The sequence below is a fragment of the Mustelus asterias genome, chromosome 14 (assembly GCF_964213995.1).
Source record: "Mustelus asterias chromosome 14, sMusAst1.hap1.1, whole genome shotgun sequence".
NCBI lineage: Eukaryota > Metazoa > Chordata > Chondrichthyes > Carcharhiniformes > Triakidae > Mustelus > Mustelus asterias.
This window is the reverse complement of record NC_135814.1, coordinates 60,674,088-61,250,803: the sequence shown is the minus strand read 5'-3', so window position 1 is coordinate 61,250,803 and position 576,716 is coordinate 60,674,088. Positions and strand designations below refer to the sequence as shown.

Sequence of the window (576,716 nt, the reverse complement as noted above, 5' to 3'; positions counted from 1 at the left end):
GACCTCTGCCTTATGAAAGAAAGATCTGATTGGACAGTTCAAGTAGGTCATTCAAAAAATCTTTTAACAAAGATACTGTACTTGTATGTTGCGAAATGTGGACAGATGGAATCATTTATGGCCACACTGCGAGTAAGATTATCTTAAGCGTCCTTTTCTTCTTTTCATTTGACGTGGATTTTAACCTAGAAATTGGTATACAAGTATGTTATGCTATTTGCTAATTCTGACCAGATGGTTTCTCGCATGTGTTCCAATGTTCATAATAAGCTTTCTTTTCGATTCAGGGTAAAGGTATTTATATAGTCAAGCTGCTGACTGATCCGTTATAGGTAAAGTCGCTATAGTCTCAGGTGACCATAGGCTGCGCTCCCCTTTGAGGGGGAGAGCTGACTGGGTGGTGATTTAATCCGAGGATCACCACACCTCAGGCGAGGGGCAAGGTTGAGAAAGCGGGGCCTCCATGAATAACATCAGACTTGTAGAGGAATTGAACCCGCATTGTTGGCATCGTTCTGCTTCATTAGCCAGCTGTACAGTCAACTGACCTACACTGACCCCCTTTATTACATTTTAACGAACAGGTAGATTGGTCATTTTTAATTTATTTCTTGAAATGTATTGAAGGAATATAATTGATTAATTTACCATAAATATAACGTAAAATTCTGGCCATGGTCTCCCACCTGGACCAAGATCAGAACAATCTAGTTTCCTGCAAAATCCTTTTCCATTCCTTCAGTGGTTCTCCAAGGCTTTTTCCTCTCCTGCTCCATTCCTTCTTCAAATCAACAACCATCACCACTCATCATCAAAGCTGCATCACTCTTTACTTGGTTATACGTTCAGCTATTTTCTTCAGAATTCATGACCTCAATATGGGTGGCACGATGGCAGAATGGTTAGCACTGCTGCCTCACAGCACCATGGACCCAGGTTCAATTCTAGTCTTGGGGCACTGTCTGTGCAAAGTCTGCACGTTCTCCCCTTGTCTGCATGGGTTTCCTCCGGGTGCTCCAGTTTCCTCCCAGTCTCCAAAGATGTGCAGGTTAGGTGGATTGGCCATGCTAAATTACCCCTTAGTGTCAGGGTATTAGAAGGGTAAATATGTGGGGTTGTGGGGATAGGGCCTGGGTGGGATTGTGGTTGGTGCAGACTCAATGGGCTGAATGGCCTTCTTCTGCACTGTCGGGATTCTATGAATAATGGGGATTCTCTGACAATGCAGAGGCAAATGCTTTATATCTTCTCTACTCTTTGATGGGACAATTATCATCTAATTTATTTTCTTAAAAAAAAGATGCTCTGAATTGTTTCAGGGTTCTGAAGAGTCTCCTGTCACAACTGTGGCAGGAGGTTTGTTGCAATCCCCAAAAGATGGTGCAGACGACCATTTCCAGTTGTATTATTACCTACTTTTGTTCACGAACTGGCCATTTGAAGCTGCCTTTGGAAAGGCATTTCTCTTGCCCTAATTATTCTCTTTGTCTCCTGAATGCCCCAATTCATGTTGAGGGTAAGGGTCAAAAGACACTGACAACCCTGGGTGCCTCACCCAGGCAACCCATTCTTCAAGTACATGCCTGGGACAGCTAATGTAAAGACACAACTTGACCCCAAGGCCATGCCTGCTCTTGACCTCACCTGACAAGTCACGTACCCTCACACTTTCTGGCTTGATCAAAAAAAAGACAACATCTGGCTGATTATTTTGATCGTTTACCTGGTTGTTCTGCCAGTTACTCACCAGCGTTATGTTAGAAGACCAGCAGAAACGCTGTGGAGTTTCAGTGCTTAGTATTGCCATGTCTCTTGCAAACCTAAGTAAAAGCTATTGTGACAGAAACAGTGTATTTTTGTCAGACTCAGTTTGATGTTATTCCTTCTCAAATTCTTGCAAAGTCACAAACTATATCCTATGTGACTGTGATCATGGTGGACTATCCCTCCTCGTCTTTCTCAAACTGTCTGCAGTGTTTGACGTAGGGTTCACTACACTGCCCTTCTCCAAAGCCTCTCCTCCTTCATCCAGCTGGTAGCAACTGCACTTTGCTGGGTGTGGTTGCATTTATTCAGATGCAGCCACAGAGTCACCTGCAATGTCCACTCTTCCCCCTTCCGCACTGTTACCTCTGTCCCCAAAGGTCCATCCCTGGCTCCACTCAATTTCTCATGAACATGCTGCCTCTCTGTAGCATCAACTGAAAGCAGAATATCAGGCTCCACATGTGCACTGATGACACCCAGCTCTACCTCACCATTACCTCTCTTGACCCTCCCATTGTTTGTAGCTTGTCAGACTGCCGATCCAAAATCCAGTCCTGATGAGCTGAATTTTTTTCCAGTTTATTATAAGGAAGATTGAAACCATGTCCTGGATGCCTGCCACAAATGTTGAATTTTCAACTCTAAATGTGTGCTGCCATAATGATTGTTTGTTTCCTCCTCTGTAATATTGGCTGATCCTGCCACTGCCTCAGCTCATTCGACCTGGCTATTCTCACAGACTCCTGGACAACTTCACCCCTGTCATCTTCCATAAATATGAGTTCGCCCAAACTTCTCCTGCCAGCATCTTAAATCACACCACTTACCTTTCGGTCATCATCCCTATTCTTGCTGACCTACACTGTACTGGTTAAACATAGAAACATAGAAAATAGGAGCTGGAGTGGACCATCCAGCCCCTTGAGTCTGCCCTGTTATTCAACATGATCATGGCTTATCCTCAAACTCAATGCCATACTCCCGCTCTCTCCTCATACCCCTTCACACCTTTAGCATCTAGAAATCTATTTATTTCCTTCTTAAATATGTTCAGTGACTTGGCCTCCACAGCCTTCTGTAGCAGTGAATACCACAGGTTTATTACCCTCTGAATGAAGAAATGTCTCCTTATCACAGTCCCAAATGGCCGAACCCGTATCCTAAGACTGTGACCCATTGTTGCAGACGGCCCACCCAGACAAAACAACATCCCTGCTTCCAATCTATCCAGTCCTATTGGAATCTCATACATTTCAAAGAGATCCCCTCTCATTCTTCCAATCTCCAATGAATACAGGCCTATTTAACCTAATCTCTCATCATATGACCATCCCGCAATCCCACGAAACAGTCTGGTAAACCTTTGCTGCGTTCCGTCAATGGCAAGTATATCCTTTTTTAGACAAGGAGACAAAACCTGCACAATACTCCAGGTGTGATCTCACCAAGGCCTTGTACAGCTTCAGGAAGACATCCCTGTTCGTGTACTAAAATCCTCTTGCAATGAAGGCCAACATACAATTTGCCTTCCTAACTGCTTGCTGACCTGCATGTTTGCTTTCAGTGACTGGTGTACAAGGACACCCAGGTCCCTTGGTACATCAACATTTCCCAATCTATTCCCATTTAAATGGTACTCTGCCATTCTGTTTTCCTGGCTGAAGTGGATAATATCACATTTATCCATGTTATGCTGCATCTGCTATGTATTTATCCACTCGTTCAACTTGCCCAAACCACTTTGAAAGCCTCTTTACGTCATCATCACCAATAAATGAAGTAATGCCTCAATTTTAAAATTCTCATTCTTGTTTTAAATCCCTCCCCGATCTCATCCCTCCCTCCCTCTGCAATCTTCCCCAGCCACGCAACTCTCTGAGATATCTGCGCTCCCCAATTCTGGCCTCTTGTGGATCTCCTGTTTTGATCAGTCTACCATTGCTGGCCTCACCTTGAACTGCCAAGGCCTTAAGTTTCAGAATTCCCTCACTGAACCTCCCTACCTCTCTTTGCTCCTTTAAGATGCTCCTTAAAAACCTACCCTTTTGACCAAGCTTTTAGCCCTCTGCCTTAATTTCCTTTATCTGACATGGTGTCAAATTTTGCTTGATAATGTTCCTATGAAGTTCCTTCACACATTTTGCTTCATAACGGCACTACATAAATACAGGTTGTCATTGTAACTCAGTCATGGTGGCACAGTAGATAGCACTGCTGCCTCACAGTGCCAGGGACCTGGGTTCGATTCCTGGCTTGGGTCACTGTCTGTGCGGAGTCTGCACGTTCTCCCTGTGTCTGCGTGAGTTTCCTTCAGGCACTCTGGTTTCCTCCCATAGTCTGAAAGACATGCTGGTTAAGTGCATTGGCCATACTAAGTTCTCCCTCAGTGTACCTGAACAGAGCGCCAGAATGTGGCAACAAACGGATATTCACAGTAACTTCATTGCAGTGTTAATGTAAGCCTACTTGTGACAATAATAAATAAACTTTAAGCAAAAAGTTACAAACCAACTCCATTCAGAATCATGCTCCCGAAAAAATGTTGAGAGGACAAGCTTGTTTCCATCTCTGTGGCTGATGCGTGATTGATTCACATGGGAGGCTAGGACGTAACCGGGAATAAAGGCTTTTATTCACAACAAGATTGGAGCACACTGCTTAACAATACTATCCCAGACTAAGGGCTACTAGGAAGTAGCAGTGACCTTTATACTCCTGTAAGAAGGCTGAGCCTAACGGAGTGTACCACATAAACAATGATAACAGGTGGAAAACCCCAACCCTAACCCCAACAGTAACAAGAGTAACATATGCACAAGTACCCATAGTGGTAACCATCTATGGTTCACCACATTCACCCCTCCTTTAAAAACAAAGGCTGGTGGGGTAAGGAGACAATACGAACTGTCCATATGTTCACAAGTTCAGCCGTATCGGAGGTCCGCACCGTCTCTGCGACCTCCGCAGCACTGGCTCCAGTGCCGGTTCTGGTGACCGTGGTGACGACCCTCTCTCCGAGGTGGTGTCCAGTGACTCCTCCAGTTCCTCACACGCCTGTGGACCTTGAGGTGGCGACAATCTCCTGGACTCAGGCAAGCTGTACACGGGTGTAAGAGGATTAAGTTGAGGTCCCGATGCTGCCCGCACCGTGTCAGGAGGGGAGAGAATGGGCAAAGGAATCCTAACCAGGGGTGCGGGAGTGACGGAGGTTTCCAGGTCCCCTGCAGGCGCCAGATCTCTGATAGAGACCGTGTCCTCTCGCCCGTCAGGATATGCCACATAGGCATATTGAGGGTTGGTGTGGAGGAGATGGACCTGTTCAACCAAAGGGTCGGACTTGCGGGCCCTAACATGCCGCCGCAGGAGGACAGGTCCTGAGTACGTCAACCAAGACGGCAGTGAGGTCCCAGAGGAAGACTTCCTAGGGAAGGTAAACATCCGCTCATGTGGGGTAGCGTTGGTTGCCGTACACAGGAGGGACCGGATTGAATGGAGCGCATCAGAAAGTACCTCTTGCCAACGGGAGACTGGAAGACCCCTAGACCTTAACGCCAGTAAAACAGCCTTCCAGACTGTAGCATTTTCTCTCTCGACCTGTCCGTTACCCCTGGGGTTATAACTCGTAGTCCTACTTGAGGCAATTCCTTTAGAGAGCAGGTATTGCCTCAAGTCGTCGCTCATAAACGATGAACCCCTATCACTGTGGATATAACTGGGGTAGCCGAACAGGGTAAAAAGACTCCGCAGGGCTTGATGACCGTGGCAGAGGACATGTCAGAACAGGGGATGGCAAAAGGGAATCGGGAGTATTCGTCAACCGCGTTGAGGAAATACACATTCCGATCTGTCGAAGGAAGGGGGCCCTTGAAGTCGACACTCAGTCGTTCAAAAGGGCGAGTTGCCTTAATGAGGTGTGCCCTGTCAGGCCGGTAGAAGTGCGGCTTGCTCTCTGCACAAACCTGGCAGCTTCGAGTTATTGACCTGACATGCTCTACGGAGTAGGGCAGATTCCAAGCCTTTACAAAATGGAAAAACCGAGTGATCCCCGGATGGCAGAGATCATTGTGGAGGGCCTGTAACCGGTCCTCCTGCACACTGGCACATCTTCCACGCGACAGGGCATCTGAGGGCTCATTGAGCTTCCCCGGACGGTACATGATATCATAGTTGTAGGTGGAGAGTTCGATTCTCCACCTCAAGATTTTATCATTCTTAATTTTTCCTTTAACGTGTTGTTGAACATGAAGGCCACGGACCGCTGGTCCGTGAGCAGGGTAAACCTTTTGCCAGCCAAATAATGGCGCCAATGCCATACGGTCTCCACAATGGCCTGAGCCTCTTTCTCCACAGAGGAGTGCCGAATTTCAGGGCCTTGGAGGGTGCGAGAGAAAAAGGCGACGGGCCTGCCCGCCTGGTTAAGTGTGGCGGCCAGGGCGAAATCAGATGCATCACTCTCCACCTGAAAGGGGATGGACTCATCGACAGCGTGCATCGTGGCTTTCGCGATGTCGGCTTTTATCCCTTCAAAGGCTAGGCGAGCCTCTGCTGTCAGGGGAAAAGAGGTAGATTTTATGAGCGGACGGGCTTTGTCCGCGTAATTGGGGACCCACTGTGCATAGTACGAGAAGAAGCCTAAGCATCTTCTCAGTGCTTTGATGCTAGTGGGTAGGGGAGGTTCAAGGAGGGAACGCATACGGTCTGGATCAGGGCCGATGACCCTGTTTTCCACCACGTATCCGAACATTGCTAGGCGGTGCTTGCTGAATACGCACTTCTCCTTGTTATAGGTCAGGTTCAGGAGAGTCGCAGTGCGTAAAAACTTCTGGAGGTTGGCGTCGTGGTCCTGTTGGTCATGGCCGCAGATAGTGACGTTGTCCAGGTATGGGAAGGTAGCCCGTAGCCCGTTTTGGTCCACCATTCGGTCCATCTCACGCTGGAAGACCGAGACCCCATTAGTGACGCCGAAAGGGACTCTTAAAAAATGGTAGAGACGGCCATCTGCCTCAAAGGCCGTGTATTTGCGGTCCTCTGGGCGAATGGGGAGCTGGTGGTAGGCTGACTTCAAGTCGATGGTGGAGAACACCCGGTACTGCGCAATCTGGTTGACCATGTCAGATATGCGCGGGAGAGGGTACGATTCCAGCTGCGTGTATCTATTAATGATCTGACTATCGTCTATGACCATCCGGGGCTTGTCTCCAGTTTTAACCACCACGACTTGTGCTCTCCATGGGCTAGTGCTAGGTTGAATGATCCCTTCCCTGAGGAGCCGCTGAACCTCAGATCGAATAAAGATCCGATCCTCAGTGCTGTAACGCCTGCTCTTAGTTGCGATGGGCTTGCAGCCTGGCATGAGATTTTCGAATAGGGAAGGCGGGGTAATTTTGAGTGTTGAGAGGCCGCATGTGGAGCGCGCTGGACAATTTGGAGGCTGCTGTTCTCCCACTGAAAGTGGAGGGAGTGGCCCATCGTACCGCAGGGTCACACTCTTCAGGTGGACCATAAAGTCTAGCCCCAGGAGTACCGGAGCGCAAAGATGCGGTAACACGAGGAGCCTGAAGTTCTCGTAGACTGTGCCCCGCACCGTTAAGGTTACCACACAGCTCCCAAGAACGAGGACAGATCGGGACCTCGACACCATGCAGATTGTCTGCCTGACAGTTTGCACCCGGAGAGCGCACCGTTTCACTGTATCCGGATGGATGAAGCTCTCCATGCTCCCACTGTCAAACAGGCAATGCGCCAGGCGCCCGTTTACCTCTATATTCATCATGGACTTGTCGAGTCTGTGAGGCTTGGCCTGGTCCAGGATGATTGACGCCACTGTTGGATCCCGAGTGTAACTGCAGGCAGCTGAGACAGCCGACAACGAGGACCCCTGCTGGTCTTCTGCGGCCGGTGTCGACCAAAGTGGCTGCGCCCATGAATCGCACGTGGTCGATGATGTTGAAAACGGCGGCACCCGCAAGTCGCACGTGGCTTGCGTCGTCGACGTAGGAAATGGCGGCGCCCGTGGATCGCACGTGGCTGAAGACATCGACGAGGCCGGAGATGAGGAGATGGATCCTGGGGAGTCACACGCAGCACTGCTGGGCTTGGAAGGGGTCTTTGCTCGGCACACTTTTGCATAGTGCCCTTTCTTTCCACAGGCGGAGCAAAACACCGTCCTGGCCGGACATCTCTGGCGTGGATGCTTCGCCAATCCGCAGAAATAGCACCGTGGGCCTCCAGGAGCTGCCGCAGGTCTGAAGTTGAGAGCATTATCGCACAGTTCCGAGGAGCCGCCGAGTACAGTTGAGGCGGTGGCTGTGTTTGCCACAATGTTCCCACGTGGTCGGTGGGGTAGGTTTCGAGACTTCTGGAGGCCGTTTCCATTGCATCGGCCAATTCTACCGTCTTAGCCAGGTCCAAGTTACCCTGCTCTAGCAGCCGCAGGTGAATATAGGATGAGCCAATTCCCGCCACGAACGCGTCCCGAATGAGGTCGTTGGTGTATTGAACAGCCGACACCTCCTTGCAGTTGCAGGCTTTGGCTAGCTGTTGAAGTTCGCGCAGGTACTGTCCCGTAGTTTCGCCGGGCTGCCGCCGTCGAGTGGCTAATAGGTGATGAGCATGAATTTCGTTCGGCTGTTTATTATACAGCTTCTTGAGTAATTCAATGGCATCTTTGTAATTTTGGGAATCGCGAATTGTTGCATACACAGTGTTGCTCACCCTGGCGTGGAGGACCCGCAATCTGTCGGCGTCGGTCTGGACTGCTGTCGAGGCCTCAATGTAATCCTCGAAGCACTTCAACCAATGGTCGAAAGTATTCGACGCCCCAGCGGCACGCGGATCCAAGGTTAGCCGATCGGGTTTCAGCATCTGCTCCATTTTTTTCCTCGAACAAAATTTTCGGTATTTTGTTGTGAATAAAATTGATGCGCGTTTGATTCACACGGGGGGGGCGAGGACGTACCCGGGAAAAAGGCTTTTATTCACAACAAGATTGGAGCACACTACTTAACAATACTATCCCAGACTAAGGGCCACTAGGAAGTAGCAGTGACCTTTATACTCCTGTAAGAAGGCAGAGCCTAACGGAGTGTACCACATAAACAATGATAACAGGTGGAACACCCCAACCCTAACCCCAACAGTAACAAGAGTAACATATGTACAAGTATCCATAGTGGTAACCATCTATGGTTCACCACAGTGGCTGGTACCTGAACAGATGCTGGAGTGTGGTGACTAAGGAATTTTCATAATAACTTCATTGCAGTGTTAATGCAAGCCTACTTGTGACACCAATAAATAAACTTAAATTTAGCTCATGAGTGCTGCTACTCCACATAATTCAAACAAAAATATATTGTATGATTTGTTCAGTTACATTTAAACTTCGCAGTCGGTTATTTAAATCTATATTGTCAACTTATTCATGGGTGTTTAATGAGCTTGACTGTTCATTTGGAACGGATTCAAACTAGTCAGGCACTACAAAGAGATTGAATCAAGCCAATTAGCTCCCGCAGTTAGTAAAAACAAGAATAACTGCCTTTACAAATAGATGTTAATTATAAAATATATTTCTACCCAATGTTTATTTTTAAAACTGTCACTGTAAAGTTTTTTCATTCTTTTTGGATTGCGGTTTTTGGTTTAGAAGTAATTTAGGACAGTTTATATCACAGTCTCTGACTGTTCACCTGGGCAGTACATCAAGATCCAAAGTGCTCACACCAATTCCCAAGTTCCCATCAGCACTCTGCCTGCTGACCTACACTGACCTTTCGTTCAACAATATCTCTTGTTTTCAAGCACCTCCATTGCCTCATCCTTTCTGATGAGGGGAGGCAGTGGTACAGTGGTATTGTCACTGGACTATCATTCCAGAAACCCAGGGTAGTGCTCTGGGGACCTGGGTTTGAATGTCACCATCCCAAGTGGTGAAATTACAATTAAATTTTAAAAATATGGAATTGAAAGTCTCATGATGACCATGAAACCATTGTTGATTGTAGTAAAAACCCATCTGGTTCACAAATGAGGTGGCACGGTAGCAGCAGTGGTTAGCCCTGCTGCCTCACAGTAAGAAGTTTAACAACACCAGGTTAAAGTCCAACAGGTTTATTTGGTAGCAGAAGCCACACAAGCTTTCGGAGCTCTAAGCCCCTTCTTCAGGTGAGTGGGAATTCTGTTCACAAACAGAGCATATAAAGACACAAACTCAATTTACATGAATAATGGTTGGAATGCGAATACTTACAACTAATCAAGTCTTTAAGAAACAAAACAATGTGAGTGGAGAGAGCATCAAGACAGGCTAAAAAGATATGTATTGTCTCCAGACAAGACAGCCAGTGAAACTCTGCAGGTCTAGGCAACTGTCGGGGTTACAAATAGTGTGACATGAACCCAATATCCCGGTTGAGGCCGTCCTCGTGTGTGCGGAACTTGGCTATCAGTTTCTGCTCAGCGACTCTGCGCTGTCGTGTGTCGCGAAGGCCGCCTTGGAGAACGCTTACCCGAATATCAGAGGTCGAATGCCCGTGACTGCTGAAGTGCTCCCCAACAGGAAGAGAACAGTCTTGTCTGGTGATTGTCGAGCGGTGTTCATTCATCCGTTGTCGCAGCGTCTGCATAGTTTCCCCAATGTACCATGCCTCGGGACATCCTTTCTTGCAGCGTATCAGGTAGACAACGTTGGCCGAATTGCAAGAGTATGTACCGTGTACCTGGTGGATGGTGTTCTCACGTGAGATGATGGCATCTGTGTCGATGATCCGGCACGTCTTGCAGAGGTTGCTGTGGCAGGGTTGTGTGGTGTCATGGTCACTGTTCTCCTGAAGGCTGGGTAGTTTGCTGCGGACAATGGTCTGTTTGAGGTTGTGCGGTTGTTTGAAGGCAAGAAGTGGCGGTGTGGGGATGGCCTTGGCGAGATGTTCATCTTCATCAATGACATGTTGAAGGCTCCGGAGGAGATGCCGTAGCCTCACAGTGCCAGAGACCCGGGTTCGATCCCGGCTTGGGTCACTGACTGTGCAGAGTCTGCATCTTCTCCCCGTGTCTGCGTGTGTTTCCTCTGGGTGCTCCAGTTTCTTCCCACAGTGTGAAAGATGTGCTGGTTAGGTACCTTGGCCATGCTAAATTCTCCCTCAGTGCACCTGAACAGGTGCTGGAGTGTGGCGAATAGGGGATTTTCACAGTAAATTCATTGCAGTGTTAATGTAAGCCCACTTGTGACTAATAAATAAACTTTAAACTTTAATGTCCCTTTAGGGAAGGAAATCGGCTGTCCTACCTGGTCTGGCCTACATGTGACTCCAGATCCACGGCAATGTGGTTGACTCTTAAGTGCCCCTGAAGGGGAATTAAGAATGGGCAATAAATGCTGGCCTAGTAAGCGATGCCCACATCCCATGAAAGAATAGAAAAACAAGTTGCAATCTCCTCCAGCCACACGACCCTCAAGGTATCTTTACTCTTCTGCTTCTGGCTGCTCAAGCATCCTCGATTTTAACTGTTTCATGATTGGTGGTTGTCCTTTCAGCTGCCTTAATCCCAAACCTCCTTAAACCTCTCCACCTCTCTAATTACTCCTGAAGACATTCCTTAAAACTTAGCTCATGTGTCCATATATCTCCTAATGCGGCTAGGTATCTTATTTCAATTTAAAATACCTCTGTGAAGCACTTTGGAATGTATTATTACTTAAGATGCCATATGAATTTAATTTGTTTTTGTTAATGGACTATATTGCTGAGATTGCGGTTGATCAAGCCAAGGCCACAATAATACCATTCTGTAAGGCTTTGATGAGACCATAATTGGAGCATTGTATACCTTTGCACTCTCTCCATCTCAAGAAGGACATTGTGGCAGTTGAAAAGGTATGGACAAATGCAAGTAAGATTATCACTGGCCAGTCAGTTTAACCTCAGAGATGGGAAAGCATTAAGAAATGAAAATCTGGAACAAAATTAATAGTCACTAGGACAAATGTTAATTCATTAAAGAAGTCAGCATGGATTTGTTACAGGCAAATATATCTAACCAACTTAATTAAGTATTCTGAAGAGGGTAATGCAGTTGATAGCATATACATCAACTTCCAAAAGAAATTTGATAGGGCGCCACATAATAGGCTTTTTAAGCAAAGTTAAAGCCTACAGAATAAAAGGGACGGTGGCGACACGGATACGAAATAGGCTGAGTGCCAGATAACAATGGTGAATGTTTATCAGACTGGAGGAAGATATATAGTGGGAATCTCCAGGAGTCAGTATTAGGACCATTGCTTTACTTGATCTGTATTAATGACTGAGAAGTGGGTGTGCAGGGCACAAGTTCAAAATTTGTGGAGACACAAAACTGGAAGTATTGTGAACTATGAGGAGGATTTTGATAGATTTCAAAAGGACATAGGCTTGGGTGAATGAACATAGCAAATTAAATTTAATGCAGAGAAGTGTGAAACAATACATTTTGAGAGGAAGAATAAGGAGAGGCAAAAGAGGATACAATTCTAATGGGGTGCAGTAGCAGACGAACCTGGGGATATATGTGCACAAATCATGGAAGGTGGTAGGGCAAGTCGAGAAAATAGTCAATAAGCATACAGATTCCTTGGCTTTAAAAATACAGTAAGAAGTCTCACAACACCAGGTTAAAGTCCAACAGGTTTATTTGGTAGCAAATACCATAAGCTTTCGGAGCAGAGCTCCTTCGTCAGATGGAGTGGATATCTGTTCTCAAACAGGGCACAGACACAGAAATCAAATGACAGAATACTGATTAGAATGCAAATCTCTACAGCCAGCCAGGTCTTAAATGTACAGACAATGTGGGTGGAGGGAGCATTCAACACAGGTTAAAGAGATGTGTATTGTCTCCAGACAGAACAGCTTGTGAAATTCTGCAAGTCCAGGAGGCAAGCTGTGGGGGTTACTGATAATGTGACATAAATCCAACATCCCGGTTTAGGCCGTCCTCATGTGTGCGGAACTTGGCTATCAGTTTCTGCTCAGCGACTCTGCGCTGTCGTGTGTCGTGAAGGCCGCCTTGGAGAACGCTTACCTGAAGATCCAAGGTTGAATGCCCGTGACTGCTGAAGTGCTCCCCCACAGGAAGAGAACAGTCTTGCCTGGTGATTGTCGAGCGGTGTTCATTCATCCGTTGTCGTAGCGTCTGCATGGTCCGCACACATGAGGACGGCCTAAACCGGGATGTTGGATTTATGTCACATTATCAGTAACCCCCACAGCTTGCCTCCTGGACTTGCAGAATTTCACAAGCTGTTCTGTCTGGAGACAATACACATCTCTTTAACCTGTGTTGAATGCTCCCTCCACCCACATTGTCTGTACATTTAAGACCTGGCTGGCTGTAGAGATTTGCATTCTAATCAGTATTCTGTCATTTGATTTCTGTGTCTGTGCCCTGTTTGAGAACAGATATCCACTCCATCTGACGAAGGAGCTCTGCTCCGAAAGCTTATGGTATTTGCTACCAAATAAACCTGTTGGACTTTAACCTGGTGTTGTGAGACTTCTTACTGTGTTTACCCCAGTCCAACGCCGGCATCTCCACATTTTAAAAATACAAACATAGAGTACACAAGCAAGATGGTTATGGTGAACCTCTATAAAGCACTCATGTGCCCTCAGTTGGAGTATTGTGTCCAATTGTGGGTATCACACTTTTGGAAGGATGTGAAGGCTTAAGAGAGGGTGCAGAAAGATTTATCAGACTCGTTCCAGAGATGAGCAACTTAATTTACAAGGGTAGATTGGAGAAGATGGGGCTGTTCTCTTTATAGAAGAGAAGGTCTTCAACACCATTATTCCTACAAAACCCATCTCCAAACTCTGTGGCCTCGGGCTCGGCTCCTCCCTCTGTGATTGAATCCTAGACTTCCTAACCCACAGACCACAATCAGCAAGGATAGGCAACAACAACACCTCCTCCAGGATTATCCTCAACACCAGTGCACCGCAAGGCTGTGTCCTCAACCATTTAGTATACTCCTTATACACTTAGGACTGTGTGGCCAAGTTCCCCTCCAACTAAATTTTCAAGTTTGCTGATGACACCAGCGTAGTGGGTGGGATCTCAAACGGAGACGGAGTACAGGAAAGAGATAGAGAAATGGTACGACAACAATAATCTCTCCCTCAATGTTAGTTAAACGAAGGAGATAGTCATCAGCTTCAGGAAGTGTAGTGGACAACATGTCCCCATCTACATCAACAGGAATGAAGTGGAAATGGTCGAGATCTTCAAGTTTCTAGGAGTCCAGATCACCAACAACCTGTCCTGGTCCCTCCATGCTGACACGACAGTTAAGAAAGCCCACCAAAGCCTCTACTTTCTCAGGAGACGAAGGAAATTCAGCATGTCTGCTACAACTCTCACCAGCTTTTACAGATGCACCATAGAAAGCATTCTTTCTGGCTTTATCGCAGCTTGGTATGGCTCCTGTTCTGTTCAAGACCACGAGAAACTACAAGGGATTGTAAATGAAGCCTAGTCCATCATGCAAACCAGCCTCCCATCCATTGACTCTGTCTGCATTTCCCGCTGCCTCAGAAAAGCAGCCAGCATAATCAAGGACCCCAGGCACCCCGGACATACTCTCTTCCACCTTCTTCCATTGGGAAAAAGATACAAAAGTCTGAGAGTTTGTACCAACCAACTCAAGAACAGCTTCTTCCCTGCTGCCATTAGACTTTTGAATGGACCTATACCACACATTAAGCTGACCTTTCCTACACCCGAGCTATGACTGTAGACTACATTCTGCACCTTCTCCTTTCCTTCTCTATGAATGATACGCTTTGTCTGTATAGCGCACAAGAAATAATACCTTTCACTGTATACTAATACATGTGACAATAATAAATCAAATCAAAATCAAATCAAAAAAAGGTTGATCGGAAACTTGATGGTGGTGTTCAAAGTCACGAGGGATCTGGACAGAGTAGATAGGGAGAAACTGTTTTAATTGGCGTAAGGGTTGAGAACCAAAGGACACTGATTTAAGAAGAAGAAGCAGACAAAATGAGGAAAAATTGTTATAAGTAGTGAGTGGTTAGAATCTGGAATGTACTGACTGTGTGGTGGAAGAAGGTTCAATCATGGCCTCCAAGAAACTATTGGATAATTATTTGAAGAGAAATAAATTGCAGGGCTCTGGGGAAATGACAGGGGAGTGGAACTAATTGAGTTGCTCTTGCAGAGAGCCGGCATGGACACCACAGTTCAAATGACCCCATTCCAGATGGAAAAAAGAAGAATGGCTGAATTGTACATTAATTCCTGTGGTTTCGTCAACCAGGAATAGAAAAGTTGGAAGGGTTTAAGGGCTATAATATATGGAATAGATACAAGAAATTAAAAATATTTCTCAGTAAAACCTACAGCAAGCTACATTTTCTAAGAGCAAAGATGACCAAGCTTATACATGGTCAACTCCCTTCACATCAATGTGACATTGCTGATAAAGATTTCACACATCTAGAAACCATTATCCTGAGGGTCCTTACAATAGCAACTTGTACTAAAGTACAATGCTAGTTTGGATAATCACAAATAAAACCACAGATAAAGGAACACTAGGCCCCAAGCCTTATTATCACACTGGATGCAATATGTTAACCAAGCAGTTTGCCCAATATGATCTTTACCCAACCCTAGTTTTTGAAGAATAAATTCAAAAAAACATGTCTCAGAAATTGAAGGGGCAACCTCATTGCAATCGGAGGATTTTCCCGCCTAATATGGGATAATGATTAGGGGTGGTCTATTATTAAGTAAATGACCATTTTCCATGCCAACTTTTAATTATACAACACAAAAAATTCATTATAAATATCCCCAAATAATTTGACTTTGTTAGGGGGGAGAGTGGTCGGCTCATCTTTACGTGAGATTAATCTTGACTGGTCTCACCTTCTCAGGGTCAGGGTAATATACATCGATATTTGATAGATAGCTGATTTCTATCTTAAATCCTAGTTGTTGTATTAAGTGGAAGTATACATTTGGGATTCTCTCATTCAAGTGAGAATTTGTTATCTTTTTGCAATATTATATAAGTGTCGTGATTTATACTCTTCGTGTAACCATCAAGTTGTATGCTTTTCATAATAAATTTATCTGTTTACTTAAAACTTAAATAGTCTCATCTAACCTTCTCTTTCAAACACTCCATGAACCCAACTCCTATTCCCTTTGGAAGGTGAATAATTTATGAGGAAATCATAGAAATCATAGAAACCCTACAGTGCAGAAGGAGGCCATTCAGCCCATTGAGTCTACACCAGGCCCTACCCCCATGTCCCTACATATTTACCCGCTAATCCCTCTAACCTACACATTTCAGGACTCTAAGGGGCAATTTTTAGCATGGCCAATCAACCTAACCCACACATCTTTGGACTGTGGGAGGAAACCGGAGCACCCGGAGGAAACCCACACAGATACGAGGAGAATGTGCAGACTCCACACAGACAGTGACCCAAGCCGGGAATTGAACCCAGGTCCCAAGAGCTGTGAAGCAGCTGTGCTAACCACTGTGCCATCGTGCCGCCCATTAGGAGTTCTCACAATATTCTTACAATATTCAGGAAATTTCAATCTCGCTAAGAAACAGTTGAATTTTAGAATATTGGGAGCAAAATAACACTCTGAACTGACTTTCTTCCTTTGGGTGGAGGAATGGCTCGACACTGCAGACCCAAATTACGTGCCCAGAGGAGTGGTTCCCTCTGGCTGTAATTGAGGAAGTTACTTTCGTGATATTCCAGATCCTATTGGCTTCACACAGAAGTTACAATTGTAAAAACACCACTGGGGATGCCATTGAAAACTGCCCCCTCTTGCCTTTGACCCTTTACCTGGAGGTTTTCCTGCAGGGTCTGAGGGACTAAAGTGAAATGATGTTTGACAAGAATGGAAGGAAAAGTTCAGCCTCTCTAACCAAGCAGACTTGATGAAAGTGGCCCAGGAAGTGAGCAGCAACTAGGTGTCCCCTCAAAGCTGGATACAGTGCTACAAACGTTCAAGAGTTCAAGAGGGCAGGTAAGGCATAATACTTTCGCTCTGACTTTTACAACATTCTCCTGCGTAACACTCCTCAGACCAACACACATTGCAGCTCCATTTATTGCTCTCGTTCGAAGCAACTCCTCACATTCTCATCTGAACAACCGTCACTCACTCATCCTCATGTTCGTACCATCTCATGTTCATGCCTCATAATCATTCCCAAACAAATCTTGTGCATGCCTCTTTTCCATACAACTCATTTCTCATACTTACAAGTCTCTGCTTTTGCCCCTTACAATAGAAGAAAGGGCAGAACTGTTGGGAGAGGTAGAGAACTTGGGATTGTAGTGAGGTGGTGGTGGTGCTTGGGTGATAGCCACCTTGACAGCCAACGGCAATGCATGCCCACTCACTGCACTAGGAAAGAGGTGTGGTTCCAGGAGGCTGCAGATGTCAGCAATGAGTTACTCTGAAAGCCTGAGCTTCCTGAGGCACTAGTGCTTACACATGTTGGGAAAGCTGACCCTCTCTCTGCCTGTACACACTGTGTTGGGGATTTTGCTTCCTTCCAGCTGGACCTCTGCATGTCCATTCCCTCTATCCTGTGAAGGCAGCTGGTGCTGCTGCTGGTGTTGTTAGTGTCGGTATTGCTGTTCTTGTTCCTCTTCAGTGGGGGAAGGTAGATCTGCGTGAGCTGCTCCCCAGGCCATAGGCTGACAGTGGGAGTGTGCGGATCAAGGTGAGTGAAGTGCAAAACAAGTAAACTGACTTTCAAGAGGTTGAAAATCACCTGTTACGCAGTAAGAGCAAACCCTCAGAAGAAATGTTGTGAATCCCAGCTACTTATCTTGGCAGGGCCACAGCTCTTCAGCTTCACTGTTCGAAGGCTTCCCAGCCTGCCACTTTCACGAGCAGCATTCCAGGCTGTGCTCTCATTTTGCTGACCCTGGTGGGCTGTATGTAACTCAGGAAACCTGAGTTCTGGCTGCTCAAGCCAGAATGCTGGGTTAAATCATGAGTTCATTGCCTCTTTACACGTTTTAATGACTTCCCTAACAGCGACACAGGGTTCCCCATTCGTCTGCAAACCCACCCTTAGGTGAAACTCTAAGTAGTTGGGACCATTTCAGGTATTTGGTCCAGTGCCACGTTTTGGTTCTTTAACCACCACCACCACAACAATGCTCCCCTGCCCCCTTGCCTCCCCCCAACCCCGCCCCATTCCAGCACCAGAACATATCTCCCTTTGGCAATTGAAATTCTGTCCAAAATGTTTATATTCTCTTTTCATATTTAAAACTTGTCCCTCTATTAGCTTCACTCATTGGTTTTCCAGTTTCTCCATATTGACATTATTGTTGGTAAGAAAGGTAGAACTTTCTTCCCTCGGGACGTCTGCGCTAATGTTAAAATTATTTCAATCAATTTGCCAACAGATGATGGAGAAAAGAATTCCTCCCAAGACAGTTTTCTTTCCTCGGATGACTTGAACATGACAGATGAATTTAATCCTGGGGGGAGGTTTGAAAGCAATCAGTTCCAATGCGGATTCAAATTTGGCACTCCGATTTGGAACACATCATATGAGAATCTCAGATGTACAGTAATTCTACATTTATTTGCATTAATTTTATAAATTATGGAAGCATATTATGCAAACATTTTAAAATGTTGCTATTTGTCCAATATTAGTAGGTGAGCAGCTGAGGAAGTACATTTGTACTATAACATACTGTGGGGATGCTGCAAGGATACTGAATTTCCCATGTGATGAGTTGTGAATCAGAACACTAATAGGCAGAGAAAGAGCAGGAGGAATGCATTTCCTCACTGACTGAAAGGGAAAATGAAACATTCAGCTCACAATTGGCAGGTCTGTGTACCTCTTCCCGTTCAGTCCAAAACTTCTTCTTGCAATTCCATTGCTCCTGCACCTTGAGGGAGTTGATGATAAAGCCATGGAGGAAAAATAGCCAGGAGAGTCCATCATCATGTGTGCGGGCAACACACAATCCATAGATACCTGGAGCAGGGGTTATACAGATCAAGGAGGTCAAATGTGAATTTTTCTCAGCGGATAGCATTTGCCTCCCGATACAGTGACTGTGTTATGTCAGCTGCTGGTGTCAGATCTGAGGCCTCTTTCTCTCAGAGCACAGCCAAGTTAATTGGTGTAAAGTTAAAAACAGCTCTAGCTTTCTCTGCCGACAGATGTTTCCAGCTTGCCTCAGGTGACATGTGTCAATCAGCAGTGCACTGCTGCATTAAACAGGTGCTGAACAACTTGCAAAGTGGTTACAGGTTATTGTGGCATGTTGCTTGTTGCATAACTTTGCAGTTGGGGACCTTCCATTTACAAAAAGTAAAAAGGAAGAAGTTGGAGGACGTTGATTCCCTGATCGTGACAAAGGAGCTCTGGATGGAGGAGGTGGTGCTGAATAACAAACTACCAAAGGCACATGAGATTGAACAAGAAATTGTCAACAACTGTGTTGCTCACAGCTAACACTGCAATTGGGGTGCTTTATATTGTGAGCATTCAATTCAGCTGTGTCCTTGGCAAGTGGTTGGCACGGTGGCACAGTGGTTAGCGCCAGGGACCTGTGTTTGATTCCTGGCTTGGGTCATTGTCTGTGTGGAGTTAGCACGTTTTCCCGTGTCTGCCTGGTTTTCCTCCGGGTGCTCCAGTTTCCTCCCACAGACCAAAAGTGATGCTGGTTAGGTGCATTGGCCATGCTAAATTCGCCTTCAGTGTACCCAAGCAGGCGCCGGAGTGTGGTGACTAGGAGATTTTCAATGAAGTAACTTCATTGCAGTGTTAATGTTAGCCGACTTGTGACACTAATAATAAACTTTAAACTTATATCCATGATGGCCAGAATTATGCTGATTTCCGGCGGGGAGCTGATTGCACTAAAACAAAACACCTTGGAGACTCGCGATCAGCCAGACGCCAGTCGCGAATCTCACGAAAGGACCTCCACTGTAGTCTCCCAGCCCACTGCACTACTCAGGCAGCACAGCATGCTGGGAGAATCCCGGCTGTAATGTTAAAACTGTCCAAAAGACTTGGATCATGTGAGATGGCCGATTATAAATTTCAGCTTGACCATTAGTTTCTGTGCTTCTGAGCAGAATTCCATTGCGCTTCCTTATGAGAAAGATAAGGTGGTTATTAACGTCGCTTTCAGCATAATGAGTTTCGGCCTTCCTTTTTTAGCTCAGGATGGAAGGTCCAATTTGCCTGTACTTCCTCTTCCCTCTCTGGTTACAAACATTTGTACAATGAAGTGTGAAATTCCAGAAGTTGGGAAAATAATGACTTTGTTCTTGAAACTACTGGCAGCAGTTCCCCGACCGAGGGCCAACCCCGTGGTCATGTGACTTGTCGCAGCCATCTTTTTGTTCAGCAGTGAATTGAAAAATAGTAATAAGGACAAAGTTTTGGAGATATGGTGTTGGGGTTATTTTCGTGTCATAAGAACTCAACAGCATCATGAATACTCACAATGTAAAATTTGAGCGTTTCATTCTATGATAATATAGTAATTCACATTTGAATAAACAATTTGCTGAGATTGTTTATCCTTTGAATAACGAAAAAACTTTGTCTTTCATGAAATATGCAAATCCTTTCCTATATACCCGTCAAAGGGATTTCTATAAGTGCCTGACAATGATTCTCACAAAATATATGGATCAGTGACATTTGCAGAATCAAAGATTGCTTCTTAATTCATATTACCATATAAATGGAATATAAATTAATTTTGTTATAAATTTGAATTTGATGCTAAATTGTTGCAGTTCTGCATGAATTTAATGATTTTTTAACATAATAATAAGCATATCAAGGATCATAACTTCTAAATTATAAGCCACTGAGATTTCTCAAACCATAATTTCAGATGTATCCATCTATCATGTGTCTAAAGCCTCACAGTTGTGCATATCAATGTTCATCTAACCTTACTTCCTGAGAGTCTGCCTGCGTGGCTAACTATGTGTCACCAAGAGCAAAAGAGACAGCACGTATGGATTACACACCTATTGTAGATTTCTTCAGGTTCTGTGAACTCCAGCAAGTGTATTAAGCTAAGAGAAAGACCGTGGCCAGAATCCTCTGATCTCATCAGCAGCTGGGATTCTCTGGTCCTGTTGCTATGAATGGAGATTTGGCTGAGTGCCAAATTCTCCATTCTCGGTGGCACCAATACGAGACTGGAGAATTCCAACCCATGTCTTTCCCATCCTATTCTGAGCTTTTACAAATAAACAAATTGTTTGAATTTTGAAAGTAAACAGAGAAACACTATTTATCTTATTGATAGAAAGTGTAAATATTCCAATAAGCAACAGACCCTCTCCCTCCCTTCACGACTAACAGTTGTCAGGAATCCACCAGTGAACCAATTCCTACATTCCACCCCCAGTTTGACCAATTATCATTGTACTTCTACACTGCTACCACTGCAGATTTTCTGCTCCAGCCTCGACTGTTTCCACATTCTCATTGTTGGACTTTGAACCGCCTAGACCAATCTGTGGGACCAATTTTGATACAAGGCCCTAGATGTTAGTAAAGAGGATATTGCAGGCTCTTGTTATTTCTGGTGTCTAGGTCCATGCCAGTGGTCAGTCTGGTTTCATAAAAGCCTCAAAACACAACTTTTTGACTATGTTTTTCATTATCCTTAACATACTCCCTCTGCTGGTTCAATGTCTATTTTCAGAAGCACAGTATGAGATTGTTAAGTGAAAAGTCTAAATAAATGACATGTATTTTAACATATCACCTATAGGCTCCAATGTTCTGACTAAATAGCCCAGCATTCTGCTATCTTTCTAAATACAGTACCTTCATTAAAATGCCCAGACATAACAAATGATACGTCCAGAATGAGTCCAATGTCTTTTTCATTCTTAGAATGAATCAATGAAAAGACATTGGGTTCCCCAGTGCCATCAAACAAAATAATCTAACAAAGCTCCCCATTCAAATGATGCACATCTAATATTAAACAAAATCATAAAACACAAAAGAAACTTAACAAAATTAAACCACAATTGTTCCATCCATATTGATTATGCACTGCAGTCTCTGTGGTGCCCTTCGCAAAAGGCCTCAAATGTGCTGACAGACACTGCATGCTCCTTCTCTAGGGTCATAAAAGTAGCCATGGAAGAGAAGTGGGCTGCCGGCATGAGTAATTAATTAATCTGGATGTGTGAATGGCCATCTCAGCCAGGCCCAGGAGCATATGCACAAGAAAAGAAAGAATTTCATTGATATAGCCCTTTTCACAATCACCGGATGTCTCAAAGCATTCTACAGTTAGTAAAGTACTTTTGAACTGCTGTCATTGTTATAAGGTAGGAAAAGTGGCAGCCAATTTGTGCACGTCAAGCTCCCACAAATAGCAATTTAATAATAACCAAATAATCCGTACTTCTGATCACAGAATTCATAGAATCATAGAATCCCTACAGTAAAGAAGAGGCCATTCAGCCCATCAAGTCTGCACCAACTCTGACAGAGTAACTTACTCAGGCCCTCTCCTCTGCCCTATCCCCATCGCCTCACACATTGCTAATCCATCTAACCTACACATCTTTGGACTGTGGGGAGGAAACCGGAGCACCCGGAGGAAACCCACACACGTGGAAAGAATGTGCAAACTCCACACAGTCACTCAAGAGCAGAATTGAACCCGGGCCCCTGGAGCTGTGAAGCAGCAGTGCTCACCACTGTGCCAATGTGCCACCCTAATTGTTACAGCACAGAAGAAGGCTATTAAACCCATCATGTCTGCGCTGGCTTTGGAATTAATTTAGGCATAAACATTGACCAAGATACCAGGAATAGTTCATTGATTCTTCTTTGAAATAATGCCATAGGATCTTTTACGTCCACCTGAGAGAGCAGACTCATTTTTCACCTGAAAGACGGCACTTCCAACAGTGCAGCACTCCTTCAGTATTGAACTGGAATGTTAGCCTTGATTTTCGTGCTCAGGTTCTTGAGTGGGGTTAAAACCCTGAACATCCTGACCCAGGGCGAGATATCTATTCACTGAGCCATGGCTGACAGGAGGGCAATGTCTTTTCTCAGCCGCCCTATGCTAATCAATGCCATTCATTTATTTTTCGAACAATAAGTAACGCTTTGCATTTTTCAGTGCTAAATGTCATTGGACAAGTGAAACAAAATAATCAATTGTATGATCAATCTAAATCCTTGTCTAATTTTTAGCCCATCTTCTGCCTTTGTTTCTCTCTCTATCCTGGTGTTATTAGGTTTGGCAGCATATATTTAGCTTGGTATTTATATCTAAACGCACTAATCCTTCTCCAGCACAACATAGCAAATCCAGCTTTATAAATGGCTGTTCCTTGTAGGGAGACTAGCCAGTCAGAAGGACTTCCCTTGGAACTGCAAGTGGACTCTTTCCGATTTTCTGTCCAATACTTAAAAATAGTTGTTAACCTGTTTCCTCTGGGTGCTCTGGTTTCCTCCACAGTCCAAAAGATGTGCTGGTTAGGTGCATTGGCCATGTTAAATTCTCCCTCAGTGTACCCAAACAGGTGCCGGAGTGTGGCGACTAGGGGATTTTCACAGTAACTTCATTGCAGTGTTAATGTAAGCCTACTTGTGACTAATCTTTAATCTGTAAACTTTAATCTCTGAGACTACCTGTTACTTTTTCTTAATCCTCTTCTTATCGAATCGTATGCTCTAACTTTGACTCCTGTAGCTTTCGATTTAAATTTGCATGCAAAAAGTGGTTAGAAGCCCAGAGAATCAAATGGCATATCTATTAAGCAACAAAACTTTCATTTATATAGTGCTGTTATCATAGTAAAACATTTCAAGGTGCTTCATAGGGGAGCTATCAAACAATGTCTGACACGTGCTATACAAGCAGATATTCAGAAAGTTAATAAAATCCAAAGATCCTCAGTGGATCTTAAGGACCTTCTTAAAGTGAGAAGAAGAGAACCCTTTGGAGGAATTTCTAGAACTTAGAGCCTCAGACAACTGAAAGCATTATGACCAACGATGATTGACTAAAATAGGGAATGTGCAAGAGGTTAGATATCTTGAGGAGCACAGAACATAAGAACATAAGAAATAGGAGCAGGAGTAGGCCATCTAGCCCCTCGAGCCTGCCCCGCCATTCATTAAGATCATGGCTGATCTGAAGTGGATCAGTTCCACTTACCCGCCTGATCCCTATAACCCCTAATTCCTTTACCGATCAGGAATCCATCTATCCGTGATTTAAACATATTCAACGAGGTAGCCTCCACCACTTCAGTGGGCAGAGAATTCCAGAGATTCACCACCCTCTGAGAGAAGAAGTTCCTCCTCAACTCTGTCCTAAACTGACCCCCCTTTATTTTGAGGCTGTGCCCTCTAGTTCTAGCTTCCTTTCTAAGTGGAAAGAATCTCTCCACCTCTACCCTATCCAGCCCCTTCATTATCTTATAGGTCTCTATAAGATCCCCCCTCAGCCTTCTAAATTCCAACGAGTACAAACCCAATCTGCTCAGTCTCTCCTCATAATCAACACCCCTCATCTCCGGTATCAACTCCAGTGACAATGAAGGAACTGCAATATATACTCAAGTCATGGTGAGTAGCTTGGAGGAGAACATGCCCCTTCTACATCAATGGGGACGAAGTAGAAATGGTTGAGAACTTCATGTTTTTAGGTGTCCAGATCACCAACAACCTGCCCTGGTCCCCCATGCCGACACTATAGTTAAGAAAGCCCACCAACACTCTACTTTTTCAAAAGACTAAGGAAATTTGGCATGTCCGCTACGACTCTCACCAACTTTTACAGATGCACAATAGAAAGCATTCTTTCTGGTTGTATCACAGCTTGGTATGGCTCCTGCTCTGTCCAAGACTGTAAGAAACTACAAAGGGTCATGAACGAAACCCAGTCCATCACATCAACCAGCCTCCCATCCATTGACACTGTCTACACTTCCCACTGCTTCGGAAAAGCAGCCATCATAATTAAGGACCCCATGCACCACGGACATACTCTCTTCCACCTTCTTCCATTGGGAAAAAGATACAAAAGTCTGAGGACAAGTACCAACTGACTCAAGGACAGCTTCTTCCCTGCTGTCCTGAATGGACCTACCTCGCACTAAGTTGATCTTGCTCTACACCCTAGCTATGACTGTAACACTACATTCTGCACTCTCTCCTTTCCTTCTCTATGAATGGTATGCTTTTTCTGTATAGCATGCAAAAAACAATACTTTTCACTGTATACCAATACATGTGAGAACAATAAATCAAATCAAATCAAATCATGGCTTTCAAATGGGAATTGGATAAGCACCTGAAGAGAAAGATATTGCAGTGCAATGGATTACGGTGGGAGATTAGAAATAGCTTGGAGAAAGCTGGCACAGGCACAATGGGCCAAATGGTCTCCTTCTGTCATAATTATTCTATGAAATTTATGAATGAAGAGTTAGGTTTTCATGGTGACCCCTCCAAAACCTGACCATGTCGGAGAAATATTTTAAAAGAAATCTCACTTTAAATATATTTAAGAGCACAACTGGGTTTATCCAATTGTTCTACCCATTTCCCCACTATTGAGTTCAGTCTCAGCTAAAACCAATAAAAGGCAAGCAAAGGCGTGAGGCTTTCCATGTCAGGAAAATATGGTGACATGAAAATATTAGGGAAATCCAAGAAATTGAAATATTTCTGCCGCTTATATATTTTAAAAACTGTGTGAAAACATAAGTCAATGAAGGCGGGAATAGCATAGCTGTGTTAATGAGAAGTTGATGCGCTGAAACACTGCAAACAGATGTTTACCCAAGGCAAGTTAGTAACAATGGGGGATATAACATGAATGGATTTGAATGAGTTGTTAAGGGTTTCAAAGGAAGAGATAAAAGATGTGGGAAGAGAGGTGTTAAGAAATGTTCATAAACTGAGTATACATTGCGTTTACACTATAAACACTACAATCAAGAAATAAAGGTAATTAACTCTGACTTCTAATGAGGTTAGGTCAGATAAGGGCAGATCAAAGGGGGAAAATGTATTTAAGGAGATGATTAAGCCTATGCAGACGGAGCTGTTTTTGACCACAACCAACAGCAACAACAATTGTGCAACTTCCAGCAAGAAGTGTATGTAAAGAAAGCCTATGTTAAAAAGCAAGCTGTTGATTTTACTTTGGAAGCAGCTCCAAAGATATAAAACTGCCTGATGCGGTAACTGTTACTGGATTTTTATAAGATTTCGAAATCTACAAAGTATTGTGGAATATTGGGAAGAGTTAGTTAAGTAAGGTTTGCTTGGAACCTGTTTAAATTAGTGACACTGTGTATATCCATTGTCTCAGATAAGTGTAATTTTTGTTTACTTTATTGTTATTTTATTTCTTAATAAACAATTTATTTCATTTAAAATCATCACAAAATGTCTGGGACTTCATTCTCTGAATGTCAAACCTTTCCTCACAAATTGGGCGGACTAACAAGGCAAGGGAATATACAATGAACGGTGGAAACTAGGAAATACTGACGACCACAGGGACTTTGGGGTGCATGTCCACAGATCCCCAGGAAAGGTAGAAAAGGTGGTTAGGAAAGCAAATAGGACACTTGCCTTTATTAGACAAATCATAGAATATAACAGCAGGGAGGTTATGATGGAGATGTATAAAATGCTCGTGAGGCCAAAGCTGGTGCAGTTCTGGTCACCACACTATAGGAGGAATGTGATTGCACCTGAATGGGTGCAGAAGAGATTCACCAAGACGTTACCTGGGCTGAAATGTTTCAGCTAGTAAGAAGGGCTGGTTAGGCTGGGGTTGTTTTCCTGAGAGCAGAGAAGGCTGAGGGGGGGACCTGATTGAGGTATACGAGATTATGAAGGACATAGATAGGGTAGATAGGAAGGAACATTTCCCCTTAGTAGAGGGGTTAGTAACCAAGGGACATAGATTTAAGATCATAGGCAGGAGATTTCGAGAGGATTTGAGGGCAAGTTTTCCCATCAGTAGGTGGTGGGAATCTAGAACTCACTGCCTGAAAGGGTGGTCGAGGTGTGAACTCTTGCAACATTTAAGAAACATTTAGGTGAGCACTTGAATCGCCATAGCAAACAAGGCTATGGCTCAAGTGCTGGAAATTGGGATTAGAATAGGTTGGTGCTTGATGGCTGTTGTAGACACGATGGGCCAAAGGGCCTCTTTTTATGTGGTAAAACTCAATGGGTGGAATTTTACACCTTCATCATGCCCATTTTGTGGCGGGAAATATCGTAAAATCGGGCTTGATGCGACTAGTGTGAATGGTGCCCATTTTTGCGCCCATTCCCATTTTACCAAAAACAAATTCGGCATGATCAGAAGCCCGCCCAAAACGGGCAAAATTTGCATTTTTTTGCATTCATCACAATGAGCGAGCTTCACTCCCAATCATCCCAGCTCACCTGCCTTAATGACCTCGCTCGCAGCAGCCAGAGCGGTCAGGAAACGACCTCCTCTATAAAAGTCGGATTCACCAGTGAGGGTGAGCGAGGAGATAAGTCTCTGCATTCAAACTGCTCTGTGCTGCTTAGGGGCGGTTGATCCATGGTGACCATGTTGTGTTTTGGGCCAGGGGGGCCAGCAAGTGTGGGGGTGGGGGGGGGTGTGGGGGCTGTTGTTGCTCATGGGGTCAAACCTCGAACTCTCAGCATGGACCCCAGTCTGAGCGCTGACCTTGGATCTTAGTGCTGACTCTGGGTCCTAGTGCTGGCAGCAGCAAGCACGGTTGCAGGTGGGTGAATGGGCTGAAAACTCTCTGAAGGGGCAGTGCTGCAGCCTCAGGACTTGTCAAGCAGCACTGTCTGTGGCCACTACTGCATGGGTTCTGGGTGTGTGTTTGTGAATGGGGGGCTATGTTGCCATTCTGGGATCTGTGTGGGGGGTATGGGCACTGTGTGGTGCTGGGGGGTCTGTGGGGGGGATATGGGGAGTGTGTGTGTTGCTGGGGGCTTGTGGGGGTGTTTGGGGTAGGCTGTGTTCCTGGGGGGCTATGGGGGGGGGAGGAATGGGGGGGCTATGTTGCTGGGCTGGGGGCGAGCAGAGATCCTTAACCTCTCCATCTGCCTCTCCCCTTCCCCAAATTCCACCCCCCCACTTCAGATTGACGAGATGGCTTTTGCAATGCAATCAATTGATCTTGCTGTTCTTTTGGTTGCTGCTGGAGCTGAGGAGGAGGAGCAGGAGGATGAATTGCGGGCAGAGGAGAACCAGGCCTTACCACTCGCGGGAGTAGAGGGAGATGGCCGCTGGAGGCAGGACGTGGCTGCCATTCACCCTGAAGCGGGGGCAGGAGAAGGAGGGAGCGGCGACCCCGGCAGTTCCGCATGCGAGTGTCCCTCGAGCAATTGTTGGACATTCTGTGCCGCCAATGGCTCCGACTTCGAAAGGACTCAGCTGGCCACAGGCTACACACTGAGCCTCTGTGATCACATCTCCCTCAGCTGCTGGAGATGCAGCAACAGAGCCAGGGAATGCAGGAGGGGCTGACGGCCATGCTGGACCGGCTGAGAGGCTGTTGGGAGGAGTCCCAAAGCATTCATGCGGACCAGCTATTGCCTGTCTTGCGTGGTTCCCGGGCCAACACTGCAAGGGCGGCGTCCACGGTGGAAAGACTGGGGCAGGAGATCCTCACCATGAGTGGCAGATTCTAAGAGGTGACCGAGTCACAGCAGGCCACAGCTGAGGGGCTCAACAGGCTTCTCGAGATTCTCCAGCCCATAGATGAGAGGCTCAAGTGTTTGCAGGAGACCCAGCGGAACAGTGCTGAGTCATAGCAGGCTATGGCTGCGGCTTTTGAGAATGTGGCCCAGTCACAGAGGGTCATGGCTGAGGGGCTGCAGAGCGTGGCCCAGTCTCAGAGGGCACTTGCTGCTGCCATTGACAGGTGGCCCCCACCTCAGAGGGCCATCGCAGAGGGCTCGGCCACCATGGCAAGAATGGCAGGGCCAGGTGACGCCGGAACTTCTGGAGCTCATTTCAGAAGCACTGCCGTCCCATGGAGTGACCCAGCGGCCTACAGGAACCCTGAAGGAGGAGGAAGGGCCAGAGCCAATGCCGAGGCCCTCCACCCAGGAGACTGTGGCTGTGACTACACCTTCTGACTCCCCACTTCCTGAGACCGGGGCATCTCAGGGGCAGCAGGGTGAAGAGGATGTCATGGGTACGTCCCTGACACCTGGAAGCCAGCCAGGGCCCTCAAGGTCCCCTCCAGAGGATGCTTGTCAAGGGCATCCCAAGCCACGGGATGTGTTAGGCAGCTGGCCACCTCCACCCCCAGTGTACATCCTGGGGAGACACCAAGACGTAGTGGTAGGCCATATAAGCTTAAGAAGTTGTAGCGGCCCTAAGATGGCACGGATGAAGGGCAACACTAGATGAATAGAGTATTTAGGCACTTTAAAGTCTCACATTCACGTGTTTTTATATTCACACTTATTTTGAAAGCACTATTATTGGCAACAATAAATGTTATTTCACCCCACACCTGTGACTCCCATCCATTGACTCTGTCTACACTTCCCACTGCCTCAGCAAAGCAGCAAGAATAATTAAGGACCCCACGCACCCCGGACATTCTCTCTTCCACCTTCTTCCGTCGGGAAAAAGATAAAAAGTCTGAGGTCACGTACCAACTGACTCGAGTACAGTTCTTTCCCTGCTGCTGTCAGAATGGACTTACCTCACATTAAGTTGATCTTTCTCTACATCCTAGCTATGACTGCAACACTGCATTCTGCATTCTCTCATTTCCTTCTCTGTGAATGATATGTTTTGTCTGTATAGTGCGCAAGAAACAATACTTTTCACTGTATGTTAACACGTGACAATAATAAATCAAATCAACTCAAATCAAACGAACTTGTCTCTAATTAGCCTCGAACAGGGATCCACTTACCCCAATGATCACCGGAGGGACCCTGCATGTCAGTCGGGGAGGCCACTGAACGCACTGCTACTGAGAAAATCAAGGCGCCCAAATGATTCACTGGCTACAGTGGGTGTCATGTATTGGCAGTTACTTACAGCATTTGCCATGGCATCCCCAGAATCCATGAGAGATTCCCTCCCACCCAACTCCACCTGCCCCGGGGCCCTGCACAGGGGTTTAGTTCTCCCTTACCCACCATCCAGACATGGGACAGGTACGAGCATGCATGTGGAGCCCAGGTAGGAGTCAGACTAGTTTGCACCAGGGAATCATCACATTGGCATATAGCGAGTCGTTATCACCCTCCTGTCTGCCACAGAAACTCCCTAACACAGCGTACCCAGGCCCACCACTCTGCTGTTACAATGTTGGAGGAGATTGTAGGACTCCAAGGGAGGAGCTAGGGGAGGGTGGGAATGGAAGCCACATGCGGCAACACAGGCCCCGAGTAACCTAAGCGCATGGTGATCAGGGCCTCCCTCGCCACTCTCGCCTGATTCTTGCTGCTGCCAGCCCTCCAGTGCCTGGGTGGTGTTGCTCATCATCGTCCTCCTCCTCCTCCTCTTCCTGCTGGGCAGCCTCCTCCCCAGCGACGCCCAGCTGGTCGGCCTCCACGTCCTCCTCCTCAAAAGGGTCTGCTTACTGCTGCGCCAGATTGTGTAGGGCACAGTACACCACCACAATGCAGGATAATATTAGGGGACTCAATTGAAGGGCCCCACCAGAGTGGTCCAGGCACCTGAACCGCAGTTTGAGGAGCCTATGCACCGCTCCACTATTGAACGGGTGGCAATGTGGGCCTCATTGTATCAGGTCTCCACATCAGTCTCAGGCCTCCGCACAGGCGTTAACAGCCAAGTCCAAAGCGTGTACCCCATGTCCCCCACCAGCCATCCCTGCACCCTGGACTCCTCCTCAAAAACCTCCAGGACATCAGAACTCCTCATTATAAAACTGTCATGCACACTGCCACGGTGTCTGGCGCAGACAATATTCAGCTGATGGTCACACAGCAATTGCACATTCATTGAATGGAAGCCCTTTCTGTTCATGGATCTTCCTAGATTCTTCACCGGATACTTGATGGCAACATAAGTATAGTCTATAGTCTCCTGCATATTTGGCATCCCCACGATGTCTGCGAATCCTGCAGCCCGGGCTTCCTGCTGGGCCTGGTCCAGGTCAAATTTAATACATTGGTCAGCCCAAACATACAGGGCATCCATGACCTTCTTCACATACTTGTGGATGGATGGTTGGGAAATGCCACAAAGGTCTCCACTGGTGGTCTCAGAGGACTTGGTGGTGTAAACGTTTAAGGCGGCCATCACTTTCCTAGCCATTGGGAGTGGGTGACCCCTCTCCCCTCCACTAACCCCCCGCCACCCCCGTGCTCGAGGTGCCAGGTCCATTTGACATTTCCATATGATTAGTGGGCCCAGGACGTTATTCTCCGGGCCCGCTAACCTCTCCCTCTTTGCGGGGAGTGGTTCCCTCAAACTGCTCCCCACTAACACGGAACAGGCATCTGACCCTGCTGGAGGGAACAGAGGCCATTGAGGCCCCCCCGGGAGTTCAGGCTAAGGGGGGGGTGTCCCTTCGGCAGTGCGAGTCTGGCCCTCTGGCACTGCCGAAGGAGCATACTGGCACTGTCCATTGGGCAGTGCAAAGGGGACAGGGTCAGAGGGGTGCGGGGCTGGGGGGGGGGAACGATCGGTGGAGGGGGGGGGGGACCTGCTGCCACTCTGCAAATGGATCGGTAGGGGAGGGAGGACGGCAATCAGGGCTGGCCATCAGGGTGGGATGGGTTCAGGGTTGCCATGGGGACGGGGGTCAGGGCTGGCCATAGGGGGCGGGTCAGACTGTCGCTGGGGGGTTGGGTTGGGGCTGGCTGGATTGGGAGGGGATGGGCCATTCTGCATGCGCCGATCTCCCCTCTGACAGATCAGCGCATGCGCAATGGGCCTCTCAGCGCTATACTGGCAGCCTCTTGGGTGGGAATAGGCCCTGCCCCCTACTTACCAGAGTGAATCACGCTGAGGCACTCTGCAATGCTCAGAGTGTCAAAGATGTGCTATGGTGAGTATGCTAAAAAATACCGGCAGGATTTACTCCTGTTTTCCCGCACGGTGGGAACTTAGAATTTTTTTGGGAGAATCCCAGCCAAGATTTTTTTTTCAGACAACTGGCAGATAAAATGGGAGTAAGAAGTCTCACAACACCAGGTTAAAGTCCAACAGGTTTATTTGGTAGCAAATACCATAAGCTTTCGGAGCGCTGCCCCTTCGTCAGATGGAGTGAAAATCTGTTCTCCAACAGTGCACAGAGACACAGAAATCAAGTTACAGAAATCAAGTTACAGCAAAGATACAATGGCCCACAGAAGGAAACACAGAAGATAAGAGCAGGAGGAGGTCATTTGGCCCTTCGAGCCTGCTGCACCATTCATTATGATGTGGAGATGCCGGCGTTGGACTGGGGTAAGCACAGTAAGAAGTCTCACAACACCAGGTTAAAGTCCATTCATTATGATCATAGCTGATCATCCAACTCGCTAGCCTAATCCTGCTTTTATAGTAGATTTTACGAGCTCAGATTCTATTTATTTGTGTGTGTGGAAGTGGTTATTTGCTGTGTGGGTCGGAACTTGTTGCTGTGTTGCAATGTGAATGAATCTTGCTCCAGTGCAGAGTTTGCTTCCTGGTCCAATTGATCGCGCGCATCAAGTGCGTGTGAGGCGGCGGCCTGCGCTTGAGGCCTCCGGACTGAGGGGGGCGCTGGCTGTGGCTGGCAGCGCTGCTCCGGTGTGTGCGGAGCGGTGCGGCCTGTGTCGGTCTCCCTGCAGTGGGACAGCACAGCACCATATGGCAAAGTGAAAGTTGGGGCTGCGGGCCGGGGAACTTTATTCGTTGGGGAAGCGGAGCAGCGCGGGGTGCCCGGCCGAGCACGAGGGTCGCCGCCGCCGCCTTGCGCTCCAAGATGCCCAGACGGTGAGTGAGTTAGCGCGCGCGGGGCTCCTGCCGGCTCTCGGTCGCGTCCGGAGGACAGGCCGCAGCGCCTGGAGCGGCCGGTGATCGGGACGCCGGGCAGCGAGTGCGGCCGACCGGGTAACCGTCGTGGACGCGCTGCAGGATGAGGCCGGGGCCCACACAAGGCAGTGTGTGTGTGTGTGGGGCCCCCTGCTCTGCCCGGGCTCAGCGGCCTGACTCAGGCCCAGGCCCCGGGTGGCAGCGAGCGCACTTCAGCCTCTCCCTCTGCCCACAGATCAGTGCTGATGTCTGAAAAGCCTGCTGAGTCCCAACTTGGGCCGAACTCCGGATTGAAGCAGCTCCTCTTAACTTGAGCTTTTTTTCTTCTTCTGTAAACTTTGTCCTTGTAAAAAATATTGCTTTGCTTCGCGGTAGAATGATCAGAATTTAAAAACCGATACTTCAAAGGTGAAATATATCTGTTTTCCAACACTTACTTTCTTGTTGGCTGAGCAGTTGTTTTGGGTTTTGCTTTTCTAGGGTTGATTCAATAATTTGTTTTAGGTTTGATGAAGTGACTTTCCAAATTCATGTTTAAAACTTTGCAGGCATGTTTTGCTTTATTTTTGGGCCTGAAATTGTTTATACAGTAGAACAAACTATTGATCTCATTTCACTTCATGTTAAAAAATCCATATTTGTAGTAAATATTGAAGTGAATTTGGTGTATTCATCTCTGGATTGTTTTGTATATCCATAGCTAGAGATGTCCAAAATGGTGCATGAAAACACATAGTTGGTGGCAAATATTCTTGATTTTATGTCTGTATATTTAAAATTAATAATGAATTTAATAACTAAATGATTGCCCGCTTAAGCACTTCAAACAAGGTTCCAGATTTGATTTTTGATGTGCTCTGGGTTATCTGTCTTGATTAAAGTGACAACTGTGATTGATTTCTCCAGCATTGGTAAGGTTGGATAAATCAAACCGTCTTCCCACAAGAGATAGGAGAAGACCAGACAGGCTGTTGAACCTGCTCTGCCATTCAATACAATCATGGCTAATTCTTCAACACTACTTTTGCACTTGTTTTCCATGTCTCTCGATTCCCTGAGCTGCCTATCTCAGTAAAAGTACTCAACAATAGAGCATCCACAAATCTCTGGGCCAGAGAATTCCAAAGATTCACGACCCTTTGAGTGAAGAAAATTTCTTCAGTCCCTTGTCCTGAGACTGTGCCCCTGTGTTTTAGCTTTCCCCTGTCAGGGGAAACAATCTCAAGTCCCTTCAGAATCTAGTATCTTTCAAAAAGATCGCCTCTCAATTCTTTTAAACTCCAAAGAATATTGTTTCAGTTTACTCAGTCTCTCATCCCAGGGACCAATACCGTGAACATTTGCTGTACTGCCTCCAATGCAAGTGAATTCTTACTTAAATATGGGGACCAAAACAGCGCACGCTATTCCAGGTGTGGCCTCACCAAAACCCTGTATAATTGTAGCAAGGCATTTTTATTCTTGTACTCCAGCCCTCGCAATAAAGGCTAAAATGTAATCTGTCTTCCTAATTGCTTGCTATACTTACATGCTTGCTTTGTATACCTTGTAAGAGTACACCCAAGTGTCTCACAACATGAACATTAACAAGTTTCAATTATTTTAACATGAGGTATTTCTATTCTTAGCACCAAAGTGAATAACCTTGCATTTCCCCACATTTTATATTCCCTCTGCTGCCTTGTTGCCCCTTCGCTTAACCTGACTCTAGTTCTTTGCAGCCTCTCTAATGTCCTCCTCACAGCTTGCATTTCCACTTAGCTATGCATTATCAGTAAACTTAGGTACATTATTTTCTGTCTCTTCATCTAGGTCATTAATATAGATTGTCAATAGTTGCAGCTGATGTGTAGTTTAGGTGTCAACCTTTGTTCAGTGGTCACACTCTTACCTCTGTGTCAGTAGGTTGTGTGATCTGGATGGACAAGTTGGTAAGGAATGAGGATATAGGGTGTTGGTGGTGGTGATGTTTTTTGGTTGAGATGTTTTGCTTGAGGTCTCATCACCCCCCTTGAATGAATGGGAAAGGTCTTTGGCACTGTGCAGAACCAGGGGAGTTCGTCCAGGTCAATATTTATCCCTCAAACAACATTGTTGAAAATCAGATTATCTTGTTTATCATGTTATTGGGCTCTTACTATGTGCAAATTAACTGCCAGATTTTCTGCACAAAAGTGGTGACTGCCTTTCCTAAGAACTTGAACAAGTCCAACAGCATCTGTGGAGAGAGAACAGAGCTAATATTTCAAGTGTGGATGACTCTTCATCAGAGCTGATGAGTCATCCAGACTTGAACGGCCAGTTCTGTTCTCTTCACGGATGCTATCAGACCTGCTGGGGTTTCCCAGCATTTTCTGTTTTGTTTCAGATTCCAGCATCTGCAGTAATTTGTTTTTGTCCTGAAAATTTGATTGGCTGGGAAGGGCTTTGGGATTCCCTGACAAATAAATATATATGAAAGGCACTATATAATCACCTGTCTTCCTGGCTGATGTGAAAACTTTGTGTTTGTAGTTTGTGCATGTTCATTGCAATATTACATATACATGAACTTGAATTGCACTGCTCTCTGCAGATTGTTGCAAAGAATTCCTGATTTTCAGACCCTAACCCCAAGTCTACATATATTTCCATATGCCAAAATGTGCACAGTTGTTGATCATCTGAAATTTCCAAATTCATGTCTTGGAATCTGTTTAGATGGATTTTAATTTCCCTTTTTCTATGATGTTTCCCTTGAATTAAAACTGGAACATTTATTTGGGTTCTACTCAAGTTTGAGCTCAAAGGGTCTTCAGGACCATGCAGGAGATTGCAAGAGAAGATTAAGTGGTATGAAATGAGAGAGGTTAAAAAACTGATATAAAATGATTTGAATGGCAAAAGCAAGAATAGGAGTTAGCAGGATATTTTAAAGTGTGGTTGGAAGTGGCTCATATTTAGTGCATTGGATTCACTTCTGTGGCCACTTCTCATCATTGTCCAAATCAATCATTTAGCTTTCAGTCCAGAGCAGGGTTCTGCAACCTCGGGCTTTCGAGGCACTTGCAGCTCTTGTACATCTTATTTGCAATTCCCAACTTGTTGCAGTTGGAACGCACTAGAGTGAAAAAGGTCTGAAAAGTCAAGTCAAAGCCGTGTTTTTATTGTGGGCCTAATCACTATGCTGCATTTCACAGTTTGAAATGATTGTTATAACGAGCAACATCACCATGCTCTAAATAAACCAGTTTGAGTGGCATAACTGCACCATTATTAAAAATGATGCCTTTGGTTTGAAATACAGGATGAGAAGCTATTCTGTATCACAAGAATCATTAGTTGAAAAAGTTGCCTTAATTTCAAACATCTTAAGTTAGGATTTGTTTTAAAGTTGACTTTACTGACAAAATAATCACAGACAAAAGTTTTTAAAAAGCACGATAATTCAGAGTTAAGTATACTTTAATTCTATTTATACACAAATATAAATTATGCATTCTACCAGAGACACTGGGTAACTTGCCAAGTATTTGGTTTAGAAATGCTGAATGTTCAGCTTGTGGCTTCTGACAGGCTCTTCAGGTGAAAAAGATGGTTGACTCCAGTCCAGAATGAACTTGTGCAGAATTGACTTTAAAATGTCTGTCGATTTTGTGGTGCTACACTCTCTACACCGTATCATGATGAAATTGCAGAAAAGAGTTAAGTAACCACAGAGTTCTCGTATCTTGTGGATGCATCAAAAAATGGCAGTATTCAAATTGGTGTGACAGTATTAACATTGAAATGAAATATATAGAGTTTGCAACAAACAGCTTGGGTAGATTTCCTTTTACAAAGAAAATGTTAAATTTGTCCAGCACTGAATACAGAGTGTCTTTTTTAGCTTAATAGTTTGTTTTAAATTGCCAGATGATTGTTTAAATGTAAATCAATAGGTTTCTTTAATAAATCTATTCGTTATTTACTCTTCTATCTTCTTCCCTTACTGGGGAACAAATTTTAGTTGGTGATGTTGGGTTGTTCATAACGTTGAATGGTGGATTGCTTTGCAGGAGAGCATGTTGATTTATTTATGAAGAATGTACAACCAGTGTTAATTCCTTGCCATTTGCCAGCATGTTTTCAGGGCTCTCCTGGCTGCCTAATACAAAACAAATATAATACTTACCTATGTATTGTATGCTAACAAATTTTTTAGTTGATCATTTTGATGTACCAATACAAAATCAAAAGTAAAGTTGTTTGGAATTGTTGTTTTGCTTTGCAACAAAATCACAGCATGCAAAGCCACCTTGGTATAAGTACCAGATGACAACAAGACGTATCTATAATTTTGTATTAGTTTGCAGATTTATTTGTTCCCGTTTGCACTGGTTTCTCTATTTCCAATTTGATCTTGTGCAGCTCACTATTTTGATTCAGCATTGGGTTTGAGCACTCAGTTTGCGCTTTGCATTCTAAATTGATCATCGAGGTACCAGTGATGTAGAGTTCTGCTGTCAATAATCAAGGCCGTAATGAAATGCGAATGATTTCAGAAATGTGGGTTATCTTCCTGCAGCTTGAGTAAATGACAAAATTCCCATGGTGAACAGTTGATCATCTTAGTTGGGTTTTGCATTTTTATATCTGTGTTCCCACTGTATGGTCTCAAAACTTGGATCTGCTTCTGCTCTCGCTTCTTAAATTTTAAATAACTTACTTTTAACTTAAAGTTAAAATCTACTTAAAGTTAAAATCTACTTTGCAAGCCCAAAAGAATATGTCAAATATCACATACAAAACATTATTTATGAATGATTGTTGAAATGTCCTGAAGTTTTGTTGTTTTCTTTTGAAAGAACCAAGAGAACTGAGAAACGTTTGAGAAACTGTGGAGCAAAAGACTGGGAAAAGAACATTCTAGAAATTAAGAGCCCAAAAAGAGAGCATTCAGTTCATTGTATCTGTACTGACTTGTGACTGGAACAATACAAAAGTGTTCCCACTGTCCTGTTCTGTTCGCGTATTCCTGTCATTATTTGCTTCAAGTGATTAATCTGTCGTTCACTTTAAAATAGATAGCACTTTCTCATTAAAGTATGCACAGATCATTCCATGCTTTTGACAATTCTCTCTTGAAGGAAATGTTTCTTGACTTCACTTGTTTTCTGTGACACTTTTAAATTGACCCATCAATACTGGCTTCTTAATCAGAGGGCATCATTTCCTATTCGGTTTGCTGAAATTAAACCTCCTTCACTTGAGTCAAAACAGTCCCAGAATCTTCAGTTTCCTCTTATGAGTTTTGAAGCCTTGGTGTTGTCCGAACAAGTTTGCACTTTGCACTCCCTCTGCCTTTGTCCTTTTATAATGGGGTGCCCAAAACTGCACGTAGTACCCTGGCCTCGCATTCTGTAGATGCATTGCACAAATGTATCCTTATCCCCTTTGTTATTGTGTTTATTGTTAATTGTTCTTGGATGTAGTTCTTGTTTCTGGTTTGGAATGGTGTGTGGTTGTCCTGTTGTGATTTGTGCTGTTTTGTATATACGAAATGTAATTGCAGATTGAATTTGTCACACAGCTAACGAGCTGCTTTTTAGTATGATGATTGAAGTTAGTTTTTTGGGGAAAATTACCAAGTTCAGTTTATTTTGAGGAGACCTATTGAGAGAAGAAAAGTAAATAAACAAATGGTAATAAATAAATGGCAGATTTATTGCACAGGCAGCTAATGCAGAACAAGGAGTTACTTATGCAGTCCAAAACTTCATACATTACAAATTCTATATGCAAACAGCATTAGTCGATAATGACAATATGTGAGGCTTGAAACAGCAGCCTCTAGTATACTCCCCTTATACCATTAGGAAAAGTGGTGTGACTAGCTAGCTACATTCTGGTGACTTGTTCCAATTTGGATGAACCTATGCATCCACTGATATTTGCCAACAATGCAAACTCCAACCAGGCACTCCAAGTTGAACACAAGACCTGACAGTGGAGTTGCATTTGTGAGAAAATATTCTCCAGGATTTAGAACAGAATTCATACAAGTCTAGAAATCAGTGTGATTGATTTATTCTGGATTGCTTTATAGATATAGAATCTTGCATTTTAAAGTTTACTTTGGTAGTATTTCTCAGGTAGCTCAGACATCAAAGAAGATAGATCAAAGCAAGTTCTCATTTATTTTAGTGATTGTTTTTTGCCAATTCATGTGGGATTGGTAGCCTTAGAAATGGAAGAACAATTTAAACAACTCCGTTCCTTGTTCTCAAATATCTCTATGGCCTCGCCTCTCCTATCTCTATGATCTCTTCTAGCCATACAGCTCTGAGATATCTGCTCTCCATTAGTTACCTAGGGCCTAATCTGGAGGATTCGTTTCCTAAACCTCTCTGCCTTTTGACCTTTCTTTCCTCCATTAAGGTACTCTGATAACCTACTTCTTTCATCAAGTATTTGGTCATGTATCTTAATGTCACCTTGACATAGCTCGGAGTCACTTGGTTATATAATGCCCCTGTTAAGTGCGTTGTGATTTTATTTACATTAAAGGTGCCATATAAATGCATTTTAGCACCTCTCAGTCTTATGATTTTTTAAAGATCATTTTCTGTATTTCATGGAGTTTTATTTAGAGCTTGTGTACTTGGTCATCGTTCTTTGTCCTGTCCAGCATAGGATGTTAGACTGTCTACCTGGTTGGCAGCAGGCACTGGCAGTCTGATTCTCCCTGGAGCTTGTGGTGTGGCACTTGTATGACACATGTGGGAAACTTTATCTGCCAAATGTTCAAATATTGTTAATCAAGTCACCCATAATACTCATGGCCTTGAAGGTGCAAGTGTTGGGATAATCCTGTTTCGTCATTCTGTAGATGGAATAACCCATTCCTCTGCTTTATCCGCTTACTGTTGCTCTTTGAACTTCATTCAAGATTTTCCTGGCCATTTCTTTAATACTTTTTTCTTAGGTAATTATGAACTTGATTTGTGATATGACACTGCTGAGGCCATACTTGCAAGTTTGACATCTTTCAAAAACACAAAGTGACAGCAGATGTAAATATTATTAGAATAGAGAAATGAATGTTGACTTGTTTGAGTATCCAGTAAAGCTGTAAATTGTTTCACAAGCTTTTCGTCTGTATTCAACCTGTAATTTTGATTACAGTATTACTATGTAAATTATCTTGAGGTAATATAAGTCACGTGCAATGTTAGGACAAGCAAATGCTTCAGTAATAAATATTACAGGACCTTTTGCTTTATTCTATACTGATTGATTTAGATATCTTATCATGGATGCCTTGACAGGATGAATCAGGCAGGCTGAAAATTGGTATTTAATATTCAAGTCTGAGAACTGGCTAAAATTAAAGGTTTCTGGTCATCCTATCTATTTTGGCTATATTCATACAGAGATGAAAGGACAATGTTTTAATCTCGTATGTTAAATAGTTCCCATATTTTAAAAGCATGGCAATTTAATTACCAGTCTATTGCAATTTAAATGTGCCATTTGGGACCTAATGTAAGACTTTAAGTCTTGATTCTCACGAACTCATGTTTTGGTGTTGCTTTTAAGTTTGAAATTTCAGATGCACTTCTCAAAATAGAAGGATGAGAAGGTGAATAGTGCATGTGACGCAGATGCTATATAGAAGTTGGTTTTAGGAATGGTATCCTAAATACTGCCAAAATCTAAAATTTATTTTAATTAAATTTTAGAAGGATTGTTTTAAATTGATAATTAAAAAGATTACTTTGTGTTCCCCATCCACTTTAAAAAGTCCTTTTGAAATATGAGGTTGAAAACTGATGATCCCCATCTGTATCTCTCTTAACAAAGAGTGAACACCAATAATATATTGTTCACTCTTCCTCCAAGCAATCTTCCAACTTGTTGTTTGTACTTGTGATTTAGAGGAAGAATTGTTAAATCTTGTGAAGCCACTGAATTGCGTGTGGTTGTACTGATGAAGTCTGGAAGCCTTCTACTTGTTAAACCTTTATTCAGGCAAGGCTCTATAGGGGAAAACTTTGCTGGCATTTTGCATGTCGTTATTCGCAAAGCAGTAAGATCAGTTAACAGATGAGTGCTGATTTCCTCAAATATCTCTCAACATTTCCACTCTGCCTCTGCTTCTCCCTGTGGCGAAGCATCGTCAAACCCCTCGCATAAGATATTTCTCCTCAATTCTATGTATGATGGTGATTAAAATTTATCACCTAAATTATATGATTTTGTATTTGATGGAAATTGATCACAGTCTGGAATTATAATGATTTTTAATAAGTGCCCGAAGTTTTTTGAGTTTCTTGGTTGCTGAGGTGCATAAAGTGGACATATGAACTTTAGATCACATCTTTCATCTCCTCCAGAAGTCACAAAGTGCTTCGCTATGTCAAGTTGTTTTGAAGTGTAGTGTAATGATGTAATGTGTGAAAATGCAGGAGCCAATTTGTTCTGCAGAATGTTACACAATCAGCTTTGAGATAAATTGGCCCATACTTTTTTTTCCTCAAAAGAGGACACCATCGATTCCCGGCTTGGGTCAATGTCTGTGTGTAGTTTGCACATTCTCCCCGTGTCTGCGTGGGTTTCCTCCGGGTGCTCCGGTTTCCTCCCACAGTCCAAAGATGTGCGGGTTAGGTTGATTGGCCATGCTAAAATTGCCCCTTAGTGTACTGAGATGTGTAGGTTCGAGGGATTAGAGGGTAAATATGTAGGGATATGGGGGTAGGGCCTGGGTGGGATTGTAGTCGGTGCAGACTCGATGGGCCGAATGGCCTCTTTCTGCACTGTAGGTTTTCTATGATTTCTATGATCACCAATTCTGTCCCCTCTCAGTACTATTTTGAAGTGTCAGTTTGAATTGTGTTAAAATCTCTGCAGTGGGACTTAAACGCCTGACTTTAAGCGCGAGTGCTACCAATGAGCTGGGGCTTGCACCTAATTCTTTGAAAACACAGATATTATATGTCCAGTTTTGGTTTAGCTATCTGTTTCTAGTGGCAGAGGGAGGGTGAACAATTTGGGCCGGCACTGTGGTTAGTACTGCTGCCTTAGCACTAGGGACCCGGGTTCGGTTCCCGGCTTGGGTCACTGTCTGTGTTTGAATCATAGAAATCATAGAAACCCTACAGTGCAGAAGGAGGCCATTCGGCCCATCGAGTCTGCACTGACCACAATCCCACCCAGGCCCTACCCCCACATATTTTACCCGCTAATCCCTCTAACCTACACATCCCAGGACTCTAAGGGGCAATTTTTAACCTGGCCAATCAACCTAACCCGCACATCTTTGGATGGTTTAGTTAGCATGTTCTCCTCTGGGTGCTCTGGTTTCCTCCCACAGTCCAAAGACGTGTGGGTTCGGTGGATTGGCCATGTTAAATTACCCCTTAGTGTCAGGGGGATTAGCTCGGGTAAATACATTGGGTTTATGGGGTAATGGAGATAGAGCCTGGGTGGGATTGTGGTCTGTGCAGTCTCAATGGACCGATTGGTCTCCTTCGGCACTGTAGGATTCTATAGTTAGACCACAATCGGAAGAGGTGCAAACTGGGACATAAAGGCTGGTGAAAATTGCAGAGGTGCAATGCAATGAGGCCATGGATTGAAGATGAGAAAGCAGATTTTAAAATTGACATGCTGTGCAGTAGGAAACAATGAAAGTTGTCAAATGCAGGGCTGATTGGTATGTGGGACATTGTGTGACATTGTGCTGGACAGGGTATTGTTTGATGAGTCTTTGTAAGTTGGAGTTGGAAATGGATGCTGTGAACATTGTGAAAATCATGTTTTCGGGACCAAAAAAAGATTGGAAGGAAATGAAGGAGAAACCTTTTTGTAAAGGATTGGTGGCTTTGGAACAGGTTACTGTTAGTGGTAAAATAAATCTGAATCTATCTCAATAAAGAACTAAACTTGTTCCAGTCAATAAATCAGATTTGCAATATTAGAAGTGCACCTAATGAAACGGTGGATTATATGGACTGAAGATCTTCTACATGAAATAGTAATTAAAAGTCCAACAGGTTTATTTGGTAGCAAATACCATAAGCTTTCGGAGCACTGCTCCTTCGTCAGATGGAGTGGATATCTGCTCTCAAACAGTGCACAGACACAGAAATCAAGTTACAGAATACTAATTAGAATGCAAATCTCTACAGCCAGCCAGGTCTTAAAGGTACAGACAATGTGGGTGGAGGGAGCATTCAACACAGGTTAAAGAGATGTGTATTGTCTCCAGACAGAACAGCTAGTGAGATTCTGCAAGATCAGGGGGAAAGCTGTGGGGGTTACTGATAATGTGACATAAATCCAACATCCCGGTTTAGGCCGTCCTCATGTGTGCGGAACTTGGCTATCAGTTTCTGCTCAGCGACTCTGCGCTGTCGTGTGTCGTGAAGGCCGCCTTGGAGAACGCTTACCTGAAGATCCAAGGCTGAATGCCCGTGACTGCTGAAGTGCTCCCCCACAGGCAAGACTGTTCTCTTCCTGTGGGGGAGCACTTCAGCAGTCACGGGCATTCAGCCTTGGATCTTCAGGTAAGCGTTCTCCAAGGCGGCCTTCACGACACACGACAGCGCAGAGTCGCTGAGCAGAAACTGATAGCCAAGTTCCGCACACATGAGGACGGCCTAAACCGGGATGTTGGATTTATGTCACATTATCAGTAACCCCCACAGCTTTCCCCCTGATCTTGCAGAATTTCACTAGCTGTTCTGTCTGGAGACAATACACATCTCTTTAACCTGTGTTGAATGCTCCCTCCACCCACATTGTCTGCACCTTTAAGACCTGGCTGGCTGTAGAGATTTGCATTCTAATTAGTATTCTGTAACTTGATTTCTGTGTCTGTGCACTGTTTGAGAGCAGTTATCCACTCCATCTGACGAAGGAGCAGTGCTCTGAAAGCTTATGGTATTTGCTACCAAATAAACCTGTTGGATTTTAACCTGGTGTTGTGAGACTTCTTACTGTGCTTACCCCAGTCCAACGCCGGCATCTCCACATCATAATTTTATAGATACAGGCTAAAATGCAAAGGCTAGAGCAAAACCTCCACCACCCCACCAAAACTAGGAGAATTCAACAATAATCTCTTGGCAAGTGCTCAGGATGTGCGTAAATAGAGCGTGCTTTCACCCTGCAGTTGAAACACCTGCATTGTACCAGTGCCTGACATCCTTTCCGTATCTTTGTTACTTCTGAGTAATACAACAATCAGCTTTGTGATCTGAGCTTGCATCAATTTAGAATCACATTAAGATTGCCCAAATTCATTTCAGTTAGGGCCTTTATAATTGGCTGCGAGGTGGCAAGCATGCAGACTGATCTTTGAAAAAAGGTTTCATCATTTACGTGTTGGCCTTAGCTCACAGGGGACTCTCTCGTCGAAGATACTTGGTTTTCATGGGTTCAAACCACACTCCAAAGATTTGAGCAATTATGCAGTACTGTGGAAATGCTGCATGTTGTGGGTACTTTCTTTTGGATGAGATATTAAACTTCCTCCACAATGTAAAAGACCCCATGGCATTATTTAAAGAGCAGGGTAGTTTTGGTGCAGTGGCCAATATTTATCCTTCCACTGGCATCAGTAAAACAGATGAACTATTAATTGATTTCATGGCCTTTTGCCACATTTCTGTATATTACAGCAGTGGCTATGCTTAAAGTACTTCATTGGCTGTGAATGCCTTGGGACATCTTCAAACATTAAAGGTGTTTTAAAAATGCTTTATTATACTTTGAGTTCTTGTCTTTGCTATTGATGTTGATTTAAGAACTTGGTTTGGAAATCCCCATTTCTCAAATTGCATGTAGTTTCTGTCCTTCACTGAGAAACTGAAAGATGATAAACTGAAAAAAAATGGTGAATTGAAAACAAGTGCTCCGTAGGATTAGAAAACTGGAACTTGATTGTTTTTCCATGTCTTGCTTAGTTACAGAATATTCAAATCTTTCTATTGAAAATGCAATCAGAATGATTATGCATAATTTTTATTTCTTTTAATGTGACACTTGCATAGCTTGGTAAAATAATTTGGTTTAAATCTTAATCTGACCAGGTATTATCTTCCCAAGGTTAGCAAGATTTCATGGTAAAATGCAGAAGTAGTACAACTGGGGATTTTCCCTGACTGCAGTTGTTCTGTAATTAAGTTATGTAAATGTCCATCAAGTGGACTTTCATGTACTGCAGGTGTTCTTTTTCTCAGGCATGATCGCTCATGGAGGGCCCCTTAGCCCTTCGAGCCCATATTGGTTCCATGTAGAGCACTAGAAAGTGCAGAGGAGATTCATCAGGAAGTTGCCTGGGCTGGAGTGTTTCAACTATGAAGAGAGGCTGGTTAGGATGGAGTTGTTTTCCTCATGAGGGACATAGATATAGTAGATAGGAAGAAACTTTTCCCCTTGCTAAACAGGGTCAATAACCAGGGGCCTTAAATTTAAGATCAGAGGCAGGAGATTTGGAGGGGTTTTGATGAAAAAACTTTTCCTCCCAGAGGGTGGTGGGAATCTGGAACACGCTGCCTGAAAGGGTAATCAAGGCAGGAACCCTCACATTTAAGAAGCATTTAGATGAACACTTGAAAAACCATTGCACACAAGGCTACGGACCCAGTTGTGGAAAATGGAAATAGAATGTTTGAGTGCTTTATGGCTGGCACGGACATGAGCCAAGGGCCACTTGCTGTGCTGTAAAACTCTATGATTATGACTAATCCGGTCAGTCCCATTCCTCTGCTCTGTTCCCGTATTACTGCAAATTTATTTCCTTCAAATGCTCATACAATTTCCTTTTGAATTCCTTAATCGACCCTGCTTCCACTACCCTGTAGGCAGTGAGTTTGTCACTGCATTAAAAAACTCTTCCTCACAACTCCATTGCAACTCTCGCCCAATGGCAACAGCTTTTCTTTACCAATCCTATTTAATCATTGTATGTAATCAGTGTGTGTGACACTGTCCTGGGGTAAGGAGCCTGTACAACAGGGAAACAGAACCAGAAATGCAGTAAAGTTTGAAACTGCCACTTATCTTCCCAGCACAGCTGCATGACCTCCTGGTTTTTCTCACATTTAGTTAGTGACTGAGTTACACATGCTGGCCTATACCTGCACCAAGTTGGTGCACAGACATCCCAGGCCCACTCACACATGCCACTCAGTGATTTCTGTTGATGAAGGGTACTTTGGGCGCGCTGTCCACTCCCTGCTCTTCGGCAGCTTTGACCCTGTGGGTCCAGCGTTAACCTGTCAGTGTTCTCTCTACAGTCACCATTGCTGCCTAACCAGAGGGGGAACTCTATCATAAATGTGATCTCTGCAAGCCCATCAGGGGTCATGGCTCACCGTTTGTGAACCCTTGTCTTAAAAAGAAGTCCCCATTGTTCCAGTTCCAGTTTTTCCCATCTGACTTTGCTCCCATTTTACGCTGACGAAGATCCCTTCTCATCTAACTGAAATATTCTACTTTGGACTCTGAGCCAAATGTTTCCCTGTAGACACTTGGGGATCACTGTCTGCCCCTTGCTTTTCTGCAGCATCAACCCTGTGGGAAGCTGAGGTTCTCTTGGAGCAAAGGAGATTTAAGGGAGATTTGACAGAGGTGTATAAGATCATAATGAGTTTAAATAAGGTCAATAAAGCTGTATCCATTAGCTGATGGGAAAAGACTAGGTTTCACAGGTTTATGGTTTTGGGCAAAGGTGTGGTGGGGAAGTGAATGTGAGGAAAAGTTTTTATACAATGAGAGGTACTGACCTCTAATTTGGGTAATGGAAGCAGGGGCAATTAATGATTTCAAAAGGAAATTGAGTGGACACCTGAGGGAAATATACCTGCAGGAATACAGGATTAGAGCAGGGGAATGGGGCTGACTGTTGGATTGTTGTACAGAGAGCCAGTATTTACTCGATGCTGAGTCATTGATGAAATAAGGTCAGTTGAAACCTGGCTTTGTTACTTGGCCCACCTCATTTCCCAGCACCAGTTTCACCAATGCCTCCTTCCAAGTTGGATTGAAATATAATGGTTAAGGAAGTTCTTATAGATATTTCTTACCTTCCTTTCCTTTTCTGTAGCATTATCCCAATCGATATTTGGGCGATTAAAATCCCCAATATCATTATTCTGCCTCCATCTCGCTCACTATTTGGAGGATGATTGTAGCCTTTTTGTTTATCAATTGTAAACAAATGGATTACACCCCCTCAAGGACATCATCATTTTGAAACACTGCCGTGTCTTCCCTAATCAGTACGGCTCCATAATTCCCTTTTTCCTTCCTCCTCTTTTCTTGACACGTTGTATCCCTGAATATTAAGTGTCCAAACCTCAACATTTTTCTTAGATCATATTCCCACATGACTATTTGTTTTTGTAGTTTACCAACCTATTTAACAGACTTTGTGCACTTACATACGTGCATTCTTCACCTCTCCTTGTATTCCTCATAGTTTAAACTCTCTCCAACCACAGTTGAGAACTTTTCCACAAGGACATTATCCCAGCCCTGTGGGGGTGCAACCGTTGCTTTAGAAGCGATGCCTCCTGCCCCAGAAAATGTCCCTACGCCCCAAGAAACTGAAGCTGTCAGTCCTGCACCAGGCTTCAAGTCATAGGTTGATGCTTTGTAGATTGCTATTTCAACTCTGAATAGCCTGTGACAGTAGGGGTAATCCAGAAATGATTATCTTTAAAATTCTACTCTTTAACTTTGTCCCTAGCCCCTGAAATCTGACTTTACAACATCAGTACTTACCCCTCTATGTCATGGGTACCAATGTGTACCCAAATTTATGGCTCACTGTATCCCCTCTGCAGAATATTCTGAATCCTTTTTTTCGCTAAGTTTAAGTAAGTTTATTTATTAGTCACAAGTAGGCTTACATTCACATGCAATGAAGTTACTGTGAAAATCCCGTAGTCGCCACATTCTGGTGCCTGTTCGGGTACAGAGGGAGAATTTAGCGTGGCCAATTCACCTAACCTGCACGTTTTTGGACTGTGGGAGGAAACCGGAGCAGACACAGGGAGAACGTGCAAACTCCACGCAGACAGTGACCCAATCCAGGAATCGAACCCAGGTCACTGGCGCTGTGAGGCAGCAGTGCTAACCACTGTGCCACCACGCAGCCTGTGCTGTCCTTTATCGTGGCACCAGGGAGGTAACGTACCTTGTAGCATTTACAGTGATGGTATAGAAATGCATATCTGTCCCCCTAACTATGGAATCCCCGATATCAACCACATTCTTCCTTGTTCCTTCCTGTCTACATTGGTGCCACGGCCTGCACTGTGTACTCCTTCAAGGCTCCATCGCTTCTAACAGTCTCCAATACTGATTGCTGGTCCCTGCAGTCTTCAGTCTCCAAATGAAAAGTTCACTAGTTGGTCTGTCATAGAAGGTTTCTATACTTTCCTGGCGCCTGATGGTGGTGCTGTTTTACCACTTCGGATATAAACTGCAATTTATTTTCAGTGGTAAAATCTTGCTTCTAGAATATGTCCAAATGCTCCTGAAAACTCCATGTTATTCATGTTAAGAACTGAAGCAAGGAATTAACAATGCATTTGGCAACACTTGTGAATATTTGAAACCACCCAGTTTTGAGTAAATTGTGCCATTCAGTGATCCTTCTGTCCATACTTCAAACCGAATGTATACTTTGCAGATCATATAATTTTAGTTCAGCTGGCTGCATAATAAAATGGTAATAATTAACGCACAACAAAGATGGAATGGAAGGTGAAGTGTTGTGACTGCAGAATGTGGGAGTTCCTGGATAAGAGTGTGATCCAAGGCAAACAGGTTTGTAATATGTGTCAGAGGCTTGAGTAGCTTCGATTCCGAGTCATTGAGCTGGAGACCGAGCTGCAGACATTGCGATGCACCAGGGAGGGGAAAGCTACCTGGTTACTTGGTTCCAGAAGGTGGTCACACCCCTTAGGATACAGTCTTTTGATTTGATGAATAGTCAGGGACAGGAGGATGTGACTGAGGCAGTTAGGGGGGTTGATAAGATACAAGTGGAGAAGCCTTAGTTTTTTCAATTGTCCAACAGGTTTGAGGTTCTTGTAGCCTGTATGGATGAAAGCAGGGACTGCAGGGTGAATGAGCATACTGGCAATGGCACTGTGGCAGAGGAAGCCATTCAAGTCTGGGTGGGGGTGTGAATAGGATTGTAGTGGGAATAGGGGACAGTATAGTCAGAGGGGGAATTGACACAGTTCTCTGCAGCCGGGAATATGCATATCAACGGCTGTGTTGCTGGCCTGATGCCAGAGTTTGGGACATCTGCCTGGGGCTAGGGAGGAGGATGATCTAGTTGTTGTGGTCTACGTTGGTACCAGTGACAAATAGGACTAGGAAAGAGGTTCTGCATGGGGCTTAGGAGCAGCTGAGGGCTAAATTGAAACAAAGAACCTCAAAAATAATCTCTGGATTATTACCTGTGCTACAAACAAATTTGTGTAGGGTAAATAAGATGAGAGAGATGAATGCATGGCTCAAACATGTGGGATAAATGTGTTTCAATTAATGAGGTCTAGGAACTAAATCTTTGGAATGGCCCTCATCTGAAACAAGCTGGGACCAGTGTCCTGTCGAGTTGTGTAACTAGGGTGGTAGAGAGGGCTTTAACTAAAGAGTGGGGAGAAGAGATCATTTGAAAGGAGATGTAGTAAATGCAAGGATAGCGATGAGATAATAGAGCAGGGGAGTGATTTGGGTAAAGATAACCAGAATGTGGCAGGAAGGGACAGAGCATACAAACTTAAAAGTGCAGCAGCAGATAAGGCCAAAGTTTGCAAAAATAATCAGAAGATACAATTAAAGGCCCTGTATCTGTGCACAGTATTCATAACAAAATAGATGAATTGTTCGCACAGATAGAAATAAATATTAATAAGCTGATAAGTCATCATAGAGATGTGGTTGCAAGGTGACCAAGGCTGGGACCTGAATATTATAGGGTATTTGATATTTGGAAAAGATAGGAAGCTAAGAAAAGCTGGTAGGGTAGCTCTGTTAATTAAAGGATGTCATTAGTGCTCTAGTGAGAGATGCCCTTTTGGCTTGAAAGAGCATGATGTTGATTCTGTGACACAATTTGGGTAGAGGTGAGACCTCTAGGAAAAGTAAGAGGTCACTTGTGGGAGTTGTTTATAGGTCTTCGAACAGTAGTTACGTTGTTAGACAAAGTGCACAGGAAGAAATAAATGGGGCATGTGAGAAAGGTACCACAGTAATCATGGGTGACTTCAATCTACATGTGGATTAGACAAATGAGATTCAGTGATAAACTATGAACTCATCTTCCAGGTTATGTGGGAAATTTCTTGAGGCAGTATGTTCTCGGGCCAACCAGGGAGCAGGATATTCTAGACCTGGTAATGAGCAATGGGACAGGATTAATCTTTTGATAAGATGCCATATCAAATGTTATATCACAAGATAAGATCTCATGATGAAGGGGGTAGCATATTATCAAGGTTAAAGGATTGGTTAGCTAACAGGAAGCAGAGAGTAGGGAAAAATGGCTCTTTTTCAGGTTGGCAGGCTGTAACTAAATGGAGTGCCACAGGCATCAGTGCTGAGGCCTCTGCTATTTACAGTTTATATGAATGAACGATTTGGATAAAGGGACTGAATGTATGGTTGCAAAATTTGTTGATGACACCAAAGTACTTAGGAGAGTAAGTGATAGAGTGTCTGCACAGGAATATGGACAGGTTATGTGAACAGGCAAAAATTTCATTAAGTGATGTGCAATGTGATTGAGTTTGTCCACTTTGGCAGGAAGAATAGAAAACTTAAATTGAGGGAGGTTGCAGAACTCAGTGATGCAGAGGGATCTGGGTGACTTGGTACACAAATCAACAAAAGTTAGTGTGCAGGTTTAGCAAGTGATTAGGAAAGCAAATGGAATGTTAGCATTTATTGCAAGAGGAATGCAATATTAAAGTAAGGACATTATATTGCAACTGTACAGGGCATTGATGAGAAGATATCTGGAATACTATGTACAGTTTTGGTCCCCTTATTGAAAGAAAATACAATTGTATGAGAAACAGTTCGGAGATGGTTCACTCGACTCATTGCTAGGATGAAGAGCTCATCTTATGAAAGGTTGAACAAGTCCTTTCTATATCCATTGGAGTTTAGAAGAATGAAAGGTGATCTTATTGAAACGCACAAAATCTTGAGGGGACTTGATTGGGCAGAGAGTAAGAGGATGTTTCCACTTGAGAGAGACAAGAACTAGCAGACGAGGAGAAATCTTTTTTCTTGAACCTTGTTAGTCTGTGGAATTCTCTTCCACAGAGATCAGTAGAGGCTAGGGTCATTGACTGTATTCATGGCAGTTAGACAGATTTTTGATGCAAAGGGGAGTCGAGGGTTCTGAGGGGCAGACAGGAAAGTGGAGTTGAGACCACAAACTGATCTTACTGAATGGCAGAGCAGGCTTGAAGTGCTGAATGGCCTACTCTGGCTCCTAAGTTGTATGTTCCTATGAATATTAGCATCTTTGCATGGAGCAATATGTGGGTATGAGTTCAGTTCATATAAGAGCATCTAGTGTAAGCTTCCTTCTGAGTTTAAAAATTGAAGGTAATTATGTGTACATTTTTAGACAAGGTAAAATGAAAATGCATTTATATAGTGCTTTTAATATTTTTGATGTGTCAAAGACTCAAATGATTTCCAGCCAATGGCTTACTTTTGAAGTATAGTTAGAGGGATTTTGTCGGTAGATGGCGTCGCCAGTTTGTGCATTGCAAAAGCAAGGAACAGGAATGGGATAAATGTTCAAATAATCTGTTTTGATGATATTGGCTGATTGAATCGATGTTAGCCTGAACACGAGGGAAACTGTTTTATGCTTGAATCATGCTGTAGGATCTTTTATACCAGCAGAATTTGTAGATGATGTCTCAGTTTATCGTCTGCTCTGAAGGACGATGCATGTGACAACAAAGCATTCCTTCAGTACTGCACTGAATTGTCAGTTTTGATTATGTGCTCAAGGTTTCAGTGGTGTTTGAAAACACAACCTTCTGACTTGGAGAGAAGAATGCCGCCTCTGAGCCAAGCTTACACAAAATTCAGTGTTAATGAAAAAAAGTTGGATTCTTTTGGTGGTCTGAGAAAAGATACCCTGAAAACTTGCTTTGATCATCATGATGTTTGACACTTGCATATTTCTGCACAAGTCTTTGACTGATAATCACTGTAATTTTGCAATTGTTCCCTCCTGTTTTGTTTCGGTCATGTGTTCAGCAGAAGGAAGCTTTTACATCTCCATTTAAGAGAAAACAGATATTCACTGTAATGTCGGGACATGGATATCGAATAATGCATTATGATCTTGCAGCAAGTTCTCTGAACCCATTGGTGTACATGAAATTACATTGTGAAATTCCTGTACTAATATGGCTGAAGCCTGTCAAACTGTGTTGAGCACTAAAAAAAATAGGTTTTGCTTGTTAAGTTTTTCTGTATACCAAAAGCAAATGCTGAGCTAAAAGAAATTGCTGTCCTTGAATTTGCTTTTGTTGTATTTATCCACCTCGTCACAGTGTGTAAATATGTTAAATTCAAATTAGGAGATTGCTGAATGATGGGCCAGTATAATTGCCTGAGACCTGGGTTTCACTGATGCCATTGTTGATATGATGAAATTCTATTTCTCTCTTGACTTGAGGATTGTATATAAAAAGAATTTGGGCATTAACTCGTGGCTTTTGGATATACCACTTCTGGCACAAAATTATCTGGAATTTTATTTTAAGTTATTATCCAGCCAATTCCAATCATAAAAGCCATATAGATAGGTCAGGTGCAAAACATGTACGTTCATATAGAATCCTGCTAAATTTTTCATATATTTCAAAGTGCAATGGATTCACACATTGAATATTTGCACTACAGAGAGTGCACTGCCAAAGCTAGCATTATGATGCACTATTGGAGCAGAGTTAAAGCTCTACTGTCCATCCGATCATGATGCACTTAACCAGAATGTGATGCTCATGCATGATATCCAAAATGGAAAATTGATTGGAAGGAAATAATGTAGAGGAAAAGTTACTTCTGGAAAATCGGTCATGATCTGAATTCTAAGGTATCTATTGCTGTTATCTTATGGAACTCTCTCTTCTTTCTCCAGGGATAGTAGCAGTGACAGTGATTCCAGCTCATCCAGTAGCAGCAGTGGCAGTAGCAACAGCTCTTCCAGCAGCAGTTCAAGCAGTTCAAGTGGAAGCAGCAGCAGCAGCAGCAGTAGTAGTAGTAGTGATAGCAGTAGAAGGAGTTCCTCTTCAAGTCCTCAGGATAAAAGAGGCAGATCACCAAGGAATACCAGCAGGAAAAAGGAGGAAAGGCACTTTGAGAGAAGAGACAGAATTTTCTCACATGGGGACCATCGGATGAGAATATCAGATCGCGAAAGAAGGGATGAAAAGCTTCCCGTCAGGGAAGAGCGAAGCTCAAATATCAAACAATCAGGCTGGTCAAAGGATAGGAGGCTAGAAAGTGACAAAAGACGACGCTCCCCAGAGAGTTCTTGGAAAGAACCTTCAAGAAGCCGTAGTCCTCAGGAGATATGGCGAAGATACAGTCCAGATTCAAGGAGCAAAATTGGCGATGATAGGAGTAGAAGACAAAGAAGAAAATCTAGTAGTCTTTCTCCAAGACATCAAAGGAGGGAATACAGGTCCAGTTCTAGAAGTCCTCATCGATCATCAAGAAAGGAGGGTACAACTTCAAAGTTCAGCAGAGTAGAAAAATCTGATAGTCACAGGAGAAGTCCAGAGAGTCGGGACAAGAGAGCATTGAAAGATACTCGTCCAGCAAGTAACAAGAGTTCTTTACAGCTAGAAGAAAGTTCACGTCGAACACAAACTAGAAACTATAGTCCTTCGAGGTCAAGACAGTGTCTTTCTCATCATGAGTCAAGGGAGAAAAGCAGAGATAGCAGGAATCCTAGATCAGAAAGCTCATCTCGTAGCCCTCCTGTAGAAGATGTTAAAAGTTCTAAGAGCCCTGACTCTCATTGTTCAAATACAAGGCACGACTCCCAAAAATACAGTAAATTAGTAGAGTCTGATTTGGGGAGAAGGAAAGAAGAATATATTGTTACACAAGGGAGAGGGAATACTTCTGAAAGTCCAGATAGTAATGAGCCAAGCACTCGATCACCAAGTTATAGAAAACAACCACAGACTGCAGTGAGCTCTGTTAGAGAATGTTTCAGAAATATTAGCCCTGAAAGTACAAAGCAAAAATCTCCAAGTCCCTCTTCAAGAAGTAGAACTGATGAACGTGAATGTACTCCTCGAACACAGCAACAAAAAGCGGATGATTCACCCTGTTCAAGTGATCGAGAACTGCAAAAATCAGCATCTGAAAGTCCCAGATCATCCCGAAATGAAATTTCTGATTTTCAAAACAGCAGAGTAGTTCTACCAGACAGTCTAGAAGAAAGTAAAACTCCTACAGTGCAGGAAAAAGATAACCAAAAAACAAGTCCTGATCAAGGGAAAGAAAATTGGCCTGAAAGTATTCATTCCACAAGCAAAATAACTCTATCCTGCTCTGCCACAAGTTCTGGAAAAGATTTATCTGCAGATAAGAGTAATGATGAATCAAAACATCAAGACCTTGATTTGGGGAATAGCAAAAAAGATAGGAGTAGAAACTCCTCTAAAAGTTCAAGGCGAAGATCATCAAGCACCTCGTCGTCATCATCATCTTCGTCGTCCTCCTCTACTACCTCTTCCTCATCGTCATCATCATCCACATCATCTTCATCAACATCCAGTGAAGAAGAGAATAACGATAAACCGAGCTCTGACCAAGAACAGCCAACATCACTGCACAAATATGAGAAGAAAGGATCTAATTCGGAGACTTCGCCACTGCACACAAATACAAATAGTGAGAGAGGAAGTCCAGATGGGAAGGAAGAGAACAGGTTTCAAGACTTGGAGCCATCGAATGAGAAAAGGATGCTTTGTCTTGCAGACAGTACTGGGAAGATCCCTTCGCGAAGTCATAGTCCTTTGGAAGAGCAATCCCAATATCCAACTTCGTGTGATGCAATATATGAAAATTTGACATCCGTGCAGGAAATACACAGTCCTGATGGAGTATCTTCAAGTGAAAAGAAAGCAGATTATAAAACTGATTCTGACACATCGGTGTCATCTCCAGTTAGGGTTACACCCAGTTCTCAAAAAAGTAGAAAGTCTCTGTCAGATACCGAAAGAGCAGATGAAAGGAGCTGTCAAAAAGTAAGTCCTGACAAGGAACCTGACAGTACTTTGTCGTCTGATCCAACAGACGACAAGAACCTGCAAGCCATAGATAGCTCTGAGGTAGAAAACTCAAATATTCAGAGTCCACATGTATCCAGTCAAAGGCAGCAGAGTCCCATTTTGGACAGTGAAGAGAGAAAAGAACATCTTCAGAAAAAGAGGCAAAGATCATCTTCCTCCGAAAGGATGGTTGGTTCTAGGTCTGGATCTGACAGCCCTCGGGAACCTCCTCACAAAATAACATTGAAATCGAGTAGTCCTGTTTCTGGTTTGAAGAAGGGATCAGGGCTTTCTCCCACTGCTTCATCACAAGAGCAGGAACAGGAGGAAGAAGACAGCAAAAGACCAAGGGACATGACAGGTACAGTTACTTTTGATTGGATGAACACTTCAACATGCGAAGCTTAGTCATACAATTAACAATGGGGGAACAATGGGCTTGTATCTTGAAAGTTGTGTGATCTATCAGAATGATTCTCTAATTTGGAACAGTTGGAAATAGAGCATCGGAGGGAACCAAGCAATACTGTTCAGCCCATTTAATTTTTTATTACCATAGTTATCTGGGGCTGAGATGGGTAAATTTTCTTGTACAAGGGATACATATGTACAACAGTAATACGAACCTCCCCCCTCCCCCAATCTTACTACCCTCCGCCCAATTGCCACCCTGATTTGATTACCCACCTGCCCACTCAATCACTCAGGACTTACCTGCTCATTCCAATTCACTTGCCCGTCCACTCAAAACCTTGGAGATCTTTACACACAGAAGCTGATGTCATAAAAAGAAGGCATGTTCTCTATGATACTCCTCTTTGCCAGTGTTCCCCATGTAAGGCTAGCCTGAAGCATCGCTGCTCCTGGCTGGAAGGATGCTCGGGTGTGATGCAATGCTCTTTGCGGTAAGTGGTAATCATCCAAATCTGGGCCAAAGTAAATCAATTTAGAAATGTAGTATATCAGTCTTTTGTTTCAATTAAGCACATCATTCAAAAAGCCAATTAGGTATTGTAGCCTTTTCAGCTTTTTAATATTGTCACTGGCAGCAATTGTGTTGCTCTCATTCAAGCAATGAAGTAATAGACTACTAAAGAATATCAATTTTGCCTTATTCTGTGAAGTGATTCCAGGGTGGATGCTTCTGCTCAAACTTCCATAAAAACTAAGGCCAAAACTTTACCGTTAAGAGTTTAGCAAGATTCAAACAAACATTACTTGAGGTAATTATGACCCTCAAAATCACAACCACACAGTCATTGCTTATCTCGGTTGGAATCTTGATTCAAGATATAGTAAGACTTTTGTCCAGATAACTTGTTTTGATTCCCAGAGAGATTGGTAGTCTGATAAAAAATTAACTTCCAGTTGATAACTGAAAGGATGACATGACAGGATTTTACATTTTAAGACTTGCTATAACAGACTAAAAGCACTATTGACAAAACACTGTCATGATGGTAGGCAACTTGTTTTTAATCTACAGAAGATAACTTTCCCCTATTCTAACACAATTGTAAAACCTACAGGACACAATAATAATTTACACTGACCCTTAAGTAGTCATTCCTCCCATTTTACCCTAAATTAAAGCAGTCCCAAAACAGACCAATGTTATAAAAACTTTACATTTGTAACATTGTGTATAACTTTAAGGATAATACTTTCTATAGTTCTAATTTGGCTGAAAAGGAATCTTCTGATAAGCAACCAAACAAAAAAAAAAATCTTCATATAATTGAATCCATCCATCCCAATGCACGATCATAAGGGACATACAACCCTGCCTTTGCTAATAGTAATTGATTATGTAGAATTTACAGTAAAGGGGCAGTAAGAGAATGGGCCATTCACCCAGCTGGTGTTTGTGCTCCACAAGAGCACGACCCCGCCACTCCACTTCATTTGAGCCGATCAATTCCCTCATATACTTATCTGGAACCCCCTTCAAATGCATCAGTGTGATTTACCTCAGGTTTCTACCACATCCTGATCAATCTCTGGGTGAGGAAATTTCTCCTGAATGGTTTTTAAAAATTTATTAATGACTTTCTTGGACTTATTGCATCTGCCTTCTCCACGTCTACCTTTTCAAACCCCTTTATAATTTTTAAGAATTTTAATTTAGTTGACCCCTCAGCCTCTCTGTTCCAGAGCTGGAGAGTTGCAGTTCAGCCTTTCTCAGTAGTTGTAATCTCTCAATTCTGTTATCATCCTTGTTAATCTTTATGCACCACCTTCGGTGCCTCTTTTTTTCTTTGGGGGGAGGGAGTGGTGTGTTGGAGAGTGGGAAGGGTGCTGGATGGATGCATGGAGATCAGAACTGTGCACACAGTACTATATGTGGTCGAGCCAAGGTGAGTTGTACAATGATAACTTTGTTGCAACTTCTGTTCTAGTCGTTTCCCATGAAAGATGTTGGATTCATCAAACTATTTCTTCTTAGCATGCATATAATTTTTAAAAATTTACTCATTACTCCACAGTTTTTCTTTATGACTTTTATTTCAATTTAGGCTCCTTCATCCAAGGAGATTAAGTTGCTACTGAAACCTCTAATTTCGACTGTGGGTTGGGTGACGAAGACGTGCCAGGAGAGGGCATGTTATGACTGTTTGGAGTTAACATCTTATCGACGGCAGTTGGATACTTTGGTATTTTAAGAATAATGGCTTGGATTTTGCAGACAGCAAAACTGTCAGTATTGGCAGAAAGTAACAGTAGTGTTTCGAATCAATACAAGTGCAGGATAGTGCAGAAATCCAGAAGTTGTCAGTGATTCTGCACTTTTCCAGAAATACGCTAGACTCCAAGCAATAACTTTCATGTTTATGCTGTTTATCTCAATGCAAAAACCTTTGAAAAAAATCGCATCTTGTTGAAGGAAATGCAGCTGGGTTTTTACTGTGTCCGAACTTCATAATGTCTGTTAAATGCCCTCACTAACTCTGAAATGCCAGTTTCACATTTGTGGAATGTCAAATTCCGCCGTGATAAAAATTCCATATTTTAAAAAAAAGGCTATCCTTAGTTTAGCTTTCATGTTAATTCAATCATAATCACTTTTCGTTCTCTGGAAATGTAAATTAAAAGCAAAGTATATTAAACTGCTTGTAACTTCATGCTTTGCTCTCTGCGAATAATTGAATGTGTTTATCTGCATTCCGGACATCACCACCTCTGCACATCAAAACATCTCTTTGACTTGACTCCAGATTTAACCTGCCACTGGGAAAAGGGAACACCACGCCAGTGGTCTTCAAGCTCAGCAGCAACCCTCTTTGAATCACTGCTGACTGGAAAATCCAGGTCATAATCTTAAAACTGATTTTGGAACTGACCATTCAGACGAGTTGTGAAGACTAAATTGAAGTGTTAAATAGCTCTGGCATGAAAAGTTTTGGACTGGCGGGAGATACTTTCGAACACCAATGCACATTAATATTAGTGCTTTTAATGTATTAAATATTCCAAGGCACTTCATCTTAACTAGTTTCCCACTTCATAAGAGATTCCCAAGTAATTCCATTGTGGCAGTTCATTAGTGTAGCTTGAAATAGTGTAACTTGAAATAAAATGGAAAGGTTCATAACCATTTTTAAAATTGCATTCCAAATCTTCGATAAGTTAGTAGTGGAATAAGCCAAATCAAATATTGCCCCTTCAGAGGCACATGGTGATATTCCTTTATTGATCTGAATCCGTTTAGTGAGGGTGTAGATAGAATACAGATGAACCAAATTTAGCAGCTTATGACATTCAGATTCTTCTTTTATTGCATTTGAGTTGGGATTGAATCATGGATCAGTGCTTCCAGAAGATGGCTACAGAGACCATAAATTGTGTTTCAAACTTGCACTTAAATGCTTCAAATTTTTTAAATATTTAAAACCAGAGCTGTTAATTTATTTTATCATTTTTCAAATGTCTACACCCCTGCATATGTCCAAGTGCCTCATTGTATATGTTTCCTTAATTTATGGACGTGGCAAAGTCTGTATATAATTAGCAAACCTCATCTTTTTTGTGCAGAATATCATGCCTGATTTACAATGTCCTTGGAATAGTCAGAATAAAACTGCAAGTTGGCACAGCAAGTTCTTTTTAATGAAAAAATGTAATGGGAATAAGTACTTAATGTATTTTCCTAATGAACTCTCCTCTGTAATGTGACACCATATTTAATATGAACAGAGGATGCTTCAGAAAGCACTGTTAAATAGGAGATTAATTGTCTAATTTGGAATCAGTTTGATAGATATGTAGTTAAAGCCTGTAACTAGTTCTACAGCTAATTATGGTTGCATGAACTAATTATTTTTAACCATTTATTATTTCAGCTCTGTGTATAGCTTTATTTAGCTTCTAGTTCAGATTGATTAAAAGTATGGTGCAAAATGTGTTCATAAATATTTTTGAAATTTTGGTCAGGCACAGAAATGGCTGAGAGCTCCCTGAAGGACGATGGCGAGACCGTTCCTAGCAGAGAAGACACCAGTAATTTGGTGAAACCTGTGAATACAGAAGATGGGGCAATTTCAGGCAGTTCTGATAGCGAAGAGAGTGCAGCCAGCAGTGGTACAGCTGTCCAAAAAATGAAAAGCAGTGTAGTCCAGATTCAGGTAAGATTATTAGTTTGTCAGTCTGAAGGCTTTGTGCGGTTACAAGTATCTGAGAACTATTCACTTTCTTAAATAATTGCAGTTGTATTATCCATGTGTATTTGAATGAAGTTTCTTGTTCTTATTACTGGACTGACTAACTTGAATTTAAACTCTGCAACTAAGGAATTCCCAAGCCACACTCCGATTACAATAAAGATGCAACTGTTGAGTGACCTGGTCTCTACGTGAGGCAACATTGATAACAGTTCTCTCTTTGGATGTTGTCTCCTTTATATCTGCTGTCATGACCCCTTGACCCTACTATCCTTGCAAACTGCCACCTCATCCTCAATTCCCTTTACTCTCCACAGTCCTTGAACATGTTGTTCACTGCCAAATCTGTGCCCATTTTTCACAGAACCTCGAGTTTGAATCCTCCATCAGATTTCTGCTCCTGACGCAGTACTGAAACGGCACTTGGCAAGGTCACATATGACACCCTATGTGACATTGAATATTGGAACCTCATTTTGTCCATATCCATGTAGTCATGGTCAGAGTATCAGTTGTTATGGCTTCTCTTTGCACTCCTCCACTCTTACCTCTGATGTCCCCCAAGGATGAATCCTATTTCTCATTTACAAACTTCTCTTCAGTGACATCATCCAAAAAGTACAGTGTGTGTTTTCACATATATTCTGACATCCATCTCTAATTCACCGCCACCTCGCTTGACTCCTCGACTATTGCCAAACTATCAGATTGCTTATTACACATCCAGATCTGGTTGAACAAACATTTCTTCCAATTAAATATGAGAAAGACAAGGCATTTTTTTTGTTTCCCACTTCAAGCTCCGCTCCCTAGCTACTGGACCCATCCCTCTCCCTGGCAATAGTCTGAGACTAATAGTCTGTTTGCAATGTTTGTGTCGCATTTGAAGACGAGATGAGCTTCCGATCACACATCATCGCCATCACGAAAATCACCCATTTCCACCTCCATAACATCACTCAACTTTGCTTCAGTTTCAGCTGATTTGCTATTGAAACCTTCAGTGTGTGAAAAGAAACCTTTAGTATTTTGAAATTATTTTTCCATGAAATGTGAGCATTGCTAGCAAGATCAAAATTTTGTCGTCCAAGCCTTGAGAAGTGGCAATGAACCCCTGCATTTGCTGGTGTAGCTATTCTCACATTGCTGTTAGGAAGGGAATTCCGGGTATTTGACTAAGTGGCATTGAACGAAATGGCAATTTAGTTCCAACTTGGTGGTTTCTTCTTGGAAGAGAACTTACAAGTTGTGGTGTTCCCATCTGTCTTCTGCCCTAGTCCTTCTAGATATTTGAGGTCATAGGTTTGAAAGGTACTGTTGAAGGAGACTTGGTGAGTTGCAGTGCATTTTGCAGATGGTGCATACTGCTGCTTCCACTCTACGTGGCGGTGGAGGAGTGAATGTTCAAGGTGGTGGTTGAGGTGCCAATCAAGCTGCTTGCTTTGTATTGGATGAAGCCATGCTGCTTGAATGTTGTTGGAGCTGCAGACATGCGAGTAACTGGGGAATATTCCTGGCTTGTGCCTTGTGGATGATAAACAAGCTTTTGGGGCGTCAGGGTGTAAGTTACCTGCTGCAGAATCATCTATTTTTGACCTCAAGTCATTATTTAATTAATTTTTGTTCAGTGGATGAAGATGTTGTTGATCGAGGATTCAGTGGTGGTCATGCCATTGTATGTTAAGGCTCGATGATTAGGCTCTCTATTGTTTGAGATGACCATTGTTTGCTACCTATGTAGAGCGCAAGTTACTTGCCACTTCAGTGTCAAAGCTTGAATGTTGGCACAGGCAACAATGTTGGCACATGGTGTTCGGTTTTCATGGAGTCAATGTGACTCTGTGGAGGGGTGAAAAAGAGGGCTGGGGGTTTCTGATTTTTGGCAGAGTCTCCTAAGGGTCCAGTTATGAGCCTGCACTAGTGACCTGCAGGAATAGAGGTGTCCTTGTCCTCCACAATTTTCATGGAGTTGGGCCAGCTTTTCAAAGAGTCGTGATTCATGTTACCTTGGAGATTTTGTGAACTATAATCGCATGAAGGAATCTTTCGAAAGGAAAGTTGAAACGGTTTTTCTCATACCCGTGTGCCAGGATATGGCCTTTGCATGTCCATTTACTCAGTGGACACTCTGTAGAACCAATTAACCCGACTGTGAAATTAGGATTTTTTTTTGAAAGCTTTAAAATAAGTAATCTGTTGATAAGTTTCCACTTTCTTTATCAAAAACTTAATTTCTACTACAGTCAATATGTGTCAATCCAGACTTTTTAAAGTATCAATAGCAGAAACCGCAAGCACTTGAAACCCCTTCATCTTGTGTAAATGAGCATGGTGCAATTACCAGAAGGGATCAGCAAGCCAAGGTGTCAACCAAGCAATGTTTGCCCTGTGGCTCAGGTGTTTCAGTGCTCTAATGGATGTCTGGCTCTCAGCCAAGAATGCAAAATGAGGCTTGGCTGAGAGCCCAGACATTCATTAGGGTCGGATCAGGATCACTTATACCCTTATGAATGAAGAATTCTAATCACCATCTCTCCATCTAACGTCTTGCATCCAAGCCCTCTGATGAGTCTATCCCTCTGTGTCAATACCCCCCCATTCATGCACACACCTTTTCTCTCAGCCATCCACCTGTCTTCCACAAGAATGTGGTGAGAAATTAGAAAAGTGGAATTAGGCTTTGGAGAAACAAAATAAATGTGTTTTTGGGAGTAGCAGGAAATTGGTACTTGATGAATAAGCTTGAGAGAGGATACAGGATAGATACTTAAATTGCTGTCTCTGTTCGATTTTTGTTTTTAATGCAATCTTTATTCTCTCAGCTCAACTCCAGTCAGGAGAGGCAAGACAGCCGTAGTCCACGTCGTAGAAGCTCTTCACCTGAATACAGGTACAATTTGATTGTGTATGTTATCTTGGGTTGTTGCCCTTTAGAACTAACACAGTTCATTTAGCTGAACAAATATTTTCAAGTTTTGATCAAAGCGCTAAGTGTGTAATTGTTAACATACCTGCAATTTAATTCAGACGTAGTGCTAAATGCAAAATAGCTTGGATAGTCATTTATTTCTGTTGTTAAATGCTTCCCATTGGAATAAAAAAAATTCTTGAACCATTAAATCAGCTAGAGTCTTGATGCCAACATCATTGCAATTTGCTTGTAAATCAGGGTTGAATGCCACTGCCTGCCTTTGTTGATGGCATTATTTTTTTTCTCATTGGAATTTCTTATGCAGGCCTTTGCACTGTAAGAATGCATCATGAAACATGATAAAGGAGGTTTTGCAACATTATGTATTTACATGATATTTCTAATGTTTCTGTTCCCATTACCTTGCATCCCTTCAGTTTTGTAAAATGATACTTAAGCATATTGTCATTTGTAGTGTCGTTTTATAAATTATTTATGTGGCCACATCTAAGTCATGCCCTATATGAACCTGTTGAAAGTGTAACATGCAGCATCAACAGGATCAGAGGGGACCACATGTCACTACAGCATGTCAGGAATTGCGACTCTCAAAAGGCAATCTGTTCCAATTTTCAAACTCTATATTAAATTAAAATGATGAACTAATATGAATAAATAGGCAGACGGTTGTACAGAACTTGAATATTGTTGAAGTGAGACATGTATCTGAAATTTTTTGTGTTGCACTTATTAGGACAAATGCAAAAATACCAAATTTCAAACCTTCATAATTTATACTACAAGAGGAAAGAAAGGGTGCTGATCGATTGGTAAATCAACAAAAGGTTATGGCAACATGTCTCCTCTTGGCAATAAAATGGTTAAAAGATGATTCTTAAAAAAAAGACTACATTTAATCATAAACTATGCAGAGGAAATTATTTGTATTTTTCAGAGATCAAAACATGCACTTCCACTTATTTCAAAAAGCAGTTTTATTGATAGTCCCTTAAATGTGGCATATCATAAACATTAAATTATTTTTAGTTTGCATCAGTACAGTATGAAAATAATATTAGAGAGTTCATAATCCCTGAAAGACAGGATTGGGAGCCAGGTGGACTAACTGCAGTGAAGTGATCAGAGAGTGAAGGAAATTGATTTGCAGGATGTTTAATATTGAGGAGAATATGTTTTACTGCATTTATTCTGATGATGCAGGATCAAGGCATACCAAATATTAGCAAGCACTGGTCAAACAAACGTGACCACAAAATAATCAGAAGCTTAAAAAAGAGGGGAAAAAGTACTGATACAAATCCTGCATAGAATCATAGAATCTTACAGGGCAGAAGGAGGCCATTCGGCCCATCGAGTCTGCACCGACCACAATCCCACCCAGGCCCGACTCCTGCAACCCCACGCATTTACCCTCCAATCTGCTGACACGAGGGTCAATTTAGCATGGCCAATCCACCTAACTGGCATGTGTTTGGACTGTGGGAGAAAACCGGAGCACCCGGAGGAACCCACGCAGATACGGGGAGAACATGCAAACTCCACACAGATCGTGACCCAAGCCAGGAATCTAACCCGGGTCCCTGGTGCTGTGAGACAGCAGTGCGAGCCACTGTGTCAATTTACAGACAGTGCTATAAAACATAGAGATGTCGATCTGCAGTTGGAGGAATCACTAGAGACCTGAAGAAGCATAATTGCAGATGCAAAATTCAACTAAGACATTCTTTCAACATCAATCTGCTTTTATGTCGCATCTTTTTAATGTAAAAAGCCACCGAAAGGCACTCCATAAATAGTAATTGAAAATGTTATTAAGCCTAGAAGGAAGAGTTTAGAAGGAATAATCAAAAGTTGGTTTTGAGAGTGTTTTTAAAGGGAGAGAGAGAAGTGTTGGAGGCAAAGTGACTTGGGAGAGGGAATTCCAAAGAGTGAGACTGCTGAAGCTGATCTCAGCAGTGGTCTGAAGGGAAAGGTTTGCACCAGTGGTCTGAAACGTAGAACCGAAGGATGCGATTGGGGTGACATCAAGCTGCAGGAGATAGAGTGGGGCAAGACTGTGGAGGGATTTGAGTATTAGGATGATTAGTTTAAATTTACAGTGTTTGAGATCTGGGAGCCAGTGTTGGTTATTGTCGATGGGGAAGTGGAAAAGGCTGCTGACAGATACACTTGATGTAATTAGGAGCTTGGGTAAATGTAACAAAGGAAAGGTAAGCAGGAAGCATTCGAATTGTCAAGTTTTCAATTGACAGCAGCATGGATGAAGGTTTCAACATTGGAGGAATTGAGTTCGGCTGTTTTACATAAGTAGTGACAGGTTACTGTGTTAAGAGATGAAATATAATATTGAGCACAGCTTGAGGTCGTAAGACTTTTACAGCACAAGAAGAGGCCCTTTGGTACGAGAAACAGCAAGGCACCCAGCACCGCTCCCTGTGGTACACCACTGGACACAGGCTTTCAGTCACCCTCTGCCTCCTGCCTCTAAGCTGATTTTTGATCCAATTTGCCAAATTGCCCTGGATCCCATGGGCTCTTAACCTTCTTGGTCAGTCCCCCACGTGGGACCTTGTCAAAAGCTTTACTGAAATCCATGTAGACTACATCAGCTGCACTGATCTCATCGACACACCTGGTCACTTCTCCAAAAAATTCAATCAAATTTGTTAATGACAAAATCTCCCCCTGACAAAGCCATGCTGAGTATCCATGATTAATTCTTCCTTCTCCAAGTAGAGATTAATTCTGTCCCTGAGAATTTTTTCCAATAATTTCCATACCACTGATGTTCCTCAAATAGGATGATGAGATTTTATTGCTACAGCATTAAATCCCGTAAGAGATGAGAACTCTGAGATATGCAACAAGAGCTAAATATTGGTCAGGATAAGCAAATTTAATGTGCAATATTAAAGTTTTTGTCTCTCACCACTATCCCAAAACAAATTCACAACTTTTGCAGTCCAAGACTGAAATGCTTTTAAAAAGGTAAAGCTTTTGGGATGGGTGATAATAGACATGGGATGAGACTCTTTGGGTTATTGGTGATCACTTGCGGAAATAAAATGAAAATCAAAATGCAACAGTCAGCTCAGTGGTAACTGCAAGCTTGTCTAAAGTACCTCTCATTTTAAAACTTGAAGTTGCCTCCTTAAATGTTCGATCTGGACTGCACTTCCACAGATCATCAGAAAAATGTGGGTTTTGAAAGTGTAACCTTTATCTTTTTTCTTCTCCAGACGTAAAGGTCTTATCAAGTCACGGTCAAGATCGCCAAGGGATTATCCTGACAGGAATGCCTGTGACCGAGGACCATCCAGTAATGGCAGATATAATGATAGAAATCTGCACCCGAGGTACTTTTTTTCTGTTTTGAAATACAAGGTCGACTACTGATGTCAATGGTTGAGATAATCATAAAAACATAAAGCTTGAAATAACAATGGTCAGTCAGTCTATATAGTATTTAGTTATTTTATTTAGTGTGTTCATAGTCGCACAGCCAAGCAATAGCCTCATGAGTGGCTAAGCAGAGGTATTTAAGCCCACCTTCAAGTGTAGTAAGCAGCCAGCCCTTGACTAGGTGAATCATTATTTGGACTGCACCACAGATGCAGCCTGGATGGCCTTGGCGACCCCACTATGCTGCGTGCTTGCACAGAGGCTTTGGTCAGTCAAGAAAAGGTTCAACAAGCCCACTGTTGCCCTGGGAGATGAAAGCTGGGTGGACGAACCATAGCATCAGTGATGAGAGGTTTGTGGTGGATGTTTTCTCCCGCCATAGGACCTCAGCTGCTACTCGTCGATGTGGTGAGTTTAACCATGGGGTGGCATGAGGGAAGGCGTGCTGCTGGCTGATTGAGGAAATCGTTGAGTAAGGGCAGACCTGGGTTCATGAAGACCTTCTCAAGTAGCTTACTTGTTGCAATTTCCCTCCTCCTGACGTGGGTGAAGGGCGCAATGTTGCTCAGGCTGGGTACCAGTTGAGTTGGTCAGAGAGTACTTGTGATTATGTGCATTGATAAGTTTGGTGTTGGCAGATTGGTACCATACTGGGGCACAGAATTCTGCAGTTGAGTATGTAATGGAAAGAGAGGTCCTTCGGGTCTTGGCTTTTGACCCATGATATACCAGCCAGTTTGCTGAGGAGATTGTTGCAGAATTTAAATTTTACTGCATTCTTGATAAGGTGCTGTCTGTATGTGATGGTTCTGTGAAGGGCGATGCCTGGATAAACGGGTTGGGGATCGTGCTGCAGTTTCTGGCCACCTTTGTGTTGGCATTGTGAAGTTAGAATGTGCTGGAGATTGTTTTACTGCTGCTTGGGGGTTGTCTTGCATGATGACCTCCTTTGGCCTCCTTTGTGATGTGATTCGGTGACCGATGCATATATATATATATTTTTTCATAGTTTTCATAATAAGCTTTGTCATGATTTATTATGGGAAAGTTTACACAAATATGATTGGAATTAAGGTTTTTCATATGAATCGTATTATAAATCTTTTGAGGACTTCACTAGAATAATTGCTTCTTAATTTAGAGATAGAGGCAAAGAGAAAAAAATGAACATGGATTGTGAATCCGATCACAGGAAAAGACAAAAATCCCCATCACCTATAACAAGAAATGAGGAAGAAGCTGCCATTCAGAGCTCTTCTGAACCACCAACGAAAAAGAAAAAGGCAGAGTTAGATCCTATATTAACACGGACAGGTGGAGCATATATTCCTCCTGCCCGACTAAGGATGATGCAAGATCAAATTGCTGACAAAAGCAGGTAAGTGGAAAATAAAGTGAAGATCTATGTTTTCAACTTGCTAAAATTTTAAGATATAAAGTGGGTGTTCTTACAAACAGTCGGCATGACTGCACTAAAGTTGTGTTTTCATTTGGCCACAACATTTGATGACATTTAGTGCTGAGCTCACTTCAGCAATCTTCTGCCCCATGCTGAGTGCCATTTCTATTTCATCCACCCTCTCATTGAAATTGCAGAAGTACTAATTGGTGTGAAATATGAAGATGGTTTTATGCTCTTGTCTCATCCTCTTTGGATGCTGGTTTGGAACTGGTTCAAGAGTCTATTCCTGTGTATTAGATATTCAGGATTGGTTTTAAACTCTTCGTAATAATATTGAGCGGTTTTGTATCAGAATATGAATGTTTCAAACCTTTAATAACCTAATAGCTTTTAAATGTAATTAATGTTTAATTTCATTTGGAAACAAAAGTAAATCTGTTTTGTAAATCTAGATTGTATAACTCTAAAGAATAAGATTTTACTTCCTTTATGTATTACTTGAAGTATGACCAACAGTTTGTATTGAATCATACTTGTTGCTAGTGCTTGCCTCATGCCCTTGATGAATCTTTCCTGGTCAACATTAGGAAAACAACTGAATAATCAAAGGCAAAATACTGCGGATGCTGGAATCTGAAACAAAAACAGGAAATGCTGCAGAAACTCAGCAGGTCTGACAGCATCTGTGGAGAGAGAATAGAACCAACGTTTCGAGTCAGGTTGACCTTTCATCAGATGCTGTCAGACCTGCTGAGTTTCTCCAGTATTTTCCGTTTTTGTAACTGAATAATCAGTTGGGAGCCGACTCTCGCTCGTTGCATCTGCACCACATAACAAAGTGTCCATTCACCTACAAAAGAGATCACAGAATCCTTACAGTGCAGGAGAAGGCCATTCAGCCCATCAAGTCTGCACCGACAACAACAATCCCACCCAGGCCCCATTCCCGTAACCCCACATATTTACCTCGCTAATCCTTCTAATCTATGCATCCCGGGACACTAAGGGGCAATTTAGCACAGCCAATCAACCTAACCTGCACATCTTTGGACTGTGGGAGGAAACCGAAGCACCCTGAGGAAACCCACGCAGACACGAGGAGAATGTGTAAACTTCACACAGACAGTGACCCAAGCCAGAATCAAACCCAGGTCCCTGGAGCTGTGAGGCAGCAGTGCTGAGCACTGTGCCACCGTGCTGCCCAGCTGATATTTCCCTATCTCAGAGTACTGCATTAATATTGGGCCCAATCGAAATCTGTGTTGTTATCAAGTTATCCAGCCTGAATTTGTACTTGTGTCCCACCACATCTTTTTCTCAAATGGAGATCTCTGTCCTATCGTGGCCCATCTATCCCATTATGCTGCCAGTTCGTTTCCCTTTCTTTGCAGCCCTCAACATTTGAACACCTGACCTCTGACATGCCAGATGCCTTCTTCATCAAATTCTTGAATCTTACTTTCTATGGTATTTATCAATGAATCTTTCTGGGTGACATGAATTTTTACCTGAATCCATCCTTTCCCCTGTTCCTGACTTCCTTGCCCTTGTTGACCTTCAACATCCATGACAATGTAATATCCTGAGGCCTTAAATCTCGATCACCAAAATGACTTGTACTAAGCATTTATCCTCAATTCCTTTCTGTCACATGTACTGCAACTACACTATATTGTTCCACTCTCTTCCTTTCCTTTGAGAAATGACTTCACAATCCTGCATACTGATTCCCTTTGGTTACACCGAATGCCCTTCTGCTAACAGAGTTCTTATTCCCCTGCATGCTGCAATGTTTTCCCCAACTCCTCCTCTGCAGCCCTCATCAAATGTATCATAACCTGAAACATAGCTCCTTGATATTCAGCCGTTTGCTTACTGACTTCATCAATATTCCTTTCCATCGACTGTTTCCACCTCCTTCAAAAGTACCTTTTGGCGCCGGTAAACCCAAAATATATCCTAATCGTCTTCAGTGTTTGCAGTCAACACTGAATCACCATCCTCCTTCTAATCTTTAAATGTGTTTTCATTTTGTAATTCTAGTTCTACCTCTGCCATAATTACACTATTGATGCACTCCAACATGGCTTTCACCCAACCCACAGCACAGGAACTGCCTCGATGAAAGCAATAAATAGCATTCTGTAAAACTGGGGCCACGGTGTGCTGTGTCCATTTATGCTTCTATATTTTAATGCTTCTGACCAGTGTATTTGTCTCTAATGCGTCTCCTCTGCAACTCATTACTGTAAAACAGGTTTATGATTTTCCAGTCCTGTATTTTGTTGCAAAGTGAGTATCTTCTCTGAAGCTGCCTTTCCTATATAGTATTGTTTACTCCTTGACTTCATCCTGATTCCCTCTTTTTGCTAAGTTACTCTTCCATGACAGTCTGAAAAGTGGAAGTGAGCTTTCATGAACACACATCCCAAATTCACCTGCAGATACAAATACCTTGGACACTGATTATTTCCCACTTGGTCATTAGCAGCTGTTTTTGAGTCACTGTGCCTTTGTTTTCTGGAAGTTGTCAGCTCATTTCCTGCCCATAGAAGCCTCTTGTTTTTATTTTCCCCATGTTAATATCTGTTCCTTTGTTCCCTTACTTGCTTGGTGTCTACCTTTTTATAAAGTGCTCTAAGATCCCATTCTCTAATAATGCCATGCTTGTTTCTCTTTTGTTCTTATAGTTTGGCATACCAGCGAATGAGCTGGGAAGCTCTTAAGAAGTCAATTAATGGTCTCATCAACAAAGTGAATGTCTCAAACATAGCTAATATTATTCATGAACTTCTCCAAGAAAATATTGTTCGGGGGAGGTATGTGTGAATTTCATTTCCATATGTCTTGATCAATTAGTGATGTGTTAAACTGAGTGAGGATAACTTTGAAGTTTTGAGCATTTGTGGCTATTAGAAAACAAGTGTAACATTATTTGGAGTAGGTTCAAAGTTTGCCTCAAACTTAAAAATTCGACTAATGGGTGTTCATTTTTGAAGGCAGCTGAATGTTTTCATTGCAGTGGCGTAAAGAAGCATTAAGAGGCTTTCTGTTTTTGTGCATTTGCATTGATTGTGATGGTTACAAAATCTAAGTAATACATTACTACAAAAGCAAAATACTGGAAATCTGAAATAAAATCAGAAAATGCTGCAAATACTCAACAGGTCAGGCAGCATCTGACCTGGACAGAGAAACATTTAATGTTCCAGATCAATGACCTTCAATCAGAACACTTGCTAATTGAGTATTTTCTGTTTAGTTAGTATTACATTAATTTACTGAAAATAGATTAAGAGAGCTTAATGAAGACATGGAAAATGTTACTGATGGAAGGCTTGAATTAAATGGTACTACAAGTTGAGGATAGTTGTGAATTTGACCAACCTGGAATATATTTGGTTTATATTCCAAATATTTCTCCCCTTTTATATTCAAAAAGTGTACCTGTCAGAATAATTCTGTATTCCTTCTCAATGCATATATATGTGTTCTTTCCATCCAGGGGATTGGTTTCTAGATTTGTTATACAAGCACAGACTGCTTCTCCCATATTTACGCATGTTTATGCTGCTCTTGTGGCAATTATAAATTCGAAGTTCCCTCAAATTGGGGAGCTAATTCTCAAGAGATTGATCCTTAATTTTCGTAAAGGTTATCGCAGAAATGATAAGGTGAGCAAATATTGCGACTGGTTTCAAATAATCCTATTTTTGCTGTAACAGAAACTATAATGAATCTAGTTTTTAAAAAATTAGAATTTGTTTTCAGTTGGTTTCCCAAAAATTACAATTTTTTTTCCCCCTCCAGCAACTGTGCCTTTCAGCCTGCAAGTTTGTAGGTCATCTCGTTAATCAGAATGTTGTAAGTACAGCTATAAATTCCTGTTTCTGCTAGTGCCTATGTAAAGATAGTTGTCTGTTCAGTTCCATTTGCAGTTCAGGTGGCTGCTTGCAAACTGGTCCTGATTATTTAGAAGAATTTTATTGGAAGTTGGGACTCAGTTTTGCACTGATTAGTGGAAAAACAAATGAACATCTCAATGAGTTTTTTAAATAGATTTTTAATTAATCTAGAAGTTTAAGTAGTCCTAAATTGGATGGCCAGTGCACGGTAGATTTGTTATTCCTGCAACTCTTAATAGTTAGTTTTTAATCTAAGAGCAAATATGAATGTGTTTTTGTTTGTTGGAGGTGGTGGCGTAGTGGTATCATCACGAGACTAGTAATCCAGAGACCCAGATTAATGCTCTGGGGACCCTGGTTCAAATCCCACTATGGTAAAGAGTAGAATTTGAATTCAATAAAAATCTGGAATTAAAAGTCAAATGATGACCATGAAACCATTGTTAAAAGAACCCATCTGATTCACTAATGTCCTTTAGGAAATCTGCCATCCTCACCCGGTTTGGCCTACATGTGACTCCAGAACCACAGCAATGTGGTTGCCTCTTTAATGCCCCCTGAAAAAGCCTGAAAAGCTACTCCAGTTCAAGGGCAGATAGGGAGGGACAACAAATGCTGACCTTATGCCAGTCCCCACATCCCCTGAAAGATTACGAATAAATCAGCAAAAATTATACATGTATTTTTAAATTTTTTTCTTCTAAAATCTACATTTGCTGAGAATTTGTTGATTAGCTCAGCTGATGAATCAGAAGCTAGAAATCCCAATGTTTCAGATTACCGGTAAATATATCTTGTTAAATTTTGATTCAGATGTCAAATCCAATCCCTGTTCCACCTGTGTATGTTCGCCTCCTTTATGTTTCCACTTCCATTTTGTTAACTCTACCTTATCTGTTACTTAAACCTTCACCCATACCTATCTGCCTCCAGATTTTCCAATATGCATCTCACTGTCCTTTCAGCCTCCACCTACCGAAACTTCAAATGAATTAAAACTATATTACTTGCAACTGTCTCATTCTGACACAGCTTGTCAGATAATGAAACAGTTTGTACCCACGTGCAGCAAGATGTGGACTGACAGCCAGACTTTGGCTGATAAGTAGCAAGTAACATTTACGTCACACAAGTGCTCGGTGATGGCCATTTCCAACAAGAGAAAATCTAGAACATAGAACAGTACAGCACAGGAACAGGCCCTTCAGCCCACAGTGTTGTGCCGAACATGGCGCCAAATTAAACTAACCCCTTCTGCCTGTTCTTGGTCCATATTCCTCTATTCCTTGCATATTCAGGTGCTTATCTAAAAGCACCTTATCACATCTGCCTGCACCAGGCAGTGCATTCCAGGCACTGACCATTCTCTATTTTAAAAAATTGCCCCGCGCATCTCCTTTGAACTTTTCCCCCTCTCACCTTAAGTGCATGCCCCCATTAAACATTTGAACTCTGGGAAAAAGATTCTGTCAACCCTACCTATGCCTCTCATAATTTTCTAGATTTTTGTCAAGTCTCCCCTCAGCCTCTGCCGCTCAAGTGAAAGCAACCCTAGTTTGTCCAACCTCTCCTTTTCTAACCCCAACCCCTCATCCCAATGGCATTTCCATTATCCAGACCCCACTGTTAACATCCAGGGCATCATCAGTGACCAGAAATTTAACTCAATCAGACATGTAAATGCTATAGCTATAAGACCAGAAGCTGGATAATTCATGGCAAGTGACTCACTTTCTGGTTCTCCAAAGCCTTTCCATCACCCACAAGGCTTAAGTCAGGATTGTGTTGGAATACCCTTCATTTGCCTGATTGAATGCAACTACAACACTGAAGAAGCTCAGCACCGTACAGGATAAAGCAGCCTGCTTGATAGGCACCCCACCACCACCCTTAAATATTCATTCCTTTTACTATTGATGTACAGTGACTGCAATGTGTACCATTTGCTGGATACTCTGCAGTAAGTCATTGAAGCTACTTTGGCAACATCTTCCAAACCCTGGGAGGTGCATGGGAACACCAACACCTGCAAGTTCCCTTCCCAAGTCGCACACCATCCTGACTTGAAACTAAATCATCATTCCTGCATTGATGCTGGGTCACAATCCTGGAACACACTACCTAGCAGCATAGTTATAAGTATTTTCACACCACCTGGACTGCAGCAGTTCAAAAAGGTGGCTGACCCTCACATTTGCAGCTGCAATTGGGCATTAACAGTAAATGATGGCATTGAGAATTCATCCTTTGATGTTAAAAAAGAGAGTCCTGCTCACATTTCACCTTCTCCCCACTAATTTTAATTTGGAACCTGACATGATGGCTTGATTTACGTGACCTTGTTGCACTTGAACGCTGTCACCGTCTTCAGTTCCACCTCATACCCTCTCCTTACTGTGTTCTATGCATCATCCTTCTGCTCCGCTGTTGGCGGCAGAGCTGTCAGTCATCATCAAACTTCTTCATGCTGTGTTTGCTGCACTTCAAATAACTTAATCTATTTCTGGATCAAATATGTGGCTATTCATTGTTCTTCCTATACTGCTTCATGTTTAATTTTCCTATCATGCAGCACTTTGGACATTTGGGTATATCAAAATTGATATACAAATGCGGGTTAATCATAGAATCCCTACAGTACAGAAGCAGGCCATTCAGCCCATCGAGCTTGTATGGACAACAATCCCACCCAGACCCTATCTCCATAACCCCATCTATTTACCCTGCTAATACCCTTAACCTACAGATCTTGGGACCCTAAGGGGCAATTTATCATGGCCAATCAACCTAACCCGCACATCTTTGGACTGAGAGAGGAAACCGGAGCACCCGGAGGAAACCCACGCAGACACGGGGAAAAGATGCAAATTCCACGCAGACAGTGGCCCATGGCCACAATTGAACCTGGGTCTCTGGCACTTTGAGGTAGCAGTGCTAATCACTCTGCCACCGTACCACCCCAGGAAGCTTGTCTGTTTTCTTTGTGTATCTTGATTGGCATGTATTTGCTGTAAGTAAGCAATACTTTGCTACTTGTTTTTAAGCCTATTGACTGAAAGTTTTGTTTTGCATCACATTTTAGCCGCTATTGTAGGCTTTATGCAGGCATATCTCCAGAATCAAAGCCCTGCTGGCTGTTTCCCAGGTGGGACTCCCACTGGAGTGATGCACTCAGTGTGTCATTTGCTTGCGCGTGAAGAAGTTGGAAGAGTGAGATCCTGGCATCACAGCAGGCAGGAGCGGCACAAAAGTACTACAATTGACTAATAGTTGTGCAGAGAGGGCATCCTCATTTCCGAGCAATAAGCATTTGGAAGCAAGATGGTTCTGGAGCTATTTTAAGGGCTGGTTTTGTCTTGCTCATACTATGGCAAAGTTGGTAGAAGCATCATGGTGATTTACTGAAGAAGTTTGAAGATTTCTGCTGGCTACAGAAAATACAGTATGGGGGCAATATTTGCAGTGCCACTTGCTTTGCAAAATGAGCAAGGCAGGCAGAGGTTGGGAGCTGTCCATGGAAGGCTGTATCCTGCGAAGCTCTTCTGGGTGCAGCATGTCGTCCCAGCAATCACAGTTCACATCGCAGAAGTATTCGGGTGCTTTACAGGAGGAAAGCGAGTTCATCCTCTTCACCTTGAGGTCGAAGGCCTGGATATAAGCGCATGTTGGCTTGTCAGGATCATGGCCTTCATGATGTTGCAGTGCCCCATCATCTGATTACAGGTGGCTTTGTGGGCTACCCACGTCAATGAGGAGTGCGAACACAAGTGCGACATTTAGTTTCAGTTTGCCATTGGTGTGCGACCACAGAAGGAATTTATCTTCAACACCCACAATCCTGACAACCCTGTTGTTGCTTTTATCCTCCCAACCCTCTCCAATTTCCTCTGCTTTGGATTCTCTAAGACAAAGCAACAAGATAGTTGCTCACATGGCAAGGGCTACACCCTCCACATATGGCTTGGCATATGCTACCATCTCACCGCGCAAGGTTACGGATTTTTCAACAAGAACCCTGGAACCATAAGAAACACTGAAACAATCCATTGGTCTTTTAAAACAGAGCTTTCACAGCTTACATTGCTCAGGAGAGCTCTCCATGTTTATTGTGATATGCCATTTTCTTTGATTTGATTTATTATTGTCACATCTGTTGGCATACAGTGAAAAGTATTGCTTCTGTGCGCTATACCAACAAAGCATATCGTTCATAGAGAAGGAAACGAGAGAGTGCAGAATGTAGTGTTACAGTCATAGCTAGGGTGTAGAGAAAGATTAACTTAATGCAAGGTAGGTCCATTCAAAAGTCTGACGGCAGCAGGAAAGAAGCTGTTCTTGTGTCGGTTGGTACGTGACCTCAGACTTTCGTATCTTTTTCCCGACGGAAGAAGGTGGAAGAGGGAATGTCCGGGGTGCGTGGGGTCCTTAATTATGCTGGATGCTTTGCTGAGGCAGCGGGAAGTGGAGACAGAGTCAATGGATGGGAGGCTGGTTTGCTTGATGGATTGGGCTAGATTCACCACCTTTTGTAGTTTCTTGCGGTCTTGGACAGAGCAGGAGCCATACCAAGCCATGAAAGAATGCTTTCTATGGTGCATCTGTAAAAGTTGGTAAGAGTTGTAGCTCGTCTTTTGAGAAAGTAGAGGCATTGGTGAACTTTCTTAACTATAGTGTCGGCATGGGGGGACCAGGACAGGTTGTTGATGATCTGGACACCTAAAAACTTGAAGCTCTCAACCCTTTCTACTTCATCCCAGTTGATGTAGACAGGGGCATGTTCTCCTCTACGCTTCCTGAAGTCGATGACAATCTCCTTCGTTTTGTTCACGTTGAGGGAGAGATTATTGTTGCCGCACCAGTTCACCAGATTCTCTATCTCATTCCTATACTCTGTCTCATCATTGTTTTAGATCTGTCCCACTCCAATGGTGTTGTCAGCAAACTTGAAAATCGAATTGGAGGGGAATTTGATCTCACAGGTGTATAAGGAGTAGAGTAGGAGGCTGAGAACACAGCCATGTGGGACACCAGTGTTGAGGATGATTGTGGAGGAGGTGTTGTTGCCTATCCTTACTGATTGTGGTCTGTGAGTTAGGAAGTTCAGGATGCAGTTGCAGAGAGAAGAGCCGAGGCTCAGGCCACGAAGTTTGGAAATAAGTTTCGTGGGAATAATAGTGTTGAAGGCTGAGCTGTAGTCAATAAATAGGAGTCTGATATAGATGTCTTTTTATCTAGGTGTTCCAGGGTTGAGTGCAGGGCCAGGGAGATGGCGTCTGCTGTGGACCTGTTGCGGCAGTCGGCAAACTGTAGTGGACCCAGGCAGTCTGGGAGACTGGAAGTGATTTGTGCCATGACTCACCTTTTGAAGCACTCTGCAGTCTCTCAGGAATGAGGCCCAACTATTATCTTCTGGAATCCAGAAGCCATCTTGGGATGGAATGTTCGCAATCCATATTTCCAAGAACTATATGCTTTTTTAAAAACTGGAAGGACATTGAATTACTTGGACACTTCTTTGAGAACTGACCAGTTTTCTCGTTGAAAAAAAGGTTATAAGTTCACTTTGGACTGTTGAGTTGCCATTTCCAGGAAGTCAAATAATTTCAGCTAAATGACCCATAAAGGCACCTGAGGAAATGAGAGCTATTTGCTTACTTGAGTTTTAATTACTGGAGGAAAATAATTATGTTTCAGAGTCTGAGGCCTTGATAATTTTGTTGGAAGCCACCTGACTGCGAGGAGTTTCTGTTTTGAACTTGTGATTTGGACTCAGTTTTGGGAATGAACCAAAAGGGGAAGGTTGTGCAACTCGCTCTCTCACTACCTTGCCTGAATTCCATTGCAGTTATGTGTCCGGCTACAGGTCCTCATCTCCATACGATTTGTCCATATTTGAAAGCCTGAGAAGCTGAGCCAAGAGAGAGGTCTTAAGGACATTGACCCCGCTCTGTTCTCCTCCACACCAAAACTCCTTTGGAAAGAGCTTCCAGGCAGCTACTATGACAGTGTTCCATCTTCACACACAGGATCACCAGATTGACAGCGTCAAACCCCTTCAGACTTTGGGTGGAATTTTCCAGCCTCGCTTGCCCCGAGACCGGAAAATCCCACCCGAGGTCACTGGACCTCCCCATCGTCCGTCCTTCGCCTGCTCTGATTCACATGGCAGGTGGGATGGTAAAATTCCAGCCTTATCTTTTCTCATAAAGTTTTCCTATTGGCCAGAAGGTGCTTTTCTCTTAAACGACAACCTCTGCAGAGACCCAATTTGTTTTGTCTTTTGTGTGTATATGTGTTGGGATTTAGAGGCATATAGTTACATTTCCAGATTACAAATTGTATATTGGCCAGTTTTTGCAAGTTGTTTTCCAAAAGCTGTTTTGTATTAAAGGAATCATTGAGTTTATTGAAAGACAGCTGGTTAAAATCGCTCTTATTCTGGGTCTAACAGCAGCGAAAATAAATAATTGGCAATTGTGGGTGAGTGAAGTAAACATTTACCCTTGAGGTGTGACCTGTGGAATAGCGGGACTAGAGAAACTGCACACTCCTCTTGTTCCAGTTGTAACAGGAACACGGCGGCCGACATAACAAGGCTTTGCTTTAGTTGAAAGTAACTTCTGAACCTCCCAACATGAACCCATCATCTCTTTACATTACATCCATTTCAGCCTGCCCATCACAAAATTACCTTGGTCAGCATCATTCAATGAAGTTACACAACAAAAATCTTCACCAACTTCATCCAGCAATATATCAAGAATACAAAAAACCCTTGTAATCCCTGATGTTGCAGATTAAACCCTCAGTACTACAAATTCTACATTTGATTCCACTCCCTTCTGACCCCGGGGGGGGGGGGGGGGGGGGGGAGTGGTGTAAGCTGCTTGACCAGATAATGATGTAGCATTAACGGTGAGGAATTTGAAGTGGGTGGTGGGGAAGATCTTTTTTGTTCAATGCTCCATGAGAGAAAGTGGGTGGTGGGGAAGATCTTTTTTGTTCAATGCTCCATGAGAGAAAATTATTTTTAAAAGTGACAAAAATGCTAGATTTTAAAATTATATACCAAAAAAACTACTTGTTTCTTGCTTCTGAATTAGGCCCATGAAGTGCTTTCTTTGGAAATGCTCACATTACTGCTGGAGCGGCCCACAGATGACAGTGTTGAAGTGTCAATTGCTTTTCTGAAGGAGTGTGGAATGAAGCTGACAGAGGTTTCTCCTCGAGGCATTAATGGTGACTGTGCAGCTGAACTCATGTAGCATTTTAATATCATTAACTCCAATTTTGCTTCTTGCTCAATTTGTGATTTTTGTTGCAGCAATATTTGAACGTCTTCGCAATATCCTTCATGAATCTCAGATTGATAAACGTGTCCAGTATATGATTGAAGTGATGTTTGCAATTCGAAAAGATGGATTTAAGGATCACCCGATCATACCTGAAGGTCTTGATCTAGTTGAGGAAGAGGATCAGTTTACTCACATGCTTCCTTTGGAAGATGAATATAATCCTGAAGATGTGCTAAGTATGTATTTGAATAAAACGTTCCATAATTTCCCAACAGCTGCAAATAAACTATGTTGTGTACTTGTAAGATTTTGATGCAAGTGTGCTGAATCTTGGGTCTTCATTTTCACCTTTTCAGTTTTATACAGTGGAGATTTAATGTCATGTACAAAATAATTTCTTGGAACAGTGTGGTGATTACATTCGCATATAAATAATGCAAATTAATATGTGTGGATTTATTCAAAACTACCAACATAGGTGGGCTCACCTTCTAATGGAATGAGTGATGAGCATTCAGATGTTCACTGCTATTTTGTGCCAGGACCCAGAGGAAGTCTGGACGCATGTGCTTAACTGAGAAGGTCAAACACCCAAAGGGCAGAGGTGTGCTACCCGGACCTCCATGGATGTCTTGAACATTGACCTCACCCCTGTGGACTTGGGCTTGATACCCAAACTTTACCCAGAATATTCGAGCTGTTAATCACCTCCATCCAACAACCCCCATCGCCCAGCCCTCCAGCTGTGTCCACTTCTAATCCATTGGGTAAAGAATAGAAAAATGCTGTCAGAGCCCGAATGCATTTGTGAGCAGCTGTATCCATTTAATTCATTGACTGAACACACAAAAAAATGCACTCAGACCTAATGCACTTTACTATTTATTTCAAGTACTTTTTGATTTCATGTCAAGACTTTTCTATGTTTCCATAGATTAAATTAAAGGCTATACAAACGCATAACAAAAGGTTTTGAATAACAAAGTACTACAATTCTGTTAGATCTTATGGGTCCATTCCTTGTGCTGCTGACATCAAACGGGGTGTGGTCTTGGCCTCAATACTATCTTTGCAGATGATGCATCCTGCACCTAGGACAGTAAGTCCCTTAAACTCTGGCACAAAAAGATAAGGCTGCACTTTTAATTGCAGCAAGTACCACAGCCTCAGATGACCAGATGATCTGATCTATTATTTAACAAACTTGACATTTCTTAAGCATCATCACAATCACTTTAGTTTTTAGTGTTATTCAAATTCTATTAGACGGTTTTTCATGATTAAAACTCTTTCAAATATAGATGTCTTCAAGATGGATTCGGACTTCCTTGACAACGAACAGAAGTACAAAGATCTAAAAAGAGGTAAATTTTGTAATTCATGATTTCATGAAAAACTGAAGTCTAAGTATACAGTAGAAGTTAGTGTTTATTTGCTTTTAATAAGGGTATGTGTGAGGAGTGAGGGTGTAAAAGCAGTTCAGTTAATTTTTATTCAGCCATTTCTTGAATTCTCACCAGATCAAGATTTTCTCTTTTCTCCATGTCATATACTTGTTCTTTATATGTTGATCATCAGTTTTTTGAGTGATACTCTATTTAAGCTTAAGCACTTCTGGAAATAATGATTCAAACTTCAAGGCAAGTATAACAATAAAGATGTACATTGATCATCACCATCTTAATGGTTATTATGAATGTCTTCCACACAGAAATTCTTGATGAAGGAAGCAGCGACTCTGCATCTGGTGACGAAGAAGCTGGTGGTGATGATGCTGATGATAGTGATAATGACAATGATGAGGATGGTGATGAGGAAGAAGGTCAGTGGTTTTTCCGACTTGCTTAATTTCAACATGGCAGGTTTTGAACTTCATTTGTTAAGAAGCCCACTGAGAAATGCGAGGGTATCCCAAAACCCAGAAGGGTAACTTGGAACACTGGTTCTTAGTGATATATATTTTTAATTTGGTCTCACGTGAGAAAAGATATGCAAACCAGTGAGAAACAGTACAGCCATGTTCTAATCAATTAGTTACGAATTTATTAACGTAAACAATAACACGCAAGAAGAAAGATGATAAAACACTACAACAGTACACTTAACTACTATAATGTTATACACACGTCAGATCTCATCAAGTTAACCCTTGTTCCAAACTAATTGCATTTCCTGAACTCTGAGAAATAGAACATAGAAAAACTACAGCACAAACAGGCCCTTCAGCCCACAAGTTGTGCCGAACACATCCCTACCTTCTGGACCTACCTATAACCCTCCATCCTATTAAGCTCCATGTACTCATCCTGGAGTCTCTTAAAAGACCCTATTGAGTTCGCCTCCACCACCCCTGACGGCAGCTGCTTCCACTCGCCCACCACCCTCTGTGTGAAAAACTTACCCCTAACATCTCCCCTGTACCTACCCCCCCAGCACCTTAAACCTGTGTCCTCTCGTCGCAGACGTTTCCACCCTGGGAAAAAGCCTCTGAGAGTCCACCCGATCTATGCCTCTCAACATCTTATACACCTCTATTAGGTCTCCTCTCATCCTTCGTCTCTCCAAGGAGAAAAGACCGAGCTCCCTCAGCCTATCCTCATAAGGCATGCCACTCAATCCAGGCATGCCTTTTTTCCAAAAATGCCCTTTTTCCAAACAGTATCCAATATTATATAACTGTGAACTGAATCCAACGTTTGGTTACCACCCACAGGTTATTTTTCTAGGTTTGGGAAGACTGTCTTCAGTTGAGCATAGCAGTTCTTTTCTGTTCGTGTTTTAAAACAGCAGCTTATAGAAAGTTTGTTTTCGGGAGAGCCTACTTTCTCCAGCTGAGTGTGGCTATGATGCTAGCTGCATTTTTCCTGCTGTACTCAGATATCCTCCTATGGTTATACTGTCCTTTCCCTTAGAAGTTAAGCCATCTTAGTAATCCTGCAGACCAGCCTTTTAGCAGGTAGCCACTGCATGAAAGGCTGTGCAGTAAGATAAGAGCCCATGGTGTTGGGGGTAGTTTATTAACATGGATAGAGGATTGGCTAACTGAGAGAAGTCAGAGTTGGGATAGGAGGGACAGTTTCAGGATGGCAACCAGAAACTATCAGAGCGCCACAGATGTCAGTTGTGGTGCCACAATTATTTATTATGTATATTGATAACTTGGAATATGGGAAGTGAATGGACTGTTGCCAAGTTTGCAGATGACACAAACAGGTGAGAAGGTAAGTGGTGAGGATGACACAAGGAGTCGACACATGGATATAGACGAGTTTGGTAAGTGGGCAAAAACTTGGCAGATGGAATATAATGTAGGAAAATGTGAAGTTATGTACTTTTAAATAGGGGAAAGACTGCAGAAAACTGCAGCACAGAGGGATTTGGGGATCACCGTGCATAAATCATAAAAAGCTAGCATGAAAGTTCAATAGGTAATTGGGAAGCCAAATGGAATGTTGGCCTTTATTTCAAAGGGAAGATGGTGCAAAAATAGACAGTCTTAATTAAACTGTGCAAGGCACTAGTTAGAATATTATGAACAGTTTTGGTCCCCTTAACTAAGGGAAAATATACCGACAGTCGAGGCAGTCCAGAGAATGTTCACAAGGTTGATCCTGGGTATGGAGGCATTTTCTTATGAGGAGAGGCTAAGTAGATTGGGCCGATACTCATTGGAGTTTAAAAGAATGAAAGGGGAACTTATTGAGACATATAAGATTCTCAGGGGGTTTGACGAGGTAGATGCTGAGAGATTGTTTCCCCTTGGGAGGGAGTCGAGGACCAGAGGGCAAAATCTCAAAATAAGGGGTCGCCATTTAAGAAACAGATGAGGAGGAATGTCTCCACGAGGGCAGTGATCTGTGGAATTCTTTACCGCAGAGAACTGTGAAACTGGGTCATTAACTATGTTCAAAGCTGAGATGGACAGATCTTTAATCAGTAAGGAAATAAAAGGTTATGGGGATAAGGCAGGAAAGTGGAGTTGAGGATTGGATCAGATCAGACAGTATCTCATTGACTGACAGAGCAGACTCGATGAACTGAACGGCCCTCTTCTGCTCCTGCCACTTGTGGTCTAATATAGGTGCAAATTATATTCTTCTCTCTCCACTTTGAATTGACCTCTTCTATAGTTCTAAGAACTATTTCTATACACCATTGTTTTCCCCCAGCCACTTAGGTAAACACTTGTTTTCCTACTGCTATGCTAATTCGCATAACAAAAACACCCCTCCAGGCAGCTGCACTCAGCAGTTCCCTTTTTAACCAGTTCTTTACTTCATTTTATCCCAATTAAATTTTTAATCTTGATTTTACTCAATTCTTGAATCTTTTACTCAGCATCTTAACGCATTGCACAAATATCATATTTCCATGACACTAAAGTGATAACTTTATAGATCTCAGATATTTGTTGCAATAGATTACAGCATGATTCCATGGATTGAGTTTTGGCATTTAATAATGTTGCAAAAATCTTTATTAATAGTTAGGCACTATTTATGAATTCAGATTTTAAGGAACCTTTTAAAAATATTCTTATCAGAAAATTATCTTGCCATATTTTTCAAAATGTTAATGTTACAGGGAAGACCACATCTTATTGCCCATCACTAGTTACTTTGGGAAGTCATGTTCGGCATTTCCCTTGTATTGCTTCAGTTGCTGGTAAATGATGTTGGCAAGTGACATTCTCAAATTTGTGATAGTTTGGGAATTCCAAGATAACCCAGCAAAAATGACAAAAAAAAAGCTTTGCTTTTATATAGTTCTTTTTAGGATCTCCAGAAATGCTTTGTAGCCAAATAAATACTTTGGATAAGCAGCCACTGTTTTAATTTAGGAAACAATATGTCATACTTTTAATGCTGTGTCACTTGGAGCTGATGGTTGCTGCTCTTGCCCTTTTTGGTAGAGAACTGGCAGGAATTAAGGTTTTGCTGGCGTGTATCATTAGCATCCACTTTGTTCTGAACTATTTGCTGCCCTTCAGTGATGACTTCTGAAGGCACAGGGTCAATTTCCTCTTATTTATGACAATACACAACCTGGCCTGTCAAATACTTCTCTTGACCCTTCCATGCAATTGTCAAACTGCATGTTTGACATTAAATCTTGGATGAACCAGAAATTTCTCCAGTTAATTTCAGGTAATACTTCATGTTGATATTCCACAAACTTGCTTGTTTTTCTTATGACGTTCAATTCCCACAACCATTTCTTTAACAACTGGATATTCAGTATTTTAACATCCAACACTTAAATATAACTTATTCTCAAACCCGTTTAACAATGAAAATTTACCCAAAATGCAGTGCTGGCCGTGTCTTTTATTTAACAGATCTTTTACATTTTGTGCAACAAAATCCTGTTTATTTTCTATTAGCTACGAGTCTGAACTTCTTTAATCTTATTTTCTTGTTCCACTTTTTTGATTTTTTTTATTGGTAACTGCAGTTTTTCATATGCTGCTTTAAAGTCTCAGTTCCATTTTCTTTATCCAAGGAACTTTGGTATTAAGTAATGAGATTTTTGATCTTTTGGCCAACAAAACATTTGAATTCATTTAAATTAAGACTTGACTATCAACTTCTGTAAAATTTATGGAGAAGACAATCTTTTGGGATCTGGTCTAGATTCAATAAAGTAGTGAAATTGTTTCTCGTGTGATGCATGAGCTTCGAACAATGGGATTCATTAAAACGTCGAAGCAATCTTTTGCACACAATGCTACAATAGCTTCATTCATTGGAGCCTTGTGGTAGTAGGTAGCTGCCAGGCGTCTATGCTAAAGAGGACAGTAGATGGATTGTTTGGAAGCTTGTTTGACCAATTGCCAAGCATAAAGAGGTAGAGAAACATTGGAGCTCCTTTGGCTACTGCTCTGCAAGGACAAAAAGTTAAGTTAGATGAATTTATATTGGAAGTCAGAGGAAGAAAAAAATCTCTTTCGAAGGTGAAAGCCAACCAACTACATAAATTAGCTATTCAATGTGGAGAACTTAACATGCTATCAGGGATGGTATGGCATGATATGTTTTTTCAGTTGTCTTCCAGAATACAAATACTCGTTCATTTATTGCATCTAAAGTATGTTTTTTGTCGTGAACTCTCTAGAGACCAGTAATGTTTAAAAGCAAACTTGGAACTTTCCAGTTAATATCTAAAAGAATGACATGTTAAGATTTCAGATTTTATAACTTTTATTGCATCAAATTACTAAAACACTACTGTCTTAACGCACTTCCCTTTTTATAGGCAACTTAGATAGAGAGGAACATTCCCCTTTTATGATTATAACACATTCGGGCAGACCCGAATCCATTACTTGTTTACTCCAAAAACCAAATTCAATTTCCAATTGAATCTAGTTGACGAAAGGTATGTTAGCAGGCTGGTGAAAAATAGGACACTTGCCTTCATCAATCAAGACATAGATTACAAAAGCAGGGAAGTCATGTTTGCATTGTATGGAACTTTGGTGAGGCCATGACTAGAGTACTATGCGGTTCTGGTTGCCACATTACAGGAAGGATACGATTGCACTGGAGGGGGTGCAAAGACAATTTACCAGAATGCTGCCTGGGGTGGAATGTTTAAGTTGTGAAGAGAAGCTGGATAAGTTTGTGTTGTTCTTGTTGGAGCAGAGAACACTGAAGGTTGACCTGATGGAGGTGTACGCGATTGAGGGGCATGGACAGAGTAGATGTGGAGTAGCTGTTCCTCTTAGTTGAAGGGTCAGTCACAAGGGGACACAAGTTGAAGGTGAGGAGCAGGAGGTTGGGGGGTGGGGGGAGCGGGGAGGTAGGAGGTTTGGTGTGTGTGTGAGCGAGCGTTTTTAGGTGACAGTCTTAAATGTGCTGCCTAGGAGGGTGGTAGTGGTGACTTGCCTTCCTCGCATCCTTTGAAAAATACCTGGATGAGCAGTTGGCTCTCCAATACATTCAAAGCTATGGGCCAAGTGCTGGTGAATGGGATGAGGTGGGAGGTTAGGTGTTTCAACATTGTGGTGCAGACTTGATGGGCTGAAGTGCCTCTTCTGCACTGTATGATTCAGTGATTCTCTGGTTCCCACAAGAAAGACAAACAAGATCCAAACTGATACGATACGGCATTGCACCCCACCTTGGGCTTGATCCGATGTCAGATCTCAACCAAAAGGCCTCGGAACCTGTAGATGACCATAGGATGTACTCTTCAACCAGAGACTGTCTCCCCCCTGCATCTAGCTGGAATTGCTCCCCGAATCTAACAGCCTTTTCTCTCCGCTGACTACGAAGACCTCTGTCTATTGTGATATCATTGATTTTTAGGAAAGTCTGTCACCTGATCTCAAAACTGGCTTTCTCCACCCCTTTCCAATGGTATTGTGAAACCTTTAACCTTGCATCCAGGTTGAAATGCTAATTAGCTACCTTTGATCCCAACTCCCTTTCAATTTAGAAGTAAGTGGATAGTTCGCAGCCCAACAGTTTAAAATTCAATACCAACAACACATTTCTGGGACTTTGGGGACTCCTAGTCTATTCATGTTAGACTCAGATACTGTTGCCATTGTCTCCAATAATAAAATCCTTGCACCCCCTTCTGTTGCTTTGACCTTGAACATTGAAGCCACCCAGGTTTACTGTCAGGCAGCCTGCAGAACAGATCACCTGACCGCCTTCATTCACCCTAAATTTAACGATACAGTCTCAAAACATAATCTTATAAATCTCGTAATTGTAACTGCCTGTTTGTCAAGGAAAATAGCCAATTCATTTCTTTTCATTCAATAGGCGTGTAGTGCATTTGTGGAGTTGTGACAACATGACTTCACATCAGCTTCCAATAGTATAATGAGACAGCTTCTAAGTTGCACCAAAGTTAAAAAAACTAATCACGTTGCTTTGGTCTGCTCCAAAGAATATGAAAATAATTCACCAGCAAGTTAGCTTAGAATCATAGAATCCCTACAGTGGAGAAAGAGGCTATTTGGCCCATCAAGCCTGCACCAACAACAATCCCACCCTAGCCATGTAACCCCATGTATTTACCCTGCTAATCCCCCTGATACTAAGGGACAATTTAGCATGACCAATCAACCTAACCCCCACATCTTTGGTGTGTGGGAGGAAACTGGAGCAAACCCACACAGACACAGGGAGAATGCAAACTCCTCACAGCCACCTGAGGCTGGAATTGAACTGGGTTCCTGGCGCTGTGAGGCAGCAGTGCTTGCCACTGTTCTGCTCTTTAGTTTGGTGATGTTATTTTCGTGCAATTTTTAAAGTTGTGAAATGAGTTGAAATTATTCCATTTTCTTTTAGGGGAAAAGAAACTTACCATACATGACAAGACTGAAGTAAATCTGGTTTCGTTTCGTCGGACAATTTATCTTGCTATCCAATCAAGGTAAACAAATGTTTCAACACTTTGAAATACTCAGTTTAAAACGCTTTTTCATGGACTCTGATTATAGAAAATAAATTTATTCAAAGCAAATCTTCATCACGACCATATATTTTTCCCTGCAATATTGTTGCCTAGTATTATGCAGTGCTTTAAGATTTAGGATATGTACAGTGAAATAAATATGAAATAAGTAATTTAGAACATGGAGTTGGCCTGAGCTGATGAGTTCAAATTGCAGTGTCTGGAGAAAGTTAAGAGTTCGTCATATTCTCATGATGAGTTAGTTTTGGTCTTGGCAGGAAGGGCATTTACCTCGCCATGAAATATATACACCATGGCACGTAGGCATAGTGGTTAGCGCCAGGGACCCGGGTTCCATTCTCGGCATGGATCATTTTCTGTGTGGCGTTTGCACGTTCTCCCCGTGTCTGCGTGGGTTTCCTCTGGGTGCTCAGGTTTCCTCCCACAGTCTGAAAGACGTGCTGGTTAGGTCCATTGACCCGAGCAGGCGCCGGAGTGTGGCGACTAGGGGAATTTCACAGTAACTTCATTGCAGTGTTAATGTAAGCCTTACTTGTGACTAATAAATAAACTTTATATACCATGTGGGGTTGACTGCCTGGGTATGGGTATTGAGTTTACTCACTTTTCTGCATAACTCCGAGTCACTGCCTTGACTTGATATATATGGTCGCAGTATCTGGTGTTGCTATTGTTCATGTTTTTATTTCACAAGTTTTTTTTTAACTGGTCCCTGAACTTGATAGATTAAATATCTAGAGTTAAAATTAATCCAACGTGCCTATGGGTAAAAAGAATACACACGTCATAATTAGACAAAAAAAGTCACAAGGAAGATGATATATTCTGCATTGTAATTCTGCAAGATTTTTGTTTCGATGTTTTAGAAATAATGTAATTTACACTTTAATTGGTGGAGTTTTAGAAAATGATATGGCAATGCTTATTTTTGATATGTTTTGAGAGAGCAATGATCTAATTTCTCTGTCAGACTATGCTACATGATGGGGAGAAAGGGGTTGGTGATGTAACAGGCATCTTCAAAAGACCTCAATAAGCACATCTGAAAGGATTATATATGTGAATGAACTGAGTATAAGTATTATTGTTGAGGTAATTAATTGAGTGCGATTGTGTGTGCCAATTTTATCTTTTTAAGAAGTAAACCGTATTTGTTTTCTATAACCTGAGCTATGCCAAAGCTTTCTGTAACCATTCTCCTGGAAAAAATTGAACTTCTGCAAAGCTTTCCGCAACTGTGCTGCATATCTCACTGTGTTCATTTATGGCATAGACCAACAGATGTTTCTGCAGTATTGCTGGATACTTGGTTTGTCATGTGTGCATGTTAAACTTGTACGCCTCTCTCATCAATAAGATAGGATAATTTAATTTTCTTTCACAACTGAAGTGAGCGAGGACTTAGAAACTACTGAATCAGTTGAGACTACATCCAGGTTTCTTGTCCCCATGCCTTTTTACATATTGAGTAAGTAAAAATCTGTTGATTACAGATTTAACATTAATTTCACACTTCTATAACCCTTTGTGGAAATAAGTATTTTCTTTCTTCTGTTTTGACCTGGCAAGGTTATGTCCCTGGATCCTAGATGTTCCAAGTGGTGGATGAAATGGCTTCTGCTTGCATCAACGCCGGCATCTCCACATCATGCATCAAGGGTGACAGAGGTCACATGACTATTGAAAGCCTATGGCACTTCTCCAAACATTCCACCCTCCTCCACACACTTCATGAAGGAAAACAACCTGCATACACTATTTTTGGCAATTGCAAATCAGGCACATATCTGGCCTAAAGTGAAAAACATCACGCATGTCATTGAAGCCTGACCCACTTTCATCTGTCACCACACATTTTTTGCATGTAATTCTTAAAGCGTTCAGGTCTCCTCATGGTTAGTATGCAGGTTGTTATTGGCTGTTTGTCTAGTGTCTGATCGTTCCTAGGATAATGTTGCCTCTCTGGAGAATTTTGCTGCTATGAAGAGTGTTATAGCTGTGGTGAATGTTGCTGCTGATCCGTTGCCTTTGTTGGGGGAGGGTTGACCTCTGAGATTGATAGTCGTTTATTTCCTTGTATAGTTGGTAAACTCACATCAGCTGTCTGCTGTGAAGGAGCAGTTTCTCCAGTTGCATGTATATGTCTGCGTTACGATGATATATTTGGTTCATTTTCACCGTTTATGATCAAGGTGGTGATGTCTCGACATGCGTCCCAAGTTTTTAAAGTTTAAACTTTATTAGTGTCATAAGTAGACTTACATTAACACTGCAATGAAGTTACTGTGAAAATCCCCTGGTCACCACACTCCAGCATCTGTTCGGGTACATAGAGGGAGAATTTAGCATGGTCAATGCATCTAACCAGCATGTCTTTCGGACTGTGGGAGGAAACTGGAGGAAACCCACATAGACACGGGGAAAATGTGTTGACTCTGCACAGTGACCCAAGTCAGGAGTTGAATCTGGGTTCCTGGCACTGTGAGGCAGCAGTGCTAACCACTGTGCCACCGTGCTGCCCTAAAAAGGAAGTTGTACCGGCGCGCATTCAGGCAACTTCGTAGCTCCCCGTTGGGAAATTGAACCCCAGTGCCCCGCATGGCAGGCAGAGATACTAACCCCAATACTAACGAGGACTACACTAAGTTGCCAAGAGGATGAGTTTTGTTGAGTGTTGAATATTTACACACTGACTCTCCAATTCTCAGCAATGATTTGGCAGCTTTATCAAAGTGAAATTTGGCTTTCTGTTGTTTGATTTTGATTTTGTCATTCATGCCTGTCCCCACTTCAGTACGTCTTCTGCTGGTGCAAGAGTTGCTTAGATGCGGCATGACATTAGTCCCTTAACTGGACTACTTTCCATACCCTCAGTAGATGTGTTTATCCACACTTTCGGATTGTCGTGTACACATCTGTGTTGGGTGCCTTTGGCAACTTGCCTCAGCCTTTTCCTTTGACTGGGGATAGTGTGGAGATGATGTGCTGAATTTCCCAAATCATTTACAAAGCACCTGAATTCTTCACTTGTAAACTAAGGGCCTTGTTGTTCACCAATAACGATTGCAATGTGCTTTCAGGCATCGTACAATTTCACTGATGTTGATTGATGTCTGCTTGTCTAACTCCTGGTAGTTTGTATAGCAGTCAACAATGACATAGTCTTGAATTGCAAAGAGAGTGAAGAGATCTACTCTTTCTGGAATGTCATGACTTTTGTTTGCTTAGCTGGATATTAATTCCAAGCACTCCATTGACTGATGTGGTCCTTGACCTCATCGCTCGTGTTTAGCCAGTAGAGCACTTTTCTTGCCGCCTTCGGACTAGACTCCATTTTGATGGCTTGCATGCATCTGCTTCAGCATCTCTTTCTTTTGTACAAGATGCCACCTTGGGCAATCACTTCATCCCTGTATGTCCAATACTCTCTCAACTACAGGTGTGTCCTTGATCTGGCCATTCTTTCGTCATATTTCCTGCTGCACTTGCTGTAGCATCGCATTGTTCAGTTTGCTTGCCCTGAGTAAGGCACTTAGCTGTCAGATTCAATGTCTGCTGGATCGATGACTTCCAGAGCCTGGCATGCTGTTGCTACTCATTGAATCTGAACGATTTTACACTCTCTGCTAGCATCAGCAACTTGCTTCAGAAGGAGCGCAGCTCTTTACAGTATGTTGGCAATGTACATCCACCGCTTGTACTTCACTTTCAAATTGTATTTCTGCATTCTTGCCAGATGCTTGGGAGCAGGTAGAAGTGGTTTGAAAAAGATGCTTTAAGTGGCTTGTGAGTGGCCTCTCGCAAGCAGGCATTGAGTAAAATACTCAAGTAAAGACAATAGCCAGCCATACTCCTGGTTCAGCATGGTTCAGTTTCCATTGCCCTCTGGATGCAAAAGCAACTAATTGTCCTTGATACATGAGAGTTCCTCCAAGTCCTGATTCACTGACATTACACTGCAGGGTGACCTCAGTGTTGATGTTGCTACTATTTGTTTAATGTGACTGAAAGCTGCTACTTGTTCCGTGCCCCAAAACCATTCATTGGCCATCCTTTGCAGTGAGTTAAAAGTCCATACAAATTACAATCATAGATATTGCCTTGGTTACTATTCAGAAATAGCTTCCTGTTTCTTAAGGTGGAATAGCAAATGTGTTGTAATAATTAATCGGATTAATTTCTCAAATTAATGAGCAGTTTGCTGCAGTGTAAAGTTTTCTTTGGGTACAAGCACTTCCTGCAGAGGACAGATTTTAAAGCATGTTGTCTTTGTGTACTGTGCGCAAAGTATAAAATGAATTCAAGAAGATTTGAAGGTTGGAATGACAATTAGAATTAAGTGCATTGTAGATTTGGTTCTGAGTTTACTTTGGAACAAAAAGGAGCAAGTTTGAAGTTAATAAGAATGCACAATGTTCTTCCAGAAAGTTTAATCTTAAAAAGGTTATTATTGGGATAATGTTCAATTATATGATTCCTGAAGAATCTTTTTTATAGTTTTTTTTATATTTCTCTTTTTATAATTTTAAAAATTCATTCACGGGATTTTGGGCATCACTTGTTGGGCCAACATTCAATGCCCATCTCTAACTGCCCTCCATTTCAGAAGTCATTCGAAAGCCAACCACAGAGCTGTGGATCTGAAGTCAGAACAAGTAAGGATGGTTAATTTTCTTCCCTAAAGGACATTAGGCGAACCAGATGGGTTTTTAAAATTGACTGTGGTTCCATGATCATCAGTAGACTTTGTTTAAGATTCCAGATTTTTATTAAATTCAAATTTCACCATCTATCATGGTGGTATTTGAACCCGGGTCACCAGGCCTTGCCCTTTGTCATTGGACTAGTAATCCAGTGACCATGTCACTACACCACTGCCTCCCCTAATTAACAATCAAAGCCTAACGCAATATATTTAGTTTTTCTTTGAGGATGCGCAATAGTTTAGCATGGGTTTTTATGTCTATCTCTGGATTTTGACAGAATGCTTGCTGTTGCATTTTTGCAAATTATTTTGCAGTGTTACCATAACCTGTTTTTCCTCTGAATCTGATTAATACATGTGATAAATGGTTCATACTGGAATCTGTAGAAATGCATGGTTATATAGATTTATTCTTGAAATTAATCTTGATGCATACAGTAGAAACAGGATTGATGGTTCTTCACAAATTCCATCAAAACTTAGTGAAGAAGAATGAAGATGGTGTTTTGGAATAGGTTTGTATACAGGAAGAGTTATTTTGACAAAAAGTTACTACATAACAGGCTTGTACAGAAAGTGGAAACACATGGTATTAAAGTGATGGTACTAACTTGGGTATTTAAGTAGCCAAGAAGCAGGGAGCAATGACGAACGGATGTTTTTCTGATGGGAGAGAAGTCTGCAGTGGTGTTCCCTGGGGACATTATTTGTTGTATTTAAAGGGCATGGCCTTGGGCATAGGGTGGACAATTTCAAAGTTTGCAGATGATTAAAATTTTGGGAACATTGTAAATAAAGAACAAGCTTGTAGCAGATTTTGGAGGATGTAAAATGGGCAGGCACAAGACAGATGCAATTTAATGTAGGGTGGGTGTGAAGAGATGCGGTTTGTAAGGAAGAAAGTTGAAAACCTGTATAATCTAAATGCTGCTACTTTGAAGGGATGACAGGTGCGGGGTGGTGTGGGTAGAATCACAAAACTTTGAAGGAGGCATGGCAAGGTGATGCAGCAGTTAAGAAAGCATGCAGAATGCATTGCTTTGTAAATAGGGCCACTGAATACGAAAACAAAGTAGTAATGCCACAAATTACTGGTTCAGCCTCTACTAGAGTATTGTGTACCATCTTGGGCATTCACTTATGGGAAGGGTATGGAGAACCTCATTTACATGGACAGATTGGAATAAGTGTCTTTGTTTTTAAAGCAAAGATGGCTGACGAAGACCTAAATCGAGGTATTCAAAATTGAGGGCTTTTCATGGAGCAAGAAGGGAAAAACTGCTTTGGCAGGAGGATGGAAAAGGGGTCATAAATTTAAGCTAATTGGTAAAAGAACTAGGAAGGAAATGTTTTCACACAGGTATGATAAGATCTTTAACTCCTCACCTGAAAGAACGGGAGAATCAGATTCCATCAGAATTTCAAAAGATAATTGGACATGTTCTTGAAAGAACTAATTTCCAACATTATGCAGAAAAAGCTTCAGTTTTGGTGCCAATTAGGGTACTCCTTCAAAGAACTGGCACAGGCCCAATGGCCTCCTCCTGTGCTGTAAGATTCTATGTTTTGAATTCATTAAATAACTACCTTTACTTATATGCACAAGCATTTATGCAACTTAAAATTCATTATGTGAGGATAAAAATAATGTGTACTGCAGTTTATGGGAGATCATAACTTGGGTTATTCAGCTTTGCAGAATTGAACAAGATTGTTTCATTACTGTAATCAAAGACAATTAAAATCTGGGGTTCTGCCCGAAGAGAGGTAGCATGCATCTATTTCCTCTCTAGGTGCCCTCTTGGTTCCGTTACTGCATTTGTTGATTATTATGAAATGCAACCACTATGCTGCAAATGCCATTTGGAAATTCAACCTGCGCAGTCAGATAAATGATGCTGTTGTACTCAAGGTAGTATTGCAAAAGTGAACTTCTTGGCACATGTGGAAATACCTATAGATTACTATAACCAGCTGGGGAAATTCTTTATTTTGTTTAAAAGTCAAACTGTCTTGAGATTATTAACAAAAGATGACCTCCTTAGACTATTTAAAACTACAGGTTCTAAATGCTCACTGGTTACAATCAAACTTAAATTTTGAAACCCAATAAGTGCAAGGCTGCTGCGGGGTACATCGAAAATTTAGACATCTGCTAGTTAAGAGTTAAATTGTGCATGGTCTTTTGCATTACTGAAGCAGAAATTACTGAAATAAATGTTATGACTGGAGATAGGGAAGCGAGGAAAAAGCCTCCAATTATTTAGTTAAATTCACCAGAACAGTAGATCAGTTGGATCACAAAAGAACATGAATGAATGAATGATTAATCTGCACAATAAGGTAATGTGGGTGTAGAAAATATTGTCACGTTTCAGGGAATTCTGTCAGTTACTAAAGTCATAATTAACACTTATGATTGGAACCACCTTGGAGAAACAAATCACTTTCTGCTCTTGCACTGAAGAGGAAACAAATTAAGTTGCTGTGAGGCATGCCAATAACTTCTTGTTTTGTTTGGCGAGCTAAATGAGCTTGAATTAAAGAATCTGAGTTGTTCAGATTTTTGCCCATGAGCATTGATGCACAGATCTCCAAGATACCATTTTCTTTCACCTAAAGCAGTATATTTTAATTGATTGCACTTGCCATTTGGATTTATGGGTTCCACAGCTGCTTGTGGAACTGCTTGCTGTTTAACTTATTTCCACTTTATCTTGAAATATAGCAAACCTGATAGAAAATGAAGCACAGTCTCTAAGAATCAACTTGCTATTCATATCCAGAATTTCTCACTTAAATGCTAAAATCACAGGATGAAATTGTGAAGCTGTATTAATTGTGACATTCTATTCACCCTTCAGACAATTTCTGCCTGAACTGTGGCATTTACCAATAATTAGCTATGTTTTTCCTTCCTCTTTCGTTGTCCGTACAGTAAAGACCAAAGATATTTGGCTATTGACTGGTGTTGGCTAGTCGCTGGGTGTCTTTTTTGTTGTTGCAGAGTGTCAAATTTGTTCCTTTTTTGAAATCAATTACATGGGTACTGTTGAAATATTGACATCACTATATTGTTAAAAAAACTAAATATTATCAAATCACCCCATATGTATCATCACACTATTCCATTTGTTGTATAATCTGAAGTTGCATGGCATCGTTACTTTTTATGTATCTTATTCAGTTAGTTGTCGTATGAACAACCTGGAGTATGGAAAGAGAATTGGCTCAACAAGCTTGTCCTTTCACCAGTGACACACAATTCACTCTGTGGCAGACTCAACCCAATCTAATTTATCCTTTAAGGAAATGTTCTGAAAACATTGTTCAGCCAAATCTCAAACCCCAAGCAAATTAAGCCCAACTCCAGCATACCTATTCAAAGCTGTGTTTTTCTTTTATTGTCTGTTTGGCATCCTCCACAGCTAAGGAATATAGCCAAGCTGAGTAGCTTTTAGTGAAATAGTGTGTGTTGTATTGTATATTCATTTGAAAATGTGCTTCAGTTTTTTGGTAGGGAAATGCTGGCAAAAGCTCAAGTTTTTACTTGTCTGTACTATGAAGGTGGGCCTTCTCCTTGAATCTCGATAGTCCTTTGGTGATGGTACGACTACAGTTGTGTTGGGGATTTACAGGATTCTAGCTCATAAATGATATGAGTTCAAGTGAAAGAATATATGACTTGGTAGTGAAGTTTGGATATGATGTTGCCATGCACTTGGTACCTTGGTGCACCCTAAATTAAATGAGTATTGTTACTGCATGAAATGTACAGCACTGATATTACCTCTGTGTTGAATTCCTTCTTGCACTTCTGCTTTCACCCCTAATGCCATCACTTCTGATGTTTCACTCAGGATTACAACAATTATGGTACACAGGCTCTTCGACCCAATGCATGTCTGTAAATGCAAGGTTTTGAACTGAAGTTATTGACTCAGTTCAGTACAGAAAAATATGAAGTAGCCCAATTTGGAAGCAAAATTTGGAAAGCATCTCAAAATGCTACAGTTCTAATGGAGCATATCTGTTGAGAGGTCTTGAAGTTGAGGTAAAGATGGTAGCGCAATAGGAAAGACCAAAGAGATAGTAGAATTCTTGATTTTTCCATTTGAAGGCATAGAACAAAAATGGCAGCAATGTACAGTAATGTTGAACTTGTGTAAGACCAGAATTACCTGAAGTACTGCATATAGGAAGTATTTCAGTGATGAGGAAGAATCACTAGGTTGTTGGCACTAATAATGGATTGTTGCTTGGTTGAAAAACTTAAGATATTAAGACTGGTTCCAACAGTGGAGCAAGGCATAATTTTCACCAGCAATTTGCAACCTCATCTCCTCAGGTTTTAGACATTCGTCTCTATGCATTCAAACCTCTGCCACAAACCTCCCCATGGTGCAGACAACTTGGTTTTGGCTCAAGGCTGGCTACCGCCCCTGGGTGCAGCACACCAAAATTATTCACCAAAAACCACTCTCTGCTTTCTGGGCTATAGCTCGGCCAGGCAATGTGCTGCTGGTGGATCACAGTGACACTAAAGTCGGTGGGGTTGTAGACAGTGCGGAGGGAAGTGGCAGGTGACAGAGGGACATAGATAAGCTGCAGAGCTGGGCTGAGAGGTGGCAAATGGAGTTTAATGCGGAAAAGTGAGAGGTGATTCACTTTGGAAGGAGTAACAGGAATACAGAGTACTGGGCTAATGGTAAGATACTTGGTAGTGTGGATGAACAGGGATCTGGGTGTCCATGTGCAGAGATCCCTGAAAGTTGGCACCCAGGTTGATAGGGTTGTTAAGAAGGCGTACGGTGTGTTAGCTTTTATTGGTAGAGGGATTGAGTTTCGGAGCCAGGAGGTCATGGTGCAACTGTACAAAACTCTGGTGCGGCTGCATTTGGAGTATTGCGTACAGTTCTGGTCGCCGTATTATAGGAAAGATGTGGAAGTGTTGGAAAGGGTGCAGAGGAGATTTACCAGGATGTTGCCTGATATGGTGGGAAAATCGTATGGGGGAGGCTGAGGGGCTTGAGGTTGTTTTCGTTAGAGAGAAGAAGGTTAAGAGGTGACTTAATGGAGGCATACAAGATGATCAGAGGATTAGATAGGGTGGATAGTGAGAGCCTTTTTCCTCGGATGGTGTTGGCTAGCACGAGGGGACATAGCTTTAAATTGAGGGGTGAGAGATATAGGACAGATGTTAGAGGTAGGTCCTTTACTCAGAGTAGTAAGGGCTTGGAATGCCCTGCCTGCAGCAGTAGTGGACTCGTCAACATTGAGAGCATTCAAATGGTTATTGGATAAACATATGGATGATATTGGAATAGTGTAGATTAGAGGGACTTTAGATTGGTTCCACTGGTCGGCGCAACATCGAGGGCTGAAGGGCCTGTACTGCGCTGTTATGTTCTATTTGCCATAGATGGCTGAGCCCCATAACCAGCTGGTGACCCACATGTTGAGTTGACTTTCTGACCTGGAGTTATGACCTGGTCAGAAGGATCGGGGGTCTGGTGTTTCAACAAGAGGTTTCACCACTTTCTCAGCATATTTGGTGTTAGCGACCCAATATTATACTGTATATTACTGGATGCTGGATTATCTGGCTTTGTTTCAGTCAAGACTGCATTTAAGAATATAAGCAGTAGTGTATATGTATAATAACAATATTAAAGATGGGCTGGCTTGGAGTCATAAAGTGAAAACTGACGTTACTAATTTGCAAGAGGCTGTCAATTTATAAGCAGTGTAAGTGCCATTTGTCGTAACTTGAATGTCATAAAGCCGAGCACTGCCTGTACTGGCAGGGTTATGCTGTGCACCTGCTTCCAGAGCCTCCCAGTAATGACCCCCGACACTCCAGAATAATTTAGTTGAAAAAAAACCTGTTTTTGTATTGAACTGGGATATCAATGAAAACCCTCAAAATCCTTCTCAAAAATTACTATAAGTGAAGCATTTGGCTAACTGGGCCATGCTTGGATTTTCACTTAATTTGCAGTCCGTTGTTGCATGACATTAAGGTGGCAGCAGAATAATTTTCCGACCTGAGTAGATTGAAATAATTTGGGAAAGCTGCTCAATGTAACAAAATCACAGAACTTGAGGTTGTCCTGTCTTTGAGCCAGTGACAAGTCAACTTGTTGATATTTTCCACATCTTGTACACTAAGGGTGGAGAGCATTGTTCATTCACCCAGAATGGGTAACTCTAAAAGTTCTGGCAACACAATGAAGGTCCTCAGAGGTTAGCACAGTTCAACAACTGCACTATATGCTGTTCATGTAATATGTTAAATATATACAAACAATTGCTTTGAATTTCTATAGTTACACTAAGAAAACTGAATTGAATGGTGAAAGGAAAAATGGATTGTGAACAGAAATTTTATTGAGCAAAGAGGGAGATGGGGCCTTAAATGCTGAGGAAGAAAAATTGTGCAACGAAAAATATAGTTATGGTTTCTTGTTTTGAATTTAAAAGTTGCTGAAAATGTTACACAATTTAAGCATGTTGGTGGCACTGAAAGCTTGTGAAATATTGAATAGAAACATGTCAGTAAGTAAATTGTGATCATGATTGTGCCCAATTTATTTTCCCTTAATTCAAAATGTTACTTCATTGTTAAATGCAATTTTTCTCATTTTGATTTGATTTCTTTACCTGATGTTTAATTTAATTTTTGGTATGATTGCAATTTGGATGAATGGTGTACTCACACATTTGGAGGCTTTGCTCAATCACACTTCTTATATTTTTACAGTTTGGATTTTGAAGAATGTGCTCATAAATTATTGAAGATGGAATTTCCTGAAAGTCAAACTGTGAGTATTGATTTACATGTGTTCAGTTATCCACAGAAGGTTGGTACAGTGGAAATTAAGATAGTTAAATGTTGCTGGCACCCATAGGGAACATGACTGATCTAAACTTTGCTGCTACCAAATGCTGTTTCAGTCCTGTCAGGCTGTTAACCATCGCAAACATCATGATAACGGCAAGATACATGTAGTCTAATGGCAGGGAAATTAAGATACTGCACCAGGTGTGGAATTTGGGATAAATTTTGAGAATTAACAAGAAGTTGAGTCAATATTCTATTCATCATTCCACTTTTGCGCATTATTCCATGCACATTGGGCTATATTAAGCTATTTTCACAGTTCAATTTGATAATGCACACAATCATTAATCTCTTAAAATCTATTTGAGTACAACCAAACTTCAGTTTCTGTGGTTACTCTATGTAGTTTTGATGCCGGGCATCAGATGTTAGACCATTTGCTCCATCATCTTTTCCAGCACCATAATGTCCCCATTGTAATCGCAATTCATTTTCAGTTATATTCAATTGTTTCAACTTTGCTGGTGATCCCTCAGTATATTAATTATGGAATAGGAATCTAGTTGGTTATCACTCATCTCGGAAAATAAACATTTTTGAGAAATGTGGTTGTATCGATAATGGAGATTCTCCACCCCTTCCAAAATAAAATGTGGAAAGGCCAAAGCACTTGTCTCCTGGTCCCACTCCGATCTCGGTTCCCTTGTCACTGACTCCATCCCACTCCTTGGCCACTGAGGCTGAAACAGACCATTGCAACGTTTGTTCTATTTGGCTCTCCATCACCGGGACCGTCTATGTCCATCTTGGTTACACCACCTGCCTTCCGTCCTCGATTTGCTTATTGAAAACTAAAATCCTTTTGCACGATTTTGTAGACTCGAATATTCCAATGCTTTTTTCCACCTTGCCCCCCTCTGTAAACTTGAAGTTATGCAAAACTTTTCTGCCTGACCTGTATTAAGCTCTGTTCACCCATACTCCTCTGCTCATTGATCCATGTTGGCTCCCAGTCTGGCATCCTTGATTTCAAATTCTGTGATGGTGCCTGTCCTCCCTATGTTGTAACCATCTCCACCCCTCAGATCTCTGCACTCTAGTATTTCTGACCCATTGTGCATCCCCAATTTTGATTGCTCCATCAATGCCAGTTGTACTTTCAGCTGACTGAATCTTAAGATCTGGAATCCTTTCCCTGTCTGTGTGCCCCTCTATTCCTCTTGAAGACATAGCTTAAAACTGACTGAATTTTTCCATTTTCCAAATGTTTTACTTGTCCTAATATTACTAATGTGACTCAATATCAAGTTTTGTTCAACAAAATCACTGCGGGGCATACCAGAATGTTTTACTATGCCAATACAAGTTGCTCTAAAAATGTATTTGATTTAGTTGATTATTTTTCCTGAACATAGCATTGAATGGAATGCATTTCATTATATACTATATTCTCTACATGCGTCTTCGCAATACATGTGGAACAAAGAAAAAATATTTGATTTTCATTAAATGCATTTTCAAAATATGCTTTCAGATTCACCTTACTGCACTTCCATTTTGAACATTTACCTAAGTCAATTTTTGGGGGCATTATAATCTTGGCTAATTGGTATTGCCATTTATCATTTCTGCTACAGTTGTTGACCTATGTTTTTTTTAGTTTGGCTGAATTGTATTATGGAACAGCTCTGCCTATACATTATTTTTATTCCATCTAGTGCTGCAAGATATAATATGCATGTTTTAAATTAGGAGAAATATAATATTTCTGTACACACTTGAATTCCCAACCAAGCTCTCAAAGATACAGATGGCTCATTATTTCTTTTACCAGTTTCCTACCATTGTAGGAAAACTGGGTCTTTATTGTGCAGTGGGAAGGGAAGGCAAAGAGGAAGCATGAAAATTGTATCCTCGTTGCAGCTCAAGATTGAGAAGATTAAAAAACGTGCTCACGGTTTCATAGAAATGTAGCACAAAAGGAAGCCATTTGGTACATTGTACCTATGCTGGCTTTTTGAAAGAGCAGCCATGCTGAATCCCACATGCAGCTTTTTGTCTGTGACCTTAAAATCATAAATGGGAGCAGGCATCCCATAAGATGTTGGCTGATCTAATTGTGGCCTTTGGTGCATTTTCCTGCCTACCTCTATAACCTTTGACTATTTGTCAGTCAAAAATTAATTTAACTCAATCTTGAGTATATTCAGTGTCCAGCCTCCACTGCTGTCTGGGGAAGACAATTCCAAAGTCCAACGGCCCTTTGAGTGAAGAAATTCCTCCTTATCTAGGCCTCAAGTGGGGAGACCCTTTATTTTTAAAAGTGTGCTCCTTAGATCTAGTCTCCCCTGCATCCACAAGGGGAAACATCCTTCTCGCGTCCACCCTGTCAAGTTCTCCCAGATTCTTCTGTTCTATTCTCCTAAATTCCAGTGAGTATAGGCCCAACCTGCTCAACCTTTGCTCAAGAAAACCTTTTCATCCCAGGAAGTGAACCTTCATGGACTGCTTTCAATGCAATTATATATTTATTTAAGGAGACCAAAATTGTGCACAGTACTCCAGGTACAGTCACACTAAGGCCCTGTACCGCAGTAGCAATACTTCCCTACTTTTATAATTTTGTATTAAAGTCCAGCATTCAATTTGTTGCCTTTATCATGTGTTGTCCCTGCATGCTAGCCTTTTGTGATTCATGTACCAGGGCACGTAGATCCCTTTGTGCCACAGATTTCTGCAATTCCTTCATTTGAATAATATTCTCCTTTTCTGTTCTTCCTGCCAAAGTGAACAAGCTGCATTTTTCCACATTATATTCCATCTGCCAAATTTTTGCCGATTAATTTATTTTATCAATATCCCTTTGCAGACAGTATTTCCTCTTCACAGTTTACTTTCCTTCATGTCATCAGCAAGCCATGCACTCTATCCCTTCATCCACGTCATTGGATTATAAGTAACTGAAGTCCCGACACTGATCCATTGGTACTCCACTAGTAATAGCTTGCCATCCTGAAAACAACCCATTTATCTCCACTCTCTACTTGAGAGAGTAGCGAACCAATCCTCAATCTGTGCAAATGTGTTACCCCCAAACCATGAGCTCCTGTGCAATAACCGTTTATGTGGCATCTTATTGAATGCCTTTGGGAAATCACATATACCGCACTCGACTGGTTCCCCTTCATCACCCTGCTTGTTATATCTTCAAACAACTCAAATCTGTCAAACACAGTTTCACTCTCTCAAAATTATGTTGACTGCCTGATTGATTTGAGTTTCCAAATATCCTACTATCTCCTCACTATTGGATTCCAGCATTTTTTTCAATGACATGCACCAGGCTAACTGGCCTATAGTTTACCTGTCTTTCCCACTTCTTGCTGTTAGATTTGAAGGTTTTCAATCTGCTGGGACCTTTCCAGAACCTAGGGAATTTTGGAAGATTGCCACAATACATCCATTATCTCTGTGGCCACGTCCTTTAAGACCCTAGGATGCAAGCCGTTCTCTCTCTCTCTCTGTTAGTTGCTAGTTTTCTCCCCTCCTCAACTTTCTGCTTTTTTTGTGGTGATTTAAATTTTTTTTTCCAATTTTCTGGTCTAGCATTAATCTTCACCGCATTGTGCATTTTTTCTTTATATTACATAAGAACATAAGAAATAGGCGCAGGAGTAGGCCATCTAGCCCCTCGAGCCTGCCCCGCCATTCAATAAGATCATGGCTGATCGGAAGTGGATCAGTTCCACTTAGCCGCCTGATCCCCACAACCCCTAATTCCCTTACCGATCAGGAATCCATCTATCCGTGATTTAAACATATTCAACGAGGTCGCCTCCACCACTTCAGTGGGCAGAGAATTCCAGAGATTTACCACCCTCTGAGAGAAGAAGTTCATCCTCAACTCTGTCCTAAACTGACCCCCTTTTATTTTGAGGCTGTGCCCTCTAGTTCTAGCTTCCTTTCTAAGTGGAAAGAATCTCCACCTCTACCCTATCCAGCCCCTTCATTATCTTATAGGTCTCTATAAGATCCCCCCTCAGCCTTCTAAATTTCAACGAGTACAAACCCAATCTGCTCAGTCTCTCCTCATAATCAACACCCCTCATCTCTGGTATCAACCTGGTGAACCTTTTCTGCACTCCCTCCAAGGCCAATATACCCTTCCGCAAATAAGGGAACCAATACTGCACACAGTATTCCAGCTGCGGCCTCACCAATGCCCTGTACAGATGCAGCAAGACATCTCTGCTTTTATATTCTATCCTCCTTGCGATAAATGCCAACATCCCATTTGCCTTCTTGATCACCTGTTGCACCTGCAGACTGGGTTTTTGCGTCTCTTTAAGTTCTTTAGTTTGCCAAGGATGATGCCACTTATTGAGCACTGGCTGAACAGAATGCGTTCTTACTGTACGGAGTGATGCAGCACTGATGCAGACAGCAAATTCTATTTTGTGATTGTTAATCGAGACGCTCAGGTCGAAACAATTATTTTTCTCAGAGCTCTTTTTGAGATTTTCTCGAGCGAATTTTTGTTTATTGGAGGCTTTTTTGAATTTCACAGACTCCTTTTTTCATTCTAATTAACACCATTATTAAGTGATGCAGTCACATTACCTTTATTTGTGTTGCATTGTTTTCAATGTTTCCTTCAGATAGATAGCACAAACATCAAACACAAAGATTTTATAATTTAGAGCAGCTCATCCACTTTCAAGCCAGGGATTAATCAGATCAACATGATAGCATTGATACATCATTAGATGCTAACTCTTTTCCTATTTTCCACAAAAACCAACTTTAGAAACTGGTTGACTTTAATAAAACTGTGTGACTTGCTAGGCCATTTCAGAGGGCAGTGAATAGTCAACCACATTAACGTGGGTCTGGAATCATATATAAGCCAGACCAGCTGAGCATAATTTATTTCCTTCAAGGATATTAGTGCGCAAGATCTTTTTACAACAGCCCAGTTTATTTAATTAACTGAGTTTAAGATCCCTTGTCAGAAGGAAATTCCGGTCTCCTGATCGTTAATTTGGGCTCTAGATAGCTTGATAAGTCAGTTGACCACTCTGCTGCTGCTCCCTGTCATGAACTGAATTTGTGTCAAATGTAAAAGGAGCTTCCCAGATTCCTGTCTTCACTATTCCAAGTCCTATGTCCTGATATCCATTATTTCAGTACTTTGTACCACATCATGATCCAGGAGCCATATGCACTTGTGTACTCCCTCAAGTATGCATCCACACTGTAACTAGGGTCAGCATGATGTAATTCTGAAACCAGTTACAGTGCAAGGTGTCGCTTGAAGCCAAACTGACACCAGAGCAAAGTATAATGAGGCATTTTACAGGAGGGAGTCTTGTCCCGATTCACTCTGGAGACATTGTGGACTGCACAAGTTTAATTCCATTGAAAAATTAAACTACTTTCTAACTATATTATACTTATAAATGCAAATATACTCTTAGGAGCAACTTGTCTAAGGCCAACAATAAATTTAGGGACAAAAGGACTTATAGATTTTTTGAGTAAATAGAAAAATTAAGTAAATGGTTTAAAGAATGTGAATCACAAGTGGCCCAGAGGAGTAAATGTTTCCCTCATATCTTGGCAGCATGGAAGTTATATTTCAGCTTTAGATGTAGAAAGATTGCTGTACCAGTACTAAATTCTGCTCATGTTTACAGGCAATGCAGATTCACTCTTTCAAGTCTAATGGGTAATTGTCATGTCTTGTTTCCTTTTGAATAGGATCCACAATTTTAAAATCTCAGTTTATCTGTGTTGTGGCGAACATGCAACTCAGAGAAAAACCCCAGGAGTTCTGAGGAGGTTCCTGGCAGTTACAGCTCTGAGAAGTCCAGGGAGTCTGCTTGGTGCAGACTGGAGTTTGGAGAAACCCTGGGGCAATGCCAGCTTACTGAAATTAAGGGTTTGCAAAAGAGTAGGACTTATTTGCAGGAGTACAGCTTCATGGAATGCAGTCTCGGGAGAATAAATTGAACCTTTGGGTGGTGAGCAGTTGTTGAGGCAGTCCATGTCAGAGCAGTTTTTGGGGAAATTCGGAGGCCGACACTTTCAAAGTGCAGAGTTGAAATCCCTTGAGAGCAATGGCATTATAACAGGATTTTGTGACTTTGTGGTCACTGACCTTTGTGTGGGTTGCTGAGAAATCCGTGGGATCTGGTTTGGTCACATTTGCCATTTACTGTGCAGTGTTTGACTGACCACAAATTACCTGTTAATTCATATTTACCACTTGCTGAACGATCTGTGATGCAATGACTCAGTGATTCTGTTACGTGCCATCAACTCCAGCCTGAGTGTTATTGGGTCTTGCTGCATGTAGACACTGACTGCTTCAGTGCCTCAGGAGTTGAGAATAGTTTGAAATGCTGCAATCATCAACAAACATCTCCACTTCTGAACTTATGATGAAGGAAAGATCATTGATGAAGCAGCTGAAGATGGCTCGGCCTAGGCCACGACCTGAGTAACTCCTGCAGTGATGTCTTGGCCTGAAGTGATTGATCTCCAGTCACGACCTTAGCGCTCAGCGATTCCCATTGTCTCCAGTTTTGCTCAGACTCCTTGATGGTACTATTATCAAATGCTGCTCTGATGTCAAAGACAGTCACTTTCACCTCCCCTCTGAAGTTCAGTTCTTTTGTTGATGTTTGGACTGCTGTCAAGATCTGAGTGGCCCTGGTGGAACCCAAACTGGGTGTCAGTGAGCAGGTTATTGCTGCATAAGTGTTGTTGATAGCACTGTCGACAGCACTTTCCATCGCTTTACTGATGATCGAGGCGAGACTTATGGGTGAGTAATTGATTGGGTTGGATTTGTGCTGCTTTTTGTCGACAGGCATACCTGGGCAGTTTTTTGCATTATCATGTAGATGTCAATGTTGTAGCTGTATGAGAGCAGCTTGGCTAAGGGTGCAGCTTCTTCTGGAGTGTGTATCTTCAGGACTTTTACTGGAATATTATCAGGCCCCATAGCCTTTGCAGTATCCATTGCCTTCAGCTATTTCTTCATATCAAATGTGGCATTTGTGATGCTGGGGATCTGGGTGGAGGGTGAGGTGGATTATCCGCTCAGCACTTCTATCTGAAGATTGTTGCAAAGTTAGTTGCTTAAATACCCAGCACCATTCCTGACTGGATGTGGCAGGACTGCAGAGCATAGACCTGATCCGTGGTTATGGGATCACTTGGTTCTATCTATTGCATGCTGTTTTCACTGTTGGCATGCAAGCAGTTTTGTGTTGTAATTTCACTAGGTTGTAACCTTATTTTTAGGTCTGCCTGGTGCTGCTGCTATCTTGTCCTCCTACACTCTTAATTGAATCAGGATTTGGGCAGTACGGTGGCACACTGTTTAGCACTGCTGCCTCAGTGCCAAGTACTCGGGTTCAATTCCAGCTTGCACATTCTCCTCGTGTCTGCATGGGTTTCCTCCGGGTGCTCTGGTTTTCTCCTGCAGTCCAAAGATGTGCGGGTTAGGCAAATTGGCCATGCTTAAAAAATTGCCTCTTAGTGTCGGGGGACTAGCAGGGTAGATACGTGGGATTAAGGGGTCAGGGCCTGAGTGGGATTGTTATCGGTGCAGGCTTGATCCGAATGGCCTACTTCTGTACGGTAGGGATTTCAAGAAATCTGTGATGATGCACAGACTTGATGGTAATGATAGAGTGCGGGATGTGCTGGGCCATGAGGTTCCAGATTGTGGTGATAGACAATTCCGCTGCTGCTTTTGGCCCATAACACCTCATGGAGGCAAAGCTTTGACTTGACTTGCTAGATCTGTTCGAAATCTATCCCATTTAGCATGGTAGTCATGGCACACAATACATTGGAGATTAGGAGTTTGCCTTCACAAGGACAGTGCGATGGTTGGCCCTATCAATATTGTCACAGGTAAATAGGTCCGGATGAGGTCAGGTATGATTTTTCCCTCTTGCTGCTTCCCTTACCAGCTGCCACAGAGCCAGTATAGTAGCTCTGTCCGTTAGGACTCTGCAAGCTACCAAGCCACTCTTGATGACGGGCATTGAAGTCTCCCCAGAGTGCATTCTGCACCCTTGCCACCCTCCAGTGCTTCCTCCAAGTGATGCTCAACATAGAGGAGTACTGATTTAGCAGCTATGGGGTGGTTGGGCGATATGGTGGGGGGAGAGGTGATAACCAGCAGGAAGTTTCCTTGCCCATGTTTGATGATGCCATGAGACTTCATGGGGTCCAGACTTGATATTGAGAACTCCCAGGGCGACTCCTTTATGACTATACTATTCTGTCATCAGATCTGGTGTCTGGGACATGATCTGTAAGGTATGATTCCTTTTGAATGACTATGTTCGACTATTGCTTGACTAGTCTTTAGGGCAGTTCTCCTAATTTTGGCGCAAGTCCCCAAATGCTAGTAAGGAGGGTTTTGCAAGGGCCGGGTTTGTGTTGTCATTTCTGGTGTCTCACTCGATGCCAGGTGATCTGACCAGTTTTTGTTGGATTTTTAGTGGTTTTTGATACAACAAAATGGCTTCTTAGGCCATTTCAGAGTTGACCACATTGCTGTGGGTCTGCAGTCACATGTCAGCCAGACCAAGTAAGGACAGCAGATTTCCTTCCCTATAGGCCATCAGTGAACCGGATCGGCTTTTGTGACAGTTGACAATTTGTTTCACAGTCACTACTACTGAGACTAGCTTTTAATTCCAGATTTAGTAACTGAATTTAAATGGCACCAGCTGCCATGGTGGTATTAGTCTGTTATTTGGTATCTCACAGAATCAGTTGAATTGGCTAAAAACAGACATCTGTACTGCTGAGACTTCAGGAGGAAGCAGAGATGGATCTTTCACTTAGCACTTCTGGCTCCCCCATCAGAATAGGACTATTGTCTCCATTCGAACCAGTAATGCCCAATTCCTTTCAGTTGTCTGTTTCTATCAAACTGAAGCCTCCCCACAGTTCAGATGTTGCTGCAGCTCCCCAGCTTCCCAGAATTGCACATTTCAATCCTCATTGCCATCATGCAGCTGTGTTCGTTACTCACGCACCTCAACTGTTTCTGCAAATTGCTAGCCAGCAGCAAAACACAATCAACTTCTCCAGTTAGTAGCCCGTGTCACTCTGTTCCTCAAGAAAATTGAGTGCAATCAGACCACTGTTCTTCGGAAGGCCATCTCTGCTCTGAATGTATTTGTAATTTAAAGGCACCCAGGAGAGCAGGAACAGAGAAGGTAACAAGGGAATATTTTTCTTGTTTAACTAAGCACACATCCCTTCAGCTTCCAGGTGACTGGAAACCTGACAACTGAACCATATTCTGATGAGCACAAATGTGGCCTGTCAGCAACGTGGATGGTCCTTAATTTATGGCAGTGGATTAAGGTGGTCTAGTAAGAGAAAGTTTTACTCATAATCACCTCTGTGGGGGCTATAACACAACTCAGAATTGTGTGGCTGTAAAATGAACAACACGAATTTGTTACATGTCCATGGCCAATTCACCCACATGTGATAATTGGTGAGTTTATTGGACACTGGCATAGTAAAAGGCCATTTTGCATGTTTAGCCTATGCTAGTTCTTTACATATCCGAATCCCATTTCCTACTCTTTTTCTGTAGACGTACAAATTTTTGCTTTTTAAATATACCCTTCTAAAATTACTATCAAGTCTGTACCGCCAACCTTTCAAGCAATATAATTTTAGCTGAACTCTGGTTTGTGCAATAAAACTCAAGTTTGGTTCAGCATTTTGCTCATTCTACCATTACTTTAAAGCCAGAGAACCAACCTGGTTCATTGAGGAGTATAGGGGAGCACGCCAGGAGCAGCAACAGGTATAGCTAAATATAGAATGTCAACCTAGCAAAACTACAACACTAGCCTACATGCATGTGAACATCAGAGGCAGCATGCTATTGACACAAGGTGATTGCATAATCACAAATCAGATCAACACTTTGCAGTCCTGTCACATCCAGTCATGAGTGGTAGCAGATAATTCAGCAACAAACAGAGGAGCCAACCCCAGAAACATCCTTGGCCTCAATGATGCAGGAATCCAGGATGTCGATGCAAAAGCAAAGTTGAGGCACTTGCAACCTCCTTCAGCCACGAACCAAAGGTCTATTAAAAGTCTCGGCACAGTGTCCAAAAATGGCAGGTGACAGTATGCCGAAGCAAGGCAAGAATCTTCCCTGAGTCCTAATATATCAACTTTGATAAAATAGAGACACGTTACTCTCGAAGAAACTTATCTTTTGAAATAAACTGGAACACACTGTCAGAAACAGAAGATTTCAGTTGACCTGTTACCACCCTATAAGGATGTGTATATATATATTTCTATATAAATAGCAGGCTTGCTTTGCAGAATAGTTGGATTGCAAAATGCTTTTGAAGCTGTTCTCCCGACTCTGGCAGTGAGTGTATCAGTCTTGATGGCTGATAGTTTAAAACCTGAAATCTATTTTCAAAAATTTGAGCAGTTATTTTATTAATATTACATATATTTTACCTCATACAGTGAATATTGTGACCTGATTGCCAGAGGTTAGGCAAGCATTGAAATCCTATTGGACACCACTGTTCAATGCTGTATCATTCCTTAAACTTTTCCCTTTTAGTGTGCAGCCTGCAAACACCAATTCTATTCTGTGAGATGCAAAACAGACTCATAAGACAATAAAAAAGAACATTGATTCATTTGTATGATGTTTATCTTCATTCCTGTATACTAGTTATTATTGCACTTGCAAAACCAAAATTTGGGAGCTCTTGAGAATCTGCCAGTTTCTATCGTCCATCTGGTGTTCGACGTATATTTGGGACTTTGTGATGACAAACCAACCTTTTGTATGTTCTGTAGGGTATTTATGCGGTAAGGCACTGAGCTGCCCAAATTTGTAGCAATAGACCAAGCTTTCGTTGCAGAGGGCCCCTATTGTTCAACCAGCTGTTCTTGACAAGCATGCTATGCTTAACCATCTGGGCAGTGAAAATGCTAACTCAAGCACTTTATACAGCAAGCGGCAACCTGTATTATTTCTCACGATTGTGAGTACTTTATTCATGTAGTTGTGAAGATTATGATTGTTTTGAAACGTGTATGCAGTGGAAGCTCCATTATCCATTACAGTGGAGCTTCTCCATCAGTACATAGAACAGTACAGCACAGAACAGGCCCTTCGGCCCACGATGTTGTGCCGAGCTTTATCTGAAACCAAGATCAAGCTATCCCACTCCCTATCATCCTGGTGTGCTCCATGTGCCTATCCAATAACCGCTTAAATGTTCCTAAAGTGTCTGTCTCCACTATCATTGCAGGCAGTCCATTCCACACCCCAACCATTCCAGAAATGGGAAAATAATCGAGTCAAATTATCCAATCTATGAATGCCAAGATACTGGTATTGAAAACAAATTCAGTAGGAATAACATAAATTGAATCTTGCTTGCACTGAGTGCTTGTCTGAGAAGCGGTTAACATTTGAAATGCTCGTTGTTTCTCATTGTCCAGCAAACGCCACTATCTGGAAGGCAAATAATTATAATATGAAATAATAGAAGTTCCACAGTGGGTGTTTTTTTGTGCATTTTCATAACTCGTCAGCTTAGAGGTAATAGTGGAAGAAGTAGTGCTAAAGCAGTAAGACCCAAATAGTATTCGGATTCAATTAAAATTGTGTAGTGCAAAATGGCATGTAAGAACATAATTTGATCAAAAAGTAATATAATTTCACTCTAATGCATGAAATCTTCAAAGAAGTTTTGCACATTTTACAACTGAATTTCAAAATTGTTGGCAATTTTTTATTGTTTCATGGGATGTGGCAGCATTTGTTGCTCATCCTGAATTGTCCTTGAGAAGGTGATAATGAACTGCAGTCGTGAACTCTGCAGTCCATCTGATGTAAGTGCTATTGGGAAGGGAGTTCCAGGATGTTGACCCAGCAAGAGTAGAGAAACTGTGATATAGTTCCCAAGTCAGGCTGGTGTGTGGCTTGGAGGGGAACCTGCAGGTGGTTGTGTTCTCATGCATCTTCTGCCTTTTTCCTTCTAGGTGGTAGAAATCTTGGGTTTGGAAGGCTGTTGAAGCAGCCGCCTTTAGTTGCTGCAGTGCATTTTGTAGACAGTACATACTGCTGGCACTATGCATCAGTGCTGGAGGGAGTGAATGTTTATGGTGTTGAATGGGGTGTCAATCAAATGAGCTGTTGTGTCCTGGATGGTGTTGAGCTTTTTGAGTATTGTTGGAACTGCATTCACCTAGACTTCTGACTTGTGTCTTTTTATATGGTAGACAGACTGGGGAGACGGGAGGTGAGTATTCCCAGCCTCCGACCTTCTCTTGAAGCCACAGTGTTTAAATAGCTGATCCAGTTCACTCTCTGGTCAATTGACGATGTTAATGCCATTGAATGTCAAGAGTAGGTAGATTAGATTTTCTCTTATTGGAGGTGGTTGTTTTTTGACACTTCTGTGGCACAAATGTAATTTGCCAGTCCTTGACCCAAGGCTGAATGTTGTCCCGTTCATGCTATATAGCATATGGGCGTGGACTGCTTCCGTATCTGAGAACGTATGAATGGTGTTGAATATTGTGTAATGATTGAGTGGTTATTAACAAAGTTGCTGAAGACATTTGGGTCCATAAGACCTCCCTGAGGAATTCCTGCAGTAATGTTCTGGAGCTGAAGACTGAATATTGAGATGATTGACCTCAAACAACCAGAACCACCATCTTTTATGCTAGGTATGATTTCAACCAATGGTGAGTTTACCCATGATTCTCATTGATTTCTTGATGATACTTGTTAGGAAAACAGATAGTTTGAAGGGATTTGTATTGGTAAACATTAGAATAAAGTAGAACTTGAAGTGTGTTTAATTCCATGGAAGGAAGGACAAAACTTAGAGTTCGATTCATGCCGGACAGATGGAGAGTCATAGAGGTGTACAGCATGGAAATGGGCTCTTTGGCCCAACTTGCCCATGCGGCCCTTTTTTTTTAACCACTAAGTTTTTGTGTTTATATGTGTGGCGGTTGGTTTCAATTCCAACTGTGATTCTATTGTGCTTGCAGACAGATAATGGCGTGAAGAATAAATAGTAGTAGCAGGGGTTGCTTAGCAATTGGAGGCCCTTTTAAGATATTTGATTGCAGCTGGAGACAGGACGCTGGAGAGTGAACAACTCTCAACTCTGCCAGGAGAAGCTGGGCAGGACAAGGGAGTTGCAAAGATGCAGGCTTTCTAAGAACGGAAGTACAATCCAGATAATCAGGAAATTGGGACATAAAGAATGTCTTAAGGTGACTGAAGTTGAGAACAGAGACCCAGGTAATGTTCAGAAGAATTCAAGGAAGAGTAAACAAAGTATTCTGAATTAGAGAGACAATTGCAGCAGCTAGATTTGAAGTGTGACAGCAGCTTTTAGGGGTAAATCAAATGTTTTATGCTGTTTTACTGGAGTCTGGGAATTGACAGTTCAAACAATTGTGAACAGTTTGTACAGCAGTCAAGACAAAAAAACCCTAAAAGGGGTTGGTGTAAAACTTGGATTGGATTTGCTGTTAAGAGTGGAAGCTTTGTTTAAAAGTGTCATTTGCAAAACTTGGACTAGATTTCAGAATGCAAACTGCTAAGAGAAACATGATTCTGAAAAGATTTCTTGTGTTTTTGGGAGTAGAATTTGGCAACTCTCACATGACAAACTGGGAGGATTCTGAAGAGAAATCTACAGATGCTAACTTGGGTTCAGAGCGGAGTGTGTGTATTTGACCACATACAATCTGTGTGCTTAAAGGGACTTGGTGTGCCATTGTAGCTTATATAATCCATCCTTATCTTAAAATCTGTGTATAATTGTGAAGCTCGGGACAGTAAAGGAGTATTGTCATAATCCAATGTTTCATGTTCAATAATTTATTTTTTGTTGAAACTAATTAACCATTCTGTGACTTTGTTCCTCCATGTTTTATTAAAAACGTAAAGGTTACTGTTAGTGTTATAGTCAGCATCTTCCTATTTTAATGCGTAAACTGATGTATTTGTGGGCGTGAGCATGCATGAATAATGTCATCGGTAGACTGGGCTTTCACGGGATTCGTCTTTGCGTGAGGGACCTGTGTAACTAGCTGCCTTCAGTTCTGAGTACATGCCATACTATATTTTGATATTTTTATAATTAAAGAAGATCGAATACCACAATGTGTTCAACTATCTTTTTGTGGCCAAGTTATCACAGTTATGGTCTTTTGAGCCAGAGTTCGATTTTGGGATCTTCCTGTTCAGTTTTAGCACCAACTGGGGTCATAACATGCCACACTTTGTCACTGGCTGCACTGATGTCAAGGACAATCACTATCACCTCCCTTCTGTTTTATACATGTATGAGCAACGGTTTTGATTAGGAGCGTAGCTGATAGGCCCTGGTGAACCCAAGCTAATGAACCATCAGTAAGCACATCATTGCAGTATAAATGCCACTTGATAGTACCTTCAGCAATACCTTCCACTACTTGAAATGACTCAGAGCAGATTGATGGGACTGTAGTTAGCTGGATTGATTTTCTCCTATGTTTTTTGTGTGAACGGGACATACCAGAGCAATTTTCCACATTGTTGGGTAGATGCCAGTGTTGTACTGGAACAATTTGCTGGATCTGGAACATGAATCTTCAGTAGTACTTTCAGGCTGATGCCAGGGCCCATAACCTTTGTAGTGTCAAGTGCTTTCAGCCATTTCTTGATATCTTGTGGAATGAATGGAATTTGCTGAAGGCTGGCATCTGTGATGTTTAGGACTCAGAGGAGACTAGGATGGATCATCCACTCAGTACTTCAGGCAGAAGATGGCCGTAAGTGCTTCAGCCTTGTCTTTTGCACTCATGTTCTGGCCTTCATATCATTTAGAATGGGTATGTTTATGGAAGCTCGTCTAGTTAGTTGCTTAATTGTCTACTGTCATTCACAACTGGATGTGGCAAGACTGCAGAGTTATGAATGACCCATTGGTCATTGGATTGCTTAGCTCTGCCTAGCCCGTGCAGCATCTGCTGTTTAACAGTGTTCTAACTCCACCAGTTTGGCACTTTTTTTCAGAATGCTTGTGCTGCTCCTGGTGTGTTATTCTGCATCAATTAATGTGTATATTTTGACAAAATTATAGCGTTTATATAATATTTAGATTCAAATTAATACGTGCACCTTAAATGAGATCAACCTTCTGATATCTATATTGTTTGTGAAAACCAAGATAGTAAAAAAAAAGGTTATTCAAAAGAAATTCTATTTCCAAAAATGCAATAGAACTGATGGTGCTCATTGACCTTTCCACATCGCAGTCAGTCCATTTTGCAAAAAAAATGCTAATTGTCATCAAATTCTATTGATACAAAATTCTTGTTGCCAGTATTTCTCTGTATTACAAATTAATTTGATCTGCAATTCACCTAACATAGAATTGAAACTATAGACCTGTATGAGGTCAGATGGGGCTGGTTTTAATGGGGAACCATAGTCTTAGTCCCTGTTCCTTGCACCACCTCCTCACTGGCTCAAGGTTTGGGTTGGGGAGCCAATCCCTGCTCTGGAAGGCTGCTTTGCAGCCATTTTAATACTGAGAGAATTGAAGGACAGCAGCTGTACAACCCCCACTGTAGCACCAGGAACGGTGGCCATTGCTGGAACTGCATAATTTTAAACTGATTGTGAGGAAAGTCCTGTATTTGGTTTGATGAAATAGGGCCATATTTTGTATTTCATAAGACATAGGAGCAGAATTAGGCCACTCGGCCCATCGAGTCTGCTCCGCCATTCAATCATGGCTGATTTTTTTTCTCATCCCCATTCTCTTGCCTTTTCCCCATAACCCCTGATCCTCTTATTAATCAAGAACCTATCTATCTCTGCCTGAAAGAAGCTCAATAATGGGGCCTCCACAGCCTTCTGCGGCAAAGAGTTCCACAGATTCACCACTCTGCTTGAAGAAATTCCTCCTCATCTCTGTTTTAAAGGATCATCCCTTTAGCCTGAGATTGTGCCCTCTGGTTCTAGTTTTTCCTGCTAGTGGAAACATCCTCTCCACATCCACTCTATCCAGGCCTCGCAATATCCTGTAAGTTTCAATAAGATCCCCCCTCATCCTTCTAAACTCCAAAGAGTACAGACCCACAGTCCTCAACCGTTTTTCATACGACAAGCTCTTCATTCCAGGGATCATTCTTGTGAACCTCCTCTGGACCTTTTCCACGGCCAGCACATCCTTCCTTAAATATGGGGCCCAAAACTGCTCACAATACTCCAAATGGGGTCTGACCAGAGCCTTATACAGCCTCAGGAGTACATCCCTGCGCTTGCATTCTAGCCCTCTCGACATGAATGCTAACATTGCATTTGCCTTCCTAACTGCTGACTGAACCTGCACATTAACCTTAAGAGAATCCTGAACAAGGATTCCCAAGTCCCTTTGTGCTTCTGATTTCCTAATCCTTTTCCCATGTAGAAAATAGTCTATGCCTCCATTCCTCCTTCCAAAGTGCATAACCTCTCACTTTTCCACATTGTATTCCATCTGCCACTTATTTGCCCACTCTCCTAGCTTGTCCAAGTCCTTCTGCAGCCCCCTGCTTCCTCAATACTACTGTCCCTCTACGTAGCTTTGTATCATCTGCAAACTTAGCAACAGTGAGTTCAGTTCCTTCTTCCAAATCGGTAATGTATATTGTGAAAAGTTGTGGTCCCAGCACTGACCCAAGGCACACCACGAGTCACCGGCTGCCATTCTGAGAAAGACCCCTTTATCCCCACTCTCTGCTTTCTACCAGTCAACCAATCCTCTATCCATGCCAGGATCTTACCCTTAACACCATGGGCTCTTAACTTATTTAACAGTCTCCTATGTGGCACCTTCTCAAAAGCCTTCTGGAAATCTAAATAAATCACGTCCACTGGCTGTCCTTTATCTAACTTCCTTGTTACCTCCTCAAAGAACTCAAACAGATTTGTCAGACATGACCTCCCCGTGACAAAGCCGTGCTGACTCAGTCCTACTTTATCATGCACTTCCAAGTTACCTGCGATCTCATCTTTAATAATGGACTATAAAATCTTGCCAGTGACCGAAGTCAGGCTAACCGGCCTATAATTTCCCATCTGCTGCCTCCCTCCCTTATTAAACAGCGGTGTTACATTAGCTACTTTCCAGTCCTCTGGGACCCTCCCTGCCTCCAGTGACTGCTGAAAGATCACCACCAATGCCTCCACAATTTCCTCAGCTATGTATTTTATAACCCTGTGGTGTAGTCCATCCGGTCCAGGTGATTTATCCACCTTCAGACCTTTCAGTTTCCCCAGAACCTTCTCCTTAGTGATGGCCACCTGACTCTCCTGGAGCTCTGGCATCCCACTCTGTCTTCTACCATGAAGACTGATGCAAAGTAACTATTAAGTTCCTCTGCCATTGCTTTGTTTCCTACTATTACTTCTCCAGCCTCATTTTCCAGTGATCCAATTTTGCCTCTCCCTTACCTTTTATATATTGAAAAAAAACTCTTCCTATCTTCTTTTATATTACTAGCTCGCTTACACTCATATTTCATCTTCTCCCCCCTTTTTGCCTTTTCAGTTGTCCTCTGCTCGCTTTTAAAGGCTTCCCAATCCTCTGGCTTCCCACTGATCTTTGCCACTTTGTATTTCATCGATGGAATGTGCAAATTTGGAAAATTCCTTGAAGAAACTTAACTTTCTTTTGCACATTGTTGTACACGGGCCAGAGGACAGCATCAGATGATTTTCATATATATTCATGATTTTCTAGCCCATTTTATATTTAAACAACATTTTATTAACATCTGATTCACATCAACTGTTTATCGTTTTGGAATACAATTGGGGATGCCTTCTCCAAAAATGTTGTATTACTTTGCATGCTCTACATAAATCTGCAAGCTGAAAAACCAAGCAATTGATTCCATAGCTGTGTAGTTCCACTGAAAGATTTTAAATTGTGCATATTTATAAAGAGTACAATTTCATGTTGCATTGCGATTTGGAGGTGCATGTTGCTACTTTTGTGTTCCAACAATTGTATGCGACTAGAGTGGTGCAAAATTATTGTGCCACTGAATACTGCACTGATAACATGAACTGTCACTCAAACATTGAGCTTGAACTATTTATTACAATCTGGCATTGTTTCCAACTACTTTTTTACTAACACTTTAAAATGAATGTGCTCATTTCAAGCACATCTCAATTTGCTAACATGACTTGTATTAACATTTTCAACTTGGTTAAGTTATTCGCCCTCTAGGTCAGAAGATTTTGGGTTCAAATCTCACTAGGAATTGAACATCCATGCTGATTCAATCGTTAAGTACAGCATGTACTTTATCAGAGAGCATGTTCAAACTATATTTTTCCAACATGGTGAAATCCTTGTGAGGAAATTTCTGGTTAGCTATTCAAAATAGACAAATGAAAATGTATCTGGTTTGTGTTATTTTTTTTCTGTATATGGGAATTTGTAACACCAATTGAGATCGGATACAAGCAAATTATTGCCTCCAAGTAGAGAAAAGACATTAAGAGCTGAGTAAATGTAATCTTCTGTGCAGTATCAAGTGGGAAAAAAATTCTCCACAAATCAATCATTTTTGCAGTCGGAATGAGGTACCAGCACTACCTATTAACTGACTTCTCCAACTGATAATTAGGCCTCAATGGAGTTTGTAGTATTCTGATCATTTAGAATGATTCATGGTTGTACACTATTTTTTCCAACATTTTATAACTCAAAAGCATTGGGCTGCTTTTCACAGTATCAGGAATGAAACTGAACTTTTAAACTGGAACATATTTCGTAAAGTTTAAACTGAATAATAGTATGTATAAAGCAAAAAGTGAATTATTGCCTGCAAATGTGCAAAGATGTTTACTTTAAGGGAAGATGATTATGAATTAACAGAGAAAAATAACTTTGTAATTTATGTTCACACGAGTTTCAAGTCTATGGCTGGAATTCTCAGTCCGTTCACAGAATCCCGCTGGTGGTTCACCCCCGCATCGCAAGTTTCCTGGTGGTGTGGGGTGGCTTCGATGGGAATTCCCATTGACAGCGGTGGGATCAAAAGATCTTGCTGCCAGCAAATAGCGAGCCACCCGCCACACTGAGGGGAAACCAGAAAATCTCATCCTGTGTATTTCAGTTTGAGGTGAATCGGTGGAATGCTTTGCATGAAGTATTGAAAAGATATACAGATAATTACAGGTTTCAAAATTGTATAAGTACTGAATTCTTAATTTCTATGAGTTAAGGAATAAAAAGGTATTGTTTGTGTTTTATTGTTTGTGTTGAACCCCACCATGGCAGTTGGTGAAATTTAAATTCAATAAAATCAGGAATTAAAAGTCTAATGGTGATCATGAAACCATTGCCGATGGTTGTAAAAACCCATCTAGTTCACTGATGTCCTTTAGGAAAGGAAATCTGCCATCCTGACCTGGTCTGGTGACATGTGGTTCACAACAATATGGTTGATTATTAAAATGTCCTCTGAAATTATTCAGTTCAAGGGCAATTAGGAATGGGAAATAAATGCTGGCCCAGTTAGTGACACCCACATCCAATGAATAAAAAAACTATAACTTCAGGGGGCCATCCTAATGTGGCCTGAGTCAAAATACTCGGTGACTCTGGGAAGTAAATTTTAGTAAGGAGTCTAACAACACCAGGTTAAAGTCCAACAGGTTTATTTGGTAGCAAGCGCCACTAGCTTTCGGAGTGCTGCTCCTTTGTCAGATGGAGTGGAAATCTGCTCTCAAACAGGGCACAGAGACACAAAATCAAGTTACAGAATACTGATTAGAATGTGAATCTCTACAGCCAACCAGGTCTTAAAGATACAGACAATGTTTACCCCAGTCCAACGGCATTTCCACATCAAGTAAATTTTAGCCAACTATTTAGGGGTCATCATGGTGCGCATCACACACAAGGCTGATGATGTCCTCAAAACATCCACTTTGCAGCTAAGATCATATGTTGTTAAGTAGCTTGGGAGCTTGGATTAATTCACAACCCTTCCCACCCCACAATAAGCTCACATGGGGAGAGCAAAGACCAGTGGGATCTGACTGTGTCTTCAACTGAGAACAGCTTGCTCAGTTACATATGTGGCTGAGACCCCTGCAGAATATTACTTTTATCCACAAGGCTATCAAAGGACTAATTTTGATCTGATAGGTCATGGTGATGAGCACCCAGTGCAAATAATGAACTACACTAAAGCCTATTATCTTTTATTCCATATCACGTTGGCATTGATTTTGCTATATGTAAATTGACTGCCTTGCTTGCCTCCATAATGGTTACGGTGTTTCAGTGTACTGAGGTGCCATTTGATCTGTAGGTGTTTTTGGAAGAGGTGATGAAGCACTGTCTAAACGAGATACAGTGGGCTGCGTTGTGAATCCTGAATGAGAGTTGACTATTAAACTTTGTATGCTGGAAATCTGACATCACCAGAAGTGGTGGAAATGGACAGGAACTCCATTTGTATTTGAACGAATATATAGGATAATATTTTGGGCAGATTAATGAGGCTTTTAGTAGAGCAGGTACTGCCTATCTATATGAAATAAACCAACGTGTTTGATAGTTTGTGAAGAAATTTAAAAATGGCAAGTGGTGAAATATACTGTGGATATCGACCACATTTATAATTGATTTGGCAATTGAACAACAAGGGTGAGTAAAATGGATGTAGAATCATAACTAATTTACACAATTTGAGCGTGAAATACAAAGAATATTTTCAGTATTTGTGGAATTCATCTGCATTGGAACTCACCTGACCTACCACTTGACATTGCATAAATGTGGCTGAAATTAAACTCAATAATAGTAAATTAAGCTTGTGTCTCATCATTCTGCCCATGGATAGCCATTCTTAGTGTTTAACCATTTCCTTGTTGCGTTGCATGACAATCATCAAATTAATTCCACTTGTTTAAGAACAAAGGGTTAAATCGAATTTTGTTTTGTTTCACAGAAGGAATTATGCAATATGATTCTGGATTGTTGTGCACAACAAAGAACATACGAGAAATTTTTCGGTCTCTTGGCTGGGGTAAGACATTCATTATATTCCTCTGTTTTATCACTTGTGGTTTGAACTGTGGCTAATAGTTGAAGCTGAATGGGAGATGCTGCTAAAGTAGGGAAGGATTAATTCAGTATTTTTAATTGCAATTATTCTCTAACAGTTTGATAGATTTCAACTTTTCATACTGAAACAATGATGATTTTAAATACACATATCCTTCAGTATAATCCTTGGTATATGGTATTGGTTTTATTGAATGGCAGACTGCATATTTCATGTTGCTCTTTGCATTTCGATATCCTTGCAGCGCTTTTGTATGTTGAAGAAGGACTACATGGAGTCTTTCGAAGGAATCTTCAAGGAGCAGTACGAAACGATACATCGCTTGGAAACAAACAAATTACGTAATGTGGCAAAGATGTTTGCACATCTCTTGTACACAGACTCAATTCCGTGGAGTGTAAGTCATAATAAGCCAGAGGCAAATCAGCATTCATTTGTGTTTTTCTTCTGGAACTTGGTATTTCCTAATGTCTGAAGTTATATATGTTATAACCCAATAAATATTTTAGGTTGAAAAACTTGTACCATTAATCACAAGATTTGAAATTGTGGAACTAGTGGGGGAAAATGTCTGGTTGGTTCGGCATATGATGGATTTCTCAATTATAACTTTATATTTAAATCTGGTCCAACCAGTTTTATTTTGTGTTGTAACTTCTACATAATTCATAACTGCCGAGATTCAACTGCATTTAAATCCTTATGAAAAAGTTTTGTAGCCTCCGACATTCTGTCTCCCATAAATTTGATATCCAAAACTCTGCTACCTTTGTTATTACTCACATCAGATCCCATTTAGCAGTCAAACCTATGCTCTCAGTCAAGCACCATCTTGATTTTAAAATTCTTATCCTTGTTTTCAAAGCCCCCCGCCCCGATCTCTATTTTCCTCCAGTCCCCGAAACTCTGAGCTATCTGAGCTCATCTAATTCTGGCTTCTTGGGATTGCCAATTTTAATTGCTCCCTCATTGGTGGCTGGGCCTTCAGCTGCTTCGGCCCCCAAGTGCTGGAATTCCTTTCCTAAGTTTCTTCAACTCTATCTCTATTTCTTTAAGATGTTCCTTAAAAACCTGCCTTTTTGATCAAGGTATGAGCCATCTGCCCGAATCACCTTAAGTTTAAGTTTATTTATTCGTGTCACAAATAGGCTTACATTAACACTGCAATGAAGTTACTGTGAAAATCCCCTAGTTGCCACACTCCAGTGCCTGTTCGGGTACACTGAGGGAGAGTTTAGCATGGCCAAAGCTCCTAACCAGCATGCCTTTCAGACTTGCATGATTCAATGTCCAATTTTACTTTACATGCTCCTGTGAAGCACCTTGTGATGTTTTGTTACATTAAAGGTACAATATAAATGTTAGTTGTTGTGAATTTCATAAGTAAATGGTGTATAAATTAAAATGTCAGCTGAGCCTATTGCACCACATGCTTTACCAGCTACCGTGTTGCTAATGTCTTGGGTGTCTGATTGGATACACTCGAATCTCTGAGCAATATTCTTTTTCACAGCTACTATTCTATTTGTTTTTTTAATTGTGATCTGTCCAAAATTCAAAAAATGATTTTCCACTAGGAATTAAATGCTGTTGAATCTCAGCTATGGCAAATTGTGAAATATGTAGACATTACAACACACACTTGTCCAACCAACCTGTCTTAATGTTTCTCAGTAATCCTAATCCACTGCACTCTCCTTGTCCCATATCTCTCTGTTCCCCATTTTTTGGACAACTATCTAACCTATTCTTAAACATAGATATTGTCTCTCCTTGAATCACTAACTTCAAAAGACATTTGATGCCCCTCTGAGTTAAACGTCTCCTGCTCTCTGTGATTTTCTCATATTTAATCTAAATCTATACCCCCCCCCCCATTCAAGACCCTCTCAATAACTGGGAATTCTTGGTTTCTGTGTTCTCTATCCCATCACAAAATAATGTTAAACACATTTCCTGTGTTCTAACTGCAATGACCTCAACACTGAACATCCTTCGTATTTGTATATTTTCATGCCAAGCACCATCCTGGTGAATCTACACAACTCTCTTGATTGTCTCAACATCCCTTCTCCAGTGTGGAGTTCAAACTAGGGGATTTTCAGTAATTTTTAAATCTGCACATAGTACTCTTAACTGTAATCTTAAGGTTTGATAAAAATTCGGCATTCATTTGTATATTCTGTACTTCTTGCCATAAAACATCAGAATGCCATTAGCTTTTTAATGACGTAATCCTTACATGTCTTGAGAAGGTCGACTTGATGGGAAGAATGGTCTTTCCTTGCTCCATACACTTCATGTTAATTCAGATGCTGAGGGAAAATACCCTGAATGACATAGTATGTGAATGCACAGTTCTTACACCATGCAAAATTTAAACTGCTTTAGATTATTATAGTTTCCAGTAAGTTCGTTCAGTAAGGCATTTCCACATTTAAAATCTAAAATGGGTGGTATTAAGACACAACACTTCCCTGATTGTGGTCGACTAAACTCTGACAAAAGGAGCAGAGAAAAATCCATTATAAACAACAGGCGTTTGAAATAACCTTGCAAGTATAATTTTAAAATTGGCATAACTATAGGGTTCGTGGTGGGAGATACAGGAAGGATATCAGAGGTAGGTTCTTTACGCAGAGAGTGGTTGGGGTGTGGAATGGACTGCCTGCAGTGATAGTGGAGTCAGACACTTTAGGAACATTTAAGCGGTTATTGGATAGGCACATGGAGCACACCAGGATGATAGGGAGTGGGATAGCTTGATCTTGGTTTCAGATAAAGCTCGGCACAACATCGTGGGCCGAAGGGCCTGTTCTGTGCTGTACTGTTCTATGTTCTATGTTTTAAAATATTTTGTACCAGTGAAAATTTATGATATTACTGGAGGGTGCACTGTCAGAATATTTTTTTTACTTGGTTTATGTGCGCATTATATTTAGGCTTAAGTTTCAGTCCAGCTTCCCTGTCTTTCTGCAGGTTCTTGATTGTATCCATTTAAGTGAAGAGACAACAACATCTTCCAGCAGAATATTTGTGAAGATCCTGTTTCAAGAGCTTTGTGAATATATGGGGCTTCCCAAACTAAATCAAAGGCTACAGGACATGTAAGTGTTAAACCGTGATGCGTGAAAGTTTATTTTTGTGACTTTTAAATACTTGGTCATGTAATGACAGCAACAATCAACTGTCTCAGTGCTCCGACATTTTCACTATTTTCAGTTGCGACATCAAATTGTAACATTTGCGATGTATCTGATGACAATATACTTGCTGCTTTCAAAAGGGACTCATCGTGAAACAGAACTCTTAACCTGTCGAGAACCATAATCTAATCTTCTTGAAACAAGTTTTCTTATTTTTCAAAGTGAAACATTGAGGTTTCAACGGTTTAATTGCTACGTTTGTTTCAGTTAGTTGCAAAATCATGTGCTGGCTGATTTTAGTTTGTCTTAGAGCTTAGGTGTAGAAGTAGTGATAATTAGTATTGTTGGTTGATTTTGATCGATTTATGGTTATTGGTGCAGTAGTTAAGCTAAACTGTTCTACTCAGTTAATAGTTTGAATGAACCATTAGACTCAGGTCCCCCTCCACCAAGAATTGGGTTGGAATTGATTAAACTGAATTCACATATAACCTTTACAATTCACAAAAAGGAGACTTCCACATTATTTCGTATTTTCCTGCGGTCTTGAAAGAACAAGAAAATCCATGATAACAATGGCTGAAATGCTCATTTTGGCTAAAAAGTATTAGGGGAATAGCAGATTTCTAAATAAAGCAGCTTCTTACCAATGCCTGTATGACGCACCTTGAGTTAAGTCTCTTTACTGCTAAATCACTCTGGAGAAGGCACTGAGAAGTAACCGCATGTGTCCTGAAACATCTCCATGGTAAACAGCAAGGGTAGGGGCTTAACTTGATTTTGACAGCTGCCTGGGAGTCTGCTCTAGGTTGGAATGCCTGCATCATGGTATTATCGGGTCACAGAGCTTCAAATTAGCCTGAGCACTGCTCTGAACGTGCTTATCCTACTGCTTATGGTAGAGCTGCTTTGGGACTCCTCCTCCTCCTCCTCCTCCTCAAAAGGTGTTAGTTATTAAGTGTCAGGTGGGAATCTTACACGTTATATAAAATTGTAAATAGTTCCTTCATCAACTTCAGAAACACATAAAGCATACTTTGCCTAGCTCCCAAGCACTGTACAATTGCTTCATTTTGAAGTATCCCACTTGGATGCAAAAGGGTTTGCAGTGAGTCATATCCAGTGTTTCTTCTGAACAGCGCAAGTGCCTACCTGCGTAGCCATCATGCAGAGGGAAACGACAAGCTACACACAAGCAATCTCCCTTTTAAGGTGTGTGCGTCAATCTTAAAGGCACCACACCGCAATTAGCAGGTCATGCACAGTAAGCAGAAATTAGAGGGAACATTGGCCATGTCATGGTTGGTAGAGATGAGAAACATTTCCACTTGCATAGAAAATACTTTCAAACATTTTGCAATATATTCTAAAATAAACATAGAATTGTACTGAAACAAAATTATATCCAAAGCTGTATTTATATAAAGCTTCAAATTAAATGCTCCTTGCCCATCTCCATTTATATAATTAGATTGATTACTTGACCAGGCAAAAACAAGTAAGAAATTAACAAAATTTGCTTGTTTTGTGCTTAAATCTTTATCACACATTATTTTTGAGTGCTTTATATTTTATTTGATTATCTGCAGTGAGGCTCTGAGACAACAAAACATTGACGTAACTTGGTAACTTGAGATTACGTTGTGTTAAAGTTTTTTTAATGCCTTGTTTTTTGTTGCAGGACATTACAACCTTTCTTTGAAGGTCTCTTTCCCAGGGATAATCCACGTAACACACGATTTGCTATCAATTTCTTTACCTCTATTGGTCTTGGAGGACTAACGTATGTATACTTGCCTTTCTTTGCTTCACAATACCTATTTTATTTAATATTTGGTTTCAATAATATTGGTTGTAATTTTCCAATTCAGAGATGAATTGCGGGAACACTTGAAAAATGCACCAAAAATAATAATGACCCAGCGGCAGGATGTTGAATCATCAGATTCTTCTTCGTCATCCTCTTCCTCCTCTGATTCGGATTCAGATTCATCCTCTGATTCAGGATCTGAAAGTAGCAGTAGCAGCAGTAGTGACAGTGATAGCAGTTCTGGATCATCTAGTGGTAGTGACTCCTCATCCTCCAGCAGCAGCAGTGGCTCAGGTATGTACTTTTACTGTAATTTTTGGCTTGGTGTCCCACACACACTTCTTTGAAAGAATTCAACCCCATGCATCTCTTTTATCCTTAAACACGCACATAGGGGCGGCACGGTAGCACAGTGGTTAGCACTGCTGCTTCACAGCTCCAGGGACCTGGGTTCGATTCCCGGTTTGGGTCACTGTCTGTGTGGAGTTTGCACATTCTCCTCGTGTCTGCGTGGGTTTCCTCCGGGTGCTCCGGTTTCCTCCCACAGTCCCAAGATGTGCGGGTTAGGTTGATTGGCCATGCTAACATTGCCCCTTAGTGTCCTGGGATGCGTGGATTAGTGGGTAAAATATGTAGGGATATGGGGGTAGGGCCTGGGTGGGATTGTGGTTGGTGCAGACTTGATGGGCCGAATGGCCTCTTTCCGTACTGTAGGGTTTCTCTTCTCTCTGATATTTGTATTAATTGGACAGTTAGGGGGAAATGGCTATGCAATTTGTTTTTTGTATTGTAACATTTTCTGATACCATCTGCCAACGGTCATAGAAACATTTTTCCACAACACTCCATGTTCGAAATCCTTTTAAGTGACAGTATGCATTGTCAAATCCCATAAGATTAGATACTTTTTTAGATACTTACATAATATTTCAATTTTCTCAACCAATGTTCTCCCTTCCCCTTGTCTATTTAGCTTAAGGTGTTAATCTTTTGCTGAGGCATAGTTCCATGCACAGCTGTTGTGTTCTGATAAGTTTTTAAAATGGCCACCATTAACTTATGTAACAAGCTAACTTAACTTTTCTTACTGTAAAGGAACAAACTCCAATTTACTGCCTAAACCAGCTTTCTGAGCGAGACCAGTGAACTTGGCAGTGTGTTAATGCATGGAATTAAATCTCTAAATGGCTTTGGTGTTTTTTTTAATTGGTTGGCACCATCCCTTATTGTAATTCCATTGATCGTATAATGGACAGTTTTTTCATTTGGTGCAGTAAGCTGAGCATCTCCAAAAATCTCTCCTTGAATCAGAATGTCAGTGTACAAATGGCAAGCAAATGAGTAGATCCTACTCTTGACCTTGAATTAACTTTTCCCTGTAATGCTGAGACCACATGTTGAACAGGGCAGGTAACTTTGACAGTTGTATCAAATAGTTTTGACATTCCTTTCAGTTCAAATGAAACATTAAAACTTCAAATCATTGACAGGTTTTCATAAGTGCTAGAGAAATTGTTAGTGCATGTGCAGTGCAATGTTTGTAAGTATGAGCATTCTCACCTGTTCTTGAGTCAAAATAACAACTCGCATTTATAAAGTACCTTTTAATGTTGAGTGGCATCTAAGACATAATTGGACAAAAGTTCCAGCTATCGCGCTTTTCTCACATTCATATAAGTGTAATTTTAAGGAGTGACCTGAACATAAAGTGGACTCATGTCAACATAAATTGAGTGTTTTCATCACCTCGTAAGACTTTGTGATAGACAAATAGCTTGAACTTAACTAAGCCATTAAATATTGAAGAACAAAGTGGCAAAAACATGAGGGACAGATGGCTGCTACATGGACAGCTGCAGGTCTGTGGAGCGTTTGATATGACCAGAACAGACAGATCCTTAACAACCAACTGATTGTTGTAACTTGTCAAGCTGAGCTTGGATGGACTTGGATACTATTATGTTTGTTTTGTGTGCTCAATCATATTGATTTTCTAATGTACCTTTGAATTGATCCCAATTTTCTTCTGAAATGCTTAAACAAATATTGGAGCGTATAATAATTTGCTGATAAGACAGATGAATTTGTTAGTAGTTATGTGGCTTATATTTTTTATACGTATAGACAGGTAATAGCACAAATTTAAATGAAGAATGGTAGAATGTAGCGAGTATTCAAATGCACCCCAAGAGGCACATTATTCTCAACAGATAAATTCCACTCACTTTTGATGTGTTTGGAGTGGAAGAAAACAGATTGAAAACTCATTAGATTCTGATAAGTTTTGGGATTAAATTGGCACAAAGGATTTGAAGGAAGTAATGTAGATTTGTACATGTGCACACAGAGATTATCTAATTGTTCTGAATAGCTGCAAGCAATCTGTTGAAAGTGATGTTAATATCGACTATCTTAATAAATCTAAGCCATTGGGAGAAAACCATTTTGTAGAAGGTGATTTTATTTCTCCTGCTTCCTCATTTGCACTTAATTAACATGCAGGTTATTGTTGCATCTAATCTACATTTTTATCCCAGCTTTTAAATCACGTCGGACTGAGTGTTTAAGATGAAAGGCACTATGATACTGTCCTTCTCTTTTTGGGTCATGTTCCGGGGAACAACGCTTTTTGTCCCTTTTCCCCGGCTGGTATTTTTAAATCTATATTTACGGCTTTGATAGTCCATTATAATGTTAACACTAGTTTTGTTATTTCTTTAGTTATGGGGTGATGAAATGTGAACAATGCTTGTGCATATTAAAATGTAGTGTCCTAATTATTTCTTCTATCTTATCCATTCTAATTGAAGTTGTGATTAAAACAATATAGTTTAATTTAGGTTAGGTTGAAATCCAAATTCGCAGACAGACAATTAGGTGCTAACGTGCCATGGCTGTACGATAAATGTAATTTAACTTTTAAGATCTGTGCAACCCCGAATTTCATATGAAATAAATCCTGTGTGCAGGTTTCTAAATCTTTGAACATAAATAAATATGCCACCGTTTGTGAAAAGATTGCCAAACAAAATATTTAAAAGCTGCACATTTATAGTGACCGACTCATTTTTCTTCTTTCACAGATGATTTAAATTCAAAAAGCAAGAAGGTACAGAACAAAAAGAAAGAGCAAGAAAAGGTGGACAGTAGAAAACGACCAAGTGAGAGGGAGCGATCTAGAAAAGAGCAAGATGGCAGGTATCGTGGCAGCAGTGAGGAGCAGGAAAACAAACTGGATAGAAATAGTGGCAGAACTTACAGGCAATCCAGAGAGAGGAGAGATGAACCAGCTCGGTATGATAGAGAAGAGACACGTGAGCGTGATCGGACACGCGATCGGGACAGGGGTCGAGACCGAAACAGAGACTTCGCAGATAAACGTGCTGAATGCAGAAAAGATGACACAAGAAACCATTCTCGCTCTGAAAATGATCGAAATAGCTCCAGGAGCAAAGATGGCAATGATCACTACAGTCGAAGAAGAGAAAAGTCAAAATCTAAAGAGAGAAGTCGCAAAGAAATGACCTCCAGAAACAGTGAGGAGGACCGCCCAAAAAATGGTGTAGATAAACGATCTGGAAAGCATGACCGTCAGGAGAGCAGGTATTCCGAGCGTTGTAAGGATTACAGGAAGGATGAAGACAGGTGGAGAGAAAGTTCCCCAAGAAGACACTAAATAGCATTTATAGTGCTGTTATTTGGAAAAACTATATTGCCAAAGCTCTTGGGGCTGTACTAATGCCACAGTTAAAGGAGAAGGAACCACGTCTTGCAAAGAACTGCTGATCTGTACGTAGTTTCCACTGGAACCTTACAAACTGCAATTTCCAGTTGTCATCTTTTGTAATTAATAAAAATCTGCATTTCAAACAAATTCTGAGGGAATACCTTCAAGCAAATGTTTCCTTTTGGACAAATCTGAAAGATGTGCAGATTTATTTTGTGGACAGTGATATCTTTGATAATGCATTTATAGAGGATTTGACATTCTCTTGTTTCATGTAAATGTTTTGTTTGTCAATTCAAATAAAAATCGTGCAGATATGTCATTTCTTTGAAGGATTTTATCAAATACAGATACAGTTGAGTTTGTACCACATTTCGTTTTCAGGAAGGCCTGTTTTATTTTACCGTTTGTGAGTCAGGTTAAAAATCCATGTCCAGCAAATAGATCCTTGACTTTGGCAAGTCGTTACACCATTTTATTTTTAAAGAGGTACTGTAATAAAGTTAATTAAATACAATAGGAAGAATGCATCACTTTAATTTGAGATATATAGAAAGAAAAATTATATCTATATTAAAATTCGCTATCTCAGTCTAAATGTGTAATAGAATTTTAAATTAATACTTTGAAGTGCCTTTTCTGAAGTATAGGCAATTAGCATTGACTGGTGTAATAATATGGGCAGTTAGTCCGGTCAGTAAAAGTCAGTTTAATACATTAGCACTGCACTACAGCTTAAACTAAAGGCATTAATAATACTTCAATACTGCAACCTTAAAACGTAATCCTGCTCATTCTATGATTTCACTGTAAAATTTAATTTTGCAATTTGTTCAGAACAGCACTTTGAAAAGCATAATGTTCCCATTTATCTGTGATTTTTCTCAACCAAACACTGAAGGCTATCTCTTGGTGTTGATATGTTATTAGTGGCTAAGACTTTAAGCCATAACATATACCGATTGCTTTGAGATAAAGGTGTGTACAATTAATGTAAACTCACTATGTCTTTGAACTACTTAAGACTGAATCTTTAGATTGGCAGTTGTGAAAGGTTATAAAATCTGGTTGTTGTAATATTAAATGGGTTTATGACCAACCAATTGAATATTTTTCAAATAGTTATAGTTAAGTATGTGTGCTTGAAATCACAAAAATACAATTTACTTGTACCTATTGCAAAAACTGATCTGTTGGACCATTTGCTAATTTTTAACAAGTAATTCTCTGCATGTGGATGGTGATGGCAAGGCCACATTTATTGTTCATGCCAAGTACCCACAGAAAATTGATGATGGGAATTCTTGTAGTGATGGTGTTCAATCAATGGTATTAGGCAATTCCAGAATATTGATCCACCTTGAAAGAAAATCAGTTCATGTCCAAGTCAGAATGATGTGCAGCTCAAGAATTTGGGAGTAATACTCTTGTCATAATCTTGCTGCTGCTGCAGTTTTCAAATCAGGACCGTGACATACTTTTGAAGTAAAGTTGGCAAGTTTCTGCAGTTCATTTAAATTGTGAACACTGTAACTGGACCCCGCAGAGGTGGAGATTGTGCTCTGTGGCTAGGATGCTGATCAAATGGACTGCTTTGTCCAAGGTGGCATCAAGACCAGTGTTGCACCCAGATGAGTGGCAAGTAAGCTGGTCACACTCCTGACTAGCTTTGTTGATGGTGGCGAGCCATTGAGGGTCAGGAAATGTGGCAGGTTGCAGAATATCAGTTTCGATCCTGAGATGTTTTAACATGGCTAGTCAAGTTAAGCTTCTGGTGAGTGGTGATCTCCAAGGTGTTAATGGTAAGAGATTTGGTAATAATTTACCATTACAGGTCAGGGCAAGATCATTTTCTTTTCATTTGTTGGAAATGGTCAAAGTTTAGCACGTATGTGGTACTTTTATCTTTCATGTGTCAGTTACACTCAAATTTGGTTGGAACATATAAAGCACTTTCACATTTTGCTTTCATCCACCAAAACTACTCACTATTCCAGGAATACAAAAATAACATTGGCTGCCGTTTTAACTGCAAGAGGTTGTCTTAAATCAAATTTGCCCCCTCCACCTTCACCTCTAACAATAAGTAGAAATCTCTCCTAGACCTCTGTCATTACACTGAGACTATCCAATTCCCCTCCCCCTGCCACTTTCTTGCCTTCCCTTATGGTGACCCCTTCTCCAGCTGTGAACTCTCATCTCTCTCCATTTTGTCCCTCTCTCCCCTCATGCCCCCTAGGAGCTCATCTTCTCCATGAGACTCACCCCCTGCTCCCTGAACCCTATTCCAGCTAAATAGCTGACCACCCAGCCTCCCATGTTAGCTTTTATATTGTTGTAGTTCTATCTCCTTGGATACTGTCTTCTGCTGCCCCACCACCGCTCTCCTCTTTAAATCTGTCATTGTCACTCCTCTCCATGCTATCTATCACCCCATTGCCAATTTCCCTTTTCTTTCCCAAGTCTTTGAATATGCTGCTACTTCCTAAGTCCATGTGTAGGTTTACCAGAACTCCATTTTTGAATCCCACCAATTCAGTTTCCACACCTGTCACAATACCAAATCTACTCTTATCAAAACACACATGACATCCTATGTGACTGACAAAGATAAAATTTACCCTTATTACTGTGTCAGTAGCTTTAGACATGGTTCACCACACCATCTTCCTCCAGCACCTCACCACCGTCAATCAACTGGATGGGACTGGATTTGCCTGGATCAATTCTTATCTACCCAGTTGTAGCCGGCAAATCACCAACAATAACTTCTCTTCTTGCTCCTATATAGTTACCTCGAGAGTCCTCAAGGATCTATCCTTGGCCCCCTCATATTTCTCATGTACATGCTGGCCCTCAGCCACATCATCCCAGAACATACTTCCATTTGAACACTGACAGCACCATTGCCTCTTTCAACCCCTCCTCTATCTCAAAACTGTCTGACTGCATATCTACATCCCATTCTGGATGGACAAAAATATTGATGAGACCAAATCCATTGTCTTTGGTGCCTCTTGCTGACTTCATCCCTCTTGTTGACAATTGTGCGAGTTTGAGCCAAAATATTCACATCTCTGACCCTGGGATGAGCTTCTGACAATATATCTACACTAAATCTGAGACATTTTTTCTCATCATCTTTGGTTCTTCTTTCATTAATTTTAAATAGGTATGCTCTGTACATCTGCCATAGCTCATCTGCAGCTGAAACATTCATCTATACTTTTGTTATCTCTAGACTTGGCTGTTTTAATGCACTCCTGGCCAGCAGCTTTCCCATTAAAGTGTTGTTACGCACAACCAATTCTTTCGGTACCTTTAAATCGTCTTGTGAAGTCACTGTGGCACATGCGCAGTACTTCACATGAAACAAGACCTGTGTGGCACCTGGCTGTGGGCCACACACGCAGACTGCTTTTTTTGGAGCATTGCTGCCTAACCTCTCAGGCTACCCTCTAAACTTGAGCTCTTGCAAAGCGATGCAGCCTGTGACCTAACTTGCGTTATGTCCCCCATCCACATGTGATCCACTCTGCTCAGTGACCTACATTTGACTCTCCAGCCCTGCAACTGTCCAAAATACCTATGCTTCTTCCACTGTGACTACTTTAATGTGTCTGATTTTAATTATTTCACCACTGGTGCCTTCAGGTTTGAATTCCCTCCATAAATCTCTCTTCCTCTTGCTCCCTTCTAGTCAAATGCTCCTTAAAACTGGCCTCTTTGACCCTACCAAATATCTTCATGTGTGGCTTATATCAAAGTTTTGTTCCTTAACATCCCTGCGAAGGGCCTTTGGGCATTTAAATCCATTAAAGATGCTTTATAAGTTGTAATCCAGGTCCTGAATATTGTCCAGACCCTATCATAAGCTGGCCATGGCCTTCATTGTCGTAAGAGTTTAGGATGGAGCTGAACATTGTAATCATCCACAAACAGCGCTGCTTAACCTAATATCAAATCACCGATGAAGCAGCTGGAGATGCTGGTTAAAGACACTGCCCTTAGAAACTAGTGCAATGTTCTAGAACTGTGATTGCAGTTACCTTCTAAAATATTTTCCCATTGATCTCGCTTTTACTCTGACTCCTGCATGTCATACTTTGTCAAGTGTTAATTTTGATGTTGAAAGCAACTGCTCTTGTTTTTTTTTCCCTGTATCATCATCTCGATTGAAGAAGGTGGAAGAGAGTATGTCCGGAGTGCGTGGGGTCCTTGAGTATGCTGGCTACTTTTCCGAGGCAGCAGGAAGTGTAGTTGGATGGGAGGCTTGTTTGTGTGCTGGTCTGGGCTATGTTCAGAATCCTTTGTAGTTTCTTGCTGTCTTGGTAGAGCAGGAGCCATACCATGCTCTGATACATCCCAAAAGGATGCTTGCAATGGTACATCTAGCAATTGGTGACAGTCGTGGCGGACATGCCGAATTTCCTTAGCCTCCTGAGAAAGTAGAGGCGTTGGTGGGCATTCTTGACTATAGCATTGGTTTGGAGGGGCCAGGACAAGTTGTTGGTTATCCGGACACCTAGAAATATGAAGCTCTCAACCAATTCCACTTCATCCCTATTGATGGACACGGGCATGTTCTCCGCTACGTCTCCTGAAGTGGATTATCTCCTTCATTTTACTGACATTGAGGGAGAGATTTTTGTCATCATTTAACCAGATTCTCTATCTCTTTCCTGTACTTCATCTTGTCATTGTTTGAGATCCGACCCACTACAGTAGTGTCATCTGCAAACTTGAAGATAGTGTTGGAGCAGAATTCAGCCACAGAGTCATAAGTATACAAGAAGTATAGTAAGGGGCTGAGGACACAGCCTTGTGGGGCATCGGTGTTGATGCAAGATGCGTTGAGGACGTAATCGTGGAGCAGGTGTCGTTACCTATCCTTAATGATTGTGGTCAAGGTCAATTACCTTTTCCATTATTTGACCTACAATTGGATGGAACCCTCAGGCAATAATTGGCCAGGTTAGATTCATCTTGTTTTTTTGTTTGGAAAATACTTGGATAGTTATCCACATTGTAAATACCAGTGTAACAGCCATTCTAAAGTAACTTGTCTTGATTTTTAGTTGAGATCTTCTCAGCTCCCACAGTCTTCACTAAGCTCTATATACTTGGCTGCTTCTTGAAGTGACATGGAGTGAACATGGAATGGCATCTATAATGGGTACTTATGGAGGAGGTGGCAGCAATTGTAAACATTTGAGCCTTGCTGTTTACACTTGTGTTAGGCTGTTCTTCAAGATGGGTATGTTTTCGGAGCATCCTCCTTTTAGTTGAATGCTTGTCCTCCACCATTCTCAAAAGGTTTGTGGCGTTAATACAGAACTTGCTATTGACCAATAGTTAACTTGCTCTGACAGCATGCTGCTTTGGCGTTTAACATACAGATACCTGTTTTGTAGCTTCATAAGATTGGTGCCCCATTTTTAGGTGTGCCCAATTCTTGATATGCTCTTTTACACGTTCCATTGAAAGAGGGCAAATCTCCTTGATGGGGAGGTGAACAATGAGCCAGACCATAATGTAATGGATTGTACACCTCTGCTGTTGCTAATGACTCAGTTTTTTAGATGACCACTTTTGAACTGTCATTATTTTAGAGAGTGTCCTCTATGTGAAATCTTTACCTTCATAATAATGCTGCAGTACCCACTTATACCAGTACTGTCATCGGCAAATGTGTCACACACTTTGGATGAGGATAAAATCAAGACGGCTATTTTAATGTATCGGTTCTCTCACCACCTGATGCAATCTGGCAGTGTTTAAAAGTAGTCTTTTATATAAATGGCACTGGCATCATTGAAGGCAAAACACCAGCCTCACAAGTTAGATATACCCTGGGGTTCTGGAAGCAATGGCAGCTCCGAGAAGTGTTTACATAGCTGTTAACATATTTGGATCCACCTCAGTTTTTTTTCTTGGTTGACCTATGCAAACCAATATATGTTCATGTTGGTCTGTTTGTACCATCTCAGATTTGAGGAATAAAATATGACCAGGGACTAAATTCAAATGAGACTTGTGAACCACTATATACTGAACCCACAAGATGATGATGTTTCCTTTGATGTTTCAGATACTGCCCAGTAGAACTGCAGTGAAATCAAAACAGCAGTCGCTTCACCACATTGCAGAATCACTTCCATTGAATGTATTGTAAGAAAGAATGTTCATTAAGTTCAAACTCATTTCAAATCAGGAGTATCAAACATTATGTACATGAAACAGCTTAATATTGTCCACAAAGTGTTTTGCTTAGGTTTTCCACACCTCCCTAGTACCAGTACTAACAACCTTGGAAAATAATGCCTTTTAAACTTTGCACCACAGCAGCACCCTCCCTCTGGCTCGCAGTCGGAGGTGGATGGAGCCAGTTGGGAGAGAGTAACCTTAGAAGGGTGAAATACAAGGCTGGATTAGAAGAGGGTGACCTGAGAATAGGCGGCAGGAAATTGAGACTCTGGGGAAAAGAGATGTTGGAAGATTCATATTTTGGACGGGGGAAGAGTGTGAAAATGGATGTTGAGAGGGTAATGAGGGAGAAAGTGAGATTGGCGAAGAGGGACTGGGAGGTTGTTCAGTGGGGAATTTGGGCTTGACAGGAATAGTGATGTGGCTCGATTAGGAAAGAAAACAAAACTGGCTGGAGTGGTGAGGAAGAGAGGAATGGGATGGACTGGATTTAAGGTTTAGCATTCCCTGCAGTCGGGAACAGTCATGTTAAAAGGGAGTGTAATAGGTTAGTGAAACTTTGAATCCTTACTGTGGGTAGATAGTGAAAAATTGTATCCCTTGGTTGGTGAAAGGGGAGCATGAGTACAGGGACTGAACTGCATGCCCAAATTTTATATTGCAAACACCAATACATGGAGTGAGGACTCGCAGAAACTGACAATAGTGCTGTGAAGCTAAAAGGAACATGCCTGCTCGACAAAAGGGAAGGGAGAAAATATTACTTTCCAACTATTTCTTCGGTGACCTCGACCAGTCCATTTAAGAACTGTTGTTGTGAACTCGCAAAACCCATCCGAGCTTGCTTGGCACGTGCCCCACCCAGGTTTCCATGTATTTTGCAGAAGGGACCAAAACAGGCATGGGATCCTTTTTTGCATACTTTGATTGTTGCAGTGCTGATTCCAGACAGGTGCCTGAAAAAGTGAAGGCCACTGCTGTGCCTTGAAATTGCTATAGGTTCCCATTTCCCACCCCCAAAAAAAAGTGAAACCAAATGTGTTCAGACCACATGTTGAATTTGGAGAGTGCCGGACGTCTGATCATGCCCACTGTATCCTAAACTGTGTCAAACAAGTGTTACTTTAAGTAGATAGAAAATTAACTGGTGTCTGAACAAACGTGTTAGATGTGCAATGCAAGGACAACTAATTTAATTTGTGTTGGAAAGTACAGGCAGCATTATACAGCTTTTTGAGCAAACTCATCCTGTAAACTTGATAGAGATTTTGGTTATTACTGTGGGATTTATATGTCTCTCAGTAGAGGCAAAACTGTACATGCGTAAATTTAGTATTTATTTATATGAATGATGTTTTATGTTGGTAGATTATGCAATGGTTTTAGGAAACAGAAATATTTCAGGTTTCATTTTTTGTTTCTGAAGAATACCTTAATTGGGAATGGTTGGTTTAATTCTTGAAAGGATGATTTCCGAGATTCAGTCAGTTTGCTCAGGTAAATCAAGCATGGATGTATTAATTTTGTATTAAAGTGTGATTGATAAGATGGGATTATGGTTGCAGTCATTGCTTGTAAGAATTGTAGGAATGGATATAATAATGCAGGTTAAATAGAAACTGATCTATTTAGTATGTAATAATGTATGTATCTAAGCATTTAGAATTGTATAGTTAATGCTAAGAATGTTGCTGACTTGATCATGTTAATTTGTAGTATTTTTTTAATTAAAGGAGCTGTATGCTTTAATTTGTGCCTGACTATCCTTTTTGGACTGAACATTTTTTAAGAATTTGTGCTCCGCCTCTTCACAGCAGCAAGATCCATTTTTCAGAAACGCCATAAATTATCTTAATGCATAATGTCAAATTCTACAGTTATTTCTGGCACAGAAGGAGGTTGTTGAGCCCATTAAGTCCATACTGGCTTCCTGTAAGAAAAGACAGTCCTACTTCCCCTTTAGTTCTACTGAGTGTTTAAGACATTGGATAACCTATTTTTATGCAATGCTGAATATGTTTTAATTACTGTGTGGTGCCTCTTAAAGATTGCTTTATGGTTTCTACTTGGTTTATTTTTTGAAGTTACAATACAACAATGTGGTTTGATTCACTGCTATTTCAAACTTTAGAGTTCCTGATCTCAAGTCACATTGTGCGCAGGAAATACCAAGTGGATCCAACTTTGGATGAATGTTTAAACTAAGCTGCTTTATGTGCTTCCTGTAAGGAGTTGTTAACATTAGCAGCAATGCAAGAATATCCTTCAGTACCTTCAGGAATTAGAGGACAGGTAAAGGACAGGAATCAAGAAGAAATTCGGGCACGTTACCATCCAAAAAGCTACATACAAATTCAGGTGTTTCCAGCCTGGCATTTTTTGGTACTTTGAGAAGTAATCGTAAATAAGCTCAACATTATAGATATAAACTGTTTAATTGCTTATTAAATGCATAATATCCAGTTGTTATAAAAATGACACTTCAGAATATTGAGTGGTAAACTATCACAGAAAAATCAGCACCAAGTCGCACATATGCGAAAGAAGGCATTTATATCTGAAAATGTGAAATGTGTTGTGATGCTGACTGGTGGATGTAATTTCAACAGTACTATATGTTTCACTGGTACACTAGAATAGGCATATATAAAAGCATACAGCTCCTTTACAGAAACAAATTAGACATTAACATTGTGAACCTTTCCCTGGTGTTTTGCATTTCCTAATGATAAAACTAAAGTTAATTACTTTGTCAAACTAATTTCTTGTTATATGAACAAGATAATATACCTGACCAAGATAAAGATGGTATCAATAATCGAAGGTTGAAATGACTGGTATGTTCTCTTAGATATTTCCTTTACTTGGTTCTGAGTGGGAACCTAAAATCAAGTTGGAGGCTGATATATATTTGTTGTAACTTCTGCAAATGCTGTTTTTGCATGTATGGCTGGCTCTCCATTTATTGATGTTGGGTTTTAAATTCTGGAAATGCTTCTATCTAAATGCAAAAGATGGATTTGATGTGTTGTGTCAAGAATTTGGAAACAACCCTAGGACTGATGGTGTGATGTCGAGCTGTCTCATGCAGCTACTGTTGTCCTTAGTTTGAATGCTGGATTTTTTTGCCACACTGCAATGCAGTGGAGGGGCAACTGCAATGGAAAGAATCTGTACATATGTTTCATGCCAGGTTCATGAAAACCCCCAAAAATGTTACGTTAAAACACCATGATATAATATAACAATCCAGACACTATTTCTAAAAACATGCACCAGAAGGTTATTGGGTGCTTTCTCTAAAATTGGGTTTCGTTGATTGGATGTTTGAGTACTATCTTGCTGTTTTATTGCTTTGCAAAAGGCAATTTACTGACATGTTCTGAAATCTAGGCCTAATTTTGCTATCTTTAATGCGTACATAATTGCTTATTTATAAGCTATTACTATTATAGCTGTCTACAAGGGGAACTGAATGTGGCATGCAAAACAGGTGAATTTGCACTGCAGGTAATGACTTTGGAATGGCCTTTACACTGAGAACCACTCCGGTCCAGAAAGGTTGATCAGATCAAAAGAAAGTTGATGCAGAAAAAGTCCCCCCAAGAAGTCATCCCAGAACTGCAAATTCCTGCTGCCATAATTTTATTCCTAGGATGTGAATTGCTCTGTTAAAAGCAATCAAAGTAATGGCATTGATCATTTATGTTACTGGGTTCATTCAAGTATCAGATGGAGATTTCTGAGGTATCTTGCAATCTGTAGTGCATTGTTGCATCATCAAATTCCAAATATCTTGTTTGCCTGGGACACTCATTTTATATAATTGAAAATTCAAGAGGACCCTACAATTTTACTATCTGGCTAAATTCACGAAAATGTGGAATAGGGAATAATTGTCATGAAAGTGGCCATGTTGACTTGTGTGCCAAAGCTATCCATCCCTTTCATTAGTATAAAAGCTTCCGTTCCAAGAATGCATATTATTCTGAGTTTATGATCATCAAACCAAAGCATAGAAAATAGAAGCAGGAGTAGTCCATTCGGCCCTTTGAGACGGCTCTGCCATTCATTTTGATCATGGTTAATCATCTAAATCAGTATCCTGATTCCGCCTTCCTGCATATATCTTGATCCCTTTAACCCCAAGAGCTATATCTAATTTTTTCTTGAGATTACATAATGTTTTGGCCTCAACCACTTTCTGTGATAGTGAATTCTACAGATTCACCACTCTCTGGGTGAAGAAATTTCTCCTCACCTCAGTCCTAAAAGGTTTACCCCTTATCCTCAAACTATAACCGCTAGTTCTGGACTCCCCCACCATCAAGAACATTCTTTCAGATGAGCAAACTGAGTGCCTACAGCTACAATTTGTTCATTTTATACCAAACTGAAGTGCCACCATTATTTCCAAGACCAAGATGACTGCATCCAGAATGAAGGATATTATCACCATTTACCCCCTTGAAAATAATAGACTCGTATACGCGTGTGTGATGGAGCAGATCAATAACACCCTGTAGCAAGGTTCAGGTGCCTGGATTGATCAATTCCAAGCTGTCCAAAATTATCACCTGTGTGTTGCACAAGTTCATCTTGCAAAGGTTCCTTGCCAAGGAGCAGGCAGGAGATGGAAGGATTGTAAGATGATCTTGACCAGCAAGATTGGAGGCTTAAATGAATTGTAAAACGGGCTGTAACCTAAGATTCATTTAAATACCTGAAACTCCTGTACACATCAGTCATATACATATTCCCAAAATCCTCACCAAGTAAAGCATCATTTCACATGTGTCTAAGCCAAAACACATGAATGCAACATAATTTTTTCACAACACTGTTAATGAATGTTAAGATGTGGAGATGCCGGCGTTGGACTGGGGTAAACACAGTAAGAAGTTTAACAACACCAGGTTAAAGTCCAACAGGTTTATTTGGTAGCAAAAGCCACACAAGCTTTCGAGGCTCTGAGCCCCTTCTTCAGGTGAGTGGGAATTCTGTTCACAAACAGAACTTATAAGACACAGACTCAATTTACATGAATAATGGTTGGAATGCGAATACTTACAACTAATCCAGTCTTTAAGAAACAAAACAATGGGAGTGGAGAGAGCATCAAGACAGGCTAAAAAGATGTGTATTGTCTCCAGACAAGACAGCATGTGAGATACTGATGTTGATTGATGAATGTTAGCCAGAACATTGGGTAGACAACCCCAATCTATGAACTGATGAGAATTTCAAGTCTTAAACTATTAGTCTCACTTTTTTAAAAAAACTTTGGAAACATTGCACCTTGCTGAATGATTTGTTTTTAATGGTGTGCAAACTTCATGATTACTGTTAAGCACTCGTTTTGGCCCTGATAAGCTAATTTTATGTGGGGAATGTTAAACCAGAAGAACTGAAGATACTTGCTGATATCAATGAATTTTAACTTTTATTGAACATTGCAGGTGATGTTGTCGATTTGCTCAATATGTTTTGCCCCAGTGTTTTCCCCTCCGGTGAAAGTTTAGTAAAAGCTCCTACATCATTGGGGTAAGGGAGTTGGATGGCTGCAGGATACCAGTGTTCTCACGATGGAGGTAACAGTATCTCTGTTGGCTTAGGAGTTGGGCCTGCAACTATTGGCCGCCAGAGGTATTAACGTTGGCTGCTGGAGCTGTATACTCAGTCACATTTGTAAGCATTTGAACTAGATGGTTAGCTAATGGATAACTTCACCCTCCCAAATATCTGTGCCATCTTCCAAAGTTCCTTTGTAAGAAGTCTCACAACACCAGGTTAAAGTCCAACTGGTTTATTTGGAATCACGAGCTTTCGGAGCGCTGACTCTTAAGGTGAGTGGCCTCACTCACCTAATGAAGGAGCAATGCACCGAAAGCTCATGATTCCAAGTAAACCTGTTGGACTTTAACCTGGTGTTATGAGACTTCTTACTTTGCCTACCCCAGTCCAACGCCGACATCGCCACATCAAAATTCCTTTATCACTGGATGCACTAACAGCATAAAAACAAAGGCTTGCATATATATCGTGCCTTTCATAACTTCAGGAAATGCTAAATTCTTCCATAGCCAATAAAGTACCTTATAAATTGTCAGAAAATGTTGGAAACTTGGCAGCAAATTTGTAAACAGCGAGGTCTCACAGCCATGTGATACTGATGTTGATTGATGAATGTTAGCCAGAACATTGGGTAGACAACCCCAATCTATGAACTGATGAGAATTTCAAGTCTTAAACTATTAGTCTCACTTTTTAAAAAAAACTTTGGAAACATTGCACCTTGCTGAATGATTTGTTTTTAATGGTGTGCAAACTTCATGATTACTGTTAAGCACTCGTTTTGGCCCTGATAAGCTAATTTTATATTTGTGAAATGTTAAAAATCTCCATTTTAATTTCTGCATTTTATTTTTAAGTTTGTTTTATTTCTGAAACCAAGCTTAAATCATTTATTCAGCTGTTTGAACTTTTAAGTCAAAAGTAAAGGGATTCAATGCTTTGAATTTCTTGGTCTTCTGTCCGTTACAATACTTCAACGTGATTGGCTGTTTATCCTACTTGCTGACATTGCTGCTGTTGCTTTTTCCTTAGTATCAGATTTAAACTACTGTTGGAAAAGGGAAAATCCATGCCATGATACAGCTAGCTTTTTATGGGCAGCTTTCTTCAAGATCACCAATGAAGCTTCACCCCTGACAACAAATCCAGGGCAAAGAGTTGGGAGATAAGCCTGACATTGTAAGATGGCCTCCCACTTCTCTCCCTTTCAATTCTTTCAAATGCCTCCAAGTTCCTAATCTGCAGCCTTTTGCCCATTCAGCAATCAAGTGTTGTACTTGCTGTTCCCTCTATCATTGCGAGTGCTTGTTATGTGTCCGCCTTCTGCAAGTATTAGAAAAAGAATGTTGGAATAATACAGACAAAAAATGTGTTCCAACTGTGCTGCCAAATTCTGACCATGTGATTTTCTGAACATGTGGTATACAATTAGCATATGTTGACAGCATTTATTGTTTGTATCTTACCGTACTTCGCCAGGGTAACAATACAGAGTAGACAGCAAAAATATGGGTGATTGTCCATTTGGGGAGTAAAAGGAATGAGTGCTATTCATTCTATCTTGTGATCCTATATCAAGATGATGTTGAAATTCTGCAAGCATATCATGTAAACTTCCTGTGCTCCTGCTGCCACATTCTGTGGGCAGATGAAATGTCATTGGTTTCAGCCACCTCCATTGAGTTGCTGTTTACAGCATGGAACCTCTCAACACCAAAAAGACCACCATTCCCTGAAGTATAACATCTTGAAAGCTGCATCTTGAAATAATGCTCTTGACACATGGCTTTGCTGCAGAAACTTTTCTCCTCAGTCCAGTCCATGAAGAGCTGCTGGTTTCAGGTAACCTGTCTCTTGTCGCCTTTGCACCCCCAGTACGTCATGTGCTGAGAGCACGTATGATCTCTAAAGGCACTGGTTTTACAATATGTTGGAAAGTCACAGGGTGTTAAGCATACAGCAGCAAAGAGCAACCCTCTCAGCATCTCTACATTTAGATGTCATGACCAGCCAATCATTTGTGTTGGTGAATGTTTGAAAAGGAGCTGATATTTAACATTAAGTTTGTGTTGATTTCTAATCTCGAGCTTATTATTGCATCAGTTTACACTCATATTATGCTGTACTTATAATGAAGTCATACCTAGGGAATGACCTGACACAGCTGAAGTGAATGGTTGGTGGTGAGAAAAACATTTCATTCATTTCACTTTCTGTGGAATTAATTCCTGGTTACCTTAGTCCATCCTCTCTACCCCTGTCCCCCATACCCATTACATACCCCTTTTTTCACTGTGTAACAGTAGTTCATTTGCAGTGTAATTAGGCTAGCAGTTAGTATAGTTTAAATGCACCTTCCACGGCCTTTGATTACAGATTGTATTGTGAGATTTCTTATTTTAAGATGCCATTTTGCGAGCAACAATAATGTGTTGTACTGTCACCACAACTGTTTCAGCATGCTGAACACTGGAAATAAAAGAGAATGCAGTCAAGGTTTTTGTGGGTGACTGTAACTTGCCTGTAATTAACATTATGATTTGGGTAAAATCCAATTGAACCAATTTTTTTTAATGCAAGCTCTTTGTTGCACTCCAGTTAAGTCCAAATTTTATGCCCTACCCTTTTAACTATAATTGCAATGGCATCCCTCAATGCAAAGTATTCTATTAAATATGCAAGAAGCAGGTATATTGTCCCATTTAAAATAATTTTGTTGTGTTTGTGCTCATATTGCATAAGTCATGCTCCAAATATTGATTTATCAGGAAGTAAGCAGATTTTTCATTTAGAAAACATAGCAGTTAATGAAACTTTTGCATTGCTTTTCTACCATGCACTGATAACTATTTCATTTACAGAATTTGCTCGTGTGAATTAAATGGAGTTTTGGATTAAAATAATTATCAATATTTACTGGAACAAATACCCAAGAAAAATTATCAACCAGCAATTTCAAGACTGGAATTTTTCTGCTGCCGTTTTAAATGAACATCTTTCTGCTCTGCATTAGCTACGGATACATAAGAACTATTTCTGGCATCCTCTGACGCATTTTGGTTGTTTGGTCCTGATAGAACAGGTTGGCGTATTTGCAGTCAGAATCCAGGATGCACTTTTATCTGCAACCCATGGCTTGGCAGTCTGTCAGTTCAATTTTGAAACCGAATCTGACTTGTGCAAAGTATCATAGAATCCTTACAGTGCAGAAAGAGGCCATTCGGCCCATTGAGTCTACACCAACAAGAATCCCAGGTCCTATCCCCATAACGCCACATATTTACCCTGCTAATCCCCCTGACACTGAGGGACAATTTAGCATAGCCAATCAACCTAACCCGCACATCTTTGGACTGTGGGAGGAAACCGGAACACCTGGAGGAAACCCACGCAAGGGAGAATGTGTAAACTCCACATAGATAATCACCCAAGGCTGGAATTGAACTCTGGTCCCTGGTGCTGCGAGGCAGCAGTGTTGACCACTGTACCATTGTGGCTCCCCCTCAATTGTAAATTTGCATTTACAAGTAAATTGAGATTCCTTTTGGACCCACATTCTAGATTTATAATTTTTAAAAATCTACAGCAGCTTGGGAGTGCTTTTTTTTCCTGTTAGACCAAGCTTACCCAACATAGGACCCTGGCCCAGATCCACCCCACCACCCCTCTCTATCCAGCCAGTGGACTCGCTGTTCAAACTATGGGTAAGTTCATTGAAACGTTCTGCAAGATCTGCTCCTCCAATCACAGGCTGCTTTTCTCCCATGTTTGCTGCTGACAGGCTCATTGCGGAGCCTATCAGCAGCAACCTCAGGAGAGAAGCAGTCTCTGATTTGAGAAGCAGTGTGAAGATGAATGGTTTCTCTTCACAGTGTGTGCTCTCCCAGCCTTTGGCCATGCTCTCTCACCTTTCTGCGCAACTCTGGCCCCTGAAATGAGGTGGAGATGCCGGCGTTGGACTGGGGTGAACGCAGTAAGTAGCTGTTCTGTCTGGAGACAATACACATCTCTTTAACCTGTGTTTAATGCTCCCTCCACCCACATTGTCTGTACCTTTAAGACCTGGCTGGCTGTAGGGATTTGCATTCTAATTAGTATTCTGTAACTTGATTTTGTGTCTCTGTGCACTATTTGAGAGCACATTTCCACTCCATCTGACGAAGGAGCAGCGCTCCGAAAGCTTATGGTATTTGCTACCAAATAAACCTGTTGGACTTTAACCTGGTGTTGTGAGACTTCTTACCCTGAAATGAGCACAGGACTTAAGATGGTTGACCAGGCCAGGGGAGCCATGAGGAACAGCGGAGTTGCAGCAAAAGCACTCACCTGTCTTCCCACCTGCTGGAGTCCCAAGCAGAGTGGAGTGAGGAAGCTCATTTCTTCAGTGCCCCAAATACCTCCTCGGTGATGACATGTCCAAACCTCCTGGGCCCTGGTGTGAAGTGAGCCTGGGGTTGTGTGAGTGGGAACCCTATCCCAAGATGTGTAGATTAGGAGGATAAACATGCAGGGTTACACGGAGAGGACAGGGTATGGGCTTGGGTGGGATGCACTTAGGGAGAGTGGATGCAGAGTTGATGGGCTGAATGGCCTCCTTTAGCACTGTAGAGATTCTATTCTGAGTCTTGGAGTGAGCTGGACCCTGCTCTTCTCCCTTTCCAAAAACCTATCCACAAAGCAGGCTGAGCTGCGATAGCTTCCTTGAACAGTATTTGTCTGCAATAGCTTCCTTAAACAGTATGTAATGGAACCTATCCTAGATCTGGTCCTGTGTAATGAGACAGGAATAATTAATGATCTTGCAGTTAGGGATCCTTTCGGAAAAAGCGATCACAGTATGGTTGAATTTAAAATACAGATGGGAGCGTGAGAAGGTAAAATCCAATGCCGGTGTCTTGTGCTTAAACAAAGGAGACGACAAAGGGATGAGAGAGGCATTGGCTAAGGTAGACTGGGAGCAAAAGCTTTATGGTGGGACAATTGAGGAACAGTGGAGGATTTTCAAAGCGATCTTTCACAGTGCTCAGCAAACTTATATACCAGTAATAAGGAAGGACTGTAGAAAAAGAGATAATCAGCCATGGATATCTAAGGAAATAAAGGAGGGCATCAAATTGAAAGAAAATGCATACAAAGTGGCAAAGATTAGTGGGAACCTAGAGGATTGGGAAATCTTTAAAGGTCAACAGAAAACCACGAAAAAAGCTATAAAGAAAAGTAAGATGGATTATGAGAGTAAACTAGCTCAGAATATAAAAACAGATAGCAAAAGTTTCTCCAAATAGAAAGAGTGGCTAAAGTAAATATTGGTCCTTTAGAGGATGAGAAGGGGGATGTAATAACTGGAAATGAGAAAATGTTTGAGGCATTGAATAGGTGTTTTGTGTCGGTCTTCACAGTGGAAGACACAAATAACATGCCAAAAATTGATGACAGGAAGGCTATGGCAGGTGAGGACCTAGAAACTATCATTATCACGAAAGAGGTAGTGTTTGGGCAAGTTAATGGGGTTAAAGGTAAACAAGTCTCCTGGTCCTGATGGAATGCATCCCAGGGTCCTAAAAAAGATGGTGGGAGAAATAGCAAATGCACTAGTGGTAATTCACCAAAATTCACTGGACTCTGGGGTGGTTCCCGCAGATTGGAAAACAGCAAATGTGACGCCACTGTTTAAAAAAGGAGGTAGACAAAAGGCGGGTAACTATAGGCTGGTTAGCTTAACTTCTGTAGTAGGGAAAATGCTTGAATCTATCATTAAGGAACAAATAGACATCTGGATCGAAATTGTCCCATTGGTAAGACGCAGCATGGGTTCATGAAGGGAAGGTCACGTTGACTAATTTGGTGGAATTCTTTGAGAACATTACATGCACAGTGGACAATGGGGAACCTGTGGATGTGGTGTATCTGGATTTCCAGAAGACATTTGACAAGGTGCCGCACCAAAGACTGCTACATAAGATAAAGGTGCACGGTGTTACGGGTAATGCATTGGCATGGATAGAGGATTGGTTAATTAACAGAAAGCAAAGAGTGGGGGTAAATGGGTGTTTTTCTGGTTGGCAATCAGTGACGAGTGGTGTGCCTCAGGGATCAGTGTTGGGACCGCAATTGTTTATGATTTACATAGATGATTTGGAGTTGAGGAGCAAGTGAAGTGTGTCAAAATTCGCAGATGACAGTAAGATGAGTGGCAGAGCAAAGTGTGCAGAGGATACTGAAAGTCTGCAAAGGGACATAGATAGTCTAAGTGAGTGGGCGAGGGTCTGGCAGATGGAGTACAATGTTGGTAAATGTGAGGACATCCATTTTGGTAGGAATAACAGCAAATTGGACTATTATTTAAATGATTAAAAAATTGCAGCATGTTGCTGTGCAGAGGGACCTGGGTGTCCTTGTGCAGGAACCTCAAGGAGTTGGTTTGCAGGTGCAGCAGGTAATTAAGAAGGCAAATGGAATTTTGTCCTTCATTGCTCGAGGGATGGAGTTTAAAAACAGCGAGGTTATGTTGCAGCTGTATTAGATGCTGGTGAGGCCACACCTGGAGTACTGTGTACAGTTTTGGTCTCCTTACTTGAGAAAGGATATACTGGCACTGGAGAGGGTACAGAGGAGATTCACTCGGTTGATTCCGGAGTTGAGAAAGTTGGCTTATGAGGAGAGACTGAGTAGACTGGGACTGTACTCATTGGAATTCAGAAGAATGAGGGGAAATCTTATAGAAACATATAAGATTATGAAGGGAACACATAAGATGGAAGCAGGGAAGTTGTTTCCACTGGCGGGTGAAACTAGAACTAGGGGGCACAGCCTCAAAATGAAGGGGAGCAGATTTAGGACTGAGTTGAGGAAGAAGTTCTTCACACAAAGGATTGTGAATCTGTGGAATTCCCTGCCCACTGAAGCAGTTGAGGCTACCTCATTGAATGTTTTTAAGGCAAGGATAGATAAATGTTTGAACAGTAAAGGAATTAAAGGTTATGGTGAGTGGGCGGGTAAGTGGAACTGAGTCCACGAAAAGAACAGCCATAATCTTATTGAATGGCGGAGCAGGCTCGAGGGGCCAGATGGCCCACTCCAGCCTAAACCCAGGCTGAAGGGCAACGGGTTTCTTACCCCCAATTTCATCTGAATTCTGCTGAGCCCCACACAGTGTGAGCCACCAGAGGCGAATGCAAAATCAGTGTTAGTTAAACCCAACTCTGGCTCAGCTTTGATTCATTCTCTCCTTCCTTACCCTTCCCTGGTGACCAGGACTTGGGGCCGAGTTTGTCTCTCTCTAGCTCTGCTTCTTAATCATAAAGGCAGTAAAGGTTTTATTGGATAACTCTGCTGCTCAGCACTCTGTTAATGGTAATTTTTATTATTTACTCTTTTTAAAAATTATCACCATGCTGCTTATGGATTGCTTTTTTAACTTCATGTTTAATGTTATTGCCAAACCTTGTTGAAATTTACCCTTCAGTCCCTTGAGTAAAGAAAAAATGAAATGTGGTCCCCATGCGAAAAGGTTGGGCAAGCCTGTATTAGGCTGCAACTTGTTGGAATTTGCATGTGAAGCCTAGTGGTATTATTGGTAGGCTAATCCAGAACCTCAGCTAATGTTCTAGGGACCCGGGTTTGAATCCTGCCATGGTCGATAGTGGAATTTGAATTCAACAAAAAATATCTGGAATTAAGAATCGACTGATGACCTTGTCGATTGTCGGAAAAACCCATCAGGTTCACTCATGTTCCTTAGGGAAGGAAATCTGCCATCCTGACTGGCCTGACCTACATGTGACTCCAAAGCCACAGCATTGTGGTTGACTCTCAAATGCCCTCCAACAGCAACTAGGGCTGAGCAATAAATGCTGGTCAGCCACCGACACCCATGTTCCACAGATGAATAAAAAAATGCTGTGAAAATAGATAACCTACATCTGCTTTGTGTCACCGATACTGTTTCAGTGGAAGTAGAATTATGACAAAATGTTGGGTGGGATTCTTCCAAAAAGTTCTAAGTGCCGAATTCACACACAACTGGAATAAATCCCGCTGGTTTTGTCAGCAGGATTTTCAAAATGAATCTCCCACACTTTGTGCACTGCAGAGTGCACTGGTGTGAATCTCACTGAAAATCAGTGGGCGGCGCCTATTTCCGCTGGAGAGGCCGACAGCATAGCGCTGAGCGGGCCATTGTGCATGCGTCGATCTGTCAGTACCAAGATCGGCACATGTGCAGTTGCCCCTGTCTGCCGGCCTGTCGATTGCTGGCCAGCTCAGTGATCCCCGCAACGCTGCCCCACCGATTCCCCTCCACGGCCCAATTGCTGGCCCCCAAACATTCCCGGGCCAGCCGGATGTGGGCGTTGTGGCTGAGCCAGCATTTATTGCCCATTCCTAATTGCCCTTGAGGTGGCTTTTAAGAGTCAACAACATTGCCACACCAGGTATGGGTGGCAGATTTCCTTCCCTAAAGGATGTTCGTGAAATAGATGGGTTTTTACAACAATTGACAAATGATTTCATAGTCATCAGTAGACTTTTATTTCCAGTTTTGTCTTAATTCAGTTTCACCATCAGCTATGGTGGGATTCAAACTTCCAGAGTATTACCCTGGGTCTCTGAATTACTTGTCCTGTCACAATACCACTATGCAACTCCTGCTCCTATTTGTCACACTGCTGGTCCAACATTCAATACAAGAGCAGCCAGACTGTTCACAGCCTCGGGACTTTATCTGATCCTCAGATGAACTTCTGGCCTGATTCTCAGCATTAGTGAGACCATCTGCAGTTACCTCAGTAACATCGACTTCTGCATCAGGTCAGCGTTGTTGTGGCTGAAACGCTCATCCATGCCTTTGTAACCACCAGAGCTGGTTATGTAAATATATTCCTGGCTGGCCTTCCACCTTTCATCCTACACAGACTTGAAAACTTTGCTATTTCCCACTTTACACTAAGTTTCATCCATCCATCGTTCCTGTGCTCACTGACCTACATTGGCCCCTGGTGGCACCTCAATTTTGGAATTCTTTTCCATGTTTTCAAATACTTCCATGATCTGTCCCTCCCTCGCTTTGTGTCCTCCTCCAGGATCCCCAATTTTTGGCTTTACTCCAGTTTGCCGACCAGTGTAAATAGCACTCGGGAACAAGTTCTGTTTCGTTTTCTTAGTTCCAGTGAGGTAATCCAGGAATCATTATATGCTATTGTCACTGATGTCTTTTCTTCCCTATCTTTCCCTTTGCTTCTCTCTCTCTCTCTCTCTCTCTCTCTCTTCCCCCCCCCCCATCTCTCTCTCTCTCTCTCTCTCCCCCCCCCCCCCCCCCCCCCCCCCCCCCCCGGCCATAGGTGTGTTTTGATATCTGGCAATAAAATACAGAAGTAGCACGTGGTAAAGTAAATGAAACTATCCTAATTATTGTGCCCAAAGCCACATTAGACCTCTTGCTTTTATCTGCTGATCATTCTTATGACCACTTTGTATAACAAATACAGCTTTGCTATTAGTACCTAATTTATAATTGTGCACATTTTGCCTGGAACTGCAGCTCTCCAGCAAACCAAGTGCGGCTCCACACTTACATATTTAAATGTCTGCCAAGCTTCAGTCACCCATGTTTCAGTGATATTTTTAATGAACCACCTTTCCTCTCAACACTTCGCTCACATCAAAAAGCAACCATCTGGAATATTTTTTTAAATAAGTTTAAGTATGGCCCATTTCAGTTCCAAATATCATGAAGCCAGTGTGAAGTTAACGTGGCTCATTGAAGTGATTTTGCACTGCTTGCCAAGGTTTGAAACATACTGAAACTGCTCCAAACTGCAATTACGTTGTCGTTGAGCTGGAAAATTTGTAGAACTCCTTGGGTTGTATGCCTGAAATTGAATGTATTTTGTGAATATCGGGGGGTCGGATGTAGTCGGAATGCCACCAGACTTGTAATCCAGCGACCTAGGATAATGATCTGGGGACACAGGTTTGAATCCCACCAAAGCAGCTGGTGGAATTTAAATTCAGTTCATAAATCTGGTTTACTCATGTATTTTAGGGAGGGAAATCTGCCGACTTACCTGGCTTGGCCTGCATGTGACTCCAGACCCACATTAATGTGGTTGACTCTGAAAAGGCCATTCAGTTGTATCAAAGCCAATACAAAGTCTACTAAAAGGAATTCAACTGGATGCATCACCTGGTATTGGTCTGGGCACCAGAAATGACAATGGCAAACCCGGACCTGGCAACCCTGAAAAGTCTTCCTCACTAACATCTGGAGAGCTTGTGCCAAAATTGGGAGAGCTGACCCACAGAATAGTCCAGCAACAGCCTGCCATTGACTGCAATGTATAATTCCATGAGTATGACAATGTCCCAGAGCCCACCATCACTGTCCCACCAACTGTGTTGCCACTTCTAGTGGGTATGTTTTGTCCCAGCGACAGGACAGACCCACCAGAGGTGGTAGTAAAGTGCTATACAGTCAGGATGGAGTTGCCCTGGGACAATATCAACATTGACTCTGTCTCATGGGATTAGGTCAAAAATGTGCAGACTCGATGGGCTGAATGACCTGCCTCTGCTCCAATGTCTTACGGAGACCTCCTCCGAATTACCATCTACCGCTCTCCCACAGTTGATGAATCAGTCCTGTTCCATGTTGAACACCACTTGGCAGAAGCACTGAGCAAAGTATTGAACATACTATGGGTGGGGAACTTCAATGTCCAATACTCTGTAACACCACTACTGACTGAGCTGGTCATGACCGAAAGGACACTATTGCTCGGCCTGGAAAGGTGGTGAGGGAATCAGCACAAACTACTTCATTTCATCCTCACTAATCTAACTGTCGCAGACGCATCTCTTCATGACAGTATTGGTCGGACTGACCACAGCACAGTCCTTCTGGAGATGAAGAACCATCTTCACAGTGAATATACCCTCCGTTGTTTTAGCACTACCATTGTGCTAAATGGGATAAATTTTGAACAGATCTATCAAGTCAAGAATGGGCATTCATGAGGCTCTGTGAGCCACCAGCAACAGCAGAATTGTATTCAAACACAAACTATAACCCCGTGGCTTGGCATATCCCCCACTCTGTCATTACCATTAAACTAGCTCCAACACAAAACTACTTGTGTGCCAAACAGAAAGCTGCATGCAATAGACAGAGCTAAGCAATCCCACAACCAACAGATCAGATCTAAGCTTTATAGTCTTGCCCCATTTAGTCATGAATGGTGGTGGACAATTAAATAGCTAACTGGAGGAGGAGGCTACACAATATATCTTCATCCTTAATGATGGGGGAGCCTAGCATATCCGTGCAAAAGCCAAAGCTGAAGCATTTGCAACAAGCTTCAACCAGAAATGCTGAGCGGATGAGCCATCTCCGTCTCCTGAGATCCCCAGCATCATAGATGCCAATCTTCAGTTAATTCAACTCGCTCCACATGCTATCAAGAAGTGGCTGAAGGCATAATAGCATTATAAATAAATAGCAAGTAACATTCACGCCACACAAGTGCCAGACAATGACCATCTCTAACAAGAGAGAATCCAACCATTTCTCCATGACATTCAATGGTATTACTAACACTGAATCCCCCACTCACAAAAATCTGGGGGTTACCATTGACCAGAAACTGAACTGGATCAGCCATAAAAATACTGTGGCAACAAAAGCAGGTCAGAGATGGGAATTTGACAGTCGATAACACACCTCCTGACACCCCAAAACCTGTTCACAATCAAAAGGAACAAATCAGGAGTGTGATGGAACACTCTCCACTTGCTTGGATGAGTTCAGCTCCAAAAATACTCAAGAAGCTCAACACCATTCTGGATAAAGCAGCTTGCTTGAGTGGCACCCAATCCTTCACCACAATGCACAGTGACAGCAATGTATACCATCTACAAGATGCATTACACCAAGCTAACAGCAGGGCTTGTTAGACAGCACCTTCCAAACCCGCAACATCTCGTGTCTAGAAGGACAAGTGCAATAGATGGATGGGAACACCACCGTCTGCAAGTTCCCCTCCAAGCCACTCACCATTCTAACTTGGAAATATGTCACCGTTCCCTCGCTGTTACTGGGTGAAAATTATGGAACTCCCTTCCTAACAGCATTCTGTATGTACCTGAACCACCTGGACTGCAATGGTTCAATAAGGTGGTTCACGGCCGCCTTTTCAACAGCAATTAGGTAGGGCAATAAAACTGCTGGTCCAGGCATCGATGCCCTCCTCCCATGAAAGAAAAAAATAAAAGTCTAGAGTATTGAAAATGTATTGAGGCACCTCAGAGAGGAACATGGTTGGTGAAGGAAAGTTGAATTCTATTGCATTTTATAATTTTTCAACTTGAAATGTGTTGCCCAAGGGCTTTATGCTTGACAGGAAATGTATGTTATAGAATTCCTACAGTGCAGAAGAAGGCCATTCAGCTCTCAGAGCATTTTACCCAGGCCCAATCCCTTCCCTATTCCTGTAACCCCGCTTATTTACCATGGCTAACCAACCTAACCTGCATTAGCCTGCGCTGTGAAGCAGCAGTGCTAACCACTGTGCCACCCACTACCATCCTGTGGCCCACAAAATATCTGTGACTACCACGAGAATTGTAATTGTAAGAGTGCACCTAGGAGTGGAACACACTGGGTGAAATTTTCCCATAATGGATCAGGCAAGGAAAGCTGTGTGAAACTTGTTGGCTTCACAGATATTTTTACTCTCCTGATTGAACAGCATTCTGTACAACTTGAGAGTGCTGGCGGATCATACAGCCACCTGGGGAGGGCGGGGGGGCCAAAACACGAGGGCGCACCAATGTCAAAGTTAAATTTATTTAAGACTCTCCACCCACCCCCATGGACACCCAGATCCCTTGCAAGCATCAGAGCACTTCAACCCCCTCCCCCCCACAATGTGCTATTGGTGCACTTCCCAACGATGGCAAACATTGGAGCATACCCACCTCCCCTCCTGCCTCCCCATTGAGATCGGGACACTGCCCCCCCTTTCACAGACACTGGGAACTTCCACCCCCACAATGCAGAAAACAACACCAACACCCATCCCAAGCATCCTACCCCGTCACATAAGGGGACCTCCCCCCATAGTGCCCATCCCTGGCACTGCCAGCCATGACCCGCACCACCCAGGGGCTACACTCCCCTCCATGTCCCCAGTGTGGTCATCATGAGTGGTTTTCATTTTTGAACACCAGTAATGATTCGTACCGGCATGACATCACGCTGGGATTTTTATATATTCATTCGTGGGACATGGGCGCGCTGGCAGGGCCAGCATTTATTGCCCATCCCTAGTTGCCCAAAGGCAGTTGAGTCACCCACATTGCTGTGGCTCTGGAGTCACATGTCGGCCAGACCAGGTAAGGATAGCAGATTTCCTTCCCTAAAGGACATTAGTGAACTAGATGGGTTTTTCCAACAATCGATAATGTTTCATGGTTGTCAGTAGATTCCTAATTCCAGATATATTTTTTATTGAATTCAAATCCCACCATCTGCTGTGGCAGGATTCTAACCTGGGACCCCAGAACATTAGTTGAGTCTCTGGAATAATCGTCTAGCGACAATACCACTCGGCCATTAACGGGTAGGTGGGAGCATAAGGTGTAGGCGGATGTTAAGGCGTCAAGAGCAGCATAGTGGCATAGTAGTTAGCACTGCTGCCTCATAGCGCCAGGCACTTCTGGCTTCGATTCCCAGCTTGGGTCACTGTCTGTGCGGAGTCTGCACATTCTCCCAGTGGTCTGCGTGGGTTTCCTCCGGGTGCTCCGGTTTCCACCCGCAATCTGAAAGACATGCTGGTCAGGTACATTGACAATGCTAAATTCTTCCTCCGTGTACCTGAACAGGTGCCGGACTGTGGCGACTCAGGGATTTTCACAGTAACTTAATTGCAGTGTTAATGTAAGCCTACGTGTGACACTAATAAATAAACTTAACATATGTTAATTTATTAAAATTTATGGAAATCGGGTTAAAGCCCTTTCTGGGTGGAAACCTGATAGATTCACTGGCGGAGGGTAGCGAAGACCTCTTGATGTAGTGGCCATTATGTGATTTGCCTTGTGATCAATAGAGCTGCTAAATCGCGGCCACTGTATGAAAGTCAAGTTTTCCGCACTTTCTGTAATTTTCAAGTTAAGGTTAAGTTTGATAATTGCACTTCTACAAATGTTATGAATAAAGTATATTTTTGGAAAAATTGTTTGAATATCAATACAATATGATTTGCCTTCAAATGTTAACTTATTTGGAAAGATTAATCCTCAGGTTTTATGTTTCATATCAGTGTAAGCTGGATACAGATCTGTGAAATCATTTCAATATTTAACCAGCTACTTAATGGATTATCTTCCAACATTCATATGCAAAGACCGCTCATTCCGTTATTCTTAAAATGAGCTGACAACTAACCTGATTTTGATGTTTATGTTTTTCAATACTTGGACCTAAACTGATGTGCCTTTTTTAGATTGTTTCATTGGTAAAATAATTTCCTGTGCTGGATTACCAACAGTATATCTGAGAGCTAATTTAATCTTGTCCTCTACCTAATCACAGTCGATTCTTTATTTTCTCTCTCCTATCTATTGCCTTTCTCTTCTGCTTACAAGCTGTTCATCTGTTAACATCTCCCAGTTTAGGTCAGCTCCTTGAGAAGTTACAGGGGAGGTCCCAGAGGATTGGAGAATAGCCAATGTTGTTCCTTTGTTTAAGAAGGGTTGCAAGAATAATCCAAGTAATGACAGGCCGGTGAGCCTTACATCAGTGGTCAGGAAATTATTGGAGAGGATTCTTCGAGACAGGATTTATTCCCACTTGGAAATAAGTGGACGTATTAGTGAGAGGCAACATGGTTTTGTGAAGGGGAGGTCGTGCATCACCAACTTGATTGAGTTTTTTGAGGAAGTGACGAAGATGATTGATGAGAGTAGGGCAGTGGATGTTGTCTACATGGACTTAAGTAAGGCCTTTGACAAGGTCCCTCATGCCAGACTGGTGCAGAAGGTGAAGTCGCATGGGATCAGAGGTGAGCTGACGAGGTGGATACAAAACTGGCTCGGTCAAAGAAGACAGAGGGTAGCAATGGAAGGATGCATTTCTGAATGGAGGGCTGTGACAAGTGGCGTTCCTCAGGGATCAGTGCTGGGACCTTTGCTAGTTGTAATATCTCTAAATGATTTGGAGGAAAATGTAACTGGTTTGATTAGTAAATTTGTGGAAGACATAAAGGTTGGTGGATTTGCGGATAGCGATGAGGACCATCGGAGGATACAGCAGGATATAGATCGGTTGGAGACTTGGGCAGAGAGATGGCAGATGGAGTTTAATCCGGACAAATGCGAGGTAATGCATTTTGGAAGGATTAATACAGATAGGAAATATACAGTAAATGGCAGAACCCTTAAGAGTATTGATAGGCAAAGGGATCTGGGTGTACAGGTACACTGGTCATTGAAAGTGGCAATGCAGGTGGAGAAGGTAGTCAAGAAGGCAGACGACATGCTTGCCTTCATTGGCCGGGGCTTTGAGTTTAAAAATTGGCAAGTCATGATGCAGCTTTATAGAACCTAAGTTAGGCCGCACTTGGAATATAGTGTTCAATTCTGGTCGCCACACTACCAGAAGGATGTGGAGGCTTTTGAGAGGGTACAGAAAAGATTTACCAGGATGTTGCCTGGTATGGAGGGCATTAGCTATGAGGAGAGATTGGAGAAACTTAGTTTGTTCTCACTGGAACGACAGAGGTTGAGGGGTGACCTGATAGAAGTCTACAAGATTATGAGAGGCATGGACAAAGTGGATAGTGAGAAGCTTTTTCCCAGGGTGAAAGAGTCAATTACTAGGGGGCACAGGTATAAGTTGCGAGGGGCAAGGTTTAAAGGAAATGTACGAGGCAGGTTTTTTACAGAGTGGTGGGTGCTTGGAACCCGTTGCCGGGGGAGGTAATGGAAGCAGACACGGTAATGACTTTTAAGGGGCGTCTTGACAAATCCATGAATAAGATGGGAATAGAGGGATATGGTCCCCGGAAGGGTAGGGGGTTTTAGTTAAGTCGGGCAGCATGGTCGGTGCAGGCTTGGAGGGCCAAAGGGCCTGTTCCTGTGCTGTAACTTTTTTTGTTCTTTGTTGAGTTATCCCAATGTTCCTCTTCACAGCTCTTGCCTAACCAGCTGAGTGCTTCTTGCATTTTCTGTTTTCCTTTCAAATGTCCAGAATTTGCAGCGTTTTGCTTTTTCGCTTCCAGGGTTGTGTGTAAACTGAGTAACATTGGAAATGATGCAGTGCATGGAAAGAGGGAGAAAGGACAAGATCCACCTCCTTGTTAAATTACATTTAAACTTCTTGTAATTCAGCCAAACGCCAGTTTCCCATCGCCAAACACCCTTGACTGTGCACCAAAGAGAAGGGCCGCACCTGCAGCTTAAGCTAGACAGTCTTCACCTTAGGACCTACAACACATGGTCTGGTTTGAGTAGCAAGTATAAAACCTCCTCTCATTGGGTGATCCTCCGCTTGCTCAATAAGGAAGCTTGTACTCCATGAAGCTCATGGGGAGATCGGTCAATACAAGGCCATCAGAACAAAACTCAACTGAAAATTCTTAAGGCTCTTGAATACTTAAGTATAAACTTTTGTTCTTGTATAGTTTCCTTGTAATATGTAGGGAAGATGAAGGGCAAGTGGTATTATCGCTCGACTATTAATCCGGAAACTCAGCTAATGTTCTGGGGACCTGGGTTCGAATCCTGCCACAGCAGATGGTGACATTTGAGTTCAATAAAAAATATTTGGAATTAAGAATCTACTGATGACCATGAAACCATTGTCGATTGTCAGAAAAACCCATCTGGTTCACTGACATCCTTTAGGGAAGGAAATCTGCCATCCTTACCAGGTCTGGCCGACATGTGGCTCCAGAGCCACAGCAATGTGGCTGACTCTCAACTGCCCTCGGGCAACTAGGGATGGCAATAAATGCTGGCCAGCCATTGACACCCATGTTGCATGAGTGAATAAAACAAAAAGTTAAACAAGTAAGGGAGATACTATGTTGATGGCAGTGTTAGAAATTTCAGTAATAGATAAATGCATTTAAGGCACAAGACTTTTTCAAGGGGTGTCTCAGCCAATCAAAGCCTCCCCAACAATATGTTTGACATTTCATTTAGTTCAATATCTGATACTTGATGACATCTATATATGTGTAAATATTCTGTGGAGACTGCTTCGCCTATCTTGGTTTAATCTAAGTTGTCATTTGAAGGGGGACCAAGGTATTTCAGCTGAGAGAGGAGAAAAAAAGACGTTAATTTATATGGTGCCTTTCATAACCAGGGGACATCCCAAAGCATTTGTAGCCACTGAGGTATTTTTGAAGCGTAGTGACTGTTGTAATGGAGGAAATCAGAAGCCAATGTTGTGCAGAGAAAGCTCCCACAAACTGAAATGTGTTAATGGCCAGTTGATCTGTGTTTGTGATGTTAATTGAGGGATAAATATTGGCCAGGACACTGGGAGTAACTTCACTGCTGTTCTTCAAAATAGTGCAATGGCATCTTTAATGTATTATCTATAAATGGGCATTCCATTTAAGATGGAGATGAGGAGGAATTTCTTCTGAGGGTTGCTCATTTTTGCAATTCTCTCCACCAGTGAGCAGTGGAGACTGGGTCATTGATAATTATTTCTTTCCCCTTCTCCTTTAATGGGGATATGAGCTTTGCTACCAAGGCAAGCATTTATTGTCACAATTAACATCAAATTATTAATTATTATTAATCACGAGCTTGCTGAATGACAGAGCAGGCCAAATGGATTGAATGGCCTAATCAATCAAAATGTTTGACAGATTTTTGATTGCACATTGACCTGCACACTGTTTCAGTTGTGGACTCACCAAAGTCTGATATAATTGCAGCAATACTTCCTTCATCCTGAACTCCAACCTCTTGCATTAAAGGGTAATGTATGATTTGCCTTTCTAACTGTTTGTTTTATCTGCATGTTAACTTGCTGTGATTAGTGTACAAAGGCATCCAAATAACAATATTTTTGAGTCTGTGACCTTTCTTTTAAAACGACGTACATTTCCATTCTTCCTATCAAAGTGGATAATCCCCACATTATACTCCATCTTCCATCTTCTTGCCCAATCACTTAAATTGACAATTCTTTGCAGCCTCTTTGCATTGACCTCAGTTAATTCGCTTTGTATTGTCAGCAAACTTTGATGTATGATACTGTCTTTTCATCTAAGTCATTGATAAATGTTGAAGGCCCAAGCAACATTCCATGAGTTGTACAGTGCCAGACTAAAATGGATTTGTTTATTGCTTGTCTATTTTCTATCTGTTAACAAATCCTCAATCCAAGCTAAAAAATTACCCCAATCCCATGAGCCTTAATCTTGTGTTATAATCTCTTGTGTGGCACCTTTTAAATGCCTTAAAAATCAAAATATATTACATCCATTGGTTTCCCTTATTTGCCCTGCTAGATACAACTAAAAAAACTAAGAGTTCCCTTTCATAAACGATGTTGATGCTACCTAATCACATTATGATTTTCCAAATGCCCTGTTCATAGAATCCCTACAGTGCAGAAGACCTAATTTGGCCCATCGAGTCTGCACTGACTCTCTGACAGAGCATCTTACCCTATCCCTGTTACCCCACATATTTACCCCATTAATCCCCCTAGCCTGCACATCCTGGGACACCAAGGGGCAATTTAGCATGGCCAATCCACCTAACCTGCACATCTTTGGACTGTGGGAGGAAACTGGAGCACCCGCAGGAAACCCACACAGACATGAAGAGAATGTGCAAACTCCACACTCAGGTACCCAACGCCGAAATTGATCTCGGGTCCCTGGTGCTGTGAGGCAGCAGTGTTTACCACTGTGCCGCCCCAAACCCTAGTAAAATCCTAATAAAATGTAACATTTTCTGTACCAATGATGTGAAGATGATTGGCCTGTAGTTCATTGTTTTCTCTCTAATGAACAACTGCCTATATTTGCGTAATATCCATGGGGCGGCACAGTGGTTAGCACTGCTGCCTCACAGTGCCAGGGACCCGGTTAAATTCCAGCCTCAGGTCACTGTCTGTGTGGAGTCTGCACATTCTCCCCGTGTCTGTGGATTTCCTTGAGGTGCTCCGGTTTCCTCCCAGAGTCCAAAGATGTGCGGGTTAGATTGATTGGCCATGCTAAATTGACCCTCGTGTCAGGGGGATTAGCGGGGTAAATGAGGGTTAGGGAAAAGGGCCTGCGTGGGATTGTGGTCGGTACAGACTTGATGGGCTGAATGGCTTCCTTCTGTACTGTAGAGATTCTATGAGACTGTTCTAGAATCAAGGCAATTCTGGAGGATCAAAACCAATGCATCTATTATCTCTCTGGCCACCTCTTTTAAAATGGATGGGTGTAAGTTGTTGGACCCAGAGGATTTGTTTGCTTTTAGTGTTATGAATTTTGATAGTATTCCTTCTTTGGGATGAATTACTTGTATTTCTTTTCTCTCATGGGACCCTTGGTTCCCCACAATTTCTGGGGTGAATTTTATGTCTCCCACTGTGAAGATAGACACAAGATATTTATTTGAAATCTCAACCATTTCTTTGTTACCCATTATAATTTCTCTGCCTCTCAGGAACCTCCGTATACTTTTGCTCATCTCTTCCTTTTTACATACTGGTTAAACTTCTTAAACCCTGTTTTTATATTTCTTGCTTTTTTTTCCTCATGTTCCGTTTTCTCTTTGTCAATTTCATGGTCATTTCTTAATGCATGTTGTTGTGCCTTGAACATTTGTAGGAGTAGGTTCCGACTGGTTGGCTAGATTGTTTGAGCTTGTTAGAGAGATTAGGGCTGGGAGCACCAGCAAGAAAATAAACACGTTGCCTTAGATAGCAGGAAGTACCGGCTGCAGAGGGACACTGACGGGGAGTGGGCTCTGAGTATGGATTCAGTCTTCGGCAGTGGGCTGGACGAATACCGATGATTGGAAAACCCCTCAAGTTGTAGAAGATAGTTGAGGTGAACAATAACCAGTGTTATCAAGTCCGGCGGTTTCCTCCAAATTCTTGATTGTCTTTGGGGATCCGAGAGGGCGCTCAACAGGGGGCAACTGAGGATGGGATTATGATGCGTACAGACTTTTGTTTTGGATATGTTTTGATGTAACTGACTGAGTGGCCCAGTAGATCTTGCCTTGTTAGGCATGTTTACAAGGAAGTTGCAGTATTCCCAGTATTTGTCATTTCTGTGTTAGAATATCTCACCTAATCACCGCTATTTCACACTAAAATCAATTGAAGCTTCCTCCATGGCTGAGTTGTATTTCCGTTTTTGGAACCCGGCAGTAAACATTTGTGTTAATTTTGTTGAACAGATTGTCACCCAGTACCATTTCCAATATGTGCAGGCCAATGAATGAATACACTAAGTTGATATAAATGGAGCCTTCCACAATGTTCAAAAGCCCCTCAAAGCTCATTAAATGCCTTTCGAAGCATGGTTACAATTATGTTATCGTAAATCAACCCCAATAAAAAAAATTAACGATTTCTAAGAGTGAGTAAACCTTTCAATGAAACATAATGCTAGAATGAACAACCTGGAAAAACATTTTAACGGTCATACAACTTTATATCTGCTAATAGTGAAGCAATAGATAGTTGTGAAAATATATGTATGATCTCAACATTTAACAAATTTATGTTTTTTGAACAAATTCGGTTTCTGAGAAAAATGACGCCTTAACGAGAAAAATACTTTGGCGTGAAAGGCTCGTGTGGAGTTTTTGCTTTATCTGTCCAATATCGCACTGGGTTGCAATGATTAAAGTTTATTTTGCATCGCCACGTCCCTAAATTTTAGAAAATCTGCAGACATTTTTATGTTTTGACAAGACAAATAAGAGCCCGTTCTCACAAAAAAAACTGACCGGTTGCTCCCGTGGGTGAAATGTGCCCTCAGGGGGAATAACAAATCCCTTTCTGTTATCAAATTAATTTAAAAATGCAATCCTTTTGGGATTGACCTATTTTTGATTATCCTTACGGCACGATGTGAAAGCAAATGGCTCACAAACGATTTGCCAGCGTTGTATCTCAGTTTTTATTAACTTGCGTATGTGCCCCTGTCTGTGCAATGATCAGTTCTCGCGGGAAGTTTCATTCAAAAATTGCTGCACTGTAGCGAGTCAAGGCAAAACTTGAAATGCTGTGTGCACGTGTTAAAAGTGATACATCTTGGAGTCGAAATCATAATTTGTTCCCTTTACATGGAAAGATCGCTGACATTAAACCCTGGGTTGACACTGAACTTGCTTCCCAACCTGCGCATTTTGAAGATAATCGGATTTCTGTGCTAAACGGTGATTAGATTCGATTGCTACAAGCTTTAACTTGGCAAAGCCTGGAACTGACTTCAATGTCCAGATTTTCTTTCTGATATCTTCATTGAAGCAATCCAAAAGCTCCATATTCCGGAATGTGGGCAAAACCTTTTATTTACAGTTGAGTTTTAAAATCTGAGCGGTTTTATTACTATTAAAAATAATATTTCTCCCTCTACCTGGAGTGAAATGTACTTTCAGTTCAAGGGAAAACGTCCACCGTGAATGAAGACGACATGCGCAGTGAGGAGCTACAGTTAGCCCCCATTTATTATATTGCTTTGGTCGCTCAGTTAATAAGTCTGTCTGGAATGCCGAGAGTTGGAAAATTAATACCCTCTAACAATCTGAAGAGCAGCTAGTCAGGAGCCTGCTGTTATTCAGTCGCATCCTCACGGTCTCATCTGTGACTCCGTGTCAGAGTAACGGTAAAGTAATGCTCCATCCGATGGTCTTAATTAAATACGCTGTATTGAATATGGACAAGACGGTTCAGCGGGTCACCTTGTATTTTTCACTTTGATTGCAATGGATAAATTGATGGATAGTGGATAAATTGGGGGGGGGGGGGGGGGGGGGAGGGAGGTGGGTGGTTGATGGAGATCGAGATGGGCCCACAAAGTGGGATGGATGCTGGTATCTCCATTGTTAGTTTATTCTCACTTAGATTTTTAGATTGAGAAGCTCAATGCAAAGCGAATAAATCAGGTAATGCCAATCTTCAATAGGTATGCAGAGACATTCGGCTGAATCAAATAAAATATAGAAGTGGCTCAAACAGTAGCACACATAGAGAAGCACCGTACATCCAAGAATAAGCCTTGAATGATGCAGAAGTAGCTAAGGATCAGTAAGACTATCAGATTGTGCACTGAATGCATGTACTAAGCGAGACAAATAAAAATAGCAAAAGCAAACCTGTCAGAGATGCCCAAACTTACCGTTCGCAGACCATTGTTTCAAGAGTAGTTATTTCTGTTGCATTGCCAGATGCAGCATCCAATGTACACATTGTGAGATTGGACCCAGACTGTGGAAATGGGTGTGATGTGGGGTTACCTATCCGCGGGAGATCAGATTGAAGGGCGAGCCCTGGGTGATATAGTGTGAAATACTGCAGGAGGGCATGGATAGATACGGTGCAAGATGGGTAGATGAGCCAGAGTCGCAATTTAGTGTGAAAAGTCAAATACCTAAGAATAAAAAAGTCATATTTTAAAGAGGAGCAGAGAGAGACCTTGTGGCGCTGTTCCGGGGTCATTGAATAGAGCGGTGCAAATGCAGAAAGCAAACCCAAACGTTAGTTTTCATCTATTCGTGGCGAGTGAACAGAAACACGTGTAGACTTGATAATGGGCTCAATGCCCAGTTCCTGTGCCACTGTGATTCTATATTTAATATCGCTAATGATGTTGGTGTAATTGCAGTGATAGATCAACTGCATTTATAATTATGATCTAAATGTTTCTGGGTATCTTGTTTGCGGTGTGATTTATTCTCTCTGTTCGGGTTTCCCTGTGTGTTTTCTGGGAAGAAGTGGGACAGCAGCTTGCAGGTGAGCAGGTCATCCCTGGGCGCGGTGTGCGCAGCCGCCAGCCTTCCTGCCGTGGGGGGGATTGTGTTGGCTCCTGAGAAGCTGCTGAAGGAAATCTCAGAAACCCGGAGTGCGGATCGCAGATCCTGGAGCCCCTCTGCTCGGCTGCAGCACCCACACTGACAGCAGGCAGAGAGTCCAGCTGCTTTCCATGTTTTGTGTGGGAGGGGCGGCGGACTGCAGGCACGAGGTACTTGCAGAGGACGAAGGGTGTCTTGATCCTGTGTGAGGTTGCAATTGTTTCTGGAGCTGATCTTTCTGCCGCAGGTTGGATGTTTATTTTCCAGTTTGTGAGTAATTTCTTGCTGGTGTATTATTTATTTATATTTTAATTGCTGTTGTTGAAAAGATGGGAATAGGGGTGGGCGGGAGATCTTTTGGTTTCAAATTGTTGTGAATTTGAAGGACTCTTCGTGTTAAACAAAGAAATATTTTATTAAAATAAACGGGATTGGAAAGGGACATGTGGAGAAGTCGCGGGATGTGCGAACTGTCCAGTACATTTAATCAGTGTGATCCCAGTCTGGATTCGGACAGCTTTACATCTCATCGGAAGCGTGAGAGAAACTTTAAATTCATGGCAAATGCTTCAACTTCTACCTTTCACCGCTCAAATGATGTGACCCACATTTTTCTTCGTTGTATTGCGATTTTTAAAAAATAATCTGTGAGAATGTAGACCAGTAACAGGATTTATTTAACACAGATATCGAAGTCCGGAACATTTTGAGGTTTAAAAAAAAGTGAGACTATTTTACAAATGCTTTATTTATTTGTTCAGCGAGCATTTGTTCAAATGAGCACATTAATGCGGGCTCTGATCAAATGTTTAAGCAGCTGGATGTATAGCACTGTATTCCATGCTTGGAGCTTGGCTCAGGAGAGGGGACCGTTATTAAGTTAGAAAGACAGCAGTGGCATTCATGGATTAAGCAATTTTGTTACAGTCTTTAATTATTATAAGAATCGAGGCGAGGTGAAATTCTTATTCTGGCTCTTGCAATCATATTGCATTTTTTCTGAAAGAAGGATTGCTATTCATTGTCTTCAGTGTTGGAAAGCACGTCCCGAACTCCATTGTAATGCTCCCTCGTCGAATTCCTGTGCGAATCTCATCACCAGCAATCGCGTGAAACAGTTTTTTTTTTAACTGATTATCAGTCCAAAGTGAGACCGAGATGCATTAGTGATGAAACAATTTGCTTTCATAGCTTCCTGCGAATCTGGGAGTTGACTGTCAATCACTTAAGCCACATTATATTTCTAATCCTCTTTGGTTCTGTCTGTGTGGAGCAATCGGGTCTAAATATAACACTGTCACATGGGAGAGAAAATAATTTTACAATAAGGATTTTTACATGTCATGAACTGGTGAGTTAAACATCTTTTATCCTCCCTTTTGTTTTCTCCAGTTCTGATGAGTTCTGATGATTACAGATCAGGCAGGCAGATGGACTTGCTCAGATCTCTGATTTAAAATGAACTCGTTGCCTGTGTTTGAGTAACTTAGGCTGGATCTGTTGTTCAGCGTGTCACCTAGATCTGTCGTTCGGCGTGTCACCAATGATTTTCCACCACCATGTCTCATCTCTTGCTGGACTTCTTGAATGACTTTTGACTCTGAGCAGGAGTTGATTTTCATGGAGAGGAACTGGAGAGATCTTGATATTGAGACGCTAAGAGTAAAGGTCACAGCATCTGTGCAGGACACCGCAGCTTACAGAGTGAAACAGAAGGCACAGTAAACCGGGGATTCGGGTTTAAATTTGAAGATTGTGGAGCAGTTGAAGGGAAAAAGCTGGTGAAGAGCTAGGTTTCTGATGACCTAGAAAGAATGTTAAAACAAGAGTGAGTGATGAGTCTTCATCTCAACACCATGTGAATATATTAACACAATGGAGTATGTCCAGAATGATATATTTGCAGCCTAGAAAGAATTCAGAAGTATAATGAGTTAACTATAGAGTGAAGAAGTTGTACCAGTGAGAGGTTGATGGCCAAAGATGATATGAATGATTGTGCCACCCACAAATACATAGAAGTGGCAATGGTTAGCACTGCTGCCTCACAGCGCCAGGGACCCGGGTTCAATTCCAGTCTCGGGTGACTGTGTGGGGCTTGCACATTCTCCCCGTGTCTGTGTGTCTAAGCCTAAGTGGCGTAATTGGTTATTGCGTTCGCCTGTTAACCGAATGGTTGGTGGTTCAATACCATCCAGAGGCGAAGGCTGCACTTTGACAGGGTAGCACAGTTGTTAGCACTGCTGCCTCACCATGCCAGGGAGCTGGGTTCGATTCCTGGCTTGGGAAAACTTTCTGTGTGGAGTTTGCACGTTCTCCCTGTGTCTGCGTGGGTTTCCTCCCACAGTCTGAAAGACGTGCTGATTAGGTGCATTGGCCATGCTAACCCGAGCAGGTGCCGGAGTGTGGTGACTGGGGGATTTTCGCAGCAACTTCATTGCAGTGTTAATGTAAGCCTACTTGTGACGAATAAATAAACTTAACTTTACATTCTTCCTGTGTCTGCGTGGGTTTCCTCCGGGTGCTCCGGTTTCCTTCCACAGCCCAAAAATGTGCAGGTTAGGCGGATTGCCCGTGCTAAATTGCCTCCTAGTGTCAGGGGAATTAGCAGGGTGGGGCTACAGGGATAGGGCCTGAGTGGGATTGTTGTCAATGCAGGCTTGATGGGCCAAATGGCCTCACTCTGCACTGTAGGGATTCTGTATATTTGCAGCCGAGAAGGAAGGAATCGGAAGTGTAATGATAACTGCTGTATTTTGAGTTAACTATAGAGTCGAGATATTGCACCAGTGAGAGGTTAGCCAAAGATGATATAATGATTGCCACTTAGACAGCAGCATTTTCTGATAATTCTGTCCTGTTTGGATAATAGGTCATAGAGTCATAGAGGTTTACAGCATGGAAACAGGTCCTTCGGCCCAACTTGTCCATGCTGCCCTTTTTTTTAAACCCCTAAGCTAATCCCAATTGCCCGCATTTGGCCCATATCCCTCTATACCCATCGTACCCATGTAACTAACTAAATGCTTTTTAAAAGACAAAATTGTACCCCCCTCTACTACTACCTCTGGCAGCTTGTTCCAGATACTCACCACCCTCTGTGTGAAAAAATTGCCCCCTGGACACTTTTGTATCTCTCCTGTCTCACCTTAAATCTACGCCCTCTAGTTTTAGACTTTCCTATCTTTGGGAAAAGACATTGACTATCTATCTAGCTGATCTATGCCCCTCATTATTTTAAAGACCTCTATAAGATCACCCCTCCGCCTCCTAGCTCCAGAGAAAAAAGTCCCAGTCTATCCAGCCTCTCATAACTCAATCCATCAAGTCCCAGTAGCATCCGCGTAAATCTTTTCTGCACTCTTTCTAGTTTAACAGTATCCTTTCTATAATAGGGTGACCAAAATTGCACACAGTATTCCAAGTGTGGCCTGACCAACGTCTTGTACAACTTCAACAAGACGTCCCAACTCCTGTATTCAATGTTCTGACCGATGAGACCAAGCGTGCCGAATGCCTTCTTCACCACTCTGTCCACCTGTGACTCCACTTTCAAGGAGCTATGAACATGTACCCCTAGATCTCTTTGTTCTGTAACTCTCCCCAACACCCTACCATTAACTGAGTAAGTCCTGCCCTGGTTCAATCTACCAAAATGCATCACCTCGCATTTGTCTAAATTAAACTCCATCTGCCATTCGTCAGCCCACTGGCCCAATTGGTCAAGATCCTGTTGCAATTGGAGATAACTTTCTTCACTGTCCACTATACCATCAATCTTGGTGTCATCTGCAAACTTACTAACCATGCCCCCTATATTCTCATCCAAATCATTAATATAAATGTCAAATAACAGTGGACCCAGCACTGATCCCTGAGGCACACCGCTGGTCACAGGCCTCCAGTTTGAAAAACAACCCTCTACAACCACCTTCTGGCTTCTGTCAAGAAGCCAATTTTGTTTCCATTTAGATACCTCACCCTGGATCCCGTGAGATTTAACCTAATGCAACAACCTACCATGCGGTACCTTGTCAAAGGCCTTGCTAAAGTCCATGTAGACAACATCAACTGCACTGCCCTCATCTACCTTTTTGGTATTGGAAGATCCTCCCCTGTTAGAAGCACAATCCTTAATTCATGAACTTTATAGCACTTCTTGGGTTCCTGTTTGACATAAAATGAAATTGTATTTCTTACCGGTTGCTTTAGTAATGAGAAATATGGGAATGGCACCCGAGGTGGGAGGAAATAACAAGATCCAGAAAATTAATGAACAAAGAATTTCTTGAAGTGCAGCCACTTTTTAAAAAAAAACTGTTTAGATGCAGCAGAAATGAAGGAATAGTGTCTTTTGTGTAATTCAAAAGTGAAATTACCCAGTTTGAAGGCTATAAAGGAATTTGATAGTTAAATTTCTGCACTGAAGAATGGACTGTGTGTGATTGAAGAAAGATGAGTGGCTATAGATTGGCTCTTTGTTATTATTAACTCCGGGGATGTGAATGTTGCTGACCAGGCCAGCATTTATTGTCCATCCCTAATTGTACCTGAGAAGGTGTTGGTGAATTTCCTCCTTGAACGCCTGAAGTCCATGTGGTATAAGAGATTCACAGTACTGTTAATTAGGTGACTTAGAGACCTCGACCACATGATTTACTTCCAAGTCTGGATTATCTGTGGCTTGGGAGGAAACTTGCCAATTGTGGCATTTCCATGTGCCTGCTGCCTTCCAGGCTGTCAAGGTTATCAGTTTAGGATGAATTGGTGCTGTATATCTTGTTAATTGATTAGACTGCATAGGTGGAGGATGGGATGCTGAATAAGCAGTTTATTTTGTCCTGGATTGATGTTGATCATCTTGAGTGGTGCAGGGACTGCACTTGTCTATGCATCATCGATGGTGGAGAGGCTTTGTGAGTCAAGAGTTTAGGTACTGCAGAATGTTCTTTTCTGGGCTCCTGCTTTGGCCATATTTATCCAGTCGGACTGGTGAAGCTTTGGGTCCATGATGGATATTGTGATTAGAGATTTGACAGTAGTTATGCTATTGAATGTGAAAGGGTAGTTGTTAGACCCTCTTGTATTGGAGATGGTTATTGCCTCGTACTTTTGTGACACTTATGTTACTTGCCACTTATTAGTCTAAGCCTAAAGGTTGTCCTGATCTTGCCATATGCATGCACAGACTGTTTCAGTGTCTGAGGAGTTGTGAATGGAACTGAAAATTCTGCAATTATCAAAGAACATCTGTTTTTGACCTTGTGATGAAGTGAATGTTGAAGTGGAAAATGATTGGGCTGAAGATGCTGGACTGAGGAATTCCTGCGGGGATGTCTTAGGGCTGAGATGTCTTCACATAACCATCCTCCTTTGTGCACGATATGGCTCCAACCAGTGGAGAGTTTCCCCCATCCCAATTTGGCTCTTCTATCTATGCTTGGACCAAGGCTCTCGTGAGGCCTGGAGCTGAATGGTTTTGGTAGAACCCAAACTGAGCATTGGCAAGCTGTTATTAGTGAATGTGTTGCTTAGTAGCATTGGCAACACTCTTTTCATAATTTCCCTGATGTTTGAGTATTAATTGGTGGGATTGGATTAATTGTGCTTTTTGTGAGTGGGTATACCTGTCAATTTTCTTCTTTACTGGGTAGATGTCAGTTTTATAGTTGTATTGCAAAAACTTGCCTAGAGGTACAACTAGTTCTGGAGTTCAAGTCTTAAGCAGTATGGTGGGATGGCGTCAGTGTCATAGCCATTACGATATCCAATGTCCTCAATCTCATGTAGTGGATCAATTTGGCTGAAGGCATATGTGAAGTTCGGGACCTTAGGAGGAGGTTGGAAAATATCATCCACTCAGCATTTCTGGCTGAAGATGGTTACAAATGTTTCAGCATTTCTTAGGTGGTTGTACTGGGCCGCATTATCTTTGAGCATAGGACTGCACATTAAACCACCTCTTCCGTGTTAGTTGTTAATTGTGCACCACCATTCACGACTGGTTGTGGCAGGATGACAGAGCTTTGATCTGACATATTGGTTGTGGAATAATGTAGCTCTGATTTTAGCATGCTGATTCCCCTGTTTCGCTTGCGTGTAATCCTGTGTTTGAATTTCACCAGGTTGGCACCTCATTATTCAGGACATCTGGTACTGCTCCTGTTTTGATTTCCGACATTCTCATTGAATCAGGATTGATCATTTGGCTTGATAGTAATGTTCGAGTGAGGGATATGCCAAACCATGATGTTACAGATTATGGTGAATAGAATTCCTGCTGCTGATGGCCCACAGTGCCTCATCAATTTCCAGTTTTGAGTTGTTTGATCTGTTCTGCATCTCTGCTAGTTAATATGGTGGGATTATATTTCTGAACTGTGGTGGGATATAAACTCACCTCTGTGTGGCCACTGCAGTCTAGAATTCTAATCGCCATGTTACTGTACCGATTTATCTTTGGTACATTGTTCCTTTAAAGCAATGATCATGCAACCCTCGGAGCTCTATCCATTGTTAGGAGTCAATAATGGAGAGTTGATGCCAAAACCTCCCAGCAATCATGGGTTTAGACACACTTTCAAGCTTTAGTATTTGTTTAAACTTCATTATATTGTGTTGAGCTGGATAGTTGGTACTTCAATAACATATTTCCACAAAGTCAATCAAACGTGAACAGTAGCATAACTGAATTTTTAAGACTCTTCCATTTTCTCCGCCTTTACTGTAACAATCTGCCATGTCACTCCTTGGAGTAGCACTTGGTGTACTGTACTGTCAAGATAGGGTTGAAAGCTTCATTTTTGTAATCAAGCAATTTTTATATCTTTTAGAAAAAGCCATAGAACCATAAAGTATCCCAGGAGTACTCATCACAAATATGGAAACTTTACCAATTTTCTTATTTGAAATATTTCACTTAACTGAAGTATATGTTCAATACATGTTTCATTGGCATGTCTGGATGCTCCAGCAAACTCTGTTGTCAGCTGAGTAGGCTTCTTTAGAATCATTTTATTGATATTAAGTTATAGCTGCTTTATTAGTATGAAAATAAATTGCATGGCATATGCAATGGACCAGGTAAAGTGAGCAGGTTTCCTTCTCAAAGATAGGCTTTTAATGATGATCCCTTTGGTTGATGGTTACCCATTGCTGATACTATTAATTCCAAATTTATGAAACAAAATTTAATTAAATTATGTTCCTGAACTGCTGTGGTGGGATTTAAACTCGCCATTCAACATAACTGATCCATGCTCCACATAAACTTCCCACCTGATTTCATCTGTGCCTGTCAATATATCCTTTTATCTGTTCTGCCTTGTGAGATTTTTTAACTCTCAGAATCAAGGGGTTTGTGGATTGGGCAGGAAATGGAGTTAAGGCCGAAGATCTTATTGAATGGTGCTTGAGGGGTCGTACGGTCTGTTCCTCCTATTTTTTATTTTCTTATTTTGTTGCAGTCTTAATTATAATTATTTAATGGATGAAGTAAATATGTTGGTTATTTCTAAAACAAAAATGCAGTTCTACCCCCAGTTTTATGCTTCTGATCAATTGGTTAAAGGCACTGAAGCTTTTAAAATTACCTTGATCTTTTCTCTACATTTCTCACCTCACACATTGTCCCCTCAATGCTCTTAAAAGAAATGTGTTTGCATGATTAATTTCAAAGCAAATTAAATGCAAATATTACCTGTTTAAATTTATTCATTATGCAAGAATAACAGCGCATTTCTGCCATTAAACCTTTTTGCAAATCCAGAAATAATTGTTATTGGGAAGAAAGTATTATTTTGGCTGCTAATACTTACCCACACCACATTGAGGATGTTGGTCCTAATTGTTCAGAACATTTTTATCCTCCATGTTGTCGCTCATACAGTTGGAAGAATAGAAATGCAAAAGATGTCACCTGAGTCAACATTGCCACTTCCATGTTAAAATTTGGAGCACTTCAGTGAAATTTAAATAACTTCACAGTCGGGTAAGATGCGAAAGCCATTTTTTAGGGAACTATGTCACAAGCCTGAGTACAAAGTCTCTGTCTGTCTTTAGAAATCCAAATGTATTCAGTGCAAACACTTAACTATTGACAAGGTTTCTGGTATGTGCTCTTGGGGCATTCCATCTCAGAACTGAGCTGTTTTCTTTTACAGATTGGTAGATTTATTTTTAATGAGTGAATTTTTCAGGCATGTGTATTACATTTATACAAGTAGAAATTTCTGAATGAGTAACATACATTGAATTTCAAACTTGTGAACCGGCAGACCTAAACTGGTGTTTTTGTATGTTTAGATTTGAAGATGCTTAAGAATTTTAAAATTTGTCCAAGGAAGTATATTTAAAAGAAAGTAACTGACATCTAGAAATTACTTCATTTATTTGAAGATAATATCACCTATATGACAATTCCAAGTTATTACTTTTAAACTGCATGTTTAGCTTTATTATGACAGTGCAAATTGGGCTGAAGTTGGAGAATAACTTTGAATTTGGGCTGTGGCCTGAGGTTCCTGGAGCAGGTAGTGTCTCGACACTTGCCGTATATTCCAGAATGGTGTCATAAATAGTTTTTCTTGAACGCTTGTTTAAATCTATCTGGACTGATTTACATGTTGAATGCAGGAGCTAGTTTACATGATTTCTTCTCGAAAAAGAAAGTGCGTATGAAAGGCATGGATTTCTGCTCATGTGCCAACCTCTGTCCTGTCTACTAATCAGGAAAATTCCAATCACAAACACTATAAACCCCACTGTGGTTGATAGGGCACTCAACCATGTCCAGACCATCTCTCCTCCCTCCCAAAACCATGATAGCGTCCTCATTTTTCCCTCCACCTCCGCATTCAAAAGATCATCTTCCGCCATTTCTGTCAGCTCCAGCATGATGCCACCTTGAAACACATCTTCCCCTCACCATCACTATCAGCATTCTGCAGATACCACTCCCTCCATGACATACTGGTACAGTCCTCCATCCCCCCAACTGCTCATCCCCTTCCCACAGTACCTTCCCATGCAATCACAGAAGCTGCAACACCTGCCCCTTTGCCTCTTCACTGTCCAACTTTCCCTAAAAACTCTCTTCAGATGAAGCAACATTTCACTTGCATCTCTTTCAGTTTGGTCCACTGCATTCACTGCTCCCAGTATGATGGTCTCTACACTGGGGAGACTAGAAATCATAGAAACCCTACAGTGCAGAAGGAGGCCATTCGGCCCATCGAGTCTGCACCGACCACAATCCCACCCAGGCCCTACCCACACATATTTACCCGCTAATCCCTCTAACCTCCGCATCTCAGGACTCTAAGGGGCAATTTTTAACCTTGGCCAATCAACCAAACACGCACATCTTTGGACTGTGGGAGGAAACCGGAGCACCCGGAGGAAACCCACGCAAAGACGAGGAGAATGTGCAAACTCCACACAGACAGTGACCCAAGCCGGGAATCGAACCCAGGTCCCTGGAGCTGTGAAGCAGCAGTGCTAACGACTTTGCTACCGTGCCGCCCCACTGTGCTACCGTGCCGCCCCACTGTGCTACCGTGCCACTAAATGTAGATTGGATGCTTGCTTTGTGGAACACCTTTGTTTGGTCCACAAGCATGACCCCAACATTCTTGTTACTTGCCTTTCATCTCACTATCTTGCTCTCATACCCCATTGGCCTGCTGCATTGGGCTCCAGTGAAGCCCAACGCAAACTGGAGGAACAACACCTCATCTTCCAATGAGGCTTGTTACTGCTTCCTGGGCTCAACATTGAGTTCAACAACTTTAGACAGTAAATGGTCTCCGCCTTGACCTTTGCAATGCAATGGCCCCTCCCTCACTGGGCCATCTGTCATTTTTTAAATGTTGCTTTCACAGAGCATTGACCTTTGTTCTCCTAATAACAAATTCTGCTATCTTACCTTTATGCCACTATCAGCACCTCCTATAGTCCTTCACGCTGCCATTAATACTTCTTTTGTCTTGTGCCCTGAACATCTTTGTGGAATCTCTACTAGCTCCCACCTATCACTGACATTCTGTTTTACCCCACCCCCTGACAGTATAAATTCCATCAAATTTGTCCCTCTTTTTAACTCCGAAGGAGAGTCACACAGACTCAAAACATAAAACTGGGCGGCACAGTAGCACAGTGGTTAGCACTGCTGCTTCACAGCTCCAGGGACCTGGGTTCGATTCCCGGCTTGGGTCACTGTCTGTGTGGAGTTTGCACATTCTCCTCGTGTCTGCGTGGGTTTCCTCCGGGTGCTCCGGTTTCCTCCCACAGTCCAAAGATGTGCGTGTTAGGTTGATTGGCCAAGGTTAAAAATTGCCCCTTAGTGTCCTGGGATGCGTAGATTAGAGGGATTAGCGGGTAAAATATGTAGGGATATGGGGGTAGGACCTGGGTGGGATTGTGGTCGGTGCAGACTCGATGGGCCGAATGGCCTCTTTCTGTACTGTAGGGTTTCTCTGAATCTTCTATTTCTATGAACTCTGTTTCTCTCTCCACAGATGCTGCCAGACTGGCTGAGGTTTTCCAGAGTTTTGCTTTTATTTCTGATTTCCAACATCTGTAGTATTTTGCTTTTATTTTAACAAGTTTTTGCAGGACTTAATATTAAAATGGAAATGTTGAAATAACAGAATCCACCAAATCTAATCATGTCGTCTTGGACTTTTTTTTTAAACCATCTGCTTCCCAGCGTTAATCCCCTCGATTGACTTGGATTTCATCGGTGCAACACTGAGGGACTGCTGGCTATGTCCTCTTTCACATAAAGCTCCATCTGCTGTTCAAGTGTAAAAGATCTCATGGCACAATTCGCAGAGGAAAAGGGAGGGAGTTCTCCTGCAGTCCATGCCAATACTTAGAATTTATCTGTCAAGTAACGTCATTTAAAAAAAAAGAGAACTGGTCATTTTATCCTTGCTGTTTGTGGGATTTTTTTTTTCCATTTATTAATTTAATTTCCAGCAGCTGGATTTGCAAATTTTATATTCGTCTGCTGTGAAACTCTCCCTGTCTATCTAAATTACAACCTCTAATATTACAATCCACTTCCAATTTTTATAATTGGTTAATTGTTAAGAAAATTGATAAATGGGATAGAAAGAGTTTAAGGTTGGTCAAGGAGCCAAGAGACCAAAGTTAAACACAAATCACTAAATTTAGAAATGCAGCGTTGAAGGTCATCTGGAAAGCAAACCAAGCACTGCAGTTCATTTCTACAGAGTGGATTTGAAAAGTAGAAAGGCTATGCTAAACTTGTAATGAATCTGGACTGGACCACACTTGTACTGCGATGTACAGGTTTGCTTGGCATTTTATAAAAAGGATACAGAAACACCAGAGAAGGTATCAAAACGATTCAAAGGATGATTGGAAACTGAGAGGATGCACTTAGCTGGCCAATCCTGGACTTGTTGCTCTGGAAAATAAAGCTCGAGGGATTCTTTAAATTATAGAAGAGTTTGATTGGGTTGATATGGAGGAATATTTTCCATTTGTGGGGGGACCTAAATGAGAGGCCACTAACATAAGATGGTTACCAATAATTCTAATAGAGAATTTAGGAGATACTTTTTTACCAAAGGGTGGTAAGAATATGGAACTTGCTCCCACAAGGCATAACTGAGGGGAACGGTATATATTCATTTGAAGGTGATGATAGATAAGTAAATAAGACAGACAGAAAACGAAGGATATGCTATTAGAGTTAAGTGAAGAGTGTAGAGATTTGTGTGGAGCATAAATACTGTGTTATGGACAGGAGGGGCATTAATTTTGACAGCCCTGACTTCTCCTGTCGTCATCCATCCATAAACAGAAACTGTTTTGATTTGCTTCCCCTTTTGTGAGTGGTGACATATTTCCCAGAGCTTCAGTTTTGGTGCAACCCAGTTCTCTATTCATAGCCTCTCAACAAACTTGCAATAGGATGAACTAAAGGTTTTTGTTTATTTGTACACACTCGAACTGTGGGAGGAGGGTTGCTACATTGCCCCTTGTGCTTTCATACAGTAAAAGAAGGATAGAGCAAAGAAAGACTTGCAGAGCAAAGACCATTGAGAAAATAATGTTGTTTCACGTGAGTCCAGAGTTCAGAATCAAAGTCCAACTAAGTATACCAGTGCGGCATGGTGGTACAGCGATTCGCACTGCTGCTTCACAGCACTAATGGCCCAGGTTCTGTTCCTGGCTTGGCTCACTGTCTGTCCAGAGTCTGCACGTTCTCCCTGTGTCTGCATGGGTTTCCTCTGGGTGCTCTGGTTTCCTCCCACAGTCCGAAAGACATGCTGGCTAGGTGCATTGGCTATGCTAAATTCTACTTCGGTGTACCTGAACAGGCGTCGGAGTATGGCGACTTGGGGATTTTCACAGTAACTTCATTGCAATGTTAATGTAAGCCTACTTGTGACACTAATACATAAAATGAACTAAACTTCACAGAGATTTGCAGGCTGCAAACTGATGCACAGAGGTACCAATAGGAACCAGGTATTTAGTCTAGGTAGAACCTCTTTTCTGTGAGGCTGCTTGTAGGTGGTAAAATGGCATATTGAAGTTTGCAGTAGAGTAAGACAATATAACTGGTTACACCAGCTGGAGGTTCACATCACATGACGTCTGCCTCATCACATGACTTCTGCCTCTCCACAGTGTCTTTGACAATGGACGTGTATCCCCCATTGGGTTCCTGAGTTGGTTAAATGTTCCAACTATTAAGACTTGAAAGGAAGTTTGTGGGTTGCTTTGTCACATCAGATGAATAGATTGTGGTTGGCCAATCTGGACTAGGAAATGCAGATGACCTTTGTATAGTTCTCTTTGAATTTGGTCTGTGCAAACCACTATGTGTCATTAGTGGCTCTTAGAGATAGCAGGGTGTAAGTTTCTCTGAAACGATCAGGTTCAGGAGTCACAAACAGACATAGATTCAGCCATCTTAAAAGGTCTTTGCCCAGGGATCTGAGCTAAACTGACTGACTGTGAGCGTGACGTATATATTCCTGACTGTCCAGCAGTATGGAAACTTCCCCAGGATAACATTAGCCGTGTTTGAGTCTGCACCACATCTATGACTGCCCAGTCCGAGAGAAATTTATAAGGTATATGCAATGGAGTGACTAACACACAATTAACTCACTAGCTTAATCACCATCAAGATGTCTCCTGTCTGTTGATTTCACTCTAAACTGCATAACTTCACTGTAGTTAGGATTCTATACTGGTCAGCTCATTGCAGTAATTTTAATTGTAATTAAGTTGCTTTCATTCTACTCAAGGCCTCATATAAACTATAAAATGTAATAATAAACACGTTCATAGAATGTAAATTAATCTGTATTTTTGGGTTATGCTAACTGATTGGCATTTGGGGAGACGGGTAATGCCATTTTGTTGCTTTAGTTCTTTTACTCATATCGTGTCTCAGTCCATCATCAAGGCTGTCGTTATTATCAATGTATTCTTCCAGTCATACCTTTTAGAATGTTTCCCTGCCGCTCTATTTGAAGCAGTATCTTGGGAATTTGGGAGCAAAGAAACATCTATTTTTAATGTCCTGCCTCGCATGGGCAGTGGTCACGATGCTAATTACCTTGCGGTGACCTACTCCTCACTCTCTCAATTTTTCTTGAAGCCAGATCCTTACAAGAGTATTGTTCAAGGATCTTGCGCTTGAATGCTTTTCAGAGAGCCTTGGAAAAAATAAAAGTTGGTATTTATATAGCTCGCGACTTCAGGGTATCCCAAAGCACGTCACAGCCAACAAAGTCCTTCTGAACTGTAGTCACTGTTGTAATGTCGGAAATGTGACAGCCAATTTGTACACGGGTCCCACGGACAGCAGTCTGACATTGATTGAGGGATAAATATTGATCAGACACTGGGAACAATCCCCATGCTCCTCTTTGAAATAGCATCGTGGAATATTTTATCTTAAGTAATGAACTTGTCTGGTTTCTGACATTTCACCTCAAAGGTGGCCATTCTGACAACAGTTCAGCCCTCACTCAGAAATGCCCTTAAATGAGCTTGAATTTTGGGCAGAGTTCTCCCATCCCACCATTGGTGATGGGCGGGAGCGGTGATTCTAGCGGGAGCCAAAACCTGCCAGTGTGAAATCGCATTGCACTTCTCCCAGTGGTGAGTCGATCTTCCTGTTGGTTGGTGGTGTGAATGCTATTTGACTTCATTTGCATCTCATGAATGCTCATTAAAACAGTTGTCCACCAGAATCCTGTCAGGCCTTCCAATTTTGAGACACAGCAAGATGGAATTACACCGGTCTGAAACCCAGTTGATAAGGAGCAGCTGCTCCGCTCAAGGTGGTTTTCTGTTCGCAAGAGACTTTCAGTTGAGTGCATCAAAACCTACCAGCTTTGATTCACTATACACCACACCACTGGAGCAGACCAGTTCTTGTCTCTGTCTCCATGCCAAGTTAGTCTTCATGTACAGCACCATGCTGCTGGACCCATGGACCCTCCTGTGTCACTGAGTCGAATCAGTACTGAGTCTGGGTTGTAGAGTACAGGGGTCTCCTTCCCCTCGGTGCCACACGCCAGTGTCCTCCTGGACGGGACTGTGCTGCAAGACTCATGCAGCCACCAGTGGCCCAAAGTTCAACTGGGGGGTGGGGTGTGAGGTCAGATTGGGATGGGGTTGGAGAAGCCAATGTGGATAGAGTGGGGAATGGGCAAGGGCTCACAATGGCAGGGAGAGGGACAGAGAGATGGATGAAAAGGACAAACAATGGAAGGCAGAGGGAAGACTCAGGGGAGGGAAGCTAGACCCCAACTAGGCTTCATAATACACAGATAAAAAAGAGGGTTAGCACATGCATTACTGGAAGGAAATGGCTGGTTAGATTGATTGACCATTCTAAAATTTCCCCTTCATGTTCCAAGATGTGTAGGTTAGGGGGGATTACTGGGGTAAATACGTGGGTTATGGGGATTGGGCCTGGGTGGGATGCTCCGTCGGAAATTTGATGCAGACTCGATGGGCCGAATGGCCGCTATCTGCACTGCAGGGTTTCTATGATTTATTTTATGGGATGGGTGCTTGTTAGTGTGGCATATTAGGGATGGTTTGCATAAACACTACACACTCTGGAACTGCAGTGCTTTGTGAAGGTCACTGTTGTTTGTGGTCTTTTTGGAAATGGCAACCTTGTCAAAGCTTCCATTTAAATTCAGGGGCTGGCAAACAGGAGTCGCAGACATTCCTGCAGGGTGTCCCCCCCAGGAGCAGGGTGTCCCCCCCAGGAGCAGGGTGTGCCCCCCCCCCCCCCCCCCAGGAGCAGGGTGTTCCCCCCCCCAGGAGCAGGGTGTGCCCCACCCCCCCAGGAGCAGGGTGTGCCCCACCCCCCCCAGGAGCAGGGTGTGCCCCCCCCCCCCCCCCCCCCCCAGGAGCAGGGTGTTCCCCCCCCCAGGAGCAGGGTGTGCCCCCCCCCCCCCAGGAGCAGGGTGTGCCCCACCCCCCCCCCCCAGGAGCAGGGTGTGCCCCCCCACCCCCCCAGGAGCAGGGTGTGCCCCCCCCCCCCAGGAGCAGGGTATGCCCCCCCCCCCCAGGAGCAGGGTATGCCCCCCCCCCCCCCCCAGGAGCAGGGTGTGCCGCCCCAAGGGGCAGGAAGGGGCAAGGGCTGTGTGCTTCAAAGGAAAAATGCACAGTTTGGTGTGCAGAGCTGTCCGTCCTATAATCAATGTTCCTGGGTGTGGTGTGTTCTGTATTGGACTGCAGAGGGTATGGTGATTGTCACAAGGGGCATCTTCAGCTTGTAGCCAGGCAACACAATAGGGGGTGGGGGGGATTCTGAAGTTCTCATGGGATGTGGGGGGTGGAATCCCTGTAAGTGATGGTGCACACAGCTTCTCGATGGGGTATAGATCAATGTGAGGCATGGGCGCCTCATGGGTGATGGGATGTGACGGGGGTGGGGGGGAGGGGTGTGTGTGTCAGTGTCCATCATCACAACCACGGGATCCAGTATCAGTGGGAGAGGCTGGAGAATGACAGATAGATTTGGAGGCATGCAGATAGTGAGGTGGGGGGAGGGGCAAATTCCGTTCTGTAATATGGGTGCAGCACCATCATCTCGACACTCCAGTGAAATGGCATCTTCCAAAATTGAAAGTAAGATCGGATCTGGGAAGAGTATGAAAAAGTGTGGAAGATCCACTAAGCTGGGCTCTGGAGCTCCTTCTTGGAACACATACTCACTTGTTGGGGTCCCACTGTAGTGGACAGGGTCCAGCTCAGTTACACAGGACTCCGTGCCTGTTGCCCAGGAAACAAGAGCAAGCCAGGTTTCTAAATTTGTGCTTTTGCACAACTTAATAGCCCCGCATCAAACTTGGAAAAAGCCATAGAGTGGAAGACAGGAATGCAGCCTTGGAGAGTGCAGTTGGTGTGTGAGCATCAAAAGCAAATTTTGCATGTTTGTGGACAGTTCCCAGGTATTTACCATGATTCCTACATCCTCAGTTACTCCTGGGTGCCTGGGATCTATGAGGAGCAGAAGGTCAGCAGGGATGGTTACTGGAGGAGAAAGGCTACGCACTTTGTTGTGTATTCATGTTATTTCTAGTGTTTCCTCGCTAGCAGCTTGGCAGTGGAACAGGGGAACTTTGAGACCGATCACATGATGCCACTGATGATATCATTGGCCGCTTGTGCGGGCAAACTCAGCCTATCTTAGCAGCCTGCAGTGTTAGTATCCTTTTAGTAATGCTCTTGACAAAAATGAAGATCAAAAGTGTGCTGAAAATACGGCAAGGAATACCGGGATACATGTAACTGCTGCTTTTGTAAATTCCAAAACACAGAGGAACTAGAAATTGAGGCGCACCATGAAATCGCTTTCCATAAGAGGACTCTCGAGATCATTGGAAAGAACAATCAGTTTGGAAAAAGAGCTGCTGACTTCCTTCATGCATCAGTGGTCAACAAGAATAAAAACATTGCTAATCGTAGACAATGGTAGCAAAAGGAGCCAGCGCAGATACTCATGAAGGATGTTTGGATGGGAGTCACTCCAGTTGAAGCTGCTCAGGATGCAATCTGCAACACCCATATTACTTTCCTATTTCACTCTGTACAGCAGCATCTGAAGTCCAATGAACATACCAACAGCAAGAAGAATTATCATGACCTGGTCTTATTCAACAACCCGACTGTTAAGGCTAAATTTGCTATGTTCTTGAAGGGTGAGAACCTTTTTGGAAATCCATAGGAGCATCAGCTGAATAGTTTAGAAGTTGCATTCCAAGCACAAGACCGAAAACGCTTGGGAGAATGCGGCCTCGAGGGGAGAGACTCAAGGTCTGATGGAGGCATATCACACTCTGAGGCTGTGTCATAAGATTCAGGTAAAGGAGGCCCTGGAGGGGCAGCTGTTGGCAATGATAAAACAGCCTGGGGCAAGAACTAAAGAGGCTGGAAACTGAGCTTGAGCTAAGTCGAAGAACTCCCAACACCCGCAGAATGTCAGCACCACCTTACTCCAGTTAAGATCTATCCTGGGTGTGCCACACTCACTGTGTGAATTAAAGTTTGAAATGGAATAAACTGCAAGAAAAAAACAACTGGGGGAGAGAAGAGGCTAGCCTCTGAAGTGGAAGCTCTGAAAGAGCAGCAGAATCAGATTATACGCCCAGAACCAGGCAAAACGTTGTGTTTATCACCAGGATCAAGAAGTTCTGGCAAGGAACTATACCACAAGTGAAAAGTGGATATCTACCATCACCTTGGCACTAACAGGACTGGTCTCCGACATCATACTGTCATGAGATGATGTAATATGGAGGAGATATGTGGATCAACTTTTGGCAACAAGAACCAATCTGCCAGAGTCCATATCAAGCCGTGCCAAGCTGGACCTTCCTGAGAACCTAACAGTAGCAAAAAAATTGGAGCAGACAGTACTTCAGTTGAGAACACTTCAACCACTGAGTCAACCTCAGAACACTACGTCGCCTCTGGTTAACAGTATCATGGACGATGTCCAAACCAAGCCCAAGGCACTGGAGGTTGCAGTAAACACAAAAAAGCAGACACCTCAGGTTCACTGACAACCACAGAGAGTGACCGACCTCCGAGATGTCTGACTTACTGACCGCTGTTGTTAATGGTTTTTCCTGACAACTCTCATCTGCAAATGTTCTTCGGGGTCTCAGAGAGCTGTTGGGTTGGTTAGTAAGCTGCAGTCTGCTGGTGCCTGAAAAACAGAGAAGGACAATTTCAATGGATGAACTGAAACTAATCTTAGTACATTGCACTCGGATTGGGTTAAGTAATGAGCTGAGATCTGTATTATGTTGTTGTGGGAAGCCAAGCTCTGCGTTGCTGCAGGAGTGATCCCTTTCCTCGCTGGCAAGCTCTGCAGCAACCTCCTCAAACTTGGTGAGGCTAGTGGTCTCTGCCAACCCTCCCCCAGTCTGGGCTCATGTTTGAGCGCAGGTCTAGCCTGTATGGGGACAAAAGGAGATGGAGCAGAGGTTGGGTGAAATGCATATTCTGTGTGCGTGCACTACCGAGAAGGTACAGAGAGTGGAGTTGGAACAACAAGTCAGATGGGATGGTGCTGTTGTGGAAGTCTTGTTGAGAGAGTGAGTGTTGATATGTGCCCCTGTGACTGAATGTGTGTGACGAGAGTAGCTGTTTAAGTACTTGATACAATGCTGAGAGATTGCTAAGAGAAGATTTATCCTGGTGGAGTGAATGAGACCATTCATCTACTTCCTGATTTGGGTTTGCTGGTGAATGGCAGCTGTGCTCATCTCCTGGGCAACATCCTCCCAGGCTGGAGAGGTGAGGCTGTTGTGCTTCTGTGAGCTGTCCGTGGGGTAGAGGACATGTTGGTGGCTTGCACTTTGTGAATAAGGACCTGGATGGTCTTGGGGCCGAAAGCTGGTGCTGCATTCTTCTTGAGGCTACTCGCCTTTTTGCTTCTGGATTCTGGGCATCCTGCACAGTCTGGTGAAGACAGGTGGGCTGGAGAGAGTGATGTGAATGTGTTGGACTGATGTAGAAATATGATGCTGGGTTCTTTGAAGCCATCAGGTGAGGGCGGACAGCCGAATCAGCTACAGGGCCGCCAGATGACTTGGAGGAAAACCTGTGCATAATTAATGAGATTCCATCTGCAAATCTGATGTGGGATCCCACCACTCTGGCCAGTGGGAAAGACAACGCCAGAGCCACCCACCATCGCACTTAGTTTCAAAAATGTGAGAATTCTACCTTTTGCCCTGGTGTCTCTGATGTGCGGTTGCTTCCCAAGAGAGAGTGAGGATATAGATAATCTATTGGATTGTTGAACCCAATCCCATCCATAGCTTTGACCTTGCATGGGTGCAGATAGAAGTCGTCATCAGTGACCAGGGGCAGAATCCATGAGTTATTTTCCTCCCTCCCCCCTGTTGCAGGGACCGGTTCTGGTGCCAATAGCTTGTGCTGGCTGTGAACAGATTACTGCAGAAACAGAATCCAACCTGAAATCTTGTCCATATGGCTAATGTCCTGGGTATGACGCATTTACACATTAAGCCATTTGTGCAACTGAGTGATGTTTTAAAATTGCACTTGAAAATAGAGGCACAAAAATATTTTTCACGATAAATATGCAGATTATTGTAGTCACACTTTTCGGGATTTCTAAAATAAAAGTGACACGACCCACTCCACCTTTGGAAATATGATACTTCAACTCCACACATTCATTTTTTAAAATGAATTAATAACTTTTATGCACACTGGCTCCTCTGAAGCGCGTGGGAATTTGCTGAAGCCAGTCTGTTACTCGTGCTAGGCGCATAAAACTGTACATGATGTTGTTCTGCATGCCAATTCTCTGAATTTCCCTGTTTGCTTTGTGAAATCCTAAGGGAACTGTGGGTGTCATACCCGGTTCAGTGTTAATGGAGCTCTATGCAATTGATGTATGGTGATATATTTGCTGAAGGATTGACACATTTCGATAGTTGGTTCCAAGAGAGTGAATCACCAGGAGGCGAGGTCTGTCTGATATAAACAATGCCACCAGCCAGCAGTTAAATATCATTTTAATTTTGTTTCTTCAACTTCACAGGGTAGAAAATGAAAGAGACCATCCACTTGCTTTGGAGCTCTCAGTTTTTTTATGTTATTGTGTTTAGAATACCAAAAATGTTTGTGATCAAAATATCTGATGAGCAACCCATTGACACTTATTAATAAGTATCACTGAAAGCAAAGACCTGGGAGTTGAACGATTCAATTTGAGGTGCTGCTTAGCTGATATTCTTGGAATGTAACAAGGGCTGTTATTAAAATAGATAAGAATTTCATGCATTTTTGTTCTATTTATATCAGTGAGAGGCTTGAGCATAGCAGGTGATAATGAGCTTCCCTGCTAGGTGCAATTCTGGTTGGTTATTAGCGAGTCTAATGCCTTGAAATTGAGATTATCATGATGTCTGACTAAGAAATGTATTTAACAAATCTTTCACATGACTAAAATGACGTGCATAATGTTTATTTGAACTGTTGAGGTTAACTTGGGAGTTAAAGAGTGATAAATTTTAATTAATTTGTTCAGCACTAGGTCTCTCAGGATATATGTATCTAATAGGTAATATAGGCCAATCAGTCTATGCTGGCGTTCATGCTCGGCTCAAACCTTTTCTCACCTTGTCTCATCTAAATCTGCCATTGCAACCCTCTCTCCTCTTCTTCCCCAAATGCTTATCTAGTTTCCTCTTCAATGCATGCATGCTATTTACTTTAAACATTCCCTGCAGTTGAGTTTCTTCTCACCACCCTTTCGGTAAAGTGTTTCAATAATTTATGTTGGAAAAAAGTCACTGGTTTTATAACTTGGGACTATTTTTTAAAAAAATCTGTTGATCAAACTCATTTTGAAAAAGTTGACTTGCCAAATGGGTAGATTATTCCAAGTTTTTCCTGACATCTGCTTTACATTAAGACGTGAACAAGTTCAAAAGTTTAAATTAATATTTAGTAATTCTTTTCTAACATTAATTGGTCAATTGGCTTTGATGGTCTGTTTGCAGTCATAAATCAGAGTAGGAAAGCATGTTAATTCACGTAATTGAACTTGTCAAGTAGAATGGCTCTAATGAAAATGGTAAGGGAAAATTAATGGCTGAATTTTCCCCCAAAGATACTGTGCCATAACAGCGTGAAAACTGGAGTTCTCCTTGGGCGAGCTCGGCACAGCAATTTTCCAGTACTCTAACTTGTTTTGACAGTTGGGAGCTTTGCACCAGTGGGGGGGCGCAGAGCCCAAGTATGCCAGCGAAGCCGGCTTCAGAACACTTGGGTGACATTGCGCTGGGTACCCCGATCTCCTCCTGAATTGGGAGACCTCTCCTCACCACCTGCCTGCGGATATCCGACCCCACCCATCATCGGCGGCATTGTCACCCCTCCCACATCAATACGGGTCGCTGCCATCGGGGCATCAGGATCCCATCTGGACACTGCCAGCGTGCCAAGCTGGCACTTTTCAGCCATGCCCCCAACCCCACGGGGATTTCAGTGATGTCTCGTCGGTGAGGGGCAGGGGAGAGCCTCCGTGAGAGCAGAAACAGCCATGCCGAAGCTGGAAAGTATATTTAAATGTAGGCAATCCTATGTTAATAGGCTTTGCCCCCTTTCTGGGTGCGAAGGCCATTCTCGAAGGTAAAAAGAGGCCGGAAGGATAGCAATTGGTGTGAATCGGACTTTTGGCTATTCAGTATCTTTCTGGTTTGCCATGCCGAACGGCTGGCAAGGTCGCGCCCAACATCTCATGCTATTATCCCAGCTGATGATTTTCTTGGACAAGTCGGATCCCAGAATGGAACCTAGCTTGATAAATTTTTTTTAAGTTATGAAGGGTATTTACTGAACAGACTCACAGGAGTCGGAAGTTGACTTAACAAAAAGATAAACGTTTATTGAACAAGAAACACTAACTATATTAAACCATGCAACAAGAAGGTTGGAAAGAATACAACACAGACATCAAGGGTAGAATTTCATGCGTCATGTGCATGCATGGTGGGTGGAACTGGAAGTGGTTGTACTCCCTGGTCCTGCCTGCGATCAATTAGGAATTACAATATTACACTGACTGGTCACTTAAGTGGCAACCAGTGTGAATCACGGCTGCATTGGATGAACGAGAGCAGGTGCATGGTAGGCACCGTGTCCAATGGCGGCCCACCACAAAGTTTGAAGGCAGCGCCCAGAGGCCGTTGAAGAAACTGGAGATACAGAAAATCAGCCGCTAGAAGCCACACCTGGCCAGAGGGGAGCTCCAGTGGGCAGCAAGCCCCTCCTTTCTCTGATGACTGTCTGTGAACCCTGTTGGAGGCGGTGACAGCCAGGAGAGACATCCTAATGCCCAGGGACGGAGAGAGGCGGCTCCCCTATCTAACAAAGAAGACCTGGAAAGAGGTGATAGCAGAGGTCAGTGGATATGGCCTGATCCAGTACACCTGGATCTAGTGCTGGAAATGGTTCAGTGCCCCTCTGTGCACAGCACGGATCAGTTCTGAGAGAACGTTGTCCAGTGTGGAGGACAGAACAAGGTTGCCCATCATAGTTGCAATCAGACATGTGGGTTTCAGGGAGTCTCAGAGCACACATCTGGAGAGACTGGAGAGAAGAATCTGAAGCCCTGGACCCATCAAAGGCTGGTAACATTCTTTAATCTCACGAGGGTGATCTGAGTTGGGGGGCAGCATCATATGCTGCTAGAGATGGAGGGTTGGGTATTGACTTGCAGGAGAAATGTAGCCATGACAACCAGGAGAGAGCAGCCACTCGTGCCTAACCTGGCGATTCTCACCATCCATGAGCTGGGAAACCTGGAGCTCAAGTATGTGTGTGGAGGGAGGTCTTCAGGTCACAGAGAGGCTGGGGTCTTGGAGGAAGGTGAGAGCCCAGTGGACTGAATCGTGATAGGATGAGCGTGAATATGAAGTATGGGCATCTCAACCTTCAGAATGACTTCAGTGTCACCCAATCAGTGAGACACTTCAGTGTAACTCAGACCACACACTGGGCAGCATGTGCTGAAAATTGACTGTGTGTGATACCAGTGATGTTTCTGTCCACATGTTTTCATCCCACAAATGAGTTATCAGCAGAGTCAGCCAGGGGGGTACTGACCCTCCCATGACACTGGAGCATGGTACCGTGTCCAAATTTGGCCCACCACAAACTTTAAAGGCGGCCAGTGGTATAGCAGTCGACCAGTCACTGGACTAGTAATCCAGGGACCCAGGTTCGAATCCCACTATGGCAGATGGTGAAATTTGAATAAAAGTCTGGAATTAAAAGTCAAGATGACCATGAAATCATTATTGATTGTCATTTAAAACCCATCTGGTTCACTAGTGTCCTTTAGAGAAGGAAATTTAGCGTCCTTACCTGGTCTGGCCTGCATGTGAATCCAGATCCACAGCAATGTGGTTGACTCTTAAATGCCCCCTCAAGGCAGTTAGGGGTGGGCAATAAATGCTGGCCCAACCAGTAATGCCCAAATCCCATGAATGAGTAAAAATACATGGCAGAATAGCTGATTCCTGTTTTTATGTGATCCTTACAGACAGCCAACATCAAAAATACTAGATAGAGCCAAGTGAAGATTGGGACATAACTGTGGATGAAGGTTGAAGTTTGAGAAATCGAGTTTAAAAACATAATAATTAACTATAATGGAGGCATGTAACAACATTCCACCTATTTTGCAGGGCAAACTCAGTTGTTGGGTGGTAGTTATTACTCAAATGGCTGTTAAAACCTGGTTACGCCTCATTGAACAAGTCTTAACTTTGTGAGGTTACTGACAGTGTTATGAGAGTGGAAAAAGGCAAGTCGTCTGCAGATCAGCTAATTTCACTGCTGGCTGGGGATAGCAGGGTGGGGATGCAGTGTCCACATCAGAGAATCATAGCAACCTCTGGGTCCTGTGTTCATCTGTGTTTGTGCTAAATCCTAAAGTTGTGGTCAGATTAAAAAGGGGTGATGGTGGTGAACATTGATAGTGTTCTGTCAGAACCCTTACAAATTCTGGGCCAATATGTAATGCATTTTCTGATTTATCCTCTTTGGCTCTGAATAGTAAATAAGACAGTGTTGATGGGAGTTACAGACAAGTAACAAAATCAAAGCAAATGAAGTAAATTACTGAAACCATGAGTTTGAACATTTATGCATAGACTTTAACTTTCCTTTTGCTATCTTTTTGTAAATACAGCTCCCACTTTATTGAATTCACTGTGACTTCACAGCTGCTATTAATATGCTGAAGCAATACTGATATTGATCATGTGATTTGTTGATGGTTATGAAAAAATCAGATTTGCAATGAAGTTCTATTATTCCAAGTGCATGCTTCTGTACATTTTGGGTATTTGGGGCTTATGACCAAATCGACTGGTTTAGATGTTGTATCTCAGGAAAATAAAACTAAAGCAGTTGTAAAAATCTTGACAATTTTAAGGAGAAAATCACTCCCTGACATGATTTTTGAAAGGTCGTCTATGCACTCTGCATTCGGACTGGGCAATTGTATTTATTTACTCCCTGTTTTCTGGTGGTGGGTGACATGCTTGTTCAGTATTAATGACACTCCATGCAATTTCTGAGTGGTGAAGACTTGTTAAATGACTGGTGACATTTCTACAGCTGAATACAAGAAAAAGAAGTAAAGTAGAAACTTTTGAGTACTGAGTAAATGGGAATTAATAGAAAAATTATACAATGAAGGTGTTGAGTGATATCATAATCCAAAAAGTACTTGTTGGATCTATTGATCGGTGAGTTTCCATTCACCTGAGGTTCAGTGGCAGGTTTACTGTCCCGTGAGTCTCTAGGCACTTAGCATTTAGGGGCAACTTTAACCTATTGCTGTCTCTCAACATGTTCATCTTTTCTTGTTTGTCTTTGGGTTCTGTCGTAATTACAGAAAGGTTTGCATTCTCCTCTGGAGCTTTGCTGATTTCAGCCGGAGCTGTATCATGTCTCCTCTCCCCCACTCCCCATAAAACTAAGACATTGGATCTGCCACTGGTTTTACATCGGGTTAATGGAAACTAAGCTAAAATCAGGTATGTTTTGAAATGGGTGGGCAGTCCAATCCAGTCACTTACCCTCCAGGTTGGCAATGCAAAAGTAACCTACTTAGTTTTACATTTTCTCCTGTAAGCAAGTTCTTGATCCGCGCTGGGCACAGATTGAAATCTGAAGCTCATTGTGATAGGCATTGTAGGTACAAATATATATCTTGCCTTTCTATATTGCAGCATTAGTGGAAATATCCAACAGGCTGGGATTGAGTTACAGAGGCTCCTGTAGAATTTGAGTGACCCAGTTCTGAAACAGCTTGTTCATTTTCTACTCTTCCACAAGAGTTTATTTTTAACTGTACTCAACACAGTACTGGCCAGAATATTTCAATTCCGGACTTGAGTGACTGACTATCTGTGTTGAGTTTACACATTTTCCCTGTGTCTGTGTGGATTTCCTCCGGTTTCCTCCCACACTCCAAAGATGTGCGGGTTAGGTTGATTGGCCATGCTAAATTGCCCCTTAGTGTCGGAGGATTATAAGGATAAATATGTGAGGTTATGGGGATAGGGCCTGGGTGGGGTTGTTGTTGGTGCAGGCTCGTTGGGCCAAATGGCTTCCTTCTGCACAGTAAGGATTCTATGTTTCTATGATGATTTGTGTTTTCGACAGCCTACAGCAGGCACCTTAAAAGCACTGGAGAAGTAACATCAGCAATGTCTTGGTGAAATCCTTCAAATCCAATGGCAAAAAAGTGAGCCAGCAGCGGCATCCTGTCCCAAGCCAAAATGCCCAGCGTCAAGCAGCTCAATACCAGCTCCACTGGACATGCAGATTTCAATGTCGTTTGTATGTCTGACATTAGGCTCCTGAAGTAAATGGTCTACTTGGAACTTGGTTGCTGCAGGAGACTTCTGGGGGAAAGTGAAAAAACATTTGGAAAGTCCTCGAAGATCCCTGCCGACCCATGGGAATCTTTGGCCAAAGCAGAGGAGGCTCATCCAGAAATGCACTGAACACATTGAGAGATGTCAGGAACATGCAGCCATAGAAACCCTACAGTGCAGAAAGAGGCCATTTGGCCCATCGAGTCTGCACTGACCACAGTCCCACCCAGGCCCTACCCCCATATCCCTACATATTTACCCGCTAATCCCTCTAATCTACGCATCTCAGGACAAGAAGGGGCAATTTTAGCATGGCCAATCAACCTAACCCGCACATCTTTGGACTGTGGGAGGAAACCGGAGCACCCGGAGGAAACCCACGCAGACACGAGGAGAATGTGCAAACTCCACACAGACAGTGACCCAAGCCAGGAATCGAGCCCAGGTCCCTGGAGCTGTGAAGTGGCAGTGCTAACCACTGCGCTACCGTGCCCAGGCGTGTTGGAGGTCATGTACAAAACTCTAGACAAGCCATTTACCCAAACCTTCAGTGGTTGGTAAGCTGATGGAGAAGATCCTGAGGGACAGGATATATGAGCATTTAGAGAGGTTTAGTATGCTCACGAATACTCAGCATGGCTTTGTCAAAGGCAGATCGTGCCTCACGAGCATGGTGGAGTTCTTCGAAAATGTGACTAAACACATTGACGAAGGGAAAGCGGTAGATGTTTATATGGATTTCAGCAAGGCATTCGATAAGGTCCCCCATGCAAGGCTTCTAGAAAAAGTGAGAAGGCATGGGATCCAAGGGGCTGCTGCCCTGTGGATCCAGAACTGGCTTACCCAAAGGAGGCATAGAGTGGGTATAGATGGGTCTTTTTCTAAATGGAGGTCTGTCACCAGTGGTGTGCCCCAGGGTTCTGTTCTGGGACCCTTGCTGTTTGTCATTTTCATAAATGACCTGGATGAGGAAGTGGAGGGATGGGTTGGTAAGTTTGCCGACGACACGAAGGTTGGTGGGATTGTGGATAGTCTGGAGGGATGTCAGAAGGACATAGATAGGATGCAAGACTGGGCGGAGAAGTGGCAGATGGACTTCAACCCAGATAAATGTGTAGTGGTCCATTTTGGCAGGTCAAATGGGATGAAGGAGTACAATATAAAGGGAAAGACTCTTAATACTGTAGAGGATCAGAAGGACCTTGGGGTCCGTGTCCATAGGACTCTAAAATCGGCCCCGCAGGTGGAGGAGGTGGTTAAGAAGGCGTATGGTGTGCTGGCCTTTATCAATCGAGGGATTGAGTTTAGGAGTCCGGGGATAATGATGCAGCTATATAAGACCCTCGTCAGACCCCACTTGGAGTACTGTGCTCAGTTCTGGTCGCCTCATTACAGGAAGGATGTGGAAATGATTGAAAGGGTGCAGAGGAGATTTACAAGGATGTTGCCTGGATTGAGTGGCATGCCTTATGAGGATAGGCTGAGGGAGCTCGGCCTTTTCTCCTTGGAGAGACGTAGGATGAGAGGAGACCTAATAGAGGTATATAAGATGTTGAGAGGCATAGATCGGGTGGACTCTCTGAGGCTTTTTCCCAGGGTGGAAATGGCTGTTACGAGAGGACACAGGTTTAAGGTGCTGGGGGGTGGGTACAGGGGAAATGTTAGGGGTAAGTTTTTCACACAGAGGGTGGTGGGCGAGTGGAATTGGCTGCTGTCAGTGGTGGTGGAGGCAAACTCAATAGGGTCTTTTAAGAGACTCCTGGATGAGTACATGGGACTTAATAGGATGGAGGGTTATAGGTCGGCCTAAAAGGTAGGGATATGTTCGGCACAACTTGTGAGGCCAAAGGGCCTGTTTTGTGCTGTAGTTTTTCTATGTTTCTTCCTATGTTTCTAACCACTTACCCTGCATGTGGCAGAGTCTGTAGATAGAACATGGAAAAAATACAGCACAAACAGGCCCTTCGGCTCACAAGTTGCGCCGGTCATGTCCCTACCTACCTAGGCTTATATATAGGCTTACCTATAACCCTCAATCCTATTAAGCTCCATGTACTCATCCAGAAGTCTCTTAAAAGACCCGATCGAGTTTGCCTCCACCACCACTGACGGCAGCCGATTCCACTCACCCACCACCCTCTGAGTGAAAAACTTACCCCTGACATCTCCTCTGCACCTACTCCCCAGCACCTTAAATCATGCATTAGACTTACCAGCCATCTCAGAACTCATTGAACCAGAGTGAAAACAAGTCCTCCTTGATGCTGAAAGACTGCATAAGATAAAGAGTTTAAAAATGTGCTGTTTTTAGGTAAGTTTGACAGTGATGTGCATTTGAATCAATTAAAATTTTGATTGGCTTCTGTTCTATGCAACATTTTGTTCTTGTCCACTTTATGGTGTTCATTAGTTTTCACTACGGACGGAATATCCTTATTTTTGAGCAGAGTGCTGGCCGAGCTGATGCTCTCTCGCACTATCTGGGCACGTCCATCTCCTCTGGATCATACTTACCTGTGTGCCCCTGGCGGGTTCCATATGCCTGGTTCCCATTTTTCGCCGAGATTCTTGTTTCAGAGATCTTGCAGTATTTTGTGCCCCCAGAATCCTGACCTTCAGGTGGAATTTTCCCATTTCTATTCTCATTTCTGCACAGAGGAGGAAATACAGAATGACATAGGTGGACTGGTCAGAATGGTGGCAAATGGAATTTTGCCCTGAAATGTGAGAGGTGATGCATTTTGGGATAACGAACAGGACCAGGAATACACAAAGAATGGAAGGATGCTGGGAAGTACAGAGAACCAGAGGGACCTTGGGGTGCGTGTCCAAAGATCCCTGATGGCAGTAGAATAGGCAGATAAGGTGGTTAAAAACGCATATGGAATAGTTACTTTTATTAGCCAAGGCCAGAGCAGGGAGGTTATGAAAGGTACAGGGGAGCTGCATAAAATGCTTGTTAGGCCACCGGTGGAATATTGTGTGCCATTCTAGTCACTACACTATAGGAAGGATGTGACGACACTAGAAAGGATACAGAGGAGATGCACCAGGATGTTACTTGATTAGGCTGGGATTGTTTTCCTTCGAGCAGGGGGACCTGATTGAGGTGTGCAAAATTATGAGGAGCATCGATAGGAAAGGAGTTTTCCCCTTTGTAGAGAGATCAATAATATGAACACATTCAAATTAAACAGCCCGTTTGTAAAAATGTACGTCTTTTCCCATTCCCTGTGCCTAATTAAATTGTAAAATCAGAAACGATTGTACCTTATTAATCCTATCCAAGAGCAACATCTTCTTATATCTCAGATCATCCTTGTACTGTGATTTAATTGCTTCAGTCACACTAACATTCCTGCCAAGATACCATTACTCTTCCTCATCTAGCACAAAATATGCCCATTAAAAATAGTTTTTTTTTTTAGCTGATTACACAATTCTGCTCATTTTGGAGAAAAAATAATCTACCCTTAAATTTAGGCATGCCATTTTAGAATAATTCCAGCAATTCCTTCCCGGCACTCAGTCCTATGAATCCTTAAAAAAAAATGAATACCCAAAAGTAAAATAATACAGATGCTGGAAATCTGAAATAACAACTGATAATGCTAGAAATATTCAACAGGCCAGGCGATATCCATGGATAGAGGAGCAAAATTAATTTGCAGGGCGATAACTTTTCATCAGTTCTGGCAAACTTGGTACATTCTTTTTCACTAACGGATAAAGATCTGCCAAACCTCAGGTATTCTTTGGCCTACGTTGCCTGTTGTAAACAATGCCAATACAACAGGCCAATGGAGATGCACACCCACACCTTTTGTGGGAGTTTGCAGAGTGCCCATGTTGTCTGCATTCCAACAATGTGTGCACTTCAGTAAGTACGTCATTGGCTGTAAAGTGCTTTAAAATGTCTAATGGGGGACACTTACGACTGTTGAACAGCAACTTAAATTATATAGCACCTTTAACATAAAACATCTAAATGCGCTTCACAGGAGTATTTCAAAATAAATGACACCAAGCCACATTAGGTCAGATGATTAAAAGCTTGGTCTAAGAGGTAAGTTTTAAGAGATGTCTTAAAGAATGAAAGCGAGGTAGAGAGGTATAGGAATTGAATTCCAGAGCTTAGAGGCTAGGCAACAGAAGCTGTGGCCAGCAATCGTGGAGCAATTCTGATTGGGAATGCACTAGAAGCCAGAATAAGAAGAAACACAGGCTTGGCGGACTGTGGGGTTTGTGGAGATTACAGAGGTAGGGATGGGCAAGATCATGGAGTGATTTGAAAGTCAAAACTTTAAAGCAAGACATTGCTTAACTAGGAGTCAGCAAGCTTAAGGGGATAGGTGAACAGGATTTGCAGCGAGTTAAGACATTGGCAACCAAGTTTTATATGACCTCAAGTTTATGGAGGGTAGAATTTTGGGAGACCAGCCAGAAGTGTGTTGCAGTAATGTACCTGCATCATTAAGGTATCTTCTAAGGGGAGGCAGTGGGATCGTGCTATTGTCACTGGAATAGTAATCCAGAGACCCAGAGTAATGCTCTAGAGCCACAGGTTCGAATCGCATTGCGGCTGATGGTGGAAGTTGAATAAAAATCTAGAATTAGAAGTCCAATGAAGATCATGAAACCACTGTAGATTGTCATAAAAACCCTTCTGGTTCACTAATGCCTTTTAGGGAAGGAAATCTAGTGTCCTTACCTAGTCTGGCCTACATGTGAATCCAGATCCACAGCAATGTGGTTGATTCTTAGGTGGCCTGGTGGCACATTGATTAGCTCTGCTGCCTCACACCATCAGGGACCTGTGATTGATTCTAGCCTTGGGTGACTGTGTGGAGTTTGCACGTTCTCCCTGTGTCTGCATGGGTTTCCTCTGGGTGCTCCGGTTTCCTCCCATAGTCCAAAGATGTGCAGTTTAGGTGTATTGCTAAGTTGCCCCTTTGAGTCCAAGGATGTGTAAGTTAGGCGGATTAGCCATGGTAAATGCACGGCTAATCCATGGCTTCAAACTTTCGATTTTCTGAGATGGACCCTAATTGGAATGGGAAACTGCAAAGGGAAACTATGATGCAAGGGCCTTGGTGGGATGCTCTTTTGGAGAGTTGGTGCAGTCCTGATGGGCTGAATGGCCTCTTTGTGCACTGAAGGGACTCTATGGTCCTACTGGAGTACTGTTGGAAATGTGATTGGAGGCTGGGATTAAAGGCAAAGCTCCTTAAACTGAAAAGATGTAGAAGGTGATGTTCTCCAGGGACCTGTGTTGCACCATTCCTATTTATTGTAAATGATGTAAATTTGGGAATGGAGTAATTTAAAAAATTTAATTACAACAATTTTGGGCTGGGGTTGGGCGGTGAGGGCTGGTTATGAAAGACTGTGACCAGGATTTTGAAAATTACAAGGGAAGGTAGGCTAGTAGGATGGGCAGATGCAGTTCTGTGTCGGAATAAAATGCAATTCAAGTAAGAATAGTGTGAAAAATCTGTGGTTTCGAACTTTAGATTTTTTGAGATGGATCCCAATTGAAATGAGAAACTGCAAAGGGAAACTGTGAAAGGAAACTAAGATTGGAAACCAAAACTTCTGGGGAGAGTGAAACTGGTTGAAACTATATAAAAGGACAAAGCCATCAGAGCTCAGATGTTGACCTCAGTGGTGCAGTACAAGCAGGTTGAAGAAGATAGAGGCAAGATCCAGAAGCTGAGAACAGGCAAGAGGGGGCAGAGAATCCAGCAGGAGGCCCAAAATGGCTTTTACAGTGTTGGGATTCCCCCCCCGCCCTCCCCCCAAACACCCATCTATGACATAATGGGATTCCTACCAGGTCGGGAACACATACATTTTACATCTACTTAACAGGCCTCCCTGCTGTATCACCTCCCAAAACAGAATTTCCCCCACTAACTGGCGTGACATCACTTCCGTGGAGTTTGCAACAGGTTTTGTGAAATGTGGAACTGGCGAATGGAACTCATCAGGGATGCACTGGTAGATATAGCCTCCGGGGCGAGGATCATGCCCAGGCACTGCTCCCTGGCACAGCTGGAGGAGGGGGGTATTTCCCATCTCGGTTGTGGGAAGGGGGAACTTGTTTTATTTCTTTTAGGTCGGGGTGCCCTTGAAAAATGGTGCCATAATCTGTCAGGAGTCAAGGTTGCTGACTCATTCAGAGTCCAGCCCTCCAACGTGACGTTGCGGGTCCCCGCCGACTGTTACTGAGGCTGTATCTGTTACTTGAAGCCCATTGGTGGACCTACACCATCCAGACTGTCGTAAGCATTGCTTAGGTTCTGCAGACGTGCACCATTTTCGGTGAAGACCAAGCCTGTGGAACTCAGGTTGGTTGTGCGTTGCTGTTGGCGATCAGGCTAAATTGTAGAAGAGGAGCTGAAATTCTTTGTGAGGAATACAGAGTTTTGAAGGACTTTGTGACTGAGATTGATGACATATCTGCTGCATGGACTGCTGAGCCAATTCATCAGATTTGTCTTTGTTGTATCTGCCATTTAGCGTGCAATAAATCAACTGTAATTTGCCTGTTGATTCATGTTTCATTTATGTTGATTCTGGGTTTTAGAGTCGTGGTTACCTATTTAGATAGTATTTCGTGTTTGCTTTGTTTGATTCTGAGTAGAACTACTTTTGCTGTAAATTATGGAATGTGGTTTGATTCTCCAGGGAATAACTGATGTTGGGATTTTTTTTAAATCATTCGTCTCGACTGGGATCATGACAATGGGAAAAGTGATGCACTTTAAATTATGCATCAAATGGTGAGTCAAAATCTTTGCTTGTAGATGTATCAATCAGTCAAAATGGTCAGAAAAGCAGAAGCTGCTGTAAAAAGGGCAAATAGGATTCTTAGTCTCACACCTGAAGGTGTAGAATGCAGAAGTGCAATCTGATTTTAAGCGTGTACGAGACCTTGAGCTGCAGTTAGAATGTTGTGCACCGTTTTGGCAACTCATTGGAGGAAGAAAGTGAATAGGACTGTAAAAGGAACTGTGTAAATTTTCCAGAAATTTGTCAGCCGTGAGGATCTGTGTTCATGAAGAGTGTTGAAGTTGGGATATTTTCAATGGAGTGAGCAAGGTTAAGGGGTAATCTGAAATCGATGTTAAAGATTGTAAATGATCATAAGGTGATGGACCATTCCCGTTGGCTGGGATAACTAAAGAGTTCAAATAGATTTGAGATAAAAGAACGACTGTGGATCATAGTTCACAAGACCCCATTTCTGTAGAGCCAAAATGCACGTTTAGGCCTATCATTTGGTATATAATTTGACCCCCCTCCCATTTTTCGGCGAATGAATGCATGTGTATACTTGCATTAGAGGTTGGCCTCAATGTTTTCAGCTCCGAAATGCATGTTTTGGGTGATACTCACATTAAAATTTGGCACATGGGATCAAGCAGGCGATTATGGGCTGTCTTGCCAGGATGTGTGGGAGTTTAAAATACTTCCACACATGGCAAGTGATGACAGCAATGGGTGCTCCTGCACCAACACTGGCGGTTCATTTTTATATACTCAGCATATAAATCGATACCTATTTTTGGAAGGATTTTTCAAAGCTTCAAAGGTCGATTTAAATACCATGATGTGCAGTATTAAAAGGTGGGGGTCAGGTTGGATAGAGGCAGTGGATTTTGTGGTGAACAATTTCTGTGCTGCAAAAATCAGTGATTTGCCTCTGATAAAATCATGTTATTTGTGTGGTAATTTCTGTGCAATCGACTTTTACCCCCGTCCAGATTACCCGTCAGCTACCCTTCTTTCCTGAAGGTAGCAAGTTTTATTCAATGTAGTTTTATCATTCCAGCTCATGTCCCACCCTGTATGTCATTTGAGGGTCAGGAAAATGCTGGAAAATCTCAGCAGGTCTGACAGCACCTGTGGGGAGAGAGTAGAGCCAACTACACTGGAAACATTGGCCCCACTCGTTCTCCGCAGATGCCGTCAGACCTGCTGAGATTTTCCAGCATTTTTCTGTTTTTGTTTCAGATTCCAGCATCCACAGTATTTTGTGTTGAAGGGTAACTGATTATAATCAGGGTGAGAAATCTGACTGCTTTTTGACGAGCTGACTAGCTCTTTGGTGTGAAATTCTGCACTGGTTGCAGTGAAGCCATTGCTGCCCTCGCTGAGATTAGTTTCCTCAACACAGATATAGGATCGAACCCACGATTCTCCAACTCTCAGCAAGTCCGTAACAGGGACAGCTTAATTATAGCTCACATTTGCCCAGCATTTTTAAAAAAAAACTTTTTATTTTAAAATCAAAAATTTGGCTGTTCAAACACATGCCTCTAACCAGCTAATTTACCTCTAATTGAGAATTGGATAGCTGATACTCAAAGTAATTGTTTTCCAGAAAACTTTCATTTTTGCTGATGGTAGCAATGTGTGAGGAACTAAAAACCATCTAGTTCCACTTCACCACTGTTTGAATTTTGTTAACCAAGCTGAGTTCTGACGAGAGGCAAGCCCCATAGCTTTCGATTGAAGGAATATAATCTAAACATAATTTCAGATGGAATAAAGGCCAGAGATACACTTTTGAAATTACACTGCTAATTTCCAAATGGTACAGAACTTCTGCTCTCAGTACCACCCGGGACAAAATGTGTTTGGATGTGGATATAAAAAAAATGCTGAAAGCATTTCTAGAGACATGTCATCAGTTGGTCCCCCTCCTACTTATGATACAGCTGTGTAGAAACTCTAGATTGCGACTGATGGTGGCCGCTCCACTAATTGCACAAAATATACCACACTTATTTAGTATTGTTGACTATTAATGCAAAGGTAATGTAACTTGCTGTTCATGACATAGCGTGAGTCATGAGTACATTTGTTTCCTGAATAATTCAATCTGGCACTTTTATAAATAACCATTTTTCAAGTGTTGGAATCTGGAAGAAAGTAACCAGAAGTGAAAATTTGCTTTTTTTTAGCATATATAGCAGTGATGGGCAATGTAGGCTATTGAGTGGGCCACATTATGGCATGGGCACACGGTTGGCAGTGGTTGGCATTGCTGCCTCACAGCGCCAGGGACCTGGGTTCGATTCCTGTCTTGGGTCACTGTCTGTGCGGAGTCTGCATGTTCTACCCGTGTCTGCACGTGTTTTCTCCGGTTGCTCCAGTTTCCTCCCACAGTCCGAAATATGTGCTGGTTAGGTGCATTGGCCCATGCTAAATGTGTCCTCAGTGTACCTGAACAGGCACCGGAGTGTGGTGACTGGGGAATTTTCATAGACACATCATTGCAGTGTTAATGTAAGCCTATTAGTGGCACAAATAAATAAACTATAAATAAAATATGAAGAGAGCAGTCATCAACTTCAAGTGGTGAAAACAATGAATATTTACGCTTGATTGGATACAGAGCAATGTTATGTGCAATCAGCATGTACCTCACTTTATGTGCCCTTGTTTTACGTGCATATCTCGCAGTTCTACTGGTAGGAAAAAAAACTACATGGACAGAAATTAATGGAGTGTGACAACTCTACGTGTGCGCAACAGTCAACAAAATGTCTCATGGGCCGCACTCAGAACCCAGATGGACCACCGGGCCCACCACTGATATATACTGATGTCCTGTGTGTACCCGAGATTCCTATTCAGTGTCTCTGCATGACAGTATAACTACAGTGAAAAGGGTACCATGAGTTGAATCTGTCCCAGCATTCTTAATGACATCTTTCCCAGTGTTTGGAATTCTGGTGATCTCTGACAACAAGTGAAAGTGGGGTAACTCTATAAATCACTGGTTGGAGTGGCAGTGTGGAAACCAAACTGAACACGATGAAGGAGTGCAGGCTGATTTGGAGAAAAATAGCCTGTTCTGCTAAATTCCCTTGTTTTAATTTGAGAGGAAAATCATTAGATCCCTCGAAAGGATAATTTTTTATAGCCAAGATTGGTTAATATTCATAATTCCATAACTGGACTTGTATGTGTCAGACAATGTCTGAAAAATTATATATATCTGATGGAGAATGTAAAATGGAATAGGAAGAAAGTACTGTCCCAACAAATTCATATATGACACTTATATTTTGTGTGTGTGCGTTTATAATGATTTATTTATAATTATTCTTGAATTTCCCAATGTAAAATAGAGACAAAGAATAAAGCATTTTCCAGTTAGACATGTTCAGATCAACAGTGTTTTATATTTACCATTTCCTTGAACAAATTGGTGTTTCCCATGAGTGAAAGCAGTAAATAATGTCTAAAATTTTATGTGACATGCTCACGAAGCAAAAAACAAGACTTAAATCATTTTGAAGAAAATTGCTTTATGTGTTGTCTCAGGTTGCTCAGTTCTTCCTCCCACAACCCTTCACTTCTTTGAAAGCATTTTCCTTTGTTAAAATCAATCATCAAACCGATCATGAAGCAGAGAACTGCTGGAAATCTGAAATAGAAATACAAAATGCTGGAAATACCCAGCTGGTCTGGCAGCATTTGTGGAGAGAAAACAGTTAATATTTCAGGCCACTGACCTTTCATCAGGACTGGGAAAGTTAGAGAGGCAATATTTTTTTCAAAGGTTCAAAGACAGAGGAAGGGTCTGTGATGGGAAGACAGGAAAGATTGAATGACAGAGGAGTTGGTCTTATAGGGTCAAAGAGAATGATGCTGAAGCAGGAAAATAAACAAAAGATGTATCTCTGTTCAGTCTACGAGTAGGACCCTGGAATTCCAATGGCTGTCAGTTTAATTCTCCACCTTGCTCTCACACTGACATCTCTGTCCTTGACTTGCTGCATTGGGCAGAATTCTCCCTTTTGAGACTTAACACCAGAAATTTACCACCTTGTCCGCCACAGGATTGGGACAGGTGAGGGTCCAACAATGGAAATCTCCGTTGACCTCGAGTGGGAATTTCTGGTCTCACCCTAAGTCCTGTGACAGGGGTGAGAACATGGGAGTATTTCCCGCTGTGGCAGCTGGTTGGAGAACATGACAAACCTTCTGGCCCTGACTTGATTGTGCAGTGGGGTGTTTCACACAGTATTCAGTGGTGGGACAGGTCTGGATGGCTTGTAGCCCATCGCTGTCTCTGGGTGCCACATTGAAAAGGCGCCTAACATCACTGACCCCCTGTTGAATAAAGAAGATGGATCTCCAGGAGCATTCTGAGGCTGGAAGGTCCACCTGCAGATGCATCTCTGACCCACTGCTGTTTTGTTCCAGGAAGGGAAGTCAACTTCACTCAGACTGCAAGGCAGCGGCATAAGGATGGAAGAGATGGCTTAATTATGTCCGCAGTTTTGGCGCAGCACTTCAAGGCAACCAGGCCAACACTGCGAATGTGGTATCTGCAGTGGAGACCTTGGCGCAGGGTGTTCACTCCTTGGTGGGAGGATGTTTACTGCATGGTTTAGACCATGAACGCCACAGTTCAGAGCATGGTGCAGGGCATTAATTGCATGGTGCACTCGTGGGCATCCATGACTGCCAATGCCAGAGGAGAGTGGGGCTTCCGGATCTCACTCAGTTGCCCCTCTATCCCATGGAGAAACCCAGGGGCCCTCAAACACCCATAGGGAGGAGGATCAGCCTACAGCCTTCCATCCAGGAGACCCTGGCCACATCCAGCCCATCTGACTCCACTCTTCCTGTGGCCGACATAGCTCCAGCCCTGCACACTGAGGGAGGTGGCACCACCACGCCTGGGCTGCCAGAAAGCAGGCTGGGCTCCTCCAGGTCTCGGCCCTCCAGACGACACCTGCCATGGTCATCTCAGGCAATAGCAGGCCTCCTCCATCTAAGCCGTCGATCCTAGTGGCAGAGTTAGGCAGGTATAGAAATTATCACGGCATGGGGAGGTGGAATGTTCGGCACTTTTACATCTTCAACATTTATGTTAGTATGTGCACACCTATGAAATGTATTGCAAATCACTCGTTACTCCCTCTCTGTGCCTCCCTGCTCTTATTTCATCACTGCATGCCCTGCCATCTGCCACATAAAGGCTGTATGCTCACTAATAGGGTGGGATTTTACAGCCTGACTCATCCTGAAACTGTAAAATCTTGCCTGATGTTAACGGACCTTCCCGTTGTCTGCCTTTCGCCAGCTCCAATTCCCGGGAAGGGCGGGATGGCAAAATTCCAGCCGTGGTGTCTCCGTCTCCTGTCTGCCAGGATGTCAGCTGATTGGTTGGCCCCCCTCGTATTGACAAGGCAGTAATGTTAGCGCCATCTTGATAATGAGGAGCCTGTCCTTCCCCAGTCAAGGCCACCACTCAGACTATTCATTTGGGGAGGTCTGATCTCAGCAGATAAAGCCCAGTAGCTAGACTCTTGTGAGAGCTGTTCCTCTGGTACCAGTGACACAGATCCTTGTCAGCACCCCTAACTGAAGAGGTACTTGCATCACCAGAGATGGGTCTGTCTCTATATCATTGCCCTGATATTACCCTGGTCAGTGGGAGTTCACAAGCTGCCTTCAGCCAGACAGGAGTGAGACATTTGCAGTAAATATGAGGATCAGTTATCTCTCTCCACTGCAAGTCATCATCGTCCTCCTGCACTGTATGGACCATGGGCAACTGCAGCCTTCCTATGACAGAAGCAGTATCGGGACGATAGTTGCACTGCCACCGCACAGTGAGGAAGGGCCACCCCCCATGATGGGACCTCAGTGCCTCTCCTGGTCATTGTTTAAGCGTCCAGCTATCAGGACATCCTGAAGTTGTCTCCTGTATTGGGCCCTGGCCATTGTCAAGCTGCCTTCCTCTGCCTCATCCAAGGGTTCCCCCTCGGCACTCTCCTCAACATTGTCCTCATCAGAGGAGATGTGACATTCATTCATCTCCTCCTCTGCCAGCTCCTTGCCCTTTGCAGTGTCAGGTTATGGAGAGCACAGCATACCACAATGATGTGCAAATCCATGTGGGGACTATACTGGAGGGCTCCACCTAACCAGTCCAGGCACTGGAACCACAACTTCAGGATGCTGATCATCTGCTCCACTAACGCGCTAATAGCAGCATGAGCCTCATTGTAACAAGTCTATGCTACACTCTGTGGCCTCTGCACAGACATTATCAGCCACGTCCTGAGGGGGTACTTATTGTCCCCGAGGAACCAAAGCTGTTGCTGCTGGGCTCTCTCAAATACCTCCGGGTATCTGAGAGCGGCCAAAGATGTAACTGTCATGGACGCTCCTTGGGAACGTGGCACACACTTGCAGGATGCGCTTGGCATTGTCACAGACAATCTGGACATTCAGGGAGTTAAAGCCCTTGTGGTTTATGAAGGGGACACCTTGATGCCATGGAGAACAGAGAGCCGCATCCTTACAGTCAATGACTCCTTGCACTTGTGGGAAGCCAGCTATGTGGGTGGACCCCATGGCTCTGGCGTCCTGATTAGCCTGTTCCACTCAAAATTAATGTAATTGTGTGCCCTTGCAAAGAGCGCTTCCATTCCCTCTCTGATACAATACATCTGCTGGGCCTTTCAGCAGATCTTGAGGGCGAGCCATGGAATTTACAGAATGGGGAGTTCATTGTGGATAGGGTTAACTCGAGCGCCAACCAGTGACACAAACATATATCACAACTGTGTGACTGGGCTTTGCTGACTTGTCCATCAAGGCTGAGGAATATTAATCTACAAGTGGGCTTGTCCTGTGGCAGGCTGCGGCTGGGTGTTCCCCGAGAAGGAGCGCCGGTGCCTACTGGCTTGTTGATGCCTTCCATGCCCGGTGGGCATAGAGGTGCCTTTTCGACTCTCTTAATCACATTTTGGTTTCATGTTTTAAGTGAATTTGTGATTTGCTTTTTGATTCAGCTAGTATCCCTTTAAGGGCCTGCCCCTTTAATTTCTTCCTCCATTTATTTGATTTAGTTTAAATAGCTATTTGATTTATCCAAAATGGACCCCTTGTGGCAGGCATGGGTGAGCTCATTGCTGTCAGGTCTCCATGTTAAACTTAACAGGATCAGGTAACATCACTGGCAGACACCATCCTCACTGGCTGTCCTGTCTGGAGACAATACACATCTCTTTAACCGAAAGCTAATGGCATTTACTACCAAATAAACCTGTTGGACTTTAACCTGGTGTTGTTATAACTCTTACTGTGTTTACCCCAGTCCAACACCGGCATCTCCACATCAAGACACCATCCCTCCAGAGTTGTGCCTTCTACATACCTTTTATTGTGGACATCCACCCAGCCCAGCTGCCTAGGCTTCCTGGCCCAGAGCCAGGGCCCCTCGAGATTGCAGAGACCCTTCAGCTGTGGATTCCAGCCTCAGGGTGAGATCTGTTAGTGGCTCCATTGCCCTCTCATTGAGAATGTCCTTGCCAACCCCTCGAAGTCATACCAATTTGAGTCTCACGATATTTTGTGCCCACGTCACTGCGCTCATGGTGAACCGGGCGCAATATCATGACTTGTGACGTGGTTCAGAAGCTGTCCTTGTTTCTAAACAAGAATAAAAGTTAGGATCGATCAAGCCAGGTTCTACTCTGGGATCTGACTTGTCCAGTGGTAACATTAGCTGGGATCATAATACTGAACATCCCAGTCTTATGATGGAGGGAAGATCTTTTAATGAAGCAGCTGAAGATGGTTGGGCGTAAGACACTCCCCTAAGGAACTCCTGCAGTGATGTCCTGGAGCTGAGATTACTGACCTCCAACAACCACAACCATGTCCCTTTCTGTTCAACCAGTGCAGAGTTTGACCCCTGATTTCTATTTACTCCAGTTTTGCTCGGGCTCCTTGCTGCCATACTGGGTAAAATGTTGCCTTGCTGTCAAGGGCAGACACTCGCGCGTCACCTCAGATTCAGCTCATTTGTCCATGTTTAGATCAAGGTTGTAATGAAGTAAAAAGCTGAGTGACCCTGGCGGAACCAAAACTTAATGCATGAGCAGATTATTGCTGTGTAAGTGCTGCTTGATAGCACTGTCGACGACATCTTCAACACTATGCTGATGATGGAGAGTAGTCTGATGGGGCGTTAATTGGCTTGGTTGGATTTGGCTTGTTTTGTGTACAGGACAAACCCAGGCAATTTTCTACATTGTTGGGTAGATGACAGGGTTGTACTGGAACAGCTTGGCTAGGGGCGTGGCTAATTATAGAGCACAACTCTCCAGTAACGCTGCCAGAATATTTCAAGCCCCATAGCTTTTGCAGAATTCAGTGCCTTCTGCCTTTTTGATATCACTTGGAATGAATTGAATTGGCTGAAGACTGGTAGCTGTGATGTGGGGACCTGTAGAGGAGACCAAGATGGAACATCCACTTGTCACTTATGGTTGAAGATGGTTCAAATACTTCAGCCAGAATTATACTGATGTTTGGGTGCTATTCTAGTTGGAAGACTTTTCACGAGCTTTACCAGTTGATGATTGTGTCTGTCCTGTCCTGTGTCTGTGACACTTGAACGAGGGCCAAAGAGACATAGAATTCTCTCACTGGTGCAAGAAAATACATTTTATTCCCATTTGAGGGATTTTTGTGTTTTATCATGGTGCCCTGCTGAGAGATTGGAAATGCCTTATTAGAGAAAAAAATCTATTTGTCTATCGTTTGCTTGTATTTGAACCTAGCTATGGGGTAACTCTGTATTATTCCGTTTGTTGCTAAGTGTGCGTCCTGTTTCAGCAAGATTTTGGGTTATTTTTTAGTGATTCTGCTCCCCCCGATCCCACCCCCCCGCCAAAAAAAAAGTTGCCTCTGGTACAGATCGCTCCCTGGCAGAACTTCCCAATGGCAGCATGGAAAGGAGGCAGTCAAAAGTCTCAAAGGCTTGAAGATTTTTTTGGTGTGCAGTGAAGAAATTTGTACTTTGTGGGTCTTTCTGGCCTGGACTGAAAGGAAGGCTGGGAAACCACATACTCTCTTCCATGGTTAAAGGGACAGATAGGAGATTCTGCGGGAACGAGAGAGACTCACGGTTGGTGTGTTGCCTCCCAGGAGCCAGAGTCCACGATGTCTCGGATCGTGTTTTTGAATCCTTAAGGGGGAGGGGGACCAGCCCCAAGTTGTGGTTCACATAGGCATAGGAAAAGGGATGGGGATGTAAGGCAGAAATTCAGGGAGTTAGGGTGGAAGCTTAGGGCTAGAACAAACAGAGTTGTTATCTCTGGTTTGTTACCTGTGCCACGTGATAGTGAGGAGAGGAATAGGGAGAGAGAGCAGTTGAACACGTGGTTACAGGGATGGTGCAGGAGGGAGGGATTCAGATACCTGGACAATTGGGGCTCTTTCTGGGGTAGGTGGGACCTCTACAAACAGGATGGTCTGCACTTGAACCAGAGGGGTACCAATATCTTGGGGGGGGAAATTTGCTAATGCTCTTCGGGAGGGTTTAAACTAATTCAGCAGGGGGGTGGGTACCTGAATTGTAGCTCCGGTGTACAGGAGGTTGAGAGTAGTGAGGTCATGGATGAGGTTACAGAGTCGCAGGAGTGTACCGGCAGGCAGGAAGGTGGTTTGAAGCGTGTATACTTCAACGCCAGGAGCATCCGGAATAAGGTGGGTGAGCTTGCAGCATGGGTTGGTACCTGGGATTTCGATGTTGTGGCCATCTTGGAGACATGGATAGAGCAGGGACAGGAATGGTTGTTGCAGGTTCCAGGGTTTAGATGTTTCAGTAAGTGCAGGGAAGGTGGTAAAAGAGGGGGAGGTGTGGCATTGTTAGTCAAGGACAGTATTATGGTGGCAGAAAGGACATTTGATGAGGACTCGTCTACTGAGGTTAGAAACAGGAAAGGAGAGGTCGCCCTGTTGGGAGTTTTTTATAGACCTCCGAAAAGTTCCAGAGATGTAGAGGAAAAGATTGCAAAGATGATTCTGGATAGGAGCGAAAGTAACAGGGTAGTTGTGCTGGGGGACTTTAACTTTACAAATATTGACTGGAAAAGCTGTAGTTCGAGTACTTTAGAGGGGTCGGTTTTTTGTCCAGTGTGTGCAGGAAGGCTTCCTGACGCAGTATGTAGATAGACCAACAAGAGGCGAGGCCATATTGGATTTGGTACTGGGTAATGAACCAGGCCAGGTGTTAGATTTGGAGGTAGGTGAGCACTTTGGTGACAGTGACCACAATTCGATTACGTTTACCTTAGCAATGGAAAAGGATAGGTATATACCAAAGGGCAAGAGTTATAGCTGGGGGAAAGGAAATTATGATGCGATTAGGCGAGATTTAACTGGCATAGGTTGGGGAAGGAAACTGCAGGGGATGGGCACAATTGTAATGTGGAACTTGTTCAAGGAACAGCTACTACGCGTCCTTGATAAATATGTACCTGTCAGGCAGGGAGGAAGCAGACGTGTGAGGGAACCGTGGTTTACTAAGGAGGTTGAATCTCTTGTGAAGAGGAAGAAGGAGACTTATGTTAAGATGAGACGTGAAGGCTCAGTTAGGGCACTTGAGAGTTACAAGTTAGCCAGGAAGGACCTAAAGAAAGAGTTAAGAAGAACCAGGAGGGGACATGAGAAGTCTTTGGCAGGTAGGATCAAGGAAAACCCTAAAGCTTTCTATAGGTATGTAGGGAGTAAAAGAATGACTAGGGTAAGATTTGGGCCAGTCAAGGACAGTAGTGGGAAGTTGTGCGTGGAGTCTGAAGTGATAGGAGAGGCACTAAATGAATATTTTTTGTTGGTATTCACACTGGAGAGGGACAGTGTTGTCGAGGGGAGTACTGAGATGCAGGCTGTTGGGCTGGATGGGATTGATGTTCATAAGGAGGAGGTGTTAGCAATTCAGGAACAGTGCCAGAAGACTGGAGGATAGCAAATGTTGTCCCCTTGTTCAAGAAGGGGAGTAGGGACAACCCTGGTAATTATAGACTGGTGAGCCTTACTTCTGTTGTGGGCAAAGTATTGGAAAGGATTATAAGAGATAGGATTTATAATCACCTAGAAAGGAATAATTTGATTAGGGATAGTCAGCACGGTTTTGTGAAGGGTAGGTCGTGCCTCACAAACCTTATTGAGTACTTTGAGAAGGTGACCAAAGAGGTGGATGAGGGTAAAGCGGTTGATGTGGTGTATATGGATTTCAGCAAAGCGTTTGATAAGGTTCCCCATGGTAAGCTTTTGCAGAAAATACGGACACATGGGATTGAGGGTGATTTAGTGGTTTGGATCAGGAATTGGCTAGCTGTAAGAAAACAGAGGGTGGTGGTTGATGGGAAATATTCATCCTGGAGTTCAGTTACTAGTGGTGTACCGCAAGGATCTGTTTTGGGGCCACTGCTGTTTGTCATTTTTATTAATGACCTGGATGAGGCCGTGGAAGGATGGATTAGTAAATTTGCGGATGACACTAAAGTCGGTGGAGTTGTGGACAGTGCGGAGGGAAGTGGCAGGTTACAGAGGGACATAGATAAGCTGCAGAGCTGGGCTGAGAGGTAGCAAATGGAGTTTAATGCAGAAAAGTGAGAGGTGATTCACTTTGGAAGGAGTAACAGGAATACAGAGGACTGGGCTAATGGTAAGATACTTGGTAGTGTGGATGAACAGAGGGATCTGGATGTCCATGTGCATAGATCCCTGAAAGTTGGCACCCAGGTTGATAGGGTTGTTAAGAAGGCGTACGGTGTGTGAGCTTTTATTGGTAGAGGGATTGAGTTTCGGAGCCAGGAGGTTATGCTGCAACTGTACAAAACTCTGGTGCGGCCGCATTTGGAGTATTGCGTGCAGTTCTGGATGCCGTATTATAGGAAAGATGTGGAAGTGTTGGAAAGGGTGCAGAGGAGATTTACCAGGATGTTGCCTGGTATGGTGGGAAAATCGTATGAGGAAAGGCTGAGGGGCTTGAGGTTGTTTTCGTTAGAGAGAAGAAAGTTAAGAGGTGACTTAATAGAGGCATACAAGATGATCAGAGGATTAGATGGGGTGGATAGTGAGAGCCTTTTTCCTTGGATGGTGATGGCTAGCACGAGGGGACATAGCTTTAAATTGAGGGGTGAGAGATATAGGACAGATGTTAGAGGTAGGTTCTTTACTCAGAGAGTGGTGAGGGCGTGGAATGCCCCGCCTGCAGCAGTGGTGGACTCGTCAACATTGAGAGCATTCAAATGGTTATTGGATAAACATGTGGATGATATTGGAATAGTGTAGATTAGACGGGCTTTAGATTGGTTCCACTGGTCGATGCAACATCGAGGGCCGAAGGGCCTGTACTGCGCTGTAATGTTCTATGTTCTATTTTGCTGCTCCTTGCAGCGCTGACAAAGGCACAGGCCGAGCTCCATCCCCATCTCCACACAGGGCTGCAATGTGAAGGATTAATGTGTCCTGGAATTAAGACGTCGACAACCTCCCCCTGCCAATTTGCTTCATGGCTGATGATTTGGTGCTACCATGCAGACGATCCTTTAGTCTATTGCTAATAATCGATTCAATCATTTTAGAAACATAGAACATAGAAAAACTACAGCACAAAACAGGCCCTTTGGCCTCACAAGTTGTGCCGAACATATCCCTACCTTTTAGGCCTACCTATAACCCTCCATCCTATTAAGTCCCATGTACTCATCCAGGAGTCTCTTAAAAGACCCTATTGAGTTTGCCTCTACCACCACTGACAGCAGCTGATTCCACTCGCCCACCACCCTCTGTGTGAAAAACTTCCCCCTAACATTTCCCCTGTACCTACCCCCCAGCACCTTAAACCTGTGTCCTCTCGTAACAGCCATTTCCACCCTGGGAAAAAGTCTCTGAGAGTCCACCCGACCTATGCCTCTCAACATCTTATATACCTCTATTAGGTCTCCTCTCATTCTACGTCTCTCCAAGGAGAAAAGACCGAGCTCCCTCAGCCTATCCTCATAAGGCATGCCACTCAGTCCAGGCAACATCCTTGTAAATCTCCTCTGCACCCTTTCAATCATTTCCACATCCTTCCTGTAATGAGGCGACCAGAACTGAGCACAGTACTCCAAGTGGGGTCTGTCGAGGGTCTTATATAGCTGCATCATTATCCCCGGACTCCTAAACTCAGTCCCTCGATTGATAAAGGCCAGCACACCATACGCCTTCTGAACCACCTCCTCCACCTGCGGGGCCGATTTTAGAGTCCTATGGACCCGGACCCCAAGGTCCTTCTGATCCTCTACAGTACTAAGAGTCTTTCCCTTTATATTGTACTCCTTCATCCCATTTGACCTGCCAAAATGGACCACTACGCATTTATCTGGGTTGAAGTCCACCTGCCACTTCTCCGCCCAGTCTTGCATCCTGTCTATGTCCCTCTCTAACTTCTGACATCTCTCCAGGCTATCCACAACCCCACCAACCTTCGTGTCATTGGCAAACTTACCAACCCATCCCTCCTCTCCACATTTTGACCGATATTCATATAAGATTCGGTTATGTCTATGCTCAGATTGGTTATGTGACATTCTTTGAAAATGGGTATCATCTTGCCAGTTTTTCTATCTACTGGAATCTCACCAGAGTTTGTGAACTTAGTTGTAACCATCAATGTATCACACATCTCAGTCCGTGCCTTTTTGACATTTGGGGATGAGTAATTCAAGTCAATATGAATGAATTCTGGTCAACCGAGTTACAAGCTAAACTCGCCCTCCCTAGATTAATCATTCGCATGACGAGAGGAAGTAGAAAGCACTTCTAACACTGTTAAGCTGTATTTGAAAGCAGACCTTCACGCTGTACACGCGATATGATACTGATAGAATGAAACACACAAAGTTGCTTTTTCTTTTACTTACTGTAGTATTCCATCTAATGACCGGGCTGATTCGCGAACATTGCCCAGAAAGAAAAAGCAAGCAAACAGCTCTGGAACTACTGGACTACTCGGTAGCCATTGGAAATGAAATGTCCAATCCTTTCAGTAATAACCAAATCCTCAATCCTATGCTTTCTATAACTTGCACTTTGGGGTGGCTTTGTGAACTCAACTGATCAAGACCAATTGAAAGTGCAGATCTTTGCATGTTGATGCTTCCTATTATAAATTTCACACCTGACATATTTTGGTTTCATTTTGTGTGAAAGGTTTAGGATGTACTGAGGAATGCAACACACTCAACGTTTATATTGAATACTGACATCACTTACATGTCTGGTTGGCCAGATTCAGAACAAATGGGGTTGAGAGATATATCAGCTATGATCGAAATGGTGGAGCAGACTCGATGGGCCGAATGGCCCAATTTTGTTCCTATATCTAATGCTCTTATGGTCTAAACCTCTTGTTCCGTTAATTTTTTTAATGTTGCTCATCAGCATTAACTTCCAGTCTTGTCAAAAGTTTTACACATCAAAATCATTTACTTGCTGTTCTCTCTGTCATTGCCATTTTACCAGAGTGTTCTGGCATTTTCTGGTTCAGGACCAAGTTGCCGGTACTTTGTCACTTACAATATTAATTCTTTTGCAACAGTAAATGTTTCATTTTCTCATAGCAACCCAGGGCAATGTTTTCAAATTATGGCCTGCACCCACCCCATCCCTTTTATGTCAAACATTTGTAACTGGTAAATGGTGAAGTTTCTCATCCCATCTCATCAAGTGCACTGTGCTGAAAACCGTACCTTGACTTATCGATAGAGGGATTATATTCCATTACATTTTGCATGCAGTTCTAATAATAGTGATGCTGACATGAGCAGTTCATCAGTGAGGAACTGGAGTAATTTGTTCCAATCACATCTGGCACATTTAGAATTCAGTTCTAATTTCATTCGATATCACTAGCTGCGTATGATTCTACATGCCAGATGCTTCACTATTTTTAAGTTGTGCTGCCTAAATCAACATAGTTTCGCTAGTTTTATCACATATCACCAGATCTTGTTCTGAAAACTTTTCTGTGTCAGTAAAATTGTGTTTAGGAGCACTTTTAATTTGAGGAATAGAATGTAGGTTATTCATAATGAAAACTCTGAGATGTGTATCAGGCAGTGATGATTTCGGGTTTAGCAGATTCATAGCTCTCTGTGGATTGGAGGTATGTGTTTGCTGGAGTATCATGTCCAGAAGATGTCAGATTTGACATGACCTTGACATGAGACAATCTCAATTGGGCAGTATTGGGGATGAGTATTTGTTGGCTGTTCAAACACCTGTACTAGAAACTGTCTTGGGCTCAACTTGATGTCCTACATTGTCAATAAAAAAAAACAGACCTGCTGTATGTCTTGGACATGAGAAACAGCAATTTAGATCAGCTATTAACAGTTACTGATAGGACTGTACCCATACATCAGGTTTGTCTTGAGTAAACGTTAGAAAGACAAACGTGAGAATTTATGAAATGATAAATGTTCATTTAATTTGACTTGTAAATTACTGTTACTGTAACACCAAGGGCATCACAGGGCGTAGAACACAACTGATTGCCTCCACCTTTGATATGTATCCTGGGGGCACCTAGACATAGTGATAGAACGTGCAAGGTTAAGAAGTTGTACGGTCACCGAGGGCATGAGTGAAGGTATCATTTTGGCCAACTAAATCAAATAGACTGAGGGACAAAGCAAAAAGGGCAGTCCCTGAAAAAGAGGGGGAACCATCCAGAGCCGCCCAAAAGTGGTTTGCGGACTCCACAAAACCACAAAAGGGCAGGTTTCTTGGGAGCCCATGAACTGGTACAAGTTATGGTTGCATGGAACTGCTACATCCACCCTCCACCCCAAGTCCACCCCAAGTCCTCGATGTGGCACGAGTGAAGGTATGCACTAGTTAGGGTATTGTTAATTGCCACTTAGAAAAATCACTAAAATGTAATTGCACCCACAGCTGTGACTAATCTGTCCGTGATCCACCTCCCACAGGGATGACTGCATCCCGATCGTATGCATTGAGGCTCAGACCATTGTTCTGCACAAGAGAGGCCCTTTGGCCCACTGAGTATGTGATCTGCAGTTCCTAGCACCTGTGCCAGGCCCCTGACTGCTGTGGCCCAAGCGCAGTCCCAGCAGGTGGGGCCCCGTAGGCCCACAGTGACAGACAGCTTGGCATGGCATGGTATCCTCATCACCCAGCAGATCCTACAACCACGTCATATGCCCAGTCTTTCTCCTCCTCCTCCAGGATGTCTCCCTGCTTCTGGCACCAGGTTATGGAGCACACAGCAGGCCATGATGATGCAGAAGACCCTTACGGGGCTGTACTGGAGGGCACCGCCAGAGCAGTCCAGGCAGCAGAACTGCATTTTTAGTAGCCCGAAGCACAGCTCAACAATGGACCGGGTGGCAGCTTGGACCTCGTTGTGGTGGGTCTCCGCCTCGGTCTGAGGCCTCCACCCTGGCATCATCAGCCATGACCGTTGTGCGTAGCTCTTGCCCCCCATGAGCCATCTTGGCAGTCTGGGCTGGTCCTTGAAGACCTCGGGATGTCAGAATTCTGCAAGATGTACTTATCGTGCACACTCCCCATTGGAGTGCACACACCTTCATGATGTTCAGCAGGTGGTCACTGACTGTCTGTTTATAAAGGGCTCCTTGATTGTATGGGGCCCACAGGGCGATATGTGTGCTATCTATAGCCCCCTGCACATGGGGTATTCCAGGGATGGTGACAAAACCTGTAGCCTGGGCTTCCTGTTGGGCCTGGGCCACGTCGAAGTGGATGTAATTGCCTGCCCGGACATTCAGGGCATCTGTCACCTTGTGTACAGAGGACTGCAAGATGCGACAGAGGTCACCACAAAAGGCCTGGAAGGACCTGGTGACATAGAAGTTGAGGGCCGCTATAACCTTCGCTGCCACCGGGAGCGGGTGTGCTCCTGCCCCCATGAGGTGCAAAGTCTGCGAGGACCTGGCACAGGTGCTGCACTGTCTCCTCACTGAGCTGGAACCTGTGCCCCCCGCAGCTGGCATCTGGCAGCCCATCGAAAGACATGCGGTTCCTGTATAAGCGGAGTATCCATCTTCAACATCCTCTGATCCTCCCCTTGGGCTGAAGGGTGGCCGCGTCCTGCCCCCGACTTGATGCGAAAGAGAGAGATAGAGTCAGTGTGGTTATCCAACCTGGGGCCCTCACTCCCTCCCAGCCATGAGTGTCCCCATGAGTCTGGATGCTGACAACCTGACAACATCTCTGGTGTCATACGCTATCTCAATGTGCTGCTGACTATTGTCCCGTCATCACTATGGCGGGCATGGGGGCATACGGGTATCTGTGAGGGGGACCCCCATTGGGAAGTCTTGTCTCATGGACATGAGTGCACCCTCCTGTATCTCTGGTGGAGCAGTTCACACAGATGGTGGAGAACTTTCCTCGTGACAATCATGAGATGGGTTCCCATCGAGGGCAGCATTGCAGAGTCCATGCAGTGTGAGGAGCCGTGCTAACACCTGCAGAGCTCCCTTGATTGGGGCGACAGCTGCCAAGCCTGGTTCTTATCACTGTTAGTGGGGCCTGTGCTAGAATGTCTGCAGTCAGCCACAAGCCTGGCCAGCAGACCAATGGCAAGGTAACCAACGGTGGCACAGTGGTTGGCACTGCTGCTTCAGTGCTGGGGATCCGAGTTCGATTCCTGGCTTGGATCACTGTGGAGTCTGTGTGGAGTTTGTACATTCTCCCACCGTCTGCATGGGTTTCCTCCGGGTGCTCTGGTTTACTCCCACAGTCCAAAGATGTGCGGGTTGGGTGGATTGGCCATGCTAAATTACCTTGTAGTGTCAGGGGGACCAGCTAGGGTAAAAGCATGGGGTTATGGGGATAGAGCCAGGTGGGATTGTGGTTAATGCAGACTTGATGGGCTGAATGGCCTCCTTCTGCACTGTAGGATTCTATGATCATAGTGACATCAGTGGAGTTGGGAGTCCAGACTCAGAAGCAATGCCTGGAGGGTCATTCAGCAGCACGCAACACAAGCCCTAAGCCAGCGGCGACACCCGATCTGAGGACCCCGATATCCGCATGAGCCCCCCCAACCTACCCATGCAATCCCCCCACCCCATGCCATGGCAGCCGCTGAGACCTTCCCAGCACTACACCCCGGAGTTTGGTGCTCGGTGATACTCAGCACCTTGTTCCCCTTCATTGTGCCTGATCCACGCTTGTATCGAGCAATAGTGATTCATGCTGGCGTGATGTCACGCTGGAGTGATGGGAAACATTCGGGGGGACGGGGGGGTAACAATAACGTGCTGAGCTCGCGAATGATATTGAAATCCATTCAAATTCATGCTAATAGGCTTCACGCCCAAATGCTGTTTGCGCCGTAAAAAAGGGATGGGAAGATGGCAAACCGTTTGGCGCTGGGCACCAATCTGATTTTTAGCTTCTCGTGCTTTCTTCCCAGCTCGCCAACTTGATCGATTGGCATGGACAGTTGGTTAGATCGTGCCCTTAGTTTTTCTTTGGGAAAATTCTGCCTCCTATTTTTATACCCAAGGATGTATTGAATCTTGTCCTCTTGATGTTTAACATTTGAATGCTGTCGTTTAACTTTCTAATCGGCTCTGGCTATGGGTAATTGGCTTTTGTAAGTTAAATTAAACTATCCTGTAAAAAGTTCAATTAATTAAGAACTCTGGGATCTGCAGTGGAAAATTTTGGGTTGCATTCTCCTGCTGTGCTCAGCAGGAAAATATACAAATGTGTGAGAACTGCAAACTTTGACTTTCATTTTGCCCCGTAGCTCTTTATATTCAATTGCACTTTGTGTGGGACGGCTCAAATCAGCATTTACATATTTCTGACAACATAAGTTGCATTGGTAACAAATTTGCAGAGAATCACTAAAATTAGTTGGAAGCTATCATTAAATCCTGACGTTCCAGATAATCCAAATGAAAATTGCAAGCTGCACTGCGGAACAAAAATATGAATAAATATAGTGTTAGCTTGTTAAAACCCGCTAATTACTGAATATTACTGAGTTATCATTTGAGTTTCTGAAGCATAACTTGAGAGAATTATGTTTCATGTTATTGCATAACAGCTAAACAGTAATCAATATAAATAACAAATAATATTTTAACTCCGAGCCACAGTGCTTTTCAAATTCAGTGATGACTAAAAATCAGCTGCTTAGCTAACCCTTTAATTAGTTGTTCTGTCCCACAATGATTTACTGCTTTGCTGCCGTGCATTAAAATGATGTATGAGTTGATGAGTTTAGGATCTGGAATGGGTTCATATCTGAAGTTGCTTAATGGTGTTTTTATTGCAGGATTATTATATGGGACGGAACTATTCCATTAATTGGAACATGAAATACATTTGCAGTAAAGGCGTTATATAAATGCAAGTTAATGTTTCAGTAAGCTGTTGCTTTTAATTTATTAAGATAAGTGTAAGATATGTGTAGCTATTATTTTGCAACCAGAATAATCTCTTGCAATGTTTGCTCAGTCGTAATTAAAGTTTGCAATATAATGTTTAAGTATCATCCAGAATGCAAATTAAAATGTTTTAACAAAAATTCCCTTTACAATTTTGTATTTGGAAGAAATTGGAGTGTTGGAAATTTGAAGGTTGGCCCAGTTTCAAAAATTCTCAGACCTCCTTAATGTATGAAATTTTTCTTGCAATCTGAAAGATGCTTCGGGCAGCAATCCAGAAGAAACTGGGGTACATAACAGAAATAAATTGGCTGTACACCTTATCCCTGTGGAGTTTAACAAATGACTGCAGTGGCAAGGACGATACGGTTTGCGAAGGTCAGCTGGTGCCTATCAATAATTAGCACCAAGGGCAGATTTGAAGGGAGCGAAAAGTGAAACATTTGAGTTCGGCAATTCATCATTCTTCAGAGCCGCAGTACATTTTTAGCAATTGAATATCATGCCTGAAAGAAATTGATTTTTTTCATACCGAGTTAAAGACCAGGTGGTCCCAGAATTCATTACTTGGTTGGGGCTTACAATTACAAGTTGACCCCAACATCCCTGGCCTTGGGGAGGGTAAATGATGTCCATGGCTTCTACTCTTGCGAACCAGTTGCTTCTGTTGGGAAGTGGTGGCATGTGGATATGGGATTTGTGATCTATCCATAGTGTATCGGCCTACTCACAATCGAGTTGTCATAGAATTGACAGGGTAGACTTCACCAATTCAAGACCAATAAGCTTGGTGGCAGCCCAATTAAGTACATTTCGGTGAGCTGCTGGTGATATTTGCAACAGAATCAACACCTTAGGCATGGGGGGATGGGATTTGATTTGATTTATTGTAGTCATGTATTGGTATACAGTGAAAAGTATTGTTTCTTGCGCGCTATATAGACAAAGCATGCTGATCATAGAGAAGGAAAGGAGAGGGTGCAGAATGTAATGTTACAGTCATCGTTAGGGTGTAGAGAAAGATCAACTTAATGCAAGGTAGGTCCATTCAGAAGCCTGATGGTAGCAGGGAAGAAACTGTTCTTGAGTCAGTTGGTACGTGTCCTCAGACTTTTGTATATTTTTCCCAACGGAAGAAGGTGGGAGAGAGTATGTCAGGGATGTGTGGGGATGCTCGAGGTCCTGGAGCTTGCAGCAAATGGAGAAAAGGTCCATGTCTTTGGATGGGTTTTCACCTTCCATTTCAAACTTTGCAGCTCTAAAATCAAACTTTCCTTTATTCCTTTAAAGGGAGGTTCCTTTTACAATGAGTGCCTGTTTTCAAGTTGAAGCAACATAGATATTGGGAACACTTTGACCTTTGATAATTACAGGAAAATGTCAGTGCCCAGCAATTTTACGCAGCTGCTTGTATAGATCTATCCAGTGGACATTTTATCACTTCCAGCATAGTGATGACAATTGGCAGAACTCTGCTCTCACCTGCCCCAGGTCTGCTCAGTATTGAATGGAAAACCCACAGAATGGCAGGACCTCACCGTCTAGGATTCCATCACTTGCGGGACTTCCTTCCATCAGTCCCCATCTCCTGGAGAAATTCAGCAACAAAAATATTGTTGAACACAAAACAAGAGCAGCTAATTATATCTGGAGTTGAGCAATGACAATTGCAGCATTGAAACATTTTCTATCAAGATGTAATTTAAAAGCTGGAGTTTTAGATTCGGTTTGGTTGTGCTGCATTTACTCAGCATTATTTAAATCGAAACACGTTTCAATGCTTCATTCTCCATCTGAACAGCAAAACAAATCGCTAGGGAAATATTCGTTTGTGGATTATAAAAACACTAGAATTTCCTGGTCAGTTTTTTTCAGACTGATGTTCATGTGAACTTTGTATTTAATATTTAATATTAATTGTTTACCTTAATGAATGCACAATTACAACCTTCAGTTGCATTGCGTAAAAATGCTGACATAAATGGATGTCACTGGTGCTGAAAAAAGCTTAAGCAGTGCTTGCTAAATGTCATCTTCATTCAGCATTTCTGCCCAATTAGAATCCCTACAGTGCAGAAAGAAGCTATTCAGCCCATTGAGCCTGCACCCACACTAATCCCACCCAGGCCCTATCCCTGTAACCCCACATATTTACCCTACTCGTCTCCAAGACTAAGGGCAATTTAGCATGACCAATCAACCTAACCCACACGTCTTTGGACTGTGGGAGGAAACTGGAGCACCTGGAAGAAACCCACACAGATACAGGGAGAATGTGCAAATTCCACACAGTCACCTGAGGCTGGAATTAAACCTGGGTCCCTGGCACTGAGAGGCAGCAAAGCAAACCGCTGTGCCACCATGCCGCCCACAATTAAAATTGTTTAATTTTATATTGTCTTCTGTTGGGCCTATATCTTCATTGCTATTAAATTCCTTAACTTGGTACTGTCAGATCTTGCAGTCGGCAGGTTAGCTGTAGATTGCATAGGTAATAGTGACTGCATTTCAAAAGTAATCCATTCCTTTATTGTTGAACAACATCAACAACTCTGAGGCACTACACAGCAGTGTTACATGGATTGGAGAGGTGGTCTTTGATGGAGAACATATAAAATCTGAAGCTCTAGCTGGAGGTCAAATGTGGTATCAGTTTCATGAAGTAACTTGTCAACCTGAGATGGTGGACAAGGTAGTGGCTGCAAGAAGTGGCAAAGGTCAAAATTCTTGCCAGGGCTGAAGTCAGTGATTTTGAGTCTCATCGTTGCTTATTCGGCTGCATTGCCTCTTTCAATATCAACATACTGTCCAATTTATTTACAGTTTTTTACCCACTCTCAATTGGAACACCACCATTCCACTCTCAAATGATTTGTGGCTGCAGAAAGCATTCATCCAAAAAAACTAACTATGGCATTGCTACTCCCGGACTTTACCCAAATAGCCAATTCAGTATTTTTAACCCCACCTCTGCCTTTGATGTCACCTTGCTTGTCTGAACTGATGAAAAAAAAAATTACTTCACATAAATATTGGGAAGACTGAAGCCATTGTCTTTAGCTTCTATCATAAACTCCATTCCCCAGCCACCAATTCTATTCCCCTCTCTGGTCACTGTGTGAGGCTGAACAGGACTATTCACAATCACGACATCCTAGTGAATCCTGAGCTAAGCTTCTGACCCCACGTCCACTCAAACACTAAAGGCTACCTACTACCACCACTGTGAATGATTCGTCTCCATCCCTGCCTCAGTGCATCTGTAGCTGAAATCCTTTTCATGCACTTGTTAGTTCTAGACTTGATTATTCCAATATTTTCATGGTCAACCTCACATCCTCGACACTCAGTGTAAATTTGAGCACATCCTGTGTCCTAACCAGATCCCATTGACTCATCATCTTATATACATTGGTGCCCAGTCCAGCAATTCCTCAGATTTAAAATTCTCATTGGTGTGTTCCTATTCTCTACACGTGCTCATGAGCGCTTTCAGCTGAAAAAAAAAGGAGCACGTGATTTAATTTTATTTGAACTACAAATTAACATTTATAGCTTTTTAAAATAATAATGGGAATTGCAACAAGTTTGATGTCTGCTATCAATTTGAAGACATTGACTCTATCTGTGGAGGTTAAAATCCAGCCTGACATCAGCCATGCGATTCTTCCTGTTATGGTTTTTTTAATGAATTTAAAATCCTGGAGTAAAGGATGCATGAAGTATTTATAAGTTTGTGCTGCACTATAAAGTTAATAGAATGTGAAAAACTTACGTGACTTGATAGACGACCATCATCATTTATCTTGATCGAGTTGATTTGTGCTACAATTATAGCACATAGATCAGTGTAGAATGACATGCATTGTAAATATCATTCGACCACTCATTCGTCTCTGAAGGATTATCAACTTGAAAGATAATGATGAAGTTTAATCCGAGTCCCATAGAACGGCAGCTGGAGCAAAAACGCAAGTTCACCCACTATCTTAAGTACCAACAGGCTGGATTGCAGCCTTCGTTATATCCTTTGCCTTTAACTTTCATATGGTGGTTTCATATCAAAACTTCATATTGGACCAGAATATAAACTACGATCAATATTTAATGATGCTTGAATATATTTTATAATCTTCAAAATAGACATATGGGCATTCTGGATTTTTGACAGAGCTCTGTGCAGCAGATTAATAACAGTCTGAGAGGATTTAAATGTTAAGTGATCGTTTCTGAGGGATGAAATTGGAAGTTGATTAATCCTGCTGCTTTCTTTGAAATTGTGTACGTAATGTAAAATGACAACATTGAAATATGGAAACAACATTAATAAATGTGACAATTTTATTGTGCTATTGTACTAACTCAAAGGAATGGAAGTGCTCACATAAGCTTTATATTCCATGCAATTCTGTGTAATATAAAGGGTTTTTTTTTGCTGGGAGGAATGAAATGTCTGATAGATATAGCTGTTTGCTTTAAAAGCAATAATGAATAGGAGCAATATACTTTACAGATGGGCAGTAAGCTGTAACTGGGAATAAAGGAGCTTAAAATAAATAAAGGAAATTGTCTTTATTCCCATTCTTCAGTTGGTGCCTCAGTCTTCAACTCGACCTTCTTGCATCTATTATTCATTCACAATTTCAAGATCTTTAAGTTGTAGCTCCAAAAAAGCTCTTCAACACTCGAACCCAGTTAAGCTTCAGGACACTTCTTTTTGCTACAATGGCTGCTGATGTGTTTTTCCAATTTTCCAAAGGCAAATGATTGCAGTCTCTCTGGAGAAAATTAGTGTTGGGTGAGGAAAGTTGCTTAAAAATCAAATTTAAAGGGATAGGAACAATTAAAAGGGAATATCATTATAGAGTAATAATGTTCTTAAAAGCATTTGAAAACCCTCCAAGATATTTGAGTGTTTAAGCAGACTTTGCCAAGGCTGTAGGTGCCTGGGATTGAGAAGGCAGTCAATAATTAAGAGGAAGAAAACCCAAGGTGTAGGTGAATCATTAGCAGATGGCTCAGCAGCACTGCACATTATTCCTTCCTGTTTGGCTGCTAAAGTGGAAATGGTGTTCCACGGCGTGGTTGGAAGGAGAAATGTTCAATGTGCCAATTGTCCTGATGCTATTGAATCTTAATAAATATATGAAAACAAAATGTTGCAGATAGCGGAGATCTGCCATAAAAATAAAGTTCTGGAAAACCTCAGCAGACCTTACAGCATCTGTGGGGAGAGAAACAGAGTTAACATTTTGAGTCCGATAGACGTCTTTGGAATTGAAAAGAGGGAGGAGGGTGATGGATTTTGTGTTGTTGAAAACGGCTGGACAGGAAGTAGGACAAAGAGAAGGTTGGGTTAGGTTAGAGGTGGGGGGAGTTTAAATAACAAAGATTTAATGGAGAAAAAGGCCAAGAGAGTGGTCATGGCGCCATTAAAGTCTCAAAGCATTGGTCAAGAGCATGTGTTCATAGAATCTCTCCAGTGCAGGAGGAGGCCATTTGGCCCATCGAGTCAGCACTGACTGTCTGACAGAGTATCTTCCCCAGGCACTCTCCCCTGACTATCCCCATAGCCCCACACATTTGCCATGGCTAATCCACCCAACCTACACATCTTTGGACAGCAGGGGGCAATTTTAGCATGGCCAGTCCACCTAATAGTTGTTAATAGCAGAATAAATCATTGTCTGAAAGCAAAGTAGAATGTGTGAAAAGCGGAATGAAGGTTGGTGCTGTCTGAGAGCAAAAACATGAGAATAAGACACAGACAGACATTTGGAGGTGTGGGGGGTGGGGGGATGAAATTAAAACATATACGTAAATATATGATGGATGCAAGGAGCAGAATATTGGAAAATGTTGATGACATCCTCCATGATCCCAGGGTAACTCAAAAAGCTTCATAATCAAACAAGTATATTTTAAAATGGCATCTCTATTATAACATGGGGAAACGTGGCAGCCAGTTTACACAAAATAAGGTTGCACCACCAGCAATGAGACAAAGAATTAGGGAGAGAGCAGAAACTGAAAGCAAAAAGCAGCTCGAAGATAACAGGCGAGAGACCATATTACTTAATGTGCATCGTACAATATGACAATCCGCAAATGTTCCAGTAAATTTCGCCATGTGTGTAATTTATGACTTCCAGCCTCATTTTATTGTAGTGGAATTGTTAGAAGATCAAATGAGCTTTGAGACTAAAAGGATTTAATTTGATTAGTAAAGAAAACGATCAAAAGAACAAATTAAATAAAAGTTCATTTCATGAGCAATTTAGCTCCATCTTTCTGCACAATGTGACCGTTGCCATTTGATTGATGTGCCTGGTTAGATTATTGGCATTTATTGCAATTGTATGGTTCCATCTTAATTATTATCTGCTAAGGTAAATTTTAGACAAAGCATCCATCAGTCATTACTTCTGGAGTGACTACTCTTCCTCATTCCTGTTTCAATGGTCAATGTGCAATGAAGTTGTTACGGCTCTAGTGCATTTATCAGAGACATTGTAACACTGGAAAAATATCCGTTAAAAATGAAGGAAACATTAGTTGCAACACTTGTTGTTATCTTTCCTAAGCAGGATTAAAACTAACATATTACATTTTTGAAAAAGATTAAGGCTGATCTCAACTATTGTTAAGCCTGATAACTTTAAAGTATTGATTTTTCATCTGATCTAGAAATACATGAGCTTACTTTAAGCAAAAATTAAAAGCTTGACCGCAATATCCAGAATGAAACCTCTCTTATAAAGGGAAAAAAACCGAATCGCATTCAAAATCTGTTTTTCCATTGAATTTGAAATGTTAGATTTGATTTATTATATTGTCACATGTATTAATGTACAGTGAAAAGTATTGTTTCTTGCATGCTATACAGACAAAGCATACCATTCATAGAGAAGGAAAGGAGAAAATGCAGAATGTAGTGTTACAGTCATAGCTAGGATGGAGAGAAAGATCAACTTAATATGAGGTAGGTCCATTCAAAGGTCTGATGACAGCAGGGAAGAAGTTGTTCTTGAGTCGGTTGGTGCGTGTCCTCAGACTTTTGTATTTTTTTCCCAATGGAACAAGGTGGAAGAGAAGTGTGTTGGGTCCTTGATTATGCTGGCTGTTTATCTGAGGCAGCGGGAAGTGTAGACAGAGTCAATGGATGGGAGGCTGGTTTGCGTGATGGACTGGGCTTCGTTCATGACCTTTGTAGTTTCTTGCAGTGTTGGGCAGAGTAGGAGCCATACCAAGCTGTGATACAACCAGAAAGAATTCTTTCTATGGTGCATCTGTAAAAGTTGGTGAGAGTTGTAGTGGACATGCCACATTTCCTTTTGCCTCCTGAAGGTTTGATAATTAAACTGTAATGTTAAGCTATCACCTATCGACTAGCTTTCAATCCAAGTGCACAGAGCTGACATGGTCTCAATGGGCCAAATGACCTCTTCCTGTTCTGTAACCGTTCCATGATTCTATGACTACAGTAAGCAGAGAAGGTGATTGTAAATATTGAAATTGTGCACAGAAATATTTAGATGTTGCACATTTAAAAAGATCTTTCCAACTCTAGTTGCATTTTGAGGAATTATGTTTTTCCTCCTAAAATTATATGGTTTGTTTGAAATCAGATATTAATGTTTATAATTAGTGTTTTGTTGGAAGAGCACTGACAGGGTGACCTTTCTTTTAGCAGACTCAACTTGTTCTGGGTAACAGATGGAAACGGTTTGGTTCTCTTACTATCCTGGGGAGAAAGGACAAAATTAAGTGTTGCAAGGAGCTGTCATTGTCCTCTGTGTCCCTGCAGAGCTCATACTTCAAATGCACCATTCCATTCAGTGTGTTCAGCCAGGTTGTCAAGTCCTCTTTGCATCAGGGTGATTATTGTACATTTACAATGTCAAGAAAGGCATGCTCAGCAATCAGTTTTCTCAATGGCAAATCGTGTCTTTATGGTCACGAGTTCACGCAATGTTTTTGTTTCTGATTTTCTCATTTTGAAATTGTTATAAACACACTGGTATGTTTTTTCAAAAGATGTCAGTAGACTTTACTCCTCACTTTGACCGACAACTTGCATTTAGCACCTTTTACATAGAAATGCCCCAAGGTGTGTTGCAGCCGGCAGAAACAATACGACGAATAGTGAAGGCTGGGGCTCAATGACAGAACACTGACCTCTGAGTGTTTGTGGCTTCAAGTTCCACTCCAGAATATATAATACAGGATGGCTGCCATTTTAAACTGACTCCCCCTGCCTGCTCACTCTGATGGATGTAAAAGATTCCATTATACTATTTTGAAGAAGAACAGGTTAAAATAGTTATCAGGCCATTTGCAAAGACCGTTTGTGGGACCTTGCTGTGGGCACATTGGCTGCTGCAGTTGCTCCCTTAATTCAGATATTGAAAAACAATGAAAATGTGAAGGGGGAGATCTAAAAACTGTCTTTGGAAGTTAATGTGAAAAAAGTATATTAAGTTGAAAGGTGACAATTGTTTTTCAAATTTAGAAGTTAAAGTAACACCACTAATGTTGGGCTTCTTTTTACTCTACAAAGTTTATTTTGTCTATTTAGCAATGAACATATTTAAGCAGTACAAAGGCAAAATACTGTGGATGTTGGAAATCCTAAATTAGAACAGAAAATGCTGAAAATACTCAGGAGGTTTGGCAGCATCTGAGGAGTGAGAAACGGTTAACATTTCAAGACAATGCCCTCACCAGAAACGAAAGAACATGATTTTATCAGAAGAGTTAAATGGTAAACCAGAGCTATCAGGGGTAATCTGTTTGCATGTACTGTGCCACAGATTAGTACATTTCCTTGGGTTCCTGAAGTTCAAAACTCCATTAAGTTGAGCAATTAAAACATAATTCACAATTTAAGGCTTGATGTCCCAACATCATGGTCCATTGAATCATTTAACCTGTCCATTGCATCGTGTTTAATTGTTTAATGCAGCTGGACTGCCAAATGATTAAAATATTAAGTATTAAAATGACTCAATAAAAAATACTCAAATATAATTTTCAATTTACATATTAAGGATGGAATTTTGCTGAATTTCTTGGCACAATCTTACGACCTCGTCCTGCCTGTCGTTTGACAAGGCACGGTGGTAAAGATTGCATGCAGAGCGATATTTCATTTTCACCCGGTACCCATCTTACCAGCCACTTTGCCCAGATGTGAACAGCTTTGCCCCCAAAATGGGCAAGGCATCAATTTGTGTGCATTTCAATGTAATTAGTGAGTGCGGTATGCAATTGTCCCCCCCCCCTCACTTACGTTAACCACTTTGTCGGTCAGAGGTCACACTGGCGAGAATTACAGTTGCTCTGTGTAGGTGAGTTTCAGGCACATCAGTGACGAAGGCGAGCGAGGAGGTGAGTACCATTGAGCAACAACCTCTGTGGGGTGGGGGTGGAGTCTCAGCCAAGGCCATGGTGCAGTGCTCTGGGAAAGCTTGTGTCGTGTGGGGTTCCAACAGTTGAGCGTCGGCGCTGGCTTGGGGCTCATGTTGGGCGCATTCTCCCTGCCCACCAAACAACCCCTGAGGGTTTGCATATGAGGTCAACCCTCCAACCCCACTGACATCGCTATGGTTACCCTACAATCTGTCTGCTGGCTCTCTGGCTGACTGGTGACATTCCATCCCAGGCCCCACTAACAGAACAAAGCAGAGGTTGCTCCAATTAAGGGAGTTCTGCAGATATTAACACAGCTCCTCACACTGCATGCACTCTGCAGTGCTGCCTTTTCGTGCTAGTTATGAGGGTGCTTCTCCACTGTCTTGTCAACTGCAAATTCCTGGAAGCCATTCCACCAGACACCCAGGTGGGTGCACCCATGTCAGTGCTTCAAAGGTTCCCAATTGGGATGCCCACACAACTTCCTGTATGCTCTCTCTGTCTCCCCATGGTGAGGGTGAGTGACTGTTGCCAATCTGTCAAGGTGGAGCATGGCACCTGGGATGGTGTTGGGTTGCCACCATCCACATTCATTGGGACATGGGTTGCTGGGAGGGAGTACAGGCCTGGGACGGATACCCTCATGGACTGTCTCTCTCTCTCTCTCTCTCGCATTCTGTCTATCTGTCTCACTCTCTCGTTCTCCCTCCCTCTCATGCTCTCTCTCATGCTCTGTCTTTCTCTCTGTCTCTCTTGCGTGCACTTTCTTTCCCTCTCTTGCTCTTACTCTCACTCTCTCACACTCTCTCTCTCGCTCTCCCTCTCACTTTCACGTGCTCTCTCGTGTATATGTTCTCTCGCTCTTTCACGTGTGCTCTCTCTCGGTCTCGCACTCGCTCTCTTGTGCTCGTGCTCTCTATCTCTCGTGTTTTCTCATTCTCATGTGCTCTCTCTCTCTCTCTCTCTCCCTCATGCTCTCTCTCTCTCTCTCGTGCTCCGTCTCTCTCTTGGGTACTCTCTCTCTCACACTCTCTCTCTCTCTATCGCACTCCCTTTCTCACTTTCGCGTGCTCCTTCACGTGCGTGTTGTCTCACTGTCACGCATGCTCTCTTGTGTTCTCTCTCACGCTCTCTCATGCTCTCTATCTCTCGCGCTTGCTCGCTCCCTCGCGTGCACGCGCTCTCTCCCGCACACACGCTCTCGTGCTCTCTCTCCTGCACGCGCTCTCGTGCTCTCCCTCGCGCACACGCTCTCGTGCTCTCCCTCGCACACATGCTCTCGTGCTCTCTCCCGCATACACGCGCTCGTGCTCTCTCTCCCGCACGCGCTCTCGTGCTCTCTCCCGCACACACGCGCTCGTGCTCTCCCCCGCGCACGCCCTCTCGTGCTCTCCCACGCACGTGCTCTTGTGCTCTCCCGCGCTGGCGCTCTCGTGCTCTCCCGCGCACGTGCTCTCGTGCTCTCCCACGCACGCGCTCTCGTGCTCTCCCGCGCAGGCGCTCTCGTGCTCTCTCTCGCGCACGCGCTCTCTTGCTCCCTCGCGCGCACGCGCTCTCGTGCTCCCTCGCGCGAATGCGCTCTCGTGCTCCCTCGCGCTCTCGTGCTCTCCCGTGCACGCGCTCTCGTGCTCCGTCGCGCGCACACGCTCTCGTGCTCCCTCGCGCGCACACGCTCTCGTGCTCCATCGCGCGCACGTGCTCTCGTGCTCCCTCGCGCGCACGCGCTCTTGTGCTCCCTCGCGCGCACGCGCTCTCGTGCTCCCTCGCGCGCACCCGCTCTCGTGCTCCCTCGCGCTCATGGGCTCTCGTGCTCTCGCGCTCACGCGCTCTCGTGCTCCCTCGCGCGCACCCGCTCCCGTGCTCCCTCGCGCGCACCCGCTCCCGTGCTCCCTCGTGCGCACCCGCTCCCGTGCTCCCTCGCGCGCACCCGCTCCCGCGCTCCCTCGCGCGCACCCGCTCCCGTGCTCCCTCGCGCGCTCCCATGCTCCCTTGCGCGCACGCGCTCCCGTGCTCCCTCGCGCGCACGCGCTCTCGTGCTCCCTCGCGCGCACCCGCTCCCGTGCTCCCTCGCGCGCACCCGCTCCCGTGCTCCCTCGCGCGCACCCGCTCCCGTGCTCCCTCGCGCGCACCCGCTCCCGTGCTCCCTCGCGCGCACCCGCTCCCGTGCTCCCTCGCGCGCACCCGCTCCCGTGCTCCCTCGCGTGCACCCGCTCCCGTGCTCCCTCGCGCGCACCCGCTCCCGTGCTCCCTCGCGCGCACCCGCTCCCGTGCTCCCTCGCGCGCACCCGCTCCCGTGCTCCCTCGCGCGCACCCGCTCCCGTGCTCCCTCGCGCGCACCCGCTCCCGTGCTCCCTCGCGCGCACGCGCTCCCATGCTCTCCCGTGCTCCCTCGCGCGCACGTGCTCCCTCGCGCGCACGTGCTCCCTCGCGCGCACGTGCTCCCTCGCGCGCACTTGCTCCCTCGCGCGCACGTGCTCCCTCGCGCGCACGTGCTCCCTCGCGCGCACGTGCTCCCTCGCGCGCACGTGCTCCCTCGCGCGCACGTGCTCCCTCGCGCGCACGTGCTCCCTCGCGCGCACTTGCTCCCTCGCGCGCACTTGCTCCCTCGCGCGCACGTGCTCCCTCGCGCGCACGTGCTCCCTCGCGCGCACGTGCTCCCTCGCGCGCACGTGCTCCCTCGCGCGCACGTGCTCCCTCGCGCGCTCCCGTGCTCCCTTGCGCGCACGCGCTCCCGTGCTCCCTTGCGCGCACGCGCTCCCGTGCTCCCTTGCGCGCACGCGCTCCCGTGCTCCCTTGCGCGCACGCGCTCCCGTGCTCCCTCATTGTCCAGACTCAGGATTGAAATGTGCCCGGATGTGGGATCACATGTCTATCCAGTTTGGCAGTGATCCGGTGGGATCATTCACTTTGACCCCTATCGTGAGCATCGAGGGTAAACTGGCAACGGGGAAGTGACTTTAGCCAAGTTGGAAGATAGCGTCCGGATTTCATGGACAAATGAGATATCATTGGGCTGGATGGTAAAATGTAATTGGCTGAGGTGCATGATGGATTATTATTGATGTGTGTATATTAGAGATGATTGATTTTAAGCTAATGTCAGGCGGGAATGATTGATAAGAAGCACTGGCTTCGTGAGTCTTGTATTGTCTTTGAGTTTTCCTGACAGTACTGGTCACCTCGGGTACCCCAACAATAACCCCCCCAGAGCAAAGATGGATTTCGGCATGGAGCCAATAGACCTGATGGTCATTCTGGTGGCTGCTACTCCGAAGGAGGAGGAGGGAGCCATCCACCCACTGCAAGGCCAGCCCGGGCCAGAGGCTGCAGCAGGAGGATGGAGGCTGCAGGTCATGGGCAGGAGGCGGGTGCCCATTGGCCTGAGGAGGGGGCCAGGGCACAGAGGAGATGGAGACCCTGGCAGTTCAGGACATGCATGTCCTTCGAAGAGCTGACGGACGCCGTGTGCTGCCATGGGTTCCGGCTCAGCCAGGAGACAATGTGGCACCTGTGTCAGGGCCTCATGGACTTGGCACCTCGAGGGACAGGGGGACACCCGCTCTCGGTGGCGGTGAAGGCTACAGCGACCCTAAACATTTGCACAACTGGGTTCTTCCAGACAGTAAGAAGTTTAACAACACCAGGTTAAAGTCCAACAGGTTTATTTGGTAGCAAAAGCCACACAAGCTTTCGAGGCTCTGAGCCCCTTCTTCAGGTGAGTGGGAATTCTGTTCACAAACAGAACTTATAAGACACAGACTCAATTTACATGAATAATGGTTGGAATGCGAATACTTACAACTAATCCAGTCTTTAAGAAACAAAACAATGGGAGTGGAGAGAGCATCAAGACAGGCTAAAAAGATGTGTATTGTCTCCAGACAAGACAGCCAGTGAAACTCTGCAGGTCCACGCAACTGTGGGAGTTACAAATAGTGTGACATAAATTCTGATTCTACCACCAGTGGGGATGTCCATGGGATCTCCTAGCCCTCGGTCCACAAATGTGTCCATGAGGTGATGGATGTCCTGTATGCCTGGGCAGGCCAGTACATCAATTTCAACATGGGCCAGGCCCAGCAGGAAGCCCAGGCTGTCGGCATTTCCACCATTGCCGGCATGCTGAACATGCAGGGGGCTATCGACTGCACGTCACCCTGTGGTCCTGAAAAACATTGCGCTTCATAAACAGGAAGGGATTCTCCTCCCTGAACATGCAGATCGGGCAGCTTGCATGATAGCTTCATCCTGTAGAGCTCTGACATCTCCGGCTTGTGGGGGACAAGGGCTACCCGCTGAGCGCTTGGCTAGTGACTCCAGTGAGGAAGCCTGAGAGCAATGCAGAGTGCTGTTATGATGTGGATTGCATACTCTGTGGGCCGAAGGGCCTCTCCCACACAGAACGATGCTCTGAGCCTCTCTCAGTACGGTCGGGGTAAGTTCATCCCATTGGGAAGTGAATCACAGACCCATTAGCCACAGCTGTGGGATTCATGAAACTAAACAGTGCAATAATATGAATTGGTGATATTTAACAGTGCAATAGAACAGGTGTGTGTGAGACGTCTCACTGCCGGGGGGGCGGGGGGGGGTGCGTGGGGAGCAGGCATACCGGCAGAAGCAGCCGTGCCGGACTCACTAACTACATGTTAATATAGTCAATCCTATGCTAATAGGCTTCGTGCCCTTGCAAAGCTGTTCTCGCTGGCAAAACAGGGCCGGGCAGATAGCAAACTGATTTGCACCTGGCAGACTTCTGGCCTGGGGCACACTGTCTTCCTGGCTCACCACACTGGTCGACCTGTGCAGTGAGCCGGTAAAATTGCACCCATCATGATGGGTTATGAATGGCCATGAGCATTTTCTTTAGTAAGAGCATACAAAATCTAAGGATGTCTTAGGAATTTTTTGACATGGTTATGAACTTGATTAGAAGGCACCAAATGTGACCTTTAATTTACTGCATTGGAGATGAAGGAAATTGTATGCTTGCAGTTGCAGAAGGCTCTGTGTAGAATTGAAGGAAGGAAGGGGTCGAGCTGGAGGGTGAGTTATTGTACTCTGTTTTGTTGCACCTCCAAGTGGTTAATTTATGAACAGCATTGGCAGAGTTTTAGCAAGATCTGATGATGTTTGTCCAAATCCAAAACAAACCTCACTAATATGAGTTTGAACTGATAAATCAATTGTACTGTTAAAATGATCATTCATTTTCATGAATTTAACTTGTGTCAATTGAAATGTTAGTGTTGTTACTTCACCTTTGATACCACCTGTGGATCAATTTCTAACTTCCATGTTTATGAAGACTTCCCAAGGAGAGATCAAGTCTCACATGAAACTGTATCTGTCATGTAAAAAATTAACTACTGTGCAACAGAAATACTTAGGTCCAGGATGTGTCAGCAGGGTGAATAGCGCTCAATGTCACTTGAGTCCAAATACTGCAGTAATTTCAGTGAGGGCAGATATGTGACTAAATGTGGAAATGGAGATGTTCCATTTGGAGGTGCACTGCCCACTTATTCGCTTTGTCAAAGCAGCATCTCGCTGTCCGGCTCACCATTCAAATATATCGAGTAGCATGAAGTTCCTGCATTTGCACTATGAACTTGAAACTTAAGTTGTCATTTCAAGTCTAAGTACCATTTTAACAATGTGTTAAGTGTTTATTGCTATCAGCCAACCTTTCCGGCATTGAAAATGGGTAGTGCTGTATGTCCTGGGGAAATCCAGGAGATCGCAATAGAATGAGGAGAGGATTGGACAGTCCCCCTTTTATGACAATAGCTGCTGCAGTCTTGTAATTATTTAAAGGTCAAGTCTGTTAATGAGGGTGGTTTAGAAAATTAATGAATAGGTCAGTGAGTGGTTGGGTGAAGGATGGGTGGGCAGGGTAAGTGGCCAGGGTCTGGTAGGTAATTGGGTGGTCGGTTGTGGAGGTACCCAGGTGTTAGACCTGATCAGACATTTCCTGGTCACCATGTATGTCCCAAGTCTCTCACGCTAGCTCGATTAGGCGCAGGCTCCCAGGCAGCAGGGAATTGCACATTGTAAGTTTAAACTTCCAGGACAATTATGTCTGAACATCAGGACTGCCACAGGATCCTGACTTGCTTTTTCTGTTACATGTCCATTTTCCGACAATCTGGAGACTGGAAGATTTCGGCTCATTTGTTGCAGATGTAGATTCTCAGTCTTTCAGGTCTTAATTTTTTTTTTTTCCTTTCTGATTTTTGTTTCTCCTTACTTAATTAATTCATTCTTTCTTTCTCCCTCTATCTTTTGTAACTAGTTTTTGACGTTGAATTCATCATTCTAACTCGTATTTCTTCGTTCAGATCTTGCGCAATTCACTTTGCAATCCTTCAATCCGGTTAAGGAGATGTGGAGTTGCTTTTCCTATTTACAGGGATCTGGGATGCAGATGAAGGTCTGACCAAAATCTTCCACATGCCCAATTCTCCGCAGTGCTGGTGGGAAACTGAACTTAACTGAGACTCTCTTCTACTCAAATCTTTCTCTGGCGTTACACAATGCTAACCATTGTGCTACATGCCGCATGCTCTTTCTCGCTCGCCCCTTTGTACCCAGCTTGGCTCCCAATGTTTTTCTCTTTTTATCTTGCTGTCTGTCTCTCTTGCACATTATTTTAATGAAATGTTTTGCTGAGATGAATTTTCTTAATCCGTTTGTAATGCAAGAGTGATCATGTCAATTTTAAAGTTGACCATCAAATATAAAAAATAGTTTTCTCTGGCAGTAAGTATCATAGAATCCCTTCAGTGCAGAAAGGGGCCATTCGGCCCATCGAGCCAGCAGCAACAACAACACTCCCACCCAGGCCCTATCCCTCGTAACCCCACGTGTTTACCCCGCTGATCTCCCTGACACTAAGGGGTAATTTAGTATGGCCAATCAACCTAACTTGCACATGTTTGGAATGTGGGAGGAAACTGGAGCACCCAGAGGAAACCCACGCAGACACGGGGAGAATGTGCAAAGTCCACACAGACAGTTACCGAGAAATTGAACCCGGGTCCCTGGCGCTGTGAGGCACAGTAAGAAGTTTAACAACACCAGGTTAAAGTCCAACAGGTTTATTTGGTAGCAAATGCCACTGGCTTTCGGAGCGCTGTCCCTTCGTCAGGTGGAGTGGAGATCTGCTCGCAAACAGGGCATACAGAGACACAAACTCAATTTACAGAATAATGGTTGGAATGCAGTCTTTACAGATAATCAAGTCTTAAAGGTACAAACAATGTGAGTGGAGAGAGCATTAAGCACAGGTTAAAGAGATGTGTATTGTCTCCAGACAGGACAGCCAGTGAGATTCTGCAAGCCCAAGCAAGCTGTGGGGGTTGCAGATAGTGTGACATGAACCCAAGATCCCGGTTGAGGCCGTCCCCATGTGTGTGGAACTTGGCTATCAGTTTCTGCTCAGCGACTCTGCGCTGTCGTGTGTCGTGAAGGCCACCTTGGAGAATGCTTACCCGAAGATCAGAGGCCGAATGCCCGTGACCACTAAAGTGCTCCCCAACAGGAATAGAACAGTCTTGCCTGGTGAGTGTCGAGCGGTGTTCATTCATCCGTTGTCGTAGCGTCTGCATGGCTTCCCCAATGTACCATGCCTCGGGACATCCTTTCCTGCAGGGTATCAGGGAGACAACGTTGGCCGAGTTGCAAGAGTATGTACCGTGTACCTGGTGGATGGTGTTCTCACGTGAGATGATGGCATCTGTGTCGATGATCCGGCTGTGAGGCAGCAGTGCAAACCACTGTGGTTCTAAGGTGTGCAGGTTAGGTTGATTGGCCATGCTAAATTGTTCCGTAGTGTCCAAGGATGTGTAGGTTCAGGACGTTAGCCGTGGTAATGCACGGGGTTACAGGAATAGGATGGAGGGTAGGGCCTGGGTGGGATGTTCTTCTGGAGAATTAGTGCAGGCTCGATGGGCCGGATGGCCTCTTTCTGCACTGTAGAGATACTATAGGGCGAATTTTCCTGTTCTGCTTGCCATGGGAATTGGAGCGGGCGAGGGACTGTCCATGGAAAGGTCTGTTGACCTCGGGTGGGCTTTTCCGATATCGGGGCGAGCGCAGCCGCCCTCAAAGTACCTGTAAAATAATAACAGGGATACACTGCATCCTTACTGAATTAAAAACATCACTTGTCACAGTATTTGTGGGATTGTAATTTTAAGAATTAATTGCTGAAGTGCTTTAGTGTAGTATAGATTGCTTCCTAATGCCTGCTGATTCATGTGTAAAACTTTTTTTGGATTACATTTCAATTAGTTCAACTAAAAATCTCAAATCAATGGTTTCCTTGGGCTTGTCTGGGACCATGAGGTTATTTAATGACAATCAAATTCATGTCATATGTGAAGCACCTGTGTAACACTGGAGAAAGATTTGAGTAGAAGGCGGCCTCAATAAAGTCATACTTGTTGAAATGAAAATTTATCCAGTGCTCAGCAAAATGCACCACATAATCCACTTGACATTATGTGAAGATTTTAAGGCATTTTAGAATCAGTAAAAGTTTGTTACAGAACAGGTTTTTTCACATTCCTTTTGTTTCAGCACTAAGTGAGATCGTGATAAGCTCATAAGCTTCCCCTAAGAGAAACTCTAAAATTTGAGCTAAAATGAAGGACTCAAGGAGATAATTGGCAGTGGAGAAGAGATCAATAATTATCTCTGCTTTTTCTGGTAGTCCTGCATGACAGGAAGAATGGGGCCAGAAGGTGCTTATCATGGTCTTGCCATATCCATTGATGATGATTTAAATCATTTATGTTGTAGATATACTCATTTTTGCTTTCCTTGGACTTGAGTGAGCTTTATAGGACACCACACGACCTGCAGTGAATCAAGAATAGTCATGATGTGGAGATGCCGGCGTTGGACTGGGGTAAACACAGTAAGAAGTTTAACAACACCAGGTTAAAGTCCAACAGGTTTATTTGGTAGCAAAAGCCACACAAGCTTTCGAGGCTCTGAGCCCCTTCTTCAGGTGAGTGGGAATTCTGTTCACAAACAGAACTTATAAGACACAGACTCAATTTACATGAATAATGGTTGGAATGCGAATACTTACAACTAATCCAGTCTTTAAGAAACAAAACAATGGGAGTGGAGAGAGCATCAAGACAGGCTAAAAAGATGTGTATTGTCTCCAGACAAGACAGCCAGTGAAACTCTGCAGGTCCACGCAACTGTGGGAGTTACAAATAGTGTGACATAAATTCTGATTCTAGGATCGCATGATAAAGACTCAGGAGGAAAAAAGCAGAAATATTTATGTGAAATAGTGTGACATAAACCCAATATCCCGGTTGAGGCCGTCCTTGTGTGTGCGGAACCTGGCTATCAGTTTCTGCTCCGCGACTCTGCGCTGTCGTGTGTCGCGAAGGCCGCCTTGGAGAACGCTTACCCGAATATCAGAGGCCGAATGCCCGTGACCGCTGAAGTGCTCCCCAACAGGAAGAGAACAGTCTTGCCTGGTGATTGTCGAGCGGTGTTCATTCATCCGTTGTCGCAGCGTCTGCATAGTTTCCCCAATGTACCATGCCTCGGGACATGCCCGAGGCATGGTACATTGGGGAAACTATGCAGACGCTGCGACAACGGATGAATGAACACCGCTCGACAATCACCAGGCAAGACTGTTCTCTTCCTGTTGGGGAGCACTTCAGCGGTCACGGGCATTCGGCCTCTGATATTCGGGTAAGCGTTCTCCAAGGCGGCCTTCGCGACACACGACAGCGCAGAGTCGCGGAGCAGAAACTGATAGCCAGGTTCCGCACACACAAGGACGGCCTCAACCGGGATATTGGGTTTATGTCACACTATTTCACATAAATATTTCTGCTTTTTTCCTCCTGAGTCTTTATCATGCGATCCTAGAATCAGAATTTATGTCACACTATTTGTAACTCCCACAGTTGCGTGGACCTGCAGAGTTTCACTGGCTGTCTTGTCTGGAGACAATACACATCTTTTTAGCCTGTCTTGATGCTCTCTCCACTCCCATTGTTTTGTTTCTTAAAGACTGGATTAGTTGTAAGTATTCGCATTCCAACCATTATTCATGTAAATTGAGTCTGTGTCTTATAAGTTCTGTTTGTGAACAGAATTCCCACTCACCTGAAGAAGGGGCTCAGAGCCTCGAAAGCTTGTGTGGCTTTTGCTACCAAATAAACCTGTTGGACTTTAACCTGGTGTTGTTAAACTTCTTACTGTGAATCAAGAAGGCAGCTCATCACCACCTTTTCAAGGGCAACTGGTGATAGGCAATTAATATCGTCCTTGCCAGGAATGCCCAAAATTCTTCAGCCTGATTTGTGAATGAATGAGGAAAAACTGACTTTGGTGATATCAAAACTTTATGTATTTAATCCTTATTGTCGTTGAAGAATATGCATGGACACACTGATTTCCAGAGAAATGTACCTAACTGGCTACTGGAAGGTAAATGCTCTGTCACAGCAAATGTGTAAGTTAAACACGATGTGGAGATGCCGGCGTTGGACTGGGGTGAATACAGTAAGAGTTTTAACAACACCAGGTTAAAGTCCAACAGGTTTATTTGGTAGCAAATACCATCAGCTTTCGGAGCGCTGCTCCTTCGTCAGATGGAGTGGAAATTTCCACTCCATCTGACGAAGGAGCAGCGCTCCGAAAGCTTATGGTATTTGCTACCAAATAAACCTGTTGGACTTTAACCTGGTGTTGTTAAAACTCTTACTAAGTTAAACACTACAGCCTAAAGCATAGCAACTGGAGCATAAATGATAACGCAAAAAGGAAATACAAGAATTCTGGAAATCTGAAATAAAAGTGAAATTGCTGGAAATAGCCAACAGGTCTGGCAGTATCTGTGGATAGAGAAACAGAAATGTTTCAGGTCTTGTAACCTTTCATCATAATTCTGTTAATAGTAGATCGAGTAAATAGAAGTGCAGAAAGGACACAGTCAAAGTAGAGAATTGCTGTTTGCAAGTGAGAAAGTTCCAAACACTGCTGCCTGGTGGGTGATTTTTGAGAGCAACTCAACCATGGTTCATCAGTGTGCAAGATGGTGGCATTTCATTTAAGAAATTAAGTACGCCACTGTGGTGCTTTTGTGATGCTCAAATGAACCGGGAACAGTGTCAGTTCTCTTACCTTGTTTGTCCTTGTGAGATCATTGAATATTTTTCTGCACTTGTCAGGTGTTCAGAGGGTGAGAGAGAAGCCACTCTGCTAGTACATACAGTCTTAGCAATTCTTTTCATTGGTTTTGCTTCCAATGAGTCCAGTAGATGAGGTCTCCTTGTATTCATCTCGTTCAAGAGGGTCTAGGGGTTTGTGACAATGAATTTTCAGTACATCAGAAAAATTAGTCAAAAGTGAAACTGATGTTTTAATGTATCCTACCATCAGTAAGTATTTTGTAATTTTTATAAATATACAGGCTGATAGTTTTGGTCTCTTATTGATACAATGTCTATGGGCTTCTCAGGCATTTTAAAAAGAAAATGCCATCCTTTTAAAGTAGTCTTGTAAAAGCAGAAAAATCCTCAGGCAAGAAATCAATTTAGTTGCACGTTGTGACAAAATCTGAAGGAAATGAATATCACTTAACCAGTCACGCTCCAAACAGTTGTTCTGCTTTGAGTCACTGCAGATTTTCATATCCTGCAGCCATAGGTTTATTCCCACCCATCTCCACACACACACACACACCCCCCAGCGCTTCACTTGCATTTTAGACTGGATTTGCATCAGTTAATGCAGATAGTACAGGTTGTTCTTTTGCAATGATGCCCTGAACAAAGGATGGGAAGGAACTTGAAGGACAATCTTGGGCTGAAATATGGTTTACTGACAATAACACTGCAGTTGACTTTGGATTAGATAAGACTCTGCACAATGCTGTAGGAGCAAGATAGATTGCCTCGCCTTTGGCCATCTATTCATCACCCTAGTTGTGTGGATGCCAATCTGCTTAACTACTCTCTTGTGCTCATCTGTAATCCCTTTGTCAACAGAACTTTCACTCTCTCCTATGCCCCCACCCTTTAATTCTTTTATAACAACTGTTTTTGAATATGAGTATTTTGGCAAAGGACGGTATTTATTGCCTATCCCTAGTTGCCCTTAAAAAGGTGATGGTGAGCTGCCTTCTTGAATCACTCCAGACCGAGCTCACTGAACTCCACGGAAAGCAAATCTGAGCATATCGAGTTCATAGTTGATGTATTCAACCATCACTGCGTATGGCTTTAAAGGTGTGGGACAGAAACATTTTCATTTACACTTCATGGACATGGAAACCAATCAAATTTATTTTCTCTACAAAAGGCTGATTGTAGATCAAGTCATGTAAACTGATGGGGACCGGACATGGAGCATTGGCTAAATTTCTGACTGACAATTTGCCAATGACTAGGTTATAAACATTGTGATCATGAATGCAGCGGTGGAAAGTCCTTTCATCAATGGATTCTGCAAAATAAATCACACAATGATTGATGAGATGTTGCAGAGGATCTTGGCTGATTAACCAAACTGCAAGTTGATAACTGCCTGGGTAAGAATGGTCCATGCAAAGAGTTTGCTTCCAATGGTTGGGGGTATAGTCCTTGTCGATTGGTCTATGGGAGGAATCCCAAATTACCTTTGGGCTGTGTGATAGTCCTCTGCCCTGGAAGAGACTACAATTGCGAACATACAAAATAGGAGCAGAAGTAGGCCATTTGGCCGCTCAAGCCTGCTCCACGATTCAGTAAGATCATCGCTGATCTGTTTGTGTTGAGATCCACATTCCCATCTACCCCTGATAATCTTTGATTCCCTTGCCTCACAAGAATCTATCTATCTCTGCCTTAAAAATATCCAATGAGCCCCCTCTTACTGCCTTCTGAGGCAAAGAATTCCAAAGACATATCACTCTCTGAGCGAAAAAAAATCTCCTCTTCTCTGTCCTGTAAGAGCAACCCCTAATTTTAAAACTAGTTCAGCATTCACCGGCAAGGGGAAGCATCCTTTCAACATCCACCTTGTCAATACCATTCAGGATCTTATATCCTTCAATCAAAACACCCCATCACCCTTCTAAACTCCTGTGGAAACAAGCCCAGCCTTTCCAGCCTATCCTCATAAGACGACCCGCTCTTTCTAGGTATCAAAGTTGTAAACTTCCTCTGAACTACCTCCAACGTATTTACATCCTTTCAGAGATAAGGAGACCAAAACTGCACACACTGTTCGAGATGCAGTCTTACCAATGTCTGTATAACTGAAGCATAACACCCTTACTTTTATGTTTAATTCCTCTCATAATAAAGGATAGCATTCCATTAGTCGTCTTGATTACATGCTGCACCTGCATACTAATATTTTATGACTCATGTATGAGAACACCTAATCCCTCTGCACCTCAGCAGTCGTTCTTCATTCAAGTAATACTCTGCTTTTTTTATTCTTCCTGCCAAAGTAAACAACTTGATATTTTCCCACATCTGCCAGATTTTTGCATACTCACTTAACCTATCTATATCGATCTGCAAATTCCTTATATCTTCACAATATACTTTCCTACCTATCTTTGTGCTGCCTGCAAATGTATCTAGGGGTGATCTTATCGAGGTCTATAACATAATGAGGGGCATAGATAAGGTAGATCGTCAACATTTTTTCCCAAAGGTAGGGGAGTCTAAAGCTAGAGGGCACAGGTTTAAGATGGAGAGGAGAGAGTTACAAAGGGGTCCAGAGGAGCAATTTTTTCACACAGAGGGTGGTGAGTGTCTGGAACGAGCTGCCAGAGGTAGTAGTAGAGGTGGGTACAATTTTGTCTTTTAAAAAGAATTTGACAGTTACGTGGGTAAGATTGGTATGGAGGGATATGGGCCAAACGTGGGCAATTGGGTTAGCTCAATGGTAAAAACAGGGTGGCATGGACAAGTTGGGCTGAAGGGCCTGTTTCCATGCTATAAACCTCTATGACCTTGTGGTCACTGCTACCTATGGGATGCTTTCACTCTGAAGTTATTAATTAATCCGATCACACCAAGTCTAATATAACCTGCTCTTTGGTTGGTTCCAGAACCTGCTGCTCAAAAAAACAACCTCAAAAACAGTGTATGAATTCCTCAAACACCCTGCTAATGGCAATCTGATTTTCCCAGCTTATATGTAGATTAAAGTCACCCATGATTATTGCCGTCCCGTTATCATGACCACCCAATATTTCTTGTATACTTTGTCCTACATTATGGTTACTATTAATGGGCCCCTCCTAATCATGACTGAGTTCTCCTACTGTTCCTCATCTCCACCCATTTCTGATCTCCTGAACCAAGGTCATCTCTAACTATTGCATCAATGCCACCCTTGACCAACAGCGCTGCTGCTCCACCTTTATCTAGCTTTTTATTTTTCTTAAATGTCATATACTTGTCAATATTCAGGACACAATCCTTGTCCTCCTGCAGCCACATCTCTGTAATGGCTCTAAGATCATATTTATTTACTTCAATGTTTTCTATCAGTTTGTTTACTTTGTTAAAAATGCAAAACACATTCAGATACAGAGCCTTTGGTTTAATATTTTTGCTATCTTTGTAAGGTCTTTGTGCATTCTTAGGTTTTTTGCTGTTACTTCCTGCAATTCTCCAACCTTCATTTTCCATGTTACCAATTTCCTCTTTTCCCTCATCTCTGCTCTTTGATATACCACATCTTTCCACCTTTAATCCCTTGTCTCCACTATTTAGTTTAAAACCCTCTCTGCGCTCTACTCTCTAGTTATGTGGTTAGCAAGATCACTGGTCCCAGCACAGTTCAGGCGTAGACCGTCCTAATGATACAGTCCACACTTTCTCCAGTACTGGCTCCTGTGCCCCACAGGAGAGAACAAAAGCATCATGCAAAACCATCTGAGATAATCTAAAACGTAGAGATTTGGCATACTATAGCAGTGTAGGGAAATGGACTCTGTACTAAACCCTAGAATAAAAGATTCTTGTTGAGGAATAACCTTCTTGGCAAAATGGTCAGTCACTAATTTAGAATGCAAACTGAGAAGTTTTACTGGACAACAAAGATTAAAGCTTAACATTCCACAAGGTCAAGGCCTGGCACGATACACAAATTCAAAGACCCCGGGACTTCTTATACTAATTGCTCATTCTTTACTACTGCCAAAACCCAGTTTAATCCTGTTGCATTCGCATAACATCCTCACATCTGCAGTTTCTAATAGGGGCCACCATGTTCAACAGCAGGATGCCTGATAGATTTTTCTTATTAGTCTGAAACATTGAGATCACTTGTAGTAGTCTTGCTGCTGCCCCATCCAGAGTAGCTATCTCAGCACAAGCAGAGAGTAACAAAACAGGACTTTGTTTCTTGACTTGTATGTCACAGGAAAGATTTATACATTTTCTTCCATAAAGTACGTTATCACGTATGAGTGCTCTGGAGAGTGTTGATCAGTAAATTCTTGAATGATGTTTGATTTTACTATATGGGTGTTTTTTTTGTTATGCTAATTTGAGTATAAATCCCTGGCCAGCTTAATGGTACATGTAGCAGCCATTTGATGGTAATTGGACAGTTTGTTCATGTACACCTGTGAGAATCATTCTGACACAGACATTTCCATCAGTGGCAAAGTGCTTGGTGTTTGTTGACCTAGCTGATGGTTGTGTGGAGTCTCCTTGGTCTTGTCAATGGAGATTCCTCCAATTTGGCATCTGTTACAGCGCATCACCCCCTGTGGCCTGATCCATGAACAGAGAAAGAATCCTCCCTGAGCCATGCAAAGTCTAAACCAGGAGGTTTAAGGCAGGAATTATAAATTAAATTTCAGGGTTGCACAGAAAAGAAATGGAAGAGGGGAAATACGATTAAGAAAGAGGATGAAGAAAGCAGGATAAAAAAGACAGACAGGAAAAGTGGAAAATAGGAAACATCTCCAACATTAAATTCCTTAGAATGAGATTTACGAATGTATCAGCCCGAATCTCTTCAGCCATCTTTACCGGGGAACTGATGAGTCGGCACCCCTCGATCACGTTGCGTTAGTTTCACTGCTAAATTCATCACTCAAGGGTCGCAGTAGTGCACCCTATATAGCAACAGAATGTCTCTGACAGCAACTGCCAGATTTCTGTGTTTAGTTGTGCATGTGCAAACATTCAAAATTGCTGTCCAATTTATCACATAATGGCAGTGAACGTTGATGGCCTCACTGTTAATATTACTCCAAAATCCAGGCGATTGTGTTTAATAGTACACCTTAAATATTTAACCATATTAGTTTTGAAAAAAATATCTAGGTTTCACGTGATCTGATGGTCTAAAATGTCTTGTGTTTAAATTGCTGCAGGTATGAAGCGACCACTGAGTCCTGAACATATTACTGAAGATGTCACGATGAATTCAGCAGACCTTTACACTTACAATGATGGGAAGATACTCAGCAGTGAATACTTGGACTATCAGTTTAACATAGAGAAAAGAAAAATCCGACTAGCATTGTGTGAAGTATGTAACATTCAGCTGAACTCGGCAGCACAAGCTGAGATTCATTACAATGGGAGGTCTCACTTGAAGAGGATGAAACAAGTCAATGGCCACATTCCAGTTACTTCAGCACCGAACACCATTGTTACCAGCAGCAGCACAGGTATGTGTAATTATTTAATACGAATCGTCAGCATTGTGCTTGAAATAATTCTCATAGTGTTATTTCGTGTACTCATTGGTAGTTTCTGTACTATCCAGTCATATTTGATTTCTTGTTCAGTTGGTTAGTTCATAAACTAAAGTCAGAATATATTCAATCTGTATATTTTTCCCCTATTGTAATCTTGGCTTTTGGACCTGCGGCTGTGCAGACAGTTCACCTGGTAAATCAGATACTTTTGTAAACCGTTTTTGAATTGCCCTTTTATCTAACATGGGCCCATTGCGTTTGAATAGTGCACTTGACCTGAAACCCTAGTTTTATGCTCTGACAGTTATTAGAAAATTATCTTTGTGATGCGGGGTTGCTGATTATGCCGTTGCTCCGTCCTGGATGCTGCTACATTTCTGAAGTATTGATGCTGCATGGACCTAGGTTTGTGCTGTATTACAGAGATGAAGGCCGCGATTCTCCCGAATGAAATCTAAGTACTGTTGCCAGCGGGAAAATCGGTACATTTTTCACTGGCATTGGCAGTGCTACTGAGGTGGGATTCAACGACTTTAGAACTGAAAAGAATGCCCCCACTTGTATCACTCTGGGCCAAATGCACCAGGCGTGTGAGGCTCCCGAATTGGCGATCAGCTGTTCAGTAGACACGAGCTTCCTACTTTTCCTTCCCTCAGAATAACTGAAGGAAGAATAACCCAGTCTCACAATGCAGGAAGCATTTCATTAGATCTTTGATGAGATCAATCTATTTGAGTTGTAACTGGGGATTTACCTCTGACACTCTCTACTGTAGCTAGAACGCAGAGGTTATTCACTTTGGAAGAAATAATAGCAAATTGGATTATTATCTCAATGGAAAGAAATTACAACATGCTGCTGTGCAGAGGGACCTGGGGGTCCTTGTGCATGAGACGCAAAAACCCAGTCTGCAGGTGCAACAGGTGATCAAGAAGGCAAATGGGATGTTGGCCTATATCGCAAGGGGGATAGAATATAAAAGCAGAGATGTCTTGCTGCATCTGTACAGGGCATTGGTGAGGCCGCAGCTGGAATACTGTGTGCAGTATTGGTCCCCTTATTTGCGGAAGGATATATTGGCCTTGGAGGGAGTGCAGAAAAGGTTCACCAGGTTGATACCAGAGATGAGGGGTGTTGATTATGAGGAGATTCTGAGCAGATTGTGTTTGTATTCGTTGGAATTTAGAAGGCTGAGGGGGGATCTTATAGAGACCTATAAGATAATGAAGGGGCTGGATAGGGTAGAGGTGGAGAGATTCTTTCCACTTAGAAAGGAAACTAGAACTAGAGGGCACAGCCTCAAAATAAAGGGGGGTCGGTTTAGGACAGAGTTGAGGAGGAACTTCTTCTCTCAGAGGGTGGTGAATCTCTGGAATTCTCTGCCCACTGAAGTAGTGGAGGCTACCTCGTTGAATATGTTTAAATCACGGATAGATGGATCCCTGATCGGTAAGGGAATTAGGGGTTATGGGGATCAGGTGGGTAAGTGGAACTGATCCAATTCAGATCAGCCATTATCTTATTGAATGGCGGGGCAGGCTCGAGGGGCTAGATGGCCTACTCCTGTTCCTATTTCTTATGTTCTTATGTTTAACGCAGCAAAAGTAATTGAAGCCTGTAACTGAACTGCTCTCCAAAAATTTAGTTAATTGCAAGACTAATTAGATGTTCCACATCTCATATTTCATCTTCGTCTCATAGGTCAATGGCAGAATTATTTGGGTGTCCTATTAGGAATGGTTCTTCTCAGGGTCTCATTGGATGAAGTAAGGAGATTGGTTAGAGATTTATAGGAAATAATAGCAGAGATGACCATTCAACCCATCAGTTGTCTGCCAACTGAAAGATTCATTTTTTGGCTCTTGGCAGTAGCCACATAGATCATGGTTTTGCTAATGGATAACAGTGTACTGCATGTTTTAGAAGCTTTCTGTCTCCACACGACTTCCCCACTGCCCAACTCTCTGGGTAAAATAATTTCCTCTAACTCCTCTTTAACCCTTCAGCCTATCGCTTTTAATCTATGCCCCCTGGTGACTCAGAAATACATCCTTCCATTTCTAATCCATCAAGGCTCCCTCATTATTTTCTGTACTGCAACTAAATCTTCCCTCAGACTCTTCTACCTCACCTCAGCCTATTCAGTCTTGAAGCTTGACAAAGTTAAGATAGAAACGGTAAGAGAAAAAAGCATAATAGGAAGAATAATGGTTCAGTGAGAAACTTTGCAGGCAAGAAATAAAAGCCAATGGAAAAAAAAGTGGTATTAGAATGCATATCTGCTTTCTAGGAAAGGTCAGAGACTTGGAGTGTTAAAGAAAATGAATTTGAATTTGAATTTGATTTATAATTGTCACATATATTAACATACAGTGAAAAATCTTGTTTCTTGTGCACTATACAGACAAAACATATCGTTCATAGAGAAGGAAAGGAGAGAGTGCAGAATGTAGTGTTACAGTCATAGCTAGGGTGTAGAGAAGATCAACTTAGTGCAAAGTAAGTCCATTCAAAAGTCTGACAGCAGCAGGGAAGAAGCTGTTTTTGAGTCGGTTGGTACATGACCTCAGACTTTTGTATCTTTTTCCCAAAGGAAGAAGGTAGAAGAGAGAATGTCCGGGGTGCGTGGGGTCCTTAATTATGCTAGCTGCTTTTCTGAGGCAGTGAGAAGTGTAGACAGTGTCAATGGATGGGAGGCTAGTTTGCGTGATGGATTGGGCTACATTCATGACCTTTTGTAGTTCCTTGCGGTCTTGGGCAGAGCAGGAGCCATACCAAGCTGTGATACAACCAGAAAGAATGCTTTCTATACTGCATCTGTAAAGCTTGCTGAGAGTCGTAGCTGAAATGCCAAATTTCCTTAGTCTTCTGAGAAAGTAGAGGCGTTGGTGGGCTTTCTTAACTATAATGTCGGCATGGGGGGACCCGGACAGGTTGTTGGTGATCTGGACACCTAAAAACTTGAAGCTCTCGACCCTTTCTACTTCGTCCCCATAGATGTAGACAGGGGCATGTTCTCCTTTATGCTTCCTGAAGTCGATGACAATCTCCTTCGTTTTGTTCACATTGAGGGAGAGATTATTGTTGCCGCACCAGTTCACGAGATTCTCTATCTCATTCCTGTACTCTGTCTCTGTCATTATTTGAGATCCGACCCACTACTGTGGTGTCAACAGCAAACTTGAAAATCAAATTGGAGGGGAATTTGGCCACACAGTCATAGGTGTATAAGGAGTATAGTAGAGGGCTGGGAACACAGCCTTGTGGGGCACCGGTGTTGAGGATGATCATGGAGGAGGTGTTGTTGCTTATCCTTACTGATTGTGGTCTGTGAGTTAGGAAGTTCAAGATCCAGTCACAGAGGGAGGTGCCGAGGCCCAGGCCATGGAGTTTGGAGATGAGTTTTTTGGAAATCATGGTGTTGAAGGCTGAGCTGTAGTCAATAAATAGGAGTCTGACATAGGTGTCCTTGTTATCTAGGTGTTCCAGGTTGAGTGCAGGGCCAGGGAGATAGTGTCTGCTGTGGACCTGTTGCGGCGGTAGGCAAACTGTAGTGGATCCAGGTAGTCCGGGAAGCTGGAATTGATTCGTGCCATGACTAACTTTTCGAATCGCTTCATAATGATGGATGTCAGAGCCACTGGCCGATAGTCATTAAGGCATGTTGCTTGGTTTTTCTTTGGTACCGGGATGATGTTTGTTTTCTTGAAGCAGATAGGGACCTCAGATTGTTGTAAAGAGAGGTTAAAGATGTCTATGAATACCTCCGCCAGCTGATCAGCACAGGATCTGAGTGCACGTCCGGATACCCCATCCGGGCCAGTTGCTTTCCGTGGGTTGACCTTCAAGAAAGCTGCCCTGACATCTGCAATGGTGACCCCAGATACAGGTTCATCCAGGGCTTCCAGGGTGGAGAGCATGCTCTCGCTGACCTCTTGCTCAAAACGGACATAGAATGCATTGAGCTCATCAGGGAGGGGTGCGTTGGAGCTGGCGATTTTACATGCCTTCATCCTGTAGCCTGTTATGTCTTGCAGACCTTGCCATAGTCGGCAGGTGTCGATGTGGCTGGCCTGCGACTCTAGCTTGGTCCGGTATTGACTTTTGGCATCTTTGATGGATCATCTTAGATCGTATCTGGCTTTTTTGTATAGGTCAGTGTCACCTGACTTGAACGCCTCAGACCTGGACTTCAGCAAGCAGTGGATATCCCTGTTCATCCATGGTTTCCGGTTGGGGAACACACGGATTTGCTTCTTTGGCACACAGTCTTCTACACACTTACTAATGAAGTCAGTTACTGTCGTGGTGTACTCGTTCAGGCTGGTTGCAGAGTTTTTAAATACTGACCAGTTCACTGACTCCAAGCAGCCACGTAGGAGATCATCCGATTCCTCAGACCAACATTGCATCACTCTCTTTGATGGATTCTCCCACTTCAGTTTTTGCTTGTAAGCCGGGAGCAGGAGCACAGCCTTGTGGTCTGATTTGCCAAAATGTGGGCGGGTGATAGAGCGGTAGGCATGTTTGATATTTGTGTAGCAGTGGCCTAGGATGTTTGGGCCTCTGGTGGAGCAGGAGACGTGTTGGTGATAACTTTGTAGTACGTTCTCGAGGTTGGCCTGATTGAAGTCCTCAGCCGTGATGAACAAGGCCTCGGGATGTTTCGTCTCAAGGCTATTCAGTGGTGTATATTTCATCCAGCACGATCTTCACGTCCGCATGGGGTGGGATGTAAACTGCCATCAGGGTAACGGAGGTGAACTCTCGTGGGAGGAAGTAGGGGGTGGCATTTTAGCGTCAGGTATTCTAGGTCTGGGGAGCAGAAAGTTATCAGCGTTGCTACGCCTAGGCACCATGAAGTGTTGATTAGGAAGCAGACCCCATCTCCCCTAGCCTTGCCTGAGGGTCAGACACAACAGGTGTGGTGAAAAGAGGAAGTATTTCAGGCTTAATGGAATATGAACTGATTAGCTGTCAGTCAGAAAAGCTTTGAGCAGCTCGTATAAATTTCGAATAAACACCTCTTTCATCTGCTCTGTAGCTGTCAATCAAGCCAAGTTCCGCACACATGAGGACGGCCTAAACCGGGATGTTGGATTTATGTCACATTATCAGTAACCCCCACAGCTTGCCTCCTGGACTTGCAGAATCTCACTAGCTGTTCTGTCTGGAGACAATACACATCTCTTTAACCTGCGTTTAATGTTCCCTCCACCCACATTGTCTGTACCTTTAAGACCTGGCTGGCTGTAGGATTCGCATTCTAATCAGTATTCTGCAACTTGATTTTGTGTCTGTTTGCACTGTTTGAGAGCACATTTCCACTCCATCTGACGAAGGAGCAGTGCTCCGAAAGCTTATGGTATTTGCTACCAAATAAACCTGTTGGACTTTAACCTGGTGTTGTGAGACTTCTTACTGTGTTCACCCAGTCCAACGCCGGCATCTCCACATCATGGCAGTCTTAAGAGGTTTCAGAGCTGCTGAGGCTCATTCAGCTGGAAAGGAAACCGGAGCACCTGCAGAAACCCACGCAGACACTGGGAGAACGTGCAAACTCCTCACAGTCACCCAAGGCTGGAATCCAACCCAGGTGCCTGGCACTGAGGCAGCAGTGCTAACCACTGTGCCACCATGCTGCCGTCAGCTGGGAACCACCTAATTCTCGACATTATTAAAGGAAAGATCATATATGAAGCATTTGAAGATGGTATGGGTGGTGCACACTGCGCTAAGGAACTGTTGAACTGCAACTGTGACCATTTTCTTTTGTCAGTAATAATGAATTTGTTCTTTGGTCTCTGACGAACTATCTTGCTATGGCTGCTTGGTCAACAGATGTTCTGAGGGAAAAAAAAACTCTTATTGGTGTAATTTTTTAAAATTAAAAATTACAGATTCTAAGGTAGGCATGTTTGTAAATTTTAAGCATGATTTAAGAAATAAGAATGATTTGGGGGTATTTAGCACAAGAAACAAGTGAAAGCGAGGAGCAATATCGCCACTCATTGAGCAACACTCCAGTCTTCCCAACCAGATTGCTGTAAACTTGGAAAAGCAGCTCTCATCCAGCACTAAGGTTTACCATTGCTCATGTCATCTATTCTTTCAGGATGCGCTCCCCCCTTTCCTCCTCCCATTCTAAAATGTTAGGCCTTAATTTAGACAACTTTAATTCAAAATCAAGATAAAGTAGCACATCAGTAAAGAAAAAGAAGAAAGCCTTTTAGCTTTGACAAAGGGTCATCTGGACTCGAAACGTCAGCTCTTTTCTCTCCTTACAGATTTAAGAAATAAGAGTGATTTGGGGATATTTATCACAAGAAACAAGTGAAAATGAGCAGCAGTATAGCCAGTCATTGAGCTACACTCCAGTCTTCCCAACCAGTTTGCCGTAAACTTGGAAAAGCAGCCCTCATCCAGACCCGCTGAGATTTTCCAGTGTTTTTTCTTTTTGTTTCAGATTCCAGCATCCGCAGTCATTTGCTTTTATTTAGCACACCAGTAAACTTAAATCATTCACTAACTATGATTGTAATACTATATTCTCCACTCTCTCCTCCTCTATGTACAGTGTGCTTTGTCTGTATAGCGCACAAGAAACAATACTTTTCACTGTATACTGATACATTTGACAATAAATCAATTTTTTTCATTTTAATAATTTGAGGGTTAGGCTGTTGCTTCTCTATACCTTAAATCGAGAAAATCTAATATTCCCTCAGCAACTGCATGGGATCTCCAGTCGCTCTTCATTCATTATTTTAGCTCTTTAAGTGCACATAGTTTACATGGAATGTAAGTTTAATTTCCTTATTTGAGGAACAGTGATGCCATCTGTAGGTTGCACTGTAACAGAACAGTGAAATAGCAGTGAATGCCTCGGAGCAGCAGCCAAGGTTTGATGACTTTGCTCCGAAGGAGCAGCATAGACTAAAATGCAGTAAATAACAAGAGTGTCAAAGATGCTGACATTCACAACCACTTCAATCATTTTCAAAAAAATAATTGCATTAATCATTCTTTGTCAGCACACAATCTTCTGTTAAAACTATTTGACATTGATGGGTGAATTGGCAGCGGAATCAAAGGCCCTGTTGCCTCGTCAAATTCTAATAATTAGCCTGATCCTGAAAAATCAGCCAGGATTGTGGGGGGAAGTTAGGGGCATGTTGGAATGGGCGGTTTGAACTCCTGCATGGTCCAAAATCTGCTGCAGTAGCAGCGGGAAGGAACAGCTGAGTTCTGATGAAAAGTCCGCACCCAAACTGTTGAAATTTATTTTTCATTTCAGGCACTAATCAATCTGTAGTGTATTTTGTCTATTTTCATTTTATTTCAGAATTTGAAAGTTTTGATTTTATTTGCAGCTGGAGATAAAGGGCGGGATTTTATGGCCTCGCTCGAGCGAGACTGGAAATTCCCACCCGAGGTCAACGGGCATTTTCATTGTCCGCCCCTCATCCACTCTGATTCCATGGCAGGCGGGGCAGTAGAATTCCAGTGAAAATGTCTCAGCTTTTTAAAAAGCTTGGGGCCCTTGTCACAAGGTTTTCCTGCAGCTTGATATAAGTTTCTTGTTCAGCAAGTGATTGTCATTAAATATTTTCGTAGAGGGTTGGAATATGATCCAAACATCTTGGGTGGGATTTTCTGTCTGCTCCTGCTGGCAGAGTCATCCATCCCCACCAACGGTGAGCCCCTGGCATGGGTTCCCCCAGCGGCGAAGGGTGTGAACAACTGGAAACCCTGTAGACAGCGTCGGAGCTGGAAGATCTCGTCGTCAACCCATTTAATGGAGGGTCACCTCTGCTGCCGCAAAACACACTGTGTGGGTGGGGGAGGGGTGAAAAATCCCGCTCCTTGTGTGAGTGACTATTTCACACAGAAAATTGTTGTGTATCAGTTTAGAACTGATACAGAATACAGAAGTTCAGCACATTCGTCATACACTTGGAGTCTTGTGTAAGTGTTCTCGCCCTTGTGGTGCGGCTGTGATTATTTTTTAAATGAGAAGGATATGTGCATGTCTTAGTTTTGACAATGAGGCAAATCATTACAATTGCAAAGTTTATAAGACTGTTTTAAACTTTGTAATTTACGGTAAAACAGAAATGCCCTGAAAGGGGGGTTAGTATGAGATTATATAACTGCCCAGTAACATCCAGTTGGTTTGGTTAACATGGGAATCCAAGTCAAGAGACTTGGGGACGAGGCGGGGGGGGAACAGCATCATTTGGAGAATAAATGCTGGATTAAGTCTTACTGCTAATAGCTGTTTCAGGACTCATCCGGCAACTGAGTCACTCAAAGTTCTGACTCAATGAAATGGGGAGAAATGAACTTGTTGGATTTATTCTTGTGAAAACTATGTGGAGAGTGGGACTTAAATTATAACTGCTATGACATTTTCAGTCATGTCAAAAAGTTAGAGAGAATCTTTTCTGTAGCTTAGAGTACTAGCTGCCCACAAAGTAGCATTTAGTTGGAGTTGCTTTTGCTATTTTGTCACAGTAAAAGTCTTAAAACTTGAAATCTTGTCCTGTGATCCTTCCAGTTGGTTGCTGGAACTTAAATCTCAAAGTTATTGAGCTCTATGGGGGTTGTGACAATTCCAGGGCACAAGACTTCAAAAGTACTGTTTTGAATGGATACACTGGGAATATATTGAGTAATGATAGGAAATTGGTATTTATGTTGACATTTTAGTGATACTGGCCATTAGTGCAACACCTTATTTCTCATTAATTTATGCCCTTATTTTTTCCTTCTTAGTTTTGAACATTTTCTTTTTATTTCATTTTTATTTTGGCTGATTTCTCTACTTCCTCCATTATTATGGTCCATTAACTTGCTGAACTTTTTTTTGCTGTTTCTGTTTCTCTTCTGCCATTGACTATTGTGCTTGAACTCTGTTGAAAAGCAGAGTGTGTGTCAACAACAGGCATACTTTTCCAACACACACAGCTTCTTGTGTGTTCTTCCTCTACAGCAGATGAAAATTAAGCAGGTTCCACCTTCATGAAACCAGGGATATTTAGACAAGGAAAGTGATCATAAATAATGCATGAAGGTAACCATTGTATCACTGACAAAACTGTCGACATTTGGAACTGATGTATGTGGAGACGTTTTTTTCCTTTGGCTATCTTTTTATCTTGTATGAAGTGTGTCTTTATTATTGGCCATACCAGCTTGCTTAACTGCAGTTGCAGGATTTGTGAGTGAAACTATATTATTTTTCATTTAGATTGATGATGAATTTAAACTTGCATCTTCATAGAATCCAATGATGACTACAGCACAAAAGGAGGCCATTTGGTTTGTCATGTTCTCACTGGGTCTCTGCAAGAGCACATCAGTGAACTCGATTTCCCCAGAGCTCTGCAAATTATTTTTCATCAGGTGCTTAACCAATTCCCTTTAAAGCTACAAATGAATCTCACCCCACCACATTCTAGGCACTGCATTCCAGATCCTAACCACATGAAGAAATTCTTCCTCATGTTTTCTCTGCTTCTTTGTAGTCTATCTTCGACTCGTGTTCTCTGTTTCTTAACCATTCTGCCAAGAACAGCTTCTCTTTATCATACTCTGGCTAGACCCATCATAATTTTGAAGATTTCTATCAGATCTTCTCTCAGTCTTCTCTCAGGAGAGAACAGCCTCAGTGTTTCCAATCAATCCACATAACTGAAGCCCTTCTTCCCTGGAACGATGCTTATAAATCTTCCACAAGACTGCTCAGAATTGGATACAATATTCAGTTGAAGCTGAAGCTGTATTTTATGAAGGTTCACCATAACTTTCTTGCTTTTGTATTCTCTACCCATATAAATCAATCACAGGATTCCATATGTTAACTATTTTCTCAACTTAACCTGCCACCTTCAATGATTTGTGCACATGTATCCAAGGCCTCTGTTTTGCAACTCCTTTAGCATTGCACCCTTTATTTTGCCACTTCTTGTTTTGCCTACCAAGATGTATCATTTCACACTTACTACCAATCCCTGGAGAATTCCAGTTCCTTTATTTATTAGAGTCAGCAGTAGACTTACAATAACACTGCAATGAAGTTACTGTGAAAATCCCCTGGTCGCCACACTCTGGCGCCCATTTGGATATACTGAGGGTGAATTTAGCACGGCCAATGCATCTAACTAGCACGTCCTTTGGACTGTGGGAGGAAATGAGTACCCAGAGGAAACCCACACAGACATGGGGAGAACGTGCAAACTCCACATAGGCAGTCACTCAAGGGAATCGAACCGAGGTCCCTGGTGCTGTGAGGCAGCAGTGCTAAACACTGTGCCACCGTGTCAGGATGGAAAATCTTCCGTCAGGTTGGAAAAGCCTCTTTTATGTTGGAAAATTGCAACCAGTGCCTCTGCAATTTCCACCCTCCTTCCTTACTCATCTCTCCTGATGACTTATCAACTTTAAGTACAGCCAGTGTTTCCACTACCTTGTTTTTCAAAATAATTTTTTAGACCATGCATTGTCTCAAACTACCTCCTTCACTATGACATGCAGGGGAATCTTGCACTGTTACAGGTGCAACGGGAATTGCTGCAGACCGGCCCGGTAGGGATTGTATGATAATTTACAAATGGTTTCTTCATCTGACCATTCTCACTTTCTAAATAATTGATATTAGTTTGATCTGGACAAAAATATTCAGCTTGTACAGACAAGATTGCTAATTGCAAATTAATTTTAATTCAAGATAAATTAGGGACATTGCTGTTTGCAGCAAACAGAAGGAATCACTGTTTTCAAATGATTTCAAATTGAAATGTTTAAATTTCACATTTTGAAAAGTCTAATTTCTGAAATGGTATATTTAAGATGTAGTTTGACTTATCCCGAAGTAAGTTTAAACAATTGGAACAAAAAATGTCCATCTTTCATTGTTGCGGTTTCGAATAACTAAAGTTTCAAAGAGAACCTAGAAGCTTATATTCCCTGTGCAACATTGTATCCTGAAATTTCTGTTTTGTGGTTGCAAAATGTGTACCAACTGACTCATCAAAAGGGATTGTTGCATTCCAAGAAATTTAAGAAGCAATGTTTTTAAAAATAGCATATGAATGTCAGGTTCCAGCTCTCGTGTAGCTATTTGCTTTTGTGTATTATTTTATTTACATGTACACACTGCTGTATCCTATATAATACAATTTAATTGTATGATATTTTCTACCTTTGAGATTGACCAGGATTCTGTGTATTCTCTAGAATACAATTCATTACAATCAGTTAATTGCAAGACCTGGGATATATCTATTTATATGCAACAGCAAATGAAATCTTAAGTTCATAACATTGGCTTTCACCATAAGTTTCTGAGCCATTTATCAAACATCAAGTAAATTATAGGCAATGGCAGAATCTTCTAGGCATCCTATCCATGTTCCAGTCTGAACTACGTGTATATTAAACTTTTAGAACTAAATGGAAAATAGGGAAAATTGACTTCACCTGAGGTAACAGGTATAATGATACAAAGATGCAAAGCGAGAAATGGAGGGTTTTCAAATGGACAGAGAAATTCACAGTATTTTCAATGCTTATGTTTTCAGCATAGTCATGACTGGTGACCACATTTAATAACGACGTGTAACTTTCTCCAACAGCAAGTTGAATAATTTTGGAGTTCCACATTATACTGCAGCATATGGTTAAGATTTTTATTATCCAGCAGGTGGCAGCCAAAGCATGTGGTCTGTTGATATGCTTAGGTCTGTTTACCATGCATATTAATCAGACCGTCTTTTCATCTTTGTTTTTTACTGCATGTACTTGGATTTTGCCTTTCGGGATTTATGTATCAAACAGAGATCTTTGTGCAATATTTTTATTGGCATCCATCCATCTTCGGAGATGTGCCTTGGGTGTATGTCACTACAAGATTGGTTGTGCAATATTAGCAGCTACGCGCATCTTTGTGATCTGAAATGTTTTGTTTTACATTAGCGTATATTTGTTATAGTTAATGACTCGAAGCTTTTTATTCAATTAGTAATATTTCTCGTGTGTGGATAACATTTTAGTGATGAGGTCACTTTTCAGTACTTTCAGCGTTGTGATATATTTAAATATGAATGTAACATAACAGACAGCTGTTGATCTAAAAAACACCAATTTAGGTACATGCTGAGGAGATGATCCCTTTCATGGAAGGTATCTAGATATTGCATCCTTCCTGCTGTCGGTGCTCCATATCCCAATTTTATTACCATTAAAGGTTTAACTAACATAGAAACATGGAAACATAGAAAAGCTCCAGCACAAAACAGGCCCTTCGGCCCCACAAGTTGTGCGAACATATCCCTACCTTTTAGGCCTACCTATAACCCTCCATCCTATTAAGTCCCATGTAGTCATCCAGGAGTCTCTTAAAAGACCCTATTGAGTTTGCCTCCACCACCACTGACGGCAGCCGATTCCACTCGCCCATCACCCTCTGTGCGAAAAACTTCCCCCTAACACTTCCCCTGTACCTACCCCCCAGTACCTTAAACCTGCGTCCCCCCGCAGCAGCCATTTCCACCCTGGGAAAAAGCCTCTGAGAGTCCACCCGACCCATAACATGACCGAATTTTCAATCTGAAGTAAGCATTTAAAATCAAAACTTGCAACCTATCAGATAGATTGTGAAGCAAGTAATTTAACAGTGATATCTGAAATTTTTTTTAAGGATTGTTCAATGTTACATAATATTGCTGCAGTATTCTCATTCAATATTTCGGAATAAAATGCAGTTGGAGTCCTTTACTGAAGAGATTTATCTTCCAGTGCTCCAATCTTTCTATCATTTGGCATGAATATCTTAACCATGAGACCCAGAAGTTAAAGGAGTATGATATGTATTATAGCAAGTTTCAGAAACTTTTGGAGTTATACCAAGAAAGGTGATGAAGAAGCATGTTGCATGAAACATTGAAGAGAGGAAGTGGGTGTCAACAGCTTCAAGGTCAATATGGTGGGGGGATTTGAGTTAAGAATTGTGGAATGTGCAGTGAATCCTCTTGGATCAAGGGGACGATATGGGTAGAAGTTTTGACCTCACAAGGGATGAAAATGGAAAACTCTAACCAATCTGATATGGAGAAAGGCCAGAGGAGCAAGGTCTAGATTGAACCCAAGAAAAAGATCACCTGCTGCATAACAGGCCTGTGTACTCTCTGAGAATGGAAGAGATGCTCAAAGAGCATTGTCCATTCAGGAGTAGTGTTCAAGTCTTGCAAAGACAAGACACCCTCCTAGACTTATGCATGCTATATATTGCATGAGAGTAAGATTGGTTTCAATTGTGATGCTCTCGACCCCACGTGTGAGTTATCCTCAACCATTCATTGTCAAGGTTCACATGATGATATCTGCTTATGCGCCCACAACTGGACCCCACTAATAAGTGAATGGGTTAAGGAGATAGTGAATGGAGAAAATGGCTTTGAAAATTCAGCTTTTCCAGTGCGCCACTGATCTGAGCTTGAGTTTCAAATCTCGTTACAAGTATTTATTATTAATTTTACGATCAATATTCACTCATATCTCCACCCAATATTAACATCCATTGAAATCAATGGATGAGGCTAGTTAATACTTGGAAGATGATTCCTCCAATTTCTGTCCTTTACTTGTTTTATTGATTCAACAGTACTTTGCATCACGTCATTAGAACTAGGAGCAGGAGTAGGCCTTACAGTTCCTCAAACCTGCTCCACTATCCACAAGATCATGGCTGAACTTTTAATTAACTCCACTTTACCGCCAATTTATTTTCCTATCATTCAGTTTTGAATTCACAAAAGTTATTAAAAGTGCGGCATCACAGCTGTTCCATGGAGCAGAATACTCCAGTGTTCAGAGAGATGGAGAAGTTATTTTCAGTTCTGAACTGTAAATGACATATTAACTGATACACTTACAGAAATTCCAAGTTTTCACTTCTTGCAAGATGTACCAGTATTGAGACACATCCTTTTAGAGAGACAATAAATCCCAATCCAGTTGCAAATTAAATGTGGTCTGTTGGAATTACATGTCCTTGTTTATCACATGCTTATTTAGCCTCCTTTAAATCCGTTTATACAATTCATCTCTGGTATTAAGTTCCACATTCTCACTGGGCAAGAAATATCTTCTGAATTCCCCATTTGATTTCTTGGTGACTGTCTTCTATTGATAATCTGCAGTTCTTGTTTCTGTAAGAAGTTTAACAACACCAGGTTAAAGTCCAACAGGTTTATTTGGTAGCAAAAGCCACACAAGCTTTCGGAGCTGCAAGCCCCTTCTTCAGGTGAGTGGAAATTCTGTTCACAAACAGGGCATATAAAGACACAAACTCAATTTACAGAATAATGGTTGGAATGCGAATACTTACAGCTAATCAAGTCTTTAAGATGCAAACAATGTGAGTGGAGAGAGCATTAAGACAGGTTAAAGAGATGTGTATTGTCTCCAGACAGGACAGCCAGTGCGACTCTGCAGGTCCAGGCAAGCTGTGGGGATTACAGATAGTGTGACATGAACCCAATATCCTGGTTGAGGCCGTCCTCGTGTGTGGAACTTGGCTATCAGTTTCTGCTCAGCGACTCTGCGCCGTCGTGTGTCGTGAAGGCCGCCTTGGAGAACGCTTACCCGAATATCAGAGGCCGAATGCCCGTGACCACTGTGCCACCATGCCGCCCCATCAATGCCCCATTCGGCCCCTGATATTCGGGTAAGCGTTCTCCAAGGCGGCCTTCATGACACACGACGGTGAACATCCCAATTCTAACATGATTATTATTATTGACGAAGCAGCTCAAGATGCTTGGGTGAAAACACTCCCCTGAAGAACTCATATAAGCTATGCCCTGGGGCTAAGATGATTGGACTGCAATAACCAGAAGCATCTTCCCTGGTGCAGGTATGACCAGAGCATTGGAAAGATCCCCTTGGATTCCCATTGGTGGGGGCGGCATGGGACCCAGGTTCAATTCCCGGCTTGGTCATTGTCTGTGTGGAATTTGCACACAGACAATGACCCTCACAACGCAAGGGACCCAGGTTCAATTCCCGGCTTGGTCATTGTCTGTGTGGAATTTGCACGTTCTCCCCATGTCTGCGTTGGTTTCCTCCGGGTCCTCCGATTTCCTCCCACACACCAAAGATGTGCGGGTTAGGTGGATTGGCCATGCTAAATTGCCCCTTAGTGTCTGGGGGACTAGCTTGGGTAAATGCATGGGGTTATGGGGTTATAGGGCCTGGGTGGGATTGTGGTTGATGCAGACCCGATGGCCCAAATGGCCACCTTCTGCATTGTAGGATTCTATAATTCTAAGATGACTCCTCAACATCCTCAATGCTGCAGTTGGTCAAGTGTTGTTGAGACATCAAGGGCAGTTATTCCGACCTTAGCACTGGAATTAGCTCTTTTGTCCACGTTTAGAACAAGCCTTTGATGTGGTTTGGAGTCAAATGGTCTTGGCAGAATCCAAACTAAACCTTAATGTTCCCTTTTTGATCATCACTCAGCCTTCACATTGCAAGAGAAAAGAGACTCAGACTGTTCACCCTATTCCGATAGATATAACATCACATTTCTGGTACCATCCTTGTAAATCTCTTTGAATCTGCTCCAAAGTGTCAGTTGTTACAGTCCCCATAAAGACTGCAAACTAGGTTTAAATTCTCATTGATCGACTCATATGATCACACATTAAGATAGTTCTAGTCGCAAGCAAACTAAAATCACCATCAACTAAGTCTTTCTTAGTCGGCAATTAATATTGTAAACTTCAAAAAAGGTACCCCCAAACTTCCTAAGATGACCATAAACCCCATGCAATGTTTACACATTACATTGCACTCCCAAAAAATTGTAAATCCAAATTTACCCCCAGTTTCTAACAGGCTAGTTTCTTCCTGTTTTGCTCAGTCATAATATCCATTGTTCATCAAATTTTGTTTCTCTCCATCTTCTCAGAAACCCCAAGTGGACTTCCAGCAGCAAGCCTTACTCGGGCAACTCCTCCTCTTGGTCATGCCAAGGCAAATCTTCCAGTGTTCTTAAATTGCCATTGCCTGTCCCTTCGACCAGAGAATGAACTCCCACCGGCATCCTGCCCAGTGGCTATCAGGACGCACACCTTTCCTCTGCTGTGCACAGCAGCTGTTGCTTTCATTTCTTTCTCTCCAGGACATATACACACATTACTCCCTCTTTTGCTCTTAGTCAAGGATGTTTGATTCAGTAAATCTGTAATTAGCAAGATCACCTTTGTGTTCAGGTGCGAAATCTGCTGCATGACTTTGAATAAGTTTTGACCTGGGCTGCTGTCCCCATTGCAACCAGCTTACTTGGGCTTATTGCCAGTTAGAAGAAGCTGTGGTCGCATGCTGCCCAATTTATTCTGTTATACCCTTATTTAAAGGGGAGAGTTTAAAGCATAACCATCTCATGAAGCTTTGTATTGTAACACACTATCCTTTCTATAATAAGGTGACTGGACTGTGCAAAGTACTTTGTGTGTCTAACCAAGATTGGATACAAGGTTTGTACAACTTGTTTACTTTTCAATTCTGTCCTTCTAGAAATAAATCCCTAAAATTTGGTTTGATTTTTAAAACAATTCCCACGTTAAACTGCGTCGCTACTTGGGGATTTGATTGTTCCTTTATCCTATTTAGGTTCATATTTTTGGAATAAGATGCTTTTTTTTCGTGCAGAAGATGACATCGAAAATCTGAGGTATTGTTTTTCATTTAATCCACCTTTGCTATAAATATTCTGCAAGGTGATAATGTATTTGTGAATCAGGTTGCCACATTTAATGCTACAAAATTAGCATTTCAAGAACATGTTTTAATTTATTCCAGTGTCCTAAATGGTCAAATATGTTCCCCCTCCTGGCAATTTTTAGTCAAAGCTTCTGTTACAGGTGTTCTGTGGTGTCATTCGATCACTAAGAGCACCTTACTTTGACAGAAATAGATTTAAACTGTCCTTTTTACTGGTATGATTGCATAACCTACCATTTAGCAACAATGACCTGATATTCCTGTGTTTCGTGTGCGTATTTCTTTAGCCTGTCTGAAGACAGATCAAGTTAACAAGATGAGATGAAGCTTGATTCGAAGCACAAAGCTGTTTTATTCCATAGGAAGGTGAAGTCTGAGTAATAATTATGATCACATTCACTTTGTTCAACCGATACAACTTTGTTCTGCATAGCACCATATCAATAAGTATCCTAACTACTTGAGTTAAATAGATTTATTGCTGTGCATTCTAACTTTCTGAGCCTACTTTTTTTTAAAGCTTTTCTGTTGACGTGACCTTTCTGCTTCAAACACCATATTTGACATTTAATGTCTTTCCTGTTTGTTATCTCCCATTTCACAGACAGACTGTGATCCAAGACTTTTCTAACACATTGGCTGAAAGTGGTTTTCTGATACAAAGACTTCTTGTTATGTCTGTGGTGTCTGGGAGCAACTTCTGTTTAGCATATGAACCACCATTTGTCTGTGTTCCTTTTTTAAGAGTTGTAAGAAAACACTCTCTTTTAAATTCAGCATTAAAACTAATTATTTTTGCAAATGATCAGCCATAGCTCAGATGGTAGCGTTCTCGCCTCTGAGTCACAAGGTTCCAACTTCAGGACCTATTTCGGGGCTTGAGTACAAAGTGGAAAGCTGAAGGAATGCTACACAATTGAAGGCACTGTTGTTTGGATGAAACATTAATCTGAAGCATGGCCATCCGTTTGCACAGAAGGAGGTAAAAGATCTCACGTCACAATTTCAAAGAAGGGTGGGGACGTCATTGCCAGTGTTCAGGCCAATATATATCTCTCAATTAACAACACAAATACAAATTCATAGAATCCCCACAGTGCAGAAAAGGAGACCATTCGACCTATCAAGCCTGCACCGACAACAATCCCACCCAGGCCCTGTCTCTGTAACCCCACACACTTACCCTGCTAGTCCCCCTAACACTAAGGGTCAATTTAGCATGGCCAATCAACCTAACCTGCACATCTTTGGACTGTGGGAGGAAACCGGAGCACCCAGAGGAAACCCATGCAGATACAGGGAGAATGTGCAAACTCCACACAGGCAGTAACCCGAGGCCGGAATTGAACCTGGGTCCCTGGTGCGGTGAGACAGCAGTGCTAACCACTGTGCCACCGTGCCGCCCATTAATTGGTCATTATCACATTGCTGTTTATGGGAATTTGTTGTTGATGGGTATTTGTTGTACACACATGGGCTGCTGTGTTTTCTACATTAAAACATGGCCACACTTCAAAAATTACTTTATTGGCTGGAAAGCACTTTGATGGTGAAATGTGCTTCATAAATACAAGTCTTTTTTTCTTTCAAGTTCTTTCTGTGAATAATGAGCAAAACATCCTGAGGAGTATTAATTTTTTTTTTGTGGATGCAATCTATCTAACCCAAGTTGATTGTAAATTGTTTCCCAATATGTTATTCCATTATTTAAATAAAAACTAGGTATCCTGCTGAATTATTGCTCCATCTACTATGAATGAAATTACTTACACCTATAAAGCAAAGCAAACTTTGCCACTTGTGACTTCGGTTAATAGAGAAGCAATTATCTGGAAATGTCCTCAGAGGGTCACATGCAGGCGAAGACTATCTAATAGTCTGTGCACTTCACAAGCTATAATTTGGACATTTTATTAAGTATAATAGGATGTAAGAAAATTCAGTGATGTCTGGAATTAGTTATTATAATCACGCCATCGCTCTGATGGTCTGGACGAGGCAAGTTGTGAGAGTTATCACCTGGCAGGGAGGCCCGAGGGGGAAGGTAACTCTTCCCCTCAGTCGGCTCTCTATCAAGGACATGATGTTGATGCAGTCATCTGCATTTAGGTCATGGATTGCTAGGTCTGTGTTCACAATACACTGGAGGGAGGTGCAGAGGGGGCGATTGTTATGAACAGGGATGGGAGAGAATTGAAACTCCTGTTCCCTTTGCTTACTGTTTGTGATTGGTGTTTTTTATTGAAAGAGAAGATGTGTATTTCTCTACCCTGAGTGTACAGTCAATTTGAATAACCAGTGAGTTTAAATAAGGGGGATTGCGTTTGACTCTGGAATAAATTAATTTACAGATGACTTGCCTGTGAATTTCTTCTTTCCACAACCCATGGGTCTAATGATGCAGGTTCTGGTACTTATTTTTTATTAATGCTTATTTCCAGGGTGACGGTTGGTGGTAAACTATTTTTAAACCCCCTACAAGGTTTCTGGGTTCTCCTCCTGCATCTTGTCTTGAGTGAGTTCTGAAGCTGAATTGGTGGTGGGTGGTTCGGTTAGATTTGAAGCTAACCATTAATCCTTTAGTGGCCATTCCACACTGAATGCATGTGTTTTCCTTGTGGTTTTCACACACGCTGTTCATCCAAGGGTGTATCATCTTCCTTTTTCTCTTTATCTTGGGGATGCATTTACCCCAATCTGTCCCATGTCACCTGGGACACTGTGACCTGCAAGCGGATATCTGGCTTCCACTGCACTTCCCTGTGGTACTTCAACGAGATGAAGCATCTCCTTCAATCTTTGCTTGCTTGTTTGGGACATTTTTCTTGTCCCTATTTAAAGCTGTCTGCTTACCAAACCTCTGGTTCATTCCTTTCAAACTCTGCTGCTTTTATCCTGGCTCTTTTGCTTTCCCCTGGATTTAATCTTGGGTTCTATGTGTTTTATTTTGGTCTCTTTAAACGTGACTGGCTTTTCTTTAGTCTTAATCCTCAGTGGCCTAATTGTAGGGTTTTAGGGATTTCCTAAGCCCCCTGCAGTGCAGAATTTTGCTGGTTCCCCTCAATTTCCCCAGTCTCTGTTGACTGCTTTGGATCCCCTGAACACAAGACAGGATATCCCATTAAGTTGTTTCCCACCAATAGGCAATGGTAAGCCCGGAATGACGCTATCCATCACTATAGTAGTGACCAACTTATTCTGCAGGAAAATTTTAACTTGGGGAATCTTCAACATTTGCCAGTAAACTCATTTACCAATAGTATGGTATTTGTTCTGCTTTTGAGTGGTATCTCTGCAACCTTTGCTACTGAAGTGTTTGTAGGCAGCTGGTTTCTTGAGGGTAGTTGTCTCTTTTCCTGGTGCCTTGGATATGAAAGGACTCATTTTTCCTTTGTGCAAAAAGTTCTGGTATGTATCTTGGTCCTTCCCTGCTACGTTTGAGCATAAATTCACTCCCTTCATAGCGACACACACTACCTTGACTGCAGCACCCCTTATTGGTCTTTTGGGATGCCAACAATTCCCTCTGATGTGTCCAGGCTTTCTGCGCTGAAAAGACACTGGACGTGTCCCTGCTGGTTCATGAGATTGGCTCCTTTTAAGAGTTGTGGACTGGTCTGTTTTTTCTTCCCTACCCTTTTCTCTCAAACCCATCTCAGCTTTATCCATCTCCCTCCTATTACTTCCTAATGTGGCCCAGTAATACAAGTCCCTAGACAAATAAACCACAAATCTCGAGCAATGCTCCAGGGTTCTAGGTTCGAACCTCACTGTGGCAGATAGTCAAATTTGAATTCCACAATAACCCTATCCTTCCTAGCTTGTAAGCGTTACCAGATCCAAATTTATTTTGAGTTAGAGGTTTGTGGGTTAATTCTGCCATGATGGCTGCTTCCCTGGTTTTTGAAACCCTACGTTCCTTTGTGTTTTAACCTTAGCTTAATTTGCTCCATTCTATGACCCTTTCTCTTTGCATTTCACCTTGTTCTGCCCCTCTCACCTGTCATTTGGAATCTCAGGTCTCGATCATCCAAGAATAATGTCATTTTCTCACTGACCCATTTTCACTGATCTCCTCCCTCTGTATTGAGTGACTTTCATTTTCTGTGATTTTAACTTCCATCTTTATTCATCACGTTCTTTCTCCTCTGCATTCACTGCTCTCCTGTCCTTTAATCTCACACACCACGTAAATGCCCCAACCCATGTTCATGGCTACTCACTTGACCATGTCATCTCATGCGACCTTGTTATTTTGAAAGTATCAATCACAGGTAACGCCATTCCTGATTACATCCTCGTATCGTTCTCCATTCACAACCTGATTCCCTCTCCCAACCACATTTCCTTTGGTAACTACCCCTGAAAAAAATTTCCAATTCACTTTGAACTCTCAAAATTACAGTTATCTAACCTTCGGCACTCTGTTCACCACACCATTTCTGCATCTACTGATCTGCTTAACTACATCCTCACCTCCAATTTCGATGCCATAGTCCCGATGAAAACTGTTACTCTCTCTCATCTTGTTGATTCCTTCTCGATTGACCCTCTTCTCTGCTCCCTTAAGTCCAAGAGATGCAGGTTCGAATGGATAAGATAACTGGTTTCGCCATCCGCCAGCAGATCTGGACCACAAGCACTATTAAGTTTTGTTCTCATCTGTGAAAATTGCTTACTATCCCATGATCCTCCTGGAATGCAAAGATAACCCATAGCTTCTTTCCTCCACTAGAAACTATTTTCTCAAACGACTCCACTGTCTCCTCCACCCTCACCTCCAAGGAAATGTGCAAGGAGCTAGTTGCCAACTTGTCACCCAAGATTGAAAGTTTCAGATCAGTTACCTAAAGTTAAAGTTTATTTATTTATTATTAGTCACAAGTAAAGCTTACATGAACACCGCAATGCAGTTGCAGTGAAATTCCCCTAGTCACCACAGTCCGGCGCCTGTTCAGGTCAATTCACCTAACTAGCATGTCTTTCAGACTGTGGGAGGAAACCGGAGCAGCCAGAAGAAATCCACACAGACACGGGGAAAACGTGCAAACTCCACACAGACAGTGACCCAAGCTGGGAATCGAACCCAGGTCCCTGGCGCTGAGGCAGCAATGCTAACCACTGTGCCACCGTGCCACCCACTTCCCTCCCTTCCACCAGCCCACTGGATTGTATGTGCAGTAAGCTGACCACCCACCCACCCCATATAACCCTGCATTTGCATTTCTCTTATCTCCCTCCTTGTCCTTTCTGAGCTTACTGATCTCTGACACTCACCTCCTTCTCCCTTGACTCTTTTCCCATTGAACCATTGACCATCTAAATACCTTCCTGGCTCCTATGTTCATTGACATTCTTGATAGTTCTCCTCAGGTTCTGCCCCTCTCTCCTTCAAATCTACCAACATCACTCCCCTCCTCTAAACAACTGACCCCTGTATCCTTTTAAATTACGAACCTCTTTCCAAACTCCCTTTCTACTCCAAAGCCCTTGAACATATTGCTACCTCCCTCCCATGTGTTCCCATTTTTCCTAGATCTCCATGTTTGAATTCTTTCAATCACGTTTTCATTCCTGCCACAGTATGAAAATGGCTCTTTTCAAAGTCACAAATGACATCCTATATGAATGTTGCAAAGGCAAATTATTCCTCCTCCTCCTTCTCAGCTTATCTGCAACCTTTGACACAGATGATCATGCCTCCAGTGCCTCTTCACCATAATCCAGCTGGATGGGACTGCTCTGCTCTGGGTTTATTCCTTATCTATCTAATTGTAGCCACTGGCAATTGCCTTCAGTGGCATCTCTTTCTAGTAATCTCCGTGGTACCCCTATGGATCTGTCTTTGGCTCCATCCTGGTTTGCATCTATATGCTGCCACTTGACTACCTGTACCTGGAATGAAAATAAATTGTCAGACAGTGATTGCATTTTTGGTATATGGGCTCACAATAGTTCACCGGTTGATTATTGTTACCAAGTTGTTGCAAATTTTTGTTTGTAATTGTTTGTACAATTGATTATCCTGAATAGGTATAAAATATCAAATGACCTATTTGTACATTTATGATTTCTGATAATTTGTCACAAAATAAACACATGCACTGGTTTTAAAAGTAGCAATCTTTCTAGTTTTTACATTATAGGTAGAAATTTTAAAACACGCATTAAAACATAAACTGGTTCTCTAAATAAATGGGGTTATAATTTTATATATTTTATATTCCAGAGGAAATCAGCCATTTTTTTTGGGGGGGGGGTTATTGCAAGCGTTGGGGAATCGGAAATAAAAATGAATAATATCAAAGAACACTTGAAATAAAAAGTGGGTTATTATTTTGTAAGGAACCCATCAGGACTTAGGAGTAACCCTAAATTATCATTCAGATGAGCAACAAACTGCTCTGCATTACCAGTTTAAAAATATAGATTGTAAATATTGTCAGGAATAACATTGGTATTGGTAAATATGAAGATCTACGAAGTTGAGGATGCATGTATAAGCTGGTAACAGATGCCTTCCTACTCAGACAGCGCAAAGTGAAGGTGCGCGATCTCTCACGAAAGCTTTAAATTTCACTTGGGTGCAACTGTGATTTCCACACAGAACAGTTAACCGGAGCACATGAGGGTTTATTTTCTCTCAGCATTGAAATATTTTCAAGTGTGTTTAGATCACATACATTTCCCTTTGAAATGTGCACAGGGGAATCCACGATTCCATCTAGGTTGAGGCAAAGTTCATCACTCATCACATTAGAATCTGATTCAGTGAATGTTAGTTCACCTCTCAGGCAAAAAGCACACATCGGAGATGGCTGCCAATTAAACTATATTTCATAATTTGTACCCATGTCAGCAGGACTTTTCTTTCAACTTGTATTTTTTCCGAGCTGTCATTTCCAATGATATCAGTTGTCGGTTTGGCCTGTCTGAGAAAAGGCAATTATTCTGATTTTCTGCAACCCTCACAATAATAACTCATCAGCTTTGGATTTGTCATCCCTTCATTGCCAGAGTGCCATTTAAATTACAGAAGCATGGAACACTGATTTCCTTCTGTCTCCGCTGTTTATCATTGAAAAGGAAAATGCTATTTTTAGCATTAACACAATGTTCATAGATGAATCTCCATCTGTAGCTTGGATCTGGCCATGCTGCGAAACCAGTAATTGCAACATTGTGGTGTTTGAATATCTTACTGCAAGTGATTATCTTCACTGCCAATGGGGACTTTCTCTGCCTGTTTCTACATGTCCTGCTTCTTGGATTTCTTACAAGACATGCATATTCTTTGCCATAGCATGTAGCAGCATATAGCTATTGAACTGAAAATACTTCGCTCTGAATGTTCATTTTCTTTCAATGGTACAAATTTATCCAGGATTTTAGAAGACCACTGACTCGAACCTGCACCCAGGGAAATCTAATAAAAAAAGCAACTCACCTGATTTCCAGCATTATATTACAGATCATTAAACCAGAAATCAAGGAGTTTTCAACTGCACAACTGTCAAATCAGGCTTTTATTCTTTACAACATTGCAATTGTATATTTGATGCTGCAGTCATAATGTGGAGTGGATTTCTCAACAGAGGTGAGTACCATTTTATTTATTTTCCTTGATATTGAAACCAACAAATGGATGATCGGGTGTATACCTCAGTTCCTTTTTTTAAAATCCATTCATTGTCAGTAGCAGTTTTGGTGGGAAGTATTTCAAGTTAGTAATTATTGAAGCATAAATAACATTCAGGGCTGCTTATGAGTGTGGTGAACAGTTTAAATGTTTATTTTCCTTTTAAGATGTTTTCCAAAGATGGGCTTAGTTATGCAAACAGTTCATTTTTACAGCCCTATAATCACCTTCCTGATGATGTCCTTGAAATCATATTGCTGTAGTGAGTGTTTTGTTGGTCTTTCTGTCAGGGCACGATTTTTTCATTGATGCGATAAAGCGCACAACAAACCTTAATTTTTGTTTTGAATCCATTGATTGAAAATGTCAATGCGTTTTTTGAAATTAAGACATTGCGTTATCTTTCATCTCCAGCTGTGTTTTTCTGCACATTTTTATTCCTGGATCTGATAAAATAGAAAGGAAGTATGCAGAGCCATGCAGAACTCAAATCTAAACAAAACCACAACTGAATCTTTTAACCCTGGTGATACTATTTTTAATTTGATGGTGAAATCGTGTAGCATTGAGGCTGGAAATGTAATATGCCTTTTTGTCAGTTTATACACTTCCGGATGGATTGAAAGCTACCTAACAGGTTATTTATAATGCAATTTAGAATGGATTTAAAACAAAATAGCATTTTCAGTTGATGAGTAAAAATGGAATAAGGGTGTATATTTCATCTAATATTTTAAGAAATTGCAAGTATTTTTTTGTAGCCTGAATATTTTCACAAGCATCTTTTCCTATTTTCTGAATAACTGTATGCTGTCTTGTGAACAGTTAATGATGTGTAGGACAGTCTGAAATAGCCCTGACAGCTTCCTGTAATAATAGGTGTAACTTCCAGGTTGAGTGCACTGCTAGGCATGTGCAGAAGCTCAGTAATATTATCAACAATGATTGTCCGCTGCCTTTTTTCTATCTCGCAAGTAATAAATTAGCAGTAATAAGGCCCTTTGATCTTGCTGAAATAGAGAAGTACCCTAATAAACTCTGATGAAGAGTCATCCAGACATGGAACGTTAGCTCTGTTTTTCCAGCATTCTCTGTTTTTGGTGTTGACCCTAATACACTTGTCTATTTTACCTTTTCCTTTATTCAACAAATAGTTTCTAACCCACTAAGTTTTCAGGAGGGTTAATTGTGACCATGATCTGCGCTCTTATGGTTCTGTCATATTTTAAAACAATATATTTTTGTATATATATTCACATATGAGTTTTCTGCTGTAACACTATTGTCTTTAAACCAGTGGAGGGAGATGTTACGACCATTGCACATTTTTATAGCCACTGAACATACAGCTCTGTGATCAGTGAACAACAGACATAATTTCTATGTATTTTCTCTGCCTAAGGTTGGATTTTCTGGTATTGTGGAGCATTGCATCAAATGTTCTGATTAAGACCTGCCAAATCATTGAGTATTCAATGGCTCAATCAAGAGCACAGGAGGGCAAGACAGGAGCTGCATCAGGCATACCTAAAAATTAGAGGCGCAATCTTATTGGCCCTTCGTGCCATTCTCCCACTGCAGCTTGGTTGGAGAATTTGGCGTCCAGCCAAATCTCCGTTCACAGCAATGGGATGGGAAAATCCCACTGGCATAAATGTCCGTAATATTCCGGCCTAGGTGTCAACCTGGTGAAGCTGCAACATCAGGCTACTTGCATGCCAAACGTTGAAAGCAGCGTGCGATAGGCAAAGCAATCCCACCACCAAAGATCAGATCAAAGTTCTGCAGTCCTGCCATATCCAGTTGTGGATGGTGATTGACAATTAAACAGCTAGCTGGAGAAAGGGGCTCCACACATATCCCCAGTAAAGCTGGAGCCTGGCATAACAGTACCAAAGATAAGGCTGAAGCTTTTGCAACCATCTTCAGCCATAAGTGTCGTGTGGATGGTATTTCTCAGCCTCCTCCCCAGCATCACAGATGCCATCCTTCAGTCAGTTTGATTCAATTGATATCAAGAAATGGCTGAAGGCACTGGATACTGCAGAAGCTCTAGGCCCTGACCATGTTCTGACAGTAGTACTGAAGACTTGTGTTGCAGAACTAGCCCTGCCCCGAGCCAAGGTCTTCAAGTACAGTTACGACACTGGCATCTACTCAACAATGTGCGCAATTGTCCAGGTATGTCTTAGCCACAAAAATCCAACCCAGCCAATTATGGTCCTATCAATCTGCTCTTGATCATCAGCAAAGTGATGAAAGTGTCATCAATAATACTCTCAAGCGGCACTTAGACAGCAATAACCTACTTGCTGACACTAAGTTTGGGTTTCCACCAGGACCGCATGACTTCTGACCTCATTACAGCCTTGGTCCAAACATGGGCAAAAGTGGGTGGGGGAGGGGGGAAATCTTCCCTGGTTGAAGTCCCCGGGGGGACCCACTGGCAAATTGGTATTCTATTTTGGAGGCTGGTTCCTGCAGGGAGTGCAGACAGAGCCAGGATTCTGGCGCCACAAGCAGCCTTCTGTACAGGAGGGGAGAAAGAGAGGAAGAGCAATAATAATAGGGGACTCGATAGTCAAAGGAACAGATAGGTGCTACTGTGGCTGTCAACGTGACTCCAGGCTGGTGTGTTGCCTCCCTGGTGCTCGGGTCCGGATGTTACTGAATGGCTGAAGGGCATCCTGAAGGGGGAGGGTGATATGGCAGAGGTCATCACACACGTTGGTACCAATGACAGAGGTAGGAAGAGGGATAAGATCCTGCATCAAGAATTCAGGGTGTGAGGCAATAGACTAGAGAGCAGGACCTTTTGGGTTTTAAACTTTGGATTACCCCCAGTGCCATGTGCTAACAAGCACAGAAATGGGAGAATAGCACAGATGAATGTGTGGCAAGATTTGGTGCAGGAGGGAGGGTTTTAGATTCCTGGATCACTGGGACTGTTTCTGGGGAAGGAGGGACCTGCATAAATGGGACAGTCTACATCTGAACCAAAGCGGGACTAACATCCTTGCGGGCGGGTTTGCTGGTGCTGTTGGGAGGAGTTTACACTAATTTGGCAGGGAGAGGGGACACAGACTGTTAGCATAATAGGGGCACAACATAATACAGTAAAATAAAATCAGAGGGAGTCCAGCTATGTTAGGTTTCAAGGGAGTAGGCCAGGCAGGCTGGCTTCTACTTTAATCCAAGGAGTATTACAGGTAAAACGGATGAGTTAAGGGCGATAATTGACAATTGGAATTGTGATATAGTAGCCATCACAGAGACATGGTTGAGCGAAGGGCAGGATTGGCAGCTCAAAATTCTGTGATATACAATCTTCAGATGATACAGGGGAGAGGATAAGAGGGGAAGGTTTGCATTATTTTTAAGGAGTCAGTTACTGCAGTAAGGAGAGATGATATCTTGGAAGGGCATCAAATGAAGCTTTGTGGGTAGAGTTTAGGAATACAAAAGGGGCAGCTGCATTGCTCGGTGTTTATTTTAGACTCCCAGATAGTCAGCGGGAAATTGAGAAGCAAATATGTGCACAATTCGCGGAGGTGTGTAGAAATAATACCAATAGAGTAATTATATTAGATGATTTCAACTTTCACAACATTAATTGGGATAGACAGAATGTTAAGGAATTGGATGGTGTGGATTTCTTGAAATGATTACTTTTTGGATCAATATGTAACGGGTCCAACAAGGGATGGTGCAGTGCTGGACCTAATTCTGGGGAATGAAGCCAGACAGGTGGTTGAGGTGGGGGAACGTTTTAGTGATAGTGACCACAACATGCTACAGTTCAAGCTTGTTATGGACAAAGAGAAAACCTTTTTTACACAGAGGGTGGCGGTGGTCTGGAATGCGCTGCCTTGGGAGGGTGGGAGAGGCAAGTTGCCTCCCATCCTTTAAAAGTTACCTGGATGAGCACTTGGCACGTCATAACATTCAAGGCTATGGGCCGAGTGCTAGTAAATGGGATTAGGGGGTAGGTTAGATGGTTCTCGTGTGTCAATGAAGGCTTGATGGGCCGAAGGGCCTCTTCTGCACTCTGTGATTCTGTAATCTGAAGGTATTCCATTTACTTTATCAATCGTTACTTTCTTAATTTTGATTAATCAATCGACTTCACTGCCTGCATACTCAGGGTATTTAATCCACATCAGTGATTCTTATAATCATTTAATTAGTTTCTTACACTGTATTCATTGAATTTCCATTTACCTGTTCTTTAAGCTTTCATTTTGAGGTTTATTATTTAATTTGTTGCATGGATTGTGTTGTGATTTCACTTCTAACAATCTGTACACAATGTCATGTTACCAACTGGAAGGCAGAATTAAATTTTGTTTAATCTGAGGATAAATTAGACGGCACACATTTTTCATCTTCTCATTGCTTTAAAAAAAACTAAGGCCAAACTGGGGCACCTACACATTTTGCTGCTACTGAACCAGTAGAGATCAAATGTGTATTCACCATTAACTTCCAGGAAATTAATCTCCCACAATAACCACTAAGGGTAAAATATAAACTTATCACTGGACCATTATGTTATTGACAAACTCCACTTTATTTTTACTTTAATTACACCATTGGTAGGAAATAGTGCTGTCCTTTATGCTACAGAATCCACTACATGCTGAATTAACAATATTCCGTCAAGTATCATGACAGTAATTAGGGGAATGAAATTGCACAGCTCATGTACAGGGGCATACTTTTATCCTGTTGGTAGATATTCGTATGTTAGTCAAACTGGTGCCTGTGAGCAGAAGAATAATTTTTATCCTTCATTAGAAATCTATAATTTATTGAAGAGTTTCATCCCATTATGAATGGCTGTAGAGCAGGCTTCAAGAAATACATTAGTGTTTGATCGACAGTCCTGCCATATGGAGAGAACATTGGGGGTGAAATTTCTCTCGTGCTCTTATGTGTCATTGATACACAGTCTAGGGCTCACTACAGTAGAAGAGTGTCATGGTGACAATTATTCTGTGCGTCAGGACTTCCGCTGACTTTACTATCAAACACCCGCTGTTGTAATTTCTGGAAGGCTGAGCTGTTGCAGCTGACCCAGTCTTGGATCTCCTCATCAATGCTGTCCATTCAGAGGGAGGTGGCTGCCAAGTTTATGGGACGTGCTCATCATATTCCAAAGTCTCTCCTTCAACATATATGGGGTGGAATATTCGGTTGACAAGGTGTGGGTTGATGAGTTTAGTTTAGGCGACTTTCAAGGACAGGCTGCGTTTATTGAATGCAGAATTGAAGAGATCAAGATTGGCTTGTAACTCTGGTACATGGACAGGACACTGTCCCGATGGCCAAAAATTGTCCCCACCCTTGCTCCCAGGTGCTGTTTTCACAACTCTCATGGTCAACGTCCAGGGAAGGACAAAGAAACATTTCAAATGTACTCTAATCTCTCCTTGAAGATGAGCAGCGTTGACATTAAAAACTGGGAGGAGCTTGCTACATATGGTTCAGAATGGCAACAATTTTCCAATATAAACTGAATCTCAACATTTTAATCATGAGGCAGAGTGGCAGGAGAGAAGGAAAGAAAAGGAAGCAAATCCTGTACTGCAGATCCCATGACCTCATGGGTCATCCTGTTCCAAGTGCTCAAAGGTATGTAGGGCGAAACTTGGCCCATTGATCACATGAAGATCCATCGAAGAAACCCTGAATTGAGAGGCAGCTGATGATGACAATCCCAGTATGAATAGACAGAAAATTGGATTAATTCCTCATTTCAATTTTTCACTCTTTCCATGTCTGGAATAATCTTGTAAACAGGTATTTGTAGTGAAATAACTTTGAGTTATATTCATTTCTGATTGCAGTTTACACTGTGACCTCAGGTTGAAATCTTTTCAATGTTGTTTGTGCTTTTTGTTGTTGTAGTTTAATAATGCTGCATTTCAATGGACTGTTTCCTCTGTCCTTTCTCATATTGGCTCATGTGGCAGGTAATTCGCATTCACCAATGATCAGTTAGTCTGTTCTTGCTGTGTTGCCCAGGATTCCTGGAGAACATATTGATGGGCCGAGGAAAAAGTGCCGTGGTAGAAATGCACAATTTTATCATCAAGCTGAACAGCCATCACCCACAAAGCAGCATTGCGCAGTGTTACACTGAAGCTTCACACACAATTGTGGCCTGAACCTGCAGAGGAAGCTCCCAGTGAAGTCGGAGAGATTGTAGCTAATGAACTGGGCTGATAGTGGTTACCACAATCAAATTGGTATGGGTTAAATGTGAACTTCTGCAATACGTAAGATTCGGTGGAATTCTGCAACACCAGCCAGATAAGATCTCCCATGACAGTCATTACATGCTATGTCCACCACAATTTTACTATTCAGAAGGGACTACTTTAAAAAAAAAATCACTCAAAGCACAAGGACACCACTGGCAAGGCCAGTATTTATTGCCCATCCCTAATTTTCCTTAGTGACTTGCCAAGCCATTTCGGAGGGTTAAGAGTTGACCACATTGCTGTGGGCCTGCAGTCACATGTAGGACAGACCAGGTAAGGACAGCAGTTTCCTGTCATAAAGGACATGAGTGGATTGGATGGGTTTTTAACGAAGATTCTGTAATTATGGTTACCGTGAATGAGCTTTTTGTTCCATTTGTATTTATTTAACTGAATTTAATATCACTAGCTGCTGTGGTGAGATTTGTTACTCATCCTCGGATTGTTTGTCCATGCCTCTCAGTTAATTGTCCAGTAATAACTACCACTTTCAAATGGTTTCACATAGCTGGAGAAAGCTTTGGCTCCAGAAGATCCAGAATTAGACAGATCAGAGCATGTGAATGGCATACATTCTGAGGAATCCTCATTGACAGAGTCACCTGAGGATGGATAATTCCCAAATGCAATTGACTTTATATGGAGACCAAAGCTTTACCTCCTTACCTACTTGCTTGTAGAGATATTTGCTCCAACCACTGCCCGCTCTACTCCATCAGCTATTTTTGTCTCACATGACCAATGGTCAACTGAGTGAGTGCGAGCGCCAAATTATTTATCCCTGTGTGACTCTAGGGTGGAAGCTTAACAAAAAATGGCAAATTGTCAAGAGTTGACTGAAAACCAAAGAGGGCCTAAGCACGCCGGCAAACCTGGCTGCACTGAGATCAGAGGGAAAAATAACCCCCACTCCACCCCCAACCATGATCAGAGCTGACATTCCATTACACACCCCTCCCCTCCCCCCAAAGTCAGTGTCGGCCTCCCCCTACCCTTCCCTCTGAACATCATTGGCATCGGACCCCCCCCCCCCCCCCTCCCCGCCCAAACAGCCATTGCCGGCAACCCCAGCTCCCACGTCTACTCTCTCACCACCACAAATAAATGATTTCCTCCTCCCACTCAGGTCTGTCCCTGGTACTAGTTGGCACTCGTGACGCTGCCTGGCCATAACCCTCTTCCCCGGGGGCCAACCTTACCTTTACACCCCTGGGGGATCCCCACAACAAGTTCACGCTTGGGTGAACTTGTTGAACTCCACCCGCCGCTGTTGCCTTGCCCCCGGCCCTGAGATGTACTCCTTTCTACTCGCAGTGTTTTCCCTGGTGTACTTTGGACTGCCCGAGATCTAATGGCTGCTGGCGCATTCACCTTTGATACCTCTCAGGAGGTGATGGCGCCAAGTTTACACTTATGTAGACCTGTTGTAAATGGCACCCGAAGTGACGTCACACCGGCACTGTCTGAATATTCAGTGCAGCTTCAATATCTGACGTGAGTGCTCGCTAATGATATGCTGAAACATTCGAATTGAGTTCCCACCCTTCCCCAGTGTGTTTCACATCACTCCGCTGGTAAGGTTTGTTCAAAATCAGAAAGCATGATGTCAGTGGCAAGAATCACATTTTTTTGGGCTCTCCATATTTTGAGCTCGTGCCGACATTCCGGTGGATGGAGAGAGTGGGCTCATGATCCTGCCCAACATCCTTTCTGGTACCAACCCAACCAAAACAGATGACTAGGCCATTTATATCTTTGTCATTTATCTATTTATTAATAGCTGCACTTCAAATTGCTCTTCATTGACTCTGAATTACTTTGGATAGAAAAGTCCATTGTTGAAGATCGAACTGATCGCTCAGAGCAATAGAGAATATTGGCCTAGATGCCTGAGCATCTCTTCTGTGTTATTTCCAGCAACAATGGAATTAAAAGCTGCATATCAAGGGCAATGATCATGTCAAGTGTTTAAATGGTACAGCCTGGAAGAATTTAGTGTAGATTTATACCATCCTGAAAAATGTACAACAGTGAGGAACACACTTATCTTCACTTGCTATTGGCTGTTTGAAAAGCTCTTTGATGACAGATTGATGTAAAGCACCTGGATAGCCAGATGGGCTTCTTCAAGTTGACTTGTGTGTCCTTGGATTGGAGGTTGGCTTTCAGCCTCAGATACCCTCCTTTGGTGAACCCCTTCATCAGGACCAATGTAAAAGGGAATAGTGTTAATAGCGAGCTGCAATTGTTCAGGAGCTGCTTGATTGCCGGATTTATCAATCCGAAATTAAGCCAAGATCTCCAGACAAGGAACAGCTCCTCGGCACTAAATTCTCAGGCCAGATTATGCATTGTGCCAGTTCAACCCATTTTTCCTTTCTTGGTAAATCAGGTTTCAGTATTGTCGCAAAGTATAATGTCTGTGTTTGTGCTCGATGTGCTGTCAGACAAAAGATTGGCCTCAATTTATTTGTATTGTGTCCTCTAACAAAATACTCTGCTTATGACAAGTTTGAAACCAATCACATCTAATATTTTTCTGGTTCAAATTACATATTTCATTTTCTGTTGCCCAGTACATTTTAGTATTTCTAGGTTGTTAGCTCAAACTTAACCTGTGATTAGTACCATTTGCTCTGTGAGCCACAAGATCTAGCCTGATGTGTAACTGTGTCGCAATTAGGATTTAGTTTCTTTATTTGCGGGGTTGGGTGGGAGAAATAAACTTTGCTGCATATTCTGTGGCACTAATATTTATTCAGTTTTACAATAAATGTGATAAACATAGAATCTCGACAGTGCAGAAAGAGGCCATTCGGCCCATCGAGTCTGCACCGATCACAATCCCACCCAGGCCCTATTCCCGTAACCCCACATATTTACCTTACTAACGAAGGAAATAAAGGAGAGTATTAAAATAAAAACAGCTGCGTACAGAGTGGCCAAAAATAGTGGAGAAACAAGTGATTGGGAAAAATTTAAGAAACAACAAAGAGAGACTAAGAAAGCGATAAAGAAAGGAAGGATAGACTATGAAGCTAGGCTAGCAATTAATATAAAAAATGATAGTAAAAGTTTTTATAAATATATAAAAAGGAATAGAGTGGCTAGAGTGAATGTTGGACCCTTGGAGGACGAGAGGGGGGAGTTAATAGTGGGAAATGAGGATAGGGCTGAGTCTTTAAATAAGTTTTTTGTGTCAGTCTTCACGGTGGAGGACACAAATAGTTTGCCAAATACTAACGATAGAGGGTTGGCAGCAGGAGAAATACTTAATACAATTAATGTTACCAGAGAGGCAGTGCTGGGTAGACTAATGGGACTGAAGGTGGACAAGTCCCCGGGTCCGGATGGAATGCATCCCAGGGTATTGAAAGAAATGTCAGAGGTAATAGTGGATGCGTTAGTGATTATTTATCAAAACTCGTTGCATTCTGGGGTAGTGCCGGTTGATTGGAAAACGGCTAATGTTACGCCGCTGTTTAAAAAAGGAAGGAGACAAAAGGCGGGTAACTATAGGCCGGTCAGCTTAACGTCTGTAGTAGGGAAAATGCTGGAATCCATTATTAAAGAGGAGATAGCAGGGCATCTGGATAGAAATGGTTCGATCAATCAGACGCAGCATGGATTCATGAGGGGAAAGTCGTGCTTGACGAACATGTTGGATTTTTATGAAGATGTGACTAGGGCGGTTGATGGAGGAGAACCGGTGGATGCGGTGTTTTTGGATTTCCAAAAGGCGTTTGATAAGGTGCCCCATAAAAGGCTGCTGAAGAAGATTAGGGCACACGGAGTTGGGGGTAGTGTGTTAAAGTGGATTGGGGACTGGCTATCTGACAGGAAGCAAAGAGTCGGAATAAATGGGTGTTTTTCCGGTTGGAGGAAGGTAACTAGTGACGTGCCGCAGGGATCGGTACTCGGGCCGCAACTATTTACCATTTATATAGATGATCTGGAGGAGGGGACGGAGTGTAGGGTAACGAAGTTTGCAGATGACACAAAGATAAGTGGAAAAGTGAATCGTGTGGAGGACGGAGAAGATCTGCAGAGAGATTTGGACAGGCTGAGTGAGTGGGCGAGGATATGGCAAATGGAGTATAACGTTGAGAAATGCGAGGTTATACACTTTGGAGGAAATAATAACAAATGGGATTACTATCTCAATGGAAACAAATTAAAACATGCTACCGTGCAAAGGGACCTGGGGGTCCTTGTGCATGAGACGCAAAAGCCCAGTCTGCAGGTACAACAGGTGATCAAGAAGGCAAATGGGATGTTGGCCTATATTGCGAGGGGGATAGAATATAAAAGCAGGGATGTCTTGATGCACCTGTACAGGGCATTGGTGAGGCCGCAGCTGGAATACTGTGTGCAGTATTGGTCCCCTTATATGAGGAAGGATATATTGGCATTGGAGGGAGTGCAGAGAAGGTTCACCAGGTTGATACCGGAGATGAGGGGTTTGGATTATGAGGAGAGGCTGAGGAGATTGGGTTTGTACTCGTTGGAGTTTAGAAGGATGAGGGGAGATCTTATGGAGACTTATAAGATAATGCGGGGGCTGGATAGGGTGGAGGCGGAGAGATTCTTTCCACTTAGTAAGGAAGTTAAAACTAGAGGACACAGCCTCAAAATAAAGGGGGGTCGGTTTAAGACAGAGTTGAGGAGGAACTTCTTCTCCCAGAGGGTGGTGAATCTCTGGAATTCTCTGCCCACTGAGGTGGTGGAGGCTACCTCGCTGAATATGTTTAAAGCGCGGATGGATGGATTCCTGATCGGTAAGGGAATTAAGGGTTATGGGGATCAGGCGGGTAAGTGGTACTGATCCACGTCAGATCAGCCATGATCTTATTGAATGGCGGGGCAGGCTCGAGGGGCTAGATGGCCTACTCCTGCTCCTATTTCTTATGTTCTTATGTAATCTCCCTGACACTAGGGTCAATTTAGCAAAGCCAATCAACCTAACCCGCACATCTTTGGAGTGTGGGAGGAAACCGGAGGACCTGGAGGAAACCCATGCAGACACGGGGAGAACGTGCAAACTCCACACAGACAGTGACCCAAGGCCGGAATCGAACCCAAGGTTCCTGGCGCTGTGAGGCAGCAGTGCTAACCACTGTGCCACCGTGCTGCCCCATGTTTAGTTTCAATAATATTGAAACTAAATTAGAAAATACTGAAAACAACTGCTGAAGGGAACAGCTAAATTAATATTTTGGGCATAGCCTTATGACATTATTGCTGTTTTCATATTTTTGTATGCAAAGCATGTTTGTACACTCTGTTATGATCCTGTTAGCGAACCATTGATGTTTCAAGAAGAAATCTAATCACCCAACAATTGACCGAAATAACAATGGCACAATATTTCACATTTTTAAACAAAAGCAAACTTTATTGGGTTCCAAAGAAAATTGAAGAAAGTAAACACTATTAACTTAATACTATAGCTTAAAAAGACTTTCACTATAAACTCAGTTCTAAGAGTTCCGTTATCTTTGGAACTCATAGAAAGAAATCATCATAGAAACCCTACAGTGCAGAAGGAGGCCATTCGGCCCATCGAGTCTGCACCGACCACAATCCCACCCAGGACCTACCCCCACATATTTACCCGCTAATCCCTCTAACCTACACATCTCAGGATTCTAAGGGGCAATTTTTAACCTGGCCAATCAACCTAACCCGCACATCTTTGGACTGTGGGAGGAAACCGGAGCACCCGGAGAAAACCCACGCAGACACAAGGAGAATGTGCAAACTCCACACAGACAGTGACCCAAGCCGGGAATCGAACCCGGGACCCTGGCGCTGTGAAGCAGCAGTGCTAACCCTGTGCTACCGTGCCGCCCTGTTGAAGATTGATTCATTTTTCCTGAAACCTATGTAAAGGTGTGCCACAGCTCTCAGGAATTTACTTAATTCTCCTTAGCATTCAAGTTATGGAAGGGGATCCTTCCATTAGCTTTTTGGCCAAGTGATCCTCCAGATTTCTTCAAAAAGACAACACAACTCTGGACTCTTCAGTTCCACGGTGGGCTTAACTGGTTTCTTGTTTAGGTATTTAAACATCCGGGGCACCCAGTGGTTCCTCATGGCCCTTGATGTTTTCACAGCTTTCCTGCAGCTGCTGGTCCCAAAGTTAATTCCCAGCTCCTGGCAGATGCTTTTCCCCTACCTATTCCAAGCTGACTGTTGGTTACTTTCTGCCACAAGGCTCTGTGAGGACCACTCTAGATTTTGTCCACGAGCTGCAAGCTAGAACAAAGCTTCCAGGTGCTTTTGCCTCACAGAACTAAAACCAAACTGCACCTTGGCAAGGGGCAGTGCCCAGACAGAGTCAGGGGCTAGTGCCTGGGGGGTGGAGTTCTATTGGACAGATTCAGAGCGGGAGGTTCCCTGGGAGGAGAGAGAGGGAGTGTGTCCATTGGGGGTTGCACTTCCATTGGGGAGGTTCGAGCTGTGGGGGTTTTGGTTGGTGGTGGGAGGGAGGTCATATGTCCATGGGGGTGGGGGATCTTTAATTTTTTTTTTCATATCTGGGCACCCTTTTTAAGGGTGGCTAAGGGGCTGGCTCTGAATTCGCTCGCGTGACATTGTGGCTCCTGCCACTTACTTTTGTTTTTTCAAAGTGCTTGAACATTTAGTGGGGAAAGCCCTTCGCTTTTCCTGCGTGAGCCAACATTTTGAAAACAAAAATCATAAAATTGTGCCCACTGTTTTTGAGTGAGTTGCTAAATCAATGATCCCATCTGCCTGCTTGGATGATATAAAAGACCCCTCAGCACAATTTGAAGAAAAGCAGAATTTTTCCTTTGCTGGCACCTTCTTTGATTATAAAAATAAAAACAACTCCTTTAATGTTAACAGAAACGTGTTGTGTGCTGTTGCCTGCATAATAACTGACTGGACTTTAAAAAAAGTAATTTATTCTGACGAGGTGAGAAGGTGCTGTAAAAATACTGGTATGTGTTCTTTTACTCTGAATTTTCAATTGCTTTTTCAGCGACGGTATCTACATATGTAAATGGTTGGTTATTTTTTATTCCCTCTGAAAATGAAAATCTGCCCAAAGTGCTTTTTCGCTGCCATTTGGAAAATGGCTCAGAATTTTTCCCCTGGCTTTTTTGCTATTAACCCACCTGCAACCTCTTATAATTGGTTTTAAATTGGTATTTAGAGGCAATTAGTTAAGATGTTGGCTTGTTTGCATTTTATGGAATTTATTAAATTGGAGAAATAATTGTTGAAACTTGGTGAGGAAGACAAAATGACAAACTGGAGGAATGGGCAAGGCAATTTAGTAAACTAGATGGATATTGAAAGCACTGAATAATCAATTCCATTTTAATTGTGACAGGCCTTTACTAAAGCAGATAAAATAGCTACAATATAGTGATTTCCCCCCCCCTGAACCGTTGGTGGAAATTTATGGCTGTGTTGTGGTGGGGGCGGGGCCAGGAAATAGGGCGAGCTGTTCAGTAATTCATTGACTTGAGTAGGAACAAAAAATCCTACCGGTGAGAGGAGTTATAAAATTTCACTCATCACTTTCTAGGGTATATCTGGTGTATATCCGGTAGTAATTTAGAAACAGATTTCAATTGAACTGCTTATGTGGCAATCTTTTGTGGCGGGTAGCTCACTTGTTTTGGTGTTGACCCAATTTTAGTTCTTCAGTTAAAATGAATGGATTGTAATATCGGGAGGGTTCTACAATGTGTGTCAAATGTCTGCCCGGGCAATGGTAAAAATTAGTTGCTTATGTTTTGAAGCTATTAAGTTAGATGAGAGAGGAATGCACCTGAACCTCTGGAACAGGCAGATGGGTCTCACTTTAACTCCTGATGCACTGGGTGCACCTTTGGCACTACATAACTCCATCACATCACTTGCATCTCAGTCTAAATTATGTATCAATTCACAGAGTGGGATTGGAATCCAAAGCCTTGTCAATCAGAGGAAACATGGCTGCAACTAGTTCAACCTGCTTCAAAACATTAAAATATACCTTGGGTACAGTGTTGGTATCCACAAGGCAATTGCTCCCTTTTATGATAAAACCGGCTCCAAAAATTAATTTTATGCAATGTTGCTTTGCAAAGTCAATTATAACAGTAATTTTCTTTTTTGCAACTTTTTGATTACTTAGAATCATGGAATTGTTACAGCAGTGATGGAGACCGTTCAATTGTTATGTCAGTGCCAGCTCACAGGAGAAGCAGCTCGGCTTATCCCAGTCCCCGTTACCCTGCAATTATGGTCTCTTCAGATAATTATCCAATTCCCTTGTGTAACAATTGCACCCACAATTGACCTGCCACTCCCATGCTGTCAGGTAGTGCATTCAAGATCCTTGCCTCTCACTGTTGAATAGTTTTTCTTCATGTCACCCCTGGTTCTCTTGCCATTCACTATAATGAATGTAACCCTTCCACCAAGGGGAACAGTTTCTCCTGATTTACTCTGTCCAGATCCCTCGTGAATATCTCTTCCAAATTTCCCTTCAATCTTCTTTCCTCAAGCGAACAGCTCCAGCTTTGCCAATCTGTTCATGTAACTGAACTATCTAAACCCCAGAAATAATCTCATAAAACGTTTCTGAACCCTTTGCATTGCCTTCACATCCTTTCTAAAGTCAGAATTAGACACAGTGGGCTGAATGTTTGAGCCTCACTGAGGTTAGGAGGAGTAAACATTATTTACATCTTATTTTATTCCCTCTGTCTCTGACCCCACCTATTTACTCTGCTATTTATATATAATGCTATCTCTCTCCCAGTCTTCTCTGCATCTTGTTTTTCCTTTCTAATTTTCACCCTAGTTCCCATTCTCGAATCTAAGTTAGGTTAAATATTCTCCTATACCACTTTAAAAAAAAACCTTGCAAAGACATTTGTCCTGGCCCAATTGAGATGGAAAACATCCACCCATACAAGCTGCATTTTGCAGAGGAAATGTCACTGTTACCAATAATCAGAACTGAATATTGGAGAGAGAGTTGCAATCAGGGGACTCCTGCAACATTACCCTGAAGTTTCTTGCCTGCATATTAGATCCCCATTCCCTTTCCCTTAAACATACCCTCAAGTTGTAGGATGACCATATCCAGAAACATATTATCCATATCATCTGATCCTCATAGCTCCTCCAGCTGACGGCACTTCCTGCACATGTTTGTCCAGGAGATGAGAAGGGTCCTGGAGTTCTCACATGGAGCAGGATCTATGTTTCATAGGACTGAAGATCCCTGCCATGCTTCTGATGAAAGACAAAAAAATTCACCAGTCAGCACCCACCTTTGTGCTGACAATACTTCTAACTTTTTGTTAACCTAGCTCTCTGACCTTCACCCTGCTGTTTCCGAGTTCCTTTAGCTATGTGCTCCTTCTCCCAAGATGCTCCAAAAAACCAAACACCTGTCTGCTTGTCTTGTTACATTATTTTTGTTGATTTGTTCTCACAATGCTCGCTCTCTCGCTCTCTCTCTGACTCCTGCTGACTCCCCACCAGCGATATTTTCCGTCGGTGTCTGTCATTATTTTCCCTCAGGCTCCCTTTCTGGTTCCCTGCCACTCCTTTCATATGTGGGGTTTCAGCACAGCATTTGCCTCAGGTTCACTCTCAACAAATGCATGTTAAGCGTTATTAGCAAATGTCAAGGTAAGTTGGTGATGTTGCTGATTAGGGAACTGTTGCGTATTTCATGTTTCACTTGCAGTTATTGACTTCCATAATTTAACCATTTTCATATCTACTTTAATTGATGGGGATAAATGTAAAATACAACCCACAAGACAAACTTAGTTACCATTTAAATGACTGCCTATGAATGATATTGGCATCAATAATCAAGTGCTAAGCAACATTCAGATGTATGATTGATGGTCTGCTTTTATTCGATCATTATTTCTGTGGTTTATTCGGGACAATCTTCGAGTTCAAAGTCTTCAACCAAAACAGTCGGTAGAATGAACATTTTTTAAGGCTTTTTACCTTGCGCTGCGTTTTTCATGGAGAATTGGAATAATTCTGCAAATAAATATGCAAATATTTGTATTTTAATTTATATTTGTTATATCATTTTTGTTATAATCATCTCGAATGGAGAAATTGTGTCTTTTAAAGGTAATTAATTAATTGAAGAAATCTAATCAGTTTTGCGTGGTTTAGTTTAAATAATTTTATTATTTGATACATTTTATTATTTGATAAAATTATTTTGTTTCCATTAATGATAGGCTTGGTTAGAATGATGGCAGCATGAGCAGTGCCAGAAATATCATCCCTGCAGTCCTGGGCTATTATCTTGCTTGAAGCGGCTGTGTGCTTTAAAAGCATGAAATTAGTTTTATTTAGAGTACATGGTTTCTCATTTAAAAGTTCTTTTAAGGTAATGGTCAATTTATGGTTCACTGCCAGAATTGCTGCGTTTTTCTGGACTTGAATACTTTGTGCTAAGGTGTCCTTTCGAGATAAAACTTAATTACACCCTAGAGAGAGGACAGCATCACTGACCAAGCCTGTTGTGGGGAGCATTGGATTAATTGTGTAGGATTCATCATTTTCCAAAGAAACATCTTTTTCGTTTGAATGTGTATGGAATTGTCTTGTGAGTAAAGATTAGTGGAGTATTTTGCCGAAGTTTTAATGTTGACAAGGGGAACTATGGGGATTGTTACTTTAAAAAAAATGTAAATTATGGGTTTGTGAACATCATACGTGGCTTTTAGAATTTCTGAACTTCATAATCAGGAAGTCGTGCTTCTGCTGGGGAAGTAGGCAGAAGAAATTAGTGTAATGTTTGAAGAAATGGCAGAACATATTCGGAGATCCCTTTGTGACAAGTTGGACAAATAAACTTGTTGCTTTGGATTCTATTCAAATTCAATAGCCAACGGACAATAAGAAGGTCAACTTAATTAGCTTGCGGGACCGAAGATGATACTCCCTTAGTAATGTGTGAATTGATTCTCAAGTTAATGGAAAAATGAAAATGCTGTAACCAAATTAATTCCAGCATACACATCTGGAAATTTAGCTTGCAAATTCATGATGTTCAACAATATTCATGTTGTCAGTTCTCAGTTGTTCTTATTATGTTCTAATGGGTTGGAAATTGAAGGAGTGTAATGTGGAGATGAATCAAAATATCCCTACTGCAAATAAAACCTTAGATGTAGCCAAGTAATAGTAATGTTATTAATAACAGGCATGCAACAAAAATGAAGGAAACTGTTTCTAATGTGTATGTGTACATATAGATTATTTCAGCTTTAATATTTTGCATCATTCTCAGGGGTAACTCCCAGTTCCCTGAAGTATGCTAGTCTTTGTCCTTACCCAAAGCTTATCTGGATATAAATTAAACGTGGATGGCAAATAAGTGTTATCTAGTGATTGCATTTAGCAACTGGTCTTCTCCCATGCCTCCACTAACAGGTTACAGAACTGACATCAGAAATTGTAATAGATTTAAGAAATAAGCACATTTATTTATAAAAGGTGTACAGGCATATGTGACCAGCATTTTAATATAGTTACATAGTTATGATTAGCATTGTGATGATACTGTGCTATTTTGATATATTTATGTTTCAGGTGGGGGTGCTTTAAGAGGTAGCGATTTGTTACAAGAGTTGATTAGTGTGGTAAACATGCAGCAGGTGTTACAAATGCAGGCTAATAACTGGTTTTAGCTAAGGAATATCTTATTTTGTAGGTTAGTGGATCTTTTGCTTATTTAAGTTTTCCTGCGATTTTAGATTAGGTTGATAGAGTCATGTGGTTCATGGGAAGGGCTAAGCTTGCAGAAAGAAAGAGTTTCATTTTCATTTTGAAATATAAGCAGTTGTTGCCTGGGCTGCCTGAAGAAAGCAGTGTCTATCTCTCTCTCTCTTTTTCTTTCTCTCTTCAAAGGTTTTCTGAAAACTCCAAGCCTGCTAACTTAAGTTAAATCAAGAACGTCTAAGGAGGGGTTTAAGTCTATAAGGGAAATTTTGCTTGATTGGAAATCATACTGATAGATTAACTGTTAAGACTTGTACCTTGTCATGTTGTTGAACTTGCAGGGGCCCTGGCAGACATATTTAAAATGTCAGTATTCACGGGGGAGGTGCCGGATGATTGGAGGGTGGCTCATGTTGTTCCGTTGTTTAAAAAAGGTTCCAAAAGAAATCCGGGAAATTATCGGCCAGTAAGTTCGACGTCGGTGGTGGGCAAGTTATTGGAAGGTGTGATAAGGGATAGGATCTACAAATATTTGGATAGACAGGGACTTATTAGGGAGAGTCAACATGGCTTTGTGCGTGGTAGGTCATGTTTGACCAATCTATTGGAGTTTTTCGAGGAGGTTACCAGGAAAGTGGATGAAGGGAAGGCGGTGGATGTTGTCTACCTGGATTTCAGCAAGGCCTTTGACAAGGTCCCTCATGGGAGGTTAGTTAGGAAGGTTCAGTCGCTAGGTATACATGGGGAGGTAGTAAATTGGATAAGACACTGGCTCAATGGAAGAAGCCAGAGAGTGGTTGTGGAGGATTGCTTCTCTGAGTGGAGGCCTGTGACTAGTGGTGTGCCGCAGGAATCGGTGTTGGGTCCATTGTTGTTTGTCATCTATATCAATGATCTGGATGATAATGTGGTAAATTGGATCAGCAAGTTTGCTGATGATACAAAGATTGGAGGTGTCGTGGACAGTGAGGAAGGTTTTCAAAGCTCAGGTAGGAGTCAGACTAGTTTGCACCAGGGCATCTTCACAGTGGCGCATAGCGAGTCGCCAGCACCCTCCTGCCTGCTACAGAAACTCACTGACACAGCGTACCCAGGCCCACCACTCTGGTGTTACAATGTTGCAGGAGATTGTAGAACTCCAAGAAGGGGGTGGGAATGGAACCCATGTGCGGCAACACAGGTCCCCAGTTTCCACAGCGCGTGGTGATCAGGGCCTGATCCTTGCTGCCGCCAGCGTCCCTGGGTGGTGTTGCTTGACATTGATGTCCTCCTATTCTTCCTCCTCCTCCTCCAGCTGGGCGTCCTCCACCCCAGTGATGACCAGCTGGTTGGCCTCCATGTCCTCCTCCTCAAAAAGGTCTCCTCGCTGCTGCGCCAGATTGTGTAGGGCGCAGCACACCACCACAATGTGGGACGATATCAGGGGCTATATTGGAGGGTCCTGCCAGAGTGATCCAGGCACCTGAATCGGATTTTGAGGAGCCCTTTGCACCACTCCACTGTTGAATGGGTGGCAACATGGGCCTCATTATATTGGGTCTCTGCGTCAGTCTCAGGCCTCAACACAGGCGTTATCAACCAAGTCTGAAGCAGGTACCCCATGTCCCCCACGAACCATCCCTGCACCCTGGGCTCCTCCTCAAAGACCTCCGGGACAGCAGAACTCCTCAGTATGAAGCTGTCGTGTATGCTGCCGGGGTGTCTGGCGCAGACGTGCATAATATTCAGCTGATAGTTACACACCAACTGCACATTTCTTGAATGGAAACCCTTTCATAGAACATAGAAAAACTACAGCACAATCAGGCCCTTCGGCCCACAAGTTATGCCGAACACATCCCTACCTTCTAGACCTACCTATAACCCTCCATCCTATTAAGCTCCATGTACTCATCCAGGAGTCTCTTAAAAGACTCTATTGAGTTCGCCTCCACCACCCCTGTCGGCAGCCGATTCCACTCGCCCACCACCCTCTGTGTGAAAAACTTACCCCTAACATCTCCCCTGTACCTACCCCCCAGCACCTTAAACCTGTGTCTTCTCGTAGCAGACATTTCCACCCTGGGAAAAACCCTCTGAGAGTCCACCCGATCTATGCCTCTCAACATCTTATATACCTCTATTAGGTCTCCTCTCATCCTTCGTCTCTCCAAGGAGAAAAGACCGAGCTCCCTCAGCCTATCCTCATAAGGCATGCCACTCAATCCAGGCAACATCCTTGTAAATCTCCTCTGCACCCTTTCAATCATTTCCACATCCTTCCTGTAATGAGGCGACCAGAACTGAGCACAGTACTCCAAGTGGGGTCTGACGAGGGTCTTCTATAGCTGCATCATTATCCCCGGACTCCTAAACTCAATCCCTCGATTGATAAAGGCCAGCATACCATACGCCTTCTTAACCACCTCCTCCACCTGCGGGGCCGATTTTAGAGTCCTATGGACCCGGACCCCAAGGTCCTTCTGATCCTCTACCATACTAAGAGTCTTTCCCTTTATATTGTACTCCTTCATCCCATTTGTCCTACCAAAATGGACCACTACGCATTTATCTGGGTTGAAGTAAAATGGACCACTACGCATTTATCTGGGTTGAAGTCTATCTGCCACTTCTCCACCGAGTCTTGCATCCTATCTATGTCCCTCTGTAACTTCTGACATCCCTCCAGACTATCCACAACCCCACCAACCTTCATGTCGTCGGCAAACTTACCAACCCATCCCTCCGCTTCCTCATCCAGGTCATTTATGAAAATGACAAACAGCAAGGGTCCCAGAACAGATCCCTGGGGCACACCACTGGTGACCGACCTCCATTTAGAAAAAGACCCATCTATACCCACTCTCTGCCCCCTTTGGGCAAGCCAGTTCTGGATCCACAGGGCAGCAGCCCCTTGGATCCCATGCCCTCTCACTTTTTCTAGAAGCCTTGCATGGGGGACCTTATCGAACGCCTTGCTAAAATCCATATAAACCACATCTACCGCTTTCCCTTAGTCAATGTGTTTAGTCACATTTTCGAAGAACTCCACCAAGCTCGTAAGGCGCGATCTGCCCTTGACAAAGCCATGCTGAGTATTCTTGAGCATACTAAACCTCTCTAAATGCTCATATATCCTGTCCCTCAGGATCTTCTCCATCAGTTTACCAACCACTGAGGTTAGACTCACCGGTCGGTAATTACCTGGGCTATCCCTATTCCCCTTCTTGAAAATAGGAACCACATCCGCAATCCTCCAATCCTCCGGCACCTCTCCCGTCTCCATCGACGACGCAAAGATCATCGCCAGAGGCTCTGCAATCTCCTCCCTCGCCTCCCACAGTAACCTGGGGTACATCCCATTCCACCCGGACCCGACGACTTATCTATCTTGATGCCATTCAAAGATTCCAGCACAACCTCTTTGTTAAAGTCCACATACTCAATCCTTTCAGTCCACCGCATGCCCACAGTACATCCACCCAGGTCCTTCTCCTCTGTGAAAACCGAGGCAAAATACTCATTGAGCACCTCTGCCATTTCTACTGGTTCCGTACAGACTTTCCCGCCTTCACCTTTTATAGGCCCTATTCCGTCACGTCTTATCCTTTTACTCTTCACATATTTATAGAACGCCTTAGGGTTCTCCTTAATCCTACCTGCCAGGGCCTTCTCGTGACCCCTTCTGGCTCTCCTAATTTCCTTCTTTAGTCCCTTCCTACAAGCCGTATACTCTTCTAAATCCCTATCTTCGCCAAGCTCTCTGAGCCTTTTGTACGCTTTCCTTTTCTTCTCGACTAGGTCCCGCACAGCTTTCGTGCACCACGGTTCCTTTAACCGACCAACACCTCCCTGTCTGCTCGGAACGTTGTCCTGTAGAACTCTAGACAGACATTCCTTGAAAAACTGCTGCCTCTCTTCAGTACATTTCCCCGAGAATACCTCGTTCCAATTTACTCCTCTAATTTGCTGTCTAATGTCTTCATATTTCCCCTTACTCCATATAAACGCTTTCCTAGCTTGCCTGATCCTCTCTTTTTCCAATGCAAGCCTAAAGGAGATAGAGTTATGATCGCTATCCCCAAGATGCTCTCCCACTGAGAGATCTGACACCTGTCCAGGTTCATTGGTCAGTATCAGATCAAGTACAGCCTCTCCTCTTGTAGGCTTGTCCACTTGCTGTGTCAGGAAACCCTCCTGAACACACCTAACGAACTCTTCCCCATCCAATCCCCTTACCCTAGGGATATTCCAATCTATGTTTGGGAAATTAAATTCTCCCATCACAACAACTCTGCTATTACTGCATCTCTCCAGGATCTGTTTCCCTATCTGCTCCTCCACCTCCCTGTTACTATTGGGCGGCCTACGATAACTCCTAGCAAAGTGACCGGCCCCTTCCCACTCTGAACTTCCACCCATAGAGACTCGGTGGACAATCCCTCCACAGCATACACCTTCTCTACAGCTGTGACACTATCCCTGATCAGCAGTGCCACTCCACCCTCTCTCTTGCCTCCCTCCCTGTCCTTCCTGAAACATCTGAATCCCGGCACCTGGAGTATCCAGTCCTGTCCCTGAGACATCCAAGTCTCCGTAATGGCCACCACATCATACTTCCAGGCATCGATCCACGCTCTGAGCTCATCCCCTTTATTCACTATACTCCTGGCATTAAAGTAAACGCATCTCAATCCTTTGGTCTGAGCTCTCCCCTTCTCTATTCCCTGTCCGTCCGCCCTCTTGCACCGCCTATAACCCTTCTCTGTTTGCCAGCTATCTTCCTCACTCTCAGTCACCTCATTTTGATCCCCTCCCCCCAACCTATCTAGTTTAAACTCTCCCCAGTAGCCTTAGCCAACCTTCCCGCCAGGACATTGGTCCCCCTGGGATTCAAGTGCCACCCGTTTTTTGTGTACAGGTCACACCTGCCCCTGAAGACGTCCCAATGGTCCAGGAACCTGAATCCCTGCCCCCTGCACCAGTCCCTCAGCCACACATTCATCCTCCACCTCACTCCATTCCTGTCCTCACCTTCCCGTGGCACAGGCAGCAATCCTGAGATTACTACCTTTGCTTTCCTCCTTCTCAGCTGTCTCCCTAATTCCCTATACTCTCTTTTCATGACCCCCTTCCTACCCACATCAGTGGTACCAATATGTACCGCTACCTCCGGCTCCTCTCCCTCCCACCTCAGGATTTCTGGGACTCGCCCAGCGACATCCTGGATCCCAGCCCCAGGGAGGCAGACCACCATGCGAGACTCCCGCCTGCCTCCGCAAAATCGCCTGTCCGTCCCCCTGACTGTTGAGTCCCCGATTAATACTGCCTTCCTCCTCTTCTTTAGCCCTCTGAGTTACAGGGCCGGACTCCACCCGGAGACAGGCCACTGCTGCTTCCCCCAGATGGGCTGTCCCCCCCCAACAGTACTCAGGCAGGAGTACTTGTTGTGTAGGGGCACACCCACCGGGGTGCTCTCAATCACCCGAGCTTTACCCTTTCTGTTCATGAATCTTCCTGGATTCTTCACCGGGGCCTTGAGGGAGACATGGATGCAGTCTATAGCCCCCTGCACATTTGGCATGCCTGCAATGGCCGCAAACCTTGCAGACTCGGCCTTCTGCTGGGCCTGGTCCAAGTCAAATTTAATATACTGGGCATCCATGGCCTCCTTGACACACTTGTGGACGGATGGTTGGGAAAGCCACAAAGGTCTCCCCTGGCGGTCTGGAAGGACCCAGTTTAAGGCAGCCATCACTTTCACAGCCACAAGAAGTGGGTGACCCCCTGTGCCCCGAGATGCCAGGTCCTGCAACAAACGGCACAGGTGTCGCAAGGTCTCCTTTCGGAGCCAGAGCCGTCGATGGCACGCGATGACCGACAATTGCTGAGGGACACTTGCGTGTGGAACTGCCGGGGTCTCCGCTCCCTCCTCCTCTGTCCGCCACTCCCTCCTCCTCTGCCTGCCACCCCACCCCCCACTCCCTCCTCCTCTGCCTGCCACCCCCCCCTTACCCCCACCCGAGCAGTACGGAGCAGTTTGAACGCAAAGACTTACCTCCTCACTCACCCTCTCTGCTCAAGCGCCTGAATCTGACTTTTATACACGATGTGTTTTCCTAACTGATCTGACTGCTGTGAGGGAGTTGGTTAAGGCAGGTGAGCTGGGACGATTGGGAGTGAAGCTCACTAATTACATTGTGATGAATGCAAAAAAATGCAAATTGACGTTTTGCCTGTTTTGGGAGGACTCCCGATCATGCCGATTTTTTTCTCGGTAAAATGGGAATGGACGCGAAAACGGGTGCCATTCCCACTGGTCGCAGCACGCTTGATTTTACGACATTTTCCCACTGCAAAATGGGCACGGTGAGGTCGTAAAGCTCTGCCCACTATTGCAGCTGGTTGAGTCTAGAATTGGGGTTGCAGCCTGAACATTATAGCCAGATCTTTCTAGAGCGAAGTGAGGAAACGTTTCTACATGCAGAGTGGGTGGTCAAAAGTTTGAAACTGTCTTCCACAAGTGGCTGTTGATGCTGTGTCAGTTGCTAATGGTAACGTTTTCACCACTGTATATCTCAAAGACAAATGGATAGATTTCAATGACATTTTTCACACAGATAGGATATGATCCAATATTGATTTCCGATGAAGATTCAAATCTGGATCCTGGAATTTTTCTTCAGGATCTACTAACCATGGGAGTTTGGGATTCCTTTAGAATGTTGAATTGGTTTATTTAGAAGGTTACTGATTGTTTTCAAACATTATGGATCGTTTCAGCAACTGTGGTTGAATTTGTCACAGCAGTCAAAATATGAGCAGTATTTTCAGAGCCGGTTGTTGGATGTGGATTTGCATGAAGACTCTTTAGTGAAAAGGAAGCTCTTAAATGTTTTTTCAGCTTTGTAGTTACAGAGCATCAACAAGGTAGGGAAGGCTTCTAAGAAGAGCTGCAGGATTGTAATAATGTTGAGTTAACACAGTGTGATGGAGTTATGAAATCCACTGAGTGCACTCTTCACTTGTTTTAGATCTAAAGTCGATGGACTTTTTTGTAATCAAAGTCATCAAGAAATATGCAGCAAAGGCACATTTTAGTTCGCAGTTCAGCAATGTTACTGAATGGTTGTATAGGCTTGATATGTTGGGTGACCTATTTCTGTCCCATCTGCTCAAATTGCTCTCATTTATTATTGATAAAAGGAATAATAATTGGATCCGCTGGATAACGGGTTTGTGAATTCCTTACCACATTTGTGAGCTACACTAACACTCCCAATCTAAAACCGACAAGGTGCCTGACTCACAATCCTTGAGGGACACATGACTTTGGTCACTTTGTGTTATATTTTCAGGTATTACACATTGCCTGGCAGTCTTCCTGGGGTATAGCTGTTTCATTACCTCCCTGCTCAACCTCAGTCCCTTTTAACTTAGCTCTATAGTCGCGGATTGGCAAGACTTCACAGTGCCACTATTGGGTAGCAGATGCAGCCAGGTGCTGTGAGTCCTCAGCTCCTATGTCAGTAGGACACTAAATGCATATTGATACATAAAAGCCTAAAATATGGAAAGAGAACTTGTTGCTGCCTCTCCAACTCTGTTCACGTGTGGAACACTTCACTCAAGTGTCTGAACTGTTGATTTAATTGTCTTTTTTCATGAATCATTGATTGATGGCACCAAGCTATCAATTTAATGCAGCAGCATTTATGTTGTTCTTGCAGCATTGACAGTAGTTCACCAGTAATATTTGTTTGTTAGTTTTAGGGCAACCTATGAACATGACTGTTAATATTTCATAAGCTTTCATACTGTATTTTTCATGTATTAAAATATTTCAATGTTTAGCTAAATGTGTTGCTCCAAGTAAATGTGAATGTTAGAACTGTGCTGTGTCTATTCAGTAATTAAAATCTTGCTGCCAGCTAAGGATGATATAAGCCATTGTGATAGATCAACTTCAATTTCAAATTATTTTCCAAACAAATCAAATCATATTAAATGTATAATATACAAAGATAGCAAACTTTTATTTTGCTGTTTTTAAATCTCTTAATTGGCAAATGTTATAATATAATCCTCAACCTCTTTCCCACTTTATCCCCCCAACTCTTGATTTACTTACTGATTAAAAATCTGTCCATCTCAGCCTCGAACATACTTAATGACCCAGCCTCTACAGCCCCCTGCGGTAAAGAATTCCACAGATTTACAGCCCTTAGTGAAGAAATTTCTCTTCATCTCTCTCATAAATGGCCGATCCCTTACTCTGAGATTATGACCTGTGATCCTAGACACTCCCACAAGGGAAAACAGCCTCTCAGCCGCTAATCTGTCAAGCCCCCTGAGAATCATGAATGTCTCAATAAGGTTGCCTCTCATTTTCCTAAACTTCAATGAGTACAGGCCCAACCTACTTAACCTCTCCTCATAAAATCCCTCCATAACCAGGATTAATCTAGTACACCTTCTCTGGACTGCCTATAATGCCAGTATATCTTTCCTTCAGTTAGGGGATCAAAGCTGTTCATGGTATTCCAGGTGTGGTCGAACTAATGCCTTGCATAGTTTTATAAAGAGTTCTCTATTTCATACTCCATTCCCTTTGAAATAAAGGCCAACATTTTGCTTGCCTTCCGTAATACCTGCTGAACCTGCATGCTAACTTTTTGTGTGATTCATGCTTGAAGACCCCCAAATCCTTCTGTGCTGCAGTTTTCTACAGTCTTTCACCATTTAAATAATATTCAGCTCCTTTATTCTTATTACCAAAGTGCATAACTTCACATTTTCCTACATTATATTCCATCTGCCAAGTTTTTGCCCATTCACAGAAGACACTATGGCAAACAGTGACCATCCCTATGAAGATCTGCTGTCCCTGAATTGGCTCCTCCGAGAGAGTGATGAGGAAGAATCTTTGTCAGTACTGAGTGACCTCTTGGAGATCGAGATCCTAGAGGATGATTCATCTTTCCAGTTGATGGGTGGCACGGAATGGTTAGCACTGCTGCCTCACAAGCCAGGGACCTGGATTCGATTTCCGGCTTGGGTCACTGTCTGCGTGGGTTTATTCCGGGTGCTCCAATTTCCTCCCATATTCTGAAAGACGTGCTGGTTCGGTGCATTGACCCAAACAGGCGCTGGGCTGTCGCGATTAGGGGAATTTCACAGTAACTTCTTTGCAGTGTTAAAGTAAGGCTTACTTGTAACACTAATAAATAAACTTTTTTTAAAAATGGAAGCACCTTATGAAATCCCTGTTGTCTATTTAGTGTGTTTTTAGTGGCTGCAGCAAGTAACAAATGTCAATCACATCCCTCTGAAGCAGAGGCACCTGATGCTTTGCCCCTCGGTGAAGTTGGTGTATGAAATTCTGTCCTGCACACCAATCTTGTAAAGATCTTCCTGCACCACCAGCTGCTTGGGCCTCTTGCAGCAGATGCAGGACAGGACACTCTCCCTAGCTGCTACTGCTGCTCTTCGTCCTGGAGTCCCAGGGACAGATGGCAAAACAAATATGACAACAGGAATTGTGCAGAATTCTGAAGTACAGAAAGTAAACTCCTGTGTCTCCAAAAAGATAGCTGAAATATTTTTAAAAACATGATGTGTAAGGTGATAGGTTTTCAAGGTTTGGCTGACTTTATAATCTCGCAACTTATGATGTTTGAGTCGTCACTCACAATGGAGGCAAACTCTTTTCAGTTCTTGGCATTCTACTCTCTTCTGGACCACTTTATCTCAGACACTTGATGGGCCCACAACAAGCAGGCTGCTCTCTGGCCAACTGCACTTTGCGGAGTTTCCAATTATTTAAAGAAGGCATAATTAGCTCACTCCATGCCACGTTACTGGACACGCTCCCAATGAGAGACATCCTCCATGCCATGATACTGGACAAGCTCCCAATGAGAGGCATCCTCCATGCCTGAGGTTTGCTTAGATCATTATAATCTGGCTGACCCCAGCAATTCCGCTGAGGTCAGTACAGGGTGAAACTTGGATGCAGTCTGACTTGCGGTGGGCCTTATGCCAGGTCTAATCATCTAAATTCTTCAGTCCAGTACTGCTACATTGCTTGTACAAATAAAGGTCACAGCAGTATTAACCTGCTTTGCTACAATTTAATTTCATGAACCAATGGGCATCAGCCAGGCATGCATTGCACATTGTATGTCTTAAATTAATGGAGCTTTTGTCAAGTGAAATTATTTTTATATTCTGTTTTCTGGGCTAATACGACACAATGGATTAAATTTAACACCTCTCAAATATTGATTTTGCAAACTCCTCGATGTATTTGTTTAAGCAGGATTGTTAAATACAACAGTCACATGCCTTGAATGTCAGTTGCCTGATGTTGTATCCAAAATCATTTCTCAAAATGTGCTCTGTCCCTGAGGACCTCTTGTTTGTTCATACAGAATTAACAGTTGCCCATTTTGTGCTGTTCTCTAATTCTTTATGCTTTGCTTTATGCAACTGTTTGCTTCAGTGCTTCGTATTAGTTGCCCTATAAGACATCCCACTGTGTGGGATAGATTGGATTGACCAATAGATTGTTTTCTCCCTGTCATTTTCGAGTGTTAGTTCGTATGTCCATGGAGCATTATCTACTGCCACATTTTTATAACAGTTTATCTGCCCACATTTTATAACTTCTGCGCAAAAAAACTAAAATGCAGAGCTTCAAAGAAATCACATTATGTTTTCAGTTTCATTTTGTCAAAGTTGAAGAACAAATCCTGATGACAAAAATCTGTAACTCATCTAAGTGCATGGATCTATCCAGTGGTGACCCCTGGCTTTGATTATGTTACGGTATGCAGGGCTAAGGGAATATCACCTGATATAAATAAGCAGGCAGCGCCCACAGTATTAAGCTTGGGAATTTCCTGCCTGTCAGAGGGATCCTGTGTATTCCACAATCATTGTATAATGTTCAAATACCCTGGTGACTTAAGGTTATTTATTTTGAAACCATATGGAATTTCAAGATTTTAAAATCGTGGAAATATTTTGGACTGTTGTAGAACTGGCAGAGTATCTGAGTTCACTGCACCATGGAGGGAGTAGACTTGTACCATTTACATTTGATACTGGAATGTAAATCCGATTTACAAAGTCGCACCCTTAAATTTCTCTAAATGTTCATGGGCTTGATTTTACACCCCTCTGGTGGCAGGTTGGCCTGTTAACTCTTACGGGTGCCATACCTTCAAACTGCCTCAGAAGTGATGCAATTTTACCAGCAGAGGAGAACCATCGGGAGATGGAAGGTCTTGAGGGCCAAATAAAACCCTTAAGTGGCCAATTAATGATGACTTAAGGGCCTGATCCTGCTGCCACTGGGATTCATGTCCCATGTCAAGCACCAGCCTGGCAGCTTTTACAGTGCTGCCTGGTGGCAGGCAAAGGGGGAATGCCTTCTTAACAAGCACCCCGGGCCCAATGGAACACTCCGCAACCACCCATAATCCCGCTATCTGCTGCTCTGACCACACCAACCCTACCTCTCCTGTTTAGACTTGCCAACCTTCAACCCCTTCCCCACTCGCGTAAAACTCCAGCTCCATGGTTCCTTACCGTTGAGGACTGGATGTGGTACCAGCTGTGGCCACCTCTCCCAGTGACACTGTTGGAACCAGAGAGCTCCCAGCCATTTGATTCGCTGTTGCTCTTGGAGGCAACTCCCTGTGGGGCTACCTATCACAGCAGAGTCACACTCACCCTAACCTTTTCACCTGGAAGGTGGACCATGGTACGTTGAAAAATCTAGCCTTCTGTTTGTCACTTAAATGAGATGGCTCTGTAATTTATGTGTATTCAGGCCTATCCTATAGTTACCACCTCTCCCCCTCCATTCCAGTCAGGCTCAGTTTAAAAAATACATGATTTTGCCTGATTAGAAGCTGAACCACAATGATATATTTTTGGCTAGTAATCACAGTTCAAGTACATCCTTACAGCTAGCTATTTAATGAGTGCTGATTGATACTGGGGAACATGTTCCAAGTATCTAACGTATTGTGACAGACGTAATTTCTTATGTTTAAATTTGCTGGAGGTTTATTCATTTTAGGCTGGAATTTCTTTAGTTCTGCACTCTGAGTTCAATACCTGTTGCACCTCCAGCCTCTCAATACTTTAAGGATTGGATTATTCCTTCTGCTCAATTTTCTCTTTAAAATTAAAAGCTTAGTTCATGAATATCTCTTCAAAGCTGAGATTCCAAAGTCCCTGTATCCCATTCTTATCGTTCTTCCCTGAACCCCTGGGTAGGGCATTGACTGTTATTACATAGCACGAGGATGAGAATTTGAGCTTCTTGGTATCCATGAACTCTAGTCCTTATGGAACTGTTTGTTTAGTTTTTGGCTGAGCTACTATTAGTGCATTATACAGCAGTAATAATGAAGATTGCATTCATCATTCTGGAGTAACCAGCTTTGACATCCAAAAAGTAATTTGTTCTATGTGATTTTAGCAAGAAGACCTGATACAAGATTTATATGGGCCATGTCAGGGTGAAAGGTCAAGCCTTTAGCCTGTAATTTTATCAGTAGGAAACCGGAGCACAGACAGGAAGTAGATTGGTGCATAACTTTTATCCACCTGACATGCACAGCCCTGATACCACCACAACTTTGGAGTCAACTTTGCTATAATGTTATAAAAGAACTGCAACTATTGAAAATATTTCTGGTTACGAGCTCATACATTGAAGGGTACCCATAGTATGTTGTCACAGGATTAAAATGTCTGTGGTAGCTTGAAGGGTTAGGCATTCAGCCGCTTGTAATCAGTAAAACAACATTGAGGAGGACCAGCATATAGGAGAAATGCAGGAAACAGCCAGGTTTTCTTACAGAAGTCAGAAGCATTGTTACAAATAAGACAGAGGAGCAGAGTTACTTTTGGAATAGCCAGTCGCAGCCTCCCCTGCTCCCAGTGTGCCATGCCACACATGTAAAGTCAGAGCATAGTTAGAGCTTGCTTTAAATTACATCGATAACATACTCTCAACAGCCCAATTTCAGAGAAACCCTGACTGTAACAAATCATCAACTTTCTCTACTGTTTATCATGATAATATTTATTGTCTAATATATTACTGATAAATTCCTGCGGTTGTCCATTGAAGGTGACACTGACATAACCCACTGAAGATCCAATGGAAATGAAAATTAGTTCTGATTGTTCGCGTGGCAAATATGATTTAACGGAGCCACAGCAAAATAGAAGCTGGTTTTGATTGTTGTACAGCCTGAGGGATAATGTAAACTAAGTGAAACTTTAACCTCATATTAAGTTTAACAGGGACAGATATGGTATCACTGTCCTGGGGCTGGTGAGGGTGGGTGTCATTAAAATATGTGGAAAACATTTGGAAAACATGTCTGAAACTTATGATAGAAATACTCACGTGACCGTGCAACTTCAAATTTAACATTTTGCTCACTTGCATATATCCATGTGTTGACAAAAGAAAATATTCACTGTATTTTAACAAAAATCTTCATGAAATGATTTCATTTTAAAATCACTTCAACTTCATTGCAATTGCTTCTCATTTCCTGAAATCTCAATGTGGAAAAAATACAGAGTTAATTAAATGAACCTATCTCCACTGAATGAGATAGACAGACAAAATTGAATTCATATTTCAGGCTGGAATTAAACTGATTCTCCAGAGACACAGAGCATTATAAATCATTTTACCGTCTTTTTCCGGTGTAAAGTTCCGCTCAGCATTTTTGTTTATTAAATCATTTAAGAACAAATGTATATCAATTTCTTGTACCATGTTATTATGCATCTAATAATATATTCTTCCAAATATAATTACTAGAATTCACATTTTATCAGAATTAATAATTTGAAGCTATATTCTAATTGTTCTTGAGCTGCCTCCTATAAACAGAACCTCAGGAACAGTTGAGTAACCTGTGTTCCCAATGGTAAAATCTAGAAAGATTTAGTTGCCATCATATTTTTAAAAACTCCTTCTTTGGAACTGCTTTTAGTGTGGGCAGGAAGAGTGCCTAAAACGCTAATGTGGAATACAAAGTTAATACCACATGGGTGAGACATGCATTTGATCCTTTTTAAGGTCCCCTGTGCAACATAATATATACCATATGACCAAAATATGCAGCAAGTGTTGCTGATAATGAATAGTGCCAAAAGCAATTTGACATATGTGAAAGAAACTGCCGTATAACTGCAGGAACGCATTGCCAAATGATGGCTGAAAGAATAAACTGAACCATAAGTTCTTAAATGAAGTCTGAAGGGATGAACTTTGAAAACATAATTTGATAGCACAATTTTAGTTACTTTCTTAAAGTAAGTCACCAGAGATGAAGCTAAGTATTGAGTGACAGCACAATGACAACAAGATTCCAGTTGAGAATATGAAATAGTCTCCAAAATATTTAGTAAGGAGATGAATTATATGAGATGACAACCCAACTAACATTGCTTTCCTAGAAGCTCCTTTGGACCTGGGAGAATCGCCCCCATGGCTTCCCACCATTTAGAAAACACTCAGGTCTATCTATTTTGTGTCCAAAGTGTAAACTTTGCATTTCCATATGTTGAATTCCATCTGCCACAGTTTTGCCCACTTATGTAACCTGTCAGTCATCTACAGCAGTGGTTTCCAACTGTGTGCCACGAACATTTCCCAAGTGCTCTGCGAAAAAGATTCAAAGTGATTCGGAATTCATGTAATTAAACTAAAACTAACCTTTGTCTTTGGCTCTGTGGTTGGCATCTGCAAGACCTGATGAATCTCAAGCCTCCCTGCTGGCTGGGAAAGAACCGCACATGCACAGTTCAGACTTTTGACATTGACCAGGCCCATGCACATGACCAACAGGGCTTGGAGCTGAAAACAAAAGCCCCATGCATCCACGCACACAGTGAAAACTCAAAAAGGGTGTAAAAACCCTGGGAGAAGTGAGTGAGATGGAGAAGTTAAAAAATAAAAACAGGCGCGAGGATAAGGAGAATTTCCCAGCAATGGAAGAAGACAGAGAAAACAGGAGGTGTGCCTCAAAATTTGTTTATAGTATAGAGGTGTGCTGTGACAGACAGAAGTTTGGGAACCACTGATCTACACCACCAGTAAAATCAGATATATGGTTCTCTATTCCTTCATCAAAATCTAAATGTAATGAAAAACTGTGGCCTCAGTACAGACACCAATGGTTATCTCCTATCATTAGAGTACGTAACCTATTATCCCTACTTTCTCTTTCCTAACTCCTGACCAATTCCATACCCAATCAATAGATTGCTTCTAATTCCACGTGCTTCCATTATTCTGAACAGTTGACTGGTACTTTATCGAGTGCCTTCTGGATGTTTATGTAAATAACATGTATAACATTCTCTTACTTGCCATTTTGGTGATCAGCTCAAGAAAGTCAATCAAGTTGGTTAGGCATTACTTACTCATCATAAATCCAAGCTGTCTCACAGCCATTCATGTTTAGCCAAGTGTTCAGTCACACTTTCCAAAATAACTATTCTGGTAACTTCTTCATAAAAGACACGAGATGAATAAATCTATAGTTTCAAAGAACAAAGAACAGTACAGCACAGGAAACAGGCCCGTCGGCCCTCTAAGCCTGTGCCGCTCCTTGGTCCAACTGGACCAATCGTTTGTAACCCTCCATTCCCAGGCTGCTTATGTGACTATCCAGGTAAGTCTTAAACGATGTCAGCGTGTCTGCCTCCACCACCCTACTTGGCAGCGCATTCCAGGCCCCCACCACCCTCTGTGTAAAAAACATCCCTCTAATATCTGAGTTATACTTCGCCCCTCTCACCTTGAACCTATGACCCCTCATGATCGTCACTTCTGATCTGGGAAAAAGCTTCCCACCGTTCACCCTATCTATCCCTTCATAATCTTGTACACCTCTATTAGGTCTCCCCTCATTCTGCGTCTTTCAGGGAGAACAACCCCAGTTTACCCAATCTCTCCTCATAGCTAAGACCCTCCATACCAGGCAACATCCTGATAAACCTTCTCTGCACTCTCTCTAATGCCTCCACGTCCTTCTGGTAGTGTGGCGACCAGAACTGGATGCAGTACTCCAAATGTGGCCTAACCAGCATTCTATACAGCTGCATCATCAGACTCGAGCTTTTATACTCTATACCCCGTCCTATAAAGGCAAGCATACCATATGCCTTCTTCACCACCTTCTCCACCTATGTCGCCACCTTCAAGGATTTGTGGACTTGCACACCTAGGTCCCTCTGTGTTTCTATACTCTTGATGACTCTGCCATTTATTGTATAACTCCTCCCTACATTATTTCTTCCAAAATGCATCACTTCGCATTTATCCGGATTAAATTCCATCTGCCACCTCTCCGTCCAATTTTCCAGCCTATCTATATCCTGCTGTATTGCCTGACAATGCTCATCGCTATCTGCAAGTCCAGCCACCTTCGTGTCATCCGCAAACTTGCTGATAACACCAGTTACACCTTCTTCCAAATCATTTATATATATCACAAATAGCAGAAGTCCCAGTACAGAGCCTTGCGGAACACCACTGGTCACAGATCTCCAGCCGGAAAAAGACCCTTCGACCGCTACCCTCTGTCTCCTATGGCCAAGCCAGTTCTCCACCCATCTAGCCACTTCTCCTTGTATCCCATGAGCCTGAACCTTCTTAACCAACCTGCCATGTGGGACTTTGTCAAATGCCTTACTGAAATCCATATAGACGACATCCATGGCCCTTCCTTCGTCAACCGTTTTTGTCACTTCCTCAAAAAACTCCACCAAATTTGTAAGGCACAACCTCCCTCTTACAAAACCATGCTGTCTGTCACTAATGAGATTCCGTTCTAAATGCACATACATCCTGTCTCTAAGAATCCTCTCCAACAACTTCCCTACCACGGACGTCAAGCTCACCGGCCTATAATTTCCTGGGTTATCCCTGCTACCCTTCATAAACAACGGGATCACATTCGCTATCCTCCAATCCAGAACTCACCTGTGTCCAAAGAAGCGACAAAGATTTCCATCAGAGGCCCAGAAATTCCTCGTTTATCTCCCACCCTGATGAAATGAAGTGATCTTGGCAGTTTTCCAATTGCAGGAAGCAGTTCCTGAATCAGATGGCATTGGCACAGTTATACTGCTTGGCTCAGGGAACAGCTAGTTCTGGAGTTCGAGGGCGGAATTTTCCTGTCCTGCCCGCCACAGGAATTGTAGGGGGCGGGGTGGGGGGTGGACCATGCAAAGGCCTGTTGGCCTCGAGCAGGATTTTCCAGTCTTGGGGCAAATGCGGCTGGAAAATCCCACCCCAAGTTTTCAACAGCTCAGTCAAGCTGTGCTCAAAGTCCATAAACCTGGACAGAAATGCCAAAATATCAGCCACCCAATTGACAAACTTCTGGGAAAACATCAAAAACTTTCTAGTAGGAATTCTAGGATTTTGAGTCAGTGTCCAGTGTAGAACTGCATGCTGGAACTGCAAACATTCTCAACTCTGTAAACCCGATTCAAGAGAAAATGCTTTGATTGTTTGGGTTTTCATTCCAGGGCTTTTGTTGGGGGTGGGGGTGGGGGGGGGGCAATTTAGTATCAATTCATGCCACCCCATAATCCTTCAATCATTTCTTGGCCCTTTGTCTCCTTTGACAACAGAGTGCAACTCATGGCCCCCACACATCACCTTTGCCCTAGCACCCTCCATGCTAATTTCATAGAATGATAGAATCTATAGCATGGAGACAGGCCCTTCGGCCCAAACTGATCCATGCCAACCAAAATGCCCATCTAAACTAACCCCATTTGCCTGCATCTGGCCCATATCCCTCTAAATCTTTCTTATCCATGTATGTCCAAATGCCTTTTAAATGTTGTCAATGTCCCTTCCTCTGGCAGCTCATTCCAGATACAGACCACCCTCTGTGTAAAAAAGTTGCTCCTCAGGTCCTCATTAATTCTTTCCCCTCTTGACTTAAACCTATGCCCTATAGTTCCCAATTCCCCAACCCTGGGAAAAATACTGAGTGCATTCACCTTATCTTATACACCTCTATAAGATCACCCTCAGTTTCCTACCTCCAGAGAAAAAGGTCCTAGCCTGTCCAATCTCTCCCTATAACTCAGTTCCTTGAGTCCTGGCAACATCCTTGTTGCACTCTTCTGCACTCTCTCCAGTTTAATAACATCTTTCCTATAGCAAGGCAACCAAAACTGAACACAATACTCCAGGTGCAACCTCGCCAACATTCTGTACAACTGCAACATAGCTTCCCAACCTCTGTACTCAATTCCCTGACTGATGAAGGCCATCATGCCAAAAGCTTTCTTCATTGCCCTATCTACCTGTGACTCCATCTTTAGAGAACGGTGCACCTCAACTCCAAGGTCTCTCTGTTCCACGATACTCCCTAAGGTTCTACCATTCACCGTAAAAGTCCTACCTTGATTTGACTTTCCAAAAGGTAACACCTCACACTTATCTGTATTGAACTCCATTTGCCATTTCTTGGCCCACTTCCCCAGCTGATCAAGATCCTGCTGCAATTTTTGATAACCTTCCTCACTGTCTTGTACGTTCTCATCCAAATCGTTAATATAGATAACAAACAGCAATGGGCCCAGCACTGACCACTGAGGCACACCACTAGTCACAGGCCTCCAGTCCAACAAGCATCCTTCCACCATTAGCCTCTGCTTCCTTCCATAAAGCCAATTGTATATCCAATGTGCCAGCTCTCCCTGGATTCCATGTGACCTAACCTTCCGCAGCAGCCTACCATGTGAAGCTTTATCAAAGGCCTTACTGAAGTCCATATAGACTACATCTACCACCCTTCCGTCATCAACCTTCCTGGTTACTTCATCAAAGAACTCTAACAAATTGGTAAGGCATGATTTCCCATGCACAAAGCCGTGCTGACTACTTCTAATGAAGCCCTGTCTTTCCAAATGCCTGTATATCTTATCGCTCAGAATCTTCTCTGGTAACTTACCAACCACAGATGTTAGGCTTACGGTCTATAATTCCCAGGTTTTTCTTTGCAGCCCTTCTTAAATAGGGGCACAACATTTGCTATTCTCCAGTCTTCTGGTACCTCACCCATGGCTAAAGATGATGCAAATATCTCAGCCAGGGCTCCCGCAATTTCTTCTCTGGCCTCACGCCAGTGTTCTTGGGTATAGCTGGTCAGGGCCAGGAGTGTTATCCACCTTCATATATTTCAATACGTCCATCACCTCTACTGTAAGCGAGCTGGCCCCAATATATCGCCACTAACTTTCCCAGGTTCCCAAGCCTTCAGGTCTTTCTCCACGGTAAACACAGAGGAGAAATATTCATTGAGAACCTTGACCATCTCCTGCAGTTCCACACGTATGTGTCCACTTGGTCCTTGAGGCGTCCTATTCTCTCTCTAGTTATTCTTCTTCCTTTAATATACTCAAAGAATCCCTTTGGATTCATCTTAATCCTCTCAGCTAAAGATACCTCATGCCCCCTTTTTGCCCTCCTAATTTCCTTCTTGAGTATTCTGTAGCCCCTATACGCCTCCAAGGAATCCCTTGATTCCAGATGCTTGTACTTGAGCTTCTTTTTCTTGGCCAAAACCTCTATGTTTTGCCCTCCAAGGTTCCCTACTCCTGTCATCCTTTCCCTTCACCTTAACAGGAACATATAGACCCTGAACTCTAGCTATTTCACTTTTAAAAGCCTCCCACATGCCGGAGGTCCCTTTGCCCTCAAAGAAGCTACTCCAATCAACCCTAGCAAGCTCCTGTTTAATTCCATCAAAATTCGCCTTGTTCCAATTTAGGACTTGCACCTGTGGACTAGTTTTGTCCCTTTCCCTAACTATTTTAAAATTAATAGAACTATGGTCACTGGTCCCAAAGTGATCCCCCCACCATCACCTCAGTCATTTGCTCTGCCCTATTTCCCAAGAGTGGGTCAAGTTTCCCGAGTAGGGCCCTCCACATGCTGCCTGAGGAAACTTCCCTAAACACACTTAACAAATTCCATCCCATCTAAGCCCTTAACACTATGGCAGTCCCAGTCTATGTTAGGAAAATTAAAATCCCCTACTATGACAACCCTATTACTCCTGCAAGTCTCTCCAATCTCCCTGCATATTTGTTCTTCTAATTCTCATTGACTATTTGGGGCCTAAAGTACAACCCCAATAAGGTCACCATCCCCTACTTATTGCTTAGCTCCACCCACAAAGCCTTGCTGGATGATTCCTCGGTTATTTCATCTCTGACTACTAATTTATCTAATATTTATCTTGGATAGAACTCAGGAGCCATGGTGTGATGAAATAAAATAAAGTTCGAAATATGTATTGCAGACTTCACTATATTTAACATAAGTACTCTCATCCATAACATTTAAATTCTTTCACATACTTAAACCCCTTATAAAACAAACACTACCTTCAAGCACTTAATCTATTATGAAATTAAACATTTGTATTCATAGCCCTGCATTAAAGGCAACTAATCTCTTTATAACCGCTTGGCGCTGTCAGCCAAGCTGGAACTTGTAGGTCCCCTACTGTGATGATAAGTTATGGAAGCAATGATCTCGCACTAATCTTATATTGACAACCCTACTATGACAACCCTATTACTCCTGCAAGTCTCTCCAATCTCCCTGCATATTTGTTCTTCTAATTCTCATTAGTACAGGTAGCACAGTGGTTAGCACTGCTGCTTCACAGCTTCAGGGTCCCGGGTTCGATTCCCGGCTCGGGTCACTGTCTGTGTGGGGTTTGCACATTCTCCTCGTGTCTGGGTGGGTTTCCTCCGGGTGCTCCGGTTTCCTCCCACAGTCCAAAGATGTGCGGGTTAGGTTGATTGGCCAGGTTAAAAATTGCCCCTTAGACTCCTGAGATGCGTAGGTTAGAGGGATTAGCGGGTAAAATATGTGGGGATAGGGCCTGGGTGGGATTGTGGTCGGTGCAGACTCGATGGGCCGAATGGCCTCCTTCTGCACTGTAGGGATTCTATGATTCTATGATTCTATAACCCTCATGTTTATGTGAATAAAAAATGAAATTATGTACCAATTTTGTTCAACTACAGGCTAGATTTTTTTTTAAATTTAAGGGCTTCGGGATTAAAGTGACTTGGCAGCTTGACCATTCCACAGAGCTTATCCACCTTTAATGCATATTAATATCTAATAACAATCCCAAAAAGGTACCTTCCCTCTCCAAATAATTCCAGCAGTTTTGGGCCTTTCCTAAAATATCTCAAGTCCATTTTGGACATCCCAATAACAAAGGTTTGCTCCTGTTCGAAGGGAGCTGCACCTTTACATGTGCAGTTGCACCTGTAAAGTGTGCAAAGTACAATTCACACTCCCACCCCCCCCCCCCCCCCCCCCCCCCCCCCCCATAACTCTCTCATCACCACCACCCCCCGACCATAACTCTCTCATCACCACCACCACCCCTTGGCGGAAATGATGGGTGCCAGGCTCAGGGTCAGGACTTCAGGAATCGGGGCTCCAGCACCATTTGGCTGAGGTCCATCTGTCTCGCTGTAATTCAGGTTCTATTGCTTGTCCGTTGTAGCAGTTGTTGATGCACATTTCATAAAGAAAATCATTGAACACTCCACTCAATGTGGTATACAGAAGATTTTATCAAATAAGATCTTTGATAGATTCTGAAACACATTTAACACATTATCATAATCCACAAGAGGGAGTAATTGACCATATGTTAGATTAAATTGGAAGTATGTCAATGCAGTGAAAGGTATATTTTGATATGAATTTGGACACACCATATTACCATCAGTTTCAAACAAGGTTTCTTTGTTCAAGATTTTATTTCATTTTAATTCACCAGATTTGCTTGTTTTTCTTGCTGTGCTTCTGTCTCATGCTCCTGTATGAACACCCTGTAATTAAGCTGTGGAATGAGACTTGTTTCTGCTTTTGTGACACAGAATGTCTGCTATGACATTCGAGCAACTTAACTCTGTGCTGGTTGGATTCTACTGTCATCTACCTGCTTCTTCTGCAGTTTTCTGAGGGAACTGGCTGGATGGATCTTCACTTCAAGAATTTAATGAAGTCTTATTTTATCTTTCCTTACTGCCATTTCCCATCTGTTAGCTTCCCCTTTCAAAAATCTGAACACCCCCACTGTGGTAAACCACTGTTATATGGTATCTGTAGTGGTTAACCACCGTAGTTAGTATTTCTCAGTACCTGTATATGTGGCACATCCCTGTCGATTCTGCCCAAGTCTCCTCCCCCTGGTCTGGGTATAAAGGCGGTGGCTCCTCCCCCTTTGTCTCAGTTCAGACCAGATCAACGACAGGGATGGCTCCAAGTTCTTGCTAATAAAAGTCTATTTGTCTTGCTCACAACTAGTCTTGGCTCGATTGATAGTGCATCACCCACCTCTGGGAAACACAGCATTGACCTAAAGATCATTAGGCTAACAGCATGATTCTCTCAAGCCAATCTTCTAGACTGTGTTGATCAGAAGTTAATCTGCTGTAGGTCGGAACCTAAGGTCTCAAGGGATGCGAAAAACAACATCAGCACTTGGACTCTCTACACTCTCTTGCAACATGTTCTGGAAGCCACTTATTTGGCTGTATCTGATAGATCTTGGCTCGGATTCTCCGCCCTTGCCAGCGGCTGGGATTCTCCGCCCTTGCCCGTGGCTGGGATTCTCCGTCCTTGCCTGCAGCTGGGATTCTCCATCCTTGCCGGCAACTGGGATTCTCCGTCTTTGCCGGTGGCTGGGATTCTCCGTCCTTGCCGGTGGCTGGGATTCTCCGTCCTTGCCCATGACTGGGATTCTCCGTCCTTGCCCGTGGCTGGGATTCTCCGTCCTTGCCGGTGGCTGGGATTCTCCAGTCCTGCTGTTGTGAATGTAGATTTGACGGTGTGCCAAATTCTCTGGTCTCGCTGACAGCAGTAGCGGAGTGAATGAGCCCAGAGATTTCCGGTGCTCCCCTTCATTCCGACACCAGCTAGCGCTGCTCCTTGTTTATTTTATGCAGGAAGCCCTAATGATTCTCAAATTAAATACTTCAGATGAACAAATGCAACTTAATGGGATAGAAGTGCTGAATAGAATAGAACTTTAAAAAGTGGAAAATTGTATTTGGCTTCACCTCCAGTATAGCACATAATCACATCGTCATAAGTTTAAAAACAGCGAATATTTCATGTATACATACACTTGTGAATATGTAACATAACACATTGCGTTCTGCCATTACAGCACTTACTGCAGTTGAATAAATAAAATCAGCGGGTTGGGTTTACATTGCTGTTTAGTAAGCTTATGGCACTGGGAACGAAATACCTCTTGAACAGATTTTTCCTGGCAATTGGTCTTCTAAAGCACCGGCCCGAAGGGAGCCTTTCAAAGAATGAGAGGGATCACCGATCATGCCCTGAGCTTTCCTCTTAACTGCGTTGTTTAATAGGTTACCGAGCTGTGTCTGCTGTCTACCAATGATTTTACCTGCAGTGTTGGCAGTTCTGGCCAGCTTACTTTTGCATTTCTCACTTAGGTTAACATACCAAACTGTCATGTCAGGATGCTGTGTACTATGGTTGCCTTTGTGATGGTTTGCTACTTCTCTCTCCATTCAACTTCATTTTGGGAGATTTTTACACTGCGAAAGGGAGCATTCTTTCACAAGGCACGCAGTGAATTGCTGTGCAGTCAGTAGGAAGAGTTACAGAGAAGCAGATGTGACCGTGTGTCATGTTGGATGCTGCAAAGTAGAGATAGCACAAAGCTAACAAGGTCTCCTTCCACAGTTCCCTCTATGGACTCCACATGCAGTGATTTCAAGGGCCTGCTCGCAGAGTCTGGGAGCAGTATAAGTTAGCTGGTCAAGTTGTACGCAGAAAAGATTGAGTAGCCTACTTCTGGGAAAGCACAAAATAGATATTTTGGGCATTAGTAGTGAAGGTCAATTGCATACTTATCGCTAGAATGAAAATGTTAGAGAACACACGACTAGTTTGAGGAGCTATGTTGAGTGGATGAATGAAGGTCTGAGGTAAGCTTTTTGAGTTTTGTGACTGAAGGAAAGAATTGTTCTACGTGTTTTTGCCATTTTTGTGGCACTGCCAAAGTTAGTGATTAAAGCAAACCATGCCAACTCTGAACAATGGGTTCAGTAGATGATCGGGTTCGGAAGGAGGTTTAGCAGGATATAGGAACAGAGTAGGATTAGAGCTATTGCTTATGTGGAGGAAGAAAACCAACTTGAACAGCCTGTTCTAAATAAACTGTTCACGTGGCTGTGTGGTTTGAATGTTCATTCCGTAGATACAGAAATAATTACACAGTCTCCGAATTGTGCAAATCGAACATGGCATTAAATTTAAAGTGAGGTCTCCAAACCACTGCCAGTCTTTCCAAAACATTTTGTTTTCCTAAATTATTGAAGATGAAAAATAAATTTATTGCATCAGTAATTGTTTCCACAATTTCCAGTGGTATGCTTGGCACCATTTTACTCTGTTATTTATTTTGTTTCATGACTATTTAGATGTACTGGATAATGTGAATTGCTGTTGTATGTTGAAATTTAGCCGTATAAGCTTGATGCCAACAAGAAAAGAACTGAAAATGGCCTGACCTGGTTTTATGCATGGTTGTAAGAGACAGTGATGAAACAGTTTGTCTCATTCTTATCTAGATCTAAGCAGACTAATTCATTTCACACCAAATAATGGAGTTTAAGTGTTGGCAATTTCCCAAGTTCATGGAATTATGTTCATTTCATCTCCTGAAAGTTTAATTAAACATGTAATGTTCTGCTATGACAGTCTTCACTTTGCCCTGGTTGAATTACCAGTTGTTTTCATTTCATTTTAAACTTATTGCGTGGCAGTGGGAATGGTGAGAGAACATGGTTACCATATTTATTCAATAACTTTATTTTAGCTTTAATGAAGTGTTCCCCTCCATTTGTATTGGCAGAATCCAGACTACTCCAACTTGTCTGGGACTAAAGACACACATCTGCATGGCTTAAAACATTCTGGCACAATCGTGGAAAGACAGTCAGGAAATGATTAACAGATGTTTGACCTAAACAGCCAATTGGAAATTCTATGCTCATTAAATGGATTAGTACAAATAATAGTGCAGGTTCAAACTTGGTGGGCTTCCTCTAAGAAAGGCATTTTATATCTTAACACGTGAAAACTTGCATCACAACAGATTTGTATCCTGCATTTCCAGAAATAAATGAAAAGGAGAGTTGGCCGTTCAGTCCTTCAAAGCTGCTCTGTCATTCAGTGAGCCAAAAATGATCTGTATCTCTACTCCATCCACCCATCTTGGCTCCATAACCCTTAATATTCTTGACTAGCAAAAATCAATTAATCTTAGATTTAAAATGATGAACGAGCATCTACTGTTTTTTCATGAAATATTCCCATACTTCTATTACCCTTTGTGCAAAGAAATGTTTTCTAACTTCCTTCCTGAATGGCCTTGGTCTGATTTTTAGCTGATACCACTTTGTCTTTGTCTCCCCCATCAGTGGAAAAAGATTTTCTCCAGCTACCCTGTCAATTGTTTTAAAAATCCTTGAATCCTCCAGGAAATCACCCCTTAATCTGTCATGTTCCAGGCCAGAAAGCCTAGTTTTCTAACCTTTATTCACAGCTTAACCTTTGAAGCTCTGGCAACACCGGTGGATCTCTGCTGTACTTTTCCCAATAACAATCCTGAAATCTTTTCTAAGTTGAAGTGCCCGAAAATATACACAGACCTGGGCTTTATATAGCAATGCCAAACTTAATGGAACATGAGAAATGGGAGCAGGAATAGGCCATACTACTCCTCAACTCTGATCCACTGTTCAATAAAATCGTAATTGATCTTAGAGCTAAACTCCTTGAGAATGTAATGAGTAGAATAGATGAAGGGAATCCAATAGATTTAAGACACTTGGATTTCCAAAAGTCATACACAAAAGGTTTATACCAAGATGGATTTTGGGGTTATTGATTAATATGAATGGAGGAGGATTGTTTCGTGGACAGGAAACAGAGTGCAGAGATAAACAAGACATTTTCAAGATGGCAGGCTGTAACTAGTGGAGTGCTACAAGGATCACCACTGAAGCCAAATGTATTTACAATCTATGTTAACCATTTAGACATGATGCAGAAACGCCGGCGTTGGACTGGGGTGAACACAGTAAGAAGTCTCACAACACCAGGTTAAAGTCCAACAGGTTTATTTGGTAGCAAATACCATAAGCTTTTGGAGTGCTGCTCCTTTGTCAGATGGAGTGGAAATGTGCTCTCAAACAGTGCACAGACAAACAGACCAGGAGTAATGTATTTAAGTTTGCTGATGATATAAACCTGGGTAGAAATGTAAACTATGAGGAGGACTAAAGATATTGTAAAGAGATATAGACTGGACAACATGATGGTAGAAGGAGCATAATGGAGTGAGGGATTCACTTTAATTGTAAGAATAGAAAATAATTTTATTTTAATATTGAAAATCAGAATATTTTTGAAATATTTAAAATATCTTAAGTTGTAAATATTAGTATTCAGATAAACTTGAGTGTACATGTCTAAGGAACACCAAATTAGCATGGAGGTACAGAAAGAAATTAGGAAGGCAATTGCATGTTGGCCTTCATTGCAAGGGGATTGGAATGCAAGAAAAATCTTGCTAAAATTGTATAGAGCTAGGTGAGACTACACCCAGAGTACTGTGTGCCATTTAGGCCTCCGTATCAAAGAAATGATATACTAGTACTGGAGGTGGTAGATTGGTTGCTGAGATAATGATGCGATGCTGCATAATTTGGGCTTCATTGAAATGTATAAGATTCTGAAGGGAATTGATGAGCTAGCCATAGAGGTCGTCTCCTCTGGCTGGGGAACCTTCAACACATGGGCACACCCACAGGTGAGATGGGGAAAAATCTTTTCATTCAAAGAGTTGGAAGTGTTTGGAATTTCTACCCCCAGAATATTGACGCCACTCCACAGTTGAGTATGTTTAAGTCTGAGATTGATGAGTTTTAATCTTGAGGCATCCAGACGTATGGGGAACAGGCAGCAAGTGGGGTTAAGGGAGAAGGTCAACCCTGATTGTATTGAATGGTGGAGCAGGCTCAAGAGGCCAGATAGTCCACTTCATCTAATTATGTTTTTAACACCCTTGCCCTACCTGATCTCTCTCTCTCCCTTAATTTCTTTAGAATCCAAACATCAATCAATCTTAGCCCTAAACATACTCAGCTATCGAGCATTCCCAGTTTTCTTTAGAAGAAAACTCCAAAGATTCACGATACCCAGAATGAGAAAATTATTTCTGGTCTTGGTCCTAAATGGCCAGCCCCTTATCATGAGATGGGGTGCCCTAGTTTTGGACACTCCGGCTGGGAAAACAGTCTCTCAGTGTCTACCTTATTAAACCCTAACTGAATCTTATATTTTTCAGTGACATCACCCCTGATTTTTCTTAGCTCCAAAAGGTGTGGGCCCAATTGCCTCAGTCTGTGAGGATCAGACTCCACAAACATTATCATCCTTGAAGATCATGGAGTCTAGCTCAGCATAACAAAAGCCAAGGCTGAAGTGCCTGCAATCATTGTTATCCAGAAGTGCCAAATGGATGGTCCCTCTTCGCCTCTTTCTGAGCATCTCAGACACCAACCTTCAAGCGATGCAATTCATTCATGTGATACTAAGAAACAACTGAGTGCAAAGGATACAGCAAAGTCTATGGGCCCGACAACATCCTGACTGTAATACTGAGGGGTTGTGCTCTCGGTAAGTAGTCTGATAATTTAGCAACAGTCGAGGAGTTGAGAAAGGTGGTGGTGAGGTAGAATTAGGTATCATCGGCAAGCATTTGAAAACTGCTGTCACTGAGGTGCAGCATGTAGATGAGCAATATGAACGGGCCAAGGATAGGTCATTGGACATCAGAGGTATCGGCATAGGGGCAGGAAGAGAAAGCCATAGCAAGTGATCTCTGGCTGTGGCTAGATGGATAAAACTGGAACCAGGTAGAGTAATCCTACCTAGCTGACCACAGTGGAGAGGTATTGGAGGATGTTGTTGAGGTCAACCAAGTCGAAAGCTACAGATAGGTCAGGAAGGATGTAGAGGGAAAGTTTACCTTTTGTCTGAGTCACACAGAATATCATTTTTGACGTTGATATGTTTCAGTAAAGTGGCAAGGTGGAAACCTGATTTGAGGGATTCAAACATGGAGTTCTGGGAAATATAGGATTGGGTTGGGAGGGAAAACAAGTTCAAGGACTTTGGAGAGGAAAGGAAGATTGGAGATGGGATCTAGTTTGCAAGGATGGTGGTGCCAAGGTTTGGTTTTCTGCAGGGAGGGTGTGATGACAGCAGATTTAAAGGAGGGAGGAATAATACCTGAGGGGAGAGAATCATTTACAATATTGGATAACAGGTGAGAAAATCGGGTAAATCAGCAGTTTAGTGGCAATATGAATGACAGAACAGGAGGTGGGTCTCATGGACAAGGTGAGCTCGGGGGCATGAGCTGAGAATAAGAGAGAAACTAGAATAAGTTGGGGCTTTTGTTCATTGGGTCATCTATTGCTAGTTTCTAAAACTCCCCCAATCCTGCTTGACAACATCATAAGCACCTTTTTCTAATTTCATACTATTCTTAACTTCTTTAGTTAGCAACAGATGGATCACTTTTCATGTATCAATTTTAGTTCTCAATGGCATGTGTGTACATTGAGAATTCTGAAGTATTTCTTTAAGTGATGGTTATTGTTTATCTGCTGTTAATTCTTCTCTGATTTCCCAAATGAACCTCATCCAACTCTCCCTTATCATTATGTAATTTAGTCCAAATAAGACTCTTATTTTGTATTTCCTACGTCGTTCTCTTTCTATCATATTATGATCACTCTTCTCCAGACGTTCCTTTACTACATGTTTTCTAATTAACCCTCTCTAATTGCACACAACAAGACATAAAATTGCCCGCCCATTCCTGGTCGATTTCATTGCTGTCTTGTTCTTGGGAACTGCCTCAAATGTTTTCCAGAGACTCGTCTTCTGATTTGATTTGTTCAGTCAAAATAAAGATTGAAATCTCCCACAATTACTGCTTTGCCTTAATTACTAGCTCCCCATATTTTTTGATTAAGGCTTTAGCAAAAAGCATAGCTACTGTTGGGGAGTCTATAAACTACTTTTACCAGTGTTTTCTCTTAATTCCATCCATATCAATTTTATTTCCTGATTTTCCAAGCCAAGACACTTCCTTATTACTGTCCTTATGTTCTCCTCTGGGGATCTGCATCCCCACCGATCATTCCAAATTTTCATTTAGTCTGTCTTTTCAAAATGTCAAGTATCCTGAAATATTTAGCTCCCAACCTTGGTCACCATTCAATCATGTCGTTATGATGAATATTAGTTCATACCCATTTTATCTCAAGCTGGACCATTAATGAATTCATCTAAATTGTTACCAATGCTTTATGCAATCAAATAAAGAACATTTATTTTAACTTAAAATTTTCCCTTGATTTCCCTTGACATTAGGCACTGTAACAATTAAACTCTTTGTACATTCCTGTCAGAATATGCTTCTCATTATCCAAACTGCTGCTCTACTCTATGGCCTTGAATTTTCTGTTTAGTTTTGTTCATTTTCCCTCACCAGAACCCTTGACTCTCCACCGCCACCCTCATTTGCTTAAGAGTCCAGCCTTAGTTATTCAATTCACTGGGACATTGGATCCAGCCCGGTTTAAGTAGAGTACACCTCAATAGAACAGTTCCCTCTTTTCCCCCCTTCACCATTCCTGTCCAATTGAATTGAAACCCCAACCTCCAAACCAGTCTTTGAGCTACATATTCACCCAAGGAAGCATCAAGGAATAAATAAACCATTGCTGTAGATTAAGGAGCAAAAAATAACAATACTCACTAACTAATCACCTTTCTCTTTATATTCTAGCTCGCTAGATATAAAGGCTAACATTCCATTAGCCTCTTCGATTTTTTTTTATACCTGACTGCTATCTTTCAATGAGCTTTCCATGATTTAAAAAGATTTGGATGGTTTTTGAAAACGATTTTCATACCTCATTGGGGGTGATCATTGAGGTGTATGGACCCTGAAGTTCACACTGTTGGCTAATGTAACTTTGCTGGTTCCATGTCACCTGCAGATTGTCTTCCCAGAGCCAGGTTTGGAGTTGGCAAGACTACTCACATTGCAAGTGGCAGGTAGACGATTAAGGACAGTTAAAGGTCTATTGACGTCCATTTTCCTGTCGACTCAGGTACCCCAAAGCATTTCCACAATGAAAGGTGGAAGTTTGGCTACAGAGGGCATTTTTAAATTTAAAAGTTTAAGTAGTTGGGGAGAAGGTGCCTCAAATTGGAGGCACCCCCTCTCTTACCTGTTCCACTGGCTGCAGCTTCCGAGCAGGAGGGCCTCCAATTGTTCTTGCAGATTTGAGAGTCCGCCTGCCCTCCATAATTAGATGGCAAGCCTCCCCTCTTGACAAATTGGCTAATTCAAGGAAAATCACTACCAGGTGACTGTTACCCCACGCAAAGTCGGGCTATGATGCCCATTTGACCTCTACATCAGAGAACCTACCCAGAGGGCAAAATCCAGCTCCTTAGCTCTGCTGAAGTTTATCTGCCACAGCTTTGCTCACTCACTTAACCTACAATGTCTCTTGTCATTTTATGTTCCTGTCTATGTTACTTAGTATGACAGCAAATTTGGATGTAAGGGTCTCTATTGTGTTATTTAACTCAATAAAATGAATAATTGAAGCCCCGGCATGGATGTTTGTGTGAAACCATAATTTACCTTATTCCAATTCAGCAATCTCTAATTTACCTCCTTCCTACTACCCAACCAATCTCTTAATCAGGTCAACAATTTGCCTTCAATTCCACATTGTTCAATTTTAGTCTTTTATGTGGAAGTTTTTAGAATGCTTTCCACACATTCATATAGTAAATTACATTGCCATGACTATTTCCGCCTAAAATTTAATTAATTTTGTTAGTTATAACCTATCTTTTACAAATTCATGTTGATTCTCTCTCAGTGGCTCAGATTTCCCCAAGTACTCAGTCTCTCTGTCTTTAATGATAGATTCCAATACCTTCACCACAACTGATATTAGGTTAACATGTTTATAATGAATCATACTACAGTGCAGAAGGAGGCCATTTGGCCCATCGAGCCTGCGTCAACAACAATCCCATCAAGCCCCTATCCCCATAATCTCACGTATTTACCCTGCAACTCCCCCTAACCTACGCATCTTGGAGCACTAATGGGGCAATTTAGCATGGCCAGTCAACCTAACCTGCACATCTTTGGACAGTGGGAGGAAACTGGAGCACCCGGAGGAAACCCACGCAGACATGGGGAGAACGTGCAAACTCCACACAGACAGTCACCCAAGGCCGGGAATTGAACCTGGGTCCCTGGCGCTGTGAGGCAGCAGTGCTAACCACTGTGCCACCATGTCGCCCCATTTTCATTCCCTGGCCGTGGTGGTGAGAGCACCGAACCCTAACCACTAAACCACCAGGGAAGATTTGGTTTTGCTTTCTCACCTTTCTTAAATAATAGAGCTACATTTAAAATTTCCAATTTAAAACAGCAATTCCCGAATTGAGAGTACTTTGAAAATTATATTAAATCCTCTGCACTTTCCTCACCAGCTTCCTCTTAAATTCTGAGCTGAAAGCCGTCAGGTCCTGGGGATTTAGCATTCTTGAGTGCCATTATTTTTTTTAAAACACTGTTTTCTTGCTTACATTAACTTTAGTGAATTTAAATATTTGATTTGCTTTCCTGGAATATCAGGTACATTATCCTCTTCTTCGATTATAGAGATTGATGCGTAGTAATTATTCAACAAGCCTGCCATTTCCTTGTTTCAATTTGCATTATTCCCCACATCTATGTGTAAAAGAACTCGCATTGCGGTTGACTACCCATTTCATGGAATTGCATAATCGTTGTGTTGACCTTGACATCCCTCAGAAATAAAACAAAATAAATCCAAGTTAATTGTAAAATAAAAAGAGAAAATCAGCAGGTAAGTCAACATCTGTGCCTCGGACAGCGGTGTTAACAGTCCATGTGCAGCTAGAATTGTACAGAATTGCTGTTGAGAATCGTGTTGCTATTTGAGGTGTAAGTTCCTTGTAAGAGCACATTACTGCCAGCGATGGCATGGGCTTGATGGTTGATGGTACCTGAACTATTGCTTTTCACTATTTCAGAACTAGCTGATCAGACTTACAATTGTTCTCAGAAGTCTCTGTTTTATATTTCAGATTTACTCTGCCTGTAGTTTGTCATCCTCTCCATTTTCCTTTCATTTTCTGTCTGATGATTTTGCAGCCGATTCATTTTTTATAAGTTATTTTGTTCTCTTCATGTTTTATCATACCCCACCAAAACATGACATTTTTTAGGCCATTAAGTTCTTGTCTATTTGCCCGGAGTATCTTTTTCCTCCATTCTCTGTTTTCAACCCTACTTAAGTGACTTGTTTATCTTTATTTTCTTTTTTTGATAAAGGACAATACATCAAATAGGATTTTATTTTTTAGAAGTCCCACCTGGATTATTTTGGACTGAGCAGAGATAGCCTTAATTGCTTCCTAGGAATTGTTACACTGGGTTTTCTCTGATATTGGCAAAGTCCAATGTCAGGCGGTGGTGGCATTGGTGACAATTCATATTTATCAGAGAATTTAAATATTGACATCAGCCCTTTTAGGGCTCGAGGCTGATCTTGCTGGAAATCTGGTGCTGGTAAGATCGCAAGAAGTGAGAAATCAGGCGCAAACCTGATGTTTCGCCTCACTCGCCACCTTACAATTACAACTTAGCATATTAGTAAAAACTCAATTACGCCTCATTAAGCAAGGTGTAATATTTTGAAAGGTTTTTACAGTGAAAATAAAAATGGAAGTACAAGCCACACCTCTAATTTCTCTGCTGATTACATTGACAAAGACTGCAAGCATGTACTCTGTCGAGAGCAGGGTATCCCTGACAGCAAGTGGAAGCAGTGGTGTAGTGGTATTGCCGCAGGACTGATTTTCCGAAGACCCAGGGTAATGTTTTGGGGACCCAGGTTCGAATCCTATCACAGCAGATGGAGAAATTTGAATTGAATAAAAATCTGGAATGAAAAGTCTAATGATGACCATGAAACCATTGTCGATTGTCATAAAAATCCACTTGGTTCACTCTTATCCTTCAGGGAAGGAAATCTGCCACCTATACTTGGCCTGGCGTACATGCACTTCCAGATATACAACAATGTGGTTGGCTCTTAAGTGCCCTTTCAAGAGCAGTTAGGAACGGGCAATGAATGCTGGCCCAGCCAGTGACACCCACATCTCATAAAATAATTAATAAAAACTTTCTTGAATTGCCTTCTGTGATCAGAAGTTGTTTTGCAGTTCCACTAAGAATGATAAGTTTCACATTAATGGTGGCAAATACTGACAGTTTCACCATCATTACAGCCAGAAAATGTGGGCCGTTGACCTTTGTTCTTCCCAGTATTTAATTGAAGGAAATTTCTGCCCATCTTAAGATTTTGGAGAGGAAAGGGAGTTTGGAGATGGGGTAGTAATTTGCATGGACAGAGAGATTGAGGGTGGGTTTTGTGGGAAAGGGATGATGATTGCAGATTTTGCAGCCAGTTGCACTTGTGTGTAAGCATTAAGCAAGTTTCATGGTTAATATTTTATTTGACCAACATTATTAAAAATTTTTGTTCATGACAGACTGAGCACAAGGTGAAAAACAGAGTCAAGTTTTTTTAAAAAACTACTAGTTCTTTTCCACAACTTAATCAGCCGGAACAGGATTTGAGTCACCTACCTGCAAGCATCGTACATTGAAGTCCACTCTCAAAACCAGCTATTGAAATGTCATGGGAATCAAACATTTTTTTAAAAATTGCAATGACTAGTCATGACACATGAGCAAACTTTGGCATTTGTCCTTATTTTCTGTTGCTCACAATGAGCATCTTTTTTTAATGCACGATAATTATATGGTACAGTACTTCAGGATGCTTGTAAGTTGTTATTAGGTAGCAGTCTTCTCCAACTGTGAAGAAGGTTTGCAGTTTATAACTCTTCCTAATGCTCTTTTAATATACTCCAAAAATGTGGACTAAATTTAGCCCTCCTGACTGTACTCAGACAGCTGAGATTCTCTTCAGTTGAGTTTCACACTAGCTTGGGAGCTGCTTGTTCACGTCAGTCAAGCCAGATTACTGGTTCACTTTATTCTCCTTGCAAATCTGCAATACATAAAACTTGCAACATCATTATCAATTCAGACTTTTCCATTGTTGTTCTTTTTGATAACTAGAGTCACTTTTTTTTGTGTGTAACAGGTTTTGGTCATAGAAGATGTGGTTGGCTGGATTTCCATGTTACAGTATCTCTGTTGGTAGCAGAAATGACACTATTCAGCACATGTGTCACTCCTGACTCTGGTCATCATATTCAAAATACAATCCACTTTCTCAGCAATCAAAAGCACACAGTTCGCAGGAAATTTGACCACTTAAGTTGCCACGTAGTTTGAGGAGCAAATGTTAATTTGTTTTTTGATAACTTGGCATATTTCAAGTCTTCCTCTACTTGTGCTTCAGTGTGTCATTGGTTACATGTCAATGATTGCTGCATAAATTGCGAAGTAATTTTTGTAGTGGAAACGAAAAGATATGAGGTGAATATAGAACCATTTGAAAGCCTGTCTTACATTTGCCAATATGCATCTAAGTTCGTTTGACTGTTCTTGATACATGCTTGATCAACATTGATACCCAGCACCAGTGATTAAGGTACAGTAATGTCTTGGTCACGATAAAGTAAATATATTTTCTATGTGACAATGTTTTAATAGTATTTGGTGTTTTAAATAGTAATAGTTTTCAAATTTGTTTTCTAACTTTGATATAGTAAATGGTGGTATGTTTGATTCATAATTGAGTTCAAAATTAGGAATGGACAAAGTACTTTTTAATGACTTGTGATATTTCGCAAAAATATGCATCAATCACAGACTGGTAATTATTTCAAAGACAAACTTCCATTTAAATGAATCAAGATGGGACTACCTTCTGGAAGCAAATATATGTGTAATTTTTGCACTTTAGCAGCTGTGATTTAATATTACAGAGAGTTCCAACAATTTCAATTTATTCTTCCAGTAAATATTCTACTTTTAAAGAGCTCTTCAAACTTTTCAGCAGCCAAGGATGAAACAATATGCAGTTTTACTGCAAATGTTCTGAACCTTAATCTTTAACTATGTTTTTCTGTAAGTTAAGTTATAAAGTGACTCGAGTTCACATCCGATAGGAACTATAGAAGTTAAAACTCAATATAACTCAACTGTTACCCAAAATCCTCTGTGATCTCATTTGAAAACCATTCTTTTCAATTGAAGGAAAACAATTTTTGAGTGAATTACTGTTTAAAAGTATTCTCCTTCATGGTTTTTTGAAAAGAAATGTTATACTTGTAAGGAAATATCCTTACTTTCTCAGCTTATTAACAGACAGTTGGAGACTTCCAATTTGAGGTGTCAAATCTCACGGACAGCTGCTAAGCCATGGACCTGTGTTATACATCAGCTGATGGTGTCTTCTCCAACCTTGAGAATTTGTTTTGATTTGATTTATAATTGTCACATGTATTAGCATACAGTGAAAAGTATTGTTACTTGCGTGCTGTACAGACAAAACATACCGTTCATAGAAAAGAAAACGAGAGAGTGCAAAAGTAGTGTTACAGTCATAGCTCGGGTGTAGAGAAAGATCAACTTAACGCAGGGTAGGTCCATTCAAAAGTCTGATGGCAGCAGGAAAGAAGCTGCTCTTGTGTTGGTTGGTATGTGACCTCAGACTTTTGTATCTTTTTCCCGACGGAAGAAGGTGGATGAGAGAATGCCTGGGGTCCTTAATTATGCTGGCTGCTTTGCTGAGGCAGCGGGAAGTGTAAGCAGAAAGCTGACATGATGACTGCTACTGAGGGAATATTTATCTTTGCAATTACAACTCTGTTATATCAATAGGAATTACGTTACATTAGAAATACTTCCATCCCACCAACTCTTCTGTACTGTTGTTTCTGCTTAATGAAGCAATTTGTTAAAAAAAGGTTTAAAATACATATTGCCAATGGTCCCATTTTCAGCGACTCGAGCTTTTCAATTGATATTACATTTTCAAATGTTTCCTAATTCCAATATGTTATTCAGGACTAAAAATAATGCTAGCCCGCACCAGCAATCTGATGCTGCTTAATAACAAACCGACCATGAGGTCGGTTTGTGAATGTTTCCCAGGGGCTGAATTTTAATCACAGGCTGGTGGAGTGGGTAGTAATAATTACCCCCCAAGGCCAGGATTCTTCTGGAATTTGGTTTCCTGTCCCGCATCCTGGGCATGGGCTTCCTGGGATGCAATTTGTCACAGGTTCCACCAGGCAGCAACAGTGACTGCACATGTACACTGTCCTGCTGTGCATATGCGGCACATAGGCGGCCTTCTCGACACACGACAACGCAGAGTCGCTGAGCAGAAACTGATAGCCAAGCTCCGCACACATGAGGACGGCCTCAACCGGGATCATGGATTCATGTCACACTATCTGTAACCCCCATGACTTGCCTGGACTTGCAAAATGTCACTAACTTTCCTGACTGGAGACAATACACATCTCTTTAACCTGTGCTTAATGCTCTCTCCACTCACATTGTTTGTACCTTTAAGACTTGATTAGCTGTAAAGACTCACATTCCAATCATTATTCATGTAAATTGAGTTTGTGTCTTTGTGCCCTGTTTGTGATCAGAACTCCCACCCACCTGATGAAGGAACAGCGTTCTGAAAGCTAGTGGCTTTTACTACCAAATAAAGCTGTTGGACTTTAACCTGGTGTTGTTAGACTTCTTACTGTGCATATGCAGCCCAGAGCTAGCACAATGCACATGTGCAAACATGAGCTTGTATACCCACCAGGGTGCATTCGCTTGCACTCCCTTGTAAGAGTTGTCCAGCTTTGGCAGCTGGTTGGTTGGGAATGAGGGGTGTTGGTATTATGTGCAATCTGGTGGCATCAAGTGGGATGGGAGCCACAGTAATACAGATTACATCCTGTGTATTCAATTTCCCGTTTTGCAAAGTTGGGAAGAGGAATTGAAACAAAGCCTGGTGGAACTGATCCTGCAAGTTGTACTGCAAACAATTGTGAATTGAAAGTTGGGGGAAACTTCAAATTAACAGAGCACTCTGTGAGATGCCTCATTCCAGAAATGTTGGGCAAAATTTGCTCCTAAGCTTCTGTTAACAAGAATAAAGTTCTCTTACCCATTAGGAAAAAACGAACATCTAAAGCCATTTTCACATCTTCTGGACACCTAGGCCTGAATCTCTGTGCTGAGGGCAGGATTTCTGTAACTGGCGTAAAAGTCAGGGGTGTGACAACCTGGGCAAGACTGGATAATAATGTATTTCATTAGCTTGACAGGAAGTCCACCTTGAAGAGTTGTTGATGATCAGCCAGCAGCTCTCCATCGAGACATTCCCATTAAACAAACATGCCACCTTTTTTTGAGGAGCACAACTGTAACGATTTTAATCAGGCAATTGAGGTTGGCCTCTTGAATATGAACACCCTGGTTAAGGGGCCTGCCTTCCATGCGCGCTGGGCACCGCAGGGACGGGGGTGCACTATTGACCCCTTAATCACATTTTAATTTGATGTTTTAAGTTTCCTTTCCACTTTGCTTTTTTTGTTTCGGACGGTTCCCCTCCTTTTAGGGAGCTGCCCCTTTTGAGTTGTCCCTAAGTTAATTTGATTTTGTTTATTTGGTTCAACAGGAAAAGAGTTCCCTGATTAAGGGCCAAATTGATGGTCCAATCAGGGAGCCGAAGCTCTGTATTTAACCAGGAGTGTCAGTTCCTTTGCCACTCCGGATGTAGACTGCATACTGAGAGCACTCTGTATAGTGTTGTTGGATCTTGTAACTAAAGGAATTTTGGTGAAGGGACTTCTGCCTCCAAGGACTTATTACAACAACAAATAAAGAATATAAAACAAAAGAAAACTTTTACAAATGATCACCCTTGTCTGCTACCCCCATCACTGTTATCGTAAGCTTAACATGACCATCCCTACCCCACCAAGCCACCTGCCACCCCCAGCTTTCTGTACTGAAAATTAGTGCATCATCTTCCATCAACCAAAAGCCTGGTTCCCATCTACACTGCTTTACTGGAAGTTCTGAACATCTATACCATCGCTTACAGAACTAATTCATCCCTGCGCGCCCATCTCATTGTGCAAGTCATCTCCACTAGAAAAGTGAATTGTTCAGCATCGGTTTTTGACCTGCTGACCTCCGTGAAGGAATGCACATTGGACTTTGATTCTGGACTCTGGACTAACTTGAAACATTAATTCATTTTTTTCTCTACATGTAGTCTTTGCCCTGCAAATTTTACTTTCACTATTCCTTCTTTTATTGTATGAGTGTGGCTTCTCTCCTCCCACTTTTAAGTGTGTGCCAAAATAACCTCACCCTCTGAGTTTATCCTGTCTAGAATCTTCTGTGGGGTTATTAAATAGAAAGTTGGATCGCACCATAACTGAGGAAACATATCACCACTTATAAAGGGGAAATCAAAATCAAAGCAACTGTCTGTTTATGGATGAATGATGAGAGGGGAAATCAAGGCTGTTGAAATTAAACACCCTCCTGTCCATAACACCCCATGTCAGGGTCAAATGGGGGGCCCAACCCTAAATCCCGCTCATAGTTCTTGTAAAGAGTTCTGACTTGTTTGAAATTAAATAAGTATGAACGAGAGTGATAAACCGGCTGTCAGTCTATATTGCTTTATGTTTGAACAAAAATGCAACTCATGGTTTTTATACAAGATCTCTTGTATTTTGAAGAATTTGTCTCATGTTGGCATTATTTTGAAGGCAGTGGAGCATTTGAGCCTTTTTCCTGTTTTTATTCAAGATGAGCAATTTATTGGGAAAATAAATCACAGGGATGAACACTTTTAAGATCCATGATTCCTGAGAATCACTTTCTTAATGCTCTGGGAACTTGGGATCAAATCCCACCTCACAGTTGGTGGAATTTAAATTAATAAATCTGGAACATATGTTCCAAATGTCAGTAATGGTGACCGTGAAACTACCAACAATAATTGCAAAAATCCATTTGGTTCACTAATGCCCTTTAGGGAAGGAAATTTTCTGTCTTTACCTGGTCTGTTCTACATGTGACTCCAGACCCACAGCAATGTAGTTGACTCTTAACTGCCCTCTGAAATGTTCAGCTCAATTGTAATTATGGATTGGCAATAAATGCTGGCCTTGCCAGCTACTTCCACAATCCATGTAAATGTATAAAGGAAAGAAAAATAATTCTTTGGAGTGTAGAAGAATTATGAAGGGGTTTGACAGGCTGAACACTAAGATTGTTTCCCTTGGCTGGGAAATGTAGAACACGGTAACTGTTTCAGAATAAGGGGTCAATCATTTATGACCTAGGAGGAAAGTTTCATCATTCAAAGGATTGTGAATCTTTGTACTTCTCTGTCCCAGGGGGTTGTGAATGTACCACCATTTAAGCTTGAAAGAAACAGATTTTTAATCCGTTGGAATCAAGGGATATGGAGAGCGGAAGAGAAAGTGGAGTTGAAGCCTAATATCAACCGTGATATTGAATGGCAGAGTAGGCTCTATGGACCTATGAATTCTAGACCAGAGGCACCAGTAGAGTTGTTAAGGCAGTTATCAACTTTTTCATGGAACATACCATCTGCTTCCGCATTGTGGTTGCTAAATGATACAGTAATTTGGGAAATAGCAGGAAAATCTGCTGGGGACCCAGGACCAACACTCCTGGTGCTATTTGCATGTGGCTGGTGGGAAGGGGTAGTCAGTGGTGCAAGGAGGGGAGATGAAGTAATAAGACTCACTGCCAGAATTTGGAGCTGCACTCTGCTGTACGATTCTGCCTCAAATGGAAATCGCTAGCAGCAAAGGATGAGGCAAAATCTGGTCTCATTCTTTGCTGCGAGTTATTCCATTTGTTGAGTTACTGTAAAATCCTTCATTATCCCATTCCTTCTCCTGCAATTGTTCCTTCTTTCGCAGCAGAAGATATCCATCCAGTTATAAATGCTTTCTGATAGCTTTGTTGCATTCCACGTGATAGCAAGTACCTTCATATCCTATACTTCTTAAAGTGATACCCCCACAAGCAAATACATGAAGTATCACTCTCTGCTGAAGATTGTTAGGAACACTTCAGCCTTATTATTTGCATCAATGTGCTGGGCTCATTTTAAAATTTCCATCACCATTCCTGGCTAGATGTAGCAGGGCTGCAGAGCTTAGATCTGATCCACTGCTTAGCTCTATCACTTGTTGCTTATTCTGTTTAACATGCATGTCGTCCTGAGTTGTCGCTTCACCAGGTTGACACCTCATTCTTAGGTATATCTCGTGATGCTCCTGGGACTTTTCATTGAATCACATTCGTTCCCTGGCTTGCTAGTAATGGCGGAATGGGGGATATGTCAGGTCACACGGTTACACATTGTGGTTGAGTGCAATTTTATTGCTGCTCATGGCAGCCTCATGGATGCCCAGTCTTGAGTTGCTAGATCTGTTTGAAATCTATCACATTTGGCGCAATGGTAGCACCATACAAGGTGCAGGGTATCCTCAATGTGAAGATGGGACTTTGTCTCCACAGGGACTGTGCGGTGATCACTTATACCGATGCAGCTGGTGAGGATGAGGTCAAGTACGTTTTTCCCTCTTTATGGTTCCCTCACCACCTGCTGCAGTCCCAATCTAACAGCTATGCCCTTTAGGACCTGGTTAGCTCCGTTTGTGGTCATGTTACCAAGCTAATGGGCATTGAAGTCCCTCACCCAGAGTACATTCTGCTCCCTTGCCACACTCAGTGATTCATTCAAGTATTGTTCAACATGGAGAAGCACTGATTCATTAGCTGAGGGGGTGAATGCAATACATGATAATCAACAGGAGGTTTCCTTGCCCATGTTTGACTTGATTTCATGGGGTCTGGAGTCGATATTGAGGAGTTAGGTTTTTTTTGCCCCTTGCAGGCAGAGGCATGGTGATGAAACCTCCTTTGCACCTGAGGCCATTAGAGGCATTCACCCTTGTAACTCTCCTCATGGTCCCTTGAGCCCACGCCTTCATCCACTCACTGGCCCGCTCACCCCTGGATTTACCTGGGCTTCTTGGTGTGGAGGGGCTACCTTTAGTCCCAGCCATGCCCCCCGCCCTCCTCGAATCTGGCACGACTGGGACTACAAAGCCACCAACCAAATGATTTGCTGGCAGCTCTCCAATGTGGACTTCCTCCTGTTCCTAGTGTTAAATTACTGTGGGGCAGTCATTGGGATTGTGGCCGGCACCACCAGTGGTTGGGGACCCTGGTGCTTGGAAAATCCCACGTGTCTTAAAAGAGCAAGTTGAATTATGAGAGCCTCTCAGTGGGCTGCAAACAGGCACTATTAATGGAAACTCATAATGTTGGTTAATTTGATCTGGGGAAGTGCCAGTTTTGTGGGCAGTCAGGTTTCCTGCTCATTTATTTTAAAAAGCAGTGCAAATTATTGCTGAACATGGATTTGAGCTAGATGTAACGGCACATGAAATTCCTTTGTGGCCGGGATGCTTTCAGGCAAATTAATAAATGCAACCTAGCAGAAACTCTATCCAGTGTTCACACTGAAAGCTCATGAAGTTGTGATTTACCAGCAGTAAGGCAACATTGGCTGAAAAATCTGAAGGTTTGGTTTTAACAATAAAAGTCAAACAAAATGAACCAGAAAGTTAGAAATATGAGTGCAGATAATAAGAATGAGTTGCCTGAGCTTCACTCACTAAATTGCCAGAGTTTAGGGATCATAGGTGGCCCATAGGCTGCAATTTGAATGTTATTAATACATGTCACTGTCAGGCTTTAGATTTTGGACATTCTCTTCCTGCGTCATATGACCTGTCTCAAGGTAAAGCGCAACAGTTGTTGAGAAGGATATGTGAAAGAAGATAAAATAATGAAAAACAGTCCTCGAAAACTGGATTATTTTGTTTGTTGCATGTTCAGTCATACATGATTATCCCTAGAAATTAGGCTTCTCTTCTAAATCTAGACAGAAAAAGAAACATCAAATCAGAAAGGGATTCAGTCGAGCTTTAGAGTTATTTTAGGAATACTCGTGACTAACAACAATTAAGGAAAGCTCACTGCCATCTCATATTTCTAGGTAAAAGGATCATACTTGCTTTTGGTAGCCTGACAATCTTGCTCTGGCTTTTGTCTTGCATATAGGTTCTAGCAAACCTCAGTAATGTGAGCCCAACTGATAATATTAAATTGGTTGTTAGTGTAAGCTGCATATATTCAGACACAGGGACCTGTCCTGTGCACGGCAGAAGGAACATGTCCAGCCACTCCCCCTGTGCTGAATTAAATAAAAGTGTTGGGGACAATTGTTCCCTGGTGCCTTCTCCGTGGCAAAGCATCATCTAATCAGAGTTGACTTGCCAACCAATCAGCACCCTTCTCTTACATGGCATAAATTGTTGCTACCTTTAAAATTTGACAATCTTGACTCTGATCTGAGAAGTGCAAGACAAAAAGCTTCGACGGCATGTCTAATTTTCAGCAATATGAATCACAATGATTTATCATGATGTTACTATCTATGAAAGGAATTATTACCAGTGCACAAGGGGAGATGATGGCCTAGCGGTATCATTGTTAGACTATTAATCCAAAAACTCAGCTAGTGCTCTAACGACATGAATTCAAATCCTGTCACGGTAGATGGTGGAGTTTGAATTCAGTAAAAAAATATCTGGAATTAAGAATATACCGATGGCCATGAAACCATTGTCGAGTGTTGGAAAAACCCATCCGGTTCATTAGTATCTTTTAGGAAAAGAAATCTGCTGTTGTTACCTGGTCTGGCCTACGTGTGACTCCAGTCTCACAGCAATGTGGTTGAGTCTTAAATGCCCTCCGGGATGAGTAATAAATGCTGGCCGCATCCCATGAATGAATTAAAAAATAATAATTTTGTGTGTGAACAGAAGGGTCTTTAGTCGCGCTCATGACCAGTATTCTCAATTTGTTAATTGGGCCAGAGATACTCAGGAATATTTTAAAGTTTCCTCTAACTCTGGTGAACTATTAGTTTCTTCTGTACTGGAACAGGGAGGGATGTCAGGTAAAAGATTGCAACTGACATTCGGATAGGATAGGTAGGTTTTTTTTTATTTAATAATTTTAAAATTCTAAAAATGGAACAGTGGAATTTTATATTCGCTTCACTGATTAATTTGTCATTTGAGAGCAATTGATTTTCTGTGGAATTGCACTACATTAATCACCGCTGATTATGTTTAAAATGGGATTAGCACTTCCTCTGAACGCACTAATGCACCATTACCAATATTTCAGAGCTGCAAAAAAATTCTCTCAATATCATTGTATTCCAGAAACGACAAAAGCTAACCCAGCCTGCAACCCTGCAAAGTCCTCCTTACTAACATCTGGGGGCCTGTGCCAAAGTAGGGAGAGCTGTCTCACAGACTAGTCAGGCAACAGCCTGACATAATCATACTCATGAAATCATATCCTTCAGACAACATCCCAGACACCGCCGTCACCATCTCTGGGTATGTGACAGGACAGACCCACCAGCTGTGGCAGCACAGTGCTCCTCCATGTTGAACACCACTTGGAAGAAGCACAAGAATGTACACTGGGTGGGGGACTTCAATGTCCATCACCAAGAGTGTCTCAGTAGCATCACTACTGACCAAGATGGCCAATACCTGAAGGAAATGGCTGCTAGACTGGGCCTTCAGCAGGTGGTGAGGGGACCAACAAGAGGGAAAAAGCTACTTGACCTCATCCTCACCAGCCTGCCTGCTGCAGATGTATCTGTCCATGACAGCAGTGGAAGGAGTGACCTGTCTTCACATTGAGGATAGCCTCCATCATTTTGTGTGGCACTACCACAGGTGAAATGAGAGAGATGTCGATCAGATCCAACAACTCAAAACTGGGTATTCTTGAGGCGCTGTGGGCCATCATGAGCAGCAGAATTGTATTCAAACACAATCTGTAACCTCATGGTCCAGCATATCCCCCACTCTACCATTACCAACAAGCCAAGGTATCAACCTTGCTTCGGTGAACAGTGCAGGAAGGCTTGCAAGGTACAGCATCAGGCATACCTAAAAGTGAGGTGTCAACCTAGTGAAGCTACAACCGAGGCTAGTTGCATGCCAAACAGCGGAAGCAGCGTGCAAAAGATAATATTGAAGACGTGTGCACCAGGGCCAGTTGCACCCTTATCCAAGTTGTTTCAGTGCAGCTACAACACTGGCATCTACCCGGTAATGTGGAAAATTTCCCAGGAATGTGCTGTCCACAAAAAGCAGGACAAATTCAATCCAACTGATTATTATCCCATCAGTCTCCTCTCAGTCTGAGCAAAGTGTTGGAAGGGGAGATTGAAAGTGATGTCAAGCAACACTTGCTAAGCAATAACCTACTCACTGACACTCAGTTTGAGTTCCGCCCGGGCCACTCAGCTCCTGATTTCATTGCAACCTTGGTTCAAACATGGACAAAAAAGCTGAACTCAGAGGGGAGGTGAGAGTAACTGCCCTTGAAATCAAGGCCGTATTTAACCAAGTGGGACATCAAAGAATCCCAGTAAAACTGAAGTCAGTGGGAATTGGAGGGAAACTCTCCACTGGTTGGAGTCAGACTTGCACAAAGGAAGATGGTTGTGGTTGCAGACAAGGACAAAAAGCCAAAGAATAGAGTGAGAATTGTGATTTAGACCATTTTACAGCATCTGTTTCAGTATTACATGAGCCAGCTGGACTATTTGTGGGGTTTATGAAAGAGTTAGGCTAAATGAGTCTCTGGAGAATCTGTGGCTAAAACACTGTTGTGAGCCGAGCTGAGGAGATTCTGCAGGAGCACACCATTCAGGTGACAAATGTCTCCAGTGACTCAGATGGAATGCAGCTGCCAATCAACACAATTGTAGAGTTGAGGCGTTTGAGGGGAAGTGAGAGATCCTGGACGCTGACATAGAGATTTTTGGAACTGCATTCGGTGCCACTTGACTGCGGGGAATGATGCTGGTGCCTCTGATTGTGTAAAATGTATCCCTGCATCTTTGATATGTCAATCATTTAAAATGAAACTTACATTCTTATTTGAAGTATCATTTGCCAGTTGATTTATGTTTAATTTGCATTGGTTCTGATTCATCTTAAAGTAAAAGTGACAAAAAGTGAAATCTTGACCTGGATTTTCGACATGACCGAGAGGCTCTCCCGCATGGCAAAAATCCCGAAAATGGATGAAATGTCTAAGGCCCATCCCTGAACCCAGTATTTCCCATCTTCACGTGGGTGGGACTGGAGTTGGACGGCAAACGTGGAGGCAGCTAGTCAGCCAGTTGCCTCCGCTGCGTTCTGATTTTGGAACCCTAGCTGTGTGACTCCTGGAGTGCACCGAGCAGACAAGGTAAGAGTAGGTCTGAACTTACTGGGGTGGCACGATGGTTAGCACTGCTGTCTCACAGCGCCAGAGACCCGGGTTCAATTCCCGGTTTGGATCACTGTCTGTGTGGAGTCTGAACATTCTCCCCGTGTCTGCGTGGGTTTCCTCCGGGTGCTCCGGTTTCCTCCCACAGTCCAAAAGATGTGCTGATTAAGTGTAATTGATATGCTAAATTCTCCTTCAGTATACCCGAACAGGTGCCAGAGTGTGGTGACTAAGGGATTTTCACAATAACGTCATTACAGTGTTAATGTAACAACTACTTGTAACACTAATAAATAGACTTTAAAACTTAAAAAGAAACTTGGTGGATTCTTTGGATAGCTATCATACCCCTTTGGACAGGTATGGTACTCCATTTAATAGGGTCCTGAGACACATTTGGGTGCATAGGAGCAGGCCTTCTGCCCAGCTGGCCTCAGTGCCTGGCAGCCTCCACACCCCGACTCCTATTTCAGCCTACTCCCTGATTAAAGATCTCACCAGCTGGTGGCCAGTTTTAATGGCCAAGTTTGCCAGGCTGGGAAATATGCTGTCTTGGTGAACCCAACCGGGGGACAAAACTCTGGATCTTTGTTAGTAATTCCTTCATTTGAGAATTGTTTGATAAATTTGGTAATTTTGATCTATGGTCCTCCTATATGGATGGTCACAAGATCACATAAATTTCACAAGTTTTATTCAGGAACTTCCATAAAAATGAAAGATGTCTCAGAGAAGAGAGAGAGAATGGAATTTCACATTCATTTCTGACCAGGGCCATTAGTGTGACTAATGAGATTCGATGTTATTCCAACATGTAATTATTTTCATTCTGATGGAGCAGCATAATTCTGTCTTTTATATCTTGTCCAGAAAAATTCATACAGTAATGCACAATTATATAGAGTAATGGATTCTTCAGCCTTTTGAGAAATCATGGGCCAGATTTTTGTGGAGGAGGCAGCAAGGTCAATAGAGATGCAGTGGCAGACATTTAAGGGAATATTTCAGAATACACAGAATAGATACATTCCAACAGGAAAGAATAGCTCCAAGGGGAGGACCTACTATCTGTGGTTAACAAGTATGGGAGAAGGTTTGTTTGAAATATAAAGACAGATTGTAAGAGTTTCTATAGATATTGTAAAAAGAAAAGAGTTAACAAAGTGAGCTGTGGTCTGACACAGAGAGAGTCTGAGGAATTAATAACTGAGAGTAAGGAGGTGGCAGATGCTTTCAATGTTTTGTATTAGTTTGCACTTTAGAGGAATACAGGTAATATCCCATTCTTGTAAATCAGGAAATGGAAGGGAAGGAGGAACTCAGGAAAATTACAATCACCAGGAAAGTGGTTGAGCAAACTGAGCAAATTGGTGAAACTGTGGGTTGCTCAGGTTCCTGATCGATTTCATCGCAGGGCCTTAAAAGAAGTGACTAGTGAGATAGCTGATAGTTTGGTTTTAATTTTTCAAAATTCTTTAGATTTAGGGAAGGTGCCATTAGATTGGAAAATAGTGAATGTAACTCCTTTGTTCAAAAAGGGAGGGAGACAGAAAGCAGGAAACTGCAGGCCAGTCAGTTTAACATCTGTCACAGGGAAAATGTTAGAAACCATTGTTCAAGATGTTGGGTGGGGTTTTCCGGCCGTGTGTGCCCCAGGACCAGAATTTCCTGACCAAGTTCAACCGACCTGTAAATGTTCTTCCAGATTTTCTGTCTCACCTGTTACGATTCCCACAGTGGGCGGCCATTATCCAAATCCAACTCCAAGGTAATCAAACATTCAGCATGGTTTTGTTAAAGAGAAATCATGCTGAACAAATTTGTTGAAGTTTCTTGAAGAAATTACAGGTGGGTGGATAAGTTGGATGTATCGTACGTAGATTTCCAGAAGGCATTTAATAAGGTGCCACATCAAATGTTATTACAGAAAATAAAAGCTCATAGCGTAGGGAGTAACATTTTGGCAATCTAGGGAGGTTATGCTTCAGCCAAACAGGCCACTGGTAAGACAACGTGTGGAGAGAGTATTGTGTTCAGTACTGATATCCTTATCTAAGGAAGGATGTAAATGCATTGGAAACTGTTGAAAGAAAGTTTACGAGATTAATACCTGGAGTTGGCAGATTATTTTATGAGGAAAGGTTGGACAGGCGAGGCTTGTATCCTTTGGAATTTAGAAGAGCAAGAGGCAGTTTTACTGAAACATGTAAGATCCTGAGGGGATGTAACATCCTGTGGAAAGGATGTTTCCTCCATCGGGAGATCGAGAACTAGGGGTCACAGTTTAAAAATAAGGGATCACTCATTTAAGACAGGAATGAGGATAATTATTTTCTCTGAAAGTCATAAGCCTTTGGAACTTTCTTTCTCCAAGGCCATGGAGCATGTCTGTGAATATTTTTAAGGCAGAGGTGGATGGATTCTTGATAAGCAAGAGGGTGAAAGGTCATTGAGTATAGACAGGAATGTGGAGTTAAGGTTAAAATCGGCTCAGCCATGATTTTATTAAATGGTGGAGTAGGTTCAAGAGGCTGAGTGGCCTACTCCTGCTCCAAATTTGTATGTCCACATGTTAGGTTGAGTTGGGAATCTACCTCATTTGGCAGACCCATCTCCTTTAAAAGGGCCCCAGCCCACCATATTTTCATGTCTGGAGAATAGGGTGAGCAAAATCAGGCCCACTGCCTTTGGTGGCAGGCCCAAGACAGTAACTGAGATGGGCCGATGGTGAGGCCAGCAGGCTAGAATGCCTGCCTACATTTAGTGGGACATCGACCTTGTTTTAATAATAAATGTCAGGCCCTTCATCCCCACCCAGTCCATATGTCCCATCACATTCCCCATTCCCCCTCCAGACCCCTCATTCCTTATGCCACTATGACTGCCCTTACTCTCCATGCCACATGCATTCTCCATAGCCACTCACTCCGCATCCTCTATGGACAGACCTCAGGAGCCATGCCTTTGAAATGGAGATGAAAAAAATTAAAATGACAATCTAATAAATCTCTCACTCAAACGCACTTCATACTGAAAACTGAATGCCCATCCATAAATCCCTTTAACTGGTCAATGTGTTGTAAAAAGAACTATTTTACTAACCACAAAGAAACAGTTAAATCCTTTTATAATCTCTTAAAACTGTCCATCAGAATGTGAACATTTTTCCCCAAATCCCGATGGGATTATTTTAGAATGTTATGGATTATCTCAGATTCCGTGATGAAATTTTGTCACAGCTGACAAAATGTGAGCAGAGTTTTCAGAACAGATTGTTGGATGTGGATTGGCCTGAAGACTGCTCATTGAGGTGGAAACACTTAATAAAAAGATTTGTTTTTTCAGCTGTGTAGTTACAAAGTCTCAAAGAAGAACTGCATAATTAAGATAAAATTGTATTAGCTCGATGTTCCACTGAGTGCTTTCTTCACTTGTTCTTTGAAGTGAATAAATTGTTTCAAAAAATCTGCTACCTTGGATGCGCTCTCATTGTGTCAGAGTAAATTTTTGAAATTAATGATTGTATTTTCAGTGTCAAAAGGTATATGAGGCTTCATAAATAGAGGCAGAGAGTACGAAAACAAGGATTAGGCTAAATCTTAATAAAACACTGTTTCAGCCCCAGTTTGAATATTCTGGGCATCACACGTTAAGAAGGATGCCAGTGCCTTAGAAAAAGGGTAGAGTAGGTTTATGAGAGTGGTAGTAAACCTGGGATGAAAGACTTCAGTTTTGTGGAGAGATGGGAGGAACTGGGGTCCTTGAAGCAGAGAAGGTTAAGGGGAGATTGGACAGAGGTGTTAAAAATCATGTAGGATTTTGATAGAGTAAATGATAAAATACTGTGGCAGAGGGGTCAGTAACCCGGGAAACAGTTTTAAGGTAATTGACAACATGAGGAAAAGATTTATTTTTATGCTGAGTTATGGTGATTTGGAATGCATTCCCTGAAAGAACAGTGAAGGCAGATTCAGTAATAATTTTCAAAAGGGAACTGGGTAAATACATGGAGTGAAAAACAATTGCAAGACTATGGAGAAAGATCAGGGGAATGTGAAGGATATATCATGGGCCAGGTGACCAGCTTTGATGCCTAATCGCACACTGATTCCATGGAGAACTTGACACATAGGACGTGATCTTACCAGCCCATTCACACCCCGCTGCCACTGCAGCGAGAATGGAGAATGTGGCGCCCAGCCATATCTCCACTAATTGCAGTGGGATCAGAAAATCCTGCCGGTGTGAACGGCTATAAGATTCCAGCCATAGATTATTCCTTAAGAATTCAAGACCATTAGGAAATAATTGCTACACACAGTATCCTTCTAAGAGTATCATAGAATCTACAGTGCAGAAGGAGGCCATTTGGCCTTTCGAGTCTGCACCGACAACAATCCCACCCAGGTCCTGTCCCCTCCCCGTAACCCCACATATTTACCCTCCTCATCCCCCGGATACTAAGGGACAATTTATCATGGCCAATCAACCTAACCCGCACACATTTGGACTGTGGGAGGAAATCGGAGCATCCGGAGGAAACCCACGCAGACACGGGGAGGAAGTGCAAACTCCACATAGTCACTTGAGGCCAGAATTGAACCCAGGTCCCTGGTGCTGTGAGGCAGCAGTGCCAATCACTGTGCCACCTTTCTCCATCCAGAATTTCTAATGCAATTTTAAACACAATCTCAACGAAATAAACTCCTTGTCTGGAGGAGACTCCGATGTGATTACATGCTTGAATTAGTTACATTTTGATTGGATATTTTTGTCGTCTAACAGTGTATCGCAGTGTAAAAGGTTAATGTTAAGTATGCAGATTAGCCATGTTGCTGATAGTGAAGAGGATAGCTATCGACTCCCGAATGATGTCAATGGTTTGGTTGAGTGGGCAGAGAAGTCGCAAATCCAGAAAAGTGTTAGGTGATGCATTTGGGAAGGATGTACAAAAGCATGGGAATCCACAATAAAATGGGAGGATATTGAAAGGGGTAGAGGAAGTGAAACACCTTGGAGTGCATGTCCACAGGCCCTTGAAGGTGGCAGGACAGGTGGACATGATGGTCAAGGAAGCTTATGGAATGCTTTCCTTTAACGGGCGAGGCATTGAATACAAAAGCAGGGATGTAATAATAGAACAGTATAAAATGTGGTTCGGCCACAGCTGGAATTTTGTTTATTGTTCTGTTCACCACATTACAGGAAGAATATAATTGCTCTGGAGAGAGTGCAGAGAGTTTTCAAACAAGCACCAAGATTTAGCTTGGCTGATGATGATAATAAGAGCCCTCTCCGTCAGATCCTCCTTATATGCTTACAGTCTCACCCCTTCACATGTTGCCCTTGAGGTGGCTGCAGTGAGGAAGAGACTGTCACTCACCTCCTTCCAGAATGCGCCTTTTGTAAAGCAGGTCTGGAAAGAAATGCAGTGTTTCTGGTCGAGTTTCCACCTGAGCAGCTCTTTAAACAGGATTTGGTGCTCTGCAGGCTGTGCCCAGGGACACAGACCAAGACATACATTAACAGTTACTGGAGGAACATAAACTCAGTGAAAGAAACTGCTCTGCCCAAAACTTTCTGCTCTTCCAGTGCAGTGACCTGTCGTTGACTGAGTGTTGCAGACTGACGCATTCCAAGGTCCAGATCTATCTGCTGAGGGATGCACTAAAGCCTATGGCAGCTGCTACAAAGTCTCAATGGGGAAACACCCTCCTGCCATAGTATATCAAGGAGCTGGAAACCATGGAAAACATCTTGGACTGTATGCACCAGAGAAACTTTGATGTGAAATGTAACTTTACATTGTAAATATAACTTGAAATGACAAGTGTAGTGAGGCACATCATGTATTGTATTCAAATAAACTGCTCTGTTTCGTACTTTATATAATATCATGGGGTGGCAAGATGGCACAGTGGTTAACACTACTGTTTCAGCGCCAGGGACCTGGGTTCAATTCTGACCTTGGATCACTGTCTGTGTGGAGTTTGCACATTCTCCCAGTGTCTGCATGGGTTTCCTCCGGGTGTTCTGGTTTCCTCCCACAGTCCAAAGATGTGCAGGTTAGATGAAGTTTCTTCACCTAACCTGCACATGCTTAATTGTCCCTTAGTGTCCAAAGATGTGCAGGTTAGATGGAATAGCCACGGTAAATGTGTGGGGTTACGGGGATAGGACAGAGGAGAGGACCTGGATGAGATGCTCTGCCAGAAAGTCAGTGCAGATACGATGGGCCGAATGGCTTCCTCTGCACCATCGGGATTCCATGAAATTTGAACTGTTGTGTAATGTATTTTCATAACATAAATTAATGAAGTATATTTTTGGAATAAAGCAAATTTAAAATGCAGGTCTATTATTTCTCTAAATGGGAATCTCTAAGCAGGGTTGTAAATTAAGTGCAGGTGCTTCATTTTGAGTACAGTGTATATACAAAACATTGTCAAATGTATGTTTTCATTTTAATTTAAAATAACTGATAGGAAGAAGAAACCACCTTTGAGGTTCCAAAGAGGGGCCTGTTTTGAGATTGGGATGATTCAACTGTCGAAAATGTAGAATGGCAATTATTGAATGGAGTTGTGGTTTGCTGACCAACTTTGGAAGTACGTTCAAAAACATCAGTTCTTCAGGAAACGTTTAGATTATTGCAAATAAGACTATGTATAAATGGTTTCTAAACTTATCTCCAGTGCAATTTGATTGAGGTTTGAATTTGAAGCAAAACCAAATTAAAGAGCAAAGCTGCAAAGCTGTTGTGCTGTCTCCAGTGGAAGGTTATTCTGGTACCGTGTAATCTTAGAACATGCCATAGAATTTACCCAAGAAATGTAGACTGTAATCCAGATAGTATAGTAACCCCTTTTGAAATAATACCATCATGTGCCATCTTCTAGATATCTCAGTGTTATGTTATATGCTATAGGATAATGCCTGTAGGTATATTAACAGCGCCAGGGACCTGGGTTAAATTTCGGTCTTGGGTGACGATCTGTGTGGAGTTTGCACATTCTCTGTGCAACTGTGTACAGTTCTGGTCACCCTATTATGGAAAGGATATTATTAAACTAGAAAGAGTGCAGAAAAGATTTACTAGGATGCTCCCCGGACTTGATGGTTTGAGTTATAAGGAGAGGCTGGATAGACTGGGACTTCTTTCTCTGGAGCGTAGGAGGTTGAGGGGTGATCTTATAGAGGTCTATAAAATAATGAGGGGCACAGATCAGCTTGATAGTCAATATCTTTTCCCAAAGGTAGGGGAGTCTAAAACTAGAGGGCATAGGTTTAAGGTGAGAGGGGAGAGATACAAACGTGTCCAGAGGGGCAATTTTTTCACACAGAGGGTGGTGAATGTCTGGAACAAGCTGCCAGGGGTAGTAGTAGAGGCGGGTACAATTTTGTCTTTTAAAAAGCATTTAGACAGTTACATGGGTAAGGTGGGTATAAAGGAATATGGGCCAAATGCGGGCAATTGGGATTAGCTTACGGGTTTAAAAGAAAGAGGGCGGCATGGACAAGTTGGGCTGAAGAGCTGTTTCCATGCTGTAAACCTCTATGACTCCCTGCATCTGCGTGGATGTCTTCTGGGTGCTCTGGTTTCCTCCCACAATCCAAAAATAGAAACAAGTCTCACAACACCAGGTTAAAGTTCAGCAGGTTTATTTGGTCACACAAGTTATATTGTGCCTACCCCAGTCCAAAAATATGCAGGTTGCGTGGATTGGCCATGCTAAATTGCCCCTTAGTATCCAAAGATGTGCAACCAACTGAACTAAAGTTGATTTTGTCCTTTGTGTTTGGTACGATATTGTAAATAAGAAACTAAAACTCATCTGACATTTCAGGCTGCTGAAATCTGCTCCTCCTGCCCCTATTGGTGCTAATAATTTTGTAGAGATTATCTTTTCATGTTGTGCTGGGATAGATATATATTTAATGTATGTAGATCAGTTGCTAACATTTTACATTCTTTTACATCAGTGAGGCAGCAGATTGTAGCTTTTAGATTCAAAAGCTTTTGAAGGCTCTTGGACATGTTAAGCTAAACATAGGGCCTGATTCTCTGACCTCTTCAGACAGTAGGCAGGAATCCCAGTGCCCAATGAATGGGGCATCAATCAAAAATCAGAATCCCCAGTAGGCGTGAGGGCTGTCAGGAGTCACCCACCCCGTTGGCTCCGATCGGGTTGCCGCCCAGAGTGGGCAGCAACCTGATAATTATGCAAACACATTAATTTGAATGTCATTAGTGCCTTTGACAGGCTATTCACCAGCCTCCTGCCATTTACCCGGCCCACCAGTGGGCGGGGCTTTACATATGCTACCCACAAGCGGGGACATGGCATGCTGGACTTTAAGGGTCCAGGGGAGCACCACTAATCCCTCAGAAAAGAGAGGTATTCTCCGCCCCACCACTCAAATCACGGGTCACCCACCCACACTTCATTCAGTGCTGAGGGCGATCCGACCCAACCCAACTCTCCTTAGGCTCCCTTGCCTCTCAGGCACCCCATTCAGCCTCCCTTCAGGCCACGCACATTGGCAGTGCCAACAATGCACTGCCCCCGGCACTCTGGCACTGACACCGTGGCCTGGTGCCTTGGGCCCCGTGGGAGCTCAAGGAGGTAGTTCCAGTAGCCATTTGCCCCTCTACTGCTGCCAGGCTGCAGAGGAAGAGTCCTTTAAGGATTCTGGGGGTTGAGTGGGCTCAGGCTGGGGGCAAGAGGTTGACCTCACTACTCTTTGCCAGGATGGGGATGTCGTAGCTGAACTGCCCCTGGCAGACCTGAAGGATCACCCCTGGCATGGTGATATGATGTGGAGATGCCGGCGTTGGACTGGGTTAAACACAGTAAGAAGTTTAACAACACCAGGTTAAAGTCCAACAGGTTTATTTGGTAGCAAAAGCCACTAGCTTTCAGGACAGCCTGTTCCGAAAGCTAGTGGCTTTTGCCACCAAATAAACCTGTTGGACTTTAACCTGGTATTGTTAGACCTCTAATGGTGATATCAGGCAGACCCTGATTCTGCATTCCTGCTTGTCAGGTGTGAAAATTCTGAAGTGGCCAGGTCACTCCATGCCTCCCTCGTCACCTGGCAGGCTTTTAAATCATTGCAGCACTCCATTCTGCAGCAGAGACTTTCCTTTCTCCCTGTCAGAAGCTGCAGGTGTGGACAGACCTCAGCAACTTCAACCCAAAGCTGTGCGCATACATTGGGGCTGAGTGCACAGCTGTACAAAATGAATCAACACCCAGGTGAAATTTCACCTGGGGAGGGGGTGGGGTGGGGAGGTGGTTCCATTTTGTACAGCTGTGCACGCAACCCCAATGTATACGCACAGCTTTGATTGAAGTAGCTGGGGCTTCCTAGCGAGCTGAAATCTTTGAAAAATGTGGTTTCATTACCTCTTTTGCACATCACAACCATTCTGAAGAAATCACACTGTCAATCAGGCCTAGACTCTGTCAACATTGCAGTAAGGATCAATGGGGTACTTGAGATCCATTCAAGCATGAAGGGAAATCAACATAAACACAGGTGGCTGGAGGATGATAGAATTCATTGAGCTATTAAGGAAAGCTTTCTTAAAGCACTGCACATTGAATTTTTTAGAGATCAATTGGTTTGATTGGGATGGAGGGGTTTCCGGGTGACCTGGACACTTCAGAATTTTCACAGCTGACAGGTGGGAAAGCCGATATTGATCACAAGGGTACTGAAATCATCATGCCAGGGATAATCTACACTGCTCTGCCAGGGAGTGTGGTGAGGTCAACCCCTTGCCTCCAGCCCAAGCCCACCCAATCCCCAGGACCCCTGAGAGACCCTTCCCCTTCAGCCTGGCAGCAGCAGGGACAAATGGCCACTGGACCTACCTCCCTGAGCTCTCTTGGGGCCAAGGCACCAGGCCAGGACATGACATCTGAGCCAGGGTACTGGGGCAATGCACTGTCGGCACTGCCAAGGCACATGGCCTGAAAGGGGGTTGAGTAAGTTGAATGAGGGGGATAGGAGATGAGTGGTGGGTCTGAGAGGGAAGGAAGCCGAACTGGGGGTTTGAGGGGAGTGGGTCAACCTTGTGTGTGTGTGTGCGGGCGGTTGGGGGGTTACCCATCCTTGGTGAGGGAGTGGTGGTGCTCCCCTGTCAGTGAGGGGGTGGTGCTATTTCACTTTTTGGGTAGAGGGGGGCAGAGATTGGACCTCCGTTTAAAAATGGCGGCCTGGTTTCGGAGCAGCAGGGCTTAGACCATAAGACCATAAGACATAGGAGCGGAAGTAAGGCCATTCGGCCCATCGAGTCCACTCCACCATTCAATCATGGTTGATTTCAACTCCATTTACCCCGCTCTCTCCCCATAGCCCTTAATTCCTCGAGAAATCAAGAATTTATCAATTTCTGTCTTGAAGACGCTCAACGTCTCGGCCTCCACAGCCCTCTGTGGCAATGAATTCCACAGACCTACCACTCTCTGGCTGAAGAAATTTCTCCTCATCTCTGTTCTAAAGTGACTCCCTTTTATTCTAAGGCTGTGCCCCCGCGTCCTAGTCTCCCCTGCTAATGGAAACAACTTCCCTACGTCCATCCTATCTAAGCCGTTCATTATCTTGTAAGTTTCTATTAGATCTCCCCTCAACCTCCTAAACTCCAATGAATATAATCCCACGATCCTCAGACGTTCATCGTATGTCAGGCCTACCATTCCTGGGATCATCCGTGTGAATCTCCGCTGGACCCGCTCCAGTGCCAGTATGTCCTTCCTGAGGTGTGGGGCCCAAAATTGCTCACAGTACTCCAAATGGGGCCTAACCAGTGCTTTATAAAGCCTCAGAAGTACATCCCTGCTTTTGTATTCCAAGCCTCTTGAGATAAATGACAACATTACATTTGCTTTCTTAATTACGGACTCAACCTGCAAGTTTACCTTTAGAGAATCCTGGACTAGGACTCCCAAGTCCCTTTGCACTTTAGCATTATGAATTTTGTCACTGTTTAGAAAATAGTCCATGCCTCTATTCTTTTTTCCAAAGTGCAAGACCTCGCACTTGCCCACGTTGAATTTCATCAGCCTTATTAGAAATACTCCTGTTTTCCTGTCAGCGTGGGCACTAGAATTCGGCCGTTAGTTACTTGGCCAGGCGAAGGAGGACTATTTATTTTTAACAGGCCTTTTAGAAGCCATTATGATTCATCTTGACATCCTTGGCCTCTTTACTTTTTTTTCTTCAAATCGTTTAGACGCTGAGTGCTAATGGCATAGTTCAAGGACTGGGTCAAAGCAGTTTATTCACCCAGCAGCATAAGGGTACTGAATTTACACAATTTGGATTCAAAGACCCTTGTAAGAACCTGGTGTTGATTACATTTACACATGTTAATTCACTTTCCTCTTGCTGTATGCAGCTTAGCGGGTTGTCAGTCCACTGCAAACATTCCATCAACATGTATGTAAACAAAATATTTTGGACAGCAGCTGAAGAGCTGTCTGCCTGATGGAATAAAAGCTTGTCAACATTCGCATTTTAATAAGAGATGTAAAAATGTGATTTTCTTTGCAGTTGACTTCTTGTTTTCTGAAATCTATTTTGTGTCCTCTATTTGATTTTTCTGATGCTCTTCACAGCTGCTTTCTGCTGCCATTTTTAAAATTTGTTTAAGGGGTGTGGGCGTTCCTGGGTCGGCAGCATTTATTGCCCATCCCTAATTATCTTTTATATCCCTCATCTGAAAGGAGAAAACAGCCATGACATGTGCCCAAATAAGGGTAATATGGAGGTGCTTTCTATCTGTGCTATATCCCAGAGTAGGTATATTGAAATAGGAATATTATCTAAGTCAGATGTTCTGCCATTATGACTTCCTTTGTGTTAGCTGTAATTACTGCTGGGTCTTTTGTTGCCATAATGGAACAATAAAGGCAGAATTGAGTTCATAGGGACAAAACAGCAATATTAAATTTCCTGTCAGATCTGTATTTTGTAAGTCTGGCTTAATTTTAAATTGTTTCCCCTTCCTCCACATGTGTCTTAAGGTCTTTTGATGCATTTCATTTAGTTTTTGGAGCTCGTCCCATTCTATGTAGTACACTGGAATTTCATTTGGGGAATAACCCTTATTCCCCTCCCTTACCTGATAATGACATGCAGTAATGATGGGAACCCATGTTGGCCGGCTTCGACAAGAGACCCACCCAAAAGAATTTAAGGACCCTGTTGTTCCGAACTGCTCGGTTCCAGAAACTGGAAATGAGTTGTGGTACCTGCTGCAATCTAACTGCAGATCATCTCCAACTCGTGCGTCCACTGCTCCTGACATGGCCAGAGCGTAATTCTGTGCAACCTCAGAGGATCTCAGTAAAATGCATCAAGGAGGGAGCAGGGGCGGCTTTTAGTGGCCAGGAAGTGGGGAATACGGAATGCAGAGGTCCAGCCAAATTTAACTGGTTTATTTCCTTTTCTCAACTGGCAGCTGGCTATATTGAGAGTGGAAGGAATTGTGGGTCAGTATTGAATTGATCAGTGACGGGGTGTGAGGGTGGGGTTGTTGATCTAATCCTGGGGGTTTGGGGGTGTTGACCAACAGAAGGGAGAGGGATGCAGGATGTAACAGCTTTGCTTGAGGGACCACAGGAAAGCAGTTCCATTCCTGTGGCCTAAACACTGTGCTGGAAAAACACTTAACTGCTGGAGCCGGCAGTTCTTGTCTCCCTTCAGCTGCTAGGTTTACCGGGCCCTGGAAAACTCAGCCGGCAGTCGTTAAATCCACATGGCTGCTAAAATTTGAGGCACGCAACCTTATTTAAATATTATAATTATAATCCCAAATCTGCCCTGTTTAAACCGGAAATAGGCGCATTTGAGACCTTGTGTCTAATTTTTAAGAATTTAAACCTACCACTCATTCTGAAGTTTAAAAAAAACCCCGACCCCTACCAATTTTTAAAGCTAGACAATGCATTGGCTTCCCCGTTGTTGTGTATTTTATGTCAGAACTGTACTGATATGACACGACAGATTTGTTCCCGGTGCTTCGAAATGACTGCTGCGTGATTCAGCTCCAGCTTCCCACCCCTTCTACAGCTTGTTTTCTTTCCTTTTGAGTCCATAGCCAGGCTTGATCAATCAAGAACAGTGAAATCAGTAGTAAACAGGCTCATAAGCCAATGCAGAACAATTCAACACTGCAGCCATTGCCACCCAAAATCAGAATAGGAGCGTCATGCAATTTTACTAATTTGTAAATTTCCCTTTGCATCGGGGGACATGGATAGTGCAACATTGATCAACTTGGTTCTTTTTGTAAATGATAAGCTTTTTTTGTATACTGAAAACGAAACCTCCCATTCCTGACAGTTGCCACAATACCTTCACATTAAATCATTCCACCTTTCCAGCACCTTTTCAACTAGAAAACAAATGTCTAAGTGGATTCTGAACAAATGAACCTTTTGTCTCCAGCCTTACCTGATGATATCTGGGTACTTTGGCAGAACACCAGCTAAGATTTATTTCTGAGATTCTGCTGTGCTGGCAGAACAACTCCCATCAAATGCCTCCTGTTTTACAATTTCACAGCCCACAACCGCCCCAACCCATCATGACCCCACTCAGGCACCACACTGGCAGTACCCAACTAGCAATGCCATGCTGTCTAGTGACCACTGCCAGGCTGTGCCTGTGTACCAGTTGGGCCCTGTCAGGAGGGCACTGCCCAACCTTGCACCCGACATCCTGGGAGCTTCAGTGGCCCCTAATCTCTTCCCCCCCCCCCCTGCCGAGATGACCACCGTGCCAGGTCTCCGCTAGTAATGATTCTCACCGTTATCGCGCTGCGCCCAAAGGCCAGAGACTTCTGAGTGCTGGAAATCGAATGAGCTATGCATATTTAAATGCTACTTTAAATATGCTAATCAGACATGTGCCATGAGAAAGGGGCAGGGAGGCTTGCAAACTACTTAGCATGGGTGCAAAATGGATTTTTAGGCCCGTTGCTAATCTGCGTGACCGACACAATCTACTAACAGTTTGGGTGTAGTTGGAGAATCGACCCCCCCCCAAAAGGTTAGAATTGAATACACTGGAGTCAAGTTCACTTAGAATTTGCAGTCTCAGGAGTAACTGTGTTTTACAGTATTACATTGTGATTATATAGAATGTGCAGCATGGAAACACGCCATTGAGACCAAGAGGTCCTTGCTGGTGAATATGCTCTTCATGAACTTTATGAATGTGCCTCCATTCTACTTTATCTGTATCAGCATAACCTTCCATTCATTTCTGCCTCGTGTACTCATCTAGCTTCCCTGTAACTACATCTAAGCTATTCACCTCAGATAATCTACAGGGTAGCAAGTTCCACATTCGCACCTGGAATCCTTATTGGATATATGGGTAACTATCTTTCTAACTTGGTTTCTAAGCCTGTTGATTGTGAAAGAAAAACATTGAACTTTACATGAATGATCAGACTTGATGATAGAGACTGTCAGTGTACAATAGCCAGAACTGTCTCACCAAGATATGATGGAACTTAATTATTTTCCACAACCTTCTACTGCAAGTGATTAAATATTTCATACACACACACACACATATATATATATATTATACATATATGTACATGCAGTTCAAGTTAGAACATGGCCTACTACACGTGCAATGCTACTAAATGACAGTAGGCCTACATTCAGTTTTTTTTGAGTTGTCAACTTTGGTGGTCAACTTTACTGTTTTCTAGTTTTGCATACATGCAAAGTTTTAGAAATACTTCATCAACATTAATATGCTTTATATTTAGGATTAATGCTAAGATGTTTAATAACAAGAGACATGTTTTCCAAAAGCATTAATTGGAAGTGCAGATGAATGGAAAAGTGAACCTGGTATCCTACTTTGCCATTTCCTGTACCATCCTCTTCATGGGGGTAAGAGGCATCTGTTTGGAAAATGGCAACAGCTCATGTGGGGAATGTCTGCCTATTGTTAGAACCAGCGGCTATCTTTCCTTGTAAGGCCAGTGCAGAGTTGGTATTCACTGTCCTCCAATAAACTGCTTTGATGCAAAATCCAAGCTTTATATTGTGCTGATCCGCCTATTTTCCCAGCATTCTGTTCACGTTTTGATTGTTTCTTGACCCTAAACTTGAAACACAGTGACAGGTCTGTCATCACTCTCAAATCTCTTTCTAAGTTCTGTCTGCCATTTTAGATCCTGTTATTGCGTTTGAACTCTTTACATGAAACATTATGTGAAAAATTAGTGTTAACGTTTTATCTTTAAATTCTTTGGTAATTTATTTGCCCCATCTTCTTTATTTATTGATCTCTTAGCAAATTTGGTCAGTTTACATTTGATTTTGATATTTGTTCATGAGGCCCATCTCTGCTACTCTCCGCTTGGGTACCCATTGTTCAAATCCCATATCACTGGCAGTATTAATTAACCATTGATTTTTCATCCTTCAAAACCACTGTGACTCTTAAAAACCCAGTCTCAGCCTATTCATCAACTGTCATCCCACTTCCTAATGTCCTTTTCAGCCTTGAGGCCTGGGGTGTGTTTCTCATTCCATGTCCTTCTGAAAAGAAACTATCTGTTCAAATCTCCTCAGCCCAGATTCTGCCCATTTCACAAAACTGAGAACTTTGTGGTCAGTATCATTAATCCCCCTTGGCCTCGGGTTTATGTTCTTGCTACTGTTTTGTGTTGTGCTTTTGGCTGTTTTATACATTGTAATTGCTGTGTGAATGTAAGTTGTTGATATCCATGTCATTCATGAAGGCTGGAAATAACAAGGATCCTTAGGTATAAAACTCAGAATGTTTTAGTAGTTACACATCTCATTCAGTCTCTTATTTTAACTCTTCTATGTTCCTATAATCATTTATTTCCTCAGAGATCTTTCAAGCCAAAAGATTCTTAGCTGGACTGTGAGGAATTCCACTGTCTAATTTATTTGTGAACTCAGGAAACCAAGGTGGAATGTCAAACCAAACCTTCCCTTTCAACATTTGTGCTGATTCAGTTATTGCTGTGTCGGTGCTACTTCAACATAGTAACAAACATAGTAACAACAATTAGAATGATATTACCTGTTACAAATGTTTGACCGAGGCCAAAAATTGCCTTACAATCAAAATGGTCTCTGATGGAGAGAGGTGCCAGTGGTCCTTTATGAACTAGGGCTAATTACTTACTATTATGTCACACAGTTTCTTTTACGCAGCCAAAACTTCACCTTTTAATTCTTTTATCACCATGTCATGGTTCATCAGATTTCCTTCTCAGACATCTTCATGATTATATAACATACGACTCCTAAGATTTGTTAATTTTAAGTTCATTCAATTTGTGAAGTGCTTCTGTCACACTAACTTCAAAATCCTCAAGGAATTTAATTGTGTCATGTTGGATATTGAGTTGGTATTGATGTGATGTTCATGTAACTGAGTGCCAAAAATATTCAATTAGTGTTTTTATTGTTTACTTTCCATTTTACTGCCACTTTTATCTTCGGAATTCTGACTGAATTTTACTGTTAAAATATTGAAAGCATGTTACCTTCATCTCTTCAGATTTTCTGAACCATTATTATCTCTTTTAACTTGTCTCAACAAGTTCCTAGACCCCTCTGGGGTGGCCACTAATTTTTGTTGTAGTTTTCAAGTAATTTGCAGCTCTTTCTTCCATTTTAGTCATTCTATTCATTCATTTTGGAGATTTTTAATTTAGTTCACATTTATTCTATTTTGGACATGTATGTATCTTGCAACTGGACCACCACTAAGCCACTCTTGTTGGGATGAGGAGTACAATAATTTTAACTCTTCAATGACTAATAGCATTTTAAAATGTGAGGGAAGACTGTAGATTGGGAGTGTAGTCTTTGTTCAACATTTCTCTAAACATAATTATGTTCAGGATTAGAACGCAAATATAATTATTTTGGAGAATCGATATTGATAGTACATGTACATTTTAACAGCTGCAAAGGATGTGATTAAAAGAAAATAGTTCACTGAAGTGAACTATCAGGTGTGCGTTTATTTGAAATCAAGAATACATTATTTTATATTCAACTTATGTAAAATCTTAAAACAAACGTTCAAATTGCATAACTTACCTAATTAACAACAATTAACATCATTAACAACAGCTCAACCAATCTCTATAAATACTGTAGAATCTCACAATTTCTGTTTAATAATTCATGCCACATATATTATGAAACGCAGTTCAGTAAAAAATGAGTATCCATTTAACATAATATTAATAACTTGCATTTTATGGAATTAAATATGGGAACTTTATCAACAAAATTCAAGTTTTGTCTCAGTTTTTTCTTCTGTTTTCTTTCAAGTAATTTCTTTCCACATTCAGTGAAATGCATTAGCATGTCTGTTTAATATTCCACTCCTCTTCTCGTCTGCAGTATGGAACAAAGAGTAAAAGATGTCTGAGACTTGATTTATGGTGGGCTAGATTCTTTCAGGCTCTAAATCTTAGCTGTGAGGTGTGTGGTAGAAGAGATTATTTCTGATTTAAATTAATATGAGAGTAGGCCATCCATGTATTCAAATCTTAATACTTCAAGTTGGGAACTTTAGTGCACTGACCTAGTTTTCTGTGGCTTCACGGGTTTGCAGTTTGAGGTGGCTGCAGCTGCTGACAGTCACTCTATTGTTTCAGTTAGTTTCTTTAAAGGAAAACCAATAGAGGGTGAGCACTTCGGTTGCCTTAGGGTACAATTCAATAGAAGCATGTTTCTGAAGTCTCACGTTCAGTGCTTTGTGAAAACTTTGCAAGACTGATCGACTCAACCCACAGCTTTTTTAAAAAATTGCTTTTTGAGACTACTTTTCATAGTTTACTCTTGCTGAACTTGTTGAATGCGAGACATGCTGTTGGGTAAGTAAAACCATGTGGAAGATAGATTTCTGTTTCTAACTGCGATCTTCAGCAGCAGCTCTTGAACTATGTGTGCAGATTGTTTGGTCTTTTACTGCAGAAGTCGGTCGGACCTTTGCCCTATTTCAGGAAGAAGGGGTAGATATGTGGCTAAAGTTAAGAATTTCCATTGGAAACTCAGTTATGATGTGGTGGAAGTTACTCAGTAATTTAAATTCAAAGACTGTTCACTCAGGAACATTCTTAGATCTTTTTTTTTTAATATGAAGTTTTTGAGATCTAATTGAGCGATGTAATTGAAATATTTGAATCACGTTCCGTGAAGAGCTTTATGAAAGGTTTGCAAATACCCAATGTAAGCAGGATAGAAACCTGAAATATGCTATAAAACACCTAGGAGCAGACCATAACTTACGGCTGTCAGTGCCATCTGATTTTATGAAATTACTTATTTTTTGCCAAGCATAAAGATAGAACATTTAATTGCAGATTAAGGGGTATTTATTTCAAACTATTGAATAATGCTTTGACCTTTAACTTGTAACCCTGTTATCACTATGATAATTAGTCTATGCATGTTAATCTGTTTTGCACAAAGTATTATTCAGCAGACAAGAGTATTCGTTATCTGAAACTTTAAAAGGCATTTTTGTAAGAATTGTTTGTGAACAGTTTTAAAATATTTATCGTAGATGGGCCAGAAGTAAAGGATTTCTTGTGTTTAATTTGCAATAATTTGTTAATGTGTTAACAATGTGGGTTTGCCAGCAGGCTGAAATGTTAAATTGGCGAAAGAAGAATTCATTTAGTGGATTAGAGGTAAAATCACTCAACCAGCAGAAGTGAATGCAGTTGTGCCAACAGAAAACAGCTTTTGATTTAACTTTTGGCCACTTCTAAGTATCCACTTAATCAGGTGTTGAATGATGTGAAGTTGAATCTACAATTGCCAAAACCATTACATAAACAAGAACCACTGCAAATGAAATTTTTGTAATAATGCTCCACTATGAAGCAATATTTTACAAAATACCAGAATGATATGCTTGTTTTAGCAAACCAAGAGAGTGATTGATGCACACTAAGTGTTCCTGTTACTGCCAAGCACCAACATCGTGGCCTCTGGGGCGTTTTTTGCTGCTTGTTGTACTGATTGCAACAATATTTATCCTTTTGTTTAATTGAGCAACATTACTGGAAAAATGTATCTTATTGCAGTTGACTTCGATCCTGCCTCTGCTTTGTTAGTTTTACTTCATCAGGTGTACCTGTTGGATCTTGCTAAACTTCATTTGGCTATTAACAAGTTGCACAAGCCTGGAAGTTTTCTCATTTCCCTGAGGGCAAGATTAGCACAGATGATAATTATCTATATGCCTGCAATGTTTGCAGCTGTTTTAAAGGTTTCAATTAGATAAGATTAAGAGCAAGGTTTCTAATCTCCTTCCAGATGCTATCAGGTATGTCCCATTATACTTGAGCAGGTTCACAAAATTATTTGAAGGAACTTTTGATAAAGGCGTTTGATATACTTTTACCGGAATCGTCATTTTGTAAATAATTTACAAAGCTGCTATGCGCAGTGCACTTGAAGAAAATGAAGTGTTTTTGATTGCTCCCAGATACTGCTGCATAAATTGACCTCAGTTCAAACAGAAATTTCAAAGTGCAAATTACAAAGTGACTAGCTTATGTTTTCCCCCCAAAACAGAGCCTGTGTATATTAGCCTATAAATTAGTCACTTGCAGTTGAAATAATTACAACATGGATAGAACTTAAAAATTACTCACGGTTTTACAGTTGAAATCTATGGTATCCTTTGAATAGAATACTCAGTATTTAAATATAGTTTACTAATACTCTTCACAGGTTAATGATTGGGAAATTAAATCCTTTGATTACGCATAAATTTATAATTGTGCACAGTCTCAATTTTGACTTGACCTTACTGAATTGACTTCCCACTTCCTCAATTAATTTTTGTCTCATTTTACTGTTGGATGGAAGTCATAGAAATACTTTTAATATCTTCCATTATTTTTCTGAATATTTGTGGTCTTAATACATTCACAGGACAGGTACAGTGTGATAATAGCTGTCAGCCTCTGTGCTCTGTGAAAGAGAACACTGACACAATTTGGAAAGCTTTCACTGTTACCTGAGAAGTTCATGGAGTATTGCATTGTCAGAGCTGTGGGGCAGGTTATCAAGGATGCCTTCGATAATTTATAGAATCTGAACTTGCTTAAGTGCCTCCTCATGAATTTGAAACTCCTGTGTTGTAGAACGGACTAGGTCTGGGCTCTTACAAAGAGAAACTGCGTGCAGACCAGGATATTTCCTTGAAAACTAGTTTGTTTACACTATTTACAGTATGTCCGGAATGGATTGCAGAGAAGGTATCTCCTCTCACGGTTGCTCATCTGTTGCACAGAGTGCAAAGCACATGACTGTCTAATAATGTCAGTGCTACATCATCTTCATCATAGACTGGCATACGCTTTCTGTTAATCCTTTAAACTCCAGCCTGCACAGAAAAAAGTCAGTTTTTAAATAATGGAACTGATTCTCAGATGGATAGTCCCAGTGGCTGCACTCTGCTATTTGATAAGTGGGCCTGAGGGTTGGAATCACTGTGTGCACTATCCTACAGTGGCAAAACTTTACAATTTTTGGATGTCGTGTTGAGAGCAAGTGTGGGCCTCATTATATCCCTAACTTTGGTCAATCTTTTTTAATTAGTCATTTGATGAATTCCACACATCTCTACTCTCAGGATTTCTAATGTTGCACAGTCAAAGAAAACAAAGGAACCCATGCTGTTCGCTTGAGAATTTTGATTCTTAAACCTGTGACTGACAGATCTGTACCATCTTGTTGGGTGACTTTCATACTCCCAATTTTCACATGACCTTGTTTTAGTGATGTTTCCTGCTGCATTTTAACACACGATTCCTTTTTGCATAAACCTGCAATCACAATGCGGCTGCTGCTGTAACCTACATTGGACTTGCTCTATCAAGAACAGACATTCCATTGGGCCCAGTCAGTGGCTGTGCATTTGGAGGATGAAGTGGAATTCAGGCAGCGGGAAGAAATATACATGTGTTTACACCTTCAATCTGTGACACCCACTAATAGTTGGTCCAGAATCCAGGAATTCATGTGCAGGCAGATTCTTGACCTTTTCTGGGGAGACCTATCTTGACTGCCACTGTGTTATAGCTTTCACAAAAACAGTCCCTGAAGGTATTGGGACTGCCATACTGTTACTGTGAAGGTCATCACAATCCTGAACCATAGTTGAATCATTTCAAGCTACTGCAGCTGAACATATACCATAATGGTCAGATAACAGAAGCTGTGTTTGTCAGCAGAAACACCTCCGTCTATTTCCTCATGGAAAGAAGGCAAAAGCATTTGTAGTAGGTGATTGGCTTCCCTCACAACTTTGCTGCAATATAAGTAAAGGTCAAGGCTGCTCGCAACCCTGCCCTGTTATGAATAGAAAGGACTTTCATTCCATCTACGTACAAATGGTTTTGGATAACAAAAATAGAAGAATGTGATGAAAGTTAGAAATGTGGAAGTCCAAAGGACTTGGGGATCCAGGTATATGCGTCATTAAAATGTCATGTAATAGTACAAAAGATAATCGAAAAGGCTAATGGAATGCTAACTTTTACATCTGCAGGACGAGAATACAAGGGAGTAGAATTATGCTTCAACTAGTTAAAGGACTGTTTGGACCACATTTGGAGCACTCAAGTAGTTCTGGGCACCACACCCTTGGAAAGATATATTGGCCTTGGAAAGACTACAACATAGATTTACCAGAATGATATATGGACTGCAAGGGCTAAACTATGAGGAGAGAGTAAACAAACTAGGGCTTGTATGCCCTGGAATTTAGAAGAGTGGTTCGATCAATGTTTTCGAGGTATTTAGGGGAATAGGCAGAGTAGATCGGGAAGAAACATTTCCACTCGCTGGGAAGTCTCAGACTGTAGGGAAAGTCCAAAAATAGTGCCAGATCTTTCAGGAGTGAAATTAGGAAACCCTTCTTCACGCAAAGGGTGGTAAGAGTTTAGAACTCTCTCCCACAAACAGTGATTGAGAGATCACTTGCTGATTTTAAATCTGTGATTGAAGATAACCAAAGCTATGGTGGGTATATGGAGTTGCATTGGATATCAACCATGACCTCACAGAATGGCAGAACAGGCTGGAGGGGCTAAATGCCCTTCTCTGGCAGCAGCCATGGTGTCCCTACTTTGTGGTAGGTCCATTGTGCCAGCACTTATTCACGGAGCAAGTAAACTGGACAGCTGGCTGTTGGAACATAATGATTGCTGCTGTTGTTAAAAACAATGATGAATCCCTAAACTAAGTAAGGAGTTTAACAACACCAGGTTAAAGTCCAACAGGTTTATTTGGTAGCAAACGCCTCTAGCTTTCGGAGCGCTGCTCCTTCGTCAGATGGAGTGGAAATATATGGCTTAGAATAGGCTATTCTCTCCATCATGCCCAGACCAGTATTTATGCTTTCTCAAATCTCCTTCCAACTTTCCTCGTCTAAATCTATCTTCATAGTCATCTATTCTCTTCTCCTTCATTTGCTTGTCCGGTTTCCCCTTAAATGCGTCTATACTATTCGTTTCAGCCATTCCCTACAGTAGAGTTCCACATTCTCACCACCTTGTGGGTAAAGCTTCTTCTAAATTCCTTATGGAATTTCTTCGTGACATAGAGGCTACAAGACTATGTCGATAGTTGTTTGGTAGGACTAACCTTGAATTTTGTTGAAAAAATACTTTTTGTTGAAACTTTTCATCTTGCACTCATCAGGACAAGGGCAAGAATACTACAAGATGCACACAGAACGTGTACGCACATGGTGTCTGTTTTAGGTAAACAAAGTAAGTGATAACCATTCACTGATTCATTTCACAGAGCAATGCCTTGACCAATCAGTGAAGCTGCCAGGTTTAAACTTCAAACAATGCTTGGCAGTTAGGTTTCAGTCACCATCAACTGGTGCATTCTGCATAGTAAAGCCTCTGTCAATCAGAGACCCCTTGTCAACCAATCAACACCCTCTTTCATATGGTAGAATCTTAGAAATCTTAGAAACCCTACAGCACAGAGAAAGGCCATTCGGCCCATCGAGTCTGCACCGACCACAATCCCACCCAGACCCTACCCCCATATCTCTACATATTTACCCGCTAATCCCTCTAACCTACGCATCCCAGGACACTAAGGGCAATTTTAGCATGGCCAATCAACCTAACCCGCACATCTTTGGACTGTGGGAGGAAACCGGAGCACCCGGAGGAAACCCACGCAGACACGAGGAGAATGTGCAAACTCCACACAGACAGTGACCCAAGCCGGGAATCGAACCCAGGTCCCTGGAGCTGTGAAGCAGCAGTGCTAACCACTGTGCTACCGTGCCGCCCCGTATAAAGTTGTTGTTTCCCCTGACATTCGTATCCTTGCAATTGACCTGATGAGTGCAAGAGAAAAATCTTCGACAAAATTCAAAATGTATTTTTTCAGCAAAACAAAAGGATATAGATATGCTAGATGAGTGGGCAAAGATCTGGCAAATGGAATTTAATGTGGGAAAATGTGAGGTTATCAATTTTGGCAGGACAAATAAAAAGGAAGCATATTATCCAAATGGTGAGTGGTTGTAAAAGAACCTGGGTTTCCTAGTGCATGAATAGCTAAAGGTTAGTGTACAGGTACTAATCTGGTGAACATTCGCTGTACTGCCTTGAATGCAACTATATGTTTCCTCAAATATTAAGACCAAAACTGCACACAGTATTCCAGACGTGGTCTTCCCAAAAACCTACCACAACAACTGGAGCAAGACTTATTCATTTTTGTACTCCAATTTCCTTGCGATAAAGGTCAACATACCATTTGCCTTCCCAAATCACTTGTTGCACCTGCATGCTAACATTCTGCATTTCTTGTACAGTTCCCCCTTCCCCCTCAGAGTCCCCACTCAGCCTCACTTCAGGCCACGTGCCTTGGCAGTGCCAACACTGCACTGCCCCCTGGTACTGACACACACTGGCCTGCTTTTAAATCATTGCAGCATTCCATTATGGAGCAAGGGTTATCTTCAGGTCTGCCAGGTCTAGAAGGGGTGGACCAGCCATGATGATCCAAGTCCACCCAACCCCCGGGACCCATCTTCTGCAGCCTGGCAGCAGCAGCGGGGCAAATGGCCACCTTGAGCCATCTCAGGGCCCAAGGCACTAGACCAAGGTGTTGATGCCAGGGGCAGTGCACTGTTGGCAATGCCAAGGTGCGTGGTATGTTGTTTGGGGGCTGGAGGAGGAAGAAGGGCTGAGTGGGGGTTCTGGGAGTGAAATGAGGCTGCTTTGGGTGGTCTGAGGTGGAAGATGGCTGAGGGGGGGAGGGTCGGGTCACTCTCATGCCAGGGCAGTGTCAGCCTGGCATCTTGGCACTGCCGACTGGGTAGTGCCAGGGGGTGGGGCCTATGGTGGCAGGGCTTATGGGTGGTAGGGCTTATGAAGGCAGGGCCTGAAGGGGCGGCCCGATTGGAGAGCGAAGGTGGGGGAACCCTGCTGCTGCTTTGCAGATGCCTTCGGCGGGCAGGGGGGTGCTGCATTTCTGCGTAATATGGGGCTCGAGATCGGCCTCGGGGCCCTCACTATTGCTGGGGGGGAGGGGAGGGGGTGTGTTCAGGCTACCTGCCATAGTAGAGGCCTGACAGCGCTCTCTCTGTCAGACCTCTGGTGTTGCCATTGCACAGGTGCTGAATCAGAAGTCTATGCATGCGCAATAGCTCCCTTCCCAGGCTGGCTGGCTGCTGAATTAAGCCCCACCCACTGCATGCAGCAGCTAGGAATGGTCTAGCCCACATTTTCCATGTCTAAGTCCATAAGATTGTGAGTGAAAATTCACCCAAAAAATGGATCTGCAACACTCCCATTTTTATACTAGTTGGACACTTAGAATCATTCTCGTAAAATTCTGCCCACAGCCTTTAAGTGTGTCCTATTGTCAAATTTCCCTGCTCCTGTATAATTTCTCATTGCAAAATGAAGTTCACACATTCTGCCCCTTCCTTTTATTTTCAGGTAACAATCTGCCTCATCACCAAGCTGTACTCCTACCTTCTCCTTTAATTTTGATTTTTAAATTTTCCATGCAACTGAACCATTCTCCACCCTCCCACCCCCTTTATTTAGTTTGTGGCCTGCATCTTCAGAGCAGCGGCAATGACGGTCAGTGGCATTACCACTCCTGCACATTTCCACCTGGACCTTGGGAGCCTGACTTCCACAGAAATGCATAGCAGAGAGTCCATCAGGGCTATTGTTAACAATAGGGTAAATACCACCTTCTGTTCCTTCAACTGCTTTTTCTCCAGAGTAAGAGTGGGTGGGGGAAATGTTATTTTTGTCATTGTTCAGTGGTGGGAGATGATTGTGAATTTACTTTCTGATCCACTGGAGACTGGAAAATATGGCCCAGTACATCATTGTTGTTAACTGTAGATCCTACCACTTCCTTCCCGCCAATGAGCAATAAACCTTGGAGCTAAGAGAAAAAATACATTTCAACCCCTCATTGAGCAATAATTCCTGGAACTAAAAGTGGAGTCGCCCCACCACGCAACACTCTACCCCACTGTCTCCACATCCATTCTCATCCACATTAACCAGTCACTCTTGAGTAATCGAAGACTCGTCCATCTCCTCTTTCTCACCCAATTTGAGTAGTGAATCCCTGTTAACAGAGTAAACTCAGCCATTCCCCAATCCCTCTCTCCACCCTCCACCCCCTTCTATCTGACCAGAGAGTAAATTCTGTATTCCCTCCTCCGAACACAGAGCAGTGGCCCAAATAAATTAATAATAATGAACTGTGTTAGGTGGGTTTGAAAGAGCAGATGATGCAGCTAGTGATTGCTTTGGAGAGTTTTGTGGCAATCCCTGAAGTAGAGATTGTGGTAGAATTCTCACCTGCCACGCTGGAGGCCCGGGTTCGATTCCTCGGCCGGCACGGTGGTTAGCACTGCTGCCTCACAGTGCCAGGGACCAAGGTTCGATTCCCGGCTTGGATGGCTGTCTGTGTGGAGAAGCATGTTCTCCCTTTGTCTGCGTGGGTTTCCTCTGGGTGCTCTGGTTTCCTCCCACAGTCCATAGATGTGCAGGTTGAGTGGATTGGCCATGTTAAATTGCCCCTTAAGTCTCAGGCAGACCAGCAGGGTAAATACGTGGGGTTACAGGGATGGAGCCTGGGTGGGATTGTGATCAGTGCGGACTCGATGGGCCGAATGTCCTCTTTCGGCACTGTAGGGATTCTAAGTGGATGTGTGCAGTGTGTCTGGGAGGCAGTTAACCAAAGTTTTGGGGACAGATAAGTTGGAACAAGGCTACAACAAGCTAGGAAGCTTTTTTTATACTTTTCTCTCATTCCCTCGAGCACATTGCTGAACCGGACCACTTCTCCAAGAATCAATCAAGATGGCAAAAGTAGGCAAAAGAGTGTGGATGTCGGAATGTAAAACAAGAACTGAGGATGCTGGGAAAACTCAACAGGTCTACCAGCATCTATCAGGAGAGAAACATGTTAATGTTTCAAGTCAGGGAGTCTCCGTCAGAACTGAAAGGAGGGAGAATCTTAAAGCAAAGAAAATTGCAACAAAAAATGGCAAGTTTAAGGGCATATGACAGGTTGCCAAGTGTGAGAGTGGGAGGGGATGTTGTGCATTGAGGCTGGACACGTATGGAATATTAAAAAAGAGAAAGGGGGGTTTCTGATGGAGGAGAAAGATCAAAATCTAAAGTTGCCAAACTCAACATTGAATCCTGAGGACTGCGACGTGCCCAAAATGAGATGCTGCTCCTCCAGCTTGCGCTGGGCTTCACTGGAGCATCACAGAAGCCATGATGTGGAGATGCCGGCGTTGGACTGGGCTAAACACAGTAAGAAGTTTAACAACACCAGGTTAAACTCCAACAGGTTTATTTGTTAGCAAAAGCCACAAGCTTTCGGAGCCTTCACAGCAGGCCAAGGACAGACATGTGGGCCTGAGAGCAAGGTGCTGAATTAAAATAGCATGCAACAGGAAGGTTGGAGTCCTACTTGCAAACTGAGCGAAGATGTTCTGCAAAGCAATCGCCCTGTCTGTGTATAGTCTCCCCAATGTAGAGGCGACTGCTTTGGGAGCAGCGAATACAATAAACAATACAGATTCTTTCTACCTATATTGCACCTTTTTTATTAAATCCACTGACCAGAAGAAATGTGGTGTCATTACCTTTTGCTTACCCATCTATGAATTATGTTGGAATAATATTACAGGGATTATCTCTGAAAATAATTACCCAAATTCAAATTGATGACATCTGTAAAGTGAACATCCATAATACAGATTACTGTTATTTGTAGACTGAAAATAGTATGCTTAGGAACAGACAATTATAGGGTTGATTTTGCACTCCCAAGCTAACTTTGAGATCTTGTGTCTAACAGATTGCCTAAAGCTGATCCATCATGCAGTGAGCTGGCTGCAATTTTCCATAGTTAGCTCATTTGAATAATTATTCATTAGTGTCAGCACAATTTTGGCCTTGTGGGAAAGACATGTATTGGATAAGTAGCTCAAAATGAAATGCTGCTCTGTGTTTGTGATTTCTTAACAGAACAAAAGCGCCACAGCATGGAGTCGGGTACAATTGTGAAATTAGTTTAACCCGGTTTGACTTTTATACAAATATACAAACACAAATAGCCACAAGGAGGTACTGTTACACTCCTCCCTCCTTGATGAGAAAGTCAATGTTTCTTTGTTTTCTTTTTATTCACCAATCAAACTTAACCACTGCTTTCCTATTCTTAAAAGGATACCTCTTTTGTTGACCCCATTAGCAATTACGGAAGGATTTTGACCCATTTCGGAGTGTATCTGAGGAGAAGGTTTCTTCAATAAAGCTGAATTTGACCTTGAGCTACACTTGTATTTTCCACTATCAGTCATTTCCGTCTGACTCTTGTTTGGATCTAAGCTAGGTTCTGGCACAACTTGCGTTGGAGTAACTATTGATCTTTCACTCAGTATCTGATACATCAGACTCATTTGATTCTTCCAAACTTCTTTCATTTTCAGGAACCACTGAAGGTAAACATGATCTATGTGTACAAACCTAACCTCTCCTCTGCCAAACATCTTGACAAAATATGTGCAAGGGCCACATATTTTCAAGGTTCTTCCTGCTCGCCAGTTCAAACATTTCTGATTCTTGACATGATTCTTCACTATAACCTTCAGTTTCAACTTCAGATTTCTTTCACTTTACCCTGATCCTGACTCTCTTTCTGTCTTAGTTTTTCCTCTTCTACTGTGGTTTTAGCAATGAAAATTTTGTTCTAGACTATCTTCTAAGAAACAATTTGGCTGGCATTCTGCCGGTCGAAATGTGAGGTCTGTAACGATAAAAAGAAAATTTGTCATTCGGTGATCCAATGAAAACTGACATTTCTTCAGATTTGTCTCTAACATTTCCTTACCAAGAGCATGCTTAACAATTTATCCCATGTTCTGCTACTCTGTTGAGAAGCAGATAACATGGTAGAACTCTAATGTGTTTTGCCCCATTCATTCTCATGAATCGTGCAAACCTTCCTGAACAAATCGAAGGTCCATTGTCAGACACACTTCTGGGAACCAGGAAGCAGCAAACAAACTACGCAAATACCTGGAGTTTCGCTAGCTGTTGTTCGATGCATTGAAAACCCCTCAACCAACTTTGAATGGCTATCTATCATGATGAAAAAACATTGCCCTTCAACAGTTGTAAAGTCTATGTGCAGCCTCTTCCACACTTTCTCCATGGTTGCAAAGGTACCGATGGTGGCTTCTCTGCTGCTTGACATACTCTGTGCTGTTTTGCTGTGCCGATGTCCTTATCTAATCTTGGCCACCAAAGATGGCCAACTCCTTGCTAGACTTTTTTGTAAGACCTATTCCTAAGTTTGAATATATAGATCACACAGCAACTGCTATCTGTACTTTCAGGAATTACAATTCTGCCTCCCTGGATAACATAGCCTTTATCAATTGACAACTCATTCCTGTACATAAAAATGGCCTTTTTCTACATCCACTATCTGCGTTAGATACAAATATATGAATTAAGAGTAGGCCACTCAGCCCCAAGCCTATTCTGCCATTTCATGGATGGAATTTTTCCATGTCTGCATAGTCCTTTCTGGGTGGCAACCTCATTATGTTAAAGCTGGGAGCGGGGACAATGGCTAAACGAGATCTCTCCACTGAGATTCTCGTTTAAAAGCTCTCTCAAGGTTTCCATCGGCACTGCCAATTTTGCTCGTGACGAACACGGGCAAAAAAAACTCAGCCTGTGGCTGATCTGATTTTAACCTCAACTCCACATTCCTGCCTACTCCGATAACCTTTTAGCCTCTTGCTTATCAAGAGTCTACCTACCTCTGCCTTCATGATGTTGATTGGCTCTGCCTCCATTGCCTTTTGAGGAAGAGAATTCCAAAGACTCTCAATCCTCTGAGGGGGAAGAAAATCCTCATCCATGTCTGAAATGGGCAACCCCTTATTTTTAAACAGTGACCCCAGTTCTAGATTCTGCCACAAGAGGAAACATCCTTTCCACATTACTACCTACGTGCTATTTAGTTGCCCACCCTTGCCCACAAGAGGTCTCTACGAGTTGTTCCACCAATGTTGTCTGCTGTGACTGGTAACTCAGTGCACAAAAAAAGAAAAATACACCTTTCCTGCGGGTCTCCACATCCGATGGGGATGATAATCTAGATATTGGATCGGCATTACAATGATCTTCCAATAATGCCGTACTTATAAGCAGGCAAAATCAAAGCCCATCTCTGTGTTTGGATTGCAGTTTAAGTGGGTACAGGAGACCTTGGATTCAAAATTTCAATCAATGACATGATCAGTTTTGATCATGAAACTATGATCATACGAGTATTTATGAAATCCTTTTACTTTAGAAATCAAGGGCACTGCTTCATGTTGTATCTGACCATGTTTTCACTCACTGGCACTGAGCATGTGTGAGGTGAATGCAATCAGTCTCTCCTCAACACGATCCAAAACGTGAGAGATCACGACACCTAGTCCATATCGGGAGGCCTCACAAGTTAGATTAATCTCTTTGGATACATGGTGATGTGCAAGCACCCTCTATGATTTGATCTTTTCACACAACTTGAATGCTTTGTCATCCAATCCATGGAACACCTTTCCTTAAGAGTTCATTCAAAGGATACAATAACGTTGCCAAATTTGGTATGAATTTACTGTAGTGATTCACTAGGCCCAAGCTATTGCTTAAACCTTATTCTTGGTAGGATGTAATCCATCTTTGCTTACCCTGTGACTCAAATACAATAGAGTTTTGAAACATTTTGCATTTGTGTGCCTTCGCCTAAACTCCTTGATTATCCCAACTTTGGAGCACCTTTTGTGTGTCATCATGGGTCTGCCTGTTTGAAGCTGAAATGCATGTCATCCAAATAGCATTCCACTCCTGGAATTCCTTACAGAATTTGGTTAATCATCCTTTGGAAATTTCCAGGGACTGAACAAACATCATCTGGCAGCCTATGTAAATGAAATAGACCCATGTGTATATTGCTAGTCAAATATGACTTGGACTCGCTGTCTAACTCAAGTTGCAGATAGACATTAGTCATACCTAACTTTGAAAAAGATTTGGCCTCCTGACAGCATCGTGAACAGATCCATGTTTGGCAAAATATCAGGTGGACTATATTCCACTACCTGATTTATAGTCACCTAATAATCACCACATGTTCTTACACTATCATTTGATTTTAGTACTACTATTATGGTAGTCGCCCAATTACTCTGTTCTACCTTAGAGGTAATGTTCTCAGTCACAAATATTTTCTGTTCTTGGTCTGCCTTCTCTCCTGGAGCATAGGGTACTGGACGAGGCCCCCAATAAACTGATCTTGCATTCCTCTGAACTCATAGATTAGCCTTGTACCCTTAAATCAGTTTGCCGGTCTGCAGCGACTGTCATTTCTTCCAGCCAGTGTTCTCTCCATTACCTTTTTTGTCACATTCCTTTGCAAGATGACCCCTCTGCTTACAATGGTGCACTGTTTTAACAAATGTAAAATTCTGTACCCATTCTTTCCCTAAGTTGCTGCGAACTTCTGCCGTTGGAACCTTCTGCTCACTCATCTGCAAATTGTTTACTTTAGCAGATGACTAGCAGCTGTTAGCTCCAACTTTTTTCTTGTCACATTCCACCATGTCCATGGATGATGCTGTTTGGAAAGTTATGTTGCAAGTTAACTTTGGCATTGTCTTCAACTTTGTGCAAATGTATTTTTTTCCTAAACCGCACATAAATCTGATGTGAAATTCTCTTTCTCTTGAAATTCTTCAGTATTACCATGAATAGATGGCTTTCCCAAGGCCATGATAAACTCTCAATGTCTTCACTGGACATCTGATTCCTTCTTCCAAACTAATAGCTTTCTTCAAAGCCTTTAAAGCCTTACTCTTACAGAAAGAATGCTCACAAGTTCCTCTGCTGGTTTGCTGGAAGCTTCCCCAACTTAAATTCGGAGCAGCACGGTGGCACAGTGGTTAGCATTGCTGTCTCACAGTGCCAGGGACCCGGGTTCAATTCCGGCCTCAGGTCATTGTCTGTGTGGAGTTTGCACGTTCTCCGCGTGCCTGCGTGGATTTCCTCCGGGTGCTCCAGTTTCCTCCCACAAAAGATGCACGGGTTAGGTTGATTGGCCATGCTAAATTAACCCTAGTATCAGGGGGATTAGCAGGGTAAGTGTGGGGGGTTTGCAGGAATGGGGTTGGGTGGTATTATGGTCAGTGCAGACTTGATGGGTTGAATGGCTTCCTGCGCTGTGGGGATTCTACAAAATTTATTCAGCCAGGGAATCTGCAATCTCTCCCTCATCACCAGACTGTAATATATTCACAGAACAAAAGCACTTGTGTGAAAAGCATGATGTCTAGTTCAAAAGTGAAACTAGTTTAATCAGGTTTAGCTCTTATACATGCATTGCCACAAGAGGGAAGTTTGTTCCATATTTACTACCTGACCATATGAAGCTCTGCCATAAATGAACAGCCTATCCATTAAATTTTATGCATATGTATGTCTCCTCATTTGGGCAAGATTTCACCTTCAAGATTTAATGCGGAGTGAATGTGCTGCTATGCTTATATTTTTGAAGAACATCACAGCTCAGATCAATCTAAACAAACTAGCTGCATTGTGTGCAGTCACATCTGTGTTGACTTGGATGTTTGCTCTAATCTTTGTGTTCTGTTAAATGTCATGATTGTAAATAGCTAAAACTCTGCATGTGAGACTTGTCGTTCCATTTCCTGCACTTGTGTTGAATGCCCATTGGCAGATTACCACCCATGGATGCCACAGTAACCATTGTATCACCTTGATTAATGTACATTGGTTCCATTATTCTTTTTTTATTCATTCATGGGACATTGGTGTCACTGGCTGGCCAGCATTTATTGACGATCCCTAGTTCCCCGAGTGCACACATTGCTGTGGCTCTGGAGTCACATGTAGGCCAGACCAGGTAAGGATGGCAGATTTCCTTCCCGAAAGAACATTAGTGAATTCTAATTCCATTTTGTTTAATTGGACCATCATATATATGTGCAATTTCAGCTTCCAACATTTCAAGGTTACTTTGCTTTGTGCAGTAAGATACATTAACGACATGACACCTTGAAGAAAAGCCTCTCCAATAGAACATTTGTGGTGAGCATACACCTCCTCTGATATACCCTAATAGCTTTGGTAGGCTCTGTAAATCTATCTTCATGTACAGCAGATTAGTGTGACCTACCTCAGGTACAGGTTGGCCTCCCTCTTCTCATTCTCGCACTCTTCATTATCTTCAACTCACAGGGGATTGCCTGCACCAGCAAAACCTGACACAAGAGTGGCAAATGTAATATAAAGGGTTAACAGATAAGATATGTTTATGTATGAAGTAGATGATGATGTATTACTGAGATAAGTCAGTCATGTGTTATACGCGAGAGAGGGGCTGAGTCCCCATGCCCAGGAGCAACATGCCTACTCTGTGACCTGTTTAAATGTAGTACTAATAAACAATGGTTAAGCAAATACCAGAGTATGTCTACAGTCCGTCCAGCAACCAAGTACCATGCCGAAAGTTTACAGATAAGAAGGACCATCTTAGAACAGAATAGCAAAGTGGGTTAAAATAAAATTATTCCTCTCACTGCAAAGAACTAACGTGGCATTAAACTAATTGCAACAGAACAACCCAGTGAAGCAAATAATAGCTGTTACTCATTAAGAGTCCAACGACACACTTCTTTCTCAAACTGAAGGATGGGAGATGAGTCTGGAAGTACATCCATTTCACACAGACATTCAGCAATGGTTGCTGGACGGACTGTAGACATACTCTGGTATCTGCTTAACCATTATTTATTAGTACTACATTTAAACAGATCACAGAGTAGGCATGTTGCTCCTGGGCATGATGCCCCAGCCTCTCTCTCTCGCGTCTAACACATGACCGACTTATCTCAGTAATACATCATCATCTACTTCATACATAAGCATATCCTATCTGTTAGCCCTTTATATTACATTTACCACTCAGGATTACAGTGGGGATATTTTACTAATTATGTGCATTTTTCTGGTATCCTCAATAAGGAACATGCACCAATAGTACAAGTCTAACACGAGTGCAGCCCTCCCCCAGCACACTTTTGGGGCAATAATCCCTCTAACTACCCCCAAGCTAGAACATCAAATGCATAGATCACTGTCAAAGTTCCACTTGCAATAATACCAAAAACTGTTGCCACGTATTTGCACATATTGCATTTGTATGCTCTTATTTTAATTTTAGATGGTTATAGTATACATTTGTTTCTGTTATTGAAACAATATGAAGTGTAGACTCACAACACTTAACCAAAAGAGGAATTTTAAAGTAAGCAAACCACGCCAAGGGTGCTGTAAAAAAATGACACAAAAATAGATGGAAAGGCAAATTAAGAGAGGAATACAAACAGTTTATAAAGAGATATTAATAGGTTAAGTGGGCAAAAAGTTGCCAAATGGAGTATAATGTGGGAAAATGTGAAGTTGTTCATTTTGAAAGGGGAGCAAAAGAATTTAAATATTTATTATGTATGATTATTTAAATGGAGAAAAACTGCAGAAAGCTGCAACACAAAGGGACTTGGGGTACGTGTGCAATGAAACTCAGAAAACTAGCACACGGGTGCAGCAGGTAATCAGGAAGGCTAATGGAATGTTGGTCCTTATTTCAAGGGATTTGGAGTATAAGAGTAGGGAAGTCTTGCTGCAACTTGACAAGGCACTGCTGAGACCACATCCAGAGCACCGTGAGCGGTTTTGGTCCCCTTCTTTAAGGAAATGTGTTATTTCATTGGAGGCAGTTCAGAGAAGGTGCACTAGGGTGATTTCCGGTATGGAGAGATTGTTTTATGAGCAAAGGTTAAACAGGTTGGAACTCTATTCATTGGAATTTAGAAGAATGAGAGGTGATCTCATTGAAACATATAGGATTCTTAAGGAGCTTGACCGGCTAAAATGCTGAGAGGATGTTTCCCCCCATGGGAGAGTCTAGGACCAGAGGACATAGTCTCAGAATAAAGGGGAGCCAATTTAAGACTGAGATGAGGAAGAATTTCTTCTGTGCATCTTTAGAACTCCTTGCCACAGAATGCTGTGGGGCAAAGTCCTTGTGTATATTTAATGCTGAGAAAGATTTGATCATTGAGGGAATCAAGGGTTACGGAGAAATGGGCAGGAAAGTGGACATGAGCAATGTCGGTCAGATCAGCCATGATCCTATTGAATGCAGAGCAGGCTCAAGGGGCTGAATGGCCTATTTCTGTTGCTATTTCTTACGGTTATGGTCCTAAATAGGCAAAGATTTTGTTCAGGAACAATTGCTGAATTTTATTCAGGACCACTGTGACCTATTAAAGCAAAAAGCTATTTCTACCATTCAATACAGCAGAGCACTGATTCGCTCTGACATGTAATTTTATTAAACTATAATAGTATGAGAAAATCTAAGCAGGTGATAATCCAATCCTCATTCACCATTGAAAACCTTAACAATATTTCTATATAATACACCTTCCAATAAATATCATCAGCTTTGCATCCTATTTACTTATTTTCTTTTTTAATAATGCAATAAATGGTTGCAATAGTTTGGAAACATGGAATGCAACCCACAATTTTCTGACAACCATAGTGTGTTGTCCACTAATATTTCTAGGTAATGGCTTTACCAAGTATTCAATGCCTGCTACACTTTACGAGGACAGATCTGTAGAAACACTGAAGCAGGCACTGTATTTGCCTGGCATTTAGACTGTGAACATTGAATTGTCCTGTAAGTTTGGTTTTAAATCAGCAAAATAAACAACCTGAGTTAACACAACAATTTTTCCGTTCCCTTTTTGTTAATGTATTGCATTTAGGTGAGAAGCTTCCTGAATTATGTGAGTGATTGAATCCCCTGCACAATGCCATAGATTCAGGAATTATATGATGTGATACTGAGTCTTGTATGATCTATGTGTGAGGTTGATGCCTCCTCTTCTAGCTGACTTCAGATGTAATGCTGAAGGGGAGTGGAGGGAGGGGTGGAGAGTGAGTGGGCAACAGGAGACAGGCAGAGAAAATCTTGTGAAAAGTGTTTGCACATACTTGTTGAATGATTTTATCTCAATTGTGTTATCCTTCATAAATTGATGACCTCTAAGTTTTGACTGACCACCTGTAGGCGTGAAATATGTCCACTTGGGTGAGGCACTGTAGCATCGCTTACACTTATGGAACTATGCCCAAATATGAGTCACAGCCTTCAGGAAACAAGGGAGAAAATTGGATTTTATTTTCTTTGAAACAGCATGCAAGTCTTAGAGTTCCTGTGATCATTTATATTGTATATAATCTGAGACTGTTTCAATTATGGAAAATAGGCAGAATGCCATTGTAAATGTTCTTTTAAAAACATTGATTAACGTCTAACTTTTGTGCAGAGAAAGCTTCACTGTTTAATAGTAATTTAAGTATGCTGTTGGAGAATACAGTTTAAAGTTATGTTGCACTGGAATTTCAATTTCTTTTCACTTCCAATTGCACTAAAGTCAAATGCAGATACTTCCTTAAAGAGTATTTTGCAAATTATTATTGAAATGGAATTTTGCCAACGAACTGTAAGAAAAGAAGAATTCCGTGCATGTGGTTAATTTATCTTTCATACTGTGCTGGATGCAGAGAGCACTTTTAACTCTTCTTAGGTCTCCATGGAAACTACAAAATTGAAACAATGGATTTTTTCAGATAAAATCAGTTTCTGAAAGTAAGTTATACTTTATTTTATAATCACTGACATCATATCTAAATACTTATGGCAACAGAACCTGATAGTGATACATACTCAGTGAAACAGAATAAAGATTTAGTTGAGATGTAGAAATTGCAATGGTGAGCAGTTTCAGCAAATTTCCATTCTGCACTGCAGCATATAAATAGGAACTAGTAAATCAGTAGTCTTAGAATCATTCGTTCCAAAGATATTCAAGTTTAATGGTAAAAGTGACTTTTGAGAAACACGAAGCAATATGTGTTCACAGTACGAATATGTGCTGCTCATATGCTCATAAACAATTCCTGTCTTGACGGCTGGCAGGAAAATCAGGATAAAGGATAGATGTCAATTACAAACCCATAAAATTTGAAATGCAAACAGAAAATGCTGGACAACCTCAATAGGTCAGACAGCATCTGTGGAGAGAGAAACAGAGTTAACGTTTCGAGTCTACATGACCCTCCAGAAAACAAAACAGAAACTTGATGATGGTTGTAAAACCAAGAGGATCTTCTGAACAAATGGGATAGGGCAACAGTCTTATTCAGTTGAGTTTGCTTGATTCCTACATCTACAAACGTACAAAAAAATTGTGTGCAGCAATATCGTAAACTGAAAGAAGATGGCTGAATTTAAGAGCCCCTTACCCTTGGAATGACGTGAACTAAAATGGTGGGAGCTACAACATGTTCCCAATGTGTTCGTGTTCCCAAATGACCACCCCTCTGTTTTGGTATTGTTGATTGAGGGATAACTATTGACCAGGATACTGGGATAACTCACGAGTGTCCTTTGCAACAGTGTTCTGCGATCTCTTATGTCCGTGTGAGAGAGCAGACCATGCCTGGTTCATCATTTCATCCAAAAGACAACAACTCCAGCAGTGCAGAATTGCAATGGAGTGACAGCCAAGTCTTTGGGCCCAATTTTTGGCACGGGAACTTGGTAAAATCGGGCGTGAGGCGAATAGCGCGATCCACACCCACCTCCGCACTGGTTCCCCCTTTACCAAGGCCCGAAAATGGCTGTGATTGGGACCATGCCCAAAATGGGCATGACGGCCATTTAAATGCGTTTGCATGCATTTAAGTTGACTTAACCCAACTTTACCAGCACTTCCCCCTTTACCACCGTGTTCGTCCATCCAGAATCGGCGCAAAACAGACATGCTCTACAAAAGTCCCATTCGGGCGCTCCAGTTAGTGAGGAGGTAAGTGCCGAGCGTCCGACGGCTCCCTGCCTGAGATGGATGGGGGGGAAGGGGCTCACGATCAGTCTGGGTGGCGGAGGGGGTGGGGGGATAAGGGGGTCAGTAATGTGTGAGGGTGGGGCAATGTCTGTGGGAGACAGGGGGAGGCATTATACAGCTGGGGAGCGATGAGGCAGGGAAGCCACATTCTATCATTTTCTTTCTGCGCATGCGGAGTTGGAAGCGCCGATCGGAGCTGCAGGATTTCGGGCACGTTAAGCCCCGCCCACAGGCTTCTGCAGCGTGATTTGGAATCGTTGATATGTTTTCAGGCAGAGTGCGTAAGGGGGCGCCTGAGAATGAGTCAAAAAGTTGGATCTGAAACACTCCCAGTTTCAGGTCCACCCAGCACTTTGAATCAAAATGGTAAAATATAGGGCCCTTTATGTCTCTGGAGTGGAACTTGAACCAACAACCTTCCGACTCAGAGGCAATTCATTTACCAACTGAACCAGAGCTCTTTTTAAGATCTTACATCAGATCATCAGAAATAGGGACAGGAGTGGGCCATTCGGCCCATCAATTCTACTCCACCATTCAGTAAGATCATGGCTGAGCTGATTGTTGCCTTAACTTCACTTTCCTGCCTTCTCCCTCATAACCCTGGATTCACTTGTTGGTAAAAATGCGGCCTAACTCATTCCTGAATATAGCTGATGATCTAGCCTACATCCACATTCCCTGTGGAAGAGAATTCCAAAGATGCTTGGTGAGAAGAAATTCCTCCTCATCTCTGTTTAAATGGGAAAGGCCTTAATTTTAAATTATGCCTCCTAGTTCTAGATTCCCCAATGCGGGGATACATCCACTCAGCATTTACCATGTCAAGACTCTTCAGTATCAAGAACACAAGAAATTGGAGCAGGAATAGACCATTTGCTCCTTTGGGCTGCTCCCCCATTCAATACAATCATGGCTGGTCTTGGGTTTCAACTCCAATTTCCTTCCTGCTCCCCATCCCTTAATTCCCTGAGACCAAAAATCTGTCTACCCCGGCTTTAAGCGTATGTAATGATGGAGCATCCCTAATCCCCTAGGGTAGAAAATTCCAAAGATTCACAATCCTTTGAATGAAGTAATTTATCTTCATCTCAGTCCTAAATGATTGGCCCCCTGATCCTAAGACTGCTCTCATGTTCTAGACTCCCTGACCTGTGGAAACAATCTCTCAGTGTTGACCCTATAAAGCCCCTTCAGAATTTTGTAGGTTTCAATTAGATCTCCTCTCATTCTTCTCCGAGAATATAGGCCCAATTTACTCAGCCTCTCATCATAGGACAACCTCCTCATCCCAGGGAGCAATGAACCTTTGCTGTAAATGCAAGTATATCCTTTGTTAAATATGGAGACAAAAACTGTACGCTGGCCTCATCAAAACCATGTACAAGCCTTGTGGCAAGACTTCTTTATTCTTTTTCAGGCAGTCCTCAGACTTATGGCACAATTCATTCTTCGAAACTGTGTGGTAAGTCAAAACATCATGAGTTAGAACCAATTTCAGGAACAATGTTAAAAATAGGGGATTCATTCAGTAAAGGAGCAAGGCAGCACTTTTACCAACAAATTGTGACCTCAGATGTTCATCCCAGTGCATTCAGAGCTCTGCCTTTGGGCCAGAGTGACTCTTCTCCATAGCTGGCTGAACAAAAAGGCTTCAGACCAGAGGCACAGAAGATCCCAATGGGATAAGGCAGGAATTTCGCAGCAATTTGCACCTCATTTCCCGCTTTTCAAAAACAATTCTCTGGTTTCTGGGCTCCAGCATGGCGAGGCAGCATGTTGCCAGTGGGGCACAGCGACTATTCTCTGTAGCGACTTTCTAGCCCAGAGTTATGGTCTGGTGAGTGAAGGGTGCTGGTGGTCCGCTGTTTCAGTGGGAAATTTCACAACTTTCCCAGGGTTGTTCAAAATATATGGGCGATTCTCCCATCCTGCTGTGCTGACTCTAGCGACGGCCGATTTGCGCTTGGCATCCGGGCCTCTGCATGTCTTCCAGCGCTGGATTTCCAGCGCCGTCAGCTCCGCACCAGATATCAGCGTGAAGCCGCCTAATCTGCAGCAGCTAATTTAAATGTATTTTGAATCTCATTAGCGGTCCCGGGAGTGAAGTCTCCAGGCCCGCTAGCCTCTCCGTGCCCACCAGGAGTGGTTCACTCTGGCGGGGTTTACTAACGGGGAGTTGGCGATACAACCCCACTGGAGTGAAAGGGACAATCAAGGCCCCTCAGAGGGTCAGGCGCCGGGGGGGGTGCCTCCTGGACATTGCCAACCTGGCAGTGTCAGTCTGAGCCCCCTGGCACTGCCCAAGGGGCAAAGTGCTGATGTCCAGGGAGTACGTTGGCACTGTCCATCTGGCATGGAGCAGTGCCAAGGGGGCGGGGCCTGATGGGGTGGGGCCTGATGGGAGCAGGGTCTCTGTGAGGGTGGGAAGGTACCACTGTCAGCCTGATCGGGGCAGGGCTTCTGGGAGGGGCGATCTGTGGGGATGGGGGTTCCCGCTGTCACTCTGCAATCGGGATCGGTGATGGAGGGAGGGAGGCCAGTGATTGGGGCTGACCAATTGTGGGAGGCAGGGGTTTGGGACTGCCGGTGGTGGGCAGACCATGTCCAGAAGCCCAGCGATCAGGCCGTGTGGGGGTGAGAGGGCCGGCATTCTGGGGATTTTGGGGCTGGCCAGCAATCGGGAGGCCAGCAGACAGGAGCCACTGTGCATGCACCGATCTCAGCACTGACGGATCGGCGCGTGTGCAATGGCCCACTCAGCGCTATGCTGCCGGCTTCTGGGATGGGAAAGGCCCTGCCCACTGATTTCTGGAGTGAATCACACTAGTGAACTCTACAGTGCACGGAGTGTGGGAGATTCATTTTTAAACTCCCGCTGAAAAGACTTGCGTGATTTACTCCAGGTTTTATGTGAATTCGACACTTAGAATTTTTTTGGGGAGAATCCCACCCCTGAAATTTATAAATCATACTTGGAAAAATATAAAAGTTAGGCTGGCTTGGCATCATAGAGTCAAAACCGCCATCGCAAATTCAAAACAGGATGTCAATTTTTAAATGTTGCGAGTCAAGGACTACCTGTACTCCGATCCCTTTGCAATAAAGGTCAACATGCCATTTGTCTTCCCCATTGCTTGCTGCACCTGCATGCTAACTTTCTGCATTCCTTCTACAAGCACACCTGAGTCTCTTGGATCATCAACACTTCCAAGTTTCATACCTTTTAAAAACTATTCTGCTTTTTTATTCTTGAGACCAAAGTGAATAATTTTGTACTTCCCTTCATAATACTCCATTTGCTATCTTGTTGCCCACTCACTCAGACTGTCCATATTTCTGTGCCCTTCCCAAAACTTACCTTCCCACCAAGCTCAGTATTATCAGCAAATCTTGATGCATTAATCTCTACAACTTCAAATAAGTCACAAATATAGATAGTAAGTAGCTGAGGCTCCAGTACTGATCTTGCAGAACTCCACTAATCACTGCCTGCCAATTTGAAAAAGCCTCATTTATGCCCACTCTCTGCTTTCTATCTGTTAACCAATCCTCCATCCATGCTGAAATATCACCTTCAAATCCATGAGCCCTTATCTTGCCTACTAACCTTTTTATGTAGCACCTTACCTTGTTCCAAGTCTCTACCATTTCCTTGTTTCCCATTACTAACTCTCCAGTCACATCCTCAAAGGGACCAGTGCTCACTTCATCTCTCTCTTTTCTTTTGTAGAAGTTTTTACTAGCCTGATGCTGAGCTGTCCTCAGGGTTTCTATCCTGGCCTGCTACCCTGCCCTCCCCAGATGTTCCTGGAATTAAAATCCACCGCGGATTATAATTGCCACTGCCAAATATATAATATGGTGAGATTCTGTTGATGAGATTGTAACTGAAAGGTAATGATCACCTCTGTGGATGGTGGAACATCTGGAATTCTTCACTAATGAATTTTTCCGCTGACTGCAGCTCTTGTGCGATTCCTTCAATTGGTAAAAAGCACAAACCTCCGTCATCCATTTAGTATTACAGAATTCAGCATGTATGAAATTATCAACTTTCACACCTCTGAATTAACAGTGCTGTGGGGAGTTAAATTATGAACAATGTGTTTGAAACATGCCTTAATGATCACTTGTCGATGGAGATTGCCTAACACCTGTCACATGATCAAATTAATCATTCAGACTTGAATTTGAAATGTATTGGTAAAGATTATTTGAAGTGGAACTTAATGATTCGGTGCATGGATTTCTCAGTATTCCAGAGGTCACAGGAACTGATTGTGAAGGAATTCTCAAAACACCAATCTATCTGCAATGCATTTTAATTCGCGTGGAAGACACCTCAGTTTGTTTTTGCTTCTTTCCATGTGTGTCTTCTGGGAATTCAAAGCAGTGAGAGGATAAGCAAATGAACAGTTGGAGTGAATAATCCGATGAGTTTTAAAATGTGTAGATGAATTTTATGCTTCTTGGGTGAACGTTTGAATGTAATGCAGCTGAAGACTTTTCATCCTGAGCACCTGGTATCCGTTTCAGACGCCCTCGTTGGGTGCAATGCAGAGTGAAGCTCATTCTTCTAGGAGCTCTATACCTGTACCTTAACTCCTTTCTGTCCTGTGACCATAGCCATGAATATTTCTGTATTTTCTCTGGAATCGCTGCCTGATTTCGTGCCCCGGGCATCTCTTCAGCTAGTACCGGGAACTTGGAGTGGAATTTTCCATTAATGAGATGAAGTGTGGTAAGTGGCGATTTCAGGGGCATCCACCCCATTGGCTGGAATGCCGGAAACCCGTGTCCGATTCAGCACTTGGAAGCTCATTAATTATGCACAGGTGAGTATTGGGCCAAAGCAGCTGATGAGTCAGAACCTGATTCATCTGCCCACTGTCAGCTGGCAGGTTTAAAGATCTGGGCACCATATTTAAACGTCAGTCCAACACTGACGTCTCATTCTCTCCAGCCCACCTGTTTTCAGGAGGCCATCACAGATGTCTGGCAACCAGAAGAACAAGGCTTGCAGCCTCAGGAAGAAGGCAGCACTCTGCTTCACTCACCAGAGACTCGAGGCTTTGAATAGAGGAGTGCAGGCACACGGGCATGCCCTGTAAGGCAGAGAGGGTGAGAGGAAGCAGACCGACCTCACATCTTCAACCTGGGGGGAACATCACAGAGCAGGTCAGCATGGCTGGCAACTGTGTCAGAAGAGTCATCCAGTGCAGGAATAGGATGACGGGGACCACTCAGGTCACCGGCACTCTGAGGAGTGCAGGAGACTCAGCACCCCTCAGTCTGAGTCAGATGATGAGCCTCTGGAAGCGGCTGCAAACTTGATGCTGGAGATACAACTAAAATGCAGCAGAACATCAAGCAGAGATTTGACAGTCACTGAGCAGACTAGAGCAAATGATGGAGGAGACCACCTGTGTCATGGCTCCAACATACAAGGGCCTCAAGGTCACCAGGGGAAGGTTGGAGACCACCATGGAGGCCTTGGTCCAGCAGGTGCTGCCAGATTTGTGCTCAGCCCTGCACAGGGAGATGTAATAGTCATGGTCTTGTCCTTTCACTAGTATTGAGACCCAGGGTAATGCTCTGGGGACTCAGGTTCAAATCCCACCATGGCAGATGGTGAAATTCAACAAAGAAAAAACCTGGAGTTAAAAGTCTAATTATGACCATCCATTGCCGATGGTCATAAAAACCCATCTGGTTCACTAATGTCCTTTAGGAAAGGAAATCTGCCATCCTTACCTGGTCTGGACTACATGTGACTCCAAACCCACAGCGATGTGGTTGACTCATAAATGTCCCAGCAAGGGTAATTAGGCATGGACAATAAATGCTGGCCACATCCCTGAATGAAGTAAAAAAACACTCCATGGCCACACACTCTGGTGGGCATCATCAGGAAGTAGGCAACTTGTGGATGAGGCACTTTGATCTCCCTCTAGGTTGACCATCTCCTGCAGGAGTCAGGGTGGGACACTCGGATATCCACAGGGAGGACACCCCAGGGGCCTCCTCTCCAGACACTCTGAGGATGTGCAGCCACTCACGTTCCCCTCTGCCTGTGACCCCATGCACTCCTGCTACTCACGCTTAATTCCTCAAGTGCTGCACTAACAACCTCCCATCCCTGCATACATCTCCTTCCAGTCAAAACGGTGCTATCCCTTTGTACCCCTTATTCGTCAGCGTTTCACTCTTGTCGGACTCTATTCATAAGATCTAAGTGAATGCAAATGGCAATCACTCTACTAAGCAGAGGGTTAACTGACCCACCATTAACCCATCATCGGGAGAATTGCAAACTGTTTTTACACTGGTGGGTTTCCAACTTTTTGCCTGTTGCTGGATTCTCCACTGCTCCTCACCACAAAGCCCAGGATGGGAAAATGCCACCCTTGGTCTAAGTGGGATTGCAGAAATGAACCTATGCATAAGCATAAGGACAATGATGTGCCAAATATATCTGCTGGAAATATTCTCTCGACCGTCAGCTGAATAGTCTCTCTCTGTTAGGTTGGTCAGAACCTAATCAATTGTTGATGACTGTGTGAATGCTGTTGCACAAGCTCACAAAACAGAGGACAAACAATTGCCTTTGTAGTTTGGTTAGTTGGGACAAGCTTCAACATGTTTTATGCTGATTCTGTTAGAATCTTATTCAAAATTCAGATCGCAGGATAATAGATGTAAATAGAATGCTAGGGTGGAATTCTCCAGTCCCCGCCCACTGTGGGAATCGTAGTGGGCAGCACAGAAAATTCTGCAGACCATGTAAAGGTCCGTTGACCTTGGGTGGGAATTTCCAGTGTGGAGGCTGGAAAATCACACCTAGTACTCCAGTAGAAAACACCTCATTTGTGTCAGACATTAAATATATTTTATCACGGCCCTATTATTAAAATCATTAAAACTATGAAAAGTACATGTAATGGAGGGAACGTTCAACTACATTATAAGGGTTATTTTGCAAGGCTGCCTTGCAAGATAGGAGTGTAGATTCCTGCATTGATCTCTGACTTTATAGCCCCATATTTCATCCATTGTTTTTAGCACATGTGTACAAGAAACAAAGGCTCACCAAGTTACTCTTTTTAACATTGCACAACATTCCTTGAACTTAATCCAAGTCTTTTGGTATCAATATAAAAATAGGAAATATATTCTTGTTAAAAAAGATAGGGAAACAGCCACTGAGACTTCTTGCTACCCCAGTGTGAAAAAAAGAGTGACACATTCCATTACCTCCACCAATTATGTTTGTTACCGCGAAATTCCAGCATGAATGACAAGTTAGTTCCTATCATTTCAAGCCATTGCGAGGGTGATTTACAAGCGGACTCAATGTTCTCTTTCATGGTCTGAGATTTCTGAAATATGTTGCAGTAAAGTAGGCGCTGTAATAGCTGTTCTGTCTTCAATTACAGTAACGGGTTTAGTGGTTCTCAGCAAACCTGCCAATTTAATTGATCTTGTGCTCACTGTGATTCGACACAGATTTTAAGTGAATCTTTTTCTAAGACTTTGTTACTTCTCTCAGAGACAAAGCAGATACAAAAGGGGAAAATGGGAGATTTTTTAATGCAGGTGCGTAATGATTCTTGTTTGGTTAGCAATTATTATTTTCAGGATTATAAATTGCCTGACCAAACAGTAAAACCAAAAGCTAAGGAGAGATTTAGGATCAGCTTTTACATAAACAACACAATCAGTGGTACTGCAACAACAGTTAATGTCAGGTACTGTGGGAGCGATTTTATGAGAAAATTCTAAGTAGCTAGCATGAAAATGAAAGAGTTTCAGATCTGTTTTTTGAGTGAGTCCAAATTGCATATCTTATGCAATCAGAGTAGGAAAAAAATGGACTAGACCGTTTCTGGCCACTAGAGGGAGGGGATGGGACTTAACTCACTTAGAAGGCTGCTGCAGCAGCAGAGGGAGCCATTGCGCATGTGCAAATGTATGTGGCTGCACATACGCAATGGCAACCAGCAGATAACTGACAGATCTCAGGGAGAGATCTGTCCGCTCTCTGCTACTGCAGCTGACCTCGACAAATCACTCCACGCTCCCTCCCCTCCCCCAGATATCCCAGGGGTCCACGGCTGATGGTGAGCGCCTCTCACCTGGAAATATCGCCCACACCCTACCAACCAGCCACCCAGACTGATCTCCCCCAACCCCCCTCCCCAACCCCACCGATTGTGTGTAGAGTGGCACCGCCCCGATCGGCCTGCCCCCTCAGGCCCCACCCTGACACTTCCTGAGGGGCACCCCCCATTGCCCTCTATCTGTCAGGGGGGGTCTCAATGGCCTCCGGCTCTACCGGTGAGGCTATTACAACTGACCCCTGTTCGGGGGACCAGGTGTTTTCCTCGCCGGGGAGAACATCTCCCGGCGAGGCCACAAAGGCAAGTGAGCCCGGACAATTGCGTCCCGGGTTCTCTCATTTCATTTAAATTAGTTTTAACATATATTTAAATAATCTATTCAGCTTCTTGCCAGAAATGGGCAGGAGGCTGAATGCCCCGGAATTCTGATGCTGGTAAGATCACGAGAGGTGAGAAATCGGGCGCGAACCTGCTTTCTTGGCTCTCTCGCGATTTTACCGGCTCACCCCACTCAGTGCTGGTAAAATCACCTCCTATATCTTTCAGACTTCTTACACAGTTGTTTTCTCCTTCTTCCTCCTGGATTATAAGGCTGTTCAGTACAGCAAGGCTTAATCTGGTATCTGGTACCGTGGAGAGCCACATGATAACAGACAGTGTGTAGTCATCTGGAAGGAGCAAGAATGGAGATGGCACAGATACAGGGCTTTACCTAGGATCTGTATATAGTTATGAGTTGTTAATAAACACCGTTCAAACATACTAACCACCAGACTTCTCCGTGTGACACCATCCAACTCTTACAACAGCCCCTGCTTCGACAACATGGGCTCCCACTTCCTAGTGCTCCACTAGAAAACACCTCGTTTGCAGTTAAAATTTAATCACTTTTAATTTTAATCACTACAGGATAAAAGGATCATTACCATTGTCCGTTTCTTCATTTGTGCAACATCCCCTATCATACATTATGGACCAACTCATTTTTCACAAGAGGGTGAGAGATGGAGCAGTTGAGGGCCCATGGTGCAGGAAACCTTCATCTCAAAAGACTTTGATAGTATGATGCCGTACTGAAATTGTGAGATCGTGTTTGCTGGATATCAGGTTTTTTAAAAAATCTTTAAAAACACCAAATTTTAAAATCAAGAGTTTAAAAATCCTGGTGGAAACCACTCTTTTAGTATTTTCAGAAGGGTTATTTTTATCACATGGAATCTACTTTCTGGTTGGAAAATATAATTTAAGAAATTGTAGTTCAAAACCAAGAAAGACATGAATAAACTTGAGGTTTTTTTCAAGAAACAAAACACAGTTTTCTGAACCAAAGTTGATGGTTTGAGTATGTACACGGGATAAGTATGGGACTCAGTTGTGATAATGGGAAACACATACAGGCAGCTGCATGTGGGCGAATCTACAAAGAAAGGCCTCCAACATAGGATAGTGACTATTAAATCACCGAATGGGCACAGTACTTTTTGTGAGGGCAAGGTTAAAAGCTAGAAGCTATGGTCCATATTGGAACCAACAGCATAGTAAGAAAAGGTCAACGTTCCACAGGCAAAGTTTCAGGAGTTCAGGAAAAAGTTAAAGTGCAGAATTTTAAATGTGATAACCTCGACACTACTTTCAGGAGATATAGGAAAGTAAGTTAAGGGGTGGAATTTTCATAGAGAATCCCTGCAGTGTAGAAGGAGAACATTCGCCCCAACAGGTGTACACCGACTCTCTAAAAGAGCATCTTACCCAGATGCCCCCCCCCCCATCCCCATAACCCTATACATTTACCATGCTTAATCCACTAACCTACACATCTTTGGACACGAAGGGCCCTATTTTACCATTTTGATTCTAAGTGCTGGGCAGACTTGAAACTGGGAGTGTTTCAGATCTGACTTTTAGACCCATTCTGAGGCACCCCCATACGCACTCTGCCTGCACAAACATCAGCAAGTCCGAATTACGCTGCACAAGCCTGTGGGTGGGGCTTAACGCTCCCAAAACCCTGCCGCTCTGATCGGTGCCTCCAACTGTGCATGCGCAGAAACAAAATGATAGAATGCTGTTCCTCTGCCACCCCTTTCCCGGGCCGGATAATGCCACCCCCCCCCCCCCTCCCCGGCCCCCACAGACATTGCCCCACCTCCACAACATTACTTACCCCCTTATCCCCCAAATTCCCACCACCCAGACTGATCGCGGGCTCCTCTCCCCCCTTTCCCCCCACCGATCTCGGGCCCCTCCCCCCCTTTCCCTCCACTGATCTCAGGCAGAGTGATCCACCCTCCCCCCCCCCCACCAATCTCAGGCAGAGTGGCAGCGGACTTGAGCCTTCTCCCATCCTCCTTGTCTAACTCTCAGCACATCCCTCGATTCCCTTCTCCCTCATGTACTTGTTTCAATCACTCTGAGTTTGTAAGTGAGTTCTACATTCCCACCACTCTCTAGTTAAGGACGTTTATTTTGAATTATCTATTTCATTTCTTAGTGACTGTTGAATGTTAATTGCCTCCCTCCAGCTTTGGAGCTCCGCACGAGTAGAAACATTCACTCTGTGTCGAACAGAACCTTTCAGGAAATCTATTCAAATCATAGAATCCTACAGTGCAGAAGGAGGCCATTTGGCCCGTCAAGTCCGTACCGACCACAATCCCACCCAGGCTCTATCCCCATAACCCCATGCATTTGCCCTAGCTAGTCCCTCTAACACTAAGGGGCAATTTAGCATGGCCAGTCCACCTAATCCGAACATCTTTGGACTGTGGGAGGAAACCGGAGCACCCGGAGGAAACCCACGCAGACACGGAGAGAACGTGCAAACTCCATACAGACAATGACGCAAGCCGGGAATCAAACCCGGGTCCCTGACGCTGTCAGGCAGCAGTGCTAACCACTGCCACTGTGCCGCCCCTGTTATTAGGTTACCACTCTTTTGTTCATCCTTTCCTACTAGGTATAACACATATCTCGTAACATCTTTGTCAATCGTTTTTACATCTATAGTGTTAAATAAATACAAATTTCATACTTAATCTTCTCTTGTTCAGTAAGACAAATGAATAGGTGTGTTGTAGCTATGTACTCACTGATGACATGGTCTCAAGCACTTGCATTCATAAACATGGCAAGGCGTTTTAGAAGAGGAATAGATAACAAAGAGCCAATGAGGCACAAGGAGAGGACTGAAAACATGGTTGAAAGGCACAAAAATGTTAGGAAAGAGATAGCAAGGTAGGGTTTTTGGAAAGGACTTCCAGCGAATCTGGCTGGAAGTGGTTAAAAGCTCTGCAATCAGTGTTGGAATGAAAGGGAGGTTTACATGTCAGAGTCAGAAATCTGAAGTAACTGTGAGGTAATGTAAAAAGTGGCCTGGAAGTACAAGCCCATGGAGAGATTTATAAACAAGTGCAATGATTTGAATGAAGTGCATTGAAGAACAAGGAACCAATTAAGGTTGGCAAAGAGAAAAGGTAATATAAGAAGCATGATTAATTTGGAACAAAGTGCATCTGTCAGAATTTTGGACTTTCTGTTGCGTGGAGTTCAGGAAGTTAGTGAGAAGGGTGTGGGTGAAGTTCAACTGGAGGTAATAAAAACATGGCTAAGTGAGTGATTTGCTAGGATGATGGTATTGTTTGTAGAACCAAGGAGTTGTTAAATAAGAAGAGCAAATTTGATCCCATTAGAACATGGCTGGTGGTACTGCCTGAAGCAACTTTTTTAAAATGTCAATTCCCTGTTATTTTATTCAAGGCATTCCTTGAAATGTTAAACTCCTCTCACCACCATCAATCACCACATCAGCAATACAGTGGCCAGGAATGCACTAGCATTGCAATACACTAGCATTGCAATACACTAGCATTGCAATACACTAGCATTGCAATACACTAGCATTGCAATTTTTAATGTTGCAAAAGCATCATTGATGGAATAACACAATATAGCAGATCCCTCTCGTTGTCTGTAATTTAGGACATAAAGTAGATGAATTTAGATGTTTTATATACTAAGTTTTTATTTATGCTTGGGATGTAAATGTCACTGGCAGGGTCAGCATTATTACCCATTATTAATTGCCCTTGAGAAAGTGGTGGTGAGCTGCCTTCTTGAATGGCTGCAGTCTCTGTGATATAGGTATACCCGCAATCTTGTTAAGGATGGAATAGCAGGGTTTTTTACCCAGTGACTATGAAGAAATGGAGCTATATTTCCAAGTCAATATAGTATGTGACTTGTAGGGGAACTTCAAGGGGGTGGTGTCCCCATGTGTCTGCTGCCCTTGTCCTTCCAGGTGGTGGAACTTGATGATTTTGTAGGTGCTGCCATAGGAACCTTGGTGATACGCTGCTACGTATCTTGTAGATGGTACTCGCTGCTCGGCTGCCACAATTCTTTGGTGCGATAGTGAATGTTTAAGGTACTGGAATTTTCTTATTCTTTCATGGGATGTGGGCATCAGTGACAAGGCCAGCATTTATTGCTCGGCCCTTGAGAAGGTGGTTGTGAGCCACCTTCTTGAACCACTGCAGCCTATCTGGTGCAGTACACCCAAAGTGTTGGTGAAATGGGTGTTGCAGGATTTTGTTCCAGAAACAGTGGATGATGATATTATTCCAAGTCAGGATGGGTGCGCCTTGGAGGGAAACTTGTAAGTGGTGATTTCCCCGACAGCTTGTTGTCCTTCTCCTTCTCGGGTGATAGAGGTAGCTAGTTTGGTAGGCGCAGTCAAAGGAGGCTTGACGAGTTGCTGTAGTGCTTCTTGTATATGGTACACACTGCTGCCATTGTGCAGCATTGCTGAAGGGAGTGAATGTTGAAGGCAGTGGACGGGATGCCAGTCAAGTATCTGCTTTGTCTTGGATGGTGTTGATCTGCTTGAGTGCTGTTAGAGCACTCATCCAGTCAAGTGGAGAGTATTACATCATATTCCTGACTTGTATCTTACAGATGGTGAACAGGCTTTGGGGAGTCAAGAAGTGTGTGACTCATGCCAGAATTTGAGCCTCTGACCTGCTCACAGAATCATAGAATCCCTGCAGTGCAGAAGGAGGCCATTCAACCCATCGAGTCTGCACCGACCACAATCCCACCTAGGCCCTATCCCTGTGACCCCACATATTTGCCCCGCTAGTCCTTCTAACATGTGCATCCCAGGACACTAAGGGACAACTTAGCAGGGCCAATCCACCTAACCCGCACATCTTTGGACTGTGGGAGGAAACCGGGGTACCCAGAGGAAACTCTCACAGACACGGGAGAATGTGCAAATTCCGCACAGACAGTGACCCAAGGCTGGAATCAAATCCGGGTCCCTGGCGCTGTGAGGCAGCAGTGCTAACCACTGTGCCGCCCTGCTGTGCCATTATGCCGCCCTTTAAAGTTCCTTTAAATTATGAAGAGGCTTGATGATACTCCATTCTGGATTAGCAAATGCATCATAAAATGTTAGAATAGTACAGCATGGGAATCTTTCATTCTGCGCAAACTGTCATTTTAATATTGCAAGCTGGAGGCTGCATCAAGACAGTTCGTCTGCAATGGCAAATATCTGGCATTGTTTTGGTAAACACAGTAAGAAGTTTAACAACACCAGGTTAAAGTCCAACAGGTTTATTTGGTAGCACAAGCTTGTGTGGCTTTTGCTACCAAATAAACCTGTTGGACTTTAACCTGGTGTTGTTAAACTTCTTACTGTGTTTACCCCAGTCCAACGCCGGCATCTCCACATCATTGTTTTGGTAACCAGAGTTTTTCAGGGAAATTATGGAAAACAACATCTTTGGGAAAGAGGTTGTTTTCAGTTTTGCTCTTGAATTTAATTCTGAGTTAAGCTTTTGTACCCCATACCCTCTTCACCACAAAACCTGTCTACTTCTACCCTCATAACATTGCATCCTTTACCTCTACCTCAGCCCAGCCACAGTTCAAATTCTTTGCTTTACGGTCTGAGTGCTTGCTGTCTGATTTCCCATTCTCCAATGGAAATGGCAACAGAAAGTTGAGCAGCAGAGAGATGGCGTAAATGTGAGGTGATTCATTTTGGTAGGACAAATTTAAATGTGGATTACAGGGTCAAAGGTAGGGTTCTGAAGACTGTGGAGGAACAGAGAGATCTTGGGGTCCATATCCACAGATCTCTAAAGGTTGCCACTCAAGTGGATAGAGCTGTGAAGAAGGCCTATAGTGTGTTAGCTTTTATTAACAGGGGGTTGGAGTTTAAGAGCCGTGGGGTTATGCTGCAACTGTACAGGACCTTGGTGAGACCACATTTGGAATATTGTGTGCAGTTCTGGTCACCTCACTATAGGAAGGATGTGGAAGCGCTGGAAGGAGTGCAGAGGAGATTTACCAGGATGCTGCCTGGTTTGGAGGGTAGGTCATATGAGGAAAGGTTGAGGGAGCTAGGGCTATTCTCTCTGGAGCGGAGGAGGCTGAGGGGAGACTTAATAGAGGTGTATAAAATGATGAAGGGGATAGATAGAGTGAACGTTCAAAGACTATTTCCTCGGGTGGATGGAGCTATTACAAGGGGGCATAACTATAGGGTTCGTGGTGGGAGATACAGGACGGATATCAGAGGTAGGTTCTTTACGCAGAGAGTGGTTGGGGTGTGGAATGGACTGCCTGCAGTGATAGTGGAGTCAGACACTTTAGAAACATTTAAGCGGTTATTGGATAGGCACATGGAGCACACCAGGATGATAGGGAGTGGGATAGCTTGATCTTGGTTTCAGATAAAGCTCGGCACAACATCGTGGGCCGAAGGGCCTGTTCTGTGCTGTACTGTTCTATGTTCTATGTAACACATCAGCTCCACTTTCCACCCCCGTCTACACTTTTACCACCTCAAAAGTGACTAGAATTTTAAGGAAAGTTTAGGCCAAGTTCCAGACTAGAGCTGGTGTTTTGTAGGAATACCTCCAGGATATATCTTAGTGTTGTAGCTCTGGCACTTGATATGCCGGGCGTCCGTTTCCATAATCTCCACGGCAATGACGCTACGGCTGGCAAAGCTGAGTAGGCATCAGACTACACTGATATCTGAGACGCAATGGAGCTATGCTGCATTAACCCTGATCTTTCCAGATTACAGAACCTTTCTTTCAACATTGCAATGTTCTAATTGATTATGCCAGTACTGGTTATATCCACAGCCGTATATTGCCATAAAATGATGGACTCGTAGCTACCAGTGTCACAGCTTTTCATGTGTGCAATGTGCTTGTGATACCAGATGATATACACATTAGTGAACTGAAACCCATTTGAGTTTGTGGAACCTGTGAGATTGGAAATATTTTCAGCCACATCTGTGCCATTAATAATGCTGTGCACTTCGGGGTCCATTGACATGGAAATGATGCTGTACTATGTTATGCTGCTGACTACTTGTCTGAGAGAGAGTAATGAAGGAGTTAGCACTGCCACTTGAAATGTTGTGAAATGTGACACACATCTCTTACATTTGCTTGGAAGGACTCAGTCACTTGGAAGTTTAAGACTGTAAACACCCGGACAAGCAGCTACTTGTATGTTTTGCCTTAAAGCATAAAAGTATCGGGAATGGAAATTTGCTGTTTAGTCCTTGGAAACTATATTGCAAACTACATTTTGTTTTCCCTCTACATTGTAAGTATAATTCTACTTTCACTAAAAGTGCATAATGTGCTGTGTCATCACTTACATTTCTCAGTCAATACATATTTTCTGTATATTTTTTGCTTCTTGTGTACATTGCGGCAATTTTTTGAATTTGTGTCCACAATGAAAGTGTACATTGAGGCTTGCTAAAAAGAGGATTTTTAAAAATATACTCCTTGACATAAGTTTATTTATAAGTGTGTGTATATAATGAAATAAAAACAGCCGATTGATTCTTGGTAGATGGTGAGCAAAATGTAAGTAAAACACTGATAGAACTTCAGTGGGTCAAAATCAATGAGAAAAGAGGATAAAAGAAAAACAGTTTTTCCAATGGCAACTTTCACAGGAGCCAGACATCAGTTTTGGTGCAACCTATACATCCTGTCATGGGGTAGGCAGGAAAGGTCAAGTTAATGATGATTTGGTTTTATTCCAGGACTGTGTTTTATAATTGAAGTGAAGCAAAATGAAATAAATTATGCCAAGGCAATGATCAGGCTCCTGAGCTGCAGAAACCACAGCTCCCATCATGGGGGTTTTTCAGATCTGATTTTTGGACCCGTTCTGAGGCGCCCCCATACGCACTCTGCCTGCAAAAGCATCAGCAAGTCTGAATCGCACAGCACAGGCTTAACACGCCCGAAACCCTGCAGCTCCGATCGGTGCCTCCAACTGCACATGTGCTGAAAAAAAATGATAGACTGCTGTTCCCCTGCCATTTCCCTCCCAGCCGGATAATGCCTCCCCCCGGCCCCCACAGACATTGCCCCACCCCCACATTACTGACCCTCTCCCCCCCATTGATCTCAGGCAGAGTGGCAACGGACACCCCCTTCCCCTTCACTGATCTCACGCAGAGTGGCAGCAGACCCCCCTCCCCCCTCACTGATCATAGGCAGAGTGGCAGCGGAACCCCTTTCCCCCCCCCACCGATCTCAAGCAGAGAGCCATCGGACGCTTGGCACTTACCTCCTCATTAACTGGAGTACCCGAATCGGACTTTTGTGGAGCATGTCTGTTTCACGCCGATTCTGGATGAGCGAACATGGTAGTTTTTTGAGAAAGTGACCAAGGAGGTGGATGGGGGCAAGGCAGTGGACGTGGTATATATGGATTTTAGTAAGGCGTTTGATAAGGTTCACCATGGTAGGCTTCTGCAGAAAATGCAGATGTATGGGATTGGGGGTGATCTAGGAAATTGGATCAGGAATTGGCTAGCGGATAGGAAACAGAGGGTGGTGGTTGATAGTAAATATTCATCATGGAGTGCGGTTACAAGTGGTGTACCTCAGGGATCTGTTTTGGGGCCACTGCTGTTTGTAATATTTATTAATGATCTGGATGAGGGTATAGTTGGGTGGATTAGCAAATTTGCTGATGACACCAAAGTCGGTGGTGTGGTAGACAGTGAGGAAGGGTGTCGTAGTTTGCAGGAAGACTTAGACAGGTTGCAAAGTTGGGCCGAGAGGTGGCGGATGGAGTTTAATGCGGAGAAGTGTGAGGTAATTCACTTTGGTAGGAATAACAGATGTGTTGAGTATAGGGCTAACGGGAGGACTTTGAATAGTGTGGAGGAGCAGAGGGATCTAGGTGTATGTGTGCATAGATCCCTGAAAGTTGGGAATCAAGTAGATAAGGTTGTTAAGAAGGCATATGGTGTCTTGGCGTTTATTGGTAGGGGGATTGAATTTAGGAGTCGTAGCGTTATGTTGCAACTGTACACAACTCTGGTGCGGCCGCACTTGGAGTACTGTGTGCAGTTCTGGTCCCCACATTACAGGAAGGATGTGGAGGCTTTGGAGAGGGTGCAGAGGAGGTTTACCAGGATGTTGCCTGGTATGGAGGGGAGATCCTATGAGGAGAGGCTGAGGGATTTGGGATTGTTTTCGCTGGAAAGGCGGCGGCTAAGAGGGGATCTTATTGAAACATATAAGATGATTAGAGGTTTAGATAGGGTGGATAGTGATAGCCTTTTTCCTCTGATGGAGAAATCCAGCACGAGGGGGCATGGCTTTAAATTGAGGGGGGGTAGTTATAGAACCGATGTCAGGGGTAGGTTCTTTACCCAGAGGGTGGTGAGGGATTGGAATGCCCTGCCAGCATCAGTAGTAAATGCGCCTAGTTTGGGGGCGTTTAAGAGATCCGTAGATAGGTTCATGGACGAAAAGAAATTGGTTTAGGTTGGAGGGTCACAGTTTTTTTTTAACTGGTCGGTGCAACATCGTGGGCCGAAGGGCCTGTTCTGCGCTGTAATGTTCTATGTTCTATGTTCTATGTTAAAGGGGGAAGTGCTGGTAAGGTTGGGCGTGCAGCCCATTAAATCAATTTAAATGCATGCAAATGCATTTAAACGGCTGTTGTGCCCGTTTCTGGTGTGGTCCCGATCGTAGCCATTTTTGGGCCTTGGTAAAGGGGAACCGGCGCGGAGGCGGGTGCGGATCGCGCTACTCGCCTCACGCCAGGCTTTATCAAGTTTTCGTGCCCGAAAGTGGGTGCAATGCGATGGTAAAATCGGGCCCTTAGTGTCAGAGGGACTAGCTAGAATTAATGCATAGGGTTATGGGGATAGGGCCTGGGTGGGATTGTGGTTGGTGCAGACTCGATGGGCCAAATGGCCTCCTTCTATATTGTCGGATTCTATGATTCTATAAACTAGCACCATTATCTGTTTTACTGCTGAAGAGTGGCAGGACATTACACTTTGCCCAATTGCACTATATTTCCATGTTCAGATGTCAGTTACTGCAATGAGATGTGAGTATCACTGGCTAGGCCAGCATTTATTACCCATCCCTAATTGCCCTTCAGCAGGTGGTGATGAGTTGCCTTCTTGAACCGCTGCAGTCCGTGTCATGTAGGGTGGGTAACATCAATGGGGAAAAAACAATATATCCATGGCAAGATAACTGGAGAGAAAATCAAAATTCAAACAAAGAATCCCTACACTGAATACGGCTACCAAACCTGGAAAATAACCTTTGGGGTTGGAAACTATATGCTGGATTTAGCTCATAGAGTTATATAATATTGGATGTTGTTTGGGAAAAAGGGGTGCCTCAGAGTTCAGGAAATATAGATAGTTGGGAACAAGGGTAACTTCATGAGATACTGTGTGCATAGCCATTAGTGTGGTTAAATGTACTGTTGTAGTATATTCTAGTCCTCCTTGTGTGTTTTCTTCTAAATTAATACCTATTCTTTATTAATTAATCACAACAAGACTGGACTGTTTCTCACTGGTTTGCATATGTTTCTCACATTATATCATGTTGAAAATATATACTACCAAGAACTAAGTGTTCCATGTTACCCTTCTGGGTTTTAGGATACTCTTGCACTTAACATCAGAAGGGACCTTAACAGAAGGAACAGCGATACGTTTCCAATTCAGGATAGTGAGTGACTTGAAGGGGGGCTTCCAGATGACGGTGTTCCCATGTGACTATTGCCCTTGTCCTTCTAGATGGTAGTGGCTGTGGGTTTGGAAGGTACTGCTTAAGGAGCTTTGATGAGATCCTGCAGTGCATCTTGTAGGTGGTACACACGGCTGCCACTGTGTGCCAGTAATGGGAGATGTGCAGGTGGTGGTGTCTTATTCTGAGCCACATGTATAGTGGGCAGGCTCTTCTTCCAGGCCTCTGATAAAAGCTTATTACCATAAAAAATGATATTGTAATATATTGTATGATCATTTCAATGGTTATATCCATGTGGGAGTGAATTTGAAGAGGAACAAGACATGACGGCAACTGGCCCTGAATGTGAAGGAAGCTTTCATCTGCCCTGACTATACTCCTTTCTCTTGGATGCAAGGCGGTTTAAAGTGACCTCCTGCAAAGTATTGAGATCTCTGTGCTGATTTATTTCCTTACCTTATTTTCCCCATCTTATCATCAAAGGAAAGAGATATTCTTGAACTGTTGTAAGTTGAACAAGTCCGTATTCGGGGCTTATCGTTGCTGACTTTAAAATGGTTACACGTCATTGTTTGATTTTATAAATAAAGCTCCTTTTCAAAGTGGTAACCGAGTATGTTTAAATTGGGATATTTTGAGAGGAAGTTGTATTAGGTTATATTTGGTTGGGACTGTGATGTCAGAGATGCAGTCAGGTTACCCACCCACCTGAGATCAAGTTTCATACATCAGCAACAGCAATTAGAGCCTGGCAGCAATTACCTTCTCTTTGTCTAAACTTACCCTAGCCTGCTGTTTCCTAGCATCCATCTTTACATGGAAATAGTGCATTGCCATGAAAAGGAATTTTTGACTGCTGAAGCCTGAGCGTTTGATGTTTTGGGACAGCAATAGACTACTGGATATACTTAACATGCAAGGTATGTCTCTCACAATATGCTGTACTTCAGACCCTTTGTGATATCTAGTACTCAGAAATTATTGCATGTAAATACCTGGCAGAAGGAAATGACTTTGTAAATTTTAAACTCAGGCAAATTGAATGGAGGATTTTAAGAGTTACCCTAGCATAGCTTGTGTTAAAATTTTGACATGCTTGAGATCTGCTGCTTAAGGGACTGCAACACAGCATAGACAAGCATTTGAACAAGTTTAAACTAGTTTGGGAATTATTTTAATGATATTGAAGTACTATGCAATGTGCTTATGAGGCAACCAATAAGTTACCACATCTTTTTCAGCAAACCTTCTTAATATGTTCAGTGCATCCACTTTTAAATTTATAATTCTTTTTAAAAACCAGTGGCTGCCTTTGTGTTCAACTGTTTGTGCTTTGTTTTTGAGTTGTTTTTCTTCAATTCTGTCCAATATCCACTTTTGCAGCATTGACACGCATGCTTTGCATTTACAGAATATTATGCAAATTTGTTATAATTTGTGAGACAGGTAACAGTGCAGTGTCTGCATTAAAACTGGGGAGGAAACCCTTGAAAAACAAACAAAGCTGTTGAGATAGAGATCAATGTAAGCTAACAATTGTGAGGCACTAGGTTTTCTGCAACTATCTTGTTCATTGTAATACTTTTTTCTTATTCTTTCATGGGGTGTGGGCATCGCTGGCTAGGCCAGCGTTATTGTCCATCCATTTGCCCTTGAGGAGGCAGTGGTGAGCCAGTTTCTTGGACCACTGCAGTCCATGTGGTGCAGGTATACCCACATTGCTGTTAGGAAAGGAATTATTCTTCCACTCTCTTTATGGGCAGGTATCGCTTTGAAGATGAAAACATAATGTTCAATACTTTATTGCTGGCATTTTCAAAACCTTCCGTAAGTTTAGCCCTCACCAGCTTCTGTCCCCAGTGAGTTTTCGGAAGAGCACCTGATGATGGGATTGTTGTCTGTGTCAGGAAACACGCAGCAGGGAAAGGTTGAAGAATTGGCCTTGAGCAGCACAGTGGGACGTGGCTATCATAGTTACTTCCAGGATACCTCCAGAATTCGTCTTTTAAAAGATTCCCAAGCAGAGGGAGTGTAACAGATCATCATAGAATCAGTCACACTTTATTGAAGGGATGAAAATCTTCCATCGCAAAGACGTACAGCAGGAAGACTGGCATTCCGAGCATCTTGCATTGCAATGACAATTGCAATATGATATTTTTTCATCATTTGATACACCCACACATAGCCTGATGGACATATTCAACATTCTTTCTCAAGAAGCAATGGAATGGTTCCCCACCAAATCATTTGCTCTGTCCCGCCTGGCAGAGCTATATTGATTCAACAGAAAATTTCTCATCATTTATCACAAACTGACATTTGGCTGCAGTTTAGCAATGGTAAATGGCATGCAAATATGATTTACAAATCATTGACACACACACTTTGCATTTACAGAACATTATGTAAATTTGGTACGATTTGTGAGACGGGTAGCAGTGGAGTGTCTGCATTAAAACTGGGGAGAAAACCCTTGAAAAAGCAAAAATTACCCACATCCATTAAAAGAATAAGAAAAAATATTTAAATAAACAAGGTAGCTGCAGAAAACCTGGTGCCTCAAAATTGTTGGTTTGCATTGATCTACAGTGTAGAAAGAGGCCATTTGGCCCATCAGGCCTGAGCCGACACCAATCCCACCCAGGCCTTATCCCCATAACCCCACATATTTATCTTGCTAATCTCCCCGACATGAAAGGGCAATTGAGCATGATAAATCAACCTAACCCGCACAGCATTGGACTGTGGGAGGAAACCGGAGCACCCGGAGGAAATCCACGCAGACACGAGGAGAATGTGCAAACTCCACACAGACAGTGACCAGAGGCTGGACTTGAACCTGGGTCCCTGGCACTGTGAGGCAGCAGTGCTAACCACTGTTATGGTGCTGCCCTAATTTAAATGAGCCTTATATTTAATTAATTTCAATATCCGAAATACTGGTTAAAGTTCTGAAATGCTATATAATGTTAATCTAGAAACATTACAAATCATTGACACACGTTAGTTCATAAAGATACGGTTTGGATAAGGTAATTAGGCTTGTCCTGCTCCCGCTTCCAATAGTAGCCCAGCCTTGAATCTTTCGAGGACTTGCCAATTACCATCACTCCACTCTTATTTTATTGCTTCACACTGGACCTCTGCATTTCCAGCCTGGACTTCCAGTCCCAGCTTTTCCAGAAATGCCTGAAATGGAACTGCTTCTTTGTACTGCCGGATCATTGGGGAAGACAAATCACCCACCTTTTTTTAATGGCACTATCTGATAAGTAAATAATTTAAATGCCCCAAACCTTCTTTGAAAAGCTGTGGAGAGAAGTAGGATGGGTAAGGCAAGGGCATAAGTGGTCGGACGTATAAGGTAAGTGGTATGGGTGAGGGGGTAGGGTAGCATCTGACTCGGGTGGGGAGATGGGTTTGGGGAGGGGGAATGGAATCGGGTGGTTGGTGGAGGGCCAGGTCCTCATAGGGGGAGCATGTCAGGTCTGATCAAAGGAACGTTTCTGGGGGTGAGTTGGGGTGAGGTAGTGTTGGATGGTTGTGTCAAGGAGGTTGAGCAGGATGTTGAGAAGTGAGGGTGGGTGGGGGTATGGGTCTCAGTTGTATAGTTACCTAGGTGTTAGACTGGGTTCTAATTTGTCTACATTTCCTGGGTAACAATTCAGGTAGATAAGTCAGAACTGTTCGAAGTCTCTGACTCTAACTCAAAAGTTGGAGACTTTTTCAGAGGGTCTCAGGTAACAGAAGAATTGCCCATTGGAAGTTCAAACTTCTCAGGCAATTCTCATGGAGACATTGCATCAGGACTTCTAAGAGATTCCCTGGCTCATCTGCAGTGGGTACATACAGTCTCTGACTATTCGGAGACTGGAAGGTATGGCCCATAGAATTCCATGATCATAGTATCTCACTGCCTGTTTGGCTCCGAATGTTTACTTCCAGTAAGTTAACCAGGACAACTATTCTGGGTGTTAATTTCTCTGAGAGTAGCAATGTTTCTTTACATCAATACTTAACTTGTATTTTTTTCCTTCTTGTTGTTTATGTCCTTTCGTCCTGCATTGATTATTCTCAAACATTCTCAAGATTAATCTTTTCTATTTCACATACTGGGTGGAATTTTCCCAAAATCTGGCAGAGTGTCAGGTTCAGACTGAAAACCGGTGTGTATCTCTCCAGATGCACAGCTGAGTTTTCACTCCAGATTTTCGGACACTCAGTGCACAGAAAACATGGGGACATGGTTTGTGCCATCACTTCGACAGGGTGGGGCCTGATAGATCTGGCAAGGCTGGCTCCACAGAGCTCAGGATGTCATCTTTAAAGGGCACTCCGATCGGCATTTAAAATAAACTTCTGCCCAACCCCCCACAGACATGGATGACCCCCCTACAAGCATTGGGGCACTGAGTGGGACAACATGAATATGGAAAGGGTGCCAGCATGACGTTACCCGGCTGGGTGGGACGATACGGAAAGCGTGGAAGTAGCGGTGTTAAGCCTGCTAATGACATTTAAATTTATTATAATCTATGCTTATCAGGCTCACGTCCTTCCAGGACATGATCACGTCATCGGAGAGGTGCGGGGAAGATCGTGTTCTGAAATTTTGCTGGCACAAAATTCCATTTTTGGCCCCTCACGATATCTTAGCGACTATTATGGGTTTGCGGCCACTATCTTTTACATCACTCATACATTTCAAAGTTGAAAGATCCAAATATTTTCCAACCATCCTAATGCGGTCCTCTGATAATGGGGATCAGACTCACCATTCTTCCGGAACTGAAGATAATACTCGAGATTCATCTGGATTCCAGTACTGCCCAGCTTCAAAATGATGGCTCAGACTTAAACTGTACTGGTTTTGCAATGTCCTTCCAGTTATTATTATAGAGTAGGAACAATAGCACCCAATGCGCTTTGTGATTCTATGAAAGATCATCCATCACATTTGTAGAGTCTGTATAACTCATCTTTCAAACAGTTCACCTGGAAGAAAGACTCCATCAGTACTTGAATCCATTTATTAAGGACAGTATCTGATTCTCGCACACAAACCCCACTCCAGCCCACCAGATAGATAGACAAAATGAAAATATGTGTGACTTTGAAGGACCAGCAAAATATTGGTATTTATTTAGTGATAGTTCTGGGAAATTCCTCTTACCAGGCACCAAAATCTTCAGCAAAATTAAATCTAAACTGACTTTATATTTTCTAGATAGAATTTATTTACAGATGATATAGTTTATGCAAAGATTTGGTGCATTGTTGCATGTTCAGGTCAGAATTTACACATTGAGGAGGTTTAATTGATACAGCGTGGTCACTTAACCATATTCATCACCTGTATGGTCTGATTCCTAAGATTCACAAGTTTTACTTGCAAATCCGTGTTATAAGTAAAAGGTTGTGTTCACATGTTTGTCAGGATTCTTCATGGTTTTTGTTTATTTACTGATAAGACAAACTCATCTTTGTAAACTTAACTGCACAAATGTTATTAAGATGGGCCAGGCACATTATGTATATTAGAAATCTGCGCTTTAGAATGGTTGATAGTTATCATCGAGATCACATGTCCTTTGTTACATTTTTCAATCTCCATGCTTTGCAGCAGCATCACAAAGACAAATTGGTCTTCTGCTTCCCTCATCTGAAAAAGTACTGAAACACCAAACTATTCGAAATGATCATTTCAATGCACAATGTGAATATTTGAGAACAAATGGGACAATGCAGAACTAGGAATGAACATTGAAGGAGGTGGTTTTCAAATTTAAAGCAGAAAATTATAATGATTTCAGCTTGTCACAATTTAACCAAGAATCGATGTTTATTACATCAAGAAATGTGATGCCATTATTTCACACGAGACGTATTTTTACATCAGCTGCATTTCCAGAGAGAGATCAAAAACATTGCATTCCACTGTCTGTCAGACTGTCCCCACAAAATCAATATCCCTGACATTGCAATCCTATTTAAAGCCAGGCAGCCTGCTACCACATTACATGGGCAGACTGGCAAATCATTTTGTGAGTATTGGGCAGTGAGTAGAATTAAAATGAAACCTGTTTCAAACATAGGCACAAAAACTATCACTACAGCAGGTGTCGGTTTAAGATGATTGGTAGTTCCCTATGCATCACTTTGACAATGTCAGGAATTAAACATAATTGGTGAATTATGAATTTGCATCAATGAATACAATTAAAAGTGTAAAATTCCTCAATGGCATATAAGGAGCAAAAGTTAAGTTCTGTCATTTGCTCGGTGGACTAGAGAGAATCTTAGAGGACCTAATCAAATTATTTCCAGAAAACAATGGCCAAAACCTTGAGCCTCTGAAGATTGCAGAATGTTGTGTTTTCTGTTGATATTATTTTCATATGTTTAAACCCAATTATATCTTTAATTTAGATTTGAGTTGGATTAAATGTAGACATAATCAAGTATAAACCATTAATTTCATGTAAAAAGATATGTTGGAAAATACAATAGTGGGAGGTGACTAGACTGAAACATAAAATCTTGAAAGGGTGTCTTGACTGGGTGGATATGGGAGAATGTAGAATGAGGGGGTCACTGTTTAAGAATAAGGGGTCGGCCATTTAAAACAGATGAGGTGATTTATTTTTTCTCAGAGGATCGTGAGTCTTTGGACCACCCTTCCTCAAAAGGGGGTGGAAGCAGAATATTTTAAGGCAGAGGTGGATAAAGTCTTGATAAGCAAGGGGTGAAAGGTTTTCGGGGGTAGATGGGTATGAGGTTTATAATCAGATCAGCTGAGACCTTATTGAAAGGTAGAGCAGGTGGAGTGGCCTACTCCTGCTCCTAACTCCTTTGTTGCATTAATTAAGCATTTTGTGCCAAACAACTGAAGAAATGTTATGCTGTCTTAGCACACCTGGATTTCGTTCCAGCCCTGATCAACGGAGAACACAGTTTTCTTCGTTAACCCGGAAGTGCAGGCAGGACTCATTGAATAACAATTGCTGTAGTCATGCTGACTGGATACAGTTTGGTGCTTTGAAGCACAGAAAACTATTGCACACGCACAGACAAGTATGCACTGCAAAGAATGCACAATACAAGTTTTGAACAAAGATGAACCAACACGTGTATCCAGTCTATGTGTAACATAGACATTGGGATTTAATTTCAGTGGAGGTTATTCCAGTTGGAAATTTAGTCACATTATACTTACCTGTGTATTGCTTGCCAGTTGGAGGGTGTCTGTAATGATCATGACATCATGCTGTGCATTATTAGCAAACATTGTGACTTTCACAGCTGTTAAATTGGTAACAATATGTTAATATACAAGCAATTTTTTTCTGCAGCTTAGAGTTAGCTTAGTATAAGCCACGTTTGTTTTGGTAGCTGATCTTTTTAACCCTGCGCTACTACAAATGTAAATGTGTTTGAATAACAATGAAAATCTCCTCTGCCTTTTTGACATCAATAATTTCAACTCAACTCATGAAGGGTTGAGACCACAATACAAAATTGTTGATAAATTGCTGCTAAATTAGCGACTTTGTTTTTTTTAAGAAAAAGAGTGGTTCGGCAAACCCTTACTGGACCTGATTTAGGAATGGATAAATCTAACACTGTCCAGGAAAAAGAAACATTTCAATCTGACTTCCTGAGTTTCTTCGATTAATCAAAAATAATTTCAAAATTAAAATTGTATCTACTAATTTTCTACAATTGATAATTGTAGTTCATTATCCTCCTTGAATTGTCCTCCAGCATTCATGAGTGAATGTGGCAGGACTGTAGAACATGGATCTAATTCATTAGTTGTGGAGTAGTTTGGCCCTGTCTACAGCATGCTGCTTTACTCTTTAGCATAGTCCTGTATGGTATGTCACCACATAGGCATCTCATTTTCAGGCACATTTCCCATTGAACAAGGGATAGTCATCTGGTTTGATGGTAATGGTAGAGTGAGGGGTATGCCAATCTATAACATTAACTGTTTGTGGTTGAATGTACTTCTGCTGCTGGCGATGGCCCACAATGCCTTACAGATGCTGGGTTTTCAGTTGTTGGCTCTGTTCTGAATCTACGCTATTTAGTACAGTAATAATGCTGCACAACACAATGGAAGGTGTCCTCAATGTGACAATGAGACTTTGTGTCCACAATGAGTGTGTGGTGACCACTCCTACCATGAAGAGATGCATTTGCAATGAGTAGATTAGTGAGCATGAAGTCAAATAGGTTTTTCCCTCATGCTGATCTCTCTCCACCTGCCGTAGGCCCAACCTGAGGTATATCCTTCAGGATTTGGCCTTCTCGGTCATTACTAGTGATACCGAGATTCTCTTGGTGATGAGTATTGAACTCCCTCACCCAAATCATATTCTGTGCTCTTGCTTCTTCCACATGGTGTTCAATATAATTGGTATGCATTGATGGAATATAAACTGTACTGATTCATCAGCTGGGAGAAGGTGGTAAGTGTTTATCAACAGGAGGTTCACATATTCATGGAATCAGTCTGGAGAACTCCCAAGGCTGCTCCCTCTCAACTGTATGTGTCACTACCTCTGATGTGTCTTTCCTTGTGGTGGCATAGGTTATAGTGAGGGATGGCGATGGAGGAGCCTGGGACATTGTCCGTAAGATATGATTCAGTGCATATGACTATGTCAGACTGTTAGGTGATTAATCTGTGGGAGAGCCCCCAGATGGTCATGAAGGAGAACTTTGCAGTGTCAATGAGGCTGAATGTACCATTGTCCTTTCTGACGCTTAAGTCAATGTCAGGTGCTCAATCAATTTTTATTCATTTTAGATTTTATACCAGTAGGATATCAGAGAACATTTAAGAGTGGCCACGTGGCTTTGGGCCTGGAGTCACATGTAGGCCAAATCAAAACAGGAAGTCAGATCTCCTTTGCTGAAGAACATGAGTGAACCAGATTGTTTTTTATGACACTCGATGATGGATTCATGGTCACCATTGCTGATATATATTAAGGTATCTCAAAAATTTGAGCAACAGATGAAGTGAACAATTTCTCACTAGTACTATGTTGTAACAACATGAGTAGTATTTTTCAGTGACAGGATGCTGCCATCTAGCCAAAAAAACATTCTGCCTGTCACATTATGCATAATGTAGTATTTAATTTCAGTACCATTGTGATGCCAGTTAGACATCTCAGTGACTGGCGGATTGTATCAACAGCACATCTATTAAACTGTTCACAATAGGCAGAGGACTGTCCACACTAAGGCAATTTAGCATGGCCAATCCATCTAACCTGCACATCTTTGGACTGTGGGAGGAAACCGGAGCACTCAAAGGAAATCCACACAGTGATTGCTTCTGTGATTGGACAGTACTTGCTGAATAATCGCAATGTGCTAAGAATTACTAACTACCAATTTGTGGTTGCGAGAAGCTACATACATTCATATGCAGGGACCTGTTTTCTTGCAGGCAAAAAAAAGCGTGTTCAGGCCATTCTCCTTTTTTAAATGAATCAAAAATTTGGGGTCTCGTAGTTCCCCCTTGCATTCTCTCTGGCAATGCCATGACCAATCAGGGTTGGCTTGCCAACCAATCAGCACCCTTTTTCATGCAGTGTAAGTTGTTGCTCCCTTTGAAATTTGGCATTTTTGCATCTATCTTGATGATTGCAAGACAAAAAGCTCTGACAACATGTCATCTTTTTCGTCAATATTCAAGTTCTGTCCTACCAAATGGCTAATTAGATTTTTAAATGGTAGCACAGCTATCTTTTAATCCAGTTTTCCAATCTACATGAGTCAACTTGCCCAACACACCTAGTAATTTGCCGTATTCATAGTTAAAAACCTCAATTTGGACTCAATAAATCACTCTGAAACAGTATAACATTCGACCATCTAATAACACTTTCCCAGTCTGCTTTGCAACAAGGATTTAATTCACAATTGCCTTTAATGCACTCAGTTCAACTATATTTCCAAGAAATCATTACTTTAATTCCATTGAGCCTGGGGAGGACATGCACTTAATTTAATAAAATAATTTAGAAGCAGGAACTTTATCTTGCTCTGTAAACAGGAAACTGAGTGAAGTGAGAATTAAAGTCTAAGGCCGGAATCCTACGGCTACTCACACCCCGCCACTGCTGGCAGCGAGGGTGGAGAATTTGGCGCACAGCCAAATCCCCATTCATTGCAGCGGGCTCAGAGAATCCCACTAGTGTGAGTGGCTGGAAATCCTGCCCCAAATGTTACATTTACCGTGCTCTGCTCTCCACCTCACCTCAACATGATCATTTTCTAAGGTGGTTGAGCTGATCGCTTGATTTAGGCAGAAGTCTCGTACAGACAGCATTGTACTTCTATTTTAACTTCTCTACCAACCTGAAGTTCTCATTTAATATCGTCTGGCAAGGAAACCAGCAGAGTAGAATTTTTTTTATTTCCAAGGGCAGCACAGTGGTTAGCATTGCTGCCTCACAGCGCCAGGGACCTGGGTTCATTTCCGGCCTCGGGTGACTGTGCGGAGTTTGCACGTTCTCCCCATGTCTGCCTGGGTTCTCTCCAGGTGCCCCGGTTTCCTCTCACAGTCCAAAAATCATAGAATCCCTATAGTGCAGAAGGATGCCATTCGGCCCATGGAGTCTGCACCAACCACAATCCCACCCAGCCCTTATCCCGTAGCCGTAGATGTGCGGGTTAGGTTGATTGGCCATGCTAAATTGCCCCTTAGTGCCAGGGAGATTAGCAGGGTAAATGTGTGGGATTATGGGGATAGAGCCTGGGTGGGATTGTGGTTGGTGCTGACTCGATGGGCCAAATAGCCTCCTTCTGCACATGAGGGACTCTATGACTCTAATGTCCAGAGTGGGGAAGGGGGAAGAATGAATTTTGAAATCTCCAGTATGTCTATCATTCCATTACCCAGGCAAACTATGCACACACACATCTTAATTTCTCGAGAATTCATTGAAAGCAATACAGCTATTATCTACTTGCTGATTGGCTCAAACCAATTTAAAAGCCATTCATCACCATCTGCTTAATCTAATAGATCAATTTCCCCAGGAACCAATCCAGAAAAACAATCAATTATTTACATAATTTATGATCTCTCACCACCTCTTGTGTAAACCTAAACGTTTTTCCCTTGAACAACATCATGGGAGATCCATTAGACTTTTTTTTTAAAAAGCAGCTTGCTTTACTGACGAGCTTTAGTGCTGGTTATTTGGCTTATTATGTTGTTCTGGAAAACTTTAATTAGATCTCACAATAGCAGCAGTCTCAGTTCATCAAAAAATATTTTACTTTGATTACTTGCAGTTTGCAGCAACCTTTGATTTCATATTATTGTACTGTTAGTACCACACGTTCTGTTGTTATTCTTGTAAATATTCTTGTAATGTTAATGTAATAGATTGAGGGCGACGTGATGTTGTTTGAAAGCCCCCCGCTGCTGCCGCCGCCTCTCCCCCCCCCCCCCCCCCCCCCCCCCCAACTGCCGCCGCCGCCCCAGGATAAAGTTACAGTGCAGTCATTGGAATCATACATTTGTCAAACTAAGTTGTTTATACACTTTGCTTCATTATGAAAAGTTTCTGGCACGGGTGCTTGTTGAACTGGAACATTATGTCAAAAATGGAACTGTTGCTGGGAACTTTCCTCTAAACACATGAAGATCCTGGCACTTTCAGATAATGTTGCCCCCACCACACCCGATGATGCAAATAATATAATTGATACCATGTATAAATATGGTGCAACATATGTAGCTAAGAAAATTTCCACAGTTGGAACACATTTCATCCACTTGAACTGCTTCATATCTTCACCTGAATTATTTGCATTACCACTGAGTAACATTTAACTCTGTTCCTATGTTCACATTGATTAGATGAATTGATTCATAGTGTATACTGTAAATCATGAACCAGCTCACATTTAAGGATTATGGGCGGAATTTTCCCAAAAAACAGCAAAGGCCGAGATTCTTCGATCTCATTTGCCCCACCACCGCTGCCAGCAAGAATGGAAAATTTGGTGCTCAGCCGTAACTCTATTCACTTCAACAGGACTGGAGAATCCCAGTCGCGAGCGAGGTCGGAAAATTCCAGCCAAAGTGTCAGGTTCTGAACTAGGGGGAGGTTCAGTTTTATGGAGAATTTGAAAATCAAATTTAAAGGAGAGGGTAGAAGTGCAGGTAATGGAGCTGAGGGCTCAGGAGGGGGATTAGTAAAGTTTCCAGACCACGTAATAGAACAGAGAGTATAGAAGGTGACAGGAATCTAACCTCAGGCAGGGCAAAAAAGGTGAGAAGAATGAGAAGGGAGGTGGTCAATGCGGGACTGAGGGTGTTGTACCTAAATGTGCGCAGTATACGGAACAAGGTAAATGAGCTTGTTGCACACATTGAAATTGGCTGGTACGACGTTGTGGGCATCACAGAGACGTGGCTGCAAGGGGATCAGGGCTGGGATCTAAATATCCAAGGATTTGTGTCCTATCAGAAGGACAGGCAGATGGGCAAAGTGGGCGGGGTTACATTGTTAGTAAGGAATGAAGTTAAATCGATAGCAAGAAGTGATATAGGATCAGAAGGCATAGAACCTCTGTGGGTAGAGTTGAGGAATCGCAAAATTAAAAAGATCCTGATGGGAGTTGTGTACAGGCCCTCTAGCAGTAGTCAGGATGTGGGGCAGAAAATAAATCAGAAGATAGAAAAGACATATTAAAAAAGCAATATTACAATAATCATGGGGGACTTTAATATGCAGGTGGACTGGGGAAATCAGGTAGGTAGTGGATCCCAAGAAAAGGAATTTATTGAATGGCTAAGAGATTTTTTTTTGGAGCAGCTTGTGACAGAGCCTCCTAGGGAACAGGCAATTCTGGATTTGGTGATGTGTAATGAGACAGACTTGATGAGGGAACTTAAGGTGAAGGAACCCTTAGGGAGCAATGACCACAATATGATAGAATTTACCTCGCAGTTTGAGAGGGAGAAGCTGGAATCAGAATTGTAACGGTATTACAATTAAATAAAGGTAACTACAAAGAAATGAGGGAGGAGCTGGCCAGAGTTGATTGGAAAGGGAACCTAGCAGGGAAGACAGTGGAACAGCAAGGGCAGAGTTTTTGGGGGTTATTCGCGAGGCACAACAGAAATTCATCCCAAGGAGGAGGAAACATGCCAAAGGGAGGACGAGGCATCCATCGCTGACGAAGGAAGTCAAGGACAGCATAAAAGCAAAAGAAAAAGCATACAAAGTGGCAAGGATTAGTGGGAAGCCAGAGGATTTAGAAGCCTTTAAAAGCGAGCAGAGGACAACTAAAAAATCAATAAAGGGGGAGAAGATGAAATATGAGTGTAAGCTAGCTAGTAATATAAAAAAAGGCAGGAAGAGATTTTTTCAATACATAAAAGTTAAGAGCAAGGCAAAAATAGTCATTGGACCACTGGAAAATGGGGCTGGAGAAGTAATTATAGGAAACAAAGCAATGGCAGAGGAACTGAATAGTTACTTTGCATCAGTTTTCACGGTGGAAGACACCAGTGGGATGCCAGAGCTCCAGGAGAATCAGGGGGCACAGGTGAGTGTAGTGGCCATCACTAAGGAGAAGATTCTGGGGAAACTGAAAGGTCTGAAGGTGGATTAATCACCTGGGCCAAATGAGCCCCCGATGGGTTCTAAAAGAGATAGCTGAGGAAATTGTGGAGGCATTGGGGGTGATCTTTCAGGAATCACTGGAGGCAGGGAGGGTACCAGAGGATTGGAAAGTAGCTAATGTAACACCGCTGATTAATAAGGGAGGGAGGCAGCAGACGGGAAATTATAAACCGATTAGCCTGACTTCGGTCATTGGCAAGATTTCAGAGTCCTTATTAAAGATGAGATTGCAGAGTACTTGGAAGTGCATGACAAAGTAGGACTGAGTCAGCACGGCTTTGTCAAGGGGAGGTCATGTCTGACAAATCTGTTCAAGTTCTTTAAGGAGGTAACAAGGAAGTTAGATAAAGGAGAACCAGTGGACGTGATTTATTTAGATTTCCAAACGGCCTTTGACAAGATGCCGCATAGGAGACTGTTGAATAAGTTAAGTGCCCATGGTGTTAAGGGTAAGATTCTGGCATGGATAGAGGATTGGCTAACTGGCAGAAGACAGAGAGTGGGATAAAGGGGTATTTTTCAGGATGGCAGCTGGTGACTAGTGGTGTGCCTCAGGGGTCAGTGCTGGGACCACAACTTTTCACAATATACATTAATGATTTGGAGGAAGGAACTGAAGGCACTGTTGCTAAATTTGCAGATGATACAAAGATATGTAGAGGGACAGGTAGTATTGAGGAAACGGGGGGCTGCAGAAGGACTTGGACAGGTTAGGAGAAGTGGGCAAAGAAGTGGCAGATGGAGTACAATGTGGAAAAGTGTGAGGTTTTGCACTTTGGAAAGAGCAATGGAGGCATAGACTATTTTCTAAATGGCGAGATGCTTAGGAAATCAGAAACACAAAGGGACTTGGGAGTTATTGTTCAAGATTCTCTTAAGGTTAACATGCAGGTTCAGTCGGCACTTAGGAAGGCAAATGCAATGTTAGTATTCATGTCCAGAGGGCGAGAATACAAGAGCAGGGATGTACTTCAGAGGCTGTATCAGGCTCTGGTCAGACCCCATTTGGAGTATTGAGAGCAGTTTTGGGCCCTATATCTAAGGAAGGATGTGCTGGCCTTGGAAAGGGTCCAGGGGAGGTTCACAAGAATGATCCCTGGAATGAAGAGCTTGTCGTTTGAGGAATGGTTGAGGACTCTGGGTCTGTACTCGTTGGAGTTTAGAAGGATGAGGGGGGATCTTATTGAAACTTACAGGATACTGCGAGGCTTGGATAGAGTGGACATGGAGAGTATGTTTCCACTAGCAGGAAAAACTAGAACCAGAGGGCACAACCTTAGGCTAAAGGGACGATCCTTTAAAACCGAGATGAGGAGGAATTTCTTCAGTCAGAGAGTGGTGAATCTGTGGAACTCTTTGCCGCAAAAGGCTGTGGAGGCCAGGTTATTGAGTGTCTTTAAGATAGAGATGGATAGGTTCTTGATTGATAAGGGGATCAGGTGTTATGGGGAAAAGGCAGGAAAATGGAGATGAGAAAAATATCAGCCATGATTGAATGGTGGTGCAGACTCGATGGGCCGAGTGGTCTAATTCTGCACCTATGTCTTATGTCTTATGGTCAAAAACTGACCTGTTTCCCCCTAGAGAAACAAGCAGTTTTCACTCTAGATCTAATGACACGTTGCCATTTTAAATCATGGGAGTGTGTTTTGCGCCATCATTGTAAGAGGTGGGGCCTAAAGATGCCGGCAAGGTCGGCTCCACAGAGATTGGCACCACTATTTCAAATTAACATTATTTGCCAGTATTGGGCCCGCCGGCAGGATGCCACGCTGGACGGGGCAGGGAGTGGGGCAGTGGGGACATATGGTGTGCAATGTATGTTAATCCATGGTAATCATGTTCATGTCCTCGCTGGGCGTAAACCTGATGACATCACCAATTGAGGGGGTCATTCTGAGATCTCCCCAGCGCAGATCCCATTACGGCTTTCTCGTTAGAGTTTTCAGTCATAACAGGATTTGCGTCACCACGAATAGGGCTGGAAAATCGCCCCTACAACTGTGGCATACAAAAGAATCATTACATGTCGACAAAATGAGATTCAGTGAATTGTTGACTACCTTTTCTTATGAAATATGATTTATTAGAGATGTAATGCAACTAAGCATTCTCTGAGAGTCATTCAGAAGTGTTGAAAAATTGGCACCACCGTGATTCATTGTAGTTTCCATATGTATAATTTCTAAATATACCAAACATCTTGATCCTCTGGCAGACCAGTCTTTTTGGATGTTTGCTGCGTGAGGAATACAGCAGCTACATATTGGTAATACCCAATATTTTGCCTTGTCCGCATTTCCTACAATACTATTCTTGATTCGGGGTGATTTTTCTATTTATCATGGCCCCAAGTAAATTGTAAATTCCCATAATTCTGAATAATTTCAAGGGAATGCAACAAGAATGTTTAAATACCTGTGTTCAGGTAAAGTGAATAGACCTTCCACAATGGAAAATAAATCTGGATGGAGTTGTACAACGGTCTTCTAAAGCACTGTCTATTGTAATGTATTTCACTCAAGCAAAATGTAAGAGTTATGTTTGTGTGCTTTTCTCCAGTTTTAATCTCAGGGCCTTTGACTTTAATTTCCTTTTTCTCATTTTTTAAATAATTCAAATGCTGTGTTTTCTTTCAGTTTTGCAATCTGTACTTTTTTCCCTCATGTTTTAGTGCATTTTCCTTTAGTCTACACAATCTACGCATTCCATTTGCTTCTGAGCACTTGCATTAGTAGATTTATCTTTTCAGAAAAGATTACTTACATCTAAAGTAACCATTCGTTGAATATTGAAATTATGAAATTTAATTTCTTGGAGAGCTGGGAGATTAATACCCAGTTTAATGCATTGAATTGAAGTGCCAAGTTTTTTGATACTGGTGATTGTTTTTTGATACAGAGGCCAATATGACCACTTCTGTTTATGCTGGAAGTAGAAATCGCCCCACACTTTGTTCACCTCCATATAAACTCATATCTTATTTATATTCCAATTTGTGATCTTAATGAATAAAGAAGTCCTCTGATGGCAAGACTGGATGGTGCAATATGTCAGAAACTTGCCTTTCATAGCAGGAACGAGAGGCCAAAACTAGTTTGTAATGCTGAGATTGAAGGTTAACCATACTCAATCAGCCCTTGCTTGCAAGACACAAACAAAATGTCTAACATTAGATGTGATTTTGCGATTTAGCAGCACTTGCTGAATAATCCTGAGTTCATTAATAGCTATATTAGCAGCAAATGTAAGATAATTAGTCAAGCTCATAACATGGTCCGTTTGGTTTGCTAGAAGTGACATATATTCCTAAAAAGGGACTCATTCCTGCTTACAAAAGAATTATGCTGAAGACTTGTATCTTTTTTGAATGACCGAAAATATCAGAAGTACGTGGTTCCCCATTGTTTTCTCCATGGCAGTGCCTCAGCCAATCAGAATCAACTTGCAAACCAATCACCATCCTTTTCTCCTGCAGTATAAATGGTGATTGTTTGAAATCTGGCATTCTTGCATTTGTCCTGATGAATGCAAGGTGAAAAACTTCAACAACATGTCTCTCTTTTCAGCAATATTCAAGTTGCTCTTTCCATGTTAAAGATTCTACATGAAGTGGATTTGGACAGTTTTGATGCAGTTATTAATCACCAATGGTTTACTCCAAAGCTTCCCCAAATTTGATGCTGCAGTCTATTTCTGGTAATTCAAAGTTTATTTTTGTGCTACAATAACTGAATTACTTATTGATTTGAATTTAGCAATATGAGCAGCACGAGAAAAGTGGGAATTTAGTATCAAAAAGATTGAGTTATCAGATAATCTGCATTCAGCACCTTCTAATTAAGAGGAAGAAACTGATTATCAGTGTAATTCATTGAGGTTTAGGATGGTTGTTGTGTTAAACTTAAAACTGTGCCATCCCAGAGGTGGTTGTTTGAAGTTGGGAGGTAGAGTAAGTTGCTGGGACTAAGTCGAGCATACTCCTCCGACTGTACGTCACGCAACCCAAGTTGTTTTATGCAGCACAAAATAGAAGGTAACAAAACTGGTAGCCGTTTCATTTTCATTTCCACTAAGAGCAATGGAAATGAAACACAATCAGGGTGTAAAATGAGCTGCTATGCGCTGCTGATTCCTTATTGGCATTTTGTGCAACTGCAAAGATCACTTTCAACCACCACCAACCCCCCCACGCACACACACACACACACATTTCAGAATTCATTTTCTGTCTCAAATTCATTTTAAGCACAAACAAATGGAGTGCAAATTACAATCTAGAATGTTTGTTTTAAGCTAACCATTAGGCGGCTAAGATTCACATGTAATGCGTGCATTGGTATAGTCTAGAGATTGGCAAGTGTCCTCCATAATTGAACCCTTGACCTGCGTTTCAGATATTGTGCATCATTTCCTCAATATTAGCATAAAATTAAGATATCTGGTGATTATAACATTAAATTTGGAATGAATCACTTAAAGCAAGACTTCATTCCCTGCTTTCAGATTTTGTGTCAGCGTTCTGTGGACAGAGCCCCGCCTCCAGGTCCTTAGGAGGTTGTCATCGACTTCAGGAAACATAGAGGAGAACATGCCCATATCTACATCAACGGGGACGAAGTAGAAATGGTCGAGAGCTTCAAGTTTTTAGGTGTCCAGATTACCAACAGGCTGTTCTGGTCCCGCCCTGCCAACACTATAGATAAGAAAGTCCACCAATGCCTCTACTTTCTCAGAAGACTTAAGGAAATTTGGCATGTCAGCAACAACTCTCACCAACTTTTACGGATGCACCATAGAAAGCATTCTTTCTGGCTGTATCACAGCTTGGTATGATTCCTGCTCTGCCCAAGACCGCAAGAAACTACAAAAGGTTGTGAATGTAGCCCAAACCAGCCTCCCATCCATTGACTCTGTCTACACATCCGCTCGCTGCCTTGGCAAAGCAGCCAGCATAATTAAGGACCCCACGCACCTCTCTTCCACCTTCTTCGATCAGGAAAAAGGTACAAAAGTCTGAGGTCACGTACCAACCGAATCAAGAACAGCTTCTTCCCTGCTGACGTCAGACTTTTGAATGGACCCACCTTGCATTAAGTTGATCTTTCTCTACACCCTAGCTATGACTGTAACACTACACTCTGTGCTCTCTCATTTCCTTCTCTATGAACAGTATGCTCTGACTGTATAGCACGCAATAAACAATACTTTTCACTGTATGTTAATACATGTGACAATAATAAATCAATTCAAATCTAGATGCATTCCTAGCCTAGATATCTTGATAGTGAAGCTCATGGCAAGGATGGGAGGTACTTTTTCCCAGCACTTGCACGCGATGATCCAGCAGCACTAAATAGATATAACAGAGGATCAGTGTCAGCAGCATCTACCTCAAGACTTGGGATTAACATAGGAAGAGGTTCACTGACTTAAAGAAAGTGAATATGGTCCTTCCTCTCTCCATATTTCTCAACAACATCCCAAAATATTCCTCTCACCCCTCCTCACTACTCGCAGCAATTCCCTCCCTTCCTCCTCCTTAGGCAGTGCCTCAGGATCCAGGATGATTTGCCGCCACTCCAGTTTGATAGATTTTGAGATGGCTGATAAGTCCAATGCAGAATCTGCAAAAGCCACATTCAGGGTAGGTGGTACTTGAAGTGTTAATTGGATAGTTGTTTGGAGGTTTGTGCACTACCTCCAATACCTTAACTTCACCTCTGCATGTTCCCAACAGAACTTTCTCAATGTGTTCAGTCCCTTCCTGGATAAGTCTTATCCATTTTGGTTGGCGCAAACCAGGGACTCCCATGATCGTCGGGGGTGAGTTTGATGACATCTCTAAAGTGCTACCACTATTCTCCTGGATGTGTCTTGCTGCGACCAAGTTCCAAGTAGAGGAATTGTTTTGGGAGTCAGGTGTCAGGCATACGAACTACATGTACCACTCAGCAGAGCTGGTTTTCAGTGATTAGCGCCTCTATGCTGGGCAAGTTGGCTTGGGGGGTCAGCCTTTCTTGCCACTGGATTTGGCAAGTCTTGTGAAGCCATCGCTGGTGATACTTCTACAATGCTTTAAGGTATCCTCTATAGGTTGTCCAAGATTCCAAAGCCTATACAAGTGCAGGGGTCATTGCTGCCCAGAAAACCACTACCAAGTTGTGAGTTTGAGATCCTCAGTTGGAAAAAGGTTGAGCTGGCCTCCAACTTACCCTTCAATAAATAATTAGAGGATCCCATTGCAACACCTTTCTCTTATTTTAATCAACTTCTTCTTTTGCTGTCTTCACGCCACATGCCACAATATTCTCTTTTTGCATTCTAGTACTTGCAAAAACAGAAACTCCTCTTAGTACTTGTTCCTCATTTGATATTCCATATACTTGGCTTTCCATTCACTACCTTGCCATTGTCATTCCACCTTTTTCCTAAACTTTCAGCAGAAGTAAAACATGCACAAGCACTCAATATCTCCACTTACTTTCTGAGAGATATTTACTTCTGACCTCTTTTTGCAGAACGAGAAAGAACATAATGTAATGGAGAAAAGTAAGACCAGGAGTGGAGGACCTGACATAATAGCTCTCACCCAAGTGGAGTGGGAAGCTTGGGACATCACTGCCCAGGAAAAGCCATGAGCTTTGGAGAAGATGAGGTTTGCAGATCAACTGAACAGGTTGTCTGCATTTTCCTTGGAACTTTTCATTCACCAACAAATATTTAATAATCTTGACAATTTCAAACTACAAAATCAAGACCATTATACGCTGACGTCCAACCTAATTCTTATTTCTTTACTCTAAGTCCTTGAACATTGGTGAGATGGCTGTGTTTCTTAACAAATAGAATAAATTTTACGAAACAAGAATCAACAAAGCAGTCTTTTCAATCTGGTTTACACACTTATATTCAGAATTAACATGAAGTAAACATGAATTAACAGGAAAACTATGGTTGACCACACCACAAACGGCAGATTAAATGGCAGACACAACCAAGAGTTTCTCAGCAGCCCAGCCAGATATCAGTGATAACTCAGAGTCACAAAACTTATTTGAAACTGTCTTCCTGATGAGGGATTTCAGCTGTACTTTTCAGGATAAAATATCTTCGCAATTTCCTGGATACTTTGCATGAGCTTGCATGACCCTCCTGCTATCATCAAGTCTACCAGGACTCACCAAGTCATTTCTATTTGTCAGTGCTGAGGGCTAATGTTAATGGCAACAGTTGTGTAGTCAATGACACCCGAGACACCTGGAGAGAAGCCAATTATTGCTTCATGTCCCCAAATGTTCTCCTGGTGCCTGATATCGAATGAAAGGGTTGCACTGATTGTCCCGGGTGAACAAGGCATTAGTGGGCAGATAGAGCTTATTGAGAGAGAGAATATCATAAAGAAGTAATTTGGAAGCTGGAGATTCTGGGCATTCCATGCAGGATAATGGCACAGCGCTCCTTGACAGTTATTTTAACCTCTCACTTGCATTTCACACCAGATGGGCAACGTTAAAGTCACGTCTATTTTCTTGGATTAAAGAAGTAGATATGAAAACTATGTAGCCCCAAACTTTAGTTTTATTGTCCAGTGACAGTAAGCAAGGCTATTCAAGTTGTTCTATCATTGGTCTCAGCTCTGGCATGTTAATTCCCTGAATGGCCTAGGGTTGATTTGACTAGACATGCTTCAACACTGAAGTTTTTGCATTTACGCTCTTTAAATTTTAAATAGGCCAGCCTTTGGCATGCTCAATGAAATGCATAAAAAGCACTGAATGCAAATTTGAAAAGATTTTGCATTCAGTACTACTTCAGGGCCAAAAGGCCTGTTTCTGAGCTGTAATTTTCGATGGTTCTATCGGGTTCATGGATGAGAGGGGTGTGGAGAGATATGGTCCAAGTGCAGGTCAGTGGGACTAGGCATAAAATGGTTCGGCACAGACAAGAAGGGCCAAAAGGCCTGTTTCTGAGCTGTAATTTTCTATGGTTCTATGGTTCAGCTGTGAGAATATTGGTGTCACTGAAATTTACTGAGCTTTGTTAGTCTTTTGAAGACTGAGTGTATGTGTGTATGTTTGTGGGAGAGAGAGAGACTAGCTTTGAAATCAATCCTCTACTTTCAAACATTTCAGTGTTATTAGCATTCAGAGCTGAAGTGCTCCCATGGGCAGTAGGAAAAGCAATGAATTGTGCTGGCACAATCGAGCTTCACATAATTGCGAAAGGCATTAAAATTAGCATTGTTGGAAAAGTATCAAATAATCAGGACTACAAGTGCTTAAAACCCTTTAAAGGATGAGATTCCGGATAGGACAGATGCTTTAATGGGACGGTGCAGCAAATTATTAGCACTAATGATTTTGATGAAAATAGCGATTATAAGCTAATAGTGAATCAGGCCAGTCCCAATATTCAAAAACTGCTATTTTCTTTATTTTCAAAGGGTATTGCTTGAGTTAATACCTCAACTGCTGATTAACATAAACAATTTATCAGTGCAGGCTTTTTATCCAGGTACCTCTGCATTGTGTTGTGTAACAAATCAATTTCTTTAAGGGTCGGGTTTTAAGGGCTGTTCACATAGAAATAATAGTGATGAAGATTTTTCTTGAATTCATTGAGTCAGAAGACAAGGTGTATATCACAAAAAGGGTCGGACTGATTCAAAGGTCGACCATTCTGCATTAATTAAGGGAGAGGTCCTGATTGCTTTGATTTTTTTCCCAATAATGTTCATTACTCAATAATCTAAATCAATAGGCAGTTTGAAACAGAAACAATGTCTTGATTCAGCAAAAAATCAAAGAACAAAAAGCAACACAGCATAGGAACAGACCCTTTGGCCCACCAAACCTGTGCCAATCATGTTGCCCTATCTAGACCAATCGCCTGTATCCCTCTATTTCCCCGCCTGTTCATGTGTCTATCCAGATAAGTCTTAAATGTTACTAACATATCTGCCTCAACCACCTCACTTGCCATGCATTCCAGGCCCCACCACCCTCTGTGTAAAAAAGACTTTCCCCACATATCTCAACTGAACTTTCCCCCTCATCCAATATTACTGCCCTCACCCATTTTAACCCCTTCTCTATTTCATCAGAAAAATCCTATCACCAGAAATATTAAGTTGTTGTTCTTGACCTTTCTAAAGTCACATTTCTGTAATAACTGTGATTTTGTACTCCCAAGTTTCTGTCTGTACCCTCAGCTCATGTGCCTTAGTCATTAGATTCCGTGGATTGAAGTATACACATATACATGTCTGTTTTCAAGCTTTTGCTTCCTATGCCTTCCATATTAACGTACTAATTTTCTGCTGTCTTATTTCCAGCAATGCTACTTTCTCTTCTGAATCTACACTCAGGTTCCCAGCCCCCAACCAGGCTAATTTAAACCCTCCCCTGTCATGCTCACAAACCTCCCTGTGATACAGGTCTTGTCCCTGTTGAGACACAAACTGTCCAGCTTATACAGGCTCCACTTACCCAAGGCCAGACCCAGTGCTCCAGGAATCTAATACACTCCTGCACCATCCACACACTGATCTGCATTATTTTCCAATTTCTGCACTCACTGTGTGGCATGGAGAGTAATATGAATTGTGCTGGCACAGTCGAGCTTCACATAATTGCAAAGGGCATTAAAATTAGCATTGTTGGAAAGGTATCAAATAATCAGGACTACAAGTGCTTTGAGGTCTTGCTCATCTCATCCCTCTTCCGACCTCATCATTGATACCAATATGGAACACAGCCTCTGACTGTTCACCCTCTCTTCTTCAGAATGTTCTACATTTGCAGACAGATATCCGGAACTATCAAATTAAGGAGATAACATCCTTCAATAAATCTATGGTCACAGAAACAAATGTCTGTTCCCTGAATGATTGAACCCTTCATTACTATTTCTTTTCTGACCTTCCTCCACACTTCCTGTTGTAAAGTTAAACCACCAATGCTTGGCTCTGGCTGTACTCCCCAGAGCTCTCACAAGAAACGACCTAGATGTTTTTGACAGCACTGTGGTGACCTATGCTATAATCTCTATTTATTAGATGACTATGTAAATTCACTGGAAGTGTAATCCAGAAGGCCTTTGACAAGGTGCCGTATAGGAGACTGTTAAATAAGATAAGTGCCCGTGGTGTTAAGGGTAAGATTCTGGCATGGATAGAGGATTGGCTGACTGGCAGAAGGCCGAGAGTGGGGATAAAGGGATCTTTCTCAGGATGGCAGCTGGTGACTAGTGGTGTGCTTCAGGAGTCAGTGCTGGGACCATAACTTTTCACAATATACATTAATGATTTGGAGGAAGAAACTGAAGGCACTGTTGCTAAGTTTGCAGATGATACAAAGATATGTAGAGGGACAGGTAGTATTAATGAAGCAGGGGGGCTGCAGAAGGACTTGGACAGATTAGGAGAGTGGGCAAAGAAGTGGCAGATGGAATACAATGTGGAAAAGTGTGAGGTTCTGCACTTTGGAAGGAGGAATAGAGGCAAAGACTATTTTCTAAATGGGGAAATGCTTAGGAAATCAGAAGCACAAAGGGACTTGGGAGTCATTGTTCAAGATTCTCTTAAGGTTAACGTGCAGGTTCAGTCGGCAGTTAGGAAAGCAAATGCAATGTTAGCATTCATGTCGAGAAGGCTAGAATACAACAGCAGGAATGTACTTCTGAGGTTGTATAAGGCTCTGGTCAGACCTCATTTGGAGTATTATGAACAGTTTTGGACCCCGTATCTCAGGAAGGATGTGCTGGCCTTGGAAAGGGTCCAGAGCTCGTTCACAAGAATGATCCCTGGAATGAAGAGCTTGTCGTATGAGGAACAGTTGAGGACTCTGAATCTGTACTCGTTGGAGTTCAGAAGGATGAGGGGGGATCTTATTGAAACTTACAGGATACTGCGAGGCCTGGATAGAGTGGACATGGAGTGGATGTTTCCACTAGTAGGAAAAACTAGAACCAGAGGGCACAACCTCAGGCTAAAGGGACGATCCTTTAAAACCGAGATGAGGAGGAATTTCTTCAGCCAGAGAGTGGTGAGTCTGTGGAGCTCTTTGCCGCAGAAGGCTGTGGAGGCCGGGTCACTGAATGTCTTTAAGACAGAGATAGATAGGTTCTTGATTGATAAGGGGATCAGGGGTTATGGGGAAAAGGCAGGAGAATGGAGATGAAAAAAAAATCAGCCATGATTGAATGGCAGAGCAGACTCGATGGGACGAGTGGCCTGATTCTGCTTCGATGTCTTATGGTCTTATGTAAATCTAAGGCTTGACTCTGATTTGAACCAAAAACAAATCTGCTCACCAGCTACTGACTAATCAGCTTCTTCCCTTGTGCTAGCACCACTTTTTTTTCTCTGCCCGATGCTGACATTCCCTTACCTCAGTCTATATCTGGAGATGAGTTTTTACCCATAAGGCTGTTTAACTGTTTAGTTAACAGCCAAAACATAAACTATGCCACTTGTTAAGATTTTCTCTTTTCTTTGGTTGTCTACTGCTCTGCTCCTGATAGGCTCTGCTGCTGCCGGTACTCTGAAGCTGTTTACATCTGCCTTTACTGCTCACAATAGGGTCTTCTTTGGTAGGAAGAATGAGGAGTAGAAATATAAATGAAATGGTACAATTGTAACGGGTGTGCAAGAGCAAAGATCTGGAGGTATACACACACTAATCATTGAAGGTGGCAGGACAAGTCGAGAAAGTTGTTAAAAAGGCTTATGGAATCCTGGGCTTTATAAATTGATGCATAGAGTACAAAAGCAAGGAAGTTATGCGGAATCTTTATAAAATATTGGTTAGGCTCTCGCTTGACTATTATGGCCAATTCTGGGCGCCTCATTTTACGAAGGGTGTCAAAGCTTTTGCAAGGGTGCAGTGGAAACTTAGAACAAAACCAGCGATGAAAGACTTCAGTTACATCAAGAGATGAGAGAAACTTTGGTTGTTCTCCTTAGACCAGAGAAAATTAAGAGGAACCTTGAGAGATATTTTCAAAATCATGAAGGATTTTAATCATGTAATTAAGGAGGAATTGTTTCCAGTGACAGATGCTCAGTAAGCAGAGCACACAGATTTAAGGGAATTGTCAAGAGAACCAGAGATGACATACAATTTTTTTGCAGTCATTTCTTGTGATCTGCCATGCACTGCCTGAAGCGCTGGGGGAGCAGATTCAAAGATAACTTTTCAAAAGGGAATTGGATAAATACTTGAAAAGAAGGATTTGTTAGGCTGTGGAGAAGGAGGAGACAAGTGGGACTAATTGGATAGCTCTTTCAAAGAGTGACACAGACTCAATCAGATAAATTGCCTCCTTCTGCGGTGATCTATTCTATGATTCTAAGTACTGTATATCCACATTTCAACCCAGGTCAAAGGTTTTGCAGACTTCCTTTCGGGGCACATTTTAACCACTGTCCAAAGAACAAGCTGCTACACTGGCACACAGCTGAATTAAGGTAGTGATGAGAGAGGCAGAGAACAAGGAAGATGTATGTGTCTAAGAATATCTCTATGAGGTCCTATGGTTAAAATCTTTAATTTTCTAATGCTGTAGCTTCACATCCATGTTCTGAAATAATGCATTTTAAGTAAGTGGAAATTCTGTAAAATATGCATTCCTAAATATTGAATGAAGTATTGGAAGGAAAAATTCAATCATTCACTCAAATTGTGGATCAACAGTGAATGAATATTAGGATTAGTCCATACTCTGGATGGATAAGGGTGTTTTTGGCAAATACAATTTACAATAGCATTTGATTTTGTTCAGTTATTATTTTGAATGGTGTCTCCAATTGATCAATGTTAAATAATAAGGGCTTTAAGTTATTCGCCCAACTGAGATTGTTGTTTAGTAATGTATATCATGCAATCAAATTGAACTAGTATTCGCGACATTCAATTATTTATTCCTTTACCTGTGCAAGTTAAATAATGATTTCTTCATTCATTCTTTAGAATTTGCCTTTCCAACCATCTGTCTCTATTTGGTTCATAAATTATTTCTGATGTGATATTACTGTCTAACTAATGGATTGTTCTGTCAGCTTTCTTTCCTTTTATAACATAGTTTCAATTGAGTAACTTTTGTATTATGTTTAACTTTTCGCTGTTTTTAGAAATGTTTTCAGATAGGATACTTGCCATCTGTGGCAACACCGCCTTGTGTTTTATTCGGGTGCACTCTATCAGATTAGCTTAGTCACGTGATTGATTGCTTGCCCTAGGCCTAAAATGTAATTTCCGTTGGCAGTAAATACTTTGGGAAGTAAGTCTGTGTGGCATATTAAAAAAGTCTTTGTTGCTGTGCACTACACAAAGAAAACTTTTGGAACGTACATGGCTTGAGTAATAGAACTAAGCAATGGGGGAGATGTAGTGAAGCATTTAAAATTTTTAAAAAGGATAAAAGAAAACAACCTTATTTGACTAATACTAAAAAAGCATAAAACTGTAAACATATTTTGTTGTTCTGTTAATGAATCCCTGTATGGTCGGAACTTATTGCCACAGCTTTGTGACACTATAGTGAAATAAAATGTTTCTCGGAGACCAGATGATGATTATAGCCTCTGGCCTCTTGGAAATGAGTTTAAATCCAGCTCGGATTAACAGGATTGAAGGTCTTCTCTGCCCGCTGATCCTATCGTTCTGGGATTCTGACACCACAAACTTGAAATGTGAAAGATTGGATTTTTCGCTGAAAGCTGGATTAGCAGCACGGGAGCATGTATGCCAACCCATGTGACCACATTAACCTACTGAGGTTTCCTGAAGTGGCACCTAAATTATGTAGAATGGGTTTATATCAGTGAAACCGATGCTCATCGGTTTACTGTCGTTGGAAGATGGTGAGGCTGGACTTGGTGCTTCACTGTTTAAAACAATGTAGTTGATTAAAGGCGCAAACAGTTTTGGCAGGGACAAGGCAAGGATGAGTTAGGCGGTAGCTGGGTGCTCGCCTCCAAACAATTGAACTTTTCCCATCATGTTGGAAAACTGGAGGTCAACTCGAAAATCCTTGTTGGTTTCCATTTATCCCTTAAAAAGGCTCTTGATGAGCTGAGATGAACCTGCATGTCTCAAACCTGCGTCGACCAAAATGGCTGATGCCAAGAATGGCATTGGGAACCCAGCACATCAGTGATGGACCTGACAATCCTGCCCTTTTGAGTCTGTTCTGTCTTCAGTTAGATCATTGTTAATCGGTACCTCAACTCCATTTTTCTGCCTTTGCTCCACCTTAATATACTTACCTTACAAGCATCATGAGTTGGTGAGAATTTAGCCAAAAGGTGTAGATATTGTGTTAAGAAATAACAGCAGTTTGTCTATGAAACGCTGTTTACTAAGTGGTGAATCTGTACCAAAGAAGAAAGCAGCACCAGTTTTTGGAAGTGGAATTTTTTAGTAGCCGAAACAATGCAGACAGATGTCTGCACGAGCAAGGCAGTCAAACATGTTTGACAGCCCCGTGAGTCCGACAACTGCATATTTAGCTGTGACGCCATTATTGTTACTTAAATGCTTGTGGTTTAGAGAATTTATGCAACCACCACTGGTACAGTCAATCAAAGTATAAGCTAATACTGAATTCCTTGTGTATTCTACAAATGATTTACTCTATTTGGCAGAAAGGTTACTGCAAAACAATTCATAATTTAAGCCAGACAGCTGAACTACTTTGAGATTATCGTTTTCACATTTCGTTTGGAGCACAGATTTGCATTTGACATTCTGTCTGGAAAACCAAAACAGTGTCTCATTATGCCTGTATAAATCAGACTTTGCTTTCTCAAAGGTAAATTAAATTTTAAAACAAACAAACATACAAAGTTGACTACTTAGTGAATATCAAAACCAATCTCAGAAATGCAAATGAATATTGTGAATATCCTGTTTATCCAGACAACTCAAAATCATGTAGAATGTTGAATAATAGTTATCCGCTAGAAATTGAAAACTTGTATCAAATTGAAATGTTCAATAAATACTATCAGCAGTGAGACTTCTATGGCTCCTAACCACGACTAGAAATTACATTTTGAAAATCACTCTTGAGAACAAAACATTTTTGTAGTCCCGATATAAATGGTACTAGTTGACATGCTGAAAAGTTGGAGGCTGATATTGTAGAAGCTATCCCTGCTCTCCTTTAACATTCACTAAAGTGTGCCAATTGTTTGTGGTGCCATTACTCCAGCTTATCCGAAATTAATTTGATTACTGAAAATATTGTGCTTGCTATAGTCTATGATGATATCTCAGCTTGAAGTTTAATTAATCATTGTGAGCTTTTAATGCCACGTGATTTATTCATCTTTTGTAAAGCAAGTACATCCTTTACCTTCATGCTTTTATGGTCTTATTTTCATTCCTTGCCTGCCCTGTGTTCATAAGCTCATTGGTTTTACAGAACAGAGTGTAAACCTTTGTGGAAAGCTATAAATTTTGTTTGGAATCTCATGTTTAACTGCTTTGACCCTTTTGAAGATCATGGAGCCATTTCGACTGCAAACATATAAAAGGAAAATATGTCTTAAAATGCTTTGCAGAGATTTCTGAAAAGCTGAATGCTGTTTTATTCAACAAATTTCATGAATATTACTTTGTAGTCCCACACATTCTAAATTCACATATCAGTTTTGCAGTTGTTTATGCTAGAAACTTCATATATATCTGAAGTGCAGCAGATATTTATGGTGTTAATGTGATGAATTGACATAATTTCATTGTTTAGTTTTAAACTCTTCAATTAACAAAGCCAGCAAAAGTGCAAAAAAGCAATTGAGGTTCACTTTGAGACAAATAAATTCTAAAGCCAAGAAGTCATTTATGTTAAAAAACGTCGTAAATGATGTAGAATCTTCATAAAGTCAGAACTGATTTGGGTACAACTATAAGGAAAGTCTGAACAGGCGCAAGTCCTAATCAAGCGTTTCTTTACTCGTGCTCCTCTCAGGAATTTGCAGTTTTGTGCAATTGACAATAGAGGTTGTCCCGATGTCTTCTGTCATTTTAAGAAGGTAAGGGCAACACAGGTATCTCCACTCGAGAGAGAAAAAAACTGGTTTTGGATGACGTACGTGACTCTGAGTACCTGCTCGTCTCCATACCTTCATTCTTCTATGTGTATACCTATGGCCAGAAGTCAGATTCCTCCAGGCCCATAAAGTGGTCTGTCTGCCCTTTGTAGCCAGAAGTGTCTCAGCCATGCTTCCTTATCCAAGAGGGCCATAACATTGGCTTCTGTGTCCCATTGAAGTTGGTGAGGTGCCTCTTTACTGAAATATTCACATTCCAAAAAGCAAATCCAGGATGACTGGCCTCACCCGAGGCATGGCTGGGTCTCTTCCTCGTGTGAGACCTCAATATCATGGATTGCCTTGGGATCATTCACCTGTCTGGGTGTCTTAATTTTGCATAACATTCCAAAGTGTCCCTGGCTGTTGCAGTTGAAACACTGCACTGAGATTGTTGGATGCTGCTCTCACCTGTGAGGTCTTTTGGCTTCACAGTGCTGACATGTTTGCTTACCCTCTTGTGGTCTGTTTGGTTTCCTTGCACTTGAGTCTCTCTGCCTCTTTGCTGCTTCTCCAGCTGAACAGTTGGGGTAGCTCTGTACCATGGCCTACTTTCGTCGTGTAAAATAGATCAGTACAATTGACTTTAGTTTTGTGTAGCGATTTACTCAATCACCTCTTCTGGGTCTTTCCTGCAATATCAGAAGATTTCTGCGCATTTTATTGTTGATTCCTGGTTTTTGCTGAAGTTTTAAAGCCTTCTGTTTTTATTCCCCTTTCATCCAGCACAATCACTATGTGGAATGGTGCTGATTCTGACTCTGAGCTGGCTGCAGTGCTTTCAGAAATGGGCTGCTCTGACTGTTTTCTTTCACTGCACAGAAACTTTTGAACTCATCCTGGTTTAGGACTGAATTTTCTGCTCACCCCGTTAGGTCCTTTGATTTGGCACTCTGTATATTCACGATGGACCCCCCTGAGACCTCGTGGAGCTGTCAGGTGTACAAGTGGAGTTGTTTCTTTTGCCCTCTGCTTCCACTTCTGCAGTGGAGCTTTCTCCCTCTATCTTCAGGCTATCTTCTTCTGTGTCTTCACTTCAGGCGCTTTCAGTTAGTTTTCAACACTTTTCTGCTCCAGATTCTGAGTGATATCGGATTTTTCCATTAGCTGCCACCATGTTATATATTCCATGTTCAGTCGGTCTCACAAAGAGATTCGGAGTCTTGTGTAGTTTAACATTAACTGTTTATTGATAACACAGTCCTACATTAACCCCAGCCCTACGTTAACCCTTGCTATCCCTTATACTACAATGAGGCTTGGGTGTGAATGAAAATCCTTATTGCTGTGTTAAACTTACTGGATATGTCATTAAGTCTTATGCTTTTGAAAATGGTACAGTAAAATTCCATCAGACCGCAGCTTAGGCAGTAAACCATGGAAAGGTGTCATTAAATATGATAGTAGCAAAGACAGTCTGCAATAGCTTTTCCATATTTGTAACATGCGTCAACCATAAATACAAAATAATTACAAATGTAATACTTTGCTGACTCCACTGCTGCAGAAGCTGGATCTTGGTCAGTGACATAAATTATACTGGGATTTTCTTTATATCCATAAAGCCTGCAGCCCAGTCTCGAAAGCTTTCGAAGAAATATCGAAGAAATAGTATATCAGGATCATACTCCTTGCAATATATGGCTTGTTCAACCAGAAATAAAGGGACTCAGAAATGCATCCCTCAAGTTCTTAATATATTTTTTGCAAATGTATTTTCATGAGAAGAATGCACTGTACGTTGAATTGAATAAGAAAGTCATGGATCTTGTCTTCAGCAGTTCTATGTTTGAAGCTGAATAATAACTGTCAGTAACCAGATTTTAAAGTGACTGCCAGTTTCATACTTAGATATATTGAAATACAGAGACATGTTCATGATTAGATTTAGGATTGAAACTCCCTGCTTGTCACTGATATTTGATATCTGAGATGTTGCTGATAGAATTCAAGAGACTCAACATGTTTGATATGATGAATTGGCAGAATTCATCTTTTTTTTTAGCTTTTTAACGTTTCGAGTGGCCATTATTTAAATGTTACAATTTTGATATTTTTGTGTGCTTTATGAAAGGTTAAAAATTATTACGTGTAGTTTGTTTAAGTAATGCATGAAAGGACATGATCTTGCTGGGAGGCATTATTTCCATCATATTTCCTGGTGAAAACTTTCCTCGCTTCATTAAAGTTAGTAGTTATTTCTGTGAACTGGTTTCACACTAATCTGTCATTAACCCAATTTAGGATTGTAGACAAAGTTAGCAACACAACTCAAGTAGTATGTACAAGCTTCAAATTTTTAGGTGTCCAGATCACCAACAACCTGTCCTGGTCCCTCCATGTGGACTCAAAAGTTAAGAAAGCCTACCAATCCCTCTACTTTCTCAGGAGACTAAGGAAATTTGGCATGTCCACATGCACCATAGATAGCATTCTTTCTGGTTATATTCTCTGTCCACGACCGCAAGAAACTACTAAGAGTTGTGAATGAAGCCCAGTGCATCACTCAATCAGCTTCCCATTTATTGACTGTCTACACTTCCCACTGCCACAGAAAAGCAGCCAGCATCACACACCCCAGACATACTCCCCTCTACCTTCTTCCATCGGGAAAAAGATACAAAAGTCTGAGATCATGTACCAACCAACTCAAAAACAGCTTCTTCCCTGCTGCCATCAGACTTTTGAATGGACCTACCTCACATTAAGTTGATCTTTCTCTACACCCTAGCTATGACTTTAACACTACATTCTCCATTCTCTTGTTTCCTTTTCAATGTACGGTATGTTTTGTCTGTATAGTGCACAAGAAACAAAACTTTTCACTGTATTCTAATACATGTGACAATAATAAATCAAATCAAATCAAAAACATGTCAAATTTTCAACACATTGACATCTGTAGAGTCCTTTAGGTGTCCATGGTAAACTGGAGTTGAGTAATGTTTGTTGAGGAAAATAACTTTAAATGAGCAACACATATTTCAGTGGCAGAATTATGGAAGCTGATACACCAAACTTGAATGGACAATGTTTCCATTCAATTTACAGTTATGAATGCTGATAGCAAAGTGTGACCAAACATTGTGACAACAGAACACAAAATCTTGGACATGATTCACTTGCCAAACACAACGACGTTAAACCTTTTCAACTAAATATGTGCTTCATGACTATTGGTAAGATCCCAATTCAGTAAAAGAATGAAATTATATCTGATGAAAGTGGTGTTTGATTATGGGAATGTCACGGTTTGGTAATTCAGAAGCAATAGCAATTTGGTGACAGTCATATGCCTGAGGTTTTGGGTTTACCTTTCTTCATGCAAGCCCACTTAATGCAAATTATCTGATAATTCAATTTGATTCGATCTTAAATTCCTACTTTACGAACATTTGAAAATGGTGGAAAGGAAAAGCAGCGTAGGTAAACACTCTTTCCCTCCCTCGACGCTGCTCAGCTGGACCCCTCATCACCTTTTTTGCTTTAGTCATGTTTTCTCCCCATTGGTCATGAACATTCAGTGACTTGTGCACCATGATCTTTTTCTTTCTTAACCTCTTGCAGAATGTTCACGGCAAATGATTTTTGAATTCTGTTTCGCTGACCAACATGCATGACATTCCATTGACCTAAATGCTTCTGTTATTTATGCTCAGTTGAAATTATTGCATAATTTGACTTCTTAACACAAAACACTACAGATTATTAAAAATGAATTCCTGAACAAAATTCTTCAGTAAAATGAAGCTCCCTAATTAATTGTGAAAATTGATTGATGACAATTCCAGTTCTTCATAGCAAATTCTATCACCATACTAAGGTAATCATTTGTAAAAATATTACCTTGATTCAGGCCATAATTTTAATTGCTTTCAACTATCTCCAAACAATTCTGGATGTTAAATATGTCAGGTTCACTCAGCAAAAAACTCCATGCATTTGACCAGCAAGACGAGTGCCTCTCAAGTTCTTAATTCTTAAAATCTTAATTGTATTAACTAATTAAACATATTAATTGTACTGAAATTTATGAGCCACCCATGGGTGGGAAAACAGATACGTGGATCCATAAATTAGGGTGCCATGCCATTGGCATAGCCAATGCCGGTCCACCCACCCATGTCCCTGCTACAATTTAGGGCAGTAGGGAGACAACAGGTGGATCACCTGTGCATGGGCTAATTGATATTGTCACTGGGCTACTAATCCAGAAACCCAATGGGGGCGATTCTCTCAGCCTGTGGTGCTGCTCTGGCAGTGCAGCGGGCTAGGAGACATCGGGCCATTTAGTGGGCTCCCAGCTGGGCGCCATGGCCTCCACGCGTCTCCGACTCCTAGTTTTCTGGAGTTCTCAGCTCCACGCTGAAAATTGGCACAGTGCTGCTTTGAATACTTAAAATCAAATTTAAATCCTATGAGTGGGCCCTGGACACAAGGAGTTTACAACAGCTCCCCACTAATGGGGAGCAGGTGGTCAACCCGCTGGAGTGAACAGAGGCCATGGAGGCCCCCCCACAGGAGTTTGGGGGTAAGAGGGCCTGTCCCCTGGGCATTGCCAGCCTGGCAGTGCCAATCTGGTCTCCTGGCATTGCCCAAGGGGCATCTTGGCACTGCCCACTGGGCACCAGGCAGTGCCAAGGGGGTGGGCCCAGAGGGGGCAGGGCCTATTGGAGGGGCGGAGCTTATAGGGGCGATTGGTGGGGGTGGGGGTTCCCGTTGCCAGTCTATTGGGATTGGTGGATCTCGGGCAGGGGGAGGGAAGGGGTGATCCTCCTTTGCGGGTTGGGGGGGGGTGGGGTCTGGGCTGCTGAGGGTGTCGGGCCTGCCAGGAGTATCAGGGCTTACCCGGGAGGGGGGTATCAAGACTGGTGGGGGAGGGGTTGGCTGGGAGATCGAGGCTGGTCAGGGTGGGGGGGCAGCGATGCGGGGTCGTGGGGCTGGCCAGTGATTGATAGGCCAGCAATGCAGGGTTACTGCACACACGCCAAGGTCCATTCTGACAGATTGGCATATGCGCAATGGCCTATTCAGCGCCATGCTGCCGGCCTCTCCAGCGGGAATAGGCCCCACCCCCTGATTTTCAACGTGAACCTCGCTAGGGCACCCTGAATGGTCAGAGTGTGGGAGATTCATTTTGAAATTCCCACTAAAAAGACCAGCGGGAGTTACTCCAGTTTTTACGTGAATTTGGCACTTTGAATAAAACCGCCCTCCCCTCTCTTGGAGTGGTTCCCTCCAGCAGGGTTTGCGACGGCTCCCCACTAACAGGAAACAGGCGTTCTCACCCACTGGCTGAGTAAGTTTAAGGGCTATTAGGGGTGAGCAATAAATGTTGGCCCAGCCATCGACGCCCACGTCACATGAATGAATAAAACGAAAACATCCACCCTCCCATCACATACCTCCTTACTAGGGCCTGTCAACCTGGCTCCTGAGAGATCTCGGACATAACCTCTATTTGTGGGCACACCACCTCATCCCACCTCTTGCCTTACCCGCAGCACCAACAGGGTCTACCGCTCCTTCTTGGTGCCACCGACCAGCAGTTCTAGGACAAGGGCTTCCTCTTGAACAAGGATAGAAGTCCTGCATCATGCTAACTAAAGATTCATCACTCTCAAAATTAAAGCAGGGTGAGCCAGCTAAGTGCAGGTGAGTTCATCCCCGACATTTATGCTGAGGTGTCGGCTAGGAGCCCATCCTCAGAGTATAATTCAGCCATTGTTGTAGTTATCACATTGCTCCTTTAAATTTAACAGTTAAACAAATTCACACTATGTTAATTTCAATGCAGTAGCAACTTACGTTACACAGAGTTTAAAATTATATGATTTCAGAATTAATCCCAGTGTAAGGGAGAGTGTGATATCGGTGTGAATCCCGGTGTAAAGGAGAGTGTGATATCGGTGTGAATCCCAGCGTAAGGGAGTGTGTGTGATATCGGTGTGAATCCCAGTGTAAGGGAGAGTGTGATATCAGTGTGAATCCCAGTGTAAAGGAGAGTGTGATATCGGTGTGAATCCCAGTGTAAGGGAGAGTGTGATATCAGTGTGAATCCCGGTGTAAAGGAGAGTGTGATATCGGTGTGAATCCCAGCGTAAGGGAGTGTGTGTGATATCGGTGTGAATCCCAGTGTAAGGGAGAGTGTGATATCGGTGTGAATCCCAGTGTAAAGGAGAGTGTGATATCGGTGTGAATCCCAGTGTAAGGGAGAGTGTGATATCAGTGTGAATCCCAGCGTAAGGGAGTGTGTGTGATATCGGTGTGAATCCCAGTGTAAGGGAGAGTGTGATATCGGTGTGAATCCCAGTGTAAAGGAGAGTGTGATATCGGTGTGAATCCCAGCGTAAGGGAGAGTGTGATATCAGTGTGAATCCCGGTGTAAAGGAGAGTGTGATATCGGTGTGAATCCCAGCGTAAGGGAGTGTGTGTGATATCGGTGTGAATCCCAGTGTAAGGGAGAGTGTGATATCGGTGTGAATCCCGGTGTAAAGGAGAATGTGATATCGGTGTGAATCCCAGCGTAAGGGAGTGTGTGTGATATCGGTGTGAATCCCAGTGTAAGGGAGAGTGTGATATCGGTGTGAATCCCAGTGTAAAGGAGAGTGTGATATCAGTGTGAATCCCAGTGTAAAGGAGAGTGTGATATCGGTGTGAATCCCAGTGTAAGGGAGAGTGTGATATCGGTGTGAATCCCAGTGTAAAGGAGAGTGTGATATCAGTGTGAATCCCAGTGTAAAGGAGAGTGTGATATCGGTGTGAATCCCAGCGTAAGGGAGTGTGTGTGATATCGGTGTGAATCCCAGTGTAAAGGAGAGTGTGATATCAGTGTGAATCCCAGTGTAAAGGAGAGTGTGATATCGGTGTGAATCCCAGTGTAAGGGAGGGTGAACAAAGAGATTATAACGAGTGAGAGTCTGTCTCATGGAAGCTATTGAAACAGAGACCAGGATTTTCAGTTGTTCCTGAGAGCTGGAACAGGAGTGGCCGTGCATTAGAAACAGAATTCCTGATGGCCGATCAGTTTCCCGAAGTCTCGGGGACAAACGGGAATTTTCATGGATTGACGGGGGAGGGGTGATGGTGGGGAATCAGGAACCCACTTCTCTCAAATTAACAGCCTGTAAGAACGTAAGATATAGCAGCAGGAGTTGGCCATTCAGCCCTTCAAGCCCACTTCACCAATCAATGAAATCATGGCTCATCTTCTACTTCAACAACATTTTCCTGCACTGTTCCCCGTATCCTTTGATGTTTTTATTATTTAGAAACCTACCAGTCTCAGTCTTGAACATGCTTAATAACTGAGCCTCCACAGCCCCCTGGGGCAGAGAATTCCAATGATTCACTACCCTCTGAGTGAAGAAATTTATTTTCATCTCAGTCCTAAATGGTCTGCTCTTTATTTTGAGACTACGACACCTGGTTCTAGACCCCCACTCCAGCCAGGGAAAACATCCTTCCTGTATCTACTCTGTTGAGTAAGAATTTTGTACATTTGAATGAGATCACCTCAACCCCAGATACTGAAGGTCCAGTCTGTCTATCAAACCATTCCTCTGTGGACAATCCCTCCATCCCAGGATCCAAGTTACTGAACCTTTGTTGCACTCCCCCTATGACAAGTGTAACTTTCCTGAGGTATGGATGCCTGCTTGAGGAGTTTGTTAACGGGCAAGGGAGGGTGAGAGGTGATTTTTAATTTGTAAATCGCTAAAACCGAATAGTCTGATGCACATTAATGCACATCTAATGGGCTCAATGCAGGGAGAAATCAATTGTTTTTTTATGATGGAAAATATTGGGAAAGAGTGGATCTTGCTCTGATTTTGGTACAAGACCTTTTGGTTGGCCTTTTGGCCACTTTTGTGTGTGGTGAGATTGCTGCCCCTCCATTTGTTTGTACTTGGATATATTTAGATATATGTTGGTTAGGCAAACATAGAATACGCCTATTATTTGCAGTGAAGCATTCTGAAAGAGGTCCCAAGAGAGAACGGTCAGAGTGTTATTGTGAACAACTCAGCTCTGAGGTGCGGCGTCCTCATTTCTGTAAGGCAGTGGCATGGCCCATCATGGCTGTTGTCTACCTTTGCTGCTCAGGTTCTGCATTCAAATCCCACCTCCTGATAACACTCGTCACCACTAATTGGATGCCAAGCTCACCTCAGCCCAATTAGGGCATTTACATTTAATGATTGGGTAATGAAATGTCCCAAGGTGCTTTACAGAAGCATTATAGAACAAAGTATGATACTGAGCACAGAAGGAGATATTTGGTCAGAGGGAGGTTATGAGGAGTGCCTTAGAGGAAGGTAAGGCAGAAAGGTGTAGGAGGGAACTCCAGAGCTTGGGCACAAGGCAACTGAAAACATGGCCACCAATAAGGGAGGAATTATAATTGGGAATCCATAACAGGCCAAAAGTAGAGGAGTGCAGTTATCTTGGAGGGTAATGTGGCTGGAGGAGATTTTAGAGAAAAAGGGATGTGACCAAAAAATTGATTTAAAAACAAGGATGAGAATTTTAAAATGAAGACATTGCTTGACTGGGAGCCAGTGTAAATCAGTGAGCACGCGCACGATACGGGAATGGGGTTTGGTACAAGGTAAGATATGAACAGCTTAAATTTTGGATGACTTCAGGTTTACAGAGAGGAGAATGTTAAAGCCAGCCAGGAGTTTGTTGGAATAATTGAATCTGGAGGTAACAAAGGCATGAATGAGCAGCAACAAATGGATTGTGACAGGGGTGAAGTTGGACGATGCTTCAGTGATGGAAAATAGACTGTCTTAGTGATGCCATGAATATGTGTCTGGAAGCTCATCTCAGGGCCAAGTGCTGCAACAAGGCTGTGACGAAACTGGCCTAGTATCAGACACTTGCGCCCTCCAGCCTTGACTGGATAATATTACTTGTAGGATTTTTAAATTCCTGATTTTTTAATTCATAATGTGAATTATGAGTTGCATCTTTAAAATAGTAACTATTGCTTATATACCATGGCCCTGACTCTGGGCTGTTTTATATTCCAGAAGAATTGGTGCAGGTGTTGGGGGATGGTGTGAAGTGGTGGTTCGCAGCTACCCTTCTGCAGCGACAGGTACCCCGTTTGGAATTAAATGGTTTATTAAGGTGCAACAGACAAGGAACAGAGGCGGCCTACTGCCAGCAGACCAACTGGTGGTGTCATTGCTCCATCCATGGGGGGAGGTGGGGAAGGTTACCCACTCCCCTCCCCCCCCCCCCCCCCCCCCCCCAACACTTGCCATAGCCATTGGGCTACAGCTCATCCAGTAAAGTGATCGTCCCTCCGCAATGAACACCTGACAGTTGAGGCCTTTTCAATGTTCAAAACTTTTCACATTTTTTCAGAGGTTATCTCCACCTTGAGGCATTTTCTCATTCTCCCTCCCAGATTGGTAGCTCCCATCTCAAATGGTTGGGCTGTAAATGTGTGATGGCTCTCGAGTCTCCAATTAACCCTCCACCTCCAGTGCCTTCCCGCCACCCCGAATTGGTCGGTGAGGACTGGCCTCTGATTGGCCTGCTCATCAAAAGTTATGTCAGTCACCAGGCAGCAATGCGATCTGAGGTCGGGTCCTGGAAATTTACCTGTCCCGGCCCAGAACAAAAATTCCGAAGTCAGTATTAGCACAATTCCGTGCCTGCATGACTATAGAAGACTTGATTCTTTTGTGCAGAGTGAAATTTGCATGTAATTGACTCTCATAAATCTGTTGTATAATTTCCAGTGGGCAGATTTCAGAGGCTATGAAATAAATTAGTTGCTTTTGTTGTTTACATAATGCTGCAGTTGTAATTCAGAACATATTTAAACCACATTCTGTTTTAACATTGAATATTGTGAACGAATAATAAACTGAGCGATTAGATGGCCTGTAGTGTCTAAGATTTGCATAATATTCTTCACCCTCCAGCTCTGTGCTCCAATAGGTTAGCTTGCTTTCAATGAGCATCTGGTTTTAATAGGTGCCTGTCCCCAGCTCCATCAGAATTGTTCAGACAAGGGAGACACACGCTCGTTCTACCTGCCAGGATGACTCACGCACCATATGTCTCCTCTGAATCTCAACTTGAATGGCTGTGGGGAAATGCTTTGCTTCAGCTGGAAAATAATTTTGTGGGGTTTCACTTCTCTGTTGACATGTTCATTGTAATTGTTTAGTCTACGTAACTGTGTTGCCAGTCAGAAAATATTCCACAAGTCTGCAAATGTTTTGTTTTTATTTTATTAATTCATCCATTTTCTTTTTCTCATTGACAGGAAGTACATGCCATGCTAGCACACTTCCTGCATTTGTGCGGGCACCTACCCTGATGATGCAGCCATCGCTTGACATTAAATCATTTATGCCCTTTCCAATGGACACTGGCTCAGCAGTTGGACTCTTCCCGAATTTTAACACAGTGAGTAGCAACTGGAATATTTTCTTTCTCTCTTCTGTGTCTCCTAGATTGATTCAAATATTGGTACCCAGTAGATGGAGCCTTTCTCACAGAATGAAAGGACTCTCAAGTCTTCAGCTGCAAATATTAATCCAGGCTTTCAAACTGTTAGTTGATTTTATTACGTCAGGGACTTTGTCCGGTTGACATTCCATATTCATCTGTGCAAATAGTCTTACTGGCTTCTGTTAACCCACCACGTTGCAAAATAGCTGAAGCTGTGCAGCATCAAGCTACGAACAACTGTGAACTGTTCATGCTGTTAAAATGATGTTGGTCTGCTTTCGGTGGAGCTAAAAGAGCAGCAGAGTAAGAGAAGGGAATATTGATTTTGAACTAAATGGGGAAAAAAATGATTTTGACAGGTTTATGTAACCAAAAGCTGTTTTAATTTTTGTGATGAATATCAATTAAAAATTGTTATTTCCATGACGTTAACATGTTTCTAGAAAAAAATGCTTGACAATATTTTAAATATTTTTTCAATTGTTATGATTTTGAAAACTAGACCTTGGATTACAAATTGTAAGAATTTTGAGCTTGTGGAATTTAATATGATTAAATGATTACTAGAAAACTCTAACAAATAACAATGTAGTAGACAGAGTCTTGGTAGTTGTAGTTGGATTCAGTTGCTGCTTTTTTTGATTCTCGATTTATTTTGATGAGTCCTCAATTGTTACTGTTCCTGTTACAGAGGTAGAAAAACATTTTGACCTTATCGGAGGCTTAGCTTTTGGTTTATGAGAAATAGTGTTTACAGAATACACGCTGGGCTGTCACAGATTCAGTTTCATTGTAAATACCTTTGAAATATTTACAGCACGTGCAGTGGTCAGTACACAGTGAAAATTGTACTTGGTGTATTCAAGATATCCTAACTGATTCCAGCTTGTGCAAAAAAGTAATTTGAATAAAAAACAAAACACATATCCATATGAATGGTAAAGTTATATGAGGCAAAATATTCCTGGTTCCTTAGAGAGTACAGATTATGTATGTGGTAGTTTGATTTCTAGTATAGCATCATAAATGTCTTTGTAATCAATAAAGAATTATGTTATCAACAGGAGCAGACTGTGGGTGTTTGAAATATAGCCAAGTGGTTAACGACATTAATTCTTTTAGCAAATTAATCTAGCGTGAAAAGAGAATGTAACAGGGGATTTCTGGTGTGTTGTAAATTAAGCTGTTGTCAAATACACTGTTTTTCAGCCAAGGTTGTGTTTGAGAATCTCGTGCATGATTTAGAATTTTCTAGTTCCAATTGATTAGGTTAAAATCAGAAAACGGGAACCACCCTCTGAATTATTCTGTATCAATATATTCCTTCTTGGTCAGAAATCTGGAGAATTTTGACTTAATGCCATTCATTAAAATCAGACATTTTTGAATGCAATTAATTTCAGGCACTCTTGAATTTTAGCTTTAATGGCAAACAGGAAAACATGACTGATATATAATGTGGACTTATACTTACCATGATTATAATTGCCACTCGTCACCACTAAACTGAAGGGAATTGGATACATGCTTACACCAATGAACTAAGTAGAATCAGCAATACCAGGGAGCACAGATATCCATCGTTTGACTGCCAGGCAAAAAGATGCAAGTCCTCTGGTAGGCTGCCCTTCTTTCCAGACTCATTCACTAGACCATATGGAATAAAGAAATTGAAATAAAAATGAACACATATTCCACTAATGCTGCCCAAAGCCAGACATTCCGACTAATGAACTTTAAAAAGCTATAATATTAATTGGAAGCTATATTTAGCAGAAATTAACTTAGAACATCATACATACAGTATACTTTGTAAATATAGTGTGTTATAAATGCATAATTTTAGGTGCAAGATGTTTTAGCATTGTAACTTTTGGATTATAAGATATTATTCTGGTTCAGGGGACTGTGAACTTAAATGTGAGATAGATGAAAGGAAGTTTGGTCCGGACAGCTTATCAGATAGATCTGGAGTTGTATATCAAAGGAGAAGTCTTATTGTGTAACTGTGATGGTGGTGAGATGTAATAAGATTTAGGATTATCATGGTCTCTTGAGGAGATGTGCTTTCAGGCATTCTAGGAGAGGGTTTGAAGTTAGGTGTAAACGGAGTTTAAATTATTTATGTAACTTTCCAAGATCAAAGGGCAATTTTAAACTATCCATATACTTTTCAGATCAAAGGACAGGTTTAAAGTTAAATAATAAAATGGCAGATTTTATGCATTGCTGATGTAATTCAAAGTGTTTTGACATCCTGCTATGTCCAGGTAATCTGATGCATTTAACTAAGTAGCAATATATTCTTCCCTGTGATATTGACCAGATGCAGTCTTAGCACAGTGCATTGCATTGGTGCTGGACTGCAGAACTGAGATTTCTTGTAAGTGTTCATGTAAAAACCCAAGGCATACATCAGGTGCTGGATTGCATGCTATGAGGATCATCAATGCAGCAACAATGTTAAAGCAGAGGACCAAATGGAAGACCAATAGGAAAAGCAAAATATATTTTTTGTTTGTTATTTTAGGTAGTGAGCAACATTTTTGAAGTGTCAGTTTTTTATGATTTGCGCGAAGTTTGTTATTTATTTGATGTGCCGAGAAGATGTGGTTTGCGTCTTTATGTATACTTGAAGGGCCTACCCCCTGTGAATGAGTTTGCATTGCTGTGCCATGGCTCAGGTGGTAACAGCAACCCAGGTATCCCTGCGTCCAGCCTTGTAGAGAGCTGCTAAGAGGTTGGTGCTGTTAAATCATATGGTATGCGGTGGTCAAGAGAAACAAGTGTAGGTACGAAAACTGGTGGTTTTGGAAAAGGAGAAGGTTGATAGTTTGACTTGCATGGAACTGGGTCATTGCAGGGGGTGGTGCAATTTCTGTTCTGTGATATGGAAATAGTTGTTGGCAACTCAGGAGAAAATCAGGCAACTGTTTTCAGTAGCTGTTGAGAGAGTGTGTGGTTGTTTTCCCTCCAACTAAACCACATCGTAAATAGCAGGAGTGTCACAGTACTGAATGCTGTTTCCATCACTAAGTGCAAATGAATGACAGCATCTATAAAAAGTTCAGAAGTAACAAAACACCCTTAAGGCAAAAATAAAGATCTTTCCTGTCAATACGAATCTGCCCCTTGAGACTGATGGGACTAAAAAATTTAGTGAAACCGGTTAGCTGGCATGGGGTTATGATGTGCAATTATCCTGTCTCTGGAGTTAGGCAGGCAGTGTGGGAGCTTTGTGTTGCCCGATCACGTCAATGATAATGGTGGACAGACAATGTAAAATGTGCAACAGACTGGCTGCATGTTGAGCAGGTATCCAGGTGTGACTGCAACTAATCCAACTTCCAGCTAGTCAGCACTTCTTAAAACAGAAATCCAGGGGTTGTGGGGGCGTGAGAACTGTTTGTGAAAGGCTTTGAGAGAAGCTATCAATGAAGGATCAGGCTAAAGAGAGGGCTCGAGGTTCTCTGATCTGGTACTAGGGGTCTTATTTCAGGAGATGGAAAGGAGGCCAAGGGATCATGTTTTTGCAGAGGGTGAGGAGGCCTCCAGGCACACAGTGAGAAGGGAATGGGAGCAGATGGCCATGGAAGTCCATGCAAGGAAGCTGGCTCCAAAGACCTGGCTGCAGTATCACAACAAGTTCAATGACTTCACACAGATGGTAAAAGTCAGTGAATGCATGTTTGAAATGACAACTCCTACCCACTGTAGCACCAACCTCTCACGCAGCTCGATTCACCGCAATCACATAATTCACCCATTCTTAATCTGAAGCAATCAGACTCAGGCCTAACATTCAGATGCTCCACCTCACCTCACACACTTCCACATATTTTTCAGCTATGAGAGACATATCAGCCAAACACCTCGCAGCTCATTCACTTTCCCTCTCTCTTGCAGGACAAGCCTGCATATTATAACAGTAGAGAAGTAGTGGGGGCCAGGTGCGCCTGCATCTCCTGAACCATTTAAATGAGATGGTGCTCTGCATTATAGGGTCAACTGTGGCTGAGGTTGTTGTACCCAGTGTGCCATGAACATCCAAGATCGTGGTATGTTCCTGCCTTATGCATCTTCTTACATCTCACTTCACCTTCATCCTGTGATCTGGCATGATGTACAAGCTGCAGAAGGTACAAGCATGCCCCCTTCCGTTCTACCCCACCCAGCTTGCCACACCTCAAACCCCCTTCTATATTTCTGCTTTTAGATGCCCAAGAACTGCCTGGCAACCAGTGCAACCTATTCACGAAGGGTGTGCACAAGAGTAGATGTCGGATGAAAAATCACAACTCAGATACTGGCAATATAAATACTTTAGAGGGCAGGAAAGAGGTAGAATTTGCATGTGGTAAGTCAATGGACACAAATGGGCTGCAGTAATGTCAGAGGGAAAGGATTACTTGTGCTCCAGCAACCAAGAGGGCACATTTGCTTCAGGAGACTCAGGTCAGAACCTCAATGGCACAGCGTACGGAAGAATGTTGAGGGACATGTATTAAGGAATACTTAATGCAGTATCAGATATACCACACAGCCTGTTGTCACTGTCAAGGAGTGTAGAGGAGTCCTGCTGCAACTCTGCACAGGGCTTCATGCAAAACTTGGGAGTCCATTCTTTCCAACATGGAAGTGAAGGCCAATTTCATGAGAGCCTTTATGGATTCCGCTGTGATGCAGCATCTGGCATTCGATGTCTCAGCTCCCATTGGAGCACAGACCAAAGAGTGTTGTGATAGAAGCTGAGACTAAAGTCATGAAGTTCATGATTGCTGCCAGGTAATTGCAGCTTGGTGCAGTACAAGCTCAGACTGCTGTCATCATGAATATCAGTGCTCAAAGGGACTTGCAGGTTCTCAATGAAGTCCAATAATCTGTTCTCCAGCAGATTACTTGGAGTGGTGAGGTGCTGTCCCAAGAGAGTGGCTGTGACTCTATGATACAAGAACCTGGTGTCCAGTCTTCAAAATGACAGCCTTTGTACTCCTACTAATGTAACTCTGCCAATGTCCCTTCTGCTGCGCCTCAATCACCCAGCCCAGATGGCTGCCTCCCATGCCAAGGTGCTGCATTCCAAAGCCAGGTCCTGAGGAACAACAATTGCTTGAGGTCATCCTATAAGGCCACCTGTAGTCTCCTTCAGTGAAGAGTAGCAGCTTTTCATGCCAAAAATTGATGACAGGAAGGCTATGGCAGGTGAGAACCTAGAAACCATCATTATCACGAAAGAGGTAGTGTTGGGCAGGTTAATGGGGCTAAAGGTAGACAAGTCTTCTGGTCTTGATGGAATGCATCCCAGGGTACTAAAAGAGATGGCAGGAGAAATAGCAAATGTACTAGTGGTAATTTACCAAAATTCGCTGGACTCTGGGGTGGTTCCCGCAGATTGGAAAACAGCAAATGTGACGCCACTGTTTAAAAAAGGAGGTAGACAAAAGGCAGGTAACTATAGGCTGGTTAGCTTAACTTCCTGTAGTAGGGAAAATGCTTGAATCTATCATCAAGGAACAAATAGTGAGACATCTGGATATAAATTGTCCCATTGGTAAGACACAGCATGGGTTCATGAAGGGAAGGTCATGTTTGACTAATTTGGTGGAATTCTTTTAGAACATTACATGTGCAGTGGACAATGGGGAAATAGTGGATGTGGTGTATCTGGATTTCCAGAAGGCATTTGACAAGGTGCCGCACCAAAGACTGCTACATAAGATAAAGGTGTACAGTGTTACGGGTAATGTATTAGCATGGATAGAGGATTGGTTAATGAACAGAAAGCAAAGGGAGGGGCTAAATGGGTGTTTTTCTGATTGGTAATCAGTGACTCGTGGTGTGCCTCAGGGATCAGTGTTGGGACCGCAATTGTTTACAATTTACATAGATAATTTGGAGTTGGGGACCAAGTGTAGTGTGTCAAAATTTGCAGATGACACTAAGATGTGCAGAGGACGCTGAAAGTCTGCAAAGGGATATAGATAGTCTAAGTGAGTGGGCGAGGATCTGGCAGATGGAGTACAATGTTGGTAAATTTTGGTAGGAATAACAGCAAAATGGACTATTATTTAAATGGACTATTATTTAAATGGTAAAAAATAGCAGCATGCTGCTGTGCAGAGAGACCTGGGTGTCCTTGTGCAGGAATCTCAAGGAGTTGGTTTGCAGATGCAGCAGGTAATTAAGAAGGCAAATGGAATTTTGTCCTTCATTGCTAGAGGGATGGAGTTTAAAAACAGCGAGGTTATGTTGCAGTTGTATAAGGTGCTGGTGAGGCCACACCTGGAGTACTGTGTACAGTTTTGGTCTCCTTACTTGAGAAAAAATATACTGGCCCTGGAGGGGGTGCAGAGGAGATTCACTAGAACATAGAACATAGAACAGTACAGCACAGAACAGGCCCTTCGGCCCACGATGTTGTGCCGAGCTTTATCTGAAACCAAGATCAAGCTATCCCACTCCCTATCATCCTGGTGCGCTCCATGTGCCTATCCAATAACCGCTTAAATGTTCCTAAAGTGTCTGACTCCACTATCACTGCAGGCAGTCCATTCCACACCCCAACCACTCTCTGCGTAAAGAGCCTACCTCTGATATCCTTCCTATATCTCCCACCACGAACCCTATAGTTATGCCCCCTTGTAATAGCTCCATCCACCCGAGGAAATAGTCTTTGAACGTTCACTCTATCTAGGTTGATTCCGGAGTTGAGAGTGTTCGCTTATGAGGAGAGACTGAGTAGACTGGGGCTATACTCATTGGAATTCAGAAGAATGAGGGGAGATCTTATAGAAACATATAAAATTATGAAGGGAATAGATAAGATAGAAGCAGGGAAGTTGTTTCCACTAGCAGATGAAGCTAAAACTAGGGGGGCATAGCCTCAAAATAAGGGGAAGCAGATTTAGGACTGAGTTGAGGAGGAACTACTTCACACAAAGGGTTGTGAATCTGTGGAATTCCCTGCCCAGTGAAGCAGTTGAGGCTGCCTCACTGAATGTTTTTAAGGCAAGGATAGATAAATTTTTGAACAGTAAAGAAATTAAGGGTTATGGTGAGCAGGCGGGTAAGTGGAGCTGAGTCCACAAAAGGATCAGCCATGATCTTATTGAATGGCGGAGCAGGCTCGAGGGGCCAGATGGCCTACTCCTGCACCTAGTTCTTATGTTCACTTGCCCTATTGCAGACACTGGAAAGCACTACGTAGGAACATTAGGCTCGGCAAAGGCATCTACAAGATATACACTGAAGGGAATGCACAGGGATAAATAATTCAGATTTGTTGTTCATTGGGGGCGATTCTCCCAAAAAAATTCTAAGTGCTGAATTCACGGGAAAATTGATGTAATTCACGATTGTTTTTTCAGTGCAACTTCAGACTCGAATCTCCCACACTCTGCAATGCAGAGGTCACAATCGTGAATATAAATAAAAGCTTGGGGGACGGGGCCTATTCATGCCGGAGGCTGACAGTTCTGGAACTCTGCGCATGCATAGTGGCCCCAAACTGTCAGCTTGCGGTTAGCTGGCCAGCTTGGGACCCTTGCAGTGCTGTCCCTTCATCTGCCCCTCCACCTGGGAGAATCGCCCCCGTCGTTTCAGAAAGATTTTTTTGTGGTGAATTGATCAAAAGATTTTGTGCAAGAGCATGGTGTGATGGTCCAGAGCAGAGATATATAAAGGTAAAGAATTGTGGAGTAACAGTGATGAGTGGATGAGCTTTTAGGGGAACCGTCAGCCAGAGTGAAGAAGTCCTCCCCTTCCACCTGAGTTCCACCTCAAAGGTCTGGCGGTAAGGACAACAGCCTTTTGTCAGTCACTTGGTAGAGAACGTGACAGACCCTCACAAATTTGGAGAGATGCTCTAAATTATTGGAGTGGTTCTTCCAAGCGATCCAGGCAGTAGAATCATTGCTTCAAAACTCTGTCTGTTCCATCATGTTCTTGGTAGCAGCAACACTCTCATTGTGTATACAGTGTCCATGTGTGGTCAGGTGACATGAGCCACATCTCGAGGGGGTAACCCTTGCCACCAAGCTACTAACCTCTGTTGTGCTGTGATGGTTCAAATATGGTGGCAATGCTGACTGCTGCAAGAACAGTAGGCATTCACCAAAATGTCCTGTGCATGATTCCACACTGACTGCACATGTAGTGTATGGTAGCCCTTGTGATGGCTGTATATGTCCCAGTTAAAATGTAGCATCTGCATAACCACCTGCAGCAGTTAGTGGCTTCCTGCACCATTATGATTCGGCTACTCTGACAAATCTATGTGCCAATGCCTTCTGTCTCTGCCTGGTTAGAGAGAAGGCCCCTGTCCTGGCGTACAGGGTCTCTATCATCTATGATGCTGTCGTGCAGGGCAGACCATGATATTTTGGTAATATTGTCTGCTTCCACCTGTAAGGATCTGTTTGAGGGTGATGGTGATCTTCATGGCTGCTGGCAGTACTGCGTGGCTGTGACTCTGAATGGAGGGGGTGCACAGTTCAGTGACCACCTCCTCGGCAAAACTAGTCACCCCAGTCACTGTCTTGACTGAAGGGGAGATGGGAGAACTTTTCTCTGAAGATCCTTGATGAACGATGTTCTATTGAAAGCCTTCCTACTCCTCTGTCTGGGCACAGCTTCCACTCATTGCTGCCTGCGCTCCATATCCTTGTCATGCTACGGCCCTAGAGGGACGGCAATTATCGCTCTCAATGTTGTCAGCAGCTTTCTGCTCACAGCCCTTCAAAGTCCTCCGCACTTAACATTTTCTTCTTATTACTCCATCTTTTCAGAACATGTTCAGCTGTTTAAGAGAAGGCGTTAATAGGACCTGCGAGGGTAAAATGACAGAGCAGGAGCTAAATCAGCGCTTGACACTGAATGGCATAATGATCTGTCCTCTCTGTATGCTTCCAGCTCACAAATGGCATGCCAGCTGTTGTACTCCTAAAAACATGCCGCAGTGCTTGGGCCACGTCGGAAGTCGCTGGTAGTGGCATCGCTGCCACTTTCATCACTCCAGATTTCCATAGTACTGGCACCATCAGCAGCCCAGAGCTGAATTCTGCCACCAGAGTGCAGCTAAGGAACGAGGAGAATCTGGTTTTAATGAGTGCAGATGTAATGGCAGCAAAGTAGGATCGCTAATTTTATTTACTGTGTCGTTTGAAAATAGGACACTGACCATGAATCTATAGGGCAGTTGACCTGCTGTCAGTAGCAAGGGAAGTGTTCGAATCTATTGATAGGGACGTGGAAAATGCCATAATATGATTGGGCACATTCAACATGGATTTATGAAAGGGAAATGATGTTTGACAAACTGTTAGTTTTTTGAGGTTATAATTGACAGGGTAAATAAAAGGGGACCAGTGGATGTAGTATATATGGAATTTGAAAAATCCATAAAGTGCCACACAAGTGCCATATTGCACAAAATATTGGCAGTATATTAGCATGGATTGAGGATTGGCTAATAGAAAAGAGTGAGTGGGTATAAATGAATCACTCTTGGGTTGGTAGTCTATTCCTTGTGGGGTGCTGCAAGGATCAGTGCTAGAGCCTCAACTATTTACAACCTGTATCAATAATTTAATGAGGGGACCAAGTATAATGTATCCAAATTTGATGACAATATAAAGTTAGGTGGGAATGTAAGCTGTGTGGAAAGTGCAGAGGTTGTAACGGGATCCAGAGAGGTTAAGTGAGTGGGCAAGAATGTGGCAGATAGAGTGTAATGTAGATGATTGTAAAGTTATACATTTTGATAGAGCAAATAGAAAGGCAGAACATTTTTAAATGGTGAGAAACAGGGAAATAGAACAAAAAGAACAAAGAATAAAGAACAAAGAAAATTACAGTACAGTGATAGGCCCTTCGGCACTCCGAGCCTGCGCTGACCATGCTGCCTGTCTGAACTGAAATCCCCAACCCACCCGGGGACCATATCCTTCTATTCTCATCCTATTCATGTATTTGTCAAGTCGCCCCTTAAAAGTCACTATCGTATCTGCTTTCACTACCTCCCCCGGTCGCGAGTTCCAGGCACCCTACACCCTCTGTGTAAAAAAACTTGCCTCATACATCTCCTTTAAACCTTGCCCTTGCCCCCTAGTAATTGACTCTTCCACCCTGGGAAAAAGCTTCTGACTATCCACTCTGTCCATGCCCCTCATAATCTTCTAACAGGTCGCCCCTCAACCTCCGTCATTCCAGTGAGAACAAACCAAGTTTCTCCAACCTCTCTTCATAGCTAATGCCCTCCATACCCGGCAGCATCCTGGTAAATCTTTTCTGTACCCTCTCCAAAGCCTCCACATCCAATGTTGGTCTTCAGAGGGACCTGGTGTTCTTGGATATAAATTACAAAGTTAACCTACATGGACCATAAGCAAACGGGAAAGCGAGTGGTATTTTAGCCTTTATTCAAACGTGAATTTGAATATAGATCTTTCTGTAGGGCATTGGGAACCTCAACGCCGAGTACTGTGTACAGTTTTGGACTTACTTGCCTTATAAGGAGCCCAGTGTAGGTTCACTGGACTAATTTTGGGATGTATGCATTGTTCTATGAGGAGAGAATGAACAGGATAGGCCTTTTTTTCCATGGATTTAGAAGAATGAGAGGTGATCTCATTAAAACATATACAAAGTAGATGCTAGGAGGACATTTCTCCCAGTTCGGCGGGGGGGGGGGGGGGGGGGGGGGGGGGGGGCAGATCCAGGATAAGGGTTTGGCCATTTAGTACTGAGATGAGAATTTTCTTCACTTAAGAAGGCTGTTAAAAGGAATTTTCCAGCCCAGAGGGATGTGGATGCTTAGTCATTGAGTATATTCAAGTCAGAAACTGCTAGGTTTGGGCATACTAAGAGAATCAAAGGATATGGGGATAGTGTGGGATGGTGGAATTGAGGTAGAATTTCATTCATGATCTTACTGAATGACAGAGAAGGTTTCAAGAGCCAAATGGCCTACTCCTCCTATTTATGTTCTTTAATTGGGTGACCCCTTTAGAAATTAGTAGCACAGGTATGCTGATGAAATCGAGAGACTGGCTGAAGGTTGGGGAGGTGATGTGGAAAATGACACTGAGGAGGCATGGCTGAGAAGTCAATGGAATAGAGGGAGTTGGATTCAAGTTGAGAGTTTCTCGGTGTGGCAGCAGAATTTGAGCATTGGAAAATATAAAAGGAGGATTCAGAAGTATTTTTGCGAACTGAAGCTCTGCAGTATGTCTCAGAAAATACAAGCTGTACAAAATTTAAAAGGACAGAGAATATAACTGGACTTCCCACCCCCATGTCACCCATATGATCTCACATTTTATTACAAGCAAAATTACACACACACACACACACGTCAATACTGTTCTGTTGCCTCCAAGCTGCCTCTTTTCATCATTTTCATTCCTGTGTGTCTGAGAACCGAGAGAGTGATCCCTTCAACTATCACAAAGTCTTACTAAGATATAAGACTGTAATCAAAATTTGCCAGAAGTATGTGTAACTTGTGATTTCCTGATTCATGTTATAACGATCACTAAACCATTGTATTACCAACTAGAAATGCTTATCTTGAACAGAGGGAACTCTTATAAATTGGCAAATCAGCACAAATGCCCAAGTTGAACCACAAGACCAAATCAAAAATAGCATTCTCATTTCAGTGTTGCACTTCAAACTGAAGCTTAAATAGTATGAAACGTACCTCACGCCTTTTACAATATTGTAGGTAATACACATTTGGGTCAAAGTAGTTTATAAGCACATATGAATCATGAGCACCCACTGTGAAGCTACAAAATACATTTAATTGTGTAACTTTGAATACTACGTGTTCACGGAGTGCAAATACATTACTCATCACTTTATTGTGTGTCAATAACTTGAGAACCTCTTTTACAATCAGTTCAGATCAGAAAATTCAGGAAACAGGTAATTTAGAAAATAACTTCTTCACCTTCAGGTAACAGCTGCAGTCTTCAGAAAATGAATTCAATTACTTCTTGTTTTGTTACTTACCCTGCCTACAATTTTCACGGTGGTATTCACTTTGTTTACGTTTCCATGTGCCACATAGCATGTCATTGAAAAAAACATACAGATGACCTCCTTTGATGCAAGAAGATACAGCTCACTCATGGTACAGCCTTTCCTTCCCTTATTTAGAGAAGCACATCTCATGTGTTCAATTTTTCTTCCAGATAGCCTGTTTGAGATCCAAGGCTTGCCATATCTTACCAGTATTATATGTGCACGGGAAGTCTGCTGTAATTCAGAATTGCAAGTTGCTGATCAAGAAAGTTTATGTAATGTTAGAGGGATATCAATTAAATTCAATCAGTAAAGGAATCAAGGGTTATGGGCATAAGGTGGGAAAGTGGAGTTGCAGACTGTCATATCAGATCAGTCATGATCTCATTGAATGGAGGAGCAAACCTGATGGCCCAATGGCCTACTTCTTCTCCATTTTATGGTAAAAGCAGAGAAAGATTCCACAATCAGTTGAAATGAATGCCCTGTTAAGCTGTTTTTATCATTTTAGTAGAGGAAAGGGCGTTAACACAGGCACAGCTGTCTACTTTCACCTGAACAAATAAATGACTCGACAGCAGTTTTTTTTGATTATCCATGCCAAGCATGGAGCCTTATCTCTCTGGAACAGATAGTGGGGAAATTCCCATGCATAGACCAGGACAGAAAATCATGGGTTACATGGGATGATTTCCCAGTGTATGCTGCTGGCGGGTGACGTTTAACACCAAGAAAGAAAACAAGTTACCTTTAAATGGTGCATCCAAAAAGTGGGAGCTTCAACAATGCAGCATTTCCTTATTTGGAGTTGGGGACCAAGTATAGTGTGTCAAAATTCACAGATGACACTAAGATGAGTGGCAGAGCAAAGTGTGCAGAGGACGCTGAAAGTCTGCAAAGGGATATAGATAGTCTAAGTGAGTGGGCAAGGGTCTGACAGATGGAGTACAATGTTGGTAGATGTGAGGCCATCCATTTTTGGTAGGAATAACAGCAAAATGGACTATTATTTAAATGATAAAAAATTGCAGCATGCTGCTGTGCAGAGGGACCTTGTGCGTGAATCATAAAAAGTTGGTTTGCAGGCGCAGCTGGTAATTAAGAAGGCAAATGGAATTTTGTCCTTTATTGCGAGAGAGATGGAGTTTAAAAACAGCGAGGTTATGTTGCAGCTGTATAAGGTGCTGGTGAGGCCACACCTGGAGTACTGTGTACAGTTTTGATCTCCTTACTTGAGAAAGGATATACTGGCACTGGAGGGGGTGCAGAGGGGATTCACTAGGTTGATTCTGGAGTTGAGAGTGTTGGCTTATGAGGAGAGACTGGATAGACTGGGACTGTACTCATTGGAATTCAGAAGAATGAGGGGAGATCTTATAGAAACATATAAGATTATGAAGGGAACACATAAGATGGAAGCAGGGAAGTTGTTTCCACTGGCGGGTGAAACTAGAACTAGGGGGCACAGCCTCAAAATAAAGGGGAGCAGATTTAGGACTGAGTTGAGGAAGAAGTTCTTCACACAAAGGGTTGTGAATCTGTGGAATTCCCTGCCTAATGAAGCAGTTGAGGCTACCTCATTGAATGTTTTTAAGGCAAGGATAGATAGATTTTTGAACAGTAAAGGAATCAAAGGCTATGGTGAACGGGTAGGTAAGTGGAGTTGAGTCCACGAAAAGATCAGCCATGATCTTATTGAATGGCGGAGCAGGCTCGAGGGGCCAGATGGCCGACTCCTGCTCCTAGTTCTTGTATTCTTATCACTGCACTGGAATGTCAGCCGAGACTATGTGCTAAAGTCCTGGAGGGCGATTGAAAAGCACAACCTTTTTGACTTGGTTGGAAGTCCAACCAACTGAATCAAGCTGACGCGTTTAGTTTACTAACACTCACATTTAATGGGTGCCTGAGGGCTTATTTATTGCCTTCAGCATTATGGGAGGAATACCTGGCAGTGGTAACGTGCTTCATGAAGTATGATATAAACATACTCGGATTGAAGTTATCATCTTTATGAACTTACAATAGTCTTACGAGAGTGGAAATTATTACAGTATTATTTTGGAAGGATAGGATGACCTGAGGAGATTTGGAACAGTTCAGATATATCATTAAATGTTATGCTTATTAAACAAATAGTTACAGAAAGAGGCCATTTGGCCCATTGTGTCTGCAGCAGTTCTCCAAATAAGCATTATAACTTAGTGCCATTGTCCTGCACTTTCGTCATACCTTTGCACATTATTTCTAATCAAATAATCATCTAATGCCATCTTGAATGCCTCAATTGAACCTGCCTGCATTTCTTGGCAGTGCATTCCAGACCCAGACCACTTGTCCTGTGAAAAAGTTTTCTCTCACACCAGATTCGCTTCTTTTGCAAATCACTATTATTGCTAGACTATTAATCCAGGAACTCAGCTAATGTTCTGGAGATCCAGGTTCGAAACCCGCCATAGCAAATAGTGGAATTTGAATTCAATAATTAAAAAAATCTGGAATTAAGAATCTGCTTAATCCTAACCGTGCTGGACTGGGGTGGACAAGATGAGAAGTCACATGACAGATTATCTTCCAACAGGTTTATTTGAAGCCATTGCCGATTGTCGGGAAAACCCATCTGGTTCACCAATGTCCTTTAGGGAAGGAAATCTGCCGTCCTTACCTGGTCTAGCCTACATGTGACTAGAGCCACAGCAATGTGGTTGACTCTCAACTACCCTCCAAGGGCAACTAGGGATGGACAATAAATGTTGGCCAGCCAGCGACACCCATGTTCTATGAATTTAAAAAAACTTTAAATCTGCACTCTTTCGTTCTTGATCCTTTTATGAGTGGAAACAGTTTCTCCCTATCTACCCTGTCAAGCCCTCTTTTGATTTCAAATCTCCTCTTAGCTTTCTTCTCTCCAAGGAGAACAATCCCAATCTCCCCAATTTATCCTCATAATTTAAGTTTCTCTTCCCTGGAAGAATTCCTGTAAACCTCTTCTGCACTCTTTCCAATGCATTGACATTCTTCCTATTGTGTGGTGTCTGAGATCTAACTTGTGTCTTGTAATAAGTTCAGCTCTTGTATTCTATGCCCCTATTGGTAAAGCGCAAAATACTGTGTACTTTATTAACTGCTCTCTCCATCTGTCCTGCAACCTTCAATGATCTATGCACATATACACCCAGGTCCTTCTGCTCCTGCACTCCCTTAAGAATTATACCCCTTCTTATACATTGCCTCTCCTTTTGAAGTTCTACACTGCCCTCCTCACAGTTTACAATGGTTCCAAGTTTCGTGTCATCCACAGACTTTGAAATTGTCCCCTGCACACCAGGATCGAGATCATTAATACATGTCAGAAAAGCAGGGATCCTAATATCACCTTGTGGAACACCACTTCAAATCTTCCTTCAGCCAAAGAAAATCCATTGACCGTTACTCTCTGCTTCCTGTTACTCAGCCAATTTTATATCCATGTTGCTACTGTCCCTTTTATACATGAACTATAACTTTTCTCTCAAGTCTGTTGTGTGGCACTGTATTGAATGCCTTTTGAAAGTCCATGTACACCACATCAACAGCGTTACCCTCATCAGCCCTTTCTGTTACCTCTTCAAAAAAACTCCAGTTAGTCAGTCAAACACAATTTCCCCTTCAGAAATCCATGTTGGTTTTTCTTAATCAACCCATGTTACTACTAATTCTAATCAAATAATTGTCTCTAGAAGCTTCCCTACCAGTTAAATTGACTTGTCTGTAATTGCTGGATTAATCCTTACAACCTTTTTGGAACAAGGTCAGGTTGGATGCATCTCATCCACTCCTGGTGCCTTGTCAACTTGAAGTACTGACAGTCTATCCAAAACTTCCTCCTTGTCAATAAATAGCTAACGGCATCCCAGCTACCCATGAATTATATCAATGGTCCATTGATCCTCAGTCTTTGGATTACTTGACTCCATTTTCCTATTATTAACTCATATTTATTATTTCTATTACTAGACTGCTATCAAGAAATACTTTAACTGGATGAGAAAATGGAATCCTTAATGTGATTAAATAGCAATCTAATCTAGTTTTATAGCGATCTAACTAGAAATAATACTACATGAATCAGTGCTGCTACTGACTTCTGTTTTATTTTGACCTGTCTGCAAATGATTAGAATGAACACCTTAGCAAAATCCAAAATGTTAATTATATCCATACTTGTGGATTGGTTCAATTTAATAAGTGACCTGAGTGGCAATATGGTACTTTTTAATGGATTGTATAAACTTGAATTTCTAAAAACATTTCTGTGTAAATTGTAATGATGAATGATTTTGGATGTTTTGAGTGTTCAGCAAGCTATAAAGCTTGGGCTCCCAGTACAAAACATGACAGTGGAATTGCCATTGTCCCTGGTTTTGTGGTAGGAGTAATGGTGAAGCCATCAGTACTCACTGTTACCTTGCTCAGAGATTCACCATTCAGTCACACGCAGAGCATGTATGTTGGATTGAGTCTTGTTCCAGGAGATTTATATAGCTGGAGACTAAAAAAAGAATTTGAAAAATCTTATTATTTGTCTTTTGTATCTCTGTCTTCTAATGCCACCTTTCTATTTATTGTTAAAGTTTAATTTTGGGGAAGGTGTGAATGCAATTTCCCAGGAACTTGGTGGCATGTTTGGAAGCAGATGGACTGAGAAAATCGCAAAGAGATTGTGCCAGTTCCCTGATGTGTTCCAACCTCCTTGCACCTTTCCTAGAGGTGGCTTCAGTGCGGTGGCGGTTACCGGTCCAGCAGTGGCAAGAAGCTAATTAAAGCTCATCATCAACCAATTAGCAATTTTCTAGTGTAAATGGGATTTCACCAGCAGTATGCAGACTCCTGCTGTGATTGCCATTCAACAGGTAACAGGAGGCGTATGTTTTAAGATGCAAGTTGTCAAGCCTGAGTTCCTCTGCGCCCAGAGGCTTACAATTTCCTTCCAGTTTCCTGGAAACCTGAGTATAAATAGTGTTGGCAGTGAGGAAATAGCAGCTGAAGCATTTTATTTTATTTGTTCAGGGGATGTGTGCACCGCGAATGGGCCAGCATTTGCCTTTGAATTGAGTGACTTGCTAGGCCATTTCAGAGAACATTTGAGAGTCAACCACATTGCTGTGGGTCTGGTGTCACATGTAGGCCAGACCAGGTAAGGATGGCACATTTCCTTTCCTAAAGGACATTAGAATCATAGAATCACTACAGCACAGAAGGAGGCCATTGAGCCTGCACTAACAACAATCCCACCCAGGCCCTATCCCCATAACCCCACAAATTCACCCTGCCAATCCCCTGACACAAAGGGACAATTTAGCATGGCCAATCAACCTAACCCGCACATCTTTGGACTGTGGGAGGAAACCGGAGCACCCGGAGGAAACCTACACAGACAAAGGAAGAATGTGTAAACCCCATACTGACAGTGACCTGAGGCCAGAATTGAACCTGGGTCCATGGCGCTGTGAGGCAGCAGTGCTAACCATTGTGCCACCATGCCGCCCATTGTAAACCAGGTGAGTTTTTTCAACAGTCAACAATGGTTTCATGGTCATCATTAGACTTTTAGTTCCAGATTTTAAAAATTGAATTCAAATTTCACCATCTGCCATGGTGGGATTTGAACCTGGATTCCCAGGGCATTACCCTGAGTCTATGGATTACTAGTCCAATGACAATACCACAACGCCACTGTCTCCCCTATTTAGCTGTTTCACTCCTGCATTTCTTTAGCCCCCTCAAGTCCAGTGTACACCAGAATCACTCGCATTGCATACATAGTGAAATATGCCAGCCAGCCTTGCAATCTCTTGCACTGATTCACCCTCTTATTTCTACAACTTTCTAGTCATCCCTATTTAGACTGGAGGCAGCCTCTAAATTACCCCAAGCTATGATGTTACCAGGAATAAATATCTCCATTTGTGGCCTTGTGTTGTATTTTGTTGTGTGGACTAGGGTTAACAAGGGGTCACGGTCCTATTAAAAACTCTAGTAGCAGTGTCTTTGCATATATTAGTCCTAATTAACCCTGGCAGCTACAGAATTGTCTGTATCTTGATTGGTTCCAGTTTAATCATGAATAAAAGCTCCAATTTAGTTCCCACCATTTATTCCTCCCAAAAATGTTTTCCTGTTAAGTTATGGAGTTGAAATAAGTAAGCCTTACTTTATTGGCCACCTATCCGCTACAATAAATATTCACTCCCTCCACCACCAGCGCACTCTGGAAACAGTGTCTACCATCTACAAAATACAACTCACCAAGGCTCCTTTGACAGTACTTTCCAAAGCTGTGACCTCTTATTGCCTAGCAGAACAAGGGCTCCAGAATCATGAGAACACTACTGAATACAGGTTCCCACCCAAGCCACGCACCAGCCTGACATAGCAATCTATCAGTGTTCCTTAATTGTCACTGGGTCAAAATCCTGGAACTCCCTGTCTCATAGCACTGTGGGTGTATTTACAACACCAGGTTAAAGTCCAACAGGTTTATTTGGTAGCAAAAGCCACTAGCTTTCGGAGCACTGCTCCTTCGTCAGGTAAGTGGGAGTTCTGTTCACAAATAGGGCATATAAAGACAAACTCAAAGACACAAACTTTTGAGTTTGTGTCTTTATATGCCCTGTTTGTGAATAGAACTCCCACTTACCTGACAAAGGGGCAGCGCTCTGAAAGCTAGTGGCTTTTGCTACCAAATAAACCTGTTGGACTTTAACCTGGTGTTGTGAGACTTCTTACTGTGTTTACCCCAGTCCAGCGCCGGCATCTCCACATCATGGTGTATTTACAACACAGGGGACAGCAACAGGTCTGTATGACAAAATTAAGCAGTGTCCTTTAAAGCAGAATGTTTTGTGATACGATTTTCTTTATTATTAATTAAGTGAGTAAATATCTATTGGCATGTTTCTTCATGCATTTTACTACACATCTGTGTTGGGGGGAGGTGGTTGTGCAGTGGCAGTGCAATATTCCTCAGTGTTCTCACTGCTTGAGCCCCAAGAATTCTTAATTCAGTTCCTCATGTACAAAACCGTGGAAGTTCTCTAATGCTTTTATGTGAGACTGAAATACAATTCAAATCTCACTGCAGTTCAGGAACGTGGTGATGACAACCACTCTGTTGACTTTTGCTGACTTGCGGAGGTCTTTGTTGGCACATACCTGCTGGCGCACTTAGTAGAAGGCTGGGCAGGCACAGCTGATCTGGTGTTGGGTCCCTTCGTTATCTGAGAGAGGTGGCTGCTCAGGCATGGGGAGTGCTCAACATATTCTGGAATCCCACCTTCATTATATGGCAGGTAGAATATTTAACTGACCAGGTGTGGGTTGGTTTATGAGTTTGGTTTGGAAAGTGGGCAATGACACTGCAGTTATCCACAAATCCCCAAATCATGTATGCCTATGATAGTCTCTTTAATTTTGGCGTGGAGGTGACAGAGGTTAGTTTTCCATCTGGATGGTATTTAATACACACACCAGAGGGCAATTGATTTTTGATAAGGTGAATGGCCACTGTCAGATAGATTGTAAGTAGTCCAGGATTCCCACACCACTTTGTTGACACCAGTCCTGATTTTAAAGGTGTATGTCTCATACCTCCCAGCCAGGGCAGTTGCAGTTATATCATCATAAATCAGTTGCAGGATTGTAGTGACATTTCTTGGACAACCAAGTCTCTGGAGCATAATCCACAAAGCGTCCTGATTTGCTAAGTCAAGTGCTTTAGTCAGGTTGATGGGAGGACCATCAAACAAATGCTAGTGCCCTTCTTAAAATGAGCTCCACAAGCATTCAGGCAAAACTCCTGTAAAATTAACTACAATGGACTGGATCCTGTGTCTGAATGGCTGAGAGGTATCTCCCCCACCAGGCCCTGGTTTCTCAACACTCAAGTCGCCAGCATTCAAGCAGAGGATAAAGAAAACACTAGAAAGAAGATCTGAAGCTCTCCTTGAAGTGTGGCAACATTGACATTAATGACTGTTCAGTCTCAAAAAGACCCATGGCAGAAGCTTGTAACCCTGTGTAGACATCATCTTCAAATCAAGGGATAGCAGTGTTGATAACAACAAAATATCGCACTAAATCGTACAAGGAAATATTAGGCCAGATGACCAAGACGTTGGTCAAAGAGGTAGTTTTAAGGGGTATCTTAAAGGAGGAAAGTGAGATGGAAGGAGGAAATTCTAGAGCTCATGGAGAGGTGAGGCCATGGAGAGTTAAAATCAAAGGATAAGAATTCTAAAATCAAAACATTGCTTGGCCTGGAACCAATGTAGGTCAGTGGGCAAGGGGTGATAGGTAAATGGGACTTGGTGTGAGTTAAGACATAGAGAGCAGAATTTTGAATGACCTGAAGTTTATTGAGTATAGAATGTGGGAGCCAGACAGGAGTGCGCTGTCATAGTCAAGTCCAGATGTAGCAAAGGCATGAATGTGGGTTTCAGCAATAGGTGAGTGGAGGCAGCACCAAAGTCAGATGATGTTATGGAGGTGGGAATAGTCGGTTATGCAACAACATTAGTTATGTCCGAATAAACACTCTATCTGCTTTCAAATTGACATCTGACAGAAAATTACATAAATGAATGACACAAACAATACAAAAGAAACTTTGAAATGTAATTGCTCTAAAGTACTTTAACATGCGCAAGTACTATACATATAAAGTTAGCTTGGAGGTTTCAAGTGAGCCAAAAACAGATTGATTCATGTTTTTTGCAGAGGTACATTGAAAGAAATACTTGCCAAGATTCTCTGGCCAAAAGAGAAAATGCTGGAAAATCTCAGGAGGTCTGGCAGCATCTGTGAGGAGAGAAAAGAGCTGACGTTTTGAGTCCAGATGACCCTTTGTCAAAGGAACTTTCTCTAGCATTGCCGTAGTGTTTTTCTTGGCAGCGGGAGGCAGCGGTCCGTTGGCCACCAGTGGGATTTTTGGTCCCATTACTATGAATGGGATTTCTCATTGACTCCCACCCCACACTGCTGGGAAACACGCGGCGGGGGTGTGCCATTGGCGGGGCTGGAAGATCCCACTGGTGTGAAGATCCATAAGATCGCGCCCTTGATACCTGAGCATAAGATTGAAAACAATGCAATGGATATGCTTAGAATTTATTTTAGAAATTGAAACATGATTTCAATTTTGTATAATTCTCAAAATTTCATGCAATCTCTAAAACTATGTATTAACTTTTAGAGATTGCATTTTTGACCAATTGTTTTTGAATTTTATCTTTTTTTTTACCCAATTTTAAAAGAATACTCTAACCCCATTCTCAATTATTCATTTGAAAACACAAGCCTGTCTTTGAACACACATTTAATTTATGGGCAAGAAAAGACCAGCTGGTCCATCAAGCCAGTCTCCATACTCATAGTGACTGGAAATTCATGACAAAACACCATCTCTCTTCCTCTCCTTTCCCCCCTCCTGTAGCTATGTAATCAACTGGGAGAGACAAGTAACGCAGTGCCTAAAAAGGGAAAAAAAACTCTTCAAAATTTTGACTCCTTGATCAAAACAAATCCAGGAGATCACATGGATCAAGTGTTGCCTCTAGACACACACAACCTCTCTGTGATGCAATCATTTGCCCAGTTGAGAAGCAAACCACCTTCCCCTTAAAGACATATGGAGTGTCAACAGCCACCATGCCAGCTCCAGCGCATACTAATCTTTGGGGAAAGAAAAATTGCCCAATGTCTAATCTATCCCTACTCCTGTATAGGGTAAACTCGTGTTCTTGGTCTTCCTCATTTATTGAACTGGATGAATCTACTATTTTACAAACCTCAATCAGGTCATCTCCAAGTCCAAAGTAAATAGTCCAAGCACCTTGAGCTGATCTGAATAGCTGAAGTTCTTTAGAAATCATTCTAGGTTTTTTTTAATCAACTCGTGTGGTTCGCTGGCTTCCTGTGTTGGGATCTTCATTATGTTTCTGCAACCAAGTGCAAAATAACCTTAGAAACCAGTAGCTTCCACGGAAAGCATGAATTCAAGGGGCTGAGGAGGGAAAATAATGTGCTCCAGGCATTAGGCACTGGGTATTTCCACGTTTGGTGTACTTTTTCCTTTTCCGAGCGCTGTTCTGAATCTGTTTAGAGTTGTTAGTCATTCCACTGACGGGGTGTGATTTAGTAAGTAGATTACACAGCTCAGCATGTGCAGACTTCAATTTCCCTTTTCCTTTAAATGACAAGCAATGTGCAGGTTGTTTGTTTATTTTTAGCAGAGAAAAACCAAATCTAAATAAAGGCTGGTGTGCATTTTTTCAATGTGGTTGACTAAGAATGTTTAAACCTGACATGAGGTCATTAATGTTGCGTACAGGGCTTGTTCATTCATAAGGATTGGTAGCAAGCTCCAGGCGTTGTGAGGGATGGGGCAGTTTAATATCATCTGAATTAATTGTTTCATGGTATCTCAAGAGGTTGTTAATTTGCAGCACCTTGGGATGCTTTACCACATTAAAGGCGCTATATAAATGTTGTTGCCAAGGTGTGAGGGAAACAATCTCCAGCTGTGCAGAACACATAAGCTGAAGAAAACTGCAGATGGCTTGTGGAGAAGGATATCTATCCAGTGGTCCCATGGTACCACTGAAAATTATTGTTACGGACAGGAGAGAGATAGGCAAACTGTACTGCTTTCTTCTCACCACCTGTCCATAAGCAGAAGGCATTTTGAATTATTTTTAAAGCATGTGGCACTGTCATTTCCCAATCCTTCTCTTTGAGTGGTCCAATTCACATTAACACAGACACAAACACATTCTCTACAGGGGGTAGAACAAAGGGAGTTTTACAGTTCAAGAACCACAGGAATTAATTTTAGTTGACATGATTTCCAGAGTCCTAGAAGTGAAAGTCCAGACTGTTTCCTTCATGGCAGGGTTCAATTCTGATGAGTTTCTGGTTGGAGATAACAATGCGAAACTTCTTGAAATGAGTGATGCTACAGCACGATGGGCTTTCTGTGATTAGACGGCTTGGCAGGAATTGATGAGAGACTTTTAAAATCAAGCAGGCTTCGTGGAGTTGAGAGGTGGTAACTGACTGCTTGCTCCGTCGGGCTGCTGGAGTCCTTTCTAGTTGATGCTAAAATAGCATTTTGCTTGTGAGGCTAAAGATGTAGATCAGAATTCTCCAGCTGTTGAAATCGACAGGATCTTCTGGACCCGCCAACAGCACAGCCCTGCTGTGGGTTTCCCAATGGGGTGGGGTAGATCCAGTGGGAAATCCCTCTGACAGCAGTGTGACCAGAAGATCTTGCTGCTGTGAATGGCACACTGCCTCCTGCCATAACAAAGACACTCTGGGAGGTCAGAGAACTGCTCCCCCCAGCCCCCCCTGCCCCATGTCCAAAAGGTTTGGGTCGTGTGACATATCGTATTAATGGTTAATTGCAGCTTAGCAATCAGTTTCTATGCTTTTGGCCAGAATTCCATTGTTCCTCCATAGAAAGAGAGAGAGAGATAGGTGGTCGTTAGCATCTCTTCCAGTATAATGAGTTTCGATCTTTCTCTTTTGTGATAGTTCCTTTTGGAGAAGCCAGTCCTTCTGTACTTCCTTTGTTTCTATTCATTACTAGGGGTCTGTAGAAGAAGGTATGAGATTTCACAGGCTCAGCGAAGAATCCATTTGTCCTCAAAAGTCCCGGTGGGAGCTCTTAGAACAAAGGACCAGCCTGTGATCAGATTGTAGCAGCCATCCACTTTGGCTCAGCAAAAAATCCATTTTTAAAAATCAGAAAGTTTTGAATATATTGTGTTGGTTTTTGATCATATTGTAGGAACTCAGCAAGTCCACAGTCTCAATCAGAGTGCTCATTAAGCTGGAGCATCAGGGTCTTAATTGGACAATTTCACTATCTTGATAGTTCAGGATGGGCTCTGCAGCATGCTGATTCTTATATGTTCCGCATGGTTGTAGCCCCCTGTGCTGTACACAGCACTTAGCATCTGAAACAGATCCAGATGATGTTATGGGTAAGATTGCCCTTGTTTTGGAGGCAGATACACTCCCCTATGTATATCAGGTTAACCATCACTCAGAGGTCTCCACAGTACCAGGGACCATCAGAGCAAAATTGTTCCTTAAATTTTCTCATCTTCGAAACACAGTCACCCTTTGTCACCTTAAGTCCTTCGCCCACAGCCTTCCTTTAAACAAAGGATTGATCGATAGATCCAACCCATTCAATAATATTGTAACATATCCGCAGCCTCATTTTCCCCCATATCAGCAGACCAATGGTAAGTACCTGATTGAAGAAATGGGCCAATGCTTATATTGTTCTGCTCCCTTTGAATAATAAAACAGTACATAAGTGAATGTATTATTTTAATATAACAAACTGAAAGTGAACAGAAGCCTTTATTCTGTCATTGTGTCTCCTGAGAACAAACAAAGAACAATACAGCACAGGAACAGGCCCTTCGGCCCTCCAAGCCTGCGCCACTCATGTGCCCAACTAGACCATTCGTTTGTATGCCTCTATTCCCAGTCTGTTCGTGTGGCTATCTAGATAAGTCTTAAACGATCCCAGCGTGTCCGCCTCAATCACCTTGCTTGGGAGTGCATTCCAGGCCCCCACCACCCTCTGTGTAAAATACGTCCCCCTGACATCTGTGTTGAACCTTGCCCCCCTCACCTGTACATAGATAGATAGAACATTACAGCGCAGAACAGGCCCTTCGGCCCACGATGTTGCACCGACCAGTTAAAAAAAAACAAAACTGTGACCCTCCAACCTAAACCAATTTCTTTTCGTCCATGAACCTATCTACGGATCTCTTAAACGCCCCCAAACTAGGCGCATTTACTACTGATGCTGGCAGGGCATTCCAATCCCTCACCACCCTCTGGGTAAAGAACCTACCCCTGACATCGGTTCTATAACTACCCCCCCTCAATTTAAAGCCATGCCCCCTCGTGCTGGATTTCTCCATCAGAGGAAAAAGGCTATCACTATCCACCCTATCTAAACCTCTAATCATCTTATATGTTTCAATAAGATCCCCTCTTAGCCGCCGCCTTTCCAGCGAAAACAATCCCAAATCCCTCAGCCTCTCCTCATAGGATCTCCCCTCCATACCAGGCAACATCCTGGTAAACCTCCTCTGCACCCTCTCCAAAGCCTCCACATCCTTCCTGTAATGTGGGGACCAGAACTGCACACAGTACTCCAAGTGCGGCCGCACCAGAGTTGTGTACAGTTGCAACATAACGCTACGACTCCTAAATTCAATCCCCCTACCAATAAACGCCAAGACACCATATGCCTTCTTAACAACCTTATCTACTTGATTCCCAACTTTCAGGGATCTATGCACACATACACCTAGATCCCTCTGCTCCTCCACACTATTCAAAGTCCTCCCGTTAGCCCTATACTCAACACATCTGTTATTCCTACCAAAGTGAATTACCTCACACTTCTCCGCATTAAACTCCATCCGCCACCTCTCGGCCCAACTTTGCAACCTGTCTAAGTCTTCCTGCAAACTACGACACCCTTCCTCACTGTCTACCACACCACCGACTTTGGTGTCATCAGCAAATTTGCTAATCCACCCAACTATACCCTCATCCAGATCATTAATAAATATTACAAACAGCAGTGGCCCCAAAACAGATCCCTGAGGTACACCACTTGTAACCGCACTCCATGATGAATATTTACTATCAACCACCACCCTCTGTTTCCTATCCGCTAGCCAATTCCTGATCCAATTTCCTAGATCACCCCCAATCCCATACATCTGCATTTTCTGCAGAAGCCTACCATGGTGAACCTTATCAAACGCCTTACTAAAATCCATATATACCACGTCCACTGCCTTGCCCCCATCCACCTCCTTGGTCACTTTCTCAAAAAACTCAATAAGGTTAGTAAGGCACGACCTACCTGCCACAAAACCATGCTGACTATCACCTATCAATTCATTACTCTCCAAATAACTATAAATCCTATCCCTTATAATTTTTTCCAACATCTTGCCGACAACAGAAGTGAGACTCACCGGTCTATAATTCCCGGGGAAGTCTCTGTTCCCCTTCTTAAACAATGGGACAACATTCGCTAACCTCCAATCTTCTGGTACTATACCAGAGGCCAACGACGACCTGAAGATCAGAGCCAGAGGCTCTGCAATCACTTCTCTTGCCTCCCAGAGAATCCTTGGATAAATCCCATCCGGACCAGGGGATTTATCTATTTTCAGACCCTCCAGAATATCCTGCACATCCTCCTTATCAACTGTAATACTGTCTATTCTACTCCCTTGCAACCCAGTGTCCTCCTCAGCTATATTCATGTCCCCTTGCGTGAACACCGAAGAGAAATATTGGTTCAATGCTTCACCAATCTCCTCCGGTTCCACACATAACTTCCCTCTGCCATCTATAACTGGCCCTAAACTTGCCCTAACCAACCTTCTGTTCTTGACATACCTATAGAACGCCTTAGGATTCTCTTTAACCCTATCCGCCAAAGTCTTCTCATGTCCCCTTTTAGCCCTTCTAAGCTCGCTCTTCAACTCCCTCTTAGCCAATCAAGGGGTCACAGGTTCAACCTTGAACCTGTGACCCCTTGTGTTCGTCACCTCCGACCTGGGAGAAAGCTTCCCACTGTTCACCCTATCTATGCCCTTCATAATTTCATACACCTCTATTAGGTCGCCCCTCATCCTCCGTCTTTCCAGGGAGAACATCCCCAGTTTACCCAATCTCTCCTCATAGCTCAGACCCTCCATACCAGGCAACATCCTGGTAAACCTTTTCTGTACTCTCTCCAAAGCCTCCACATCCTTCTGGTAGTGTGGCGACCAGAACTGGATGCAGTATTCCAAATGTGGCCTAACCAACGTTCTATACAGCTGCAACATCATATGCCAACTTTTATATTCTATGCCCCGTCCAATAAAGGCAAGCATGCCATATGCCTTCTTCACCACCCTCTCCATCTGTGCTGCCACCTTTAAGGATCTGTGGACTTGTACACCCAGGTCCCTCTGTGTGTCTATACTCCTGATGGTTCTGCCATTTATTGTAGAGCTCCCCCTTGGCTAAGGGGGAGATGCATCTCTGGTGGTGGGGAGGATGGCTAAATGTGCTTTCTTACATGGTGCAGCATGGTGCTGCTCCGAGGTCCAGTGAAGCCCAATGTACAGCTGCTTCTATGCTACAAAAGGGAGAGTTTGAATAAGGTGGCCCTCTTATCATGTTAGCTTGTTCCTCCTGGCAGGGAGCTAACAGAGCTGCTGCTGGCTGTATCTCTGAAGTTTCCAACCTCTTACATACCACGGGAGTTATCCTCTGATGGGGACAGCAGGTGCCTGGCATGTGTTGCTGCCTGAGAAACTGCAGTCTCAAATAGATCTATTTCAGTTATCCCCATTCTATCAGGCAGTGAATCTGAATAAAAAAGGAAGAAACACTTGTATTTGTATAGCCTTTTGTAACCTCAGAACATCAAAATATATTTGGTGGTCAATGAGATGCTTTTGAAATGCAGTCACTGTCTAATGTAGGAAGTGTCGTAACAAGGTCCCACAACCTGGGCACTGTAGGGTCCCACAAATAGTGGTTCGATAAATACCAGGTCATAAACTCATAAACTTTAGGGATTAAGAGATAAGTAATGGCCAGGACACTAGGGATCACCCCTCTCCCTGCCTTTCTTCAAAATAATATCATGGATTTTTTATGCCCATTCGAGAAGGCATATAATACCTTGTATAAAAGACAGCACCTCTGACAGTGCATCACTCCCTCAATACTGCATTAGAATGCCAGCCTGGATTATGTGTTAAGTCTCTGGTGTGGAACATCATCCCACAACTTTCTAACTGAAGCGAGAGTTCTACCAACTAAGCCTTGTTTGCCAATAATGATCAGCAGAACGGCTGGTCTTGTGGCAACTATCAGATCCAGAAATCTGGAGAGGAGGCACCAGTTAATGCCCAGTCACTTCTTGGGTTGACACAAATTCTTGTACAACTACTTTGTGCCCTGTTGTTGTTTGCAATAAATATTCCTGCAAACTACCCCGACAATTGAGAGCTGTAGATTCTAGAGTCACACGCGTTGGTTATTAGACATCCCTGGAACCTCAGACCTGTAAGTTTGAGGTTCGTTGAACATACTTCTTGTCAGGCATATACCTATGTGTTTTGCATCCCACAACTCTGGAACCATTGGCAATTCTCTCCTCAGCCTCACTGGGAAGATGGAACATTTTCACCTCCACTTCTCTGCCACCCTCATGCTCTTTGAATTATGTGCGCCACACTTTCACTAACACAATCCAATACTCCTGGGTGAAAGTGTCTCAGCTGGTGCACAAAAGTGAAGAAGCGTGTGACAAAAACTGTGACATTGAGGGTCTGATTTTACCATTTTCATTCCAAGGGCTGAATCTGGGCGCAATTCAGATCCGACTTGGAGATCTGCTTTCAGGCGCCCCCATACGCACTTAGCCTGAAAAAGAAATTGCGGGTCCCAGTCTTATTGTGCCTGAAACGATCAGAGCTCTGAACTGCACACGGGCAGTTAGAAAAAAAGATTGAAAATCGTGCCGCTGTCACATTGCTCCCGGGCCGCAAAAAGTGGATAAAGTGGCCTGGGAGCGATGGTCCCCACAGACATCCCCACCCCTACAACATAACTTTCCCCCTTATCCACCCACCCCCCCGCTACCCAGACCGATCGCGACCCTCTGCCCCCTTTCTCTCCCCACCGATTGCCTGCAGAGTGGCAGCGAACCCCCCTGCCTCTGCCCCCCGCCCCCCCCCCCCCCTCCACCAGAGATCCATCTGCCCCCCCCCCCCACCACCAGAGATCCATCTGGGCCCCCCCCCTCCCCACCACCAGAGATCCATCTGGCCTCCCTCCCAGTATATTTCACGTACTCACAGCCGAGTACTTGGACAGTTTCACTAATTAAGTGCACGTGCACTATTATAGCAGTGGAATCCCTTCTCTCTGCTGCCTGTACGTGCAAAATCCACTGAGGTACATATCCAGGCCTTTATTGAAGTTGTGTAATGAAACATATAAGTGCGTATACAAATAACCGTTGCTTGATTCAACAACCTTTGCAATTGTGTTTAGCAATAGCCAACTTGCAGTAAATTCTACGCTGCATTTCCAAGTTTAGAAGATAATTTGGGAAATGGTAATAAAATAATTTCTACTCCTTCTGAACTTGCTGGTTTTGGGGGGAAAAAACCAACATTCATGCAAGTGAAATATAATCTAAGTAGCATTTATAACAGGAATGATCAGAATTAGAAATGTGATGGGATAGAATAAACTCCGTCCCCCCACCAGAGAATGATTAGGCCTCCCACCCCCCCGAGAATGATCGTCTCTCCCCCCTCCCGCACCAGACAATGATCGGGCCTCCCTCATCCCCATCCACCAGAGATACATCTGACCTGCCTCCCCCCTGCCACCAGAAAATGATCGGGCCTCCTTTCTTCTGCCCCCCCTCCACCCCCACCAAGAGAATGATCTGACCCGCCTGCCCCCCACCACCTCCACCACCGATCTGAGTCAATGAGAGCCGTTGGAAGCGCTGAACCTACCTTTTCAGCAGCTGGAGTGCCCGAAATAGACTTTTTGCCGAGCATGCCTGTTTCGCGCCCAATCTGGACGCGCGAATGCGATGGTAAAGGGGGAAATGCTGATAAAGTTGGGCGGGCAGTTCATTAATTCAATTTAAATGCATGCAAATGCATTTAAATGCATTTGTTTAAATTTAAATTAAATTTAAACACAAATGCCCGTTTCGGCCATTCCCGGGCCTCGGTAAAGTGGGCATCTGCGCGGACGCGGATCGCGTTCATGGCCTCACGCCCGACTTTACCACGTTTTCGTGCCCAAAAACAGGTGAGATGCAATGGTAAAATCGGGCCCTGAGAGTTGTGGTTTCCCCCAACATTATCATCATCTGCATACCAGTGAGGAAAAAGTTGTGTATCTTTTGCTGCTGCTCCCCATCATTATTAACATTATCCTCTTCCCCTCATCCTGTGATCCATACCCCCTCCCCCCTACTGCAATGGATTTGCAGTTAAGGAGGATACAAGCTAGAAATAGCTGAGCATGTGTGAAAGTTGGCACTCAGTGCCATCTTCCTCCATATGGCACAAGACATTTTTGGAGACTTGCTCTCATGTTGACACAAAAATCACTTTCTCCTCTGTGCAGTCTCTTTGAGGAGAGTTTCAAGTTTGATTTATTTAATTAGGTGCACAATAACTGGCAATCATTGTGTTTAATTTTTTTTTCTTTCGTGGCACCTTCAATCTGGATGCAGTGTCAGGAAAAGACTCAACACGTGAGCTGGTGCCATAAATTAGTCCCTTATGGGAGACCACATGACCCCTTGGCTCTGTGGAGTGCTAGAACAGGCAAGGGAAAACAAAATGAATGAAGCTTGTTACATCTTGTATGAGGTGACAGATGTTTCAAATGGAAGGCAGGGATATATACACTTCTAGCATTCAAGGAGGGAGAGACTGAGGCTTTTGTTAAGATTTCAAGACACTTAAACCTCACACTGATGATAGCAATTACACTGCTTAAAATTTTCAAGTTTGAAACCCAGCACATATGCCTGTAAATCAGGATTTCTCAAACGTTGAGCAGCGGAACCCCTGGTCACCTCCCAAGAGCATCGGGGATCCCCAAGCATTCTCAGAATGTCAACACCCCTTGTTTTCCACAAAGTAGCTGTGACCACAGAAATCAAATGTAAATAAGTCTTTTACAGCTCTATCGGTGCATCTAGTAGGAATTAGGAAGAGTCACAAATACATTCATCAGCTACATGGCCCCTCATATTAACCCTTGGAAGCAGTACCCACTTTAGGAGTGGGCAATCTGGGAATAATTAAAACGTTATCTTATTTAAAAATGCTTAAGTCTCACCTTTTGTCATTTTTAATGGGAGGAATGATCCTAATTCTTATATCAGACACATTTGCATCTCTCTTTCTCTTACTCATTCCCTCTCTCACAACACTCACTCCCTGCTTTCCACCCCCCCCACCACCCAGGTCGCACACACATTAACCCCCCCCCCCTCACACACACACTTAGTGCCCCTCACACACATCCCCTCACACACATCCCCCCACCCCTCTCTCTCTCACACACACTCATCCTCCATCTCACACACACACACACACACACATTCACCTGCCTCTCTCTCATGTACACTCACTCCTCACACACACACACACACATTCACCACTCCTCTCTCTCACACACACTCACCCTCCTCTCTTACACAAACGCCTCCCCAAGGGCAGAACGCCCCGCTCTCTCACAAGCACCTGTCCCAGCCCTGAAGCATCCCACCCCTTAGCACCTCTCTGAGGCCCGAACCACCACCACGCACCACCCCTCCATCTGTCAAACGCAATTCTCCGTGGCCTCTCAGCACTTCTGGCTGCTTCTTTTTGCCACTGGCTCCATTCTCAGGATAAATCCTCGCTATTGACCGTTGATTTTCTGCCCAGCAACAGTGAGATGGAATAAGTCAAATCGGCAAATCGGAGAAAAACCTCCTGGACCACTGGGTGCTGATAGGCTGACTAACAGCATCCAGTACTCCAAGAGACTGTTGTCTGATTGACCTAGTTTGCTGGTCACATGGCAGCCATTAGTTCCATGGACCCCCTTGACACCTTTCATGGAACCCCATGAGTCTGCGGACACCACTTTGGGAAACCCTGCTCGAAAGAGTGAAGAAAATACTCAGCTATTTTTGGGAACGCCCTGTAGGTATATTTCTGTTCAATTTAAATGTTTCAGCCATCTGACTATTTGCTACATCAGGCAATCGTTTGTAAGACACACGTCCAGAATTTTTAATATTCAAAGCTATAAGCAATTTTGTTTTAAATTCTTTCATGGAATGTGAATCCAAAGGCCAGTATTTGTTACCCATCCCTCATTGCCCTTGAGAAGTTGGTGGTGAGCCCTTTTTTGAACTACTACAGTCCGTGCATGTGCTGCAGGTACACCCATAGTGCTGTTGAGGAGGTCCCCGGTTTTTGACTCAGCAACAGTCGAACAGCAATATTGTTGCCAGTTATGATGGTGAGCATCTTGGAGGGAAACTTGCAGCCGGAGAAGTTCCATTGGGTCTGCTGCCCTTCTCAGTGATAGAGGTGATAGAAGGTGCTGTTGAAGCAGCCTAAGCAAGTTAGTGCCTCCTATTGCTAGTACACCATGCTACCATGCGCCAGTGGTGGAGAAAGTGAATGTTTATGGTGGTGGAGTTAGTGCCGATCAAGCAGATTGCTTTACCTTGGACGGTGTCGGGCTTCTTGAGTTGGAACAGCACTCATCCAGGCTATTACAGTTGAGGTTTATAAGGCTAGTAGTAAGCCTTGAAACTGAAGGTGAATTGAGGGGGTCATGTGGCCTATTCTAAAATCTGCAACTTCTATTGTCTAGAAAGACAAGGACAGCAGAAGCATGAGAACACCACCAGCTGCCGGTTTCTCTCCAAGCCATTCACCATCCTGACTTGGAATTATATTACCGTTCCTTCACAATCGCTGGGTCAAAATCCTGGAACGCCCTTCCTCACAGCGCTGTGGGTGCTGCTATATCACATTGACTGCAGTAGGCCAAGAAGGTGGCTCGCCACCATCTTTTTAAGGGCAATAAAGGATAGGCAGAAAAGTGCTGGCCTAGCCAGCAACGGCCACACCCCTTGAAAGAACTAAAAAAACTGTCCATTTACTTCCAAGATAAAAAAGAGTTGGGGTCTTATGGGTAGCTAATCAGCATTTCACCAAGTGGTTCATGTTGCCATGGATCTGGACCTTGAGGGGGGAAAGGTCTAAGATATACCTGTAAACATGCAGACAAAGTTAGTCTTCCAAGATCCAGGAGAGGGAGATCAGCTATAGACAGCAAGGCACAGTGGTTCAGCATGCAGGAATGCAGATAAGAACTTCCTCTCGCATTGAAAAGGGAAAATTCATGAAGAGGATCTCTGGGGAGCAAACCTCACTGTGAAAGACAGTTCTAAGATTAAGAATTCCCAGTGAGAGGAAGAAAAAGAACAGAAGTAAACCCTTGGGAGTTAAAAATCACTTTGGACTGTTTCTGGGAGAATTAAATGTCTGCTTAAAGGACAGTGTAAACATATATCCATGAAATACATTTTTGGTTGTGCTGAATGAAAAAGGGGAATGTTCTGTTTCGTGGTTTAAGGTATTCTTTCAGCTATGAACTGGAATTTATTTCAAACCTTTTCAAGTTATTGGTCTCGACAAAGATTATAACACAGGCAAGTGGAGAGTATTTTATTAAAGTCCTACCTTGTAGATGGTGGAGAGGTTTGGGGAGTCAGTGGGTGAGTCACTCAGTACAGAATTCCCAGCGTCTGACCACTTCTTGTAGCTACAGTAGTTACGCGGCTGGACCAGTTAGGCTTCTGCTCAATGGAAACCCCAGGATAATGATGGCACAAATTTCCTGCTGAGCTTTTAAACTTAGCTTTTGATACTTAGTCAAATTGCAACGTCTCACCATTTCAACTTTAACATAAGCCTCACCTTCCTCCTGTAATGATCATGTACATACTCGATCGAATTCTAGCCACTTGTTTTCTTGTCTATTCCAGTGTTTCTTGGGGACAATATAGTGTTTCTTGATGCAAGGGAGCCATTGATCTGGAAATAGTTTATCACAGTACCCTGGAGAATGTTGGTGAGCTAAAATTGTAATTTTGATTCATGTTTTCAGGGAGGCAAATTTGAAACTGACGTAACACTTTAATTATCACTAAGATGTTGGGCACGTTAAGCATTTTTACTCGAAGCTTGCAGTGTTGCTATAAAAAAAGTCCTGACCCTTTATAGAATCTTGGTGGGGTAATTAATGTAATTTGAAGGAACTGTGTAAGTATCCATTTCTAAAGTTGCCAAAATGTGTAACATCCAGAAGAGAGGACCATTGCAAAAGAGAGACAAAAGCTGAAAGAAGAATAAAACAGCAATAATGGAATAGAAAAGCACACACCCATTTTACCTACAATGTACAATGCTAAATATCTGTGTAGCATAGCTTTGGAACCATGTTTTCCAAGTTGAATTTTGAATCCCAGTATTATTGTAAATACATCAGGCAGTGATCAGATACTCCCTGAAAGAGATCACAGAATAGTTCGAAAAACAATTTTCTTTTATGCCTTGTACAGCACTGGGGTGAGGGAGGAGCATGGAAAGATTAAGTAAAATCAGCCAAACTTTCACAAAATGACAGGAATGTTTAGAAATTAAGGATTCATCATTCAATGTAGAATCAGCAACTATTATCTATGATAATTGAACTGATTTATCAAACAGCTTCTTATTAACATGTGGAGACTTGACTCCTGAGCTTTTAAGTGTACATTTGCACTAGGGAGAAAATGCATTTTTTGAAGTACCTCGGTACATTTCTATTTAAAATTTTTGAGGATTGGTTATGTTCTGGTTTTCTTGATGAGATGATACTTTATGCAAGACTGGCAAGGAAGGCATTGGAGAATTCAAGTTAGCACATTAGTGCAGTGGCTAACACTGCTGCCTCACAGCGCCAGGGACCCAGGTTCAATTCCCAGCATGGGTCACTGTCTGTGTGGAGTCTGCACATTCTCCCCGTGTCTGTATGGGTTTCCTCCAGGTGCTTTGGTTTGCTCCCGCAGTCCAAAACACGCTGGTTATGTGTATTGGCCATGCTAAATTCTCCCTCAGTGTACCCAAACAGGCACCGGAGTGTAGCGATTCAGGGATTTTGACAGTAACTTCATTGTGATGTTAATGTAAGCCTACTTGTGACACTAATAAATGAACTTTTAAAAACTTTTAAACTTAAAAAATTTAAATTGATGCCCATCACCTGCAGGTGTAGGTTACGATTATTAGCGTCTGTGTCGGTTTCGGGAAGTGAATGGTACCAGTGAGAGTGCTTACAAATCGCACATCTTTCACAGTTTCAAATTAACTTAACCACTTAACTTGATCTGCCAAAAGCTGTATCTAAGCTGGTTTAAGCTTTAAAGTAAAGGATTTCCACATCTGGAGCCCAGATCTCTTTTTATTATCCTTGATGACTGACAGAACTGCAAGTAATTAAATAGAGTGCAGGCACTGGATTTATATTTAAAAGCTGTACAGCAAAGCATTCTGGCACATCTGAAACACTTCTCCAAGCATGTCTTGGACAGTTTTTTTAGCTCATAAGAAAAGTTGTCTGTGTTCTAACTTCCTAATCTCATGGCAACAGTCTTTTGTTGTCAGGACATGTTAGCCAAATAATAAAGGGCTTTATTAAAACAGGTTATGGAACAAAGGATGTTAGTTTTGAGAAGATTTTTATCAATATTTCACATAGCTGAAGTTCATTGACTGCTCGTTTTAGTCAAGGTGTTGGCGCCAAACCAAGAATGACAGAAATATTTGCACTTCACTTTGTAACAATAATGGTCTGGATCTTGACTGGTGATGATTGTGAAAGTGTCAAAGCTTGCTGTCATTACAACTGTGAAACTGACATGAAACTTCTAGCATCCACGCATGCAGAAATTCAGAAGTTATTGTCACTGGTTCTTTGATCGTCCACAAGATGCCCTGTCCAAGACCCTGCAGATTGAACTTTTTTCAATTTATGTGGACTCCACTTTTTGCACTCTAATCTCACTATAAAAACCTCAGAAAAAGTTATGCCTCATTCAATGAGGTGTAACCGTGTTTTTAATGATGTACTACATTGTAATTACTGTTAAACGACCTCCTTGGCCCTGAAAAACTTATTTTATACGTACAAAATGCTAACTCAACCATGATAACAAAAATCCCACAGGGTTAATATTTATTTTCAAAGTTTGTTTAGGATATTTCATCTTCCATAATCCAATGTATATGTCCCAATTGTTATTTTGCTCTCTGTAAAGAAAGTTAAAGATAAACAGGCACATTTTACTTCCCAGTTTGCTATCTGCAAGTATTCATGAATAAGAATTCTTGCTTAACCTGCTTGGTGATACTACTGTTGCTGGATGTCAGAGGTTCTTTATAGTTTGCACTGTGATCAAATTCATATCGAGAAAGGTAAAATTCATGCCAGAGAGACCACTAGATCTTTGTGGAAACTTTCTTCAAGGTCAGCACTGAGCATGATCACTTTTCCTCTGACAGAAAAATCTGAGCCAATGGCCAGAAATTTCCCATACCGCCTGCTAGTTTTCTCTGGTTGGTGCTAGATGCGTTGATCTAAGACACTATCCCAGAAACATTCTATGAATTCCTCATCTAGGATACCTTTGCCCATTGATTATTCCAGCCTTCATGTAGATTAAAATCCCCCATGATTAATGCTGTACATTTCTGACAAGCTCCCATTATTTCCTCCTTTATACCCTGCCTGACCATATAGTCATGGTTAGGAAGTCTGTATAACACTCCCACAAGTGACTTCCTGTATTTATCATTTTCATCTCTACCCAAACTGCTTCCAGTTTCCTGAACATAGATCATCCCCCTCTATTTATGCTAATTAAGAGAACCACCCCTCCACCTTTACCTAGTTTCCTGTCCTTCCTAAATGTCATGTACCCTCAAATATTCAGATCAAACTCTAAGTCCTCCTTTGGCCAGGTCTCCGTAATGATTATCAGATTGTACTTATTTATTTCTATTAATGCTTTAGTTTATCTGATTGTTCCAAATGTTATCTGCACTGGGATACAGAGCTTTTAGTTTTGTCTTTTATTATTTTTGTGACTTGCATTACCTGCTAGTTTACTCTTAGATTTGTACTTTCTGTCCCTCCCTGTCATGGTGTGTTTATCACCCTCTAAAGGCCCACAAAGTGTAGGTCGGCTACTGGAAGTGGACATCGCTGGCCAGTGTTTGCCAGTGGTGGAAGGAGTGAATGTTTGTGGAAGGTGTAGCAATCAAGCGAGCTGCTTTGTCCTGGATGGTGTCAAGCTTTTTGAGTGTTGTTGGAGCTGTGCTCTCCAGGCAAGTGGAAAGTATTGCATTACACTCCTGACTTATTCCTTGTAGATGGCGGACAGGCATTGTGGAGTCAGGAGGCGAGTTACTCGCTGTAGGATTTCTAGCCTTTGATCTGCTCTTGTAGTCACAGTATTTCTGTGGATAGTCCAGTTCATTTTCTGGTCAATGGTAATGTCCAGGATGTTGACAGCGGGGGATTCAGGAATGGTAATGCTGTTGAATGATTTGGCATGAAACAAACTTGATCTGCTTATTCACTGACCTGAACTTTCTGCAGTGAGGATGATCACCCTGCTTTTGTTTTTATTTTACTTCTCAGCCACTGGTGCTACCAGTTATTTTTAAAAAATGAATGTTTGTCATAAATTACCTTAATGGTGGTAGAAGAGACGATCAGAACTATGTTGAAGAAATTACTGATCCATCTCAAATGTTCTCCAGTTTAAATTGCTGACTGAGAAAGCTAAATGTTGGCCCCAACTCAGCTTTCACAGGGATATATTTGAAGACCCAGCCTTCAGATGATAGGCCAGGGCAGCTGTAATCAGGATATTTAAGCATTATAATCCAGCCACCAGTTGCCAAATAACTGGACATTTAGCCATTTATTTGCGCTGATGATCATCACAGAGTGACTTCCAAATTGCCAAAACATTGCTGGGCAAGCATTAACACATCAAAATCTGTTCATTACCACCTAAAAAGGAAAGTATTATAACTAGTTGGTGGAATGGATTAATAATGCTGGGAAACCTGTTATTTTTCTGCCTGAAATAAAAACTCTGCCACTGTAAACGCAAGTACCTGGGAACAAACAAACAGCAAAATGTGACCCATCTACAAATATTTGCACCATTCTCAAATATTCTCTTTCTATTTAATTATCACACCACAAGAAATTGCCCTATCTTGTAGTTGCCTGCCCTGTTTCTACAGCTTTCCAGACAGGGTTAACTGAAATATAATCTGATAGAACTGACCTTGTCTTCAAGGTGAAGTGAATTGCCACAGCACTCAATTAGTTACCAGACGTTACTGTCTAATACAGGAAGAGTCAATATCATGGTGAGCATCACACAAAACTAATCAATACTCTTTGACAAACAAAATAACATGCGAATAATAGAGAAAACAAAGTGAATGTAAGTCTGCAAATAGAAACAGTGATCAGGACAATAAATTCTAATACATATTAGAAATTAAATATACACAGGGTGTATTTTCAAGGCTCATTGTCACCTACATGGAATATGTCAGTGAGGGTGAGATGATCAGGTAGGAATCCCTTTGAAATTCTTGCCCAATTCAGGTAACATGCACACTTTTAGAACTGACTAAAATGCTCTTGCATGAAATGTGGGAGAGCTTCATTTCAATACCAAAGGCTGTTCAATTAACATCATGCTGTTTGGAATGCAAATAATACTCTCGATTTTCCTTACCCATCTGGAGCTGGTAAAAATCAAAGCAATGAAACTCTAAAATTTTGTAGCATCACTTTTTAATCATTTTTTTATCTGTCATGTGCATTTTTGCGATTTTTAATTTTGTTCAGAGCATGAAGGGGACTTTTTTGGGGGAAAAAAAGGCTGGATATCTGCACCTTTGAACAACTAACGACAATTGAAGCATTTTGTAAGACAGAAAGAACTTAAAAGAGGGACATGCAAATGAGGTCTTGGAATACAAACTTTCATGGAAGCTCTGGAAACAAAGAAACGTCAAAGTGCAAGATTAGTGATGGTCACATTAAGTCAAATTAAAATTAAAACACAAAATGCTGGAAATACTCATCAAGTCGAGACGAGGTGACTGGGAGCGAGGAAGTTAGCTCGCAAACAGAGAAGGTTTATAGGCAGTGCAAGAGGGCGGATGGACAGGGAATAGAGAAGGGGAGAGCTCAGACCAAAGGATTGCGATGTGTTTACTTTAATGCCAGGAGTATAGTGAATAAAGGGGATGAGCTCAGAGCGTGGATCGATGCCTGGAAGTGTGATGTGGTGGCCATTACAGAGACTTGGATGTCTCAGGGACAGGACTGGATACTCCAGGTGCCGGGATTCAGATGTTTCAGGAAGGACAGGGAGGGAGGCAAGAGAGGGGGTGGAGTGGCACTGCTGATCAGGGATAGTGTCACAGCTGTAGAGAAGGTGTATGCTGTGGAGGGATGGTCTACAGAGTCTCTGTGGGCAGAAGTTCGGAGTGGGAAAAGGTCGATCACTTTGCTGGGAGTTTTCTATAGGCCGCCCAATAGTAACAGGGAGATGGAGGAGCAGATAGGGAAACAGATCCTGGAGAGTTGCAATAATAGCAGAGTTGTTGTGATGGGAGACTTTAATTTCCCGAACATAGATTGGAATATCCCTAGGGTAAGGGGATTGGATAGGGAGGAGTTCATTAGGTGTTTTCAGGAGGGTTTCCTGACACAGCATGTGGACAAGCCTACAAGAGGAGAGGCTGTACTTGATCTGATACTGACCAATGAACCTGGACAGGTGTCAGATCTCTCCGTGGGAGAGCATCTTGGGGATAGCGATCATAACTCTATCTCCTTTATGCTTGCATTGGAAAAAGAGAGGATCAGGCAAGCTAGGAAAGCGTTTATATGGAGTAAGGGGAAATATGAAGACATAAGGCAGCAAATTAGAGGAGTAAATTGGAAGGAGGTATTCTCGGGGAAATGTACTGAAGAGAGGTGGCAGTTTTTCAAGGAATGTCTATCTAGAGTTCTACAGGACAACGTTCCGAGCAGACAGGGAGCAGTTGGTAGGTTAAAGGAACCGTGGTGCACGAAAGCTGTGCGGGACCTAGTCGAGAAGAAAAGGAAAGCATACAAAAGGTTCAGAGAGCTTGGCGAAGATAGGGATCTAGATGAGTATACGGCTTGTAGGAAGGGACTAAAGAAGGAAATTAGGAGAGCCAGAAGGGGTCACCAGAAGGCCTTGGCAGGTAGGATTAAGGAAAACCCTAAGGCATTCTATAAATATGTGAATAGTAAAAGGATGAGACGTGAAGGAATAGAGCCTATAAAAGGTGAAGGCGGGAAAATCTGTACGGAACCAGTAGAAGTGGCAGAGGTGCTGAATGAGTATTTTGCCTCGGTTTTCACAGAGGAGAAGGACCTGGTTGGATGTACTGCGGGCTTGCGGTGGACTGAAAAGATTGAGTATGTGGACTTTAACAAAGAAGTTGTGCTGGAATCTTTGAATGGCATTAAGATAGATAAGTCGCCGGGTCCGGATGGGATGTACCCCAGGTTAGTGTGGGAGGCGAGGGAAGAGATTGCAGAGCCTCTGGTGATGATCTTTGCATCGTCGATGGAGACGGGAGAGGTGCCGGAGGATTGGAGGATTGCGGATGTGGTTCCTATTTTCAAGAAGGGGAATAGGGATAGCCCAGGTAATTACCGACCGGTGAGTCTAACCTCAGTGGTTGGTAAGCTGATGGAGAAGATCCTGAGGGACAAGATTTATGAGCATTTAGAGAGGTTTAGTATGCTCAAGAATACTCAGCATGGCTTTGTCAAAGGCAGATCGTGCCTTACGAGCCTGGTGGAGTTCTTCGAAAATGTGACTAAACACATTGACGAAGGGAAAGCAGTAGATGTGGTTTATATGGATTTTAGCAAGGCGTTCGATACGGTCCCTCATGCAAGGCTTCTAGAAAAAGTGCATGGGATCCAAGGTGCTGCTGCCCTGTGGATCCAGAACTGGCTTGCCCAAAGGAGGCAGAGAGTGGGTATAGATGGGTCTTTTTCTAAATGGAGGCCAGTCACCAATGGTGTGCCCCAGGGATCTGTTCTGGGACCCTTGCTGTTTGTCATTTTCATCAATGACCTGGATGAGGAAATGGAGGGATGGGTTGGTAAGTTTGCCGACGACATGAAGGTTGGTGGGGTTGTGGATAGTCTGGAGGGATGTCAGAAGTTACAGAGGGACATAGATAGGATGCAAGACTGGGCGGAGAAGTGGCAGGTGGACTTCAACCCAGATAAATGCGTAGTGGTCCATTTTGGCAGGTCAAATGGGATGAAGGAGTACAATATAAAGGGAAAGACTCTTAGTACTGCAGAGGATCAGAAGGACCTTGGGGTCCGGGTCCATAGGACTCTAAAATCGGCCCCGCAGGTGGAGGAGGTGGTTAAGAAGGCGTAAGGTGTGCTGGCCTTTATCAATCGAGGGATTGAGTTTAGGAGTCCGGGGATAATGATGCGGCTATATAAGACCCTCGTCAGACCCCACTTGGAGTACTGTGCTCAGTTCTGGTCGCCTCATTACAGGAAGGATGTGGAAAAGATTGAAAGGGTGCAGAGGAGATTTACAAGGATGTTGCCTGGATTGAGTGGCATGCCTTATGAGGATAGGCTGAGGGAGCTCGGTCTTTTCTCCTTGGAGAGACGTAGGATGAGAGGAGACCTAATAGAGGTATATAAGATGTTGAGAGGTATAGATCGGGTGGACTCTCAGAGGCTTTTTCCCAGGGTGGAAATGGCTGCTACGAGAGGACACAGGTTTAAGGTGCTGGGGGGTAGGTACAGGGGAAATGTTAGGGGGAAGTTTTTCACACACAGGGTGGTGGGCGAGTGGAATCGGCTGCCGTCAGTGGTGGTGGAGGCGAACTCAATAGGGTCTTCTAAGAGACTCCTGGATGAGTACATGGGACTTAATAGGATGGAGGGTTATAGGTAGGCCTAAAAGGTAGGGATATGTTTGGCACAACTTGTGGGGCCGAAGGGCCTGTTTTGTGCTGTAGTTTTTCTATGTTTCTCAGTCAGGCAGCATCTGCGGAGAAAAGCACAATTAATGTTTCAGGGCATTAACCTTTCATCACAACACACTTTCTCCCTCCCTCCCTGTCAGCCTCTCTCTCGCTCCTCCTAATACTTTCTCCTCTCTCTGTCCATGTCTCCAAGGAGGAATGAACATTGGCAGCAAGAAAGTACAGTTGGAAGTGAGCAAGACAGGTGAAGTGACTTCCAAAAACTTGGCAGTCACCTTTTAAATCACTTTCTGGGAAGAAGTGCCATGAACAGCAGCTTCTCACCTGGGTGTGGCAGCAGCTGTTCACTTTCACTGAGGAAATTCTTCCCAGCCCATCAGTTTCACTGGAGAAGTATTCCTTGCTGTGCATTTGTATCAGTGACCCGCACAAGATTCTGACACTTCACAAAATATGATTGCTGGTTGTTCAAGTCAGAATCCTTGGTTAAGACAGAACATCATGACCTATTTGACCCTTTAAGTACCTTACTGAAAAATGCGCTCGAGCTCCCTGCCTACCTTTAAACTCACCTGGGCGAAACCCAAATGAATGTTTCATGATGTCATGTCCTCACCTGGCGATACTTTTGGAGGATCTACACCACCCCCCCCCCCCCTCCCACTGTCCCATTGCTCCCAAACTCACCCACCTCCCCATGTCTGGGAAAATTCACCCCCACCCCACCTCCTTTCTTACTGAAGGGAAGCAAGAGCCTGATAGAACACAAGAACTAGAAGGAGGAATAGTCATTTGACCAATTGAGCTATCTCCACAATTCCATAAATTCATGACTAATCTGGTTATGGCCTCAGCTCCACTTTCCTGTCTACTCCCCATAACCCCTGACTTCCTTAATAATCAAAAATCTATCAATCTCAGCCTTGAACGTACTCAATAACCCAGCATCCACCACTATCTGGCGAAGTGAATTCCACAGATTAATGGGCCCTCAGAGAAAACAGTTCTCCTTATTTCAATCTTAAATGGGAGACCCCTAATTTTTAATCTGTGCCTCCTAGTTCTGGACTTCCCCATGAGAGGAAACACCCTCTCAACATCCATCCTGTCAGGACCCCTCAGAATTTTATATGTTTCAATATGATCACCTCTTATTCTTTTAAACTCTAATGGGTACAGTCCCAACTTCCTTAACATTTCCTCATAAGACAACTCCTTCATCCCAGAAATCAGTTGAGTGAACCTCCTCTGAATTTATTCCGTTGCAATTACAGGGCATATCATTTCCAATGAAGTAAACCAAACCTGTACGCTGTACAGAATACTCCAGGTGTGTTCCTCCCACCCCTGCTTAACCTATCTAAGTCCCTTTAAAGACTCCTTACGTTCACTTCATAACTTGCTTTCCTACCTATCTTTGTGCCATCCATTAGCAGATTTAGCTACCATACATTTGGTCACTTTATCCAAGTCATTGATGTGGACTGTAAACAGTTGAGGCCCCAGCACTGATTCATTCCTGTGGCACTCCATAAATAACAGTTTGCCAAACCAAAAATGACTAATTTATCCCGACTCCACTTCCTGTTTACCAACCAATCCTCTGTCCTTATTCATGCATTACCTCCAACAACATGAGCTCTTATTTTGTACCTTCAATGTGGCACCTTGTTGAATGCCTTTTGGAAATCCAAGTACACCACAGCTACAGATTCCCTTTTATCCACGTTGTTTGTTATTTCCTCAACAAACTCCAATATATTAGTCAAACATAATTCTCCTTTCACAAAACCATGTTGACTCTGCTTGGTTGTATTATGAATTTCTAAATATACTGCCATTACCTCCTTAAGAATGGATTCTAGCATTTTCCCTGTGGCAGACATTGGGCTGACTGCCCTGTAGTGAATTTTGGAAGATCATAAGCAATGTGTCTCCTATCTCTGTATTTCCTTCTTTTACAACCCTAGGATGAAAGCCAACAGGCCCTGGAGGCACTTCAACCTTTAGTTGTAATAGTTTTCCCAGTACCTGTTTTAAGTACCTCCCTCCTTTTTACCTCTTGATTTTCAAGGTATTCCTGATATGTTTTTATGCCTTCCACAAGGAAAATAGATGCAAAGTCCGTGTTTACCACCTGCTATTGTCTTGATTCCCATTATTAATTCCCCAGTCTCACCTTCTAAGGGACCAATGATCACTTGAATTACTCTTTTCCTTTTAAGTATCTGCAAGAAACTCTTACTATCGGTTTATATATTTCTATTTAGCTCTCTCTCATACTCCTATTTCCCCCTCCTTATGTTTTTAGTCGTTCTTTGCTGATTTCTAGAATCTGTCCAATCTTCTGACCTACCACAAACCTCTGCAGTATTGTACACATTCTTTCAATTTGACACTATCCCTAACTTATTACATATTAGCAGGTCTAAAATAGCCTGCTCCCTGGTCAGCACTGGAACATACTGTTTTAAGAAAATGTCCCGAAAATACCACAAACTCATGTCAAGGCTACCTTTACCAATCTGATTTGTCCCATATGATTCTTCCAATCTATATGAAGATTAAAATTACCCATGATTATTACAGTACCCTTTTTACAACTCCCCATTATTCCTTCCAGTCTAATCTGTCTAAAGGTGTAGCGAGTGCTAGGGTGCCTGTAAACAACTCCCACAAGTGAGTTTGCTATTTCTTACCTTAACCCAAACTGATTTTACATCTTGATGCTGTGAACTAAGGTTATCTCTCATTACTGCACTAATATCAACCTTGATTAATGGTGCTTCCCCAGTACCTTTTTCTAGTTTCCTGCCTTCCTAAGATGTCTTTCTAAGATTCTAAGGGGCGGCACGGTAGCATAGTGGTTAGCACTACTGCTTCATTGCTCCAGGGACCCGAGTTCGATTCCCGGCTTGGGTCACTGTCTCTGTGGAGTTTGCACATTCTCCCCGTGTCTGCGTGGGTTTCCTCCAGGTGCTCTGGTTTCCTCCCACAGTCCAAAGATGTGCGGGTTAGGTTGATCGGCCATGTTAAATTGCCCCTTAGTGTCCCGGGATGTGTAGGTTAGAGGGATTAGCGGAGTAAATATGTGGGGTTATGGGGATAGGGCCTTGGTGGGATTGTTGTCAGTGCGGACTTGATGGGCCAAATGGCCGCCTTCTGCACTGTAAGGTTTTATGATTCTATGTTAAATAACCTTGAATATTTAGGACCCAATCTTGATCACTTTGCAACCATGGTTGGAATTTTACTGGCATGCCCACCCCAGAATTAGAGCGGGCAAGGCTCCAATTGGCCTCGGGCGGGACCCCCCCCCCCCCCCGCCCGTTCCGACATCTATCTTTGAGCCATGCATTCAACTCCTGAATCTTATTTCTCCTTGACCAATTCACTTTTGGCTCAGTTATTACCTCTGTGATTCTGCTTTTCAATTTAACCGTTCATAATTCCTAAGCAGAGCTTCTTTCATAGATCTCGCTATGTTATTGGTATCTACATGGACCATGACAAGCTGGATCCTCCTCCTCCAACTGCATGTTCCCCCTCCAACCCCAAGCAGATGTCTAAAATTCTAGCACCAGACAAACAATACAGCTCTGACGAAGGGTCATCCAGACTCTAAACTTTGGCTCTATTCTCTCTCCACAGATGCTGTCAGACCTGCTGAGTTTCTCCAGCACTTTCTAGTTTTGTTTCAGATTCCAGCATCCACAGTATTTTGCTGTTAAACAATACAGCCTGTTGTGTTAGACAATGCAGCTATATAGACTTGTGCTCTTGGCTTCAGAGAATTATGTCTTTCCTCCTGACTAACTGTTCCCTACGAGAATTACATCTCTATTTACTCCCCTACTTGAACAGTCATAGGGCCATGGTCAGTTTGCTCATCCACCTTACAACTGCTGCTCTCATCCATACAAGCTCTAGGAACCGCAAAGCTGTTGGATAGTTGCAAAGGCTGAGGCTCCTCTATTTCTGTCTCCTTGACCCCCATACTTGCCTCGCTTGTAGTCACACTCTCCTGTCCCTGAATACAGACCAGATGTGATGACCCTAGCCTAAGTGGTGTGATTGCCCTCGAGAACAAAGTGTCCAGGTAACTAACTCCCTCCCTGATGTATCACAGTGTCCAAAGCCTGGCCTCCAGTTCATGAATGTTGAACCAGAGTTCCTTGAACCACATATGATGTTGCCATGAATTGCACTGGTGTCCATCAGATCCCACATACTGCAGCTGCAATACACCATCTGCCCTGCCATTCTAATCATGTTTTACCTAACAAATTAATTATTTCCTTAATTAAGTTTGAATGAATGTCATAATACTGCTTGTGCTTATATTTTGATATCATTTAGAATATTCAAACCCACAGATTCACTTCTGCTAGCTCTTCAAACTCTCACTGCTGTTTCTAGGTTACCCTCTATTTCTGGAAAACAATTTGCAGCTTCTGCAACTACTGGAGGCCTAAAACGTTGGAAAAACTAACACCTTTTTGCCCCTTTGCACTTCCATTCCCACATGAATCAAATTCCCAAATATTCACTCGGTCTACCTCTCACTCTCTGTGCGCCCCCTTACTCCATGCCGTTTGCAAAACTGTCAGCTTGTATAGAGCTTCTGATGATTCATTATCTAGCTCAGCTTCCTCCTACAGTAATTAACACCTATTGAAGACAACTACTGTCAGCTGATTGATGGATAACTGCTGCTGCCAGGCAGTTTCATGTATAACTCGGCTATTTACCTAACTTGAAGTTTGAAAGTTTTATGTCAGAGCGTGACTCTTAATCTAACTTTATATTTGAAAAAACTTAACCAAATTTACCAGAATTCCCAACCTCACACTTGGTCTACATCCCACTCTGGTGTAGCCTCCTCTCTGTGCATCCTTTGATATATAATTCACCACATGTTACACATCCCCAAGTAGAAAGGATTCTGACAAATAGGTAGCCCCCTGGGCATAAGATACTATCATATCTCCTGTCCTACTTTCTTCACCTGCGCACTCTGGTACTACCATCTCAAGTTCACTGCCACTGTTTATGTAATGTGTAAAGCCGTGCCAGTGCTTTCAAATAATGTTGAGACAGTCACAAAGTGTATGAGGTATTGTCTTGTTCTGCACCATTATTGATTATGACAGGCTAATCTTTCAAGCCTATTCTACATCCTGGAATGTGACGCCAACTCACATCTTGAAACAGAGCTTTCATTGCATTACGGTGTTGTGGTCATGTATATGTCTGCAAGTGTGAGTAAGAAAGGGAATAAGAAATGAGAGTAAGGTCAGTACTCGCCCTTAGTTTGTAAGAGGCCTACAGGGTCACCTTCCCTTACTCCTACAGCCTATACCATGTGGTAGTAAGTGATCGTGCATCATATACCTATGATGACTTGGAATGATTTGAAAAAATCTATTTTCTACTGACTCAAGAGTCCCACAATAAATATGAGCATATGATCTGGGCCAGCACTTCAGTGCACACTTGAGGTAGTGCTGCATTGTTGGAAATGCTGCATTTTAAATGAAAAGCTCCATTTGAAGGTTGAGGTGGGCACAGAAGCTGGCAGGGCATTCTTCCAAGGAAGAGAAAAAATTGTGTCTTGGCCAATTTCATCTTTCATCCAACAATATCAAGGTCTAATTAACTGTTCATTGATCTCAGTGCCATGTCCAAATTGACCACCACGGTTTCCTACAACAGTTGTATTTCAGTAAATAATTCAGTGGCTAGAAAGTGCTTTGGGACGCAACAGCAGAATGTTTCACCAGACTTAAAGCATGGGGTTCAGATGCTGTGATGCCCACACACACTTTTATTGATTTGTTCCTGGGATGTGGCCGTCACTGGCTTGCCCATCACTAATTCCACTTGAGAAGGTGGTGGTGAGCCACCTTCTTCTTCTTGAACCGCTGCAGTCCATGCGTTGCAGGAGCACCCACAGTGCCTGCTACCACGTTTGTTTTGCTGTCCACATGATTTTATTTGCCCTATACAGCCTTTGGACAGGCTGGAAATGTATTTCAATGTTTCTGCAGCATTCAAAAAGACTGAAAAAAAAAGTTCCCAGATGTGACCATTTACTTTTAATTAGCCACATCCCTTTAAATTCTGTCATTTGAGCATTTCCTTCTGAACCCTGGAAAACACCTGTAGGCTCAATCCAGCTGCTACCTTTCCATCCTTACCCATGAGGGATGTCCCTACACATCACAGCAGGGTCAGCCCTTTCCAAATCAGGAGAGTGTGATACCTTACAGGTTTCATACATGTATAACCAGTCAGAACATTCTAATGGACAGCTTGTACTTTATTACTGTCACCTTGTAGCTAGGATTCTGCTTATGTATTTAGCACTGACTAAAGGATTAGCCAAAGGCTGTAGTATTAGCTACTGGTTTATTTTATAAGCAGAGAGCTTTATCAAAGGGTGGACAACTTTAGGTGTTTATTAACCCACTGCTGTGGAGGGCTCACACACTGCTATTTATTTCTAAATCTCTGTTTCTTTCTCTGTTCTATACAAATTCTAGCTTCATTCAAAACCAAGAACTATCTTAATAAACAGTTAAATATAACTCAAAAAGCTCATTTACCTTAACAGCTGATTTGAGAGTACAAAGTGTTATCTAGCTTTCACAAGGACGGAACTTGGTACCTTGTGAAATAATGTATTTTCTTTTTATTTTCTTCATTGGTCCATTCATCCAGATATTTTCTTCATTGAATAATAGTTTAACTTGACTTGTTAAATCTGCATTAGCAATTAGATCTGTTTTCTCTGGGTTCTCAGTGTTGCCCTTATATACGCTCTTTCCTTTCCTCCCCTGAGCAGTATTAGATGACGGATTCTGACATAGTTGAAGTTAATTAAATGTTAATGTTGCACCTTCTTGTAATCTAATCTTGGTCTGACTTTATCCGTTCCTTGATTGTTTATGAAGAAACATTGCCTGTTCCATGGCAATTGCTTCTCACTCAGTCTCAAGAGACTCGATACTCTGCTGTGTTTGTATGAATTGTCCTTGTACCCTCTTCATTGTTGTAATTGAGACTTGTGTGCATGGCCTCCACTAGGTTGTAAAAAAAGCTGCACTGGCCTGAAGTTGATGCCTTAGATTATTACCCAGTTTGCACCAGAGAATCAGTATGTGCTCGCTTTTTAGCTCTGCAGCACATTGCTTTTTTTCCCCCATTATTCTCACGGACCACTACAGGTACTTAAACTACTCTTATTTGGCATTTCAATTCTACTTTTCCTTATGCAGCATGCTCTGTGTGTTCAATAATTAATTTCTGAGTGTAAAGGAGAAAAACAAGCATTCTCATGTGACAGTGCTGCTCGTCAGTGGTGGCAGCAGTGGATTTTCCATGCTTCTGTGCACAGATTTTTTCTTGAATAACCTTGCCTCAAAGACACTGCATGCACAGCTTTATAATACCGTATAACCAAAATTCCTACTGTGAACAAAGCACTGACATTTCAGGCTACACTAGTGAGCAACTACTGTAGATAATGTTTGATGTGTCATAGTACTTATTTGCACAGTCAAATAGATCAATATTTAATTCTACTTTGAATGCATTTAACAGTCTCCTTTTATCCTGGAACAGGTGAGCTGCCAAATGCAGTTAAATGTATCTCTGCCTTCTTTACCTCCCTGCGTTATGTAAGGATATCTCTGAAATGCAAAACCTGAACATATATTGCCTTTCATATGATTGCTGAATTTGAGGAGCTTAGTTGCCATGTACAGTAGTATTTGGACTTATTACAAGCATTCCTGTAATAGCTTTCTCTGCCAGCATTTATCCTCAATACTTAGAAAATTTTTAAATATTATTTTTCCAGATGGATCCTGTGCAGAAAGCCGTCATTAACCACACTTTTGGAGTTTCGGTTCCTCCTAAAAAGAAGCAAATTATTTCATGCAATGTCTGTCAGCTGCGATTTAATTCAGAGGTGAGTACGATCTGCATTTAGCTTGAAATAATTATTTCTGTTTTGTTGTTATTTTTAAGTGCCACAGCCACAGTTCTATTGACATGTTTATGCAGAGCTTATTTCTAAGAATTACCTCTGATATGTACTGCATGGTGTGTTAATTTAACGAGTACTTTACTGATGGTTAGCATGCATTGTACATTTTACACTTTTGGATTAGCTACATAGAAAGTTGCTATGTGCAGCATATGCCAGCTGTCACACTGATCCATGGTATTGATTACCTTGTATTGATTCCAGTACCTTGTGTAACTTACCCAGGTATTGGAGTTCTTCAAGGTGAGTGTTAATAATGCATTGAGCTTACATTATATCCCTTTGTAATGGGACACTGCAGCAATATGTTTGTGCAATTGAAAAGGTTTAAATGTCATCTTAAAGAATATGCCCTGCTTCTAAACCGATATTCTCAGAGTGCTATCAACAAGCAAATAGTAAGTTATACATTTACAGCCGATATTCATGTGAATGTTCTGACCACCCTGAGAAATTACCTATAAGTATAATGCTGGTGCATCCTCGACAATACATCTGGATTACCTTTAATATTTCTAAATTATCATGAAATAATTTGTGCTTTGTTTAGGAAAGCAACAGTGATGATGCCAGAATTGTTGACTTAAAATCCTTAATTGTTTGAAACTACAATAGGAAACATGAAGGTACAAAGCATTCATTTAAAAAGAGGTATGCTATATGTCCTCAGCATGCCAGTGGGATGACTATAAATAAATGTAGACCATTGGTGTCAAGTGTATTGAATCTAAGCAGCAGAATTCATTTCTGACTTAATGGGTACTGCTAGGAAGGCACAAGGGAATGTGTCATTATAAAAAAAGGCTGTCATGCAGTGCAATCGTTAGATCCTCTTCTGTTTCAGATCTAAGCATGTCATTACGAGGGATGGTGAAAGGGAAGACAATTAGGTCATATTTTGTACAATATCTTGTTCAGCTAGTCCCATGGGTTGGTAAGATGATTACGTATTTGGATAAAAATACAGTGCATTTCACTGCAGAATGTTTTGTTTTAGGGAAACATGGAGTATTAAGTAGCTGTCATAGACTCTCGTCCTTAATCATCCCAATATGCTTTAATTTGTTTTTTGTCTTTTTTACGATCAGTCTTGCAGTGTTTTAAGGTACTGGGCGGAATTTTCCATTCTCCGCACTGAGTGCTGGCTGAGGTGGGAAAACTGGCATGCAGCTCGCAGGCTGCACAGCGGAACCTTTCTCACCAGATAACCCAGCATTCTGTGTGGAAAAAACCTGGAGGCGTGGCCCACACGTCACTCGAATAGGGCCGGAAAAAGTTGGCAGCTTGGAATCTCAAGGTTGGGGCACCTTTTTTATAGGACACCGCAGTCTCCAATAGAAAACACAGGAATCCGCCCCCCCCCCCCCCCCCACAGAGACCTCCCCACCACACATGTACATGGAGACCCCCCCACATGGACATGGAGAACCCCCCAACACACGGACACGGAGACCCACCCAACCGGACACGGAGACCCACCCAACCGGACACGGAGACCCACCCAACCGGACACGGAGACCCCCCCCCCACGGACACGGAGACCCCCCCCCCCCACACGGACACGGAGAACCCCCACACGGACACGGAGACCCCCCCACACAGACACGGAGACCCCCACCACACGGACACGGAGACCCCCACCACACGGACACGGAGAACCCCCACACGGACACGGAGACCCCCCCACAGGGACACAGAGACCCCCCCACACGGACACGGAGGCCCCCCCACAGGGACACGGAGACCCCCCCACAGGGACACAGAGACCCCCCACACGGACACGGAGACCCCCCCACACGGACACGGAGACCCCCCCACACGGACACGGAGAGCCCACCACACGGACACGGAGACCCCCCCACACGGACATGGAGAGCCCCCCACACAGACACGGAGAGCCCCCCACACGGACACGGAGAGCCCCCCACACGGAAACGGAGACGCCCCCACACGGACACGGAGACCCCCCCACACGGACACGGAGAACCCCCACACGGACACGGAGACCCCCCCACACGGACACGGAGACCCCCCCACACGGACACGGAGACCCCCCCACACGGACACGGAGAGCCCACCACACGGACACGGAGACCCCCCCACACGGACACGGAGAGCCCCCCACACAGACACGGAGAGCCCCCCACACGGACACGGAGAGCCCCCCACACGGACACGGAGACCCCCCCACACGGACACGGAGACCCCCCACACGGACACGGAGAACCCCCACACGGACACGGAGACCCCCCACACGGACACGGAGACCCCCCCACACGGACACGGAGACCCCCCCACACGGACACGGAGACCCCCCCACACGGACACGGAGACCCCCCCGCACGGACACGGAGACCCCCCACACGGACACGGAGACCCCCCCACACGGACACGGAGACCCCCCCACACGGACACGGAGACCCCCCCACACGGACACGGAGACCCCCCCCACACGGACACGGAGACCCCCCACACGGGCACGGAGACCCCCCCACACGGGCACGGAGACCCCCCCACACGGACACGGAGACCCCCCCACACGGACACGGAGACCCCCCCACACGGACACGGAGACCCCCCCACACGGACACGGAGACCCCCCCACACGGACACGGAGACCCCTCCACACGGACACGGAGAACCCCCCACACGGACACGGAGACCCCCCCACACGGACACGGAGACCCCCCCACACGGACACGGAGACCCCCCCACACGGACACGGAGACCCCCCCACACGGACACGGAGACCCCCCCACACGGACACGGGACCCACCCACGCGGACACGGAGACCCCCCCACGCGGACACGGAGACCCCCCCACGTGGACACGGAGACCCCCCCACACGGACACGGAGACCCCCCCACACGGACACGGAGACCCCCCCACACGGACACGGAGACCCCCCCCACACGGACACGGAGACCCCCCCCCACACGGACATGGAGACCCCCCCACACGGACACGGAGACCCCCCCACACGGACACGGAGACCCCCACCACACGGACACGGAGACCCCCACCACACGGACACGGAGACCCCCCCCACACGGACACCGAGACCCCCCCATACACGCACATTGAGACCTCCCCCCACATGCACAAGGAGACCTCCCCGCACATGCACACAGAGACCACCCCCACATGGACACGGAGACCCCGCCCACATCCACACAGAAACCCTCCCGTATACCTGCACAAAGACTCCCCCATACACAAATACGAAGACCCCCCACACGCACAGAGACCACCCCACATGCAAACAGAGAACCCCTAGATGCACACCGAGACATTCCCCCCCCCACATGCACATGGAGGTCCCCCCAAACACACAAGGGAATCACCCCTTCCTCGACAACTGATAAGGGGGAGCCCCCCCAATAGAGCTTCCTAGAGTGGCCCTCCCTCCCCCTTGACACTACCACTGCCAGGAGGCAATGCCAAGGTACAGCTCGGGTATATTCCTTGCCCTGGGGTATAATACTGAGCGGTGCCCCCAGGTGTTCCCTTCATCTGGTTCCCGTTGCTAAAGAACAGTTGTATACCTTGCCAATGTGATGCCAGCAAGACTCTCATTTTCTGAGTCTCATGATATTTTGCGTCTATGTCGTCGTTTGTTCTCGCGCCGGACACAGATGCAAAATCATGGCATTTGTATTGAGTTTCTGTAAATTGCTATTCATCCTGCATTTATACAGTCAAGAGGCAATAATTACTGTGGACTAAAAATAGTTCAAGAAGAACACAAAGGCATTCAATACATTCTCACAAAAATGCTTCTAGATTTTAAAAATTGCTTTCGATAAAAGAGAAACCTGGACATTAAATGTGATGGGAGTCATTGTGCAGATTTGGATGTTGGACGTGGGTGGGCATCTCTGACCCTTTGCCACCTGTCAGTGGTTTTACTGTAGTTGGGGTGAAAGCTTCTAGCGCTGGCTTCAGTTCTTTTGCCACTGAAAGAAATGAGACTGGAGGAGTTTTCTACTGGAATGAGTATCAGTTGCAGTGCCACTGCACCAAATGGCTATGAAGCATGGTGTACGTAATTTGTCAGAACCTCTTTGTGGCTGGTTGCAGGACCAAGAAGATTATGAATAGCTGAAATCAAATTGGGACATCTGATCAGACAGTGATTGGCTACCATAAAAAAACAACAAATGCTGGAAATACTCTGCCAGTCAGAAAATAGATCAGAACACTCTGATTGAAGGTCATTTTGACCTGAAATGTTCAGTGTTTTCCTCCACAGATGCTGCCTGACCGGCTAAGTATCTCCAGCACCTTTTGTTTTTATTACAGATTTCCAACACCCAGTGTTTTGCTTTTGTGATCAAGAAACCAATCTTTTGAGTTCAGGACCAATTTGAGTATTTTCATCCAGTACTGCCTTGTACTCTTTCACCTGTACTCTGCAAGGTACTTTCACCTAGGCTGCAAATTGCACATGTGCCCATCTACATTATACTAAACACCTGACTCCTGGAGCTTGTTTAAAGTGGGGGGGTGGCATAGGGTGTTGACACTGGCTAACAGGCAGAATCTCTGCTCTACCATTTTTACAGATTTACAGGGACTAATAGATTTTACATCTTCACATGTCACAATTAACCACACTTTCAATACAATACCTGCTAACTGGGCCTCAGTTAAGCAAGTTTCTGATACAAGAACCACATTAAATGGCAAGCAGAAAATGAAGAAAAGGATAGAAAATAACAAATATCAGCGATACTACAGAAAATCTTTTGAAGTAGCACTGATCCCCCAAACAACTAATTATAATTCTGTGTGGCACAACAGAGTACTAAATGTTTAGTGTGTCCATTAATGAAGCATAGCTCCTTGACAATACAAGTACCAAGTTTTGCAAATCCTTCTATCTCTGCCGAAAGATTTGTGGCTCCAGGGTTGGCCTGCTGAGTCACCTGAGGGCACACACATCACGATGCCTGGCAGATGTCATCCTTGTTTTGAGGGACTGATGACAATAATAATAATTGAGTATAGTATCAACACATAAGGACAGAATATCACAGCTGAGGTCTATAGCACCCTCAAGCTTTGTGCTGCATTAGGATAATGGCACATGAGACCTTCTTGAGCTCTGTTCTGAGTGCTAATCATTGAATTGCAAACAATGAAGATCAATGAAACTGTATTCAACATTGCTGAAGTAGGTCTAACATCAGACGGTTAAAATGTGAAGAATCCAGACACCATAGACATGGATAAAACTGTGTGTTAGATGTGTTATAATCAGCCCTACTTGAGGTCTTATAGACTTGCTTTGCTCTATCAATGGCAGCAAACTCAAGTTCCAACCAAACCTACTTCCTGCGCATTTTCTCACCTTTCAGGTTTGGGATTGACTGAAATATTTCTGGAATGGCTGCACATGCTGTTGCATGAACGCTAGAGAGTTCAACCATCTTTTCCCAATCCAATTTTTTGTTTTCACTTTAAATACTCCCTCTGTTGGACAAGTATTTCCCTGAAACAGCAAATGCCTTGGTTATTGTTGTGGCAGGATTTGAAGTTCAGCTTTATTTTTATTTGGGAGACCCACACGTGCTACAGGATGACAACGACAATGATTGCATATAGTATAAAGCGAAGGGCTGCAATTCTCCGGCCTCCCATCAGCGGGTTTCTCAGCATCGAGAGGCAGCTCACTGTCTGCTCGTGGCAGGAACTTCTGGTCCTGCCATTGTCAATGGAATTTTCCATTGTAGTCACCCCATGCCGCCGGGAAATGCCATGGTGGGGGTACACTGCCAGCGGGACCAGAGCATCCGCCACTAGCAAACAGCTGGAGGATCCTGACCAGAATGTCACAGCTGAGGTCTGTGCACCCTTATTTAAGCTTTACATATTCTATTTTGTACTTTGCGTATAAGTCTTTACACTGATGAAATCATCTCACTGAAAATTCTGTAAGATTTTACTTGCAAGAGTGTGAAAGTGATTTAATTAAATGATGCCTTCCTTCTCTCCTTTGCATTGACATAGTGCCCACTTTAACAACAGGTAGAGGTATATGTCTCTGCAACTGTGAGAAATTTGTTGGCCTTTTAAAAAATACAGCACCTACATAAACAGAGCACATGTGGTGGGTGCACAGCAGCTTGAGCATGGGCGGTTCTTTGCATAGAAAAGGTGGATGTAATATTTTCCCCCAATCTTGAATTGGTGAAGAAGCAGTGTTTCAACAGGTTGTCCAGAAACGACTTGCTGTAGATCCAAAGGGAAGTAGGAAATGTTCAGACAGCCACATCAGCAATAATCATATGTTATGGCTATACACAGCATTAGGTCAGACTCTATTTTTACTATTGAAAATAACAGGGCCTTCACTTTTGACTTCCACACTGCCTAAAGTATAGTTTAGGAGTTATGTCAGCACCTTTCCATTTCACAAACTTAGCAAGAAGTTGCTTCTGAAATAAGTGAGTTCATAAAACATTTGTTGACCTGAGTTAGCATCAATCAATTCACGTTCAGCTCACTTTCCTGTATGACACCTGCTGCTCCTTTGACTGAAGGTATTGGTCCCCTTATTTGTGGAAGGATATATTGGCCTTGGAGGGAGTGCAGAGAAGGTTCACCAGGTTGATACCAGAGCTGAGGGGTGTTGATTATGAGGAGAGACTGAGCAGATTGGGTTTGTACTCGTTGGAATTTAGAAGGCTGAGGGGGGATCTTATAGAGACCTACAAGATAATGAAGGGGCTGGATAGGGTAGAGGTGGAGAGATTCTTTCCACTTAGAAAGGAAGCTAGAACTAGAGGGCACAGCCTCAAAATAAAGGGGGGGTCAGTTTAGGACAGAGTTGAGGAAGAACTTCTTCTCTCAGAGGGTGGTGAATCTCTGGAATTCTCTGCCCACTGAAGTGGTGGAGGCTACCTCGTTGAATATGTTTAAATCACGGATAGATGGATTCCTGATCGGTAAGGGAATTAGGGGTTATGGGGATCAGGCGGGTAAGTGGAACTGATCCACTTCAGATCAGCCATGATCTTATTGAATGGCGGGGCAGGCTTGAGGGGCTAGATGGCCTACTCCTGCTCCTATTTCTTATGTTCTTAAGGTACTGAAAAGACAGTTACGTATAAATCGTATTCTGCACATTGTCATCTTCTCAGGGTCACGGGTTCTGCCATGGATCTTCAAGTGACTAAACAGGTCAATTCTTAACCTACAGATCTTTGAGCACGTGAAGCAGGATGTCCAGTGAAATAGCAGAATCCGGAGTATAGGAGTTGCTTCCTTTGTTTTCTACTCTGCTGCCGCTCTGCCTCATCAGTAAGACGTTGTGATTCAAAGCGTGATGTGGCATGTTGGATAACTTGTCGCTATTTTGAACAATGCATGGCAAACGCCTCCAAATAATTAATGTCAATGTTCTTGTCCTTCAAGCAGAGCTTCAGGGTGTCTTTGAAGCATTTTCTTTGTCTTCCCTGGAATATTGGCTATTTGAGAGTTAAGAAAACAAGATGGGGTGATGCTTTATGGCCACCTGGACACAGTGTCCAGTCCATCAAAATTTATATTGCAGGAGTTTTATCTGAATGCTTGTAGAGCTGGCTCTAAGGACAGTAGCATTTGTGTGACGGTTCTCCCATTGAATCTGGAGGATGTGGTGGGAGATTGCCAGTAGTATTTCTCTTGTGTATCACTGATGCACAGTATCATGTTAATCTTATTCTACAGGCAAGGCAAATACCACCCTCACAGAACTTGATAGGCTCATTACGTGAACTACGTCAATTCATTTGTTAGTTGCAGAAAGCAAATTATTGCAGATGCTCGAAATCGGAAATAAAAATTCCACATAATGGTGGCACAGTGGTTAGCACTGCTGCCTCACAGCGCCAGGGTTCAATTCCGGGCTTGGGTTACTATCTGCGTGTTTGCACGTTCTCCCTGTGTCTGTGTGGGTTTCCTCCAGGTGCTCACACAGCCTGAAAGATGTGCGGGTTAGGTTGATTGGTCATGCTAAATTGCCCCTCAGTGTCAGGGGGATTAGCAGGGTAAATACGTGAGGTTATGGGGGTGCAGACTCAATGGGCCTGGGTGGGATTGTTGTCGGTGCAGGCTTGATGGGCCAAATGCCTCTTTTTTCACTATAGGGATTCTATGATTGTTGATACATTAATTCACCTAATCTACATTGCCAACACCTGGTTTCTTGGAGAAAATGGAAGCTGTAGTTAAGTCCTGCAGTTGATGAAGTTAGTGGTAAGATCCATAAAATACCTAGTAAAACAATCAGATGCTGTTCTTCAGCTTTGTGTTGAGATTCTTTGGAACAGAGTAGGAGGCCAAAGACAAAGGGTGGAATTTTCCATTTTTGAAGGTAAGTTCAGGAGTTATGTAAGCACCTTTATAGCAGTGACGGGTGGGTTCCGCAACACATTTCCCACATGGCAGGAAATCACATCCAATTCTGGCAAGCATCTCTCCGAATCACATGGCAGGTCAGGAACTAATTCCTCTGCCCTGCGGTTACCTAACAGGGTTAGAAGTCCGGGCGCTATATTTGAATGCTACCTGAGTACGCACGTTTCACCTTTAAAGATGGCTGTCAACCAGAAGAAGAAGGCTGCATCCCGCTTCTGTCTCGTAGCCCACCAGGCTTTGATAAGAGGAGTATGGCTGCATAAGGATATGCTTTACTCCAAGAATGTCTTGAGGAAGCAAACCAGCTTCAGTTCTCTGGCCTGAGAGGCTATAGCAGATCAGATCAGCACAGTTGATGCCTGCATTTGGAATGCAATCCAGTGCAAGAAGAAAATGAATAATCTCATCCGCTCCATGGGGTAAACCAACCTTCAACTCACTCCAATATCAAACTCTAATCATGGCATCATGTACTCAAAGGGCTACTCTCTTCAGGGATCTCACACAACATTCGCAGGGACACATATCACTACTGATTGTCTCACGAATACTTTCACATCAACATTATCTCATCTATCATGCTACACACACTCCTTCCTCCACCCCTTCTGGGGAGGGCTCACCACACACAAGGGACATGGACATTTCCAAATCTCTGCTCCATCCCTTCTCATTACATTCTATTATTTTGTCTTCATCCAGTCCAACCTGATCCACAACAGAAGGGAAAGATCCCAGACTGGAGGAGGGATAGCCACAACACACCCCTCACCAAATTCAAGGTGGATGCCACTGAATTGTTTAGAGAGGTCCGGGATTGCTACTGAGTGGAATGGGGAGATCAGCTTATTCCAGGAACTTAGTATGGCTGACACTTGCAGAAGTTCACCATGTCCTGGCACTCACAGTGAGTGACATGCAATCCTGTGTTATGCCTAAAGTTCCTTCTCTCTCTTATAGGCATCGACAGTTCTATACACCATTGGTGAACTAACGTAAGGTCCACACCACCTCGGAGAAGAAAGCCGAGGAAGCCACCAAAGAAGAGTTGTCACTGCGCTCATCCACACCCTCCACCAGTGCAGAGACACACACCTTGGTGGGTCATAGTTCAAGATTAAGCTTGGGATCACTTTCTGGAGGACACTTCATTAACACATCGCCACAGCAGTCGGAGGCAAGGTCTGTCCAGTTCTCTGGAACTCAGAGGACTGCTGGGGATCAGCCACCCACTGAGTCTGGGTCAGATGAAGCCCTCTGTGAGTGGCCGACAATGCAACGCTGGAGATGCAATGACAGGTGGCGGAACATCAGGCAGAAATATAAGAGTCATTTAGTAGACTAGGCAAGCGTGGGACGGAGCACCTTGACCTTCCCAGCTCACCACGCTGATCGACTGACACAGTGAGCTGGAAAGATTGCGCCCGTGGTCTCTATTTGAGTGTAGAGCCCTGCCTGAGTACCACTGCATATTGGTGCCCTCCAGGACTACAGGGGCACCCACCAGGAGCAGATCAATCTTACAGCCCCAACAGTGTGGTGTTCTACTGGCATCACAAGGGACCAGTGAAGTGTTGTGACAGGTAGGATAAGATGTCATTAAGCAGGCTAGACAGCCAATCACATGGGAGAATTTTAACAGACTACAACCTAGGAAGTAAAGTGCACTGATTTTCTCTCACTATTTAGGCACTTTGCAGAGAGCAAAGTAAAAGTTGAGATTAACATAGATGATTTATCATAAACCTAAAAATATAATTTTCACTATATTCAAAGCTAATGGAACATTTGTCACAATGGAGAAATTTGGCATTTTCACAATATAAAATTAGTTTTTTCAGGACCAGAGAAGATATTTAGGAATAATTCTGAATTCCACATGTCACTTAAAAATCCAGTTACATCTCATTGAAATTAGTAGTAGTGTAAAAGTGGATTCTCATGCCGATTCAAGTGATTTCAAATATAAAGATTTAAAGATTTCCATCTGTGGGAATTCCAACAATTCACTCTACGCAGAATGGGGAATAAATGAAACAACATCTGGATTTCCATTTCTAAAGCTCCTGTGTTGCTGTCAGTTTCACAGGTGTGATGATGGTGAACACTGACAGTTTTGTTATCATTACTACTGGAAGAGCAAGGACATTTTATTTACTGCCAATATTTCAAGTAACTTATTTTGAAATACATGTTTAAATATGAATGTTATCTTAGTTGTTGATGTAGCATAATATAACCACAATGGAGTAGAAATTAAACTTGAGCCATGATGCAGAAACGGATGCTATTGGATTGACCACCAGTTATATGCAATGCCATTACAGTCAATGGAAATGAAGATCAGGCACTGCCTAATGGACAGCTGATCGGTACCATCTGTTGTGCAACACCACCCAAAATAAATGTTTAACTCATTCATCTTGGATTCATACAATTCAGTAGGTTGCTCTGGCAATATATGGGTTGAAATTCTACCCTGTGATATCAGTAACACACATTGTTTGGGTGACATTCTATTGTCCATTACTCAATGGTGTTAACCCATAATTTTTGATTCTTTAATGCCACCTTTAACATCATGGGCAAAGGGATTTTGTACAAACTCAAGGATGTGTTCATTTATAATGCCACACAGCATGATTACAACCTAATATTAATGAAGTAAATTGTTTAAATATTTTTGAAAATGTTACTCAAGCGATGATGCACAAAATTGCTACAAAAGATTCAGTTAATTTTCATATGAGCAATTTTATCATTGCACATGTACAATTGGAATGAGGTTTGGTTAAGTTGTAACAGTTCCATCTCTGAGTCAGGTTATGGGTTGAAACCACACTCCAGACAGCCATGCAGCAGGGTACAGGAGCCGCCAATGCTAGGTTGTCATCCAAAGACGTCCTCACATTCAGCTAGAAAGAAATAATGACCTCCCATCACATCTAACTGAACCCCGATGTCAGGGTAAAGCTCTGTCCACATAAAAATAAATTTTGTTGTGGAAACACTCCAGAGAATGATCTGTTGGATACGAAAACAGTACAACAAATGCGTTGCCTCAGGTACGAGTAGACATAGAAAGGAAGAAGAGGCATAAACTTCAGTTAGATTGTATATCTAGGTCAAATGGACATGACAGCAGGCAGATGTGAACAAGGAAGCCATTGAGAGAAATGCAATCATCTATTAATGATTGATTTGATAAATAACTAAATAACTCGGAAAAGCTACTTTTGTTCCTGAAATCTTGAGTGCTGGTATAGTTTCCCCTTTGTCAGATAATGTTGGCAAAGTGGTTGGCAGAAAAGATAGATGATGGATGCGGCAATTCTCTCCCAAACTAGAGTTCCAAAAAAAACTATTTGGCACTTTCTTTAAAATTTAATCATGTTAGAATCAGAAATATTTTGGAAGACAGTTTCTTGCCTCCCTTAACCTCAGGTAAAGTTTTATATGCATTCATAATCAGGACTCTGATATTATGCTGTTGATGATACATGACTGTAAAATCCTTGAATCAAACTTATCCCAGGAATATCTTTCTGCAGACTAGCTCCTAAGCTTTCTTGTATTTCCACAGAACTTGCTTTCAGTGCATCATTTGGCTTTGTCACCAATGTGTGTTATAAAAAAAGATTTACAGGACAGAGTTGTCTTTGCAAACCGGTGTGTAAATGCTGTACTCTGACATGAGCAACAGGACTGAAATACGAGACCTTTGCCTTGATGATTTTTTCCATTAAGTCAGTCTTCAGAGTTAAATCTTGAGCTCAATCATTTGGTGCCGCAGGAAACTGATGATAGCAACAAATTCCAAATACTCTGATCTTTTTCTCATTTTTAGTCTTCAGTGTCCAGCTTTCTGAACCTTGTAAGAAGGACTTCTGTACTAATGTATTAAATATAATTAGATCTTTTAATGTGCCTATCCTTCCAGACAAATTTAATATCTGTAAAATCTTTCACTGTTATTTTTAATTATTTTGGGGGAGAAAAAAAATCACCAACAAAGTTCTTCATGGATTCAAGATAATTAAACTGCAACAAAATTGAACTCTTTGTCACTGCACTTGAAGCCCACTGATCTCCCACCACTGCTCACTTGTGTAATTTTTGCGTTATCTTTTATGTTAAGACGTTTTACTTCACTGCCCTACATTGAATTCAGTTGCTGAGTTTCAGTGTCCAGTGGGGATGGCACAGTGGTTAGCACTGCTGCCTCACAGTGCCAGGGACCCGGGTTCAATTCCAGTCTCTGGTCACTGTCTGTGTGGAGTTTGCACATTCTCCCCATGTCTGCGTGGGTTTCCTCCGGGTGCTCCGGTTTCCTTCCACAATCCAAAGATGTGCAAGTTAGGTTGAATGACCATGCTAAATTGACCCTTTGTGCAAGGGGGATTAGCAGGGTAAATGCATGGGGTTTCAGGGATAGGGCCAGAGTGAGATTGTTGTCAAGGCAGGCTCGATGGGCCGAATGGCCTCCTTCTGCACTGTATGGATTCTATGAAATTGCAAATATGATTGAATTTTACATACTGGGATGCTATTATTATTTGTAAAAGCTATGGATTGAAACGTTGAAGCTTAGATTTGATCTCCTATTATCCAAGGCAGAATGGCAGATTTTCAGGTATTCTAAATTATTCAAATCAGTTTTTAAAAATGTTTAATTCATATTTGACTTGTCGACTAAATAGAAGTGAAATTTGTATTGGCCAGTGGCACAAAGTGGCCGATAGTGAATTAATAGCTATTTTACATTCCAGCTGAGTGGTAAGATAATTAGGTGGGAGGTAAAATGGGCCACTCATTCGCTATTTCCCATTTTGCAACCCAAAACCAATTCCACTCCCAATATGTTGAATTGTGCTTTAGGTTATTTTACATCCTATTGCAGAATACTGTATTGCGGACCTTACAACTACAATGAAGAAATCCAACATGAGTCAATACAGCATGCATAAAGAACGATGGATGGCTCAACTTCAGCACTTTCAACACAGCAGTGTGGAAAGAAAATATGATCTTATAGAACAACATTAGTATGAATTTTGGCGCTAATAGAATTTTACAGTATACCACATGGTTGTTGGGCAAGAGAACATAAGAATAGGCAACTGATGCTTCGGTCTTATTTGTAATGTGCGGCAAGCCTAGATCTTGTTTTAAAGCTCAGCATTAGACATCTGTTATTGTAAGCAGAACAGGGAATCAATTCTCATGTGGCTGTCAAATTATACTGTGCCAAAATGCCTGTAAGCTGCCAAATATCATTAGAATGAAGAAAAGGGAGAAAAATTATTGTAGTGTGTGATAATGCTTAACTGAGGTGAGTGGGCAGGGAATCATATTTAAGTTTAATTTCAAAATGGTGAACAAAGTTTATTTGTGTATTCCAATTACGAGCAATTCAGATATTAAAATCATAATTATTAAATAATAATGTGGGGGAGGGACAAAGGGCCCTTGGAGGATATTGATTTAATTGTCATTGCTTCATAGCAGACATGGTAATGCCAGATTCACGAGGATAACTAACATGTCTGAATTCCTAAAATAATTGTAAACGTTGGAAAGTAAACTTTATTCACAGAAAAAAAAATTGAAATGTAAAATAGATAAGGAACGCCTTATTTCTTGTTTCTCAGTATGTTTAGTATAGTTCAGAAGCAGAAATTTCAATCAAAATTAGCACTGACCTGCAAATATTTATTTATAAGGTTAAACAACCCTAATGAAACTGCTTGATGTTAATTTGAGATATTTATGGTCACAATTATGGGCATATCCATCTTTATTCATAATATTTTTGTTAGAATAGTTATGTGCAAAATGGAAGCATTTCTCTTGTTGCTGTGTTTCAAAATGGAAGACTGGAGATGCTGTTTGCAAGATCAATTGAATTGGAAATTAGGTGATCAAGCGCCATAAATATAATTAAATATAATTTGGACTTCGGCCTGCTGAATCTAACAGGATCCCATATATGGCAACTTAAAAAATGAATTTAACCTTTATTTATGACTGACTTCATGTATTCCATGGAACGATAACCATAACAGTTATGGGACATTGCACTACATTTTGCAATGAGACAACTGTAATCAGTCAGGACACGGTGATTATCTGGGAATGCGGCCAGTCAATATCAGTCCTCTGTGACAGATTCAGCACAACTCCCAGTCTAGGCACAGACCTGCTCTCTGTGGATGTCTTTTCACTCTCTCAACATTCTGCATTCTGCTCCAGAAGCAGCTTCCCTCTGGCTCCCTTTTGCTGAATGAGCACTTTGGTATCCATGTAATTTGTATTGACAAGTGCCAGTTACCCTGACAAAACAGCACATGCTTTCTGCAGTCATATATTCTTGAACCCTGTGGAACTGTTAACCCTAAGATTTTAGTTATGATTCATTTTTACGAAGCTCTCAGCTTTTAACTTTGTCTATATTTCATCCTGTATTCATTTTTTGACCTCAATATTTTTTATCATCTCTAATTACTTGCTATTCATTCATTCACTCAAAAAACAACTATTTAAAGAAATTATTCACACACAACTACAATACAGTGGAGTGGGGGGCGTGAGGACACGGTGGCACAATGGTTAGCATTGCTGCCTCACAGCGCCAGGGACCTGGGTTCGATTCCTGGCTTGGGAGTCTGCACGTTCTCTCCATGTCTGCGTGGGTTTCCTCCGGGTGTTCCGGTTTCCTCCCGCAGTCTGAAAGACGTGCTGGTTAGGTGCATTGGCCATGCTACATTCTCCCTCAGTGTACCCGAACAGGCGCTGGAGTGTAGCGACTCGGGGATTTTCACAGTAACCTCATTGCAGTGTTAATGCAAGCCCACTTGTGATGCTAATAAATAAACTTAAACTAATGGCACTGATTAATTACTTAAAGATAACTCGAGGATCAAATTATAATGTTTGGTCAATGAAGGTTAGAATTTGCACTTGTTTAAAACAAAGCATAGCAATACTAGATGGGCAGATTCATTTTCACTCAAGTCAGACATAGATATCTGTTGCTGTGTCCTGATTGACCCTTTCCATATTGGCCTATTTCAGATTCCAGTAATGAAATTTAGCTCCACAGCACTGGGTACCAGCGGTGCTACATCAGCCTTGAAGTCTGTAAATGGTGTATGCTGTGCTTCTGGGCACTTGCCGCACAACCCATGAGGTGCCCCGTGGCGAGGAAGGACATGGGCGCATGCCAGGAGTGTCAGGAATGGTCGGATTATGACATCAAACAACTGCTCTAGCTGTTTGATGCATGTTTATGAAACATGGATCACACAAGTCCCAAAAGCCACTATGCTAATTACTCACTTGTATGTACAGCTTTATGAAGGATCCCTAATACTGCTATTTAAAGGGCCACCAATCAGACTTGCAGGTGAGGTGCTTATGACGCTTTTCTGCTGTGGCAAAAGTTTTGAAAATATGGAGGCTTGGTTTTGGAGATCTTTTGGTGAATTGATGCAATCATTCAGGGAGGGCACAGGATTTAGTCACCTGTACACAAGAGGTCTACAAGAGATATGAGGACTGTAGTTACAGTGCTTCTGCACTTCTACAACATGACTGAGACATGGAACCGAAGCTGTAGAGAAGGGAAGCTCTATGAAAAGGGAGAAAAATATGTTTTCACAAAAGGCCCTATCCATCACAGATTTTCAGAGAACACTTCCGATACCCCCACCTCACCCAAGAGCGCAATGACTGAGGCAACTTGAAGTCAACCAAGAGATGGTCACTGAACTGTTGTGATATCACTTTAAAAGACTATGCAAATGGTGTGCCATTCGCGATAGTTTTGAATTTTCCTTGAATTACCCATGATAAAGGTAAATTTGCCATAGTCCCAGATGACCATAGGCTGCTCTCCCATTTGAGGTGGAAGAGTTGACTGGTGGTGATTTAACCTAAGGATCACCACACCTCAGGTGAGGGGCAAGGTTGAGAAGGTGGTCCTTCATGAATAACCTCAGCCTGTATGGAAATTGAACACATGCTGTTGGTGTCACTCTGCATCACGTACCAGCTGTCCAGGCAACTGAGCTAACCAACTCCCCAAAATATACAAAGCTTGAAGACATCAGAGCTGTGTGAGCTGTGTCCTACTGGATGACTGCAGCTCCAACAACACTCAAGAAGCTCGACACCATCCAGGACAAAGCAACCCGCTTGATTGGCACCTCGTCCATCACCTTTAACATCCACACCTTCCACCATTGACACAAAGTAGCAGCAGTGTGTACCACCTACAAGATGAACTGCAGCAATTCACCAAGGCTCCTTCGACAGCATCTTCCAAACCCACAACCACTATTACCTAGAAGGGAAAGGGCAGTATATGCATGGGAACACCTGTGGGTTCCCCTCCAAGCCACTCACCAATGTGATTTGTAAATATATTGCATTTCCTGCATTGTCGCTGCTGGAACAAAGTACTGGAACTCTCTCCCTATCAGCACTGTGAGTGGACCTACATCACATGGACTGTAGCGCTTCAAGAAAGCGGTTCACCATCAACTTTTTGGTAGCTATTAGGGAAGGGCTATAAAAATGTTGAACTGGCCAGCAACACCCACGTCCCATGAAAAAAAATGTTAAAACTGGATTTAGAAAGAAGCTAAAATATCAAAATAAATAAACTTAAAGAAAATGAAAATGTCAAATTTTGGTTATCATGATGTAGAAATTTGACATTCTCCAAGTCTAAAATTAGCTCTTCAGGGCCAGTGAGGGTGTTTTTCAGTAATTATGAAGTTAGGTCATTAAAATTCAACAAGGTGTAACTTGTTTGAGCGTTTTTATACTGTGACCAACAGCGTAAAAGTAGAACGTGTGCAGACTCCAGAGGTTGCTGTGAATTTCAGTGAAGTAATGATGGTGAATGTTGCTAGTTTTGCCTTCATTACCATGCGATGCCTGAGCCAATGTTTACATCAGTCAGCATATATCTTGGAAACATTTGCTCGGAATCGTAGGAATAGATCATTCAATCTCTTGAGGCTGCGCTGTCATTCTCTTAGGTCATGATTGAAGTGTACCTCAACTCTATTTACCTGCCTTTCCTCCTTCCAGGATTCTCTTCCTAGCCATACATTAATCTGTTGATTTCAATTTTGAAATTTCAATTGACCCAGTATCCGAAGCATTTTTGAGGAGAGAGTTCTACATTTCCATTGGCCTGGATCTTCCAAGGAACGGCAATGATCATTGGATTGTATCTGCACCCAAGCTTTGTCCCACCTCAATGTTGCTCCACATTTCTTGCCAAGTCTTCCAAGCCTGGCTTTAAGCAATATGGAGCTCCAGGCCCATCTGAGAATTCTGTTGCAGTGCTATAGATTCGGGGAGAAGTCGAACATGCCACCATGTTTACGGCACCAGCTGCCTCATGGCAAGTTTAAATGTCCATTGTGAATGTTGCTGAATGGGTAGGTTGGGTGAGGTAGGTGGAGAGGGTGGGTGAGATGACAGTTGAATGAGTTGGCAAGTGGATTGAGCGGCATGTGGGTGATGTGGTATGGGCGTAGGGTGGCATGTGGGTGACGTGGTTCATGGGTAAGGTAGCAGGCAGTTTAGGTGGCTAGGTGGATAATTCTGTAGGTGGGTCAGGGTTGTCTATTCAGTTTGGGAGGGTAGTCAGGTCAGGGGATGGGGAGCATTGATCGGAGGAATAGTGATGGGGTAATTGGATGCTCAGCGGGGTAGTTGAGTCAGGACAGGGGGTGTGATCGGTTGTCAGTGGTAGTCGGAATGTCAGAGCAGTTGTCAAGGGGATTGAGAGTGGAGTTGTGGGGTGGGGATCAGTTTGAATAATTAGGGGTGGTCAGTTGTGAAATTACCCAGGAGTTAGATTATGTTTTTTCGGTCAAACATTTTCTGGGTAACTATTTAGGTAAGTAAATTGTAAAGTTTTAATTAATTGTTCCAGCAGTGGTGAGTTGACTATCAATCGCATCAATTTGATTAAGGTACAGTGGAACCCCGATTTTACGTTCCCCGATTTAGCGCGGATTCGGATATAACGCAATGAATCATTGGACCCTTTTTTTTCCCGGTCATGATTGGCAAATCTCGCTCGCCCCGCTGTTTCTACCATGCTCCATCAGTCAGCTCGTCATGTGTAGAGAAATGCTGGGAAAAGGGTCTGGGGCCAACCTTTTCCTCACACCAACCCACCATGGAAGATGATGACGAGCCAGATTTGTACGACTTCACAGACATGTGAGCATCTGGCAGACGCCGTGATCGTCTGTAACGTACCTATAGCACCGGCGGAGGCAAGTGTACCGGTTCTGGAGACCCAGGAGGTGGACCACATAAAAATCCTCCAACTCAGACACATTCTAGATTTCGCTCGCAGCCAGCGAAATGCTACGTTCAAGCAAGGAACACTCGACCATTTTTATAAGAAATTAACTTGTTTTGTTTTGTTTATTAAAAAGCTTTACTAAAAATTAATTTGTGTTTTAATTTCTACTGTAACAAAAACGATTTATTCGCAGAATTCTTTAATTTAAAGGTAATTTACTTGCCAGATGGTAAACATGCAAAAAACGGGTCAAATAAGGTGATAATAGGTGTTTTAGGATGTTAGGTCAACATTGGGTAAGTTTGAACGCTGATTTTCTTGAACCCCGATTTAGCGCGATCCCGTTTTTTTCGCGATAACATTTTATGGACCCCAACCATCGCGTTATAACGGGGCCGCACTGTATTTTGCGTAAATGCTTTTGCATTGGAGGTAGAGTAAATTTCACTATGTGCCTATACAACAAACCAAATTGCAATACGTTTAATTATCCACCTATTATTTATCTACTGTAGTGCTGAATGTATTATGGAATTTTTCGATGTGTTTTCATCTTGTTTTACCCATATAGTCTATTAATACATTTTTCCTCAAGAGTTTGCTTTTGTATTCTCTCTGGAATATTGCAATTTAAAGATTATAAGATTTTGTGTTGAACAGCAGGTGGCTGAATTATCATATTGAACTAATAAAATCATCAATCAAATTAAACTCTGGTCGGTGTATCACATCCTTAACGATAATCTTTGTTCTCCCGGCAACCATGATTAATGCTGTTTCCTGCTGCATGTCCATCCCAGTTCTGAATGAGGGAATTTTGAAGCCTTCTTTGTATTCATAGTCGAAAAAAATATAGCTGCTGGAATGCAGCAGTGACCCTTTTATCTCATCATATCGTAGAATGATTATACACAGAAGGAGGCTCTTCTGCCCATCGTGTCAATGCCAGCTCTTTGCAAGAGCAACTCAGCGAGTCTCACTTCCCAGCCTTTTCCCTGTAACCCTGCAATTGTTTTCTCATCAGATAATTATGCAATTCCCTTTGGGGCCCCCAATTGAACCTGCCTCCACCACACCCGATCCTTACCATTCAATGCATAAAAATGATTTTCCCCATTTTGCCTCTGGTTCTTTAGTCCCCTTATGTGGGTGTCCTCTGGTTCTCAACACTGCCACAAATGTATCTACTTGTCCAGACCCACCATAATTTCGAACGCCTCCATCAAATCTCCTCTCAACTGTCTTTAAGAAGTACAGCCCCCATCTTCATAAATCTCATAACTGAAGTCTCTCATTCCTGAAACCATTCTAGTCATTTTTTTGCCTGCACCCTCCCCAGTGCGTTTCGAACCACCTTAAAATTCAGTGTCCAGGACTTTTCAGTCCCACCTGTGGCAGGATTTGGCAGAGGCAGGGCCAGAAAAGCAGCCAAAAGTCAGCCGATTAATGGCAGGAATTGAAAATCCCACCCAATGTTCCAGTTGAGGCTGAAGCAGTCTGTTTAAAAGATTCATCATAGCTTCCTTGCTTTTGTAGTCTTTGCCTCTAATTACTACCAGTGCCGCGTGCTAGTCAGAGTAGAAATGACAGGGTACATCGGATAAATACGTGGCTGAAGAGATGGTGTCAGGGGGAGGGTTTCAGATTACATAGAACATAGAACAGTACAGCACAGAACAGGCCCTTCGGCCCACGATGTTGTGCCGAGCTTTATCTGAAACCAAGATCAAGCTATCCCACTCCCTATCATCCTGGTGTGCTCCATGTGCCTATCCAATAACCGCTTAAATGTTTCTAAAGTGTCTGACTCCACTATCACTGCAGGCAGTCCATTCCACACCCCAACCACTCTCTGCGTAAAGAACCTACCTCTGATATCCGTCCTGTATCTCCCACCACGAACCCTATAGTTATGCCCCCTTGTAATAGCTCCATCCACCCGAGGAAATAGTCTTTGAACGTTCACTCTATCTATCCCCTTCATCATTTTATACACCTCTATTAAGTCTCCCCTCAGCCTCCTCCGCTCCAGAGAGAACAGCCCTAGCTCCCTCAACCTTTCCTCATATGACCTACCCTCCAAACCAGGCAGCATCCTGGTAAATCTCCTCTGCACTCTTTCCAGCGCTTCCACATCCTTCTTATATATTACTGGGGCATTGGGACTGGTTCTGGGGGAGGTGGGACCTGTACAAATTGGACGGGTTACACGTGGGCAGGACTAGGACTGATGTCGTAGGGGGAGTGTTTGCTAGAGCGGTTGGAGAGGGTTTAAACTAATTTGCCAGGGGGATGAGAACCTATGTAAGGAGTCCAAGCAGGAGAGAGCAAAGACAAAATGCGGGAGAAGGTGCCAATTACATCAAAAATCAGGAAAAAAGTTAAAAGCAAAGAGAACTCAGGAGATGTTATTAATGGAAGTGTTAGAATTCAAAAAGAAGGTACAAAAACTAGCATAAAGGCACTTTATCTGAATGCTCGTAGCATTCGAAACAAGGTAAATGAGTTGACGGCACAAATCATTGCGAACAAGTATGATTTGGTGGCCATTACAGAGACATGGTTGCAGGATGGTCACGATTGGAAGTTAAATATCCAGGGGTATCAGACTGTTCGAAGGGACCGACAGGAAGGTAAGGGAGGTGGTGTAGCTCTGATATTTAAGGATGACATCAGGGCGGCAGTGAGAGATGATATAGGTTCTATGGAAAAAAAAAGTTGAATCCATTTGGGTGAAAATTAAAAATAGTAAGAAGAAAAAGTCACTGATAGGCGTAGTCTATAGGCCACCAAATAATAACATCATGGTGGGGCGAGAAATAAACAAAGAAATAACTGATGCATGTAAAAATGGTACAGCAATTATCATGGGGGATTTTAATCTACATATCAATCAATCAAGGCAGCCTTGAGGAGGAGTTCATACAATGTATCTGCGATAGTTTGAACAGTATGTAATGGAACCTACGCAGGAGCAAGTTATCCTAGATCTGGTCCTGTGTAATGAGACAGGAATAATTAATGATCTTGCAGTTAGGGATCCTCTCGGAAGAAGCAATCACAGTATGGTTAAATTTAAAATACAGATGGTTCCCACAAATTGGAAAACAGCAAATGTGACGTCACTGTTTTAAAAAGGAGGTAGACAAAAGGCGGGTAACAATAGGTCGGTTAGCTTAACTTCTGTAGTAGGGAAAATGCTTGAATCTATCATCAAGGAAGAAATAGTGAGACATCTGGATATAAAATTGTCCCATTGGTAAGACGCAGCATGGGTTCATGAAGGGAAGGCCATGTTTGACTAATTTGGTGGAATTCTTTGAGAACATTACATGCGCAGTGGACAATGGGGAACCTGTGGATGTGGTGTATCTGGATTCCCAGAAGGCATTTGACCAGGTGCCGCACCAAAGACTGCTGCATAAGATAAAGGTGCACAGTGTTACGGGTAATGTATTAGCATGGATAGAGGATTGGTTAACGAACAGAAAGCAAAGATTGGAGGTAAATGGGTGTTTTTCTGGTTGGCGATCAGTGACTAGTGGTGTGCCTCAGGGATCAGTGTTGGGACCGCAATTGTTTACAATTTACATAGATGATTTGGAGTTGGGGATCAAGTATAGTGTGTCAAAATTCGCAGATGACGCTAAGATGAAAGCAAAGTGTGCAGAAGACGCTGAAAGTCTGTAAAGGGATATAGATAGTCTAAGTGAGTGGACGCGGGTCTGGCAGATGGAGTACAATGTTGGTAAATGTGAGGTCATCCATTTTGGTAGGAATAACAGCAAAATGGACTATTATTTAAATGGTAAAAAATTGCAGCATGCTGCTGTGCAGAGGGACCTGGGTGTCCTTGTGCAAGAATCACAAGGAGTTGGTTTGCAGGTGCAGCAGGTAATTAAGAAGGCAAATAGAATTTTGTCCTTCATTGCTAGAGGGATGGAATTTAAAGACAGCGAGGTTATGTTGCAGCTGTATAAGGTGCTGGTGAGACCACACCTGGAGTACTGTACAGTTTTGGTCTCCGTACTTGAGAAAGGATATGCTGGCACTGGAAGGAATGCAGAGGAGATTCACTAGGTTAATTCCGGAGTTGAGAGTGTTCACTTATGAGGAGAGACTGAGTAGACTGGGGCTATACTCATTGGAATTCAGAAGAATGAGGGGAGATCTTATAGAAACATATAAGATTATGAAGGGAATAGATAAGATAGAAGCAGGGAAGTTGTTTCCACTGGCGGTGAAACTAGAACTAGGGAGCATAGCCTCAAAATAAGGGGGAGCAGATTTAGGACTAAGTTGAGAAGGAACTTCTTCACACAAAGGGTTGTGAATCTGTGGAATTCCCTGCCCAGTGAAGCAGTTGAGGCTACCTCATTGAATGTTTTTAAGGCAAGGATAGATACATTTTTGAACAGTAAAGGAATTAAGCGTTATGGTGAGCGGGCGGGTAAGTGGAGCTGAGTCCACGAAAAGATCAACCATGATCTTATTGAGTGGCTGAGCAGGCTGGAGGGGCCAGATGGCCTACTCCTGCTCCGAGTTATTATGTTCTTATGTTTTTATTAGTTATAAAGTGCAGGATCCCACATCCCTTATAAACTGCTTTCTCAAACTGCCCTGCAAATTTGCGCACAGAAACCCACTTGTCCCTCTTCTCCTCAGCCCCATTTAAAATTGTATTCTTTATTTTATATTGCCCGTCCTTATTATTTCCTACCAAAGTGTATCAGTTCACTAAATTTCATCCGCCACACATACACACCTATTCCACCAGTATGTCTGTGTCCTTTTAAAATTTTCGTTGTTGTCGGCAGCTAGGCCACAGTCATCTAAGTGGAGAAGTTCTATGATTACTGCCATTGTGACTTTGGTGGAGACACACAGTCTGGATAGATTGTAGAACTTCCCTGAATGAAATCTAATGTTAATGCCTGCAGACATATCTCTGGTGGCTTTCTGAAGCATTGCAGCGAAGAAGTGATTTCAGTTGGGGAGTCACAATGCATCCATTATTGTATTTCATATGCCAGTAGTGTGCATTGGGTGTCGTCATAGTGCAGCTCGAATTCACCGTGCCTTTCCTACTTAATAAAATACATAAAAAACAAAGGTGACCTACTGTCATCACCATCCAAATTGTTTCCAAATATTTATTTGCAGGCCAAGAGGCTCATAAATTCTTTAGGTGGCCTTCCTTCCACACTCCAGCCCCCACCTGTCTGCAATTTTATGTGGGGTGGGAAAGACCCACCCCCCTTGTCAAACTATGCCCTCCTACAACCCCATGGGCCCACGTACCCTCCATGCCCAAGTATGCCGCACCCCACCCTGCCCACCCATATCCATTCTTGGATGAGAGCCCAGGCATTCGTAAGGCTGTTGAAACAGCTGCGCTCCAGGAAAAAACATTGCTTGATTGACAGCTTTGTGCCTTGGATTTATTCTGTCAATTATACAATATTTATTTACACAAGATAAAGAGGTTTCAATTGCATGCAGTTTCTACTGTTAATATTTTAAAGGATGATTGACACTTTTATTGGCCTGTAGTGGAAGGGTTTTTTAATAAAGTGGAATGACTTCATAAAAAACTTTTGTAACATATTCTATTTTCACTATAGGGTCTGTCGGTTCTATAGAAAGTGGATAGAAGGTAAATGCATGGGCATGGACCTGCCATAGCTTGTCATGGAGGGTATGAAGGGCCGTGGAGGTGGGTGGAGGGGCACGGCTTGGCATGAATGGGGCATGGGGAGTGTGTGGTGGGTGAGGGCCAGACAGCTGAGAGAAAGTCCTGGAGTATAAAGGTGGACATTTTAAACACTGCCTCGGTATCCAGCAGCCCATGTGGCTGTAACTAAACTCTTTCCAGGGGCAATGGCCCAACTCCCATCTTCGCTGTCATTTTCTCCCGAGGCAGACGGGCCAAGCTGGGGAATTTCCACAGCCCTGCCAGCTATTTCGAAGACAAAAATGCAGCGTTATTTCACAGTGGGAGAATGAATTACCAGAGACCAATAACAAACTGCAAGAAATGTTGGAACGTTTACAAGAAGAAATATGAAATGCAAGGAGCTAAGCAGTGTGGACGCAGCAGAAAGCTGAACTAATGGGAGACAGGTGCATCGAGTGATTGGAAGAGAAACATCAGCTGCAGCATCATAATGCAGGGCTTGGGGAGAAATATTGTCAGGCAAAAAACCAACTGCAGTTTGCTGCTTTTAACTCCGAGGAAGTCACGACATATTTACTGAGTGATACCATAAATAATGTTTCTTTAAAAAAATAAGGCAAGTTACAAAAAGATTCTTAAGGTGTTGGATTCAATTATAAAAGTGATTGTTAATCTTGTTTACATGATATTAAAAATGTTACTGACTGGAGCAGGCTGGCACAGTGATGGAGTGGATAGCATTGCTGCCTCATAGTGTCAGGAACCCAGGTTGGGTCGCTGTCTGTGGCGAGTCTGCACATTCTCCCCATGTCTGTGTGGGTTTCCTGTGGGTGCTCCGGTTTCCCCCCACAGTCTGAAAGATGTGTTGGTTAGGTGTATTGACCATGCAAATTCACCCTCATGGTACATGAACAGGTGCTGGAGTGTGGCGACTTGGGGATTTTCACAGTAACTTCATTGCAGTGTTAATGTAAGTCTACTTGTGACACTAATAGATAAACTTTAAAACTTTATGTGGATAAACAGGGTTTTTTTAAGAAAGAAGAATGTTTCATTGTTACATCATTCCAAAGTGAGTTAGGAACTATCTTGTAATAAGTAGGTGTATCCAGAGTGCCACATCACTCAGTACTACACGGCAGTCTGTGTGCCAAACCAGCAAGGTTTTGTCCTGCAGCTCATGATGAGATCTGAAAAATGCACTAGTGAAAGTTCCAATATTCATGTTGAAAGTGTGATTGTGTCCAACTTCTGTCCATCACAAAACGGAACAGAATCTTTTCTCAGCTTCTGAACTTGAGCAAAATGCAAACTTCACAAGCTCTTGATAATTGCTGCATTCAGTATTATTTATTTAACCTTCTCCAAAAGTGAACTGTCAGCCATCATTATCAAAGATGTGCATGCCATTTGACCGTGATGGCTTCCAAGTTTAATTCAAGATTAGCCTACGAATACAAACAGCTACCTGTTAGCCCTAAGTAAAGTGATAAAACTTCCATAAAATGTAGGTCAACAATAGATGCATGTCTACTGTTAGAAAATGCAGGCAATTTAATACAGATGAATTCAAAGAAATACAGTTTGGGAAAAAAACATGAAGAAGAAAATATATTCATTGAAGAGTGTTGTTCAGGAAGGAGATTGGAAATTTAAATGCATATTTCCCCGAAAGTGCAAGTACAGGTAAATAAGGCGAGAAGAAAGGATAATAATGTTGGAATTCAGTTATTGGATGTCACAGATTTCTAGTTCATAGGGATAATGTTTAGTTCTGGGAAGATTATTGTTGTGAAGTTAAGGTATCTAAATTGCTGGGCTTGGAGATTGCCAAAAAAGCTTAAAAAAAAATGACAGTTCAGAAGGTTACCCATGTTTTTTTAATAGGGGCAGAACAGAAGCTGTCAAACAGCAGGTGGGTTTACTTAGCTGGATAAATTGTAAAGTAGGGATAATTAGCTTGGAGATCTTTTTAAGATATTTATTCAGGGGATGTTGCCGCACAACCATTCTTTAGGTCATTTAAGAGTCAATCACATTGTTGTGGGTCTGGAGTCACTTGTAGGTCAGAACAAGTAAGCGTGGCAGATTTCCTTTCCTAAAGGACATTCATGAACCTGATGGGTTTTTACGACAATAGTTTCATGATCATCATTCAACTTCTAATTTCATATTTTTATTAAATTCAAATTTCATCATTGGCGGGATTTGAACCCAGGTCCCCAGGGCATTATTCTGGGTCTCTGGATTACTAGTCCAGTGAGAATACCGCTATGCCACTGCCTGCCCATCTCTCTGTCCGAGAATGGACCAGAACAGACTACATTGTCAAGGAGATGAGTGGAATGTAAGGTTGTGCAGCTCATGCTGCACTGGGCATGGATTGCTTCAGTATCTGAGGAGTTGCAGTACTGAACACTGTGCAGTCATCTATAAATCTAATCTTATTGTGGAGGGAATTTATCTGAGTGCTCTGCAGCAGTGGAAGATGCCATGGCGAAAAGGTGCTGCTGTTACCAGGTTCCAAGCAATTAAGGCTCAAAAAAGCGCTGGAAACAGTTCAGTGCAGTTAGGTCTCAGGAGCAGTGAAGCTAGCAGAAGATTGTTGGTTCCGTGCTGGAGACAGTTAAGGCTCAGAGAAGCCCTGGGCACCATTTATAGTTTGGTGCAGTTGTGAGATTGGAGTTTGAAGAAATCCAAAGGCAGTGTCAGCTCAGTGAAGCTAGTGGCCTGCAAAAGGATGCAGGTAATTAGAGAAAGAGGGGAAATCCCTCATGAGGGAGACAGAATTTTAATAAGATACTGTGACTTAGCAACCTACCTGACAACAGTGACCACTGTTGAGAAATCTGTGAGATCTGTCTTGGTCACACCTACCATTTAACGTGAAGTGTGGTGTATTCGATCACTGTTTGTTTGTTAATTCATATTTACCTCATGTTAATTCGGAATGTTCGAGTATACGATAGATATTGCGGATTAACTATTTCCACTCCAGCAGAGAAGGCTCAGAGAGCATTTAATAGAGGATTGAAAACTTATGAAAGCTTTTGATAGACTGAATGGGAAGGACACACAATCATCAACAAAGCGATGAAAGATGCTATTTGTGCTATCAAACAGCAGTATAACTGCTATCAAACAGTAATCGCCTTGCCTACTGATATAGGCCGGGATTCTTCCAAAAAAACACTTAAGTGCCCAACAGATGAGAAAATGGAAATATTTCCCACCCGCTTTTTGGGCGTACTTACCAAAGCAAATCTCCGATACTCTGAGCATTGCAGATTGCCTCAGCGTGATTCACTCTGATAAGTAAGGGACGGGGCCTATTCCTACCCGAGAGGGGAATAGCTGTTCAAGTTCCTCAGGGTAGTGTTCTTCAGCTCCTTCATCAATTACATTCCCTCCATCATAAAGTCAGATTTATAGATGACTGCACTGTGTTCAGTACCAATTGCAAATCCTCAGATACTGAAGCAGTCCATGCCCACTGCAGCAGGACCTGCACAACATTCAGGCTTGAGCGAGTAAGTGACAAGTTAAATTTGCACCACATAAGTGCTAAGCAATAGCCATCTCCATCAAGAGTGAATAACCTTCTCCCGTTGGTGTTCAACGGCATTATCATTGCTGAATCCCCACCAGCCACATCCTGGCCATTGTCAGTGACCAGAAACTCAGCTGGATCAGCCATGTCAATACAGTGGGCGCAATTTAGTGGGCCTGTTATCCACGGGCGCAAATCCCACCATGGCTGCTAAATATCATTAGTGGAGTGGTCAAAAATGGAATTTGCGCCGGCAAGATTTCAGAACGCAATCCTTCAAGCCCCCTCTGATGACGCGATCAGGTTAATGCCCGGTAAGGGCGCAAACATGAATTTGAGCATCTACGTAGCGGATTTAACGTTGCATCTTCAGAAAATCTTCCCACGAGCCATGATGTCATGAATCACTCCTGCTTTTTACAAATGGGAACCAGGTGCCCTGACCTCCGAGAGGAAGGAAAGAGGGGAGCATCATTGTCTCGATTGAGCAGTAGGGAGTCCTAGGGGACAGAGGCTGCTGGGCAGCTTTGGAGGGGATTAATGCGGTGGGGGGAGAGTGAGAGAAAGCAGATAGCTGGTCTGCCACAGGTGCAGGGGGAATCGACTGCACCCATGTTGCTCTCCGTGCCCCATTGCACCAGGGAGCTCCCCACGTCTGCTCGCTGTGTCTTAATTGTACTGGTCTCAGGAAGGGGGGATTCAGATGGACAGGGCACTCCCAGGGTCTCCTGAGTGGAAGGCCCCAGGATGTGCTCAAGTGGACCCTCCTTCCTCCAGGTGCTCATGAGTCCCTGGGTTACTCCTTGGGATAGAGGGGCAACTGGAGTGAGCTCCAGAAGGCTCAAAGTCATCTGAGTCCTGGAGGTCCACCATTGTCTGCACCATGGTGTTAAAGCCCTCAGACATGGTCCTCGGACAACTCCCATGATGGATGTGACCTCGAGCCCAGGCTTTCCACTGCAGAGCCACCTTTGCAGTGTTGGCCTGGATGCCATGTATTGCCAGCACCATGTCCTGCGACAGCTAACCACCACCGTTCCTGCCTTCACCTGATGTGCATCAGGAGTAGTGGAATGTTCACCAGATAGTAATCCAGATGCCTGCCTGCTAAGGTCACCCACCAAGGTGTGTGTGTCTCTGCGATAGTGGACAGTGAGTTCATTGCCATGACACTTCATTGGTGTCCTCTTCTGAGATCTCCTCTGAGTCGTGTCGAGGGTAGTCCATGAGACACTGCTCTTCGGATGATATTTCTGCAAGCAAGGATGACGGTATTGGCACATAGTCAGGTCAATGGTCTAGGATACACAAAGCTCACTTGACACTGGTCATCTGGATGAAGGTGCAGTGGCTCCTCACTTTTCTCTCTCAAGCCCACCTCACAGTCAGCACAGGCCCGCTCCTATTCCTCCCCTGTGAGCTCTAGGGCACTCTCCTCAAAAGGAGTCTGGATCTTCGGGTTTTGCATCCCATCACCCGCCTTCACTCACTCGTGGCAGTTGTGGGCAAGCTTATCCTGCAGGAACACAAATGGCAATGATGTTAGCTGGCCACCTGGTGGGTCAGATGTCAACGAAACCTGGCATGTGTGTGCATGGCATATGAGCGGGGGGAGGGCGAGGGGGGTTGTGAAGAGAGGAGTACCAGGGGGTGTGAGGAAGCTTATGGGAGGTCGGGTGCTCGGGCCCCGCTAGGTGACAAATATAGGGTCGAGATGACATTCCAAGCGGTGACAGTAAGGTGGATTGCAGAAAGGATACAGGGAACACTTACCCTGGCAGAACAGAGTAGGTTGTTCAACGTCTTGCGTCATCGCACCCCCATCCTCTTGCAGATGGGGGCTTACACTGACCAGTGCTGCCACTGTCTCCCAGGCGGGGTTCATGATCTTGCTGGAGAGTCTCCTGCCAGCCTGAGGGTAGATAGCTCCCCCTCTCTCCTCTACGACACCAAGCAGATAAGTGAGGGCCCCCCCCCCTCCTCCATGAACCGTGGAGTTGACTTCTTCACTGCCATTGCCCTGCCTCGACTGTGAGCAAGTGCTGTGGAGCTGTTTAAATGTGGAGATGCCGGCGTTGGACTGGGGTAAACACAGTAAGAAGTCTCACAACACCAGGTTAAAGTCCAACAGGTTTATTTGGTAGCAAATACCATAAGCTTTCGGAGCAGAGCTCCTTCGTCAGATGGAGTGGATATCTGTTCTCAAACAGGGCACAGACACAGAAATCAAATTACAGAATACTGATTAGAATGCAAATCGCTACAGCCAGCCAGGTCTTAAATGTACAGACAATGTGGGTGGAGGGAGCATTCAACACAGGTTAAAGAGATGTGTATTGTCTCCAGACAGAACAGCATGTGAAATTCTGCAAGTCCAGGAGGCAAGCTGTGGGGGTTACTGATAATGTGACATAAATCCAACATCCTGGTTTAGGCCGTCCTCATGTGTGCGGAACTTGGCTATCAGTTTCTGCTCAGCGACTCTGCGCTGTCGTGTGTCGTGAAGGCCGCCTTGGAGAACGCTTACCTGAAGATCCAAGGCTGAATGCCCGTGACTGCTGAAGTGCTCCCCCACAGGAAGAGAACAGTCTTGCCTGGTGATTGTCGAGCGGTGTTCATTCATCCGTTGTCGTAGCGTCTGCATGGTTTCCCCAATGTACCATGCCTCGGGACATCCTTTCTTGCAGCGTATCAGGTAGACAACGTTGGCCGAGTTGCACGAGTAGGTACCGTGTACCTGGTAGATGGTGTTCTCACGTGAGATGATGGCATCCGTGTCGATGATCCGGCACGTCTTGCAGAGGTTGCTGTGGCAGGGTTGTGTGGTGTCGTGGTCACTGTTCTCCTGAAGGCTGGGTAGTTTGCTGCGGACAATGGTCTGTTTGAGGTTGCGTGGTTGTTTGAAGGCAAGAAGTGGGGGTATGGGGATGGCCTTGGCGAGATGTTCGTCTTCATCAATGATATGTTGAAGGCTCCGGAGGAGATGCCGTAGCTTCTCCGCTCCAGGGAAGTACTGGACGACAAAGGGTACTCTGTCCACCGTGTCCCGTGTTTGTCTTCTGAGGAGGTCGGTGCGGTTTTTCGCTGTGGCGCGTCGGAACTGTTGATCGATGAGTCGAGCGCCATATCCTGTTCTTATGAGGGCATCTTTCAGCGTCTGGAGGTGTCTGTTGCGATCCTCCTCATCCGAGCAGATCCTGTGTATTCGGAGGGCTTGTCCGTAGGGGATGGCTTCTTTTACGTGTTTAGGGTGGAAGCTGGAGAAGTGGAGCATCATGAGGTTATCCGTGGGCTTGCGGTACAGCGAACAGCGAACCGCAGCAAACTACCCAGCCTTCAGGAGAACAGTGACCACGACACCACACAACCCTGCCACAGCAACCTCTGCAAGACGTGCCGGATCATCGACACGGATGCCATCATCTCATGTGAGAACACCATCTACCAGGTACACGGTACCTACTCGTGCAACTCGGCCAACGTTGTCTACCTGATACGCTGCAAGAAAGGATGTCCCGAGGCATGGTACATTGGGGAAACCATGCAGACGCTACGACAACGGATGAATGAACACCGCTCGACAATCACCAGGCAAGACTGTTCTCTTCCTGTGGGGGAGCACTTCAGCAGTCACGGGCATTCAGCCTTGGATCTTCAGGTAAGCGTTCTCCAAGGCGGCCTTCACGACACACGACAGCGCAGAGTCGCTGAGCAGAAACTGATAGCCAAGTTCCGCACACATGAGGACGGCCTAAACCGGGATGTTGGATTTATGTCACATTATCAGTAACCCCCACAGCTTTCCCCCTGATCTTGCAGAATCTCACTGGCTGTTCTGTCTGGAGACAATACACATCTCTTTAACCTGTGTTGAATGCTCCCTCCACCCACATTGTCTGTACATTTAAGACCTGGCTGGCTGTAGAGATTTGCATTCTAATCAGTATTCTGTAATTTGATTTCTGTGTCTGTGCCCTGTTTGAGAACAGATATCCACTCCATCTGACGAAGGAGCTCTGCTCCGAAAGCTTATGGTATTTGCTACCAAATAAACCTGTTGGACTTTAACCTGGTGTTGTGAGACTTCTTACTGAGCTGTTTAAATGCAGTGCCCCCCTTGATAGAACTGCTCAGATGACCCACCAGGGTGGGCGAACCAGACGTTTCTCGCTACAGGCCTGACATTTTTCAGGTGGGGAAATGTTTTTTCCAAAACTGCGGTCCAGATCGCGCCAACGGGATTCACATTAGTTTTTGCACCAAAACTGATACAGCCAAATTTTGGGAAAATTCCACCCTGTGGCTATGAAAGCAATTCAGAGGCTGGAAATTCTGTGGTGAGTAATCACTATTATAAATGATATAAATAACAATAAATCTCAGGTTTGTCAGTGACCCTCAAATCCCATGACTGAATTTAAAAAAAGATGAGGGGCGATGGCGAGGAAGGGTCATCATTTAAAATCTCACTCAAGTGAGTGAGTTGAAATTTAGGAGAAATGACCTTGCATCAAATATTGTCAGACCCTTGAATGCTTTAGCAGTGAGTGATTGAAATAGTGATCTTTGCAACTTTTAAATGAAAAATTGATAAAAATCTGAAACAGAAGAAGTTACAGAAATATGCTGAGAGAGCAAGAAAGTGGGATTAGTTTTAGATCAGCAAGTTGTCCCAAAGCTCCTCACAGCCAATGAAGTAAATTTATAGTCTGGTCATGATGTCGGGGAATGCAACAGCCAAACTGGACAGCGAGATCCTGCAGACATAATGTGAAGTAAACAGTTGGGTAATCTGTTTTGGTGATGTGTGGTTCAGAGATAAATATGGGTGAGGAGATCAAGAGAACTCTGTTGCTCTTTTTTGAATCATAAAGAGGGGCAGAATCTTGGTTTAAATCTTCCTGATGTGGAGATGCCGGCGTTGGACTGGGGTAAGCATAGTAAGAAGTCTCACAACACCAGGTTAAAGTCCAACAGGTTTATTTGGTAGCACAAGCTACAAGCTTTCAGAGTGCTGCTCCTTCATCAGGTGAGTGGGAGTTCTGTTCACAAACAGGGCATATAAAGACACAAACTCAATTTACAAAATAGTGGTTGGAATGCGAGTCTTTGCAGGTAATCAAGTCTTAAAGGTACAGACAATGTGAATGGAGAGAGGGTTAAGCACAGGTTAAAGAAATGTGTATTGTCTCCAGGCAGGACAGTTAGTAAGATTTTGCAAGCCCAGGCAAGTCGTGGCGGTTACGGATAGTGTGACATGAACCCAAGATTCTGGTTGAGGCCGACCTCATGTGTGCAGAACTTGGCGATCACTTTCTGCTCAGTGATTCTGCGTTGTCGTATGTCATGAAGGCCGCCTTGGAGAACGCTTATCCGAAGATCAGAGGCTGAATGCCCATGACTGCAGAAGTGTTCCCCAACAGGAAGAGAACACTCCTGCCTGGTGATTGTCGAGCGGTGTTCATTCATCCGTTGTCTTAGCATCTGAATGGGCTCCCCAATGTACCACGGGCAGTGTAGTCACGGACATTCAGCCTCTGATTTTCGGGTAAGCATTCTCCAAGGCGGCCTTCACAACACGCGACAACGTAGAATCGCTGAGCAGAAACTGGTGGCCAAGTTCCACACACATGAGGACGGCCTCAACCGGGATCTTGGGTTCATGTCACACTATCTGTAACCCCCACAACTTGCCTGGGCTTGCAAAATCTCACTAACTGTCCTGGCTGGAGACAATACACATCTCTTTAACCTGTGCTTAACCCTCTCTCCACTCACATTGTCTGTACCTTTAAGATTTGATTACCTGTAAAGACTCGCATTCCAACCATTATTTTGTAAATTGAGTTTGTGTCTTTATATGCCCTGTTTGTGAACAGTGCTCCCACTCACTGATGAAGGAGCAGCACTCTGGAAGCTTGTGGCTTGTGCTACCAAATAAACCTGTTGGACTTTAACCTGGTGTTGTGAGACTTCTTACTGTGCTTAAATCTTCCTCACAGGTTAGTGCTCCCTCAGTACTGCACTGAAATGTTAGCCTAAATTATATGTTCAAATCCCTGGAGTGGGTCTTCAAAGGGAAGAGTGCTACCATGGAGCCAGGGCTGACACCTAAATCCTGTATTTATATTTATAATAGGAACTGCCTACATAAACTTGACACACTATCATTATAACCTCCTCAGGCAGTGATAATATAGTTCTTCAGTTTCACAATTCTCAGCTGTTCAGCCAACACTGCAGAGAAATTCCTATGCAGCAACTGAATCTACTGCTCCAGCTTACACAATTGATAAAAGTTTTGCCAAAAGAATAAAGTCTTTAAATAGTGACTGAATTATTATTTCTTGTGCTGTTGCAATTGTTCCTTGACCTTTAAGCCCCTGTGCGTGTGTGTCCCTGTTATGAAGAACTGACATCATTTAATATCTACTGTATTATATTATTTAGATGTTCATCTCCAGTTCATTACGTTCATTTGACTGTTAAAGTCTAAAATGATTCCTGATATTTTGATTTTCTGTTGCTTCTTGGTAAATGAGAATTTTGTGGGTGTAAGAAATGTGAAATGATTCTTAATATAGGTTTTCTCTTCATTATCCAAGAGCATGTTACCAAATCAAACCTCAACATCAGAGCCAATTGAGATGTTTATGAGATAGATGTTAGCTGGTACACAAGATGAAGTACCTTGAGTAAGAACATCAGAAAAGAGCCAACTGGCTTGCTCCCACAAAGATTTTTGTTTCAAACAGTGCTTTCCTTGATAATTAAAAACTACCCTGTAATGTGCAGGCCAACTAACAGAGTAAAAATAGCTCCGAAATGCTTGGGCCAATGGTAGCATTCTTGTCTTTACCGCTGCCTCTCCATCATTTAAAGTGGTATTGTCACTGGTAATCCAGAGACTCAGGATAATGCTCTGGGGAACCTGGGTTCTAATCCCACTATGGCAATGGTGAAATTTGAATTCAATAAACAAATGGGCGGCACAGTGGTTAGCACTGCTACCTCACAGCACCAGGGACCCGGGTTCGATTCCCGGCTTGGGTCACTATCTGTGTGGAGTTTGCACGTTCTCCCCGTGTTTACGTGGGTTTCCTCCACATGCTCCAGTTTCTTCCCACAGTCCAAAGATGTGCAGGTTAGGTTGATTGGCCATGCTAAATTGCCAATTAGTGTCAGGGGGACTAGCAGGGTAAATACATGGGGCTACAGGAATAGGGGCTGGGCGGAATTGTGGTCGGTGTAGACTCAATGGGCTGAATGGCCGCCTCCTGCACTGCAGGGATTCTACGTTTCTATGAAATCTAAAGCCTGATGTTGATTGTTGTAAAAACCCGTCTGGTTCACAATTACCCTCGAGGGAAAGAAATCTGCCATCTTTACCTGATTTCACCTACATTTGACTCCAGCTCCATAGCAATGTCCTCTGAAAATAGTGCCTCGCAACCCACTCAGTTCAAGGGCAATTAGGGATGAATGAATAAAAGAAGAGTCCTACTGCAGGGGTTGAAAGTATAATCAAAATTAATACCTCAGTGCAGTACTGAGGATGTCGTGCTTGTTGGAGGTGCCACCTTTTGATTGAGACATTATATTGAGGACTGCCTGCCTGTTCATTCCCTTCAATTCCTGTGTGTGGGACTTGCTCTGCATAAAATGACAGTTGAATTTATAATATATCAGCTGCAAACCATAATTTATCTTATGTTCTGACATATTACATTAAGAATCATAGAATCCCTACAGTGCAGAAGGAGGCCATTCAGCCCATCGAGTCTGCACCGACAATAATCCCACCCAGGCCCTATCCCCATTACCCCATATATTTACCCTACTAATCCCCCCTGACACTAAGGAGCAATTAAGCCTGGCCAGTCAACCTAACCCGCACATCTTTGGACTGTGGGAGGAAACCAGAGCACCCGGAAGAAACCCACACAGACATGGGGAGAACGTGCAAACTCCACAAAGACAGTCACTCAAGCCGGGAATTGAACCTGGGTCCCTGGCACTGTGAGGTAGCAGTGCTAACCACTGTGCCACCATGTCACCTCCCATATATATCTTTTGGGTAGAATTTATTTCCCTCACCGTGGCATGTTTTGGGGTGACTGGAGGTGGTGCACCGCTTGCTGGCAATGGGATCTTATAGTCCCACAGTTGACGACAGGGTTTCCCTTTGAACACACCCCCCGCCACTGGGAAACCTGTGGCAGGGGTGCACCGTCGCTGGGACCATAAGATCCCGTCTGAGTAAACGGCAGCAAGACCCCAGCATTTGTGTGTGAGTTTGGATGTGTATATATATATCTGTACGTGAGTATCTTGCTAAGTTGAAAATGTGAATGCATATATTTTCTCCACAGATTCCAGTGTTAAAATGCTTACAAGTACTTGTTCTGTTTCCCTATCCTGCCAGAAAGTTATGCTGAAATAGGATTTTCAATGCTAATTTTATGGAGGTGATTCTCCATGCTTTAGCAGTGCAATGGGCCAGGAGAGATCAGCAGAGACTGTTTAATGGAATCCCTGCTGGGCACCACGGCCTCTGGCTCCAAGTCTCTCTCTGTCTATCTCTTCCCTCCACCCGCCCCAGGTTCACTCCAGCAGTGTTTACAACAGCTCTCCACTAACGGGGACCCCGCTGAAGTGAAGAGAGGCCATGGAGACCCCACCCCATCCCAAGGAGTTTGGGGTAAGGGGGGGTGCCCCCGGGCATTGCCAGCCTGGCCTCCACTGCCCATCGGGAAATGCCACGGGGGCAGAGCCAGAGAGGGGGGGCAGGGCTTATGAGGGGGATATCGATGGGAGTGAGGGAGGTCCCGCTGCCACTCTGCATAGGGATCGTGGGCAGAGGGAGGGATGAGGTGATCCATCCGTTGCTGGTCATTTGGGTGGGAGGGGATGTGGGTGGGACATCGGGGCTGGCCTGGAGAGGTCCGAGAGGCCAGTGATCAGGGGGTGGTGGGGACAGAGAGGCAGCGATGTGGGGTTGCTGTGCTGGCCAGTGATCGAGCTGGCCAGCCATCGGGAGGTGGCAATGCAGGGCCACTGCACATGCGCTGATCTCTGCTCTGACAGAGCCGCACATGCGCAGTGGGTCGCCCAGCACTATGCTGCCAGCCTTTCCAGCGGGAATAGGCCACACCCTCAAATTTTCAACCTGAATCTCACTAGGGCACACTGCGGTGCCCAGAGTGTGGGGGATTCATTTTGAAAATCCTGCTTTAAAAAACCAGCAGGGGTTATTCCAGTTTTTATGCAAATTTGGCACTTAGATTTTTTGGGGGGAGAATCCCCCCCCCCCCCTCCATAATCCGCTAGTTATGAATGGTTAATTCACCACCAGATAGTGCTATCTTTTTCTCGCAAATCGCAACGTATTCATGTGTCATTTTTCTCATTACATGTCCAAATTTAGGTTTAAATCTAGAATTTTCAAATTACTAATTTTGAACTAATGATTCAATTTTTTTTATGTCTTTCGAAGTCTGTGTTAAAAACTTATTTGAAAGACTGCTCATTTCCCATAAGTTTCTAAACCATTCGGTTTCTAAGATATGGGGGTAGGGCCTGGGTGGGATTGTGGTCGGTGCAGACTCGGGGTGGGCCGAATGGCCTCTTTCTGTGCTGTAGGGTTTCTAAGATTCTAAGATTTCTAAGAAGTGTGGGTTTGGATTTGATAGTTTTACCCAAAGCTGTGATATTGTCAGCTGAATGCAGACTGGGCACTCTGAACATGTGTGGTGTACCCAATTTCCTTGAGCTTTCAGGTGAATTGCTGGAATACCTTTCTTCGGCTTTTAGCAGTTTATGCTCAGTTATTCAAAATTATTTCAAAACAGCAAGTGATTTCGAGAAGGAATTAGATATAGGCCTTCAGGCTAATGGGATCAAGGGGGGGGGGGGGGGGTGAGGGAGAATCAGGGTATTGACTTTGATGATTAGCCACAATCATAAGGAATGGTGGAGCAGGCTCGAAGGGCCGAATGGCCTACTCCTGTTACTATTTTTAAGTTTCTATGTAGCCTTCTGATAGCACTTGGGATGGGCAAAAAAATGTGACTATACCAGCACCATCCATACTCAAAGAACAAATTTTAAAAGAACCCATCTGCTCATATTGAAAATTGAGTCTAGTGGCAGCAAACTGTCCTATCCTGGAAATATTGAGCTTCTTTTGTGTTGTTGTAGCTACACTCGGCTAGGAGAGTAACGAGCATTCCATTATAGTTCTGACAAGCCTTGCAGGTGGTGAAGATTCTTTCAGAGATCAAGTAATGAACCATTCATCACAGAGTTATCAGCTCCTGTTCTGCTCTAAAAGTGGAAGATATGAGAATAATAATGCGTGTGAGTGAAGTTAATGAGACTGAGAAGATGGTTGGATGGCAAAGAGGTAGTGGACATGTAGCAAGCAAGGGAATGGGAAAGTGTGAGGTGATTGGAAAGGAAAAGAGCCATTGAGGGTTACATTTTTCCCATGATCCCTAATAGAATGCAGATGTTGGTAGCTTCTTTCTCTACCACGCCAACCTATTCCGACCATCTGAAAGAGCTGGAAGCGAAAAGGAAACATTAGGGACTGTAGTGAGCTAAGGCTCAAACTCAAATCAATGACCCAACAAAGGTTTATCAACAGTATAACTATACACATTACAAAGCAAGGAAAAAGGTCTCAAATCCACAGGCCCAAAATTCCAAGGGTGGAATTTTCTCATCCCACCCGCCACGGGAATCGTAGCGGGCAAGACATGGACCATGCAAAGGTTCGTTGACCTTGGGTGGGATTTTCCAGCATTGGGGTGAGCGTGGCTGGAAAATCCCACCCCAACTGTTTGGAACAAACCCAGGCAAGCCTAAGTGAGGCCCCAACTCGGCTTTCGATTGGACCAGCGGGTCACATGACGCTTTCAGGGACAGGTCCCTTATAGGCCTACTAGACCACACCTATAGGAGCTGCTAACACTGAATAGCCAATCCCAAGACACACCAGACACTAATAGCAGCACAATATGTGAAAGGACTGGCCTTGCCTTACAACATGGAGCCTGTTTAAAGGCATTGCCTATATATGCCAATTAAAGACAACTGCTCCTGACACCATGGCATTAGTCTAGCATTGTCATCCTGCTAGTTAGACTTTAATCAGGAAATTGTAGAACTATTTTACAGAAATATAATTCAGTTATTGATGCATTTTAGCTTTCATTAATCGTTCCTCTGTGTTATGTCTGATATGACTCGGTGCGAACAATCTGGATGAGAAAACTAATTAAATATGTTAAATTGCATTTTTTATTCAAGTACTATACAGCACGGTGTAGATATGATGAGCTGAATGGCCTCCTGTACCTTAATAATTTCAGAATATTCTGGAAGAGAATAACTCTGATTGTTGGGGTTTTTCATCAGCCTTCTTCAACATTCTGAATATCTTCTTCTTAAGCAGTCCCCCGAAGTCTAGGATGACTTTTATCCACACTAAAAATGAGTTCTCATGTGACTGAGGAGTCCAATGTGCGACATACAGTCTCTGTCACAGACAGTGGGGCAGTTGCTCCTTTTGCTGTCGATGCTTGGCTTCAACTTGCTCTCAGAGATGCAATTTGAGGTGTTCAGCTCCTTTTCAGATGCTTTTCCGCTACTTTGGGCAGCCTTCGACCTGTGATTCCCGGGTGTCGGTGGCAATGTTGCACGTTTTCAAGGAGACTTTGAGGGTGTCCTTGAAGCATCTCCTCTGACCTCCTGGGGTTCACTTGCCATGTCGACATGCTCTGAGTAGAGCACTTGTTTCGGGAATCTCATGTCAGACATGGAGATGTTGTGACTACCCAGTAAAGCTGATCGAGAGTGATCATGCTGGGGGTGTTGACCTGAGTAAGAACATTGATGTTGGAGCGACTATCCTGCCAATGGATTTGCAGGGCCTTTCGGAGGTAGTACTAGTGGTACTTCTCCAGGGTTTTGAAGTGTCTGCTCTGAATGTCTCTGAACCATATAAGAGGGTGGTTATCACCACTGCTCTGTAGACCATGAGCTTGGTGCCAGGTCTGAGGTCATGGTCTTCAAACACTGTCTTCCTCAGGCAACCGAAAGTTGTGCTAATACACTGAAGGTGATGTTGAAGCTCGTTATTGATGTCTGCTCTTGTTGACAATAGGCTCGCAAGGTATGGAAAGTGGTCCACGTTGTCAGAGACCTTGTTTGATAACTGGTGGGCAGTGCTGTTTGGCAAAGCAGATTGGTAAAGGACCTTTGCCTCATGGATATTTAGTGTAAGGCCCATGTTCTTGTAAGCCTCAGTGATGGTGTTGGCAATGGCTTGGAGCTTGGCCTCTGACTGTGTGCTGATGCTAGCATGGTCTGCATTCTGTAATTCAATGACAGAAGATGGGATGACCTTTGATCTGGCGGCAAAGGTTGAACAGATTCCCGTTTGTTCTGTAGTTTAGCTCCTCTCCAGTGGGGAGCCTACTGAGGGTGAGATCGAGCATTCATTTTTGATTTAATTTATTATTGTCACATGTGTTAGTATACAGTGAAAAGTATTGTTTCTTGTGTGCTTGTGAGCACAAGGAAGATCGAGAATAGCGTTGGTGTGATAACACAGCCTTGCTTGACTCCAGTCCAAAAGTGAACTGGATCTGTGGTAGATCCATTGGTGAGGAGCAGGACTTGCATGTCATCGTGGAGCAGGTGGTAAACTTTTAGGGGCAGCTGAAATGGAAGAGGTTGTCAGCGTCATAGGGCTTTGTGAGGTCAAAGAAGGCCATGCACAAGTGTTGGTGCTGTTCCTGCATTTCTTTTGTAGTTACCATGCAGTGAATTTCATATCTGCTTTGCCCCTTAGTGAGCGGAATCTATGTTGTGACTCTGAGAGGAGCTCTTCAGCAACAGGGCAAAGGTGAGGTCATCCTCTAACTTTCGCATTATCCTCTGGTATTTCTCATAAAATCATAAGAAATAGGTGCAAAAGTAGACAATTTGACCTGATCTATCATTCAATAAGATTATGGCTGATTTGATTATGGCCTTAAATGTACTTTCCTGTCTGCCCCCACAACCGTTGATTCCATTGTTGATTAAAAATCTAACTCAGCCCTGAATGTATGCAATGACCCAGCTTCCACTGATCCCTGTGAAAGAGAGTCCCAAAACAGCTCTCAGGAAAAATAAATTGCGCTCATCTACATCTTGAATGGGGACGCCACTTATTTTGAAATTGTGTCCCTTAGTTCTAGTTTCCCCTGCGAGAGAAAGTGCCCTTTCAACTTCTACTTTGTCAAGCCTCCTGGAATTTTAAATGTCTCAGTAAGATCATTCCTCATTCCTCTAAACTCCAATGAAGATCAACCCAACCTGCTCAAACCTTCCTCGTAAGATCATTTCTGCCTGCGGCATTCTTTCCTCGAGAGTATTTGTAGTGTGCAAAACTATCAATAAAATGTTAACCATCATTTGCAGAACTTGGGTAGAAATGTAACATGAAATTCAGTCATTTGTATCATATTCAATAGTTTGTTCTAAGTGGGTAACACTGTAGTATATGATTTTGAGGCCATCTGTCTGCTAACTACTTCCAGTGGGTACATTTCCATAAGATCCTCATGATTGTCCAGTGCAATTTGGTGGCGAATCAGCAGAAGTTACAGAAAAGCAACATTTATGGCATTTTATATGTTAGAGTTTATTTTGGAAACTCTTCAGATATTTTAAAAAATCATTTTCTTTATATTGTGGCTTACAACATTGAAAATAGATTATATGCAATAGTTATTATAAAGCTTTGAATGACTGAGGATAAATTGGAGAGTGAGCCAGCACATATAGTATTATTCGATTGTAGTTGTGTCAGCAAAATATGCATTTTGTGTTTGTTACTATTGTGATGGATGATCCTCACAAATGCAGTCTCGTTTCTTTTATGGCACCTTGGAACACATTCTGATGTTAAACGGTGCTATATAAATGCAATTTATGATTATTTGATGTTGGCAATGACAACTTACCATGTTGTGCATTTTAGGCACTTGCCAGATGTAATTGATAAAAGCCAGTGATGTTTTCATACTGTAATTTTATTTCGAAACCTGCTTTCACCGAATGATATTTTGGCAAAAGATCTGAAGTTGTGAATAATGTGAGACAGCAAAGACATATCACAGCTTAATAAGCTCACCAAGTTAAATCACATTATTCCAACAAATAATTGTTTTCTGGAAAAAAAGCAGGAACTGCTACAATGCTCTCTCACTATTTTCCCCAAAACTCATTTAAACTGGTAGTTGGAGCTGTATCTTAAAATATAATAGAAACTTTAATTTTTGTGTAACATGTTTTCTCCTGGCTTGGTAACAACCATACAGTCCTGGGATCATTTAAGAAATAGCAAACTACTATAATTTGGAGGTAACAGGGTTGGGACCTTGGATGAAATGAAAAAGAGCAGAGGTACACCTTTCTCTGAGCTTTTCTGGTGATGCTCAATGTAGTTACTCATCATAGCTGAGTTGTAGACAGAGTCACGTGGAAGCCATGCACTTAATAGGGCAAGGGAGGGAGACTCAACCCATACTACTTTTGTGCACTTCAGTTCAAGATTGTCATGACGAAAATTGGCAGTGGGATGTATGCCCAGTTCAGTTCAAGAATGGTGTGTAACATAGAGGATCTATGGAGAAGCAGAAAATTTATCAAGAATGTTTGGGTTACTGGGCTGGATGGTGCAGGGGGGACTTAATGAATAACTAGAGTTTCACCTTTCTTTTGTCAGAAAAGGGGAAGAAATGCTACTTAGTAACATGCAAAGATCCCTTTTTCATTGTAAACTAAATGATTTATAGCCAACTTTCTACCATTTTAAAGTTATTTCTTTCAATGATTTGTGTTTCAACAGGTCTCATTTTTGTAGATGGGGATTGATTGAAGTGAGCCATTGACAGTAGTAGGTTTACACTGATATTGCAGGCTAAGAGTTTGTTGCAAATATCAGCAGAAAGACTTACTGGTAGATAAATGACTAAGTAAGCCTTTCCCTTGGGTGCAATAAAGTTTCTTATGTTTTATTTATCAATATATCGTGTGTTCTACAATTATGTATAATCTGGGTCTGTGAATGCCTATTGCAGTGTTAACATGGACAACAGATCAGCATTTTCTTGTCATTTTATACGTAATTGTCCAACAGCTATGTTTGTTTTATATAAATGAAAGCAATACACTGATCAACTAGATCAATGCTTATATTTGTTCCTGCAACTGACAATGCGGCTGCGTATGTGTAGTTAACTGTATTTTTATCACCTAGAAATAATGTTATACTAATCATTTGTGATCATAATGCTGCAGACATCTTTTCTCAGAGAAGATATCTCTTCACAACCAGAAAGACTTTGTTTTGTGTTCCCTTGTTTGTGCAATCTGTGTCTACTGTTTTCATGGCTTGCTTCACTACTGCCAACACAGTGAGCTGTATCCAAGTTGGTTAATTGGAATGATACAACCACGTGTTCTAGATACATCTTTGTATGTACCAGCCAAATGTTTCTCATACAAAGTATATTTTTACCGGTAGCACTGTGGTCTACACAGTCACTCTGTTTCATTGTGTTAATGGCATGCTTCCTGTAAGTTTCTTTTGTTTGAGTAGAATGACGTTATTAACTAGATGAGTTAATACATATCTTTCAATAGAGGCACCTTTACCATTTTAATTGTTAAAAATATCAGAAGCAGTTTTCTGACATAGGGCATTTTCTGGTGCCTATTATTGAAAGTTCTTTCTTTATTGTCGCCCGTAAATTTAGTGAAAGTATGAGAAATGAGCCTGATTGCACGGTTCATTTGTTCTCCTTTGTAGAGCCAAGCCGAGGCGCACTACAAAGGCAGTAAACATGCCAAGAAGCTCAAAGCACTGGAGGCCACGAAAAATAAGCAGAAAACTGCTCCTTCCAAGGACAGCACAAAGGCCATCACCACCACCTCCACCACAACCACTGCAATCACTCCCAACAGCTCTGAAAAAACAGGTTAAAAGAAACTTTTGTTCTTCTCATTCGTGTTTTTTCTTTATTTGTGTTGTATGTTTGCATGGTACTGCTTTTTTTCTGCTTTTATTGCTACATGTTTTATTAATGCTGTTTGCTTGATCACAATGAATGGCTGACTAATTATTTAATAATGATGGAACAAATGACATGATAAATATAACCTCATTTGCAACTGCAATTTGTTCCATTGAGCCAACTGGTTTGGCATTATTTAATGGAGTATTTTTGTTCTACTGAAGTGGCAAACTATTATTTTAGGCTACATCCCAATATAGCTCTATCAAGATAGCTCCACTTTTGTTTCTTTTCCTAGTCACTATCGCTGGACATCTCAAGATATTAGAGAATCAGAGGTGAAGCTTAACGCTTAACGAACGATGTCAGGAACGTTCATCGGCCTCTATGACATTGGAATGGTTCCCTTTAAATAAATGAAGGGTAATTTTACAAAACCCCTGTGGAAGCATGAACTTACAGAGCTCTACCCCCTTATATTCGAATAAAGACAAGCTGTTCCAACTTAAACAATTGAAGGATAATATTTAATTTGAGTAAATAGCTCTAGTTTCATGATGCATTTAATTTGGATCTGATTAACTACCCTGAATGAAACATCGGATGTGTTTAATTGTAGTATTGAAAAAAGGGAATTTCAAAATAACTTATGAAGTCAATGTAATGATTTCTATTTTCAGCAAAGTTTTCAATTTTTCAATTAAATTTTATTAAAAGTTGCATTCTTAAAAATCTACAAGTAGACAAAATACTGTAGATGTCAACATATAAATTGAATTTTGGAGGTTCAAAAAATCCTTCCAAAAACAGGGGACAACTTATAGGCCAAGTATAAAAGTGAACCGCTGGCATGGATGGTCGCCATCTTTGTCATTTGCCGCACAGGGACTGCTCTGTGTAAGCGTGTCTTAAACTCCCGCACATCTTAGCAAAATATCCATTATCACCTCCTTGAGTCTTTGCATCTGGGTACCAGTAAGTAAAACATCTATTTGTGGGTTGAATTGGGGCCGACCACTAATGTGAGTACAGCATGTCATGGCTGCGAAAAAGAGAGTCAACTCAAACGCCGAGTATATGCAAAAACAAGATTTCTGGGTCGACTTACGTGCTACAATCTGTGGTACATTGTACATTTTAACGCATGTTTAAAAGGTCAAAGCTATACCGTCAGCTTTTTATTGTTATTCTTTAAACCCCCTTTCACTGATAGTGTTTTACAGGAATTTTCTGGCACAGTATAACACAGTGCGTACTTTTGCCTTAAGGGTTTTTTTAGCCTCAATTCTCAGGGCAGCTGCTGGATAACAGAGTATTTCTAGCAGCATCTCTAATTTATTATTCAGAAAGGAGATTCAACAAAGAATTAATAATTACATGAGTTTCTATCATCATGAGAGCAATGCTTGAAAATTCCATTGTGACTGTGCTTTCTGATATCTTTAAATAATAAGATGTAACATAAGAGTCATTAACCCACGGAATAAGGTGCAGTTTTAGCTTGATTGTCTGTCTTATTTTATTATTGCTGATAGTTTATTATTTTTGCACTTTGCAGAATACCCATTTTCTTTATCAAATTATTTTCCTAAATAAGAAGTAGGGCAGTTCTGCATTGATTCTATCCACACACTAAGAATATAATGATTCTCAGCTTCTGATGCCGACAGAGATTATCATACAATTTTACACAGATGAGCGGTGCCATTTGGCCTAATTCCTTATCCTTCTGTAGAGACTGACCATCCTCCCAGCTTCCATCACAGTGTCTAATTGTCTTTTAAAACAATCTTTTTTTTTGACTCTGCTTCCTGGAAGAAAGAAGGAAATGTGTTTGTAACAGTCTTTTGGACTGTTTTGAGTATGTGCTTAACAGGATAGTTTAGATATGGGGTGCACAATTTGAAGTGTGGAGAAGTGAGGGATAGCATTGTGGTGAGAGTAGGATATGCAAAATGTGCGAGTAGGAGGAGAAGGAGGTGGTGACTGTTGAAGGAAGCAGGTGGGAAAAAATGTTCATACGATGCCTGCAGGTATGAGGAGAGCCGAGTTAAAGTCAGAGATAGGATTCTCACCTTTGAAACTCTGCTGTGGTCATTGAATTTCTTTATAGCATTCGTTCATATCCTGCAAGCTAAACTTCTTGAACTGATCTCCTCAGTGACCTTTTCCACTGACCTCATCTCTGGAATTCAATACTTTTGTCCACATTTGGACCAAGACTAGTAATGAGGACTGGAGCTGAGTGGAACCCGAACTGAGCATCAGTGAGCAGGTCATTGCTGTGCAAGTGTTGCTTGGTAGCACTGTTGAAAATACTGTATGTCACTTTGCTAACGATTGCAAAGAGGCTTATGGGGTGGCAATTGGCAAGATTGGATTTGCCTTGCTCTATGTGGATAGAACTAACCTGGACAATTTCCATAGCTATGCTAGAACTATTTGGCTTGGGGTGTGGCTAGTTTTGGTGCACAAGTCACCAGTACTACGGCTGAGATGTTGTCAGGTCCCGTAGCCTTTACTGAATACAGTGCCTTCGACCATTTCTTTGTACCATGTAGAGTGAATCAAATTAGCTGAAGATTGGCATCAGTAATGCTGGGACTTCAGGAGTAGGGCAAGATGGTTCACCCATTCAGCAAGATGATTGAAAATACTCAGCCCCTGTGTTTGTACTGATGTGCTGGGTTCCCCATCAATGAGGAAGGAGATGTGGTGGAGTCTTCTACTTTGGTAACTTGTTTAATTGTTGATTGTCCTTCACAACTGCATTTTAAATACTGCAGAACCCTGATTTGATCTGATGGTTGTGGGATCGCTTATCTCTGCTGTAGCATGCTGTTTTCACTGTTTGGCATACATGTTTGTACTGTGTTGTACCTTCACGAGGTTGGCATCTCATTTTTAGTTATGGCTGGTGCTGCTCCTGGCATTCTCTCCTGCGCTCTTCATTAAACCAAGGCTGGTCTCCTGGCTTGATGATATTAGGAGAGTTGAGGATTATAGTTGAATACAATTTTGCTGCTGCTGATAACTCATGGTGCCTCATGGCTCTGCCCAGTTTTCAGCTGCTCTGAATCTATCTCATTTAGAATAGTAGTAGTGCCACACAGACAAATGGATGGTTTCTTCAGTCTGAAGGCAGGTTGGGTCATTTCTACCAATGCTATCATGGACAGATGCATCTACAGTAGGTAAATTGGCAAGGATGGAGTCAAGAAAGTTTTTCCCTCTTGTTGATTCTCTCACTACCTGCCACAGGCCCCACTGTCAGATATACCCTTTAGGATTGGGCCACTCCAGTCAATAGATGTGCTAATGAGCCATTCTTAGTGATGGACATTGAAGGCCCCCTCACAGAGTAGATTCTGTGCCCTTGCTACCCTTGGTGTTTATTCCAAGTATTTTTCAGATTGGATGAGTGCTGATTTACTCGCTGTGGGAGAGCAACAGGAGGTTTCCTTTCCCATGTTTGACCTGATGCAACTTCATGTGATCTGGAGTCAATATTGAGAACTCACAGGGCCACTTCACCCTGACTGTATGCCAATGTGTTGCCACCTGTGGGATGATGAGGGGGGAGTTTGGGAAGTTGATTCCAAGGTTTAATTCTGTGAGTGTGACTATGTCAATCTATTGTTTGATAAAGCTCTGGGTCAACTCTTCCAATTTTGGTACTAGACCTTGGATGTTAGTGAGGAGGACTTTGCAGGTGTACCTTTGTCATTTTCAGTGCCTTGATTGATGTTGGTCCATCCACCCTGTTTTATTCTTATTTTACTTTCCTGTCGTGATTTGACACAACTGATGGGGTTGCAAGGCCATTTCAGAGGGAAGTTCAGACTCAGTCGTATTGCTGTGAGTCTGGAGTCACACATTGGCCAGACCTGTCAGGACACTGATTTCCTTCCCTGAGGGACATCAGAGAACCAGATGGGGTTTCACAACAATCTGGTAGTTTCTCGGTTATTATTACTGATATGAGTGTTTTATTGCAGATGTATCAATCAATTGAGCTAAGTTAATTCCCCCAGCCCCTGTGGTAGGATTTGAACTCATCTCTCTGGAGCATTAGTCTTGGTCTTTGATAACATTACCACTGTACTTGTATAGAATTAGATCTGACATTTTTGGAATCTGGTGGGATGGATTTGACGGGCCACCTCAGATGGAAAACCAGGCAGGTGTATACGCCAAATAGGAGGGCCACCTGCCCGTGGGCCAATTGAGGCCACTAATTGGGCAATTAATACTCAGTTAAGGAGTTCATCCAACCAGCACTCTGATTTCATGGGCAGCCTGCACCCAATGTATAGCCTACCAGGTTTGACCTTGCAGGCTGTGGCCAGGGAGAGGGGAGTTGTACCCCCTTTCTGGACCCCGGGTGCCAGTCGGGGGCTTCTCCCTCCCCACTGCCCCATCTCCACTGTTTTCGCTTCCCATGTCTACCATTGCCCCCTACTCTGAAAAACATATGTCCCCGACCTCCAATCCACTTCCTACTCCTCACCAGGGCCAGCCATCCGACTGGCAAGATCCCAGGCTTATCTGGAGGTTCAGGCTCATTGACTCCTCGGTGTTCTGGCAGTGACCACTGCTCCCGATTGACTGCCAGCTACATGAGACAGGACTTTCTTCTGAAGAGGGGCAGAGATCTTGCCTCATAACAGTTGCCTCACAACAGTTGGCCAAAAAATGGAAGCAGGGCAAGCAGGCCAATCAAAGGCAGGTTTGCCCCTGTCAGTCACACTGAGTGAGAGGAGCCTGCTCTTAGCATTTAATCCAGCTCATTGGCGCTTCCCTCAGTTTAGTTGCAAATTAGACTGCTTTTCTCTGGGTTCCGGAATCTAGGTCATTTATTTAAACCAGAATCAATTCCTGAAACAATTCTTCTCCCCCCACCCAACTTCATTATCCTGAATAGAAGATACTTACGGCGGAATTCTCCCAAAAATATTGTAGTGTCGAATTTGCGTGAAAGTTGGAGTAATTCACGCTGGTTTTTTCAGTGGGAGTTCAGAGAAGAATCTGCCATACTCTATGCACTGGAGAGGCCACCGGCGTGAATATCATTACATTTCAGGGAGCAGGGCCTATCCCCGCTGGAGAGGCTAAAATCAGCGTGTTGAGCGGGCTACTGTGCATGTGCTGATCTGTCAGTACCTGCGCAGTAGCCCTGCACTGCCGGCCTCCTTATTGGTGGCCAGCAGTCTCTCCTCCTCCCCCTCCCCCCCGCAGTGCCGAATCCCCAGCAGGATGACTAGCCCCAGCCCACCCTGATCACTGGCCTCCCTCCTTCCCCCACCAATCTCTATACAGAGTGGCTGCAGGACTCCCCACCAATCGCCCATCAGACCCTGCCCATGGGCTGCACCCAATATGCCTGCCCCCTTGGCACTACCCTATGCCTGCTGGGTAGTGCCAAGGTGCCCCCGGGCATTGGCACTTTGCCTCTTGGGCAGTGCCAGGGGGTCCAAGCTGGCACTACTAAGTGCCAATGCTCAGGGGGCTCCACCCCCCTACCCCCCCACCCCCGCGCCATCTGATCCTCTCAGAGGGTCTCGATTGTCCCCTTCACTCCAGCAGAGTCAGGCTGCTAGTTTCCCGCAAGTGTGGAGCTACTCCAGACTCCGCTGGAGTGAAATACTATGGTGGGGGGGGAGATGCTAACAGGCCTGGAGACTTCAGTCCTGGGCCCGTTAATGGCACTTGATTTAGATTAAAATGCAGATTAAAATACTTACCGCGCCTCCCCACCAATTTCCGGCACGGAGCAGACGCCGCCGAAAATCTGGCGCCGGAACACATGTGCGAATCCCGCACATCGCCTGCCATGAAATTCTCTCGGCTCACTGCGCTAAACAATTAGCGCAGCAGGATAGGAGAATCACCCCCGTAATCTTTGTTTTCAGCAATGCAAAAACTGTCTGTTCATCAATAAATGTTATGGATATTGAGAGTAAGGTGCAAGCCAAATAGAGTGAGTGAATTTTTAAGGGCAAGTGGATAGTATTAGATTCAGAACATGTCATTTCAGATTAGTGATTTGGTCAGGTTAGCAAGAATAAACTTCAAGGATTGAAGCTAGAGATCAGTGCAATCAGGAAGAGAACTGTCATAGCAGAGACACAGGTGCTGAAGGAAGTCCAGGAAATGGAGATACTTGATGGGCTTGTAAAAGTAGTAAAAGGCTTGTAAAAGTAACAAAATAGTAAGGAGACCTGCGAGATCACTCAGATTATCATAGTGACAAGGTAACAAGGTATCAGGCAGCACACTGCACTGCAAAGGATAATGAAGTCCCAGAAGCAAAATTAGTTAGCAAACCAAAGAGGACAGCCTGTATGAAGACACGGGTTACATATTGCAGGTGCTTATTTGTTCCAGAAAATAGACAGTTTACGCTGTGAATAAATATTGAATATTTACTGTTTAAGACAGGAAGTAGAAATTTGTTCTCTCAAAGGGCTGTTAATATTTGTAATTCTCTTTCCCAGAGAGCAGTAGAACCAGGCTCATTGAATTTATTCAAGGTAGAGTCAGGCAGATTTTTGATAGATAGAGGAGTCAAGGATTAGGGGAACAGATGGCAAGGTGAGTTGAGACACCGCCAAATCAGCCATGATCTCATTGAATAGCAGAGCAGCCGCAAAGGGCTGAATGGCCTACTTCGGCTTTTAAGGCCCATGTTATATGTTGAATGACGAGCTGTCTGCCTGAAGAGAAACACATCTTGATGAAAGGTTAGAATACTCCAGGTTTCAAAAGGGACCCAGAAATGGTAGCTCATATGTGGTTAATTGATAAACAGAGAATATAAGCTCGGTCTTATTATTCTCTTGCTTCTCTTAATGTCCACATCAACAATGCTATTATAGACTCCGAATAATAAGTCAACTGCATGCTTGCCATCCAAGAATGGTGAACCAAAGAGGAGGGAAAATAAAAGGGGGAAGACTAATTCAAAGGCTTTTTCATGAAGAGGGAATTAAAGCAAACTTTCAGGCAGAGGTTATCAGTGACAAATGTTACTTTGCCCCAAAAATGCATAAAACTAAAGTGATCACCAACAAGCCTGGTAATAAATATGGCTGAATAATAAGGAGAAGCGTATCGGTTCTTTCAACATATTTCTGGCCTCAGCCGGCTGCAAGTTCCATAAAGTCCAAGGCAAGCTTAAGATCCTGCACTTCATCTGTCAATTAGGCACTTCAACTTCAGACCATACACCCTGTCTGCCATTTTGTATTTTTTCCTCTGATGACAGTCTGTATTTTGATCTCATGTTTTGCTTTCAGACAGCACTGACCTCTGTTCTGCTATTAACACCTAATCTGGATCAAAGTTTTGTTCCTTTACTACTACTACTATTACCACTCTCTTTGCCTTTTGTTCAGTGATGTCTTTGTCATTTAATCTCTCTCACCTTCTAACCTATCCCTGACCTTCTCTTTTGCTGCACCTGACCCTCCCCCTTTTCAATAGCATAAAACCTAGATCATCTCAAGACATCTTGGAAAATGCTTTGAAGTTGGGATGTAAAACGGGAGGTTACAATTATTTATGTAGGTTCCCCAGATCAAAGACGCTAAAAACAATTTGTTAACACTGGATTTATTGGTGGAACCAATGAATCTAGTAAAGGGATAAGCTGATCACGTGGATCCCAGAATCAAAGTGTTGATGACAGGTCAGAGATGATTAATTTACATTTCTGCTGGGAACAACCTAAATATGTCAAATTGCTCTGGAGGTGTTCTATATCGGGGAGGTACTCTTCTGTGTTTTGGATTTATGCGTGTGTTTTCCCATAAACACTAGCAAAAAGAGAAAGAAAGGGGTCAGCTTGGAAGGCTGTAAGAAGGCTGTGGTGTATCTGCTGACACGCAGAACAAGGAGCAGGCAGGCCATCTGGAACCAGGTTTGTTCCTAAGTTGTAGATCACTAAGCAAGAAGGCAGCGAATCTTGAACTCGGGTCATCACAATCATGAGCTGTTCAAAAAGCTTTAGAGGGTGACCTGGCCAAATGCTAGTGTAAGGATACCAAGGAATCTCGTACATTGGAGAATAGCAGGAAATCTGTGGAGAATCAAAGTGAATTTCTAAGAGCTGTGGCACACCTTGGGTTGGTCCCAGTTGAAGTGAAGAAACCTTCAAGATCCTGTAAAGAATAGGAGAATTCTCAGGTGGAATCAAAAATAGAAGAGGAGTGATCTGTTGAGATTTTTGAATTTAAAATCTAACGATTTATAAAATATATATGGTGTTAAATTAGTAGTATTTGCTTTGTTTAACTCTTCTGCAGTGAAGGTATGTATTTAAAACATGAAACATTGTGATAATCAGGAGTTTGAATTTCTTTTTTAAAAGTTGATTTTGTCCCTCAAGATCATAACAACTGGCAGGATGTCTGTATGCAAAGTGGACATTTATGGCTACTGATCTCCATCAGAGCCAGAAAACCCTGAAATCAATGGGCCAAAACAGATGTGCATGTCTTTCAGGATTTTCTGCCATTTGTTGATGGTGTCCCATTAATCTGCGTAGGAACAAAAAATACTTATACTCCTGAACCTTGGCAGTGTCCACACTTGGTAAGGAGTCTTCCAACTTTAAGACCTCAATTTAATCCATCTAGTAACAATATGAGATCTTGATTTATCTCTTTCTCTACTCCCCCTCTCTGAAGCATCCAATCATCAATATCAGTATGGCTCACAAAACATGAATCCACAAGAGTTAACTGTTCTTTTACTTACTTACTCAGCCGTTCCATTTAAAAAGGACAGCAATTAAGAATAATGAAACTGTTACTAATATCCTCTGGCTGAAGTATATTGTCAGAGCATTATGTTTGATTATGCTATTGGATGCAAAGTGAAAAACATATCATTCTTAACTTGGTAAATAGATATAATAGTCTACACATACAGCACATCATCTTGAGTCACTATTATCAGTTGGTTTAGCCACACTGTAATAAGATATAGGATTGAATTTTTATTGTTTTTATGGGATGTGGCATCACTGGCTATAGGCCAGCATTTTGTTCTCATTCCTAATTGTCCTTGAGAAGGTAGTGATGAGCCACTGCCTTAAACAATTGCAGTCCATCTGGTGGAGGAACATACACGGTGTTGTTAAGGAGGGAGTTCCAGGATTTTGACTCAGCAACAATGAAGGGATGGCAATATGGTTCCAAGTCAATATGGTGATGACACAAAGCTGGGTGGGAGGTTGAGCTGTGAGGAAGATGCAGAGATGCTTCAGTGTGATTTGGACAAGCTGAGTGTGTGGGCATCTGCATGTCAGATGCAGTATAATGTGGATAAATATGAGGTTATCCACTTTGGTAGCAAAAATAGGAAGATATTATTATCTGAATGGCTATAAATTAAGAGACGGGAATGTGCAAAGAGATCTGGGTATCGTCGTACACCAGTCGCTGAAGGTAAGCATGCAGGTGCAGCAGGCGATAAAGAAGTCAAATGGTATGTTGACCTTCATAGCAAAAGGATTTGAGTACAGGAGCAGGGATGTTTTACTCCACTTTCACAAGGCCTTGATGAGGTCACACTGGAATCTTGTGTGCAGTTTTGGTCTCCTTATCTGAGGAAGGATGTTCTTGCTATGGAGGGAGTGCAGAGAACGTTTACCAGACAGATTTCTTGGATGGCGGGACTGACGTATGAGGAGAAATTGAGTTGGTTAGGATTATACTCGCTGGAATTTAGAAGAATGAGAGGGAATCTCATAGAAACCTATAAAATTCTAACAGGGCTCGACAGGGTAGACGCAGGAAGAATGTTCCTGATGATTGGGGTGTCTAGCGCCAAAGGTCATAGTCTAAGGATACGGGGTAAACCATTTAGGACTGAGGTAAGGAGAAATTTCTCCACCCAGAGAGTGGTAAACCTGTGGAATTTGCTACCACAGAAAGCAGTTGAGGACAAAATATCGGGTGTTTTCAAGAAGCAGTCAGATATAGTTCTTGAGGCGAAGGGGACGGCGGAGATCAAAGGATATGGGGGAAAGCGGGATCAGGCTATTGAGTTGGGTGATCAGCCATGATCATAATGAATAGTGGAGCAGGCTCAAAGGACTGAATGGCCTACTCCTGCTCCTATTTTCTGTGTCTTTATGTTTTTACCTGCAGGTAGTGATGCTGCTGCTACTCTTGCTTCTGCTACCCTTGTCCTTCTAGGTGGTGGAGGAAGCGGGTTTGGATGGTGCTGTTGAGGGTGCCTTGGTGAGTTGCTGCAGTGCATCTTGTATATTGTACACGCTGTGCATCAGTATTGGAGGGAGTGAATGTGTAATATTGTGGATGGGATGCTGGTATAGCATGCTGCTTTGTCCTGGAAGGTGTCAAGCTTATTGGGTAGAATTGTGGAAACATACTCTTGTCTATAAAATGAAACAAAAACTTGAGTATATTTTGATTTGATTTTTCTTTAAAAACATCACAAATATCTTGAACGTAGTTGCTTGATCTACCGTCATAAAAGCTAAATGGCAGTTTTATGCAGATACATTGTCAAAGCAAACAAGTTTGCTTCCTTCCCGAGGGAATCAGGGTGTTAGCCTTTACCATGATCAGAGGTATCCCCCAGGTCCAAGCCCTCCTTAACTGCTTTGCATGCTCCAAGTCAACATGTAGGACTGTACATGAACAGGAAGAACTTGCTGGTGGGGCAGGCTTGATGGGCTGCATGATCTTCTCCTTTTCTAATGTCAGGTGTGTTTGTGACTGAGTTCCAAATTAGAGCAGTTGCTTCAGGAGATTGATGTCAGTCGTACAAATGATATGTCCACCCCAACAGAGGTGGTTTTGAGTGATTAGCAATGCTGTGCATGTTGACGTGGGAGAGGATGCTGCTGTTGGAACAGCTTTCTTGCCAGTGAATTTGGACTGCATCAAGATGTCTGCTGTAGGTGCATGTTTTGATAGGGTAAAAATCAACAAGGGTGGAGAAGGGAATGATAATTGTGAAGGCAGCAAAGGGTGTAGAGTCTGAATAAAAGCAAATTACTGCGGATGCTGGAATCTGAAACCAAAAGGGAAAATGAATTGAAATTGAACCTATATCAACTGTAGTAGCTTTGAATTTATCCAATTCGGTCCAACAAATTCTTCCACAACAGCAAACAGAAATATTTCAATAAGCACTTACCAGCACACTTGGTACCAACATGTATGACTACAAAAACTTGTGTTTATCTGGCACCTGTATATGCTATTGTGAGTAGGTTAGCAGGGTGAACTGTCCCACTGATAGTAAAAACTTGACCAGTAACAAACAAACAGCCAGCAAAAATAAAAATCATAGTGTCCAGATGCTTGTTTGCAGTGCAGGTTCTTATGGTTTCTCACTGGAGGCAGCGGTTTTAATTTGGAATTCTCCTTTAAGAACTGTTAGTTTTCAGCAATGAGGTCTTCTCCTGGGTTTTTGCACTAGGTTTGCAAATAGATCTATGGCAACAGATAAAAGCAAATGACTGCAGATGCTGGAATCTGAAACCAAAAAGAGAAAATGCTGGAAAATCTCAGCAGGTCTGGCAGCATCTGCAAGGAGAAAATAGAGCTGACGTTTCGAGTCCAGGTGACCCTTTGTCAAAGGGTATGAAAGTGGCTGGGGAAGGAGTTTGGATCTTTCTCCAATCGATCTGAAATAGACGACCTTCCTCCTGCTACCCTCCACTTCAAGTGCTGCCTAGAAACCTGAGTGACTTATTGTTATGGACAGGAGGGGATTTAATTTAATCAGTCTCGATTTCTCCTATGGGTGCAATAGGAGAAATCGAGACTGATTAAATGCACCCATCAATAAACAGAAAGGTGTTTTGATTTGCTTCCTCCTGTATAAGTATTTCCCAACCCCTCAGTTTTGGCGTGATCCAATTTTCTATCATTAACCCCACAGCAAACTTTGAGATAGGATGAACTCAAAGGGTTAGTTTATTTAAATACTCTCAAACCATGAGAGGAAAGTAATCACGTCACCTCCTGTGCACTCATACATTAAAAGGGGGATTGAGAAAAGTACGATTTAAAGGGCAAAGATAAAATAATTATTGTTTTATGTGGGTTCCAGAGTCCAGAATTATAATCAAATGAGGTATAGTCCTTCATGTAGGTCAGTGGGTTGAAAACCGATGCTGCATAATAATTCACTTTTCCAATGAAGTTGACTTCTCATGATGAGATAGACGTACAGAGATGAATCAGTCTTGTAGGCGATGGTACAGAAATTCCAGTACGAACAATGTAGATGTGGCCAGGTATTCAAGCTGGGCAGAGCTCCTTTTGTGTTGCTGCTAGTTAGATGGTAAAATGGCAGACTTGAGGTTTATCAATACAGCATGGCCATATCACAGATTACACAAGTTAGAGGTCCATGTCACATGACTTCCATCGCTTCACGGCACCCCATATGGCGTAATCTCCGTGACGAGGTCTACCAGAGGATATCCTTTGAATTTTAAAAATAGTCAAGAGGATATTTGTATACATTTTATAAAAATATACATTGTGAGGTCTTAGCCCCCTCACATTACTCTTAGTGTATTTTACTCCAAGCACAGAAACATGCAGCATTGCCAAAGTGCATTTCCCCTTTAAGGCTGCCTTAAAATGGCATTACTCAAGCCTGAGCTCCTTTTCCACTAATGGGTGAGCTTCCAGTAAGCAGCACACAAGCAATAAGGCCATACAAAAGCAAGACAAACAGCTGTCCACGTAGTTGGGGGCCGCGGATGCCCCGCACATTTTGTGTTTCTTTCCAGTGCAAGTTGAAAACTAATTCATAATTTGGGGTTGTTAAAAAAAACTAAAGCTATTATGGATTAATGTTACTCTAAGTTTATCCTTCAGATCCCTGTACTCAGCTTTTGTACTACATGGCATTCTACGAGTATTTGTATCCAGGTTTTTTACTCACAAAGGCAATATCCTCAAATATTTAACATTTAAATCTAATTTTCTTGTTTCTATATATAATTAAAATTAACTGGCCTATGATCTTTGAAATATCAGATACAATCTAGCATTTGTATAATTTACTGAGCAGCACTGAGAGAAGCAGCGTTGTATTGTATGAATTAAATATTTCTAGTCATCTTGGAGAATTTGCAAGAAATTAGATTTCAGGACTACACTACAATTCTCAAGAAAAGTAAATCATTATTTTGATCTTTTGTAGCATAGATACGACAGGAATAGTGCATTTTAAGAATAATGAAAAAGGTCTAAGTAGTATGATATAAACATTGTAACAGAAGTTATTCACTTTAAATCCATGGCTGTTATTAATAACTTTACCTGTCAGTAATGAAGAAATTCACATCTGAGATGTCATTTAATGATTCAACCCACAAACTACCTTCTGGAACATGATTTTAGCTTGTCTCACACGTATTACACCATTGATTTTGCATGAAAGGTATCTTCACATAGCTAATGAACAGCCTAATGAGTTCATGAAATGCCATTGTCTAAATCTATGGAATCCCAAATAATGAAATGGAATTTCACTTACTTCATCATCAAAAGTCAATGGCCCACTAATGGGCTACCAGGGCATTGGTGAATGAACTTTGGTTCAACAATTATCATAGTTCCTAGGGATACCCATTAAAATGAATCACCAAGGATTGCTTTTGATGTTGTACATTCTGATTATGCAAAGATTTTTATGAAACATTTTATTCATCTACAAATGGGGAAAGTGGCAATATGACATGCTTTAAAGTAAAGGAATTTCAGAATAATGTAAGTTGTATTGAACATAAATATGTGCGCCGTCATACGCAGCGCTTCAGTTATCAATAGCAACATACTGCAGATGCTGGAACTCTGAAATATAGGTAGAAGATGCTGGAAATATCAGCATATCTCGCAACAAATGTGGAGAGTAACAGAGCTGATTGTCAGGAATTTATGACCGCGTTCGGATGAGGCTCGTAAAATCCCACCCGAGGCCAACGGAGAATTCCGCTCTGCGAGCCTCGCTCGTCCCCATTCCAAGTCGGGCGTACCGGTAAAATTCTGGCCGATGTCTCAGGTCTGTGATCTTACATCAGAGCCCTTGTCACTTGTCACATCTCCTTAGCCAATATCATTCCTGGACAATCTCGATTGTACAATGCCTCCAAATTACATACAGCCATGCCAATGGAGCACTGATATATAGATGTGTGAACATTGCATATAATGTACTGCCCAGATGGAAATATACAGTCGGCCCTTTAAGGAGCAATAAAACTTAACAAAAGCACAGAGTACAAGAATAGTAATGACTCAACAGAAATTTGTAAAAAATATCTGATGGAACATATCAAGCAAGAGTATTCCTCCTGGCATTTACAGAGTACATCATAAATAATGTCAAAATCTATTTAGATTTGAATTTTATTCAAGTATTTTGAAGGTAACATCTAAATGGAATGTTAAATGGCTGCGCTGGCAAGTTTATTTATGATATATTGATCTCAATCATTAGTCTGATTTCAAGGGCAAGAATTTCCTTTGGCTTCAAGGCCCTGCCATTAAATGGTGGCCAGATGCCTGCACTTTGTGCAGAACAGCTATTCCTCTGTAATTTTCCGCAAACTGCCCATTGATAGTCAGAGGACAAACTTGCCATCCTATTAAGGAGAATAGGTGGGCTCTCAGGGCTGGAAGGCCAAAAGCAGGCCCTCCTGTTTGAAGCAACTTCAGGATGCTATGGCAAGTAAGTGGGAAAGAGAGAGAGTGCTTCAAAAATGGAGGTGCCCTCTCTAAAACCTGGGGCAGCACGGTAGCACAGTCGTTAGCACTGCTGCATCACAGTTCCAGGGACCTGGGTTCGATTCCCGGCTTGGGTCACTGTCTGTGTGGAGTTGCACATTCTCCTCGTGTCTGCGTGGGTTTCCTCCGGGTGCTCTGGTTTCCTCCCACAGTCCAAAGATGTGCGAGTTAGGTTGATTGGCCGTGCTAAAATTGCCCCTTAGTGTCTTGAGATGGGTAGGTTAGAGGGATTAGTGGGTAAATATGTAGGGATATGGGGGTAGGGCCTGGGTGGGATTGTGGTCAGTGTAGACTCAATGGGCTGAATGGCCTCTTTCTACACTGTAGGGTTTCTATTCTATGATTCTAACCGTTTCAAATTTAAAATAAAAATGGCTTTTGCAGCCAGGCTACCGCAGTGGGGTGAATCCCTTCACGTGGTGGTCTGTGATCACAGCTGAAACCAGACAAGCAGAGAGTGCTGCTAAACTCACCTGGCGTGCTAACCTCCACCTTCATAGAATCCCGACGTGCAGAAAATGGCCATTCAGCCCTTCGGGTCTGCACCAACTCTCCAATAGAGGATCTTACCAGACCCACCTCCAGCCCTATCCTTGTAACCCCATGCATTTATCCCACTAATCCACCTAACCTACACATCTTGGGATATTAAGGGGCAATTTACCATGACCAATCCACCTGACCTGTACATCTTTGGACTGTGGGAGAGAGCACCTGGAGAAAACCCGTGCAGACAGCAGGAGAATGTGCAAACCCCAGGCAGTCACCCAAGGCCAGAATCGAGCCTGGGTCCCTGGCACTGTGAGGCAGCAGTGCTAACCACTGTGTCACTGTGACCTCTCACCTCCACCAATCATTGAAGGTTGTGCCACAGGTTAGCAAGGACAGCGAAACTGTCCCTCTCAATTGGTGGGGGGCCTGGATGCTGACTAGAAAATCCCAATTGGCTCCAACAACAGGTCTCAATAGGCCTCTAATTAATAAAATGGGAAAATGACCCAGGAACAGAATGGAGCAGGGGAACTGGCATACCCACTGGCATTGTTGTTTTTAGCACCCGTCTGCCTCTGTTCCCATTCTCAACATAGCTAAAAACCCCACCCAGGTGTCAGTAGTTATCTTTACACATATGGAAACATGTTACAAATTGTCAGGGGGTCAAATTATTAAGCAGATGGAGAGCTCTATGAAAATGGAACCCTGCATCTCAACAGGCATTCATGGAATTTAGATGGACCAAAAGCACTATGCAGAACCAATGAAGTCTGTGTTATGCTGTGTGAATATTAGTGTTTGAGAATTTTACACATCTCGATAAAATGTATTTGTCATTATGTTAAGAACCCCACTGATGTTGAATGTGAAGATATTCCAAATCCCTTAAGGGAAACTTGGAACACTGGTTCTTAACTATTCATTTTGCAATTTGGTATAATGTGAGGAAAGAGATGAAAAGCAATGAGGAAAGTTAGCGTCTTGTTGTAATCATTCAAATAAAAATAATATATTAAACTGAAACATAAAACAAGAAAGGCAACAATATAGAATATAAATTACACTTAACTATAAATGGCTTTACACGCAGTATACTTAAATTAGCCCCATTCCAAATCTCTCTACTTTTCTCAACTCTGAGAATATGCTTCCTCAAAAGAACATCCTATTGATTTTAACACTATGAGCCAAATCCAGCAGTAATTACCGCACATGATCTCTATCTTTATTTTGGGAAATTTTCTTCTAGTTTAGAGTGGCAGACAACACGGCTACAATTTAGCAGCCCCGTTGATCGTGGGCACAAATCCCGTAATGGCCACTAAACTTCGCAAGCGGCCAAAAATGGGATTTGTGGCAGCAAGATCTCAGTTTGAGATCTTTCCCCACAGCCTGAACCTGATTTCCATACATTTCAATAAATTAATATCTGTTTACTTGCCTTGATGCCATAACATCTGCCCACACCCTATCCTCCCACCCTGTCTGTGTCACGTCATACCAGCACAAATCACTGCTGGTTTTTAAAATGTAAATCATGATGACCATGCTGGGGATGCAGAGGTGAGTATAACACCCGGGTATTAAGGGACATGGCTGAATAGTTCCCTGGCACTGCCCGCTTTTAGCACGTAAGTACAACATTCATTCTTATTTCTCCTTTTGAACTGCTACCCTCTGTATCTTTAACTCCTGCAATTCTATGCCCTATTGTTATCCATTTCACTTTGGTAAATATCTGTTCACTTTGTTAATAGGCTATCACAAGTCCTCAGTGCAGTTGAATCCTTATCAACTTTCGTTTTATCCAATTGCTTCATAGAATCCCTCCAGTGCAGAAGGAGGCCATTCAGCCCATCGAGTCTGCACCAACAACAATTCCACCCAGACCCTAGCCCCGTGACCCCATATATTTACCCTGACAATCCTAATGACAATAATGGTCAATTTAGCATGGCCAATCAACTAACCTGCACATCTTTGGAGTGTGGGAGGAAACACACCTGGAGGGAACCACGCAGACACGGGGAGAACATGCAAATTCCACACAGACAGTGTAAATACAGCCCGAGGCTGTAATTGAACCCAGGTCCCTGGTGCTGTGGGGCAGCATGCTAACCACTGTGCCATTTTTTCCCAGCTTCTTGACAATTATTTGAACCAAGTTATTTTATTCCTTTTTTTTTGGTATTTGGGCATTACTGGAAAGACTACCATTTATTAGCCATCCCTAGTTCCTCTTGAGAAGGTCTTGCACCACTGCCTTGAGCCAATACAATGCATGTGATGAAAGTATTCCCACAGTGCTGTCAGGGGATAGGTTTCAGGATTTTCAATCAATGACAATGAAGGAGTGACAATATAGTTCCACATCCAGAGGGTGCATGTTTTGAAAGGGTACTTGAATGTAGTAGTCTTCATGTACATCTGCTTCTCTTGTCCTTCTAGGCAGTGGAATTTGCAGGATTAGGGTGTCAGTTGAAGAAGCCTCAGCGAATTGTTGCATTGTATCTTATATATGGTATACACTTGAGCCACACTGCACAGGAAGGGAGTGAATGCTTAAGGTGTGGATCAGGTGCCAATCAAGGTGTCAAGTTTCTTGAGTGTTGTTGGAGCTGCACTCAACCGGACAAATGGCGAGTATTCCACCACACTTTGGATTTGTGCCTTGTAAGATGGTGGCAAAACTTTGGGGACTCACTCGTCACAAAATACCAACTTCTCTTGTAGCCATAGGGGGCAATCTTATGAAAAACATTCTAAGTCCAGGACAAGCATGAAAAAGCGAGAGTTTCCGATCCGTTTTTTGAGTCCAAATCTGCAATCGTATGCACTCAATGCATGAAAAAAGAGCAAAAAAACGTTTCTCGACTGTATGAGGAGGGGCGGGGCTTAAATCACCTGAACACTGGCTGAGAACAGCAGAAGAAGATGGCGGAGATGCCATTGCACATGCATGGGTCTCTCAGAGCAGAGGGACCCGTGCATATGCAACGGCATCTCCGCCTGTCACTCAGTCTATGCTGCTTTCAACTTGCCTCCGTGGCCTAAAGCAGGCCTTCCCCGCAGCTACCGCGGGGACCTGCAGCCTATTGCAACCCACCCCCCTCGCCAGACCGATCGTCCCCTGCGACCCGCCCAATCACCCAGCCCTCCCCTCCCCACCGATCTCAACTGCAAAATGGTAGCAGGGTCCCCTTCTTCACCTCCCCCCCCCCCCCCATTGATCGCAACTGCAGAGTGGCAGCAGGCCCCCCCTTCTCCCTCCCCCCCCCACTCCCTCCCCCCCCCACCGATCGCAACTGCAGAGTGGTAGTGGGCCCCCCTCCCTCCCCATCCGACCACTGTGCAGAGTGCGCAATGGTCCGACCCCCCACCACTAATTGGCCCACCACCGGTGTGGCCCTGGCCCCGTCCGGTGCCCGATGGGCAGTGCAGGGTGTCAGGCTGGCACTGCCATGATGCCAGGCTAGCACTGCCTAAGGGGCATCCCCTCCTTGCCCCCGACCTTGTTGGGGAGGGGCCTCAATGACCTCCGGTTCTACCGGCAAGGCCATCACATCTGGTCCCCGTTGCTGGTCACCAGCTGTGATTCCTGCCAGAGAGAACCTCTCCCAGCGAGGCCGCAGAGGCAAGTGAGCCTGGACGATTCCATCCCGGGTGCTAATTTCATTTAAATTATATTAAAATCAGATTAAAATAATGTATTCAGCCTCATGCCGGAAATGGGCACAAGGCTGATCCTGCCAGATATCCGGTGCAGGTAAGATCACGAGAGGTGAGAAATTGGGCGTGAACCTGGTGTGGCATAAAGGTAAAATGGCCCCCATAGTGTTTATGTGGCTAGTCCAGTTAAGTTTTAGATCAATAGTGACCCCAGGTTGTTAACGGTGAGGAAATTCATTGATGATAGTGTCATTGAATGCCAAGGGAAGTGTTTGGACTCACTGTTGTTGGATATGGTCATTGTCTATACTTACATGGTGTGAATGATACTTGCCACTTACCAGCCCAGGCTTGAATGTTATCTGGGTCTTGCTGTGTGCAGGCATGGACTGCTTATTAACTTGCTATTTTAAAATAGTGGACAAAATATTTTCTAATAAATAAGTTAAGCATTTTGATATTAATACTCATACAATACAATTCCAAGGACAAAATGAAGCCACAGATGGCAAGGGTAAAACTGGAGCAGTGCCTTTTGATTAAAAGCATTGGGCCCATGTGTGAGAGAATAAGAAAATGAATGGTAAGAATGAAAATAATAGTTCAGAACGGAGATAAAAAATTAGTGGCTCTAACTGGACTATCAACATTTAAATTGATCTGATATGGTAGAAATATGGGGGAAGTAGATTGACATAATTTTGTGATGCTATTTGCTCAATGAATCTCAAGCTCTCTCCTGACATTTTGTTCCACGATTAAATACAATAAGCTTACCAAAGTTTCGTTATATTTAAAGGATGGGAGCTTTTCTAAATGCGATGATTGTAATCTGTGTAGGAACAGATAAGATTTTGCTCACAAAAAAGAACAATTTGTGAAAAGATAGCAGAAGCTCAGTCAATACTGAGAAGGACTGCAAACAAAAATACTGGAGGCCATTAATAAATGTGCAGAATGGGCAAATAATTGACAAATTAAGTTCAACACAGATAAATGTGAGTTAGCATATTTTAGTAGGCAGAATAGGGAGGACCCTACCACTTGGATGGTGTAAGTCTAGGTGGAGAAGGGGAATAAAGTATTCTTGGAGTACAAATGCACCAATCACTAAAAACTGTGCCACAGGTTAGCAAGGCCATTAAAAAGCAAACAAAGCACCAGGTTTTATTTCTCAAGAGATAGAACTGAGAAGTAGGAAGGTCATGCTGAAGCTGTATTGAACATTGGTTAGGCTATATTTAAGATGCTGCATGCAATTCTGTTTGCCATATTATTAAAAAATGATACAGAGATGCTATAGAGGATGCAAAGAAGATTTACAAGGATGATGTCAAAAATACATGTGTACACATATCAGGAAAAGATTGACGGGCTGGATTTCTTTTCTCTTGAAAAATAAAGGCTGAGCGGTGACCTAATAGAGGTTTTTAAATTTAATGAAGTCTTTGATAAGAGTGGATACAGAGAGATTGTTTTCACTTGTGGGGAAGAGCATAAACAGACGCTATCAATATAAAATAGTCACCAAGAACTCCAGTAAGGAATTCAGAAGAAACCTCTTTACTGGAAAATGTGGAATGTGCTACCACAGGGAGAGGTTGAAGCATTTAAGGGGAAACTGCATAAGCATTTCAGGATGAGGAATTGAGGGTTACGATGGTAGATGTAAATGAAGAAAGATGGGAGGAGGCTCAAGTGGACCCTAGATATTGATCTTGACCACTTTGGTCAAATGGCCTGTTTCTGTGCAATATGTCCAATGTAATCCTGTGGAATTTCAGACTTAAAAGAAGCTGCAGGGATTGCTGTTTACACAATCTCTAATTCTAGTTAATTTATGTATTTAAGAATCATTTACATCCTGCTACAAAATTCCAGAAAATAGCATTTTTTGGAATTCATATTGATTCATTTTATGTTTGGTTGTTTTGGCTACCTCCTGCAAAATAATTTGCTCAGATGCCACCTGAGATCCAGAATTAACACCAAGGAACAAAAAACTCCTAAAAATGATCCTAAGGTAAAATTCTTACCATGAAATGATCCAGTACAGAATGAGATCATTTGGACCATTGTGTCTATGCTGACTCTTCGGTAAAGTTATCCAGTTAATCCCATTCATTGCTCTTTCCCCTTTTTCCCCTTCAATTATTTATCTAATTCTCTTTTTATTACTATTGTATTGAATCTGCTTCCACTACCCTTTCAGGCAAGGCTTTCCAGATCACATCAACTGGCTGTGTAAGAAAATGTTTCCTCATGTCACCTTTGGTTCTTTTGCCAATTACTGCTGATCTTTCTCCTATTTCCTTTATTAAAACCATTCATGATTTTGAACACATTTATCAAATTTCACCTCTTCTCTCTTCTCTGCTCTAAGGAGAACAACACCAGCTTTTCCAATATCTCCACATAACTGAAGTCCCTCATCCATGGTAAGAAAGAAAGACTTGAATTTGTGTAGCACTATTCACAAACACCACATGTCTCAAAGCACTTTACACACAATGAAGTACTTTTTAGTCACTGTTGTAATGTCATAAATGCAGCAGCCAATATACAGTCAGCTAACTCCCACAAGCAGCAATGCAATAGTTTGACGAGATGAACTGGTATTTGTGATGTTGGTTGAGGGATAAACATTGACAAGGACGACAACAATTCCTTCTGCTCTTCTTTGATGCAGTGGTGTGGGATCATTTGCATCCACTCAAGCTAGCAAATGGGGCTGTGGATTAACATCTTATGCAAAACAGAGCACCTCCAGCAGTGCAGTGCTCCCTTGAATTTGATGCTTAAGTCCTGGAGTGGGATTTGAACCTGGATCACTTGTGATTCAGAAGCAAGCATGGTGGAATCCTTAGGAGTAGACAGGCAGAGAGATCTGGGTGTACACGTCCACCGATCACTGAAAGTGGCAATGCAGGTGGAGAAGATAGCCAAGAAAACATACGGCATGCTTGTCTTCATCGGTCAGGGCATTAAGTATAAATATTGGCAGGTCATGCTGCAGCTATACAGAACCTTAGTTAGGCCTCATTTAGAATATTGTGTACAATTCTGGTCACCACACTACCAGAAGGATGTTGAAGCTTTAGAGAGGGTACAGAAGAGGTTTACCAGGATGATGCCTGGCCTGGAAGGTATTAGCTATGAGGAGAGGTTGGATAAACTCAGTTTGTTCTCACTGGAACGACAGAGGTTGAGGGGTGACCCGATAGAGGTCTACAAGATTATGAGTGGCCATGGACAGAGTGGTAGTCAGATGCTCTTTCCTAGGGTAGAAAAGTCAAGTACTAGGGACATAGGTTTAAGGTGCGTGGGGAAAAGTTTAGAGATGTTTTTTACACAGAGGCAAGTTTTTTACACACAAAGTGGTGAATGTCTGGAATGCGCTGCCTAGGGAGGTGGTGGGAGCGGGTATGATAGCGTCATTTAAGGGGCAACTAGACAAAAACATGAATAGGATGGGAATGGAAGGGTACGGACTCCGTAAGTGCATACGGTTTTAGTTTAGGCAGGTACCGTGATCGACGCAGGCTTGGAGGGCCAAAGGGTCTGTTCCTGTGCTGGACTTTTCTTTGTTCTTTGTTTGTATGCTACCAACTGAGCCATAGCTGACAAGCAAAGATGTCTTTAGTAAATCTCTTCCACACCTTCTCTAAGGCATAACATTTTCTAAATTATGCTGCTCAAAATTAAACACAGCACTCTAGCTGAGTAGTGTTTATAATTTTTTAATATTCATTCGTGTGATATGGGCATCGCTGGCTGGCCAGCATTTATTGCCCATCCCTAGTACAACAGAGTGGCTTGCTAGGCCATTTCAGAGGGCAGTTAAGAGTCAGCCACATTGCTGTGGGTCTGGAGTCATATGTAGGCCAAACCAGGTAAGGATGGCAGATTTTCTTCCCTAGAGGACATTAGTGAACCAGATGGGTTTTTCTGACAATTGACAATGGTTTCATGGTCATCAGTAGATTCTTAATTCCAGATATTTTTTTTTACTGGATTCAAATTCTACCACCTGCTGTGGCGGGATTCGAATCTGGGTCCCCAGAACATAGAACAGTACAGCACAGAACAGGCCCTTCGGCCCACGATGTTGTGCCGAGCTTTATCTGAAACCAAGATCAAGCTATCCCACTCCCTATCATCCTGGTGTGCTCCATGTGCCTATCCAATAACCGCTTAAATGTTCCTAAAGTGTCTGACTCCACTATCACTGCAGGCAGTCCATTCCACACCCCAACCACTCTCTGCGTAAAGAACCTACCTCTGATATCCTTCCTGTATCTCCCACCACGAACCCTATAGTTATGCCCCCTTGTAATAGCTCCATCCACCCGAGGAAATAGTCTTTGAACGTTCACTCTATCTATCCCCTTCATCATTTTATAAACCTCTATTAAGTCTCCCCTCAGCCTCCTCCGCTCCAGAGAGAAGAGCCCTAGCTCCCTCAACCTTTCCTCATAAGACCTACCCTCCAAACCAGGCAGCATCCTGGTAAATCTCCTCTGCACTCTTTCCAGCGCTTCCACGTCCTTCTTATAGTGAGATGACCAGAACTGCACACAATATTCCAAATGTGGTCTCACCAAGGTCCTGTACAGTTGCAGCATAACCCCACGGCTCTTAAACTCCAACCCCCTGTTAATAAAAGCTAAGATGTGGAGATGCCGGCGTTGGACTGGGGTAAACACAGTAAGAAGTTTAACAACACCAGGTTAAAGTCCAACAGGTTTATTTGGTAGCAAAAGTGTGGCTTTTGCTACCAAATAAACCTGTTGGACTTTAACCTGGTGTTGTTAAACTTCTTACAATAAAAGCTTTAACCTGGTGTTGTTAAACTTCTTACAATAAAAGCTAACACACTATAGGCCTTCTTCACAGCTCTATCCACTTGAGTGGCAACCTTTAGAGATCTGTGGATATGAACCCCAAGATCTCTCTGTTCCTCCACAGTCTTCAGAACCCTACCTTTGACCCTGTAATCCACATTTAAATTAGTCCTACCAAAATGAATCACCTCACATTTATCAGGGTTAAACTCCATTTGCCATTTTTCGGCCCAGCTTTGCATCCTATCTATGTCTCTTTGCAGCCTACAACAGCCCTCCACCTCATCCACTCCTCCACCAATCTTGGTGTCATCAGCAAATTTACTGATCCACCCTTCAGCCCCCTCCTCTAAGTCATTAATAAAACTCACAAAGAGCAGAGGACCAAGCACTGATCCCTGCGGCACTCCGCTAGCAACCTGCCTCCAATCCGAAAATTTTCCATCGACCACCACCCTCTGTCTTCGATCAGACATGATGTGGAGATGCCGGCGTTGGACTGGGGTAAACACAGTAAGAAGTTTAACAACACCAGGTTAAAGTCCAACAGGTTTATTTGGTAGCAAAAGCCACACAAGCTTTCGAAGCTCTAAGCCCCTTCTTCAGGGTTAAACTCACCTGAAGAAGGGGCTTAGAGCTTCGAAAGCTTGTGTGGCTTTTGCTACCAAATAAACCTGTTGGACTTTAACCTGGTGTTGTTAAACTTCTTACTTCGATCAGACAGCCAGTTACCTATCCAATCGGCCAACTTTCCCTCTATCCCACACCTCCTCACTTTCATCATAAGCCGACCATGGGGGACCTTATCAAACGCCTTACTAAAATCCATGTATATGACATCAACTGCCCTACCTTCATCAACACACTTAGTTACCTCCTCAAAAGATTTTATCAAATTTGTGAGGCACGACTTGCCCTTCTCGAATCCGTGCTGACTATCCCGGATTAATCCACATCTTTCTAAATGGTCGTAAATCCCATCTCTAAGGACCTTTTCCATCAATTTACCAACCACCGAAGTAAGACTAACCAGTCTATAATTACCAGGGTCATTTCTATTCCCTTTCTTAAACAGAGGAACAACATTCGCCATTCTCCAGTCTTCTGGCACCATCCCCATGGACAGCGAGGACCCAAAGATCAAAGCCAAAGGCTCTGCAATCTCATCCCTTGCCTCCCAAAGAATCCTAGGATACATTTCATCAGGCCCAGGGGACTTATCGACCTTCAGTTTATTCAAAACTGCCAGGACATTCTCCCTCCGATCATCTATTTCCTCCAGTCAATAGCCTGTAACACCTTCTCTTCCACAAAAACATGGCCCCTCTCCTTGGTGAACACTGAAGAAAAGTATTCATTCATCACCTCGCCTATCTCTACTGACTCCATACACAAGTTCCCACTACTGTCCTTGACCAGCCCTAACCTCACCCTGGTCATTCTTTTATTCCTCACATAAGAGTAAAAAGCCTTGGGGTTTTCCTTGATCCGACCCGCCAAGGACTTCTCGTGTCCCCTCCTAGCTCTCCTAAGCCCCTTTTTCAGCTCATTCCTTGCTAACTTGTAACCCTCAATCGAGCCATCTGAACCTTGTTTCCTCATCCCTACATAAGCTTCCCTCTTCCTTTTCACAAGACATTCCACCTCTTTCGTGAACCATGGTTCCCTCACTCGGCCATTTCCTCCCTGCCTGACAGGGACATACCTATCAAGGACAGCCAGCATTTGTTCCTTGAAAAAGTTCCACTTTTCATTAGTTCCTTTCTCTGACAGTTTCTGTTCCCAACTTATGCCCCCTAATTCTTGCCTCATCGCATCGTAATTACCTCTCCCCCAATTGTAAACCTTGCCCTGCCGTACGGCCCTATCCCTCTCCATTGCAATAACAAAAGACACCGAATTGTGGTCACTATCTCCAAAGTGCTCTCCCACAACCAAATCTAACACTTGGCCTGAGTTTCTGGATTAATGGTCTGGCGGTAATACCACTAGGCCATCACCTACAGTGGTTCTATCCTGTCTAATAAAAAGTCATTCTCTCTTTTTGCCCCGAGTTGTATACGCCACTATTCCTTTAATCTGATGGCTTTTAATTTTTCTAATAAATTGATTATGTGATGTTTTGTCAAACAGTTTTTGAAAGCTCATAAGCACAACACCAACTGCATAGCCCTCCTCAACCCTTTACATTCCTTCATCAGGGAGCTTCATTGAGTTTGTCAAACATAATGGGCAGGATTTTCCAGTCCTGCTGCAGGTCAACGGACCTTTGGATACTCTCCAAATTTTTCACCGCCCACTGCGGGTGGAAAATCCCAACCTACTCTTTTGAGTACTTTTTAACTGTTACTTTGTTCATTTTTGGATTCCCTTTTTGAGTTAGCTGTCCTTTTTTTTAGCTCTCCTCTGTGCTTTCAATATGCAGTTTGATTCTCCCCTGTATTATGAACCATACAATTGTAAAAATCCTCCTTTATTTCTTTCTAGTTTTATCCTTTTTTTGTTTATTAATTTACAAGATGTGGGCATAGCTAGCTAGGCTAGCATTTATTGCCCACTCCTAATTGCCTTTGAGAAGGTGGTAGTGAACTGCTCTATTGAATCACTGGAGTTCATGGATTCCAGGATTTTCCCAGCAACAGCGAAGGAACAGCAATGTAGTTCCAAGTCAGAATGATGTGTGGCTTAGAGGGGGGGTTGCAGATGATGGTGTTCTCATTTATCTGCTAACCTTGTCCTTCTAGTTCGTGGAGGTTGTGGGTTTGGAAAGTGCTGTTGAAGAAGCCTTGGTGAGTCGCTGCAGTGCATCTTGTATGTTGTACGCACTGCTGCCACTGTTTGTCAGTGGAAGAGGAAGTGAATGTTTAAGGTGGGTGCCAATCAAATGGGCTGCTTTGTCCTAAATGCTGTTGATCATTTGAGTGTTGTTGGAGCTGCATTCATTGAGGCAAGTGGAGAGTATTCCATCACACTCTTGACTTGTGACTTGTTGATGGTGAACAGGCTTTAAGGAGTCAGGAGTTGATTTAGTCACTGCAGAATTCCCAGCTCCTGCTCTGCTCTTGCAGCCACAGTATTTGTATGGCTAGTCCAGTTTAATTTCTAGTCAGTGGTAACCCCCATGATGTCTTTGGTGATTCAGTGATGGTAATGCCATTGAATGTCAACAAGACATTCAATGGCATTGCCATCACTGAATCACCAGTGATGCCCTTGGTTAGATTCTCTCTTGCTGGGGATGGTCATTGCCTGGCACTTGTGTGCCCCAAATAATACTTGCCACTTATTAGCCCAAGCCTGAATATTGTTCAGGTCTTGCTGTATATGGACACCAACTCCTTCAGTATGTGAGGAATTGTGAATGTTACTGAACATTGTTCAATCATCAGTGAACATCCCCACTTCAAACCTTATGATGGAGGGGGCATCATTGACGAAATAGCTGAAGATGGTTGGGATTAGGACACTACTCTGATGTCCTGGAGCTGAGATGATTGACCAACAACAACAACATCGATCTTCCTTTGTGCTCAGTATGACTCAAACCAGTGGACAATTTTCCCTCTAACTCCCATTGACTTCAGTTTTGTGAGGGCTCAGTCAAATGTTGCCTTGATGTCAAGGGCAGACACTCTCTCTTCACCTCATGAGTTCAACCCTTATGTGCATGTTTTAACCAAGGCTAGAATGAAATCAGGGGCCGAGTGGCCCAAGCTGAATATCGGAGTGCAGGTTATTGCTGCATAAGTGTCAGTTAATAGCACTGTCAACAATCCCATCCATCATTTTGCTGATGGCCAAGAATTGACTGATGGGGTTGGATTTGACTATGTTGGATTTGTCCTGCTTTTTGTGAACAGGACATACCTGGGCAATTCTCCACATTGCTAGGTAGATGCCAGTGTTAGAGCTATATTGGAAGAGCATGGTGAGGGGCGCAGTAAATTCTGGAGAATGAGTCTTCAGTACAATTACTGGAATGTTATCAGGGCCCCATAGCCTTTGCAATATTCAGTACCTTCAACTGTTTCTTGATATCACGTGGAGTGAGTTAAGGATGAGAGTTTTAAAACTGAGGTTTGCTTAACCGAGAGCCAACATGAGTCAGCGAATACAAGGGTGATGATTGAAAAGAACTTGGTGTGAGTTTGGACTTGCATGCAGCAGAGTTTGGACCTCAATGTTACAGAGGGTAGAATGCCAACCAAGATGTGTGTTGCAATAATCAAGTCCAGATGCAGCAATGAGGGTTTCCACAGCAGCTGAGCTGAGGCACGAGCAGAATCGAAATATGAAGTGGAAGAAGGAGTGATGGTTGGCTATCTGATCAAAAACCGGTTTCGAGGCCAGGTATGACACCAAGGTTGCAAACAGTCAACCTCAGCTTCAGACAGTTGCCAGAGAGAGGCCAGAGACAGTAAGTAGGGAATGAAGTTCGTAGCAGAAAAAGAAAACAATAGCTTTGGTTTTCCCAATACTTAATTGATGGTAATTTCTGCTCATCCAGTGTTAGATGTCAGATAAGGGGAGGAGTTTTTCCATCTTGCCCGCCATAGGAATCGTAGTGGGGAGTGGGGGGCAGACCATGCAAAGGTCCATTGACCTCAGGCGGGATAATCCAGTTGAGGCGAGCGCGGCTCGAAAATCCCACCCTAGGAGTCTGATCATTTAGAAACAGGATGAAAGGGCTGTGAAGAGCTAGGTGTCATTAGCATATATATAGAATCTGATCTGTCTTCACATAATGTCACTAAGGGTAATTTGTTGATAAGGAGAGATATTTATAAATATACTGTATGAAGGTATCATATATGCACTGACAGTTTATGTAGCTTCTGTAAAAGTAAATGTGTGTTCATATATATTTAATGCAAACTTTGTGTATTAAGGTCTCAAAGTAGACTTTAGATATAAGGGGCAATCCTGAGTATGCATTCACCATCTGAACGAATGCTGATTGGGCTCAAGTTCCGAAGTCGCAGATCTCGTCAGCGAGATTGCATTCTCGGAGCTACCCCACCCTCGCTGGTGACGTCATCAGGTTCACATCCATAATGGGCTTCAACCTGCTTTGCATGAATTTGAATAGATTTTAATATTATTAACCTGCCCCTTCGCTGTATATTGACGTGCCGTCTGCGTGGTTTACAACAGGTTCACCTCGACATGAACCTGTCATGTGGGTCTTCCCTGGAGCTATACCCTCAGGGAAGAGGAGTGTGGCCAGTCAGTTGATTGGCAATGCCCCCACGCACTGCCCCTTGGCACAGGTTGGCACTGCCAGGGTGGCACAATGCAACCTGTCAGTGCTAACCTGTACCAGTGGGAGCCTCATGGGGATGTGGGGAGATTCGTTCTGATTTGGTTGTGGGCTGGGAGTGGATGGAGGTCTTGATGTGGAGATGCCGGCGTTGGACTGGGGTAAACACAGTAAGAAGTCTCACAACACCAGGTTAAAGTCCAACAGATTTATTTGGCAGCAAAAGACACTAGCTTTCAGAGCACTGCTCCTTCGTCAGATAACTGGGAGTTCTGTTCACAAACAGGGCATATAAAGACACAAACTCAATTTACAAAATAATGGTTGGAATGCGAGTCTTTACAGGTAATCAAGTCTTAAAGGTACGGACAGTGTGAGTGGAGAGAGGCTTAAGCACTGATTAAAGAGATGTGTATTGTCTCCAGCCAGGACAGTTAGTGAGATTTTCCAAGCCCAGGCAAGTCGTGGGGGTTACAGATAGTGTGACATGAACCCAAGAGACTGATAGCCAAGTTCCACACACATGAGGACGGCCTCAACCTGGATCTTGGGTTCATCTTGGGCAGGAGGTTTATTGCTGTTCTGAATGGAGCACCCTTTATAAATGGCAGCCCAATCGCAATGCTGCTGTTCTTTGGAAACAGCATTGCCATATTTTGCCAAGACCATTCCCCATATATTGATTGCACGGTGCCTTTGGGAGGACTGCACTGTAATATTGAGCAGTTTGCATTGGTAAGGATTCAGATTAAAGAGGCCAAAACAATTTGTTTTGGCTTTAGATTTAGGAAGTTATTTAAATTTGCAGACTGAGAGGAGTGCCCTGAATTCTGATGGTTATGTTGGTTGGAGTAGTACTCCTCACGACTGGTGGGTGGGTTACTGCATGCAGGCACCTTGTATTGGGTCTCCAAGACTGGACAGCAGGCTTCCAAATATTCTCCCAGTTCAAGAAAGAGGGCAAGCATCAACTGCCGAGGTCCCGTCTGTTTCAGCTTGTGAACCCGTCAAATTTATAATCGTTTCCCATCTCATATTATTGACTGGTCTTTGGAGTTATAATGGGATGTAACGTTTTTATTTTACCTCTCTCTTTCCAGGTGTGACTTTATTAGCTGCAGTGAACTGTTAGTCTAATTCATAATTGTATGTTTATGTTTGGGACGAAATTTGTCTTGGACAGTAACACAAAAAGGGCAACAATAAATCAGTTGCCCATTTTCCACCCTACTTGTAACAAATTCAGCAGAGTGTTGAAGAGGCTGCAGGTTCACTATTGCCCATTTTGTGCTAGCATCCAACAAGAATTTCACCCTCATCATTTCTGTATGTACACAAATCATTGCTTTGTGTGCAGTTTGCTTTTTCTGGAAAATGTAGAGTTTTCTCAGGTTAGATCCAGGACGATCTTGGAGTAGAGACATGAAAATAGAAATACTTTACCCTCTTCTACCCTTTGACCCATTCACACAGTCGCACCATATATAACCAAGTGTGCATGAAAGCACCAACAAGTCCCTGTAAACTGGGTTTCAGCTGAAACACAGAAAGAAGTCTCACAACACCAGGTTAAAGTCCAACAGGTTTATTTGGTAGCAAAAGCCACGAGCTTTCAGAGCACTGCCCCTTCATCAGGTGAGTGGGAGTTCTGTTCACAAACAGGGCATATAAAGACACAAACTCAATTTACAAAATAATGGTTGGAATGCGAGTCTTTACAGGTAATCAAGTCTTAAAGGTACAGACAATGTGAGTGGAGAGAGCGTTAAGCACAGGTTAAAGAGATGTGTATTGTCTCCAGACAGGACAGTTAGTGGGATTTTGTAAGTCCAGGCAAGTCGTGGGGGGTTACAGATAGTGTGGCATGAACCCAAGATCCCGGTTGACGCCGTCCTCATGTGTGCGGAACTTGACTATCAGTCTCTGCTCAGCGACTCTGCGCTGTCGTGTGTTGTGAAGGCCGCCTTGGAGAACGCTTACCCGAAGATCAGAGGCCAAATGCCCGTGACCGGAGCCTTCAACATGTCATTGATGAAGATGAACATCTTGCCAAGGCCATCTCCACACCCCCACTTCTTGCCTTCAAACAACTGCACAACCTCAAACAGACCATTGTCCGCAGCAAACTACCCAGCCTTCAGGAGAACAGTGACTACGACACCACACAACCCTGCCACAGCAACCTCTGCAAGACGTGCCAGATCATCGACACGGATGCCATCATCTCACGTGAGAACACCATCCACCAGGTACACGGGTACATACTCTTGCAATTCGGCCAACGTTGTCTACCTGATACGCTGCAGAAAAGGATGTCCCGAGGCATGGTACATTGGGGAGACCATGCAGACACTACGACAACGGATGAATGAACACCGCTCGACAATCACCAGGCAAGAGTGTTCTCTTCCTGTTGGGGAACACTTCAGCGGTCACGGGCATTCGGCCTCTGATCTTCGGGTAAGCGTTCTCCAAGACGGCCTTCATGACACACGACAGAGCAGAGTCGCTGAGCAGAGACTGTTAGCCAAGTTCTGCACACATGAGGACAGCCTCAACTGGGATCTTGGGTTTATGTCACACTATCTGTAACCCCCATGACTTGCCTGGACTTGCAAAATCTCACTGGCTGTCCTGCCTGGAGACAATACACATCTCTTTAACCTGTGCTTAACGCTCTCTCCATTCACATTGTCTGTACCTTTAAGACTTGATTACCTGTAAAGACTCGCATTCCAATCATTACTTTGTAAATTGAGTTTGTGTCTTTATATGCCCTGTTTGTGAACAGAACTCCCACTCACCTGACAAAGGGACAGCGCTCCGAAAGCTAGTGGCTTTTGCTACCAAATAAACCTGTTGGACTTTAACCTGGTGTTGTGAGACTTCTTACTGTATTTACCCCAGTCCAACGCCGGCATCTCCACATCATTTCAGCTGAAACCCAGTTTACTGAAACTTCAGGTTTCACCATTGTAATATGACATCAAAACATAATTACTGTTCCAGGACGCTGTGCTTAATTATGTTTCATTCATTGTGGAGTTTAATTGAGCTTTTTAGAAGACCGATTTCTTTAGAAGAATCTTAATTGTTTATTGACAAAAGCAATATTAATATTAAATTTGAAAATATAAGACACCTTTTGATTATTTATTATTTAATTATCGAAACAGGGTACCACAAACTATTATTTCAAAATGAATAGCTTAACTTGAATTCCTTACCTATCTCATTATTCTCAAGATGATGAAGTGTTTGTGAGATGGAACATGTGAATAATGCAACAATTCAAATTCATTGAAGATACAAATGCAAAAAGCACAAATGTAAACATATCCATCTTTTGGTACCAAGAAAATACAGTTTTTATGTAATTACCTTCTTCTTGAAATATATGCATAGAAAATTTACTGACTTGCAGAAAATAGTGAGGTCATAAGTTCAGTTGCTATCTGTCAGCAACTAGAAATTTAATGTTTAGGGCGGTACGGTGGCACAGTGGTTGGCACTGCTGTCCCACAGCGCCAGGGACCTGGTTCAATTCCCAGCTTGGGTCACTGTCTGTGTGAAGTCTGCACATTCTCCCCATGTCTCCACGTTCTCCCCGTGGTTGCCTCTGGGTGCTCCGGTTTCCTCCCACAGTCCAAAAGACGTGTTGGTTAGGTGCATTGGCCATGCTACATTCTCCCTCTGCGTACCCGAACAGGCGCCAGAGTGTGGTGACTAGGGGATTTTCACAGTAATTTCACTGCAGTGTTAATGTAAGCCTACTTCTGACACTAATAAATAAACTTTAAACAGCGCCATTACAATTGTTATTGCAAATTGGCAAAATTACTTTTCTTTCACTCACAGATGCAGTCAGGCTGGCGTTCAACAGCGTAACCGTGAACAACGTACTGATACATACCAGTGTAGGCACTGAACTGCCTAAAACCACTTCAGTTATAGGAGAAACTGGAAATCTGAATGCACATGCAACAAAAACAGTGATATCAGTGGCAGCAGTAAGCGTGGATGGCACTGCAACCACTTCTGCCGAGTCAGAGGAAGAAAAAGCAAAAAAGCTTCTCTACTGTTCACTATGCAAAGTAGCTGTAAATTCATTGTCACAGCTAGAAGCACACAATACAGGTTGGTACAATCATGATAATTAATTTGACAGCTCAAACTGCTAAACTTTCCTGTTGCGTAATTTAATTGTTCGAGCGTGATCCTTTTAAGGGGAGAGAGTAATTATGTGGGCCTGGACAATTTGCATCGGTGGAAGATGTATTGTTTCTCAGTCACCTTTGTGAGTTAAGGCGCAGTGCCACTAAGTAAGAGGGGAAAAAAATTACTGTCAGTTTGAAAAATAAGTACGAATATACCTGTCACTGTACGTGCCAGGGAGAATATTAATGTGGGTAGCCAAATTGGCATGTTTTAAACTTTTTTTCTAATAGCATGAAACCTTCTACAGTGCGATCTTCAAATAATTACTACTCTTTATAGTGTTTCACATAAAAAACATTTACTTTCACAAAAAGATTTATGAACCTTACAAGATTCAAGTCCAGAAATCATTCAATTCTTTAATTGCTCGTTAAAAAAAGTTTTGCAATTACCAATTACTCCCTGTTGCATTTCCTTGCAGTTCACACATTGAGAAGTAACCTGTACTTACCTAAATATTTACTCACTCACAGCACCAAACACGAAACTGGGTTTTACGTACCCCCACCAGCAGGTTTGAAAGTAGGGGACATGTAGACTAGCAAGTGGCCTTCCCACCCCCAATCTGCCTGAAACTTTATGGGGTGCCGGGAGACATTATGCCGTCCACACACCCACCTTTGGGCCTACTGAGGTCAAAGTGGCTAATTAATAGCCACTTAAAGGCCTCATAGAGCCAACACTGTTATTTCGCCTCCAGAAAGCACAGCAGCTTTAACTTTGGGATCTAACAAGGAGGGTGCGTGTTCTTTGTGCACCTCTGGGGCCCATCGGAGGCAGCTTCTCCCCTTATCTCGTACCCCCCTCCCACCCCCCCACTCCCTGGGCACATTGGCATGGTGGGCCCGTCTGTAATTGGTCGGCTGTCCTCTAAGGCAGGAATTCCTCCAAGATAGGGGGTGGCAGTCTGAGCCAGGGGTCATGGTGCCCTGTAAAATCCTGCCTATGCAATCTGGTGAAAATAGGCTCTCAGTGCTTAGATAGGTTTTGGTTATAATTATATTCAGATCTGACACAAAGGTTTGATCAATAAGTACACAGTTCAACGTTCTCTAAATTGTAATGTGTGTATTTGAAGGCTGTATCCAATTTTCTCCTTAACACCTCCGGGCATTCATGCTCTGTTCCCCTCCAAATTGCTGTATTCCTCCTTCCTATCCCTCCTCTGCTCAGTTTACCCTCAAATCTACATTTGTCGGCTCATCACCCAGCTGCCATTGTCATTTTTTTCATGCCAGCATTCAGCATTAGCATGATGGTATTGTTATACTTGTTCAAAACTTTGCAATCCTATTCTAGCAGCTCCTATCTACCTAGTGTATTCATTGCATTGCCTTTCTGGAAGATGAATGGCAGCAGTAGTGATTCTGGCAATGATAGTGAACAGCAACAGTCAGGCAGCGCAGCAATAGACAAAATGGTGAATTCCTATAAAATACAGGAATATTGGCGGCCTTAAACATACAACCGCACTCCCGAATGATGAGGTGGGAGCCATCAATCCTTGACCATAGCTGTGCCCTACATACACCACACACCATGCTTTCCTTCCAGCTGTTCATCCTGCACCCACCCGTCACGCTAACATAAAACCGTGTAGTATAGATTAACGGATAATTTATAGGATATAACAAACTATGGAGATTCTAAATTTGTTATATTACAAACAGGCTCCAAGCACAAAACAATGGTTGAAGCTCGGATTGGAGCCGGTCCTATTAAATCTTATCCCAGACCAGGATCAAAAGCTAAACTTCAAAATGGTACAAAGGGTTCAGGATTGCAAAACAAGACTTTTCATTGTGAAATCTGTGATGTTCATGTCAACTCAGAAATCCAACTCAAACAGGTAAATAGTAAATAATATCCAAAAAGGAAAGCTACTTCCAAAATCAATGACTTCTTTTCCATCATACAGATCAGTGTACTATAGTTTAATTAAATCTTCATGTTTTGTCTCTTCCAGCACATTTCCAGCAGGAGGCACAAGGACAGAGTAGCAGGAAAACCTTTGAAACCTAAATATAGTCCCTATAACAAACTGCAACGCAGTTCAAGTATCTTGGCAGTAAGTCTATAAAATTTCTATTTCCATGTTGATTCAGTGCTGAAAAGTACAAGGTCTTCAACTTTTGTTAGTGACCTGGATATAGTGTGAATGAAACTACAATCAGTAAATCTGTAAACTTCTAAATTTAAGGGATTTTATTTTGCACTTCTCCCTCACTATTACAATCAAAATGAAAAGTAGGGTCTGGAGTTTTGTGGAGTCAGGAGGACTCTGAGGAGCTTTAAAAATGGCAGGCAAGACCCGGTTGTGGATGTCTCACCCACCTCTCTGACAGATCACGTTTTTGCAGCAGGGGATGGGAGCAGGGTGTGACTCAAAGAGGAGGGAAACCCGAACTCGGTAGAGCCATTTGAATGGAATTCAAATAGATTCTATTTTGGCTGATACAAAGGCCTTAACTCACAATGCAGGAGTCACAAGTTGATGGAGTAAACGTAAACACCGTTCAAGAGTGGATAAGGGCTGTTTAAGTGCCATCTACTGAGCATCTTTAAATCCCCTGCCCTTTAAACTTTGGGGGGAAAGCCGGCTTAAACTTTCAGGTGAGAATTTAAAACACCCTTCTGTTGGACAGCTTTGATTATAGTCCAAATGATGTAGATGTAAAAAATGACTATTTGGTCATGCAATTTAAATGAAGTTATTTGTTGACATTTCCTCAAGTCCCACTGTAATGCCATTATGAATGCTTAGCTGGATTCAAAAACTATATTCAACTCAGCAGAGATTCCAAGTTCTCAATTTGATTGACAGTTTAAAGAGGTCACTAAAGGATTATCTGTGTTAGATGGGGGGGTCTGACTAGAAGTTTGTTTGCTTTCAGAAGCGATGAAACACTTGAGATTTAAAAGCTTTGAATAACTTTGTTGATTGGAAGTTTTTTCATGATCAAGTATGTATTAATTAGATTATTTGAAGTTATTTTAAAAATCTCCACATTGCCCATGATCAATACTCGGTGAGTGGCTTTGGAGTTGTCATGGGTCTAGGAGGAGCCTGGTGAATAGGTGAAGGAGTGAGGAAGAATGAAGGGTGAGGACTAGAGGAGCTGACAGCATCTAAAATAACTGGGACAATACCCCACAGTACCAAAGCGGGCCTTCTAACTAGCCTGTCTCGGCACCAACCCGTCCTCCTGACCATAGAATCCCTACAGTGCAGAAGGGAGCCATTCAGCCAGTGAGTCTGTACTGACAACAATCCCACCCAGGCCCTATCCCTGCAACCCCACGCATTCTCTCTCGTAATTCCCCTGACACTACGAGACAATTTAGCATGGCCAATCAAATTAACCTGCACAGCTTTGGACTGTGGGAGGAAACCAGAGCACCCAGAGGAAACCCACTTAGACACGGAGAATGTGCAAATACCACATAAACACTGACCCGAGGCCAGAATTGAACCCAGGTCCCTGGCGCTGTGAGGCAGCAGTGCTAACCACTGTGCCATTGTGTCACTTAGACTTTTTAAAAATTCATTCATGGGACATGGGTGTTGCTGGCTGGCCAGCATTTATTGCCCATCCCTAGTTGCCCTTGAGAAGGTGGTAGTGAGCCACCTTCTTGAAGCGTTGCAGTCCACATACTGTGAGTTGACCCACAATGCTGTTAGAGAGGGAATTCCAGAATTTTGACCCACAACTGCGAAGGAACGGCGATATATTTCCAAGTCAGGATGGTGAGTGGCTTGGAGGGGAAATTGCAGACTAGGAAACCCAGATATTCCTGGGTTACGATCCAGTTGGCTACCAGAACCTGGACTTGTTCATACTATGAAGAGCAGCCAAAAATTGCACCCAAGCAGTTGATTACATTGCTGTAGTGCAAAAGGTTTTTGTAACAAAAACATATTGCCAATTATGCAGTTGGTTGGACTTTTTCATTGGAAAAATTATTTAAAATACAAAAGTTGTAAAGCCCACAGCACACAGTTCAAATAAATTGCAATTGAACATTCAAATTTTGTGTAGTTCATAATGCTATGTATGGGGGAGAATAAATAAAGAAAAACCTCCAATTCTCTTTCCTTCTGTCCATAATCAGTGTGGTTTACTTTTGAAAGTGCGTGTGTATCTAAACCCCCGTTAGAGTATTTAAAAATACCAGCAGCAGGCTTTTGTGGGTTTAAACAAAAGGATTATTTATTCATACAACCAAAAAATCTAAATGTTACGTCAGTCACAGGCCACACAATCCAGAAAGATAAGGAAGATAGTGACCTTCTACTAACATTAAACCAAAAGAACAGTTAATAGTTCAACTGTCTTAGTGAGTCCATTGAAGAAGGAAGCTTTTTCCCACACTAGAATTGTCATCCTGAGCAGTTCAGAGAACTGGAGTCTGATATCAAGATTACAACAACTTTCTTTGAAAAGATGACTGGTTCAGTAGGTCACTCATGCATGTTGTATCAAAGGTCCAATTTGTTTACAGGTGAATTCAAAACTTTGGAATCAGGCTGTGAGCTTTTTAAAAGACTTAAAAGCCTCCTAAAAGTCAACAGTGGCATCGCTTTTCTGTGTAGCTGTTGTCTTGTCAGTGATATTCTATAGACTGACCCTTGCCCCAGGTCTCTGCTGAGATTTGGGATAAAACAAGTTTAGTATCAGAGAACCAGTTGCATTCACATGGTCAACACACTTTGATATACAATCAAAGATGTTTTTTTCTCATGATGTGTGGATAACTGGTCTGTCAGCTTTCCTTTGTTACATTGCAAACCTGGAGACATGGATCCTAGGAGTCTATTGACAGTTGTGAATTCCCCAAAGGTGTGCATTCCAGGCATGTCCACCCATTCTGAATTATTCAGGACATTCAGAAGCTTTATATTCTGTGATGAAATTGCAAGGATTACTCAACCCCCTTGGCAGCTAAACAGTTCATCCATGTCCATTTTTAAATCTGCAAAGGTAGTTCCACAGACACAACCAATGTTTAAAGTTATGAATATGACATGCCTTTTACTGGGCATCACAATAACCAAAGACCAAGTCCACACATTTCAGTCAAATTATTAAAAAGGCATTTAAACAGATCAGTCAATAGTTTTATTTACAAGTGTCACCAGTATTATTTTAGGCAGGGAAGTAGCTTTGAGTTACTATCTCTTAATAGACAGGAGTTGCATATAAATGTTTATATAAATCTTTACTGTGTCACATGAAATAGTAACTCACACTCGTAGTATGTATATCATGTGATAAAAGGTTACAACTGTATTGAGCTTTGAAACTTCAATAAGACATTTTTTGTGTTTCTTATTACCAGGCAAAGATAGCATTTCAAAAGGATTTAATAAAACCATTGGCACCTGGTTTTTTATCAAATCCTTTTGCAGCTGCAGCTATGACTTCTCCACTTTCTCTCCACCCACGTCCTGCTACCTCGCTGTTCCAGACAACTGCATTAACACCTGCCCTTTTGAGGCCGGCACCTGGACCCATCCGTGCATCCCCTGGCTCAATTCTCTTTGCACCTTATTGATTCTTTCCTTCCATGGGACAACATGAGGCCAGTAGAGACAGGAAAACAAACAACTTTTTTCTCTCTTGTGTTCGTCCCTGCTGTGACGTGTACAGACTGATCATAGGATCTTCCATGGACAGTGTGATCTCAGTGCTGGAATTACAAGATTTTTTTGTTAACTTATCAACACCAGGTTGTGATTTACAAGGGAACTTTTATAGGGTTTTTTTGCCCTTAAAATATATAATTGTTTTTATTTGGATTGAGTCTGACCACTGATGGAATCCATCTACAGACCAAGAGCAAATAATTAATTCCTGTTGCTGTAGACTTGAAATCAAGAGTCTTCCTAATAGAGGTGTACAAAAATATTCTTGATGTAAATGAACATCTCCTGGTACATAATGTAATACATTATGTGATAAATTGTGAATAACATACAAACAATTGATTCTGTAGTTTAAAACAATGTTGTGCTGTCAGGGATTGTGAAATGCTGTTACAGACCTGAGTACAATACTGTTGTAACTTGTGTAGTGATAGGATTGTTTCAGGTCTAATTTAAAACTCTAATGGTAATTTATGTTTAGTTGCAGTGTAGGTACTTGCAGATATTTACAGAACATTCTGTGAACCTTTTCTTTCACTTATTGTTTTGTCAGGGTACCTTACCCCTGTAACTTCATCACATGCAGATGTACTGGCTCATGAGATACAATTCACGTTTTGATGTTTTCATTTTTGCTCTGTGCTAAATTTGTTTTAACTTTTTGGTAGCATTTTTGCCAGTTTTGCTGCTAAATAATGTGAAAGATGCATTTGAAGTATCAGCTCAATGTATTGCACAATTTATGACAATTCTCTTGCAGAACTTTTTAAAGAAATATTTAGGTCATTTTATTTTGCAGACTTCGACTTCTTCCATTGTGACGTTTAGCTGTGACGCTGCTGCATTCATTTGCAGCACTTCAATGCAATAATGTACAGAAAATAAATAATTTTAGAGAAAATATAATTTTAGGCTTTATTGAACGTGTTGCAATACCATTTGCCTTGAAAATAAAGGCTAAAGAGATATGCAGTGCATAAAATAAATTGGTGTTTGTATTTTTCAATACTCAGAAGACATTACAATTATGAGGTGCATTGATCAAATCTCAGTAACTTCCATCAAGTACTCCTTGTAAAATGTCCAGTGTTTAATACATGTCAAAATAAAACTAACACTGTCTACCATTTCAGAAACAATTGACTGTTTTTCATTAGATTGAAAATTGTTCAACCATATTTCTTTTAATTTTAATAATAGTGTTCATCCTAAATTCTTTGATTCTTTGTTTCAGTAATAGGTATTTATAAAGAACTGAAAATTATACAACTGACAGTCTGAAGGCGTCTGACTAACTTTCCTTTTGGCTTGACATCTTGGTCCCTCTGTAATAGCACATGCAAACAGATTGAATTCCACTTACAGTCATGGCCTTAATGTGCAGTTCTTAAGCCTGATGATCAGCATGACACTACATTGTTTCAAAACCCCACTGTGGCAAAGGCATGAATAGTGGGCTGCAGTGCGAAGAGTCAATAAGGGTGAGTTTCTCTCTTTCAGTGATTGAGAGAACAACACTACAGTGACATGTTAGGAGCCTGTAAATTAAAGATATAGGGGGCAATTCTCCCAGCCCGCTGCGCAGTGGGCCAGGAGACTCAAGCAAAGGCCACGTAGCGGGCTTCCCGCTGTGCACCACGGCCTCCACACGTCTCCATTACCTTTTCATTAGCGGGCCCAGGACTGAAGTCTCCAGGCCCACTAGCCTCTCCACCCCCGCCAGGAGTGTTTCACTCCAGCGGGGTTTACAACAGCTCCCCACCAGCGGGGAGCTTGTCAGCCCGACCCCGCTGGAGTGAAGGGGGGCCATGGAGGCCCCCCTAGAGGTCAGAGTTAAGGGGGATGCCTCCTGGACATTGCCAGCTTGGCAGTGTCAGCCTGGTCCCCTGGCACTGTCCAAGGGACAAAGTGGCAATGCCCAGGGGGCACCTTGGCACTGCCCACTGGGCATCGGGCAGTGCCAAGGGGGTGGGGACTATAGGGGTGGGGCTTCTGGGGGAAAGATTGGGGTGGGCAGGGGGTCCCACTGCCACTCTGCATTTGGGGCTGGCCATTGGGATGGGAGCTGGAAGTTGGCCTGATTGGGGGAGGGGGGGGGGGGGGGGGGGTAGGGTCAGGAGATCAGGACTGGCAGGGGGGGAGATCAAGGCGGGCCGGTGGGTGAGTCGAGGGTGACCCCGGCATATCCGGGGGGGCCAGCGATCGGGGGGGTGTGGGGGTCAGAGGGACAATGATGCGGGGTCGCGGGACTGGCCAGCGATCGGGAGGCCAGCAGTGTGGGGCTACTGTGCATGCACCAATCTTGACGATGACAGATTGCTGCATGCACAGTGACCTCAGCGCTATGTTTCTGGCCCCTCCAGCGGGAATAGGCCCCACCCAGAGATTTTTCACACTAGTGAGATTCACATTACTGCATTCTGCATTTTGAAAATCCTGCTGAAAAAACCAGCAGGATTTACTCCAGTTTTTTACACGAATTCAGCACTGAGATTTTTTTTGGGAGAATCCCACCCATTGTGGTTCCACAATAGCAACAGGCACAGCACCTACGTATGTTGTACCAATTGTTCTTTTGGTGGAATAGTGTAAGACAAGGATGGAAACTAACGGAATTAATTAAAAGGATTTGTCAAAATATGTTCTTAGAAGAAGGCAGTCAGATTTAATAATTGTATAGGTTCTCCAATTTCTCTTCTGCTTTGTCCTCCATTTCAAAAAAAACTTTTAAAAATGCGAGTAACCTTCAAACTTCAGGCCTCTTCACCTTATTGAAAAATGGATTGTACAATGGATATTTCTCAACCAGTTGTCCCCCGCATCCCGCTAGGATATCCTAGATACAACCAGGACAATCTGTTCTTCATGTATTTTGTCAAATCATAGAATCACACACCTAGCCAGTTCAAAATAAGTTGAACTTTTAATTTTAAGATGGTTGTCAGAAACTAATGCACCGCAGCTCGCGTCATAAGTTTAAATGTTTAATTTACTCACCAAAATGGCCTTTTGTTTACCTCTGCTACTGTTAGACCCAAAATTAAAGACACTTTAACCAAGTTTATCTCAATAAACTCAGAATAACAACTTTAATACGATACATAAATTCTATTTTTTTAAATCATTTTCAAGAACCTTTTAAAATTCCCCCACACACAAATAAACAAAGAACAAACAAATAGGTTCTCTGCAGAAATGGGTCATTGAGGAAAGAAACTTGATAAAGATACATAAAGTTCACAGGGTTCTGACACTGTTGATCTAGTGCTCCCTCATGTGCAGGCACAGCCAGTAGCTGTCTGTAGGTTCTCACCAATGTAGTTTTGGCATGGAGGACAATAGAGCTGGATCAATCATTCCTGTCTCAGCTTCTGAAGTTTTCAAATGCAGACAAGTTTCACTGAGATGAGGTTTCCGAGCTGGATACTGACAATCGCACTGTATTTCAAGCAAATCAAGGAGATTCCCATCAAATAAAGTAACTATACTTCATTAAGCAAACAGCTCTCCTCACAACAAACCCCCTCCCACCCCTTGTTAACAGTCCAAGGTGAACTTTTTTAAAGGACATCCAGGTCAGCATCCCAGTGTCCAAATAATGCAATGTCATCAACATTTTAAAACAAAATATTGTTCTTGAAGTTATGGTTCGAACACTGTGAAGATCAGTTTCTAGTTTAATGAACTTTTGAATGCAACATATTAAATCATGCCTCTGTGAAGTAATGTCCACAGTGTGAGAAGTGTGATTGTAATCCTGCAAAAAGACTTTTGTGGTATATTATCTATGTGATTAATTATGGGATGCTGATACTAATTATAGGATGTGATCAATTCCATTATGTTCTTATGTTGTTTGATGCAAATCTTCTTCAAATTGTAGCCTGATATAAGTAGTTATAAATTATTACGCAGAGTTCTTTCTGTAAAGACGTCTAAAGTACTGATACCTGTGCAACTTTCTTCGTTATAGTTCTTTTCACAACTTTGTGAAGTTATTGATCTAATAATTTATTCTGAGCAGTGGTGGGTGCTCCAGTTCTGCAATGGTATGGATTATGCTGAACCAAAATATTTATTTAAATCACGTTATTGCAGAAAATTGTTGCATTTTGAATGCACAGAATACCATTAAGCACACCCCACTCATACCAAGGCTAATGCTCCAGCTGGAGCAGATTTAATCTCATTTTCCTTTTTTTTATATCACAAAGACAGATTCTCAGTGCCTTTGCCTGCAGAAGTGCTAAATGCAAAGTTTAGAACAAAGGTGTTGTGACCCATTTTGCCTTGTCTTCAGTTCTGCTGGACCTGCAATCGACGCAGGCCCATTATTGCCATGTAAACAAGGTTGATGGGGTCATTCCCAGTTTTACCATTCCTTTTTCTTGAAGCAGGAAACCTGGTTTACACTGGCACCATGCTGGAATGCCCCCTGAAAGCAGAGAGTCTAAGCGGGGCCAACAGCAGGGCAAAGACCCAAATGGATCCTGAGTCTCACTAACCTTCTTAATTTGAATAGCCTATTCACTTGGACAGAGTCAAATCCTTCAATTATTTTAAAAATCTCAATCATATCTCTTCAAAAGTCAATGCTTTTCTGAAGTTAAATTGCACCAGCACTCTTATCATATCCTGGCAACTGAGTTCCTCTAATCTAGGGAGCCCCTGAAACCTTCCTGGGGCTCCCATCTCCCTCAATGTTTGGGTAGTAAAACTGGAAAAATACTTTGATGCAGCCAGACAATACTTTGGAAGTGCTGGGCAGAATTCTCCAGCTGCACTCGTCTAAAAGCTGGAAATTCCCGCTCGACCGTCAATGGTGTTTCACATTCTCCGCAACCCGCCCGCTAAAATTCCAGTGGCAGGCGGGATTGGGAGAATTCCGACCAGGATCTTAACTATCCTGACAATACATGTGAACACCTTATTTGCTTTTATGATAGCTTTGTGGCCTGGTCATAGAACATTACAGCGCAGTACAGGCCCTTCGGCCCTCGATGTTGCGCCGACCAGTGGAACCAATCTAAAGCCCCTCTAATCTACACTATTCCAATATCATCCATATGTTTATCCAATAACCATTTGAATGCTCTTAATATTGACGAGTCCACTACTGCTGCAGGCAGGGCATTCCACGCCCTTACTACTCTCTGAGTAAAGATGTATCTTTAATGAATATAAACAGTTCTTACTTTTTCAGTAGATAAAATGTGAAGTAGAAATTTAAATAAATGCTCCAAAAGTGAATCCAATTTGTACAGTATTGTCAGATATTTACTGCCTTTTCTTGCACTTAATCTCTGTCATCTCCCTGATTATTTTATAGAAATTATCATGTATTTTTCCTGAGTGTGATTACTAAGATGCAGAACACAAATTTAATCAACAGTTGGATAGAAAAATCTTGTGACATTTAAAATTATAATCTTGAAACCACCAGGAAGTTTCTGTGACCTACTTGAAGAACCTTTTTTTTAAACTTACACAGAGATGGATTCAGAAATAGTGGAATGAAAGGCACCTTCCAACAAAATAATCTGAATGAAGTAACACAGACACATTAAGAATCATAGAAATTTACAGCATGGAAGTAGGCTTTTGGGCCCATCGTGTTCATGCTGGCCAACAGCCAGCCAGACTAATTACACTTTCCAGCATTTGGTCTGTGGCCTTGCAGGTTACGGCACTTAATTCATGTGCATATCTAAGTACTTTTTAAATGCTATGAAGGCTTCTATGACCCTTTCAGGCAGTGATTTCTACCCTCTGGCTGAAAACACTTCCTACAAATCTGCTCTAAAACTCATTCCTCTTACTTTAGTTATCGATCCTTCAACCAAAGGGAATAGGGCCTTGCTAGTCATGATTTCATACACTTTAATTAGATCTCCCCTCAGACAACTCTGTTCCAATCTTAACTTATAAATACATTTATCCAATCCAAGCCACATACTCAAAAATCTCCTCTGTATCCGTTCTAATACAGTCACATCTTCCATATGGTACAGCGGCGAAACAGCTCACAGTACTCCAGCTGTGGCCGAGCTAGTTTGTGTTATACAGTTCCAGCAAAATCTTCCTAAGTAGAAATTTAATATAAAATTAAGTAGCTTGTAAATATCTTGACCACCTTGTCTACATGTCCAGCCACCTTCCAGGCGTGGTTCCTCTGCACCTCTATACTGCATCTACCATTTACTTAACATTACTCAATTAGTTCACAGCTTGGAGTGGTCTATTTCAATGCAATGAAAATTGTTCCGAATTAGCTCTGGAAAACTCTGTAATCTTCTGCTTCGTGTGCTGTCTTTGGACGTACACTGGCCTTTGCAGCATCAACTACGGAAACAATCAGGCAATCTCCAATCAGCAACACAACTAACTTTCTCGCAGGTTTAGCCGTGTTTGCAGGTTTTGCATGTCCTTTCACAGGATGGCATCAATGTCAAATGGTGTCTTGACCAGCACTTGATGATTTCGAGCTCTTGTGTGGTTTAAGTCCACTATGATTGGTCAGCATGGCGATATGACAAGCTTAGACAAGTTTGGTGAACCTGGAATTACTAATGGAAAATTTGAGCTTATCCTGGGTATCATCCTATAGGACTTATTATTCTGTCAGCAGGAAATTCATGTCATTTGAGTTTGCCTCAATACGATTTCACTGTGGCGAGGGAATGGAATTTGAAACAGGAACCAAAAGTAATTGCTTTAGTCGTCCCATGTTTAGGGTGGCACAGTGATTAGCACTGCTGCCTCGCAGCGCCAGGGAACTGGGCTCAATTCCCAGCTTGGGTCACTGTCTGTGTGGAGTTTGCATATTCTCCATGTGTCTGTCTGGGTTTCCTCCGGGTGCTCCGGTTTCCTCCCACAGTCCAAAGATGTGTGGGTTAGGTTGATTGGTCATACTAGAGTGTCCATTAGTGTCAAGAGGATTAGCAGGGTCAATATATGGGGTTACAGGGATAGGGCCTGGGTGGGAGGCTCAATGGGCTGAATGGCCTCCTTCTGCACTGTAGGGATTCTGTGATTCTTAATTGGAGTAAATTTCTGCTCATCGCCATTTCCCCTCTTTTTGCCAATTAAAAAAATGATGATGTTTGGTTGCCAACCCACTTGCCAGAAGAAGGTTTCTCCCTGCTTGTTCTCTTAAAATCCCTTCATAATTTTGGATGCATCTCTTATGTCTCTCTTTCACCTCCTCTGCTGTAAGGAGAATGAGAAACCCAGCTTCTCAAATCTCTTCACCTTACACAGGTCCCTCCGCTGGCATCGTCCTGATAAACTGAGGGTAATTCCATGATCCACATGCAGAAGATCAATTAGAATTTTTCTGCAGTTCTCCAATCCACTCCGTTCCTTTTAAGCAAAAGCCTTGCTGAGTGAACAGGATCACAGAATTATTGCATAAATGCAGAGAATAATAAAGATTATTAGGAAGTTCAAAGCATTAAATACTGTGGGTACAATTTTACATAGAAACTAGAAGCAGCAGTAGGCCATTCAGCCCTTCAAGCCTATCCCCCCATTCATTTTGATCATCAAATTCAGTATCCTGATCTCCACCCCCCCACCCCCCAACCCCTCCAATATCCCTTTAGCCCTTAGAGCTAATTTCTTCTTGAAATCAGACAATGTTGTGGCCTCAACTACTTTCTGTGATAGTGAATTCCACACATTCACCACCCTCTGGGTGAAGAAATTTCTCCTCACCTCAGTTCTAAAAGGTTTACCCCTTATCCTCAAACTATGACCCCTAGTTCTGGACTCCCCCACTATTGGGAACACTCTTTCTGAATCTACCCTGTCTAACCCTGTTAGAATTTTATAAGTTTCTATGAGATCCCCTCTCACTCTTCTAAATTCCAGTGAATATAATCAACTTAGTCTCTCCTCATATGTCAGACCTGCCATCCCAGGAATCAGCCTGGTAAACCTTCACTATACTCCCTCTATAGTAAGGACATCAGCTGTGATTCTGCCCCCAAAATTCTAAGTGTCGAATTCACATGAAAACTGGAGTAAATCAGGCTGTTTTTTTAAGTGGGAGTTTCGAAATGCATCTCCCACACTCTGTGCACTTCAGAGTGCCCCAGTGTGAATTTCGATAAAAATCAGGGGGTGGGGCCTATTCCTGCTGGTGAGGCTAGCAACATAGCGATGAGCAGGCCACTGCACATGTCAGTGCCGAGATCGGCGCATGCGCAGTGGCCCCTTTGTGCCGGCCTCCCGATTTCTGGCCAGACCTGCGACCCCCGCACCACTGGCTTACTGACGCCCCCAAGGCCTGATCGCTGGCCCCCTGAGCATGGCTGGGCCAGCCTCGCCCCCTTCCCGGCCCCAGCCCTGATCAAACCTCCGGTCTCCCCTCCCCCCCACCAGCAGCACCAAACCCCCCACTGTGAGTCCCTCCTCCCCTCCCCTAGCTGCCCCAACACCCCCCCCACCCCACACCGATGTCCAGCCCCGATCACTGGCCCCACTCCCTCTGCTGGATCCCAAAGTGCAGAGTGTCCGCAGCACCCCGCATCCCCACCGATTCCTGCATTAGGCCCCGCCCCACTGGCACTGCCACATGCACAATGGGCAGTGGCAAGATGCCCCCTGGGCATTGACACTTTGCCCCTTGGGCAGTGCCAAGGGGCACTGGCTGCATTACCAAGATGGCAATGTCCAGGGGGCACCACCCCCCAGCACCCCGATTGTCCCCCTTCGCTCCAGCGGGGTCAGGCTGCCTGAAAGTGGGGAGCTACTGTAATCCTCGCTGGAGGGGTGGGGGGGAGATGCGAGTGGGCCCGGAGATTTCAGTCCCAGGCCCGCTAATTGTATTTAAAATATATTTAAATGTGTATTTGAATAATATATGCGGCTCACCGCCGATCTCCGGCGCGGAGCTGATGCCGGCGGAAATCCGGCACTGGGACACGCTATTGGGGCAGGACACCCAGCATGGATCCCACGTGTCGGTCACCACTTGAATCTCCTGGCCCGTTGCGCTAAAACATTAGCACAGCAGGATGGGAGAATCACCCCCATCCTTCCTCAAATAGTGACACCAAAACTGTACACAGTACTCCAGGTGCGGCCTCACCAATGCCCTATACAATTGCAGTAAAACATCCCTATCCCTGTACTCAAACCCTCTCGCTATGAAGGTCAACATATCATTTGCCGCCTTTACTGCCTGTTGTACCTCGGCATTTACTTTCAGTGACTGATGCACGAGGACACCAAGGTCTCTCTCAATTTACACCCATCCAAGTAATAATCTGTCTTCCTATTCTTGCCCCAAAGTGGACAGCCTCACATTTATCCACATTATACTGCATCTGCCATGCAGATGCCCACACACTCAGCCACACATCACACTGAAGCATCTCTGCATCCTCCTCACAGCTCACCCTCCCACCCAACTTTGTATCATCTGCAAATTTGGAGATAATACATTTAGTTCCCTCTTCAAAATCATTAATATATAATGTGAACAGTTGGGGCCCAGCACAGATCCCTGCGGAATCCTACTAGTTACTGACTGCCAATCAGAAAAAGACCTATTTATGCCAACTCTTTGCTTCCTATTTGCTAACCAGCTTTCTATCCATCTCAAGACATTACCTGCAATCCCATGTGCTTTAACTTTACAGAGTAGTCTGTTATGTGAGGCCTTATCTGAGAGTCTAGGTCCCTCCCATCAGCAGGATTTTATGGTCCCGCAATGTACATTTGAAAAGCGCGCTGTGTTTTACAGTCCCGCTCCCGCCACGAAGAGAGAACATCTGAATCCAGAACGTTTATCTCGACTCTGCAAGAAGGATTGGAAGTAAACAAACTTCCAATCAGTATTTTCAACAGTTGTTTTAATGCAGGTAAAAACCTTGGGGATTGGAGAGGAGATCACATTCTATTAATTTTTCTATTAAAATGAACTATTGAGACAAATTTGATGAACTATAGACCAATATTCAAACAATTTTGTGCGATATTATTACTGTTCATCTGAAGAACAAAGAAGTTTTGAAAGTTCACCTGGTTTTAAAATCAATGAATCATGTTTTGTACATCAACTGGAATTGATTGAGCACATAACTGGTGGCCCTCAAGGGTTAATCAGTAGACAAAGAGAGGCCAGTGATATGCAGTTAGGTGTGCTTACCCAGTCTAGTTCTTAACTCTACTACTGTTGCTAACTGGATCTGATCCTCACTTTATCATTCTCCATTTTTGCAGCCGTTAAAACAAATTAAAACAAGAGGAAAGTCTTGATCAAAACCATTTCTAATTCTTTAGTAATTTGATACTTGAATACTACTGTAAAATCTTGTACATCATTTTGGTACACATTACACATCTTGGGCTCTTTTGTTACTTTCTTTGAATGGTGAATCAGTTGATTTTGTTATTTTGTAAACAAGAACTAAAATATGTCCAGAATTTTCCGTTGATTTTGTTGCTTGACATTCAGGGAGAAACATTGCAGTGTCATTTTTGGATAAAAGATTCAAGTTATGCTACTATCATGCTAAAATTGTTCTTTCGTCCTGTTCTTTTTATAGCCCCCTTCCATTTACACTCTTGTAAGTTTTGCCTACTGCAACATCTTATGCATCATCTTGATAGGGATATCTTCCAAGGTAAGTGAATCATGACTGTTGAGCTGCTGGCTGCAAACATGAACCCATTAAACATGCTAAAGGCTTCAATGTAATTCAGAAAACTTTAATCATTTTGATCAAAGTAGGTGCCTCAAAATAACATAAAACAATGGGTTGTTGGCCTAGAAGGAGAAAGTTAGTAAAAGGAGGAGCTGCAGATAGATGTACTATGTAACATTGCGTGACTGCACATTCAGTGAATACTGGTTGAGGCACCAATTTTAATGACAGTGCCCTGAATTTCAATCTCCTGTTTCTTGGTAAGTCATTACATTGTGCATTGGGTTGTAACAGAGCTGTCACTAGAGATGCAACATTTGAAGAAGATGTGACATACACCATTTCCTTTTGTATGGTACAATATCAAGCTGAGACAAGACAAATGTTATTCCCAGATAAACAACTATTCAATAATCATTCTCAAAGGGTGGAAATGTGAACCCATGTCGCCGTCTGTGTGAATGGCGGCACGGGTTGAAGATCCGGAGGTTGCAGTCCTCGCCGGCGAGAATGCAACTTCGGATTTTCCCCAACTCTCGCCAGCGATGTCATCAAACGTGTTATACATTGGTGGAGTGTCCAGTTGTGATTGTCTCCGCCCCCCCCCCCCCCCCCCCCCCCACCAGTGACATTACCCCTGTAGAATAAATTTATATCTAATTGTCAGGCCTCTATGAGTGATAATCCCCCTGTGCCCCAGTTATATTATCCAATCACGTCAATTTGAGGGCATTTACGTGAATTACGCCAACCTTCCCATGGTGGCCAAAATCTGTCGGAGGAGCTCAGGTGAGGGCACGGCTCAGAGAGAAGAGGGTCATACCTGGACAGTACCAGGGCACTGCCTGCGGGCATTGCCTCCAGCACTGCCCAGACACTCACTCCAGCACTGCCCTTGGCATTGCCCCCTAGCAGATATTATGTGGGGTAATGGGGATAGAGTGCAGACTGGATGGACCAAATGGCCTCTTCTGCATTGCAGAGATTCAATGACAATTGCATGGGACACAATTCAGAGAAGGTTCACTGGACTCATTTCTGTGATGAAGGGCTTATTTTGTGAAGAAAGGGCTGGATCCATACCCATTGAAGTTTAGAAAAATGAGAGGTGATCTTATACAAGATTCCAAAGAGACTTGTAAGGGTCAATACTGGGAGGATGTTTCCACTTGTGAGGGAGGGACTAGAACCAGAGAACATAAATTAAAAATAAGAGGTCTACCATTTAAGACATAAGTGAGGACAATTTCTCTCTCTTAAAGGGCCTTTCGTCTGTGGAATTTTCTTCACCAGAAAGCGTTGAAGACAGGGTCATTGGATTTATTTGAGGCAGAGATAGACAGATTTTTGATAGACAAAGAAGTCAAGGGTTATGGGGAACAGATGGCGATGTAGAGTTGAGGCCACAATCAGATCAGTCACGATCTCATTGGATGACGGAGCAAGCATGAAAGGTTGAATGGCCTACTCCTGCTCCAAAGTGCTATGTTCCTGTGTTCTTGCATTGGTAGGAATAAAATTATATAGCACATCCAGCACAGAACAGGTCATTTGGCCCAGCCTGTCCTCAAGCCTCCTCAAATTTTTTCTCATCTAAATTTCCTACTGTACCCATCTATTTCCATCCCCCTCTTATGCTAGTCCAGCTACCTCTTGAATGTATCGATACTATTCACTTCAATCACCCTGTGTGATAACAAGTTCTATATTCTCACCACTCCTTAGATAAAGCAGTAGCTTCTGAATGTCCTAATTGATTTCTTGTTGGACTATGCTATACTGATAGCCTGTAATTCCTTCCGGCCCCTTGTTTGTTTTTGAATTCATTGCCAGCGACTGAAGCAAAGCCCAGTCTTTTCAAAATGATTGCTGGCATCCACTGGTAACTTGATGTAATCAGTGGCATTCGTGAGCTGCTTTATATACTTATGGATTGTCCACTGATATTAGTAAAATCACTGATCAAAGGCTTACCTTGAGGTATATAACTTACTATCATGGGCAATAAATGGCCCACTGGCCATTGAGTTTTAGGTCTGGATACAAGAGGTTGCACAAGTCTGTGATGGCCTGTCTGGAGAAATATAGCTTCCTCATTCACTTAAGAAAGTGACGCTGGCCTTTAGATCCTCTGAGGTTTACAAGGCCTTTTGTGAGCAGTCAACTTCATATGTTGTTTCCTGAGAGGACTCAACTGCTGTTCTTGTGATTGCCCGGACTGCTGCTGTTATTGCTGCTCCTATAACTTTTCTTTAAACTGAAGTGCCAGGATAATATCTATCTTGAACTCTGTACTTGTTGAGGGTGTAGAAGTAGAATCTGCAAGTCTCTTGTGGGTATTCAAACAGTGCCGTAGCAAACAGGTACTTATAACCTGCTTGAAGGTGAATATTTTAAGTTGGGTTCCTTGCTTGTTGCTTTAAAAGTGTGTTCAGACCTTAATGGAACATCCACTTTGTTTACTTAAAATGAATTTGGGGTTTATGTCGCACTATGGAACCCCAATTCGAATACATGAATGTAGCTCCTGGAGCATATGTCAAATGGGTGTCAATTGTCAGAAACTGCCAATTAAGACACTGGAGGTAATATGGCAACAAGCAGGAGTAGGGTGTTAAGTCAATGACTGCCATTTTAACTCCATTATTGCTCCATTTCCACTAAGCAGAGGGAGTAAAAATGAGTTCTTTTGTCTCTTAGCTAATGGAGCCCAACATATGCAATTCAGAGCTAAAAAAGAATCTCACTTAGGAGTCGTTATCTTACATTTACTGTTCCAAACATTCAAATCAACAACTATTTTATATTTGAGGCAATACCTACTCATTAACACAGCCGATAACAACTATATTTAAATGAAAAATGATTATGATCAATTCATACCACACCCATACAACTTTGTTATATCTTCCACCATCTTCCCAATGTTCCTCAAGTCTGTCTTGCAACCCAAAAGAAGGAGAATGCAGTCTTACTATTTTAACCAAATATTAAGCTTGTGATGACACTTAAATAAATCCCAGAATCTTTGACTTTGAAATGTCTGTGTCTTTGTCTTCTAATTTTACCTTAAGACTGAACTGTGGATTTGCACGCCTAGATCTCTCTGTATGCTAATATTTCTAAGGGCTCTACCATTTACTGTATACTTTCCTTCTGCAGTAGACCTTCCAGATTGCATCACCGCACATTTGTCTGGGTTAAATTTCATCTGTTTATTTGGTAGCAAATACCATTGCTACCAAATAAACCTGTTGGACTTTAACCTGGTGTTGTGAGACTTCTTACTGTGTTCACCCCAGTCCAACGCCGGCATCTCCACATCTTAAATTTCATCTGCCATCTTTTGGGCCAGGTCTCCAGACAATTCATATCTTGCTGTATCCTTTGACAATCCTCCTCACTATCCGCTACTCCCCCAATTTTTGTATCATCTGCAAATTTACCAATACTAAAATGAATATTTTCCTCCTATTCATTTATATGTATTACAAACAACAGAGGCCCCTGCACTGATCCTTGTGATTTGGAAGGTCTACTTTTTTAAAAATACTTTTCCAATTCAATCAAATCAAATCCAATTCAGAGTCTCAACAAGTTGAGACATTTCAGATCCAGGCTGACAAGACAGGGCGAGCGACCAAATCACCCTGTCCTGGGCCTGATCTACATGAGCCAAGTTGATTGGAGGAGCAAAGCAACACCTCCTCCAAGACTTGAGCTCATTTGCATCTTAGCCAAAAGGCCGAGATGCAGCTTTTAAAAATTGCTTCATATGAAACATATGAAGCTTCAATGTAACCCAATGACCTCAACCAAGTGCAGCATCCAATCCATACTACACTTGATCTTAGCCAAAAGGCCGAGAAGCGATGGAAGGTCTACTGCAGAAGGAAAGTATACAGTAAATGGTAGAACCCTTAGAAATATTAGCATACAGAGGGATCTAAGCGTGCAGATCCACAGTTCCCTGAAGGTGGCAATTCAGGTAGACAAGGTGATCAAGAAGGCCTATGGCATGCTGGTCTACATCAGTCAGGGCATTGAGTATCGAGATTGGAAAATCATGTTGCAGCTTTATAAGATTTTGGTTAGGCTGCATTTGGAATATTGTGTTCAGTTCTGGTCGCCACATTAGCAGAAGGATGTTGATGCTTTAGAAAGGGTGCAGAAGAGATTTACCAGGGTGTTGCCTGGTTTGGAGGATAGGGACTATGAAGAAACTTGGATTGTTTTCATTGGAGTGTCAGAGGATGAAGAGGGATCTGATAGAGAGGTTATGACAGGCTTGGATAGAGTGGATAGTCAGGGTCTTTTCCCAGGGTTGAAGGGTCAATTACTCAGGGGTGTAGAGAGAGAGGGAAAGTTTAGAAGAGATGTAAGGGGCATGTTTTTCACACACAGGATGGTAAATGCCTGGGACGCACTGCTGGAGGAGTGGTGGAAGCAGATTCTATAACACGTTCAGGGAAGCATCTGGATAGATACATGAATAGGCAGGGAATAGAGGAATATGGACCATGTAGAAGCAAGAAAATATTAGATTAGAGAGACATCTGTGTCGGCACAGGCTTGGTGGGCCGAAGGACCTGTTCCTGTGCTGTACTGTTCTTTGTTTTTTGACTGTTATTATAGTCTGGCGTCTGCAGATTCCACAGACGTAGTGCATAATTTCACTTCTCAAATAATTGTTGGCTTCCTGTAAAAGTGATGGGGCGTTCCTCTGACAGGTTTCATTAGTTGAAATTTAGGTTTCTATTTCTAGTTCAGTATACCACAGACTGCAGATTCTGAAATGAAGTGCGGTGGATTTCAGGAAGACGGTAACACAAGCACAGTTGCCCTCTGCAGGAATACTGGAATAGTGTCAGAAAGCTTATCGGTTCACAGCAGCTGGAGATTAAAAAAAATTGGCTCATTAATCAATGGATGAGAACCTTGGCTTGGCTTTTCTCAACAGTGTGCTGGATCAGTTCAACTACATTTTGAAATCAAACCCCTTTTGTTGCGCCAGAATTGCTCTGCCTAATTGGGAGTTATAAAACAAAAACTGGTCTATGTTTGTGTCATAAATGATCACCGTGTTGCAGATTCCAATGTAATTTTCCTCCTATGGAACATAGTTCTCGCTCTCAAAGTTAAAATTTGCTTAATCTCAGACAGCTGCACTGTACATTAAAATTATAACCCTCAAATATCTCAATAGAAGACAGGCACCCAGCCAATTCCTTTAAAGGTTAGCTAGCTCAACCTTCTTCATGGTGTGCTCATGTAAAAAGATAGCATCAGTGTTTATCTTGTATGGCATACCAACAACCAAAGCAGATTTAGCAGATGTTATTGTGATATTCTTAGAAAAATGTCTACTGGGTGGGTACACTTTGGGCAAAAATTGTATTAATTTTTCGTCAATATTAACACTGAAGAAATACTGCAGTCCTAACAAAACCAACTATATGGAACAACTAACAGTAACAGGAATCTCGTTGTCAGTTAAGAGCTCTGCTGCGTTCGTTTAAAGCTCTACCTGCTCTTTTTGCATCCTTTTGAAATGTCATAGTTATTTGCTGACATATACACATGGTCAGTTGAAAGTTAATACTGGTGTTACAAGGCACTATTTTGAGAATCTTGTCTCTAAGATTGTTATTGCGTGTATAATATGTATACCAAGCACAGAACTAGCGTTTAACTAGTAAATTGGGAAAACTCATTTGAATATTTTTGTGGTGCTCTTGGGCATAGCCTATGATACATTGGGAGCAAAGGATCGGAAGATGAAACACTAGTTACCAGCGGCAATTGAAGGTGCTCTTGAAGTGCTAAAGTTATTTTGTTAATGCATTGACAAACTAAAGCCTCCTTCATGAAACAGTCATTGGAAGCAAAAATAGGGCCAGTAAACAGTCGGGTCATTCCAGTACAGAAAGCTGCCATTTGGCTCATCAACTCCATGCTAGCTCTCTGCAGAGCAATCCGGTCAGTCCCATTCCTGCAAGTAACCTGCAAATTTATTTTCCTCAAGTGGTCAGCCAACTTCTTCTGAAATCATTGATCATCTCTGCTTCCACCACCTTTGGAGATAGCAATTCCCCAGTCATTACCATTTGCCATGTGAAAAGGTTCTTACCCAGAACTTTTAAGTTGTGTCCCCAGTCCTTATAACATCGGCTAACAGGAACATCTTTTCTTTGTCCACCTTATCTAAACC

The 576,716-nt window shown here is 42.8% G+C and overlaps 2 protein-coding genes and 1 pseudogene across 9 annotated transcripts; 2 read left to right on the top strand and 1 right to left on the bottom strand.

Annotated features, from left to right (window-relative positions):
• Positions 1-32,561: 32,561 nt before the first annotated feature.
• cwc22 (CWC22 spliceosome associated protein) lies at positions 32,562-128,918 on the top strand. Of its 2 annotated transcripts, none has more exons than XM_078228506.1 (21): positions 32,562-32,798; positions 53,002-55,511; positions 59,582-59,772; positions 62,631-62,698; positions 65,980-66,096; positions 67,284-67,520; positions 70,235-70,363; positions 71,050-71,218; positions 71,355-71,408; positions 78,553-78,688; positions 78,774-78,980; positions 80,046-80,108; positions 80,456-80,566; positions 87,051-87,135; positions 98,646-98,706; positions 119,802-119,879; positions 120,163-120,315; positions 122,898-123,025; positions 124,746-124,847; positions 124,936-125,168; positions 127,958-128,918. In XM_078228506.1, exons 1-21 carry the CDS (start codon positions 32,788-32,790, stop codon positions 128,548-128,550), a joined length of 5,436 nt encoding a protein of 1,811 aa, XP_078084632.1. In that variant the 5' UTR covers positions 32,562-32,787; the 3' UTR covers positions 128,551-128,918. The 2 variants fall into 2 exon arrangements, with proteins under 2 accessions (XP_078084632.1, XP_078084633.1); XM_078228507.1 differs by having other exon boundaries at positions 32,571-32,798; positions 59,588-59,772.
• A 189,900-nt stretch (positions 128,919-318,818) lies between these two features.
• On the top strand, positions 318,819-560,983 carry znf385b (zinc finger protein 385B). Of its 7 annotated transcripts, none has more exons than XM_078228496.1 (9): positions 383,132-383,337; positions 387,572-387,688; positions 426,829-426,971; positions 476,700-476,810; positions 520,724-520,892; positions 553,844-554,122; positions 555,874-556,052; positions 556,170-556,271; positions 559,544-560,983. In XM_078228496.1, the coding sequence occupies exons 2-9, from the start codon at positions 387,643-387,645 to the stop codon at positions 559,757-559,759; spliced, it is 1,245 nt and encodes a 414-aa protein (XP_078084622.1). In that variant the 5' UTR covers positions 383,132-383,337; positions 387,572-387,642; the 3' UTR covers positions 559,760-560,983. The 7 variants fall into 7 exon arrangements, with proteins under 7 accessions (XP_078084624.1, XP_078084625.1, XP_078084627.1 ...); XM_078228497.1 differs by having other exon boundaries at positions 383,190-383,337; positions 387,557-387,688; XM_078228498.1 differs by lacking the exons at positions 383,132-383,337; positions 387,572-387,688 and adding an exon at positions 318,819-319,124.
• A 13,193-nt stretch (positions 560,984-574,176) lies between these two features.
• On the bottom strand, positions 574,177-574,379 carry LOC144504197 (U2 spliceosomal RNA; annotated as a pseudogene).
• Positions 574,380-576,716: the final 2,337 nt, after the last annotated feature.

Coding starts and splice junctions, on each gene's coding strand:
- znf385b (XM_078228496.1), top strand. CDS start 387,643: ATGTTTTGGGACAGCAATAGACTACTGGATATACTTAACATGCAAG. Junction 426,972..476,699: donor TCTTCCCGAATTTTAACACA/GTGAGTAGCAAC, acceptor TTATTTTTCCAG/ATGGATCCTGTGCAGAAAGC. Junction 476,811..520,723: donor AGCTGCGATTTAATTCAGAG/GTGAGTACGATC, acceptor TCTCCTTTGTAG/AGCCAAGCCGAGGCGCACTA.
- cwc22 (XM_078228506.1), top strand. Junction 78,981..80,045: donor TAATCCTGAAGATGTGCTAA/GTATGTATTTGA, acceptor TTTCAAATATAG/ATGTCTTCAAGATGGATTCG. Junction 120,316..122,897: donor CAGACTCAATTCCGTGGAGT/GTAAGTCATAAT, acceptor GTCTTTCTGCAG/GTTCTTGATTGTATCCATTT.